This window comes from Myotis myotis, unplaced genomic scaffold, assembly GCF_014108235.1.
Source record: "Myotis myotis isolate mMyoMyo1 unplaced genomic scaffold, mMyoMyo1.p scaffold_m19_p_13, whole genome shotgun sequence".
NCBI classification, from domain to species: domain Eukaryota; kingdom Metazoa; phylum Chordata; class Mammalia; order Chiroptera; family Vespertilionidae; genus Myotis; species Myotis myotis.
The window spans coordinates 30,596,642-31,136,772 of NW_023416317.1; the positions used below are offsets into that span (position 1 = coordinate 30,596,642).

At 46.6% G+C, this 540,131-nt stretch overlaps 1 protein-coding gene and 1 pseudogene across 1 annotated transcript; one reads left to right on the forward strand and one right to left on the reverse strand.

Annotated features, from left to right (window-relative positions):
- Positions 1-35,367: 35,367 nt before the first annotated feature.
- On the reverse strand, positions 35,368-442,921 carry EPHB1 (EPH receptor B1). Its single transcript, XM_036332515.1, has 16 exons — positions 442,504-442,921; positions 320,140-320,204; positions 295,708-296,389; positions 172,288-172,443; positions 149,429-149,764; positions 124,824-124,948; positions 116,300-116,462; positions 113,800-113,908; positions 112,912-112,976; positions 99,341-99,463; positions 86,967-87,214; positions 79,181-79,396; positions 49,489-49,638; positions 42,984-43,177; positions 40,246-40,401; positions 35,368-36,897 (listed from the first exon to the last, which is right to left on the reverse strand). Exons 1-16 carry the CDS (start codon positions 442,559-442,561, stop codon positions 36,789-36,791), a joined length of 2,955 nt encoding a protein of 984 aa, XP_036188408.1. The 5' UTR covers positions 442,562-442,921; the 3' UTR covers positions 35,368-36,788.
- Positions 442,922-452,624: 9,703 nt separating this feature from the next.
- On the forward strand, positions 452,625-452,725 carry LOC118668728 (annotated as a pseudogene).
- The last annotated feature ends 87,406 nt before the right edge of the window (positions 452,726-540,131 follow it).

A 540,131-nucleotide genomic window follows, 5' to 3' on the forward strand; every position in this document is an offset into this window, starting at 1 on the left:
CTGGGTTCTGTGACTTGTTGACTCAGGATTCCATCCACCTGGTTGTGGTACCATCTCAGGTTTCCTGAATTTTAGGACCAAGGCATTCACCCCTTTTTTGGGATCAGCCTCTCTCTATATCTTCGCTTGACCCTGTGGACACTGGTCTCATTCTCTATGGTGAAACTCCCATCTCTGGGTTCCAGGTTTTCCTGTAACAGGCCCTGGTTGACCTCAAGCCTTCCAGAGATTTGTTCTGCCCTTGAGTTTGTCTCTGAGACCCAAACATTTCTCAGAATTTGTCTTGTTCTCAGTCTTTATCCCCCTCTGACCACCACCTGCAGGTTCCATCTTATCCATGGCCCTAGCTGGCTGTTGACACCCCTAAATGTTATGCGTATCTGCCAGGGTCCCTTATTGCTTCAGCTTTGTGCCCCATACTAATATTAAATATCTGCCCAGACTACATCTTGGGATGCTGTACCCACTGAATGTGTGGTTATTATTATGGTCTAGGGTCCCAGTTCCTACTGGGTGGTTCAGTGCTACCTCCTGACCTCTTCCCATGTCCTGCCTGTTGGGAAATATTGGCAAGACCTCCTCCCACTCTGTGTTGTTTGCACTGACCCCGTGATCTAGTGGGTTAGTGCTTTGTCCTCTGTCTGTGGGTTGGGCCTGAAGGGTAAGTCACCCAGATGCCAGCTTTAATTAGGCCAGCTGGGGAGGGAACACTACTTGCCTCTCTGGAGGTATCAAGTAGGACCATATTTTATACTAAGAGAGCTAAACATGTGCTTCTGGGTTGTAAGGAATGCTTTATGATCATGGACAATTTACTTCATCTCTCTATTCCTGTTTCCTTGCTTGTAAAGTAAGGATTCTAATACTTACATCACAGGATCATTACAGCAATTAATTGAGATAATGCAAGTAAAAAGTGCAGCGTTTGAAACATTGTAAATTCTCCATAAATGGTGTCTATTAATTTTAATCTATTTCCAACTTCGGGTGACTTGGGAGTTTGTTCTTATTCAGGAAGGAGGCAGTTTCCTTTTATTACCCTGCTTAGTCACTCTTCTGTTGTCTGATGCTTGGTCCTGCACCTTTCCTAGGGCCTAAGGACTGGTCCAATCTCTGTGTTCTGGCCAACCCACTATTTGTCCCATTTTTTTACCCACAGGGCTCCAGTTCTGGAAGATGCCACATAGACCAAACCATGCACACAGAGTGTAAAGATCCTTCCTTGTATGCTATCTAGCCCTTAAAGACATCTTGATAATACATTTGAACTCTACCATAGCAGTCATGTGAACTTGTGAGCTTTCTGTTAAAGAAAACAATAGTGTGAATGTGCATATTGATAGGGGTAGGGAGATGATACTTCCCACTTCCACAAAGAGTTTGATCTTATAGCTCCAATCTCATTCTCTTTCTGCATCCCACTTGGGCCTTAAGCAATCTTTCCCACTCAATACTAATTAGATGTGCACATGACCTATTATTTTCATACTCTCTCCAGAGGCCAGTCCCAGCCTCTGGGGAAGAGACTGATGGGAATAAGGTGCCATGTCCAGGCCTTTTATCCAAATTAGCATTTAATTGTCTAATAAGTGTGTTTGTAAGATACTCAAGGCCAAGGAGGGCTGGAGGAGTAACTCAGAACCTAACAATAAGTGGGGATATGCAATGAGGTGAAGGCAAGCCCTTCCACCTCATCAGAGCATGTTCACCACCAAGATTCAAATTAGAGGTCCATCTGGCCAGCAGCTTCACACACAAGCTCAGCCCAGAATTCCTTCAGGCTGAATTAGGTTTTAACTAAGAAACACTCGCCTTTCTGTTTTCCTTTCTCTCACATCTGTCTCCCTCCCCCTGTTGTCATACAGTTTTTGTGAATCACTAATAGTGTGGTCTTTCACTTTCCCGACTCTGTCTTCTCATACTAGCACCTTAGATAGCACACGGAAGGACATCAGTCTTTTTCTTTTTTTTAATTGATTTCAGAGAGGAAGGGAGAGGAAGAGTGAGATAGAAACAACCATGACTTCCTGTTTATAGGTCAACAGTTAACCACTGAGCCATACCAGCCGGGCAGAAAGCCATTAGTTTTGAGTTCTAATTCCACAGAGCATCTCCCTAACCTCATACCCAGCTTGTCTCATAGCAAAAAAATGACAAATGGGGGTGGGGGTGGGGCGAGGAAAGGCTCTGTCTGGCAGGTTTTGTGCTGGGTTGAGGAGAGAGGTGGCTCTGGAATTGGAGAGATAGCTGTCTCTCAGGACAAAAGTGGCCCTGCTGCAGGAGATCATTGACAGAGAGTCTCCCCTATGATAATCCCTCCCCCAGGCCAGACTCTATGATTCTAGAACATCTCTGCCAACTCCAGGGGCACTGCTCCACTCAGAACTTGAGCTGTTCTGAAAGCTCTCCTCCTTATTCCCTGCATGCTTCCCCTCTTTCTTTTGCCTTTCGGAAGTCGCCTAAGGACCCTAATGACACTCAACTTGCAGGCAGAACTGGGACAGGAAATCTGTGCTCTTCCATTCCCACAGATGCACAGCTGTTCCCACTCAGCGGGTGGAGAGCCAGGCCCACCACTTACAGAGAGGAGAGAACTTAGGTGCCACTGACTTCTGCCAGCGGGAGGACGAGATGTCTACATCCCATTGAAGGACATGCCCAGATCCTTCCTGGCCACGTGGTGAGCAGAAATCTGTCACTGAAGTCTGCCACCTTGGCAGTCTGTGGGCTGCAAGTTCATGGAGAGACCAAGAGCCAGGAAATGAGTTAGAAAGCAGTGCGACTGCTGGCAGACTTGAAGAGTCTGGCGCTGTGAAGAACTCAGAGGCAGACTACCCAGCCACATGACAAGGTCTCACTACCCACCCTCAGGGTGGAAGAAGGCCCAGCAAGATCCCAGAGGGACATGAAGAATATCACGGGGACTCGGTCTCCTTGGCCACATTTGGGAGGCTTGTTTCCCCTTGTGTGCTCTCTTGGAAGAGTCCCTCCAAGCTGCCACTGTGATGGGGCCATTCATCCCCCACATCCCCTTTGCTTGGCTGAAGGGTGTCAGCGTGGCCACTGGGGGAACTGGCTGGGCCAGTGATGTTAGTTCACAGACCCCCCAGAGCTGTGGAGATGAACAAACAGGACCTGCAAAAAAGTTCTTCCTTATATTGAAACAATTTTTTTTTTCCTCCCTATAATTTCTACCCAGCAGTCTGAAGTGCCAGAAAATTGGGCTTCTCCTTGTGTGACAGTCTTCCCAGTATTTGAAGATATTCAAGAGTGACCATACTTATATTATCCAGATGAATTACCCCTTATTTCTCCAATAACTGTTTCTAAACTCCTCTTTATCCTCCTGTTTTCACTAGATGTTATAACTTGTTATTGAAAGTTCAGTCCATGGACCAGTAGCATTAGCACCCCTAGGAAGTTTGCCAGAAATGCCGAATCTCAGGGGGTCATCCTATACCCTCTGAATTAGAACCTGCATTTTATCAGGTTCCCTAGGTTATGTATACACATATTAAAGGCTGAGAAGTACTGGTTTATAGCATCTTCATAGCAACACACACACGTTTATATGTAAACTCTGTGCCAGACAATAGAATGATTCATTAAATTATGACATATTTAGGCTATAGGGTAGCATGCATTATGCATAGAACCTATGTAGAAACTACATAGAAACCTGGGGAAGAGCGAATGCTAATAACTAACATTTAAAGCGAGTACCAATTACACCCCAGACTGTGTTCAAAGCATATTAGTGATTACCTCCTTGAATCATCACAATAACCCCACAAGGTAGATAACACTGTTATTCCCATTTTAAAAGTGATGAAAGAGGCCCAGAGAGAGTGTGTAACTTGCCTATGATCATATAGCTGGAGCCCAGGCAGGTAAACTCCAGAGCCTGTGTGCCTGACCACTGCTAAGATCAAATGATGCAGCCAGCGTTCCAGGATTGTGTATAAGCTATGACTGCAATTATGAGGATATATACCGAGTATATGCTGATAATGTCACATTGTGCTATTATAATAAAAACAATAAAAAAGCAACATGCCCCCAACTGAGCACAGCTTCATCCAGCCCCAGCAGTATTTCTATCATATCTCTTACATTCTTTCAATTTAAACGTTTAAAACACAAAAATAATATACAGCCATGATAAAAATAATTTTCATACACAAGAAAGATATAAAATGCGAAGTAAAGTACTCCCTCTCTAAAAGTTCTCCTCTACTTTGAGATGATCACTGTTAGCAGTTTCTTGTATATCTTTCAAAAAGTGTTCTGCATTTAAAATAATGAACACACACGTACATATATAATGCACACACAATCCACTCTTAGCTCAGATACATCTGTTAAAGCAGGCTTGGGATTGGCTCCTGTTTTATTTATGATAAATTGGAATACCCAGATCTTTCGCACATGAAGTGTTAAGTTTTCATCTCCAGCTTGTACAATTTTTTTTTTCTCACCGCAATGTAGGCTATTTCATGTCTTCTTATTGAGTTTCAAGTAACTTGTATTCTAGCATTCCAATGAATTAAATCTTTTTCACTTCTGACTCTAATGCATAGAAGCTTTCTCTTTCACAAGTCTAATGGTGTACGCTGTTTTTCCAAGCCCAAGGGAATGACTGCATGGCGGGGGAGGGGGGGGAGGGGGAGCACAGGAGGTGTTTGAGGATCGCTATTAACTGTGGAACAAAAAATTACAGCCAAATGTTAGTCAAAGCTATGTTCAGATAGTGGGGGTTTTACTTTCACTTGTTACTTTTCTGTATTTCCAAAATTATTTAACAATGAGCATGGATTCATTTTGATTCATTTTGTCATAAAAAAAGAATTGAAAGCTGGAGTTTTATAGATTGGATATTGTTTCCACCTCATCACTGTGTTCCTGAAAGAGATGGCATATCCATTCTCTTTGTCGGGACACTTTGTAGTGGCCCCCAGTAGAGTAAGAAGTGTCCATATGCCTGATGCATTGACATTGGATTTGACCACATGGATTGCTATGGCCAATATGATTTAAGCTGATGTGATAGGAGCAGAGGCTTCAACTTGTGTGGTTTGGTTGGGTCACTTCTGCTCCTGCAGCCCACCATTGGTCCACCATGAGAAGATCATGCCCTTGGTGGCTGTGGGTCCCAGAACTGAGAGCCCTTGGAGCAGATGTGAACCTGGTCCCCAGCCCGAGGCAGAGATCCCCGCTCACCATCAACCTGCTGAACTCCAAGTGAGGAAAACACATGTCATTTGGGAAGTTTTTTCTGTCCTGCATAATTAGAGTAATAACTGACCTGTACTCCCCTGGGGAGAAAACTTTGTCAACTAGAGTGCAGTGTTTAAGTACAGATCCTTTTGCTTTTAGTCTTACAGATTCTACTTATTGCCAAAATAATTACATAAATACCTTTCCCTCACCCTTGCTTCAGTGAGGTTGTTTCATGCATTTGTACAATTAGGTTCTTTTGTCACGTTCTATTTTCCTTTCTAGGACATCTCCCCCAAATGATCTCCTAGATGATTTTTAAAAATTTCCAGGTGTTGAGGTTAACGCTTTGGACTATAAAGTTGTATGGATTTTGACAAATGTATAGTGTCATGTGGCCACCATTATAGTATCATACAGAGTAGTTTCATCATCCTAAAAATCCCCTTCAGCTATTCAACCCTCGCTCTGACCTCACCCACTAGCATCTGTCCTATTTACCATCTCTATAGTTTTGCCCTTTCCAGAATGTAATGTAAAGGAAATAACATAGTTTTTTCAAACTGGCTTCTTTCACTTAGAAATATGTATTTAATATTTATCCATTATCCATGTCTTTGTGTGGATTAATAGCTCATCCCTTTTTATCATTGAACAGTATTTCATTATATGAATGTACTATAGTTTGTTTATTCATTCACCTATCAAAGGATATCTTGGTCACTTCCAGTCTTGGATAATTATGAATAAAACTGCTATATTCATGTGTAGGCTTTTTTATAGATAGGTTTTCAAATCACATAGATAAATACCTAGGAGTGTGATTGCTGGATTATATAATAAGAATATATTTGGCTTTGTAAGAAACTGACAAACCATCTTCCAAAATGGCTGTATCATTTTTTTTAACTTTATTGATTTTTGTACAGAGAAGGGAGAGGGGTAGAGAGTTAGAAACATCGATGAGAGAGAAACATCCATCAGCTGCCTCCTGTACACCCCCTACTGGGGATGTGCCCGCAACCAAGGTACATGCCCTTGACTGGAATCGAACCTGGGACCCTCCAGTCCGCAGGCCGACCCTCTATCCACTGAGCCAAACCGGTTAGGGCTGGCTGTATCATTTTAATTTTCCACCAGCAATAAAAGAGAGTTCCTGTTCCTCCACATTCCTGTCAGAAATCAGTATTGAAAGGTTTTATTTTTGTTTTTTGGGTTTTTTTTGGTGTTTTCTTTTTATTTTAGTCATCCTAATAGGTATGTAGTGGTATCTCATTGTTGTTTTAATTTGTATTTTCCTAATGACAAATGATGGTGAACATATTTTCAATTGTTTATTTGCCACCTGTATATCTTATTTTTAAAAAATATATTTTTATTTATTTCAGAGAGGAATGGAGAGAGACAGAAACATCAATGATGAGAAAGAATCATTGATCAACTGCCTCTTGCATGCCCCCTACTGGGGATTGAGCCTGCAACCTGGGCATGTGCTCTTGACCAGAGTTGAACCTGGGACCTGTCAGTCCCCAGGCTGACGCTCTATCCACTGAGCCAAACCGGCTAGAGCTGTGTATCTTCTTTGATAAGGTGTCTATTCAGATCTTTGACCCATTTTATAATTGGGTTGAGTATCTTCTTATTGCTGAGTTTAAAGAGTTCTTTGTGTGTTTTGGACATTAGCCCTTTATAGAACATATGTTTGCAAATATTATCTCCTTGTTTGTGACCTGTCTTATTCATTCCCTTAACAGAGCAGACATTTTTAGCTCCAATAAAATTCAATGTATCCAATTTTTCTTTCATGGATAATACTTTATATGTTGTATCTAAAAACTCATTACAAAGCTCAGGATCATGTGAATTTTATCCCATATTTTCTTGTGGGAGGTTTATAATTTTGTATCTTACTCAAAATGGTCTATAATCCATTTTGAGTTAATTTTTGTGAAATATATAAAGTCTGTGTTTATTTTCTTTATTATTTTTCTTTGCTTTCTTTTTTGCAGATGGAAGTCTATTTCTTACAGCCCCATTTGTTGCAAAGATTATCTTTTCTCCATTGAATTGCCTTTGTGCCTTTGTCGATGATCAGTTGACTATATTTTTATCCTAATTTTTTATGTTTTGAGAATTATCAATTTTTTAAACCTTCTGGTTTCATGTTGAATACATAAAAGCCTTAATGTTTTAAGATTATTTTAAAATTTCTCTCATGTCTTTGTTTAGTACTTTTATGTCTCTGCTTGGCATTTTATATGTTTAAATTCTTGATCCAAATGTAATTTACATAAATGTAAAGTATGAAGAAGAGATTAAAATTTATTTTCTGAGGGCTTCTGAGTTTCTGAGTACCATGTATTGGAGAACACATCTTTTCTATACTGATAAACTTTTCTCATATGCAAAAATTTTAAATGAATGTTGAGTCTATTTCTTCATTACCTCTTCTGTTCCACTCATAGATTTTTTTCCCAATCATGTGAATAGCACACTATTTAATTACTATATCTTTATGGCATGTTTTAATATTTATAAGACTAATTTCCCCTAATTATTTTTATTTTTCATTATTTTTTTAGAGATTCTTACATGATTATTTTTCTGTATCAACATATGATTCAACTTATCTACTTCAAAAGTAATCTATCATTTTATAGGGATTAAATTATGTACTAAATTAATAATAATTGAAATTTTTATAATATTGATTTTTCTATCCAGTAATACAGTAGTCTTTCCATTATTAAAAACAGTATTTTGTGCCCAATAGTATTTTAAAGTTAATTTTATAATAATGTTATTCAATAATCACATTAAATGCGAATGCTTTAATGACCTTAATGACAAAATAGAATTGTCAACTTGGATAAAAAATAAGGCCCAACTACTTCCTACCTATAAGAAATGCACCTTAAATATAAAGACATAAATGTGTGAAAAATGAAAGGATGAAAAATGATACTGCATGTTAACATTACTCAAAGCAAAGATTATTATCAGAGATAAAGAGGGTCATTTTATGGTAATAAAGGTATAATGCATCAAGAGAAAATAACAACCCTAAGTGTTTATGTCCCAAATAACAGAGCTTCAAAATATACAAGCAAAAACTGACAAAATGCAAAAGGAGATAGATAAATCAAACAATTACTGTTGAAAATGTCAACACTTTTCTATTAATAATTGACAGAACAACTAGACAGAAAACTAGTAAAGATAAGGAAGACTTGCACAACACTAACAAGCAAGCTGGCCTATTTGACATTTATATGACACTCACCCAACAACAGTGTAATACATCTTTTCTTCAAGTGCATGTGGGACACTTACCAAAATGGACCATATGACGAGCCATAAAATAAGTACCAATACCTTTAAAAGGATTCAAAGGATAAAACGTTTGTCCTTTGACCAAAATAGAATTATGTTAGAAATCAGTACAAGAACAATATCTAGAAAATTCCCAAACATTTGGAAGTAAATAATACTGCCGGGGTCCAACCCCAGCGGGTCCAGGGGTCCCCAAAGGTGTGGACGGCGTCGGCGAAGAAGGAAGGACACAGAGACAGTGTTCAGTTGATCAGCAGCCTAGCCAGGACCTCTAGCCAGGATCTCCAGCCAAGTTCTGGTCTGGATTTCCAGAGAGGTTCTGCTTTGGATCTCCTGCCAGGTTCGGTAGCCAGTTGTCTTGCTAGGTTCTCCAGGTTCTCCAGCCAGGTTCTGTAGCCATGTTCCATCGCTAGGTTTTCCAGTCAGGTTCTGCCCAGGTTCTCCAGCCAGGTTCAGTCACCAGGTTCTAGTCAGGTTCTCTTGCCAATTTCTGCAGTCAGGTTCAGTCCAGAATCCTTTGCCATGCTCTCTCCAGCGAAGCTCCTCTGTCTGTAGGTTCTGTGTAGGTTCCGTCTTCCCGGTTCTGTGTTCCAAGCTCTGCATTCTAAGTTCTGTGTTCTAAGTTCTGAGTTCTAAGTTCTGGCTCTTGCTGTCTTGTTGCATCTGTATTTATACCAGTTGATTCAATCCTATCAATCTCTATTACAAAGGTTAGGGCGTTTCTTATCTTCATTCCAGGGAGTAAAGATTATGTAGCTTAAGCAAGATTGTTCATAGTTAAAGTGATTAATTACCCGCCTGGCACTTAGTTAAGAGGTTTTATTCCCTCCCTAACTTCAGGGGAAAATCCCTACCTGGGGAAACAACCTTTCTCAGAGACCTTGGTTAAAACACATAGTGCCAAGAAGGTGAGAAAACATATTAAGAACAGTATGCCATATATGCCGGGTCCCTTGAAACAGCAAGGATGGACCGGCTCCCGGCAAATTCCCCCTTTTTTATTTTTTAAAAGCAGGCATTAAAAAGAAAAAAAAAAACCCAAATGCTCTCTTGTATCCATTTTAAGAGTAGGATTGGCGCTTTCCGCTATTACCTGAGGCCTGATCTATCACCCCAGGGAGAGCTTGCCAATCCTGCACTTTCCCAGGGTGGAAAGGCTGCAGTGGGGTTAAGGATAAGGCTCCTTGGGCCTACCTCCTCCCATGCCTTTACATTTACCTTTCCTTCCTCAGAAAAGCATGGACATACTTCTTGTATAAAACGTTCTGTCTGACTAGGAGTAACCTTAATTCCTCTGCTAGCAAGCATATATGTTAAAAGATCAATACAGAGTCTTATTTCTTTAGACTCAGTATGGCACATCTTCTTAATCTAAAGATCAATACAGAGTCTTCTTTCTTTGGACTCAGTATGGCACATCTTCTCAATCTAAGAATCAATACAGAGTCTTCTTTCTTTGGACTCAGTATGGCACATCTTCTCAATCTAAGAATCAATACAGAGTCTTCTTTCTTTGGACTCAGTATGGCACATCTTCTCAATCTAAGTTCTGTACTATCCACCTTCTTACCCTACTTATCCTCTATAGGGGGGTTTGCAGCACCCTGGTGGAGTCCTATCCATCCCGATCCAGGGGTTCCCAAAGGTGTGGACGGAGTCGGCGAAGACTATCCACCCTCTTCCTACGGTGGAGTCCTATCCGTCCCGAGTGCGGGGCTTACCTAGGGGTCCCTGTTCGGGCGCCAGATGTTGGGGTCCAACCCCAGCAGGTCCAGGGGTCCCCAAAGGTGTGGACGGAGTTGGCGAAGAAGGAATGACACGGAGACAGCGTTCAGTTGATCAGCAGCCTAGCCAGGATCTCTAGCCAGGATCTCCAGCCAGGTTCTGTAGTCAGGTTCAGTCCAGGATCTTTTGCCATGCTCTCTCCAGCGAAGCTCCTCTGTCTGTAGGTTCTGTGTAGGTTCCGTCTTCCCGGTTCTGTGTTCCAAGCTCTGCATTCTAAGTTCTGTGTTCTAAGTTCTGAGTTCTAAGTTCTGGCTCTTGCTGTCTTGTTGCATCTGTATTTATACCAGTTGATTCAATCCTATCAATCTCTATTACAAAGGTTAGGGCGTTTCTTATCTTCATTCCAGGGAGTAAAGATTATGTAGCTTAAGCAAGATTGTTCATAGTTAAAGTGATTAATTACCCGCCTGGCACTTAGTTAAGAGGTTTTATTCCCTCCCTAACTTCAGGGGAAAATCCCTACCTGGGGAAACAACCTTTCTCAGAGACCTTGGTTAAAACACATAGTGCCAAGAAGGTGAGAAAACATATTAAGAACAGTATGCCATATATGCCGGGTCCCTTGAAACAGCAAGGATGGACCGGCTCCCGGCATAATACACTTAAAATCCTAAACCGATTATCTCAGCTTCCATCTCTAGAAACTAGAAAAAGAAAAGGAAATTAAATTCAAGTAAGTAGAAGAAAGAAAACAATAAAAATCAAAGCAAAATTCAATGGAACAGCAAGTAGAAAAACAAAGAAAATCAATGAAAACAAAAACTGGGTTTTTTTGGAAGATCAAAAAAATTGATAGACCTTTAACCAGATACATTATGAAAAAGAGAGAAAAGATACTAATTATCAATACAGGAATTAAATATGCAGTAATATAGATTCTATAGCTATAAAAACGTTTTAAAAAAAAAGTAGAGACTTTTATACCAATTAATTTTTTAAATACTTAGATGAAATGATATATTTTCTTGAAATACACAAACTACCAAAACTTTTTCAATAAGTAGATAACCTGCAGAAACAAACTTATAGATATAGAGACAACATTTTGATGGTTGCCAGATGGGAAGGGGTAGGAGGGATGGGTGAAAAGGCAGATGGGATTAGGAAGTACCAATAAAAACAGTCACAAAATGTGAAGTACAGCATATATACGGAATATAGTCAATAATATTGTAATAATTATGTACGGTGTCCGATGAGTAGTAGATTTATTGGGATGATGACTCCATTAGTTATATAAATGTCTAATCACTATGTTGTATACCTGAAACTAATATAATAATGTATGTCAACTATAATTGAAAAATTAAAATAAATAGATAACCTGAATAGCCCTATATTATTTAGGAAATTGAAACTGTAGTTAAAACCCTCTTCACAAACAACCAGGGCTTAGGTCACATCAATGAGGAATTCCACTAAACATAGAAGGAAGAAAAACACCAACTCTACACAAATGTTTTAAAAATGTTAAGAGGAAGGAATACTTCCTACCTAATACTATGTGTCCAACATTACACCAATACCAAAACCAGACAAAGACATTACAAAAAAGTAAACAGCAGACCACTATCTTCCTCTTGAACATAGATGTAAAAATTCTTAACAAAACTTTAGCAACCTGAATATATAAAAAGGGCAATACCTCACAACCAAACTGGACTTATGCCGGGAATGTGAGGCCGATTTAACGTTAGAATATCAATTGATACAATTCACCATATTACAACTTAAAAAAGTGAAAAACATGACCATTGTAATAGATGCAGAAAAAGCATTTGACAAATTTCAATATCTATTCATGATAAAAACACTCATAAAACTAGAAAAAGAAGTGAACTCCCTCAGCCTAATAAAGGGCATATAGGAAAACCTTAGAGCTAACGCCATACTTAGTGTAAAAGACCGAATGCTTTCCCCATGAGACCAGGAACAAAGCAAGAATGTCTTTTCTCATCTCATCACTTCTACTCAACATTTTATTGGAGGTCCTAGCCAGGGCATTAAGAAAAAATAAAAGCATCCAGATTGGAAAGGAATAAAACAGTCTTTATGTGCAGATAACATGAGTGTCTATGTAGAAAATCCCAAAGGATGTACAAAAAAGCTCCTAAGTGAATTTAGCAAGGCCCATATAAAATAATTTTATTTTTATATATTAGAGATGACACCTTGGACATACAAATGAAAATATCCACTTATGCCCTAGCCAGTTTGGCTCAGTGGATAAAATGTCGGCCTGCAGACTGAAGGGTACAGGGTTCAATTCTGGTCAAGGGCACGTACCTCAGTTGCAGGCTCAATCCCCAGCCCTAGGTGGGGCATATGCAGGAGACGAACAATCGATGTTTCTCACCTTGATATTTCTCTCTCTCTTTGTCTTTCCCCTTCCTTCTGCTCTCTCTAAAAATCAATGGAAAAATGTCCTTGGGTGAGGGTTAACAACAACAACAACAAAACCCACTTGCAATATCATTATAAACACAAAATATTAACAAAATACATACTAAGACTTATATGCAGAAACTATAAAACATTAATGAAAGTTATGAAAGAAGAACTAAGTAAAAGGAAACTTGTACCTACAAATCTGTAAATTCAAAGCAACCCTGTTAAAAATATTAGCACGTCTTGCCCTGGCCGGTTTGGCTCAGTGGATAGAGCGTCCGCCTGCGGACTGAAGAGTCCCGGGTTCGATTCCGGTCGGGGGCATGTATTGGTTGCAGGCACATCCCCAGTCGGAGGTGTGCAGGAGGCAGCTGATCAATGTTTCTCTCTCATCGATGTTTCTAGCTCTCTGTCCCTCTCCCTTCCTCTCTGTGAAAAGTCAATAAAATATAAAAAAAAAATATTAGCAGGTCTTTTTGTAGATATCAGAAAGCTGATTCTAACATCTGTATAAAAAAATAAAGAAATTAAAATAGCCAAAACAATTCTTAAAAGAGCACAGAGAATACCTACTCCCTCATTTTACCATAAAATTACAGTAATTAAGACAATGTGATATTTGTGAAAGGTTAGACATACTGATAAATGAATCAAATAGAGATAGCAGAAATAGATTTAAACATTTATATTTAATTGGTTTTCAGCGAAGATCTCAATATAATTTAATTGATAAAGGATAATCTTTTCAGCAAATGATGATGGAACAGTTGGATATCCACATGCATAAAAAACTCTAATCTCAACCACTACCTTGTATCATATACAAAAACTATTCGAAATGGGACATAGCCTAAATAAAAAATGTAAAATGGTAAAACATACCAAAGGAAACATAAAAATGTTTTTTTATTTTCAGTTAGGCAAAGATTTACTAGAGAGGACAGAAGAGCATAAACCATAAAATGAAAAAAGATAAATTGAATTTAATTAAAATTTAGAACAGGCTCTTTGAATGTTAAGAAAATAAAAAGACAAGCCATAGACTAGACAAAAATGTCTGGATCGAGGGTGTGGAGGGGGGAGAAAGAAAGTCTGATAATAGAAGTCTCTCCAGGATATGTAAAGAATTCTCAAAACTCAGTAAGGAAAAAAAACATTAAAAAATGGAAAAAAGACTTGAACAGATGCTTCACCAAATAAGATATAAAAAATGATAAGGAAGCACATGAAAAGATGCTTGACATCATTAATCATTAGGAAAGTACAAATTAAAAGCATAATGGGATATTACTGAACACTTATAAGAAGACAAATTAAAAAACAAAAAAACTCCACGTCAAATGGGAGGATGTGAAGTAATATTTCCCTCCAGTGCTGTTAGGAATGAAAAAGGTACAACCACTTAGGACAACAGTAGTCAGTTTTTTTGTTTTGTTGTTTTTTTAAGTTAAAGATGAACTTACTATATGGCCCAAGAATCTCCTCCAAACTAATTACTCAAAAGCAATGAAAATATGTTCACACAAAGACCTGTACATTGGTGTTTATAACATATTTAGTCATAATAGTAAAAAAGTAGAAACATCCAAATGTCCACCAACTGGTGAATGGACAATGAAATCATTGTCCATATGTACAATGGAATACTATTCAGCAATAAAAATAAATGAAGTACTGATACGTACAATGCTATGGATTAATCTCCAAAGCATTGTGCTAAGTGGAAGAAGCAAGACACAAATGACTATATATTTTATTCCATTTATGGAAATAAAGATGAAATTATAGAGACTAAAATCTGGTCAGTGGTTGCCAGGGGCTCAGGGTGGGGGGAAAGCAATTGATGACAAAGGAGCACAAGGCAATTTTTTGGATGATAACTAGTTTATATATGATTATAGTAGTGATTATATAACCGCACATGTTTTTTGAAACTCATGGTACTGTACACATCAGAAGGGTGAACTTTATGGAAATTATCCTGCTGAGAGATAATTCTCCATGGATTTTCTTGCATGTGTTATGGGGTAAAGCAATGATTGCCCCTTGTTCTGGGCTGTCTTTTCAAGAATGTTTGCATAGCAAATAGCCTTGGTAGACAAAGGCAGTGTCACCCTCAGGAGCAAAGTGCAGGAACACTTACTGTCTACTAGTACAATAAAGAGAAGGTCTCCCTCTGGAACAAAAGGCAAGCTTACTGTTGAGTAAGTTCAGGGTCCTCTTGTGCATCGCAGCACACAGTAGGGACAGTTGTCACATGGCCTATGTTCTGTCACCCTGTGGGGGTTGGGCCTCAGGGAACTGGTCCAAAATTGATGATACTCTGGTTACTGCTATTTCTGCGAATAGCAAACTGTCCTTCACTTCTGACCCATGAGTCTGGTAGAGCAGCATCCATGGAACAGTAGCAGGTGACTTGTCGGCGTGCAAGCAGAGTCAAATGTCTGACCCGCCACAGTTTTGACACTTGCAGTAAACATATGGACCAGCAGGTATGTTCAAGCAGGCGATAAAGGTCCCTCCACTTGGTTGCCTGTTAAAGAGAAGAAATTGGGGAGGAACTGCAGGCCAAATACTAGGAAGTAGGTTCAAAGACAGCTGTCTGAACTTGCCTCTTTTTTTCTTTTTTAATGTAAGTAAATGTTTATTTAAACAAAGAAAACCATCCAACAGCCAGAGACAGCTTTCCATGACCCTGTATCTTTAAAAAAGTCAGTTACATTTTGCCGCAGCTGCGCTCACTGATTCCCCACCCACGCTGGCTCGCAGGGGCTCTTAAGGCCGGGAAACCGGAAACGCCCTAAGGTGGGCAAGCTGACCCGGAAGTCCTACCTGGGGAGCCACCGCAGCACTTGGCTGAGGTATGTGAGGGCCAGCTCTGTAGAAGCGGCCCTACCCTTTCCCTCCAGGGTCCATTTAAGGGTTTAACCTGCCGCCGTGGCTGCCTGACCTTCCCCTCTGTCGCCCTGGCTGCTGCGCCGTCTCCGTGCCCAGGAGTCTCCTGATGGTTGCCTTAAGGGTTGGCGTCCAGAACCTTCCGCCGCCCGACGCTTGGGATGGGTCGTGGGGAAGCCATTGCCCTCAGACCTCACTCTCTCTGCTTGGGCTTCTCGGGGCTGTGGAGGCTGCTGGTTCGTAAGGTGGGTCTTGTCTGTTCATGATAGAAAAGTGCAGGTGCTGTCTGTACTTGATTTTTTTTTTTTTAAAGGTTTTGCTTGTTTTATATTGAAACGTCACGTTTTCGTTATGAATACAAGGCAACAGTGTTGGTCATCCTTGTGGAAAGTGCCCAAGTCTGGTGCCCCTAGTTGGCGACGTTTAGAGCTGTGAACGGTGCCTCTGGACCTTCCTCGGTGGGTGTTACTTGGCAGAGCGTTTCCGGTGTAAATGCAGGAATGCTTCTAGGGCAGTGGTTCGCAACCTTTGAATCCGTGGTTCTCAACCTCGGCTGCACATTAGAATCACCTGGGAATCTTTTTAAAATCCTGATTTCTGGGCCTCATCCTCCGGAAATTCTGTTTCTTTGTTATGGGGTGAGGCCACAACATTAGTAACAAAGAAACAGAATTTCCGGAGGATGAGGCCCAGAAATCAGGATTTTAGAAAGATTCCCAGGTGATCCTAATGTGCAGCCAAGGTTGAGAACCACTGCTCTAGAGCAAGGCGCGGTTGCGGAAGTGTGTAAATCCCCAAGGGAAATTTCTCCCGTTTTCTTTTTTGTGGTAATTTTATTCCTTTGGAAGCTCCTTGCACAAGCAGGCTGGGGTGGAGTTTCCCGCCGAGCCCGATAACGCTGAGTTGTAGGTTTAAGTTATTCCTGTCATTGTTTTAATCGCCCACGTGGCCTTTGGAAACAACCAGAGGGCTCTCAAGGTATTTACGGGAGCCTTTCAGGGGTGGGGAACCTGTCTTCTGCCAAGGGCTACCTGGGTATTTATAACATCATTCGTGGGCCATACACAGTTATTAACTTAAAAACGAGCCTGCTGTATTTGGTCAAACATTTAATTAACTCGCCCCTAATGCCTTGCCAGGGCAGGGCCAAATGGTTTCACAGGCCTCCTGGGACGCTCCCCACCCCTGCAAACGTACCTCGGAGATGCTGTAGGTTTGGTTCGAGACAACTGCAGTAAAGGGAGTGGTCATCTTTCTGCAAGTGGAGGGTCTTGCCTTCCATTTATAAAAAACTGCAACATCTGTGAAGCATAATAGAAGTCAGTTAAACGAGGTATGCCTGTAAGAGGGCTGCTTCATTTAGAAAGAAAATGTGAAGATTTCACTATGAAATCCTTTAACTTTTTAAAAAAATTCCTTATTGAAAATTTTACATGTGTCTCTTTTTCCCCCCATTGACCTCTCCCTGCCCGTCCCGCTCTCCAGCATGTGCCCCAACCCCCCAAATATAATGAACAACATAAACTGATGAACCAAAATAGATCAAAGGACATAGAAGCATCCAACAGACCGTCAAACCTCAGAGGGAAGGCAGGGGAGGGTGGAGTTGGGGGTAAGAGATCAACCAAAGGGCTTGTATTCATGCATATGAGCATGACCAATGAACTTGCCTTTGAATGTTGCAAATCTCCTCTAGTGGGAGATTGCCAGTCTGGTGGTTCACCCTATTATAATAACTAATATTAAGATTTTTTTTTTTCCCGAGGGCAGGAGGCTGAAGGTTCTAGCTCTATCAAATAACAGTTACAAAAAACATTCTGACATACTGAGCATAAAAGGAGGGAAGTTTGTGACCGCTCTGTGTAGCAAACAGGAAAATCTAGAGACCTTTGCTTGTCTACTTGGGAGATGAAGGAGGTAGGATGCATGATGCTTGTTAAGGAAGAATGGGAACAGCTGGATCATCTTATGGCTCGGCCCCTCCTGCAGTCTATCATGCCAATTGCATGCAGGTGCATGGAGGTTTAGAGGTGGTTGTGTGTGTGTGTGTGTGTGTGTGTGTGTGAGAGGGGGGGTAGGTTGTTGTTGGTGGTGGTGGTGGTGGTTTTTTGTAGTAGTTATGGACTGCAATAGGGCTTTTTCCCTAAAACAGACACACTCCCCTGGGAAACCATAAATGAGGCATTGACTAGTATTGAGGATCTTACTGCCCTGCATTGGGTTTACAATAATGATGAAAGTGACCCACTGCAGAATGAGAAACTGACCCAAAGAAATCTAGATAAATGCTTGCTGTCAGCCCTGCCACCCTGGAAAATTTCCCTAGTCCTTATGTGGAAATCGAATAAGAACTTCGGAGGTGTTAGCTTAGTAATGGGAAATGATGCCTCAGATTAATGTGGCCTCCTCAAGTAATGTGGAATCTTACTGCTGTGTGAACCAAGCCCAAGCCAAACAGAGAGCGCACACCCCATGGCCTTATCTGGAAATCAGTGTGGCTGAGTCAAGGGGTTCCCAAGGATGAAATAAGGGTGTCAGCCATGTGGACCTCACCGTTCTATATAGTACTGGGTAGGCCAAAAAGAATGGAAGTTCATCTGGTTGAGCTGAGAGCAGCTGCTGAACTGCTCAAACTAGAAAGTAAATGTGCCTTGCTTACTGATGTGGAGCCATTCTCTCTCCAGTCCCCTTGATTCATCTATCTCCCTCTATTTCAGTTACTTTAGGGAGAAATGGGGCTGAGAGCTCCTCCTGTCCCCAGGAGTCCTAAAGGCAATATGCCCCTGTCTGTGTGTGCTAGGGACCTTCCGGGAAGGAAAAGATTCAAATTTTTATGGTTCTGTTGGACACTTGTGCCCAAGTCACCATTGTACCCATTGCCTGTATTCAGCTACAGGGGTTTGGTCCAGATTCAGAGTAAGGCAAGGAAATTAACACAATTTTGTGGTTTGGACCCTTCATTGAATGTACTGTGGTTGGAGCTTCTACTGCTGAATGTATAATTGACCTTGGTGTTTTACATGCATGTTCTGTGAATGCTCATAAAGTCCAGCATGTTAGATATTTATAAAATACACACGAAGAATTAGAAAGTACAGTGGGGCCTTGACTTACGAGTGTCCTGACTAACGAGTTTTTTGAGATACCAGCTGTCTCTCGGCAGATTTTTTGCTTTGAGTTGACAGAGTAATTTGAGCTAACGAGCTCTTTAATGAGCTCCTTAACGAGCTCTGTCTCGGAACGAATTAAACTCATAGGTCAAGGCCACACTGTATAATAAAAAAGAAGATTCTTGACTACAACAAAACATAAATTGTAGGAATTTTTAGCAAGAAACATACAGTATATGTAATAAAGATACACTTTGCTGAGGACTATACAGGACTACTTGATGAGATGGAGAGAAATGCCATATTTATGAACTAGCAGATATACGTATATTGTAAAGAGTTCCATTCTCACATATTGATTTAATATTTAGAGCTATACAATAAACATACTGATATTTTGGAACTTTAAAAAATTTCTTATAATTCAACTGGAAAAATATACAGGTGAAAATAGTTATGAGAATTTTGAAAGTGGATAAGGATGGATGGTTCACATGGCACAACATTAAAATGTGCAATGAGGCTGCGATAATTAAGATAGCACTGTCTTTGAATAAGAGTTGGCAGACTAATGAAACATTTCAGATGTCCAGAAACAGATATACACATATAGCTATCTAGTTTAAGAGCAGCAAATGAAGTAAGTGGGGAATGGGTACCATTCTATTATATAATCAGATACTCTGGTTATATATATTCTTGTAATATAGGTATTATCATATTACATGTCTTAGTTCTTTTCTCTTTCTTTGCTTATTCAGCCCTATGATCTTAAAATCCATGCAGGGCACAATGTAAAAATCTAGCAGTCCATTATCTGGAATACAAACACTCCATGGTGTGCATCCACCACATTTTGGCTGTAAACTTCCTCGCGATTGGTACGCAGATTGCCTCAATTCCTTACCATCAGACAACTTTTGTAGAATCCTCTGACATCAGTGATCTGAGCCTGGAGATTTGAAATCACTCAGAATGGATGCCTTTTCCTTGACTCTTTGTTACTGTCTATGACTTCACCTTCTCTTGGCTATGAGTTTTACCTTTTTTAGTGCGAGTCCATTCCCCTTGGCCGAGAGGCATCTGCCCTGTCTGCAGGCTGGGCCATATTTGGTGGGGATGGTCTTGCTGTGTAGTTATGTGTCTACTGGCCATGGAACAATGGGAAGCAAAGTAGGTTTTAGAAAACGAGGTGTGGGATCAGTCCAATCAGTTTTGGAATCCCAGCTCTGTAACCCACTATCTGAACAGCCTGAACCAAACGATGTAGCCTTTCTAAGCCTCAGTTTTTACCTCAGTGAAATGTTAGTGGTAATACCTGGTGCATTAGGGCATAGTGAGGCTTATGTGAGTTAGCATATGGAAAGTCTACTTGCTGTTCTTTGGACACACCTGGTCATGTTCCAGTGGCGTTTGCCTGTAGAACTCTTCCATCCTGACTCACTCCCTTATCTGCTTCAAATATGTATTTGCTCAAATCCAGCCTTATCAATAAGTTCTCTGCTGAACACTTTAACTAAAATTGCAAGCTTCTCTCTCAAATTTTCTTTTTTCCACAGCACTTTCACCTTCAGAGATGTTTGACAATTTATTTGTTTGTGTTTATTGTCATTTCCTGTCTCCCCATGTTAGATCATGGTGAAGACCCAGATCTGTGCTCTGTTTACTGATGGATCCTAAGCACTTGGGAATAGTGCCTGTTTCCAGGTGGCTTGGAGTTCCTACTTAGTAAACATTTGCTAAATGATGGTTATATTTAGCATTGCTAAAATCAGATGCCTGTTGAGAAAGCCTTTGGAGAAGGCAAACACCAGGCTGAGATCTGGGTGGGGTTGATGTTTCCCTGCAGGAGTCTTTATTCTCAATCACTATCTAGGAGACCAGAGGCCCTTGGAGGGGGGAAGCAGGGCAGCCAGGCTGAGCCACCTACCTCTGCATGGAGTAGACACTCAGTAAAGGTCTATTGGCTGGATTTAGAGACAGCATGCATTGTTTAACTTCGAAGATAGGGACTATTATGCCATAGGCATCAGAAGCTCTATGACTAAATGGGAAATATCCTGCTTATTGTCGGTTGGCCTGACAACTTGGAAAAGAGCTCAACTTTGATCTAAAATTTAGCCTAGAAGCTGATCCTTGTAGTAACTGAAATGAAAATGGAGTGTCCATTGGAGAGGCTACTCAGGAGCCCATATAAGCAAAGGAGAAACATCATCCCTATTGTTCAGATCAGCGAAATGACATGCACCCTTCCCTGGTGTTGGGAGAAGCCTGGTATACCTGCAGGTCACTGGTGACATGGAGGTCAGCTCCATTCAGAAACCCTCTTGTATAGAGAGGCCCCAGATGGCGAGGCTGGTTGCTGCTGTTTGCAGGGTCAGTGGAACAGTGGCCTGTGGGCTATTTGTTGTAGATCAGTGGTCTGTGCACTTTAGTGATGTCAAAGTCACTGGAAAGACTCATAAAAACACAGGTCATGAGGCCTGTCCCTCAGAGATTCTGATCCAGTCCTGCTGGGCTGAGGCCTGAGAACTTCCCTTTCTAGAAAGTTCCCTGTGCTGATGCTGCTAGTGGCCTGAGGTCCACATTTTGAGAAGCGCTTCTCTATTGCTTGCTTCCTCCCTACTCCTTAGCTCCTCAGTGTGTTTCTCTATCTACTTCCGGCCTCTCTGTCTCCTCTCACCCATTGTCTGTAACTTTCCTCTATGTCCTCATTAAACTCTCCATCTCTCTCTCAGCTGGTCACTTGTTTCTCTTTTGTAACTTAGAATCAGGAGCCAGTGGAGAAGGCAGCCCCACATCCTATTACCCAGCATCCTGCATCCCAGGAATTCTTTTCTCTCCTCTTCTCTCCAAGGCTCTTTGAAAGCCCTAGTGCTAAAGCCTTACTACCAGTGACTGTGGGACTCTCCCCCCCTCCTCCCAACCCCTACCACCACCCCATCCTGACTCAGGACCTTCCATATGGCAGCCTGTGCCTCAACTCCTCTCTCCCAGGGAGAATGCCTGGGAATCTTCAAAGACTATAGAAGTGGGGAGTGGGGGGAGATGAGATAAAGTGAATCCATTAAAAGGCGTAAAAGCTGACAGTTTCAAAAATAATGATCTGGTTTCCTCTTATTTAAAACTACCCAGCTGCCCCGCTGCTTTCATTGCTGCTGCAACTGACACTCAGCTATGTTTGGAATTAAAAATACATAAGTGCTTTTTGAAAAAGCTGCTAATTTGAAGGTCATTAGCAGCCAAAACCATATTTCTCTTATTTATAAAAAAAGGCCTGCAATAAAGCTATAATATTTACTCTCCCCACTGAGTTTGGGTGTGCTTACTCGCTCCAAGGTAAGCTGAGCTGCCTGCCTGGCCTTGGTCCCCAGCAATGGGACCTCCTGGTGGCCTTCACTTCCTTATACCGGCCCTGAGCCGGACACCTGCCTGGAAGCCTCCAGCACCCAAGTAGCCTGTGACTTGCAACCGACTGACTGGGATGGATGCGAATTGCCATTAGAGTTGGAGAAATGGTCCTGTCTTCCAGGGAGAGGGCACTTGCCTCAGTAATGTAGATATTTGGAATAATTTCCCCTGTGGCTGCAGCTTGTGTCCTTGCTCCCTCCCTTCTGTGTCACAACAGCTAAGGCAGGCACACCTCCCCTAGGGCTGCTGTGAGGGCCAACAGTCGTGTCAGCCCTTGGTCCACCATCGCTGACATCTGGAGGAAGCCTTCCACACCTCACTGACCCCCCACCCAGGCTGTGGCTCACCTGTCCTCACACTGCTGTCAACCAGGGTGCCCAGGACTCTTTTTTTGGGCAAGCATCACTCTCTCCCTTTCGTGGTCCCCTGGCGGCTTCCCTGAGCTGGCCCCACCCCACAGCCCGCCTCTCAACTCCCTCTTCTTAGCTGTTTGTTTATAAGGGAAATTACTAGAAGACCAGCCTGTCAGCAGCTTCCCTGCAAATCCTACTTGCAAAAGGGAGGAGGAGGAGAAAAGCGAGGGGGAAAGGCAATGAGGCTGGGGTTGTGGTTGCCATAGAAATAGAGAAATGGAACTGACAACTGAAAGGCATTCCACAGAGCAGAGGAGAAGGAAGAGCATGAGAGTGCATGAGGGGGGAAATCGCAGTGGTAGGAGCAGCTGATCGATAGGCAGTTACATAAAACGTGTTCAGAGGAAGGACCATGTGGAGACGGGGTCCTGGTCCAGGAGTGTAGGTCCTACCAAAGGGCAGGGCTGAGATAAGGATGTAATCACTAGACCTGGAACTAGAGGAGCAAGCAGCACAGTCTACAAAAATGCATCCGCGCACAGGCAGACCACCAGATCCCCCCACCCTCAGCCTGGGTAGTGCAATTACGAGCCTTCTGGGTTAGGCCAGGTGGAACCCTAGGTGGCTGGGTGACCTTGTTATTCCTTCTGGAAATTTGATGTGTGGCAAAAGCAAACATAAAGTGGTGTACTCTGGCTTAATTTAGCTTCTTTTCCCTGAGATTTATTCCTTCATTATGAAAAAAAGTCATTTTTGGGCTTACTTAACCAATTTTCTCTCACTGTTCTTATTTCTTCTAATTACATGTGTAAGGCAGCCGATTAGATTATGCTCGCTGCTCCTTGTGGGCTGGAGGAGGGACCACTTCCCTCTTGTATTAAAGTGCAATGAATCTTATCTCCCCAGGAGAACTCCGGGCTCAGAGGTCGCAGAGCTGGGTTGCTGGCTCTGAGAGCAGAGTGAGGGATAGGCAGCGACTGGGTCTTCAGGGACATCTCCATCAAGGCCAGTGACAGAGGACACTGCGAGTGAGAATGCTGACAGTGGGGGTCACCCTTCTCAAGCCAGCCTCTCTCTAGAGCAAACCTTCTCCCAGCATGTTGTGGGCAGCAAGGGGCTGTCTGGAAATGTTTACCTTGCCTCCTGTCTGATCCCTGGCCCAGGAGGCCAAACCTTCGTAAATCTGCCTCCCCAGCTCTCCCTCTGGACTCCTGCCTCTATGGCAGCAGGCAAATCATTTTTCTTTATTCCCCTATGAGACTGTGAGTGCTAGTAGAATGAAGACTGTGCTTGGCATTTATAGGGATTTAGTGAAGATTTGTAAATGAATGAATGCACGCATGAATAAATAATTTTTAATCTCTTAGAGACTCTCTTGGAGTCCTCACTGCCACCACCCTCTCCCAAGTCACCTGGTGTATATTTCTACCTTCCCCTGACTTCCCATTTGTCCCCTGAAGACATTGGCTCTAATAAAAGAGACAGATTCCATGGTTGCCAACAATTCTGTTTTCTAGTCTTTAGTCCAGGACCACAGTCATAGTAACACTGACTATGAGCCATCTACTTTTCACCACTCACAGTAATATTCTGAGGAACTTGCTTTGTTCCTACCTTTCCATAATGTGGGTGGTAACAAGCGGGATTCTAGTACAATAAAATTCGCCTGAAACAGCTGTCAAGAAACCATTGGTGCCCTAACCGGTTTGGTTCAGTGGATAGAGTGTCAGCCTGCAGACTGAAAGGTCCCAGGTTCGATTTCGGTCAAGGGCATATACCTTAGTTGCAGGCACATTCCCAGTGGGCGGTGTGCAGGAGGCAGCTGATCGATGTTTCTCTCTCATCGATGTTTCTAACTCTCTATCCCTCCCTCTTCCTCTCTGTAAAAAATCAATAAAATATGCTTTAAAAAAAAAGAAAAAAAAAAGAAGCCATTGGTAAGGACTGCCATGACAGGACTGATCAGCCAGGCCCAGGATTGGGATTTAGTCACTGAGGCTTTTACAAATATTCTGGATTCCTGAACTTTGCCACAGTCTCCCTGACTCCAGCCATTGCTCCTCCAGTCCACCTTAGGCAGGTGTGTCCAGGTTGGCCTGATTTTTAAGCACTAGGTAGGTCAGGCTCGCCAAATTATGCAGCCCTTCACCTGCCTTTGCCAAGAAAGTTTAATAGGAACAGAGCCACACCCAGTCACCTATATGTCATCTATGACTATTTTCACCCTCAATGGCAGAGTTGCATAGTTGCAACAGAAACCATATGGTCCCCAAGTCTAAAATATTTACCAGCTGGCTCTTTACAGAACATTTTTGACATCCCCTGGATTAGATCTGCTATACCAAAGTTTGGAAGATATGCTAGATTTTCTTGCTGTGTAGCTGGTGGCAGGACCCAGAACACAAGGAGTTAACTAAATTTCAGCACCATATGACAGTTTGGAAATAAGACCAAAGGAATGATGTTCATTCAAATGAAATCAGCTGTACAGTTATGCCCCCTGGGCCAGACAAGTTAATGCTTGGCACACTGCCTTCTCTGTGAAACATCCCAGCAGGAGCTGAGCCCCTGGTGGGGGAAAACAATAAAAAAATTGTTAATTGTTAAATTGGATGTCAGAGAGAGTATCTTTCAAAGTTGCAGTAGGCACTTTGCATTTGGAAAGTATCAGATTGTGAGTAAGGCTGGAGGTCACCAATAGGTAAGGAACCCTTGCTCCACTGGGCAAAGTGGATGCAAGGCTTGGTGCCATCTGCTCTGTTCTGCAGGGAGACCCATCACCAGGTGCCCTGCTCAGCTGCTGCATTTTCCTTTAGCAAAAGCACAAATAAAACCATGTGAGCGGGGTGATATAAACACGGTTGTAAAGAATTGTAGTAAATGTGGCCCAACCTTGAGCCTGGGGTGCAGTAACTTCACGAAGAATCAATGTAATCAATGAGTGTTGTTGGTCCTTTGGGCTCTTCGATTGAAGGCAAGAGATGGCAAAGGTACATGGATGCAATGATTAGTTCACTTATTCAACAGATGTATTGTGTGATGACTGTGCCACAGGCTTACAGATTCAGCCATGAATAAGACATGCTCTCCAACTTGGCAAAGCTCCCAGGCTGGGAGGGTGGGATACAGACCCATCAACAGACCATTACAATACAGAGAGTGAACATCATGATGGTGAGAAGAACAGGGAGCTGAGGGACCTCAGAGGAGAAGCAGCTGACCTGTAGAGAGGACTTGGGAATGCCTTCAAGTGCAGCTGAGGCTCACAGGATGGCCAGGAGGCAGCCAGGTGAAAGAAGGTGGTGTTCCAGGGCATTGGTCCAGCTGCAACAACAGGACAGGAGGGGGTGGTGGAGGGGGATGGCCAAACCATGGGGACAGTGAGCGCCACAGCAGGAGTTGGGAAGTGCAAAGAAAAGTGAGACAGATTCATAGGTTTCCAAACTTCCGGTTTTCAGTTATCTCCTTCATGATTTTTCTGCCATATCCACATATGAATTTTACTCTTCTTTAGTTACTATTTTTTCTTAAAACCAAGACATGATTTTACTTGAATAAATTTATTTTAAGAGGAGACTTCATAATACCTGTGAAATTATGTATGCATTTTATGTGCTGGATATATTTTTCTCTAGTCTACATTAAAATGTATAATTATTACGATATATGTAATTTGGACACACACATCCTAAAACCCTCTTGCCCACTGATAGTACCCTCAGCGCTCTTGGAAACCCAGTAGGTTGATCCCTAAGGAAGGCTTTTCAGTCACAAGAAAATTTCTGAACAGTTATTAACCGAAGGAAGCTCTTAGTGACTGATAGGCCCAGAAACTGGTCTTGAATTCAAAGGGGAGACTTGGCTTAGCACCAGGAAGGACAGGCTCCTGGTCTGTGAAAGCAAGCAAGCAAGCAATGTGCCTGTGCAGCATATTGAAGAAGTTTCCAGAATGCAACCACTGCTCTAATATGACAGCCAGCCTTGGAATCCACCTAGGAGCAAGGCATAGCTCGATTCCAGTCTCTGCAAACATGCAAGGTGAAGGGCAGAAATGATTAAGATGACAGATATACACACAACTGTGAAGTTCACAAAACCTCAAATCCACAGAGGTTAAGGATTGACCTTTATTAGAAGGCAAGAAGACTTCTTGCAACAAACCTCAGGCACTGATTTGCTTTCTATTTTTAGACCATGTTCCCAAATCCCTAGAAATAAAATAAACTAGCTGATGCCAGTCAGCACTTACTGAGTCTCCTTGAGAACCAGGAATGAGGCTATGCGATTTATATGTAGCCCCTCATTTCACCCTCACACAAACTTTGTGGAGTAGATAATACCACCCTCATTTTACAGACAGAAAGCCTCAGAGTGTAAGAGTCATCTGTGCTGTGTTACAGGACGGGAATGGACAGTAGGAATCCCTAGAAGACGCCTAGCTCAAACGGCAGTATATTTGGTAAATCAGAGAATACACTTTAGGCAAATAACCTGGTTTAGAATTCTAACTCTTTAACTTGGGCTTCTCTGAGCCTTACTAGCTGATTCATTTTCAAAAAGGGTATAATAATACCAGTTGTATAAGTACTTAGCGTGCCTGGCTCATAGCAAGTGCTCAAAAAAAAAATAAATAAATAAAAGTAGCAATTGCTATTGCCAATTATATCATTGAATTTGTGATGATTATTTTTGAGAACTTCTCAAGTGATCATATTTCCAACCCCCACCCCAGGAGCACTTCCTCTAATTAACTGTTAGAAAGACTTACTTTAAATTCTACATGTAGAACACTTCCAGCTCTCACTCTTAGATGAAACCTGGTATGGGAGCCCTAATCAGCTTATCTGCCTCTGAAAATCTCTTGGCTATGGTTAGAGATCCCCAAGATGTCTGTGATCAAAACAGGAAAGCCCAGTTGGCATGCCAAAGCCTGCTGGTTTTCAGAGGTGAGCACTTGTAATCTCTGCCTCCTGGGTCCTGACCTTTCCCAGTGGGTGCTGGGGGAGCAGGTCTGGGCTGTCATCCAGCCCTGTTGCTCTAGCATGGGGTGGGGGACTCAGAGAGTGAACATGGAACCACAGCGATTCAGCAAAAGGTGAGCTAACTGCTCAGATTTATAAGCAGTGTGTTCTGTTCATATAGCTTAGATAGCGGACATTTTTGAGGTTTTTATTTCCTGCCCAAGCCCCTGACATAGGCAGCTAGAGCCCCAAGCTGACACTTAGCCGCCCACCTGCTTATTCAACAGATGCCACAGCATCTGAACAGGTAAAGATTGCTGTGCACAATGAGGGTTGTGTCCCATAGTAGTAAACATCCTCTAGAACAGTGATGGCGAACCTATGACACGCGTGCCAGAGGTGACATACGAACTCATTTTTTTGGTTGATTTTTCTTTGTTAAATGGCATTTAAATATATAAAATAAATATCAAAAATATAAGTCTTTGTTTTACTATGGTTGCAAATATCAAAAAATTTCTATATGTGACACGGCACCAGAGTTAAGTTAGGGTTTTTCAAAATGCTGACACGCCGAGCTCAAAAGGTTCTCCATCACTGCTCTAGAACTGCCCTAGCTCTCCACTCAGTTAAGTTGTTTCTGTCTTGTGTGAGTGCTGGGAAAGCAGCAGTTGAGGAGGTTGCTTAGCTGCCCAAACATACATCAAATGAGTGGGAAAGCCAGGGTTCCTCTCTGTCTGACCTGCTTCCCTGGCCCAGAAGCAGCCTCATGCATATTGGCTGAATGGATGGGTGGAGTCTTGCTTTGCTGTTACCAGTCTCTTCTCCTCATGTCCCTACCCTAGTTCCCAATACAACTGCTTGCTTGGTTGATCTTGTTGTTGGGCCTGTCCACTCACTAGGGTGTTCATGAACTTCCTCTGGACTTTGCAGTGGTGACTCCAACATGCCATGGTGACCACTAGTGCAGGTGGCCTCTCATTACCATCCTAGATCAACCTCTCCCCCGGTACAACTTCCCTCCTCTGTGGCTGAGGCTCTCTTATCTTATTCCCAGGGGTTATCTATTTCTTGATTCCAACTCTCCCAGAATGTTCCTCCCTTGTGGACTTAGACTCCCTTGGCCTGGTCATGCCTTCTTCCCATTAACAGTTATTACTAGTATGTGTGGGCCCTGTATTGGGTGCTGGAGATACAGATGAATATGATATATGGAGCTCACAGACTACAGGGTGGAATATGATGGCAGTAAGGACAATTGTTTAGGAGATAGAGGAGGTGACTGACTGTAGACTGGGCCACCCATAACCTGTGACATTGAACTGGGGCCTGATGGGCTCATGAGCTGGGGAGTGGAGGGGATCCTCCCACAGGGACAGCCATGAGTACAGAAACAGGTGGAAAGGGCCTATGCAGGCAGCAGGTGTTGTCTGGTGGGAAGTTTGGCTGGTGAGGTGGGCATGAGCATTCCTTTTGTGATCAGGAATTCGGACTTTTTCCCGTTGGGATTGGGCAGCTACAGAGGGATTCTGAGTAGGAAATGGGCTTGTGATGCTTCATATTTGTTTCTCAACAGATTCTCTCAGTACCCACTCATCTATTTGATGAAAAATGGGCGTGCTGGCTTTGTCACTCTAGCATCGTGATGGCAAGGCCCATGGGTTCAGTCACAGCTCTTTGATTGTCTGCATAAGAGGCTGCAGAAACTAAGTGATTAGATTATGAGGAAATGGGAAAGTTAGCTGCAGTTCTGCTAGGAACTCACATCATTCCTCATTTCATTCATCCTCCAAACCCAATTAGCAAGGCTGCACTTTAAGCTGCACCATCCCTCCTGCTGTACTCCCTTCTGTGGGGCTTGACCCTCTCAATGGTTATCCTCTTTTTTTTCTTCACGGATTCTTTTTGATTAGCTTTTAAACACACTCAAGTCTTTCCCACTAAAACACAGCAAAGTAACAATGACCAAAAGGAGCCTCCTCCAGCTCCATCCTTATTTTTCTTCTCCCCTTCAAAGTCCAGCTTCTTGAAAGATAGTAATGTCCTCTCTTTCTTCATTCCATCCAGTGTCTTCTGCCACCACCTCTCTGCTGAAACTGTCCTTACCAAAGTCACCTGAGACCTCCTGTGGCTAAACCATGGGCAGTTTTCTTTTCTTTCTTTCTTTTTTTTTATTGCTTAAAGTATTACAAAGAGTATTACGTATGTCTCCTTTTTTTCCCCCTGCCCTTGACAATCCCCTGGCCTCCCCTACCCCCCAGTGTCTTATGTCCATTGGTTATGCTTATATGCATGCATACAAGTCCTTCGGTTGATCTCTTACCCACCCCATGGGCAGTTTTCAATCTTCACCTCATATTAGCCCTCCCTGGCAACACTGGGCCCTGGGACCACTGTTCCCTTTCAGAAAGGTTTCCTTTGGCTCACTACCACTGCCTGCTCCTGGATTTTCTCCATCCCCTGCAATGGCTCTATCCTGACTTCTCTGTGAGCCTTTGTTTCCCTAGACACCTTTTAAATATTGCTGTTTTTTCAGGGTCCCATGCGGGCCCCCGTGTGTTTCCATTCTCACATTCTCCTGCAGTAAATTCTTCCACTCCTGTGGCTTTAGTTACAGTCAAGAGAAAACATGACACCCAAATCTGTATCATCAGCCCAAGTCTCTCTGCTCAATTATGGACCCCTGTATTCAGTGACCCATGGGCCACTCCAGTTCCTATTATTGTTCCCAATTTCTTCTTCCTTTTATATCCCTCATTTCAATAAAGGGTATCAAAATACACTCAGTTGCCCAAAGCAGAAACTTGGGGAGTCATCCATGATTCCTCCATCCATCTCCTCCAGTAGCAAACCCATCTCTACCTCCTGCTGATCTGATCTCGCTCATATTTATTCAGTCAGTCTGCTTACCTCCATCCTCACTGCTGCTTCACACCCTCACCCAAGTCACCACCATCTTTTGCCCACATTATTGCACCAGCTTCCTAACTAGTCTCCAAGAATTGAGTCTGGCAACTCCACTCCATTTTCCATTTTGTGGCCAGAGTGATTTCCTTGCTTCAACTCACTTTCCACCAATTGCATTCAAAATAATACTGAGCTTCCTTATGCTCTAAAGACCCTTCATGAGCTAGCCACTACCAACTACCCCCAGCCTGGCACCCACATCCAGCACTCCATTCTTCAGCTCTGCTGAACAGTCTATGACCTCACAAACATGCCGTCTGCTCTGTGGCTTTTGAACCTTTGTACATGCTGTTCCCTCCACCTACAACACTAGTTCCACCACTAACATCTCACCTTCCTAATCTGATAAATCTTTTCACTCCTCGGGTTCCCGTTTGGTAGATACCCCCTCAGAGATGCCTTCTTTGGCTCCCTAGCCAATAGCAGTGCCCTCCTCTGTGACACCATAACCCTGTTTATTTCTCTGTTGAAGTTATGTACAGAGTTGAATTCTGCTATAAAGACAGAAACTGGAACTTGTCATCATAGTCTGTGTCAGAAAGTCCTTTTCAGAGCTACATGCAAACATGAATTTAAAGACAAGAAACAGAAATCAAAGTTTTCTTGGGGTGAAGAGACCCCCCCCTCTTTCAGGAGAACAGCCTGGACTCAGTATCTCAGGACCTGGGAAGTGGCTTATTCCCCTATAATTTTGTTCTGTTTTCTCCACCTTTTTATTCTGGAGAATGGGTGGCTACAGGAAATCGTGGAGTAGGGGGAGTTATAAAGGTAAAATGACTCTTGGAAAGAAGTCTCAGGGTCCAGATAATGGCAAAAGACATAATGAAGTTTCCCTGCCAGGGAAGTGCTGCCTTTCTCTCCTGCCCAGCTGATGTCACCCTAGTAGGAGTGTTTCTGCTCTCAGAAGAATGGCACTGCCTGGCACTGCCCTTCTGATTTGTCTCTATTGTACCAGAGACAGTGCCACATTCATTGCTTCTTGGGGACTTTTCACAGTGACTGACATTTGGTGGGATGTTGCTTTCCCGAGCCTGTGCTCTGGGAAAGATTATGACATCGTATTAAAGATGCAGACAGGGTTAAAAAGGGGTGCGTTAAACTTCACAAAACTAAAATTAGAATAATTTACAATTGATAGCAGTAAAGAGTGAGAAAGATTCCAATGGAGTACCTAGGGATTAATTTCTTTAAAAGCATGCCATTTAAGGTCATGGACTTCAGTAGGTAAAATAATGACATGTTAAACTTTTTCAACTCAAACTTATTTAAATCACCAAATATGTGTCGAGCAGCTTCTCTGTGTTAGGATGTTGGGTGATGATTAGAGGTGAACAGGACATGACCTGTGTTCACTCCCACTCTGAGGCTCTGGAACGTTCTGGCTGGGAATGCTATGTGTGCCAAGTTGTGACTTTCAGCAACACAGGAACCCATTAAGGGCCTGTGATAAAGGGTCAGCCCAGGAGGCACTCCAGGGGAGGTGGGGGGAAGACTCTCCTTTTTTCCCAGGTGTGTGATGGAGGTCCATCCACCACTGCTGGAAGGTGTCTATACCACCCAGACTTAAGCTCGGTCTATAGAACACATTGCCATCACCACTACCACCACCACCAGGGCTGGTACCCTCTGAGAGGGACTGAGAGTTTGTTCTCAGACCTCTGTGCACATGTTTTCATTTGGAAATTGCTGGTCTCAAGAGATGCCCTGGTGGTGAACAAAGTTGCCATTAGACCTCAATCAACTTGTATGACCTTCCCCCGTGTGATCCAGCCACCTTCTTCCCCTTTGACAACCTTTCTGTGACCTCAGCGATTTCCCGCTACTACTACCACCACCACCCCCCAAACCCATCCTAGACAATACAAAACCTCTGGCTACTTTTGAAAATGACCCTGCCACTACCATGTGAACTGCAGGGCTTCTCGGTGAAAGCTGAGCTCACCCCCACATGAATGCCGAGTGTTTAGCCTTCTTCTTGGTGATAGAGAACACCGCATGGTACCTGTTGGCTGCTGGTACTCCATCATGGCTGTCCTTCCTCGTCTCACTTACCAGGGACCCAATCATGCCCTTAGGCCATTGGTGCCAGAGCCATTATTATTTCTGAAATAATAAGATTCCCGGGATAGCCCTCAAAGATCTCCTTAGAACAAAACGAAGCTGTTAGAATCTTTCATTTTTAACTAACACTTGTGTAGACTGTCACCCTCTTGCCTGATGTCTCACTCTTTCTGTCCTTCAATATTCCTGGACTTCTATTCTTCAGTCCTCACTGATTTCTGTTCTCTTCACAAATGCTGGTCAAGTATAATTTGTAGTCCTCACTTGATTTCAGCTTTCCTCTGTGAAAGTCAGTGACCTAGCTCTACACATAACTTTGGGGAGAGGGGAAAGGGAGGTGGTTGGTGGGGGAGGCATATGATTTTAGTATCGTGTGTCTATTTGGCATCTATGAGCTTCAGTGATCTTCAGATGATACAGTAAACATATGCTGTATAGATGCATTTACTCTCTACCTTTCATTCCTATCTTCAAGTATTACAGTGGGGGTGGGCACAGAAAAGTGGCTCATAATCTCTAAGACTTTACCACAGATTGCCTCCATTCACGTAACATCTGATCCAGGAACATTAATTAAACATCTCCCAGAGTCTCTTGTGCACTATCCACCCACCTGAATCTTGGTGGCCATAGGTATGTCTGGCAAAGGCTTCCTCTCTGTGAGCCCAGTGGTAGGTTCCATCTCTTTAGCCTGGTTCACAGGGGGATAGGCCACTGACCACTGTAAAAAGTGTATTTTTAAGAAAGGATATGACTTAGCCTGGATGGTGTGGCTCAGTGGTTGAGTGTAGATCTATGAACCAGGAAGTCATGGTTAAATTCCCAGTCAGGGCACATGACCAGGTTGCACTCTCAATCCCAAGTAGTGGGCATGCAGGAGGCAGCTGATTGATGATTCTCATTATTGATGTTTCTACTTCTCTCCCTTCCTCTCTGAAATTAAAAATATATTTTAAAAAAAGAAAGGATATGACTTAGAATTAACCCTCTGCCAGATGATAAGGTGGTAGTGAAATTCAGAGGATTGGGGGTCTCGTTAGCAGTGAGCATTCTCCCTAGGGAGCTCTTTTGAAGGGGTGAGTAAAGTCTCCTGGCACTAAAGGCCAGTGAGGACAGATACCTCTGTTAGACCAGCCTCTCCCATCCCTTCATTCCCAAGGGTGTGAGGATTCCTTCCCCTCTTCCTGGGTAGCTCAAAAACCTCAATGACTGTCATTCCCAGAGTCCAGGACTTCACATCTATTGCCATTCATTCCAGGAAGCTAGGTTAGTGTCTTGCAGTGGTTCTCAAGTGTGGTCTCGACCAACAGCAGCAGTACCACCTGTCAACCTGTGAGAAGTGCACATTCTTGGTTTCCACTCCAGGTCTACTGAATCAGAAAACCCGAGGGTGGGGCTCCATGACCTGTGTTTTAACACACCCTCCAGGTGATGCTAATGCATGCTCAAGTGTGAGGCCCACGGAGATAGTGGTTGAGAGTAAGGAGTCAGATTGCCTGAGTCAAAGCCTGACTCTGCTTCTGTGTGATCTAGGCAAGGTCTCTGTGTCTCAGTTTTCTCATCTGAAAATTGGAGGCACTACAATATCTTCTAGGACTTCACAAGATAATTGTGAGGAAGAGAGTTAATCATGTATGTACTCAGAACATTCCTGGCATAGAGAACCTGCTTAGGAATGATAGTCTTCATCAAAGGTAGTTACCACTATCTGATAACACACATAAGGAAACAGAGGCTCAGAGAGGTGAATGACTGGCTTCACGCTATAGGTGGAAGGCATGATGTCTCACTCTCGAGAGACACACCATATTTTGGGGTGTGGGGTTAGGGAAGCCTAGCATGTGAAGCCATGCTTGGCACCTACCTGGGGGTGTTGGGGGGATGTCAAGAGATTTGTCCTGCCCCTCCCATTAAGAGCTATGCTTGGAGGCCCTGGTCTTGGCTCTGCTAACCCTTCATGCTTTCCCCTTGTGCACTTTGGGTTCTTTCTCTCTCTTTTGTGAGGTTTTATGGTAAAATGAAACCAAAGGATGTGGCATGACCTTCACCTTGACCTTACTTTGTCTTCAGCCAGAGGTGAGCTGGCATTAGTGGAGGCTCAATGAGGATCTTGGGTTGAGGAGGCTGCCTGAGAAATTTGGTGATAAATTAAAATTCATTCCTGTGGAAAATTGAGAGTAGATTAGTTGAACTGCCTAGACTTGTAAGACATTTCACGGATTGAGGTCTTTGGGGGTAATTAGCAAACTGTGCATAGAATTGGCAAGCTATTACTTAGGGGAAATTGTCTTTTTTACACACTATGTGGCTGGTTGGGGGGCCCTTGCAACCATATGTGAATCTTCTGAGACTGTTTGACCATCTCCTCCTGTCCCCTGGGGGTTAAACACAAGGGTGGTGCTTTAAGAAGGTGCTGCCCTGCTTTGGACCTGTACCCCTAGGCCTATGAGCCTCCTTCAAGGGGCTTCAGAAGGTAAGGACCTCCCCAAGTTCAAAGTTACCTAGAACTAGGGAAGAAGGCTTATCTCACCTTAAGTATATATTAACCTACATGAGAACTATAGTCCTCTTAATTGCCTCACAACCCTCCCCTCCAAATGCATGTGCCCAGACACACCACAGTAGTCTTTAGTGGCTCTTCCTAAATTGGCCTGGATGTGATTCTCAAATGCAGTGTGTGAACTGAAAGCAAGGCTGGTCATGTCTTACTGGTGATTGTTTATGTTTATTTCCCAGTGACTTCTTAAAGGTGCACGTTTGAGACTTCAGAGCCACTTATTTATTTGGTTCTTCCTTTGGGTCACAACCGCGAGAGTGATTTCAATAGATTCTGCTTCTCAGGAGTCACAGGATCTGGATGTGTACCCTCCCTTCCATTAGGGGGAAGAAAAATGTTTGTTAAGGATTCTCCCATCACTTGGGCACAGACCCCGTGGGGTCCAGGAACACATGCTCTGACACCATTCTATGTAAACCCAGACATGCTTCTGCTCATTTTAATTAGACAGATAAAATTAGCAAGGAGATTAAGGTAAAAGGAGAAATTAAAAATATTTAAATGTTAGGTGGAATTTACAAAAGTGAATCGAACAATGAGGTACAGAAGGAATGCAGAGAGACACAGACACACTTGAAACATTCCTCGGATGCCATACGGCTTAAGCCAGTCCACGGGTAAGGTAAGAAGACCCCTCCCTTGCCACCTCTTAAATTGCAGATTCCAGGATGTGGAAGAACATTCTCCAGACACACTTTCCTTCTCCTTCTCTTCAGATGTTACCAATAATAATTAATCAGTCAGTATCATTCTAGAATGGCCCACACTGCATCCAATTCAAACCACTCACCTGTTTCCTGTCTGAATTTGCAAGCTCTTGAGAGTTTTCCCCCAATTTCATTTTAGTTTTCTTCCTACCCTCTCCCCATTGAGCCAATAGGCCACCTGGGCCAATCAGAAAACCAAAACCAACAATACATTTCTGCCCCTTCGAATTTTCCAGGCCAAGACTTCCTAGACCTTTGTTTGCATCTGTTACGAACAAGCACAGTCATCTTAGAACACAGACGTACATATGTGTGCTCACGCACACATGGAAACAGGTTTTCTTTTTTTTTTCTTTTCCAATTTGTGGTTTCTTTTTCCTTTTTGCAGAAAATGCAAACAAAAGAGAAACAAGGTTTTCAATTGAAGGTACATCTCTTCTTCAATATGAAGACATTAATTGAATTGGTCGGATCCCCCATGCAGTGGTCAGCAAAGTCCTTTGGCAACTGACAGAACGACATCTGGAGACTCAGGAGCTGGGGTTGGTTTGAAGAAACTTCCCTACATGAGTTGTGAGCAAAGGGAAATGGATGTGGGAGAAGGGAGAGGACTCTTGGGGAGGAGTACAGAAGGAGAAAAGAAAAGAATGTCATTGGCGAGGAAGAAAATGGAACGCTGCTCTGTTTCTTCCCTCCACCTCCTTCCCTTCCTTCCTGTGGACAGATGACTCCAGCCCACTGAGGGGGGAGCTGAGTTCACTCTTGAAACCCTGATGCATACTCTTGTGTCTTCACTTCCGCTGAACATCACCTCTTCATATTTTTATTATCTATTTTGTTTCCCACGGCATCATAAACATGCTTCTGTCACTGAGAAATGAAGGTTGACTATGAGGAGCAGGTCCAGTTTTTCCTTCACATATGTGACACACTTCTCAATGGAGAAACCAATCTCTCCAGAACATTCTGCAGTGTTCAACCTCTGGCTCCCCCTTGAGTCTGGTCCTTTTTCTTCCTCTCCTTCCCCCAGAAAATGAGAGTTCTCATGCCATTGCCGTTGGTGACTGACTCATCTGGACCCTCATAGAATGAATGCTGTTCAGGATCTTCTTCTGGTGACCTGCCAAGGTGACCCCTATTCTCAGGAGGTCTCTAGGAGGGGAAAACACAAAAGAAGGCACTTTAATCTTACAGCAGCTTTTCAGAGATCAAAATTCATCATAGAAAGCAAATAAAAGTGTTGAAGATCCAAGAAGTTGGGTAGGTAAGTGAAAATGTTTAAAATCCAAGGATCCCAAGTTTAAGAGTCTTTAGCAAATGCCCACCTGGATATTTCCTTACTGAACTTCACTCTCTCCATGGAGTAGACCTTGTCTCCAATGCTCCCTCCAATTTGGATAATCCTGGAAGGATCTGGAGCAGCCCCTTCATTGTGTCCATGACTTAGGTAAACTAGAAGTTTCCTCTGTTTTTTTGTTTTGTTTTGTTTTGTTTTGTTTTCAACACCCCCAGCACATGTTGTATGGGGCTTCAGGTATTCTGTGGCTTTCTGGCTAAATTAGTGATCACCCGCTGTGACTGAAAGGATGTGGGGCTTGCTTGGTTTTCTGATCCCCCCTCCCGCCTCCCAGTTTCCATTTTGTGCCTCTGTTTGAATTTTAATATCATACATTTTTAAGAAGGGTAATCTCAAAGGTTTAAGGACTATGTTTAGGATAGGGATTTGGTATGGAATAATCTTGGAGCTATGAGTCTTAATATGAACAAGTTCATGGCTTATATTTGACTTTGGGGAGACCCATGCTTCTTTCCTTAATAATAATAACATGACAGTGCTTGAGTACTTTTCAAGTGCCATATACTAACTCATTCATACCTATGGAAGCATTTTGTAAAAATCGACAAACCATTTAAATTCAATGATAATACTTTAAGAGCAATCATTTCTCCTGTGCATCCTGTAGGGAAGGAAATAGGCAGTAGGCCAAGTGCTTTGCATGTGCTATTCTACTTGCCACAAACCAATGAGATGGGCACTATTATAGACATATTTATAGACAAGACAACTATGGCTCAGAGAAGTTAAGTAACATGCTCTAGATCACACAGTGGGGGAGCATTCAGGGAGCTGGGGTTCAAATTCAAGACCACTGAGCCTCAGCTACCCTGCTGGGCTGCTCTCAAACTCTCCTAAGGTGCTACCTGTACTCCCCCCAAAGCTCTGGGTCTCCAGCACAGCAGCTCACTTTGTGCACTGTGCACTTGACCCCCGAGGAGGACCGTGTGCTGGACCTCCACCCACTGTGCCGCCGCCTTCCTGATCCCCCTCCTTTCAGCAGGTGGTCAGTGCCCCACAGGCTGCAGCAGGTTTAGATGATTAAATTGCCCGTGTCTTTTTAGCAAACATGTAACATGTTTGGGAGGTGGACTTGAATTTTAAATTCACAGATTGTCCCGCAACCTATTTATTTAGTTGCTCATATTCTTTTTCCATCTTCTATCTCCCAGAAGATAAACTAAATTGCTGCAATAGCGTGTGGACATTTTTACTCTGAACTAAATTAAATTCCTTAATTTTAGGTTTCACTTTCCTTTGTTCTTTTCATGGTGGCTATTCTCGGACTCGGGAAATTATTCCCCTTGATTCCTTCTGTTTGTAGGTGATCAGGTGATGACTGCCCTCATTTTCATCTAGGGGAAGCAGGAGTAGCCTCGTCTTCATGAACACCCACTTCGGTCCCTGCACCCAGGCCCCCAATCATCTGCGCCATCCACTTTAATTCTGCGAGATTGGGAAGCTGGTTTTTCACCAGTCAATGCTTCTGTTTTATTTTTGGTGTCTGACAATAATTCATTATGTCAGGGACCATCTTTTTTAGGCATCAGCAGGAAATGAACCCAGGTTTAAAAAATGAAATCTGAAGTTTAGTGGATCCAAGACTAGATGCTCATTCAAGTCACCTCCCTGGAGGAAGTGGAGGGGCCATCATTTCTGGCAAGAATGAACCTCAGAGAGGTGGAGCTGGACTCCAGGAAGATGGACTGCAAAGCAGGAGTGGGGGACCGAGGCCGAGTATTCAGAAGCCGTCGCTCTGGGGCTCCACTGCTGGGCGTAGGTGACCACTCCCTCCCGTGGGACTCAGCCACTGGCCTGCCCTAGGAGGGTAGCCCCACAACGACCTCTGTGCCCGACACAAAACAGGTGATCAGTAAATGTTTCCAGCTGCTTGTGGACTGATCGATCCTCTACCATGGAAAATGTGTGTTACAGACCACCAAACCCAGTGCTGTCAGTACATGTTTTAGTCTGGGCAGCCAGTGAGGTCCCCTCTGGGTTATGTGTGTGTGTGTGTGTGTGTGCATGGGTGTGTATTCAAAATTTGACCGACTTTAGACCAACTTTAGTTCAGTGCATTATAGAATCTTGACTGCATTATAGAATCACTTGGGCAGTTTTTAAAATCCCAATGAAGTTACAATATCAGGTATCAGTCCCTTTAAAGAGTCCCAGGTGATTCTAGTGTGCAGCAAAGTATGGGTGCTGCTGTGGCCCTGGGATGGACTGGGAGAAGGATATGGAGCTGGCAGTCAGGAACGCAGGCATTAGGCCCGCTCTGCCACTCATGAGCTAGGATCTTCAGGAACTGACTTCACCCACTTTCTGAACCTGCTGAATGAAAGGGGTGGAACTACATAAATATTTCTCAAACTACAGTTCCACAAACCCTGCCTCTCAAAAATGTGGCTCCATGGTGTTGAATAATTTTAAATGGGTTTCTTTATTTCAGGATTTCTCATGGCCTTTACAATGCTAATGTGTGTCCTGAATCGCCAAGAGAGTGATAAAGTGTGCGGCATTTCCCAAATTTATTTGACCGGGGGACCTTTTTTCCAAGGAGAACCTATTAGCATTTCCCAGAACAAGTGCTACTCAGAACATTCCTGATGAAATGATGGACTGCGTGGATCTTTAAGACCCTTTCTGGCTCTCATTTTATCTGAATAATGTTGGGTTTTGTATCCCTCCAGAGTCCTTTGGGCGCTGCAGACTGGTAAGTGATTTGTGGGGGGTGGAAATGTATACTTATTTACAAGTGCTATGTAGGTACGAACAAGCTCCCCCACATCTGCAGCTGTTGCTGCGTCAGGGCCGTGCCTCTGCCTGCTATGTTGTTAAAGTGCTGGCTGGCTGTGTTCTTTCCATCTGGATGCTCCCTTTGATAGGCTGAGTTTAAAAACTTAAAGGGAGGAGGGACTCTTGGTGATTAGGTAAATGACATATGGCAATGAATAACTCTCATTTGGGGCCCAGAACCATCTCAGCCTCCCCACCTTCAGCCTTGCCTCCTTTTTTTCCAAGGTGTGCCCCCACCAGTCCTGGTTCCATTCAGAGAGATCTGGAGCTGAAGCCAGAAGTTAGGACTGGTACCAAGGACAATGGCAGGGAAGGAACCTTGACCCCCACCCACAGGCTAGACAGAGACGATTCTCATCACTTACTCTGATGTCATCTGGGTGACCAGCTGGAGGGAGGTGAAGCCGGCGGTGAGGAAGCTGTCCCTGTACTGAACCATTTTGATGGCACTGAGCCAGTCATCCACGGTGGTAAAGGCCGTGAAGTCTGGGATAGAGCGGTCTAGCAGGGGCTGGGAAGGCCTGTGAGACAGAGAGGAGGAGCAGGTGACTTCACAGCTGCAGCAGTGTGCGGAGAGCCACGCTCTGGGCAATGGCAGACTCCACGTGGGGTGGCACATGCTTGACAGTGGAGCCCTGTGCTGACCCTTCCTTCCAGGTTCCTGAGTTGGCATGGCTTCTCAGGGCCAGGTGGCTAGTCCCTCTGCCTCTGGGCACTGCCACACGTCAGTCAGCCCAGACAGGCTGATTGACCAGCATGCAGTATAAAGGGAAGGGAAGGCTCAGGACTCTCTTGTAAACTGAAATCTAAGAGCTTTTAAAAATATATATAGTTCACTGCCACCTCCCCAAATCTGTTGTTAACATTTGGCTTTCTGGTTTTGTCCTCAGCTAATTGAAATAAATGGAAAAGAAGGGCCCACCACTGATCTTCCCTGGCACATTCTCAAAGCAGACACCCAGGTACCCAATCTGGAAACCAGGGTGCCTTCTTGACACATCTTCAGCACCAATGCCCAATCCTTTACCAAGTCATAAAGATTTGACCTTCAAAATTGTTCAAACTCATCCACTTCTTTCCACACCATTCCCCTGACTTAATATCCTACCTTCTCTGTCATGATTACTGCAGTGCTTTCTTTGTGCATGCTTGTTCCCCTCAACCTAAGTTCCACACTGTTGCCTGATGCTCTCTCTTACAAATGCAGATGTGATTATGTCAATAACCCTCACCTGTTCCTGATTCAAGTCAAACCCTCCAAGGTAGTGGTCGCCAACCTTTCGGACCTCACGGACCACCGGTTGGCGACCTCTGCTTTAAGTGATGCTCATTAATCTGAAAATCAAGCCCAGAATTCTTAGCAGGACCTAAAGACTCTGAGTGTCTGGCCCTCGCCCACCTCACCAGCATTAGCCACCAACCTGCCCCCTCACAAACTGTACTGTACACACTAGCCCTGTCCTTTCCACCCTCAGGCCTTTGCACATGCTGTACCATGGCCCCTCTACTCCCATATTCCTTTCACTCTGTTAATGCACTCCCTCTCTTCAGCTGTCATCAGGGATGTCTCCCTGACAACAGAGGAAGGTAGATGTTCTCCAAGCATCAGGCACCTACCTCCCTGCCACACTGATCTTTGGGTGATTATCTAAATGACTCAAAGTTCCACGAGGGCGGGGACCATGTCTACCTTAGTCATTCTGTAGTGCCAGCAATGGACACAGTGTTTAACCCAATAAACTTTGGTTAAAAGGGTGAATAATAAATGAGTTAACCCTGCAAATTGTACAACTGATAGTTGCTGGCAGTTATTCTATTCATTTGCTCATAACAAATCCCATTGCTTTGTATCTTTGTCCCCTCGCAATCAGGGCCTTTGCTTGCTAATAGGTTGGCCAAGGTTCCAGGTCTGCAGTTCCACCTGCCTAACAGACTGGTATGTTAACAGAAAGGGTGCCTTCTGGAAACAGGATGGCCCAGAAGTGGGGCCTCACACCAAGCAGATCAGATATGCTCAACTGTTAGAGAACCCAGTGCCCAGCCCATCTAAAGCCAATGGGAGGTAGGGACCTAGACAGGTTTCTTAACATCTGTCTACACAGCAAGCATGTCAAACTCGCAGCCCACAATGAATATTTTTGCGGCCCAGCCAGTATAATGGTATGTAAGAAACGTTTTAATAAAAATTTTGTGACTAAATTTTTACAATATCCTGTTATACATAATTATTAATAACGAACTACAATGTTCGCTAATGGCTGATTACTATAATCGTGTGGCATTCATTTCCCTTACGCACCGGCACACCATCTCTCTCCACTAATACTAGCAGTGAATATTTTAGCAGCCGATGGCCATGTCATTAGTCTTGTACTGACTTGTTTGGTGTGCGCAACAGGAAATATTTCACTTTCGGAGAACAATAAAAATAGGTTTATTTGCATTACACTTATTAATTTGTGTAGTTATTCAGTGTCTGGTAAGTTAATGTTCAAGAAAAAAATATTTTTATTAAAATGTTCTATTATGTTAACGATTACTCATTTATTTCAGCCCTTTGTATTCAGCATGTCTCTATCGAAATAAACCTATGTTTCTATGAAAATTGAAACTTTTGTTTTTTTGCGGCCCACATAAACTTAAACCTTGTTTATTTGGCCCGTGTTAGCCTTTGAGTTTGACATGCTTGGTCTAGCCGTGGTCGGTCGGCAAACTCATTAGTCAACAGAGGCAAATATCAACAGTACAACGATTGAAATTTCTTTTGAGAGCCAAATTTTTTAAGCTTAAACTATATAGGTAGGTACATTGTTATTAACTTAATTAGGGTACTCCTAAGGCTTAGGAAGAGCCACACTCAAGGGGCCAAAGAGCAGCATGTGGCTCGTGAACCGCAGTTTGCCGACCACAGATCTAGCCTGTGCTGGAGGCAGGGAATATTTTAGAGAGAACCAAGAGAAAAAGGAAGAGAACAATTTTGGAACTTCTCCCATTAGTGGATAAGCTCAATCACCCTACCCTTGCTCTTAATGGACCAAAAGGCTAGCAGTGTTGCTACTGGCCTTGCCCCTGACCACGCACACCTAGTAACCCCTAGACTCACACGGCGGTGATGGTTGCCACAGTCTTGAGACTTGCTGGGTTCCGGATCATCTTGTCCAGGGTGTTGACAATCTCAGCAAAGCGGGGCCGGCTATTACGGTCCTTCTGCCAACAGTCCAGCATGAGCTGGTGTAGAGCAGCTGGGCAGTCCATGGGCGGGGGCAGCCGGTAGTCCTGCTCAATGGCATTGATGACCTGCAGGGACACACATGAGAACAGGTATGATTGGGTGATGAGCCATCAGCCAGTCATTCACAAGTTAACCCCCAAGGATGGAGCCTGCCTGACCCAGGTGCCCTCATTCTATGCTCATGTACTTCCTACCATAATAAGATGTGATGTGTACTTGGCTTTTCTCCCTAGACTGTGGGATCCTAGAAAGCTGGGACCACATCTTAATTGTCCCTCTGTATCCCTAGCACCAGTGCTGAGCCAGATGCACACTAGATCTCAGTAACTGTTTATTGAAGAATAATCTGATTAATTGGCTTGAACTTCTCTTTTTAAGAGGACACTGACCCAATTCTTCCTTGCTGGCAGCTAGTGGCACCAGGGCAAATGAAACAATGGCACATGGGAAACCCAGTAAACCCACTATTTATAACAGACACCACCAAAACTTGTGGTGGCCTCTTCCTTTTACTGTTAAGCAAAGAAATGGAAGGAAGGAATCAGGACTTGATGGAGCCCCTACTCCATGCAAGGGGCTTTCTGATCATTTTGCCTTAATTTTCAAGAGGCAGCAACTGGTATTGGGTTGAAGGATTTGGTTAAACAAATTGGTTCAGGACAATAAAAATGGTCAATTAACAAGGTGGTCCACAATCAATATCTCCAATCAGGTTTTGCAGACTCCAGAGGATAATTTTGTAAAGGTTTTAGGATCTTCATGTACTTTTGTCTGTTGTTCAGGTTATAGTAATTGTTTTTCACCCTTTACTTCTTAATTCCAATTCATTTAAATCAATTATGTCTGCTCTGTGCTTTTTGTAATAGAAAAAAAATAATTGTAAATGACCCAGTGCTACACCTACGGATTTATTATGATATAACACAATGGAAAGCCTGGAATTCAATGCAGGCCTTCCAGTGATGTTGCAAAAATGTACCTATTTAAATGGAAATATACTCATAGTGTAATATTAGGCAAAAGAACAGGCTGCATAACTGCAGACATGGCATAATCTTGCTTTTGTAAAAAACTAAAACCAAACAAAAACACAATAATTATACACACGCATAGAAAAGACCTTGGAAAGATATATACCACAGAGTTAATGGTGGTTGCCTCTGGGCAGGTAGCAACATGAGTGCTCTTTATGCTTTTCTTTTTGCTTGTTATTTTCTGTAATAATTATGCATTGATTTTATATTAAAATAAACAGTTAAAGCATCTTAAACAACAAAGGAAATAATTTTGGGTTCAGTGATTTTCATGTGTTTTTGCCTCTAAATAATGTCAGGTTCATTTTGACTGATTATGCTTGGGGGTGTGAATTGGTCAGAAAGTGAATATTGTCAATCAGTTTCTATTTTTACAAATTTTATGCATAGTGTATCTATCAGACATGAGATGGGGCATGAGATAATATGATAACCTGAAGTCATTAGACATAATCAAGGTGTATTTTTCCTTGTGTTCAATATGGCAGAAAAACAAACAAACATATAAACCATGCCAATATTATCACTACATAAAATTCAGTGATTGGAAACATTTACTTTTTTTAAAAAAATGGGAACATTCACTTTTAAATTATGTTTCATCACCACCAAATTTTTCTTTGCCAAACTACTGTCAATTGAATTACCTGGTATCTTCATAAGAAGTCACTGTAGCCCCATTTTCCCCAGGAGGAAATGGAGGCAAACCTGGTGAGGTGAGTTGCTTGAGGGCACGCAGCTCGTAAATGATAGGGCTGGGACTAAATCCCAGGGGTGTCTGATTTGGTGCCTGGATAACCTGAAGCCCACTTTTCCCAGGCCTCCGTGGGGCTGCCATTGTAACCTCGGCCTGGGAGCTGTTTGAAGTCCTCATAGCCAGAAGCAGGGGTACTAGGCTAAACCAAGTAGTCTGTGAGGATGAACTGCCGGGCAGCGTTCCCATCAGCCAGGCTCACACAACAGCACCCTTCGCCAGCTCCTTCCAGGCAGCCAGATTGAGGGACCCTGTCACAGAGGCCCTCCTCACGGTGGAGCCAGTCTCTAAATTCAACATCTCACAAGGCTAGTCTCCCCCCCCAACCCCCTTCCCCAAATCATCCAGTTCAGGGCAGCTCATGTTCCCTTAAACAGCTGGTATCTCTGCTCAAATTATTTCATGCCAGAGCCCCAAATCCTAATTTTCCGCACTGACAAGATTACTCTCCCGTCTGCCTTTAAAAGGAAGGAGCAGTGGAGTCAGGACCCGTGTGCAGAGGCACGGCTCCATGGTGTGAGCAGCCGGCCAAGCACTCCTGGCGGAGCATCGAGAGACTCGACCCCACGTAGGCACTGAATCTCCTGCCGGAGCTTCAGGCTGAAGGCAGCTTAGCTGTTTTCCCCTTGTCTCCTCTGCAGGCTACCTCATGGGGTTTTGGGAAGACTGTCCTGGCCTTTGCTTTTATGTTTCCTCTGTTGTGCTCTTTCTTTTGAAGAAGAAATCAAAGAGCCGTTGCAGGTCTGCCAGGAAAGCAGGTGCAGGTGTTGTGTTGGTGAGGGGAGGGCAATATGATTAGGGGCACAGACCTTGGAGGCCTGGGTTCAAATCCTTGTTCCGTTTCTTACTAGTGTCAGACACCTGGCAAAGTCACATGACCTGAAACTGCACAGGAAGGGTTGTTAAAGATTAAATGACTCAGTGAGGTGGTGTATACAGAGCTCCGCAGTAGAAAGGATCCCTGTATTACATGGAGGCCGTGCTTTGTGCCAGGCCCATCCCAGTAGATGTCATCTCTGCAAAGAGGGTCACTGACCTGCTGCTAGACATTGGGAGGTCCAGAAAGATGGCATGTGAACCCCCTTTTATACTCATGTTTGCAAAATGTGACTTGATTCCATTTGCTCTTCTAGGTAATTACATTGTTATTACTCTGGGAGCATTGATGCTTCTTGTACTTACGGCAAAAAAGAAAATGCCTTTACCCTCCAACCCCCAAAGAAAAACTACCCTAGGTCATTAACTCATGTGTGGATAGCATTTGTCTCCTCGAAGGTTTCATTGAAGTGCTATGCCTTTGGAGAATTTGATTCCCATTTTAAGGATCTGGATGTTTTCCAAGTCTTCTGAGTGCATGTAACTTAGAATAAAATTAAAACATCAAGTTCAGGCCTCTAATGGGGCTTTGTGATCAATCTCTGTCATAGCTGCCTCGCTAGCAGGTGTGGAAAACAGGGAGGAGCCATAGAAACACACCTGGCCATTGGATGGCTTCACACCAGTGACCACGTTTGAATTGTGTGGAAGGCGTGGCCCCGGAGTGGAGGCATAGAGTATTCTACTGAGCAACACTGGAAATCGGAGTGAGTCCTGGGCTCCTCCCCTTGGTCTACAAGGGGATGAGATGAGTGGATGCTGAAAAGATTGGAGATCTTGTGATGAGATCAGATGGAGTTTCTAGAGAGGAGGAGAGTGAGGGTGTGGGCCAGGAGAGAACCAGTCTAGGCAGCTGTCACTTAAGCAGACTGCGCCTCATTTTGAATGGTCTGCAGCAACTGTTTGGGCCATCCTGAAGGTCAGTGTAAGCCAATGCGCTAAAGGGGCAGGGAGGGGAGAGCAGCTGCCTTTGTTTGCCTACACCCAGAGGTGGCAGGTCTGGGGGTTGGGTGGGGACAGGAGCATGTGGTGTGATCCCAGGCACCATGGGCACCTGCTGAAGTGACTGGCAACTCCTCTGGGAAATGAGCAGAGCCTTCGCCTGCCCTGGAGTCCTCAGTGGAGGCTCCAGACTGCCCCCAGATGTGCATTTCCCGTAAGTGAGTTGGGCAGTGGGCGGTACCTGGAGAGTGAAGTGGAGGAGCTCAGGGTAGTGGAGGAACCAGGGCAGAAGGGGTTAAGGTAAGCTCTGATGTTTCAATAAAACAGCAGCTTCTCTCCACAGACACTGCCACTCTCATTATCTCTGTCAATCAGATCCAAGCAGCAGAACTTCCAAGTTCCCTCTCTGGCTGACAAACTCTCTGTACATGTTCAAAGACCTTCCTGGGCTCCGGAAGCCCAATTACCAGCACTCCGACTTGCCTCTGCAATTCTCTTTCTTAAAGCCCTTCAATTGTCATCTGGAAAATCTGTTACTGCCACCACCTCGGTGGTTTCTGATGAGTGGGGCTGCAGCCGAGTTGCCGGGAGCCCCTCCTGGCTCCCTCACAGGCCTAAGATGTTTTCTGAATGGGCACAGGTCACCTCCCACCTTCCACAGAGAGCAGAATGGCACTTTGGACAATGCTTAGGAGCTTTTTTTTCCAGAGAAATACAACAAAATTAGAATAAACGGTTACTTTGCAGATGTTCTTATTCCCTTTGAGGCCCAGCTCAAGCGTCAAATATATGGGAAGCTTCCCCACCCAAATGTCCCCCCAACCCTATCTATGTATGTGCCAACACACCCTCCCCCGCCCCCCGACCCCCTCAGGAATAGAACGGCAAACACAATGCTTTGTCACACTTAGCATGCAATGAGTGTTTGTTAAATAAATGATTTGGAAATTCTGGAAGTCTAATATCAGAAATTCCATTTGTTTTCAGCATAGGTGAATGCATTTGCTGAGAATATCTTGAATGTCAAATCTTGCCTGTCAGATAGTTTCATAATCCATTCTATGTGTGCTGAATTGTTCTTAATCGGATTAACGTCCCTGGGCAGGACAAAATGGGTCTGCTTTTTCTGGCTAACACTTACTATTCATCTAGCTGATGTCGTGGGGGAAACCGGGGTGCAACTGATTCCATGAAGCAGCCTCGGCATTAATTCTGATACTTACTGATTCGACATGCTGCAGGAGCAGAGGCGAAGCGTGGATAATCACAGATAATAGAGGGCCCAGATGCCACACATGGTTGGTACTGGGACCTGGTTAAGGATGCAGCCATGTCACTGGCTCTGGGCTGAAGCTACTCTACCCATGGGAGTGGGGAGCATGGTCATAGCAGCACCCGACTCCTCTTTTGTCTCACTGGATAATGTTTTCTGGGCTCCCAGATCACCACCTTTCTCTGTGTTCACCGCAACCTGCCCTGGCTCTGAAACTGCTGGATAGAGGGCTGGCTGAGTGCAGGCCTCTCATTTTACCAGCGTCAGAGCCCACCCACCCACGGAGGTGCTCCAGGTGGGGCTGGGTGCCCCCTCTGGCGACCTGAATTGAGAACAACCCTGACTGTTTTGCTGGTAAGTTGAGGAAGATAATAACTGCCTCCTCACCCCCCAACCCTGGGTGATAGGGAGAGCAAGCAGAGAACAGAGGTATGCAGGCTTTACAAACAGTGATCCTCTCACTTCTAAGGGAAGCATATACACTCAAAATGCAAAGGGGGCCCTGACCAGTTTGGGTGTTGCTCAGTGGATAGAGCGTCTGCCTGCGGACTGAAGGGTCCCAGGTTCGATTCCAGTCAAGGGCATGTACCTTGGTTTCGGGCACATCCCCAGTAGGGGGTGTGCAGGAGGCAGCTGATCAATGTTTCTCTCTCATTGATGTTTAACTCTCTACCCTTCTCCCTTCCTCTCTATAAAAAAATCAATAAAATATATTTTTAAAAAATGCAAAGGGGGAGTGGGTCCTGGGAACAGCCCAGGGTCATAGACAATGTGGAAATCTGGGTAGGACTTTTGATTACTGTTTTCTATCAAAGTGAATCATCCTCAAAAGGTTTCCAAACTTTTAGCAATAGTGGAGCAAAGGCTCCCATCTGGACCACCCCCAATGCCTCTACCTAAAGCATCTCAGATGACCGTTCTCTTTCCTTCCCAACCTTGTCCCTTGAGGGCAGCCTGAGGGATGACCTTCACACAGACAGGATCCCACTCCCGAGGCCTGTCTGAATCTGACCAGCTCTGGGAAGCGTGCTCAGCTCCTCCTTCACTGATAGGTGACACGGGCTCCTAGCAGAATGGATTCTCAGGAAAAATGGATTCTCTGAAGCTGAGAGGTGAGGGCCTCAGAGGCAGAGCTGCTTCCCCTCTACCTCCCATAGTGAAAGGAGAACACAGGCTGGGTACTTTGAAGCACAGTAGACTTTCCTGCTTTGTTGTGGGTCTGATCTATTCATGGGCCACAGCCATGAGAACCAGCCACTGTCTCCTAGGTTGGCCGGGGCACCTTTATAGGGTTTGGGATCATTGGGCCTTCACACCTACATGATGGGCTCTTTGCTTCAAACATTGGTGCCAAAGAGGTCCCTGGGTCCCCCGCCCTGAATGCCTCCAGTTCAGGTTATGATCTGGAGCTGAGAACAGTTAGGAGGGCTTGGCTGCCACTGCCTGTGGGATCCCTTGGATGGAGGTCTGTAGCAATCAGGTGCTGCTGACACTTACGTCTTGGTTGGACATATCCCAGTAGGGTCTCTCTCCAAATGACATGACTTCCCACATGACAATCCCGTAGCTCCAGACGTCACTGGCAGACGTGAACTTGCGGTAGGCAATGGCCTCCGGGGCCGTCCATCTCACGGGGATCTTCCCTCCCTGGAAGAAGGAAAAGCCTGGTCAGCCCAAACATCGGGTTTTCAGTTGAAGGCAGATGAAAAAACAGCACACACATCTTTCCACTCTCCCACTCTTTGCCCCACTCTCATATGTCCTGAATTAGGACGGCCAGGATAGTCCGAGCCCCATGGGCAGGCCTCCGTTACTGCACCCAAGCTCAAGCAGGTGATAGGGAGAGCAAACAGAGAACAGAGGCATGCAGGCTTTGCAAACAGTAACACTCCCAGTCCTACGGGAAGCGTATGTGTTCAAAGTGCGTGGCCTCTGCTGCTCTCACACCAGGCGTGGGTGCACCGCCTGTGAGGTGACGGCTGGTACTCAAACTTGCTTGCCCCCTAATTCCCTGCATACTGATTCTAATGTCACCGTTGGGTGGGAGGAGAGAGCACTACAACATGACATTCCATCCGACATGCAACTGACTACATGGGCCACAAAATTTGGGTCAGGAGGAAGTAAAACAAACAAAAAAGGGGGGGGGGGTTCTCGCTCTGCAGCCTGCAGACAACCCTGGGCGGAGGTCCCTGTAGATGCCTGCTGTCCTCCCTGCCCTGCGTGGGAGTCGGCATCAGAGGCTGGAGGTACACTTTGCTAAAGGGCCCACCTACGTGCACAGCACTTGCCTTCTAGGCCCTAGGTTTATGTCTCCGAGGTTCACATCTCCTCCTCCTTGCCAGCAACTCCACCCTCAAAGTTCCGACATGGTTCTCTGCTTGGCCCTCCGTTTGTCTGCCAGACCTTGGCCTATTGTGTTTACTGAAGGGATGATACCCATTCATGTGACCCATCAATCACTAGCCAATGAGCACTGCTTTGTGCCAGGCCCTTTCTGAGAAGCTGCTGCCAGAGATGAGCGGCCAAGGGCCCTTCCCTCAGGCTGCACAGGGGATGGGGAGACAGTCACAAAGCACCAGATACTTAAATGTATGGTTAACAAGATGAAAAGTGATGAGGGTGAGGCTGAGGGGGATACAGGGTGTTCTGAGACCCAGAGGAGACTCCCTAACACAGGAGGGGGGCAGGAACGGTAGCCAGGAGCAGGCAGAGGGGCAGTTTCCTGGAACCTCTGGTCAAGCGAGGACACCAGTACTGCCCCATTCTGCCTGTGTGACCTGGAGCAAGTTACCTAACCTCTCTGTGCCTCGGTTTCTCATTGACAATATGGGGGTGCTGATTGCACCTACATAGTCAGGTTGCTTTGAGGATTAAGTGGGTCACCATCCATACGGTGCTTGGGATGGGCCTGGGGTAGAGGGCAAGTGCTATGCACGTTAACCATTACTTCACTATCCTCAGACCTGGAGGAGGAGGAGAGATGAATCAGGCAAAGAGAGGAGAGGAGGGAAGTCCCGGCAGAGGTGCAGGTGCTGGAGGTGAGAGAGGTGCTGACTGCCAGGCAGCAGGATGGGGAAGCATGGTTTCCGAAGGGGAAGTGAGGGAGGTGAGCAGAGGGCAGGGCTCCCTCTGCAGGTCACCGATGCCACTCAAAGGGGTAAAGTGGGGGCACTTCGAGAGGCTGGCCTCCAAAACACATCATTCACTAGAAAAATATGCTCCTCAAATTTGATGCTTCATGCAACTACCAGGACCTCACTCCCACGGCCCTTTTGTGATGCCTGGACTCTGCCTCCATAATACATGAAACCTGCTGCTCCCTGGCTCCCCACTCCTCAGCCTCGGGCTTCGGCTGAAGAGTCTATTTTTATTCTGACCATTCTCACGATCTGTTCAAACCACCAGAGATACATGTTGGACTTTAGCTAAAATACATTAAAAATGTCTAAGAGGCTAAGCTGAGATGAGGGAGAGAGAAGGAGCAAACAGCAAAGTGTATTTTTATCTGGACTCCTACCCAGGGTCTGGGAGGAAGGAAGGTGACCTGCTGGGCCTCCCCAGGCACACGCCCAGCTCCCTGCAGAAGGGCCATGGCAGGCTTCTGTGGTGGGAGATGTCCTCAGCGCAAATGCCAGCCACCAGCAACATGGCAAATGCCTGAGAGCGGGCTCCAGCTGCTCAGCAGCAGGGCGCGCTGTTCTCACCACCCCCAGAACAGGAATGGACTTTCTGCTTTCATCTGCATGGCACCCTTGGCTGGGAAAAAAGGTGGAAAATGCATCCAGTGACCCAGGAGCTGTCAAAAAATTGGAGGCCAGGGTCCCATAGCTCGGGGACCCCATGTTGTAAGTCACCATTAGGGGAGGGGAGATGTTGCCACACCTGGAGAGGACCTGGACCAGAGGAGAGGAGGAGAGGGGTTTCTGCTCCCTCATAATACCCTCGTTAAGTGAGGTAGGAGAGAGCAGGAGTTTAACTAGTGTGATGTGTGTGTGTTTAACAGAGAGAGAGAGAGAGAGAGAGAGAGAGAGAGAGAGAGAGAGAGAGAGAGAGAGAGAGAGAGAGAGAAGAGAAGAAGAAGAAGAAGAGAAGAAGAAGAAGAAGGAGAAGAAGAAGGAGGAGGAGGAGGAGGAGGAGGAGGAGGAGGAGGAGGAGGAGAAGGAGGAGGAGGAGGAGGAGGAGGAGAGGAAGAGGAGGAGGAGGAGGAGGAGGGGGAGGGGAGGAGGAGGAGGGGGAGGGGGAGGGGGAGGAGGGGAAGGAGGAGGAGATGATGATGATGATGAGAGAGGACTCCATGTGAGAACTAACCAATATGTGTGTCAGAGAGTGAGAGACAGGGAGAAAACTTGGCTGTGTAGGTCTATGAGTAAAAGAAAGTTATGGCTGCCTGGCCAGCATGGCTCAGTGGTTGAGTGTTGACTTATGAACCAGGAGGTCACGGTTTGATTCCCGGTCAGGGCACGTGCCCAGGTTGTGGACCTGATCCCCAGTGTGAGTTGTGCAGGAGGCAGCTGATCAACGATTCTCTCTCATCATTTATGTTTCTATCTCTCCCTCTCCCTTCTTCTCTAAAATCAATAAAAAATATTAAAAAAAAGTTATAGCTTATCTTGTGTGTGTATGTTTGTGTCAGAGAGAGGGGGCGAGGGGATGACAGAGATGTTCTGATGAATTTCAAAGAGCCTATTTGGGAGTCCGAAGGTGTCCTCTCTGCCAAGTCTGGAGCAGACCCCAGGGGTTGCCAGTGACAGCTGTTGAACTGCTCTCTCCCGCATGCAAAGTGGCCATGCTAGGCCCACTGGCAGGGAGCCTCAGCCCTCCTGCCACCTCGGGCCGCTGGGCCTCACTGAACACGGAGCTGGGCCTGTCACTGCCACCCCCCATCCCAGCAGGTGGCAGAGCCTTCAAGAAGAGCCTCCCCGGACAGGCAGGTGACAGCTTGTCATGACCAGCTCTCCCACTCAGCCAGGAGGGCAGGGGATGCTGACCTCTGAGGCAGAACCAACGGAAGGCCAAAGTCAAGGGACAGGTGCTTTCCTTCGTGGGAATTTAAACTTTCCTCCCAGCTTTCGAACATTCTATCACCAGCCTCCTCTTCTGATGCTTAGAGGTAATTATGGTGATGGCTATTTAACCTGCCTTCAATTATGTGAAAGGATTTCTATTAATTTAAAGGATGGTGACCAGCCCCATGGAGGGGACTAGAAGAGAAGGAGGTGGGATGGTATTGCAGCAGGCAGGGTTTCTGCAGGCGAGGAGGGTCCTCCTGCTAGAAGTGACATCTGGACCAGAAGGCCTAAGGCCGACACATTCACCTGACTGCAAAGTGCTCCAAGAGTCCTGGCTCTCACCGGGGCAGGCAGGAGGAAGGGGCACAGAGGAGTGGTTTGCACTGTTGGATGGGAAGGAACATGAGAAAAGAATTCGTGAGGGGTGGGGGTGAGGAACAGAGGAGGCTCCCTGGGAAGGAATCTGTATCCACATGGGCAGGGAGGGGCTGAGCACTGTCCTTGCACAGGGCTTCTCCAGGCACCAGAGGACTCCCTTCCCCAGGATGCTGAGGAAGGGAGTCCTCTGGTCTGCATTTGGCAAGGACGAGGCGTCCCTAAATCTGAGGCATGGGGGTGGGAGAAGGGGAGAGAAGGGAGAAGAACCTCTCCATCATCAGGGCTCTGAGTTCCAAATGACCTCATATACTGAACTTCCACACAGAGCTTGGCACTGAATGGTTGTGCAGCTGAGAAATTCTCTAAAAGTTTCAAATCCACTGCTTCAGAATAATCATGCCTTAACTGAGGTATAAGGCACACTATAAAGATTGTGTGTGTGTGTAATTTGATAAACAAAGTGAAGTCTGGTAGCAGATTAATTCTAATACAGCCATCTCAAGGTTTACTTCCTGATAATCCACACCCACCCCGGCCTGCAGGTGTGATGCCAACGGGTGGAGGTACTTTAGTCGCTCAGCCTCAGCCAGCCTGCAACAAGCATCCTTGCAGCACCCACTCTGCCCAGCATCCTGATGGGGATATGGCAGTGATGAGACTCAGCCAATGCCACCCACCCAGCTCACTGTCTTGCCACAGTGAGATTACACAGGCACAGTTTGCAGCTTTGGTTCTAGAACCCACCCAATTGTGGAGTTTTCCAGGCCAAAGTCTAAACAAAGGACAGATTCCCCTGGCTAGTTACTTACCCTAGAGATGCCCAAAAGGGTAACACTTCTGTGAGTCTGGGCATTGCTACAGTACTCTTCTCTGCCATCCTGTGTGAGACAAAGTCTCAGTGGGCATATTACATGAGTCCAGACCTCCATGCATATTGAGTATGGTGCTCATGGAGTTGTTCATATATTAGATCATGCTGCATGAGGCATCCCCTTGGAGTGATAGGGTTATGACTGAGAGCATCATGCAATGGTTCTGGATTTCATAATGCCCACTCTCTATTAGGGTTATAATATATAAAAAATGTTGGGATGACTGTAAAGATCTAACATGATATGTACGTAAACCACCCAGATATTATCATTAAATAAATGTATTGGATTGTGTCTCCCAAAAGTTATGTTCAAGTTCTAACCGCCTGCACCAGTGAATATGACCTTATTTGGAAATTTGGCCTTTGGAGATATAATTAAATAAGATGAGGACATACTGGATTAGAGTGTGCCAATGACTGGCATCCATGTAAGAAGGCTAGGGGAAGACAAAGAGACACCTAGTAGAGAATGATATGCAGAGACGGGGGCAGAGATTGGCACAATGCATCTAAAAGCCAAAGAATGCCAAAGATTGACAACAACCACCAGAAACTAGGAGAGAGGCATGGAATAGCTTCTTCCTGAGAGCCTTAGGAGAGAGCATCACCCAGCCAACACCATGATTTTGGACTCCTAGCCTCCAGAACTGTGAGAGAAGAAATTCCTGTTGTTTAAAACCACTCAACTTGTGCTACTTGTTATAGCAGCGCTGGGAAACTAACACAATGAGTATATACAACTTTATCAGCCACTAAATTCCCAGGTGGCAGATCCACCACAAACTACTATTAGAGGGCAGTGGGATTCGGGAGTGAGGGACACCTTGGACATTTAGGTTAAAACCCAGCAGACAAACCACAGAGGCTCTGTAGTATTTCCTCAGTGCTGTCGATCAGACCCAGGTCAGTCTATGCCATAAAGGACTGCCCTTTGCCTAGCAATGAGTGCTGTGAGGTGAGGACTGAAGGGGCAGCGCCAAGGCACTGCCACTGATGTGGTATGAGGACGGCAGTGGGAAGGCAGCTCTGATACTGCTGCTGGAGGAGCCACCATCGCTCCTCCTCGCTGGAGAGGCATGGCGTGCCTGAGGGAGAATCCTGCCAGCCACGCCCCAGACCAGGTGGAACTCCAAGCCTGGGTGGCTGGAGGCAGTGTCAATACCCCGCTTCTGGGCATCCCCAGAAAGCCTCACCTGGCGGTTCTCAAGCTTTGCCCATTGGAATCACACTGGGGAAGTTAATTTATTCAGAATCTCTGAGAGCGGTGCTCACACATTGGTTGGTTTTAACAAGCTTCAGGGAATCCTAATGTGCAGTCATTAGTCACGACCACTGGCCGGGAGCCGCGGTGTTCAAGTTTACATGTGCACCAGAACCTCCCAGAAGGCTTGTTAAAACACACATCACAGGGCCATAACCCAGACTTTGGAATTTACCAGTTCTGGGATAGGGCTTGGGAATTTACATTTCCAACAATTTCCAAGTATGGTTCCCAAACATGGAGAACCACTGGCACAAATCAGCCCCTACGATAAGTAACGTATAAGTAACCCATAGATCAACAAGTATAAGTCGTAGATTGAGTGAGGTCTCATCTTGAATACCAACTCTGGTCATTGTTAGCGGCTGGGTTAAGGAGGGTTCTGAGGCTTCCTTTGAACTCAGCAAGCAAGAGTGCCATGACTGATGAGTGATGTCTACCCAGAGTAAGGGATGGGAGGTGGCATATATGGCAAATATTTGCCAACACTGAACTAAAAAGCTCAAAAGATCTCCAAATGACAGAAAAAAAGGCAGTGACAGGCTTCTTTGGTTTCCATCAAGTATATCTGTGGCCCCAGGGAAATGGGGGGAGAGCTGAAGTTCACATCCCAGAGCAAGCACCCTCTGGACGGGCCCTGGGACTCTCCGCTTGGAGCAGGGCCACTCTGGCAGCGAGGGTGGCCAGGCTTGGTGAGGCATTTGCCCGCTTGCTCGTGAGAGGGGCTCTGCTTTGCCCTCTGTGAACAGGTCAGATACAGATGGCCCTGCCCTCAGGGGGACCCATGGGACATGCCCTCCTCCTGTTCCCTAGTCCTGTCCACTGCCCTGGACTGAGACGTCCGCCGTGGCGCTAAGTGTTAAATTAAGAAGGCATTTTAGAATGAATGTCTCTATTTAAAAGCACTCTGAAAATACACTGACCCTTTTCCCCCAACCTAATCAGCAAAGTGATTTTTCCAGATAAGGCCCGTATCAGCCAAGAAGGAAAAGAAGTTTCAGCCTAAAAGGTTATCTTTCTCCGAATGCTACCAGCTTCTAACAGCCAGTGGAAATGGCTTCTGGCTGCTGAATCGCTACTGAGTCTAGATAATAAAGAGGCCGTTCCTTGCTCCCCAGGATGCCAGGAATTTGCATGAAAACAGTCTCTCCGTTTTCTGAAAGAGTTCATCTGGCCCTGCTGCTCCTTTCTTTCCAGGAGCCACAATCTTGATGGTGACACTGTAATTTATTACCATGCTAAGGATTATGATGCAACATACAGAGTTAGAAACGGAGGTGGCGAACAGGCAGCAGGAACAGGTGAGCTTGTGGAGAGGATGGTCTTATTTGTCATGCAAATGGCACACAGAACAGAAAAGGGCTGGGAGAAGAGACAACCCCACAAGACACACTGCATTGGCTGCCGACAAAATTGTTTCTAAATAGAATGTTTTTCAAAGCTTTTTTCCCCCTTGAAGCATTAGCTGCTCCTCCGAAATGAATGGCACAATGTATTTTGTACTAGTAATAAAAAATGTGATTTGAATAACTACAAATGTAGAGATTTACAGTCAGTGGGGTCCTTGCTGCCTTTCCCCTGAGCTTTGTGGGCACTGAAACCCTTCTGTGAGATGCTGGGAAAGGTAATTGCAGCCCAAACATCATTTTCCAGCAGCTAGAGAAAGGCCTATTTGGACATAAATTAACTAAAAATATGCGATGATAGTGTGTGTTTCATGTGTGAAGAACAGAAAGGCCACTTGGTGACGTTTCCCAGCTGGGGACAAAAAAAACCCACAAAACAAAAGCCCTGTTCCACCCAAACAGACGTTGTTTCTCTGTGCTACACTGTCAAGGCAAACAGCTGTCTTTTACTACTCACCCCCAACTAGCCTCTAGAGACTTCGATGTGGGCTTTATTATTATTATTTTATCACACAGCACGTCTCGGGTTTGTAATTGTTTATAATTAAAAAGAAAGGATGGAGAGACAAGGGCTAAATAATTCACTGGCTGCCTTCATTCATTTGGCAAGGAGGCAGTGGGGAGGCTCCCTGGGCCAGGCCCAGGTGAATGAAAGGAAACGGAACAATACCGCTTCTGCCCTGAGCGGGGCACTGTTCAGGGAATCTCACAGTGAATCAGCTCAAGGATGGTTCAAGCTTGGCCTTTCCTTGTGCCACCCCCACAGCCTGAGCCTTCTATGGGTCCTCCTGAAAAGTCAGCCCCAGGAGAGAGCGGCTGGATGAACTGGCCCAGTGGGCTTTAGTCTCTGCACTTTGCCTACAGAAGGAGCCAGTACCCATCAAAGACCTGGTGGGCAAGCATGTGCCTGCTCTGCTGCTGAAACAAAAACTCCCCACTGCCGCCCTGGCTGGTGTGGCTCAGTTGGCTAGAGCATCGTTCTGTATACTAAAAGGTTGTGGGTTCGATTCTTGGGATTCTCAGTCAGGGCACATACCTAGGTTTCAGGTTAAATCCCCCATTGGGGCACGTTTGGAAGGCAACCAATCAATATTCTCACTCATGTGGATGTTTCTCTCTCTTTCCTCCCCCTCTTCCTTCTCCTCCTTCTCCTCTCTCTAAAATCAGTAATAAGCATATCCTTGGGTAAGGACTAAAAACAAAACAAGACAAAACAAACTCCCCACTCCCTAGGGAGAGATGTGTGGGGGGGAGCCTTTAGGCCCTTTGGATGACAAGGTTGGCAGGGAGGACCAGGGAACAGGGCGGGCAGGGTTGAAGAGGAGGCTAGCAGGTCACACTGTTGTCTACCCTTCCCTTCCTGGGCCATGTCCAGTGTGTATTCATTGCTTTTCTGAATGTGTCAGGAAATGTGCTTTCTCCTGGAGACCCTCATCCCTCCTGCTTCACTGCTGTCTGCCCCTAGCCCTAGGCCACCCCAAGAGACCACAGTCCTCTCCTTTTTCAGCCTGTGAGCCCTGGGTCTCCCACTTGTCCCCATGTCTCTGTCAATAGGCCATGCCAGCCCACCCACCTTTGCCCCATGTGTCTCCCATGACCCTCAGGCTCCCGGAGCTCTGAGATAGGGCCACACCTCCCATGGCAATGTGGCTGGCAGGGGATCCCGACAGTGAGCGGCGAGAGGTGGGGGCTGCTGGGGCAGGTGGATTCTGTCTGGGGATGGAGGCTGGCCTCTTCGAGACCTCTGTCCCGCTCTGTGGGGTTTATTCCATTGTCCTTATTAAGTTTCCCTGTCTCTTCATGTGATGTAAGCATCTGACAGACTGTCGTGGCAACCCATTTTAATAGGCACAGCAGTAGGTAGATTCCTCATTCACAGTGTAATTTTTGATGCCTTACCGATGTTCACTAGCCACACCTCTAGTCTCTTTTCCTGCCCGACCCTCCAACAGCTATTTAAAAATAATCATTCACATTAAATAGCTCAAGTTCTCCTGGCTCCTGAACTGCACCCCCTTCTTGGCATTGTTTCTTCCTTGAACAATCTGGGCAGTTATAACCAAGTCACTTAAACACTCTGTCTTACTGTCTCTACCTGCCAATAGGGATAATAATGCTTAATTATCTCAGAGAGCGGATGAGGAGCTGTTAGCTAATGCTGGCGGAGCGAGATGTGAGAGTGAGCGAGCAAGGCTGCTCCACCTGCCTCCATGAGCCCTGTTCTCCGGGTGCCTGTGGCTGGAGGGATGGCCAGGGAGATCCAGAGAGAGCCCCAAAGACTATCAGGGGTGGAGGGTCAACTCCTTCCCTGGTACTTTCCCCACCAGTTACCTAAAGCACCTATTCTGAGGTTTGTTTTACAGATGCTAGAAGCTGGGGGAGAGAGGAGAATGGCCACAGGTCCACATCTTGTAAAAGGTGAAGGGGCAATTGGCACCAGGTCCTTCCATTCCAAACCCTACGCTGCCTGTTCCCCCATAGGGGGTAACAGGAAAGGAGAACGAAAGAAAACTGGAGCTGTGTGTCCCTGTGTATGGAGGGCAGGTGGCATCTTTTCTCTCCCAAAGGAGAAAAAACACTTGGCTTCTGTTTCACTTTTACAGAGCACGAAACTCCAAACTCTCAGGCCAGGGTCCCATTCCACCCCTGCCGTCATCACCCCCAGACTGTCCACAACCCAGTGAGTTTTAGGGTACAAAAATCCACCTGAGTCTGCTACATTTTTTATGTGTGGGGGACATTTATTGTGAGAGAAGAATATGAAGGTGTGCCTGCAGGTAAAATGAGAAAAAACATTCATTGGTTTCTTGTAAATAAAGCATCAACAAGCACAGTGTACGTGAAGGAGTAAGTGAGGAAGACCAATGCTGCTTTGTATGTGTGTGTGGTGGGGGTGATGTATGTGTGAGGAGTGTAAATTGGCAAAAAGTTTGGGGAAATAAACTTTCTCTCCCCAAATTTAAAACATGTAATTCTTAACATCACCACAAGGGGCAGATGAATATCAGGTGCCTCCAGATGTGATCCCCTGAGGACAGTCACTTATGCAATGTACAGTTCATATCTTGGGTCTGATCATGAGGAGAGATCATACAAACCCCAAATGAGAAAGGTTCTATTAAAAAAGAGACAGTTATTCTTTAAAAATGTTATTAGGACAAAACAAACAAAAAAGGCCATAGAAATGTCCTAAATTAAAAGGGACTAAATTAACATGACAGTGAAACACAATATCTGATCCTAGAGTAGATCTGTACTAGAAGGAAGAAGTGATAAAAAGGACATTTTGGGATCAATTAGAATAGAGACAGAAGATTAGAGAAACTATTTTATCCCTCTTAAATCACTGACAATGAAAGCTATACTGTAGTTATGCAAGAGAATATCCCTATACTTAGGACACACAGAGACACACAGATTATATGGGGATAGAGGTCCATGATGTATGCAACATACCTTCCAAGAATTTAGAAAAAGAATACCTGGGGTGGGGGTGGGGGGAGCAGGCAAATAATAAAGAAATGGGGTAAGATAACAATAGGTAAAGAATCTGGACAAATGTTATATGGATGCTATTTGTATTATTCTTATTCTTGAAATTTTTCTTTGTTTGAAATTTTTTTAAAAATTGAAATGTGCACATTCTTTGATTCAGCAAATTCTCTTCTTAGATTTCTTTTACAGAAATATCTATCCAAGTGTACAGAAACATCTCCATATAAGAATATTCACTGAAGCACTGTTTGAAATAATACATCAGAAACACCTAGATGACCATCCCCAAAGAGCTTGTTAAACTGTTTTTACAGTTCATTTGTGCAAAGGATGCCTGAGAAAGAGCCTGAGAAAACCTACAGGCAGAAACAAAAGGTCTCCAAAGGCATGAGGTAAGGTACTGAGAGGGGAAAAAGTCATTTTCGTGGTACATCATTAAGTAACAGAGCACGTCGATGAACAGATCAGTATATATAGTATGAGACCATAAAAATTACATAAAAACAAAACACACGCACAATACACAATAAAGTTGGGAAGGAAACCTATGAAACTATTAATGATAGTGACGTCTGGGATTTGAGTGGGCGGAGTATGTTTCATTTCTTACATTAAACACACTTTCATATTTTGATATCTAATATATGCTTGATGTGTAGCAAATGAGCATTGCTTTTATAAATAAAACTATAATAACATTTTTTTACATGTAGCATTCTAGAAACTTCTTTAGATCCCTTTCTTCAGATGGGCTGACCCTTCAGGTTGGACCAATAAGCCCCTCTCTCCTTGCCTGCTCTGGGATCAGGTGTTGGGGAGGGAATGGGAGGTTATGATGGCCACAGTCTGTGAGTGGGACTGGTGACAACAGTCATTAAGAGCCACAGGGAAAGGGTCAGGTCTGGGTTGGAAGAACAGAAACTGAGGGTCTCTTCCTCCCGCTGCGGAGAACCCGGCTGCCTTGGATGGTGATAGTGCTTCCTGGGTACAGGGGGTCCTGCTCCATTCTACACTGACTGCTCTCTTCCTCGGTATCTCAGATCTCCAGGGACATGTTTGTCACACATTAATTAATTTCTTACTCACTCCACACACAGTTACTGAGCGGCACATGGAGGCTCAGGGATACTGTGATAAAAGAGGAAGCCAAGCCAGCTGCAGGGCTGGGTAAGAACACGAGGCAGTGGCAGAGGCTGTGCATTGCATCTGAGCAGGCTGGGAGAGGGCGCGGCCGTGAAACCAGGGTGATGAGAGCACGGTGGAGGCTGGGTCACGGGCCCAGATGCCTGTGGTTGTTCCCAATCTCTCATTCTTCTGGCCTAGGATTCTATTGGCCTGCCTAGTACTGCACAACAGAACCCTGTCTTAGGGTGTGCTGGGAGACCTGACTTCATTTAGACTTTAGCCAATGCTGCTTGCATCTTATTTTTCCTTTCCCCATGGGTATATTTTCTGACCTACTTTGGGATTTATACATTTTGTCATTTCTGAGAAAACCAACGCCTGGAGTTACTCCCACATTCCCAGCCCTAACTTTCCTCCAACCTGGTGGGTCTAGATCCCTGGTCCTTGCCTCCCTGCCTGTCCCTCTTGGGCCCATGGGAGCCCAGGGATGGATTACTATATGGGTGTCTCAAAGGCAGCCGGATTCTTAATAGTGGGAGAAAGAGACCCCTCAGTGTCTGCTCCTCTAACCCTGGACCTGAGACTTTTCCAGTGGCTCTTAGTGGCTGTTATCACCAGTCCTACTCACTAGACTTGGGGCCTTCCTAATCTTGCCACAGCCTTGAAACTCTGCCTAGAACTGTGGGGCCTGTGTTTCAGAATTTTCTGGAAACTTCTCCTGCTGAAGTCCAAAGACTCCCTCTTTTCAGAGGGTCCAGAACCCATTTTATCTGGGACTGGTAAGCTATAAGTTCCTCCCCCCCCCAAAAAAAACAACAACAAAACAACAACCCACAATTCCCATTTCTACCAGTCATGGCTTCCCAAGGCCTGGGAACCCATATCCACTGTTTCCTGGGAACCCAAAAGGCTCAGGAGATAATCCTCAATCACAAGTCAAGAGATGCCCCGAGTTCTTGAGATCTGTGGCCTCTGCACATGGTAAGCCAGCTGGCTTGTTGATCCTGGAGTTTCTATCTCCTACAGGAACATTTCAGTGTATCCCAAGATCTATAGGACTTTCACCTTTCTGGCCTCTCCAGGTTGTATTTTACTCCCTGTGCCCAAGGACAGGTGAGATGAGGAAGGTGGAGGACAGGGCATCCTAGCTCTGAGCAGAACAGGCATGAGGGAAGAGAAGCAGAAATTTAAAAACTAGCATATTTGTGGGGCAGAAAGGAGCTTGTCTGCTTTCCCCTTGTCATGCTCTCCTCTCCCCTTCAGGTAGATTACAGACTGTTTAACTCACAGGTGTGGGAAGAGTAGATAGTGATGGAACGAGACCAGATCTGAAGAGCCATAGCCTAATACAGGGAACAGCAACCTTGGAACAGATGAGAAGCTTAATGTTTTTTGTCCAAAGGTCATTCCAAAACATCCCGGGTAAAAATCAAAGAGAACGTGATCTTCAGAATGTTATTAGGTTGAGTTTCCAAGCAGGACAAAGAAACAGTTTATTGGGTTACGGAACCATCTGAAATATCCCCTTGTCAATGACAAGTGTTGACACTGTGGCTGGAGTTGGAAAACATCATCTTGCAGCCATGATAATACAGACCAGTTCAGACAAGAGTCATTGATGGCTGCTAAAACTAGGGGGAAATTTTTGATGAAGAGCAGGGTATTACATGGCCTCTTTTCCCACAGACTGCTTATCAGTTGTAAGAGAAAAAGATATGTAATATGTACCGTATGTAACTATACACTGAAGAAGTGGACAAAACCTTGACCAGGTGATCAAAATTAATAACACTAATGAGGGGCAGATGGACCTCACGTGTCTTGAGATATGACATCCAAGGCAAGACACACCATCACTGATGTAGGATTATGGCCAAGAATGTAGAACCTGAATCTAATTATAAGGAATACCAGAAAAGCCCCCAAAAAGGAATGTTCTATTAATAAAGAAGGTGACTATATTCTTTAAAAATGTCAATATCATAAAAGACAAAGAAAGACAGTGGAAATGTTCCAGATTGAAGGAGACTGAGGAGACATGACAACTAAATGTAATACCTGATCCTATCCAGCAGGTCCTGGATTTTTAATTTCAACAAAATTAAAAATAATATCCATTTAAAGAGATTTTAATCCAAAAAAAAGGGTTCTTGAAAAATCTCCTTTTCAATTCATTAGGTAACTCAAGAAGTTCTCCAACCAAACAATAGCATTGTTCTTAAAGAGAAGTCGGTGAGGAGCCCACAGACACTCCTATCACGCAGACCTTTGGAGCTCCTAAAATGTAACAAAATTTCCCTGGAATCTTTTTTAAAGACCAATATTGGGCAAGCTTTGTATAATCTCTTATAGGTTTAGAAAAACTATGATTGTGGATGGAAATACTGACACATAAAATAACCTTCTGTCATTGCATTTGGTGGCCCATGCTTTTCAAATACTGCACTTGACATGGCAAAACCCTTGTTTGGAAAGAAACCTTGGGAAAAGCTCAATATTTAAAACAGAGGAGAGGCTGTGGCTGAAGCAGGGTGGTGGCCTGGAGCCCAGCGAGGTACCCCCATCACCCTAGCAGTGCCCCTGACCCAATTCCTATTAACTCCAGGATATGGAGAGAAGAGCACCTACAAGGAGTGCTCACATACTAGAGACTCACATATGAGGGCTGAACCCACATTTTTTTCTTTTCCTTGAGTCACATATATGTTCTGACATGATTGTTGAACTATATAACATATATATGTATATGTGTGTGTGTGTGTATATGTGTGTGTGTGTGTGTGTGTGTGTGTGTGTGTGTGTGTACTTGATTTCAGAAAGGAAGGGAGAGGAAGAGAGAGGTAGAAACATCAATGATGAGAGAGAATCATTGATTGGTTTGATTGGTTGCCTCTTGCACGCACGCGCGCACGCACACACACACACACACACACACACACACACACACCGCACACACTGGGGATTGAGCCCGCAACACAGGCATGTGCCCTTGACCAGAATCGAACCCAGGACCCTTCAGTTCACAGGCCAATGCCCTATCCACTGAGTCAAACCTGGCTAGGGCTGATTATTGTACTTTTGATCTTTGCCTCAAATGGTTAGTCCTACTACTAATGGTTCAACTACTCATTACGCCTAAATGGAGTGTATGCTTCCTGACGGTGACTCAATGAGCTCTAATTTCTTAACAGAGGCATTTCTGCTATAATGTTGTACACACATTTCAAACAACCTCATATTCTGCAAAATTGCACAATTAAACATCAGAGCCTATGGGGGAAACTTACATTTGGAGAAAATCATTCCAAATGTAACAAAACCACAACAATCCTAATAAAATGAGAAGCACAGGTAAATTACAAGCTGCATTTGCACCAGTGCTTCAGGTTCTCTGCAGCCTAAATCTTGCAGGCCCTGGGGGGCATTCACATCACTTAGTGGTTAGTTTCATCAAAATTAAAAATCTGATCCAGAGTATAGACTTCTTTGTGAAAAAATTAAAATTTAACATAAAGGAAAATGTTTTCATAGTTTCCTCATCTTTACCAGATAACAGAGTGGAAAACATAGTGGTTTTGGGAACCACTAAACCAGCCACTATTTGTATTAAAGAAAGGCCTTTCTGTCAATGTTCAACTTTTTTCTTAAGATCTTCTCATTATGCTAAGGCTTTCTCTTTAATTGTAAGAAGGCTTGCCCCAATTGCTTCAAAACATACATCTTGGGGAAAGATTACATGAGAACCACAGGACTTCCACTATATACTGACATCATTCCCCCATTAATAATCATGTATCGAGTGAGTCTGCCTTGAAGAAACAGGTACTGTCACAGAACAGGCTATATCTCCATTCCCATTGTTATGAGGAACCGCAGGGGAGGAGACAGCAGTCGGACATCTATCAAGTGCCCACTGGGCACCAACTCCTCTGATGGGAATTTATATCTTTAATATCATCCAAATTTCACCATCATACTAAGAGATAGGTTCTTAGCCCCATTTTACAGATTAGAAAAGTGAGGCTCATGAAGTAAATACCTCAGCAGGTCACAAAACGTGTTAGTTAGCAGAACTAGGGTTTAGCTTTTGGTCTAGTTCCCATCCATTGCTCTTTACATTCCATTGCTTAGATTTCATATTAGGATCCTTCCCCTTGCATTAGTAACTAAAGGGAACTTGTCCCACTCATTGCTAATTATATTTAGTATGTCATGTATTGTTGGAACAGACTTTCCCCCTCCAGAACAAGGTAAAATAATTTGCTAAGAGCCAGAATAATTTATTCTAATTCATCAGATTTTATAGTAACTTTAATTTTGTTACTTTTTTATAGGACTTCACTAGTAGAAGTTTGTTAAAGTACTTTCAAGACAATTTTTCCTTTGATCACAATAATAACGTGATACAGATCAAGTATTACATACTATCCCATCCAACAGATAATGGAACTGAGCCTCAAAAAGGTAAAGGAACTTAACCAAGTTAAGAATTGGCAGAGTTAGGATTCAAACCATGTTTTCTGGCTCAAAATGCAGCCTTGTCCTTATAATTGCTGAGGGAACCACCTTCGAAATTATCTACAGTGAAGGCCTGTGTTTTGAATCTGTCATTAGAGCTATTGAACCGAGTTATGCTACATGATTTGAAATGTGATAAAACATTTAGAAATAAAGCAAGGAAAGAATGAGTTTAGTGTGTTTGTTATGAAAGATAATGATTACTTGTAGGATAATGGGTATTAGAAGCCTATACAAATAAACAACCCAAAAAATTGAATAATGGGTTTTAAATGATGATGTCTTATTTACTTACTAAAATAATTTTCTAATACTGAAAACTATTGTAGAATGCTAATCATTATTTTGGATAATAGAACCACGGCATGTGCAATAGGAAAAAGTAATTTAAGAGGAGCATAAGCTATCATAAAGTGATAGTTAGGAATCAGCTACCCTCCTACCTATCCTCCTCCCTTTCCTGGCCAAATTCTCGGGGTAGAAAATGCAACTACCAAGCTATTTCATAGGATTTTATTGGTGATGTTGGTTTAATGGCACATGAACTCATACTGCTTGGCAATTTTGGGTGGAGTCTCCCTGAATTTTCCTCATTTTTTTTTGAACAAGGCATTTTTCATTTTGCACTGGACCCTGAAATTGTGGCGATATAGATGGATGAAGTGAACCACAAGAATATGGGATTTTTTCATGAAGGCAGAGGGATGATGATAAAGTTTGGAGGGCAAGGAGGATTCTGACTCCAACCTATGACCCTGGATGGGCGTACCCTGAACATGTGTAGGGTCTGGGGCAAGAGTGCAAGTGGAACCCAGGCGCTTGGCCCATTCCCTTCTCCTCTTACTCCAGTGCAGTGAAGTGTGTTGTGTACATGCCTGTGGATACCCCAGCCCTATATCTGACCCCCATCTACACCCCCATCTGCCATTCTCTATGCACCTAGGAGTGGGCCAAATTCCTTTCCAAAGGAAAAGTTCTCAGAAACGATGGGTCCTAAAATCAGGGTTCATGGCTACTCCTGGCTAAGTGTTGGGCCAGGGCCTCGGTATATGTGCCCAAACCATATACACCTAATAGAGAGTAAGGAAGAAAATGTGCCTGGACAACAGCATGTATCCTTGTCCCACCTGCCATTGAGCAGCAAGATGTGAAGCTGCTGGGTCAGCCCTGGGCACACTGGGTTGTGGCTCTGAATTTTAATAGGAAATTTTCAGATGATTACTGAATAAAGGTCAATCTTGCTCTTGTCACCTGGGTCCTTCCCTCCCTTCTCCCTATTGCTCAGCTCCTTGGCCACAAGACAATAAAAGAATGAAGACCCAACAGCCATTGCCAACCAAGAAAAAGAAATACCCTTCTCCAACAAGAGAAAGAGCTGGCCATAGAAGAGGCAAGCAGCTTGCAACTCATACGCTGAATCCATGGCCTTGAACTTTACTTTACACTTCTTTTTTCTTGTCTTCAAACACCCAGATGGCATGTATTCTCTAAGTGAGCAATATTAGTGGATGTCTACATGGATCTTTTCACCGAGATTCTTCTTTTCCTGTTTTTTGCTCTCTCACTTTCTCACAAGGAGAGGGTTTACTTGAATGCTTCTGTGGGAAGATTAAAATGAAATCCTCACCTCCAAAATCCTCCCCGCACATTCCCCCTGCAGGTAGAGTATCTGCAGAGTGAGCCCCTAGCAGCATGGCCTTTGATCAGTTATCCTCCTGGTCTTGCCCTTCCTCCCTCCCTGGGCTCTCTCTCTCTCTCTCTTACACTGTCCAACTCCCTCTTTCTCTTACCTCTGGGTCTGTAAACTGTACTGGATGAGAGTTTCTTCGCTGCCCTCAGATCTTTGAATCCAGCTCTCCCAGAGGAAGCGCTCGGCCTTGATGGAGCTGGTTTTGGGCTTCTGGAGTCTTTAGAAAATTGCACTTGCTTCTGTGTGCTCTGGGAGGGCTGGATTGAAGGGCCTGGTTCCTCTTTCTGAGATAAACACTTTGCCTTCTAGAGATTCTCTGGGCCCATGACCTCTTTTTGTGAGGAGGCTCTCTGTTGCATGAAGGGCTCCCAGGCCAAGCCCTCCCAGAGGCCCTATTAGGCTGGGTACATGGGCAAACACTCCCACCCCCTGTATCAACTTCTCTAACAATGCACAGGAGTCCCACAGAACTAGAGGGAGATTTGCAAAGACTCCCAGAACCTCAAAGCTGGTCAGGGCTTTCGAAACTTCATCAGTCCTTTTATTTAACTTCTTGTGGTCATAGCTCTTTGAGGGCAATGCTCCAACAAAGAGGACACCCCAGTGAACTCAACCAACAGGGATTATAATTTTTTTTTTGGTTTTGTTTTAACTTTTCTTAAATACCAAAACCAGATTAAGGCAACCCAATGAAAGAGAATTACAGGCCAACATCCCTCATGAACATAGATGCCAAAATCCACAACAAAATTCTAGCAAATTACATTCAGCATTACATCAGAAAGATCATATACCATGACCAAATAGGATTTATCCCAGGGATGCAAGAATGGCACAATATCCGCAAATCAATAAACGTGATATATCACATAAACAAAATGAGAGGTAAAATTCACATAGTCATATCAATTGATGCAGAAAAAGCATTTCACAAAATCCAACACCCTTTCTTGATAAAAACTCTTAGTAAAATGGGAATAGAGGGATCATACCTCACATAATAAAAGCCTTATATGACAAACCTACAGCCAACAACATACTCAATGGGCAAAAACTAAAACCATTTCACCTAAGAACAGGAACGAGACAGGGATGCCAATTTCACCACTCCTGTTCGACATAGTACTGGAAGTGCCATAGCAATTAGACAAGAAGAAGAAATAAAAGGTATCCAAATTGGAAAAGAAGACATAAAACTGTCCTTATTCGAAGATGACATGATACTGTACATAGAAAAACCCCAAAGACTCCATAAAAATTCTTAGACTTAATAAATGAATTTGGCAATGTAGCAGGATACAAAATTACCACCAAAAAATATATGGCATTTCTTATACACCAATAGTGAACTTACAGAAAGAGAGATTAAAAACAATTCCATTTGCCATTGCACCAAAAAAATTAAGATAACCTAGGAATAAACGTAACTAAGGAGGTAAAAGACCTATACTCAGAAAACTACAGGGCACTGGAAAAAGAAATAGAGGAAGATAAAGAGATGAAAGAACATACTGTGTTCATGGATTGGTAGAATCAACATCATTAAAATGTCCATACTACCCAAAGCAATCTACAGATTCAATGCACTGCCCATTAAAATACCAATGGCATATTTTACAGACCTAGAATGAACTCTCCAAAAATTCATCTGGAATAAAAAAAGACCCCAAATAGCTGTAGCAACCCTGAGAAAGAAGAACAAAGTAGGAGGGACCTAAATACCAGATATCAAGCTGTATTTCAAAGCCACTGATCTCAAAACTGCCGGGTACTGGCACAAGAACAGACATATAGACCAATGGAATAGAATAGAGAACCCAGAAATCGGCCCAAGCCACTATGTTCAATTAATATTTGACAAGGAGGCAAGAACATACAATGGAGTCAAGACAGTCTCTTCAATAAATGGTGTTGGGAAAATTGGACAGATACATGCCAAAAAATGAAACTAGACCACCAACTTACACCATACACAAAAATAAACTCAAAATGGTTAAAGGACTTAAATGTAAGATGGGAAACCATAAAAATAATAGAGGAATCCACAGGCAGCAAAATCTCAGACATATGCCAAAGCAATATCTTCACTGATGCACCTCCTAGGGCAATGGAAACTAAAGAGAAAATAAACAAATGGGACTACATAAAAATGAAAAGCTTCTGTAGAGCAAAAGAAACCATCAACAAAACAACAAGAAAGCCCACCGCATGAGAGAACATATTTGCCAATGTTATCACCGATAAGGGTTTAATCTCCACAATTTATAGGGAACTCATACAACTTAACCACCTGAATTGTTAACTGCTGTGCTTTGCACATACTAGGTGCTCAATAAATATGTGTTGGCTTGGAGACAGCTGAAAGAGGCATGACAAGGACCTTCCCCCAGGTGGTCAGCCCCTCCTACATGATGACAGGCACATGGGGAGAAGGGTTTGCCCATCTGTCCCCACACACCAGGCTCAGAGCAGAGATAAGGCATCTCTGAGAAACTTGAGTCACACTTTGCTCCAATCCTCAGGGCATGAGCTGGCTCAGACTCTGAAATCCCATCCTGATCTCTCTCATGCTAATAATACACTGGCCTTACTAATAATAATTATGCTGAGTCTTTTTCAAAAGGGCATTTCACTCAGGGCCTGATATCCCTAATTGAGCATCTGGTGACAAAGTGACCTGGGGAGAGATAGTCAAGGAAGGAGGAGGCAGAACCAAATGAAGAATTATTTGAATGGCAGAGCATGGGGTAGATTTGAATTATTCCTCCCTCATCTTAATTAATGCTACAGAAGAATTTCCAGGGGACCGGGACTCTGTTATGTTGGCTGCAATGAAAGTGCCCCCCTCTTTTCCTTGATTGTCTTAATTCTTCTCCACTTTCCCATCCATCCAAGAGATAGCCTGTTACCCAAGCTCAATGACTGAAAGAAGAGCAAGAAATCATAATTTGAAAACGGCCTCATGAAGGAAGCTATGGATGGAAAAGGGAAGGGAAGTATGATTTATACGTAAAAACCACCAGGGACTGTGGGGAGACATGAAGCTGGACCTGGGATCACTGGATGGAAAGCCAGCAAGCCTTGCTCGTTTTGACAGCTGAAGGTCCTAGCCTGAGCTGAAACCTCTCAGGCAAAGGGATCAACCTACTTAGCAGCAACGTAAAAAAATATTTTATTGGTATTTTTAGACAGAGAGGAGGAGGAGAAGGAGGGGAGAGAAACACTGATGTGGGAGCAGAACATTAATGGGCTGCTCCTGCATGCCTCCTGAGTGGGAATCAAACCAGCAAACTTTCCATGCACAGGATGACGCCCAATGAACTGAGCCCTATGGGCCAGGGCAGCAGCAACTTCTGGGGATGGGCAGGTGCAGACTGAGGGGGCACTGTCCTAAGGCTTGCGGGAAGGATTGTCTTTGAGATAATTTCCTGCTTTCTTTGCACCTTGTAAGTACTTAGTACATTGTAAGAAAAAAAATCTAAAACATTCTATAGCAGTGGCACTCACTTCTCAGTGGTAATGAAAGGAAGAAGCCCAGCTGTTACTGACTCAAGGTTTGTGTCTGTGTGTATCTATGTCTGAGTAGCCTGTGCGTGTGTGTGTGTGTGTGTGTGTGCGTGTGTGTGTTTCTGTGTGTCCCTGACTGTGCTTTGTATATCTATCTGTGTACACTGCACTTTGAAAAATGAAGGATATTGATATATTCTTGCAACGCGAGTTTGTGAAATAAATATATGCCCCCACCTGTAGTTTTAATGCAGTGGTTCCTGAGCGTGGTCCAGGACTAGTAGACCTTTCAGCATTATTGGGGTATGTGTGTGAAATGCACATTCCTGGGCCCTACCTCAGATCTACAGATCAGAAACTCAGGGTGGGGCCCAGAAATCAGCACGTTCACAGCTCTTTAGGGGGAACCGTGCATAGTGAAGTGTGAGAACCACGGTCTCAATGGACCCAGCCATCTGAGTTGCCTTTCCCCCTGCTTTCTCCTGAGAAGTTTTCTTCAAAATTCTTCCCCGATGATCCTGTCATGAGGGTCCTCCACTTCCATTTGTGACTATCAGCTTGCTGGGCTTCGGGAGGCTCTCTGCTTTAGTGCTTTCTGTTTGGGGCTGAGCAGGAATAGGCAGAGTTACAGGATCTTTTTTATCAGTTAGCCTTGAAAATGCACACCTGAGTGTGACTTGCCGTGGGGTGTGGATTCTGAGAACGTGGAAAGCACACGTGGCAGCATCCACAGCGATCACCTGAGCCACAGCCAGGGCAGGACTGACACTGGGGCTGCTTCCCCTTTAGCACATGGGGCTTACAAATTCTCACAAGTCCCATTTTATAAGTGAGGAGACTGGAGGCCAAGTTTACAGAGTATAGTTCGAGTCCAAGTCCTGCATTCTTCCTGCCATGTTCAAAGAACCACCTTGCCACACCAGAGTGTGAAAGGCTCTAGAGAGGTCTTTTTGCCTCCTTCCCAGCCCACCGGGCTGAAGACAGGGCTCAAATGGGCAGCATAACATCGTGGAATAAAAGGTCAAAAACTTTTTTGTGAAAGAAAAGTCCTGAGAGACATCAGCATGGATGATCTTGGCTACACTGGATGCTCTCTCCTGGGAACACAGTGAGGACAGAGGCTACAGCTGGAACAATTCATGGGAATAATGGAGGAGGATGGAACAAGGGTCCTGCCTCCATGGTGACCTGGGATGACCAAAATTCATCACAGGGGGACAGGGCCTCTGTAGAGCACATGTGGGACAGGCCTGATTTCCCCCAATAGGTTCTGGGTAAGCCCTGGGGCCAGGTGCTCACAGAGATCACCCTTGGGGAGAGGCTGTCCCTTGTCCCACAAGGAGGATGGACCCTCTGTGCTCAGAGCCCCAGGGAGCAGTACAGGAAATGAGTCTGACTCAGATGGGGCAGGTTCTAGAGCAGGGGTCCTTAAACTTTTTAAACAGGGGGCCAGTTCACTGTCCCTCAGACCATTGGAGGGCCAGACTATAGTTTAAAAAAAAAAACTATGAACAAATTCCTATGCACACTGCACATATCTTATTTTGAAGTAAAAAAACAAAACGGGAACAAATACAATATTTGTATTTGCATGTGGCCCGCGGGCTGTAGTTTGAGAACCCCTGTTCTAGAGGAAGTGGAAGAGTTGCGCTGTCCCTGAGTGAGTCCAGGCATTCAATGAGGGGCTGCAACAGGAAGCTCAGTATGTGAGGAAGAGCTGGGGAAGGGACCAAGATCCAGGACGGACAGGGCACAGCCAGCAAATCACCTGAGATGGTTTTTGCCTCCCACAAGGAGGAGCAGATGCCCAAGAAACAGCGCTGTGTGAGGTTTACTGGGGGGACGGAGTAGGGCAGGCAATGTCAGCAGACATCATGAGACAGAAAATGAAAAGCAGGAGGAACTGGGCCTGGAAGGAAGTGAGCTTCAGAAGCTGCAGAAGCCAGGTGCAGGTGAGGAGAGGAAGGAGCAGGGAGAGGAGCAAAGGGGAAGGGGCTGAGGGAGATCAGAGGCACCTTGAAGATGGAGTGAAGTTCCTGATGAAACAGGGAGGCCTGCGGGGGCAGGGCTGGGGAAGGCTGGAGACTTCTCAGACAGCCTGTGGTTCTGAAGGACAGCGAAGCTGGCACTACTGTAGCAGAAGGAACTGGCGGAATACTAAGGAGGGAAGATTTCGCTCACAGAGGGACTGGATGGGGCCTCTTCCTACTACTGCTCAGGAGAGAAGGCAAACCATGCTGGAGCAGAACTATGACTTAACCAGCAGAAAGCTGCCATCGGAGAAGATTTATGGGATCCAGTTGGGGCTCCACCCACCAACGTGACCGGGTAAAGGGTGAATGTGTATATGAGCCCCAAATGTAGAGTTAATCAAAGATATGGTGCCTTTCCTGGCATGTAAGTGCCTGTTTTTTCCTTTTGATAACAGGAGACAGGACCCGTGAAAAGCAGATGTGACCCATGGAGTCAAACATGGAAAACTGGTCTGTAGTGGTTCCAGCATGGTGTTATGGACTGAATGCGCTTGTCTTCCCAAAATGTAGATGCTGAATCCCTAAGCCCCACTGTAATAGGAGCTGGAGATGGGACCTTTAGTACATAATTAGGTTTGGATGAGGTCATGAGTGTGAAATCCCCATCATGGAGAGAGACCTGAGCTCTCTTCCTCTCTCTGCCTTGTGAGGACGCAGTGAGAAAGCGGCCATCTGCAAGCCAGTCAGAAGGTTCTCATCAGAAACTAAATCTGCCAGCACCTTGATCTTGGACTTCCCAGTCTCCATAACTGTGAGAAGTAACTGTCCGTTGTTTAAGCTGCCCAGTCTGTGGTGTTTTGTTATAGCTGCCTGAGTAAACTAAGATACACGGGAAGGCTAACTTGAACACCCATAACAGTATGCAGAAATGTACCTGCCAAAAAGAAAGTTGTACAGATGTTAGAGCCCAGCCCAGCTCATTTATCTGTCCTCTTAAAGAACGGGAATATTAGGAGCAGTTCAGACTGCCTCCCTGGCTTAGTGGATTTATTCCAATCACAAGAAAGCACAAAGGAAGGAATTTTTTCTGTTCATTGTCCCAGGAGCCTGGTGGGAAGGAAATGCTTCTGGAGCTAGAAATCGCAATTTAAAACAGAGAAAAAGAGATGTGGGCAAAAGGATGGCAGAGAATGAAAACAGAATGAGAGATGAAGTCCAAGGCCTACTAGGAAAGACTAGGAAACTTTAATATTTTCCTCTCTCTCTCTCTCTCTCTCTCTCCCTCCCTTCCACTCTCTCTCTAATCTCTCTAAAGCTCAATAGAAAAAATATCCTCAGGTGAGGATTAAAAAATAATCAAAATGCTCTAAACAAATGTCTTTCAAAAATTCGTAGGTATCAAAATTGCCTGGGAAATTGTAGTAACAACGCCAGGGCCCAGACCGTACTCTACTTCAATGCGTCTATCAGGGGTGGGCAAACTTTTTGACTCGAGGGCCACAATGGGTTCTTAAACTGGACCGGAGGGCCGGAACAAAAGCATGGATGGAGTGTTTGTGTGAACTAATATAAATTCAAAGTAAACATCATTACATAAAAGGGTACGGTCTTTTTTTTTTTTTTTAGTTTTATTCATTTCAAACGGGCCGGATCCGGCCCGCAGGCTGTAGTTTGCCCACGGCTGGTATGTGCTCCTTATTAGCTTTCCAGACAAGTCTGATACTCACCAAAATTTGAGAAACACTGTTCAAAACTAAACCTACAGTCTACTCCCAACCCTTCTATTCCTCCAAGCAGTTTCCAGATCTAAGGCACCCTTATTCATGTAGAGGCACAGGTCGGATACAGGATATGATCCTTGGACCTCTGTCTCCTTCACCTCCAAGCATTATTTACTATCAACTCCTTTTTATGTTACTCCCCCGATCCCTCTGAGCTTCATTTTTTCCCCACTGCCCCATAGCCTCCTGACCTCTTATTGCTTCTACTGTTGCCTTTCCCACCTATCATCCACAATGCAGCCAGGATACATGTTTACATATAAGAATATATATATATATATATATATATATATATATATATATATATATATAAAAATAACAATTTTAAATCTCTAGAAAAGTTGCCAGAATGCGACAAAGAATGTCTATACACTCTTCATCCAGCTACTCCATTCCAACCCTCAACAGTTGTCCCAGAAATGCTCTTCATACCTGGTTGGTTATGCGTTATCATACTTCCCTAATACCTTTCAATATGCAATAGATGCTCAGTCTCCTTGACCTTCATGACCTTAGAATTTTTAAAGATCATAAGCCAGGTGTTTAATAGAACATACCTCAATTTTATTTAATCTGATATTTCTTCAAGATGAGACCTAGGTTATAACTTTTTGAACAGAGTATGTTATATTTTCTTTTCATTGCATCCTATCAGGTGCCACTCAATATCTGCTGTCCTGTTATTGCTGGTGTGAACTTTAATAACTTGATTCAGATGGTGTTGCCAAACTTCTCTGTAAAGTTACTTTCTCCCTTTGTAATACATGTTTTTTGGGGAAATCCTTTGAGGCTATGTAAAATCCTACTTGCCTCTCAACTTTTATCCTAAGTTTTAGTATGCATTGATATTTCTGAATCTGATGGCCACCAATAGTGATTTTCTAATAATATCGTTCTTTTCCGTATTGGGAAAAGCTTCCTCTTCTTTTCATTTGTTTATTCATGTATATTCATATCAGTATGGACTCCACAGCTCCTATCGTACTCAATGGGTTATAAATTGCTAGTATCATCATCTATTTTGAGACTCAAAATTATCCCATATTTGGACATTGAGAGGCCCTTCAAGCTGAGTATTGTTCTTTTGCTATGTCCCCATCATTATTTGAGCACTTTCTTACTCTCTGGAACAAAAAGATGTGCCAGCTTATCTAATTCTTTCTCTTCCAGTCCCTAGAAGGGGCCATTTCTCTAATGAGTCTTGGTTGCTTTTAGTGTAAAATAGTGTACAGAATCCAAGACCTGAATGCCAGGTGTACTCTTCACTACCCAGGTGTCATTGCTTTGAGGCAGTCACATCCTACATTTATTTCTCTTTCATTTCATATGTTGAAAACCACAAGTTCATACCAATACTTCCAATTCCAGTTCAGCACCACACAGTTCATTCCAGCTTTCATGCTTTCCATATTTGTACATTATCTCCAAAATGTTTATCAATGACCCTGTATAGAGGTAATTTTCTAATTTGCTAAGCTGCCGGCGCCCTCACACACAGGTCTCGATCCCTGCTAGCACTTGCCTCCCTTGCTCAGATTTCTACTTTGATTGGGCCTGCTAAATCTCTTGTTGGTGAAAGAAAAAAGGAAGAAAGCCAAGAAAGTATTTTTGTTTTGTTTTTAAAGAAGGGAGAAGAAGAGCTTGGAAGGGAAAGACAAGAGAAAGGCCAAGTTATTTTTCTAAAATGAAAATCCATCACCTTTGGGTTGTGTGTGTGTGTGCGCGCGCACACACACACACACAGCCTTTGAATGCCTTCCCATTGCTCTAAGGCTGTAAATTTCATCACAAGGATCCAGGAGGCCCTGCATGATGTAACTGCTATTGACCTCCTTGGTCACTTTCCCTCTCTTTCTCCAAATGCCAAGTAACAGAGTTTTCTCTCTAAAAGTCCATCTTCCTTCTTGCCATAGGTCCTTTGTATATGCTGCTAATGTCTCTTAATGATCTAACTGTCCCCATTCACTTAGGTAACTTGTTTTTCAAATCTCTGCAGGAGCACCATCTTTGCCTCTGGAAACTTTCCTTAATGCCACTAGATACAGTCAGACTATTTTGCTATTTATGGTTTTATTCACACTCTCACAGAACACAGTGGTTCTTATCTCAACTGGTAATTACGAATCTGGCTGGTGGGTACATGGCTGTCCTCTGTAAAATTCTATCAAGTTTTCTGCATACTTGAAATTTTTCAAAATAAAACCTCAGGAAAAATAAATAAGTTCCAGGAATAGTAAATATTTAAATATAGAACAAAAAACCCAATAAAATAGTACAGGAAACTTTAAAAAAAAAAAGCATTTTATAACCTTGGAGCAAAGAGAACTTTTAAAACAAAGCAGGAAATCCAAGAAAAACATAGAGGGGAAAAAATAAGTATATTTTACTACATGAGTATTGACCGGTTTGGGAAGCCAAAGGGTATCATAAACAGTATCACACAAACAACATATTGGTGTGTGTGTGTGGGGGGGGGGGGGGGGGGCGCTGATTGTATCATATATATGCAGACAAAGGGTTACCATCCCTACTAGAAAAGGACTTCCTATAAATTTCTAAAAAACCAACAAATAACCCGATAGAAAAATAGGTAGAGATAGGTAGAGATAATTAACAGAAGAGGAAACAGAAGTCCCCATAGCTGTGTGAATATCTCTAAGTCAAATGCAAATGCAAATGCAAACAAAATGAGGTATCATTTTTCATCTTTGGGTTGGCACAGTTTTAAAGGTTGATCACCTCCAGTGCTGGTGGAGAGGCTGGAAGAACGGCACCAAACACTCCTGGTGGAGCGTGAATGTTTACAACTTTCAGAACAGCAACTTGGCAGTAAGAATGCCCGACAGGCACACGAGACAGAGAACAATAGGCATAGTATGATTCCACCTTTATAATATCAAAATTTTCAAATTTTTGAGCAAACAGAAAACTGTGAAAAGAGACATCTAACTGTTGAAATAGGTGCTTCAGGACAGGGGTTGGTTAACACACGATGCCCCGAGTGCCAACCCTGCCTGGTCACCTGGCTCTCTGGGGCCCATGAGCTAAGAATGGAGTTTATACCTTTTTAAAGGGTGACATTTTAAATGATTATGTAATTTTCTACATAATATCCTCGTTTTGCCTCTTGGCCAGCAAAACGTAAACTATTTACTTCCTGGCCTTTTAGTTACTGACCCCGGCTTCAGGGGAATGTAGATTCTTAGTTATCCTTTTCCTCTTCTTTCTCTGTAATGTTTTCCTTTTTATAATGATGAATACTTTGCACGTTGAAAGAACATAGCTAGATCGGTAGGTAGATCAGTCACCGTGGATGCCACTGACAATGGGCATAGGAAGATAAGAGGAGACCAGGGGGACTAGTTGGAAGCTGCCGGGCCAGGCTAGGCGAAAGAGAATGGTCCTTTGGAAGAGGGTGGGGGCCAACAGGTGAAAAGAAGGAAGAGATTTTATAAGAACCTATCGGAGTTGCTGAGGGATTGGGCATGCATGGTGAGGCATACAGAAAAACTCAAGGCTGAGTCCTAGGTTTCAGTTATTAGTTGAGTGGTGCAACTACTGAGATGGAGAGAGTGGGGAAGGGAAACTGGAGAGTGAATCAAGGGCTTTATTGAGACCTGTGAAAGTTCTAAGATAAAGTGTGCGAACTAGGCAATGGACATCGATGATTAGAACTGCCTGGGATGTGGAGGAGGGGGCAGAGCAGGAAAAACATTTAGGAGTACTGATCATGTAGATGGTACTTACAGCTATCTGGAAGCAATGGAAAGGGAGAAGAGAAGGGTACCCAGAGTCTACCTGGTGACACAGTGCCAACCCCATTGGAGCCTGTTCCCTACAGACAGACATCTCTGATACTACTGTCAAACTGTTTGGATTCCCCCAAGTCATCTGTTCCAAAATGCCCTCTTCCCATTGGCCAAGAAACACCATGGCTACCGAGTAGATACCGACCCTTCCTCACAGCCTATGCACAAATGCTTGCCTGGACAGCCAGCTGCTATCATTCCTCCCAGATGGATGGTTCCCCCAACACCCGGCTTCCCCAGTGGAGAGATGAGTTCAGGTCCCAGTCCTTCAGAGTATGGCCCTACCATGGGTCCTCAGACAGGTGTAGCCACCTTTTATTCATGCCATGCTTTTACCCGAGAATACCAAGAAGGACTTACCAAGGAGCTAGTGTAGGTGGGGTCTGAGGTGTCATCCTGGAGGTAGCGGGAAAGGCCAAAGTCGGACACCTTGCAGACCAGGTTACTGTTGACCAGAATGTTCCTAGCAGCCAGGTCCCGGTGCACGTAGTTCATCTCAGCCAGGTACTTCATGCCAGCAGCGATGCCCCTGAGCATCCCCACCAGCTGGATCACTGTGAACTGTCCATCATTTTGCTGTAATAAGACACAAGGGGCATCGGGATCAAGATGAGCTTCAGTGGTTAAACAAAAGCCAAGGTGCCACCGCCCTGATGCTTGTCAGCCTCTCAGTGCTGGCTGACCGCTCACTGCCTCTCCTTCCCCACTTCCGTCCTCATCCCTCTCCTTGAACACTCTGTTCTCTTCTCCTTGCCAAGCCCTGTCAATTTCATCTCCAAATTACACCTCAAACCTATCCACTCCTCTCCATCTCCACTGCCACCACTCTAACCAAGTCATTGTCATCCATCACCTCTAACAGCCACTGTGCACCTGCCCCCCCCCCCATCCATTCTCCACACCGTAGCTAGAGCCATCTTTGTAAGACATAAATCAGGGCATGTCACTCTCTGGCTTAAAGCTCTCTAATAGCCTCCCATTGCATTAAGGTAAAGCTCCAAACTCCTTAGCGTGGCCCACGAGACCCCATGGGATCAGCTAGTGCCTCACCTTATGCCAGTGTAGCCCTCATGCCTGTGCTAAAGCCACAGTGACTGCTGACCTTCCAGTCTTTTTCCATGCCAGGCTCTTCCTGCCTTAGAGGCCTTACATACACCATTCCCCCTGCTTTTCCCTCACTATCCACACCTACCTGCCTTTCAGGTTTCCCCAGAGAGGATGTCTCTGTAACCAGTCCCCTTCCTCAAATATATTTAGCACGTTCTTACAATATCTTTCGGTGTATGCTCTTATTTTTATTCTTGGTACATATAAACTTTTAGTTTGTGTGTGCATGCCTCTCTCTCTCTGATACTTGACTCTAAGCAATTTGAGCCTAAGAACCCTCCCTCTTGTGGTCACCACTGTATTCCTAGTGCCAAGAGCTTTAATGTAGGTGGAAAAAGCTCAGTAAATTTGTGCTGAATGAATGACTGGCACATATATCCCGGTTTCCGGAATTAAATGTTAAGGCATCTTCCTTGGGTACAATCAGCGCTGACACTGGGATAACCATACCGACCTCCCAGGGATCGGTGGTGCAGAAGTGCACACATGTGTCTGGCATGTGGACCCTACCAGAGAATGGGAGCTGTTGCTGCTCCTCCTCATGCCAATCTGCAGTGCTGCCCTCTCCCCAACCATCAGTGGGCTCAGTTTCTTGGGTGGATGCCATTCTTAATGGTTAAATGACAGGCTCTTCAGTGAATGCCATCCCCCTGCCTCCCCAAAGCCCGTGTCTTGACTCTGCACACACTGATTAAATGAGTGAACACTGGGCCACATTGCTAAGAACACATTTCCCCATCTTGTCCAGCCATAACTGCTCCCCAAAGGGCTATGACTTGTGTTCTGTAAGTAGAGGATGTCCCAGGCATTGAAATGTTTGGACTGGAGGAGAGGTGGGAAGAGGCAGACATCTAGGGTCCAGTCTAGTTACCTGAACATCAGCCCTAGGCAAGCCAGTCACTCCCTCTGCCCAGTGTCCTCATGCGAAATGCAGGAAGCATAAACAGTGTGAGGAGCTTCCATTATTGGATACTTTCTGTATGTGAGATGGTACACAAGGCACTCACGTGCATTACCTTACTTAAATATGTGTAGGACACATCATTCATGCATGGGCTCCTGCAAAAGCATTTTCTATGCAAAAATAAGTATGGGAAAATAAAAAAGGCTCTTATAAAACTACCATGTTTATTAGAGAAAACTCCAACAATCAAAAAGTCTAACAGCCATCATGAATTGTTGAAGACTATTCCTCATGAAAGATGGTGTTTACCAGGGTTATACCCCCTGATCACTTGAAGGATTGGAACAAACTGATACTCTATCCACTCTTTTCTGAGATCCCTTCCAGAGGAGGACCCCCCCGCCCCCAACACATTGGAATTGGCATCCCCCAAACTCCAGGCTGTTTCTAACTCAAACCTTAATCACCTCCCCAGAATGCTTCCTCCATAGTATTTTCTTCTAACAAACTCCAAAAGCAAATGCAGAGCTGCCTTTTGGAAACTATTTCTCAGCACATGGTGCCCATCTATGAGAGCTGGAAGTGCAGTGAGGGATGCAAATTCTCCTTACTAATGAACTTCAGTCAACACCTCCTCAGGAAGTTAGCCAGGCTAGCACCGTTCCCTTTCTCTAAGTAGGTCTCTGGGGATCTACCTTCCCAGAAAGCTCTCGTGCGACTTCTGTATATTAGAAACTGTATTCTCACTCAGCCTGAAGTCACAGGGTCATATGTTTTCAATTTGGGTTGTTACTTCCTCTCCATGAATGTAGACAACAATGCCTTTGAAAACGAATGTCTCCCTAAAGAAGCCAACTTGTATATAAATGTTGAGGCCGGCCCTTGTGGAGATTGTAAACAACTTTGAGAAGAGTAATATTGAAAGCATGTGCAGTAACATGTCTATGTTTCTACGTTAAGCCATTTAAGTCTTCATTGGCCTATTTTATTAATCTGATTTGTTTTAAAATTTACATCAGTCATTCTTAGAGTTTCTGGGGACAGCAAGGGCTAAAAAGTAGCTAAAAGTCCAGGCATTGTAGCCACCCAGGTTGGATCCAGGGTCTGCTGCCCACAGGCTGCATGCTCTTGGTCAAGTTATTTAACTTCCAGAGCAGTTATTTCCACACCTGTAAAATAAGAACACATGTCCATAATGTCCATTCTTCGTAGGGTTTTTACGAGGTTAAATGAGATGAAACATGTAAAAGGGCTTAGCTCAGTGCCTAGTGAATACTAAGACAGCAGCATTGATTGCTGGTATTATCAGCAGGGCCATCAGTGTCTCACAAATCAGCTCTCTCATGTACCTGGGATGCATGATGAGAGAGACTAAGGACACCTGGAGCCAGAACTGTGTTGTGAGTTCTGGTTGTGTGGGGGTGACATCCTAAGATCATTACCTTTGGAGAACCTAGTTCACAAAGCATTCTGAACTCAACAGGTTGGCCTCTGTAACAGCCCTTCCAAGCAACTGTAGTAGCATATGATCAGAAACTAATGACGTGGGTCTAAAGTTTGGATCAATTAATCAACAAACATTGATTTCTTCCATTTCTTGACTTTTGAATGGCAAGTCATACTTCACAGATATGCTCTCATCCTTAAAACTGGTTCTGTGAAAGGCAGGCAATAGTATATTTTTTAATAGAGAAGATAAATTAAGTCTAGAACGTTTAAGTCACCAGCCTTCAATCACTCTGTGTGGTTTTGGCTTATAACAAGATTCTAAGGCCAGAACAGCAATTACATCACTACTGGCATTCCATCTCCAATCAATTGGTAATGGCTGTCTCAAAAGCTGGTTGGAGAAGAAGACTGTGTATAAGCTTCACAGGGAAGGAAGCCATGATTGATTAATGTCTGCTATGGCTATAGAAATAAAAAGAAGAGTCATTTCTACACTACACTCATTATGCTACACTCATCTGACTCTTTTAACTCCTGTCCAGTGCCTTTTCCATGGGAATATATTGACTTTTGTGAAGGCCACTGCATTTTCTTTAGGGTCTGCAGGGTAAACACATATCATGATAAGACTGGATCATGCCTGTTGAGTTCATAATCTCGGTGAAACTTAAAGATGTAAGCATATTAACATTTTCTGACATGTTTAACTGTTTGGTATTCATTTCATTGGTATAACTCCCCAGAAAGAACTTGCAGGAATATGAACAATAAAGATAAAGAAGATTAAAAAAGGTTTCTTTGTGACTTCAGGAAAAGATCTGCCATGCTGAGCACATGGCAAAAACACAGCACATAGAAGAAATACAGCCTCAGTGAAGTGATTTAAATTTTCTTCCCTTCATAAAGTGCTTTCTGCTGAAATTGCTTTTCTGAAAATTCACTGAAGCCACTTGCTGGCCCTTTTATTAGACAGGAAGGATTTAGGTATTTCAACTTCCATTGACAAATCCACTTCAGGAAATGAAACCCTTATTTGATTTGTTTGAAGAGAATGAATCATAGATTTTTTTTTAACTGAAAGAGACCTTTCAAGATCATCCTACTCAATGCCTTTAGTTTATAGATTGGGAAATTGAGTTAACAGATTTGTTCAGGGCCACAGGGTGACTCATGGCAGAGCCCAAAGCAGAACTTCGGTTTCAGGACTTCCAATCTGGTGTTCTCTTCCTGACATCTGGGTTGCTGTTGTCTAGTTTCAGCTCATGAATGAGCTTCCCTGATGAGAAATGTCTCCATTTGTCACTGATCAGTGACTTCCATGAGTCTTTCAGTTATGACCATCTGTGAATGAACCAGCAGCAACCACCAGGCCAATGTTTAGGCACGAAAGCCTCACAGAGCACGGCGACCTTGTTGGCTCAAGCATGGGACATTGATGAGATTCAGGGGTTGTTCCTAAATTTATGGAAGAGCCTCCAGATTAAAGCCCCTGAATTTGAATGCCAAGAAGGAAATATTTAATTGTAGATTTGCATGCTACATAATACCCATGACACAGACTTTGGGAAAAATGGAAAATAATGAACTTACTGAATGTGTGTTAAAAGAATAATGGTGTTTCCAATCCCTCCAGAATGTGAGGGATTCTAAGTCCCCAAAAGGGAGAAGAGCGGTGAGTGAACTGTGCTCACTGGATCCCCAAGGCAGAGCCTCTCGGATGCTGACCCAGGGCAGAAGCTGCAGCCACTGCCCAAAGGGGCCATGTCCAGCGTGAAAAGACCAGTTGGAGGGAGGAGACAGCTGCACACATTGAGGACTCATCCTTTCCCTATCTTCTCTGAATGGCAATCCTAAAATTATTCTACTTCCCAGAAGATGGACCCTACAGAACTTAACTGATGACCTACTTTTAGATTGTATCAAGCAGCAGATACATCAATTAATGTTGCTATGCTCCAGGGTCTGTGGAAAGGCTGAAATTAGATTTATAGATTACCTGCCTCCATGCCGTGCGAGGAGTCAGAAACGCTTCATTTCCCCTCTCCTCCTGGCTCTGCCTGCTCCGGCCGCCCCTTCCTTGCCGTCCTTTCTCTTTGGTTTTCCTGGGCTCCTCTCTTGCCCCTAGCTTTTCTCCCACTGCCTGGGCCTCATCATCATGAAAAATGCTGGTGTCCAATATGTGCCCATGTCCTGGGACGCAAATGGAAACAGCCTGTGCAGAGCAACGCTGTGGGGCTTTGATTTCCCGCAGTCTCCTGAGAATGAATCTCCCTCGCCCTGCGCGGCCCAGGGAGAGAGAGTCTGATCATAGTCCCAGATCATGTTGAGACTCTCTGTGAAGTACGGTCGGGTGACATGTAGGAAATAAATGACTCCTGAAAGGGCATGGAGGCTGGTTCCAGAAAACACTTTTTCTTCTAACATTGCCTTCTACTCACTTTTATTGGACTGTTTTCATGAGAGCTCTGATCATGAGTGAATGCCCCCGGGGAATCATGGTCCATACCCTGCTCTTATAGGAGAGGTTTGGCTACAAAGACAAGAGACCAGGCTCACTCAGAATAATAACTACATTTCTCCTGTCACTCTGGAATATTTTTTGTCCCAGAAATAGTTATTCGTGTTTTTCATTCCACTAGTATTTACCAGGCGCTCACTATGCTAGGTACTGGGGTGGCAAAATACAAGGTATAACCCATAAACTCCAGGAGGCTGTGCCAGGCAGAGTCCATGGGGCTCACAATCTACATCTGTTGTCCCCCCATCCCATAAAAAGAAATAGCCTACTGCTTAATGACTCATATGAGACAAAACGTGTATGCTCGCCCTGCAAAGTTAGTTTCAATACTGTGCATGCACAGCTTCTAGACAAGTCCCCTAGCTACCCTTTCCTTCATGCTGCAGTTCCCAGGCTCTACTCCTGAGCTTTGGAGCCACAACACAGCTGCTGACAGATTACCAAAGAGGCAATGCTGACTTTGGCCTTCAAACACACTGTTCCATTGTTTCACCCTACCTGCCTGCTCCCCTACCTGTCTGCAAATGCCTCATTCTCCAATTACAGATAAATTCTTTCTGGAGCCTTCTCTGGCTTCCCGGCAAGATTTCAGTTCTTTGCTTATGATACCTCTGTATTCCATGCATGGAGACAGATCCCTGCTGGAAGTTTTGGACACTAAGGTCCTTAGGGGCAGGGACTTCGATGGCATATTGTAGTCTCTAAGGTGGACATAACAGGTCCCCCAACCCCTTATGTATACTAAATTGCTGTTCTTGATCAAAACGTAGGGCCTGTTTCCTCCCCTTGCATCGGTGGGTGAATTGCTATGGTTGAAATGATGCTGTGTTACAAAACAGATACTGCCTCCTCCTCTTGGGATGCTATTTTTGGGACTCAGCTTGCTGTGAGGAAGTCCAAGCCGGTCACATGGAGAGATGCCACCTGACACCAAGTATCAACCACAAGACACATGAGTGACAAGCCTTTGGATAACTCCAGGCCTCAGCCCTTGAGCTGCCCCATCTGACACCACATGGACTAGAGATGATCTGGCCCAGTTGCATTTTCATGAGCAACGCAAATCGTTGTTGTGCTAAGCCACTAAAGTCTTGGCCTGATTTGTTACACAGTATTAGAGCAATGTCTCTTGCCTCTCCATAGGCCCAGCACCCAGCACACAGAGTGACCAGAGCAGTCACCCCACGAATGTTTCAATGACTGACTACAAATGGTTCTTTGCTCTGAAGCTACATCCACTGTGTGACATCTTGGTGATGGGCATAGTCTGCTACTTGGTATCACCCAGAAGATCTTGCTCAGAAGACCCTGACCCATTCTTTGGTGCTGCTCCCCTCGCCCCTACCCTGGACCCTTTGTTCTCAGGCCTCCATTGCAATCCCGTGCTGAGCTTTTGTCTAAGGATGCCTTGCTACTTGGCCTTTGCTTAGTCAGCTTTCACTCCCCAGACATCGGCGTCATGGCCATCCTCACCCACCCCTTCTCTGAGCGATGCCCCATAGAGATGAAAATGGTTCCAATGTGGCTCCAGTTGGGCACACTGACAAGGATCTTTCACAGATCCCCCAGCCATAGGCCTTCAGGTACGCCCACCTGTGCTGCAGTTGGGTGGGAATCACATTCTTCATCAACCCCAGAAAAGACTGTGGATGCTGGTGAACCAATCTTCCCCTTTCTTGCCCAGAAGTGCCTCCTCAGAGGCCAGGTGGCATAGACATCAGAAAAGGGCAACCTGTTTTATCTCTGAACTGCAAATGATGAGAGCTGGCTGGGGGGAAAGAGCAGCTGTGCTGGGAAAAAGGCAGAGAGGGCCACTGGCATCTGCATGAATCATGCAGGGCTATGAGCAGCTGAACGTCTCTTCAATCTCCAAGATTTGTACAGATGCCAATGGCCATTCTCTGTCCCCATCTATTAATTCTCATTCATCCATCAAGCATTTACCAAGGCCCTACAACCTGCCATCCTCCTACTGAGGGGTCCACAGGCTCTGTGTTCTTTTCTTTTAGTAACAAATCTGTTAACCTCGTGAACACTTCCAACACCCACTCACATTTCCTCGGGTGATTCCTGAATGACAGGTTCTCCTCATGTGAACACTTCTCCCAGCCATCGTTCTCCAGTGGCCACCAGTGCTGGCATCACCCATGCCCCTGAGCTTCTCTTACCCTGAGGAAGGAATCCAAGGCGCCATTCTCCATGAACTCTGTGATGATCATGACCGGCCGACTCTTGGTGACCACGCCCTCCAGGCGAATGATGTTGGGATGGTCGAACTGGCCCATGATGCTCGCCTCGCTCAGAAAGTCCCGACGCTGCTTCTCCGAGTACCCGGCCTTCAGCGTCTTGATGGCCACATAGATTTCCCTCTTGCCCGGAAGTTTCAAACGCCCCTTGTACACCTCTCCAAACTCCCCTGTAACAAGAATGCAATTGTTACCTGCTTCCTTCTGTGTGTGGAACCACAAGGGGAGGCAGCTTATCTAGAACACTGGTGCTAGAAGTGGAATTGTGGTTAAAGGGGTGGCAATGGAGATAGTGTTTTCTCACTGAAACTATGATGCCTTGACTGCCTCTAATCAGTTCTTGACAAACAAGAAGGAATACCAAAATATGAACCTTACCTAGGATCTTAGAAATAGTGCAGGTAACTAAAGTGGAATTTCAGAATATATGTGAGTTTATTTTTCCCCACATTTGGTTTTTCATTTGTGTCCCCGCTGAATAATTGAAATGGAAGGGTCAGTTTCACTTTGGCAGAGGCATAATTCATTTTTACAGAGCCTGGCACGAGAATGTCCAGGGGCTAGGGCACATGCTCAGGTTTTTAGTCCTCTGAATGAGATGAATAGCATTTACGTTCCTCCATTGACTTGAAAGCATTTGTGTCTGTGGGGTCCCCCAGAACTCAGACCCTGAGAAGTGAGGAGGGGAAGTTAGCAGACACTGTACAGGATAAGAGGGGAGGGAGCAGGATTGGCCAGAGTCCCAGATCACCCTGCAGACCAATAAGATGAAGTAAAAAAAAAAAGGAGGCAGTTATGGACAAGGGGAGCCCCAGACTGCAATGCAGGCCCCGAGAGTCTCATCCAATCCCAGAGCAAAGACTGGCGGTCCAGAAAGTTCTAGGCCCTGGCATCCCCCCCAGGCTCAGTCATGGGCTGGAGCTGCCGGGAAGAGCTGGTCTCTGCAGGAGAGCTGGGGCTGATCCTGAAGGTGCTGCAGCTGGAGGCTGGCAGCTACCTGCCCTCCTGGCCACTGAACGGCACGTGGTATTTCTACGCAAACAGGAGCTGCAGACCTCTGCAGGTGCCACAGCGTTGGAGCATGTCTGCAGTAAAATCACCGGGGGTGAAAGCAGTCTGGTGACACCATTTCCTGGCTGCTTAAAAAAATTCAGTTGAATCCTGTTAAATGTACTTTCAAAAGTTATTTTATGTCTTAACTTGGTTTTGTAACTTCTAGTTCTTTCCCGTGAAGCAGTTTAATATCTACTGGTAAGTGCATCCCTGAAATGTGTGTCAGAGGCCTGACAGCAGCCACGTGGCTCTCTGCTGGGAAAACCGTCGTTTTTTACTTTCAGCTTCTGGAAGAAAATGATGGACCACACTGTGAGCAATCAGATAAATTACTGGCCACATTAGAAAAGCCAGTTAACTGACTCCACTGTGAGTCAGTTAGGAGTTCCTTTTGTTTTCTGCTACAAAGAAGATTGGGAGGAAGCTGCATGAAAGGGTTTTTCATGCAAAATTGCTCCAGCGTCAATGGAACTTGTGAGAATCTAAAGTTAGATTAGAGGTTGGCTTATGCACCATTAGGAAGATTTCAACATGGACCTTGCAATACTAAGATATATATCATGTGTAACATTGGTCTGGGCATTCAATCACATGTTGCTTTGGTGAACTGCTTGAGGTCCCATTCACGTTCGTTATGCACCCCACTGTAGTGCCTGGTGGGTGGTAGGCATATCGATAAAAGGTGGGGTATCATTTATTATTACTGTTTTGGCTTTTGCTTTGTCCAGTCTTGGGTTCTAAACCGCTGGAGGCTCTATCCCTGCTCTATCTGAAAGAAGTATAAGTGCCAGTATTTACATTCTTTTTAAAAATATATTTTTTATTGATTTTTATACAGAGAGGAAGGGAGAGAGATAGAGAGTTAGAAACATCGATGAGAGAGAAACATCGATCAGCTGCCTCCTGCACATCTCCTACTGGGGATGTGCCTGCAACCCAGGGACATGCCCTTGACCGGAATCGAACCTGGGACCCTTCAGTCCGCAGGCCGACGCTCTATCCACTGAGCCAAACCGGTTTTGGCAGTATTTACATTTTTATACAAGACTATTTGCTGCAGCATCTTCTACAGTCAAATACCATCAGACCATCACCCAGGAGATGGTTGAAAATGGCACAGCCATCCCAGAGTACAAGGAGCTTCTGAAAACTAATAGATGAGCGAGAGGGACTGACTTCAAAAGATGTCCACATTACGTTGTTAAGCAAAGAAAAGAAGAGCCAGTTATAGAACGTGATATGTGGTGTGTGCCCAGGTGGGTGAGTGTTTGTATGCAAAAATATTTTTAAAAATTTAAAACAAACTTATTTTTAGCTTCAAGTTATTTTTTTAAATGGTTACCCTAGAATGGTGGGAATAAGAGTCTGGAAGCATAGGTTAGTAAACCTAGTTTAGTTACTTTTATGTTGTTTAAATTATTTCAATAAGCATTCCTTTGTAGTTCAAATGCGTAAAATTTAAAGGAAAGTACTAAATAATACATATCATGTATTTGTGTATGTATGTGTACATGTTTCCATATACATGTATATCTGTGTAGGTATATATATGCATGTACATATGTGTCTATATGTATGTGTGTACACATATATGTATATGTGTGTATGTGTATGTGTATGTGTATGTGTGTGTGTGTGTGTGTGTGTGTGTGTATACATATGAAATCCATCTCTCTGACACCTTGACCTAGCAGGTATTCAATAACTATGAGCTGAATGAATACAAATTGCATATTTGATAAGTATACTAATTGAAGAATATTGGTATTTCTTTCTTGTCATAGTAATAAGTTCTATTTTCTTTTAGTGAAAAGACATAGTTGAGAGTTGAGGGGAAAGGCATGCTCATATTTCTTCTTAGAAGAGATAGTACACCAATATTTATTGACTACCTACTATGTGCCAGACACTGTGCTAGGCTCTTTGCCTGTCTTATTTCATTAATCCTCACAACACCTTCATGAGTTGAACATTATTATGTCCATTTTACTAATAAGGAAACTGAGGCACAAAGAAAATGGGCCCTGAACCTCAGAGCTGTGAGTCAGAGCAAGAGTTGTCTGCGCCCCTCTTTTGCCTCTCAGTAGGATGCTCAGTTAACAGTGCCACAGGGAACAGAGTTGCGTAGATAGGAAATTATAATCCAGGGACCACCGTGCCCCAACAGTTCACGTTGAACAGTTTATATGCAGTTACTGTCACAGCAATTCAGTATCCTGGGAGCAGCAAACACAGTGGAACTATCTCATGGTCAGATGTCCCTGCCTGGCTAGCCAGGTGGCACCAGAATATTTAGGAAGCAGTTTATCAACTTTTATACATCAGTGTGCTAAGTTTGGAAAAGTGCTCCAGTTGAGTCTGATGCTCCCCACAACACACAGATGAATACCCCAGGTGAGGACTTCCGTTCTACACCTGTGGTTCCCAAAGTTGGTTGGGAGACCTGGATCCCACCTCCCGTGATTCTGATTAGTTGGTCTGGGCGCAGCCTGGGCATGGGTGTATTGAAAAGCTTCCCACAGGATTAACTACATAATTTGTGAGGCCTGATGCAAAATGAAAATGCAAGAGTCCTTGTTCAAAAATTATCAAGAACTTTGAGACTGTGACAGCAGAGCACTAAACTACCCTCAAGCCCTTCTGTGCACGGGGCCCGGCATGACTGCACTGGCCACAGGCCCCTAAAGCCAGGCCTGGCTGCCCAGGTGGTTCTAAAGTGCAGCCAAGGTTTAAAGAACCAGCCAAGGATCTTTCAAATAGATTAGTTAGTAAACTGCCAAAGGCTCTGGCATACCTGGAATTTATTTCTACATCTTTTGAGTTCCTTTGAAAGCAGTGCTTGCATGAGGGCTGCCTCTCACTGCAAAGGGCCGATGCAGAGGACGGGCATTATAGATATGAATGGGGAGAAGGAAGGGAAGAAGGAAGTAACCAATGAGTGTGTGGCTTTGGAAAGTTCTATCTGCACGGGATGGTGTGGATCACATGACTTTCCTAACTGGAAAATGTTATCCCATTGTTTAGTGTTTGTGGCTGATGTATCTTTAAGTGCTTCTAATACTTTAGCTTTAAATTACATCCTGTGTGGGTGTCTCATCATATAGTTTTTAAAACGGTAAAATAAAAACATGCTCTCCTGAGAGGCTTTTTGGGGCAGTGAAACTATTCTGTATGATTCTACAGTGGTGGGTACAAGTCCTTATCCATTTGTCCAAACCCATAGAATGAACAACACCAGAGTGACCCCTAATGTAAACTATGGACTTAGGGTGAAAATAATGTGTCCATGTAGGTTCCTCAGTGACGGATGTTGATAATGGGAGAGACCGTGAGTGTGTAGGGACAAGGAGCATATGGGAAACCTCTGTTTCTTCCCATTAGTTTTGCTGTGAACCTAAAACTGCTCTGAAAAAAAATAAAGACTTAAAAAAAAAGCTCTCCTTGGATAGGGAGAGATGGACTCTGAGGTTGGTCACAATGGTGGTGGTCATTACTGCTCTCAGAAATGTGCTCTGCAATCACTGGAAAGCAGTGGCTTAAAGAACAGCGATTCTGTAAAAATAGCTCCTTTCCTGTCTGGCAAAGAAATAACTTCATGTTCTCCAAGCCCAGAGGTTTTCAAAGCATCAACTGCCAAGAAGTCACTTAATCCATTAGCCTCACTCAGAGGCTGTGCTCCACCCTGTAATGAAGTGCCCCCCGCCCCAGTCCCCAGCCCGGTTGGGGGAAGCTCTGGCTGGGAGAAGAGGAAGAAGTCTATGCCAAGCCCTATACCCAACTTTGGGCTCATCACTTCCCCAGCCTTAGCTTGCTCAGCTCTACACAATAAAAAGAAATGATGGACTGGCAGCCCTTCCTAACAGGGTGTGGAGTGTGTGAGAACATGCTTTGTAAACTACAGACTGTTGGAGACACATGTGGGGAGGGAGTGGGGATGGAGGTGGAAGAGAAACGGAAGGAAATGTAGGTTTCTGCAGCCTAATGGAAATTGGAGGAGGTTTATCCGAGACACAGCAGGGCTTTTTGCCAGGGGAGTGGGAAAGTCTAGCTGCCCTGTCTGGGCATAGAAGCCTAGGGTGCTGAAGTCTGGGGGCTCTGGCCGCTAGCATCTCCATAGTCTCATAAGGAGTGGGAGTCAATGGGCATACTGTTATTATTAGTAACGAACAGAAAACCAAGGCCTTGTGTGGCTGACAATCCAACAAACTGCTGTCACCTATAATCTTTGACCATATACTAATCTTAACAAACTATTTTTTGCTTTTTGGACACCTTCCCTATAAGGAGGGCTGGAACTTGAGGTCTGTGGTGCTTTTTGATTTGCCACGATCTGAGTTATAAAGAGCTTCCGAATCGTGGCCATACGCTTTTCATTTTTTAAATAATTCATCATCCTTAAAAAAAATATTTTCAACAAATCAAGCATTACCATTATATTTAAAATAGATGCTTATAAGGAATGATTGGGTAGTGATCGTGGTTGATTCTTTCCATGCAGAGCCTTTACTGACAGTAATTGCAGTCAGCCTAATTTTGGACTGGCTGGACTTTGATTGGCACATGTCTTTGCAGCAGACCTTGGAGCCTCTCCTACAGCAAAGCCTCCCCGTGGCCAGGACTCAGCTCTAGCTTCAGGCCAGTCTGGTGGCCAGTGGCTCTCAGCAGGGGCTCTTAAAGTGTGGCTCCTGCCCAGCAGCAGCAGCATCACCTGGGACCTTATTAGACAATGCAGATTCTTGAACCCCACCTAGACCTACTGGATCAGAAGCTCAGTAGGTGAGGCCCTGTGACTTGGGTTTACCATGCCCCCGGGTGATCTGATGCCTGGCTCAAATTTGAGAACAATTACCCTGGAGGCTGTCAGCTGAGAGTCATTTAGCCAGTTCCTGTGATTGTCCTCGCAGACAGACGGTGAAATTATTCCCTACAAGTTTCAGCTGCTTGCCAGCTCCCCTTTCCTACCTTCCTTGACAAAATGAGGAAAAGAGGAAGAAGAGGTTCAGCCACATTAAATACCTCAGCTATCAAATATAAAATCAGAAGGAAAGGATTTTCAATTTTTGAAAATGAAACATCCAACCTGCCAGCAGGTATTTCAAGCAGTGGCTATTGGCTGTGTGTAGCGTGAATCTACACACAACTGCACTTCTTTTTTTTTTTTAGCAGCATTTTGAAGTCACAAACTGCCTTAGGGGGAAGGAAAGGGGGAAAGCAGAGCTTCTAGTTACTAATTCAAAATTCCACCAGAAAAGTGACTTTTAAAGAATAAATTTAAACTAGGTTTGAATTTCCAGCAAGTTTTATTACACAAGCCTGTGCAAGATAAGTAGGTTATTGCTGAAGCAGGGATAGTAAAACCATGGCAGGCTTTCCGCTACCTCCTGACCCTGTGCTCAGGGCAGGCATTACTAATTGATTACAACCCTATTCCTCCTTCTCGGCCGAGTCCCCCAGGTACCCATTACCAGGCTTCTGGAGTTGAATGAGATGGAACAGCCATTGTGTTCATAATAGCTAATACTGAGATGGTGAGAGCAAACTAGTGTTATCTTTTCTGGTAGCTTTTTGTGGTTGTTAGACAACTGCATACCTATAGACCACTTATTTTCCTAACGTAAGCAAGGACAGATAATTAAAAATGCTAAACATACTGGGTTTCATTGTTGTCCTTCTTAAGGCACAAAATTGATCCTATTAGGAGAGGTGGGCCCGATGATGGGACCAAGGTATTCCAGGAAGAATATGCTGTCCCCAGGAAACCTGGGATAATCTTTGCAGCATACAACATGGGCACAGTAAATTCCAGGATCAGATCCTCATTCTCAGCAAACAGGCTTTGGCATTCCAAACTGCTGGGTAGAATTTACCATCAGCAGCAATGTCTTGGTATACTTAGTTGCTGTTTTCCAGAACAATAACCAAAGTGGTAGGTGGTATGAGGGTTATGTTCACCAGACCCAGATCATCCCTATTTGGGTTTCAATTCTTACTCTACCATTAACTCAACTAACAGCCTGACCTTAAGCAAGTTATCCCCTAAATGTTAATTCCCTCACTATTTTCAACACACACACACACACACACACACACACACGGCTATTCTGAAGGTTAAATAAAATAATGTTTATAAAGTTTATAGACCAGTGTCATGCACATGATGAGTACTCAGTACATGCCAAGCATATTATAATTACTGAAGACATCTATTTGCTTTCCTCTTCTAAAACTGCCTTCTGTGACTCTTACCCAAAAGAAGGCTACCCTCATGTTGCCCACCTTTACTCTGAATGAGCCCAAGAAAGTAAGGCTGGCAGGTGGCCTTTCTATCAAATCATCCCCAATAAATCCATCCTCTTCTTCAAAGGGAGAGGTGACAGGCCTTGCTGGCCCCATTCTCATCTGTACAAATTCCCTTTCCCCAAATCTCTTCACCCAGCCCTCTCACCACAAGCCTCCTTCTCCCTCACAATAAGCCATCTGTGGAAATGCTGAATCGGCAGCTGCTGCAGTCAGAGGAGGATGTGTTTATTAATTAAAATACAATTGGCATGTCTTCCCTTGGATGACACCTCCTGGTGACACCTCTACCTACATTTCCATGCACTTGACAGTCACACTCAGGGCAGCTGCATATAGTTATATAGTTTACACCCTGCAGGATTGCCATCCATGCAGTAGGGCCCAATCATACATGGCAGCCCTGGTTTATGTGCTGGGTGAATCTACTGAGCAAAATGGCCAGAATTAACCAGTGCATTGGAATTCACCTGTTAAATGACTCCTATTAGTCAGATTCATGGTTACAAAGAGCTGATATTCTCCAAAGGCACCAGATGGCCTTTGGATAAAAACATCAATTTTTTCCATTATCTTCAGGGATAAGAGGAAAGGCTGCCCTTCCTTCATTCCATTGGGACACTTTCAGAACACCCATGAGCTCACTCCACCTCTCTCAAGTCTCTCCAAAATCTCCCAAACTCTACCCAGCTCTTATCCCTGTAATGATTTTTCCCTGAGGGTCTACTTTCATCCAACCTATACAACAAAGACTTAACTGAGCACACTAGGCTAGGCATGAGTCTAACGAAACCACTCATGTCTCCTTGTCCCCACAGAACGTTGAGCCTGGTGATGAAAGATCAGTATTGAACAAATAATTACATAACGACAATGAGTCATTATAATTCAGTTTTCTTGAATGGTATCACACCTGGCCCATAATTACTATTTTATTCCTGTATTTAATACCTTCCACACTTTAGAAGACTCTTTGGCAGTTGGTATAGTTCTTCAACCTCATAATTTCTAGATTTTACTCTATTGGCCTTCACTTGCTTGCACAACTACCACTTCCCAAACCCTGGGGGCCAGGCAGCCTTCCTCTCCTTTCAAGATGTTTAATCTGATGCCCCTTATTTATGGCCATGGCATTTCTTCATGCCATGTTTCCCATCAACTCCAGTCCCTAAGCCCAAGAGTCACTCCATTCAACATGACTGGATACATTCTGGTTTAGACCAGTTTAGTTATTTTTGTGCAGCCTTCCTTACCACCCTGGATCCCAGCATTTGCTATCTTAAACCCTCTCCAGGCAAAACCCCTTAACTTGTCTCCATGCCTCCAAGGTTGTACTGACCCTTTCCCATCACCCCTTGCTAGTCCACTCCAAACACAGCATATATCAATTTTATCTCCCCACCTTAGTCCTGTCACTCACCCTGCTCAGAAACCTCTAGGAGTTCACCATTTTCTATAGAATAAAATCCATACCGCAGTCTCTGGGTCTCTAGGCCTCAGCCTGATTCTCTAACCTCAATGCTCAATACTTATCCTCAGCAAATCCTTCTCCCCTCCTTGTTTTCAGGATGTGCTACACAGAGTTTCAGCCCATCCAAAGCCTCCCAGGTCCCTCTTCCCTGGCTCCTTCCCTGCCACCAAGCCTCTCCTCCCACCTCCACCTATGTTTCTCTGAGCCCCTCATCTTAGCTCTCAATCACCTATCCTCTGTGTGTCTATGACGGACAATAACCCCTGCAGGACAGCATTGCTAGGCATTCAGTGTATTTTCTGGAATCCACTACAGTTGCAGGCACAGAGCCAATGATTAATGAATAAGGATCTTGCACTCCAAACTTAATCTCTCCTGCAACAAACATGACCCTTTCCTCCGGCTCCAATTCAACAGACACAGGCTGGTTCCTTTGAAAATTCTTTGAAATAACCTTGCACAGTCCAGAAGTGTGCTAATAAGTGTTAAGCTATCATCTCTCCATAAAACAAAGAAACAAATACCCCTGATTTGTAGCATTTGCCAATTCCCATGGTGTAAATACTCCTACCATGACAGATGTCATGAGACGAACATGATATCTCTGAACATGGGGCTGGAAAGATTTGTAAGATTCCCAGCAGGCTGGGACAAAGACCTCTGCCTGGTCGCTGCTGACCACCCTCAAGCAGACATCTATCTCTCAAAGAAGACAGCACAAAATTGGCTCTTGCGAGGTAATGAAGCTCGCTCCAGCACACCACTGCTGGAAAATCATGTGCATTTTCTTCTTGATATCTTAACTTTTCCTCTCCTGTCTCATTATCTCATGAGTTTCACAAAAACTTATTTTTTCTACTTGTGTGAAAGCTCAGGCCAAAGATTATTTCCTTTGTGAAATCTTCCTGGTCCCCCCCACCCACTCCTTGAATAAGGCTGAACATTGCTAGGTTGGCCCAACACTTTGTACGCACCTGTGTTGGAAATCACATAAAATACTGAGCACGTTATTATTGGTCTGTTTGCCACTAAGACTGTCAGACCTATGAGGGGGAGAGCAGTTTGTTCGCCTCTGGAATTCCACATCCAGCATGCAAGACGTGTTCAGAAAGAGGCTGATGAAGAAACGAACGAAGGAAGGACAAATGACTTATGATTCTTCTTTTCATGTTTCGGTACCACATTGCAACCCAGTTTTTGCCCCTGCACTAAAACCTGGCAGGGGGCTAAGAGAAATATTGCCGATCACACTGTGTAAATCTTGCCTTACAAAAAAAATCTTTTAACCTGGCCTTCATACCAGCTCTTTTAGCACAAGGTGAAGTCAATCTCAGTGAGGCAGGGTGTGGGAGAAGCCAGAGTGAAGGCAAAGGAGAAAAAGAACTGGAGGATGGAGAAAGATTGGTTCCAACCTAGAGTGTCTACTGTTAAAATGGCACCAATCATGCAGAGTGGATTACTATCCACAGGGATTAGCTCTGGGATTTCATAATCTCAAAGAGAAGAGTGTCTGGCTGAAGGTGTCAACAGCAACCAGGCAGAGGTCTTTTGTCCCAAGCTACTGGAAATCTTATAAACTGCTAAATGTATCAATCCTGCCCCAGTATCATGTGAGCCACAAAGAAGACTGAGCTTCTCTGTGCAGAATACACAAACGTCATCGAAGGCTACACAAAAATTGAAGGTGAAGGATGAAACAGGCCATCAATTGCCCCTTTACAGGCTTCTAGTAGTTGGTGAGCTCACCCAACATTATAATTCCCTAGCAGGATCACAAGTGAGAAGGCTTTTTACTCCTCCCCTGACAAAGGCGGAATGGGGCTGATGTGTGCTTTCTGGGATGAAATGCAGCCCAGGACACATTGTTCTAAGCACATGACATAAATAACAACATTAAAATCACTAGCACCATTACCACATGACACAACCACAATTAATAACGTAGGGGAAACAGGGTGCAGGACTGAACATCCACCTCGCCAACACTCCTTCAAGTTTACTGGAGAAATCTGAGCCCCTAAGAGTACTCCACTTTATCTGGTATCCAGCCTTCCAAGTCAGGATCCTTAAGTATGTCAGTGTCTAAGGAGGAAGAGAAAATTATCTGCACAGAAGTGAAAGTCGTGGTTCAGTAACATATTTAATGAAAGTCAATGGGAAATATGTATAGACTCATGTGGATCAGATCATAGCCAGCCGGCTGGAACGCCTGAGGGGCTGGTGGGAAAAGGGTGGCATGCCCTCTCTGTGAGAGTGCCAGCACCCACCACAGTGATGCCATGAGGCTGGAGCTCTTTAAGAGGAAAACCAGAGCATGAAAATGGTGCCCTAATGGGGCAAGCTTTCAAATGCGACTTCCAATTTCACAGATGGCTTTTTGACCCCTCAGTGCATTAAGGGAGGCAGTGAATGGAAGAACAGTGACTTTCCCCTAAAGATAATATATGAAGTGGCTGTCTGTACGACTTTGACTAGACATATTTCATGGAGTTAAAATATAAAATATTATGGGAAGAGGCAACTCCATGGCTCTTCAAATATATGAATAAAGACATAGGAGCTAAAAAGACTGAAGCATATAAGTGTGGTGAGAGCTTAAACAATGGCTACTACGAATTAAAGAAGAAAAGACAAAGAATATTGTAGAAGAAAATAAAAGCAGGAAAGAAGACATGAAGCAAACACAACTTTAATAATACTCAAAAGCAGCAGCAGAGGAGACAATAAAGAGATTACTTATAAAGTAATGATACTTTGGGATATTTTGCTTATTTACATTAATAAGGCTGGGTTCACTATCAAACTGACTTAACTACCAATCCATTAAAGGAAGATGAAAATCCTGGATCAGTCTTTAGATAAGATTTCCTGAGAGCATCTCAGGCAGTTAGTTCTCTGTAAGGCTGGGTTTTTATTCCCAGCAGTAAGATAGATGAGCGCACACATGTTTCTTGAGAGTTAAACTTGTCATGTGTTACCATTCATATCATAGATGTTCTGTAGAAAATATAGTTATGGGTGAGTTTTCTTCTGGATCCAGGGCTTCCTCTTCAATTCATCATGGTCTGTTTCTAAATGCATGCATGTAGGAAAGGAAGACTGAATGCATGGGAAGAAATCTTGGCCCAAAGGCATGGAGATGTCATTGTCAGTGAGTGGGATACTAGGTCCAGCTTTCTAAAAATTTCTATTTTTTTCAAAGTCTTCTCAATTGAGCGCTCTACATCTTTTTCCTTATCTGAATTTGGTGGTCCATTTTCCAGAGCTATTTCTGAATCTTTTAAAACTACAGCTGACTTCCCTGCAACACCAAACATGGCCACCATGATCAAGGTCCCCCAAAGGTCCCTAGAAACACACTGCAGATGGCCAAACTCATCTCCTAGGGAGAAAGATGGTAGAGAACACCTAAAGTGGTGGGCAGAAGATTTTTGGACACCAAGAGAACAGAAACGAGGGGAAGGGAGAGCCATACCTGCTCCGATGACCTCTTCAATTTTCACAAAAGATACATCAATCTCCTTGGCAAACTCCCGGACAGCTTCGTTGGGGTCCTCATAAGTGAAGGGGTCAATGTAGATCTTCATCCCTGGGGAGCCTTGTTGGAGGAGATAAGCAGGGTTAACATCCGAAGAGGAACGGTGGTCATTAAGCACAGGCTGCTGTCCCCAGCAGTGAGGGTGTGGCTGGGGGGTCTCTCCTGCACACCAGGCTGCCCCTCCTTGCCTTGTTGGGCCTCACCATCTCCCTTCCCTCCGGGCCACGCTAGCCTGGTTCTCTGTCCTCTACTTCTCCTTCTCCTCCATATTCTCTTCTGAATTTGAGCTCTTGATGAAAAGTGGGACAGATTATTTATAAGTGACAGATCAGGACCAGTTCCCTTACCGGGCGCTCACAGAAGGCAAGGAAGCTGATTGATGCCAACCCAACGCATTAGCGGAAAAGTGGTGGTAAAATGGTAGGGCAGATATCAATATTTATCAACTTGACAACTTTCCTGAGTGGAGGCCGCCGTTAAGGTTATTACTGACGGCTATGTCCAGGGCTGGAAGAGGGATGAGGATGGATTTAAAAAAAGAAGAATTTGCTATTGGAAAAACCTCAAGATATAAATACCAAGACAGTCTACTAGAAGGGAAAATCTGAAGAGGGAAGCACAGAAAATACTGATAGAGAAAAGAGCAGTGTCTACATAAAAAAATGAGGTGGAATGAAAAAAATGGTAATCAACCGCCCCCCGCAACCCTGTGCCTTCAGACACACTGAAGTATGAAAAACGAATAAAATGGTGAACGAGAAACATATAAAGAAATATAGACTTTGTCACTGATGTTTACAGTGGCAAGATAAATAGAGAATTGTCACTGCAGAAAAATGGATTAAAAAAGTGGAAGAGAGGGGACAAAAACAGGAAATGGAACCCAAGAAACAAATGGATTCATTCACAATGTAATTCTTCAGCATGTTAGCTGTCTCATTAGGCAAAGTATGGAGACTGTTTTCATGGTGGTGGTGTGTAGGAGGACGGTAAGCTTTGAAAGCTAACCAACACAGTCTAGCATCCGTCCTGGTGAAGAGGAGGCGTTTTCCCTGCTCACTGACGCCGCCAAGGTCATGTAAGAGTCAGGTTAGCAGGTCAGGCAGATCTGGAAATGCACAGTGCTCTATGCCCTCAGCTGGGGCCCAAGGCGCAGGCTGGACCTCAGGTTCCCTGAGCTCTGCCCCTCAGGGCTGCGTCCCCCACTACAGCTTATCCTAGAACAGCCGTGGGCAAACTACAGCCCGCGGGCCGAATCCGGCCCGTTTGAAATGAATAAAACTAAAAAAAAAAAAAAAAAAGACCGTACCCTTTTATGTAATGATGTTTACTTTGAATTTATATTAGTTCACAGAAAACACTCCATCTATGCTTTTGTTCCGGCCCTCCGGTCCAGTTTAAGAACCCATTGTGGCCCTAGAGTCAAAAAGTTTGCCCACCCCTGTCCTAGAATGACTCCAAGCCCTTCACACATGGTTTAGTTTGACATTTTCATCCAAAAATCTTCTGAAGATTGCTCTACAGCTTCTTCAAATTAGTGTTGGCTTGGTCACCAATTCATTCAAGGATCAAAGTGCCAGAGTATAATCCAGAGGGAGAAGGAAAATAGAGGAAAGAATTGAAAGGGATATTTCTTTAAAGCCAGAGAGAGCCAGGTGCCCTGCTCAGAGGAACTGCTTTTTCTGAAAGATGGGTCATTCCCAGTCATTAAATAAAGTCACTGGTAGCATCCGGGAAGGCCTGCTTTAGGACAATCAACACCATCCTAGCATGCTCCTTGGAAACCTGGAACGACAACATGGACTTTGGAATCTGTTGACTGAAATTTGGACACAGCAAATAGATCACCTTTATACTAGAATGTTCTAATCCCTGGGAGATGCAGGAGAGAAATGGGGAGAGGGAGAGAGATGGGGAAAGGGATAGAGATGGGGAGAGGGAGAGGAGAGGGAGAGGGAGAGGGAGAGGGAGAGGGAGAGGGAGAGGGAGAGGGAGAGGGAGAGGGAGAGGGAGAGGGAGAGGGAGAGGGAGAGGGAGAGGGAGAGGGAGAGGGAGAGGGAGAGGGAGAGGGAGAGGGAGAGGGAGAGGGAGAGGGAGAGGGAGAGGGAGAGGGAGAGGGAGAGGGAGAGGGAGAGGGAGAGGGAGAGGGAGAGGGAGAGGGAGAGGGAGAGGGAGAGGGAGAGGGAGAGGGAGAGGGAGAGGGAGAGGGAGAGGGAGAGGGAGAGGGAGAGGGAGAGGGAGAGGGAGAGGGAGAGGGAGAGGGAGAGGGAGAGGGAGAGGGAGAGGGAGAGGGAGAGGGAGAGGGAGAGGGAGAGGGAGAGGGAGAGGGAGAGGGAGAGGAGAGGGAGAAATTCTACTTTAATAACAGTAGAGAAGAGGAAAAAGGGTGGTGGTTCATCTCTTTCTCATTTGGTAGGGAGAACAAATGAAGAGAAAGAAGGATTAAGGACAGGTTGAAAGTGTCTAACGAAGCTAGACAAGCAGCTCCAGAAGCAACACTTGAGATAAGATATTGAAGGCAAGTGGCTTATCTGGGCCCTGACCCTAAGAAGTCCCTGTGAGTGAGTGGGGAAGTAAGAAGGAAAGGACGGCAGCCTCTGAAGTGTGCTCTCAAGCCACTACCACTGTGGGGAACTGAAGCAGGCTTCAGCCCCTGGGAAGCTCTGGAAACCCCAGAAATAAATCACCATATGCTTCAGAGCTGGGCCACCCCGTAGAGGAGGGAGCTGTGTTATTACCACACGATTCCCATCAGTCATTCGCTGGAGCTGCTTGGCCTGCTGTGCAGGTGGGTGGGGAGGCCCCATGGCCAGAGAGAGCATTTAGGTCAATTTGGTGAAGGGGGTCAAATATATGGTAACAGAAGGAAACTAGATTTTGGGTGGTGAACACCCAGTAGAGTATACAGATAGTGAATTGTTATACACCTGAAATTTCTAAGTGTTATTAATGAATGTTACCTCAATGAATGAATTAAAAACACACAACAGAAACAGATGCTGTAGGTGGAAGTCAGTCTGTGTGCATTGGAGGGGTGAGGGCATGAGAGGAGGCAACAACAGACCCACGCAAAATGCAAAAGGGACCACAGCTAGTGTCAACAACCTGTGACTTTTCCCAAATTCTGTGCTGAGAGGAGGTTAAGAGCCCAGATTCTGAGGCCCAGAGGTGAGGTCAGAACCCCAAAGACTCTTACTAACCCAGTATAATGCAACTAGTCCATATCCATCACTTTTAACAATTTTCTCCTCTGCCAATGGAGGGAATAACACCTCCCTCTGGGGTGGTGATGATGATAACCCAGTGCAAGTGACATGCCTAGCACAGTGCTTGATGTACAGAGAGGGCTCACAAACTGATATACTCCAGATGATTACCAGTAAATTGTTCTAAAAAGTGTCTGGGGAGGTAGGAAGGGAAAGCGAAGCGGGTTGGGCAGTGAGGGACATAAGCCACTTAGGGTTATATTAGTTACATTAAAAATGACTACATTGCCGGAACCGGTTTGGCTCAGTGGATAGAGCGTCAGCCTGCGGACTGAAAGGTCCCAGGTTCGATTCCGATCAGGGGCATGTACCTGGGTTGCGGGCACATCCCCAGTAGGAGATGTGCAGGAGGCAGCTGATCGATGTTTCTCTCTCATCGATGTTTCTAACTCTATCTCTCTCCCTTTCTCTCTGTAAAAAATCAATAAAATATATTTAAAAAAAAAAAGACTACATTGTTATTTTAGATCAAGGGCTTTGAAACGATGTATGTTAAGCTGTCCTAAAGGATCTCTTCCATGGAACTTAATTAAACAATCTAGAATGTGCTGTAATGAATGGTTTGCAAGTAAAGACATATATAAGGATGAATGAGAAAGGAGTCTCAGTTAATGAGCTTTACAGATACTGGCCCCAATGAGTTCTGGGAAGGAGCTATTCCCAGAAGGGAATGGCTCATGTCTTCTTGATGGTGCCAGGATTCTTTTAGGCCAGTAATAGGCAACTAAGTGCATCTAAATGGGAGAAAGTTCACACTATAATGACCGGTGCAGTTTACTCACAGAGAGGTTTGCTACCTTGCTGGTTTGTAGAATTATGGAGTGTGTGTGTGTGTGTGTGTGTGTGTGTGTGTGTGTGTGAATGTGTGTGTATGTACCTACAAAGCGGCTATTTGGGGCCAGGGGTTTTGATTGTTTCACAAGAAGCGGAGAGGTTGCAAGGAGCCTAGGAGTGGTGAGGTGGTGTTAATTAGAATGCCTGGCCTCTAGGCAACAGTAGGGATCAGTCCTTGTTTGCCTGAAATTGAGGATCCTATTGCTACATTGAGGAAAGGAAACTGACATCCAAAGTCTAACAAAGGCTCAAACTCGGTGCTTTTCTTCTGATAGGGTCTGATAGGGCTGACCTGGGAAATGGTCCTGGCCTACAACCTCTGGCTGGGGTTGGCCATGGCTGTCCTAAATCAGAAGAGTGATGCGGCTGAGCACCTCACTTAATGGCTCCCCCTGCATCACCTCGTCTCCTCTGGGTGACACTTCTCTCCAGGCCTCTCTCCCGTGTTACAGCCAGCCTTTCTCAAGTCCCAGATGATGATGAGAGAAAAGAATGCCTTGAGCTGGGCAGAACAGGTCATTTGTCTTTCGGCTCATTTTGCGTTTCTGCATAAATCCTGCATCAGCCTGTTCCTGCTCCCACTTGCCAGTGAGCAGTTTTTAATTATCAGGAAAGTGGTATTTAGTGCAATGAATCACCAGACAGTGAACAAGGAATTCAAGTCAGCTGCCGAGTCAGGCAGCGCCAAATGTTTGGAGATGGGGCTCAGAAAATGCTCTCAGATTGTGAGTGTTGGGGAAATATTATTAGTGGCACTAATCATAATATCGAATGTAATCTAAAGAGATCATATAAGGCGTTTTATAATGCTCTGTCCAATGCTTCACATTATTATTGTTAATATTCTATATTTATAAAATTTTACAGTTTCTGGTTATTATTAAACATAGGGCACGTACTTTTGGCACAAAACTGGTGTGTATGGATCTAAACTTTTGATTGTTAGTGCCTTGACAGAAGAAAATATCTTAAATTGTATGATCTTCTAGTTTAGCAGTTTCTATTAAAGATCTAATTTGTAGATGTTTGTTCTCTGACCTCAAAACCCATTTATGCTATTGCTGGGGTCACAGCCTGGACTGCCTAAAGCTTTAAAGGACCATAGTTCTGGGAGATTTGCCGTATCTTAAACATGACCCACGGCTTTAAATATATTCAGTTTGGGGAGAAATAACTTAGCCATGATCCAGAGTGTTCTTGCATGGCATGGAGAAGTCCTTGAAGCAGAGGGAACCCCTGGCCATTGTCAGACACCCTGCCTCATTAGATCGGGGTGCTGTCAAAAGTGATGATGCTGGGACAAATTCTGGGGATGCTGGCAGATGTGTGGGGTGATTCTAAAAGGTCACTTGTCAAGTTTACAAGTGCCAGGTTTTCAGAGCAGAACAGAAGCAGGCTGGGAAAGAGCCAGTTCCAAATAGTAGTGACATTTAGGGATGACAAGCGGAAGGAGAAGACTGCTCCTCTCCGGCCCTCGTGTGCATTCAGAAAGTTCAAAATCAGAACCATGGACATCTGTTAGGTCCATGGACGGCATGGCTGTCTGGGAGACATCAGGGGTGCCAGGAAGAGCCCAATACCAGCCTGGTTCTAGAGAGATAGTGAGTTAGGGTATTTTCAGTCACTGATATCTTGTGTTCCAATAGGTTTCACAGTCATGGAAAACAGGGAAGTGTGTTTCCATGTTTTCTACTCTGAATCCAGGCCAGATTTAGTCATTTTCGTGACTCACCTAAATTTGGTCCAGATACCTAAGCACAAGAGGGAACAGTTTAGGAAACTGCATAGAAAATTCAGACCCTGGAGGGGACTTCATCCAATTCTCTGTCTCAATACGTTGAGCACCCCTCATTTTTTCTCAGCACTGACTAGACACCCAAACAGCATTGCTCTAAGGACTGTGGGAGTTACGGGGAAAATACAGCTTGTGAACTTCTTCGGGCAATTGAGACATGAAAGAATTGGGGTACAGTGCTGGAGAGTCTAGAGAGTAAGAGTCACACTTGGAAATAAGCTGTGAATGCTGATGAAAGCAGGGAAGGCAGAAGGCTGTGAATGTCAGTCTTCAAGGTCAGAGGCTTAGCAGGACAAGTCACATGGTCATGCATTGAAGAGGGAGAAGCTTGGAGTGTCATGAGGCACAGCTCAGAGAGAGGACTGCCATTTCCTGGAGTGAGGAGACTGTGCCCAGCGTGAATGTGGAGAGAAGGGGAGTCTCAAGTGGAACAGCGCTGATGTACTAGCACAAGAGGACCTTGATTACCAAACAAAGGCATGAGGAACGCTGTCGTCGGACACACAGAGCTGACAGCTGTTCCATCAGCAGGGGAGGGATGTACTGAGCAAGGCATCCGGGAGTACATTAGCTGGTAGGCTGCAGCATTCACATGCATTGTCAGGGAGGAGCTGGAGGCTGAGAAGACAACTATGAGGTTGTTGCAATCATGCAGGTAGGAGATAACAGGACTCAACCATGAGAACGGAAGATGAGGCAAGAGAAATTTCAAAGGAAGAAGTCACATACTTGGTGAGCAACTAAAGATGGGAAATGAGGGAGGGACAAGAAGAATTCAAATCAATGCCAAGTCATCTAGAATGAAGTGGTATTGTGAACCAGGTCATGGACTTTGGGCAAGAAACCCTATTGTTAAGGAAGCTGGCACGGCACATGTGGTTTTGGACTGTGAATGCACAGATGAAATATACAAGTGCTCAGAAGACAGTCAGAAAACAGAATGGAAACAGAGCTGGAAGACAGGTCCGGGGGTTTAGATTTGACTGGCACCTGGGTGGCAGTTGAAGTTGTAGATGTGAAGGGCTGAAGATCCAGCGGTTTCTTGGATTGAACCTGCCAGGAAAGGTCAATGGGCACTAGAAACAGTTTGCTCTACCTGCTTCTGAGGCCTGAGACCAGGACAATGGGTGGTTGTCTTTCTCCACGAAAGAGCAGAGATCCTGGGTGTTCAGTCAGGGCTCGGGGAAGAATACAAGAGGGGAGCCCCAGGGTGGGCAACGAGCTTAAAGAGCAGTTGATCTGAGGACCATCTTCCTTCCACCTTCTGTTTGGAGGTTTCACCACATTGTCACTCTTTGTTCTTAAAAACCACAGTTATTGACTAGCATGTGCCTGGGGGAAGGAAAGTGGATCAGTCTACGAGCTATTGAGGAAGGTATTCCCGGAAAAAGAGTTTAACATCTTCCTGCTTCTTTGGTATCAATGACCAGGGAATGCAGGTCCTTCTAGGCAAGACTCACTGGTTCTGGGCCATTGAAATCCTGCCAGGAACATGAGGGCCACAGCCAATGAGCTCAAGACTAAGTTACCATGGTTTCTAGAGGCTCTGGCTTAGAGCCAGCAGTGGACACATGGGTAAATCTAGCTCATTCAATTTGTTTGGCATTTAATAAGCACCCATTGAAAACAGCCACCTTTTGCACCTTGGGGCCTTTCCTCCTTTCCCCAAAGTCCCTCATTTACTCCTACTCAGTTATGAATACTCCTGTTACCTCCAGAACAAGCTGCCAAAATGTCCACAGTCTGTCTCCCTCCTCCAGGAGGTAGACCTGACCTTCACCCTGGTACTCAAGGTGATTTCTAGTAAACTAGATGGTATTCCCTCTACAGTTCTAAAACACATGCTCCACCCAGGGTCAAGAAAGTCAGAAGTAGAACCTTGGATTTAGATGTTTTTCTGGGTCTAATGTCGTCCCATGTCCCATCTGAAGCAGGAATCTGCTCTACAACATTCTTGACTGAGAACTGTCTCCGCTCGAATGCTTCCAAGAACAGGAAGCTCACCTCCCCACTGAGCAGCCGGCCTCTGTGTTGGACAGCTCCAAGCGGGGGTAGAGGATGTTCTTACACTGAATCACATCTGCCTTCATTGATCTTTTGCTCAACGGTTCCATTTAATCTCATGCTGCACAGCAGCATGTCCTTTCCTTAGCCGTAATGGTGTGATGCTTGATGATGACCGCCAGGTCCCTGCCTGCCTTTCTTCTACACCAAACTGGTGTTTCCGAGTCTTGGAGGTAACAGATTGGGACTTGGCAGCCCCCACGGGCAGGCTGCTCTCTCCTGAACAGCTGCTTTTCTGACAACGTCCTTCCTGAAATGGTCCCCTGAACCAAGAACACCATCCAGATGTGTTCTTACCAGCACAGAGGACAGCAGGTCTGTGCATCACCCCCTCTGATCTGAACTTCCATGGGGACTGCAGTGCCAGACAGACCTGAGTTTAAAACTTTGCTTTATAAAGCACTAATTCTAAGACTCTGGACAGGTTACTTGTCCTTTCTGAGGCTCTGTTTCTTCACATGCAAAATGCACCTCAGGGTGCAGTTATGAAGCTTAAATTAGCTATGATGTAAAGTACTTATTACAGTAAGTGCTCGAAATTGGAGATGAGGCCCTGGACTGTGAGCCTCAGTTGGTTGGCGCATCATTCACCAAAAGGTGGCAGGGTTCGATTCCCAGTCGGGGCACATTCCCAGGTTGTGGGTTTGATCCCCGGTCGGGATGTGTGCATGCAGGAGGCAACCTCTCTCTCTTTCCCACCCTCCCTCTCTCTCTGAAAAAAAAAAGGAGAGGAAAAAAATAAATAAAATCAATTAAAAAATTAGAGAACAGTATTATTCTGCATCAGTAACAGCACTTGGCTTCTTTTTAAATCAACTACATATCACTCATATTAATCATGTGGTCAACTAAATACTGACATTTTCCCCACAAAAATAGCAAGCCAGGTCTCCTCCTTTTTCACACAGCTTCCTTTTTGTTTTAACCCAAACACTAGACTCTAGATTTATCCCTCCAACATTTCAACTCGCAGATTTCGAATTAGCATTCAATGCTGACGGATAGTTCTGAATTTTGATTCTGTCTTCTACGGTGTTAGCTATGCTCTCCAACTGTTACCTACAAACTTGATAAGAATCCCTAGGCCTGCACCTGACTCATGAATTTAAAAAACACTCAAACAAACAAGAGATTGAATTGGACAAGGACTAGAATACAACAGGTGCCTTCCTGCCTGGCTGACAGTCACTAACCCACTTTCTTTCGGCACGAAGACAAGCTCTGTGCCCACTTTACAATGCTTTCCCTTAGAGATAATCAAATATTTTTGCCAAAATAAACTTCAATTTCTCTTGAATTTACTAACTGTGTAACCCCAGTAAATGAGATGAGGGCCCCATTATTTTTTCTTAATAATCCTGTGATGGTTCCTGATGATCACAGAATTCAGTTTTTAATGCCCAGAGCCCATCTGCTCCAGCCTCTTCAAGATTTGGCAGGGATCAAGCTCGCCCTTCTGTTCTGTAATCTCAGTGCTCTGCCCTCTTGCCCCATGTGACAATGAGAGTGTTGGCCAGTCTACAACCTTTGGGCACATACCCTACTTGTTTCCGTTTTTCTCAAAGCTTAATAATATTAGCTCTGTGATTATATCTGCTGTTGCCTGCAACACAAGAGATGGTTCTGTTAGGGCTGCTTTTGGAAAGCCCTTGACCCCTTACCAAGCCTTTATATGGATTCCTCTTTCCTAACCTTACACACTCCATCCAACTCAGAAATCAGCGAGGTGTCAAGCGTGTGGTTACCTAAGCCCCGTAAGTACCTAGTAATGTTTTCCAAATGTAGAATCAATGGAACATTTTTAAGATGGGTTCCTACGCCCACCTTGGCCAACCTGGGTCATCCTGTCCAGGCAGTTTTTAATTAGCCAACCAACGCCTCCTGAGAATGGCCTGCATAAACCATGAGGTCACACCATGTATCTGCCTCTTCTTGGACATGGGAAACCCACAGCTCCACCCACCCATCCTTAAACATGGACCTCGGGATCCTGGGTGCTACCATCCAAGCAACCAGCACCATATCCAGCACACTTTCCCTTCCCTCGGCTGCCTTAGAAGTCTGTCTTCTTTGTAATTCAGTTTACCTTTTATAAATGCCTTTCCCCTTTATTCATAACTGTTCTCTTTTTATCGAGTCCCTGCCATCTGGCTCCTCTTTGCCTTCCCTGTAGTCTCTTTCACCCAAATCCCCCTTTCATATGCCTGTCATGTCTATCAGAGGATGGGCATAAACCAGTGTCCCAGAGAGCACTGTGTTCTCAGACTGACCAGATCTGCCACATCGCATTGCACTAGAGAAGGTGTTCCACTTGCAGCCATTTATATGGTGTCTCTCTTAGCTTTCACATCATCCTGGAAGGCAGGTCTGGGAGGGCAGGGCTATGGTGCCACATGTCCTGCCTGCAGGGAAGAGAGGCAGGGCCCTCTCGGGCACTGATGAATGAGGCTGGGGTGCTCCTGCAGGTGTTCTATCACTCCCAGGGCAGGAAGCCCTCAGAACTCCAGGTTGCTGTCACATCCCACAGGGAGGCACGGGCACATGGATGGTCCAGGTATAGACACATTCACATCACACTTTATGGACCTTTCTGCCTCCTACATTGGGTCCCGGCGGGGGCAGGAGAGGGATGTAACAAACCACCAACCAGGATACCTTGAATTAGTCCTCACCCCATTCTCACCTGCTCCTGACTACCTGGCACCTTGAGCCACTGCAACATGGGAAGATCATGGGCTCTGCAGCCAGACATAGAGGGTGTGCAGTCCACTTCTGCCACCTATGAGCCCTGTGACCTGGGTAAGTCGCTTACCTCCCTAGATTAGTGCCTAAGTCCTGGAGTGGGTGTCAGGGTTAGATGATTTGAAGGGAGTTACCAGAATAAAGGAGCAGAGCAGGCTTTCCGTAACTAATCATTCCTACCCCTGCCCTGTCTTGGGCCAGGCCCATCCTCCCTCTGAGACTCGTTTCCTCTTCCGTTATACATGTGCTGACTCTTCCCTCAGCTCTACAGCCCTCACACTGTGATGCTCCAACAGTAATAGCTTCAGTCAGAGGGACCGAGGTCCATAGGAGAAAATGCACTAATGCAACTCAGTGTATGAGACTATGAGTTTAGAGAACTGGGAACAGAAGAGCCAGGTTGCAGGCACTGGATAAAAAGAGAAAAGTTATGAATAGAGGGAAGGACATTTCTAAAAGGTGAACTGAATTAAAAAGAAGACAGACTTCTAAGGCAGCCGAGGACGTGGACTCTGGTCCACAAAGAACTCTGTGTCCACCCCGAGTCCCAGGGATGGTGACTGTGCAGCTTGTCAACACTGTGTCTTCGGCTGACCCCACTGGGTGCATCAGGGCCACGATTACTGTGGACTGGTTTTGAATTTTCTGTGGACCCTGCGAACCACGGAAGCTGTGGGCATTAGATGTGACACAATCCCCCAGAGGAGGGCTGTGAGCACTTGGGGAGCACCTTTGTGCACTTCGGCACCATGTGGTGGCCCATCAGAGCTGGTCCCTCCAGAGCAGGAGAATGGCCAGATCTCAGGTTCCAGTGCCCAAAAAGGCACCAAGCAGTACCCCAACTTGGTGATTGGGGACCCTCTGTACCCCACCCAAGGAGCAATAACAAGGCTTAACTTGCATGCCTTTAAAACGGAAGCTCCCTCCTAGGGCAACCCATTCTCACCTTTGGCCATCTCTAGTCTTCAAAATGATATTCCCAATTTTGTGTCCCCATGGCCATCTCTACATGTATCATCTGAAGAGTGAGCAGGATGCTAAATCTGAAATGGACTTTACAGTGGCTCTCAATGCAACAAAGAGCAGAGAACATTGGGTGGGGGCATGTCAGAACCCTGAGGCAGAGGCTAGGAGGCGGGCAGGTAATTCTGGTGCACCCTAGAGGGGGCACCTTCACCTGAGAATCATAGATACAATCAATGTCAGCAGTTAATGCACAGGTTAATATCAGTAAAAGCATCTGCAGATTTTGCAGTGAGGTAGAGAGTCAGGCTGCAGGAAAGGAGAGAACACAATAGGGTTTTCCCCTCTAAAACTAGTGACATCTGGTTAAAATGGAGGCCCAAGGTAGCCTGGAATGGGGAAAGGGGAGGGTGGTGGTAAACAGGACTCTGAGATTTTCAGGAGCAGTGTCTGTGAATTTAGAGAGAAGCCACTCTATTGAATCCCCTCCCCTGGTTTATACTGTTGATGTGGGGCTGCCTGGACCACTGTGGAACCACAGTGCCTCTGAGCCAGCCGAGCCCACGCCTCCCTCCCAACCATGACTATTGGAGCAGCAGCCCAGCTGCCTGGGGCTTGGTCCTCTACAAACCCTTGGCAATTTCTTGGTCTTAGATGGAAAGCCCCTGGAAAACGAGATCGAATCTATCGAGTGGCCACTGTACGACCCAAGCCAGCGCTGGCCATGCTCGAACATGAGCTCCTTCATGGCGAAGCTGCTGTGTGGTTGTCCTGGAGACATAACCTTGTGAAGAGATGAGTTTGATCCCTGAGAACTTTCGCCTTTGAGCCCATTTTTGCTCCCAGAACTGCCCATTGAAGGCATGCTCAGTGTGAGTGTGAGTGTGAGTGTGTGTGTGTGTGTGTGTGTGTGTGTGTAGATAAGGCCTGTTTTCCATGTTCACGGCTGTGTGAACAGGGAGAAAAGAGCTTACACTTCCATAGAGGGTGTTAGGTGAGAGGAGGCTTACAGAAGAAGCCTGGGCAGCGCAGCACAAAGTGCTGGGACAGATTGCGGAGGGCATCCGTGGAATTTAAAAGGAGTTATTTAGAAACAGAACGTGTCCACTGTAAGGATTAAGGACACCATTTTCTGGAGGAGGGAAGGTGGCCCGGCTGACCCAGTGGGACATTTTCAGACTCCGCAATGTTGTAATCACACAGATAAAAGAATAATTCTGACATAAGACTTCATGTTGCACATTTCTGAGAAGCAGTTTTAGTTATAAAAATCATACACACACACACACACACACATATATTTAAAAAAAGATAATGAGTGAAGAAAACTTTTAAGGTACTTTTAAAAAGAAAATACTTGGGAGATATTCCAACACTTCAGCCTCTTGGGCTCTGCTATCTTTTAATTCCCTACATTCATGTTCCCTGGCTTATCTGTGAATTTGGTTAACTCATTCCCCAGCAGCTCCGCTGGATTAGATAAGGGGGAAGATGTTAATAGGGAACCCTCCATCTTTCGCCACTGTGTCTGACTTCAGGATTCATTGACTTGCTAAACCCAATCTTTCCCTGCACTCCTTGTCCTATATGGGCTTATCAATGCAAAAGATAATCTGCTTGCCAGGCATCCAATGAGTGCCCACAATGGGCAAACAGCAGACCAGCAGACAGGGCGGCAGCCTGTGGTCCCTGAGGACCTGCAAAGAGAGGCGGTGCTGGGCCGCTGGGCGCTGGGAGGGGCTGTGGTGGGGACCGGCCAGTCTGGCTATAAGGAGCTCTCCAAGCACTCGCCTGCTCCACTCAGTGGTTCTCCAGGGATCAGTGGGTGTCTGCTTTCTACTCACCTCGGCCCGTGCTGTAATGCTGCAGCTTGTCACTGTACACAGCCTCTTTGCTGTAAGCCCGTTTCCTGTGGACACAAGGAAGAAGAGCTCTCTGAGCCTCTCTGCTCCAGGACCTTCTTCCAGGCCTCCTGTCTCAGTGGGGGCTCACCCAGGAATCTACTGGGATGGGGAACTGCTTCTCTCAGCTTAGGTGTAGCTCTTCTCATGGCCAGCGCTCTAGCTTGACCACCACTGTGGGCAGATGGGTCTGCTTTCAAGTCTAGAGGCCGGGCAGAGCCGTGGGTCCCCTTCAGAGCGTGGGCAGACTCCTGAGGATGCCGTTAGTGCTCTGGCTGCACTGCAGCACTATAGGCCTTTGCCCAGCAGAATCTAGGCTAACCACCGAAGGCAGTAGCAACAGTATTAAAAATTCACAAGGCCTTCAGGGCCAGCCCTTCTGCAGAACTTGGAGTTCCTCTTTTCCTCCTTGGCTCCCTTCCTGCCTGCTGCCTTATGCCTTCCACCAAGGCTTTTGGCTCTTTAACCAGAGGATGGGCTGAGGCACACGCTGGGATGCTCCAGTGGGTCAAATGCAATTTTGCAACTGTCACTCCGAAAAACTGTTGTGTGCGGGGGGCGCTAAGAGTCTTGTCTAAAATGGAGCTTGAGGGTGGATGGGTTGATCCATAGCATTGCCCAGCTCTTACAGAGGATTTTATCCCAGGCACAGAGAGAACAATCTGGAGATCCAGGCTGCCTGTGGGATTGACATGGAGTGATGATTGGGAGAGTGGAGGTGTGTCTGTTGAATGGTCAGGCCCTGTCCAGTCTGCATGACCTTGGAGGGGTCTGAATGTGGGGCTTCCTGGGTCCAAGGAGAGCAGTCAGGGCCAGGAGGGGAGGGCCTACCTGCTACAGACGATGGAGATGGCCACCAAGGACACGACAAACACAACCCCGGCCGCCGCCGAGCCAGCAATCAGGGGCAGCTGCTCCCTCAGCTCAGACTTGTAATCAGCTAGGTAAGAAAGAGGCATTAGAATCTTCCCATGTGCCCTTTGCATACAGCTGGTACTCAATGTATGATCCAAAGACAAGATATATACACGTGTGTGTGTGTGTGTGTGTGTGTGTGTGTGTGTGTGTGTGAGAAAAGTGAGTATTTAAGTAGGCCCCAAACATTATTCATTGTTTATTTGAAATTCAAATTTAACTGGCCATTCTTGGTTTTATTGGGCAACCTTAATGACAATACCTTTTGAACTGAGGTTCTCCATGCTCTGTATCAGAATATCTTAAGCCCAATTGTTAAATATGACTATTTCTGGGCCCCTACTCAGATCTCTGAAATCAGAACCTCTGGGTGAAGAGCAGGGTATCTGCATGTTTACCAAACACCCTGGGTGATTCTTATGCTCCCCAATGTTTGAGAACCAGCCTTCAAGTCTGTGGTGGAGACAGACTGCTGAAGTCAAGGATGTTGTTCTCAAATCCTCCCGCTCTCTAAAAATCAATGTTAAACACTGAAGGTAGAGTTTCCATTTCCCTCTGTTGAGAGCTTTTTGTAACATGCATGCTTTTAAGAAGTTAATTTGGCCAAAAAAAAAATGCAAAGAACCACAGTGAGGAGTCCATAACAACGTCTTTATACATTAAAAACACCATAAAGCAAAATGACCTTCCCACAGGTCCTCCTGCCCCAATGACCCTTCTCTGATCAACCTTCAGACTCACCTTTGCGCTGCCGTTGGGGCCCAAAACTGCCGTGAGCGTAATTACTACCGATGTGTGAACCTCCGTCATTAAGATTAATACCCTCGAATTTGGCCACTTACCAGAACTCTCTTATATCTAGCCCCTCTTGGGTTTACAAAACTTAACTGCCAATGTAAAAGGAATAGCCTTCTTGGGAGAAATCTGTTACTTCTTGATTTGTCTAGCAGGATTGCCAAGAGACCAGTGCTCAGATCATTTTGAGTTTTGGGCTTTTAATCCTGTGTACCTCCTGATGCCAAAGTGCCCATAAATCTAGATGGTAAGTGAGGTGCAAAAGGGGGACAGAGTCCTAAAGGAAAAGAAGACAGCCTGTGTTCCTTTCACTCCGGCCGCATCATTAATCCGAATGAACAGGCTCGCCTTCCAACCCCATCTCACCATCCTAAAATATGACTGAAAATTCATCTAAAATAAACTCCAAATGGATTGCAAACTCCCAATCCTACAGGCGCCAGAGAGCCCCCACTAGAGCTCCCAGGAATACATGACTGGGAAGTGGTGGGCACCCATGGGGCAGCAGTGCCTCACACGGGGACGCCACCAGCACTGGCTCCCCTTACAACTGTTCCCAAGAAAATGAATATTATGATTTTTATATGAGATCATCTGATTTTTAAATCTTCCTGGTGAATTTTTAAATTGTCAAAAATATAATGTGTCATTAGAAAGCCTCAAGCAATGTCAAGTGCCTCGCTGAAGAGTACTGGCCTAAAATAAAATGTTATGTAAGGGCAGCCTGCTTTCTATGTAATTTAAGTAATAAAGGAAAAATGAAAGGCTTTCAGTTTGGGAGGCTGCGAATAGACTGACATTTGGAAAACTATCAGGAAATAGCTCATAAATGAATACATAAATGTAGATAGATATGTAGATAACATATAGATAAACGAATATTTACACTATGGTAAATGGCTAGCTAAGAAAATGGTGAGTGAACAACCAAGCAGTCACACCCAGGCTCAATGTTCAGGCTACAGGGAAATCTCTTTTACATAAGTGTTAAAGGGGGTGGTCTCAGAGGAGTGGGAGAAACCATTATAATAGGGAATGAATAAAACCGAAAAGTGGAAGTATTTTTAGTGACAGACTTTCTGGCCTTGGGACAGTTTGGAAAACAGTGGGAAGATGCCTGAGCAGGACCTACTGGGGCCACATATGAAGTTGCCTCACATATTTTGAGATGCTGAGTTCATAGGACTGCCACACCTCACATTTAGTCTCACCATTCCTTCCTGCAGACCTGGGCTCATGACATGAGGCTGTGAGCTCAGTTCCCAGCCCCCAAGAACAGAGTGAAGTGGGAGTGACAGGCATCTGGGCCCTGATCCAAAGGCTGGAGGGCACACTGACCAGTGTGGGTCTCACTGCTGTGCCCTTGTAGGACCACATGCAGTGACTATGTTGTTCAGAGACTCTTCAAAGGCAAGTCATCAGATGTTGGACAGAAATGGACTGGATTTCAGACAGATGTCGCCCTATTCAGCGTATTGGGAGGCAAATCCTTCTAAGGGAATTCCACTGCAATGCAGGTAGAGGTTGGCCTCTTGGCTGCGAGTGCAGCTTTTTTTGGGGTGGGGCTTCTTCTCCTCCCTGAACTGCTCCCCCTCTGCCAGGTCACTGGCCCATCCCTTACCATCCGTCAGAGTCTGGAAGCACATCTTGCCGCTGAACTTGCCATAGCCAGCCACGGTGCGGGCGCGCACCTGCACCACGTACACCATGCCTGGCCGCAGACCGTCGATCCGAGCTGTGTTGGTTTGGCTCCTGGCCATGGAAGAGTTGAACTCATTGTGTTCCTGAAAAAGAGCAAGGGTATTGGTCAGTGGCCTGTTCCTGAGTGCAGCACCCCCAGCCCACTCCACCCTGGAGCACCCAAGCTCCACCAGTTCTTGGTTTTGCTGATCTGCTAGAAGTTGTCACCAGCCCCAGGCCATCCCTCTGAATGGGGACAGGCTGTCCTGGACTGAGGGAATAAAGAATTGGCTCTGGACCATGGAGTAGCTACAGAGCAAATGCTGAGCTCTCAGGGCCTGGCTTGAGGCTCCGGGTCATTTTCTACTCCTCCCCTTTCCAGGGTTCAGAGATAGAATAATAAAGCACAACCATCTTTGTGAAACCCTATCTAGTCTCTACCTCAGCAGGAGCTCACTGGACACACTGGGCCACCCTATGCCTGCCTCTCTTTGTTTTGATTCTGCTGAGATGTTTTCTGTTCTATCCTCACTCAGGATCTCCCTGATCACTCCTCACAATGGCTGCTCAGGATCACTCTGTATGTTCCCTCAAGTACTTCCCACTCTGCTGAAGAGGCTGAGACCAGGCTGGAGGAGCTTCCACACCTGCTTCTGCCTTGACCCATGTCGGTCTGGGTCCCTATCCTCCAGTTCTCTCTCCACCATCTTCCAGGGAAGGCATGTCCCTTTTCCATAGAAAGCAGCCCCTGTGTCCTCATCAGGGGTTAGCCCTGCCCTCGTCTGTCATTTTCTCCAACTCCTTCTGCCCTGTCCTTCACAGCTCCTGTTATCTGTACACGTACCCTCTGGTTTGCACAGATGTTGCTTGTGTTCCTCATCCTCTGGCTTCTCTGCCCATCATGAGTGCCCTAAAAGAGTTGCTTCCTCTATTTGTGGCTGATCTTATGTAACATTTGATTTATGCTTGGATTTTGTAGCTTTCCATCTTTTCTGCCAAACCCTCCCCACAAAATCCAAATTTCTTTCCTAAAGATCTCTTACCTTCCCTAAAACTATTATCAGATAAAAGCAAAACTCCTAAATCTAGGTTTACAAGCCCCTCATAATGAACTCTAATCTCTCATATGCCCCTAAATTGACACCTTGCTGCCTCTACAAGGACCACGCCCTGGCCACCAGGCCTTTGTTTTCCCAGTCTGCAATGCCTCTGTGCAGGGCTGCCCCGTGCCCTCCAGATCCCTTGGGCCTCCACCTGCCAACGCCTTTTCTTCTAGGAAGGCTTCTCTCATGACTCTAGCCCACAAGCCTTCCTCATTGCTGTTTTTCATCATTTTCCATTGCCCTCAGTACTTTGGATACACCAGCCTGCTCTCTGATCATCTCCAGATGAGCATGATGGAGACTATGACTTCGTTCTACGTGCACAGGAGCAAGAGTTTGAAGTCTGAGCCTGTCCCTGTCTGCACCATTAATCTTAGAGCAAAATGGGGACATCAGTGAAAATGAAGAACTTGAGTTCCTGGGAGGAGGACCCAAGTCCCATATGCAGGACTGGGGTTCTGTGACAAGTTCTAGGCACAACAGTTCTGAAGGCATGGTGACAAATGAGGGGAATGTTAATGACGAGAGACCTGTCAGCCACATCTTCAGTCTAATGACAGATAAAACTTGGGGAACACAGCCCGGACAGAAGAATACAATACAATGATTAGAAATGACCATTGTCTTAAAATTTGTAAAAGTCTACTTCACAAAGTCAAAGGTGGCCTGATGTGTGTTCATTCATTCATTCATTTGGCCAGGCAGTCACAGTTATGACCCACTATCATATGCTGGGTGCCATATGTGGGCTGCAGGTACCAAGGCATGGTCCTCTCCTCTGGGAAGACAACATCTGGTGGGGCTGGACCAGAAAGTAAACAGATGATGACAACAGTGTTGGCCGAGTGCCTTGGCAGAGGGCAACTTAGGGAGCTGTTGGGTAACAGCAGAGGGTCACTTAGCCCAGACTAATAAGAAGGTTGGGAGGGGCTCCGAGAAGGTGATATGAGTTGAGTTCTGAAGGATGAAAGAAATTAGCCACATGGATTAATGTGGGGAGGGAGCACTGAATAGAATATCCCATGAGAATAGAATAAAACATGCAAAAACAAAGCTTAAAGGAGTTCAGGAACCTGCAAGTGACTGGGGCATATCTGGAGTGTAGGTGGCCTGAGGATGGTGATGAATGCTTTGGACGCAGTTGTAAAGGACCAACAGAGTTGCAAGTTACGGAGGCCCATGTGTACCCTAAAAGAAGAGCTATCCATTGGAGCCTGGGAGAGACTGCTTGGGGAAGGACTATCCATCTGCCATTTGATCTACTTTAAAAAGCAGGTGGATTCTCCACCACCACCACCACCATCACCTCCACCACCTCCACTTCCACCAACCAGAGATCCAGCAGAAAGAAGGCTGCCCACTGCATAAGGGATGTCATTTAGATCTTTGGTCTTTGTTGTCTATTGATACACTAGAGATTTGAAATCTGAAACTATGAAAGTCACATCACCTTGCAAGTTAAGGCAAACTCTCATTGCTATAAATCCAGGGGGCTTCCTAAATTCTCTGGTTTTACTGGAAACTATGGAAGTATGTGCTGCTTGAAATAAGCATTGACCGGGCAGCTATTTTGCTGAAAAAAAAAAAAGTGTTGTAAAAAAAAAATGTGTTGTAGTGTATTGAGATTTGAATTTTGAGGACAAAACATTAACCTATTATCATTTTATAGTCCATACATTCAGTGGTTAAATTGAGTACCATCTTTGTTCCCTTCAAAACCATTAATCAACTTCAGGCAAATGAATTAGAGTGAAGGGCAAGGTTGCTTTTTTTTGTCACTTATGACTGGTTTTTTATAAGTATGGGGGAGATAGAGGCTGCAGCTATTGGGGGCAGACACCATGTCTCCCTTATTTCTCCATCCCTAACACGTAGCACAGGGCTGGCACCCTCGGGTGCTCAACTATTCAGTGCTAAATGAATGAATAAATAGCATACTTGAGGCCAGTTATTTGAAATAATCGATTGAGCACAAGATATTGCCAAGGCCTAAAAGAGTTTCTATGAGAAAATGATCCTAAAATTTGCAGGGTAGAAACTCCCAAGGACTGAACCACCCCGTTCTGACATAGAAAGTTAGTAGGAAATGTGAGTAAATGCCTAAATGCTTCATCATTGAGACAGCTGAGAGCGGACGAAGATGTTTCTCCGATGGTTTGCCTACAAGCGCTGACACCAGGAGTGAAAAGCGCTACAAGACAGTAAACAAGAGAGAATGATGAATGGAAATATATTAAAATGGAGACAGAGATGAACATGGGAGAGCCTCTGGGAGTGTCATCAGCTCGATGGCTTTTGAGCTCTCTATTAATGAGCTGTTGGAAGAGGCGAAAGCCTCAGATTCCATTCACAGGGCTGAGATTGGAAGGTGTCGCAAGCACAAGCCAAGAGTGCAATGTGGGGCTGGAGAACCAGGGAGGGTTTTCAGGGGCTGGAAAACTACAGCTCACAGCCAGCTATCTGGTGTTATAAATAAAGTTCTATTAAAACCCAACCACGCCCATCTATTGACATATTCCTATGGCTGCTTTTTTGCTTTACAAAGGCAGAGTTGAGTAGTTGGGAGAGAGACTCTATGGACCATAAGCCTAAAATATTTACTACCTGGTCCTTTGCAGAAAAATTTTGCTGACTCCTAGTTTAGAAGAAGTGGCATAGGATGGAGGAATGGTGGGTTTGTTTTTTGGGACTGAATTCGGGACACCTACTGGTTTGAGTTCTATTTGTGTTTGTATCTTCTGAAGACCAGGATTTCATGACCTTGTGGAGCAGGTAGGCAAATAATTCTGGTTACAAGTATTTGGGTTTAAAATTAAGATACAATCTTTTATTTCAGGAGCCACACAAACTATGAGATCCTCAGCATCAACATGATTGCATCAGAAATACATTGAAATATAATAAAAATGTCGATAGTTCTGGTTCTGTGACTCCCTAGCTGTGACCTGTGTGGTCATGGGTAAGTCATTTAACCTTTCTGTGACTTAGTTCTGTGCATCTATAAATGGACTATACCTGACGTTCAAGAATCTTTCTTTTAAGGGTCAGAACTAATATATCTGTGAAAATCTGACACATAATGGGCACTCCATAAAGATGAATTATTGTCATTGTGGCTATTCCAAAATACCCTTGCAAGGTTATGTCTTTTCTTAAGTCATATTAGGAATGGTCAAGGCAATGTAACAATTTTATAGACAAGCACTTTATAAGTTCTATAGTAATCAACGCTTTGGCAAAGAATCTTCTGTGTTCCCAAGAAAAGCATTCTATTCTCTGGAGTGTGGACAATAATATGCTTCAATGAGGTGTGGAAGCTGCCTCAGGCACTGAGCTGCTGTGCATGTGTGTCTGTTAATAATTAGTATAAATTACTGAGAAGTAGGGACATGGCCTGAAATGGGAGAATAAGCTTCCTTCAAAACATCAGAAGTGGAGGTTAATTACTGTTTTTCAAGGGAGCAGGAAGCATGTGAAGGGAATGGCAGTAGAGGAGCCTAGACGTGGGTGGGGAATGAGGAGCCAAGGGACACAGGCAAAATGGTTTCAGTTCTCAACCTGTCCTTAAGCCTTCTCCCCCTTTCCCCAAGGGTGACTGTTCTTAGCACAGCAGATGAGGAAGGGGGCAGGTGGTCTCCCACGCATTCAGCCCCTTCCCAGCACCGCCACTGGCTTGAAGGCAAATAACCTAGGCTGTGGGCTCACTCCCTAGCTATGTGACTATGGATGAGTTTTATTTGGTTTTGGTTTTAAAAACTTCTCTGTACAATTGTTGTTGTTTTTTTTACTCATATCAATGATGCTAATATTTACTACATTGAGTTGTGCGGGACAAAGGACATAATGTTAATGAAGCCCCTAGCACCCAAAAGGGCATACTAAGGAGGATTCCCCCCCCCCGCCCCCTCAATAGAAACTACAAGGCTCAAGTTCATGTGTGTGGGAATGGGTGGAACCTTACTGGCGACTCTGACATACCATATACTGGCCTCACAAGATACGCTGTTGAACTGTTAGGTCAACTTTGATGACAAAATGAGGTCATGTGGTCAACTGGTCCAAACAGATTGGTCCAAAACATTTTGGAAAGTCAACATTTACTTTATTAACTGATTAAAAAAATATATCTAGCAAATAAGGACCCCCAATTCAAAGCTGAATGGATATAACAGTTGCTTATAAATCTAGATTTAATTTACACCCAATTCACTGAATTTTCTGAATGAACTGTCTACATAGCCCAACATTCTCTAAATGAATAAAATGCTGTCTGATCCCCACCTTGCTTTTCGAGCTCGGCTCTAATGGCTGAAGGGCATCCCTCCTCACAGAATAGATTGGTGATCCATCTGGCCGTCCACTTTCGGGGGGTAAATTGCTAGCATTTTACAAATGTGAAAACTGTGACCTAGGGTGGTTAAATAATTTGACTGCAGCTGCATGGCTGGCTGGTTAGGGAAGGCACTGGAAGCTAGGCCTCCTGCTTCCCAGTGCCGTCGCACCCCTTGTCTAACACTGCCTCCATGTTGGAGGGCTGCAGGTCTCCATCTTGTTTCCATTAAACCACTGGATAATCTCACTCAGGCTCCAGGCTTTCATACATCTACATATGGTCAACGTCCAAATGGACATCTCTAACCTGGTCCTCTCTCCTAATTCCAGACCTGTACATCTAGCTGCCTCCTCCTCATCTCCACTGACTATCCCAGAGGCATTTTAGACATCGAGCTGAACTTCTGTCCCTTCCCTCACCCCAAACATGCTCTACCCACAGCGATCCCTTTCTCAGTCACTGGTGGTTACATCCTTCCAGTGGGTTAGGCTGAAACCTCCCTTATCCAAAATCCAACCTGTTGGAAATCTTGTTGGCTCTGTCTTTAGCTCGTATATCTGGAAATTGACTATGTCTCATCAGCTTTCTGGTTCCACTCTGATTCAATCCACCATCATCCTTGTCTTAGATGACTGCAATCTAGCAGGCCTATTTTCAACAGAATAGCTTAAATGATCATTTCTGATTTTGTGTCTCCTCTGCTCCTAACCCTGCTATGGATCCCCATCTCATTTAGTGGGAAAGCTCAAGTTCTTAAGGCCCACGATTATCACCTCCGCTGAATAGCTCTCTCCCGTCTACTATTTCCCCATTGCTCGCATCACTCCAGTCATGCTGGTCTCCTTGCTCTTGAATCACCAGTCATGATCTTGCCTCAGGGCCTTTGCACAAGCTCTCTATCCCCCAGATATCTGCTTCACAACACTCTTACTTCCTTCAGGGCTTCACTTAGAACTTACCTTCTCCAAGAGGATTACATTTACCATCCATTTATTTCTGCAACTGATACCACTCCCAAACCTGATCTGACTAATCCCATTTACCTTGCTTGGTGTTTTTTGTTTTTTTTTTTCCTTTTACAATACTCATTTTCTAACATACTATCAGATTTCATTTGTTATTATTCACTAGAGCAGTGATGGCGAACCTTTTGAGCTCGACGTGTCAGCATTTTGAAAAACCCTAACTTAACTCTGGTGCTGTGTCACATATAGAAATTTTTTGATAGTTGAAACCATAGTAAAACAAAGATTTATATTTTTGATATTTATTTTATATATTTAAACGCCATTTAACAAAGAAAAATCAACCAAAAAAATGAGTTCGCGTGTCACCTCTGACACGCGTGTCATAGGTTCACCATCATTGCACTAGAGGCACGGTGCACAAAATTTGTGCACAGGAGGGGGGGGCGGTGTTTCCCTCAGCCCAGCCTGCACACTCTCCAATCTGGGACATCCCTCTCACAATCCAGGACTGCTGGCTCCCAACCGCTTGCCTGCCTGCCTGCCTGATTGCCCCTAACCACGCCCCTGCCAGCCTGATCTATGCCTAACTGCTCCCCTGCCAGCCCGATTGCCCCTAACTGCCCTCCCCTGCTGGCCTGGTCACCCCTAACTGCCCTCCCCTGCTGGCCTGGTCACCCCTAACTGCCCTCCCCTGCAGGCCTGGTTCCCCCCAACAGCCCTCCCCTGCAGGGCTGGTCCCCCCGAACTGCCCTCCCCTGCTGGCCCGATTGCTCCTAACTGCCCTCCCCTGCTGGCCTGGTCGCCCCCAACTACCCTCCCCTGCAGGCCTGGTTTCCCCCAACTGCCCTCCCCTGCAGTCCTGGTTTCCCCCAACTGCCCTCCCCTGCAGGTCCAGTCACCCCTAATTGCCCTCCCCTGCTGGCCGGATTGCTCCTAACTGCCCTCCCCTGCTGGCCTGGTTGCCCCCAACTGCCCTCCCTTTCAGGCTTGGTCCCTCCCAACTGCCCTTCCCTGCTGGCCTGATCCTGATCGCCCACAACTGCCCTCCCTTGCCAGCCATCTTGTGGCAGCCATCTTTGACCACATGGGGCAGCCATCTTTGATGGGAATGGCCATCTTGTGTGTTGGAGTGATGGTCAATTTGCATATCACTCTTTTATTAGATAGGATTGTTCACTGTCTATCTCATTTATTGGAAAGTAAGACTCTTGAGGAGAGGAATCTTTGTTTTGATCACTAATATAGCCTAAAATAGTACCTGTCAAATAGCAGGCCCTCAATAAAAAAAAATTGCTGAACAAATAAATAAATGAATTTGGTGATTTTCAAATGATGTGCTGTTAGGTCAGTATAGAAAGCACTGCATTTTCCTGGGAGTTTGCAAATGTTGCAGTTCACGATGGTGGGAGGAAGTCCCTGCTTCTCCCACAGATAGGCCAGGGACAACTCCGCAGGGCACCATTTTCCTGCCTTGGCAGCACAGCTCTGCTGTAGCCCCCAGGAGCTGCTGCTAAAGAGCAGTCAAGAAAGATACTATATAAGTTTCTATTCCTATTAATTTCTATCTCATTCTTTTAAATTTCCATTGAAATATTTAAATCTTCATAAGTATTTAAGTGCAGTAGTATATGCATATGATTTATAAGTAAACAATCTTATAGTGAGGTACCTGATCAAAAACTTTGAAAAACACACACAACTAGTCTACAAAACCACAAAATCTTCAGAAAGTTCAGGGGACCCCTGGCAGTTTTGTAGTACCTTCACATGACTGGGGGAATGGGATTAGTCCTGCACATGCCAGCCCAGTGAGCTGTCCAGATAGCAGGGTGGTGGGTTGGAAGGTTCTCTCTTGAGTTGGTGCAGAAAGTGCCTGGATTTTGGAGGCTTTTGCCAGAGAAGACCTGGGAACTCTCCCAGGGAGCCTCTGGCCTAAATTACCAGATTGCTACCTCCCTTAGGACTTCCTCCAACCTGACTCCTTGTGCTCTCAGCTGGGCAATACCCATGCAGCAGGGGCTGGCCCTGGGACTTGCAAGCCTGCAGGCTGAGCTGACTCACCTTCTCATAGTACCGGATTTCATAGTCCAGGATGATGCCATTGGGTTGCTCTGGTTGTGGCCATGACAAGGTGATGCTCCTCATGGTGGCACTGACCTGGTGCATGATAGGAACAGTGGAAGGGGCTGTGGAGAGGGAAAGAGACAGAGCAGATAAACATACCCTCAATTACATGAGAAGTGCCATCTTTCATAGATAAGTAGGAAGAGAAATGTCATTGGGTTTGAACCCTGCCCTTTCTTTCCCATCAGCTGAACTGGATCTGAAGATCTTCCTGTGTGTGTTGCAGAATAAATGGAGTTTAATAACAAAGGAGTGTAAGGTGACAATTTAGGGCAGGATAACGTGTGTGAGGGCAGGGGGTGGAATGGACATGGTGTCTTCCAGTTAAAAAGGAGAAAGACTTGACCAAAACAAGAGGAGGTCAGAGGAATCATGGAAAAACAGTGTGGCCTGAGTAAGCTGAAGCCAATTAGGGAAGGCATGACAACAAGCACACACCTAGGCTTTAGCCAGTAGGACAAGAGGAGCAATGGAATGCTTTGAGCAGAAGGTGTTGAAGGAAACTCAGTCTTGCCGTAATGAGCTGAGTGACTGCAGGGAAGTGAACCTGGAGGCAAGGGAGGATAGTGAGGGAGTGGAACTGGTCAGTGCAGAATTGCTGTGCAGTAAAAAGGAACATTCTAGCAAACATTTTTCTGGGACTGCATGTATGATTTTGACGCATTTCTAAAGAAAGAGAAGAGGCATCTCTCAAGAAAGTCATGAGCACAGACCAACAGCAGAGTTCTCTCAGACTTCTGTCAGAGTTTTTCAAATGAGGACATTTGCAATAAAGAGCTCGCACATATAAATGAGGAAACAATACACAAACCAAACATTTGGAAACAGGATAATAATTCCAAACTCTGTGAAGTGATTCTGAAATCTCTGTTTGGAAATAATGTTATTTATTTCCCCATTCAACATTTTTCACACGTTGCAAGTCAAATAAAAGCAGTCTGGAAATAACAAATGAGGGCTGTCTTTCTAGGGGAAGAGGCGGGTAATGGATGAGGCTTCAGTCTGCGCTCCACTCAGGGGCTGTTCCGTTTAGTCCTGGCACTTCTGTAGCGAGGAAGGTCGTTTCTTCACACAAGCTCCACTTTATAGGTTTTCCCTGGGGACTGTGGCTGACCGACATTTACTATCCTTGATTTAAGTTAACAGATTCCCCTCTAAGACCTGCAATTACGGAGCATGGCTACCAGGTCACAGATGCTGAGGGGTGAGGGGTGAGGATGTATTCTCCACCACTTGCTGAACCCTCAGTGAGCACCTGTACATGATGGGCCCTGGGCAGAGGGTGGCAATGCAGAGCACTTGCTCTGAGATGCTCACAGTCCAGGGATCCATAAAGAGAGCACAGTGTGAGAGTGTTGTGATGAGTCATTAAAATCAGAGTGTCTACCTGGGACTTTGCACAGTTCCCACTAGGGACCTTGTGCTGGCCGTGAAAATGTGCCCCTCAGAGCTTCTACTGCTGGGAGCATAATTAACTAATGGCCCCAGCTGCTGGGTCTGCAATCCATCACCACATTCCCAGAGAGCCCTGCTTCCCACAGGTTGCTCCCAGCCAATGACTGGGAGTGGCCGAGATGCTAAAATAGTCCTATTCCTGACTGTTTGGGTAGGCAACTTTCACTCAAAGTCTCCCTTTTGGCCTTACCAATGCTTCCTTATAACACAAACACAGTCCAAGGCTCTTTCTACCCAATCCTCCTTCCTTTCCTCTCTTCTTCAGAAGGATCAGGCCTTCAGACCTTCAGTCCAGCCTCCTCTGGCCTCCACCCCATTTTCCCAATCTCCGGCACATCCAATCCCACCTTGGTGTCTGCTCTGTGGAGGGCCTGAGGTCATAAAGTCCTGAATCCCCCTACAGTTTCCCTATCAAGTAGTCTCCACTCAGCTCTACTCTGTCCCCAGCAATGGGAGGCTCACTGCCTCTAGTGCTGTTGCTCCAAACTTGGGTAACTCTCACCAATTTGCAGTCTTCCTTATCCTTATCTGAAATCTGTCTTCTTCCCGCTGGTCTCAGCTCTGCCAACTGAAATAATATACAATATTCCCTTTCCACAGAATGGCTTGTCAGATAGCTCCAGAAACTAGTTAGGTCTCCCCCGAGTCTTTTCTGCTGAAAAGAATGGCCGGATGCTATAAACATTTCTCCCAGGATATGCTGCCACTTGAGGTGGCTGTTTTCCAAATGGGGCTCATGTTATCTAAATCTCTCTTCAGGCATGAGGCCCAGAGGTGAACCCAATTCTCCCACTGCTCTTTGAGCAGCAAACATTAGAGTTAAACTAATATCTACCGGGACCTGTGTACTGGACGTCTATGAATGTGACCATTAGCCTTTGGATTGAGGACAAGTCCCTGCTATTCAATTCTGAAATCATAGGTAAATATCACCTATAGGTTTTCCCATGGTGTGGTCCTTATCTTCTGTCTATAGAATTGGCTTTTGACTACAGGGATTTACATGGATCTCTTTGCCTTTACAGTGTTAAATTTGGCCTATTAATCTAGTAAGCTGGAATAAATTTTTATCCTGATTCAAACATCAAATGCATCTTATCTGCCGCCCAACTTAGTATCATGGTTCAATTCATTAATTAATGAATGAAACAAATGTTTATTGAGCGTCAGCCATGTGCCACTCACCATTCTAAGTTTTAGGGATTCCATAGTGAATTAAATAAAATTTCCTGCCCTTGCATACCATATTTTCTAGTGGAAGGATTCAGAGACTAGATATAATAAATCAATCAGTCATAAGCTATGTTAAAAATATTAAGTACAATAGGAAAAAAATGGAGAAGAGAAGGAATGCAGAATGGCAAAGTGTCAGAGACTGGCTGGAGAAGGCTGCAATTCCAAACCATGTGGTCAGCGAAGCCTTGCCTGAGAAGTAGATGCAGGAACATAGGGTTGAAGGATGGAAGGTGGGAGCCAGGAGAATACCCAAGAAAGGAGCATTTTCAAGAAAGAGGCCAGGGCAAAGCCTCTGATCTGGGAGCAGCCTGGTGTTTCGAGAGAATAGCAAAGAGCCACTGGGACTGGAACAGAAACAAGGCGACAAAGGGTAGGACCCTAAGGGACACTAAGAAGACTTTGGATTCTATTCTGAGTGAGGTGGGGAGCCACAGGAGGGTCCTAAACATGGGAGGGACATACTCTGACTTGCATGCTAACAGTATCACCCTATGCTGTATAGTATTACCCTATTGAGAACAGAATGCAGAAACCGTGTGCAAAGCTGAAAGACCTAATACATTTAAAGTATCTCAATAGATGTGGGATGTGGAAGAAACAGAAGCATCAGAATGACTCCAAGATCTTGGCTTGAGCAACTGGAAGAGTAGGGCTGCCATGAACCGAGATCAGGCAGAAGCATTTTGGGAGGAAAGAGCAAGTGCTCCAATGGGTGGAAGATGACCAAGATGGCCCAGAGTAGATGCTGGGTAGGCAAAAGCATGTATAAGAGGTCCAGTCTGGAGAAGGAAATTTAGAGTCATCAGTATTTCAAAGATACTGAAAACAGCGGGACTGACAGAGATCCCCAAGAGAATGAGTAAAACAGAAATATATTCGAAGATTCAGAAAATGAGGAGAAAACAGCCAAGGGGCCTGAGAAAAAAAGGCCGGCAAGGTAAAAGGAAACAGAAGATGTGATCATCTAGAAACCAAGTGGCAATCAGCGTTCTCCGGAGGAGAGAATGTGTGAACCCAACTGCTAAGTCACGTAAAATGAAACTAGGGACTGAGCATGGATTTAGCCACAGGCTGGATGGTTAACCATGTGGATGGCTCACGATCATCTTTTCCAAGACCTCATGTGCATGCACAGAGACATGGAGAGCATGAAGGCACTTCAGGGAAGGTGAGGAAGCTTCCAGAGTCAGTAAGACCATTGGGGGATCCCAATAGGCCACCAAGATGGACGGAATGTGGCTCCCATGAACCTGCTCCCCCTGCCACACTTGCTGTGCAGGGCAGGTGTCATTTCAGATCCGTGTGAAACACGATTTCCATGTTGTTAATCACGTCAGTACCATACAGCTTTTCGAGGTCCTTCTGCCTGAAGAGCTGAGGCATCGTGTATTAAAAATTGGAAAGATTAATCCTAACGACCTGAGGATTTTGATGGGCTTAGTCCTTTTCTTTGCCCCTAATCCTTGGAAAGTCATCATTCAAGACTCAATATATTTGCCAAACATTGTGCCAGGCCCCTGATCTAATTATTGGGGATAGAAGGACAAAGAGGAAACTCACAGCTCTGTCCTGAAGGACCTTGGAGTCTAGATGGGGTCAGATGGTAAAGAGGCAACCACAGGGCAGGGTGATCCAGAGGCAATCAATAGGCAAAACCCACTGAGAGAACCGACCCTGTTATAGAGATGGCAAGGACGTCCCGGCAGCCACATCCAGGAGAAGCTGCCAGAGGGTGAAGTTCCCAGCTGCCTGCATTTCTTAGATTTATGGAGATGACACAATGCTCACAGACCCTGTGGCAGACTTTATCCTCACACAGGTCATTGTAAAGGCCTTACATTTTAATTGAGATGGGACTTAGCACATGGGAGAATGTGAAAAAGCGTTATTCTTACTGCCTGAAAATCAGGGCAGCTTACATTTGGTGCTCTGCCATTGGTGATCAACTACCGTGATACATTTGTTATTATTTTCCTTCTCCAAATGCATTCCCACCTTTAGATATGCTGTTTTACATGCTATGAACCCTTCAGACAAAAGAGAAAATTAAAATGAGCTCAGGGATCCATTTAAACACCAACTGCTCCTAGCAAAACGAAGGCAGGCTAGGGAGGGATGGGAAGATTAGTTCAGAGAAGCAGCCCTGTGACCCATAGATAATGCTGGTTCCAACCGGAAGTTCCGGCCAGTGGTCTTTTCTCCATAAACTTGCATCCTCAGATGAAGAGGCAGTTTCATCTAATGCTTGAAAGAGTCTCTCCCTCACAAGCACACAGAATACTTTTGATTAAAATAAGCATTCTACTGAGAAAAAGGAAATGAAAAGAGTTCACAAAACTATTAAAAATTAGCAAAGAAGCAAATATGGACCTTTCTGTAGGAAAAGTAAAAAAAAAAAAAATTAGTTTGGGGGCTATTTGGAAAGAAGGTACTGATGGCTTAAGAAAGAGGATATACTAAAAACAAACAAACAAAAAATAAAACAAACAGAATCAGAATTGCCCTGCACCCTTTCTTTACCAGGTCAAGCAGGAAGCTGGGATCCAAAGAGGAGAGTGGGAAACAACGAAGAGTGGCCTGCCTGCCACCGAGAAAAAATCAACCAGGGTTTGAGCAGAGTCAGAACCAGGAGTGTCTGATGAGAGAACCAATAGAAGAGGCCCTTTCATGTGTCTGAAGCAGAAAGACACTCCAACTTCAAATCTCATTGTTCAAGGGGCTCAGGGATGAAGACAACACAAAGGCAGGCTGAGTGAGTGAGGCCTTGTCTCTGTTTTTGCCCGGGAAGACTTTGGGGAGCTCTCACTTCCGAACTGCTTTTGAAGCAGGCAGATCCAAGATAGTATATCCCTTACAGCAGAGAAAGGGCACAGAATGTTCTTGCCTAGACTGACAAATGAGATGTGGATAAATTGTAGGGGCAGGATGGCCCTGGCTGCAAGTTAGGAAAGAACTCATTGGTGACAAGCGACAAGTGTTGGCCCAAACAGGTCACTGTCAGTGGCATCAGGGACGGGGTCTGGCTGACCATCAGCCAGCCCTCCGACTGTAAGAAGGGCACCAAAAGAGATCCCAGGGCCTGCAATCCTGGGTCTGAAATGGTGGCGTGAATCTAACTTAGAAGTTAATTTTTATTGATTTCAGAGAGGAAGGGAGTGGGAGAGATAGATAGAAACATCAATGAGAGAGAAAATCATTGGTTGGCTGCCTCCTGCACATTCCACACTGGGGATCGAGCCTGCAACCTGGGCATGTGCCCTGACTTAGAATTGAACCGTGACCTCCGGGTTCATAGGTCGATGCTCAACCACTGAGCCACGCTGGCCTGTCTGGACCCTGAGTCTTATTGTGCAGAAGTATTGAAGTTCTATCTCAGGTTCACCTGACCCATAATTTTATGTTTATAACATTTCTTGACCTTTTAATTTAGTTAATGACTTGGTCACATTCAAAGTTTTCTTCTTCTTCATTTTGTTTTCCTTATTTGATAGGGGAACTTGCCCTTAACAACTAAGCATCTCAGATTTCAAAATGTGAGAATAAGTTAATGGCGGTTTTTTTCCCCTAGGACAATTGCTAAATTCTAATGTATTATCTTTGCTTATTAAAATTATTTCCTAATGTCTTAATTGATTTTTGTGTCAAAGTAATTCTTTAAACAGTTTTAACCATAATCCATTTGGGATATAGTAAATCATATAACAGTTTATTATGTTAAACTATTTTATTTAAGACATCAATTTATGTTTTAAACAAAAATAATAGCATAACACCCACCATACATTCAAAATCAAGTTGATCTATTGGAGTAAAATGTTTGAAGGGGTAATAAAAATATGAAACAAATTTCAGAGTTCAGCAAATCTCATCTAAAAGAAAAAAAACAATGCTCTATTGGCTTGGCGCCACCTTTCTCCTGGACTTGCCCCCAGTATCTCCTTACACCTGATGTCCTGTCCCCACTCCCTGTCTACCTCTTCACTTCAAACTGACTGCAGCCAGCTAATTGTTCCAAAGCTCAATTTACCCACCTTCTTCTGACGCTTAAGAACCTTCAATGGCTCCCCATTGGGAAAAGTCCCAACTCCCTCTCTTAATTTGACCATGTGACGGCTACTGGCCTGTCCAGACTGCCCGCCTCCCTCTGTTCCCTCTCAGGAAGCCACTGATCTCATTGAACTGCTCCACTCGCCATGTCCCAGCAGAACTCAGCTTTTGGGATCTCTGCCTGTTGACCAGCCCTTCTGGCCCCCTCTCTGCATAACCCCACCCAGCCTTGACAGGCCCAAATCAGGCCTCACTGTGCCTTGGCTTAGCCCTGCCAGGCCAGGCTCACCAGACCAACCCTTCCCTCCTCCCACTCAAAGCCCTTACTTTAATAACTAATGGCCTGAAATTGCTGCCTTGGGACACAGTGCATGTTGATCTAGCTTTCCAGTGTTCTCCATCACTGGAATCAATTCCTTAGGGCAGATGTCATGGTTCTAGCCTTTTCCCACAGTGTTAGCCTCTAAAAGTTTACCTTCACCGGAATGATTGCAGGACCTTCTCTAAAAACATCAGAAGTAAAAGGGATCAGAGAAACACGTAGCTGCACTTAACATGCATATTGGCCTCTAAAGGAGAAAGATGTGGCGGCGGGTGGGTGGGGGGTGGCAGGTTGTGATTCTGCAGTGGGCACCTGGGGAGGAAGATGGCAATACCGGGGAACGGGGGACAGGCAGAAACCGAGAGGCTGGGGCAGGCTAGCACCATCTCACTGGGATGTGTCAGCGAAATGTTACCCTAATGTTGGTAGTGTTCTAACTTTTCTTCTTTTTGGGCTATGGAATTCTTTCTCCCAACAAAATTTTCCTTGAAGCCTAGTGCAAAAACAGAATAATTCAGGGCTTCTCTGGTTGTATCAGAAGTGGGAGCCCCGGAGCCCTGAAACCAGTCCATTTTCTATCTCCCAAACCCAGAATCTGAAAGGTCCACAGAGAGACCCAAAAATGCCGGGCAGCCTTCAGAAGTCCCCTGAGGCCTCTGATGAAATGCTACGAATGCCTAAAGGTATGGGTGATGAAGTTTGAAGCGAAAAGTTGGGAGTGGTGGGTTATATGAAACATTCTTTGTTTGTTGTTGTTGTTGTAGTTGATGTTAATCCTCACCTGAGGATATTTTTTCCATTGATTTTTTTTTTTTTTTTTTTTGAGAGAGAGAGAGAGAGAGGAGAGAGAGAGAGAGAGAGAGAATGGAAGGGAGGGAAAGAGTCAGAGCGAGAAAGAAACATCAATGCAAGACAGACACATGGACTGGTTGCCTCCACACACACCCTGACTGGGCCAGGGATCGAGCCTGCAACCCAGGTACGTGCCCTTGACTAGAATCAAACCCTCAAACCGAACCTTCAGTCTGCAGGCCAACACTCTAACTGCTGTGCCAAACCAGCTAGGGCTGAAACACATTCTTAGAAAAAAAAATCTACATTTAAATGTTAGCTAAAGACCTCAGGCCCACTAGTACTGATGACAAAGAAGAACAGTTTACACACAAATAAACTGTGCAAAAGATGAATCGTGTGAATTGTGCATAGATCAGTTGTTTCCTCTGACATTTCTATTTTAGGAGATAACTCTGTTGAGAAGGTACTTAGATAACAGGTTCTCCCTCTGTTGAAAATTCATTTCATTGCACAAATATGCTGGAATTTTACATTAGGAGGCTTGACTCATTAAATATTTTTGGTGCAGTAACACTTGTGGTCAAAGTAGATTAAACAAATAAGCAATTAGTTTGGAGACTGGGTATGAATACAAAAGCAGAATTAATTATTTTTCTAATTGTTTTTCCCTATTGTGGACGTTGGCTTCTTGGCTTTTGCTCTGGGCGGTGCCTTGAGATGACCCTGACACCCCTTCCAATCTCCCTCTCTACCTTGGAGTTACCTTGGAACAGAGGACTGCTTTGGGAAGGTGGCACCTGTTTGACACCATTGTAGAATATTGGCTGAGTCTCGTCATGAGTTCGATGATATGGGGAAGGGAGAGAAAATGAGGGTTCAGGCCTGAGTGACTGAGTCAGCCCCTCACCCCCAGAGAGGGGCCTCCTTCATGTGTTTTGTTTTAAGCCAAGGAAGTGTGACAACTGGGGTTGGGGGCTGCTGTAGGGATGTAGGTTTATAGCAGAGGCCTTCGTTTCTGATACTGCTTCTGATTTGGGGTAGGGGAGGTGTATTTATTGGGATCATCCACCTGTCCCTGCTGGCTCCCAAAATGTGGTCCCCAATCAGCATCACCTGGGGACTGGTAAAAAAGGCAGAATCTGGAGCTCCACCCAGGTTTACTGAATTAGAAACTCGGGGAGTGGGGCTCAGCAATCTGTGTTTTAACAAGCCTTCTAGGGGACCCTGGTGCAGGCGCCAGTGTGAGAACTGTTTGTCTAGAAATCTGGAAATCAGAATGTTCCATTTTGAAAGAACATCTGAGGTCATTTAGTTTTCTGTTAACTTTAACAATGTATGGATTAGAGCACTGAGGGGGAGAGAGGGAAAATGGCTCTCCTAAGTCCTCAGCAGTCTAGGGCAGAGCCAGAAATAGCCTCCTGTCCCAGTGTGGGCCCTCTATTCCCTCCCCTACACTCACACACCCAGCCTTTTCAGAGCCCCTTGAGGATGCTCAGCACAGGCAAAGGGAGTCAGGATCACATCACTCATGGATAAATGCTGCCTGATCCCTCAGGGAGGTCAGGGGTCCCCACACAGGTGGAAGTGTGCATAGCCCTATGCCAGAGAAGGAGGCCTCCTGGTTAGTGGGGTCCTGAGGTCCCTCCTGCCTCCAAGATCCCCTCTCCTGGCTCCTTAGAGCTCAAAGTTGGACATTGCAGAGTGGAAACTTGCCTGCAGGAGGAAGGGATCCTCCTTCCTGCTGGGGTAACCAGAAGGTATACCAGGAAAGGACAGCAAACAAGAACCCCACAACCCTGTGGAGGCAGGAGGCTGTAAAGAGATGAGTGAGTGTATAGAGGCAACTGTCAGGCGATGCCTGTCCTAGGCAGGCATCCCAGGGTGGCTATGAGGGCCGCTGAAGACAGACCCATCAGAGCTCATGTGGCAGTTGGGAGCACTTAGCTCCGCCTCCCGCAGGCCTGCCAGCCTTCCCTGGTGTGGGACCAGAGGAGGGGCAGCTCTGGTTTGTTGACTGTTTAATCACAGAAGTCAGTTCACTGGAAACACTGGCACTGGGGCAGCCTCAGGAGAGAGGTTGTGTGCCCCTTACTCCCTGGCTGCCATGTACCCATGTTCAGCAGAGCATGCATTACAGCTGGGGGACCCACCACCACCACCCTAAGGCTGACATCACTGCCACCATGACTGTCCTCCTGGGCCTGAGGTCTAAGTGTCTTGGACTTAAGAAGCCTTTTCTCCTGCAGGCAAGTTTCCACTCTGCAATGTCCAACTTTGAGGCCCGCTCTGCACACCACCATCCCCACAAGGGTCCCCTTGACCCTGACTCCCCAGGATACCTCTGCTCTCCAGCCCTCTCAAGTGTGGCAGTTTATGATTTTACACTGGGCACACCTCAGGGTCAGGAAGTGGGCTGTGTACTCCTGTTCCCTGTCATCTCTTCCACCCCATTGCTCACCATTTCCTACACCCTCTAAAAAATTCCATTGGCTGGGCTGCCACTCTCCAAGCTTGAGACCACTGTGTGCTGTCTCCTACCATCACTCCCCAACTTGTTGAAGACTTGGGCTACCAGCTCTGTCTTTGTCTCCATCCTGAGCATGGCCCTCCTGGGGATGACTTTAACATCCACTTGAATAGCATACTCTCTGTTTCCTGACCCCCTCAACTCTTCCATGTCTGCCCATTCCCTTTGCACACTTGGATTTGGCCTCACCTGAAGTTGCTCCATTTTCAAAGCCCCAAATTCAACTATTCTGCTTCTTGACCATGACCTCTGATGAGCCCACTCTTGTTGGCTTCATCTGGCTCTCTCAGTCTTGACTTCTACCCAATGCATCAGCCTCTCCTTCATTCATATCCCTCATTAACCAGCGTAAGTTCCATCTTTGCAATAACATAATTGGCAATACTCCCCTTACCCTCAGGCATGAGTTGCCTTTATCTTTTCATAGGATACAACTAGCAAAATTCAACCCAAGAGAGACCCACGGTCAATCAACTTCCTGGAGGGTCTGCTCTCCAGCAGCCACACACTGCTGAGAAAGTCAGATAAACAGGGCATACCGGCAGCTTTGTAAATACATGATCAACTTCAAATGACCCTTAACATTTCTGGAAACATTGAATCTCTCTGGTCAAGCCCATCTCCCATTCTCTGCAATGACACTGCTAACCTTTGTCCATTCTCCTCCATCATTCAATCCCAATCTTTCCCTTCATTCAGCAACCAAGCTTACCTACTACCTCACAGAGAAAACAAGCCTGAATATCCAGCTGCATAAATAATACCGCAATTGGGTACCCAAAATCTCCTCAAACCATACATGCACAGAACTGAAGCCGCCTTCCCTTGACACCTTCCCTGAACATTTCTGGGAGCCCCTGACACGTCTCCCAAGTATTTGCAAAGCATCCTTTCATTCTGTGCTTTGGTTTCTTTGTTCTCCATGTCAGTGCCTGAGAGCCCTCCATAGGAAAGCTGCTCACTGAGTCAGATCACCAGTCCCTGAGGATCAATGGCCCTGTGAGAACACAGTTCCCCAATACTCGCTCAGGCAGTGCCCCACTCCACCCAGCCCAACAGCCTTCCCGGCATCCCTGCCTCCCTGGGGCGCCTCATCACTGAGCCTCGAGGCTTCCTGTCGTGCTCAAACCTCAGTATGTGCCCCCTACAAAGCTGCCTTCCTTGCCCTACCAGTCCTTGCCCTGTGCCCTCACTCCATTCCAGGCCATCACATGAGCCAATAGATACCAGAGGTCCTGTCTCCACCCAGCCTCTCACACAGCCACCTCCTCACAAGCAAACCTGGTTCTGCAAACAAATGCCAGCCAGCTGGTTTAGGAGGCACCATCAGACTGTGACCATTATGGAAGGCCAACTGGGATATCCTGGAATAGAGGATACCATGCTGAGGTGCAGGGGTTACTGGAGGAGTGAGACCTGCTCTATCAGAAGAAATATGACCTACACACATAAGGAACCAGTGCACATCCAACAACTCATTGCGTCATCCTTATAACAGTACAGTTCACAAAAAGACAACAGATGTCAGGATCTTCTATGGTGCAGACAGGCTCAGAAGGGCACAAATGAACACCCTGAGTTCTGGAGAGATGAAGCCTTTTGCTCTGTTCAGAGAGGGGGAGAGGGGAGGGAGAGGGCGAGGGAGAGAAAAGGGAAGGGAAGGGAAGGGAGAAAGAGAGGGAGGGGAGAGAGAGAGAGAGAGGAAGGAAGGAAGGAAGGAAGGAAGGAAGGAAGGAAGGAAGGAAGGAAGGAAGGAAGGAAGGAAGGAAGGAAGGAAGACACACATTTAAAGGGCTCAATTTTATAGCTCAGCTCTCATAAGGAAACTGAACCCAAGGCCTGGGGGGTTGGCAGTCTTCCTTGCACTGGAAAATATTTGTGGTCCAGCACTGCCTTTATTTACCCAGAGCATTTTAATGTGCCTTTTCCCCCCATCTCTCACATCCGCTCAGAGAAGATGTTAATTTTCTGAAATTAAACACTTAGCTTGATTACTGTTTTGTTAATTGCTGTATTCAAAAACCCCTGGTGCTCCTGCCTGTTTAACATGGATGGTGCTGTGAAAATGATAGGCACGGAGCTGGCATGCAGGTGGACAGACAACAGCTTTGGAATGCCATCCCAGCTACCCGCAACAGGGCTTGCTCCAGCAGCTGAGTCCCTGCCTGTGGGGGCGTGGGGCAGGCAGGACAGGGCATAGCAGGTGCTTCTCACAGGGCCATGTTTTTAGAGGATAGTGCACATAGAACATCCCAAATCTCACCAACATCTGGGAGAATGTAGGGGCTTAACTCCAATCAGAGCACCCGCCCAAAAGTGCTGGAGGAAGGAAAGATCACAGAGAGAACTCAAGCTGCACCATTTCTTGATGCCTCAGATTTAAGAAAGACATACATTACTTGATAATTTATTAATTTATTCAATGAATACTTATTAAGTGCTATTATTTCAGGCACCTAGCTAGACTCTGGGGAACAAGCTAATACAATGGATATAGGACCTGCTCTCCTGGAGATTACAGCCGGCTCATGGAGTAGACACCTCCTCCTTCTTCCCCACATCGCCAGGGCCAACAGCAACTATCTCCTAATCCAGTGGTTGGCAAACTTCGGCTCGGAAGCCACATGTGGCTCTTTGGCCCCATGAGTGTGGCTCTTCCACAAAATACCACGTGCGGGTGCGCACGTACCCATGAGCAGAAGTTGGTATTTTGTGGAAGAGCCACACTCAAGGGGCCAAAGAGCCGCATGTGGCTCGAGAGCCGCAGTTTGCCGACCACTGTCCTAATCCAATTGTAGATGACCTGTGCCATGATAGAGGCAAACAGCAACCATCTCCTAATCCAACTGTAGATGACCTCTGCCATGATGGTGGTAACAATCTCATTTGCCCTTTGAAGAGAGTAAGGAGCTTATGACAGTCTCATGGCCAGCCATCCCATTTTCACTCAACAAGCCATGTAGCTGGACTGTCGGTGTAAGATGAGGTGAAATAAGAAAACAGGTGCCCTTTAATCATCCTCACAAGGATGCAGCAGGTTGGGCATTCTCAGCTGTCCTCCAGCTATTAGCAGCATAACTAACCACTGCTCCGGACCTGGGACAGGGAGAATTCCCACACTCAACCACTGCATATTCGTCCACCTGAGTTCAAATTGGTCAGTCAGTGAACAATAAAATATCCCACCCAACACTGTCACCGTATAGCAACAACCACCACAGATTGAAATGCTCTCTAGCAACCACATGTGGTTACATCTTAAGGTTTGGAAAGTGAGAGCTGGTACCACTGCAGGTTAAAAAACCAAGAGCCTAGCGGAGGGCCCCCTGGAGTCCCCAATTAGTCACCTGCTCATGTGACTTTTCTGGGTCTCTCATCCCAGTCTCCACAAGTGCTGTGGACTAGCATGTGAGCTTCACAAGGCATGGGCTTTTGTGTGTTGTTTGCTACTGTGTTCCCAGTGCCTGGAGCAGTGCATGCATGACGCACAAAAGGCCTCCAAAAATATTTGTTGAGTAAGTGAATGAATAGGAACAGAAACCAGTGAGTCAGCATGTGGAAAGTAGTCACAAAGACTGTGTTAAATGGATGAATACAGTTCCAAAGTTAAAGTGCTTAAACAAACAAACAAACAACCCACCCCTTTGAGTGTGGTTGAATGTCACTGTGTTCTAAGTGGGTCAGGGCTCCTAGCATCATTCTAAAATCATCCCCTCATCTGGCTGGTGTTGCTCAGTGGATTGAGCAGCATCCCATGTACCAAGAGGTAGCTAGTTTGATTCCTGGTCAGGGCACATGTCTGGGTTGTGGGCTCAATCCTCAATAGGGGGCATGCAGGAGGCAGCCAATTAATGTTGCTCTCCCACTGCTATTTCTCTTTCTCTCTCTCTCTTCCTCTTTCTAAAATCAATAAAACATATTTTAAAAATGAATAAAATCATTCCCTCAAGTTTTTTTTCTAGGAGCCACAGAGGAGGAAGATACCTAGTTACCTGACTGACCTGGAGGGATCATCTGGCGACTGTGGGCCACGAGGACATATTCGATTCCCACACACCAGCCAAGCATATATATTAACCCATATGTGGGGGCTAAAGGAAACGGGCAAATATTTATCAAGGGTCTCAGTGCCTAGTGCTATGTGGTCGCTCTCTCATGAGCCTGAAGCATGTGGTAAAATCTGCCTCTCTGCAGAGCTCACCATGTAATGGAGAGCCCCAGGGTTCCCGGGGGGAGCCACAACTTTGGTCATGGGCAGTGCTATGTGCTGACCTGCTCAGCTCAACAGGAAACACACTATCACCTGCAAATGGCCAGGACCTTTCTAAGGCCACTCAGAAGTTCCTTGTCAATGCCAGGGCTTAAGAAACAATAGAAACAATCTTTTTTAAATTAACAATGAGAAGAAAGCAATGAAATTGGATTAAGCGGAGTGAAAATTTCATTTGCTTAGGGTTTGTAAACTTTTCTTCATTAACTTCAATAAAAGTTTTCTTTAAAGTCATTCCAGTCTTTTTAAAGTTCTAACTCAATCTTTTCTCTGCTCTGGAGCAAAGTTTGCCTGCTAATTTCCAATGAGACCAGCCCTTAAAAATGAACTAGTTTTAGCATATGGATCTTAACACTCTAAATTTTTACAGGCAGAAGTGCAATATTGTTTTAATATTTAATTTTGAGATTTACATAATATCTTTCCTCCAAAGAGCTCAATATATTGCAATATCATAAAATTCCTTTCATATTCAAAGATTATTCTTTATGCATGCAAATACTATATTTAACTAAGGAATAATGCAAATTAGGTGATGTATTCAGAGAAATTGGTGGGCTAGATAATTCTTTTGTAGGAAAAGTAGTATCTCTGACTAATTTTAATTGTCTAGGAACTCCAAAAATGCCTTGGCTTCTGGTCAAGATGGCAGTGTAGGTAAATGTGGTACCTGCATCCTTCCACAACCACATAAAAATTTCAAATAAACTACAGAACCACTATCATTGAGAACGACCTAAAATCTAGCCGAACAGAAGTTCTACAACTAAGGATATAAAGAAGAAGCCACACTGAGACTGGTAGGAGGGGCAAAGACACTGAATGGGCTGGTCCCACACCTACGTGTGGTGGATAAAAATCAGGAGCAACATTTTGGCTGTGGAGGACCCCCTGAGGGTCAAGGAATTCCAGTCTCCAAGGTTCCAGTGCCAGGAAGAGAAGTCGTCATAACTTCTCCTTGTAAAAACCAGCAGGGATTGTGGCTGAGTGAGATGGAGGGCTGCTGGAGTCCCAGAAGTTCCTCTTAAGGGCCTGCACAGACTTACTGGATCTCACTCCCTCTGAGCTCCAGCACTGGGGCAGCAGCTTGAAAGGCACCAGAGACTTAAGGGGAGGAACTGAATTGTCTGGCTCAGGGGTGAGACTTGGAAGGGCCGGTTTCTCCCAGACAGAGTACTGGCACAGGTCATTGTTCCTTTTCTGGATCTCCCCCTCCCCCCGCTCCCCCAAGCACACACACATAGACATGGCTGGCAGGTGGATGCTATATCTTAGTTTCCATCAACCTGGCTATCACTGTTCACCCCGTGCTGGTGATTCCCTGTGACCCCACCCCACCCAACTCATGAGTCCACCCAAGCTGTTTCCACTGGCTTTTCCATAGGAATGGCCTGTCTTGGCTCATACTTTAGACCAGTGATTCTCAACCTTGGCTGCACATTAGAATCACCTGGGAATCTTTTTAAAATCCTGACTTCATGGGGCCCAGAAATCAGGATTTTAAAAAGATTCCCAGGTGATTCTAACGTGCAGCCAAGGTTGAGAACCACTGCTTTAGACTATCCTAAAATTTCTCAAAGAAGCAGCATCTGGCCTTGGTGTGGCCACACCTCTCTCACTAATTGGCCCTAGGCCTGGCACTAGCAGCAGCCAGCCTTGGCCACTCCTGGGCATCTCCAAGCCCAACACAAGTAGCACCCATTTTCACATAGCTCTGTACCTCATGCTGGATGGCCTCTGGCAGAACACAGGTGGTGGCTGACCTTGGCCTGAACCTCCTGAAGACCCCAGAGCCAGTGTACCCAGTGGACAGCTTCAGACCACATCAAAGCATCATCCAACTACCTCCACAAGGACAAAATTAAGGGGCTGCCTCAGCAGACAGAAGAGCCCTGCTGAAGTAAGACCTGCTCGATAAGGCTGGCCCCTTCTGGCTGATCCTCTATGGCAGTCACAGCTAGTGTTTGCAGCTGATTGGCCTGGATAAATCCCTCTCATTGATGTGCCAACAGCAATCAAGGCTCAACTACAACAGGAGGGTGTACCAAGCCCGCATTGCGGGAGGGGGGGGGTGCACTTGGAGTGCCCAGCTCAAGTAAACAGGGAAGCTGTGTCATTAGACCCTATCGGACACCTACTATGTAAGGCCACTCTTCCAAGCCTAAGATACATAGCAGCTGTATCTAACACATACAAACCAACACAGGGAAGCTTCTAAAATGAGGAGACAAAGAAATGTGTCCCAAATGAAAGAACAGAACAAAACTCCAGAGGAAGCACTAAACAAAATGGAGATAATCTACTAGATGCAGAGTTCAAAACACTGGTTATAAGCATGCTCAATGAACTTAGGGGAAGAGTAGAAGAACTTAGTGAGAACTTCAACAAAGAGATAGGAAACAGAAAACATAAAAAAGAATAAGTCAGAAATGAAGAACACATTAACTGTAATGAATAATACATTACAGAAAATTAACATGGAGTAGATGAAGCAGAGGATCGAATCAGGGATTTGGAAGCTAAGGAAGCAGAAAACAGCCAATCAGAACAGTAAAGAGAAGAAATAATTTTTTAAAAATGAGGATAGTATAAGGAGCCTCTGGGACAACTTCAAACATATCAACATTCACATCTTGGGCATGCCAGAAGAGAAGAGAAAGAGCAAGGAATTGAAAACTTCTGTAAAAAAATAATGGTGAAAAACTTACCTAAACTGATAAAGGAAATAGACCAGCCGTGGGCAAACTACGGCCCGCGGGCCAGATCCGGCCAGTTTGAAATGAATAAAACTAAAAAAAAAAAAAGACCATACCCTTTTATGTAATGATGTTTACTTTGGATTTATATTAGTTCACACAAACACTCCATCCATGCTTTTGTTCTGGCCCTCCGGTCCAGTTTAAGAACCCATTGTGGCCCTCGAGTCAAAAAGTTTGCCCACCCCTGAAATAGACACACAAGTCCAGGAAGCACAGAGTCCAAAATAAGATGAACGCAAGGAGGTCCACACCAAAAACACCAAAATTAATTACAATGCCAAAGAATAAAGACAAAGGGAGAACCTTAAGAGCAGCAAGAGAAAAGCAGTTAGTTACCGACAAGGGAGCTCCAATAGATTCCTCAATAGAAACTTTTCAGGCCAAATGGGAGTGGAAAGAAATATTCAAAGTGATGAAAAGCAAGGACCTACAATCAAGATTAATTACTCTACCTAGCAAAGCTATCATTTAGAAGTAAAGAATATATAAGGAGTTCCCAGACAGGAAAAAGTTCAAGGAGTTCATCACCACCAAACCAGTATCAGAGTCTTCTTTAACAAGAAAAGATGGCAATAAATACATATATATTAACAATTGAATTTAAAAACTAAACGAAACAAACAAGCAGAACAGAAACAGACTCATAGACACAGAGAACATTTTGAGGGTTGTCAGATGAGAGGGGCCTAGAGGAATGTGTGAAAAAGCTGAAGGATTAAGAAGTACAAATTGTTAGTTATGGGGGAATATAGTCAATAATATTGTAGTAACTATGTATGGTATCAGATTGGTATGAGATTTATCAGGATGATCACTTAGTAAGTGATACAATCACTGGGTTGGACAACTGAAATAAATATAATATTGTATGTCAACTGTAATTAAAACAATTTTAAGTAAAAATATTGCACTAAAATCTTAGAACTGCATCCTTAAAAGAGATGGATTTTTATGGTGTATAAATTATACCTCAATAAAGTTGTCTAAAAAGCAAAATAAATGCCTTAAAAAAGGACAAACTAGAGGGGCTTGTGAATATTAACAGAAGTAATGTATTTATTTTTTAAGTTCAGTTAAGTAACGGATTGTGTCTGCATTGTGGGCATGGTGGCTATGTTAGTATTCCTCATGCAATCGGCACAGCAGACCATACATGAGCTGTGTGGAATATAAATGTCAGATATAAAACTGCTGATGGCATCAGGAATGTAAGGGGGAAAGTGTTGCTTCTCTAAACATATGATGAGGAAAGACAGATGGGCTCCTCGGAGCAGCAGAATCAACCTGTGCCAGGTGCACAGGTTCCGGCTCCACTCCAGTCCTCATGTCCTCATCGTTAACTCACTGGGATGCAGACTTCACTGTCCTCTTTTCTGGTGCCCACTCCTTCCTCAAAGAATGGATAAACCAATACCTGTCATTTATCTGATGTGGATGGCATTCGTCCCAAAGAGACTGAGAGGCCTTGGAAAGAAACAGCCTAGGAAGAAAAAATCCAAATTGCGGTCTGGCTCAGGACATGTTCTCCAAAATGATGCTCATCTCCTAGTCTATAGCACAGTTTACAACATGATTTTCTATCCCCTCTCTCACTTGACTGTCACAGCAGCACTAGAAAGCAGGGGTCATTACTCCTATTTTACAGCTGAGAAAGGAGGGACCAAGGTAGGTCAACGAACTTGCATGAGTCACATAAGGACCAGAGAGAGAAACCAACCCCAGGACACTCTGGCTATGCCTCTGCCACCACGAGTCCAAGAAGTGAGGAAGGCGACTGCCCCACAGTGGAATGAAAATAGAACAACACAGCATGCCCACCTTTCGGGCTTGGGTAAATGGGATTAGCCCTCTGAATCAGCCAATAGTCCAAATTCAGAATTGGATGTGTTTGGCTTTCCTGTGCTTTAAATTTTTCTAATTAGCTGTCAACAATTTAAATTTTGATTTTCAGCTTTTAAGACCTGGCATCACATGCTGGAGCTGAGTAGAGGCTGCCCCTGTTCTCTTCAGTTCCCTGCAGTCCCCACCACTCCCTATTGCCTGACACTTGGCCCTACTTTGCTCCTTTTCTTTGCCTGCCTGGCCTCATGGGACTTGGAGTTTGTTCTCTCTGGCTTTGATGGTCCTAAATTCACTGACTTTATATCTTGCTAAAAGTTGACTTCAGAGATGTGCTGGTCTGATTTGTCTTATTTTTTTTCCTAAGATTTCCTCTGAGGTCCCTTTCCCCAACTCTGACACTCTGAGTCTAACTGGCAGAAAAGAGAAGCAAAGTTTGTCATTCACTTTAATTCTCTCTGACAGCCAGATGATCCGGCCATCAGTCTGAATCTGGGGCCAGGTGCCAGAGAGTGACTGTGAGAGTTAGTGGAGATAACAATCCCTCTGCAGATCCTGTGCCACTGAAACAGAGAGAGTTCCACCTGATCGGGTCTATTTTAAACTCAAGCAGCTGTATTGAGAGCAAGGCTGCATCCCTGAAGACCTCACATAAATCTGAGCTTGCATTATTCATGACCAACCCTGACCAAAGATGATGGACATTTTTTTGACAGCTAAAGTGGCCCAGCTATGTGGCAATAGCTTAGAGAGAGCTTACAACTTACACGGCTCACCATAAAGCGATTTTTGATCAGTTACAGGATAAAATAGCCACAAAGCTGAGTTTGAAACCCAGAAACATCATTTGTGGGCTTTGAGATGCTGAGCAAATTTCAAGAGCACTCTGACTCCAGTTTCTGCATCTGGCCCACCTCGTCTTTGTAGAGAAAGAACATGGTAGGGTCTTGGCATATTGGAGGTGCTAAAAACTGGTAGTTCTCTGCCACTACCTATGGGCTGGGAAAGGATCCTATCCTGAAAGTCTCCAAGTGATGCAAGATCCTGAGTAGTCTGAGTATGTACATGACCGGGGTCATCAGGGAGGGAGTAACTCTGGGTCTCAGGATTCAACAGACTCTTTGGTGTTTCCCAGTCATGCTTGCCTCTCAGGAAGAACTGTACCTACTGTGTGCCCAATGGACCAAAAGATGGATACAAATCTTCTGTGGTCTCACAGATGCCAACCCTTGAGGTCAGAAAAAGCCTCTCAATGACTTTCTCTGATGGACTGAGACCAAACCAAACCCTTTTCATTGGATTCCTAACTCAGGTAAGATGAGTTTCCTGCCTTTATTGGCAGGGATATTGAGAGCAACATGGTGCAGAATCAGTGTGACATATATGGGAAGCCCTGAGAAAGAAGAGATGGCAATCCTGTGTTAAAACTGCCCATCCAGCCACAGATGTGGTCCATGCCCCTGAACAAAGGAGGATCTGCTCAGAGCAGCCAACAGCACCTAGAAGAGGATGGGTGCTCATGAGCATAAGGCTACAGATCAAGTGCAATTCCACTTAGCAGCCAACTTGTCCCAACTCTTCTCTCCTGTGAACCTTCCATCCATCGTCTGGATCCAGTTCACTGTGGGAACAACAAACACACCCATCTCCCATCTCAATCCAGACATTGGGGACAACTTTTTATGATTTAGTGTCACAGAGAAAACTGTGGATGTGTAACAGGGACTACACAGTGAGGGGTCCTTCTCTCAGCAGGATGGCATTGGCTGGTTCCGAAAAACCCTCCCTGCTCGGAGGCTATGAAATGGGAGCCCGGAGGGACTGTCCACCTTGAGGGCAGGAAATGGGAATGCAGAAACAGAGTGGTGTCCTGCTGGCCCCCCTCTAATACCAGATTCCTCAAATGCCTTTGAGCCTCTGTTTTCTTACAGGAAAAAGGGAACAATGATGCCCAAGCCATAGGGTCATTGTGAGATCCAAGGAGTCCACGTATTCCATAATTCTCTGTCAACACAAAAGAAACACCACCGTGATGTGCTAACTATAATGAGTTTTACCTGCCCCTCAATCAGGGCCCACTGAATGGTCCCCAGCTATTTTCAGTTTCCAGACACACAATAGATACTAATAAACACATCAGGTAGCTTTATGATTGATTCTAGCACTGCTCTTGGTCAAATTCTTTAACTGTAAACTCCTACTCATGACCCAAACAGTAGCACAGTGGTGGCCATAGGCAATGACAGGGGGGTCACACTACACCATGAAGTCAGGGTAGAGGGGCCGACCTGCATCTCACCCAGCATGGAAGAGCTCAGGGTGCCCTGGGAAGGGGTGAGAATGACTTACTGGTGCTGCCTATATCCATCCACCCCAACCCTTCATGGAACTGAGTCATTACGGTTTTTTGTGAAGTCAGATATTTCATCTCTCTTTCATCTCTTATAAAATGTAGCTTCTATTCATTTTTCTAAACTGCTCCTGCAGAGGTGCAGGCTCAAGTGCTCATTTCAAAGTTTCTCATTTTTTTTTTTTTTTGAAAAAAATTATCTATGGTTGAAAATAATTTCTATTCACATGTCAATTCACCAAAGCAGTGTGATAGCACCACATTCCTTAGAGCCCCACCACCCACAGATTAGGAACCACTGATCAACTTGACATTTATTTTATAACTAGAGGCCTATTTATTTTATAACTAGAGGTCCCTAGGTCTGGCTGGTGATCAGGGCTAATCAGGTTCCCCGCCTCCTGGCCTTCTCGCCTCCTCCTTCCCTTACTCCCTCAGCAGCCCCTCTGAGGCTGCTGGTTGCCTGCCACGTTCCGCGCCACCCCCTGGTGGTCAGCGCATGTCATATGACGTGAGCAATAGAACTCTCGGTCACCTGGTCAAACTCTGGAGGGGACAATTTGCATATTAGCCTTTTATTATATACTAGTAGCCCTGTGCACGAATCCGTGCACCAGTAGCTTGCCAGTAGCTCGCTGCCGCCCTCCAGGAGCTCTCTGCCCACTGTCCCGCCCTCCTGTAGCTCCCCCATCCCCCCACCCCATAGCTTGCTGCCCTACCCCCTCCCGTAGCTCTCCGCCGCCAACTTGTAACTCGCTGCCCCAGCCTCCTGCTGATCCATAATCCGGTTGTTATGTGCATATTACATCTTTATTATATAGGATAATAAGAAGGATAACCATGTGCCACCAAGAAGCAGCTGATTGTAAACTTTCAAACACCCAAATTCTAGAATTCTCAAAAAGAAATCATAGATTGGAAGGTGACACTCGGACTGAGACAACATCAGGGAAGGTTAAGAATACAAGGGGGAGATACAAAGGGCACGAGAATGGGTGAGAATCAGAATAAATATTTTGAATGTTGATAATGCATAACCCCTTGTAGGAGCCCTGGTCCCTCAGCTCCACTGCAGCCTGAGAAGGTGCAGATGGCAAGACAAGCAGATGGGCAGGTTTGGGAATAGCAGGAGAAGGGAAGGGAGGGGCAGAAATCAACGCAACCCGATATAAGTGGCAGGTTTGTTCGCACATGCTTAGAGAGAGAGAAAAGACAGCCAAGCCCACTGTAACATGACAGCCTGGCAGGATGTTTATGCCCAGAAGCTGGGACACTAAAATATTTCAGCCAGTTTTCTGCCTTAAACTCTACAAGGGAAACGCAGCTAACAAAGGCTGCCCATGTTACATGCTCAACATGATGCTAAAATTACCATTCCCTTTTCTTTGGGTAGACAGACTGTCACAACCTTTGTCTCCACGGCACCGGGGCTGTGGTCACCAGCTGGAGGCTCCCACACTTCCCCTCTTATTTTCTCATTACACACATCCGCATGTAAACACGTGACCGTACACATACAAACATGCACACACGAACACACACATGCTCCCAGCAACAACGCAGCCATCTGGACAGCCATGCTCGCCTGCGACACCTTCTTTCTTCTCAGTTCTGACAGCTTAAACCCAAGAATCATCTGCCTTCAAAGATGCCTGGTATTAAAAGAGGCAGAATGAGCTGAGGATGAGGAGGTGAGGAGTAGAAGAGGATGGAGTAGGAAAGAGGATGTCAGGAAGGGAGAGCTACATGGAGGGAGACAGAGCAAAGAGACAGGCTTGGATCCTGCTACTCCACTAACAAACGGTACTTTCAAAATTGTTGATTGAGAAAAATCCCTAATTCCAAAAAGATCATGGTCCACTGTCCATGACCCCCATCATTGCCCACAGACATGATGTTCACTTCCCTCTCTTCCGTCTTGTACCATGACCCCTGGGGAGAAAGTGCTCATTTCTAACTCCCTTGATATTTCCTGTGTGTGTATAGGATGCGGTACTTAGAAGACACTAGCCTTGCAGCTTGTACTTTGTGTCTATGTCCTGCAAATTATTCAGTTAATGAGTTTCACAGAAGAAACGATTGTGTCCCAGTATCACTGTATCCCTCAGAGTGTCTAATCCACATACAGTAGATACTCATCACTGTCTTGTAGTAATGAGTGAATACATAAATGAGTAAGTGCATGAATGAACTGGTTAAATGGATATAAAAAGAAATTGATTGTGAAAAGTAATAAAGAGGAAAAGGTCAGAAGAGTAGAAGATATAAAAAAGAGAGAAGAAAATATGTTTTGAGCTGTGCATGCCACAGGGAGGTCTGGCTATCAGGAGTGATCTAGTGCCAACTATCTGAGGTCTCTATAACAGTGTAGCATTCATCTGAGCAAGCTATAAAGGAGAATGCACTCTTGAATTACATGGGTTTGATTGAAAAGTCATCTATGAAGCAATAGTGACTTTATCACATGATTACTGGGAAGTTTCTCTCATTGGGTTTTCTAACAGAATAGCACTGGTCTACTCAAGACCATGCAGGGCTTCCATCCGTCCACTTCCACATCCATCATCTGTTCATCTATTTGTTTATTCACCACCCATCCGACTGTCCATCCATCTGTCTTCCCAAGGGCATTTGTTTAGCCCCAGCTGGATGCAGATGACTGGGCCCTACTATGGCTTGGATATACATTGTTGCTTTTGTGCTGGGCATATGAAAACCCCTCAGAATTCAGCTCCCTCGCAGAGGTGAAGAATTACACCCATGTCCTCCATGGCCACAAATGCCCATCACTGGATACCTGTACTCCTGGAGGGCTGGGGGCTGGGGAGGAGGCCTGAGGGCAGATAACAGGATGGGTATGACTGCAGCTTTGTTCCTGCACCGAGATGGACAAAGAGCCAAACCACAAAGACAAAGAAGAGCAGCGAGGCCTTCAGACTTACCAGCTTGGTTTGTGGTAATGTTGACAGAGACGTGTTGTGGGGGGAAGGGGCTCTTGCTGGAGACTCCATTGACGGCCTGGATGTCGAAGGTGTAGGGGGTGTGGGCCCACAGGCTGCTGATGGAGACTCGGCACTCGGTCAGGCCCAGCTGCTTTGGCACAAACTCCACATTGTCATCACAACGGGAGCAGCTCCGGCGGTCTGCCCGGCACTTTTTACAGATGATGTTGTAGGTCACATCATCCCGCCCACCTGTCTCCCTTGGAGGGTGCCACTCCAGAATGATGGACGTCTCATTGACGATTGAGATGACATTTCGGGGACCTGATGGGACACCTGTAAGGAGACAAAGGAAGGCTCAGTGAGGCTTGGCAGAAGCTTCCTTGTCCAGCATCTCTCCATCTACCTTCAGTGTGTCCCCACCCTCAGCTCACACATGCATCTCCTCCCCTCCTTCAACTCTAATGTCCATGCCTCAATCTATTCTAAGAAAAAGTGCTGAACCGCAATGAGAACCTGTCCCCAAATCCTTTTTCAGTCATGCCCACTGGGGCTCTCCTTTCAATCATGTGTGCCGAGAGAGGAGGACACAAGTCTTTTTGTTCATAGGACCAAGCTGCATCCGCCAGCCAGAACACTTAGAGAGATGAATATTCACATTGCACAGGCTTTGGTGCATAGACAAGAAGCAACGTTGGTAGGAGATTCATGTAGCCACTGCACTTAACCCCACGACACAAGAAGAGCATAGAGATTGTTACACTCTGCTAGCTGCTTTGCATGCATTTAATCCCCCTATAAGACTTGCTGGGAAGATGCAACCACTAAATCAACTTTATGGAAAGGGAAACTAAAGCTGAAAATGGGGACTGGCTATAGATCTTGAGGTCTATCAGAACGGGAGCCAGTATGAACACGCATACCTGCCTGATTCCAACGCTTACATTCTTAACCAATGCCCTGTGCTGCCCTGTGAAACTGACTACCTTTTCCCACTGAGGGAAAAGCTATCTCCAAGCCCAAACTTATACAGAGAGGGAACTCCAAATGTCAGTGGTAGGATAACGTGAAATTTGAACACACTCTCTCTCCTATAAACCAGCCAGGCTTCCTGGGACTCGAGAAGGGCAGCCTCTTCCCTCTGGCCAGCTGTCTACGGCTATTGTTCTCACTCTGGCCAAGGTGGAAATGCCTTGGTGAAAACACTAGGAAGCCTGCTACTTCACAGAAGGGCAAAATGTTGCTGGATTAATGGCCACAGTGTTGGGTATTTTGAGATTAAGTTGGAGAATCTTCTGCCCAAGAACACAACAGATCACAGTCTCAGGTTCTCAAGCCGAGCTCTGCATCTCCCCAACGTCTAACTGATGGAAATGAATTCTGCCTGGAAGCCCCCCTTCTGAATGCCAGGTCTGCTGGAGCAGCCGCTCGGGTAGTAATGCATTCAGAATTCATGCACGTGACTGTCGCCAGCTGAACGGAGACATGTGTAAAGTGGTTCATGCTGGAGACAGGAATCAAATGCCAACACACAAAATGAGGGAATAACAACAAGGTCGGGGGGCACCAGGGAAGGATTCTGTGTTGAATCAGTCAACAGCCAGCAGCTAGAGCAGAAAGCAAATATTAAATCGAATTCTATTAAAACATGAAAGAAAATCAGTACTGTACTATATAAAGCCCATTAGGCCTGAGCTAAAGCACAACTTGCATGCATGCTTGTGACAGGGCAGGATTCATGAAGCATTTCTACTGAAGTCTTGCAAATAGCATTTAAGAATTCCCCACCCATCTGCCCAGGGACACACATCCATCTCTTTAGGAATCAGCACACAGCTAGCACTGGGAGGGCAGTCAGCACTGGGCCTGGCCAGCCTCTCTCCTCACACTGCACTCCTAGTTAACACCTGTATTGGCCAATACCTGTCTGGGACACATCTGTTTGCTCAGACTGATGAGACTCAGATCACAAGCACCCAGTGGTCAATGTCATTGTTGCCTATCTCCCTTTCACAGAAGACAGCCCAGCCTTGGCCACAGACCACTGGTTCTCCTACTTGCAATAAATACATTCACTGAATGCTTGCACTTTGCTAGATGTGGGGCTAATCCTTTAACAATGTTATCTTATTGCATCCTCAGGCCATCCTGAGCTGTCACTCAGAAAGCAGCCTTGGGCAGAGGGGCAGAGACAAGGATGTCTAAGGGAGTGACCACCCATCCCTCCCACCCTTTAATCCCCCATGTTTCAATGATCTCCTTGCTCCACTGACCTTCAACTTCACCATCTTCCCGACTCCAGCTTCTCCACTTAAACGTGCATATGTCATTGCCATTTTAAAACTAAAACACTGCCCCCTGACATCTCTGCGTGGCAGGTCCTCTCCTCTCCACTCTCCAGCCAAGCTTTTCCAAAGCGGAGTCACACTTGGTGGCTCTCCTCTCTCCCTGCTCCGCCAGCTGCAGCCTGGTTACTTCCCTGCTCAGCCATCGTGCCTGCTTTTCCTTTTGGCCTCCTGCTTGACAAGTCTAGGAAACACAATTCAGTCCTTAACTCCCTCGACACCCTGTGTTGTCACTAGCCAGGCCCTGTGAGCCACATCTTCTGTATCCCACGACACATGGTCTGTCAGCTCCATCTCCTTTTCCTCAGATCCTTCCCCTCCTTTATATCCTCCTCCCCCTCATAACAAAGGGCTTTGTCAATTCCCCTGCCCTATTGCAAAAGCCTCCTAATGAATTCTCCAACACTGCTTTGCAGCTCTCATCCATTCTCATCTGCCGGAGTGTGAGTTCCAAAACGTACATGGAGTCAGAGTTCCTCTGCTCAAACTCCAGTTACCCAAGAGTTTACCCTCCTGTCCACGTCTTTCGAGTCCCTGTGTATCTTGCTGCTCTTGATCTCATCTCTGGCCACTTGACCCTCGCTCCTCCTGGTGCGGCCAACAGGAAGATCCCCATGATTGCCTGTGCACACTAAACTCTCTCCATATTCCTGAGCCTCTGCACAGGGATTTCTCCTCTGTCTGGAATTCTTTTCCTCCGCTCCACTTGAGCATCTCTTGCTCACCCTTTAATGTCCAGCACCCATTCCATCAGGAAGCTTCCCCCTCAGTGCATGCCCGCAGTCATACACTCCCCCCTCTGGCTTCCAAAGCCCACTTCTAGCCGCCTAACCCAGATCATTGCATTGTAATGGTCTCCTCCTCTGTGTTGTCCTCACCACAATGTGGCCCCCTGGGGGGGTGGGGGTTGGCTCATCATTTCCATGCCTAACATTTTACCCAGGGGAGCCCCCTTTCACCTGGTGTGCAAGGCTTCAGGTCATATGTGTGCACTGCTCTCCAGCACAAGACAAGCTGTCCTGCTGGGGCGTTGATATGGGGGGGGGGGGGCGCAGAAGGGGCAGCAGTGAGGCCCCACAGCTTGTGACTCTAAGTGGTAGAGGCTTTGGTAGAGATAAAGTGGCAAGTGAGGAGCTGCCCCTGATCCGATGGTGTCCGTGGTGCTGGGGAGACCAGGCACTGCTCATTTGCTCCTGATTCAGGAAGAAAAGCAGTGGGTTTCCAGGATGGATTTTCATGTTTATTAAGAAACAGCATTCATTTGAAACAACCACTTCTCATCCATGGCTGCATTCCAGAGCAAATGTGTCTGTGGAGCATGAATGAGGGTCTAGGGGAGCTGTGGTTGGTGAGTCCAAGACTGCATACCTCTGAGACAGGGATGGCCTTCCCTTGGCGAGTGGACTGGGAGAGCTAGGAAAACCTGAGCATGCCTTGCTGTTTGTCCCTCGCCACTCACCTCCTCCCTACCCAGCATAAGCCTGGGCTCGCAGTGCATATCTGTGGAGGTGACGAGTCTTGACCACAAACAACGACTGGAACCCCATTCATTATTAATTCATTCACTCACTCATTCATTCATTCATTCACTTCTTAACAAATGCTGTTATAGGCACCTGGGAGATAGGAAACTCATGACAGGCAGGTTTCTGCTCCCATGGAGCTTACATTCTGGGGAGAAAAACTGACAAGAAAGAAGGAAACATGGAGATAAAGGAGATGATTTCAGGCAAGAATAAGTGCTAGGGCCGAAACCGGTTTGGCTCAGTGGATAGAGCGTCAGCCTGCGGACTGAGTGGTCCCAGGTTCGATTCCGGTCAAGGGCATGTACCTGGGTTGCGGGCACATCCCCAGTAGGAGATGTGCAGGAGGCAGCTGATCGATGTTTCTCTCTCATCGATGTTTCTAACTCTCTATCTCTCTCCCTTTCTCTCTGTAAAAAATCAATAAAATATATTTAAAAAAAGAAAAAAAAAGAATAAGTGCTAGGAAATAAAATAGTCCCAGGCTCAGACTGCCTCCTACCAATGCTCATAGCTCCTGTCCCTTCTCCCAGGAGGCCTTTTCCAGGCCGCGAGCCAGGCCCTGTGTCTGGGTGGCTACAGTGACGATGTTCCCAGGCCTGTGCTCCATCCCAATAATGAGAGCACACTCCTGCAAGTAGACTAACCGGCCTCTTGCATGCCTGAATAAAGAGCCTGACCAGAGCAGGTTTGGCCCCTGAATAAATCTCCTTACAGGAAGGCACCAGGACAACTTCCTAGGACCAGTGCACTCCCTGGACTGGGGCCCTACCCCTACAGGGAGCATTTTGCCAGAACCAGGGCCCTGAGCAGCATCCTCAAGAAGGAGGTCCATTGAGATCAGACAAAATGTTTAAAGAGGATTAGAGAGGGAGGCCAGAGGGGGAAGAAAATCTTCATCTTCTGCAAAGTCCTCAGGAAGTGCAGTGGCAGGGCTCAGAGCCAGGGTCTTCAGTCCACATCCTGGTTTTCCTTAATTATTTACAGACAGGCTTTCTGAAGCCTCTCTGATCTGTTGCCACAGTGACTACTGAAGGAAGCTTCCTCTTAAAAAGGCCAGGAATACTCAGTCCTTTTAAAAAATGGGAAACCACTGAGCTATGGTTCTCTGGGTGGAGGGAATATGGTGGGTCCTGTTATGGGGATGGGGCTCTGTCTTCCAACATGTTCCTGAGATGTTGGCTCATACTGCATGGAGCATGGTTAGCATCAAGACTACAAAAAGTTACACAGAAAAGATCCTTCTTGAGCCATTGGGTTAGCCCAAGTGTTGCCATGTTGTGATAGAATCTCCCGCTTTTTAACATGATTTGGGACAGATGATTCTTTTTTAAAAATGGGGTCAAAGTCGGTGGGAGAGAGTGGTGAGTTTGTTTATAGGCATTAAGCTAGAAATAAGAGTATGCCTGAGTAACAAAAGGGAAAATCTGCTGAAGACCGGTAAGCCCCTAAGCCAGTTCCTTTACATGGAATCTGAATAAGGCCAACCTCCTGGTCTGAGAACTTAAATGTGAATTTCAGGTCAGTCCAAGATGCCCAGCAGGCAGTGTCCAGCTAACTGTGCCTTTCTACAGTTAGGGTCTGTGTCCGTGGACCACTCCCCATGGGGAGCTGGAGAGGGTGACAGCCATGGTGAGGCAATGTCCTCCTGGGAGACCCCTTTGCCGGCTGAAACTGAGCTGCTCTGCATGGGCCAGAGATAGGGTCCTCCCCACAGTGTGAACAACCCCTTGAAGAATCTGATGAAAGTAACAAAGCTTTTTCTGAGAAAAATGAATGTGTGCTCGAAGACATACAAAACTTTTCCGAGACACTCAATGAACCCCCTACATGTTCACAGCAACCACTTTTCAAAATATTCCCTTGTTGGTAAACCTTGAGAAGGTGAACTTCTAAGTTTGTACCTTAATTTTCTCATCTGAGAAGTGGTAGTTTTGAGGATTTACTGAGATGATATACCCAAGGAGTTTAGCTGTGTGCCTGGTAAACAGAGGAACTCAGTAACTGTCAGCTGCTATTGTTATTAGTAGTATGGTTACTCTTAGATGATCTGGAATCCTGACCATTCATCTAAGTAAGATGGATCTAATTCTGCCATTTATTCCTTAAGCAGAGACCCCATCCCCAGAACTGTGCTGAGCACAGTGAAAGCTGTGAATGTATAGAGGTTACAGCCCATGAGATTGGAGAACCCAGATGCTTATTAGTGAGGCAACACCCCATACATGGAGCGCTGGAAATTGTGAATACATATGATTAAGGGTGAAAGTAAGTGATACAGACACAAAGAATTACAGCTATTTCAGAAAAGGTAAGATCAATGTAGAATAAAATAGTCAGAGATAGTGTCTGGGGGTCCTGTCCACCAGGCTGGAACTATATTGGGGGAGTAGTACCTTGGAGGCTGTCTGCCCCAGTCTACATCCTCTAGGTCACCTACCCCTTGCACTCAGGAAGAGATAGAACCTTAGTGTTGGGCATTGGGTTGCGTCCCTAGAATGGGTCCAACTCTTTTGGGTTCATGGCCTGTGTGTGCACCTGTACAGGCAGGCATACCTTGGAGATATTATGCTTTCAGTTCTAGACAACTGCATTAAAGTGAATACTGCAATCAACTAAGTCACAAAAAATTTTTGGTTTCCTAATGCATATAAAAGTTGTGCTTTCCGTGTACTTTAGTGTATTAAATATGCAAGAGCATTATGTAAAAAAAAAACACACGTTTGTACCTTAATTAATAAATACTTCATTGCTAAAAAAATGTTAACCATCATTTGAGTCTTCAGAGAAGTCGTAACTTTTTTTCCAGTGGAGGGTTTTGACTCATTGTTGATGACTGCAGACTGATCAAGGTGGTGGTTGCGGAGGTTGGGTTGGCTGTGGCAATTTCTTAAAATGAGACAACAATGAAGTTTGCCATGTCCATTGACTCTTCCTTTTATTGACTATTCCTCTGTAGCATAAGATGCTGTTTGACAGCACTTCACCCACAGGAGAGCCTCTTTCAAAATTGGAGTCAATCTTCTCAAACTCTGCCATTGCTTTATCAATTAAGTTTATGTAGTATTCTAAATCCTTTATTGTCATTTCAACAATATTTACAGCATCTTCAACAGGTGTGAATTCCATCTCACAAAACCACTTTCTTTGCACATCCATAAGAAGTAACTCCTTACCCGTTCAAGTTTTATCATGAGATTGCAGCAATTTTACATCTTCAGGCTCCACTTCTAATTCTAGCTCTTTTTTTATTTCCACTTCATCTGCGGGTATTTCCTCCACTGAAGTCTTGAACCCCCTTAAAGTTATCCATAAGGCTTGTAACCAAGTGCCTTCAAAGTCTTTTAATGTGAATATTTTGACCTCTTCCCATGAATTACAAATGTTCCTAATGGCATCTAGAATGCTGAATCCTTTCCAGAAGGTTTTTAATTACTTTGCCCAGATCCATCAAAGGAAGACTCTCTATGGCAGCTATAGCCTGATAAAATCTATTTCTTAAGTAATAAGACTTGAAAGTCAAAATTGCTCCTCGATCCATGAGCTACAGAATAGATGTTATATTAGTAACCATGAAAACAACATTGATCTCATTGTACATCTCTGTCAGAGCTCTTGGGTAACCAGGTGCAGTGTCAATAAGTAGCAGTATTTTAAAAGAAATCTTTCTTTTCTGAGCAGTAGGTCTCAACAGTGGGTTTAAAATATACAGTAACCCATGTTGTAAACAGATGTGCCATGATCCTCGCTTTGTTGCTCTAATGGCAGAGTAGATTTGGCATAATTCTTAGGGACTCTAGGATTTTCAGAATGGTAAATGAGCATCTGTTTCCCTTTAAAGTCACAGCTGCATTATCCCCCAACAAGAGAGTCAGCCTATCCTTTGAAGCCTGGCATTGACTTCTCTTCTCTAGCTATGAAAGTTTTAGATTGCATCTTCTTCCAATATAAGATTGTATTGTCTACATTGAAAATCTGTTGTGTTTAGTGTAGCCACCTTTACTAATTATCTTAGCTAGATCTTCTGGATAACTTACTGCAGCTTCTACATCAGCATCTGCTGCTTCACCTTACATTTTTATGTTATAGAGACAGCTTCTTTCCTTAAACCTCATGAACCAATTTCTGTTCACTTCAAACATTTCTTCTGCAGCTTCCTTACCTCTCAGCCTTCATATAATTACAGAGAGTCAGGATCCTAGACTTTGTTAGGTTTCAGTTTAAAGGAATGTTATAACTGGTTTGATCTTCTATCCAGACCACTGAAACTTTCTTCATATCAGCAATAAGGCTGTTTTGCTTTTTTATCATTTGTGTGCTCACTGGAATAGCACTTTTCATTTCTGAAGAACTTTCCCTCTGCATTCGCAGATTGGCTATTTGGTACAAGAGGCTTAGCTTTCAGTGTGACTCACTTTTGACATGCCTTCCTCACTAAGCATAGATATGCCTAGCTTTTGATTTAAAGTGAGAGATATGCAACTCTTCCTTTCACTTAAACACTTAAGGCCTTTGTATGGTTACTAATTTGTTGTGTTCTAGGAATAGGGAGGCCTGAGGAGAGGGAAAGATATGAGGGAATGGCCAGTTGGTGGAACAGTTAGAACACAATCATTTAAGTTGACATTCTCATACGGATGTGGCTTACAGTGCCACAAAGCAATTACAATAGTAACATCAAATATCTCTGATCACAGATCACCATAACACATATTATATAATGAAAAAGTTTGAAATAGTATAAGGCTTACCAAAATGTGACACAGAGATAAGAAGTGAGCAAATGCTGTTAGAAAAACGGTGCCAATAGTCTTGTTCATTTCAAGATTGACAGAAACCTTCCATTGTTAAAAAATCAATCTCTTCAAAATGCAATAAAATGAAGTGCAATAAAACAAGGTGTGCCTATATATATATATATATATATATATATATATATATATATATATATATATGCTTCCTGGCATATGAGAAGTGATTTGGCTTTGACATGGTAGTTGGCCTTGCTTATTCTTCCTCTGCCTGTAGGCAAGAAAACACCTTCTTCACTCCTACAACAAACTGTTTTCTATTCAATCTCTCATTAGGCAGAAGATGTGAGCTATGGTCTGGGGATGAGCTAGGAAGGACATTTGATATTCAAAACTCCTGAATATTGTGAGTCAAAAGTGCAAAGAGGTAATGTTCTTATGGCTGAAAAGTGTCAACACTGTAGTTTGGAAAAATGACTGCATACTTCAATGTGGACTGAGTTAAGAAGGCATAGAGAAGGAGACCAGAGAAAAAGGAGTAGGAATCATTTAAAAAGTGTGGTGCAAGAGGACAGGAAGATATGGGAGGAGGGTTGATCACCAAAAATTATAGTTCCAACTCTCTACTCATTGCTCATTGTAAAATAGCTACTTAAAGAAACCATGTCTGAATGATTGGAAGGCTTCCTAAAGAAGGGGAAAGTCTTTAAGATTTTACAGAGAGGTAAGAGTCCAGGAGCAGAGACAGACAGGAAGTGGGGACTGTAGAGACTTGAAAAGGTCTTCTATGGAGGCAAAGTATGCTAAAAACCAAGTCGGGGTGATTGTTATATCTTTGCCCTCAATACAGCATACAAAGCTGAAAGCAGAATGGTCAGTGGTTCTCAACCTTCCTAATGTCATGACCCTTTAATATAGTTCCTCATGTTGTGGTGACCCCCAACCATAAAATTATTTTCGTTGCTACTTCATAACTGTAATTTTGCTATTGTTATGAATCGTAATGTAAATATCTGATATGCAAGATGTATTTTCATTGTTACAAATTGAACATAATTAAATCATAGTGATTAATAACAAAAACAATATGAAATTATATGTGTTTTCCGATGGTCTTAGGCGACCCCTGTGAAAGGGTCGTTCGACCCCCAAAGGGGTCGCGACCCACAGGTTGGCGACCCACAGGTTGAGAACTGCTGGGTTAGAGGATTAACACACACCAAAAGAGGCAAATTTTGCAACTTTCAGAAGTGTAGTAGAGTCATAAAATAAACATGAACTCAACTTCATGTTCTGTTTGGTTTTTTCTTTGGTAATCGGTTACTTGAAAACTATATAAAAAAGCAAACAAATAAACCTCTATTCTTTCAAGCTGCCTTGAAAGTGTAGCTATGACACTTCCCAACCTATGTTCAGCAGCCTCTTTCCCTTTCTCTTTCCCTCCTGAGACACTATTTCCTCTTCCATTATTCCCTCACTAAGTACAGAATTCCTGGGAGACCGGAGAAGAATGACCATTGTCCTAGAGCAAGGGTGGGGAATATCTGGCCCACAGGGCTTATAAGGCCCTCAAAATCATTGGTCTGGCCCTGCCAATGCATTAAGGGTGAGTTAATTAAATGCTTCACCAAATATAGCAGGCTTATTTTTAAGTTGATAACTCTGTGTGGCCCACGAATGATGTTATAAATATCCACATGACCCTTGGCAGAAAAAAGGGTTTCCCACTCCTGTCCTAGAGAAAAGGGCTGTGATGTGGTGTACTGTGCCAGTTCAGGACCTTGGAGAGGGGCATGTGGGGTAGCTTCTTGATGGCAGTGGGGCATCTCCTAAAGATTCTGTCAGTCACCAATAACAACACAACTATAGGGAACATGGCAGCAGGGGTTGTCAGATCTTAGCAAGGTGGGAGTGTGAGGGTGGGAGGGGGGGGCTTGAGGCCATATCAGGAAACCAGGAGTGAGTTATCAGGGACATGTATAAAGTAGTGGCATCAAAATGAACAGATTATTGAAGCATTCTCCTCTCAATAGTAGAACCTTAGAGAGGCTTGGGATTTGGGGAAGAAACAGACCAAGGACTTTCTACAAGTTATGCGTGATGAGCACCAGACATTTGGAGCACTATTTTGCTTAATATGAAGATGGTGTCTGAAGTTCTGAGGTATCCCTTCCAAAAAGGGAGCTGTGGTGGGGGCCTGAGGCAGCAGGGGCTGGAAAGCTGAGTGACGCCTGGTTCCTCTTCTTAAAATGTAGGAGGTACCCCTTGGGCAAGGAAGAGAGGACGTCGAAACCTGGGGAAATCATGTTGCTTTACTTTTCCTAACAGTCTTGGAATCCCGACATTCTAATTTTATGCCAACTTTGGAATCAATTTTAAATGAGCCCCAGGACCATAGGTTTCCTGTAGACAGAAACCTGTGCCACCTGCATGGACGTCAGAAGGGCAAGGCTTTGATTTAGTAAAACTTGTTTGTTTCATGCCATTGAGTGAGTGATTCATGTCAGTAATTTCCCTGCAGTAGATTTCTACAAGGAACATTTGCAAAAAACCCAGAGAGATGGCTTTTGTTTCCATTTCAATGGAGTTCTTTATGGAATTTAGAATTTTGTTTTAATGATATGCCCTATGACAGTATCCAAAGTACTGTCTTAGCCATCTTGGTACATTACTTAATAAAATCTAATCTTCCCAACACACTATGAGGTAGGAACTATTATCCCCATATTACATTTGAGGAAACTATAGCTCAGAGATATTAAGTAACTTGTTCATGTCACATAGCTGGTGAGTGGTGAAATCAGGACTTAAGTGCAGGCCTGGTCCATGCCAAACTCACCCTAACTTTCCTGCCCAGGGTGGAGACATTAGGTGTGTAAGGTGAAGGTGTGATGCAAACGCAGCTGGGTGATGGAGGACGACAGGTAGGTTTCTCATGGAAGCAGGAAGCTCTTATTCCTAAACCACTTCAGTAGCTTCCCTATGGAAACAGAGCAGTCGTGATTCTAGGATCATGCTGAGCATGTCTGCACGTGTTGCTCATTAGGGTTTTGGAACCACTGGGCCTGTACTCAGGCAATTCTCCTAATCATAACAGTTCATAAGAAGAAGTGATTAATCAAAACAAGGAGGGACCCTGCGGAGAAGGATTTGGGGAACATCAAAGAACCTAGTGTTACACATTTCACCAAACACAAATGTTTGTAGAAAGTGCTCCTTGTTTCTCCTGTTTGCATGGAGTTAATTGCCTGGGAGAAAGAGGATGGATTTGACTTTCTGGAAAAGAGACAGCCCCTATATCTGGCTCTAGCTGAAGCCTGGGCATCTAGGTTTCCATGATGCTGCAGAAGCCTCCGAGGATAGCTGAGGCCCCTGTACCCAGAGCATCTGTCAGTTGGAATGTGTCTACAGCCAGTATCACATAACTGCCTGAGTAGGGGGGGGGGGAATCCAAGGTGGAATCTTCTATTTGTGTCCTAAGATGAGGCCAGAGAGAGGAAAGGTTTGACATGATTCCTCCTTGCAGTTCCCCTAGGAACACTCTGAGTCAAGGAGAGTTATAGGGCATGTCGCTTAAAGACATGGCCTTCAAGACCTCTTTCCTTCTGGAGCAGTGAAAGATGCACAGGACCCACACAGAAAACCAGGCTGAGTGCCAGCTATGCTGCAGCGTGACCTTAGGCAGGTCACTTGCAGTCTCTGAGCCTGATCATTCATTGATTCTTGATTGATCCATACATTTTTTGCAGTCTCTGAGCCTGATCATTCATTGATTCTTGATTGATCCATACATTTTTTCCTGAGACCCTACTGTGTGCTATGGGCTGCATATGAGGCTATGGTATGAAAAGTTTGTGGACCTCTACCCTGAGGAACTCAACATCTGCAGTGGAGGTGGGTTGCTGAGCAACCGCCACACAAGCACTGACTGAGGAAGCTGGTGAAGATGCAGCACCTGGGCCTGGACAGGGATGAGGAGGGAACACTGCCTTCCTCACATTCATGGGAGAATCAAATGGCAGAATATGTGATGAAGCTTTCAGAGTGTCCGAGTGCACTCTACATGCATAAAGGACTGTCTGGTATAAAACCCAGAAACCCCTGTCCACCTCTTCAGCTTCTAGAAGAGAAAGAGTGACCAGGGGGCCACTAAAGGAATAGAAGGCACTGCCCAGACATTTGACCTGAGGGCCTTCAGAAGCAGGAAGACCATCTTCATGTCCAAGGCCCCCAAGGCCTCATGCAGACCTCCTCTGTGAATCTCCCACAGCTGTACACAGGACTCCTGCCCTAGACTGGGGCAGGCTGTTCATTCTCAGCTCCTGCGCCTGTCATCTCTGATCCAGGTAAAGTCTCAGAGAAAAGATTTCCAAAGTGTCTTCCAACTGAAAGATCCTACACTGGGCCACGCCCTCCCAGAGCAGGCTCCCAGGTGTTTGCTTTCATTCGAGATGACGACAGTCAGTCTCCCTGAAGTCAAATGACCTTAGGACACACTTCACTCATTGCTACAATCTAAGGATTGCTCCTACTGGGGCAGGGCCTCCTGCAGAGCAACTTATTCTGGCATGTCATTTTCAATTGCTGAAAACTCAGACCCTGAACCGTCCCAAACCCATGCAGGCATGGGCATGGCTAACCTCATGAGAGCTGCACACAGGCCCTTTTAGTGGGCATGGGCACAAAGCCTGACCTTCACCTACCGGGACAGAGAATTCTCACCTCACATGAAAGTTCCTCTTTGCTGGCCATCAGACAGCATCCTCTCTTGGGGAATTAAATGGCTTTCTGTCTCCCTCACTGAGCACTGGCAGGGTTTGGTGGTGACCATGGCATCCCACTGCCACCTGTTGCCCCTTTAACCATTCACCTTCTATGCATGTCTCGCCCAGCAAAGCCAGTCTACACCAAGCTTTATCTCACTCCACAGCTGCCATGCAGGCCTCACTCTACTCCATTCCACACTGTTGAGCACCTTTTATTGCCCTGTCCAAGGTGAGCAGAGCTCAGAGGTTACCTAAAGGAGCTGCTCAAAAGGCCACCTGCAAGTCTAAGCCCACAGTCACAGGGTGGGGTGGGGGTGCCCCATTACTACCATTGCCCTGACCTTCTCTCTACAGAATGAAGACAGAGAGACCTGTGTGTCCAAGTGGCCTGTGGCCCTCTATCCCTCAGTCTCTGTGAGACAAACACTCTCCTTGTGGCTTCAGTCAGAGCACCTGTGCCAGGTGGTCTCTGGCACAGGCTGGAGGGAATCCTGGCCATGCCAAAGGGTGACTTCACAACTGCAGCCTGCTGTTTTTTTACAAAGCCATCCATGATCATTTATCCACTGGGGAGTCCATTAAGCCCACAGCCAACACCATATCAGATGTCTGGCTCTGACTGAGCACTTTACAGCCAATTGTGTGAAGAGTTTCTCAGAAGACCAGACACACAGTTTCAAAAATAAATCACTACAAAATGCTGGCATCCTGGTCCTCTGCCACACATAATCCAGACAGCATGGGCATGCCCAAACTGTAATACCCATTTCTGTTCACTTCACCCAAATTCCCACACAATTCAGAAGTTCTCTTGGTGGGCATCTCCACCACCTCTTTGCACACACTCAGTTGGGATTTCACAAATTACTCAGGCAGCTTTTGCTCTCTCGAACAGTGTTCAGAATCTACACTTAACACAAAGTTGAAAGTAGCTGCCTTCTAAATCTCTGATGAGAGTCAAAGGCACCTGGGACCGCTGGTCTTTGTCACACACAGTGACATTGTTTCTTTTTCTAAAAGTTTATGAGCCTGCAGAGAAAAAGGGTGGATACATAGCATACCTAGTTTCGTCAATGGTCACTGAAAAAAAACACACACAACTACATAGATACACGTATGTACCAAAGGAAGAAATGGTAGCTAAATGACAATGCCAGCGCTTGGATCTTAGCAGCTTTGAAATAACATTAAAGTAGGATAGGCAACTCAAACAACAGTAATATAATAACATAGCTTACTTTCACTGAATGCTTCCTGAATGCCAAACACTGTTCTAAACAGTATTACTACATTTAATAATCTTGACAATACAGTAAGGCAGACACACATACTCTACTCATTTTATGGATGAAGAAATGGAGACAGAGAAGCCATGACAGTCACTCCACATCACACATTTGGCAAGTGGCAGGGCAGGACTGAACCCAGCTATAGATGCCAGAGCCCACACTCCTAAAAATTATGCTAATAATTCTCATTTAAGAGATAATAAAAATAGGTACTCAAAGTGCTCTACACTTGAATGAACACTATGCCTAAATCTACAATGCAAAGTTATAAGTGCAGAGAAGGAGAGACCCAAATGGGCATCATTTCCTAAAGGGACAAACAAAAACATTGGTTGTTTCGTGCCCAGGCATTCTGGTAGGAGCCTATATGTGAGGGCTGCAACCAAAGTGAACAATGAAGGGTATCCTAGTCACAGGAGAAAATCCATCATATTTCCACTGAACCCTGCTCTGGGATGAGGGTCATGTTTCATCCTGGCTACCATATCTTGAGAGTTACATTGATCAATGTGGGAAATTAAGAAACTGCCAGCCAGGCCAATGGGGTTCAGGAAATCAGTGGCTTTGAGGAATAGATAACACAAGAGATGTTTAGCCTAAAGTAGGTGATTAAGGATGGATAAGAAAGTCAGCCTCAAACACTGGAACTGCTAACCTCCGGAACACTGGCCCTTTCAATGGTGGACCACAGGTGAGGAGGGGAGGAAAGCAGTGCCCAGGACAAGGTCCAGAAGACCTCTCCTACATCATGGGTGATGGCTGCCTAGCAATGGAATAGAGCTGCCCTGAAAAATATACCAGCTGTCCGTCATCACAAATACTCAGAAAAATAAAAGTGGAATGGCCACGTCTCAGGTTTGTTGGAGAGAGAAGGCTGACGCTGAGGAGGAGTTTGGGTGGCAGGCTGCTCTGAATGTTAACAGTCTGTGACTCCCAATGCCCTTACGACGAAATGCTGAAACAGAAATGTCAGCGCACGTGCCCGGCTATTAGCTCAAAACTAAGAACTATAGGATGCCTCCTAAGGGTTGTACCCACTTGGGTCAAACCACGGTGAAAAGAAATTGTAGATTATAGAAGTGTGAAAGCGTGTGTACACAGTGACCTTTCTTGAAACAGCAGTGACAGTTACAAATAGCTTTCAGCTTACAGTCACAGTCCCTCAATTCTGCATCCAGGTGCATAAACTATCCAAATCCAGGCAGCCGAGGAACAGCTTGCCCTACGACTCTTGTTCATCTACGACCCTAGTCTGAATTCCACCTCAAGGGAAACACAGATTACCTCCCCCTCAGAAGCACAAATGACATAGCTGTATGTGTAACATGGATCATGGAGCAGGGTAAAATCAAACGGCTCTTCTATCTATAGAATGGAGCACACGGTGGGTCTTTTACTAAAGCCCTGGTCAGCAATGGGTAGAGCTAACTGTGAGCAGCGCAGCCCTCTTTCAAGATGTTGCAACTCCCAGATCAATAGAGGCAAATGCTTTTGAAAATGTCTACCTTTGCAAAGTTTTCAAAATCACCCCCAAAGTGTAGTGTAGTCTTCAATGGGCCTGAAACACCCTCCCCTATATGGCAGCACCAGAGTTTCCTCCTGGTCTGTTTACTATCAGGTGGGGTAGAAGACCATGTGAGGGGTAAGGACCATCACCCCCTTATAGTCTCTTCCCACCTAACCCTCCATCTAATCACTCAGTTTGCTTCTGCCTCAGTTTCTCCCTCAGCCCTCCCTGAGCCCATCCCAGCTAGGTCATGCTACCTGATCTCCACTCTTCTCCCCCATCACTGCTCCCAACCCTCGCTGATGCTGTACATTGGAGGTCTCCACGCTGCCCCAACCTCCCCAAAGTGAGAATGAACTGGAACCAAGCCAGAGCAGGTGGGAGTTGTTCTGAAAACTAGTGAGGCTCACATCACACCCACCTCTCCTCCAATCTCTCTCTCTCTCCCTTCCTTCCTCCCTCCCTCCTTCCCTCCACCCCACCTCCCATCCTGGCCAAGCCAGGCACACAAGACATTGATGGGAAGGGCAGGCCCTGTGGCTCCAGTCTGCAGAAATTCACGCAATGGCCTCTCTCCCTAGGAATCATAAAGCAGAGGACAGAGAAATATGACCTAGTTCTAAAGCAATGTTCTCAAACTTTAGCGTGCTACAGAATCACCTGGAGGGCTTGTGAAAACTCAGATTGCTGCCCCACCCGCCACCCCCAGAGCTTCTCATTCAGTCGGTCTAGGGAGGGGCTGCCAATTGGTATTTCCAAGTTCCCTGTGATGTTGAGGCTGCTTGTAAACACAGGCATTGTAGTTAGAAACCATTGCAATAAAGAAAAAAACCCCTAGAGATCTTGATGAACATGACCCAGCAGGAACCAAGACTGGTGGGAGAAGCTGATGAGCTGATGTCATTACAGGCTGTTCATGGCACCCCGAAGGCCATCAGGCCTGGCCGCAGAGGACTTCATTCTTTTCCTGTCATCCCAAGTCCCTTTTCATCCTCTGGGCCTCTGAGCCTCTTTCCCATTCTGGGCAATGCCACCACGCTCCTGGGCAGTCCATCCAAGGAGCATGATCCATGTGCCACAGGGACCACCCGGTGCCCTAGGATGGTTGTGATGAAAGAGGGGGCCAGCTGCTAGCCCCTAAAGCAGCAGTTCTCAACCTGTGGGTCGCAACCCCTTTGGCGGTCAAACGACCCTTTCACAGGGGTCACCTAAGACCATCCTGCATATCAGATATTTACATTACGATTCATAACAGTAGCAACATGACAGTTATGAAGTAGCAACGGAAACAATTTATGGTTGGGTCACAACATGAGGAACTGTATTTAAAGGGCCAGAAGGTTGAGAACCACTGTGAAAGGACGAGACATAAGCTTAAAGGAGATAACTGGAGCGTGCAGCGAAGGGAGAAGGAAGAATGGTTCACATCCTTCTCTGTGGGAGGCAGATTCGAGAGTGAGAGTAACAGCAAATCGGCATCATTGTCTGCACCATCCTCCCAGGAGGTACCGAAGTTGAGCTCCCACTGTACATGAGGTGGATGCATGGGAGGTAGTCAGACCTGAGTTTTAACATGCTGCCACTTCCTTCTCACTTCCTCCCAACCTGAGTTCCTCCATGCCTAGTTTTGCCGATGAGATGCTCCTATTCACAGCAGCCATCATGTGCCCAAGACACACCACCAGGATCCATATCCAAAGTCCCCACCTGGCGACTCAGTTTCCTAGCCTTTCTGTGTGAGGCCCGAGGGAGGTCAGGGGTGGTCTCTGTGGGGACCCCAGAGGCCTGGCCAGCATTGTGCTCCTCATGTGATGGGATGGCAGGAAGGCCCAGTGGATGAGACAATGACTTCTGGAGCCCCTTCTCCGTCCCATTTCTATGACCAGAACTGCAGGGGAAAATCCATGCCTTTCGAAGCAGAAATAAAGAAATAAGACAAGCGCAGACTTGTCTCTGTGATCCATCAAAGTTTCTCCAACGTGGTTGACAGAAAAGGGGGTTTTTTTGTGGTCAGAAATGTAACAAGGTAATTATTTTTACACTAGTCCTTCTGCATAGTCTTTCACAGACAGCAATTTTATAAGGCATAATTGTCTATTTTCACCTGCTTCATAAATTCCTCCTTTCCATTCCGTTTCCCAGTACACTAGGAATTATTGAAAACCAAAGAGGCACATTTCGGTGCTTGGTTTCACATAGCCGCACACTTCGTCATACGTTTCTGGCTGCGCCTGCTCTCTGCTGACCCTGTCACACCTCCCGTGCCATAGACCCTCCTGTGGAAAGAAGCGTGTCTGACCCTGAGGAGTCACGGAGCCCTGTTCCCGAGAACTGAAAGCCAGCCTTGTCTGCCATGGGGCTGCCCAGGATCAGTCTTCCCGGTCCCCAAGGAGAGGGCTCAGCAGCAGCTACAGGTCTAAGGTGCTGGGTCCCTGCCTCCCCTCTCTCCCACAGCACGTCTGGTCGAGTGGCCATGGCCTCCTCATTGTTTTCCCCAGGATCTTTGGACCAAGGTGACTGTGAAGTCTGGGGATAAAAGACGGATCCTGCTGCGATGCTCAGAGACGGCCACAACCTGGTCCCTTCCTGAGGACATCCCTTTTATTTTTAGATCTCCAGCATCCTGGCATGCTGCGAGCTTCCGTATCTGCGGCCATCCTCACACTTTCCAGGGATGTAACCAAAGCAAGTTTAACACAGATCGAGAGTTTGCTATGAGCCAGGCACTGTGCCAAAGCCTCTATAATACTACTTTGCTTATTGCTCATACCAACCCAGAAAGGCATGCATTCTTACAAGGTCATGAAGATAAAATGACAGAATGGAAGGTAGTTCAGCAATCAGCCCAAGGTTGCAGAGAAAGTAAGAGACAGAGTCAAGACTCAAACTTTTGTCCATGAAGTGCCACAGCCCACCTGCTATTTACGAAGGACGATTTAATAAGCTTCCCCAGAGCCCACCCATGATCAGGGAAGTGGGATGCCAGGACTCCCCAGGACTCCCCAGGGCCATGGGGCGGGGGCCCAGGATGGCAGCAGAGGAGGAACGTGACAACGTCCTCAGCTGCAGCTCAGTGAGCCTGAGATCACAGCCTGCTCAACCCACAGCCTTCACGGCCCCTTCCCATTGGTGGGCTGCACCTTTCCCCTGACCCCTTCACTGTCCACACAGCCTGGCTTCATTCAGAGGCTTCTTTAGCAGGGAGGGGTGAGGGCCACCTGAGACCTGCCTCTAGCCATCCCCCGCTCTCACCTCACCCCGCAGAGTAGAATGAGAGTCTAAGTGTGTGGACTGGAGGCTTTGGGATATTCCTACTTATTCCAGGAATCAGTCCTATTGGCTCAAGCACATCAGGTTAGATGGCTTAGGCTATCCCTTCCATGTTTGAGGGCTGCCCTGACATGGTGCGGTGTGTGGCCTAAACCCTTTCACAGCCTTCTCAGTCTCCTCTTGCCCTCCGAGGCTGAGGGAAGCAAGGCCTCCTCTAGAATATGAGCACGTATTGAGCCAGGCAAGGCAGCGGTCAGCCAGGTATTCATGCAGCAGATCTGGAACTCCAGGTAGAGGGGCCAAGAGGATGAAGAAGGAGGAAGAAGGGCTGGATGTCTATAGACTGGCAACAATGACTTCCTCTCACTCAGACACAGTGTCCCTCCTCTGACTGCACTGGAGCCCACACCAGCCCCTTTGACACTGCCTTGGGGAGTGCCCAAATCCGTGCTGGGTCTGCAAACTTTGTCAAGGACAAGGCTGGACACACAGGGCTGCCAGGGCCTCTCAGAGGTCAAGGGGATACCAGGCTCTCCCAGAAGATCAATAAGAAAATGAAGACATGCCTACGTAGAGCCATAAAAGTTACTGTGCATTCTAAATGTCTCAGTTAATTTAGAATAATCATTTTTACATGATAAAAAATAACAAACATATGTGCTAGTCTTGAGAGATTAATGGAATTCATTAAAAATATTAATTTTCAGCGCACTATAGGTATTTTAGCCTTATAAAAGAGCTCATTTTAAATCATGAGATTCTTTATACATTTTCACTGTTGTCACTGTTGATATTATCTCATTTAAAGATGACGGCAACAGGCCCACCTGAGGTCCTTCCAAACTCCGAGGCCAGGGCTCTTGGCCCTGTCGCCTCTCCCCAATGCCCAAAGGACCTGGGCACTATAGATGCCAACTGTCCTGTACATTTTAGAGGGACAGAGCTCCCCTTTCCCTGGGTCCTCCCACGGCCCTGCTCATCCATAACTGCTCCCTGGTTGGAGGGATGGAGGATGGCACTTACAAAGTGAATAAGCACCTGTCCCCTCCCCACCCCAAACATCCTCTCTCAGGCTGAGCTGGGCTTGTATCTGGCTGTCTTGTTCCACTTGGGTAACCAGCCGGGCCCCCAAGGCCATGGTGCAGGGCTGTGCCTGGCCTCAAACGCTCCAGCTACGTTCCTGGTATCTGAAAAATTATTTACTATGGTGATGTGTGATGCCTTTTTAAGGGAACAGATGGCACCTCCAATTAGAAAGCTTTAAAAGGAAACCCTAATGAGATTATAAAAGCCAACAAATTGACGTTTTCATACAGTACTTCTCTAGCACACAATAAATCAAATATATAATGAGACTCAATGAAATAATAGGTTTATTTACACTTGTTTTGCCTAGCATTGTGCGGCAGCCCAGCTGGGCCTCTGGGACCCTCACTAAGTGCTTGCCCCTGCAGGCCGAGGCTGGACAACGCATCCGTGAGCTGCTCTTGGGCCTGACCACCACAGACAAGTGTGGCTTTGATTTGGTGATCTCCAGTCTGACCCTAGCACTCCATATCTGTGACACAAGAGCAAAGGGTGCGGTGCTACACACAGGCAAGTCTAGCATTCCCCCCTACTCTGGGCAAGGTGGGGAGATTGTAGTAGGATCACAGTGGGTGAGAAAGGTGTGCCTAACTCCAGAGATAGCTGGGCCAGAGACAGGAAAGAAAAGCCAGTGAGGTCTGATTTCAATGAGGTAGATGCAGATAATGGGTAGGCAGAGTAGAATGAGAGTCTAAGTGGGTGGACTAGAGGCTTTGGGATATTCCTATTTATTCCAGGAATCAGTCCCATTGGTTCAAGGTCAGATGATAAGCCTTGAAAGGTAGGAGTGCAATATGGCAAGGAGGATAGCTCCACATTAGCTTTCTGAGCATCAGGTCATTGCCTACCTTCCCTCCAGGTGGCCTTATCCAAGGGCCGGATGGATTTACAGGGTGTGCCGCCTAAGTGGGGAGCTGGGAGGCCCAGCTCTCTATGTGCATGAGTTAATCTGCAGAGGAGAGAGGGCTCATGGGCAGAAATGGAAGGGAATGTGTGTTTCAGGAGGGAAGCTGTGAGACCCTGGCTATGTGCTTTGGCAGCCATGGAGACCGGTCCTTTTTCTGGACAGCCAGGCAGTGGTGATTCCTTACCCCTAAGTGGCTTTTAAAGAAATACTAGTATATTAAACAATGGGTCAAGGTCACAGAGACCCCTGGGGACCTCAGAAAACAGTAGAGAAGATACTGCAACAGAAAGACAGGGACTCTAGTCATCAGAAATACAATTATTTCTGTTCATATCACCCCACCAGAGAGGGGGGTCTGGGGAAAATCAGTTTACAAGAGGATGAGCTTTTTTTTTTTTTTCAGTTCAAATCTATAAACATTGATCGACCTCAGGACCTTGATCTAGAAGACACTTCCATTCCTCTTCTTCACCCAGCAAAGGTTATATACATTGCAAAACCAGAATTAAGAAACTCTTCTACTAGGGGCTCAGTCATATTTTTTTTTGCCCACCAAACTCCAAGTATGTATGAAACATTCCCTCTCTACCCTTCTATGCTGGGGTGGGTGGAAGGGATTTGATCTAAGGAGGTGAGAGGAAAGTCACAGAGGAATCCAGGGGAGTAGAGAGAATAGTGCTTCCTGCCTCCCCACGATTATGGGGGAGAAGATTGTGAGGAAATTCTCCCTTTCCCCATCTTTACACAGGAAGTGGAGTCATTCCCCCCACCACAACTCACACACACTTTTGTCAGGATGACTGCCCTCTTCTCTAAAGAGAGAACAGGAGAGTGGTGGAGCTGATGCATTAGCCCAACCCCTAGAAAATCTGTCACATAGATGGGTACTGTGGCCAGGCCTCTGGTCTTGTCATTTGGTGAGGGTAAGATGCTGTACTATACTAGGCACTGCAAAGGACATAAGACCTTCATCTGGTAACTGAGAAGGCAATCACAGAATAATTAGGCAACCAATAAAATGAGTGTCTGAGAAGAGCTGGTCACAGAAACACAGGGCCAAGGGGGCTTCTTAGAGGAGGTGACTGGAAGAGATACTAGGAACCACTGCAATCTCCTAGCGGATCTTGAATTTGTACTCAAAAAACGCTCCCATCTGGGAGGAGGAGGGAAGAAAGAACCTAATCTTGAAGCTGTACTACTAAGCAGAGAAAGGGACCCTGCGTGCCCAGTAAGGAGCTGTCCACTTCAGCACCGCAGCTAACATTTCAGCACTTCAGCCAGCACTTCAGCACCTCAGTCAGCATTTCAGCACTGCAGCCAGTGCTGCAATTGCAGAATGTTGTCTTAGCCTCCCCTGCCACAGGCCCACCCCTTACACCAAACTCCCCTTCCCAGAGCCCTTACTAGACACTTACTAGTGCATGCCACTTCTGGGGGGTCAAAATCCGCTCGGTAATAGCCGGTTCGGCAGGTGCAGATGGAAGATGCCTCTGAGGGGGATCTGCTGTTGGAGGGGCAGTGTGCGCAGCCCTCGGCTTCCTGGCTGGCCTTGAACATCCCTGCAGGGCAGGCTGAAACACAAAGAGACCATCTGAGAATTAGTGGAAGAGCAGCAGTGAGAGGCCTTTCCCTGTAACTGAAAAGCAAAAGATTCTGCCCACATCCCACCCACCCCCCCAACCTTGTCCCCACTAAAAAGGATATGGTGATACCCATGCACAAAATGAGCGTTTCAGGTTTAGAAAACCCTATTTAACACTTCCAATTCTTCAAACATCCTTAGTGAAAAATACCTTCCTGGTACCAATGGCCTCTCTCACTTGAGCAATATGAACAATGATCCTTCCCTTTCACGCGTGTTGAGAGATTTAATTGAGAAAATGAATCTAATGTGTAGCTCAGCGTCTGGGACCTAAGTGCTCTTTAAATGGTTATTCCCTCCCTGTTCTACCTGGTTAATAGCCAGGGCTTTACCCTGAGCCACTCGCTGAAGGAATCTTGCCTAATGTCCTTCCATGGAAAGGGGTCCTGGGTGACCAATGGACCAGACCCATGGTTCTTAAATGCCATGTTGCAACACCCATGAGGGACACTGTGCTGGGCTAACAAGCACTTGTTATGAATGATAGTAAGGGACTGTATTTCATGAGTGATTCTTTAAAAAGAAATTAAAGTGATTTCAAGGTTACTGGCTTACCAACATCATTTTCTGTTAATTGCATTTTGAAATGCTTTGGAGGGTGAGGCAAGAAAAGGATGGCTTTGTAGGCAGTGAACCAGGGAAAGTGTCATGCACTTGCTGTCATCTATCATGTACATGGCTGCGGGGAACACTGGGAAAGCCTGGCACAGCCTGGCGCCAACTAGAGGTGCCCTCAGATATGAGCTGCTTCCTCTTAATTCCCTGTGTGATCACCTTTAAAGAGATATGCCCCCAAATGTCTGACTCCATCCAGCCTATTCCTTGGGCTTTCATCATGCCTCACCTACAGAAACCCTCTACTCTAGATTTCTGGTCTCCTCCTTGCTGATTCCTCAAAATATTCCTGCTGCCTGCTCCACTTCTCTGAGACCCTTTCTCACTATCTCAGTTCTGACTCTTCCTGTCCCCAGGACTGTACTCTGGTTCATCCTTCTCTGAGACCAGGTAAACTTTCTTCATGGGTCAACTCAAGTGACTTTCTTACATACCTCACTAATTCATTCCACAAATATTTACTGTAAGCCTTCCGAGGACCTGATCCAGGGAATTTAGAGAACACAGCCTGCCTTCAAGAATGAGGTACCATCTCACAACTGTCAAAATGGCTATCATCAACAAATCAACCTACGACAAGTGCTGGTGAGGATGTGGAGAAAAAGGAACCCTCATGCACTGCTGGTGGGAATGCAGACTGGTGCAGCCACTGTGGAAGACAGTATGGAGTTTCCTCAAAAAATTAAAAAATGGAACTCCCATTTGACCCAGTAATCCCACTTCTAGGACTATATTCCAAGAAACCAGAAACACCGGTCAGAAAGGACATAAGCACCCCGATGTTCATAGCAGCACAATTTACAATAGCTAAGATTTGGAAACAGCCCAAGTGCCCATCAGCAGATGAGTGGATTAAAAAACTCTGATATATCTACACAATGGAATACTACACTGCTGTAAAAAAGAAGGAATTCTTACCACTTGAAACAGCATGGATGGACATGGAGAGTATTATGCTAAGCAAAATAAGCCAGTCAGAGAAAAATAAATATCACATGATCTCACTCATATGTGGAATATAATTAACAACATAAACTGATGAACATAAATCGATCCAGAGACAGAGAAGCATCAAACAAACTATCAAACTTCAGAGGGAAGGGGAGGGTTAAGAGATCCACCAAAGGACTTGTATGCATGCATATAAGCATGACCAATAGACACAGACACTAGGGGGGTGAGGGCATGTGTGTGTGTGGGGGGGAGAGGGGTGGCCCGGGAGAGGTCAATGGGGGAAAAAGGAGACATATGTAATACTATATGTAATATTTTAAACAATAAAGAATAAAAAAAGCTCTTGATCCAGTCCTCGTACAATTATAAAACTAGAGGCCCGATGCACAAAATTCGTGCAAGAGTAGGCCTTCCTTCCCCCAGTTGCCAGCACTAGCTTTCCTCTGGCACCAGGGACCCGGTCTTCCCTCCTGCTGCTGGCAGGCACCCAAGACCCCGGCTTCTCTCACAGCCCCGGATTCATCCAGAAGGACGTCCGGTCTAATTAGCATATTATGCTTTTATTTTTATAGATAGATGTGATCTTCGCTGGCAAAGAAGTACCATTATAATGGCTTCTACTGATACAAAGCTCATCTTCTAAAATATATAGTTCCCTCCTGACAAGGGAAGAGTATTCTTTAATAAGAGTAGTAGTTACCATCTGTTAACATTCTTGTTAAATGAGTTACATGCATTTCTTTATGGGGTCACTATTATTACCACCATTTTGCAAATGAGGAAATTGAGACATGAAGGGGTTCAAAAGTTTCCCAGGATCACTCTGTGGGAGAAATGATAGTAATAATATACACATGAACTCTTTGGAAAATATCCACAACTTTTCTACTAAGACAAGAAGGAAGGACTAGTTCTGATGCCAGAAATGTTTTCTCACTCCTTTGCTCACCTGAAGTGAGGTATAGTGTTTAAGTCACTCTGACAGTGCCCTGGGGCGGGAGCTCATCTTAGATGGGAGGCAACTTCTGAATCGGAATGTTCTGGAATGGCAGAACCCAACAATGTTCCATGGAGTCTACCTTCTTTGGGTTGTTAGCATCTGTTATTTATAAAAGGGTCCTGAGGCCATATATTTTGAAAAAAATGTGGATTCAAAAAGTTAATCTCATTTTTTTATTACAGAATTTCTCAGAACTTCCAAAAATGGGATATAGAATACTATGTTTCCTCACCAGAAACCTCTATTTTGTCAAGCATCACCTGGGATTCAAGTCCCATGAAATGCACTGGGGACAATGTTATTGAGATGATCCAGTAAAGTCATTGATATTTCTGTTGTGACCCATGTGAAAATGGGTCACTTGCTGATCCATCTTAGCATATTCAAAAGAAACTTCTCCGTAGAAAGTAAAAAACCCAACTTAAATATCTACTAAAGACTCAACAAATAATACACCAACTGAATGATATACCAACGTATCCTAGAATTTTAATTACTGATCTATCTGCCCAAGCCCACTCAGGATGGTTTTTCCCTTTGTTTGTTCCTCCTCTCTCCCTTTCCTCTTCCTAGATCTCTCCCCTGAATCCTGTGAGAAGCACTTGGTCCTTTCCACTATAAATCACCCAGCATTGCTGGACCCCATTCAGTTCTGGAGCTGAAGAACACAGGGAAACCCCAGGCCTGAACTGTCCAAACACAGCAGAAGCTCTTTCCCTGCAAAGTGGGGGAGGGGAAAGCCATGCCTTGCATGCATGCATCTGGTCCCCTCCACACTACAATTTTCCTAATGTATCAAACCAAGAGGAACAACGTGTCTTTACTTTCTCTCCAGCACTTAAAAGCCTCCTTGCTTCACATCAAATAAGTTAACAGCATAAAAATCATCTTGATATCAACGAGTGGGGAAAGGACTTGGAAAGTGCCTTCCTGAAACTTCTTATGAAGGAGGCAGAACGGGGTGGCCCCAAGTCCCTGGGCTCTAAGGCAGCCACAAGGGGAGGAAGTGGAGAAGAACTGGTCCAGGCTGGACTTTAAAGAAAGACATTCCATGAAAGACTGGGAAGAGAAGTCCTGGGAAGGAGTGTGATGTCATCCTTTCTGGGGAGGGAGCATCAGGCAGGGGTCAGACAACCATGGGTCTGATTCCTGGCTCTGCTGGTGCCTAGATGGGTGATCCCTGGCAAGCCATGTAATCCCTTAGCACCTCATATAAATGATCAATGAATAACAAACTCACATTTCTCACAACTTCCACAGACCATTATAATTTAATAAACTCAAACATTAAAATGTGCTAAGTAAGGCTACTTCCTCTCCACTCCAACCTACCCATCTCCTTTTGAAAAACAAGTTTTCTTTGCAAGAACTTTTAGAGTTCAGGATCAGAATATAAGTTTTGAGTCCCAAAGCAGGCAAATGAAATATGGGGCCAAATGGAAGAATTGTTTCTCCATATAGTATTTGTCTTGTATAATAAGCAAATCGATATACCTATAAAATACATATTTACCTGTAATTACACAATGGATGAATCTCCTTAATATTCAAATTTCATAAGTTAATATTTTGTTAAATCTGTGTCTATACATTCCCTAATTTGTAAAGAACCAGCATTCCTAGGTTCATTTATTCAACTTTTAGATTGTAACTTACTAGTATAAGCATACGTGTGCTATATTTTCTCATAGAATTAATGCGTTAAGTAATGGTTAAAGCACCAGGCTAGTCCACAAAGCCTTTTTAAAAAATATACTTTTATTAATTTCAGAGAGGAAAGGAGAGGGAGAGAAACATCAATGATGAGACAAAATCACTGATGGGCTACCTCCTGCATGTCCCCCACTGGGGACTGAGCCCACAATCCGGGCATATGACCCGACCAGGAATTGAACCTCGACCTTCAGGTTCATAGATCGATGCTCAACCACTGAACCACACCGGCTGGGCCACAAAGCCTTTTTAACTCATCTTGTATCAGACACCACGAATAAGAAATAGAAGAATAGAGTTATTTAACTAGAACTTTAACACAGAAAAATAAATAAGAAAACTTTGCTGCCCTGGAGAAAAAGCCACATTAATTATTAGAGGTGATAAATGGAGCTCCTGGGTAGATTCTGACAAAGAATATTTAGTCCAGGTTCTCAACCTTCCTAATGCTGCGACCCTTTAATACAGTTCCTCATGTTGTGGTGACCCCCAATTTCATTGTTACAAATTGAACATAATTAAAGCATAGTGATTAATCACACAAACAATATGTAATTATATATGTGTTTTCCGATCGTCTTAGGCGGCCCCTGTGAAAGGGTCGTTCGACCCCCAAAGGGGTCGCAACCCACAGGTTGAGAACCGCTGATTCAGTCCAAGAAAGAGAAAGCAAAAGGCCCAGGTGAGTCACCTGAATATGCAAAGCAGCTGGGAGTAACACAGTAGAGCACAGTGGGGACTCTGGCAGCCTGGAGACCACACACCTGCCTGAGGACTCTACAATCTCAGAAAATACTAATGATAAGCTGTGATAGCCTAACCAAACACATATTCACACTTAAAGCATTTTACGGTTGATAACACAATTCTTCGCTTTAATATCATGTTAAAAACTCAAGGGTTGCCTTTCTCTCGATACAGGATTATGGTCAGCAATATCACTTCAGTTATGAGCCTTCATTCACCAAATGTTTATTGAAGACCTACCATGAGCCAGGCACCTGGCTAGAAACATAGCCCAGAGTGTAGGTGAGGGCAGACTTCAGGAATCGCCCTTCCTCGTGGGGGACGCGGAAAATGAAAGGCTGATTCTGATATTGTGTGATCTGTGCTGTGCTTGTGTGTGCACGGCATGGGGAGACCGGTAGGGGAGGATGTGCACCATTTGGGGGATCCCTTGTTATGATGAGGATCCCTTGTTTCTAATGAGATGAAGACCACTAGAAACGTTTTCCTGTGGTGACTAGGAGGTGAGATTCAGAAGGAGGGGCAAAGACCGAGTATGAAGGGAAGAGGTGGGAGAATAGGAGAGGCAGGAAGGGAAATTGGGTCAGAGAGGGCTTCATTGTGACTCCAGCAGGTGGGTGGGCAGAGAAGAAGCTCCTGCGCCCTCCTGTGCATTCACACAGGCCCCTGGCCAGTCGGACGCCTGTAACTAGGAGGGCTGTCCGTTTCCGACACCAGTGCAGCCCATGATTGCTTTGTTTCCTTAAGAAAAGGGGGGTTCTTTCCTCCACTGCAAGTGATCACAGTGCAGACAGGTGATGAATGGAGCTCGGGCGTGGCCTTCCCTCCACATACACCTCTTCCCCTGCCCGCCGCCTTCTACTGAGAGGAAAGACAAGATCTTTTAAACACGTGTTATTTTCCATTCCACAGGCAAAACACACAGCACTTCCCTCCCCCTTTAAGTGACAAGGGACCATACTCGCGATCTCTAGCTGATATCCACAAGGTCACCTTGGAACGCCCACCCAACTTCTCAGAGCCTCAATGAGGTAACAAATTACCCGGTGCTTACAATGCTCTCGAGAACCGCCCCCTCTCGTCCCTGCACGCAGACTTGCAGTGACACTAAATCCATCACCTACAGTACTATTACTTTATAAAGAAACAGATTAAGTGTCTCATAAACAGTGCAGTGATTGAGATAATGGAAAGCGCCTCTCGTCCCCATCTGCAGCATCAAGTTATGAAGCATTTCCAAGCAGCCAGGAAGAGGAAATTAATAGAAGTGAGAGGGAATAACCACTTTTATGCAATTTCCTCAGGAGATACTGGACCATCTAATCTATATTGGAGCCCTTTAACCTGTCACTCAGCACTCACCAGAGCCTCTTTAGCTCTCACAAATTTTCTTGATATCGAAGGGAGATAAAATGAAAACCTCAAAACATTATTGTAGAATTTTCATATGTGGAGGGTGCACAATGCCCCTCCCCCTCCCCCCTCAACCGTGGCCTCAGAAAGCAACATTTTTATGCAGCAGAAATATGGGAGAGCTTAGCTATTCCCAGCGCATGGTCCAGGGGGTCACAGCTACTCTGCAGGAAGGAAATCTCTCCTTGCATTTTAAATGTGAGCCTTCCCTCCACTGCCGCCTTCTGTCCTTGCTCTTTCTTTTTTTAATAATCTGATTATTTCTCCTGTTCTAATTTTTCTCCCCCAAATGAGTTTGCAAAGGTTCATGCCAATGAATATTCATCCCCTGTTTAAGAACCGGGTGCCTTTTTCTAAAGGCAGGTGCATCTCGGCAGCTGGCTTGGAGGTTTCTGCCTACCTCTCTTGGTGACAGTGAGAGAAACAAGGCACCTGCTCCTAGCCAGGGAGAAAGAGGTTTGCAGCCCTGAGCCCCCTGTTCCTAGAATGTCCCCTTCCTCTCCACACTTGCCCCAGCTCTGTGGAAGGCAGAAGAGCTTGGGCAGCTCGGCAGCTGCTGAGCACTGCGATAGGTGCGGTGGTGGCCCAGTGGGGAGGCAAGAGGTTCCTGCAAGACATGTATACAGGTCTCCCTTAGGTCTTGTGGCCTCATGCTGGGCCCAATATTTAGACTCACTACTGTGGCCCAATGTCCCCATCACTTTCACATTATTGATGGCTGACATCATGGGTACTTGGCTCTGGAATTCCAGGCTCCCTGGAAGGTGGTGGCACTGGGCCTCTGGGCTGGAATTTCCTTGTCTACTGTCACCAGTGGTCTTTGCTCTTCCCACAAATGGGTGCCCCTGAACAACCCCAGGGACCCACGGCCTTGTGATGCTCCTGCTTCCCCTATATTCTCTGCAATATGTTGAGAAAACTGAGAGCAGAGATGTAGCTCCCAGGCATGCATGCATCCACTCATCCCACTATTGTCATCCAGAACTTTTCTGGAGGCAGATGCCAGGTTTTGTCATCTCTGCATGTCCCACACCCCAGAGCTTAGCATGAGCTCACACCAGGCACGCTCAGTCTGTGACTGGTTGAACTGAATGCTTGCCGAAGGCTGTGATGAGACCCAAGATAAAAGCTGTGATAAAAACGACAACAACAATAATATGATCTTCATGGTAGAGGGTATGAGATGATGGGCACTCCCACGCAGTGTGGATTCTTAAAGCTGTTCTGTATTAAGATTGTCAAAATGTTCAGAGCTTTGATTCAACAATTCTACTTCTAAAGACTCATTCTGATGAAAAATCATGATGTGGAAAAAGATTCATGCTAATGGATGTTTATCCCAGTGTTATTCAAAATATGGAAGGAAGGAAGGAAGGAAGGAGGAATAAAAGAAAACTTAAAAGTCAAATAATTGGGTATTGACTAAATAACTAATGGAATATCCATGTAATGGAATACTACACAGTCATTAAAAGTATGCCATGGGAAAATATTTTAAAAGTTGGTTTAAAACTATATAGAAAGCATAAACTTCATTCTACACACACACACACACACACACACACACACACACACACACATATATATATATATATATATATATATATATATATAAAATCATACTCATTAAAATGAAAGCTGGAATAGCAGCATTACTGATAATGATTATTTTGTGCTTTTATGTAATTCCCTATGTTTTGTATTATAGATATAAGACTTGAGTAAACAAAGAAAATCTCAATAACTACATTTTTAAATTTTGGGAGGACACAAAATATGGGTGGCATACTCTGACCCCAGGCTCTGAGCAGCACAGGTAAGTCTAGGCTGTTTACTGAAAAAAGCTCCAAAGAGTTGGAGATGCCTGTGCCAGAGATATTTGGAGGAATGGGAGAGGAAAGGGAAGCTAGGAAGGCTGCCTGGAGAAGGTGGCACATGCATAAGCCTTGAAGGATGGGTAAGCGCTGATGCAGAAATGGGAGGGTAGGACAATGGGAAGAGTGTCCAAGACTCAGAGAGAGCCCTGGCTTGCCTGTGGAACCTTTGGGTAGTTGTAGAAGTTGTCAGGAACACAAAGCATTTATGGAGGACAGAGTAGGAGGTGGGCTGGGGCACTTTCACTTCTATGTAGACCTGCACACATGAAGTCAAATGGATCTCCAGGTCCTGTCTCCCTGGGCCTGGTGCCAGCTGTAATGTCCTGCGCAGAGGGGATACTTAGCTGTGCCATACATTCCTATCACTCTTGGTGACACTTGCTGAAATTGATGAATGCTGTCAGCAACATGACACAGATAGGACTGTAATTTCCAGGAAGCAGGAGCTACAGTGAGCCTGGAATGCATCCATCAGCACAGCCATTGTTAAAGAGGTGGGTTCAAAATGGGGGCACTGAGCCCTGGTGGAATGGAGATATCACTGGTCAGGACTGGGGTCGGGGGGACAAACAGAAGAGCAATGTTCCAAGGGGGAAGGGGAGACACTTAAGTTCTTGGCATCAATGGCTCCCTGTCCTCAGAGCAGCCAGGCACAGCACAGCCCAGGCCTTGTCCAGGCTTGGGAGGCTATGCTGGGCTGGGCGGCAAAGCTGGCGGAGGTATTTCAGGGATGCAGCCTGCCATCTTTTTTTTTTTTTAATATACTTTATTGATTTTTTTACAGAGATGAAGGGAGATCGAGAGTTAGAAACATCGATGAGAGAGAAACATCGATCAGCTGCCTCCTGCTCACTCCCTACTTGTCCTGCACACTCCCTACTGGGTATGTGCTGGCAACCAAGGTACATGCCCTTAACCGGAATCAAACCTGGGACCCCTGAATCCAAAGGCTGATGCCCTATCCACTGAGCCAAACCGGTTAGGGCATGCAGCCTGCCCTCTTGACCCAAAACGTTTGTGGTTGGAGAGTGGGGTAGCGTAAAGCAAGCTCAGATGTTTTCTAGTGATCTAGGCCAGTGATTCTCAGACTGTGGTCTCCAGCCCAGTGGCAGCACCTGAGAACTTGGAGAAATATAGAATCCCAGACCACCTTCCACACCTACTGAAGCAGAAACCCTGCTGGGGCCAGCAGTCAGTGGCAGCGAGGCCTTCAGGTGATCCTGATGCAGCTTCTGATTGAAAGCCACGGCCCTAGACCACCAGGGAGAGCGGAAACATCACTGCCTTGGGGGCTGAGAAAACTGCCACTCATTGGTCGCGTGACCTTAAGCAAGTTACTTAACCCTCTGAACCTCAGCTCCCTGATCTGTAAAAAAAGGTGCTAGCTTTCGAAGATCAGTGTGTGCAGGTAACTTTCTGGAATGTGGCATCTCCTAAATAAATAGCAGATGTTGTTTGCAAGAAGCCAAGCTGAATGTTTTCATCAATTATTCATTGTAAAGGATTTAAAATGACAACTTACTATATACTTGGAACTGTGCTAGGCACTAGGATACACAAATGGGTGAAACACACAAAGACGCCCACCCCCCCCCCCCAACCCATCCCCAACAGAGCTGACATCCTCATGGAGGAAGACAGAGTCCAACTGGCAATTCCAACAGATGGGATCAGTGTGAAGAGGACAGAGCAGGGATCTGGCCCCTCTCGGCCAAGGGACATCTAAGTTAAGACATAAAGAATAAATAAAAGCCATACAAGTTGGCAGAGTGGGTGGGTTAGTGAGTGGAGGTAGGAAACCTTCCACCTGGAGAGAGTAGCGTGTGCAAAGGCCCAAGGAGAAAGAATATGACTCAATGAAGAGACTGAGCAGTGTATCCATGGTCCAGGTATAGAGTAAATGCTAGAGGCTCAGGCTGTGTGCGTGTGGGTGGGCTGGAGTTGGTGAGGAGGCTGAGTCTGGATTGGTAGCCTGAGCTCTTGGCATCAAGGCCCTGAGGTCCAAGGAAGTCACTGATAGGATTAAAGCTGGAAAAAAACACAATTGGGTGTTTTTGTTTCTGAAAGTTCACACTGGCTGCTGGGAAAAGAATGAATTGGGGTGGAGGCAATTAGGGGAAGACACCACGGGTAGTAGGTACGGAGAGACATAGATGGATTCAAGAGTCATTTAGAAGAAGAAGACCTAGTGATTGATTAGGAATCACTGCCATTCAACAGATATGCACTGAGCTCGTACTGGGTGCCGGGCACTGTGCTGGGTGCTGGGAGGCAGAGAGGAGGACCTGTTGTCTGGCTTGGGTCCCTCTCCTCCTCCATGTTTCATCCACTTAGGTTAGGCCTTTCCCTCTTCCTTGGGTTCTCTTTAAAAATCCAGCACCCTGGCCCTAACCGGTTTGGCTCAATGGACAGAGAATCGGCCTGAGAATCGAACTCAGGGGTCCTAGGTTCGATTCCAGTCAAGGGCATGTACCTTGGTTGCAGGCACATGCCCAGTAGGGAGTGTGCAGGAGGCAGCTGATCAATGTTTCTCTCTCATCGATGTTTCTAACTCTCTATTCCTATCTGTAAGAAATCAATAAAATATATTTTTAAAAAAATCCAGCACCCTGGCAGTGGGTTCACTGTCCCTATCTATGACTTTGCGGGCTTGGGGAGTGACATTAGGAAAGTGCCCAGAGGAGGGAAGTGGGGGGTGAGGGTTCACTCAGAAACCAGAACTGACTTGGTGCCTCTGGCTGTGTCTGCTCCCCAAGTCTGTCCCCTACAGGCTGCCTGCATACAGCACTAGAGGAGCCCCTGCACCAAGAAGGGTGCACAGCCTTTAGATTCAGGAATCCTCAGAGTAGCCAAAGCCTTCAAGATTTTGGATGGGACCCCAGGAAGGGGTCCTCTAGCTGGAGACCCAGCCACCACATCAACTTTATTTCACTGGTCCCTGAAGGTGTGGCATTACCTGAGCCTCTCCCAACAGGCCAACTGGTCAGCCAGTAGGTGCTGAGAGCCCCATGGGGCAATGTTCTAAGCTTTAGCCCAACAGGGCCCTTCTCTTTTACATGCATTTGGAAATCACTTCTACTGGTATATGCCCAGAGTTAGGTATGAGAGTCATTTCTTACTACTGCGAAAGAAGAGGGTTAATGTTGAGTGAAGGTAGACCTGCATGGAGTCAGAAATGAAAGGGGGCCCCAGGGGAGCCCCCAATCCAGAGGCAGCAACTGGCCAGATGGTGATGGAATTCTCAAGGCACTGGGCTCCAGAAGCAGGGCAAGGCCTCCTGGAGAAGAGCTGAGATCACAGCCATGTGGTCAAGGAGGTGGGCGAGCCTTCTCTAGGGGCAGAGGCGGAGGATTTGTCCTTCAGAAGAGCGCAAGTACCCTGGCAGCAGCCAGGCAGGCTCTCTGAAGGGAGCCCTACCTGTTTCCCTCTCCACCATCAGGGAGGTGCTTCTTGGAGCTGAGGAAGGTAAGGGCCAGATCACTGTGGCCACTCCTAGGGACCCAAGGTCCTTTATCCCGATTGGACCCACTGGACCACCAGCTGCCAGGCCTAGGCTCCTACTGCTATGCCAGGGTGCAGAAGGGGTGGGGAATCCCCAGATGTCTCCTCCCCAGGCCCTGTCTCTACCTGAGTCAGAGCCTGGCTGCCAACGTTCTAAAAACATCATCAATCTGGTCACTCTGGGCAGCGGGCGAGGGGGACATATGCTGGCAGTCACACTGCTGCCCATATTTTCAAACTGAAGTGTTTACCCTTCGAGAAAAATCTTATTTTTAAGGTTTTCCCCTGACACAGACCTTGATGAATTCCCTTTAAAAATAATTTATAAGCAAGTTCTTAAGAAAAGCGAAGGTGACTTCTCACTGTGTTTCTCATGCAGGAGGGTGGTGAGAAGCCACCAGGGCTGCTGCTCTTTCCCATGGGCCAGGGGGCATGGGCTGGCCACCTGCCACACAGACAGCCAGGCCTTGGGGTCATCACACCCAGAACCTGCACTGCTCTCCCTGCTCTCTCTGCTATTCACAAAGCCAGTATGAAAAACAAACAAAAACGAAAACCCAGAAACAGAACACCAACCACAAATCGCATTTCCCCTCCAAAACCTGACAAGGCAAACAGTACTCTTCGATTAGGGAAGGTTACTTGTTTCTCCCTTTCCAAGCTGCCTCACCCCAGGGCTTTGGGGAGTCCCCGAGTCATAGGTAGCCAGGGTAGGAAAGGACCTTAGAAATATCCTAGAACAGGGTTAGCAAGTACCCAGCACAGCTGCTATTACTACTTCCCTATGCTGGCCAGGGCAGACATCACAAATCAATCACAGCACCCATTCCCAGACCAGAGCTCAGGATCTTTAACTCAATGACCCAGGTAGCTGCTATCCATGGATCAAAGTGGCACATTCAAGAAAAGGCAATGAGGGACCTGGCAGAGGTGCGTAATCAGCAGGGGAACAAGCCACAGTGTCCACTTCACCTTCCCAGGTGGTCCCATCCTCAGGATGAGCCTGCCGCTCATCAGCTCTGCCGACTCACCCCTGTCCTGCCCCCGGCTGCCCCAACTCTCTTTCCTTCTCATCTTGGAGGTCAGCCCCACAGCACAGCCTCCTCTCCAGCTGGGAGGCCAGGGCACCTAATTATTCTCTCTGTGTGCATCCGGGAAAGAGCTGCATTATGTTTAAGTAAGTGTAGCTAAGAGGTGCCGTATCTCAAGAGAAGGTCAAGTGCTGCATATGTATAATATAAGATGAAGATTTCCCCCTTCTGTGGTGTACTTGATAAAATAATTTTGCTGTGACCTTTCCAGAAACCCAGGAGTAGAAATGGGCACAGTGGAATTGCCAGCTTCTCCCTGGGTCACAAAGTCATAAACATATCAATCTGTAACGATATTACACAGCATTCGAGTGCGACAAGTGAGCAAAAGAAACGATTTTTATTTTTCGGTAATGATGGAGCCAAAGCTTTGAGGCTTAAATTGTCAAGCTGTATGACCAGAGATGTCTTGACAGATGAGGGGTAGGAATTCTCCCCCTGCACTACGCTGGCCTGGCCTGTGGGCCCAAAGAGTGTGGCTTGCCCTCCCCCCAAATGTCAGAACAAAAAGGGGCCTGTCCAAGGTCACATAGGAGTCAAAGTCAGATCCAATGGCTCTGCCACAACCTTGCCAGGAGGGCTTGTTGGGCCTGTCTGGGCTCCTGAATTGCAGTGACAGTGGATGTAGCACTTTGCAAGTCTCAGAGTGAACTCTGAAAGAGTGAAATAACCATGAGAAATAATCAATATTGAAATAATAAGGCTATACTCATCCCCCAAATTCCCCAAGTGGGAGTGAACGTGACAAGGCAGAACGTTTGCATGACCTTTATCCAAAAGGCAGCAGACAGACAAAGCTGGCAGAATCTGCTACTTTCGCTCAGGAACCTCAGCAACTCTGAAGGAGCCTCTGAATAGAGAACTAGGGCTCTCGGGCTCTGGAATAGGGAGGATGCCCTTTGAGCAGAGCGGGAAGGGTGAACCCTAGGAACGAAGGCACCAGAGGCCATGTGCATGGACTGAAGGGTGTTGCAAATCAGAGCAGCTAGAAGAGGGCTCTGCTGCGGGGAGGCGGAAAGGAGATGAATGGTGTGTTCTCTCCAGTGACCATTTATTCCCAAGTGCCGAGAGGTAATTTCCAGAGTGCTCTGTGCCCTCCCTATTTGCAGTTCTTGGATAAACATTAGCATCACCAACTGCCTTCAGGTTTGTCAGTTAAACATGATTAAAGGAGAAGCTTGCAGCAAAGATCAGAGGTGTTAAGGGTGCACTTAGCACTTAGATTTCAGTGTGAACTTAGAGCAGTGGTTCTCAACCTTGGCTGCACATTAGAATCACCCAGGAATCTTGTTAAAATCCTGATTTTTGGGCCTTATCCTCTGGAAATTCTGTTTTTTTGTTACTAATGATGAGGCCCAGAAATCAGGATTTTAACAAGATTCCCGGGTTATTCTAATGTGCAGCCAAGGTTGAGAACCACTGACTTAGAGGAAGCCATTCAATTGAAGCCACTGCCAGGAAGGGCCTAGGGCAGTGGTTCTCAACCTTCTGGCCCTTTAAATACAGTTCCTCATGTTGTGACCCCCAACCACAAAATTATTTTCATTGCTACTTCATAACTGTAATTTTGCTACTGTTATGACTCGTAATGTAAATATCTGATATGCATTATCATATCTGATATGATCTTAGGCGACCCCTGTGAAAGGGTCGTTCAACCCCCAAAGGGGTTTCGAACCGCTGGCCTAGGGAATGAGCAGAGGGTGCAGACGCAAGTCAGGGCCAGGAGAGAAGATGGGGAGAATGGGCAGGCCCTACTGAGCAGCTTGGCAAAGAACTTCCCCAAAGGATGCAAGTCCAGGGCTGAAGGGATGACAGGAGTCTAGGACAGGAGGCCACTCTGCTGGTTCCTCTGCTGCAGAGGGAGGGACCGGCTCTTCCTGCCCTCCCTCCTTACCCACCCCCCCAGGACTTTGGGTCAGGCCAGTAAAGGCCTCTAGCATGTCCTATAGAGCACAGGATAGGGTGGGATGTTGAGCCAGCCCCCTCCCACAATCAGCACCATTCTAAGGCAAAGTCTGTGGGTTGCCAAGCTGACCACCACCTGCTAGAACTGTTCATAAAGTTGTGTAAACATTAATAACAATAATGTTATTCTATATAATAAAGAGGTAATATGCAAAATAACCCTCACAAGATGGCTGCCTATGACCAGTCTGGCAGCAGGGTTAGTGAGGGACGACCAAAGGACTGAACAAGCAAGATCTGTAGGGCGACCAGGCTGGCAGGGGGGTTAGTGAGGGACGACCAAACGACTGAACAAGCAGGATCTGTAGGGCGACCAGGCTGGCAGGGGGGTTAGTGAGGAACGACCAAACAACTGAACAAGTAGGCTGCGTGGGGCGACCAGGCCGGCGGGGGGTGGGGGGTGGGGTGGGGGGCGTGAGGAGCGACCAGGCCGGCAGGGGCGGCAGTTGGGGGTGGCCAGGCAGGCAGGCCGGTGAGTGATTAGGAGCCAGTGGTCCAGGATTATGAGAAGGATGTCTGACTGCCAGTTTAGGCCCGATCCCTGGGGATTAGGCCTAAACCGGGAGTCGGACATCCCCAGAGAGGTCCTGGATTGGAGAGGGTGCAGGCTGGGCTGAGGGGAACCCCCCCATGCACGAATTTTGTGCATCCGGCCTCTAGTTAATTAAAGCAATGACCAGTACTTAAATAAGCATTTATTGTGGGCCAGGTACATGGGTACTCAGTATGACCTCATTTCATCCTCATAACACCTCTATGAGACATGCACTACAATTATTCCCATTTTGCACATTAGAAAACTGAGGCTCAAATAAAGACAGCAGCTTTTCCAAGGTCCTAAAGCCAGTGGTGAAGCTGGGAATTGAACACGGGCTGCCTGAATCCAGATAGCTCACTGGTTGGGGTCTTTTAAAATCAAGTAAATTTGTTTGGAACCAACAAAACCAGTGTGTATCATGTTAAATATAAACCGTGCCAACATGACTTCTTGGGGGAAAGAGTATCAATTTCTGAATTATAACCTCCACTACTTATAGCCATATGAAGTGAGTTCTATAATCTTTTTGAGTCTCAGTTTTCTCATCTGTAAAAATGGAATAACAATAGTTCCTATCTCATACCAGTGTTTTGACTGAATGAGATAATGAATATATAATGTTTGGTGAACACCAAAACATGTAATAACTACTCAATTAAAAGTAGCTGTTATATTATTCTATTATAAAATTATAATGTGTTCACTATAGGTAATATGTCATCACCTTGCTACTGTGTTATATTTTTAAAAGCCTACATTCGTTCCACCACATTGAACATTCCCTTCAAAATTTGATAATGCATGGGCATTGGCTTGAATCGCTAAAATCTAGGGATATAAGCAAAAGTATATGTGACTTCTGAGCAGTGACCATCCAGAGAGAAAGCTAGCTCTTTTCCTCCTTTCTTTATTCTCACTGGCTGAAAAGTAGACATGATGGCTGGAACTCAAGCAGCCATCTTGGACTATGAGGTAGAAATTGTATGCTAAGGATGTCAGAGCAACAACTTAGAATATACTTGGGTGTCCAATACCATACCATGGAGTGCCCTACCAGCCTAGATTTATTTTACAGAACATAAAAAGTCTCTATTGTTTTAAAACCAAATTATCTTACATTTTTCTACTTCTCATAGACAAATGTAATCCTAACATACCATTTTTTTTTTCAATGAAACGATGTAAGGGAGATAGTATCATTCCCATTTTACTGGCAATGACACCGAGGCTCAGAGAGGTAAAATGATATTCTGCAGCTAGTCTGTGGCAGAACTCAAAACCAAGTGGGCCTCACTTCAAAGGGAATGCTATTTCCAGCTATTTACTGAGGTAGACTATTCATGGGGGTGGGGCACTCTGTATTTATGGGTGCATGCACTGAGGGTGGAGAACACACATGTTCAAGTGCACGTGAGGTCAGATGAGAAGCTCAGGAAAGGGACAAGATGTGTTTCTTTTCTGCGCACTGAAGACATCTTGCCCTACTTTCCCTGCCTGCCTCCAAAGGGAGGGGACAAACCAACAACTGTGGTCTATGTCACATGCTGGCTCTGAGCCCCCAAGTCCCTGCCTGCCTGAATTCCTGGCCAGATGTAAAAAGGTGATGTATGGATGTGGGTGCTGGGTATTCTGCAGAGGCCTTCTCTGAAAGGCAAATTCATCTTCCCAGTGGCTTCTGGTGGGCAGAGGGAAATAGAGAGAGTGTAAATAGTGGGACTGGCTGCATTTCCAGAGGACTAGAGGATGCTTGGGCAGCTCAGAAGCAGGGATGGAGGGGGATCAGGGGGGTGAGGGTTCACTGATGTTAACTGTTCCTACCTCTAGTGGGTGCCAGCTTCCTAGAATATGGTATTTTTGCTGTTTACATGGCATATGGACACCTATAATTATTGTTGTTTACTGACACCCCATGCCAAATATGCTAAAGGAGCCTATCACCTTTATGCCCACCCCCCAGATAACTTCAGGATGGGGTATAGGGACAGAAACAGCCAGCCTGCTGTCCTTCGGCATTAGAGAGCGCAGAACAGTGAGTGCCAAGGAAACCGAGAGCACTGAAGTCTGGGTTCCACTGTCATCAGGCTCATAATCGTTATAATCCTATGTAACTTCATTACTGAATCCCCCCTGTGCCATTTCTACACGTAATGCTCATTTGTTAATAACCAAGATGAAGGTCCATAAAACAATATTGCTCCCCTGTAACACGCCTTTCTCCTCGCTCTCAGTAAGAATCCAGAATTTCATCAGAAGAATGTAAGCGCTTCACCGAGATGTGTCAATTATTTCAAGATGACAGGTATTCGATTCCCAAATTCATCAGTGGGGACTAAAAATGTATTGGCTCATCAAGCAAAGCGCAGTCCTGGAAGTGCCCTCACCGTTTGGGAATCAAATAATAATTGCAATACCAACACCTTGACTTTCTAATAGAATTTTTCAAGGAGCGAACGGGTTTTGACACATTCCCCCTTCCAACCCACAATCAGATTCATCTTCTTGTGGGCTTCTGAAGTAATGAAGATACTGGCATTTGGAAGTGGTGCCTTCGGGTGGTGATCTGGGTTAGTCTAGGTCAGTGGTTCTCAACCTTCTGGCCCTTTAAATACAGTTCCTCATGTTGTGACCCAACCATAAAATTATTTTTGTTGCTACTTCATAACTGTAATGTTTCTACTGTTATGCATCGTAATGTAAATATCTGATATGCAGGATGGTCTTAGCCGACCCCTGTGAAAGGGTTGTTCGACCGCGAAAGAGGTAGCGACCCACAGGTTGAGAACCACTGGTTTAGGTCACGAGAATAGGGTCCCATGATGGGATTAATGGTCTTATAAAAAGAGAAAGCGCCATGAGTTCGCTCTCTCTGAGAGCAAGCACCAAAGAAAGGGCATGTGAGGACATAATGAGAAGTCATTCTGCAAACCAGGACGCAGGTCCTCACCAGATACTAATCTGCTGCATCTTGATCTCGGACTTCCCAGCCTCCAGATCTGTGAGGAGTAAATGTCTGTTGTTCAAATGCCTCAATCTGTGGTATTTTGTTATAGCGGCTGGAGCTCAGACAGTAGGGGTGCCTCTTCCTTCTCTCCGAGGCCCTGGCCTTTCCTCCAGGCGTATGCTGACCCCCTTCTCCTGGGAAGGCCTCTGCTCTGCTCTGAATCAGGGCCGCACTTCAGGCCTTCCCATGCAGGACCCGGTGCGGATTTATGATTTAATTTGTGTGTATGGCACTAAGAAATGATTTCTGGGCTGGTCACTTAAGAAATGATTAAAGACCATCATTTCAAACCCACAGCGCTCTCTGGGGGAAGGGAAGTGGTTTGAGACAGAAGGAGGTGTCGGTAATATGCTGAGATGGACGTGTGGTAGGGGGGAGACAGAGGCAAGGGGGCAAGGCTCTCCTTGCTGCTGCTGCGGGGAAGGGTGAGTGTCTGCTGGGAGCACTGGCTGACACCCTCAGGACAAGATGAGCCCCCGCAACAGACATTTGTGATGCTATCTTTGTCCACACAAGCAGATGCCATCAGAGGCAGGCAGCAGGCATGGGGAAAACCAGCTCCGTCTCCCTTTCTTGGATCTCTATGATCTCAGAGCAGTAAACCTGGGCCCAGTGATGGCTGAGTGCAAAGGAAGCAAACAACTCCCAGAGGCCTCCGTCCTCCACAAGCTTCCACGCCTGACGCAGACCGGAAACCCACACGCCCGAGGGTCTAAATCACCCTGACGTCTCTTCCAAGCCAACAGCCAAATGTCACACTGTACCAATTTACGAGGTGTGGTTATAAAGTTCTGAGACCAGGTAATGAGCTTGGGAAGACACACTCAGCTCCTCTCGAGGAATTCCTCAAAGTCAGGGCTGTTCTCAGGACCTCGTGTGTTACACAACAAACTTGGTCACCGAAAAACGGAGTGAGCCCTGGGGCGCCTGCTTATGGATGTCACAGGAGGTGGCAATGGGGTAGCAACATTTACCCAGAGGGCTGACTTCCCACACCTGGCTTGCAGAACCAGTTCCTAAAGCCTTGCTACCTATGAGGTCATAGGCAGGTCCCGCTGTAGCCTCTCTGAGACATGGTGGACTCATCTGTGAAATGGGAGCACAGGGAGTAAGGAACAGCTCCTCCCTCACCTTGGCAGTTAATTGGTGAACACATAGGAGGCTTGATCTGAATGTGAATTACTGCTCTCAAGGCTGCTAATCTGAGCCTCTCCAACATCCACCAGAAGAAATGATGCTTTGATTTGTGTAAACTCCTTCTATACTGAATAACAAAAACAACTGCTAGAGCACCTTCTCATCCATGTTTGACAACATCTCTCAGCAGAAGGAACAGGGAGAGAGAGGCGCCTAGGAAGGAAGGAGCTGAATCTCAGGCTGGCTCTTGGGTATGAGGCCCCCCTCTCTGGACCTCCCTGACCCCTTCGGTGAAATGAATGGTTAAACGGGATTCATTGATCCGCCTTTCCCTTTAACGCACACTCACTCTCACAGTCATTCATCCATCATTTGGCCACAGCACACACCTTCATTAAGCAAAGGCCATGTATGATTCAAAGGCAAACAAAAAGCCATCTACGCCACAGGGAGCTCACGCCTGATCTGGAAGGCCTCTCCCAGCTCTGTGAGCCTAATCCAACATGAGCACTGTCCTTTCCGGGCTGTGCCGATGAGTCACCTGGGACACCCTGAAATTAAGGGCCATGCTCGCCCAGCATGTGGAAGGCACGGTGGAGACTCAGCTCATCTGGATTCAGGCCTCCTATAGAGATTTCCCCATTAGTCAGCAGGGCTTCTCCATCAATAATGATACCACCCGTAATGAAGATAAATATTTTGCAACGAACTGTCGCTTTTTCACATGGGAAAAACCTATTCAAATTAAAGACACCTCTCTTTCTTTCTCCTTTACTTCTGTTTTATTTTCTTGGCATATATCTAAGGAGAGAGAGAGAGAGAGAGAGAGAGAGAGAGAGAGAGAGAGAAGAGAGAAATATTCCTGAAAAGGGAGAGAAAGGACCACATCCAGCAAAGATTCTACCTGCTGCCTAGATAACTCTCTCTCTCTCTTGCTGTTCTGCCACCACAAACACACACCTTGGTAGTTGCTTCTTGAGCTGCCATCATCACCTGCTCCTGAGAAGCGAGGAGGCCCCCATTCAGACCAGGGCCTCCAGGACTGCGCCAGGCTTCCTGGGAGGCCAGGGGATGGAGCAAGATGGACAGATACACAATGCATGCACTTGGTTTTTATGCTCATTGTTATTTTTAATGCATAGACTTTAATTAACTTGAGCCCTGGGCACTAACCCCTGCCTACTGTTAAAAGATCCTGTTAGAGAAATAGGAGAAGAGCAGGTGGGAGCCTTCTCGCCTCCCACCTGCCCATCCTCCCTCCTCCAAGCTCATGCAAAGGTCTCCTTGTGATAGGAATGAACTCCACTTCACCCCACTCACTCTCTCTCAGCCCCATTTTATGCTATTTCTGCTGGGATCAGAGCCTCCACCCAATGCTTTCATGCTTTCACCCTCTCGTCTGTATTTTCAACCTCTGTCTATAGGCTGTCCCCTGTGGACGGCCCATAGCAAACATCCCACAACCTGTTGCTTTCCTAACTCTCCTCCCTCCCCTCCCCTCCTCTCCCTTTTATCCAATTGTCACCACATCCTATCATCTCTGCATTCTGAGCTGTTGTCAAATCTGATTTCTGTCTTCATCTTGCTTCAAGCCCTTGTCTTGTCGCTAGCTCCCTGATGTCCCTGACTGCCACTTGCCTCCTCTGTACACCTGCCAGAGAGTCTTCCCATAACACAGACCTGATGGTGCCACCTTCCTGCCTAAAATCACCCAAGTGCTCCCCTGCCATGGCAAAGAAGCCTGGTGCTTGGACCTGGCTGTCCCAGGCCCCTCAGGGTCAATGGCGCCGTCACCCTTCCCTCCCCTCCATCAGCCTCTCCCTGCCCGGCCCACCCATGTGTCAGAAATGCTCTGGGCAGCACTGTGTCCTCTGCACCAGTTCTAGACTCCCATGTCCTACCCACCAAGCTTCCCACACTAGGTGTGCCTGGCTGCTTACCTGCCTGCTCCCCGCCAAGCTCCGCCCAGTACCCCAGGGTATATCTGCCTTCCAGCACCTAAACAGTGTTCATACTCAGAATGAATGGGCAAACATGTGGATAAAAGAAAGACAAACTTTTAAGAGCTCAGACTTTACTTTTCCCCAGTATATGACTGTTACGACCGTTCAGGATGTGGCTGACGCAAATCCCACCATCTGGGTGCTCTTCTCACCCATCTCTGAACCTGGAATGTGCCTTCCCTCTGGCTTAGCTCACATTCCACCCTCTCCACAACAGTGGCCCTCATTTCCCAGTTGGGAGGAACGTCTCCTCCCAGATTGCCCCCTTAGCATTTGCATCCTGTCACCACCAGCACTGTCTCATATCACAGTGCAGGATATGGAGTGGGGAGCCTAGAGATACATCTTGCTCTACCTCCTACCTGTTGTCCCTAAGCTCCCTCAGCCTCAGGCTCCCCATCTGTGACTAGGAATAATATTTCCTACCTGTTATAATAACAATAGTACACAATAAGAATCCTATATAATAAAAGCCTAATATGCTAAGTGTCTGACCATTAGTTCGACTGTTCAACCAGTCTCTAGATGCACACTGACCACTAGGGGACAGACGCTCTGACTGGTAGGTTAGCTTGCTGCTGGGGTCCTGTGAATCTAGACTGGGCAAGATGGGCAGGATATGCCCTGGAGCCCTCCCGAGGTCCCTCCCCGCTCAGTCAGCCCCTATAGGGACTGGGCGAAATGGCTGGACATGCCCTGGAACCAATCTCCAGCAGTCCCTCCCCAGCCTCTAAAATATTTCTTCTAATTAATCTCTATCAATGTGCACGAATTCGTGCACCGGGCCTCTAGTAGTACATAATAATAATAGTATCTGACTGTATTGTTGGAGATTAAATACATTAATCAATGTAAAGGATGTGTACAATAAGCAGTCAATGTTAGCTCATCCTCATCATCATTTGGTCTCTCTCACTAAACTGTGTGTTTCTGAGAAAACAGGCTATATCCAGGTTACCTTAGTACCCTTCTGTGTCCAAGGTCCTGCCCAACTCAGGTGGCAACTTGAGGTCCTTGTTGAATTGAATTCACTATAAGGCTGTCCTTATATTCACATTGGCTCTTTGGCTCTCATGTCTGTCCATGGAGATCCCACAGTCCTCTCACTAAACCCCTGGCTTCCCCAGGCTTTGCTTTTGGCCCTAACCCAGTTTTAGGGGTCCTTTGGGCAATACATGATTTCCTGCAACTCTGAGTCCCACCTACCCTGCCAGTCATCCATGCCAGGGAGAGCCTGAGTTTAATGCCTCCCAGCCTGGGCCTTCTGCTGGGGATCTTTCCACTCCTACTGCTGTTCCATCTGCCTCACAGGGAGGAACCTAGACTTCCTCATCTCCTTCCCCTCTCTCTCCCAGGAGCTGAGCAGCTCTGAGTTCCCTGCCACAGAAAAAAGGCGGTGCCTTTTGTGCCCTCCTGTCATCCTTATGTTGGCCCTTTATATTCACAACTGCTGCCTTGTGCATCATCAGGGGGTCAGATTCCCATCTCAGTGGAGCCTCAGGCTCACAAGGGCTGGAAGCATGAGAACTACATTTCCCAGAATGCTATCCTGGAGGGATAAGAGCCCACCAATGAGAGGCCCTCCCACAGATATGGAAGGCGGAAACGAGGCGGAAGCTTTGATATGGCTCTTGGGCAGGGGTAGGAGAGTTGGCAGATGTGAACTTTTGCAGCAACTTCCAGCTGTTTCAATGCACCAGCCTCACTGTTAGAGGCGGCTGTGACCATGACCAGCAAGATCTGGCGACTGGCTCCCTGAGAGTTGGTGGCCAACCTGAGAGTGGCCCAGCCTGGCCTCTGTCTCCCCATCCCCTTTCAAGAGTTTTTTAAGCACCTAAATCCCTATGTCAAATCTGATTTTACTTGAAATAACCTTGGATATATCTATATCAATCACTTACCTCCCCTACACAGCATTTTTAAAAATAGGTTAAAATATTCCTTCCCAAAGACCTCCTTTTATGCCACATATTCTAAGAACTTGTGAGGAACACATTCAAAGGTACCAAGAATATTAAATTCCTCAAAGACTTCATGTGCTTTGTTGATGATAGAGCAGAGGATCAGGTGGAACACTAGTCCCTTTTCCACTTCCCTTTCCCTCCTCCACCTGGTTCTTCTCCTCACTTCTCTAGAGGAAGATGGGATGGAGATTTGGCATAGAAGATGCCTATCTGAACTGGAAGATGTTGGGTGTAAAAGCAACAGTTGTCACTGAATACACAGTGGCTACATGCCAGGCACTATGCTAGAAATTATATGATCATATTCTCAGAGCAATGCAATAACCATGCACAACAACAATAGCAAAAAGCCACCTAGTGTAAGCATTCACTCTGGCTAAATATTGTGCCAAGGACTGAGCTATACTGTCATGTTCAATTCTTCCACCAATCTACAAAATAGGTGCTGGGGTTACCTTTTAATAGATGGAGAAACCAAGATATAGAGGAGTTGATTAGTTTGTCCCACGTCCTACAGGTATAAATGGAAGAATCAAAATTCAACCCAAGTCTGTATTGCTCCTGAGCCTGATCAAAGTTTAATGAAGGTGAGGTCTGAAGCTTCAGACCATGACCTACAGCCATTTTCACTGGCACTCAAGTCTTAAAGATGCCACACAGCCCCACTGCCAGCACCCACCTCTCTGAGTCCTTCTCACTCCTGTACCCCTACACGTCCCCAGAACCACAATCCTCAGACTGTCCAAACACGGGCTTCTGAAGGTTCTGCTTTTGACCCACCCTAAGCATCTCCAGGAATAATTTGATTAAAGCAATTTACCCTTTTTTGCAAAGAAAGCTTAGCTGCCCCCTCCCACCCCCCTTCCAACAATTTCCTTTAGAAAGAATCTGATTACTCTTGCATTTAGTGACAGGATTTGGGGGGGGGGGGGTCCAATCTCTCCTCCTGGCCTTTTTGCTTTCTCCCTTGGCCCCAGCTCCCCCTTCTGAAATCTAGCTCAGGGTCACTCCACATCCACCTTGAAGCCTCCCTGTGGTCCAAGGTTTTGTCCTTCTCAAGGCTTCACATCTGAACAAGGAGTTGCAGTAACACCGCAACTCCCATGAGCCTCCTTTCTCCCCGTCCTTCCCTTTCCCAGTTTTGCTCCCCAACTCAGGAGGACAATGCCAGCCAGGGAGTCAGGGTTGCCACAGTGATAGTACCAAAAGGCAATGTGCCTCACTAATCCCAACAGCCCCCCAAAGCTACTCCCCCCCAAAAAAATACCCATGATTTCTGTTATAAATCAGTACATGTGCTTCATAGATAGATCCACACTCCTCTTCAAGCCATGGGACATCTCTATGTCCCTTTTATGCTCTGGGCACCTGTGGACATATGAAGATGGACTCATGGGTGACTATTTTTACTCAGATGTTCCATTTCACCCCCACATCTTTGAGAATGGAGGTACCTGGGGTGATGGTGACAGAAGGAGAGGGAAGCAATGCTGCAGTGATGAGTGAGCCAGTCTCGGTTTCCACCACACTGCCTCTGAGAAATGGTATACGGGACCCATAATTAGGGTACACACAGCCTCACACGCACAAATTGCAGAACCATTATTTTCCAATTTCCATAACGAGGCCTTTGGAATAACAATCAAGATGAAGGGAAAGGGAAGAAGAACAGCCCTGAGGGAGCGCAGGACTGCTTTGCAAGGGCCTGCCTGCCCAGTTCTCCACCATCACTATCTAAATAAATGGCTGGTCTCCAGGACACAGGAAGCAGATTGGGGCCTCCTCTCCCATGAGGTTTGGGAGCAGAACCTTTTTGAGTACTTGCTCCAATTGCATCAGGGAATTTGTGGCAGCAGCAGGCAGAAGTCTCCTCACACAGCACCAACTGGATGGGTTCATGGTGCCCATTTGCATGGAGTTGTGGGCCCATTGGCAGTTTACCATTGTTCTGCAGGCTTAGAGCTCTATGGTCAACTCATTCTAGCCCCTAAGCTGTCACTGCCCAAGCCCAAGAGAGGCATCAACTCAAAAAGGTATTATGGTGGGTAACTCTTTAGTGGTTGGTGGGTTTATTTTTAAACTTATGTCCACAACTCGCCACCCACTCCTAACCACCCAGGCACTATTTTGGGCTCGGCATTTTGGTGTTGGAAGCTGGAGATCTGTAGTGCCTGCTCACAATTACTCTCATCCCAAGGACCTTATCTAGAGGATGCTGTGTTTGCAGAGATCTAAGGAGATAAAAAGGGGACCCAGAGAAGAAAGTGAGCCTGCGAGGCCTCTGTCCTGGAAGCCAAGAACATACTACATAGTCAAAAAGTGCAGGTTGAATCTGAAGCCACAGGAGGGGAAGGCAAAATTCTCCTGAATTTCAAGACTCTGCTGTCACTGGATTCTTTTAAGCTTAGCCCCCTTGCTGAGGTGAGCACCCATTCTCCCCAAGAAAGATGCATGATCAGACTTCTCTGGGCATGACCTCCCTCTGCTTCCCTCTTATACAGGTGGTGCCTTCTTTTTCAATTTGTCCATCAGCACGCTGGCCTTACAGACTTCTCTTTCAGAAGACCCCACCCAGCTGGCTGTGGCCAAAGAAGGTGCTGGCTTTGCAGTGCCCAAACCACAGGATGCAAGAGGGACAGAGATGCTAGCCCAGGTTTCTATTTGTGCACACATTACACATGCAGGAGCTCAGTGTGCGGCCAGGGAGATGAGTTAGGGATGCCTTGCCCAACCAGCTCCTATCTCTCCAGGAGACAGTCAGCCTCAGGTCTCCCAGGGCACCTGCCTGGGAGGACCCATGCCTCTCCTCTGTCCCAGACTATGCCAGTTTCTCCTACTCCTTTCCTCCCTCCTCTTTTCTCTCCTCCCCTTAGGAGAGCTTGTCTTCAAGGCCTCCTGCCTTCTCATACTGGGCCTGTAAGAGTCTTGCTTCTGACTTCTTACACCATCAAACCCATTATTGGCAGCACCTGGGGGACTCAGGAGCTAGAGATGACTATTTGGGCTCTAATCCAGGCTCTGTTGCTGATTGTTCTTCAAACTTTGTCTAACTTGCTTTATCCACTGGACCTCAATTCGATTATCTACAAGATGGAGTGATAATAATAGGCCTACTTCAAAGAGTTCTATAAGGATGGAATGAATTGATACCTATTAAGTGCTTTCTATAGTCTACTGTGGAACAAGGGCTCCAAAACTGGGTTCAAAGTTTTGCGGGGCTGGTTCATACTCAGAAATAAATGACTAAATCAATGATAAGGGCTGACCTTCCAGGGAGTGTCAATTCTTGAAATTCAGCAAAGTCAACCCCAAAAAGCTGCTACTGGGCATCCTACTTCTTGGTGCTGGGTTGTGGCCCTAAGATGGGCCTCCATGGGCTGCCTCAGCCCCTACTGTGCCAGACAAGTGCCATGTGTGTGAGAGTCTTTAATGTTTCTCTATGTTGCTCATCCCATGTCCCATGTCCCACATGCTGTTCCTTTAGTTCTCCCTACTCCACTCTCTCTCAATCCAGTCTATCCTTCCACTGTGTCCTCCTTCTCTAGGCTGAGACCATTTCCCAACAAGTCAACTCCCTGCTATCTCATGGCCCAGTGACATACACCAGAAAGAAGGCATGCCTGCCAGAGGAACTGAGTTATGGGACAATGCAGAGGGCGGAGGGATGGCTGACACCAGAGCTGAGACAGGGAGCAGGATTGTGATTGCAAGAGAGAGGCACAGTGGCTGAGGAGGTGCAGAGAGCAGAGGGTACCCATACAATCTGAGGGAGAAAGAGGACAAATTTGGGAGAAGGTCATGGTGAGCTGAGGCTTCAGAGTTGAACTGCAGAACTTCCTACAGGGGGAAGTGGATGGTCCTTGGGACTCAGCTCAGTGGAGGCAGGGGGTGTGCATCCTCCCTTGAGGCTGAAATTTGCCCCAAGAGGTTCTGCACCCACTCTTTCTTTCTGACCCTCTCCAAAGTGTTCCTGTTGCCAAAGCACATTCTAGAATCTACTTCTCTTCCTTCTTTTTTTTTTTTAAACAACGTCATGGAGGTATAATTAACATACCATAAACTTCACTGTAAGTGTACAGTTCAATTATTTTTAGTAAATTCACGTTGTGCAACCATCATCACAATCCAATTTTATATCACTTCCATCACCCCCAAGCATTCTCTCATGCCCATTTGCGGTCAGTAACTGCTCCCAACCCCAATCCCAGGCAACCACTAATCTACTTTGTGTTTCTATAGATTTTCCTTTACTAAATAGTTCATGGACACATTCCATATTTTCTCTGTATCTAGCTTCTTCCACTTAGCATAATGTTTTTGAGATTCATCCATATTGTAGCATATATTAGTACTTCACTCCTTTTTATTGATGAATAATGTTCCACTGTAGGAACAGACCACATTTTGCTTATTCATCCACAGGTAGGAGTCATTTGCATAATTTTCACTTTTGGATATTATGAATAATGCTGCTGTGAACATTTGCATGTAAGCCACTGTGTGGACATGTGTTTTCATTCTCTTGGGTAGAAACCTAGGAGTTGAATTGCTGGGTCATATGGTAAATTTATGCTTAACTTAAGAAACTGCCAAATTGTTTTCCAAAGTGGCTGTGTAATTTTACATTCCCACCTGTAATATACAAGGGATCCAGTCTTTAAAATAGAATTATAGCCATGTTAGTGGGTGTGAAGTGGTATCTCTTTGTGCTTTTGATTTTCATTTCCCTGCTGACTAATGTTGAGCATCTTTTCATGAACATATTAGTCATTTGTATATCATCTCTGTTGAAATGTCTATCCAGATCTTTCCCTCATTTTTTAATTGAGTTGTCTGACTTCTTACTATTTATTTTTAAGAGCTTTATATATTGTAAACATAAGTCCCTTATTTAAGACATACATGATATACAATTTTTTTTTCTCCCAGTCTGTGCCAGGTCTTCTAATTTTCTTTCTTTTTTGTGTGTATTTAACTTTTTATTGAAGTACTAGAGGCCTGGTGCATGAAATTCGTGCACTCACGGGGGTCCCTCAGCTCAGCCTATGCCCTCTCGCAGTCTGGGAGTGGGCCTAAGCTGGCAGTCAGACATCCTTAGCGCTGCTGCGGAGGCAGAAGAGGCTCCTGCCACCACTGCTGTGCTCACCAGCCATGAGCCCAGCTCAGGGCTTCTGGTTGAGTGTCACTCCCCCTGTGGGAGCGCACTGACCACCAAGGGGCAGTTCTTGCATTGAGAGTCTGCCCCCTGGTGGTCAGTGTGCATCACAGTGACTAGTTGTTCCACCATTTGGTCAATTTGCATATTAATCTTTTATTATATAGGATATTATGCATGCAGAAATGTGCTCAGGCTATTTTTACAAACTGAAGGTACCTGTGTAACCACCACCCAGCTCAAGAATCAGAATGTCACAAGTACCCCAAAAGCACGCATCAGGCTCCCTTCTAGTCTCTCCTCCTCCTACCTCTCCCCACTGTCCAACCACTATCCAGACTTCTGACAGCATAGATAGTTTGGGCCTAGAGATTATTTTCTTTATTGATTAAGGTATTACAGATATGTCCTTATTCCCCCATTGCTCCCCGCCCCCCCACTCATGCCCTCATCCCCCTGGTGTCTGTGTCCATTGGTTATACTTATGTGCATGCATGCATACAAGTCCTTTGGTTGATCTCTCCTCCTTACCCCCACCCTCCTCTACCTTCCCTCTGAGGTTTGATGGTCTGATCGATGCTTCTCTGTCTCTGGATCTGTTTTTTGTTCATCAGTTTATGTGTTCATTATATTCCACAAATGAGTGAGATCACGTGATATTTATCTTTCTCTGACTCTAATTTTCTTTAAAGTATTTCTGAGGAACAAAAGGTTTAAATTCAATGAAATCCAATTGGGCTTTTGGGGTGATAGCTAAGAAATCTTTGCCCTAGGGTCACAATTTTTTCCCCCTAGAAGTTTTATAGTTTTGGTTTTTCCATTTAGGTCTATGATCCATTTCAGAGTTAATGTTTGTGTATGGTGTGAGGTAAGGGTCTAATTATGTTTCTCTTGCATATAGCTTGGGGCTGGCTCACACTGAAATTATATAATGTCCAGGCTCCTATGCTGTGGGCCTTGGCCAATCACCTCCCCTCTGGGCCTCAGTTTCCCCTTCTGAATGTGTAGGAAGGGCACCAAGTTATCACCAAGGCTCTTTCCAAAACTCCTCCCTAAACATGTGCCCTCTTGGTAAAATCCATGTAAAGAATCTCAGAGCCAGTGAGCAAGGCAGTGGAATGGGCTGGAGAGGGAGGAGTGGGACCCACAGACCAGGAGGAACATAGGAGCACACACACATGATTGTCCCACCATTGTCCCTTCTTTCTAAATGAACACCAGAAATCCACCTCTTGAAATGCTTTACAACCATCAATGTGACTCTGACCATCCATTCATCCCCAGAAGCTTCAGTTGGAGAAAGGTCTAACACCACCTACAACATGCTAAGGAGAAAGGTCCCAAGGTCCAGCTCCTCACCATGCAGGTCCCTTGCAGGGTACATAGCATACCCTGAGTGAGCTGTCCACTGTCTATACCAGTGATGGCGAACCTATGATATGCGTGTCAGAGGTGACACGCTAACTCATTTTTTTGGTTGATTTTTCTTTGTTAAATGGCATTTAAATATATAAAATAAATATTAAAAATATAAGTCTTCATTTTACTATGGTTGCAAATATCAAAAAATTTCTATATGTGACACGGCACCAGAGTTAAGTTAGGATTTTTCAAAATGCTGACACGCCGAGCTCAAAAGGTTCACCATCACTGGTCTATACTGTGGGAAGATGGCAATGATAGAGAAAAACTGTAAGGGTGACCTCCTGACAGCTGTCTGTCCCCTCCTACCACAACAGAAGTGAGAGGAGCTGTGGATTATGCTATATGAGCCACCACACTCCATGACTGGCCAAGCCCCTATCCTTGGCTAATAAAAGGCGGCACCTGCCCCAAGCTATTGGCAGCCAGTGCCAGGAAGCCAAAGAAAGAGACATTCCATCATCTCTAGCTACCTCCTCAGGTGCATCTGAGCTTCACATAGACACATTTGATCTCTGGGGACTTGAGCCGCACACTGACAGGGATGGGGAATGTGGGCTCTGTGATTGGAGAGCAAGGAACATAGACAACAGCTCAGCAGCACGGCTGCTCATCAGAAAGCTCACAGAATGCAGGCTATTGATTCCCATGCAATCTAACCCTGTGGCAAACAAAGGAAAATGCCAGAAGACTCGCTGGCACTCTAAATGTCTGAATTCCCAGACGGGCAATGCTGCCAGGGTGGCTGGCAAGGCTACCTCTGCCTCCAGGGAGGGCTGTGGGGACAGGTGGGAGGTGCACTAAAGGTGGGAGCAGCCCAGGCAGGATGGGCAGGGTCAGTAGGCATTGGCCCAGGAGTCAGATCGCCATGCTCCAGGAACTCTGGAAACTGCTTCCTACATCCAATGCCTAGTCTTTCTTCCTGCAAAGACCACAAAACACTCCCAGAAATCTTTCCTAACCTGGTAGGCACCTGCTGCTTGCCCCCACTGCTCCTATCTGACTCCAAAAAGCTTTTCAAGAATATAGCACACAGAATGGCAAATGGATTCCAGCCCTGGCTTCTCTTGAGCAGCTGGCTGAAATTATATATGGAGGGCTTTCCCTCCTGGCCTGTGGGTCCCAATACTCCCTCCCCAGCCCACTCCACTGCCTTGCTCACTGGCTCTGAGATTCTTTACATGGTCTTTACCAAGAGGGCACATGCTTAGGGAGGAGGTTTGGAAAGAGCCTTTGGTGATAACTTGGTGCCTTTCCTACACATTCAGAAGGGGAAACTGAGGCCCAGAGGGAAGGTGATTAGCCAAGGCCCAGAGCATAGGAGCCTTGACAAGGCCTGTGTCAGTGCCACTGCCTTAGGGCCAATGACCAGCACCTTCCCAGGTGGGAATCACATCAGTGAGTTTTGATAATGAAGTGGTTGAAGATCTAACTGAACATGTTTTGTTCAGTAGCATATGGATAAAAGTATCTCTAAAAGCAGGACCTCTGTTGTACTAGTACTTATTAAATTGACCCATAGAGTACCAAGTAAATAGTAAAGAAGATTTAACCCTAAAAGAAAATCATCCAATGATTCTGCATACACTAGTAAAATCTGTGATTATAAAGTTTGGAAAGGAAACCTGAAAGTCTACAGAAAGTTCTAAACTTGCATTTGCTCATTCTTCTACTCTCTCACTCACTCATTCATTCATTTAACAAATATCTTTTGTCTGAAATGCATCATCTATGTTTGGTGGTACTTAAAGTAAAAATCCCCACTGGCCAACTTTGGACGACGTAAGGACCAACTCATTATTCTGAAAACTGATAAGGAGAAAAAGTCAAGCACTTATCTGCCTTTCCTATACAAACTATATCTCAGGGTAACCAAATAATTAATGAGAGTAAGTTTCTCCTTATGAAAGTATTCCAGCTAATATATGCAAAAGGAGTGATAGAATTAGAACATGTAAGCTCTAATGAAATACTGGATGTTGGCAATGATAATCAGCACCTCTAACATCATAGAGAACCAAAAACAATGTGTTTCCTGATGGAAGAATAGAAGACAGATGTATTCTTTCCGAAGAAACAAACCTGAATCGCAATCAAGCCTCTTAAGTCCAATGTACATGAAATGCTGGGGACAGAGAAGCAAGTTCAGTGATACCATTGGAATGCAATTAGCAAACCTAGATTATGGGACACTCCGCAGTACAAAGTACCTGGTTTCTTCAACAAATGGATTTCAAGAATAAAGCAAGAGAGTTGGAATGAGAATTATAAATTAAAAGAGGCTAAAAAGACAAACAATTGCAATTTAAAGACATTCATTGGAGTCTGACTCAAACAACAACAACAAAAGTAAAAAAAAAAGTAACATATTCAAGGAACATTGAAAACTCGCTGGATATTTGATACTATTAAGAAATTATTGTAAGTTTGTTTAGATATAATGGTATTGTGGCTATTTTTTCTAAGGAATCCTCATCTTTTAGAGATACACACTTAAATGTTAACAGGTAAAATGATATGATGTCTTGAATTGTCTTCAATACAGATTAGCTATGTGCTAATAATTGTTGAAGCTCTCTACTTTTGTTCATCTTTGAAATTTCCCATCATAAATGTGCAACTCTCAATCCATAGCATAGGAATGCAAAATGATTGCATACATTTGCCTACAACTGAAAAAAGGAGATAACTAGAATGCAAATAGGATATATTATAAAGTTATTATTGAACAAATGATTAATTAATTAGTCATTGTGTATAATTTTTCCCTTCATTACCATCTCCATCCATTGCATTCTAAACTCTTCACAATAATAAGCAAATGACCTGGGCTGATACAAAGAAGAGGATCACCTTGCAGTGACCTTGCCAGTTCCTTCCTTACTCGCCTGGGCTAGGGACTCTTTTTCAAACCACTGGCTCAGCCTCCTGGTCATCTGGCCAGTTCTACTGCCAGTAAGGGTGGTGGGTGAGCCCAGAGACACCCAGCTTTCCACCTCTGACACAATCAAAGATCAAAACCCCACTGATGTGGAACAGGTCAGGTACGTCCTGGCATTCCTTGACATAGTGGCCTTTCACGGCTGCCCAACAGAAGAATGCAGGCAGCCCTGGATGTCAGACCAGTCGGGAGTGAAGATCAGAATATCTTACAGGCTGACCAGAGTTAATCTCCATAACCAGGGCCAGCTTGATGGGAGGCATACCAGAATGCAAAGCTTACTCTGGAGGCATAACTCCATGCACCAGGTTGGCGCCTGACCCACACTGCAGCATCCACAGATAGAAGTTCATTTCCATGACTGTCATTTCATTCACACTGAAACTGGCAGCCTTCGCTTATTATAGTAGCTCTTCTGTAGTTGAACTAACCTTGGAAATGCTGCACAGCACACCCCCCCTCCTACAGATTCACAGTATGGGCTCCCAGCAAGGTTCTGCAAAGTGCTGGAGTGCAGAGACCCATTCGTGTTTGATTTAGTGTTTCTCAGTCATTCGATCACACAGCCATTATCTCCCACATTTCTATGCTATGCACTTGAGGAAATTCCACTGAACATCTCCATGATCGAACCATTCTAAGTTCTTTGGAAACATGTTAGTGGGACTCAAGCAATCATCAGATTCCTTAACCCTTCGAGTGCCAACCAATATCCTAGGAACTATGCTAAAATTGCCAAGGCATTTTTGCTGATTTTATAGCAGATTAGGAAAAAAAATTATGAATCTCATGTAAATGAAGTTACATATTCAAAAACTTAAGGAAACCTTTACTACATTGACATATTTAGCAATATCATCATCACTAATAAAAGCAGACTTAGAACTGGACTCCATTTCGAAGCTTTGATAGCGCTCCCGGCACTTTTGGCGAAAGACCAGAGGAGCGCAATCGTGCTCCCCAGCACTCTAGGGGTTAATACAAGATCGCCAATGTCATAGTTCAGAGCAAGTGGTTCTGTAAGTGGCTTAGGGCCACACAGCTGGTTAGAGCAGAACTAGCAAGGAAACCCAGGTCTCTGGACACCAGGCCAGCACTCAGGCTTTGGGAGGACACGTTATGAGCAAGCACACCAGACCTGAGCCCACAGAACCTGGGGTCAGCCTCAATCTAACTGGGCAGCGAGCCTCCCCCAGCTCTGACCCACTCACCAACACATCCATGCCCATCTGGCCTTCTTCATCAGAAGACCCACTCCACTTTCTGCCCCAGGGCAGCCTCCACTGATTGGCCTCTACTGCAGCAGGAGGTCCTGCTCCAAACTGTCTTCCCTTGAGTTCTAGGTTATTCTCCATTGACTCACAAAAGGCAGACAACGCTTTGGTGACAGAGTGGTAGCAGAGAGCCCTTGGAGAACCCCTGCTCAGAACGCCTCTGGTGACACACAAAAGGGTTTGGTTTGGCCCACCTCTAAGGTTAGGCTTTGTTTTTTAATTGCAATGGTTTTCTTAAAAAATTGAGCTACAAAAATGAACTCCAATTGATAAAATGTAAGAGCTAAAACTAGAAGTTACTTAGGAGAAAACATAGGTATAAATCTTTATTATGATCTTGGATTTAGGTAATGGGTGGTTCTGAGCTATGACACCAAAAGCACAAGCAACAAAAAGAAATAATAGGTAAATTGGATTTCATCAAAATTAAGAACTTTTGTGATTTATACCATCAAGAAAGTTAAAAGAGAATCCACAGGATGGGAGAAAACATTTATAAATCATATCTATGAAAAGGGACTAGTATTCAGAATATATAAAGAATTACAACTCAATAATAAAAAGACAAATAATCCAATTTAAAAATGGGCAAAGGAGTTGGACAGACATTTCTCTATGTACCAACAGCCCCAACAGGCACACAAAAAGATGATCAACAACATTAGTCATTAGGAAAATGTCAACTGAAACTACAATGAGATATCATTTCACACCCACTAGGATGACTATAATAAAAAGATGGACAATATTAAGTGCTGGTGAGGATATGGGAAAACTGAAATCGTCACACAATGCTGGTGTGAATATAAAATGGTATAGCCACTTTGGAAAACAGTTTTTAAAAAAGTCAAACTAGAGTTAGCATACGACCTAGAAATTCTGATTCCAAACCTAAGAGAATTAAAAAATATCTCCATGCAAAAACTTCCACACAACTAGTTATTATTGTTCAGCTAAAAAGTAGAAACAACCCAACGTTCATTGACCGATGAATAGGTAAACAAATGTGGCATAACCATCCAATAGACCGTTATTCAGTCATAAAAAGGAATGAAGTCCGGTTACATGCTGTAACATGGATGAACCTGGAAAACATTATGCTAAGTCAAAGAGCCGGTCACAAAAGACGACATATTATATTCTTCCATTTATATGAAACTAGAGGCTCCCCAGGGGGAATGGGCCTAAGCCAGCAGTTGGAATCCTTAGCACTGCCTCGGAGGTGGGAGAGGCTCCCACCTCACCAGCCGTGAGCCCGGCTTCTGGCTGAACGGTGCTCCTTCTGTGGGATCGGGCGAAACTGGCTCTCTGACATCCCCTGAGGGGTCTCAGATTACAAGAGGGTGCAGGCTGAGAGTCCCCACCCTTGCACGATCGGGGTGAGGGAGAGACGCAGGAGGTTGGCCAGCCAGGGAAGGGCCATGGAAGGACTACAGGGCGTGTCTGGCCGTCTCGCTCAGTCCCAATTAACTGGACCTCAGCAGCAAGCTAACCTACTGGTTGGAGCGTCTGGCCCCTGGTGGTCAGTGCATGTCATAGCAAGTGATTGAGCAGCCTTAGCATATCATTAGCATATTCTGCTTTGATTTGAAGGGCCGACTGGTCAACCGGACATTTAGCATTATTAGGCTTTTATTATATAGGATGTCCAGAGTAGGCAAATATAGAAAGTAGATTAGTAGTTGTCAGTGGCTTAGGGGGAGCAAGAAATGGTGACAGCTAATGGGTATGAATTTTTTTGTTGGAGGATAAAAATGCTCTGGAATAAGATAATGATGATAGTTGCACAACCTTGTGAACATACGAAAAAACACTTTAAGGGGTGAATTTTATGGTATGTGAACTATACTCAATATTGAGACAGAAAGAGAGTGAGAATGAATATGAATATGCACACTGGCACTCCCAACCTTCCTCATCACTTTCCCTGGTTTGACCCTCCCAGACACTACATCTGAGAATTGTGACCCAGCCTGCTTCTCATCTTATTCATGAAAACAGTGAGGTCCAAACAGGCCATGGGGACTTGCCCAAAGTCATATGTAAGCAGTGGCAGAGCTAGAAAAGAGGGCCCATGTCCCCACACCTCAGAGCCCCTAAAAGCCTATTCAGCGTGTCTAGGAATTTAAGGCCTTGGGATGCTATTGGGAATAAAACATGCACTTTGTTGTGTGTTTGTTGTTGTTTTTTTTAATGTCCACATGACCACCCGCATCCACTCCCATTAGGAAGCAAACACCCATTGTATCTTAAACAGTCACGGCAACAGACACTGACAGTGAAGCTGGAGGCTGGGCAACTTTTTTCTCCCCCAAATCCTCACAGGTTGCAGGCACCTCATATGCTCACTGTCCTCTCCCCGATCCTCCTCCTCTCCTCCTCTCTCTGTCCCCTTCCTCTCTTTTGACTTGTTTCAAACAGGTGGGAGTTCACTACTCGTGTAATTGCAAATTGGGAGACCTCCCAGTAATGGGGTGAGCTGCCAGGGATCACCCTTCAGGAGAAAAGTGACCCAAGTCATAATGTCCCAGATAACACAATACTTCAGGCACTCTGGGTGACACCTGGAGTCTAAATGTCAGCTTAGTAGCTGTGAAGCAGTAAATGATTGTGTTCACTCAGAGAGGGCTCCTTCTGTAATAAAATTTTTCCTACCACAGAAGTAAACCTTATAGAGAAACCGAATCTAAGTTCCCCGTTTAATCACGGAGTGGCAACTGGACAGAAGAATCTGCTGTCATGGGGACCAAGCTGACACACTGCACACAGAAGGCACATTTGTTTGATAATATTTGTAAGGATCACTTCCATGAGTATGAGTGAGGAGTCTAGTTTAAAAATAAACTGCTTCTGCCCTGGCAAGGTGGTTCAGTTGGTTGGAGCATCATTCCATACACCAAAAGGGTTGGGGGTGTGATTCCAGGTCGGGGCACATACCGAGGTTGCTGATTCAATCCCCATTTGGGACGTGTATGGGAGGCAACCGATAGGTGTTTCTCTCTCATATCGCTGTTTTCTCTCTCTCCCTTCCTCTCTCTAAAATCACTGAACATATGCTCAGGTGAGGATTAAAATAAAATAAATTGCTTCTCCCAAACCATTTCCCCAAAATGTGTTTTGTGCAATGTCATTAGGTATTCTAAGGAGAAAAGCTTTTGGTGACACAGCGGTAGTCAAATAAGTTTAGGGGATCCAGAATGGGGGTAGAGACAAGCTAGCAAGGACACCCCTTTTGTGACTGAGCCCTTCCCTTCTCCAGGGCTACCCTTTGCAGTGGGGAGGGAGGAGAGGCAGGCAGAGAGCACTGCCCCGCCAGGCATGCCCCCATTCCCATTCACAGCACGCCCAGCAGCAAGGGGAGCTGGACATCAGTGCTGTGACCAGGGCCCTTCATGCACCTTCTGCCTCGTTCATCAAGTGAGATTAAGAGTAGAAGAATGAGGGAGCAGCCAGGCAGACAACGCACCAGCTCAGTGTGGTTTGTTTCCAGCCTCTGATGCAGCTGGCTCACTCCTCTCTCTCCCCATCTGTGCCTGTGCACCGTCTGCCTGACTCCCTGCTCCCAGGGCGTGGATGTGGCCCCCCAGGAGTCCCGTCTTGCCCCAGAGAACCCATACCAGCTTTGGAGGGGCCATCTCCTGGGCGAAATCCCAATGTTTCGGTATCTGATTGCTCTCTACAGCTGATCAAATGTGATTTTCCAGTTGAGAGAGAAAAATAAACTCACTAAAAGAAGGGAGCTAAAATGGAGCTAACCTAAAAGACAAAGCCCGAGCACAGAGCCCTAGCAGGTGGGGCTCAGCCCAGCAGCCTAGGTTACCTGGGGCTTTCAGTAAAGGCAGCAAGGACATGATTTTGTGTAAACATATGTATACACGCATATACAGTACATGAGTATGCACAGACATGTATACATATGACACATGTGCACTAGGTCAAGGAATCTGACTTTGAGATTGGAAAATGCTGTCACTACCCTCAGAACCTGCAAGGAAAGGAGAGTGACCAAAGCACTGGGGGTGGGGGGGGACAGGCCCCCCTGAAAGCCAGTGCTCAGACTGCCCAGTCCTGTGGAGAGAGAGAGGCAGGAGAGTGCCAGCAAGCATCACAGATGGAATGACACAGCAGAAACCTGGGTCCTCCGCGGGTCCAGGAGGGTGGTTTAAGGCATGTATGGGGCAGGGGGACTCAATAAACCCATTGATAGGACACCCCAGAACCTCCGTAAAGGAGAAGAGAATAATAGTGAGAGAAGAAAGATGAAGCAGAGAAAGAAGAGGGGGACAAGTGGTGCTGCCCCCGGAGTAGGATGTGGATTGTCTCGGCTGGCTACTGGACGCTGAGAGCTCACAGGCTCCTCCCATGCAGCCTGCCCTTCATCCCTTTCATCTGCCCCCAAGTCCTTCTGGCCTGTGACCACTTGCTCTTTGGTCCCCTCTCCTATAAACCTTCCTTAGCTAGGGACTCCTAATGGGAATGACACTCTTCAAAGATATCCTGGGCTGACCTGGCCTGTGTCGCTCAGTGGTTAGAGCATCAGCTTGTGCACCACATGGTCTCGGGTTTGATTCCCTGTCCGTAATCATGGATGTATCTCTCTCACCTCTCTCTCTCTCTCTCTCTCTCTCTCTCTCTCTCTCTCTCTCTCTCTCTCCCCCCCCCACCCCCTTCACTCTCTCTAAAAAAATCAATTGGAAAAATATCCATGGGTGAGGATTAAAAACAACAAAAAAATATATCTTGGGCTGTACGTGGCACCTGTGAAATCAGAAAGCCTGTGAACGTGTTGACTTCTTCCCCAGCCCCTGCCTCACCTGCTCCTGGGATCAGAGGCAGCAGGAAGGGCATGGCCGATGGTCTGATGGCTTCTCTAAGGTACCCGGTAACTGCTGTATAGGGGCGGGGGGTTACTGAGCAGGCCTAGAGGCGACTCTCAATTTCACCACTCTGCATAAGTGGATGTCCTTCCCTCACTCTACATGCGTGAGCATCAAGCAGAGCTGAGGAGGGGCAGGGCACCCGGGGCAACAGGCACATTTGGGAAGAATCTTTTCCCAGCAGGACAGCTTGTGGGCTCACATCCTCTTTGCCTCCCCTGCTCCTCAGGCTCCCTGCTTACAGTCTCCCTGCTCCCGGAGCCCAGCTCCACCCACAGTCACTCCGTACTCCACCTGTCTGTCTAGGAGGCTCCAAGAAGCTCCAAGCTGGTGTGTGGCAAATGCATTTGGAGGCATGAAATTTGTTGGAAATCTAATGAGACCAGAGTAGAAGAGAAAGACGGAATTTAACTTCTTTCTCCCAGGTTCTGGATTTGATGTTCATCTTGTGCCTGCCTTTGCTCAGAAACGCCCCAGGGCCCTGTCAGCACACCTGAGTTAGTCTGGCCCTTCTGGGGAAATCTGCTGCCTCAGAGATAAAAGACAGCATCATATCGGCTCTGCCTACGACAGGCCCTTCCAGAGGCTCTAGAGCAGCGGTTCTCAACCTGTGGGTCCTGACCCCTTTGGGGGTCGAACGACCCTTTCACAGGGGTCGCCTAAGACCATCGGAAAACACATATATAATGACATATTGTTTTTGTGATTAATCACTGTGCTTTAATTATGTTCAATTTGTAACAATGGAATTAGGGGTTACCACAACATGAGGAACTGTATTAAAGGGTTGCGGCATTAGGAAGGTTGAGAACCACTGCTCTAGTGAGTTCAAACACCTGCCTAGGAGGGTACACCTGGGAAGAGCCCAGCAGAACGGCTCTACCTAAAGGGGAAGAGGGATGCGGTGTCTGCAGAGCCTCAGCAGCCTGGGAGGCAGAGGTGGCCCAAGGGGTTGAGCAGGTCCTCCTGAGGCACCAGCCCACAGGAGGCAGCCTCACCCCCGCTGTGTGCGGTGGTGGGTACCAGCCCTGTGTGGGCTTTGGAGGCAGTGGATTCCAGCTCTGCTGTAAGCAGCCCGACGCTCCACACTGATATGCAGGTTTCCTGGGACCATATCACTTGGCATTGGTGGCCTGGGCTCAGAAGTGGACAGAACTCCTTCTCTGGGCAGTGAGTGTCTGACGGGTGGGCTATTGGTGCTAAGACAGAGCAGACAGGGAAGAGCTGTGGGACAGGCCAGGAGCTGGTGTGAGGGAACCACCCCCGTCCCCCCTCCCCGCCCGCGACACACACACACACACACACACACACACACACACAGACACACACACAGGTGGAGTAGCCCCAGGGAAGTCCTATGTTTCCTTTCTCCTGTCCTCAGGGTCATAGGACATGAAGATGCACAGATGGAGAGAATAGGAGCTTCCTAGTGTCTGGAAAGAATAAGGCCCATCCTGATCCCTGGTCTGGAGACCTCACCACAGAAATGATGGCAGCCACCCCTGAGGGCACCTGCCAAGTGCCAGGCTGGTACCAGACCTTGCCTGCATACTCCCATTTGTCCTCAAAGTCAGGCTCTGTCACTTCTAGCTGGGTGGATATCTTGAACAAGTCCCAGACCCCTAAGCTCCTTATGCATCAGTGTTCTCATCTTTAAAAGATGGGAGTCCTGGTACCAATTCTGTAAGGCGGCTTCAGAAACAGCCCGGCAGCGCTCGGCACAGGAGCTGCCCACGGAGCGCTCGATGGTCGTGAGCCAGCATTATGATGGAGTCTTTTCTAAAAATGTACCCCCACAGGCAGACAGAGAGTTAGGCACAATATGTTCTCTGAAGTGTTATGCATCATCATTTCATGAAAAGCAGATACAAACCAACTGTCCAACATTACAGACATTGTTTTGTATATGATATTATACCCAAAGGTAGACAGCCAAATGGACAGCCATTAAAAAGAAGGTTCATGATTTTTTATGTCAAAATGCTTAGACTAGATTTTTAGGGTACACAATGATAATAAAATAGATGATTAGGCTACGAGTTAGCATACTAAAGTAGTAACAAAATCATAGATCCTACTTAACTTTTCAAATCTTTGACACAGTAGACATCTGTTAATGATATAATAAAATACTGGATTTACTTGGACAAAATTAAAAAATGAGAGCCAGAGAGATATTATATAGAATGTAAGGCATAAGGAGGTATAAGGGAACAGGCTGCATAAGGACAAATGATGCCTTTGGAAGAAGCGCCGCTAACCAAAATCAGGGAAATACTCAGAAATGAAAGGATGAAACTCATGCAGAGAAAAAGAAAACTGATTCTATAAAAAAATTGAGTGTTTAAGGAATAAATATGCATTGTGGAAATTGTGTTACATCTGGGAAAAAGAGCAATAAATATTTATTCAATGTAAATCTTTTATAATAAATCTGTGAAGATCTGTTGAGCTAACATCAATGCTAGCTAGCACTGTGAGAAATCTGAGCACGCCCCCCCCCCGCCCCCAATGGATGATCAGAGTTCTCAATACAACTATGGAGGGTAACCTGGCCATGTTCTAAGGCAGCCACCCTCCTTCACCTTGTGTGTGATGCCATGTGACGCTCTCCAAGACAGAGGGAAGATGCTCAGCCTACATCATGGCCATCCTGACCCTTTCTGATATTTACCCAGAGGTCTCTGAACTCTGCACTTGGCTCTCCATAGACCTTGCATCACCATCTTTTGTTCCACTCTCATTCTGTTCCAGTTCGAAGCCAAGTCCCATTCCTCTGGAACAGACCCAGAATTTAAAGGAAATGAAAAGATCATTTAATAGGAACAAATTGTGTGCTAGGTGCTGTGTGGAGAATTGGGGGCTTAGCAGTGAATAAGAGAGGTGTGGTCTCCCAGAGGTTAAATTAATGTCAAGGCACCTTGTACCAGGTCCGACTCAGAGGAGGACTCACTCAGGCTTTGAATGAGTGAGTAGAATAATGTAAAAATTATGTTATCCACTGTATAGTCACACTTATCCAGAGAAACAGACCTGGGTGATGTGTGTGTGTGTGTGTGTGTGTGTGTGTGTGTGTGTGTAGGGAGGAAGAGAGAAAGAAAAATTGTAAGGAATTGGTTCACAAAGTTCTGTAGGTTGGCAAGACCAAAATCCGAATCTACTGGCAGAATTCCCTTTTCCTCGGGTATGTCAGTCTTTTCTTTTAATGAAGGCCTTCAACTGATTGGATAAGGCCCACCCACATTATGTAGGGTAATTGGTTTACTTAGAGTCATTGGTTTAAATGTTAATCTCATCTTTAAAATATCTTCTCAGAAATGTTTGACCAAATATCTGGAGCCCATGGCCTAGCCAAGTTGACATCATAAATTATATGAATCTATATTTATGAATGAGAAAGAAAGCCAGTCCTTGGAGACACCATGACTTGGTTACAGAGCTGGCAGAGCCAAACCTCAAATTCAACCCTGTGTCCAAGCAAGTTTCCTCTTTCACTCTTCACCTCTTAAATAAAAAACAAACATTATTTTTCTTTTTCTCTTTCTTTAGCCAGCCTTTTCCTTGAACCCAGAAGCCCGATTTCCAGAGCTTATTCAAACTCAAAGATAATCCTGAAGGAGCCATCTATCATTATGATAAAATTTCCAGAATATCCAAAAATATTCAATCAACACACACCAGAGATGCACACACAGTCCCATCAGGCCCTGTCCGTGAGTCTGGTTCAGCCACTGACAGCCATCATCTTACATAACCCCAGTGTGATGTCTGCTGTGACCAGGGTGGAATAGTGACCTGATTTTTTTCTGCAAGGATATGGAATTCTTTCCTAAATACTCAAATAGGACCAATCCCTGCCTGCCCAGAGCAGATTAACTCTATCCTGGCAAAGGCATGTGTTAAACCATTAGGTTGATCCATATGAAATTGTTGATATTTTAACCTCAGAAACAGCATTTTCACATGGTTCAAGGAAAAAAAATGAGCTCATCTTTTCCTAGTCAGACCTCACCTTCTTCGGTGTCCTATTCTCTAGGGAGAAAGGACTTCCACTCACTCTGTGGACAGGAATGAAAGATGCTGTTATTAAAAACAATCTAAAGCTATTTGAGAAGTGACAGCATCTCTTAGAGCAATGAGGTAATGCATCCAGCCTGCCTTCTCTGCCATTTAACTTCCTGACAGGAGGCACAGAACGTGAACAAATTGATTGTCCTGTGCAAAGTCAAGTAAATAAATAGCAATGCTTAATGCAATCATTTTCCATATTGCCTCATCAAAACCCACGAAGTCAAAGCCATTTATGAATTACATAGGTCCCTACCGTTGTCATCTTTTTAGCATGTTGCTCTCAAAGATGCCTGCAGGGGGGGAGAAAGAGGAAAGCAGGTGCTAATCAATCTTGAAACTATGATAAGAAACCATTCAGAAAGATGACAGCTGCTTGAACCATTTCTAAATTTCTAGAGAAAACCTGCAAGGACTAAGTCATTAACAGAGTAATAGGAGCAGGGTTGGGGGGAGGGGTATTATTAGGGAATAACTACTTTGGTGCTTTTGTCTTGTTTCAGGTTTTCAAAGAAAAAAATAAACTTTGGAGATAAGTGAAGGTGGGTAAGACCCAAGCCAGGAGTATACGTGGGTTGAATAAAATGATCCTCCAATCTATCTTGTTAGAGTTCTTATTTCCCTTTTATTTGACCATTCTCAAAGTTAAGATAACGGAGTCCCAGAAAACCAAGGATAGGAAGACTCTAGATCTGACCACTTGTTGGACATTTGAATCATTCCATCAGCAAGTATGAGTGGATCAGAGGCTCTGAGGCAAATATTCATGAGTGAGGTGAGGCCCAAAGCTGCAAGAAGCAGAAAGACACTATGCCCTAATAACCAAAGGCCACTCACCCTCCCACATGGAAAGAATGGTCCCCAGGAGACAGTGACCACAACATTATTAGTCTGCAGTGTAATGACAAACGCATGAAAAATGCAATATTTCAATAAAGTTCATTTTAATTGAAAGAACTGTCCTTTATTATTATGTCCTTGCCACTAAGGGGGATAGAGGCTAAGGTGTCATCTCTTTTACAGAATGAATAGCGGTTCTAGATAGTCATTATATTTTTAGTGGCCGCATAGGGAAGTCACATCTAACTCAAAGGTGAAGCTGGCAAGTCAGCACATAAGATAAAAGCCTTATAGTCGAATCCTAGAAAACCTCTCTATTAGCCATTTGCATGATGGCTTGCATGCATCCTTGTATTAGTTTGAATGTAGGTAACAGAAAATCCACAGCACATGAACTTGAACTCTAAAGGGCGTGCATTGGCTATGAAGGCTAAAAGGGAAGGGGGATGAAGGCTTTACTCTTAAGGTGAGCCGCTCGGGTTGCATGTCCTAGGTTGCCACTGGAAGCTCACAGAACAACACTGTGGACTCGGTGACCAGCCAGCTTTGTCCCATCTCAGGTTTTCAACCAGGAAGGGCACTCGGAGCACAGAGTTCAAAGATCCAGAAGTTAGTCTGTGAGGACAGGCAGGAGGCATGGCCTCTGTTCCCCCATAGAACCAGCACAAAGTGGGTGCTCAGAACTGTTTGATGAATGAATGAATGAATGAATGAATGAATGAATGGCCAAATGTTCACTCTTCTCTGATTACAGGTTGTGAGGGGTTTTAAAACATGGCCTCCAAATATCTGACACTCTTCCCATCAAGAGGTAGGGTCTATGTCTCCTCACTTCAATCTGAGCTCTGTGGCTGTTTGATAAGTGGAATATGATGAAAACTGGTAGGACAATGAAAATCCTTGCACCTTACAATTCCTGTCTCCTGGGATGCTCCTTCATGGAACCCAGATCCCATGATATGAGGAAGCAGAGGGCTCATGGGAGGAAAGATGTTTTCTGGACTCCAACCTCAGCTGAGTTCTCTCAGTTGATAGCTACCATAAACCACCAGACCTATAAGTGCAGAAGCCTTTCCAGAGATCCCAGCCCAGCATCACCTGAGCATAACTGGGCAAGAGAAAGTGAGCAAGATATGCCTTGCTGAGTCCAGCAAACGCCTAGAACTGTGAGAAATAGTAGTGAAATGATTGTTGTGGATTTTAATCTATACATTTGTTACACAATAGACAAAGCACATTAAGTGGCTTAAAGATATAAATAGAGTAAAAAGTTCAAAAAGGAAGATGCTTTTTCAAGATCTCAATGTGGAGGCGCCTCTCTAACTCAGCAACCCAGAGATGGGGTAAGAGGAACCAGAAGACAATACTTGTAGACCAGGTTGCTCTATTTAGATCCCCAAAGTGCTAGTGAACCACGACAGCCAGAGCTACCTTCTCCAGGATAACAGAAGATAACCAGCTTCTGAGCCTGTAAGGAAACAACCACAAGGGCTAGAACTCCAGCTCTACAGGCCCCCTTTCAAAAATCTGTGCTTGGCAACCAAGCCCACGGAGGAAGGAAGCAGGAGAGAACTCACTACTGGTAGGCATTTAAGCTATTCCATCACCTTCTGAGACAGACACTCATGTGAGGAAGAACAAAGCTGCATGAAGCCAAAGCCACAGTGGCCCCATAATCAAGGGCCCCTTAAACCTGGTGTGGAAACTACAGACCCAGGAACACAGGGCCCACTACCTGCCAAATATGACTAGATTCCAGCATGTGCGTGCATGGAGTGGAGGGTGTGGTGATGAAGTGGCCCCCTTATGTTCCATGACACCTGCTTTAAACTGAAGGTCATGGGCCCTTAAGGGCAAAAGGAGACTTCTAAGACTTGAGAAGACTCAAAGGATAGACTTAAGGAGGCTTCTCTTCTCTCCTCTCTGAGACCTCAATCTGTAGTCATCCCCACCCTCTCTAGCACCCTTGCCCTTACCCTCCACTGACCCTTAAAGAGAGCAATCTTCACTTTCCAAATGCTTCCTTTTGGGGGGATCACTTCAATGTCCAGTTCTCAACTAGGTTGATATCTGCTGTCTCCGTTGCCTACTCTCTTCTTCAGCAACCTGGGATATCCATCTTCCATCTAGAGCAGGGGCTGGACCGGGGCACTACTAACATTTGGGGCTTAATAATTCCTTGTTGTGGGAGGTAGTCCTGTGCATTACAGGATGTTTAACAGTATCATCTCTACCCAGCTGTCAAAACTCGAGGGTATATTTGCACATATATCCTCCAGTTTTGACAACCAAAAGATAAACGTTCTCCAGGGGAGGTAGAGCGGGTCGGGGCGGGGGGGGGGGGGGTTGCCCATTTGAGAACCACTGTCCAGAGAAAAAAGAGGCTGCCACAAGGGTGTGGATAAATGTTTGTTAAAGGAAGGAAGAAATGAACAGGTAAATGAATGAATCATGAATGGAGTGAGTGAATGAATCACAGCACTGCTCACACACACACACCCGAAGCATACAGCCCCCAGGGAGCTCTGGGCCCATTAAGCTGAGGGGTACAGGCAGAGAAGCAGTTAATGGGTCAGCCAGTCCTACTGAGGCCCTGAATCCTCCATAGGCTTTTGCTGCCTGTGCAGTTCGATGCATTTCCAATTAACAAGAAAACTTGCAGATGCCAATGGACCTTTAATAGGGTCACAGGAATGGGGCCTCTGATAAGCCAGGCTGAGGCGTGTGGCACAGGAAGCTCAGGCACCTCTCTGCCAAGGTGCTGATTCATTCTCTTTGTCAAGGTGCAATTTGGAATGACAGTCTCTCACCTTCTGTTTCCCCAGATGCCATCTGCACAGGTTACTTGCTCTAATTTGCCCAGCATTTCTTCTCTCTTGACCTCTCTCTAAGCTGTCACTTTGCTTCCTCTCCCTCCCTCCATCGGGGCCTTTTTTGGAGTTCATGGACTACTGTGTGCTGTCCCTCACTAAGGTAGGACCAGTAAACCTTTGGGCTAAAGGTCAGTAGATGTTTTCAATTGGAGGACTAACGCCTTAGACTAGAAATCAAGTAACTTACTAAAAGCACACAGATGCTAAGGGGGCAGATACAGATGGTCCCTCGGATGGTAGAGTCTGAGGTCATAATCTGACATCATTTCAGTTAACTCTGGGCCAACAGATCTGATTTTTAAAGATAATGAGACAATCTAACATTCATTGTCCCATTCATTAAATATTTGCCAAACATTTGCCACCTATCCTGACATGTCCTAGTTGCTGAGGATAGAAATAGAAATAGGAAGCTGTCCTCAGTGAGCTTACACATCCAGCAAGAGAGAGAGGCACACACGCCAATAATTATAATAAAATGTAGGTGGAGTTATAGTTCAGAAAGAACAAGGCATTTGCTAGAGTGGCAGTTCTCAAATATTTTTTGGCCTTAGGGTCTCTTTACATTCTTAAAAATTGATAACTTCCATAATAAACTCCTTACATGTTAACACAAATAACATCATTTTATGAAAAATAGCTGGCATTGTTCTTGGTTTTGCAACTCTCTATGCTCAGCACAATAGAAGGCAGCTGTATCCACTCTTTGCTTCTCCACTAAATCTGATGTAATATGTTATCTTGGTTGAAGTACATGAAGAAACCCCATGTCACACAGATTTGAAGTTGGAAATGGGAAAGGCACTGCACTAGCTTTTTCAGATAATTGGGGACATTGTTCTTTAATGCCACAATAAAACTCAATAAATGTAGTCGCAATGTGAAGCCTTAAACTGAACCAATAAAATTGTTGCAATCAAGTTGCATTAAAATACGTTCATCTGTACTGAATTTTTCATGGGACTTTTACTAATGCTTGACTTGATCACGTCTAATATTGGTCATTTGGCAAATATTAGAACACTGAGTTTTATGGATCTTCCAAATGCTGACACATTACATCGTACAGCATCAGAAACCATTTTCATAGTCAAGTTTCGGGAAGCTGTCAAGTTTCCCCAAACTCTAATTTTCACTTGAAAGCTCAAAGCTATCATTAGCAACCAATAGTTTCAGTTGTTTCCTTGGAATGATAGTCTCACTTTTTTTATTTTCTGGAAAATATCTGACAAATATCTAAGTCTGAATATCCATAATCTGTGAATCTGTTGTTCTTTCAGGTAAAAACAAAAAATGATGTTCCATGAGAAAAGCAGCAAGTTCAGCTTCCAGCTCAAATAATCACATGAATGCTTTTCCCAGAGCAACCATGATACTTCAGTATGCGGCACTTAGCTTCTCGTCACACCGAATGTTAAGAGTATGTACTCAAGGAGGATTAAGAGTTGAAAAATAACTAACTTTTACTGCTGGTCAAAGACATTCTTAAGTGAAACTGGCATTGTGTGTGTTTTTGTTTTGTTCTGTTCTGTTTTTAGAGACTGTTGTAAAGGACAGAATAACCACTAGTACACACAAGAATCAGGAATATTGGCTTTGGAGTCAGGTAGATACAAATGTTACCCACCCTCCATGCAAATATCAACACAGTGATATAAGCAAATGGCATGTGAGCTTCATTTTTAAATAGTGCTAACATTGAAGACTCCCTAAAAGGATCCCCTAGGGATCCATGGGACACACTTTGGGAACCTCTGGGCTATGGTAACATCACATTACATGTTCCTACACAGCCTTGCTTCTGAAGTTCCTCAAGAGATCAAACACATGAAGAAAAGAACACAAAAGGTGAAAATCTAGGGGGAAACATTTCAGAAAAGATATAGTCTACACTGCAATGCATGAGCTAAGAATATAGTTGAATTAAAGCATGTAGCTTAATTTAGCTTAAAAGGCACTTAAAAAACACAAAATGTGTTAAGACATTATAGACCTAATTAATATGTTTTCTAACAATAATCAGTAGCATTTATTCAACATTTACTAAGGCACTGGCATTGTGCTCAGACCTTTGCCTATGTTAATTTGTTTGATCTTTCCAACCACTCTATGAAACAAATATAATTACCTCCAGTTTTAGGCCAGGAAACTAAGATGCAGAGAGGTGAAGTAATGTGCCCCGTATTAAACTGCAGTAAATAAGAAAGCAGAACTACAATTACAAACTTGTTCTGTCTGAGCAGGAGGCCGGTGCTCTCAACCTCTCTGCTTGCAGCACCTTGGGCACGGCTGGCCTCACAGGCTGAGCTGTTACTCACTCTGCCGCTTGCCGAGGGCTAGATGTTGGCCTGCATCCATGGGGACTGGTCCCGCAGGGCAGATGCAGGCATCGCTGCTCTCCTCCAGGAAACCATGGCTCTGCCACACTTGCAATCCCTCAGGACATGGTCTTGCCTCCCAATGACTCCCTTTCCCTGTATCTGTTATAGCACCAACTCCCCACAAACTATCAGCCCCCACTCCCCAACCCCACCACCACACTTGTTATATATACAGAAATGTCTGCCCATTGACATCATGGGAAGCTGCAATAAATATAGATATGCCTCCTTTTTCTTTCTATTTTTTTTTTTTGATTGGTGATTTAAAAGTGAGACAAATTCAGTTTTAGTTAAAATCCATTCCCTGATAAACTCACTGCTTGGAACATTCATTACACAAAACCTACCTGCCAATCCATGACTGTCCCTCTCAGTCTCAGGGCGAACTCCTACCCTGAGAGTGAGCCTGAGAGGAGTGGAGGCCCAGGGAGACTCTCTGGGCAGAGATAGAAGCCAACATGCCCTGTCCTCAGTGCACTGCCTCCCGGTCCTCCTACCCCAGGATCTGGGCAATGTGCAGGTCAGCTGGTCTCCCCCTTCTTCTTTTTTTTAAGTCTATTTTTTATTGATTTCAAAGAGGAAGGGAGAGGGAGAGAATGATAGAAACATCATTGATGAGAGAGAAACACCGATCAGCTGCCTCCCGCATGCCCCCTACAGAGGACTGATCCTGCAACCCTGACCGGGAATCGAACCGTGACCTCCTGGTTCATAGGTCGATGCTCAACCACTGAGCGATACCCTCCGGGCATCTCTCCCTTTTTTCTCCTCAGGCCCCGACTCAGGAAAGGACTTGAGGAGCCCAGTTTGAGACCCAAGAGCCTCAAGGCATCATCCATCCTGGAGGCGCTGGATTTCTCTGGTTGTGAAAGACTTCCTCCAAAGGAATGCATCTTGGGAATTTCTGGTATGGAGACGGAGCAGGACCTTCCCTGGGAGAGGGCAGGAAGCCCTCAGGGCATCTCAAACTAGACATGGGGGCAGATAACCTCTCCTGGAGATTGTGTGGAGGGGCGGGGAGAGGAGAAGGAAGCTAACACTGGGAGAGTCTCCCCCACTCCAGGCTTTGGTCCCAGGGAGGCCCAGACTCATGGAGGTTTCCACTCGGAGATGATACCTGGGCACGAGAGTCCCATTCTAGCCTTGATGAAGCCTGAGCCTAATAGTTAAAAGATTACAGAGAAAAGCACCCACTGTATTTAGAGGTTCAGACATTCCATATTCTTTACGCTATGAGAGTAGGATGTAAACGAGAAAATAAATCTCGGAGTTAACTTCTTCCACTCCAATTCAACAGCCTAGCATTTGCTCCTTGGTGTGGGGAGCTGTTTATAGGCTCGAAGGAGGATCATTAGGGGATGAGTCCTGAGGCTTCTCCAGCTCAGATGAAGAATGTGCTTGCTGTTTGCCTGGGGCCGCCAACTTTGGTGCAAGTCAACTACTCAGGAGAAAGCAGTCCAGCGAAGCTACCTTCCAGACCCAACAAACTCCCCAAAACTCAGCTCAGTGAGCAAGGCCCTCCCTCCCCTGCAGGAGGGCAGTCCTCCTCAGCAGGGCTGCCCCATTCAGCAAATACAACACAAGATGCCCAGCGGAATTTGAATTTCAAACAACAGATAATTTTATGTGTGTAAGTATGTCCCAAATATTGCGTGGGACATACTAACATTGAAAAATTGCTCTTTGTGAGAAGTCCACTTGGGACATGTGTATACTAAAAAGTTATTCATTACTGATCTGAAATCTGAATTAAACTGGGCATGCTATGTTTTTTTTCCAACCACCTTGTCCTCATGATCTCAAATCTTGGGCTTCAAATGTTTACCTTCTTGCCTATGATACCTGGCAGCCTGGAGTTTCCTTTTCCTTTTCGGAGAGGTAGGCCTGCTCCCGGCTGGGGGGCTGGGGGGAGGGAGATAAGAACAGGGGCTCTTCACCTCTCTGAGTCACCCCTATGAGACAGTAACTCTGCAGGAAGGCAAAGGCTCCAGAACCACAGCTCAAGTTTCTGTGGCCTCAGAAGGCCTCCCAGGCATTTCTTGCTTCTCAACATACAGGGGTTCTGGGCCACACAGGTAAACTCCAGGGGCACCACACTGTGCTCTGGCGGAGGGATGGGGAATGAGAGCACCAGAAACTATTCTCTCCAGGGCATAGACAAGGAGGGAAAAAATGAGAATGACACCTACAGACTTCTAGGTAGTTTGGCCAGCACACCCACCATTACCCACTGAAAAGGGGGTGCATCCCTGCTCTCCTCACTTACAAAAACCCAGGAAGAGACCCTGAGCAGTGGGATACATCCCTTACCAGGAGGGAATATTTCACCACAAAAGAAATCCCCTCTGAGGGGGTTCATTAAGTGAAGTCTCGGCTGAGCCTTGCCTAAGGGGCTCTGGGCCTTCTGCAGCTGGACGCTCACTAATCCCCATAAAATCCCAATGCCCTCAGAAGGGGAAGGCATTATGGATGTAAAATTGTTATCAGGAGGATTCAGGCGGATTTCTCATTGTCCACTTCCTCTATCTCCTCCTCCTCCGTGTCATGCTATTAAGAAAAAGGCCTCACACATATAGAATGCTTTACAGTTTCGAAAGAGCTTTCCTGAGCATTATCTGGGAGGCTGGGCAGTGCAGTGACCTGTGCAGTGACATGATTCCCTGAGCCTTCACAGCTCCTCACAGCCAAGTTCACTGGGCTGAACATCTTCGGCCTCACTTTCTCCTTCCCTTTGAAACTCGCACACAAGCCTGCTGGGCACATGTATGTGCCTATAGATACTGATGTGTCTCCTCCATAAACCCAGTGCTGTCCCTGAACCTTTGGCCGGTCAGAACATGGGCCTCCAACTCACTGAATGCCCCTCAGACCAAGAGGCTCAACATGTGCAGCTGACCCTTCCCTACCAACACCACAGTCCCCATGAGAAGCTGGGCAGCTCTCAGGACATCACGCTGCAGGTGGGGGAGCTAGTCCCAAGACAACTCATCCCAAGACACCTCAGCCTGAGGGAATCCTGGCTTCCTGAGAAAAATATTCAAAGAACAGCTTGGATTTATTGCACACCTACTATATGCCAGGGCATTTATACCACACTATGGTGCATGCTTCCTAATTCTCTGAGAGGAGAGTAGTGTTACCACAGTTTATAGATGTTGGAACTAAGGTTCAGAGCAGATCAGCATTTGCCTGAGGTCACATGGCCAGAAAGTGGCAGAGCTGGGATTCCAAGCCAGGAAGTTTTTATTATCTATAAAGATTTTGTGGGTCAGGAATTCAGGTAGAGTTTGGCAGGAGAATTCTTCTGCTCCATGGGACATTGACCAGGGTCCCTCAATGCTTTTCATTTGGTGACTATACTAGATTGGAGGTCCAAGATGGCCTCACTCACCTGCCTGGCACCTTGGCAGGACCAGCTGGCAGGCAGGGCTCAGCTGAGCCCTGTAGTCTCACGGTTTCTCTATGTACTCTCTCTAGCAGGGTAACTGGACTTAGCTCGGGAAGCCAAGAGACCAAAGAAGAAGCGGCACATGTTCTTAAAGGCAAGGCTGGGCAGAGGCCATGTGTAACTTTGCCACACTCGACTGGTCAAAGTAATCACACGCCAGTCCAGATTCAAAGGGAGGAAAATGGGCACCATCTCTCCATGGGATGAATGGCAAAGAATTTGCTGTCATCTCTATTCCATCACAGGTGATAAGGAAGCCCACAGATGTGACCGAAGCCAGGTCTTGACCAGGCTACCCCTCCGGATCTACAAATGGTCAATTTGCCCCTCCTGCCTCATTCTGGTAGGAGAAGCTGGCAGGCAGGGGACACCCAGAGCCACAGGTTCCTGGGGCTCTTCGTCTGGGGGATCTGGAGGGTGTAAACAATGATCATGAGCAAAAAAGGGGTAGGGCCTGATAAGGGGCACACCAACGAAGTGTTCCAACCCTGACATATAATCCTGTAACTTTTCTTCATAAATCACCTCAACAGTTAAAGGCCAAGGAGGCAGAGCAAATGTGGCCTAATGAATCTACCATTCAAGCGACACATTAATTAGTACCCACTCCATGCAGACATCACAGAATCTCCAGGAAATACGAAATCCACATTTGAACCTGTACCTCTTGGCTTGCTCAGTAAGGAGACCTTTTTCCAAAATGGACCTGAGATACAATGCAACATTTTAGCTGGTTTATTCATTCCTTTTCAACCAAGGACTACAAAAACACCCACTCTACAAAATCAACATTGATGAGGGTTGGGGAACGAATGAGAAATAGTTGTTGTCCTTGGCCATAGGCAAGTCCCCTAAACTCGCTGGATCTCAGTTTCAGTTTCCCCTTGTGTAACACGGACTCGCTCTATGATTGCTAAAGCCCTTCCAACATTTTAATGCTGGGAACTAGCGCTAATGACCTTTAAAAGTCAGATTCATGCAAAACCATTCATTTTCTCCCTTACATACCTAACAAATGCTTTTCTGCACAAAACATTTATCCTAAAGGGATATTACCCTGAGGGTTTGAACCGTCACCACTTTTCAAGGCTAAGACTATGGAGAATTCTATCAAATCCTCCCTAGAGGTCAGAGCCTCATCCCACTGTTCCTTCCGTCTCGTGGAGATTAGAGACTCAGAGTGGACTTTTCATTTTCCATGTGCATCTTGGGGTAAGGAGATTGAGTTTCAGAGTGATTTGCTGTACCCTCTACTTCGCTTCCAGGGCCTGAGCAATTACTCTAGAATTGCTCACTCTCTCGTTACTGAACGGTATGAGGGTGGCAGTGTCCCAGGTCAGGATGCTCCCCATGCCTTCAGAATGTCTGATTCCAGAACAACAGTCCATCCATCTTCTCCACAGTCACTTTACCATCCCAGAGCTCCGGTCCCGGCCACATGGTCCAGCATTCCGCTGTCTGAATCAATCAATCAGGAGAGCATAAAACTGGCTGAATGGTCACATCATAACTGCTAGTCAGGGCCTGCTGCCCACTTATACAAAGGACTGCAGCCCTGGATCCCAGCCACTTCGGTCCATTGCTATACCTTTCTGAAGGTCCCAGCTGTGGCTTCCACATGTGGATTTCCTGATGTGGTTGCCTGTTGTCAACATAACCTGCTATTCTGGAAGTTTCCTAACTAAGCACAAGGACTACACTAACCAGAGGGGTTAAGGTACCTATTCCAAGTTTGGGCAGCTCTTTGGTGAAAGATGAGGGCCGGACACCTTCCAGTCCCATTGTCATGGTGGCTGAATTAGGAGCCCCCTCCATAGGTCTGAAGAGTGGACCTAATGGTGGAGGTAGGAGCACCTGAGAGGTGCCAGCCTGCAGGGCACACATCTCTCTCAGGCTCAGGCACAGAGTACTGACATGGTAGAGATGGCACTGAAGCTAAAGCAGTGTGACAGGTGTGTCCCATTTCCACCACGTCCTCGATTAATTATTCTCCTGTCCGATTCAAGCAAGCCCTGGCAGTGTGGTTGGATTGGCCCCAGCCCTCCCTGGCACTATCCACCTACTCTTCAGGTATAATATGGGTCTGAGGCTCTGGTCCTTCAGACATAGGGCCCCATCAGCCCTGCCAAGCGATTTATGTCGATGCTTTTAGTCTTCCCCATCCAACTGTGGGGGTCAGGAGTAGCTTCTCATTTGTGTCTTCAGCCTTTAACCCAGAGGCTGGCAACTACCAGAGAGTGTTCCATGGATGTTATGTAGCATCAGTGCATGGATGGAGAGATGGGTAGATGGAGAGGAGGATGGATGGAGAGAGAGATAAATGGATGTTAGCTCCTAAGGGGATTTCCATGCACTCATGCCCCTCCTTCCTTCAAACCTGTGGACCTGGCCAGACCAGATACTCTGACAAGCCCCATGAGCCAACCTCCCTCTTCTTGGTGGTACAGACAGCGAGTACTGGCATGTTATAGACAGGTCTTCAAGTGGACCAGTCATCTGACCCCTGCCACTAATCCATATGCCACCACAGAATGGTCTGTGACATATGCATCATGCAAGGATATCTGGGGAGACAGGAGATGCTAAAACAGTATCTCCAGGCCAATGGACACTGGGTTTCCAGCCAGCCCAGCCTTCCCCAGCAACAGGAGCCAGATCCATCCCAATGGGTACGAGAGCAGCTGTGCTGGTGAGCAGAAGGGTCCTGAGTGGGAGACCATGCCCAAGCACAGAACCTGCTGGATTTCAACCTCCTTCTCTAATCACCCAAGGATGTGCTCCCTAGGGGGTACTTTAAGAATAAAGGACCCCCTAATTAAAGGTAATTCACTTTCTCCAATCCCATTTGCCATTGCTTGTAATTATTGTAAATACTGGTTTGGAATAAGAGAATTTTCTCCCCGCCCCCCAGGCAATTCTAGCTTAACTTTTGTGGAATTAGGCAGCAAAATTTCCAATTCCGTGGGTAAGAAGTTAGTCTCTCTCCATGGAAAAAGGCAGCAGACAAAGCCTTGTGGATCAGAGAAACCACAGGCCTGAGTAGAGGGTTTTCAGTGCAGCAAATCACTGGGAAACAAGAGCGACAGCAGGTTTCTCCGCAGCCTCCCCCAGGACAGGAAGGTGCAGGACAGCAGGGGAAGCCAGAGGGGTTGCTTGGTGCAACTCATGCTAGCTCTATGTGAGCAGCAGAACCCTGAGGCTCAGGCCACATGGCTCCAGGCCCTTGTGGGGTTAGAAGAATGAGCTCAGAATGTGGTCATGGAAATGGCTGTGAGCTGGCAGCTGGTGGGGCAGGGCCCATGGGGAGATATCTCTAGCCTGAATGGTGTGTGAGCACTCGGCCTCCTTCCTCACCTTTGATATTCAGGGATTCTCTGACCTTCTTCAGCTCCACTCGGCAGCCTCCCTGTCAGCTGTCCTCCTGCCTTTTGGCCCTATGTCCTACTCAAGTCCCAGAGGTAGGGTCCATCCCTTAGGGTCACCTCCAGGAGAAATTTTCAAGGCACCCAGATGATGAGATATTGCACAGACAATCCAGCTACAGGGCTAGAGAGATCTGCCCATACACACCCAACTGCTTGCCTATTCACAAGTCCCCATCTAGTGACCTTAAAAAATACTTGCTGCCAGGAGCCACAGCACTTGCCTTGACAGGATCATCCAAGCTTGCATGCAGGGCCTCCCTGGACTAAGCCATGTGGCAAGACCTGTTCAGGGTCCCTGTGGCTATGATGTGGGGCAGAAAATTGTCTAGGTACTCAAGCTATCACTTCACCACATCCACCTCCGAGTTTCCTGCATGGGGTTTCAGCCTCCAGTCCTCCCCCAGACAGAGAGCACCTCCTCTCACAGCCTTCTGAACCTGGCTACAGGACACACAGTCGGGAGTCTGCAATCCTCCCACAGGAAGCCAAGATTGAGCCTTGATCAGCACAGCAGCTTCCCCTGTGAGATCCTTCCAGGCATACCTGCCTGCACTCCCCAGCCCTCCTGCCCCTTGCCCTCCCCAGACGGGAGGTGCATATTTTATCTCCAATGGACCATGAAGGTCTGAAGGAGGCAGGCTGATTTATCAGAGACATAACTATACAGTTGAAATTGTGTCAATATATCTTTGCATAGTGGATTCTGAAGGAGGCCCCCCCGACTCCTCTGGTAAATCATATACACTTAGAGTCCCCAAATGCCTAAATATATATTTACCCTGTAAATCAGTGCAGCTTTGAAGGGGCTCATTTCTTTCCTGCAGAAATACAGGATACAGTTGCTAACCTTGTTTTTCTTTCCTTCTCCCAGTTTAAAAAAAAAAAAAGACGACGAGCAGAGAATTGAAAATTCTGAATAATGAATGTTTAAATATTGACGAAGGTTTGACACTAATGGTGTGAGGGAGAGCGTGCAGCACAATAGCTCCTCAGCAGCAGGATCTACAAAGGGAGGCATTTTGCTAGAACCTTTCAGGCCCCTGCCATGTGCCTGAATTCTCTGAGTCGGTGACATATTACTGAGCACTTGGGGACCAGGGCAGAGCACACTAGACTTGGACGGGACCTTCTGGATGCAACAGAAAGGGCTGGTGATTTATTCTTCTCCACTTCCTGATACTCTCTCAACCTATATGCAGACAATTTATTCGTAAAAAAAAAAAAAAAAGTAGTTTCTTCTTGTTTTAAGGATACCACCTTGGCTATCTCCCATCTCCCGGGGAGGATAGTAAAGGCCACTGTAAGGATTTAGTTCTGGATCAATGGGGGTTCCTTCCCTAGAGCCTCCAAACCCTTGTGTTTTTCACAGCCACAATCTCCCCACTTTATAGTCAGGAAGGTTGAGGCCTAGGGAATCAATATATTGAAGAGGGCAGCTGTCCTGTGAGTTTCCTGCAGGGTTAGATTGAGGATTGATTGTAGGAACTCTAGTGGCTGTAACCATGGGAGGTCCCCAGGGGACCTGACCTTTCCCTCAAGATGGTGCCCTGTCTTCAAAATGAGCTTTGGCCTTGAGTTCTCTGAGTCTATCCTCTGCTTTGGGCCAAACCAGCAGTACAGGATTGCAGAATCTACTCTGATTGTCGCTTTGCAGGAAAGGAATCCCTCTGCAGTGTCCTATCCCGACACAAACTGAATCCTGCATCGAAATCCAGTGATGCTCTTATTCCTTCTTGGTGATTGCTTTGGGTTCCTCTTCCCTGCCCCTTTGTGCTGGTCACAGTCTTCAGGAACAGGGACTCTTGCCCCTAATGTCATTACATTCAAATCTCGGACGCAAACATGTGCTTCTCTTTGCTACGTCCTGCAGCTCCACTAGATGACAATAAACTATAGAAAAAGCCCGAACTCCCCGAGGACAAGGAGCACGGGGAAGGAAACACAGCACACAAAGGTCCACATACATTTTTGGAGGGAGGAGGGGACGCTGACTTTGAGGAATGGCCACAATGTCCTGGCCTCCAGAGGGGCCATGTGAGCTGCTTGGTCACTGGAGGTCCTCAGAGGCACAGTTCTCCGAGGGTAGCGGTTGGGCATGATGGCAGAGACGCCTCTGCTCCAAGTAAACAGGTAAGTAAAATGCCAGGTGACTGAAGAAACTGGATACTGACCCAGTGAGTCGGCCCCCTTGCCATCTGACTACCCAACAGCGACAAGTATCCGTCAACAAGCCCAGCCACTCTCATGGAACATCTTTATCATCGTTCAGTGCCACATGCTACAATCTGAACAGATGGCCTGGATGCACAGATACATTTTTTAAGCATCCAACATGAGATAGCAAAACTTACAAACAGAAAGGGAGTCCAGAAGAAAAAGCAGCAAAGTGGAACATTAAAATAAGTACCTCAGAGAGATGGGAAGATGTTACACTCATGAAAAAAAGAACTGAACCCTAAGAAAAGAAATAGATCTTAGGCAATAACAAATAAAAGCCCCCCTCCCCAAAATCAGTAAAATGTGTGTATGATAAAATCGAGGAAATCACCTATAAAGAAGAAATAGAGATGGAAAATGGGAAGAAAATTGTTCAACAAAAGAAGGGAGACCCATTCAGGGGTAGGAGGTCTCATATTTGACTACAGAGAGTTTCAGAAAGAGATGAATGATAAAAGAAATGATCCCCAAAAAAGCACTAGAATAAATTTTACCAGAACAAAGGACATCCAAATTGAAATACCCATGGTAGTGGGCAGACAATGAGTGTCGCCTGTGGAGTGTTAAAAATAAAAAAACATGAACTCCTTGGATAGATAGAAGATCTTAAATGCTTTCAGTGAAGGGAACCACATCAAACAAAACACAAAATAAGAAAAATCAGAATATCCTTAAACATCACAATAGCAGCACGGACAAGTTGAAGGCAAATCAGAGTCTTCCAATGATTTTTTAACCTAGAATTCATACCAGCCGATCCATCAAGTACAAGAGTCAAATAATCTTTTCCAGCATGGCGAGAATAAAAACATTTTCCTCCAAAGCACACGCTTTTTAAAGAAAATTTCTGAAGGATGCACTCAAGCTAAACAGAGAGTAAACCAATAAAAATGAAGGCATAATTAGATGGACACTAGACTTGTCAGGTTGATCACTTTGTAAGTTATATACATCTCTAATTACTATGCTGTACATCTGAAACTGACATAATATTGTATGTCTACTGTAATTGAAAAATTAAAAGAAAAAAATTTAATGAAGACAAACCCAGGAAGCAGAGGAAGCAGTGTTTTAAAGTAGCAAAGGAAAGGCCTGAGACAGTGACTATGCAACAGGACTGGACAGCAAGATTTGAGGTGGAAACTATGGGATTTCAGGAAGAAGTGAAAAGATCTGAGCAGCTGGAAAATAATGTTGGCCACTCCTGGAGAGATCTAAGTCTGTAGAAAAAACACAGGTAACACATAGAAAATTAAATAAGAAATGAGGAAACCATTAATCCCAAATTTTTAAAAAGTATACAAGAAAGAAAATAACCATATAACTACTCATCTCAGCATTGAAAAATAGTGGCATAACTGTAATAGTGTAAATGATGTGGATTTAACCAAAACGTTATAAATACAAATTAAATAAATATGTGTGTGTGTGTGTATATATATATATTGTGTGTGTGTGTATATATATATATATATATCTCCTATATTTCACACATATTGATATCCCCAAGTCATATATATATATATATATAACTAAGGCATTACAGATATACAGGAGATACAGCAATTGCTATTAACAAAATAAGAGAAGAGGGAGAATGTGGAGAGGGACAAAATAAGAGAAAAAAGTGCTCAGCAACCATAAGAGGAATTCAGAAGACAGTGTCTAAACCGATATTAATAAATAAATTGATATCAATTATAAGCATATAACTTAAAAAAAAAACAATATATATCAGAAACAGATCCAAGTGTCACGGCACAGGATGGGGTGGGGGAGGTGGGCAGGGGACTGATTTTTTTTTTTTCATTTTGGTAGTAATTGAATTTTTTAATCTAGTATTTTGATAAAAATTAAAATTAATTGACAAAATGAAAAGCTGCCATTCCTATAAGTGGACCCACGCCCACATGGAAGTCCACCCCCCTGGTGTTGGATGGCTGGAGGTCAAAGGAAAAGGGAGCCCCCCGCCCACATACCCCGCCCTGGCTGGGAACTGACACACACTTATATTCAGGCAACACCGGTTCTTGCTTCTAACCCGCGCAGCTGGAAGGTTTTAAAGAAGGTGGCTTTAGCAGATTAGTTGGAACTCTCCCTCTCTGGGATTAAAACAGAAGAAGTAAAAGCCGCATTTTCACAACTAGAGCCACACCAGGGCCCTGTTTTCATTCCACCGCACAGTTTGTGACATGAAAATAAACAATACCGGGAAGGAGGTGTTTCTGTGTTTTTCTCGTCTCTCGAGATGAAGTTGGGCAAAGGGTACGCAGCCAAACTGTTTTCACACCATGCCTCGACTGAGACTCGCACGTTTTTGCATTTAGAGGGGATTTTCAGCACTGCCTGGAGGAGCCTGCAAACCGATAGCTCGGCTCAGCCGTCATTACGGCGAGGGGCCTGAGCAAAGCGTGGGCAGGTCCTGGAAGAGCCGACCGGCTGACCGTGTAGTTAAGGCTGCAGACGGGCCATTTTTCAGTGTGGCCCAGAATAAACGACTTCACTGGGCACCCCAAATTACAGCCCGAGCCACTCATAGAGTCACCTGAAGCACCAACACACATGGTAAGAACAATTCCCCTACGAAACCAGAACTGTTTTTTAAAGTGTCTGAATAGAAAGATGCACAGTGAGAATATCCACAAGGAAGGAGAGTGGTGTAAAACAGCAGCTGGCCAGCAACGCCTGACAGTTTCTCCCAGATTCCTACTGAGCAAGCCCTAAACACTGGACAAGGAAAAACTCAAAAGCCACTACGTGAACTACAATTTGACACAGTGCTAACACCTGCAGGGACTTCCGCCAATTCTAAGGCCATGGGAGAGAACTGGAAAACTCCGACGTCTTCTGCTGGAACTCGAGCCCGACTGGATTATGATGGGAAGATGCTCTGTGCCCGCACCTGAGTTCAGAACACAAGTGCAGGTCACCCTCTGCTGCAGACCTTCTCCCTGGAGGGGGCCAGAGGGTGGGTGAGGGGGAAGGCATTTCACAATGTCTGGAGACGTCTGGGGCTGTCACAGATTGAGAGCAGAGCATGTTCCTGGCATCCAGTGGGTGGAGGCCAGGGATGCGGCTAAACATCCTACAAGGCACGGGATGGTTCCCACAACAAGGAATCGTCTGGACTAAAATGTCAGTGGTTTCAAGGATGATAAAACTGCTATACTGTGTGGAGATATAACTTAAGGCCATAAGACTGCCCATTTCCCCATGATACTGAACCTCTTTCACTAACACATGCATGCACATGTGCACGCACACATGCGCACGCACACACATACACACACACTTGGTAGTAATTGAATTTTTTAATCTATTACTTTGATAAAAATTAAAATTAATCGACAAAATGAAAAGCTGCCATTCCTATAAGTGGGCCCACTCCCACATGGAAGTCCACCCCCTGGTGTTGGATGGCTGGAGGTCAAAGGAAAAGGGAGCCCCTTCAAATACATGAGGTTTGAAGGCCTTAATATCGTCATCTAAAGGAACTTCATAAAATCTACAACTATTCATTCATCACCTCCCACCACCCTCCTTCCCCTCTGGCTGTCACCATACTGTTGTCTGTGTCTATGTGCTATAATTTGCTGATTTTGTTAACCAATGTTGCCCCCAGTAAATTCAATAAAAATAATAAATAAAAATAAGATAAAATAAAAATCTACAGATGTTCAGGCAAGAGAAAAAGCAAAGCAAAACAAAGCAAAAAACAAGTGCCAGCGAAGGGCTCACCTCAGATCCCCTCCCCAACGAAGACAAGAACAAAGCATACAACAGCGCCCATTGAGTTCTGCAGGAAATGGTGTGGCCAGCAATTTTATGCTCAGTCCATACACTGTCTAAATGTGGAGCAACAAGGACATTTCAAGCTATGCGTGGACTCTAAAACTTACATCATATATCCTTTGAAAAAGAAAATACTATTTGAACACATACTCCCAGGGACTGAGTGATGAATCAAAATGAAGAATTGAAGAATAAGAAAGCTGGAGGTGAGCGATAAAACCCATTTAAATGTAAAGTTCTCTATATTATTATTGTATGTAATGAGAATGAGGGAAAACAAATAACCTAAGTAATAAGACAGGGGATGGAGCACAGGAACGGCATTTTCTTCCAGTTCAAAAAGAATCTCCCTGAACAGCACTGTGCTAATGGGTTGAAAAAAAAATCAACAAATTGAACAGTCTTCCTGGAAAATGTAAATTATTGAAGTGTGACACAGGAAAAAATAAAAACCTTAAATGATCAATTATGAGTGCAGAATAAAGAAAACTACCAAAACGGGGTTCTTTCAAACTTTTAAGAAACATATAACTGCATGCTATATTGGGCTCATAAAAATATAGAAAATACACTCTAGGTCATTTTATGTAGTAAAACTTTATACCCAATGTGCCAATGTAACTATAAAACAAAAAGGGAACTTTGCATATGAATACAGATGTGAGCACCATGGCCAGCAAAGGTTTATCCTAAAATATATACTTTTATATGTTTTATAAATATTAATCAAAACCTTATGTCAATTGACAAAAGAAAAATATACTTATCTCAAAACATACTAAATATGTTCTTCTTTATTATTTTTTCAAGTATATATACATTATATTTCTTCCTAGTTTTCTACTTTAAAACTACACTATCCATATATATAAAAGCCTAAGCAACCATTACGACTGGTCAACCAGTTGCTATGACGATGCACTGACCACCAGGGGACAGACGCTCAATGCAGGAGCTGCCCCCTGGTGGTCACTGCACTCCCACAGCCAACCTCCTGCGGCCGGCCAACCTCCCATGGTCCTTCCCCCTAGCCAGCCAGCTGCCCTGATTGGCTGCAATCAGGGCCGATCACCAGCCAGGCCGAAGGGATCCCACCTGTGCATGAATTTGTGCACCGGGCATCCAGTTCTTAGTAATGAAACAGCTAAAGTCATTTCCATTAAAATTAGGAAGAAAGTGAGCTTGTTCCCTCTTACTAATGCTTTACACTTTTCTGGAAGATCAGGCCAAGGCAATGAGAAATGAAACAGAAATCCTATATAATAAAAGGCTAATATGCAAATCAACTGAATGGTGGAACCTGGTTGCTATGATGCACACTGACCACCAGGGGGCAGACACTCAACACAGGAGCTGCCCCCTGGTGGTCAGTGTGCTCTCACAGGGGGAGCGCTGCTCAGCCAGAAGCTGGGCTCATGGCTGGAGAGCGCAGCAGTGGTGGTGGGAGCCTCTCCCACCTCTATGGCAGCGCTAAGAATGCCCGGCTACTGGTTTAGGCCTGCTCCCTGGGGATCCCAGACTGCAAGAGGGTGCAGGCCGGGCTGAGGGACCCCCCCAACCCCAAGTGCATGAATTTTGTGCACTGGGCCTCTAGTTAGAAATATAACTATTAGGAAGGCAGAAAGAAATAATCACTGCTTCAGACACTATGATGAGAGGCATAGAAATTGGAAAGGAAACAATTGAAAAATATCTTATAATTAGAAAAAAAATGTTTCAAGAAAATAGACCATTATAAAGAGGGGAGAGGGGGAATAACCAGTTTTTAAAACATACTCACAACAGCAATAAAAAAATATCAAAAGCAATCAAAGACATCAAAATAGCCCCAAACTGTGGCAAAAAAATGAAGAAAATTAGAAACATTACTAAAACATATAAAATAAGATTTGATGAAATGCGAAGACATGCTCCTGGATGGAAGCTTGAATGCAATCAATTCCCAAAATAATATATAAATTTAAAACATGATCGGTGAAATTACCAGCAGTTGTTTGGTGGTAGGAAAAAGGCATTATTAAAGAGAATGAAATTCAACCAAAAAAAAAAATCTAAGATCTTCTGGTTCAATGAATGGTCAAAAAAAATTTAAGAAAGCCTGTACAAAGAAGAATAAAGAAAGGTAACCAGACCATAACCTATTTTATAACTATTAGAAAGCACCAAAGAACTTGTATACATATATGCATAACCCATAGACACAGACCATAGGGTGGTTAAGGCCTGGGGTCAGGCTAGAAGGGGACAATGGGGGCAAAGGGGCACATATGTAATAATTTCAACAATAAAGATTTAATAAAAAAAAAAAAGAAAGCACCGCAGTGGTGTAATCATCGATAAACAGGGCACTGTAACAAAAGTCTTGAAATAGGACCCAAGTACATTTACGAAATTAATAAATGGCAAAGGAAACAGTACAATAGGGTAGAAATCCACTAGGACAGTGGTCGGCAAACTGCGGGTCACAAGCCACATGCGGCTCTTTGGCCCCTTGAGTGTGGCTCTTTCACAAAATACCACATGCGGGCGCGCACGTACAGTGCGACTGAAGCTTCGTCGCCCATGCGCAGAAGTCGGTATTTTGTGGAAGAGCCACACTCAAGGGGCCAAAGAGCCGCATGTGGCTCGCGAGCCGCAGTTTGCCAACCACTGCACTAGGACAACTGGTTATTGGAAGAAAAATCAGACCTCATCCTATTACTATTCACTAAAATACATGACAGGTAGGTTGAAGAGTTGATATATGAACTAAAACCATTTACAACAGGACTAAATCCATATATTACTTTGGGATTTATTTTAATGCTTAAAGAAGCAGTTAAAAAAAACCTCACAAAATATATAGCTGCAAATATACCTGAAGGACACTGTATGCATAAAAGCTCTGGGGAGAGAGGGGCTGATCACAAAAGGAAAGCTCTAAACATTCAGCACATAACAATGCAAAAATTCCATTATTAAAAATCATAAGCAGAATGTGATGGCAAACTGAGGTACTGAAGTATGCTACAACCTTGAAAACGTTCTGCTAAGTGAAAGGAGCCAGTTATAAAAGACTATATATTGTATGATTCCATTTATAGGAAATGTCCCCAATGGGCAGATCCAGAGAGACAGAAAGCAGGTGAGTGTAGCAGGGGAAGGAAGGACTGGAGGTGAAGTGGGGAGGGACTGGTGCTGACCATGAGGTTTCTTTTTAGGATGATAAAAATGTTCTAAAATTGATTTTGGTGATAGTTGCAAAATTCTATGAATATTCTAAAAGCCACTGAACCTGTACAGTTTAATGGAGTGAACTGTACTTTATGTGAATTATATCTCAATAAAGCTGTTATTAAAAATGTAATGGCAAATAACCAACGGGGAGAATTATGTGTAACATATTTGGGCAAATATTAATAATCTTGATACACAAGGAACACCTAAAATAATAAGTAAAACAGACACCCTACTGCAGAATTAGGCAAAAAAATCAATGGACAATAAATGACTAAAAAATGACTAATGAACAGTGTTTATTCTATTCAGTTAGCAGAGGTTTAAGAAAGTGATGCTCAATGCGGCAGGTGGCAGACAAGACATTCTCGACTGTGGCAAGCCCTTCATCTAGAGACCTCGCTGGAAAACACCTTGGGAGCGAACATCTTGAGGTCCATTACCAAATACACACCCCTTTGTTCTGCATCGAGGAATCTGTCCCCAAGACATGCAGAGTGCCCGAGGATCTATGAGGAAGTCCACGGCATCGTTATTTGTGGATATTTATAATGTGCACAAATTAGGATGAACATAAATGCTCAAAAAGGGAAAAATGACTAAATTCTGAATCAGCCACAGACTGAATATTATGCAGCCATTAAAAGTGATGTTCTCAAATAAATTTAATGACAGAGAAAATGGTCACAATATAATGTGCAATGGGTAAAGAATATAAAATTGCTTACAATACGATCCATACACCCACAATGCTAAAATGAAATACTACAAAGGGTTGGCAGAATTTTTTTTCCTTATAGTTCCCGTATCTCCCTTGTTTCCCACAATAGGCATATTTTATTTCTGTAACTGGAAAATAAGAAATGATTGTTTTTCTAGAATATTCTTCCACGGACAAGTCTTTGGCCAGGAAAGGTGGATAACTGCAATACAGTTCCTATAAAAGCTAGCATCTGCTTTGCACACATCCCCCCACGTCCCTTGCCCCAGAGTCCTGGGTTGGAGAGAGTTTTAAAGGTTCACCCACCCTCCTGGGGGCAGCCCTGCCCAGCTCGGTCAGCCAGGTTATTTAAATCTATGCAGAACACCATACACTGGGTGGCTAATAAACAACATAAATTTATTTTTCATAGTTCTGGAGGCTAAAAGTTTGACATCTGGGTACCAGCATGGTCAGGGGAGGGCCATTTTCTGGATCGTAGACTTCTCACTGTGTCCTCACATGACCCACTAGGCATGGGAGCTCAATGGAGCCTCTTTCCTGAGGGCACTAATCCCATTTGTAAGGGTTCTGCCTTATGACCTATTCACCTCTCAAAGACCCACCTCTTAATGCCATCACCTCAGGGGATAGGATTTCCACATACACATTTTGGGGGTCACAGGTATTTAGACCATAGCACTGACAAATGTACTCCCCCCCTCTCCCTCCCCCCCCCCCTCCTACGCTCCAACTTCTCTGGGCTTCTTATCTCCGTGGGGCTGAGTTTCTCAAAGATTAAGCTGACAACATTGATAAGTCTGAAGGTCTTCTTGTCCAAAGTGGTATTTATTCTAACAAGAACACATTAAAGGCTAAAGAACTTTTAGAATCCAGTGAAAAGAAGTCTCATGCTTAAAGAAAATGTTACATATAATTCAAACTCATAATAACAGAGGAGAATGGTAGTTATCAGGGGCTGGCGGGGAGAGAGTGATAGGGAGTTATTATTTACTGGGTAGAGTCTCAAGATGAACAAAATGAACAGTGTTCTGGAGATGGAGGGTGGTTGTATAACAATGTGACTGTACTTAATACCACTAACCTTTACACTTTAAAATGGTTAAGATAGCCCAGCCAGTGTGGCTCAGTGGTTGAGCATAGGCCCATGAACTAGGAGGCCATGGTTCAATTCCTGGTCAGGGCACATGCCCAGGTTGTGGGCTCAATCCCCAACAGGGGGCATGCAGGAGGCAGCTGATCAATGATTCTTTCTCATCATTGATGTTTTTAGTTCTCTCTCTCTCCCTTCTTCTCAGAAATCAATAACAAATATATTTTAAATAATGGTTAGGATAGGTGTATGTATTCTACCACGATAAAAAATAGAAACAATATCTTATAGTGGAATCTCAGGATGAGGTGGGAGCCCACTGGGTCCTCAAGCCCACTGCTGTAGGGCAGCCCCTCCCATGCCAGAAAGGAAGGCTGAGGGACAGGGAACACAATAGGCAGCCTCCAGGGATTTTGCTGCACCACACGCAGAGCTCGGCTGGGCAGCCTGTGATGGTTAAGCCTTGGCAGAAAGGCAAGATCACTCTGAACACACAGGTTCTCTGGCCCCCTCTGCCTCAGCCTCTCCAAGCAGAGCCTTGGCCTGAAATCTCTATCCCTCAGTCCCCATTAGGTGGCAAGATTCACTCCTGTCCAGCATTGATGAGGAAATGAGATCATCCCTTAAAGCCCATGTACAATCCCTGTCACTCAGAAAGTGTTAGGAAATTGGTCTGTAAAGGAAATAAGCTCTGGATTTATTCAGCAGCCTACCAGGCTAGCTGAATGAGATGCGATTCATGCCCTGTGCAGCTCAGGGACCGGCAGGAAAAGGAAAAGGTGGATCAGGAGTAACCATGCCACAGGAACATCATGGTCACCGTGTAAAGAGAGGCTTCAAGACTAAGCTCAGGGAGGAAGGCGATATCTGAGCTGGTTGTTGAAGAAGGGAGGAAGGCCATTACAGAGGGAAATCCCAGCATCAACAGGGTTCCTTCGGCCAGAGGAGTGTCAGGTGGGCTGTGTAGACTGTGCCCCTCAGGAAGCTTCCTGAGGATGTGGGTCCTTGCTCAACACACCCACCACCATAGCTGAAAGGCCTTGCCGGCCCCTCCACTGTCTCCCAGAGGACCTATGTCTCCATGGTCTCAGTTGCGCAGAGTGTGGGGAGGATGCGGGTAACTGCTGCTAGCTTCCAAGTGCAAGCACCCTTCAGAGTGGGAGCGTCACAAATCTGTCCATCTGTCCAGGCCCACTATCCACACCACCTCCCACCTCAACGCTCTCCTCCCCACCCTGTCCTCCCTGGGGTTCTCCTCAAAGCCCAGGCGCGGTGGATGCACCTCTCAGAGATGGCACTGGGATGACTTTAATGTGTCTGAATGCATGACGGTCTCTCTCGTTTCCATTCATTTATTTGTTCATTTAACCCAAACATACTGAGTGTTCAAGTAGGCCAGGCCCTGTGGTGGGCACTTGGGAATGCCATAAAAAAAGCGACATAGTCCTTGACCCCAAGTATTCAGCCTTTAGCAGATAAGAGAGACAAAAGAAAAGCCCAACCCTGGCCAGGTGTTTCGGTTGGAGCATCGTCCATACACCAAAAGGTTGCAGGTTCAATTCCTGGTCAGGGCACATACCTAGATTTCGGTTCTATCCCCATTTGAAGTGCCTATAGGAAGTAACCAATCAGCATTTCTCATATCTCTCTCTCTCATCAATAAACATATCCTCAGGTGAGGATAAAAAGAAAAGCCAAGCACTGAGGCCCCTGAGCATGAACAGGGATAGTCTCACCTGCAGGGAGGTGAGAGTGGAAGGCTGCATAAACTGCAAGTGGAGGGTGATGCCTGCAACCGTGGCAGGGTGGCTCCCTAGTTTCTCTCTTGCTCCCTTCAGCCCCCCCCGCCCCCCGCCACTCCCCTCCCTGCCGCCCCCCCCCCCAGCTGTGCTGTGGGGGCCACCGGAAGCTGACACTGTTCTGTGCAGGTGCCTGGGACACCTGAGCATGGAGCTGCAGCCACACAAAGCCCACATTTCGCTTCCCCTGCCATTCCACCTCATCGGCACCCGAATTTAAGATGCATCAGAGGGCTCTGGCTGCTGGGAAATAATGATTTATCCTCTCACTCACACACACACTATTTGTACTGCTTTGTTCTCGGTTTCCCACACATTTAATTACCTCAGGACAAATCTGATTTCCCCTCTTGGAAAATCTCTCTTTTGTTTTCTTTTAATTTCCCTTTCTTTCACATTACATTTGACAGAGTTCCAAGAGACAACCAAGACGGATGAGCACGGAGGGTGGGGAAGCAGAAAGCCAGCGTGGCCTCGCAGGCGGCACCCGGATGACGCAGGCCGCCCAGCTCCCAGGCTGGAGCTATAACTTAGAAGTGCCGCGTACTTATATTTAATTCAATAACAAATACTCACATAAAAATAACTTATTTTTATTCTGGGAGGGTAAGGCCTAAATTTAAACAATCTTTCCTGGCCTGCCTGAAGAAAAAGCCTGCCAATTCTGCCTCCTCCTCCTCCTTCTCCTCCTCCTCCAGCTCGAGGACTTCATGGCTGCTTGGAGACAGGGACAGGAGTTACCACTAGCTAAATCCCAGACCAGCAGGGAGAACCGTCTGGAAATCTCTGCAGTAAAAAAAATACTTCTGGCCAAAGTCATGAGAAATAAACATAACAGATATTCTTAAGGGAAAGAGGTCCAATGAGTGGGGTGTAAGCCCTGCTTATCATGTGAAATTCCAATTCTGGTCTTGAAAGAAGAGGAGGGAAAGGCTATTGAGTTCCCTGGCAAGTGGGAGGAGCCTGAGCCCTGGGAAGGAGGACCCTGCCAGAATTTGGGGCCTGGGCCTGAGCAGGGAGGGCATTGCCCTGCCTGGTTTGTTGGGCCCTGGACAGGACAGGACTCTGGCCTTGCTTCTTCTACCTGTCACTCAAGTGCTGAATGGCCATGGGAACGACAAGAGGCCCTTCTCAGCCTCAGTCCCCTCACAGACCCCCCTTCCATTCTGACTCCACTGCAACCAGCTGTCCAGAAACGCTGGCCAGGGTGGTGGTTGTCATGGTTATTATTTCACTCAAGTCAGATCATTTGTTCCCCTCCACCGGACACTCCAGTGGCCTCCTTCACGGGGAGTGGGAATGAGCTTCAGCTCAAGTTTGTTTCTCTGCAAAGGCTGTTTTATTGGCAAATGGTGAGCCAGGAGAAAGTCTGAAACCACCAAACCCACTGACCCAGTTCCTGGGGGGAAAGCTGCATGCTCCCATGATGCCATGTGCTATGTGTGCATAGCTGTGCTTTATTAGAAAGCAGGGACTGTGGGCTGGAAGTACCTCAGAATGGCCAAAACTTCCCTTCTTTCAGTAGAGTTTCAAGCTATGACATCATTACTGATGTGGCACTTGACCATCTCAGAGGAAAGGGGCACCTGGCCCTGGTCTACTACTCAGACTTCATCTCAATGGCTCTTCCATTCACTCTATGCTAGAGCCACCCTGTGCTGATCCTGGACCTTGACAAGATCTTCCAACCTCAGGACCTTTGTATGTGCTGGGTCCTCTGCCTGGAATGCTCTTCCCAGATAACCTACCCATGGTTGGCTTCTAATTTTTCTGCCCTCAGCTCAGGTGTGACCACCTCAGAGAGGCCTTCCCTGACTACCCCTCTAAAGCAGCCCCAGTCCCAGGCACTCTTCCTTCCATATTCCTTCCCAGCCCTTGTCTTGGGCTGAAATTCTTCTGAGTTGTTGCTGAGCCCTCTACCCCCAGCAGAGAAGGGGTGTGTTGTAGTGGGGTGGAGTTGAGACTAAAAGGGCCTGCTCCTCCTTCTCTTTTCTCCAGGGACATGGCCAAAGGGCAGATCCATTAAAAGCAAGCCAACATGAAACACTTATGTGATGCTTGCTGAAGACATATATTAAGATGTGGCCATATTGAGGGCCGAGCCTGAGAGTCCAGCCCCCACTTCTGGGCTCTCAACTTGCCCCCCCCTTCTAGCCACAGAAACACCAGCCAAGACTGACACTTCTTCCTCATGCTTTCCTTCTGGCCTAACCCTTCCTCCTCTTAACCTTTTCTTGGATCTCCCTTGAAGTGTTATCCCAAGAGAAAAGGACCTCTTTTCTCTGAATGCATTCTGTGAATGAAAGGCACTTCCTCCCACCAGTCAGGCAGCCTTCAGGCCAGGGCTTCTTAACCCTGGCAGCTCATGGGAATCACCTGAGAAGATTCTTTAACTACTACTGCCTGCTCCCATGTGGGCAGCAGGCCCAGGGAAGGGTGGGGACTGGACTGGCATCAGTTTGTGTTTGAAAGCCCCAGGCCTTGCTCAAGTTCACCAGGTTAAGAAGCCCTGGATTGGTGCTTGAAGGATATGTGCTACCTTTTCATTGGGAAAGATCCCTGCCTGCTCTTGGGGGAATGCCAAAGGCCATTGGGTCACTGTGAGCAACCAGGGAGTCTCAGACTCCAGTTAATGGGCACTGAGATGCCCAGTGACTTCAGGAATGGAGAAATAGGCACTGGATGGCAGCAAGAACAGTACAGAACTGGAAAAAGGAGCTACAGCCCTGCCCGCAAAAGGGTACAGTCAGGCTCCAGGTCCACATGGGAGGGCCATGCAAAGCAGGAGTCAGGACCTGAGTCTGGGTGCCACATGGGGGCTCCTAACACCCCAAACACATTTGCAATGATTTGTTTGCAAAGATAGGTTTGCAGAAGCTGGCAACCCAATGCCCTTTTGCCACTAAAGACAAGGGATAAATCTGTAATTGGCTGCGAGCAGCAATCTCTCCCTCTTGAGGTCTATTAAATAAGAAGAAAGAAAAATAAAACCAGAAAGCAAAAACTACGAGAAGTAGCTGTAACAACCCATAGAAGAGTGGGTGATTTGTGCCTCCATGAAAACTGGGCTCTAGGTGAGTTGCCTTGTTGAATGCCAGCGCCTTGCCTGACACTCCACCAAGGCCTGCCGGCACCTGCTCTGTGAATGGAAGGTACCTGCCCCCACCAACCAGGCAGCCTTCACAGTGGGAGCCATGAGGAACGGTGATCTGGAAGCTGGACGTCTCCACCAGTGCATAAGCTCCATGAGGGGACACGTCTCCCAGTGTTTAGCACAGTACCTGCCACCAGCACACACTCAACAGCCATTTACTGGGCTATGAATGGACACTTCTTGATCCACTCAATAAGTATGGTCTTCCTGCTTAAAGCAGCCTTCCCCCTAAGAAACACCTGGCTAACCCAAAACCCAGCACCAGTCCTGGATCAGTGAGGATTCCTGGCTGCAAGCAACAGAAATGGACTGTGATTAAATGAAAACAACAAACAAAAGAGAAGAGGAAGGCTGCCTGTTGGAAAGCTCGGCAGCAGTGCTCAGAATCATTGGGAAGTCAAGAGACAAAGCAGGCTCAGCCCCAGATCCTGGGCTGCATCTCGGGGAGGGTCTGGGCCTGGCTACACATTCCCAATGGCCCCTGTGCCCTCCCACCCTCCAAGTACACAATGCAGATACAGCACATGTCCCAACTCTCTCAAATCTTTAAGTTGCTCCCTCAAAAGTCAAAGCCTCAGTCAGGAGCACGTAGGTAGCTGGGCTGAGGTTGCGTGCCCATGCCCTAGCTCCACGAAGTGGGCAGAAGGACCACCAGGCCCTTCAGTTTACCTGACACTCTCCAGGCGGACACCCCCCTCCATACTTCAAGCAGAGAAAAGTGTTCAGATTCTGGGTAGTACCCCCATCCTACCACCAGACATATGTCCACTACAACTCGGAGTCCCATCTTCAACTTCCAGAATGGCTTTTTTTTCATCAGACTCTTAAAAAGTAGATGAATTTAAGTAGTAATAAGCTCTCTTGCTTGATGTATAATTGAGTCAGTTTTGCAATCCAGTGTTTACAATGTGCTAAATCCACAGCCAAGAGGAAATACTCTTGCAGTCATAACTTTAGCCTCCAGTTACCCAGGGAAGCTGGGGCTGTGTCTTGGGGGAGATGTTTAGAAAGAAGACAGCACCCTTAGAGAGCTGGGTTGTTTCCAGGTGTGAGCTGGATGTGAGGGGAGAGTTGGTTGCAATCTTGGCTGGAGGCAGGGTCTAGACAATGACTGTTCTTTTCTTGTAGAGCTTAGCTCCCTCCAGGATCCTCAGCCCAAGGGCCGACACCTTCTCCTTTTCCCCTCCTGCTCTCCCTGAGTGTCTGTCTAATCTGTCGCCAACTCTCCCAGATGTGTCTTCTGACGTACGCACTCTGAGGCAAGCAGTGGTGATACCGTGTGGGGCTGCTGCCTTCCGGTGCCTGCAATCTGCTCACCTCCCACCCCCTGTAGGCAGCGCTGATTCCACAGCTGTCCCAACGCGAAGGCAGACATCACTGCTGGCACTGCCGGGGCAGACCACATATGAGTTCACAACCACATGAGTTTGTCGCAGGCCGAACCTCTGTGCCATCCTGAGTCCCCTGATATCTGTTACTAAAGTCTGAGACAGTGGGGTCACCATCACCTGTTTCATGACCTTAGGTAGAAACAAGGTGGGTCAGTAACTCCCACTTCTGTGCTCTCAGCTTCCCTTTCTCACAGTGGAGAGGAGCCCCCTCCTGTTTGCCATGATCCTCAATGAGTAAAGGTGGGGACTATTTTGGAGATGGCAGGGCCTCCTTTCTCAGATGGTCAAGTGCCACCTCGATGATGACGTCATGGCTTGAAACTGTACTGAAGAAGGGAGGTTTGGGTCCTCCCTGAAGTGCTTCCAGCCAACAGTCCCTGTTTTCCATAAAGCACAGCTATGCAAATACGGTACATGTCATAATGGGTGTGAGTGCCTTTCACCCGAAGAGCTGGGTCAGAAGGTTGAGTGGTTTTAGACTTGCTCCTGGTTCACCATTGGCCAGTGCAACAGGCTTTGCAGAGAAACAAGTTGAGAATCGTGGGCTGCAGTTCATCTCCCCCACCCCCCGCTGAGAGGGAGGTGACTTTGGGGAGCCTCCCAGGAGCCAAGGCAGTGGGAACAGAGTGTCAGGCACCTGCTGGTCATGTGTGCCCCCATCAGCCATGTTAACTGGGGAAAAGGGAGAAGAAATAAGCCAATTAAGTGTAACAAGTTCAGCCACATCCTGGCCTCAATCAAGACAGAAAAGTAGATGGAAGTAAAGCTATTTCTGAAGCCCTGCATCTCCTCCTACAAATCTCTAACTAAATGCACAAAGTATAGAGGCTATTTCTTGTAGGAAGAGGGAAAAAAATCAAGCTTCATTAAAATAAACAGCTACCACTGCAAGCCACATACTAGAAAATGCGCTGGAATTTAGAAGAATATTGAAGGCTGACACAAACGTCCTCAGACTTTGGGCAAGCGTTGGATTCTCTAAAGGCAAATGCTATGTCCTGAATGGTCCTCCAGTGATAAGGGAGCCGCGAGGTGCAGGGGAAGGTGTGGGTACCTGTGGACCAGCTCAGAGGGTATTCTTCTCTCTACCTGTGTCTCTGCCTCCTCCCACCCCCAGCTCCAGCATCTCCAGGGTGAGGGCTCCTGGCTGAGAGAAACTTCCAGAAGAGAGTGGAGGAGGCAGGGAAATGGCCTCAGGGGGTGACAGCCCACAGCACCTGTGACAAAAGGCACACACCATCACACACTTTGGTAGTGCTCTGCAGGAGAGACCCAGAGGTAGAGCACAGCCCATTCAAAGGCACCAGGAGTAAGGTTTCCTGAATGGGAAGCTTGAAACTGCCATTTGGGAAAATCCAAATACATCCCAAGATCAAATCAACACACTCCTGGCGAATCACTAAGCCTCAAGGATAAGGAAGGAGTACTCTGGACATCCAGATGAGGAAAAGGAAATCACCTAAAAAAGGTAACCATCAGGCTCCCCCTAAACTGCCCACAGCGACAGTCAATGCTAGAAGGACGTCCATGATTCTGAACAAAGGGATGTATGTGACTATGTATTTTAAACCCAGGGGGTTGCTCCCTACCCTGCGTACACAGGTAGGCAAGGAGAACTGGGCATGCTCAAGAATGCCGCAATTTAATGAGCACAGCACCCACCCACTATGGGGCAGAGTGCAGGATGGAATCAGGTAAACCCTCAAAGTAAACAAAAGAGCTTAGAGCCTCTCCATCAAGTGTGGTCCTTGCAGCCAAAGCACTGACATGATAAGAAAGTTTGCTAGAAAAATAGACCCTCGGGCCCCACCTCAGACCTACTGCACCGGCATCTGCAGTTTAACCAAATTCCCAAGCGATGCATATGCCCTTGAAGGTTTGAGAATCATCACCGCCCTCAGAGAAAGAAGCCCCAGTGGAAAGACAGGCAGGTGACCGGACAGAGGAAGGTAACGCACCTGAGCGTGGCAGCAGGAATGGGTGAAGCAGCTACAAGCCTCGTCCATGTAAAAACTGCAGCATAAGGAATCTAGAGGTGGAGGGAGGTGGAAGGACAGCAACAGAAACCCTGAAATTTTAAATCTGGGACTAAATCTCATCTTCCTCCAACTAAATAAAGAAATAACTTCACAGAAAACTATTGCAAACATTTTTTTAAATGTGAATTGGAGAAAAATATTTCTGAACTTGAGCAATTTTTGCAGCTTCATTTAATTTTTTGTCTATTAAATTCAATTCAAATTAAATATATTGCTTTTAATTTTAATATGTGTACAGTAAGAGTAAGATTCTATTTTTGTAAAAGTGCTTCAATTTACCTAATTAGCTATCTTTCTATCAGAGGGAGAGAAAGAGCTATGATAGTCACCAAATGTTAATAATTTTTCCATGGTGGAATTTGAAATGATTTTTTTCTTTTTCTTGGTGCTTTTGCATATTACTTGATTTTTTGGGGGAAAAAATGAGATTGTATGATTTTTACAAAAGAGGTTCTTAAAAAGCATAATCAGAAAAGTCTGTTTTAAATGACAGATTTAAATGATGTTCTAATTAGTACTTAAATTTTATAAATCTTAAGGAAAAATAATTACAGTGATGTTAAAAGAAGTCACACTGGGAGATAAGCTGCTGAAAACGTAACTGTTCTAGATCCACTAAACACTTTTTCCATTACAAGGTATTAGAAAACCCTCGCAATGCTTCCTGTTAAAAATCTCCTCCAGTAATTTGCTAACTCTGGATCTCTCCAGGGCTCTGCCCTCCGAGGCTGGTGTCTGCAGCTTCGGGGTGGCCCATCCTCCAGGTTGCCACTCTGACTGAGCTCACCCAGGCCTCCCTTCGTTTCTCTGTCTCCTGCTGCCCTCTGCACCTAGAGCAGCTAGACACAGGAGAGCCGAAGACTGTATTCCCTTAGCTGCACAATAACACACCCAGAGCTTTAAGCCATGCCCAGACCACTGGTTCTCACATTTTGATGGTTACCAGAATCACCCTGGGAAAACAGTAAAAATGTCATAGCCCAGCCCTGGCTGGTGTGGCTCCGTTGGTTGAGTGTTGTGCCATGTGCTGAAAGGTTGCCGGTTTGATTCTATGTCAGGGTACATAGCCAGGTTGTGGCTCTATTCCCAGTCAAGGTGCACGTGGGAGGCAACCAATTGATGATTCTCTCTTATATTGATGTATCTCTCTCCCACTCTCTCCCTCTCTCCCTCTCCCTTTTCTCTCTTAAAACATACACACACACACACACACACACACACACACACACACACTTCCATAAAAACATATTTGTTTAAAAAAATGTCACAGCCATGCCCCATCATCCTTTAAGGCTCCTGGGGACCTTGTGTGCTTTAGCAGCTTGCCAGATAATCCTGATTCCCACCAAAGTGTGAGAACCGAATCAAACTGCCAGTGAGCCGGGGCACTGGCAAACTTCCAACCTTCCAGAAGGTTCTAATTGCAGCTGGGGCTGAGAACCACTGCCTTCACATCTGCTCCTGGATCTAATGAAGGATGTGGGTTTCTGCAGCTCCCTTTCTCCTCAGGCTGCTGGGGGCCCTGTGACTTTGCAACGGAGCATGACAGATAGGCAAGTCCATGACCCTGTTGACCACACCTGTCCAGTGAAGGGCCTGCCTGCATTAAATGCACTTACCTTGCTGACACCCAGATAGGGGACTTATGTCCCCCACATCAAGACATACTGAACCTTTGCTTAATGACACCGAAGTTGTCTTTTAGATCAGTCTCATCTATTCACTCTGATGAAGCAACTGAAGACCAAGGTGTCAGGTGGTGGCAAAGCCCTCCTTGACCCAGACTTTCTCCCACTCGGCTAGGAAATGCCACCAGGTATTCAGAGCATGATGAGACAACTTTGAGATAGATTATTTAACACCTCCTCCTAGCAGTCACTTTCACCTCTCCCACTCTACTGAGAGAAGATTCCACAAGGGACCAAGGCCCCATAGAGATTTCCCTAGAGTCTCGAACCCCTGGGGCTTTCCAAGTCCTCTTTCTAGAAGCTGAAAATGCCAATGCAGTCTTTGATAGTCATCCCATAGTATGATGGAGGCTGAGCTTCCCAGAGCCATAGAGTGAAGTGGTTGAGAGCACACTCTCTAGAGCCAACCTGTTTGGACTTAAACGCTAACACTATGACTCAAGATAAATCATTAAGCTTCCTCTGTGCCTCAGTGTCCTCATGTGTTAAATGGGGTTAATAATTACACCTGCCCCACAGGATGTGTGAGAATAAATGAGTGTATATATGTAAGTGGGACAGGATAGTGTCTGAAACGTAGACAGCACCCTGTATGTGTATAGGTTTGCTATGATTTTTCTCTAATTATACCTACGAGTCTGAATACAACTGGCCTTCTCTCCCCATCAGTTCCATGCACCAAGCCAATGCTTTTCCTGAGTGTGCTCCACTTCTCAGGCACCAGGTACTTTCAGTACTTAGAACTCAGACACTAATAGCAAATAGCATCTTTCCTGTTTGATCCCCACCTCTTCCCACTGTCCGTCATCCTGACTTCAGCAGAGTACCTGAGCCCCTCATGATTGTGCCATGGACCTGATGGTTGGCTGAGACCCTAGGCACCTCATTAGTAATAATTCTGCTAAATAACTGTAACCCGTCAGCCTTGAGAAATGGGATAGCATCACCTGAGGCCGCCCTAGGTCCTGACCTAATCAACATGCTAATCCATACAGTGAAGGAAAAATGTGTAAATGAATGTATATCAAATCAGGAAGTGACAGAAAGCTGGACGAAATGGCTAAAATACTGGGGAGTGAATTAAGATTCACTCAGACTGATCATGGGGGTTTGGAGTTCTGGACTGAAGCCAAGAGAAGGTGATCTTTAGACAGGACAAGTGCACGTTGTAAATCAAGAAGCCTGTGCTGTGCAGCACACTATGTAAAGGAGACCTAGGTGTACCAGGTGGGAACCCCTTCCTTCTCTGACCCAGGGCAGGGCTGCATCTCAGAAAGGGCATCCCACTGCCCTCCTAATTCAGGAGGTCCCTTCTAAGGAATTCTGTATTTCTGTAGAAGCCACAGAGTAATAAATACATTGGTGAGTAGAGTTTGCTGATAATTCATTTATTGATGGATCTATTCACCATCATTTATTTCAGGCTTTACTTTTGTAAGTAACTGGCTATGAAAAGGACCACTTGGTCTGGTTCTTCAGGTTTAAAATTAGGGGTTGGAAGACCAGGAGGAGCACTGATGGAGCATAACCTTTCTAACAATCAGTAAGGAGTGGGTTTCCTGTCATTAGCTGTGTACAGTGGCTCTCAAGGCTGGGAAGGGAGCATACCAAGGACTCCTACCGTGTTAGGTCCTCTTCCAAGGCGCCATTCCGTTTGTGAATCATATGATAAAGTTGAGGCAACAAGTAGAGGGAGGTTGCGGAAGGGGTAAACTGAGTCCGAAATCCTCCTTTCATCCCCTAGCCAGCCAGCCCTCCCTTGTGCCTCCTGACCTATTTCTGTCCTGACCTAGGACCAAGGTGGCTCCTGATGTGTGGAGTCTCTGACACTCACTGCACACATGGCCTAACACCTAAGAGGAACGCAAACTCAACCTGCAAGAGGCACCAGAGTTCAGCTGTCAGGGGGCAAAGATGAAAAAGTTTGATATCAGACTGTGGTTGGTATCAAGCCAACCTCATAGCTTGTTGGTCATATGTGCATTGCCTAGCACAATCTTTTGAAAGAAAATTTGGCATCACGTATCAAAATTTAAGAAGCCCATGCTCTTTCCCTCTGTAACCCCTTTCTGGGACTATATCATACGGACGTCCTTGCATTCCTGCAGAGCGCTCAATTGCACAAGGATGTTCACTGCAGCATTGCTTTTTTATGTAAGGCTTCAGTAGCATATTCCTATGTTTCCATTATCATTTCTTTATATTGTATTGAAATATATGTACTAGTACATGATAATGATCATTTTAAATATTTACAACCACATAATTCAGGGGATATTAAGTACAGTCACCATATTGCCTAACCATCGCCACTGTATCCAAAATATTTTCATCATCCCCAACATAAAACTCTGTACCCATTAAATGATAATTCCCAGTTCCTCTTTCCCCTTTGCCCCTAGTATCCTCTATTCTAATTTGTCTCTATGAATCTGCCCAATATAAGTACCTCATATAAGTGGAATTATAAGTATGTGTCCTTTTGTGTCTGGTTTCTTTCACTTAGCAGTGTTTTCCGGGCCCATCCATGTTGTAGTATGCATCAATATGCCATTCCTTTTTATGGCTGAATAATATTCCATTGTATGTGCAAGCCATATTTTTGTACGCATTCATCTCCTGATGGACACTTGGGGTATTTCTGTCACTTGGCTATTGTGAATAATGCTGCTATTTTTGTACAAATACCTATTTGAGTCCTTGCTTCCAATTCTTTTGTGCAGTATTCTTTTCAAAGGCAAAAAGATTGGAAATAACCAAGAGAACTATTAATAGGGGATTAGTAAAATAAGTTATTGCACATCTACATATAAAACTACTACGCAATCCTAAGAGTGAGGCAGGTGTATGAGCCTTGGTATGGTATCATCTATAACAGCGGTTCTCAACCTGTGGATCGCGACCCCTTTGGCGGTCGAACGACCCTTTCACAGGAGTCGCCTAAGACCATCCTGCATATCAGATATTTGCATTATGATTCATAACAGTAGCAACATTACAGTTATGAAGTAGCAACGAAGATAATTTTATGGTTGGGTCACAACATGAGGAACTATATTAAAAGGGCCAGAAGGTTGAGAACCACTGATCTATATTGAAACAACAGGAAGGAGCAGCAGCACAGAGGAGTGCGGAGGCAGGAGGAGCTGTAGGTGTGCCCGATGCAGACTGTCTCTGGAAGCTCACAGGAGCCAGGGAGAGCAGTGCAGAGGGCCCAGGGCCAAGGGTCAGCAGTGGGGGAAGACTTACTCTTCACCATATGCCCTTTGTACTGTCGGAAATATTTTAAGGAACTGAATGTTTTGCCTTCTAAAAATTAATCCATATGTTTTTTAAGTGGCACGTGAACGCTTAAAGATCCTGAATTTGGCCTGACCAGCGTGGCTCAGTGGCTGAGTGTTGACCTATTTTGAACCAGGAGATCCCCTTTCGATTCCCAGTCAGGGCACATGCCCGGGTTGCAGACTCAGTCCCCAGTAGGGGGTGTGCATTCTCTCTCATCATTGATGTTTCTCTCTCTTTCCCTCTCCCTTCCTCTCAGAAATCAATAAAAATATGTTTTAAAAAAGAGCCTGAGTTTGATCATGAGTCCAGCAGAAGGTGGGGATGCCGAGCAGCCCTGGGAAACAGACGCAAAGCAAAAATGAAGCAAACAAAAAGGTCTGACATTTATCCCTTCAGGCCTACAAATATCACCGCTGCTACCCCTATCTTCAAACACTGAGCTCGCTGTCCAAAGCTTCCCGGATGTGCCATCGCCTTTCAATTCCAATGCCCCTGTTTCTTTTCTTCCTCTCTCCCCAGAAAAGTAATTTAGAGAGCTGCAGGATGAAGGGTGTGGGCTCACCCTGCCTGGCTGCTCAGGCTTCAGTCTCCCAGGAAGGAGAGGCCACCGAGTGAGTCTTCAAAGTCACAGAAACCTCCTGCCCCGAGGAGGGTCAGGCTCCCTCCCGAGAGGCCTCAGTCATCCTCCTCCAGGTCAGATATGCAGAAAGGTGTCTGCTCAGAGCCAGCGGAACAGACCTCGTGGGATGATAATCAAATCACATTTGAAAATGAGATGAGGAAGGGAGTCAGAACAAAAGCCTAGGAACAGAAAAATAAGGTGGAAGTTGCAGAAATTGGTGCTCTGTATTCTAAGGGCTTCTAGCTCCTAGCAGGGTTTGAGATTAGTGTTGATAATAGCTTCGCCATAGGACCCAAAAAAAATCAATGGAACTGAGACGGAGGCAGGATCCATTTATCTTCTTGGGGTAAAATAGAAGGTGTGATTTTAAAAAGACAAATTATACCGAATGCGTGTAATTGATGTGCATACACAGAACCATGCGAGGAAGGCCAACTGCACACAATTGCACAATATCAGGCATTATTCTCATCCAGAGTTCCTTGTAACAATGCCAACCCCGGGGCACGGTTCAAGTACTCTGGAGAGTAGTGCTGGGCGTTGAGTTCTAGAATACGGTGCATTACTTTTGCCTGGTTAATTATTTGTTTGAAAGGGCAATGAAGAACACTGAAAGGAACAGCCAAATGGCAGGTCCTGCTTTATCACGAAACTACTTGGTTGGGACAGGACTCCAGACCTCACTTAATCCATCCCTCTGCCTTTCATTCCATTGGAATATCTACCCCTCCAAAAAATGTTTGCCCATAGCCTAAAGCTTATATTTAAGTAAGTTTTTTTCTCACTTGGCTGTATGTACACTCTCATGGGCAGGGATGCTGGCCTCATCACCTCTATGGTGTCTGTACCTGACACACACAAGGGTCTCCAAGATGTTTGATTGAATAACTGATGGATTAGTTAATTGAGATCTCATTGTCCAACCCAAGAAGGCACAGAAGTTCAGAGCTGGGTATTTCACAACCAGTTTTCTTGCTCAGCTGACAGTGCTAAACCAGTCGAGTTCAGGGGTTCAAGTTAGTCCCTAGAGAGGTAAACTACCAGAAAGGGGATAGACAAGAGTGCAGAGGGGTGAGGAGAAGTGCTGCCCGGTGTCTGGGGATTGGGGGATCGAGGACAAGGACCATCTCCACAGAGTTCACTGTCTGTCCACAGCTGACGTGCTTACCACCTCTGGAGACAGTATGGAGCAGTACCTACAACACCTGAGAGGTGAGGAAAAGAGCCACTTCCTGAAAGCTTTCCCGAGCCTTCTAGAAAGGGCCAAAGGTCACCCGAAGATGCTTTATTTTGTGGTGCCATCCAACATCATGTCTAGAGGCTTCTTCAGCCCCTAGGTTGAGCCAGAGAGATGCCAGGCTACCCTGTAATCATTTTCCTTTTCCACACAAAGCCCGGCTGTGCCCGGCCCCTCCCATCCCCTTCCCTGCAGATGACCCTCCTCCTTTACTATGAGGCTAGAGAAGAGTGAGTGCCCTCCCCATCTCTCCTGGCCACCTTCAGTGTCTCTATGGCAGCCCAGGGTCTTCCTTTCCCATCCAACAAGCCCCCTGCTCTTCCCTTGCCCAGGAACCTTGTGGGTCACAGTGAGAGGCAGCCCTTACCCTCAAGAAGCTCTCAGACCAACCCCTTCCCTCCAACTATCTGATTTCATCCTCTTCAGATCCGAGTCAGGCTGGGGTTTTTCAAATAGTCCTTCTCTATCTTGCAAATTGCGGTTTCTAGTCACAAGCTCCTTCCCTTAGGATACACAGCAGATCAGATCTTCCCCCTTCCAACAACAGCAACAACAGTAACCAAAACAAAAACCTTCCGGCATGCCGATTTCCCCTCAAGCCCTCTTGTGTCTCTTTACTTTTCTTTAAAATATGTACTGAGCTGCTTCCACTTCCTCAATCCACTCAGCCTTTCACCTCGGGAAGGGATTGTCTCTATTGTGCTTCTACAACTAAAGGTCACCGGTGACTGGCCAGGCGTCAAATCCGCTTCACTCAACACCCTTCTCAGCCACTCGGCTAACAAGACCATGACTGGCCAGTCTTCCCTGTTCAGCCTTCTCCCACCCATCCTGTGCTTCCTTCCACGGGCTCTACACTCTCCCTGCCTCTGTGGTGTGACTTCTCTGTCTCCATTGTTTCTTAGCAATTATGTCCCAGTTTAAACTATCTATTAAATGCTAGGCACAGAGAGCATGGTAGGCACTACTGATGTAGTGAAGACTTATGATTCTTTTAAAAAGCTGGCAAACAAATGGGGGGTACAGAGAAATGAAAGATTGAATACACTGTATTAAGAAAACTTCCTGACTCAACATGGGGACAGTAGCCCCAAGGTGCTCACAATTTTTCAGTGTAATACTTATATTATGGTGTTGAAAACTCACATTTAGAGTAAGGAAGAACTTTCAAAGAAGGAAGCAAAGGGAAAAGCACACAGAAAAAAGACTAATAGCCTGCACTACATAAATACGGTAAAGTTTGTGGCAAAAATAGAGTACTAAATCAAATTACAAAACTAGCAAAAAATGAAATATGTATGACAAAGGCTGATATCTTTCAAATCAACAGAAAATGGGTAAAGAGATAAACAGTGAATTCACCATAGGAGAGGTACAAATAAGTCCTTAGTCCAACTGGTAATAAAATTTAAAAATCTAAATTAAAATAACTAAGATTTAGCATTTTTTAGCTATAAGACTAGAATCAGAAGAATTATAATGGTCATTGTTGGAAACATCAGGGGGAAATGGTCACTTTCTTGGGCACCCAGGATATGAATGGTACATCGGGACAGCATTTCTGAAAGACAGTCAGGAATTTTGGTCAAAAGCTACAATAATGGAGAAAACTCTAATTTAAAAATTCTACTTATTGGAATTTATCTTGAGAATATCATCCATTAAGTTATCAAAACTATGTGAACAAGAAACTTGATTAGGTATTGTTTCTAGTAGCAAGAGAGAAAAATTGAAAAGACCTAGATGCCTAAGTTAAGTGAAATAAGTCATTGAATTTGATAACAGGGACACCCAACAACATGGAAGGAGAAACAATATATTGTATTAAAAAAAAGTCATGAATGTATAGGACACTATTGTTTATAAAAGAAATACACACACTCACCTATTAGCAGTAGTTATGTCTACCAAGATTACATGAGGTTGTTTCCTTTATGTTTCTTTTATTTCTACTTTTATTTTTATAATGAAGGTGAATTTGTAAATGATTTTTTAAAACTTGTTTTAAAATACAATTAAAAGACCCAAGGGTACAATTGTTGAGTCATATGCTAAACACATGTTTAATTCTGTAAGAAACTGTAATACTTTTTTCCAGAATGGCTATACCATTTTACATTCTCTCTGTCAATGAATGAGTGACCCTGTTTCTCTACATCCTTGCCAGCATCTGGTATTATCACTATTTCTTTATTTTAGCCATTCTGATAGGTGTGCAGTGATATCTTATTGTAGTGTTAATTGGTATGTCCCTAATGGCTAATGATGTCGAATGTCTTTTTATGTGCTTGTTGGCCATATGTAGAAGAACGAAAACTATGTTCACATAAAAATCTGTACGTGAATGCTCACAGCAGCTTTAATTGTAATTGCCCCAAACTGGCAACAACCCACATATCTCTCAACAGTTAAACTACAGTACAACCATACCATGGAATGCTACTTAGCAAGTAAGAAGGAATACATTATTGACACACACGATAACTTGAATGAAACTCAATGGAATTGTGCTCAGTGGAAAAATAAAAAAAGACAGTCCCTAAAGGTTACATACTGCATGATTCCATTTATATGGCATTCTTGAAAAGACACAACTATAAAGATGGAGAACAGCTTTGTTGTCAGGGATGAGGCAGAAGGAAGAGGAAGGAAGTTGGTTATGGCTATAAAATGGTACCACTAGGGATGCTTGTGCTACAGGTGCTCTGTGGTGGTGGCCATATATATGATTACTGGTATATACATGTGATAAAATTGAATAGATCTAAATATACACACAAACATGTGAGTGCATGTAAAACTGATGAAATCTTATTAAAGTCAAGGGACGGTATCAATATTAATTTCCTCATTGTGCTACTTTACTATTCTTACGCATGATGCTGCCATTGTGGGGAACTGGATGAAGGGCACATGGGTCTTTCTATATTATTTCTTACAACTGCATTTATTTTGAGATAATTACAGATAATTATAATGACAGATTATCTCAAAATAAAAAGTTAAAAGTGGGCCATAAAAATACACAATGAAAAGGCAACAAAGTACATGGTAAGACTTACATATGCAAAGAACAATGTGAACACTGGAGGTTGGGGAAGGCACAATGGGCATTTTGTGCCACCATGGATTCAGGGAGGCCTTCCTGGAGGATGTTATGACTGAGGAGTCTGGAGGCGCTAAGAATAAGAACATTCCTGGCATGCAATGGGGATCCAGCCCGAGATCCTGTGATGACTATATCTCTGAGGCCTCAGAAGCCTGCTGGGGAGGAGCAAGGGGGAGGGCATACTGGGAGAAGGGGTGTCCTGGGAAGGCTAAATTTCCCCCCTACTATGTTACTTCATTCATTTACCATATCACTTATTTATTCATTCATTCACCCATTTGTTCAACAAATATCTTCTAGGTCCCAGACACTGCACCATGCCTGAGAGATAAAATAATCTTAAAAGAACATCATTTCCCACCCCAGCCAACACCTTGACAGGGAGACAGATAAGTAAATAGAAAAATGCAAATATGTAATTTTGTGAAAAGTGCTGTAATAGGGTGTTTACAGACTGCCTAAGAAAGGGGCACTGAACCCTGAAGGGCTTCCTGGAAGAGGTGGCATCTGGGCTAAAACCTGAAGCACCAGTGAAAGAAATTTAAATGAGAAGAAGGTAGGGAAGGATGGCCTTCAAGGTGAAGGGAATCAGTAGCCTGTCCAAAGGCAGAGGTAAGAATGTATGTCACAGCTGGGGAAACCCGAGACATTAAATGTGGCTAGAGTGTAGACTCAGAAACCTGGTCAGACTTGAGTGAGGCTGTTAAGTTCATCAAACCCAGGATCCTACAGCACCCTGAATGCCATGGTAAGATGTATGGACTGACTCTTAGGGGGCTGGAGGAGCCACTGAAGTCTTTTCCACACAGGAGAGGCTCATGATCAGAACTGGACCATAAGATGATGATTCTGAGAGCAGTGAGGGAAATGGACTGGGGTGGTACAGGGAACCCCAGCCCCATCTGTGCTCCAGGTCAAGGCTACATCCCGTCAGAGCTCTCACACAGCTTCCTGGGCTCCCAGTACTATGGTCAGTGCATATCCCCTCAGGAAGCACTGCGCTCTGATGGTTTATGGAGTTCTGAGCTCCTGAGCCAAGCTCTCTCCCATCCCCAATCAATTGCTGCCTGTCACAAGCTGATCTTGTTTCAGTGCTTTACTTTCTGGATCATAAAGTTGTCCTCTGTGTGACTTAGGAGACTCTCTGGAGCTGGGCATTTATAACCCAGAGATACCTGTGCAGTCAGCAGCCCCCATTAGTGTGCTGCTTGACAATTTAGCTGTCCCCTCCAAGGCCAGGATTAGATCTATCTGTTTCCCAGGTCTGGCTCGCCTGGCATCAGATGAGACTGGATGGCTTCCCGGGAGCAAACGGGGCATGCTCCACAGCAGCCGGCAGCCCATGCGGCTGTGACTTCCAGAGAGACAGAGCAAGAACTGTAGACGGGCAACCTGCCAGTGGGGGACCCTTCTGGCCAGGCAGGCATCATTCTGGACCTCAAGATGCTGGTCACAAACAAATGCAATCAGGGAGAGGCTTTCAGAAAAGGACACAAGGGCTGGTGGAGCGGGGAGTCCACGGATCAGCCCCAAACCCTGGTGAGAAACAAGGGAGGTAATCCACAGACAGGGCTGGAAGCACAGCCCTTGTCCGTGCTATTCCAAGGCCACAACGGCAGGGCCAGGGTGGGAGAGGTCAGGAGGGACCGGATTTGAGCGATCAGGTAAGAGAGAGAGGGTCTGTAAGATTCAGGTGCAGGTGTGGTCTCACTGTGGGTGGAGAGAGAAATGACATAGGTGTTGCCCTGGGAAACTCCCAGCTTGGAGGGTTGCAACATGGTAACAGGGCTCTCCCCTGCCCCCATCTGACTGTACTCTGTTTGCTATAGGAAGCAACTGCTGGGGCCGAGGGTGCAAGGGATTTAAGGGTCCATTTACCTTGGAAGTCCAAGCCCTAGAAAGATCCCTCCACGGTGGCAGGATCATTCTGTGCTCATGCTCAAATGATTCCAACAGTGCCTGTCACCTAGCAGATGCTCAACCAGTTCTTGTGGAATGTTGTCTTGGTGTAACCTTTCTGTCTCAGGAAATTAAGGACGCAAACAAGCTTGCTTTCACCACACTGACCAGACCTTGGGCAGTGTCGTCCTGGGACCTGAGGGAAGTTTGGAGCATGTACCGTTTGCTCACAGAGAGCTACGCAGGGTTGCCTCTCTCAGAGGCATCACCATGCACCCATAAACTTCCAGCTGGAAATGAGAGCCTCCTACAGAGTCGGGCCCTGGGAGCAGATCCCAGGCCTCCATCTGCATCCCAGGGCAGCCCACTGGCTACCTGGACCACCCTCTCAGGTGCTGGGCTAGTGTCTGGGCACCATAAGCTTCTACGGCTGCAGTGCCTAATTTTAGGTCCCAACATTGAGCTTGTTGACAGTGTGACCTTCACAAAAATTAAAAAGGAAAGGCAGTTTTCCCTTACAGGTGACCTAGGATTAAAGTTTCCAAAACGCGGCTAGAAAAAGTGGAGGCTGAGAGTGTTACTGGATGAAAGGGATAAGGGAAGTAAACAGCCTGCTTCTAAACATATCCAATGGAAAATCCCGAAAAAGTTGAATGGCACACACACCAGGTCTCGGTGTCACAGAGAGCAGAGAGCTGTGCACACCCATGAATGACAAGGTTGGCCTGTGTGTGGTGCTGAGGCCTCCTTAAGGACCAGACATCTGATGAGAGGGAGAAAGGGCGAAGAGATCCAGACAAAGGATCAATATCGGAAAAGTCTCAGGTTTGAAGAGAATGTGGGAAGCCACAAAGCAGGCCCCGAGTATGGGTGGCCAGCAAGCGGGAAGGTGGTTTGTGGTGGGGTCAGGGGTGAGGTAGGCAGACCATGCTGATCTGGGGGCCAGTCCAGCCCAACTGGTGAGTGAGAGTCCTAAGGAATCCCTCTAGTCCCCCTCATCTGGAGGATTGGAAAGGAGCAAGTGGAAAGGGTACTTTTTAAATCTTATTCTTTTCAGGGCTAACCCCTTACAGATAGAGAAGCTACAGGGCTCCACTCCGAAGCAGGGAAACAATTCAAGGCTAAGGTTTTACCACTATCACCACCCCAAACTTGAGGAGATCAGCTCTGGTTGGAAACATTAACAAATCCAAGGCTGGGGGAATACAGTGCCTCCATCGAAGATGTACAGGGACCCAGCTGAGCTTTCCACCTCCCCCAGGTACAGAAAGGCGCTCAAATTATAGCTCAGCTGTAAAGAAAAATGGGCCTCAGGCAAAGTGGGTAGAGAGTCAAGGGAAGTCCCCCATTCCATATAGTGAAAAGGAGCTTTGCATGGAGCTGCCCTTGTCACAGTGTGAATATGAAAAGAAAAGAACAGCAGGGCAAACACGCTAACCCATTATCAAAAAATAAAAAAGAAATATAGAAATGTAGCATTTAAAAAAAAAACAACACAGAAAAAGAAGTCAGTATAGAAGAAATTACAGTCCAAGAGAAAGAAGAAAATTATCCATAAGGATTCATTTTCAGAAGAATTCAATAATATGAAAAAGCTCAAAACCAGATAATACAACAAAACAATAAAATCAGAAAGGGAGATTACACAGTTAAAGAAACAAGTTATGGATCAAAATAACAATATTATAAAACAAATATAAATGACTATATAACTGATAGAGTTTAAGATCAAACCACTGACACAGAGGAAATACATCTATATATATAAAACTCTAATATGCAAATAAACCAAACGGCGGAACAACCGAACAACCGGTCACTATGACGTGTGCTGACCACCAGGAGGCATGTGCAGAACATGGCGGGCATCAGCAGCAGGCGGCAGAGCACGGAACATGGTGGGAATCGGCCGCAGCGAGATGGTGGAGCAGGTGAGCGGAAACGCCAGATCAAGGTGGGGCACTGGTTGTTGTCATCAGGGTGAGCTTCCAGTGGTTACTAAAAATTCTTTGCTCCCGTGTGCCGCAGTCCCGCCTGGTGCTCACACCTGCCACCAATACCAGCCCCGCTCGCACCGCAGCCAGTGCCCGGCACTGGTCCTGATCGCCCCTGAAGGCTTCTCCACCTCCCCTTGCTCCTGAGGGGAGATTGGGGCAGCTGCAGTCGCTGCTCACACCTGCTGATGGTGACAGCCCCAATTGCTCTATGCCATCAACAGTGCGAGTGGGCCTGGCGCCATAAGTGCATGGGAGCGGTGACAGCAGGCGTGGGGACTGGGGCCATGACAGAAGGGGCCAGGCAGAGGCGTGGAGGATGGGCCAAGAACCGCCCCTGTATCCACCATAGCCTCACAGCCCACAGTTCCTTTCAAGGTGCATAAATTTGTGCACTAGGCCCCTAGTAGAAAATAAATGATTAAGAGAAGAAAAGGCTCAACGTAATCTGTGGAGGACAACTGGTATCCCAAAATTAGAGGCTCTGGCCAAGAAAACCCAGAGTTTTTAGAGAGCTAGTAAAAAAAAAAAAAAAAAAAAAAACAAAAAACAATCTTAAGAGGAAGGCTTAATTAGCAAAGGCAAAGGCAGAGCCTAGTGAAGTTGCTGAAATTCAAAGATAGAGAAGTATTCAGCCAGCAAACAGAACCACAAGTCAGCTCTAAAGAGAAACACAGGCCACCCACAGACGTGGCTACAGTGACATTCGCAGGTAGATGCTCTCACAGATGCAGAACCTCAGGTAATGGGGAGTCCTTTTAGGGGGAAAATTACTTCATAATGAAATTAGATCAACCAAGAGATCAATCAAAATAATGATTTCAGTATAGAGAAATTGTGATGAAGTGGCTAGGAGTCCTTACAGTCTTTTTTAAATATGGAAATAAAACTAAAACAATCTGAAATTACTATAAAGCTTAAATTGAAAAGATAATTTTAAAAAATTAGGAGGCAGGGAAATGGAAGGAAATAGAAGAAACAGAAGTATACACCAATTTCCTCATCTTTCATAGCAAGAGGTTAATTGATACTATTTAAAACTGAAATATGAAGTTCAGGATAATGATTCAAATCTCATTGTTTTTATAATATTCTTTCTCAATTTTAACAGCATCTTTCAGGACATAATATATTTTGTGGTGAAGAAACATTTATCAAATGTAGCGATTTCCTCCATTTTATAGTACTTTCTTTTTCTCCAGGTATATTTAAACAAAATTAAATTAATGTTTTAAGGATTTCCATGATCACATTTTTCTAAAATTAGTTCTGACTCTCCATCTATCTTTCTAACTATAGTAAAGATAGATTATAGAGACACATCCATCGAAAGTGGTGTTGACCTAAATTTAACCATGGTGGTGTCTGCATTTTTGAGTCATTTTTCACTTTCCTCATTAACCTTTTTTCTTTGTTTGCTTCTCTGAAATGTTAATAGAAATGTGTGATTTTAATAAAAACAAAGTCAGTTTTCAAAAAATAAAGATGTCACACAAAAATATCAATAACATGTTGTATAAGTTAAAGTAATCATTATGATTTATTTCCATGTTAGCAATTCCCATTTACTAGCCTCTGTTTGCTCAAACATTTTCAAAATCTCCCTCTCCGGTTCTGAAAAGACATTTGTAATGTTCCCGCTCTGGTGCAGTCAATGCACACATTAATTCACATTGTTTTCCCCTCTCACGCCCTCCAATCAAATATCCAGACTTTTCGATTTATGTCACCTGCTACTGGACCCTGCCTCACTGCTTCCACTGGGGTGCCAGAAACACAAAGCAGTCAGGAAGTTTGAAATACTTTCAGGAATCTCTATTTATTTTACACAGAAGAGCTTTGTAAAGTGTCTAATTTCTTACCGCGCCCTATAAACATGGCTGGATAGGTAGATTCTCAGCCCTTGCTCTGGAACTCTGATGCCAGGGCAGGCACATCTCAGTCACCTTCCCAGAACAGACTGAGACAGAAGGCATCTCACATTTTCCTTCCTTCTTTCTTTCCTTCCTATTTCCTTCCTTCCTTCATTCTCTCCTTCCTCCTCCTTCCCTCCTTCCTCCCTGCCTTCCTCTCTTCCTCTCTCCCTTCCTTCCTTCTCACCTTCTTCTTCCTCCTCCCCTCCTTCCTCCCTGCCTTCCTGCTCCGTTCTTCCTTCCTCTCTTTCCTCTTCCTCTTTCCTTTTCTCCTTCCTTCTCGCCTTCCTTTCTTCCCACTGCGCCCTTCACACTTACATCACACTACACTGTGGACCATCTCCTGCTGCTCTGCCTTCCACCCATTCTCTTTTCTCCTGCCACCCACCCATTCCTCTAAATTATCCCCAACAGCAGTGATTTAAAACCTGGGTATCCTGAAACAGAAATTCTCAAAGTAGACAGAAATAAATCCAAGGATACCAGAATTTCATAAAAAAGAGAGTAAGTGTTTGGGAAGGGATTGCAGTACACACAAATCCCTGTAAGTAATACAAGGAAAGTCCTCACGGCTGTGGATGCCTGAATAATTATACTGAGTATCCATCACGGCCACGCAGCTAGTATCCATTCGCATAAGCGGGGGAGGGGGGGTGGGGGGGGCATCTCCTTGTACTGAGAGTCCCGTTTCAGTCTGACAGCGCATTCATTTACTGTGGCTGCTCTTGTTAGGGCAGTGAGCACCTCAACATACAACTTGTAGAACCTGACAGTGATATGTCTGCTTATGTTTACTCATTTAAGTAGGCTAACTGCTCCTCTTTGGAAAAAAAATACAGTTAAGCGGTTCTAGAACTGTGGTTACCAAACAGTGAGCTGAGGACTATCTCCAATACTCAGCATACTATTCATTTATTTGCTCATCAAATCCCACTGGCATCTCTTCAGCTCTTGCCTACTATGTGCCCGGCTCGGAGCCCAGGACTTTATATTCATTCTCTATCATAACAGCCCCCTGGGCTGGCAGGCCTTTCACAACACAGAGCCCATGGCTCCGATTGAAGAGCAAGGACCTGGGCCCCCCTCCAATCTCAGAGTAAGGCAGGCTGCTTACTGGGTACCAGCTCAGACCCTGGAACAAGGCCCAGCTCCGCAATTTCTGTCCGACCTCGGACAAGCTAGTCACAACTCCGGGGATCCGAGCCCTCCTCGGCAAAATGGAGCTGATGACAGTACAAACCCCCAGTACTCTGGCATTAGTCTGCTCAGCCTGCCGTAGCAAAATACCAGACCGGTAGCTGAAACAACAGAAATGTGTTTCTCACAGTTCTGGAGGCTGGTAGTCTCTGATCAGGTGCCAGCAGGGCTGGTTTCTGGTGAGCTCGCTCTCCTCGGCTTGCAGATGGCCTCACTGTGTCCTCACATGGCCTTTTCTGTGTGTGTGTGTGTGTGTGTGTGTGTGTGTGGAGGGAGAGCTCTGGTGTCTCTTCCTCTCTGTATATGGTCACTGATCCCACCCTATCACTTCATTGAACCTTAATCACCTACTAAAAGGTACTATCTCCAAACAGTCACATGGGAGTTAGAGCTTCTGCATGTGAGTTTGGTGGGAATACAATGCAGTCCCTAACAGTTGTGATGGTTGAAATCACTAATACGTGTAAGGTACTTAGGTAGGACAGTGCCCATACATACTACATGCTTAGTAAATGTTTGCAATCATTATTAGTATTGTTATAAAAATGTTGAGTCATAATAGGCTGAAGAATAATGAGTGCCCAATATTTCATGATTAACTAGGTTCTGAGGAATTGTATAAGGTAAGAAAGGGAATGTCCTTCATCTTATGATCAGTTATAGACCAGCTCTTCCCACAACTGAATCTGCCAGAATTGAGAAACACTAGAGGCATAAATGTGATTAGTGAGATTTCCACAAAGACTGAATTTTCACAAAGATTTTTACAAAGATTGAATTCTTAACTGTTTAAATTCTGAGATTATATAATTTCCCCTTTTATTTTTGGAAACATACAGTTAGGCAGTTCTAGGACTATGATGATACACATTACATTCAAGACAAAAGAATCCCTCCCTTTGCCTGATTTTGGGTGTTAAACTGACCTTCCATTAAAGAAAAAAAAAAAGATGCATCAATGATGGAAAGCAGCTCTCTTGTTTTGGAGTGTGTGTGTGTGTCCTTAATGGAAAGCTTCTATTAGTAACCTGATATTTTGGGGATCATTTTTGGTCCAAAGCCCATGGACTAGTGGTCCAGTATGGACTGAAAACTTAGAGTTCTCTGCCTCAGGCCTCCATTATCCAGGTGGGTAAGTAGGATCAAGGCATCACCTGGGTGTTTCCAAATGCTCTCGCTAAAGTCTGGAATCAGCTGCACGTAGGCTGGGATGCTCAGTGCCATACACAGAGCCACATATCAATGCATCTGTGGGACTGGCAATTAAGAAAGCCTCCTTTCCGCCACATTGCATTTGACAGGAATGACTTAAAAGGAAGCATCTAAGAGATGAAGCAACCCAGTTGGCTGAACCCTGGCTGAATTTGCTGAACACTCTGTCACCTCTTTTCCCAAATGAAAAGGATGGTTTCATGGAATAATCATGAGGGATTCTCCTGGCACTCACATTCTTTAATTATCTGGAAAACAGTCACTCCTGGGGATCGTGGGATGAAGCGGAAGGGCTGGCATTTGAATCATCACATCCTGACCTGGTGTGTTAAGCAGGAATTTATAATCTAAAGCAACGGGGAAAATACAGCCTTCTTATTTGCATCTCATTCTTGAGCTGTTAGTGAAATCTGTGTGGAATGGCCACATTTTGGGGCAAACACATTTTCTGCTTGGCTGGAATCGGGCGTGACTCCTGACCAGAGGCTTCTGGGCCGTCCCTAAGGCCATCTGCTGTAATGAATGAGCCAATGATTCAGGGTTGAACCACACAAACCTCCGAATTATGGGGTTCTGACATGCAAAGCCAATGAGTAACACTGACCCTAAGCCATCTACGGCAAAGGTAGGTGTTCTTGGAAGAAAGGAGCCTCAGCAATGTAAAAGTTAAGAATGACAACACCACCACCAGTAACTACTCGAACACTAATATTTAGTGAGGGTTTGCTCCATTCTAGTTAACATCATGAGCATTTTACTCATCTCATTTAAACCTCCCTACAGCTCTACTAAATGGGTTCTTTATTATCCCATTTTATAGAGGAGAAACCTGAGGCACAAGTAGAAGTGGTGAAGTACATATAGGAAAGTCCTCATTCCTATTTTCAAGAAGCTTTGGAGTCTCTGGAGAAATAAAAGGCACGAAAGGCCCCTTAGCTCAACGCCAACAGGCAGCTGCGTTTAATAGCCCTGGTGAACTCCAATGAATTCACCCAGGGGCAGGCCAAGGGTCCCAGGGGTCAACGTAAGTCTTGTAGGGAGTCTACTGAAGGTGGCTCAGAGTAGGAACCCAAGGGTCAGGATGGGGAAGTCAAGTTCAGCCGTGCAACAAAAAGGACTCAACTAAAACTGTGACCCCAGGGTGGTGGTCTCCACCAATCCAGCTTCCCCTTGGAGTAAACTTTAGGGATCACAAACTCCATGAGGTCCCCACCAGGCTCCAGGCCCTCCATTAAGGTCACCCAAGCTTCCTCATCCTGCCCACAAGGAGAAGTGTGACATGACTGTCCTCCCTCTGCCACCTCATCTCTCCTTTGGCCTCAGGCCCCCACAATCACACCCTCCTTTTGTAGCACACGCCACCTGCAGTATATCCTCACCCCCAGAAACATGCCTGGATCAGTGTGAGGCCACCAACATGGCCAGGTGGCTCAGCACAGGCCCTGGGCTGGGATCTCTGACCTCTCTGGAGCTTTGGGCATCCCTCTCTGGAGCCTGGAAGTAGCCAATCCCCCAGACCTTCCAAAGAGGCTCCTTGTAGAACGAATATTCTATTCTGCTGTCTGCTCAGCATCTGATGTTGCCCCAGCCACTTCTTGGCCTTCATTCTTCCTTTGGACTCTACCTTCTCCCATGTCTCCCCTCCCCCAAACCCCAGCCCTTCTAGGCTTTAGCTGCGGAGAGGGGATCTGTGAAGGCTGCTGCTGTCAGGTTTGCCATCTGTCCACGAGGCTGGTGTGCCTTAGTGGGGAGGGGAAGAAAGCCCTGCTGCAGGGAAGCTTACAGCTGGGGGGCCACGGGGAGGATGGGTCCTAGCCCTGAAGAGGGTCATGTCAGACTGTTCCCAGGCCTTCATGTTCAGCTGGTGGTAAGAGAGGCCCAGCCATAGCCAGGAAAGCTCAGGCCCAGCAGTTTTGCCCCCACTCCCAGTTCATCCCCTTGGCCCCTTTGGAGAATTTTTAACACGAACGCATTACACATAAAAAACTCCCTATGGCCACCCAGAGTCGCCCACTGCCTTGCAGGACACAGCATTTATTCTTCGCCAGGCATGTCCACAACCAAAGTCACACTTACCTGACCCTCCGTACCTGCGGAGCCCTCCAGAAAGGTGGGGGAGAATGTCACCGTCGCTTTGTGGATGAACTGCTGGGGCCAACGATGTAACTGCCACCTAGTGTGGCAGCAATAGTGCAGAGGGATGCAAGCTTCCCGAATACTTGTCCACCCACCCACTACCTCTGTCTTGGGTTTGGGTCCCTGCCTGGAAGAGGGACCTAGGAGAGGCAGCCACCCACCACAGGCCCTTCAGAAAAACAAAGTCCTTCCCAGAGGGCGTTCCTAAGGAGATGCCAGACACCTGCTGTGGAGGTTCACAGCCCAAGGACCCAAACAATCTGATTTGCATGGGAGCATGGTGGAGACGAAGCTCACCGGCTAGGCTTCTGACTCCATGGAGAGTCTCCCAAGGACACTGTCCTGCTCCCCTGCACCTCCATGTCCTTTGTTGCTCTGAAACCCACCATCCCCAGGGCCCCCTTCCCAAGGAGATCCTCTGGCCAGAAGAGGAGTCTGAACCCAGACTGTGAGGGAGAATTAGCACTGAGCCCCACTGAGCCATGAAGGGAACTGAAGAGGTGAATCTTTTACACCTGCAATTAGTCACGCACGCAGAACTGTGCTCACAACTAGTTGCACCTGCGAGTGGTTAATTGCTAAATAACAAATGCAATTAGGCACTTACACATTACCTCCAGGACGAAAGTTGCCAACAGAGTAGTCACTAGCATATATGTGGTCATGCACGTGCGTGTACACACCCACAGGGGCACATGAACATATTTGATGCAAGGGCACACACACACACACACACACACACACGTGTGTGTGCACACACAAGGAGTAAACACTGAACAAAGCAATTTGACTCTCCAGGTTGGAGACTGAAAGACACAAAGGGGAGCCTTTTTATTAAAAACATCAAGAAGCCGCATTAAAGGAATCTAGGTTAACCCAAGCCTTATATCGACACATAGGACGCAGTCGAAGGCTCGTGCACCAGATAAGAACAGCACGGGACTGCAGATTGCTCTTTTGATAAAGACTAAGCAATCGTGGAAAACAAATTGCACCTGGCACACGGGGCCGGCTGCAGAAAAGGCCGATGCGTTCAGGCCTCGCCGACCGTTGTTGATCCCCAATGTAAACCATTATTTAACTGCATGGCCATAATTGTTCTATTCACAGGGCTCCCCCCCCACCCCCTTAATCTCAAAATGCCGCTTTAGAAAGTAACACACAAAATCAAAGAGTGACCTTTAAAAATTCTGTTTAAGGCCTCCTTTGTAGCCCTTTCTCTCTTCCTCCAGTTTCTCTGAGCTGTGATACCGAGTTGTCATATTTTCAAAAATATTTCCCTTCCAGCAGCTGAGTGAGGAGGAATACATCTGTGTATTTAATTGCCGTCGGTTCAGACGTGGTAGACTGAAGAACCTCTTCAGCGGTAATGAGATGCGCTGAGGCACAGAACCGGTAGACTGAGGGGCAGAGCTGAAGGTCGGGTTTTGAGGGAAGCTCTGCTGATTTACAGAGCACCTTTCTGTGGGATCAGAGCACTTGCCTGCCTTCGCACACAGCCATGCTGCCTCCTCGCCGTCAATCTTTCCTTCTATGTGAAAAGAATCAACGCCCCTCCTTCTCTCCTTCCTTCCTTCCTTCCTTCCTTCCTTCCTCCTTCCTTCCTTCCTTCCTTCCTTCCTTCCTTCCTTCCTTCTCTCTTTCCTTCTTCCATTCTCTCTTCCCTTCCTTTCTTTCTCTACTTCATTCATTCATCAAAAAGAAATCAAATGACAGAAATCACTGAAAATGATCCCTGCCTTCTAAGCGCTAAGTACAACTGCAGAGAATGATCTTTGATTGTGGTTTCCAGGTCTCTGATTCAGAGGGAAAAAAATGCATGAGCATTAAAGATAAGTAATGTACCCAATGGAGAGTAAGGACTTGGACTCAGCCCAAATTTAAGCCTCAACTGCGCCCGCTTAGTAGCTGTGTGACCTTGGACAAGTGACTTAGCCCTGTCAAGGCTAAACTGACTCACTTGTAAATGGGCCTAAGAGAGCCAACCACTCAAAGCTACAGTGAGGGATGAACTCTTAGCAAAGTGTCTGGCTTATTGTAAGGGTTCAAAAATCGTGAAATAATAGTTATTGTTATGCTTAACCATCAATGACATTGTTAAGGAAGGATCCACCAAATACACGTTTATCATCATCATGGGTTGGCAAGGGTTGTGTTTCATGTCATTGAAAGTCATGTCAGTGGAAGAGGGAACTGGGGGGTCTTGCATTGACAATTAAATGCCCTCTGGCCACTCTGCTATGAGGAATCTCAAACCACATGGGGGGGTGGGGGGGCGGTGTGCCTGTAAGGCTCCCCTGTTCCAGAACACTTAGCTGAATTCTGCCTTCTAGTGATCCCAGCCCACAGCTTTACCAGACACGTGAGAGAAGAAGGCTCCCGATGTTTCTGTCTCCCAGACACTCAAATCTCCCAGCCCAGGCCCCCGCCATATGGAGCAGAGCCAACCCAACCCTGTAGTGCCCTGTCCAAATTCCCGGTCCAGAGAAATTGTGGGAATAACAAACACAGTTGCTATTAAATTAATGACTTGATCAGAGGACTGAAGTCAAGTAAAAAGGTGATTTGTTATGCAGCAAGAGGTATACAAAACACAAATCTATCAGTTAAGGTCACAGTAATGCAATATGAGGATTAGCATTGAGTGGCAGCAATACTAGGCACGAAATAAAAGGCACGGGGATCAAAATAAAAGAAAACTAAATAACTTCTGCATGTGGGTATTAAAGTAACAGTGAAAAAAACAACATGATTTAGGGAGAGAGGATCTGGGCTCAAACACCATCTATAACCACGCACTGACTACATGGTCTTGGACTGGTCATTCGAACACTTGCTTCTTTCTTCTTTTTTTTCTAAGAAGTACAGGCTGCCGCCATGTCCTGTACACAAGATCCTTGTTGCTGTCAACAGAGTGAAGGACGCTCTTCCTAAAACATCTTTGTGAGGCAAAAACGTAATCTTAAACTATTTATGGAGAAAGGAGTTGTATGCATGCACGGGTGCATGTACACACACACACACACACTTGCATACATACATGCTCACACTCCTGTTGTCCCCTTCTGAAGACAGTGAATTCCCCTGAAGCAAAAGTCTAAAGTTACAGAGGAAACTGAAACGCATCAATCTGGTTATTCTTTTTCTTTCTTCCTTTAAACATGGTCCTTTACCAACGTTTTCAAATTACACAATAGCTCCCAAAGATCTAATCACTAGATTTCTTCCAAAGATTCCAGGTTAAAAATAGCTGAAGTACACTTCTGCTGTCAGTCAGCTCCTAAGATAGAGGATACTGTAACACCATTCTAAACACAAGTTGAGAATATTTCTTTCCCTAAAGAGAAATCCTCCAACACCTTTATTTTGTTTCCTTGGGGCTTTGACCAGCTATTATCATAGGGATGGCAAGAACAAGGTCCCTGGCCGCCCCCTCCACGGGGACAGTGTGCTGGGAGAGGAAACCCAGGAAGGCTGGTTCTATGTTACTCGTCTGAAGCCAGGCGGCAGCAGTGTCCACCACCTCTTGCATTATTGTGCAGCCCCACAGCCCTCTCTCATTCATTCATTCACTCATTCAACAGATGTGGCCTGAGTTCTTGTAATACCTGCACTGGACCAGGTGAGGAGCCCCAGAAGTGACTGGAGGTCTTCCTGCCCTCAGACAGCTCAGTCTCATGGGAAGACCCGGAGAGAGGACATTGCCTATACAGTGTGATAGATGCCACTGGAGTCGACACTCACAAAGCATCAGGGACAGAGAAGCCAGAGCTACTGACATGCCCTGTGGGGGACCATTGGGGTGGCTTAGTAAGGAGTAACCCTTTCAGCAGACCTGGAGCTGTACCAACTGAACAGAAAGAGATGGGAATTCCAGGGAGAGGAAAGAGTGTGTCAGCAACATTGAAGATCAGACTCCATTTTGGAACCCCTGAGCCTCGTCTGTCCAGAAGCTTGAAGTAAGGCTGTCAGAGATGGGTCTGGAGAAAAAGTCAGGAGCAGATTACTAAACTCCCTGCTGCTGAGGGGGTGGGGAGTCAGACGTTATCCTGGAAGTAATGGAGAAAACTGAAGAATCTTGCATAGGTGGCCAGGGCCAGCTTTAGTTTGGGAGAAAACCGCTAGGGCAGCCGTGTGGGAGAGGAAGTCAGGACAGGAGCCAGTGAGCCCAGAGTGGGCCCAACTGGAATAGGGTGGGGGCAATGGAGACGAAGACAAGGTTCCCGAGATCTTCAGTGGTAGAATGGACAGAATTTGGTAACTCAATGGCTTGGGAAGGGGGGAGATTCATTCTATTGGGGAAGGGACCTATGGGGGAGAAAGAAAAGACTTGTACCCCCACTTTTTGAGGTTCCAAAAGTAGTTCCCTGCCCCCTCAGAGGGACTAATTCAGCCACAGGCTAGTGTGTGGCTATGGCACAGCTGCCAGGCTCTTCCAGTCTGGATGGCGTGGATGACACTGTCTGGGGAGCCTCCAGACAGGCCCAGCGGAAACAAAGGGTGGGGAAGACACCTTGTATTCTTTCATCCCCAGACCAAGAGCCATCCTGCTGGCCTGGCCTGGGGAGGCCTGAAGCTCTGTTCCAAGCCCTGATGGTTTCTCCTGTTCATGGGGGTCAGGCCTCTCCTGTTATATCTCCCATAGACAACCCAAGGGATGCCAGAGGCATCTCGCAAGAATGGAAAACTCACTCCTCCCATGGTGGGATGGGAGGCAGATGCATCTAAAAGGCAGGGCGAAGGGCACGCAGGGAGAGTCAGAGAAAATGAATCTGGTAGGGAGCACCCCCCCAAAAAAAATAAAACTGGATATCTCACCCCAGGAGCGAAGTGGGGGCCCCAGGGTAGACTGTAACCCTAGGAAAACTGAAAGTGCTTAGAATGATGGTGAGAAACAGATGGGGGAGGTTGGAGGGGAAGGGACAAGAGGGCGCCCAGCCACTAAAGGGGAGTCTGCCGGAAGCATTTTGAGCCTTGCTACCTTCCCTAAGAGAAAGCTGGAAAATGAGGGAATAGGTATTTTGGGGGAATCGCCACGGTGTGGGCCCCAGAGGTACAATTAAAGGAATGCAGGATGCAGCAGTCCATTCTGCCCAGGATGAATTTCCTGTCACCCCCTCCCATCCCTCCCCAGAGCACATCTTTTGCTAAAAGAAAACAGGCCAGGAGCTGGGGGATTTCTGAGGCAGCCTCCTCCACATCCCAGGCCTTGTGACATGTGAAGCACAGCTGAAAGTCTACACAAGTGCTTCCTTTAGTGGAAGCGGTGGCTGTTTAGCAGCTTCAAGCACCTCTCCTCCTATACTCTGTTAAGCTATGAAGGCAGGATTGCAGATGGAGAAGCGACGAAGATATTTCTGCCAGTGTTAAAGCATTCACAAGGACCTTTTGGATTTTTAACTTTGATACACTGGGTCTCAACACCAGGCCAATGCCCTCCAGGACCCACATTTCCAAGAGGAAGGCAGTGCCCCAGGGTTCAAGGCTACAAAGAATCCACATACTGGCAGGCTAGGTGCAAAGGCTGGGAGAGGTTTATTTTTATTAGCATTGCTTCTTTTTCAGGGCTCTGGCTATAAAGTTCCACAAGTGTTGATTAGCAAACCCTAACTTTTCTTTCCCCCAGAAGCACTGTTGTTGTAGAAGGCAATTTTGCTGGAGAGGTTGTTTAGGGAAGTGCATGTGACATGAGAGAAGAAATGCCTGGGCCATTATGAGTGTTATAGGCACAGAGAGGAGGAGAGAGGGTGACTTCTGAGTAAGGACCCTTAAGCGGAAATCCAAAAAATGAGAAGCTAGCCAGAGGAAAAGGGGGCAAAACTGTTCAGTAACAAAATCTAGACAATATCAGGAAGTTAGCAAGCAGGCCAAAGGTCCCATGCCATCTCAGATGGTTTGAGCCCCTTTCATGGCTCTTGTGAATTGGCTCTGCCCAGTGTTGCCTTTCTGTGACAGGTGAGGAAGCTGCTCTGCATCTGCCAGGGCGGTGCCAGGCTGCAGTGCTCAGAGAAAGGGTTGCATCTTGAACTCATGTGGGAAAGGGGTGGTCATAGCTCATGGTTGCAGAAACCAAAGTGGGTGCGGGGCAGGTCAGACCTGGCAACAATCAACCAGTCCCCCTGGAGCACCAACCTCTGACCATAGGTGTCAGATCGTCAACTACAGATCATCTTACTTCCTGGCCTTTCTTATCCCTTCATCAAATATCCTCGTCCATTCACTGAATTCTGTTGGTTTATTTATATATCTCCAGCCTCATTCCAAAAAAATATTGACTGTAGCCTACATGTGTGAACACAGATCTTCCAGTGGCAACACATATCATCCCCCTTCATTCTGCCCTCTTAGACCCTTCTATTATTCCATCTTTATAGATAGTTGTTTTGTCAACCTACTGTCCTTTGCTAACTTTATTCCTATAATCTCGTCTTATTCATAAATGACCTGTAAATAATATGACATGCATCCTGAGGTTACTGGGAGGATGAAATGAGGTGGTATAAACCAAGCCCTCAGAATATGGCCAGGCACCCAGCAAAGGTGTTAGGTCCATAGGTGCTGCAGGTGGGAGGACATGAGACAGACCCAGTAACCTGTCTCTGATTCCAGAGCAGCAGGAGCCGTAGCCTCACCAGCAAATTCCCACAACTCTCCCCCTCCCACCTGTGCCTCACCCATGAGGCCTACAATATGTCTGCTTTGTCTTTGCTCACTTTCTATCAATGCTCTTTAGCCTCACCCTCAATCCAGGCCATTGTGCAAGGCCTCCCCCTGCCCAACGCTCTCTGCCCCAAGCCTTGGACCTGCGAAAGGGAGAGCAGCCCTGACCCCCAGCTCATCAGATGTGGCATCGGAGTCCCTAAGGTCTCCGAGTCTCTGGAAAAAAGTTTCCAACATCGACTCCTAACGAAACAGAACAAAGTCAACAGCTTTTGAAACAGCTTTCCTCCCACATTTTAAAATAAGATCATGAAAAGTCCCCCAGAAAAATCAATGCTGGCTTTTTAAAACTCCAAATCAATATGATGTGTGAACGTTCTCATTAAGAGAGAGGTGGGGGAGGTCAGAGAACTAAGGAGACTCAAAAGGGAGGAGAGGGGAAGACAGGGAGAGAAACAGAGGGAGACTGGGGGTGGGGAGGGGCGGGGCGGTGGCCAGGGAGAAGAGAACAGCAAAGAGCAGAAGGAAGACAGGCAGCGAGGTGCAAAGCGCAGAAGCAGCCCAACTAGCAAGGAAGTACTGGCGGCCCTTCGCCCTGCAAGAAACAGAGGGATGATGCAGACTGGGATTGCTGACCCTTCAGGGCCCCACAGTCAGCCTCAGGCATTTGAGGGGCAGAGAGAAGTGGTGACAAATAGGCAATGGGCTAGGAGACAGGTATGAATAGAAAAGTCCATGATTATTTCCAATTGTCAGCTGGAGCAAGAAAACATAACCTCTTTATAGAAGAGGCAGAAGTCGGGGTAGGTCTTGGAGGATTCATGAGATTTAAAATTTGAATGGTTGGAGTTGAAGTGGGAGGGGTTCCAGAAGGCCATGTGTGAGGTGGAGAATAACTAAATGGCTAATTTATATGCTCCCTGAGAGCCAGCAAGGTCCTAAGTACTTTGCAAGCATGAATTCATCCATTTTTCACAACCACCCTAGAGTGTAGGTTATGATTATGCCCATTTTACAGCTGAGAAAACGGAGGCACGGAGAGGTAAAGTAATTTACCTAAGGTCATGGAGCCAGTAGGTGCTATGGCAGAGTCCGAGCCCAGGCGGTCTGGCTCTAGAACCTACACTGCCAACTAGGCTGGGTACGGGGACTGTGATGTTAGTGTGAATGTGGGCACTCTTGGCATGCTTGCCTGAGAACCTGCTCTTACAGCAACAGGGAGCTAGAAGCGTTGGTGCACATAGCGATGACTGACCCAGTCTGGGATTTAGGGAAATGAATCTGGAAATGGGTGAACCCGGAGTACTAGGGGAGGACTCTGCCACATCACCAACTTGCCACTGGCCTTTGGGTCATCCCTCCCACAGACATGCTTCTCTGCATTTGTCCACATCAGACAACACTCCTAACTCAGTAGAACAAAGTCAACACCTTTCAAAACAGATTCCCTAAAGAGATAAGGCACCCTCTCGCACTCAGACCTGGCAGCCTGAGCTGCGGCATTTTCCTCTAGGATTGAGTATTCCACAGATGTTTGCTCCCCACCCCAACCCACCTTTGCCACTCCTGGGCATTGTATTTCTGCAGAGGACTCCTCCTGAAGGAGAGGAATGCAGGCAAGGAGAACTGCTCAGCTCCCCTCCCACTGCCTGACCTATAGTTGGCTCCCCCACAATAAAGAAGCAGGGAACATTTCCATCAGGCTGAGCTGAGGTGAGGTCTCCTCTGGTGCTTTGAACTTTGGTCTACCTGCCCTTAACTATCAGCACCACCACCGCCGCCCCCCCCACCCCCCCTCTCGGAGAGACAGGGGAGCCAATCAACACAGCCAAAGAAAGTAGTCTCTTTGCTGTTTGCCTGACCTTAGAACACGCTGCAGACCTGGGAGTCAGGCCACAGAGATGCCCATGAGCATCTGAGACCACAGGGGGCGCTGTGGGGCAGGGCTCTTGCAGGATGACACATTCCCCATGCCCAAGGAGGGAAAGTGGCTGTACCGGCAGCCTCCAGCTCAATCGGGCATCAGATTTATGTGTCTTCTGAATCAGACTCAAAATTGCTCTGTCCATGAAGCATCCACCAAGTGGTAGAGGGAGCAAGAAGAGGATTCAGACCAGAGACAGGGGATGGGGCTGAGGCCAGCCTGAGAGGTACAGGTGCACGAGGGACCCCGGGTCAGAGCTGCCACCCTCTCAGACTCAGAGGCTGAGCAGGGCTGTCACAGGCAAGCCAGGAAGGCCAACTGTCCCCACTCCATCTGGGAAAGGCCTCAAATTCAGGCTCAGTGAGATATACTCACAGGACTGAAAAAAAGTCCATCACAACTTAAAACTGTGTCCCATTATCCAGCCAGCCTGCCTCTAGGGCTCTGCACATGATACATTTCATAAATCTCATAGTATGACATAGACCTTTGCAATTTTTGTGTTAAAAGCAAACATTTAAATCATACCACAATTTTGGGAATCCAGTTTTGACATGACCTCTTTAAATATATGTATTTGGGTCTTTCTCTGAGAATATATATACATATATACATATACATATACATATACACACATATATATTCATTCTCAGAGAAAGACACAAGCACTTTCTATCCAGCTAAGAAGCCCTGCATGCAGCATTGGTGAATAGCAAGGATGCTCTGTAGGGCTGGCAGGGAGAGGCCCAGGGAGGAGGGGAAGCCTCTCCTGGGGCAGGTCTTCCCACGGAGCCATGGAGGGAGGTGTGGCCAAGGACACAGGCGAGTAGGGATTCTCAGACACTGCTAATTCCCGTCTCTGCACTGTAATTAAGACCTCCATTTAAGGTGGTAACACTTTAAATTAAAAAAAAGACAAAGGAAGATATTTCAACCAGCTCTGCTTGGACTTCTTTTCTGTGAATTATTACAAGTGTTAATAGGCATTTCATTAAAGTATAATTTAAGAAGTATTACAAGGTGGGTTCTCCCACCTTGCAGTTCTGATGACTCAAAATCAGCAGCTCCTCCTACCAAAATGAAGCAAAGTTTATCAAAAGGGAAAATTAGCTGAATTGGTCCATCCAGCGGTGGAAACGAGACAGAAACAGGAGACGACGTGGGTTTGCTTTCCTGGGAACGAACATAGGATGTGACCAGATTCCAAACAGGCCAGGAGCCTGAGCTGTGGAGAGATCATCAAAGAGCTCGGCTAGCTGAGCTGAGGGCAGGATGCCAGGACCCGCTGGACCCTCGGGGTGCACTTGGAACTGGCGGTGGATTGGTATCCAGGGGGCTGTGCCTGGGTAGCGAGGATGCGGAGGGGCAGCTCTTTCTGGAGATGCTTGCCACCAGCCAGGCCTGACAGACACAGCAGCAGCCTCCCATCCTGTTCCCATCAGTGCCCCCGAACTCCAAATTAGCATTCGCTTTAAGAACAGTGTGCTTGCTGTGCAAATGCAGCCTTCAAATGCCCACCAGCCCACTCCCCATCCAGCCAACCACACTGCTGCCCAAGGCCCTCCCATGCAGAAATTCCAGAGGAGACCCCAGGAAGACACAATGCCCTACACACACTCCACAGGCTACTGGTGAGGCCTAGAGTAGAATGATGCTGGAACTAGGGGTAGGGACTGTATGAAGAGGGGCTCCATGGAAGGGCACAGAATCCACTAAGCCGCCCACCCCAGTTTATTTAATCTGCCCACTTTTCTTCTGGTCTCCCCGTTATCTTTGCACGGTTTGCTTCTTGGGTTCCCAGGGCCTCCCACTTGGTGAGGTAAGCCTCATCGCTTGGACTGAAGTGCCATTAGCCAGTCGAAGACCTCCATTCCAGCCACCTTTGCCTCCTAAACAGCTTGTCCTCCGGCCCTGCCAACCAGCTCGTCTCTGAGTCCTTTCGAACACCCAGGATTGAGGGCTGATGAGAATTTAAGATAATTTTCCCAAGGCATTAAAGCTCTTTCTGTCTTTCAAGGGGTATAAGGGTGAAAAAAAAAAGGATAAAGCTTAAGTTTCAAGAAACAAATACTTTAAGACTAAGAGGGAAAACGGTTTAATTGCTTAAGTTCTTAGAGTCTCAAACAATATGGTGGGCGGGTGTGTGAAAGAACAGCCCAGCCCAGAGTGCGGGGTAAACTGACAGACCTGTTTGGCCTGATGAACCTGTGAGGCAGGGGACTAGCTCAGGGCAGCTCACTTCTGATCTGATCCAGGCTGACTGGACTACCTGGGAGCTTCCCCTCTGCGGCCATGTGCCCCAGGGAACCCCAGGGGAAGAGTCCTACATCCAATCATTATCGTTCTCTCAGCACACATCAGTGAACAAGCAGACCCCCTCACCGCACACACACTCAAATATCCCTGTCCTCATGCAGACTACTTTCTAGGGAGGAGAGACAAATGGTGCACACAATCAATAAGTAAACTGCACGGTGTTAGAGATGATGAGTGCTATGGAGAAAATAAATCTAGGTAAGGGAAATGGGAGGGCTTCTGAGGTGGTATACGCTGTGAGGAGGGTGGTAACACTCAAAGGCTTAGAGGAGGTGACGTCATCCACACAGCTGGCTGGTGTTGAAACAACTGGATATTATGTGCAAAATCATAATAAAATGAACCTCAGACCTTCAATAAGAGCTAACTCAAAATGGATCACGGACCTAAATGTAGTGGAACATAAGTCTATAAAACATTTTAAGATAAGATTAGGAGAAAACCTTTGTGGCCTGTGACTGGGCAAAGAATTGCTGGACATGACGCCAAAAGTCTCCATAACCTGGATAACCTGAAAAATAAAAAAGAATAAATTCTCCAAACAATGGAGTATCATTCAGCTCTAAAAAGAAATGAAAAAAAGAAAAAAGAAAGAAAAATGAGCCATCAAGCCATGGAAAGACATGGAGAAGTCTTAAATGCATATTACTAAGTGAAAGAAGCCAGTCTGAAAAGGCTACATACCACACAATTGCAGCTGCTGGACATTCTGGAAGAGGCAAAATTATAAAGACAGTAAAAAGATCAGTGGTTGTCCAGGGTGGAGGAGTGGGGAGAGATTAAGGCATAGATAGTGCACAAAGGATTTTTAGGGCAGTGCAAATACTCTGTAATGGTGGACACGTCATTAAGAATTTGTCCAAACCCACAGAATGCACACGAAGAGTGAACCCATATGTAAACTATGAACTGTGGGTGCTAATGTGTCACTCTGGTAGGGGATTTTGATGATGGGGGAGGTTGCACATGGGTAGGGGCAGAGAGTATATGGAAAATGTCTGTAATTTTCTCTTAATTTTGCTGTGAACCTAAAACTGCTCTTAAAATTCAGTTTTTAATAAAAAAAATTTAATGGATAAATTGGATTCCATCAAAATTATAAATGTTTGCTTTGTAAAAGATGTTGTTTAGAGAAAGAAGGGAAAAGTCACAGACTGGAAGAAAATATTTTCAAATTATACATTCAACAAAAAGACTTGTATGCAAAATACATAAAGAAATCTCAATACTCCATAGTAAGAAAACAACCTAATTAAAATGGGCAAAAATGTTGAATAAACACTTCACCACAGAGTATAAACAGATGGCCAATAAGCACATGAAAGATATTCAACATCATTATTCACTAGAGAAATGCAAATTAAAACCACCATGAGATACTAGGACACGCCAATTAAAATGGCTAAAATAAAAAGTACTGACAATACCAAGAGCTGACACCTGTGTGCTAGAGACAGCCCCACTGCGCATGGACACCAAGAAAGTGCATTTTGAAACCTCATCCCAGAATCAGAGGATCTTCCCAATAGATTCCAGTGGGTCATTCTCTCTTCTCGTGTGTATCCATCGCCTTCAGCAGCTACCAGTGGAAGAGAATGAACAAATTACCAGCCTTTCTTTCCAGGTTCTATTTCCTTTTCCTTTCTTCCTCCCTGACTAGTTAGTACCAACATGCCCCATGATGAGGCTTCCTCTGGTCTTGTCTTCATTTGTTTACATTCACAAGAAATCGGAAAATAACCTCATTTTTTCAATGCACGGGGCCTGTATGCCAAAACCTTCACATAGCTGCGACATCAACCTGTTCACCTTATACCAGGAGTAACTGCATCTCTCAAGGGACCAGGTCACCAGGTAGCCTTCCCTCACCAAGACTGACAGCTCTTCAAAGTCAGTCCACCTGCGTACCTTCAGGCCTTCAGAGTGAGCCTGAGTGAATGATGCAGGGGCGGCTCCATGGTAAACCATGGCAGAACTGCCAGGTGGGTGCCCCCGGCCCTGGCTGTCGTGGAACCTTCTGAGCAGAGCCCTGTCCTAACACTGGCTGCTGTCCCCCAAGCCACACACTGGGCAGCCAGTGCTTCGGCACACACATCAGGACGGCTCCTGGAACACTTAATGAGGCAGGGTTAGAAAAAGAAATCGCTGGGTGATCCAAGAGTAGGAGTGGGGGCTGGGGGGGGGGGGGACTCTGAAAGAAAGTCTCAATTTGTTGGAGGATATTCTCCAGGTGGGGGCTTCCTGATGACTCAGCTGCTCCTGTGTGGGGACGCTCCCCTCTCCCAGCCAGCCCTGTCTGGGGAGAGAAGCCAATGATTTCCCACTCTCTCTATCAGGCAGAACAAAATTACCAATAAAAGGATACATTTAAAGTCCCCCCAAATAGAGACTATTGTTTACTGGGCTATTGAGAGAGAGAAAAAGATAAGAAAAGGTAGAGTAGGTGGACGCCAGCCGCCAGCCGTGGGAGTTTACGGGAAACTGTCATTTCTTGTTTCCTCCCCTTCTATGATGGGAGGTTAAGACAAAGCTCGGCCTTCCCATTTTGAAGAAGAAGCTTTGTTGCTTATTTTGTCAAAATAAACCCCAAGCCCCTTCAGGGCCCCCTTGTCCTTCCTTCCCTGGCTCTTAAAAGCTGGCCGATTTGCACGGGAGCGGGCCTCTCTGTTGTATCCCTCTTCCAGGCTCATTCCCATTCTCTTGCTCTAATTAGCAACTGCTTTTTCATTTTTGTATGCACATTCAAAGACAGAGATCGGGGGAGAGTGAAAGGGAGAAAGCAAAGGTCCGTGTGAAAGGAGAGAGCAGATGGCTTCTCCCTCGCCCCCTCTGTGTACCCAGGCCCCCATGTTGGCAAACAACACACAATGTCTGTCTACAGAGCCCTTTGTGGTCCAGAAGGAAGGGCCAGCACACAGCTACAGGCAGGAAAGGAGACTGTGGGGGAAAGGCCTGGAGACGCTTGGCCTCTGGGGGAAGCCAGGGTAGAGAGAGGATTCAGGCCATCGTCCCCTGGGATGTCCAGGGGTGGCCGTCTCTGCCTCTTCCTCTTGGGTCCAGAAGCAGTGGGTGTACGGATGCCCAATTGGCTTGTGTACTGATGCTATCAGCTCTCTGGGTAGCAAATCCACTACCCCCAGGGCTGCAGAAAGCCCTCGAAGCAGAGGGGATCTGCTGCTCCTTTGGCACTGTTAGTTCACAGGGGGCTCTCCAGGTGCCCAGGAGGAGGCAGTAAGCTCACCGTGGTGGGGTTCAGAGGAAAGGGGAATGGAAAGGCCAATCCCCAAAGATGAAACACGCTCCTAAATAACTGAGTTTTAATTGGAGGAGATTCTTAGGGAAGTGGGCAAGTAGGTGGGCAGAGATCCCCTCAAAGAGAGCAGGGTGTTGTCACTCTGATTGGTATGTTAAGTTCAACAATGAACAGCTTTGGTTACTAGTCCTTAACTAGTAGCTGGATTAAAAGATTTAAAATATGTTAGGGGAAAAAAGGAAGCTTGAAAGAATTCTCATAAGCCAAGAATAACTGAAAATGGGATAGAAGAAGCTGAAAGAAGCAGAGAATGCTTCAGAAAAATTAAGAAATAAGCACAGAGAAGCAGGGCATTCTGCAGAGATACTTTGGAGGGGGGGAGCTATTGTTCTTTTTAATAAATGATCTTATTATCAACATGTGTGATTATATATTAATTTTGATGACAAAAATTACTTTTGTAATATTTGCAATTGATTTCAATGACTAACATTGATTTCCTGTATTTTACTACATGAAAGAATTCATTTTTATTGCAATTTGCATCGAAACAGTTTCCTAGGGGGGAAAAATAAAAACAATGAATGGAAATAGCCATCTATTCATTAAAATCCTACCAATGGAATATGCTTTCTCTTTTTTCTCTTTTCGAAGCAAGTCCAGAGAGAAGACAGACAAGATAATAGAATAAATAGAGGAAAGGAAAACAGGGGAGACAAATTTGGCCAAAGACACAGAGGGGAAGACAAACAGAACCAGTGAGAAAAGAAAAGCCCCACGTGACAAGGGTCTCCACACTCCAATGTAGCCATGTGTGTGACACACTCAGAAACCAAACAGAAACCCTCAAATCACCTAATTCCCAGAACAGGCAAAATTTTGCCAAGCCCATGATTTGGCAGAGTTCTTGCATATTCCATACAATTTCAATGAGAAGCTCTATCCATCTTGTGCAAAGAGCAGATTGTCATTTTCTACTTGAAATGCACACGTGGCACTGACCTTATGTCCTCTGTCAAACTGAGACATTACCAACAACCTTCAGTGAAAGGGTTTCATGATGCATGGGCTTGCGACCATTCTGTTGATTTTGTTCTGTGTGTGTGCACAATGTGTCACTCTATGGGACAACAGACAGACAGGGCCTCTGCCATCACTGGTTACTTCCTCCATCTGCTCCTGCCATCATCACCTCTGCAAGTGCACGCCTTGTCAGCAGACTCACACCCGGTTCCTGACTGGTTTCTTTGGAGTTTACGCTACTCAACGCTACTGGGAAGTTTTCTCACACATCCTAATGCAAAGCCCTTCTTCCTGCTCAGCTCACATCCTGCTTCCACAAATTTTGTTTTCAATGCATTTTGTTTTGTTCTCATCTAACAGATGGCACAGAGTAGGCATTAGGGATGCAGAGAAGTATCAGGCGTGGCCCTGCCTACGAGGAGGGGGGAGGAAAGAATAAGACTGAGAGTTGGGCTGAGGATGGAGGTGGAGGCGGGGGTGGTTCAACTGTACCTTCAGTTCATTCTTGCCCATGAGCATGGTCACCCCATGAACTCCAAGGCTACCTGGTCCCTAGCCAATGGGAAATGCAGATCAAACTGTGATGGCTTCTATCTCAGCCCAAATGGGACACTAAGGCTCAGCTCCCTTCACAAATCACTAATGTGCCCCTAAGTGAATCCTGCTCTTCTCCAGCTGGGAAGGAGTAGAGAATAGCGTTTACCAGCCAGGCCTCAGAGTCCTACATTGTATGACCTTGGCAATGTTACTCAAGTTCTCTGTGCCTCAGTATCTTCCATTAAAAAATAAGGATGGTAGTCCTGGGTACCTCACAGGGCTATTGTGAGGATTTAGAGAGGATGTAGGAAAGAATTTGGCAGAGCATCTGGTATGTAATGAGTGCTCCATAAACGACAGCCACGCAAGCTGGAAGCCAGTCCAGGAATGTTCGCTCCATATCCACATTGTAACCATCAACATGGTCTGACAAGGAAACATGGGACTGCCTCCTTAGCCCAGGTAAACAGGGCAAGTCCGCATTCTCTTCAAACATCAGTCATTTGCATGTTATCTTGATTGCTTTTTTGCCAAATCTACACACCAGAGTTTTAATTTATTGTTTGTCTTTAAGTTGATTCCTTTTTTTTAAAAGCTGAATATGTTTACTTTAATGGAAAGAAGGAAGGGAGGAAGGGAGGAAAGAAGAAAGGGGAAGAGAGGGGAGAGGACCGGAGAGGAGCAGAGACAAGAGGAGAGAGAGAGAGACTAAGACAAGTAAGAGAGGTAGGAAGTCCATGGCCCAGAGAGATAGAATTGTTGCAGAGTTGGAAGACAAAAATAAAAAGAATGGAGGCAGTGGGCAGCGATCCAGGGCTAAGACAACACTCAGAAGCAGGGCCTGGGGGCTTCAGCAGGGCTGTGGGAAGGTGTGTGCTCCCGACTGGGGCATACTAGTCAAGGATGGGTCTGACACTGACTCAGGGAGGCTGCGGAAGGGATGGAAGATCTGGTGAGAGTATGTTGGTGCAGAAGAAATGAAGAGGAGGCTGGAGGGAGGAAGTCTAAAGGCTGGTGACAGGAACGGGTGGCTGAGGGGGAGTCACCAGGGTGAGTTGAGGCCTCAGGCCCCAGAGGTAAGCTGGGAGAGTTAAAGGTAGAGATGTGGGACTGAGCCAAAGAGCTGAGAAATGTGAGGGGCAGATCAGGGAGTCCAGAATAGGCCCCAGGGCAGGAAAGGAAGGATGGGTAAGCCAGGTGTGTTTCCCACCAAACCAGGCTGGGTCAGCTTTCCTGATGGACCGTGAGAATGGCATGGCCTTTCAGCATCAGTACCTGCTCTTGTCCTGCCCTATTTGCATACCCTTCACCTACCACACTCTGAACAATGCCAAAATAGGTGCACGGCATATACCAAAAATGCCCTGTGAGACAGATGGATAAAGAACATATAAATGGTGGGATGCAGGGCAGGAGGGAATGGGGAGAGAAGGAAGGGAAGAGTGGACTACATCAAGGATTGAGAAAATGCCAAACTTCCTGCAACATGCAAATTTCCTGATTTAATGATGTGTTTTATAGAAAAGCTTGTGTCTCAACTCCTGAGCAGGGCAACCCGTGGAACTCTGCCATGTTTCAGTGGCCCTCATAGTAAGACAAAGGCAAATTGAAACCGCAATGGGATGCTGGTTTTCACCTAACAGATTTGCAAAGATAAAAATGATTGATATTTTATTATCTTGGCAAAGGGACGGGGAATAGGAACTCTTACATTGTTGGTGGGAGCAAAAATTGGTAGAAAATGCCTTTGTTGGAGGACCATTTGGGAGTATCCATCAAAATTAAATATTTATATACTCTGATTCAGCACTTTTACTTCTAAAAATTTATTCATCCTTAGCTGTTAGAAAAGCGCTTGGCACATAGAAAAGTCCTCAATACATATTCATTGAATAAATTAATAAATTTGTCTCACACATATGCTCACACTTAAGTGCAAAGATGAATGCACACAGATGTTTGTTGAAACACTGTTTAGAAATAAAAAACAGGAAACAACCTAAATGTATATAAATGAAGGACCAATTAAATAAAAGTGCATCCATCCAATGGAATACTAACAATCATTGGAAAGAATGAGGCAGATTTCTATGTAATAAAACCCAATTACTGTAAACCTTCATTGCTGAGTGAGACAGGGGGTGGGGGAACTAGGTGAAAACCCTGTGCATTTTGCTCCAGTGCAGGTAGGAGAAAGGTATGTCTATATTTGGGGTGTGCAAATGCATGCACCCTCTCTGCAAGAGTCTGTCAGAAATTGTAACCGTGTGGGACCCTGGTGAGGACCAGAGTGGAAGGGGAATTTAGTTCTCCTATGTATTAAGTATTCAAAATATTTTTTAAATATATTTGCATTGATTTCAGAAAGGAAGGGAGAGAGCGAGACATAAATGATGAGAGAGAATAATTAATCGGTTGCTTCCTGCTTGCCCCACACTGGGGATTGAGCCCGCAACCCAGGCATATGCCCTGATGGGGAATCAAATCATGACTTTCTGGTCCATAGGTCGATGCTCAACCACTGAGCCACACTGGCCGGACCCAAAATATTTTAAAAATAATAACAACAAAAGGTAACTTGGGATGAGAGAGATATGCCCAAAAGTTCTACCTCAGGGACTAGAGCAGAGAGCTCCTGATTTGTTTCAATACCAGAATGTAGGGCTCAGACATGAACTAGGCTGTCTCCGGAAGTCTGACTGTCCCACCACTCGAGGTGTCTAAAAGCTGGGGGAAAGCAAAGGAAGTGCCATCCAGTGGGCTGGACTCCCTGTCCTCAGAGGTCTCATCTAGCTAAGAGAAGCCATCCTCCATTGGTTCCCAGGTCCATAGAACCCCGTGTGGTCCCCTTGCCCTCTGGACATTGCAAGCACTTTCTAAGAGCTAAGAATGTAGCAAATTCTTAGAAGTCAGAGTGTTCAATCTGAGTCCATAGTATAAAGGGCTTGGCAGTAGTAGGTGCCCAGGAAGTACCTGAAGAAAGAGTGAGCACAAGGACCACTCACTGCACAGGAACTCCCGAGGGGAACCCAACCTGCCTGGAGAATTGGAGCCAGAACCATGCAGGCCTGCAGGGACATGACCAGAGTAGGCCCCCAAGTGTCACCCGAGACCAGGGAACTCCAGCCCCTACTAAAAATGTGTGCCCATAAGGTTGGGGGACTATTCCAGACAAAGGCCAAGAACAAGCCAGAAACAAAAGGCCCATGTCCTTGTCCAGCCCTTCTTCTAAACTGGGTCCTACCCTCAATGAAAGCCCTCAGGAGGACTGGGCTGAGCCCTCCCTGCCCCTGCATTTCTGACCTGTGGTTCCTAGATGCCTCTTGAGGCTCCCCACCGTGCCCCCTTCTCCGCACCAGCCTCTCCAGGGCCTGATGTGGCTGAGCTGATTTCCTCCTGACCTCCTTGGCCATGAGAGCGTGCGCGCGCATACACACACACACACACACACACACACACACACACACACACACTGGAGGATGAGTCCAGCATACCTGTAAATGTGCAGATGCATCCTGCAGCGGACTGGGTAGGCACACAGAAAGGCAGGATGCCCTCTGCCATATGGGATAGCTCCTAGAGCAGACCCAGACATACTCTTCTGTAGTAAACTGCATCTCCCCAGGATCTGCCTAATTTGCCTTATTAATTGGCCCTCAAACAAAAGTGAAGGGCTCAGTTGCCTTCCCAGGTAACTGGTACTCCAGCTCTTAGCTCAGCCATCAAGGAGAGAGTAGACAGGACATCTCCAGGCAGAGGCCCCTCCCCTAGGGAAAAGCCAACACTGCTCCTCTACCAATGTCCCTGTCCAAGCCCTGTTGGCAAAATAAGGCTTATTCCTGGTAATGTGGGCAAGTGTGGCAGGCTTTCCTTCTCCACCTGCAGATAGGTGGACCCTTTTAGGTCTTCTTTGGCCCACTGCCTTGAGGGAGAACTGAAGTCCAGGAACACCGGGCACTGCCAGCCCAGCTTGTCCATGGCCACAAGCAGTGGAAACAGAACGCGTACCCTCAGAGTTCCCGGGGGCCCAGAACTAAAGGACCCACTCCAGTCAGGCTCCGATTCAATATGACTTTTCGACTCCATGCTTCAAACTCAAAAGTGGTAGTTCCCCCTCCAGGAGAGAAAGTCTGTGCATGTAGAGGTTTGTGCTCAAGTTCTGAGGAAGGAAACTGCCCAGCTCCCGAGAGACAGGGATAAGAAAGCAAAGGGGGCAAGTCTGACCACAGCACTGCCTGAGCCAAGATTCAGCACTAGGGTCCCATTCTGGTCCTTGATGTGGATTAGAGAGCTACCGCCAGGCCTCCAGTCCCCAGCCTGGCCACCTTCTCTCTGTCCTTTTCTGTAAGCACAGAGCCTTAGACCTCATCCTTCCCAGGGAGCTTGAGTCACCCACCGAGACACCGTGCACCCTCTGGATGGCTCAGAGGCAGGTCAACATGTCAGAGCATCTGGAGAGAGTACTTCTCCTGGAGAGGTTCAAAGGAAGATGGTAATAGTTGACACAAGCTCTGTGTTATATAGTGCGGAAACCTACAACCCCAGAGCATGACTCCAGCGAGTGCCTGGACCCCAAGCAAAATAAGGGACAGCACAGACACAGAGAGAATTCATGAGAGAACAGCTGGGAGAAGTTTGATATTTCTGAAAATACATATTTGCCTCTAAGGACAGTTAATTTCAACAACATCCAGTCTCAGAAGGAGAGGCAGATGGTGGCTTCCCCAGACCTGGGTTCCAATCCCATCTGTGATGTCAACTAGCTGGGGCTCCCTAGACTGCTGCCCAGAAATGCTTCCTGGCTACCTTCACTCTACGGACAATGAAGCAATCAGAATAGATGGTCTCCCAGCATCCCACACATTCCCATCCCAGCCTGGGCAGTTTCAGACTATATAGATCTTCATGGGTAATGAGGGTGCAGTAAGTGCTGGCACCAGGGCCCTACCTACATGGCCAGCGTGATGTTTTTACTACCCACACCGTCTCAGTAATGACCAGAGGGTGCCTTCATTGTCATCTTTGATAACACATATTTATTAAGTCATGGGCGCGCCTTCCCAGGGCAGGTCTCATGCATAGAATATTATCAGTTATTCTCAGTAAATCTAGCAATGGCCAGGGTGAAGCATGATTGTTTAGTCAACACCAATGGCACTTGGGTGCTTCTACCCTTGTCTTTCAAAGGCAGAAGGGGCCGTGTCGAGCTTCCCCTTTCCTTGCCCCCTTTCCATCCTCTGCCACCACCAGAGCCTGGGACTGAGTCCCCATGCCCAGTATGCAGGAGTCGGTGTGGCAGAAGGGCATCCTTCCAGCTCTGTTTGCTGTTGCTCCTGCCATGTCACAGCCCATTACATCCAGCCAATTACATCAGATTCTACTCTGGAGAGAGCTGGGCAGGGCCACTGTGGGGAGCAGAGGAGGCCCCAGGGATTTGTAAATGAAGTACCCTGTTGGGAAATCCTATTATGAAGCTCATCTTACAGGGCTGTGCTGTTAATGACCTTGGCCTCCCAGGGCCCTGGGCCCTGAGCAGAACTGATCTCCCAGGGGCTTAAGAAGAGGCTGCCTGGGCTATGGCCTTCCTCTCACTCACCAGTCAACTGCAGAAGGACCAGAGAGACCAGAAAGCATTTTTCGGTACCCCTGAATGCACTGCCAGCACAGTGGCGCCACACACACACACACACACACACACACACACACACACACACACACGCTCCGCACTCCCTCAGGGTCCCACCTTCTCTTTCAGCATCTAGGATGAGGAGGCAGGTGGAGAACCAGAGCTGTGACCAGCAACCCTAAGGGAGAGTGAAATAGACCCTAGAAACTTCTTTTTCCAAGAGGAGCTAAATTAGACACATTTTTCTTTACCTTCGAATCCTGCAGATTTTCCGTCTCAACTCCCCCAGGCTTATAAATTGGCTCATCTCGGCTGCTCAAGTTGACAAAGGCACCGAAACTGTTGGAAGGTGCAAAATGTCCCTTGGGTTTCCAGGCATGAAAGAATTTACATGTAGGTAGAAAATTATCAGGGGAAAAAAGTCCCCTTTGGGGAGAGGAGAGGAGTGAAGAAGAAGCTGCAGAAGAAGAGACCTCTGAGGGGAAGGCAGGGAGGGTCCGGCCTGAGGAGTGCCATGGAGGGCCGCACAGGCAGTGACCCAGAGCACTCAGGTCCAGCTCGGGGCTGTGACAGATACATGATGAGTGGAAGACACACAGGCAGATAGGCGAAGCAGGAACTGCTGTTCTGCTTTAAGAGTTGTCAAGGCCTGCCAACATCCAGAGTTGGGTTGGTCCTAACTAACCTGAGAGCCCCTGAAAAGTCCATGTGGACTCCTGGGTACAGAACCTGGACCCTCAGCCCCAACTCTGCTTGGCCGGCCCTGAGCAGGGCATGGGAATCCCACAGGTTTGATGTGCCCTTGAGCTCAGTGGTGCCCCTCACCCCTTGCTGTTCTGAGGACAGTCCCGAGTGAACAGCTGGTGCCAGCCAGCTGCAGAGAAGGCTGCTCTTTTCTGAGTCCATTCTCAGCTTCCTGTCCCTGCCTGCTCTTCCCAGAGCCCTTCTTAGGCTTCGTAGCAGCTGAGGTGCCACGTTGACAACGTCTGGCCTCATTAGGGTCTCACGGCCCTCCCACGGTCCCCACCCCTTACTCGAAGTAAGGGGATGCTCTGAGCATCTTCTCCCTGTCGGCCTGCAGGCCCCATGATCAGTCCAACCAGCCTCCAGCCTGCCTGCAGTCCCTGCTCCCAGACCCCTTCTATGTCCCCTCAGGGGCTCAGGTCCACCCTTTCTACACATCCCACAAACCCAAGGACACCTACACTGACCTCCTTTGGTGCCCCCTTCTTCTCAACTCCAGCTACAGAGATGGTCCTAGTCTGGACCTTACACTCGGGGGTTATCAGCCTGGGCCCCCACCAGACCCACCCAACAGGGTCTCAGAAGGGGGCATCTGAGATGTCAATTTATAAAATCTTTCCGGTGAGCTCTTGAGTCCACTCTGGGATCAAGAATCACTGCTTTGGAAGACCGTGTTCTCTCTTGTGCTTGGGGAGTCTTCTTTCGCTACTCAGACCTCCAGCTCACAAAGACCACCTGCCTAGACCACCTGCCTCGAAGCAGGCCTCATGAGGCACACCTTTCAAATGCACGTTCACTGACCCACTGACCTGGTGAGAGACAGTGGATCACACCTATGTGCTGACTTCACTGGCCACCTCTTGATAGTCATGGAGCTGGACCTGAGCAGGTGCAGGTAGGTAATGACTGACGTTCAGGGCTCCTGTGACCTGTGTCTCTGGGTAGGAATACCACAGGCCAACTTCATTCCAGAATCTTATTCCTTTAGTAACCAGAGTCAGATGGTGCGCTGGAGAGCTTAAAGGCAATGACACCTGGCAACACATGGCATTGCCTGGCTTACAGAGCAGTCTCCTCTCCATTATCTTACTTGGTTTTCCCACACCCTGAGAAGTGGGCAGAGAAGATAGGACTGTCCAGAGTAAAGGACTTAACTAAAAACCACCAGAATGTCACAGCAGGGCCAGGACTAAAACCAGCTCCTCTCTAGGTTAGGCCTCTTCCACCTGTACACACTCCCTTCCCCTTTTCATCTACCTGTACCCACCCTGCATCCAGGAATGAAGGCCTAGACAATGGGTCGGGGTGTGCCTTCTGCAGTGGATACGCTCAGGGACAGGAGCAAGGGAGGATGGTTATGTATAGCATTGTCATCTCCTGACTCCTAACAGTGGCTATAGATGAAGGCTAATGAGGCAGCTCCTTCTGGAAGCTCCAGAAGACCATCCGTGCCTGGGAGGACAAGCCATGCCCTCAGGGAGCACTCAGGGGCAGAGGCAGATCCAAACCCTGTGGGTACACTGCTCCAGCTAGGACCTGGCTGCCAGAGACTGTCCCAGAACCTGGGACCTTTCCTTAGGCACCCATATGGGATACTATAGCCCTTAAGTTTCTAACAGAGAGGTAAGGGGCCTGCCTGTGCCAGGTTACCCCTAGCAACTGCCAATCTCAGCCCCTCCAGTGTCCCAGAGACCAACATCAGCTCGTGATAGTTTAGGCTCCACAGCACAGAGATGGCTTGCAGAGGACCATATCTTGGCCTCCCAAGCCCAGAGACAATTAGGCTATAGGGACCCACACAGAGAATCAATTTAGCCATCAACCTGAGCAGGGAAGGTGCGGGGTGGGTAAGGACAAAGCCAGGATTTCTCATTAATCCACTGTGCCATGAGCATGAAACTTGAACTGGGGACAGATGGCCATTTTCCTAGTAATTAACAATTTCATAGAGACAAATGCGTGATGGGGGCAGAGTCACTGGTGAGGTCAGCTGGCTGCTGGGATTCTCTGCCTGATGGGTCCAACCTGTGTGTGCAGAAAGGGTGAGTCGGGAACAGGCCTTAGGCCATGGAGCCCTCAGGAACATGTGTGAGCCGCTTGCCCCATATTCCTCTCCCCACAGCTTCCTCTGCTTGCCCCCATCCTCTTCCCTTCCTCCTGCCTCACAGCAGAAACAGCTCTGGGCCAGGACCCCTCTTCCCTGGCTGGGCTGCCTAATTGGTCTCCAGGTGCTTCTGCACAACCCAGTGACTGGTCACCATGACTCTGACAGGAGGGGGATCAGCAGACACAAAGTGAAAGTCAGGAGAAGAAGCCCCTGCCATCGTGAAAGTCTGTCATGCCAGAACAATAATATAAAGAATATTCGTTCTACCAACCTGTAGATTTCTACCAACCCATGCAAAGGCTCACACTCAAATATCCAGAAAAGATCATTTATCAGATCCACATTTCTGTGAATCACAGAATCACCCAGGCTTTGCCAGTCTGGCTCCAGGGCATCAGTTCTCAGGACTATGTTGGGAGAGAGTAACTTGCCTTTTTCTCCAGGACAGCTGATGGAGGCTCCCTGTTTCTCACTCACAATTCCCTGGCATCCACTATGCTCCATGCTCATGAGCATTGCCTGTAGTGCCCCAGGAGTGCTGTGAATGGCCACGGTGCCTACCTGATAGCTTGAACATCCCTTGAAGACACACCATGGCCCCAGTCACAAATCTATCCACATGCACTTCCCATCTCAAACCAAAGGGTGCAGAGCTCCCCAAGATAACCATCTGTGCCCATTGTCTCTGCACCTCCTGGGGAGAACCTGCCCTCAGCCCTGGGAAGGGAGGTCTGGCTCAACCATCAAGGTTACCAGCAAAGCCAAAGGCAAAGATGCAACTTAAAGTGGTGGAGATAAGATAAAAGGGGGTTTTTCAGGGTCTAGGTCACTGAGCTCAGCCAGGCTGCTGGGCAGCAGGACCTATGATGCTGACTGATTCCTCTCCAGTCTTGGAAATGCCACCAAAATGTGGCTGCCTATGCCACTGAAATGGCAATGAGATGGTGCCCTGGGCTCCCCATTTCCTCCACACGCCAATGAGTTTGCAAGGAGCAGTTTGTAAAGTCAAGCCAGGTTCACAATAGCTTTGGATTAGGAATGTACCCCAAAAGTCCAGAGAGAGTTGGAGGTGGGGAGGGAAACTGGAAAGAAACCATTTGGATTTAAATATTTGTCTCCCCAGGCCTTCCCAGGACAACCACTGACAAGCAGCACGGACAGCAGAACTCCCCAAAAGAGAAAACTTCCAATTAGCCCAAAGAAATGAGCCTGTTCCCAGAGTCCCAATTAAATCAGAACCAATCAATGCTTGCTCAGGTTCCTGCCATTTTGCCCAGGAAATAATCAGAAAAGCAAGAGGGCCCAGCCAACAAGTGTGGCATGGCAGCCCTTTGAAGCCTGGAGACATCACCCACACTGTTGCAAGCTGCTGCACCTGCCCCTTTAAGAATTCAGCCTGGTGCCTGGGTCCCTACTCAGACCCTGACAAATGCCAAAGAGGGCACCTCCTGCCCCTCCTCCAACCAATGGGACAAAGAGGAGCGCTGTGGGACCAGGCCAGGCTGGTTTTAAAACTGTCTGCATTGATTCATCGCTTGATTTGGCATTCTCTCCCCTCTGCTTCCACACCATCCATCATGGGTACCATAACCAAGAAATCCAATAAAGACACAAAGGCGCAGCTCTCCTCTCTCAGCAGGCCTCAGAAAGGCTGTGTGAGGGCCCCAGCCCAGCCAATTAGCGGAGTCCAAAGGATCGCAGAGCTGATGGGCATTAGCAATCCTGTCTGTGCCTGGCACTTCGCCTGCAGGTGCTTGGGGAGCCAGGTGAGTGAGGAAGAAACACAAGGGAAGGCCGGGTGCTCAGATGGGATGGGAGGATGCCAGGGAAGACAGCTGGCACGAGTCTTATATTAAAGAAAGAGGAGCTACTATAGACCCCCTCCTCCAAGATGCCCCAAAGGACTAAGGCCGCTGAATGATGGGTTATGGTCAAGGTGGTCATTTCTGAGGTCCATGTAGGAGGCCTTGCTCTTGAAAGAGTCTGAAACTTTGAAGGCCACAAAGGAAACTTAATAAAGGAAAGCAGTTTTCTCTTCCCCAACTCGCTCCCCCAAGTTCAGCGGTCACCAACCTTTCAGACCTCATGGACCACCAGTGGTCTGCAGACCACTGGTTGGCGACCGCTGCTCTAGACCAAGCATGTCAAACTCGCATCCCGTGGGCTGCATGACTCGTTTATTTGGCCCGTGTTAGCCTTTGAGTTTGACATGCTTGCTCTAGACTCTTCTATTTACTCCCAGAGAAGAGTGATTTGAGATCCAGCTCAGCACACTGATTGCCACCTATTGGACATGTACTCCTTCGGACTGAGCAGAGACTATGTGAGCACACAGTACCATGACCCCCACAAACTGCAAAGTCTGCATCACTCTGTAACATTCAAAAGCAAAGGTAATTCAACTCATGATAGCATCTCACCCCCATTCCAATAGCTTCATCTCCTTCTAGGACACGCCAAAACTAGGCCCATCCCTGCCCCAGGGCCTGGCACTGAGCCCCTAGAGGAAGACAGCCAAGCCAGAGGGCTTTGAGTTAATGAGCTACATGGGTTCAGTACCAAGTTGAGTGCTGTGGGAGCTGGACTGAAATAAACTAAAATATTTTCCAAATTCAATCACCTCTCAATTACCCTTGAGTGAACTGCCCATGACAACCCAAATCCCAAATTCTCTATGCCTCAGAGCATGGAGCTGGACATGCAGGTGTGTGTGTGTGTGTGTGTGTGTGTGTGTGTGTGTGTGTGTGAAAGAGAGAAAGAGAGAGAGAGAGAGAGAATGTTAATGTCCCAAAACTAGATACAACTGATGGTTAAGTTATTATCCACCATTTAGAATTCTTCCCATCTCTTCCCCTACCATTAATATGGACATTCTGGTTGGACACCATTAGAAAATCATCAGGCCTAGCATAGGGGATGAAGGTTACCCAGAGCTTTATAATATAAGAGCCACTGGGCTATTCTGTTCCTGTATAATCCAGAGCTCGAGGTGGGAAACCTTGCAGACTTGGCCCTGCTCCAGGTGGGCAGGAAGCAGAGGTCTCAAGGGGTCTCAGACCTTACCCTTGCAGGCCATGCTGTTTTCAGCCTCATAGCCAGGCTTACAGGTACAGCGTCCGATAGGCACCATCCACTCCCCGTCCCCGTTGCAGTAGAGTTTGATGGGTACGTCTACTTCCTCTGCGTTGGGGATGCACATGCCCCGAGCAATCACCAGAGACGTGCTCTCTGCCCCTGTCATGGTCTCTGGGAACACTGCAAAATTTTGCACAATGCTGGGACACTTTTTAAAGAAGACACGGACAGAAAGGAGAGACATACAGGCTCCGTAATCCTGGAAAGCGAGGTAAAAACCATTTCGAGTAAGAGGCCCAAAGCTCCTGACTTCTGTGTTGACCTTCATCAACCTTCCCCCGAAGTCCACCTGGGAGAAGCTCTCATCTGCAGCAATGGTGTCTACTTTGAGGTAGGGGGCCTCAGACCAGAAGGCTGACTTCTTGGTGGCAATGACAGAGTCAGTTTCATAGTAATACAAGTTGAAGGTCTCTTTGCAGGAGCCTGGGACGTTGGGGAGGCTGCTGCAGTCTCTCACAGTGAATCGCATTTCTGTGTAGATGCGATGGGCCCCCCGCCGGTTGATGAAGGTGGTGAGCAGCCAGTTGTTCTGGTTGGGCTCAAACACGTTGCACACCTGGTAGGTACGGATGGTGTTGAGGTTTTCATCGTAGCCACTGACTTCTTCCCACTGTTCCAAGCAGTCCCCAGGCACACACATGTAAAAACAGAAAATAGAAAGTGAGAAGACACAGAGAGGCGGTCAGAAGAGAAGCCTGGCACTGGAGGAGGGCCTTAGGAGCTCACCAGTCCACCTGTTTGACATGAGAAATGAACACATCACATCTAACCCTAACCTGCTTTTAAAGGTCTCCTATAAGTGGGCTTCAAAATACTATGCAGCCCATCCCCAAATAGGAAAGACTTTACTCTAGAAAGCCTCCCTTCATCTAACCCCGTGGTCGGCAAACCGCAGCTCACGAACCACATGTGGCTCTTTGGCCCCTTGAGTGTGGCTCTTCCACAAAATACCACATGCAGGCGCACACGTAAAGTGCATTTGAAACTTCGTGACCCATGCGCAGAAGTCGGTATTTTGTAGAAGAGCCGGTATTTTGTGGAAGAGCCACACTCAAGGGGCCAAAGAGCCGCATGTGGCTCGCGAGTCGAAGTTTGCTGACCACTGATGTAACCCACAACTCTCACGCTGTGACAATGGCTTATCACATCCATGGGGACAATCTGCAGGTTTAGCCCCACATGATGGCAAGGACATTCTTCCGAGCCACAGCCTCTACTCTCAAAGGCCACTCTGTATACTAGGAGCATAAGTTCATGACACCCCCACCTTGGAAATCCTAATTTCTGAACCTAATTCATTTATTGTGATGAAGCTTCTTGATATCTCTGAAAAGCATATGTGAAACTTTTCCAAATTTCTCAGCAAACTTAGATTCTCATAAACTTTTGTTTTATAACTTCAACTCTTTGAAATAATTAGATCGACTATAAAACTGGTAAAAGTAGGGGATGCTGAGAGAAAATTTCCTTAATGGAGGAAATTAAGCTTCATTTTGCACACATTTCAAGCAAAGATGTGATGGAAGAGAATGTGTTACTTAGGGGGTAAGGAAAGCTTCTTTATAAGGAAGACACGACCAGGCTTTGTGTTGGAAAAGAGAGCTCTCATTTTAGCGCCCTGTAAACTGGAAAAAGAAAAACAATGCATTTATTAAGTGATATCTCTCAATCTTCCCAACAGTTCCCAATAGAACTAGATACTATTATCCTCCATTTACAGACAAAAATACATCTTATAAGTCATCCCTGATCACATGACATTAAGAGGCCATGGGGAGGAGAAGGGATAGAAAGCAATTATTTGACTGGTCAAAGAAATTCTCCAAATAACTTATTTTAGTAACAATCAATAAGGAGGGGGAGGGGTCCATGAGGTCCTGGCTTCATTAACTGAATCACTCAGGGCCAAGGGCCAAAGAAGAGTTGCTGGGCCATTATTTCTTCCTGTGCAGGGAAAGGAAGCAGCTGGGGTCACTCAGGACCCCAATCTCAAGAATTGGGGGTATTCCCGGAAGCTTCAGTGTGTTTGCTAAATAAGGAAACAAGAGGTAGAAGAAATTCAACTTCTTTAAGTGAAAAGAGAAAATAGTTTAAGATCCTTGACTATTTGGCAGTGGTGATAAAAGAAGCCAAATCATGTCTATTTCTTTAAACACTGTGTTAATTCCTTATTATATACAGTGTGGAGTTGAAATATATAAACTAGGATTCTTCATTAAAAGAGCTAAAAGCCAATGATGTGTGTGTGGGAAATATACTACAGTAGCGTTTTGCACAGAATTAACTGCCTGTAGGAGCAAGAGGGCAGAGGCAAGGCTATCTTTCAAACATGCTCCTGTTAGTTACCCCAAGACCAGGCATAGAGAGCTGGCCCTGAACGGCCAGCCGTAACATGACCTTGCAGCCACTCCTGCTGCCTGGCCCCTGCCACGGAGGCATCTGAGCTGCAGTCTCTCCAGGGCCTGTCTTCCCCTGCCCCTCCCAGCACCCTCAGGGGGCCAGTTTCCTCCCCACCCTGCAGTCCGTGGTGAGCTCCATCAGGGATCCTTGCACACCACCAAACCTCATGTGGACTTTGCTTAATTTCTTACTGACTCTGTAGATGTCGAGGAACTACTGTTTATTCCTTCTTTAAGACTGTGTGTTATGTTCTATTTAAATGTGTTTGTTAAACTTATGTTCTGCTTGCCTGGTTTTCTGCAACCAGAAAGCAAATACATTAGGGAGAAGAAATAGCTGGCGGTGGTTTTCGTTGAAATTTTTCAGACCTCTCTCCCTTTTCATGGCGGTTTTGAAATCGTTTTCTCCCAGCTGACCCTGCATGACTTTTGAGGGAAGGACAGGTTTATTTGGCTGCTCTGTAATTGTTTAAACACAACAGGTCTCACGGTCCATATTTCAGTTGTGCTACATAAGGTCTCAGCAGGAACGTGCGGCGACTCTCTCTGTGCGCAGGTGAAGCCCGTGGCCCCCATTTAGTCTGGGGGCCGATCCCAGCCAGAATCCTTGACCCACCCAAGACTAATGGAGTTCTGCTGTGTGAGAGCAAGACAGGAAGCCCACCTTCCAGGGCTCACCTTAGCACTGAGAGTGTCACCACGAGTAGGTTTTAAATAGACAGAATGAGGATTTATATTCTTGTGGAGCAGGGATATTGAGAACATTTATCTTAGAAAACGACACTGATTGGTATTATAAGACCCAACAGAGGTAATTGTTTCAAACATTAACCTCTCTGGGCCTCAGTTTTCTCATCTGTAAAATGAGGAGTCATACTGGGTGACCTCGAGTCATAAAATTCTACTGATCTAATTGATTCCATGACAACTCCTAAGGGAGCGATCAAAGCAGATTAGGGGGAATACAGCCGCATATTCACAGGGAAGGAGTAGAGAGAAATTGAGAGAAAGGGAGGAACTCCCTGTTGTTTGGAAAAATGCCACCACAGAGTCTCACATTCATTTCTTTCCCTGTTTCATTCTTCTCCTGCCAGCGGGTGCTACTGGGGGTTGCAAAGATAAGCAATCAGATCGGGCTAGAGGAGGTAGAAATGCTTTCCAAGCAAGAGGCAATTAGGATCGGGCACACTTTAGAAAGAGATTTGGTAAAGGGAGATGAGGGTGGAAAGGCACTCTCAGCAGGGATGGATGAAGATTGTTATTTGTTTATGATACTTGGCATCAGTTTTGTTGCTTTATCCCTTATGCATTCATCAATGAAAAAATATTTACTGAATGCCAACTTTATGCCAGGCATTCCATTAGCCACTGGGGATACAGCAACATGAAGCTTATAATCTAGTGAAGGAAACAGAAATTAGACAAATGTTTATTAAAATAACTAAATAATTACAATTGTGCTAACTGCTGTGAGTGAAAATAACAGGGTGCCAGGAGAGGAAGTGTCCCAGATATATGGAGGAATGTCAGGGAAGAACCTCCAAGCGGAGAGGGAATAGATGGGTAGAAGTCAGCCAGGTGTGTCTACGGGAGCAGAGAGGGGCCGAGCAGCTGGGCCTGGGAACAGCAGGTGCAAAGGCTCTGTGATAGGGAAAGGTGCCAATGAAGAATCAAGACTATCTAACACAGGGGTTCTCAACCTTGGCTGCACATTAGAATCACCTGGGAATCTTTTTAAAATCCTGATTTCTGGGCCTCATTCTCTGGAAATTATCTTTGTTATGGGGTGGGGGCATAACCTTAGTAACAAAGAAACAGAATTTCCGGAGGATGAGGCCCAGAAATCAGGATTTTAAAAAGATTCCCAGGTGATTCTAATGTGCAGCCAAGGTTAAGAACTACTGGTATAACAGAAGAGTAATAGAGATCTGCAGGTGGCAGGAATAAGACTAAGGGGAGGTGTCCCGTGGAAAACTTCTGAGTTTCTCCTTGAGGGTAACTGGAAGTCATGGATGAGTTTCAGGGAGGAAAAATACAGGTGATTAGAGCTGAGGTTTTAAAAGATTTCTCTGAAACAAAGTAGAGACTGTGCAGGAGGGCAGCCTGGGTGCATGAGCAGGGCAGCTGGATGTCACTGTAGTGGTCCAGGCAAGAGTTGGTGATGGGTTGGGCCAGACTGTGCAGTTTGGAACGATATTTGGGGGCAGAATCTCCAGTTTCTCACTGAGCTGAGTGTGTGGGAGTTGAGGGGGTAGTTTAAGGTGGAGGGTGAGGAACAGAGCGAGACTGGGTTGACGAGATTCAAGGAGCTATGTGTCCCCTTAACATTCTTTCTTGCATCCTGTTTCCCCAACCAGGCTTTGAGCTATGCTGTGTCCCCAGGCACACCACTTCCCAGATCCTTAATAAAGAGAAATTTTATCACTCTTGGTCTACCCCATAGATGCCCAATTTCCTATTCAGGATCCAGTTTCTTTTAACCAAGGTCTGTGTTAGCCCCAATCCCCTTGACACACCCACTGCTCGCCCCAAAGGTCTCCATTCAGTAGCAGTTTCTCAGCCTCCACTTTCAGACATTTGACATATTGCTTCCTGTGTTCTTTTCTGTAATTATCTCCTCCCATTAAAACAACAAAACACCATGATTTGCTTATCAGATTGGCAAAAACTTAAAAAGATCAAGTCTTGGTAAGAATGTGGAGTACAGAGTTACTACTCAAGGCTGCCACCACCTCCAGAGCTTTAAGCATGTCTAGGACACCTGGAGGTGGCTGGCCTCAGAGGGTCAGGGGCTAGGACAATTATGACAGCTTTGCTCTGAGTGGGGCCTCTGGGAGCTTTACACAGTCACGGTGGAAAGAAGAGCCATGAACTGAGATTGAAATTCTCACCAGCCAGTGGGATGGGAAACTCAGAGTCTGAAATAATTTGACTAAAAGCAAATAAGGCCCAGGACATTTCTTAGACATCATGATTTGTGGAGTAAGACTGATAATGCTGCATGCCAACCTGACGGTAGTCTTCCCTTTTTGGTGCTCTCAACTGGACTCTATTATAGCACACTTTGTTAATGTCCATTGACTAGTGAATGCATAAGCGAAATATAATGTAGGCATATAGTGGAATACTATTTGGAAATAAATGAAAGAATGAACTATTGACACATGCAATACCATGGATATACTTCTAAAACATTATGTTAAATGAAAGATGCCTGACGCAAGAGACCACATATTATATGAGTCCATATACATGAAATATGCAGAAAAGGCAAATCTATAGATGGAAAAGTACTAATTTTCCCCAGCACTGGACATAGGAAGGGGGAGTGACTGAAAATGGGCATGAAGAATCTTTTTTTATTTTTTTGGAGGGGGGGAGGGTGAACTTACTGAACACTGTTGAATTGTACACTTAAAATGCATAGATATTATAACATGTAAGTAATATCTCAATATATCTGTTATCTGAGTTCCTTCCAGCCTATACCTTGATACCCCAACATGCTTGGTGTGGCCTCCATCCTCCATGCAAGCCTGCCCTCAGCAACTTCATGCCCCTATCCATCCCATCCACTGAGCCAGGAATGCCCTTCTCACCCCTTTAATCCCTGTATCCCAAGTGACAAATATTGGCTCAGTCTAGTTTGTTTGTAGATGAACAATCCTGGTATCTAAGTTGGGGCAAAGGTGGCACAAGTAGCCAAGGAAGCATCCCTGTCACTGATGCTGGGGGCCTGGGGAGAATCAGGAGAGTGGTTCAAAGACAGGATCAGAATCTTGGGCCCAGGACCCCTCTAAAAAAACCCACTTGATTTTCCATCCTGGAGTCAAGCAGGAATCAGGCCAAAAATGCCTTCCATATCCAACACACCAGATTTATCACCATAATTTGCCATTTCTTCCAGAACAATATTTCTCCTACCTGGCCTCTCTCTCGCATTCCCATGGCCGTGTGTTGGCATTATTTTCCGCCTGGACTCAAGCTCTGGCCTGCTGTTTGGTAAAAATTAATGACAACAGACCAAGCAGGAGATGGCAGGGGCTCAAACACGGGCCATATCCTCTCATATCTGGACACTGAAACCGTGTCCATTTCTGTGCCTCGATGTTGTCACTGATGTTCTCATTGGCCCCAACACTTTTCTTCTACTCCACCGTCATTTCATCTCAACTCAGAACCAGAGAATAGCAGATCTGGCTAGAAGCCACCATAGATCGTGTTGACCAGGAACTTCTGTTGACAAATGGGCACACTGAGGCCCAGAGACATTCAATAACTGGCCCAAAGTCAGGCAGCTGATGGATGGTTGAGCCAAGCTCTCTTCACAGCTCCCTCCTTGTAGGGGATCCAGTCTCATTTCCTCCCTGATGCCTTCCCAGCTTATATTCAGCGACCATTTTTCGGAATGCCTTAAGCATAATTGCACTTATTCCACACAATTTAGCATTTGATAATAACACTGTTCTGAACGATTCCTTAATTGCTTTCTGTGTGTGACTCTGGATTGTGATACCAGGCTGTGAGCTCCTTGAGGACAGGGAATTATGTTTTGACTAATTTATTCATTTCAACAAGCGAAGTAATTCCATACATTTAGCTTTGCAACACTGGTATTACAGCAATGGCATGTTTACTCTGTCATGTCTGGGACCAGTGGAATGCACAGGTTTCTCGGGGTACTACCCTCACTCACTTCTCTCACTTTTCAGCCTGCATGATCTCATCCACACACAAGGCTGCAGCCACCATGGGGTACATCACTGACCTCTCCTTAAGGCCCCACACTTGTTTATCCAGCTGCCTCTTGGATAGTTCCTGACAATCACCTTGTTTTTTTCAGTACAGCTGCAGTCTCACAAAACAACCCTCCAGGGGAACTTGCCCCTAGAGGGCAAGACTGTGATGGGGTCCTCTCCATATTCCCACGCCTAGCCTTCCATAAATACTGACAGGTTAAGGGGATGAGCAAGGCCCTGGTCTGTTCCTCAACTTCTCTGCCTCTGCAACCCCGGGTCCTTCACTGGGGACTTATGCAGGTGCCCTGGTCCTTCACTGAGGACTTATGCAGGTGCCACCAGGCTCACTTGTTCCTGGAAGAAGCCTTACACAACCAGCAGGATATTAGGAGCCTTTGAAAGGGCACTATTCGTGATGCAAATGGACCACCTGCCCTTGAGATAGGCATAAGAAGGAAACCAATGGCACCCATTGGAAAGCACTTGCTCAGGCTTTCAGACCAGCACTTTGATGTCTGAGAAAGACACCTCAAGGTTCCTCTGGACCTCGGCTTGTTTGACTTGCTTGTTGGAAGTCAGAGCTTGCAGGGCTGTTGCTCAGGAGTGACCCAGATTGCCATTTACATTTGGACAATTCTATGGACTATTTGCAGTCTGGCTGATTGTGTGTGTACGTGTGTCTAAAACATGCTGTTCCCATTCAAAATCACTGCCATAAACTCCATCTACACTGCCTTCTAGAACAACCTTCAGAGAATCTCACACATTCTCTGTCCTCCACGGGTGGATCTGAATTTTGGAAACAGGCAAAGGTCATCTGGAGCTAAATTCAATGAGTCAGTGAATAAGCCAGCTAACACATAATATTTCTTGGTCAAAAATGAAGAGCCACAATTAAATGAAGTTAAGAGAACTGGGCTGATTTCACTCTCTGCCTCTGAAGACAGTTCCAAGCATGGGTCTGGAAAGATTTGGGATAGTTGGCCCCTTCCTGGATGGCTGCAGCCTCTCCAACTGACGCTGCCCCCTCCTAGAACACCCAGTAACTACCATGATGATGCAGCATAATAACCACCAGGAATAAACCTTTTCTACAAGGCCTGGCCAGGAAGAGACATTGCTATTTAATATGATGACAGAAATCATTGAAATTGCCTTTTGGGCTTCTATTAGCCCAACAAGATCCCACTATTATGTTTTATTCCAACCTAGCTCATTTAATTCGTTTTTAAATCAAGAATTAAGCATCTACTTACATCCCCAAACAGTGTTCTTGGTGTTGGTGACACAGTAGTAATTAAGAGACAATGTCCCTGTCCCCATGGGCCTTCTATTCTAATAGAGTGAACCAGATGATGAACAAGAAAACAGATGAATGAAATAAAGTGGGATGGTGTTAAATACTGTGAGGAGTAGGTAAGGAGATAGTGAGTGACAGCCAGAAGTGGGGTCACCAGGGAAGGTCTTCTTTGGAGCAGAGATCTACATGACATGCAGGAACCACCAGCCAAGGGAGTACAAGAGGGAGGACCATTCCAGGCTCAGAGAACAACAGGAACAAACTCTCCTGAGCAAGAGTGTGCCTGACATCTTACCAAGAAAGCCGTGAGGCCGGCTTGGCTGCCCGACTGCACAGAGCAAGGGGAACATGGGGGCGGGGGGAGGGGGGGGGAGGGGGGAGGCGAGAGAGTTGCTGGGCAGGTGGACCTGCACCTCTGCCAGTTATAGCTCTGTGACCACAACATCTTTCTGAGCTTCATTTGTCTACAAAATACTATTTACCTTGCAGGGTATCACGAGGACTGACGACCAGGAAAGTAACTCATCTAGTGTGGTGCCTGCAGGTAACTACCACTCACGAAGTACCAATTATCACCACTACTCTCAGCATCATCACTGTTATGTTAACCTGGGGATCCACCTCTAGTTGACGTACCAGGGTGTGGAAATCACCTGCTTTATCTTAGATAAATAACTCCGCCCTTTGGTCAGCAGAACACCTTGAGGAAAGGGTCACACACTGTCTCCTTACAGACCCAGAGGGAGCCAGCAGCCCCCTCCCAGCTCCTTCTGGGCGGGCTTCAGGGTGGACTCTCTTCTCCCAATCAGGCAGTCTCTGGGCCACTGTCAGCCACCAGCTCAGACCACAAGAAGACAAAACTGGACACAGCTCACAGGCTTTGGTCCCCTTCAGCGGTCTGCATTTAGGCAGAAGCTGCTGTGTGAGGGAACCTGCTATGTCGCAAACAGTCCTTGCCCAGTGGGACCATAAAGGAACTTCCCTGGTCTTGCCCAATCAGGGGAAGCCCAGACACCAGGTTCAGGTCCCCCAGTGGAGATGGCTGCCTCTCGGAACAAGAAGCCCACTGAGGCCCAAGCAGCACGCAACTCCACCGAGCCTGCAGCAGGTGGCTTGGGCTGGGCTGATCAGCCCACTCCGAGGATGCAGCTCCCATGCAGACATCTGCCTGAGCCTGAAAGAACCGGGATATTAGACAAGCAAGAGGGCTAATTAAAATGTGAAATGTGGTCTGTGGGCATAAATTCCTACAAGTCCAGAGGGATCTACCGTTTAGTATACCAACCAACCAAGGCAGCATTTACTCAATAACTCCCCTGAGAACTCTGAGCACCAGCTTGCCCCCTAATAGGCTAAATTTACCTCCCAGATGTACCAGGCTAGGAGGACACGAATGCTCCCACCCCCCATTCGTTACCATGGCCCCATGTAGTGTGCCAAAGAGCTGAGCTCAGACTTGGGCCAGGACACTGCTTTTGAAAGCCCAAAGCCTTGATAGGGTAACCACACTGCAGAGCAACCATGTCAAACTCGTGGCCCGCAGGCCACGTGCCTCATTTATTTGGCCGGTGTTAGCCTTTGAGTTTGACATGCTTGCTGCAGAGGCACAAAGCAATGATTCCCTAACTATTTCTTCACTCACTCCCCAGGATGGGGGTGAGCAACACACTGAGACTATGGAAATAACTAGACTATGGAAAACACATATTCATTGTTTCCCAGTGCAGTCTCCACAAAATCCTTTTGGAAACTTAGATGGTGGGAAAATGCAAGAAATGCTTTATTGAGGTGGGCGTGGGACAAAGGGTCCCAAGTAGAATATGTCTGGATTGCTGGGAAGGAGGTTATAAAAGGGCTGGGATTAAGAAGCACTGCTGTCACCCGGCCTAACCCTGAACACTGGAGGTCAGGGGGACCCCTGGCTTAGCACAGGAGTCCCAGTCACAGACGCTGGAGTCAGCCTGACCCAGCTATGTGACCAGGGCGAGTCTTCAGACCTCTGGAGCCTCAGTTTCCCCCTCTAATATTACCTACCTACCCTCTCACAGGGTGGCTGTGAGGGTTACATGTGATAATACATGGAAAGTACTAGATCTGAGTAAGAGACCCCTGTGACTCAGTCATTATGGGTATTGGCCCTCCAGAAGCACATGCGTACTTAGCCTGTCTCTCAGCATGGTCACTTTCCCTCGGCTCTCCTCCCATGATGTGTGATCCGTGACTCGCTCCTGTCTGCCTGGTTGTCTGTACCTGTTCATCATTTGCAATGTGTGCACATGTGCATATGTGTGTACTAGAGTGTGTGTGTGTGTGTGTGTGTGTGTGTGTGTGTAGGAGGGAGTGTTGGCTCTGGCCCAGGTGGGGCCTGTGTGCCCACCCATCAAATGCTGCATATCTCTGCCAACTGGTCTGCTCTGCCCACTCCTGCCCAGGGTGGGCATCCTTCACTGCTCAGAGATCCCAGGGCCCTGGGCTGTAGGAGCCCTGTTAATCGAGGGCGAGGCCAGCCAGGCCTGGAGTCCAGATGGTGCACATCTCTCTACATCCTGGTACATTTCACACCCAGGTCTCTGCCAGCTCGCCAGGCAAACACTGCAGGCTTGTGCCTCAGGAGGGGCTCCTTGTCCACAGCTCCAGGCCACTGTCACTTCCACCAGGAAGCAGCAGTTTGTGCCAGGCCCTGCCTGGAGTGGGGTCTTCAGCCTTATGACAGCTGCTGCTGCTGTTGACACTGCAACAGTGACAAATTCATCCTTCTGACAAGATCCCTTTAAATAATTCACAGGGAGCTGGGGATTAAGACACTGTTTCTCTCAGTCTCTGTTGAGATTTAAAACACCCCCAGCTGGGGTATTTAAGGAGAATATAATGGGCTGTCCCTCTGGGTCTCCCCTCCCCCTTTCCTCCTCTTTCCCATTTCCCAAATTCACTCCCCCCCTCACACACACACACCCCACCAGCTAGCCCTATAACAAGGAGACCCAGAAAATAAGAAAGAAAAAAAAGGAGGGAATCAGTGCTTAGCTGGTCACTATGGCAACAGTGGCAGGGTATTCAGCTGTCATTATCCCAGGGCCTCACACATGCGATTATCTTAAGCTGTGGATTGAATGTGGTCCTCACTGCTGCCCAACAAGGCCTTGTCGTACAAGGCAGGGGCGGGAGCTGCGGGCCCCAGGCCCCCACCTCCTGATTCTGTTCTGCCCAGGCCTGGGCTCCAGTGACTAGGAGCAGAGCTACCCCTGGGATAGAGACTGATCACACATCCCTTCAGCTTGGAGGTATCTCTGCTCAGAACGCAGAGCAGGGGCTGGCTGAAGCTGGGCCACCACACTGCATTGGAGGCTGGGAAAATGGGCTCCTGGTTCCATGAATGCAGAGTTTTGACTGCACGTGGGCCAAGCTGTCTGTGGCAGCTGGAGAGGTCCTGGAGACAAGAGCGGGCCATGAGGAGAGAAAGAGGCTGGCCTTGCTAGAGGAGCTCTTGGCTTCATTCCATTCTCAGGATTGGGGAGAATCCTCCATCAGGGTGCAAAACAATCAAATCTGGCCTGGAAGGAGACACATACCCCTCTATCCTGTCCATACTCCTCCTCAATTGTGGCAATGTGGCCACTGTGTCTGACCCAGGCAGGGGACGTTTTCCTGGCACTGCAGCTGCTGAAGCTCGCTTGGTCCTGGGAAGCCTGGGGAGCCCTTTGCTCTCACCCCTTTGCCTCCTGGACTCTGCTGCAGCTCATCTCTGGGCTGAGGTTCCCTGGTCCACAGACATTCTTTGAATGACATGATCACTGGTCACCCCCCACTGGGCACACTTCAGGTTTTCCAATCTCCCTTTTAAAATCCAGCTCCCAGAATAAACCCATCGTAGCAGATGTGCTCAAGCCAGCAGAGCACACAGTGGGGCCACCAGCTCAGTCTGGCCTTTCCTGAACCTGCATTCTCTGGTCCATCCCCAGGAGTGGCCAGCACACAAAAGTCCCCACTACCTGAGACACTGCTCACCTGGCTCAACCCTGGCTCCTCGCTGCACAATGCACTGCTTGCACCTAATTGCCAATGCAGACCCTTACCACCAACTGTGTTCGTTTGAAGGCAGAGTTCTCAATCAGCAAGATTAGTTTGAATCTTGACTCCAACCTCTTTCATGTCCTTTGTGACATGGGAAAATGTGTTGGACGTGACTGTCTCCACCAGAAAGAGTGGTGAACGGGACAGTGCACATGGCGATGAGGCTCTGCCAGGACTAAACCCCCCATTTATCAACAGAGGAGCAACTCAAATGGAGGACAGGCTGGTTCAGCAGACCTGACTCTGAGGCCATAGGACGGGACAAAGCAGCTTGTTGAGGCCACTTCATGTCTCTTCCTTCCCAGGAGTTTTCACTTCCTAAACATTTGCCAAGGCCTGGGGACGGGTGCTGACCAGAGGCTCCTCCATCACTGCCTGGAGCCGGCCATCCCCAGGTACCCTCTGTGTCCTTCTCTGGATCCCTGGCGAGGCCTCACCTGCTCTGGGAGTGGGGCCTCCCCTTCCAGGCTCCTGCTATTCTCTGTCCCCAAATCCCACACATCACAAAGCACCCACTCTGCCTCTCCCAGTATAGCTTGCTTCAAAACACAATTCAGGGGGTGCTTATCACATGTACCACTCAGTGACACCTGGCTTCAAACTTACCCGCTCCCTTTCTAGAAACTGAGAAAAGTGCTTCTCCTTGCCCCAGCCTCTGGTTTCTGGATGATATATGTGACATGCTTTCCTTACACTTCTTCGGGGGCAGAGGTACAGAGTGAGCTTTATGGTCAGACAGGTCCGGGGTCAGTCTCAGTGGAATCCCTGAGCAGTCCTGTGATTTTTGGATAATCATCCCAACTCTCAGTGTCTGCTCTGTAAACTGGGAGAAGTACCACCTGGCTGCCAGGGGCCTGGTGGGAATTCAGGGGGTTAATACAAGTAACATTCAGTGCCTGGTACACAGTGAGCACTTTATTATTGGTAACCAGTAGTAGCAGTAGTTATCGCCATTATTAATAACAACACTGTTCTTAGTCACAGGGTGCACCTCTGAGGATATTCATGCAAGAGCCACAACCTAACAGAATCACTAGATTTTGTATCTCAGGGCCCCCTCAATCAGTTCCCATCTTCATCCCATGCAAGTGAAGTCCTTCAAACATGTGTCATTGCAACCCTGAGGCCAAGTCAGGGCAAGCAGGTTTAAAAAAAAAAAGTTTGTATTGACTTTTATAGGGAGAGGAAGGAAGAGGGAGAGAGAGAAACATCGATGAGAGAGAAACATCATTGATCGGCTGCCTCCTGAACACCCCCTACTGGGGATCAAGCCCACAGCCCAGGCATGTGCCCTGACCGGGAATCGAACCTTGGCCTCTTGGTTCCTAGGTTGACCCTCAACCACTGACCCACACCGGCCAGGCAGAGCAAGCAGTATTCACTGAGCTTTAGAGTTTTCGAAGAAGGTTAACACACTATAATCCTGCCAACCACTCTAAAAGCAAGGTCTTCTGTTACCCTTGTGATAGAGGCAGAAAATGGGCTCAGAGAAGTTAAAAGAACTTAGAGGAAAATGGAAACATACCCAGGACATTAGATTCTAAACCCTGTGCTTGCTCTTTTATACTACAAAGTGCAGTGAGGGTTAGGCCAAATTATCCCCACACTTTGTAACTGGAAGCAAGTTACAAAGGCATCATCCAAGGCCAGCCTTGTCCCTCTGACCCAGGCTCAGGCTCCCCATATGTCTTCTTCCCAGTATGTCTTCTGCCCACCTTGATGCCTGCTTCTTCACCTGTTTTCCTCCTGCTCCTCCTTTCTAGGCCTCTTAACTCTGCCTTGCCTTCCTTCTAATGCTTTGTCTTCCCCACTAATACACCTCTTTCCTTCACCAAGGAAACCACTGTGAGGGAGCTAGGAGTTCAGGCTCTCAGGGCAACAGGCCCTGCTGACCCTCCTCAGCTCCATCCTGGTTCCTGTGTCAGGAGCCCTGATTTCTTCCGGGTCCTGGCAGCCATTCCCAGCTTCAATGTGAGAAGAGTTGTCCTCAGGCAGTTGATCCTCAGGCTCACTTGCAGTGGGAAAAAGGTTTCCAGGGTTGCGCTAAGGGATGTGGTCCGGGAAAGTTTTAGAGAAGAGGAAAGCACCTGTCTGTCCAGGCAAATGAGGGTTAAGCCTGCCTCGGAGAGGGAGAAGGAGGCTGGGTGACCCCTGGGGCTCCCTCCCGGACTCTATGGGCAGAAAGATCTCCTGTTCTGCTGATGAGTCAGAGCCATTTCCAAGAGCAAGAAAATAAATCTGCCAGACAGTGAGACTGGTGAACTACCACAACTCCCAAAATTCATTAATACAGCAGCTGGAGAAGCAGCTTTCCCTCCATCAGTCTCTCTCCCTTCCACCCATATCTCCCCCCGACACATCCACACATATACACAGTCATACCCAATGTATTTCTGCAGCCAACGTAACAATTAACACACTACTCAATGACACTGGTCATCTGTAACATTCTATTCACCTCTCTATTAAAGGCACACAGGTGTCCACAAAAAGATCTCATATAAACACCCCCTGAGACAGCAAGCACAAATGGTGAGGCCAGGCAGAACGGTGCCCTAGCTGCTCACCTGGCCCACCTCTCCACCCCTAGGGATCCACCCAGCCTCACCCAACCCACCCCAAGGCCATCACAGTCTTCCCAGAGCTCCAATCTCAGGGACCACCTCCCATCTCCCCAGGGCCCCGCCTCCACGGCTCTCATCCTGAGCCCCCCGTGCGTTTGTCTGTCACTGTCTCCATCAGGCAGGTGATTTTAAACTTCCATTGGTAAAAGACAAGTATTATATAAAAAAAATGTTTTAAGTGCCTCGGGGTGTTTTGTTCCTCATTGCTTCATAAAAGTGACATTAATAGCCAGGGAAGAGCACTGCTGAGTGCAATTACAGAGGATGTTTCAGGTATGAAAGCTGTTTTGAGCCTGCTAATGTCTCCTAATTACAGGCCTTTGGGTAGTGAGAGAACAAGATAAAGAGCGGGCGGGGGCCCAGGGCGGGGAGCCCTGACTTATCTCCGTGGTTTACCTGAAGAGGGCAGGGGCGGGAAGGGAGGCGAGACTGGCAGGGAGGTCAGAGGCCCACCCCCTGGGAGGCAGGGCTTCTTCCTTGTGACAGCAGTACTAATTCCTGGGTAACAGCTCAGGAAAGGGATACCAGCCATGTCTCCTACCATGAGAACAAACCTTTTAGATACTGAGTCTGAAGCTAAGGAGCCCGTAGCAACTCAACCTGGGAGCTCCTTGTGGAGCCACCCCCTGCAGACAGCGTGGAGAGCAGGATATTACTGGGACAGGTGGGACAGCAGGGTTGTCAACAGGGGAGCAGCCTGTAGGAGGTTAAATGCCAGTGCTGGCTCTTTCCAGCCATGTCACCGCCGATAATTTAACAGCTGCTCTGTGCTTGGAAGCTACACTTTCGTATCAGGCAGGGCTTTCTGGTGGTCAGTGACAGAAAAGCACAACTCTCAACCTCTAGTTTCCTCCTCTGGAAAGTGGGGCTGTTGTAAGGATGAATGCATGCATGCTTGTATGTAAAGCACTTAGGGCTCAGGATACAGAATTAGATTTTCACTTTCCCTACCTGCCATCTACTCATCTTTCTGGCACCTATATCCTGATTCCTTCCGGGAAATTGCTCCTTTCCACCCCTCAGCCCCCAGGGTGCTGGTAGGCTCCGCACAGCAAAGGACACGAGAGGAGCAACCAGGGCCTTGTTTTTCCTGGCTGCAGGGACTGGTTCTGAGGGCATGGGATTCCAGCCAAGCCAGCCAGGTCCACTCAGAGCTAATCCCAGGGCTTCTGCTGGGGGGACCAGGAGGAGGTGTTTGTTCTTCCCCAGGGGATATGGTTGTGAGGGCTGGAGCTGCTGCAGATTTCTTCTGACCAAGAGGAGGCTCAGCCTGGAGCCAACACCATGGGAGTAGAAAGGAGAAAGGGGATGGGAAAAGAGAGCGAGAAAAAAGAGTAGGGATGGAGAAAGAGAAATGGATCCTAAGGATCTAGACCAGCCAACACATGCAGCCCCCTGAGCCCCGGACCATTCAGTTGCAGAAGCCAAGATACTTCCTTGAAGGTTGAGAGTTGTGCTTTTCTGTCACTGACCACCAGAAAGCCTTGACTGATACAAAAGTGTGGCTTCCAGCAACCAGCGACCAGGACAAAGGCTCCCCAGTCCCAGGTGGTAGTACCAGCCTGAGAGAGGATGACCAACGCAGGCCCCCTTTGTCTGCCTGCCCCTGGCACAGCCTGAAATTCAAATACCACAAAACTCCATTCACCAAATCGCTTTGCCCAGACCTAAACTTCTCTTGGATTTGCCTAATTTAGCTCAGGCTTTGCTGTCTTACTTAGCATGATTGAGTCATCAAAGGAAGAAAAGAGAAATTCCAGTCCTCCCGAGGATTAGGTCTAGTGTTTACTGAGGAAAACTTTTTACCCATGTTGTTTCATATACGGAATAGTCACCATCCCTACCCCGTTGAGCAGAGGAGGAAACTCCTGAGAGAGTCTAAAAGACTGGCCCACTGTCACACAGCCAGGGAGCTACAGAGCTGGGACCGGCTCTGGTTTATGTGATACATGGTCTGGAGCCTTCACTGCTCCTCCATCAACTTCTCACCCATCAGACCAGATAAATTCCAATTGATTTTGCTTGGCCTTGGAACGACTGGGGTGTTATTAGAGTGGATTTCTCTCCTGAATGTGCTTTGCTTATTCTCATGGTGTGGGCAGCTGGTGAGGGTGCCTGGAGGGTCTGACGGACAGGGAAGAGGAGACACCCAGGCATGGCGGTCAAGTGGCCAGGAGGGTCCACACATGGATAACTGGTGGCTATCCCATAAGGCCTCAGTGTGCCTGCTTCCATGGGCACGTTTCTGTGTTGGAAGTTAATGTACCAAACACCGACATTCAAATGGGGTATTCCCTTCACAGTGGCCTCCCCTGGAAGTTCTCCACTTAGTCCAATATCTTCCCATCATTTAAGATATTTCTAGAACTCTAGGAACTGCCTACAGAGGCATACCATAAAATCAGCTCATTTAACTTCACACACACACACACACACATACACACATATACATATACATATAAAGATATATACACACCCATATGTGCACACACACATATACTAGTACACACATACATACACACACACATATATATACATATACACAAACCCATATATGTAAACACACATATACTCATACACACATACACACACACACACACATAAACAGACACACACATATACATATACATATAAAGATATATACACACCCATATGTGCACACACACATATACTAGTACACACAAACATACACACACACATATATACATGTACACAAACCCATATATGTACACACACATATACTCATACACACATACACACACACACAACACACACACACACACAGAACACACACATGCACAATGGCTTGCTCATCCTGAAGGCTCATCAGGCATGGCTCTGGATTCCTTTCCATTTTCCCTCTGTTGAATCCCACTTCCCCTGAGGAAGACTTGCCAGTGATACAGCAGTGAACAGCCTCTGTCACAGGTCGGGAAGGTGGTTCCAAAGGGCAGCACAGACAGCACTGGCATCTGCGAGCCCGTGGAGAGCTCTTTGAAGATAAATCAAGGAGATGTTTACACTTAAGTCACATGTCCCACAGGCACAGGAACCAACACACACAGAGACCATCGGTGACCCAGGTGGCAAAAGCCAGTGAGCCCTGGCAAAACTCTTGGAAAGTAAAAGAACTTTGGGTTTGGATTTCCAATAAGCAAGTAGAATAAACCTCACTATTAGAGAGACCTAGGCTTGCCTTTCTAATCCATCACAGCCCATGTCTGCAAGTAACTGGGATTTTCAGGTGGTGTCCTGGTCTCCTTGTCATGCTGGTCTCAGGAAAGGTGGCTCTATTTACATAATCAAGCTCTTTAAAAAGATATTCATAACCACATGGGTGTTGAGAGGGCTACAATAAATCGAAATTGAGCAACCCCTAAATTCAGACCCCTGCATCGGAAATGCAGAGAATGCTCAAGAATGCTCTGGACCATCCTCATGTATTTGGCCAACAAACTTTTACTGGAACCTGTGCCTTGCTAGGCCAGTGCTGGACTGGGCACTGGGGACACAGGGATGCTGCATTCTCTGGCCAGTGGGAGAGACCACACATCAACACATGAGAGCTAAACAGTGTGCTGGGAAGAGGGCACCTGGTGGGAAGTAGCCTCCAGGAGGGCTCCCCAGGAGATGAGGCACCTGAGGGAACAGAGTGATGCAGGGAGGGTCAGGGAAAAGGAAGAGCAGAGGGGGGCAGGCAGCACCTTGAAACTGGGGCAGACTGGTGAGAGGGGACTGTGCAACCCTTACCAAGTGCTGCCCGTGCCTGGGCACGGCACTATTTACCATGGAACCTCACTGAACTCCCCCACTGCCCAGAGCTCCTGAAGGTCAGGGAACATTCTAGAGTAGGGCTGACCAGGTTTGGGAGAAGTAACTGAAGCCAGCCCAAGGGAGGAGTCACCAGGGCCACCAGTGAGGGTCCCCAGGGTGCCTTCTGGTAGGAGCTGAGCCCCTCCCTGGCATTGAATACATACATTATACATGTATTCATTACTTTGCCCCTCTGCTCACCAGTGGCCTCTGATTCAGGTTAAACCAAAAGGCTTTAAATTAGAACTGCAATTAGACTATAAAGCAACATTTTACATTTGAGCATAAATCCTTTCTGTTTCTCACCGGTAATGTTATGATCCACTTTGCAGCAATATAACTGAAAACAGTTTGTGGGCTATGTGTGGGTGGGCAGTCCAACCCCCCTTCCCATATCTGGCAGTTCTCAAGTACAGCAATGAAGATACCCAATGAGCCTCATAAAAGGAAGAGCCCCTTGGCCTCTCTCTCCCTGGGGAGCCCACTTCACAGGCCCTGCAGTGTGGGTAGGGTTCATTGCAATGTCAGCAGGGCCCCTGGACAGAACTATGGATGAGGCAAACCCAGTTCCCTGGGAATCCCCAGGCTACCAGAACAATGCACACTCACACTTCTCTATCCTAAGCGTGCATGTATACAACCTGGGTCTTTGCCCACTTGCTGGGATGGGGAGCCCCATCTCTTCCCCACTGGGTCCCAGGAAGATGTGGGCCACCCACCCAGCCTCCTGGCTTCTCAATGCCTGACCCTGACCCTGCTCGCCAGACCTTTTCATCACCCAGAAGTACTCTGTGTCTTATATCCAAGCCCGACTCAAGCCACGGCCTCTGTCCTGCTCCAGTCTCACTGACACCTCTGTCTGGGCCCTGTATTTTGTCACAACGGTCATTCCCTCCGGGTTTCACTCTTCTTCTTTTTAAATCCAAGGATATGTTTCTACTGATGTTTTTTTAAGAGAGAGAGAGGAAGAGAGAGGGACAGAGAGAAACACGGATGTAGAAGAGAAACATCTACTGGCTGCCTCCATTTACCTCCCACCAGGGATAGAACCCAAAACCTGGGTATGTGCCCTGATTAGGAATTGAACCTGCAATCTTCAGGTATTAGATGACCCACACTGGCCAGGGCTGGTTTCACTCTTTTTATTGGGTAGATGCCATGATACAAGATGCCTATCTCCTCTCACCAATGTCCTCAGCCCCTTACCCCTCCAGCCCACCATTCTTGTATAACCAAGGATGATTCCACTGCCACACCTCCTCCAGGTACAGTCATACAACTGAACAGAGCCTGCAGCCACAACTAGGCCCTACTCCCAGCCATGTTCCTTCTAAACATGCAGCCCCTCTCCCCCTCTCCAACAGTAGCAGTCACTTCCAATCTTGTCCACCTTCCTAAAACCTGCTACCCAAGACTCCCCACCCTTCATTCTCTGAACCTTGCCTCCAACCTCAGAGAGAAGATAGGAAGTTGAAAAAATTTTCTGTCACCACACCTGAGTATTCGGATCTCTCTGTAGGCACCTTATCTCTATCCTGCTCTTTCAACAACAACAAAAAGAGTTCCTTCCCCAGAAAGGCAAATGCACCCACAGCCCCCCTGTGCCACCCTTCCTGTCTTTCATGCGCTGTCTCCCCGCTTCACAGACTGTCTCCATAGCCTCGCCTCCTGCTGACTCTTCAACTCTGCTTTCTGGTTCCCTACTCCTGTCCCTTCTGAAACCCTCCACATGAGTCATCAATCCCCAGGCTACCAGAACAATGCACACCCACCCTTCTCCATCCTAAGCAAGCATGTATGGGATCCTGACTGCAGAGGACAACCTGGGGTCTTTGCCCCCTTTCTGGGACGGGTCTTTGCCCCTTTCTGGACCAAGCCCAGTGGAGACATTTAGTGCCAACAGCATTTTCCTCTTCTGTCCCCTCTTCCTCTTTGACACTCTTTTCCCTTGGCTTCTATGAGGGTCCACCTCTTGGTTTTCTCCTGCCTCTGGGCGATACCTTCTTAGTCCCCCTTCAGGCTTCTCTTGCTCTATGTGATACTTCAATGAAGACTATCCATCCAAAGCTGTCAACTGTTCTCCCTCCATCCACTCTCCCTGGGAGAGTGCAGTCACAGGTCCTCCTCCCTTTGTTGTGGGGCTGCCTTCTAACCCCATTGCCCGTGAGTCAGATGTGACAGCACTCCTCTCTGTGGGTGCCCCAAAGTCACCTCAAACTCAATAGGTCCAATACTGAACTCAGCCTCTTCCCACCGAAGCGTGTTCCTCTACGTAGATTCCTCATCTTCAAGAATGGCACCATCAGCACCCTACTTGCCCAAGTCAGAAACTTTCAACAAATATACATTATCAGGTAGTGAACTAGGTGCCAGTTTCCCACGGTGAACAAACAGGAAGAGTCCTAGACACCTTGGAGGTTACAGCATAGCTGGCGGGGGGGTGGGGGGGGCGGGGGGTAAGAGGTGGGGGGGGGGGAAGGAAAGAAATGAGTCCAATACTAACACATAGAGCTGTGAAGTAGCAACTGTGAAAGGTGCTATGCAGAGGGCCTGTGATGGGAGAACCAATGTGGTCAGGGGTGCAGCAAAGGCATTCCTGAGGATGGCCTGAGTGAGATGAGGCCTGAAGATGATAAAGGAGAAGTCAAGAGTGGCTCCAGTTTCTGGCATTTACAATGCGCTCATATGGAGCCCATGTGGGGGGAAAGCGGGGAAGGAGAGGAGGGTGAATTCTGCTTGGGCCATGTTGAGGGTGACATGCCTGTGAGCATCCAGTGAGAGATGCGGCAGTTGGATACATGAGCCTGGGTCAGGGACACACACTTGGCAGCCACTGGTGTATTCACAGATTCGAAGGCGGCTGTCCAGGAGGAGAACAGAGGGAGACAGTGAGAGGGCTTGGAATGGAAGCATTGTTCTTGATCCTTCCTCTCAATCCAGGATGAGGGCCAGCCTGCCCCTCCTGCTGCTCACTATATGCCAAAAAGGCTCTGAAGATGCTCTGCCATGTTATGATTGGCTATGATATGATAGCCACCATAACAACGTTATGATTGGCTATGTTATGATAGCCACCATAACAATGTTATGGTGGCTATCCCATAAGGCCTCAGTGTGCCTGCTTCCATGGGCACATTTCTCTGTTGGAAGTTAATGTACCAAACACCGACATTCAAATGGGGTATTCCCTTCACAGTGGAACCTCCCCTGGAAGTTCTCCACTTAGTCCAATACCTTCCCATCATTTAAGATATTTCTAGAACTCTAGGAACTGCCTACAGAGGCATACCATAAAATCAGCTCATTTAACTTCACACACACACATACATAAACAGACACACACATATACATATACATATACACTTACACATATAAAGATATATATACACCCATATGTGCACACACGCATACACTAGTACACACATACATACATACACACACATATATATACATATACACAAACCCATATATGTACACACATATATGTCCCGGAGAGAAAAGGGAGGACCTCAGGGATCTGCAGCTGAGCAGTGACTGCTAACCAGCGGGGGTGGGAGGTGGCAGCGGGGGGGAGAGCAAGCAGGGAACAGTTCAGCCAGCTGCTGTCTCTAAAGAGCATTGCTTGACTTTGAATGTTTTCCTAAAGGACAATCTTTCTTGGGAAGGGAGATCAGAAGTTTAAAGAAGACAGGTGGTGTGTCTTCTTTAAATCAAGGGGTAAATTAATAACCATAAATCATGCCAATGCCTTGTGAAAACATACAAACCTTCAAACAATAAAATAATTTGTAAGAGTGGCAAGTTCTTAATACCCAGGCAACCTGAAAAGTTGCCACCTCATCAGCTTTGCATAAAGTCCCCAGTAGAAATGGGAAGGGCTCCCTCCTTAGCTAGTGTTCCCCGCAGGATTTCCTTTGCCCCGCCCCACCCAGCTCATCCTAGTCCTTGTCCTCCCACCCCAAGGCATGATGCTTGCACCTGGGGCAGTGCGTTTCTCTAAATTCTGGGGACTGGGACCCAGGAAAGGCAAGAGCCCGGGGAGTATGCACAGATGAGGTCAGGACTGCCCTGCTACCTGAATGGCCCAGTTAGAATTGTCCCTACAGCAGAACTGGTCCTGTTGGGACAGGATGTGCATCACGGGGTACAAAGCAATTCTTGGCCCTGAGCAGAGGTTTCCAAAGACAGGGAGAGACAGGAGGGTCAGGACAGATGTCAAAGCTAGGCCACCCTGCCCCAGCCGGTTCACCCCTTCGCTGGGATGAAGAGCTCACTCACCCCTCCATCCTCTCCCTTTGTGATGAAGCCCTGCGGCTAGTCAGTCCTCCAGGCCAGGCACTGGCACTTCATCTCCAACTCCTCCCTCTCCCCTGACAGTCCATCCATTGCCAAATGCTGCCAATGTTTCCTCCTTAGCTTCACTCGACCTGCCCTCTGAGTACCGTTTTAATTTAGACTCCTCTGACCCAGGCAAGACAGCTGAAAGAGTCTCTTAAATGCTTTTATCTCAACTGTTCTCCCAATCTTATCAGCAAGTGTGACTATTTTGTTCTCTTGCCCAGGATCTCTTCATTGCCTACAGGATAAATCCAGTGGCCGTCACAGCCCTGTTCTACCTGCCACCTTCCAACCTACACCTGGTCCAGCTCAGAACTGGCAACACCCTGCCATGCCCCAGAGCAGACTCTTCTCTCCTGTCTTTTCATGACTCAATCCCTTTGATCAACTATTCCTCCTACTCCGCAGACTGCCTGTTCACCACCGATCAGGCTCATTCTCTAAGACCCAGCTCGTAAAGGCTCCTTGTCTCCCTCCAAAGTCTCTCACTCCCAGCTCTGTGCCCTCACCTGCCTGTTAATCTCTCTACTGCCACAAATAAGAGATGTACTTCAGCTTCTTTGTGAACTTGGTGGTCCCCCAGGAGGCCATGATCTCCTCAAGGATGGTCCAGTTTTGTAGCTAAGGGGTCTGGCCAGGCGCATGAACACTGAGCTAATGAATGAAGAGCATCTCTTTAAGGCAAGCTCCAGGTGAAGAGAGCACGGCCTTTCTTAACACCAGCTCCTCCTCATGCCCTTACCCTCCTGGCAGCTCCATGGGCATCTCAGAGCTCTGATCTGCCCCAGATCACTGGCAGCCACTGCCACCATTCCCACACAGGCATGGCCCAGCCACCTAGGAGCCAGCTCCCTGAAGAACTTTGTCATTTTGTTAAGAGATGGTCAGCCTGAGAGTCCTGGTTTGTCTCTCTGTGGGGGGCAGTGTACACAGCCATTCACACCTACATTCCACCCCACAAAGGTACTACTTTAGGCAGGTGCTGCTTCCACCTCCTCCCCCCACCTCCCCCCGCCCAGCCATCCTACAGGCCCAGGACTACCAGAGGATTGAAGGATGGAGGGTCTGACACTCACCCCAGATGTGGGATTGGCTGTCCACCCCAGCTCTGCGGTAGCCGTCCTGGTGTCCATTAACGTTTCTGTGGATCAAAAAGAGAAGATCTGGTCAGTCGGAAGGATCACTGGACAGTGGCCTTTGTGTCCATGAAGCTACTTATGAGCAGAATGTCAGTGCCAGGAGCCGTGGGCGCCTCTGTGAAGCAGAGAAGGAGAGAGGTCTGCCAGGACCATGCAGCTCAGTACAGAGCTGGGCAGGCCTCCGGTCTCCGATGCCAGGTCCGCAGCTCTCACCCCCAATGACCTCAAACCACCCATGTGGGATGAAGTCATCTATCCACCCACCATTTTATACCTAAGACACAGCTTCTTCCATCAATACTTTCCCTAGAGGCTCTTCCAGGGCCATGCAGGCCCAGTAGCCACCTCTTTCTGCACTCTTCCTCCCCACTGGGCTGCTCCTCAATCGCACCTGTCCATCCCGCCCTCCTCTCCTCTGCCTCCCCTTCAGGCATCTGTGTTGACATCCTTAGGTGACTTCCCTCCTCTGGCCCCAACCACTCTCCCAATACTTGGCCCTCCTGCAGGTCCCTTTGCCCCCTGAACCCAGATACATGCTGACCTTCTTTCCCAAGACTCTATTGGGGGCTCACCCAGAACACAAATGCACACGTCAGACCCCAGTGGTCTGCTTCCTGGTTACCACTCTCTCAGGCCATTAAGTGAAGGACAGACACCCTGACTCTTGGGCCATCGGGGTCGCTACAGTACACACGCCAAGATCACCAGGTGCCATATGGTGACCACAGTGCTGGTGTTTATTACAACAGATTTCTGGAAGGTAGCAGTAACATGTCCTGAGAACAGGGCATGTTTTTCTTTTTTCTCTTCAGTTTATTATTGACTGTCCCCCCTGCCCCGACCTCTTAATAGAGACTGCTCCCCAAAGGCGGCCCACCAGCTCCTGATCAGCAAACCCACGGCCTCTTTGTTTCTTTAACAGCTTTATTAAGGTAGAAATGACATACAATTAACAGCACATAATCAAGGTGTACAATTTTGAGAAGTTCTGACATATATTTACACCTGTGAAACCATCACCACAATCAGGATGATAAATATATCCATCATTTCCAGAAGTTTCCTTGTCCCTGGGTGATCCCTCCTTCCCTCCTGTCCCTGCCCCACCCTCTCACTGTCTCCAGGCAATGACAGATCTGCTCTCTGTCACCATCGATTAATTGGCATTTTCTAGAATTTTACATAAATAGAATCACGTAGTACATATATATTTTTTTTTACTGGCTTTATATCAATAGTTCATTCCTTTTTATTGCTGAGTAGTATCCCATTGTATAGGCACACTGCAATTTCACTCCCCAGTTACCTGCTCTTTCCAGTTCAGGGCTAGTACGTGAGAGAGTAGGAGAGAGACAGTCCTCCACATCCTCACCACACTGGCATCGTCAGTCATTTTAAGTTCCAGCCATTTTAATAGGTATGTGGTGGTATCTCATTGTGGTTTTAATTTCCATGTCCTTAATGATGAATAATAATAAACATCTTTTCACATGCTTATTTGCCATTTGTATACTTTGGGGGTGAAGGGTCTGTTCAGTCTTTTTCCATTTTTAAATGGGGTGATTTGTTTTCTTTTTACCGAGTTTGGTAAGTTCTTTATATATTCTGCATACAAGTCCTTTATCAGATGCATGCTTTGCAAATATTTTCTCCTATTCTGTGGCATTCTTTTATCCACGTCTTTCAACAAACAGAAATTTTAAGTTTTGATGAAGTCTAATTTATCAGCTTTGTCTTTTATGGTTTGGTGTCATATCGGAGAAACCTTTGCTTAACCCAAGGTGACAAAGAGCTTTCTCTTACCTAGGTCTATGATCTCTTCTGAGTTCATTTTTGCTTACGGCAGAAGGTATGAATCAAATATACAATTGTGTGTGTGTTTTTCCTGTGTATATCTAGTTGTTCAGAGGATCACCTTTTAAATGCACACAGTGGTGCTGTATGGGCTGGTGGTGGTGTCCTATCCACCTGGTGTCCCGGGGCATGTATCCAAGGAACCGGCACAGCACATCCTACCCGCTCAGCAAATGAGAATATACAACATGCGGCCGTTTTGGTTTTTCCTTCCCCTGTTCCTTTTGCTCCTGAACAGCCCTCCCTCCACCTCACGTGACCAGCCAGTCTCTGCTCACTGCTTCGGGTGGGAGATGGGAGATAGGAATGAAGAATGCAGGGCTATAAAATCTTGGCTCCTTAGGAAAGGGAAGGACACCTGGCATAAATCAAAGGTTTGGGAACAAACCCACGGGCAAGACCAAGGGAATGAAAGTAGAAGTGATGAATGAGGAGCTGTGTGGAGAAGGGGGTTCCCTTTGCTCTCACCTCCCAGCGCTCAATCCCAGAGAAGAGATAATGGTAGGAATCTTTTGAGGTGAAAGGGACATGGACATCCAGCACCCCAATGTGGTGACGCAGCAGCAAGTGACCCCACAAGCTGACATGACACAGATGGAGACTTAGGATCTGAACAGGGTCTAATGAAGGGGGCCTGGAATGTCCCAGGGGTGACCTGCATGGACAGTGAGCAAGGGTCAGATAGGGTACAGGGTATCTCAACAGGGGCCCATGTGGGCAGGAGCCAACAGGACCAGCAAGGCACCCTCCTCCACAAGTACATACCCTATGTGTGGCCTAGATGATATTTCTGCCACACGCTGGCACCGGTTTTCTAACTGCAACCGAAGGGAGTAAGGTAGGTAAAGCAGGCTGCCTGTTCTTGCCCACTTGAGTTTGGGTTTTGATTGAGAGTCAGACCTCGTGAACATCTGAGGGAGCACCAGAAGTGGCACAGACTCCTCGAGTGTGTTTTCTCCTCTGATTCTTTGACAGCTGGGGAGGCCGATCCCTGCATGGAGCAGCCCTCCCTCTCCCCCTCATCTCCACTTCACAGCACTAATAATGATCATAATGACACACCGAATTTACATAATACACTTCTCAGAAGACACTCCATGAGGCTCCGAAGAAATTCATCTTCGTGATTAAAATGCCTCTGCCAGGTGGGCCTGAGGCAGGAGCCACCAAACCCATGTGGCAGCGTTAGGGACCAGGGCACGGAAATGTGCAGTGCCTTCTACAGGTTCTCAGAGCCTCCCCGCTGGCGCCCATAGCCTCACATCCCAGCCCGCTGCCTGCCAGGCAGACCTGGGCTTCCAGGACCTCTGCCGTGACCCTGGGGTAAGGAGGGCCTTGCTCATGAAGCCAAAATGCCACAAAAGCTCCCAGCATAATGCACCCCCTCAACCTCAGGATCATGTGGAAGTAGCCGTGAACAGGTGGAGGACACAACACGGGCAGCAAGAAAAAGAGAGTCCAGATCAAAAATAAGAATCAGCTTTCACTCCTAACCTTCCAAAGACGGGTTTGTTCTGCGAAGCCCATGAATACAATCTAAGTTTTCATTATATTCATAGTCACCTGCTCAAGGGCTGTAATTGAATCTGTTTCTCAATAATGCTTTCCAGCCACGCTGGTGGACCGAAGTTACGGGGAGAGGTATCTGTGCCTCCGCATCCCGCCCGCCGTGGAGACAGAGGCCACGAAACCGTAAACCATCCACTCGATATGATTAAGGGCCATTTCTTTCCTGGCACAGATAGCGCCTGATGATGGCATTACACTCTGGTGGGGGCTGCATAAAAGTGATTTGAGGAGGTTTACATCTCCCCGGAGAGGAAACGTGCGCTCATTTGCATTTATAAAGCATATTGAGAGTCCTGGCAGAAAGTTATGGTGGAAGCACAATTAAATATTTACCATCACTTCTGCTCTCAAACAGGGGCGTGGGGACCAAACCAGCTGGAGGTGCATGTGCTGCTGTCAGATCTGATGTCTACAGGGAACAGGACTCTGGGCCCCACACCCACAGCCTGGCTTCTCCCTCTGGGGGATGCACTCACTGCCCACAGGAGGAGAGCTGGGAAGGGCACTCACACCGAATGGAGAGAGGCCACTGATGCGGGTGAGCTGGGTGCAGGCCCCACTTCCACTACTTTGGGACAATCTCTCTGTCCTCTCCCCCCCTCCTCTTCCTCTCTCTCCCTCTCCCTCTCCCCTTCCCTCCCTACTCATCTTTAGAGTAGGGCTAGCGCTAGCTACTACACAGGACTGTGGGGGGTGAGGGCGGGGCGGGGGGGACTGCGTGAGACAAGGCACTGCAAACCATAGGCCGTTATTACTATGATTTAATCACTCCAAGCTTCAGCTTCCTTAACTATGAAAAGAAGCTAATGATGGTATCTGTGAAATGCTTATAAGATATCTATAAGAATCAATGACATTAAGTATCTAATGATATCTCGTTTACCCTCTTCCTTACATTGTTGTAAAGACCAGGGAGTAACATACACTGAGGATATAGCTGTGGTTCAGAGCAGTGGGTGCCAGAGAGGGACTCACCATCGAGGCCTGAAGGTGGGGGTGGGGGTGGGGGACAAGAAGCCAAGTCACACTTGGCATCCTATTCTGGCTGAGCCCATGAGAAGGGAACTGGAAAGCTCACGGGAAGGGAGAGGGTTCTTCTGCATGAAGGGAACATGCGGGCCCGTCCAACAGGGAGCATCACGCTGTGTGCAGGCAAAGGAAGACACTGGAGTCCCCTGCCCAGAGGCGCGCAGTGGTGGGGAGGGTACAATAGAGAGCTCCTTTGGCTCTTGGGAAAGAGGTGACAGAGACACCAAGGGAAGGGGCGGAGACCGGTGGACAGGATGAAGCGGGAGCCTGTGCGCAGGAGAGGATGGGAGGTCACAAGGGGAGAAAGAAGGGAGCTTCTGGCAAGAGCTGGCCTGGCAAGAACCTGAGAAGGATGGGGTGCATAAGAAGCCTGGCAGAGAGACCCCATTTCCCAGGGAGCAATTTCCCTGCATTGGGTTTGATATGGAAACCCTCAGGATATCCCCTCCAACCAGGGTGGGGGTGGGGGTGGGGGTGGGGGACACTGCCTAGGCTCCGGGTGGTGGGGCTGGGTCCAAGAGAAGGAAGAGGCAGCTGCCACCTGGGTCTGTAGGCACTTCCTTTTTCTGTCTGGACTGGCACCTTGGGATGTATTGACATTTGGGATGAATTAGATATCCATCACGGTGAAAGAGAGAAAAATAAACCTCTCCTTACAGCTCTGCCATTCTTTTTGGAGAGGCATTATTCAGACATTCAGCTGAAAATATTTACAACATCCTTCTGTCGTGGTAACAATCTACAACAACATATACAAATGGAATGTGGTTCCCAGAGCTCTTGGAGCAGTGCCTCATGTGTATTTGACAAGGTGAGTCCAGGGACTTCCAAGAGGAGAAGGACCAGTGCAGCCCTACCAGCATCGCCCTGTGCTGCCCTCGTGGCCGCGGAACTCCTGAAGCCTGGAAGCCACACTGGCCTTCCCAAAGGGTTGGGATCGATGGAAGAGGGGCTGAAAGACGGGGGCATAAAGGGGCTCTGGTATCCATTCACCACAGGCTGTCTGAGCAGCTGCCTCAGGCGGAGCGAACACTGTGCAGCCACAGAGACAGGGAACAGACAGACATCCAGCCCTCAGGGAGCTTGCAGGCAAGCGGGGAAGCAGAACTTAATCAAATAACCATACAGATAAATCTACAATTACAGCCTCAGTGAATGGCAGGAAGGGGGGATCCCAGGGACAGTTATGAACGCCGAATAAAATGACAGGTGTACAGAGCCTGCCATGCAGCTGGTACTTCCTCCTTCCTTCCCAGCCCCTGGCTGGCACTGAGACCACCCCTTTCACACACACACACACACACCTGCCCTAGGACTGAGTCCACATTGGCAGTAATAAAATATGTGTAAGATAGTCTCCCCACTCCCAATCTAGACTGTGCTGGTGCTTGGCACCCTGACCACAGTGAGGCCCTTCAGCCACCTTTCTAGGGAATCCCCATACAGCATAAATGCTCAATCAACTCCAGAGACCTGAGTTCAAGTCCCACTCCACAACTGATGAGCAAATCAAGCTGTGTCTGAGTGTACAAGCCTGATCTTCTCAGGGAGAGAGGGGCCTTCCCTCCTGCAGCCATGAGTGACCATACCCAGAAAGATGCTCTGTACATTCTTGAAAACACTCAATGCACTAACATGTATTTACTGTCTTTGCCAAGTGTAAAACGCTAGGCGAAGAGAGCGCCTAGTAGATGTCTCCATTGATTGATGTGTAATAGTGGCCGGTGGGGAAGAGAAACAAGCCTGAGTAAACTGAATGAGCCCGGCCAACCCATCTGCTGAATGGCTGACTGACTGAATGAGACAGAACAGGCACTCGGATTATAAATACAAACTGTGAAATTTGCTCTTTTAAAGCACACACAGATCAACGCAGCCCTCCCCACCACACCCTTCTCCTTCTGTTTCTTTTATTTTCCAAGGTGCAATTAATTATCGTAAATAGAAGGAAGCTGCACTTGGATGGGTCATAGCATAGAAATGTGTCTTAAGGACTGGGACGGCTCTAGATCTGGTCTTGGTTCACAGGGGGCACAGCCCATGAACAAGTGGGGAGGCCCAGGGGCACGGTTCTGATGCCCCTCCCTCCCAGGGCTCTGCCAAGCACGGATCCCAGGGAAGCTGACCAGAGCATGGAGTCAGGGCATGACCTCTTCCTCTGGGAGCTGGAATGGGCGGGGGATCAGCCTCAGAAGGGCTGCCTTCTCTGCCCAGCTCAGCCTCAGGCTTCCTTTGTGGCTTGTGAGGGTCTCTCTCCTCTGTGGTCTCAGAGGGTCACTCTGGCTCCTGTTCTTAGACTGGTCTCTAAGAAACATGGCAAGAGCATAGCTGGTTTGGCTCAGTGGATGGAGTGTCGGCCTGCAGACTGAAGGGTCCCAGGTTTGATTCTGGTCAAGGGCACATGCCTGAGTTGTGGACTCAATTCCCAGTAGGGAGCGTGCAGGAGGCAGTCGATCGATGATTCTCTCTCATCATTGATGTTTCTCTCTCTCTCCCTCTCCCTTCCTCTTTGAAATTAATAAAAATATATTTTTTATAAAGAAAGAAAGAACAAAAGGAAGGAAGGAAGGAAGGAAGGAAGGAAGGAAGGAAGGAAGGAAGGAAGGAAGGAAGGAAGAAGGAGAAGGAGGAAGGAAGGAAAGGAGAAGGAAGGAAGGAAGGAAGAAGGAAGAAAGGAAGAAAGGAAGAAAGGAAGAAGGAAGAAAGGAAGAAAGGAAGAAAGGAAGAAGGAGAAAGGAAGAAAGAAAGAAGAAAGGAAGAAGGAAGAAAGGAAGAAAGGAAGAAGGAAGAAGAAGAAGAAGAAGAAGGAAGAAAGAAAGAAAGAAAGAAAGAAAGAAGAAAGAAAGAAAGAAAGAAGAAAGAAAGAAAAAGGGGACCTCTGTAGCTGGGGCAGACCCTCTGCCTCCTGAACCCCCAGGCCTGCCTTGGTCCTATGGTGACTTCACAGTTTATACACTTGTACCCTGAAAATGCTTTTCACTCATAAAAGATGGAAATTCTGCTATAACAAAGAACCACAATCTAGGTGGCTTAAAACAACAGAAATGTACTGTCTCACTGTTTTGGAGGTTAAAAGTCCAAATTCAAGGTGTTAGCAGGGCCATGTGCCCCCTCTAACCTGAAGGGGAGAATCCTTCCTTGAGTCTTCCTAACTTCTGGTGGTCTGCCCACAATCCTTGGTTTGCAGTTGCATCACTGCAGGCTCTGCTGCTGTCATCACACAGCATTCTCTCCATGTCCTTACATGGCCCATCTTACAAGGACAGCACCCTATTTCAGTATGACCTCATCTTAACTGACTGAGTCCACAATGACCCTATTTCCAAATAAGGTCACATTGTGAGGTTAAGACTTCGGTGAATCCTTTTTGGGATGGACACAATTCAACCCACAGTGGGAGGATAGACTTCCGGGAAAAGAAGATGTTGGGTTCTCCCAACACATACTCAGGCCCTGTGCTAGACGCGTGGGAAATACAGACACAAGAAGGCCAGGTGCCTCCTTCACCCAGTCCAGCAGGTAAGGGGGAGTCTTCACTTGCTCCTCCAGATCCATTCACCACCCTTTTCTACTCCACTTGTCCCAGGAGGCAGACCTTATAGACCACTGTGACTGGGCCCCTCACCAGGGGAGCCGGAGGGTATGGGCAGTGAGGAGCTGGGGGTATATCCCAGCTGCTCCCTGCTGAGCTGCAGAGGGTGCTGGCTCTTTCTGCAGCCATTTCTGATAACACGGAGCCAACCCTTGTCCTTCAGGCCTACGGTGGTAAAATCCCCCCACCCCCATCCTTAAGTGTGCTGCCTTTTTGGTTTAACTCTTTACAAACCTTTGTAAACAGCGCCTTCATTAATCTCCCCTCAATCACCTCTTCCAACTGTGCCATGTGTCGGGCCCCGGTGATGCTCAGGCTTAGGTTAGTAGCTCATGGTGGCCAGCCCCATGTCTCCTGTACCTGTCCCCATCATGTCCAGCAGCACTCCCCGTAAGGAGGCAGCCACCTGTCAGGGTGGCCAGTCCTGATCACACTGGACTTAAATCAGACAGAACTGATTTTTTTGGTCCAACTCCACCACTATCCAGTTGTACGACCTTGAGAAAGTCACTTAGACCCTTAAGGCTGATGTCCAGCCAGCCATCAAATGAGGATAATAGCCTCAATGTCACAGACGCTTGTGGGGAGCCAGTGAGAGACTATTCACCAAGCCCTTCCACAGCCTCTGACACGCCGTAGTTGGTCCTCAAATAGTAGTCATTGTTACGTTCCATGTTGGGACCTGGCATTTTCATGGCCTGACATCCTCAGCTACAACCTGTGAGTCTCTAACTCTAAGGCCCATTTTGAAGGATGAGTGTTGGCTCCACCAGCCCTGGCAGCCTCCGGTGATTGAGAAGCCACCCTTAGTCCTCCAGCCACACTCATTTCCCCTCAGCCATCCCTGCCCAACCCGGACAGAGACACGTGTAGCTTCCTTCTCCCCGTTGTGCACAGGAGATCCGGATGGGCCCACGGCCTCAGCAAGGGCACTAAATGCCTGTCCAGCAAGCTGCTCCTGAAGACTAGCTGGACCTTGTCTGGATGGCTCATCCAGGTCTGAAGCAATGGGGAAGGCCAACAAGGAGGAGCCCAGAGAGCCAAGTGACTCCCCAGCCCCGACACACACTGAGGCCCCAGAAGCAGCACTGCACTTTTCCTGGGCCCAGCGCTCCTCACGGTGTCCTGGAGCTCAGGCAGAGGTACAGGCTGGAGTTTAAGGGGCTCCACCCAGTGGCTCTGCTCTGATGAACATATCCCAAAGCCAGTGCTCCCAGTACTTCCCCCCTCTGAACCTCACCCCCTGCAAGCACTGAGCAGTGGGTTCCTCTCCTATCTGTCCCATGTGCCACCAGAGTGTTCCCTCTGGTGAGGCCACAAGAACTTCAGATAGGAGTCTCTCCTTGCATCCATAGCCCTTAGGAAGTGGTCAGCAAACAGCTCCACTACCCTTGAGTTTTCCCAAGAGGCCAAGGTCAAGGGAGTGCTCCAGAACAAAGGCAGGGTGGCGACAGTATCTGTCCTGTTATCCTTCTAGTTGACCTGCTACTGATCTTCCTGCTGTATCAGTCCTGGTGGGTTTTCTTTACAGTGAAATGATTTCAATAGTGTTCTTGCCTAAGCTGAGGGGAAGCTCAGGGCTGGGCCCTGCCCTCAGGAGACTATTCTCCTTCTGCAGGCTCCCCACCCCTGAGGGTGGCCTGGGGCCCCCTCGGCTCTGCCTCTCCACCTTTAGCACAGCCTCTCATCTCCATATAGGTCACTGATTGAGATGGGGACCAGGTGATGCAAGGGCTGGTAGATGCTTTCCAACAAAAGAGAAGCCTTGAGCACGAGACTAAACACAGGAACAGGAAGAAGAAAAGACCAAAAGCCTTCCATTTGGGTACAAGCCCCAAACAGACTTTCTTTTTCCAGATTTCTTCTTTCCCTTCAGTCTCAGTTCCCTTTCCCATTCTGATATCTGTAATCTCTCATTCTTTACAATGGCCAGACACCCTTTCAGATCCACATGTATTCCTCCTAAGTCTGAAGATATGCCACAGCCAGAGAACCAACAAAGAAGTCGTCTCACCACCCCTGGCTGGGGATCTCCAGACGGCTCCAGCATCAAAACATCTGCAGGCAGAAGCCAACTGGCCAGATGGTGTCAGTGGGCACAGCAGAGCAGACCTCTGAGGCCTCCCTCTGGCCCAGGCGTGACTGCTGCCAATCCCACCCACTCCCAGGCCTTTAAGCAGACCTGCAGCCAAGCTCCGTCCCAGGCCTCACCTCCTCCTCACCCAGATGCCTCCCTGACAACAACGCATCCAGCAGCAAAGCGAGAGACAGCTAAGGGGCAACAAGAGAAGAGAGAACCACAGGGATGCAGTGGTTCAGGAACATCATTTAAATCAATACCCCAACACTGATGACGCAGGCCTGGCCAGGAGCCCGCAGCTGCTCAGCGTTACCTATTTGCATTTTTGTGGGGAGAGTCCAAGACCTATTAAAATTGAGGAGCCTGGCATTTTCCAGTCTTCCAGGACCAGGGATTCTAAGGAAGATTAAATCTGCTTGCCCCAGCCACTCTGACAGACCCATGAGTTGGCGCCAATGACACGTGGGTAAGAACCATGTATAATAAGCTGCTGCCTCCTGCTCCTCATGGGCACAAGAAGAGAGGGCCTCTCACTTTCTGAGAGATGTGGGCACCCAGGGGGGCATCAATCACCCTGGAGAAGAGTGGGGAGGAGAGCCCGCACGCCCATGCAAAATGACTGTCTGCAGCCCTAATGAAGGCTGGCGATGGATGGTGGCCCAAGCTCGTTAATCAGAAGAACATGCTGCCGTCTGCCTCCCCTTCCCGGCCCTCCTGCACCCTCATCCCGGATTGATCTGTGGCATAGTAACTCTCAGATGTCACTGGCACTGGGCTGTGCCCCTAGGGGCCCTGCATGCACGGCCAGCAGCCAGAGAAAGCCAGCGTCCCCTGGGGGGGTGGCTGTGGTAGGGGTTTGGGGGATGTGCCAGGTGAGAAGCAACCAGTCAGAGAAGGAAGGAGTTGGGGGTTAGGCGGGCAGGCTCTTGTGATCAGCTGGACACATCCTGGACCAGACTGGGACTGCTGAGTCCCCAGGGGCCACCAGTGCTGAGTGACCCTAAAAGCCACCAGTGTACCTCCCACCAGGTGCTAACCCTCTGTCCTGACATCCTCTTCCAAGTGTCTGTCCTCCTCAGCAATGCCACACCTCGGCTGCCCACCCCATGGCATTGGTCTCCCTGCCTAAGACCTTTTTGCCCTGCCTCCCTGCCCACGATACCCCCCCTCCCACTTAGAGACCCATCCTTCCCTCTCCAGAGAGCCAGGCTGGCCTACTGCTGCCCCTGAGACTCACCACCCAGGTCCCCCAGAGAGAATATGTCTTCATCCCACTCAACCCCTCCAGCTTTCTCAGGCCCATTGTGGTCCCTCTGGACCCTCTGAAAGCCCACCTGACCAACCAGCCTTGCTTTCCTCCTGACCCTGAAGATGTAGCCCATCCCCTCTGGCACCCCAGTTCTGTAGGGCCTGCATTCTGTGTCATCCCCTCCGGTTTCCTGGCCCAGTGGCCGGTAGGCTTTGCGAGAGCCATGCCAGTGATGTCACTCCTCCATAGGCACCTCATGGTGATGCACAGCCATTGCTGGGGAGCTGGTGATGGGCCCGGCCCTGCTGTGTGAAGCAGGCCTGGGGGTTCAAAGGCTGCAGGCTACAAGGCAGAGGCCCAGTCACTCTTCCTCCATGAGGCCTCCCCTATGACTCTAGTCACCACTCAGCGCAGGTCTCAAGCACTCTGCTTTTTATCATTCTGCCCCTGTTCTGTAGGGTTGATTCTGCTTGCAATGGCCTGTCTATCCTGGGTCCTAACCCTGTGCTATTGCACCACATAACCATTGTTAACTGTACAGAGGGTGGAAGGGAGGCAGGTGGTGATGGGAGTAATGGACCACCAGGAGCAGACATGAGAGGAGCCTACTAGGGGAATGGTTCATGCTTGGCTGTGAGATTGTAGTTCTGGCCTCCCCAACCTGTGAGGCTACAGGGGAGAGTCAATGAGGTGATGCCCAAGGCCCCTCCAGAGCTGCCCCCCTAACTCCACGATGCCTCCTGACTCCAAGAATGGACCTTCTGCCTCTCGTCATCTCCTTGGCAGGGAACACCTACCCAGCTGCCTGTCACTCATTCTCCTGAAGCCTCTCTATCATGGCCAAGACATCTGGCAAGAGCCTGGGAAGACTTCTATTTGTGTGTCCTAATCAATAGCATTGACCGGCTCCTGGCATCCAGCATTCCCTGAGATCCCAAATAGTCTCGATGCCATAACCGTCTTCCCTGAGCCTTGAAAACTCTCGCAGTGTGTGCTTTGTGCAGAAATGTCTCCAGATGGATTCAAAGGTCCAGTCAAAGCTCCCTTCTTGGCCTGAGAGGGGTCCTGCTAGGTTTGCCACAGCTGGGGACAAGCAGGCCTGGCGGCCAGAGTCGTGCTGCCCTCCTTCTCTGGCTGTGAGCATCTGATCTGCCCCCTGCTGCAGGATGGCAGCAAGGGGAAGTCTGGGGCCCAAGATCTCCCATAGCTCCCAAGGCCTTGAGTTTGCCGCTTTGGGGACTAGATGAATTCTCCACCACAACCTGGATGCCACAGGCCTTAGTTCAGCACTCTTAGCTACAGAGAAGACATTATATAGAACTATTCCCTCCTAACAAGCGACTAAGGTGATATGTGGAGAAGGGAGGCCCTGTCAGAGGGAATAGACAGGAGACAGCTGGCCTGGGGTCTAGGCCTCACTGGGCCATCAGTGTGTGATGTGAGCCGGGACCTCTCTCTGCCCAGTCTCCCCGATGGACAGAGGATGGGGTTGGACTGATCACTCTCGGCCTTTCTGGACTGAAGCTATTGCCTGGGTGGAAGCTGAAATCAGCTCCTGGTCTCCTAACTTTGGGTAGTTGGGGACACTTGGATGTCACCTCCTCCTCTTCAACACTGGAAACTGAAGGGCAGAGCTGTCCATTAACCTGGCCTTGGGTTCTCCCTGCTGGGTTGGGGCAAAGGCTACCTTGAGAGATTGGAACCTCTCAACTCCCTATTTTGATTTTCTGGCCAAAAGAACAGCTTTAGGGAGAAAATGACATCTGCAATTCTCTTCCTTCTAAACTGAGAAAATATCTAGTTCATTGGCTTCAAGATCTGGGGCTCTGTCCCATGCCTTCCAGGTTGAAATGATGACTTATCCAGATGCCCTCTGCCTACTCACATCCCTTCCTATCAAAATGCACCAGGGTATTAAGCCCCAAATCCAAGCACCATTTTCGATTCAGAACCTTCAAGATTTAAAAAGCTCCAGAGGTTTTGTAGACTCCTCCACCCCAAGCTTGGGCCTCTGATATAGCACCCTCACCAGTTAGTCATTTGTTCCTGCTTGCATCCACCAAAGGTGAGGTGCTCACCACCTTTCCCAGCGGGCTGTTTTCTTATCAGATGGACCCAACTGTCAGAAACCTGGCTTCTTGGGATTCCCTTTCTTTAGCCCTTGTGCTCCTCCTGAAAGGGCCCTCACAAAACCAACTGTTTGCCTTTCTCCATGGCAGCCCTTCAGATTATGAGGAGGACAGGCCCTTCTGAGTTTTTTCTCTCCCAGTTCCTATACTCCTGGTTCTATCAGCTCTTCTTCCAGCCCCCACCACCTTATCTGTGCTGTTTTCTGATCAGGCAGCATCCGCCACTAAGTTCATGTCTGCATGGTCTGAGCAGCACAGGTGAGGGGAGGGAGCTACCCTCTCCCCTGGTGGGCACATCCTACTTCTCTCTGATCTCCCTATCAATTCCCTTTATGAATCCAACTGAGCATGCAAGGGTCTCCCTAGGAGAAGAATGGCTCCTCAGAGCTCTGGCTCCATCCCCAGGACCTGAAGTTTCCCAAGAAGCAGCTCCCCTTACCTGCTGTGGGTGCTCTTCCTCCGGGCCCTCACCTGCCTCCTCCCGGCCCTGCTCACTCCTCCTTCCTCACCCCTCACACCTCCTCCATCTGCCTCCTCCCTCCTTGTACTCTTCTTGCTGCTTAACAGGGTATTTCTGGGATGAATAGTGTTTTCAGCCCTGGCTGAGAATACATCCGGCCTTTCCCAGCCCACCCCTGTCCTAACGAGTTCTGTGGAGAGCTGGGCCCAGACAATGGGCCAGCGGATTCTCTTGAGAACTCACAAAAGCCCCATTTCCCTTCACACAGTGCAGACTGACAGGCCTGGCAAGGCCCCTACTCCACACGGGGAATATAAGCACCTCCATCCCTGATACACTGAGGCCTCTAGGTGCATATGCAGAAGGCCCCACATCTTGTGTTTGGAATCTGAGAGGAGAGGGCTTGCAATGGAGAAGTGCACTACAGGCTCTCTAACAGTGCCCAGGTGAGGGTCAGACACAGAGCACTGGCCCATACACATTCACTGTGAGGATGGGTGAATGGGTCAATGACTGAATCAGTGAGGGAATGAGATCCTAGTGGGGCCACCTGCCCTCACCTACAGTGTCTCAGGGAGGAAGCTTATCTAGAATGTACCGGTCCCTAACTCTGTACCAGGAGACCCTGAATTTTAGCGCAGCAACATGTTGGAGACCTGGAGATGGGAGGCCAGGTTCTGGCATACTGGAGAGGAAAGTGCATGTGAGGCAAGCATGTGTATGGGCAGTTATTCCCCACTTCCAAGGTAGACTCAATTGGTGATATCTAAATGTGGATGTGTCCCAAAACTTCTATTACTTTTTAGAGTGAGTAATACAACCAAGTGTATACTCTTTCTTTATGTCTATTCTCTTTACCTTCTCTTGATTCCATCACTAGTACCACTGGCTGGCTTTCTAGGGAGGGAGGGGGTCACCTTTTCCCCACTCTGTAAGTTCCTCTAATGTATGTAACATATTGTAATGATGACAAATGGCGAATAGCAAAGCAACTGTGTCCCTTCTGAAAGCCTCCTTGGTGCTGTGATTCAAGTTCACATCTCAGCAAGACAACACAGAGCTTCACTCTACAACAGCCAAAACTCAGTGTTAAATCTGGGAATTGCCAGAGACAACTGAGCTGTATTTTTTTTATGTTTCACCAAGCTCCTTGGGCCCATCTGCCCTTCCTTTAGAAAAATGATGCAAAGCTATTCCTCCCAGCAGAGGAAAACACACACCTTCCCACCTAGCCAGGCATGGTCCAGCTAAAAGAGCACTGGAATAGAGCACTGGAATTGAAATAAAAAAGACATGAGTTTTAATCTAGATTGTGTGGATAATTGCAGTATGGCCCTGGAGAACCCACACAACCTCTCTGAGCCCCAGATTCCTCATCAGTAACATGTGTGTAATATACATATTTCTCAAGGTAACATAAAGATCAAGTGAAATGCTATTTGCAAAGTGTCTGTTACTATACTTGACCCATAATAACCACTCATCAATGTTATCTATTATTATTTCTAAACATTTGGATGAAAATTTAAGACATATACTCTTTATGAAGAGCATAAGGTCTGTGTCGAGAGATTCATTTTTGTCATGTGGATGCCCAGTTGTTCCAGGACCATTTGTTTAAGAGACAATCTTTGCTTCATTGCATTGCCCTTTTCTCCTCTGTCAAAAGTCAGTTGAGTATAATTATGTGGGCCTATTTCTGGGCTCTCTCTTCTGCTTCATGAATCTTATTTGTTTATTCTTTTGCCAACACTACACTGTCATGATTACTGTAGCATTATAGTAAGTTTTGAAATCAGGTAGTGTCAGTCTTCCAACTTTATTCTTCTCCTAATATTGTGTTGGCTATTCTGGGTCCTTTGTCTTTCCACATAAACTTTAGAATCAGTTTGTCTACATCCACAAAATAACTTGCTGGGATTTTGATTGGGATTGCATTAAACCCATAGATCAAGTTGGGAAGAACTGACATCGTGAAAATATTAACTCTTCCTATCCATGAACATGGAATATCTCTCCATTTATTGAGGGGATTTTTAAGTTCATTCATCAAAGTTTTGTAATTTAATTTTCTTCATGTAGATCTTATACATATTTTGTTATATTTATATGGAAGTATTTCATTTTGATAAAGGATGTTAACATATGGTTTTTATAACTAGCCCTTAAGAGTTTATAAAATGCTTTCATAGACATTATAACATATTCTCAAGACTACTAAGAGACAGACATGTGCCCTGCTGTTTGAGATCTCATTATACAACTGGACATAATACCATCAACCGAATGGGTCTTGGCTTGCATTTTCTTGATGTCTACAGGTGACAGACCATCTTGGCTTGGAAAGAACACAGCTTTAGGAGAGTCCTCCAATCTGCCCAGGAGCACACCCTCCTAGGTGGCCTTAATTTACCATGGCCTCAGAAGCTGGGCTGCTCTGATGTGCATTATGATGGTCTACACTAATGGTCAGCAAACTTTCTGTCAAGGGCCAGGGAGTAAATATTTTAGGCTTTATGGGCCCTATGGTCTCTGTTGCAGCTATTCAAGTCTATCATTGCCATTTCAGGATAAACACGGGCTGCAGGCTAGATCCCTAGTCTAGACAGGCAAGGGCTCTGGCCTGAACAAATGTGCTTACAGAATTTGACCAGTGATATTTAAATTTATTCTTGTAATTTCTGACCAACTAATTCATTATTTTAGCATACAATAGTGATACCCTTTCTGTGCTATTTTCATAGAAAGTTATCAACACACCTACTAACTTCCACAGAACACATCACATCACATCACATCAGAAAGACACCAGCTGGGAACCTGGGGATAATTATTGAACAAAAACAAAATTAAGTAAGGTTTAGATTCACAGGAAAGCTAGGCAAAGGGTACCTATGGAAGATGACTGGCCAGATTTTGGTCTATGATGCCATCTTCTTGGGCTACCTGTTTTTTACCAGATTTGAGAGGGAATTTAAGTCTTTCCTAGAGGATCTGAGGGTAAACGGGAGAAACATGCATGGGGAGCACTAGTTTCATTCACCGCTAATAAACTTACAGAAGAGTATGTATAATTAGCAGAGGGAGAGAAGCTAGCAGATGGGCAAAGGGGGCTTCAGAAAGGAAGCCAACAGCAAGATGTTCAATCACAACAGGTCAAGGCACGTCCAGGAATCTTGGGGAAATGGCAAGGCTCTGCCCACTTTCCACAGCCTAGAGGGCAGTAGGGGGGAAATGGACAAAGCAAGGCCCCTCTCACCACAAAAAAATATAAGCAGAGGGTCAGTCCAGACTGGTCCAGACCTCAGAAGCAAGAGAGAACTGGGATCAACATGTTCTCTCCTCAGAGCCTGCAGAGTAAATAGCAACTCTAACTAGCATGATGACCATTCTTTTCACACTGCTATATCCTACTAGTATACCCTCCTGCAGTGAAGGGGAAACTCATGGGTCCACAAAGGTCAGACAATAGCCAGAGAGAGGCTAAGACCAAAGATGAGTCCTCTCCATGCCCGGGTTATATTATAGTGAATGGCTGAGAGTGTAGGCCATAATGAAGTGACAGTTGGGATTCCTGGGTGAGGAAGCAGGGACCCTCATCACATCTCCAATGAGGAGAAGCAAGGGCCTGTGTACTGGATTGAATGTGTCCCCCAAAAGATATATCTAAGTCCTAGTCCCCAGGACCAATGAATGTAACCTTATTTTGAAATAGGGTCTTTAGTGAAGTGATTAGGTTAAGGATTTCAAGATGAGATCATCAGGGATCTAGTGTGGGTTCTATATCCAATGATTGGTGTCCTTATAAGAGAAAAGAGATTTGATGCACAGAGATACACAGAGGGGAAGGCCATGTGAAGACAGGCAGAGAGTAAATTTATGTGGCTACCACCAAAGAACAGCAAGGATTGTCTCAAGTACCAAAAGTTAGGAGACAGTCATTGAATGGATTCTCCCTCAGAGCTTCCAGAAGGAACCAACTCTGCCAACAGATTTATTTCAGACTCCTGTGGCCTCTAGAACGGTGAGGGAATACATTTCTATGTTTTAAGCCCCTGGCTTGTGGCGATTATTTACAGCAGCCGTAGGAAGCTAACCCAGCGGGGAATGGCATATCACTTCCCTGATCCCAAGGGCACGGTCTGTCTTGTCCATGCCTATGTCCTCAGCCCCAGGCACATCATAAAAATGCACCTGCTTGGTGCCTGGATGGCCAGGGCTGCCTGAAGCCGTGAGCTGGTGATGGGTGGTCCCTGGACCTCAGCCTGCGACAGGGGTGGGTAGACAGATGGCCAGGGCTCTGGCCTGAAAGCTATGGAGATCTCTGTCTTGGCATAGGGGGTCCTGAGTTCAGGGGCATTGGGGCAGTGGAGTGAGGAAGTATGGCAAATGACAGCAGAGACTGGAGGGTCATTTGAGGGTAGTGGCCAGATTCTTGGAAAGCCATGACCCTGGGGCTTGTGGCTGTCCTGAGAAATGCCCCTCATCACCTCAATCTCCAAAAGAAGCTTTGAAACTAACTGGTACAGACTACTGGGGCCCTGGGGAGGAGAGAACAGGTTCCCGGAATGGTCAGAGAAGACTTCCTGCTGGAGGCAGGCTATAGGCACAGCTTGAGTTATGCAAAGAATTTCAGTGGGGGGAGAAATGAAAAGATGGAAGGTTTGGAGCAATATTTCCCAAAGAGTAATCTGTGGAACTGGGGAAAGACGATATGTGTTTCAAGGGAAAAATAGGTTATGTAGGCACATTGGTTAGGAAACTTAGTTAAATCAGTGTCCTTCCTGCAAGCTTCTTTAGAGTGGGGGTGAAGGGGTGAGCTGAGAAGTGGGGCTCCAGAAACAAATATAATCCTCAGTAGCTGCCACTGGACAAGCACTCTGGGTGCCAAAGAGAGGGAAAGAAAGAGGACAGTAGAAAGCATGGCCACAGCAGAGCCAGGCTGGTGTCCGCTGCAGAACACAGGGCCAGCCTCACCATTTCTCAGCCTTCCACCCACATGGCTCGAGAGCTAGTGTGAAGCCAGATGGGAGGGGGCCCAGGCCTGTGGTGGAGTCATATCTAGTTAAATGCCAGGGGGTGAAGGACCCTCCCACATAAACACAAGCATTGCCATGTCTTCTCTGGCGAGGTGAAAAATTTCCTAATAAGAAAAGAAGGCAAGATGACAGGGCACAGACTTTGTTTACTTTCTATATCCTTTAAGGTGAGCTTAATGACAGTATTTCACTTTGGTATGACTATCGTGGCCTAAACAGTCCATCGATCCTGACTGGTACATTCTCAGCTCGCTCCTTGGTAGAAATCCCTGCCCAGCTCCCCAAACTGTGCCCATTTCAAGAGGGGGCAGCAGGAAGTGGAAGGAGTGGGAGGCAACCCCTTGCCTACGGCAAGCCCCTTCACCAGTCCCTAAGCCCTGCCCAGCCCAGCTCACCCCCATCCTCCAAAGATCCCTGCTTCCCAGAATCCTGGGTCTCTGGAATTCTCTCCCCACTCCTAGCCAGGGCAGTCCCCCAGGCAGTACACAGTGTGGTAAGCCCACAGGCCATATGACTGGCCCTATAAACCGCTCACCACAGGCTGCCTCTGCTCTTCTCCCTGCCTTTGCTCCCACCTATGCATCTTTATCCAGCAGGCATTCTCTACAGATGAGTTGAACTGATGGATAAAGCATGTGTGTTTTCCCCAAAGCAGAACTCTGCCCTCCAACCAAGGCTGTCTTTGGCTGGGCAATCAAGAATGCCTAGAGTGACAACCGGGACGCTTGACACCATTGAAGGGCGACTGGGGAGGGCAAGGTGAGGCCGTGGCTGTAGTGGGAAGGACGCACTATTGGTCTGATCGAGCAGAATCTGCAAACTCACGGAGATAAAAAGTGTTGGCTTCCCGGAAAGGCTCCTGGCGTTCCCTCAGCCAGCACTTTTCATGGCCCCAAAGAGAAAAACTGAGGGAAACTCATTCTCTTTGGATTCTCAGCCTCCTCTGCCTGCAACTTACAGGAGCATTAGAAACAGGACCCTCCCCGAGGGATGGGGACTTTTGCAGTTTGGGGATGGTGAAGTACACCCTGGATCTCACCAACCAACGACCCAGCAGCCTCCACGAGGCAGGAGGGACCTGCCCCTGGTGACCAGTGCTGCAAAGCTGCTGCCAGGCACCATTACCTTTGTTGGGCAAATTCAGCTCCTATGGAAATTATCTGTCCCACAAAATGCAGCCCAGCAACTGAGGTTTGGGCGTCTGCCACCAGGTACAAAGCCCTCCCAACGCACCCCGCCTCCCTCCGCGCCCCCGCCAAAGGCCAGATCAAAGCAGAGAAGTGAAGAGCTAGGCACAGGTGACCAAAACAAGCAACTTTTTTCTCAAAAATAAATTGCTTTCAGGACAGCTAAGCTTAAGCAAACTGTACAAACACTATTATTTAGATGCTTTCAAGCACTTTCTGAAGTTTGCATTCTCTAAATTCCATGCGATGTCTTCCCTGACTACCTCACCACTGGGATGGGGCGTAGAACTGCCTCCCTCACTCCAGGCTTGGGATCCACAGAGCCTAGCTTAAGTTTGTGGCCTCGGATCTCTGCCATAGCTCCTAGCCCCTCCTTTGGCAGGTATTTCTCCCAATCATGAACTTTTCCCCATGAAGAGAGTCCAAACCAACCCCCTAGCTCCACAAATATAAAGTCCGCACACACAGCCCCTCTTCCCAGCAGGCTCTGGGGGATGCCCCACCCTACCCTGTGGTGTCACCCATGTCATCGCCCCCACACCCCCGCCCTCACCATCCCTTCCACACCCAGTAGCTGCCTTCTTTCCCAAGCTGCCTTGTCAGAAAGACGAAAGGGACTGTGTCCCTTAAACAGAAGAGAATATTTTGAACAGAGAATTAACAGCAAATTAAACTGGTTTCATTGTACTCATTCATGCATAAAACGAGTGTGGGAGTTAAGTGGTGAAAGAAAACCAAACAGGCGATGCTTTGCGATAATCAGAGGGCAGAATCCAGCCGCAGAAGAAAATGATCACTCGGGGGAGGAAGGCGCCAGCAGCGTGGGCTCCTAATTGGTCAGGAACACTCGCTCTTGCTATTATCACACCCAGAGTTGCTCCCTTTCCAGGCCGGGACCCCCAAATGGGTTGGGAGGTCTCTCTGGATCCTTCCACCTGCAGCCAGGCCCATCACAGGTGGATGCACCCTCCGAAAAAAATGCCCTGGTGACCGCCCTCTCTTGAGAACTGTGCTGGCTCCCAGAGCAGGAACAGCGGCTGGACTGCCTCTGCTCGCTTAAGCAAAAATGATACAGCAGCAACCAATTAGGGCCCATAATCCTCCAGTCTTCCTCCTTCGTGGGTAGATTTGGCTACAGTGGGGTCTCAGTGGGATAGCTGGCATGGGAGCCATCTGTCTCCTGTGGGTTCATCAGGACCCAGGATCAGCAGCCACAAAATAATAACCAGCTTTAGGGCAGCCACCAATTTTAAACAACCCCACAAACCTCTCTTCTGCCAACTCTGCCTGGTTAATCTATTATCCAATTCCCATCTCTGGTGGGTGCCCAGGCCCCTCCCTTTGCAGAGGCCTCACCACCCTCCTCCCTGGAAATAAACCTGGTGCAGGTGCACACAGCCCAGGCTGGGTGGGAGGGGGGTGTTGGGGAGCAGGCAGTGAGAGGACCCCGAGCCTCCAGCCCTCAGGACCTTCTGCGAGGTGATTCTCAGAAAGGGCAACAAGAATCCTATGCAAATTCATTTTCAATCGCCAGGGATGCTACTAAATGTGCCAGTGTTCGCTGTGCATGCCGACACACACCAGGGATTTGGGAAAGCCAGGACTCTCCTTTGGCCAGACCGCCAAAGAGCCAGAGATAATGGATATGAGGTCCACAGGGAGGGCGATGGCTCCTCCCTGCCCCTTCCCTCCTCCACACACTCACCAACAGGACCCACCTCAACAACCAGACTCAGAAGCTGCAGGGGCAGCTGGAATGCAGGAGCCCATAACGAAGCCCAGAGCAGGCTGCTCAGAGCCTCACCTGCTTTAAGCACCTCCCACAAGGCATGCTCACCCCAGCACAGAGCATCCCAGAGCTCCCAGCAGAGTGCCTGTACTTCTATTCCAATTCTTTTTAAACCATGCTAAAGATAAAAGAAAAACCAAGCTTTAATCATACCAAATACACAGATAGCCCCTGGTGCCATCCTTGGGCTACGGCTGAGGGTCAAGTGTGAGGTACAGCTTTCGAGGTGTCCTGGGAGAAGCATGGGAGGCCAGCATGCAGGCGTGGCCAGAGTGCCCTGAGCCTGTTCATCTTCAACGTGACATATTGCAGTTTATAGGTACCAGGTGAAGAGCGGTTACAGGTTATATTATCTGGTTTAGACCAAGTAAACCCTTACAAAACTGGATGAGTGGCTTTAAAAGATCTCTGAAAAGGTCAGGAGATGAGTGTCAACTTATGAACCAGGAGGCCACTGTTTGATTCCCAGCCTGGGCACATGCCCAGGTTGTGGGCTCAATTCCCAGTGGGGGGGAGGGGGAGGGTTCAGGAGGCAGCCAATCAATGATTCTCTCATCACTGATGTTTCTATCTCTCTCTCCCTCTCCCTTCCTCTCTGGAATCGATAAAAATATATTTGAAGAAAAAAAAAGATTCCTGAAATGAATGTGCAAGATGAGCCATTCCAACACTGCACATGTAAACAAAGCCTGTGGGCCTGAGGTTGCTGACACCTGCCTTACGCCTAGTGACAGCTCTTGATCAGATGCACAGAGCTGAAAGCCATGACAGTCTAATCAGATCTAGCAAGAAATGGGCCAAAACCATCAAATAATCAAGAAGTCTATTTGAAATATGGATATATATCCACTATCATTAATGATGAACCTCTCTCTCACTGTGTATTTTGCCTTGCTGTACCAGCTAATGAGATTAAAAAGCTACTTTAATCATAGCAAGGTATTTTAAAATTGTGTTTATTTCATCCTTATCTGATTTTTTAATAATTTTATTTTATGGCATATATTAAAATGCACAGACTATAATAGTACAGTAGCACACACCTTCACTAAATATATAAGTACTAGGGGGTGTGTGTGCTTGGTCTGGGATCCCGACCCCCACCCCATCTCAATGGGTAGCACCAAGAGACTGCCAGAGACTCAAGTCAAAACCCTGGACTCCTGGCTCCCCTCTCACACTGCTTTGTCTATAGCCTCTTCTCTGCGTCTACTCTCTCAAGACCTCCCAGTAAGTCCATTTACCTCCTTCCTCACGGCCGTCACCCAACCCAGGCCAGCTCCCTCTCTGCTGGACAACTGCATCAGCCTCTAACTGCTATCTCCTCACCCCCTTCCTTTTTTTTATTAACCCTCACCCAAGGATATTTTTCCATTGATTTTTAGAGGGAGTGGAAGGGAGAGAGAGAGACAGAGAGTGAAATGTCAATGTGAGACACATCAATTGGTTGCCTCCCGCATGTGCCCAACTAGGGTTGGGGATCAAGCCTGCAATCGAGGTATGTGCCCTTGACAGGAACTGAACCCAAGACCCTTCAGTCTGTGGGTCGATGCTCTTCACCTCCTTTCTTGTACCTCTCCAATCCATTCTCCATCTTGTAGGTGGATCAGGCTTCTTAAAATGCAAATCTGATCATATCTCTCTCTGATCCAAAAGCTTTCAATAACTTCCAATGGATCTCAGGAAAGTCCAACCTCCCTTCTCCTCCTCCTTTCCATTGTCATTGTCATCATCTTCATCATTGTTGTCATTATCTTTACCAACATCTATTGAACCCTTTCTATGCCAGACAGTGACTCTAAAAGTTCTGCATCCACTATCTCTTTTGATTTCCACAATCCCTCTGAGATGTAATCACAGGCATGTCCACTCTACAGATGAGGATTAATGAAGTTATGAGACCATCCAAGTTCCTGCCTCTGCTTCCCACACCAGCCCTCTTCCATGTCGGGCCAACCTTGCCACCAACCTTCCAGCTCATCAGAAATGTTCTCAATGCTGATGTGTCCTCTCTTACTCCCAAGCTTAATTCATGGTTCCCATTCCTCTCTGCCCCTACTACTTCCCTTCTTCCGAGTGACTTTTCTTACCCAGTTGGCTTTAGCTTAGAAGCTGCAATGAATGGGAAGTCTAGGCCACAGCCACCGATGACAGCCAAACCAGCAGGTCCAAAGCTTGCGGAGAAACCAAATCAAATCTATTGAGGCCTCTAGTTCTCTCAGTTTACAGGACATCCTGGTGACTGAGACACATGCTAACTGACACCATGGGGATATGATCAGCAAAATCCCGACTGGGAAACTGTACAGGACACATAACCTGGTTTGTTCAACAAACAAATCACATGAAAAAATAAGAGGGGCAGGGAGAGCTATGGATTAGAGGAGACTTAAGAGACAAACCAGCCAAATGTGATGTGTGGATCCTGTTTGGATCTTGATTTGAATAAACCAACTGTCATCACTTTACATACAGGGAAATTTGTACACTGCCTGGATAGTTGATAATACTAAGGAATGAGTGATCATCTTTTTAGATGTGACAATGGTGTTGTGGTTATGATTAAGAATGAAATATGGACATATTTATCTATTTAAAATTTTTATTATGTTTATCAAAATTATGATAAATTAAATAGAAATACAGAAGCATTTTTATAAATAGGTGGTCTTCCCCAAGCTCCCAAGTATGAATAAGGTACTTGTACGAACTCTCAAAGATCCCCCAAATTTCCCATCAGACCAGTCACCATACATTCAAGTTAACAATTTGATTAACGCCATTCTATAAAACTGTAAGCTTTGTGAGGCCAGAAATGTGTCTTTTGATCAGTGTTGTGTCCTTTAGAAAGACGCACACACATACACACACACACACACACGCGCGCCTATCCCCTCAACACCTACACACCTGAAAGCATCCCACCCAAACACAGCCCACGTATATACTTGCCCTCATGTTCCCACATATTCTTCCCACCTCTCAGCCCAAGTCTACCTCCCACTGGGCTCCATGAACCTAAGGAGGAGGAAGAGGTTCCAATAGGTCCCAAAGACCCCCGTTCCAAGTCATTTCAGAATATGCTTGAAATTCCTGAATCTCAAGGCTCTTCTTCTCCCCTCCATAAACCCTACTCCCTATAATCCACCCTACTCCCTATAATCCACCCTATTCACATGCCACTGTCAAAGTTTCCTTCCTTAGCTACCACTTTCACACTGACTCTTTCTGGCTCAAAATTCTTCTTAGAATATTATCTACACTCAACTATCTATATATATATGAAAGGCTGATATGCTAAGTGTGTGACCATCTGACTGGTCGCTATGATATGCACTTACCACCAGGGGGCAGACTCTCAATGCAGGAGCTGCCGAGCTGCAGTGACTTGGCAGCGGTGGTTCTTGGGTGATGCACCCTGAAATCAGAGAGGAGGGAGCCTGATTCCTCGCGGGGCCATGCGATTCCACCTTCAGCTGTGGGTTATGTTGTTGCTGGGGCACTGTCAGCCCCGAATCTGGTTTACTGCATACTTGCGTTTGCATTCCACATCCTGTAGGACAGCAACTTTGCAACGTGCCCTCTCACACTCCAGGACCCCTCAGGGGATGTTGGAGAGCCAGTTTCAGCCCGAACCCTGCAGACCAGGCCAAGGGACCCCACCTGCCTCAGAGGTACCTCCGCAGGCACTGGGGAGGGGACCATGAGAGGTTGGCTCCAGGGCGTGTCTGGCCCATCTTACCCAGTCCCACCCCACCGGCTACCTTCTAATTAATTTCCTTCTATGTGCACGAATCCATGCACTGGGTCACTAGTTTATAAATAAATGAGCAGCCAGCAAGCACATGGGCTGTGCTAGGCCCACTGGCAGATGTAAAGATGTAAATGATAAGATCCCTGCTCCCAAAAGCCTTGGCTTCTGAGCCAGGATGGTCTCAATTTCAGCCACCATGTCTGAGTACCTACTATGCGCTTTACCTGCACCACCTCACATGATCCCCACAGGAGTCTATGGAATAGGCTCTATTATCACATTTCTAGAGAAAGAGAAAGCTTCAGAGACATTAAGTTGCACCCAGAGTCCAATCAAGGTCTCTTTTAACCTCCAAATCCATTCTAAGATGGTTTTATCAGCCTACATACCAATGACCACAACCATGACCCCCACAGCCTATGTCCTGGCCTGAAACAAAGCTCTGGGTCCATTCATCTCCCCATCACCTTGCAAACCCAGCAGAAGTAGTCAGAACTCCCTGCCATTGCCCCTGCTGTGCCTCTACCTAGAAAATCCCTCCCTCAATAAGCTTAAAGTCTAGCATGTGTGTGGGTGCTTGAAAACAAAGAGAGATCAACTTTAGGATGTGATAAACACTATCCTTGGAAAGATATTTATTCTGTCTGATGAAAGGGGTGCTTAAGCTGGGGCTTAGCACATGAGTAGGAGTGTATTAGGCCAAGAAGGAGGGAAGGGCATTCTAGGCAGAGGGAACAGCAAGGACAAAAGCACTGTAGCATGTAAGAACAGGGTGTTTTGAGGACCAGCAAGCTGCCCAGTGTAAGATCTAGGAGGCACTGACAAGAGTGAATAAATATCCCAGGCAAGCCACAGGAGCAGTCTCACTCTCTGCCTAAAACATCCAGCAAAAATGTTCCATAATCCCTGAGTCCCCATGACTGAGGAAGAAGGAGGAGGAAGATGAAGAGGAGGAGAAGGAGGAGGAGGAGGAGGAGGAGGAGGAGGAGGAGGAGGAGGAGGAGGAGGAGGAGGAGGAGGAGGAAGAGGAGGAAGAGAACAACTTCACGTGTTAGGGGTCCAGGCACCTCAGATGGCATGAAGAACCCATGTCCGTCCCTCCTCTTGTCCTCTGCCCCACTGACCAGCGCACTGAGAAATTAAGAAAATTGGAACTGCTAAATAGGGTGTCTTCCTCACCTTTTGGGAGATAATCAAGAATGAGCACATGATAGCCTCCAGACCATGCTGCCCCACACAGAGCCCTCCACCTCCATTCCCTCAGGGGCCTGGCCAGAATCAGAATTCTGTGCACTGCAGGGCTGGGCCCCCTGCCGGTACGTGGCGTCCCCAGCACTGCACACATTGCCTTCCGACGACAAAGAGAAACACCCCGGTGTTCCCAGGGCCTGGATGCAGAGCTCCCACCTCCTGAGAAGCCCTGGAACTTCTCAGCTTGGAAATGAAATGACACACGCAAGAGGGCAGACATTTCCACTCCTGAGCAGGAGTTGTTTCCTCAATAAGCAGACAGAGCCCACACAGACACTGCTCTGCTCCACAGATGGTGCCTGGGAAACACAAAACCACTTCCAAACTACAGATTGTGCTGAAGCCTGGATCACCTGCTGGCATGCAGACTATGCCGCCGCTTGCCTGGAGTCTCCTGGGACGCGGGGCTGATCTGCGACCAACTACAGAGAGAAGCCCAGTCAGTGTCATTCAGTGGGTGTCAATTTTTTTAAATATATTTTTATTGATTTCAGAGAGGAAGGGACAGGGAGATAGATAGAAACATCAATGATGAGAGAGAATCATTGATCAGCTGCCCTCATGTACACCCCTTACTGGGGATTGAGCCTGCGTTCCAGGCATGTGCCCTTGACTGGAATCGAACCTGGGACCCTTCAGACCATAGGCAGACACTCTATCCACTGAGCCAAACCAGCTAGGGCGGGTGTCAATTTTTAGACGATGAGTCAGCAGGAAGGAGGAACTAGCGGAGGCTGGGCTGGAAATCTTCCTATCCCAGCTTCTTCCCCCAGTCCTACCATCAGCACTCAGGACACCAAGATATACTCATTTTCCATGTGAAATGGGCTGTTAACGAAGCCCCTTAACAGGGATGATACTTAGGAGTCCTGAGACAATGACGGCAAACCTGTAACTTCTAGGAGCTTGGGCATGAAGTTGATAAACTGGGATGACAAAATGCCTGGCCCGTGTGCAGCCTCACCCCTCCTCCTCTCCAGGACCGACCTTGGCAGTGGACCCAGGCACATCCATCCACCAAGTCACCGCAGCCCACCCCAAGGACACTCCAATTGATGCCAACTGGCACAGCAGATAACATCGATTTGCCTTCTCAGGATCAATCAGTGATGCCCTGAATCCTTCAGGAATGTCTAATGGTGAAATGCAGGGAGTGTCCTGGTCTGGGACCATGGTCCACAGGCAATGTGGACCCTAAGAGAAGAAGAGGCACTGCATGTAGAAGGGGCTCTAAAGCCCCTCCCTTTATCAGGACTCTGAGAGACCTGGCTGCCAAGCAGAAAGAAGCCCCCCCCCACCCCGCCCCCGATGGAGGGAGATCAGATGCAAGCTCACTCTGGCTGGTGCCCCAAACCCACTCCAGTCTTTCACAGCCAATTCCTAGGTTTCTAAGCCAAAATGGAAAATGGAAAAATGGTCTGTGGTGAGTAATAAGGGCCCCAGAGTGAGAAGTGACCATTCATCCATCACCCTCCAGTGTGTCAGCCAACAGTGCAAGGGAAGGGAAGCGTGGGACCTGGCTCCTTCAGAGCCGATGGTCCGGGAAGGCCGCGCAGAGGAGATGCCCCTCTGTGTTCTGGTAAGTTGCAGCCCTGAAGAGACTGGCGGGAAAGGCATTATGGGGAGAGGAAACCAATGGTGCCGAAGATCCTGAAGATCAGACACTTCTGTGGTTGAGGACCACCTGAGGGGGCCTGTGTGTGACCCCACCGCCCTGTTTTACTGGCCTGCACTCCCTGCGGCCTCTCTCTCCTGCAGGGATGCTGCTGATCTGGCCTCAGCCCACAGTCTGTGTCCCTCCTGTAACGATGCTGTGGCTCCTCAGGCTCTCGAGCCCAAAGAGAGGCTGGAATCTTCCAGACTCCTAAGGATGATGAGCTGACCTAGGAGAAAAATTATCTTTAGGAATAAATATGGTGAGGGGGCCGGGCTGTGCCCTGGATCCCCCAACTTAAACCTGGTTGTGAGAAAGAATCAGAGAGTACCTTTGCCTTCATCTTTTCAGGAAGGGATGGAGTTCCCCTCCCACGACCCTGTGTGGCATGGTGTCCCCACTCTCACACAGCTCTGCTGGTGACGAGACAGAGACCACGTGAGGAGAATCACATTCACCAGGAGGGAACTCCTCATGGAGTTTCTTCTCCCCATTATGAGGCTGGGCCACCTGCTGATGCTGCATCAACCTCACCCCTTTGTATCTCAAACAGCAGAGGGCTCTGGTGGGCCCCGTGCACTGAGGATTGCAGCCGCCAGTTCTGCACTCAGATGGCCACCTTGGTCAACACCCAATTGCTGTGCTTTCCAGCAGGTCTGCATGGGTGGGGCTGCCCTCTGAGCCTGACACCCCAGGGAACTACTCTCAATGCGCAAAGCACCCAGAAGAATTCAGGGCGGGCTGGACTGGAGGAGGCCAGCTCCAGGAAGACTTGCCCAGAGACCAGCCTGCACAGGAGCAGGCAGTTGACAGGAGGAAACCATCGAGCCATTCAGCAAGAAGAAAAGTGAGCAGTGACAGGCCAGCAGGGTGGAAATAATGATTGTCATAATAATAATAGTAATATCCACCACAAACAACGTCAACTATTATCGGGTGTTTACGACAGGCCAGGCATGGTCTGTTAGTTCTCAATGACCCTGTGAGGCCGATTCTGTGATCGTTTCCCTTTATTGAAGAGGTAACTCACACCCAGTGTACCAGGTCATGGGAGGGAGGGCACCGAGGCTGAAGAAAACTGGCTGGAGATGCTCAGCCTCCAGCAGACGCAAAGCAAACACGGACTGGGCATCTCACGGAGGACCTTTTGGGATGGTGAGCAGCCAGAAGGCCTGAGATGTCTGATATCTCAGAGCTCCTTTTCTCAGCATCAATATGCCATACACCTGACCTGATGAGCCATTCACGTTATTTTATTCCCACATCTCCCCAGTGACTCCAGGAAGGCTACAACTTTCTGACATGCGCTACCTGGGAGGGAGAAATCCAGAGAAGGAGTCAGTCCCCAACCTCATCCTCAAGCCTAGTTTGTCTGTTCCGAAGATGTTTGGCAAAGGCTGCAGAATTTGGGATGAAAAGAGAAAAGCAGAGGGCAGCCTTAGGGAGGGACCCATGAGCCTTTCCTTTTTTTTAAAATTCAATTTATTGAGGTGACATTTGTTATTAAAATTATACAGGTTTCAGGTATACAGTTCTATAATGCATCACCTGTATACTGCATTGTGTTCACCGCTCCAAGTCAAGTCTCCTTCCATCAGCATTTATCCCTCCCCCATTTACCTTGTGATACCACCCCTACCATCCCTTCCCTCTGGCAATCACCATACTGTTGTCTGTGTCCACGAGTCTTTCTTTTCTCTCTTTGCTTACTCCCTTCACCCTTCTCACCCAGGCCCCAACACACTCCCCCCTGACAGCTATCAGTCTGTTCTCTGTATTCATTGAGTCTGTCTCCACTTTGTTAGTTTATTCTGTTCATAAGATTCCACATATGAGTGAAATCATATGGTATTTGTCTTTCTCTGACTGGCTTATTTCACTTAGCATAATACTCTCCAGGTCCATCCATGCTGTTGTTGCAAAAGGTAAGATTTCCTTCTTTTTTAATGGCTGAGTAGTACTCCATTTCATAGATGTACCACAACTTTTTTTACCCACTCATCTAGTGACAGGCACTTGGGCTGCTTCCAAATCTTGGTTATTGTAAATAACACTGCAGTGAACATAGGGGTGCATATATCCTTTTGAATTAGTGTTTCAGGTTTCTCTGGATATATTCCCAAAATCTGCACCTGAACTGTACCCACTTCCCCTCCCCTGAACACCGGGTTCAAAGTGCAGAAGGTAACCCTGACACGCTTTTCTATTATCAGCTCACCTTCTCCAGCAGTTTACACTTGAATAGACACGTACGCTGCCCTTCTTAACATTCAGTTGGCTTCTCCTCTTTGAGCTTATACGCGAATTCACTTTTGCTTACATGCAGACTAGACAGATATTTGAGCATGTTTAATGGGGAAAGTGCATGTTTTCAGATTCTGTGTCTGCACACAAATGGTCCAAGCACCATATTTTACTTTTCAGCTTCTTCTGAGCCTAAACAATTTCCACTTCAAAGCTCTGTGGCCTTCTTCATTTCTTTGTGGAGAAAATGCATTGGTAACAGAGATTATTCTCCCAAGCTCACCCTCTCCCTGTGCATGAGGACAGAAGAACAGGCACTCACTCTCCAACATACCCCTTCTGCACTGGGCACCACGACCCCTCCTGTGTCCATCTGGGCCCTCCTGATTCTCTGCCACTGGGAAAAATGTTTAATTCACTGTTCATCCAGCAAGCCAGCAACGCAGGGTGAGAAGACAAGATCGAGGTCATTTTTGACCTCTGTGGGTGTCATGTCCTGGGGCCTAGCTTGGGTGGAAAAAAAGCAAGGCAGTCCTTTTACACACACAGGGCCACAGGAAAGGAGTGGGGGCTCCTCCAACGCAGATTCCTATTTTGCATTAATTTCTTTTAAATAGCACCTTTTAAATGATAAACCTCCAGAAAAGGGGGGTGATTATTAAAGCAGAAAAATCTGGCCACGCATGAAGGAGTAGAAAGCCCATTTCCTCACAGAAGCCCAAGACTGGAAGCTGTCACTCCTCTCAGATGCTGAAGAGTTACAGAACTCAAACAAGAAAAGGAGAGGCCCTAGCATCACAGCCACAGTTCCTGGTTCCCAGAGACATAGAAAATGAGAAACTAGTGAGAAAAATACCAGTCAGGGAAATAAAACCATCAGAAGGGCACATTTTCTAAAAACGAAACACTTGGCTCTTTAACAGACCTCTGTGGATCAAAGGTGGCCACAGGAGGAGACGAGAAATGTACCTGCCATGGCTGGTGTATTCACGAAATGCTGAACTAAGGAGCAAATCTTGAAAAGCCCACTGCAGAGTGTGTAGGCACTGAGGCTGGGTGATCTACCACATCAGAGCACTTGCTCCAAACAGAACTCCCCATCATTATTCTAGAACCTTCTTTCATTTGCCAGAACCCCAAGGAAAGAACCAAACCAACAATCCTAGGCTTCATAAACACAGCCAGACAGGGGGAGGGTCCATCTCAGAGAAGAAATGGACAGACCAGGTGCTACCTGTCCTGAAGGTTAGGGGTGGTTTAGATGACCTCTTGGGAGGCGTCTAGGCTAGGAAGATTCAGCCTTTGCATTTCTGCTTTGGAAAGGTCTGATTGTATTATTAGAAAGGACCTCCGATGAGAAAACCTGAAGCCTGTGAAAGGAAAGTGAGACCAGGAGTGGTGGTCTCAAGTTAGCACAGGGAGCCGGTCCACCTGAAACTGAGGCCTTGCCACCAGTCCACTCCTCCTTCCACAAGCCATGCCATGCTTAACTTGGACATGGTGTAAGGGGAAGACCCAGGGCAGGGACACCTCAGGATGAAGTCACCAACTCAGTTCAACAAAAGTGAAGTGAGTCCACATGCACTGGGCCATAGGCGTGTCAAGCTGGAAAAGCTGAGCCCTGATCTCTAAGACTACCCTCCAGTGGAGAGAAACCAGTCTGGCTCAACTTGAGCAGACACAGTGCACAGGAGTAAAGAAGGTGGCATGGGGGTAAAAACAGAGGAAGCAGATAAAAGAGACATGTCACACTTCAATGCAAATATCTCACAACAGCTGAGTGAAGAAAGACCTGCTACTCTTCTGCATTCCTTCCATTACCAGTTCTGCTCACAGGGACTTAGGGATAAATCCCAGAATAAACAGGAAGGAGCCCAACACCCCAGGCAGCATATGGTCTAAAGCAGGGTTGGGGAACCTTTTCTCTGTCAAAGGCTATTTGGATATTTATAACATCATTCATGGGCCATACAAAATTATCAACATAAACATTAGCCTGCTAGAACACTGAATGCATCTGAGGAACAAAGATGGTGGCCTAGGTCAGTGATGGCGAACCTTTTGAGCTCGGCATGTCAGCATTTTGAAAAACCCTAACTTAACTCTGGTGCCGTGTCACATATAGAAATTTTTTGATATTTGCAACCATAGTAAAACAAAGACTTATATTTTTGATATTTATTTTATATATTAAAATGCCATTTAACAAAGAAAAATCAACCAAAAAAATGAGTTCGCGTGTCACTTCTGACACGTGTGTCATAGGTTCGCCATCACTGGCCTAGGTAATCACCTGTACTTGCCACCTCCCACAACCACATCAAAATTACAACTAAAATACAGAATGACCATCATCCAGAACAGCTGGAAAGCTGGCTGAATGGAAGCCTACAGCTAGAAAAGTAGAGAAGAAAGCTCACTGAGACGGTTAGGAGGTACAGAGGCGCAGAACCGGCCGAGCCGGCACCCACATGTGCCACTTTTTTTAATCGGGAGGGAGATCATCTCTGTGGAGGCAGCCAGGAGGAGCAAGGGCTCCCAGCCCCACACCAGGAATCATTGCTCACAGGAATCATTGTTCCTATGCTGGGACCTCTCTGGTCAAAGCACTGACTAGCAGCCATCTCTGTTTGCTCCACCCTGGTGATTCCCTAAGACCCTGCCTCATCCAATTTATAACCCCATGCAAACTGTATGCAGCAGCTTTTGCAGGTGCAGCACCTCCATCTGGAAAAAAGCCGCCCCCAAGTTTCTTCCCTGATGCCAGACCTCCTCGTATGTGTCTGTGTTCCCCAGAGCCTTGCCCTGGTGCTGGAGCTCAGAGAAAGCGGGACCTTGTAAGTTCAGTTCGTGGTGCCGGCTTTTGCAGATGAATGGCCAGTCCTTGCTCAGGCTAAAATCTCTCAACAACTGCAGCTGGGTCAGGGAGCTCCAAACCTATCAATAAAAGGCCCAAGACCTGGCATCAGCACCAGCCGGCCTTGCTTCATAGCTGGGCCTCATCTGGGCACTTCCAATCCTGATACAAAGAGGAGGAATCTGCAGATCTCTCTGTAGTTCCTGCCAGGTAGCCCCAGGCAGTGGCTGACTTTGCACTTCCCTGGAGACCCAAGAGCCAGTGTACCCAGTGGTCAGTGTCAGATCATACCAGATTATAACTCTACACATCCATAAGAGACACACCAACTCAGTGAGCACCAAAGTAAGTCCTGCTCCATACGGGTGTCTCCTGCATAGCAGCTCTCCCACTGTAGATGCAGCTGGTCCTCACAGCCAATTGGCTTGGAGGTCAATTCCTCCCAGTGACACCAACAGCAAATCAAGGCTCAACTATAATGAGACTGTGCTCACAGCCCACAAAAGGGTGCACCTAGAGTTCCCAGCTCAGGTGACTGGGGAGGCTGAGCCACTGGGCCCTACAGGACACCTACTACACAAGGCCATTCTACCAATCCAAGGAGACATAGCAGCTCTACCCAATACATAAAAAACAAACATAGGGAAGCAGCCAAAATGTGGAGACAAAGAAACATGTCACAAATGAAAGAAATGGAAGAAAGCAAACTACTGGATATACAGTTCAAAACCATGGTTATAAGGTTACTCAAGAATCTTCTAGAAACCTCCAATGGACTTAGTGAGACTTTCAAGGATCTTAGTGAGAATGCCAAAAAAATGGAAAAGGACCAGTCAGAAATTAAGCATACACTAACTAAAATAAAGAATAATATACAGGGATTCAACAGTAGAGTAGAGGATTCCAAGAATCAAGTCAATGATTTGAAATATGAGGAAGCAAACAACACCAAACCAGAAGAGCAAAAAGAATCAAAAAATATGAAGACAGTGTAAGAAGCCTCTGGGACAACTTCAAGCGTACCAACATTCACATTATGAGGGTTCCAGAAGAAGAGAGAGAGCAAGACACTGAAAACCTATTTGAAGAAATAATGACAGGAAACTTCCCCTGCCTGGTGAAAGAAATAGACTTACAAGTCCAGGAAGCACACAGAGTCCCAAACAAGAGGAACCCAAAGAGGACCACACCAAGGTACATCATAATTAAAATGCCAAGGGGCTAAAGACAAACAAAGAATCTTAAAAGCAGCAAGTGAAAAACAGTTATCTATAAGGGAATGCCCATACAACTGTCAGCTGATTTCTCAATAATAGAAATTATGCAGGCCAAAGAGAGTGGCAAGAAATATTCAAAGTGATGAACAGCAAGGACCTACAACCAAGATTACTCTACCCAGAAAAGCTATCATTTGCAATTGAAGGTCAGATAAAGAACTAATAAAGAGCTAAAAAAGTTCATCACCACCAAACCAGTATTATATGAAATGTTGAAGGGTATTCTTTAAAAAGAGGAAGAAGAAGAAGAAAAAGGAAGAGATCAAAACTATGAACAACAAAATAGCAACAAATACATACCTATCAACAACTGAATCTAAAAATCAAAATAAACGAATAAGAAATCTAATGAACAGAATAAGCTGATGAATAAAATAGAATCAGAGGCATGGAAATGGAACAGACTGACGATTCTCAGAGGGAAGGGGGATGGGGGACAGGAAGAGATTAAACAAAGATCTTATATGCATTACCTATGAACACAGACAATAGGATGGCGAAGGCCTGAGGTGGGGCGGGAACCAAGTGAAGGGGAGCAATGGGGGGGGGGGGGGGGAGAGGCACATCTGTAATAGTCTCAACAATAAAGATTTTTTAAAAATTAGCCTGCTTGCCGCGGGGTAGGGGAGGCCGGGGGAAGGTCAATGGGGAAAAGAAGGAGACACATGTACTACTATTTGCAATACTTTAAGCAATAAAATAAAATTTTTAAAAAAATTATCCTGCTATTTTTGGACCCACCCTTGCCTCTGCTATATTTGATCAAACATTTAATTAACTCACCCCTAGTGCCTTTGCAGAGCCAGACCAAATGATTTCTTGGGCCTTATATGGCCCTCGGGCCAGATGTTCCCCACCCCTGGACTCTAAAGGGACACAGAGAGAGACATCCTGCAAGGAGTTGCCCAACTACTCATGTCATGACCACTGCACTCAGTGACACAGAAGGATGACAGTGGATGGTGGAATCTATACAGAACCTAGCTCGACGCAGAGGATGTAAGTTTCCTGGAAACAGTAGCTTTGAGGCTGAGAGTAGAGGAATAAGTAGAAGGGTCCTGATGAAGAAGAAGGGGAGGTGCTGGGTAGGACTCATCAGGCAGAGGCAAGGGTGGTCCAAAGCTCCGCACCGCTGAGTGAGTGAAATCCTGTGGTTCTTTCTGTGGTGTGTGTGTGTGTGTGTGTGTGCGCGCGCCCACGCTCACATGTGTTTGTGTGTGTGTAGGGGGTAACGTGCTCTTGCACTGGAGATAGTGAGGGAGGAAGAAGACCAAACAGGCTGGGCCTCGTAGGCCACATTAAGATGTTCTTTGTTTGGATTTATGGTTTGTTTGCTTGTTTTTCTACTTTATTGTCAGTGCAAAGGGAAACTGAAGTGTCGGAGGCAGAGCAGCCCATGAACAGATTTGTTCATTCCTCATTTCAGTTAACGCAGTTGAGATTTACGCTCTTTATATACATTCTAGATGCAAACAACAAAGGTTTTATAGGCCTACACTTGCTAATTATACAACTAATTAAGTCTGCAATCAGGACAATCTCTAGGCCCCCTGAGACCATCAGCACCCAGGACTGCACTGTGGGGAGGCAGACCATCCTGGGGACATCTTTTCCTGTGTTCTTGTAACTTAATTGGTTCTCAGATGGATGACTTGAGATTTTTCATTATATTTGGCTAGAAAAAGACAGAGAGGGCTGGTATTGTGTGTGTGAGCATGTGCCTCTGTGCGGTGTGTATGCATTCTCTGTTTGCAAGGGGCTTGACCCAGGCTGAGCAAATGGTGTTGAACTAGCTGGGGCTCAGCAAAGCAATCCATTTATTATAATTCTGCAGAGAAGAGGCCCAGTAAATCAAAGAGACAACCTGACTGCAAACAAATTACACACCAAGAGATAGGATGGAGGGAGGGAGGGGAGAGCAGAGTGGTCGACAATTGGGAAAAGTGAGAATAAAAAGGCAGGGGGTAGGAAAAGGCAGAGAATAGAGACCCACAGAGATGCCTGGAGTAAAAAAGAAATAAAAAACGCAGCCTAATTTGTCCATCAGGAGGAAAAAGAAAAGCATCCTACCAAGAGCGAGCCCATTTGCTGGTAACCCCTAACTTAGAAACCCTTGACTTCAAAAAGCAACTGCCCTTTGTTCTCCAGAGGGGTCACCTAGGGAGAGATTGCTAGGCAGTTACTTTCTCCTGTGTAAATGCACAGAGTTCTCTTTTCTCATGCAAATAGAGAGGGGGACCTCATCTTAAATACTGAGTTAATCTGTTCCTAGAACCCTGGTACAAGTAAGCCCCCAGCATTAGAATCTTCCAGAAGCAATTTCTCTTTTGAAGGTAGATCAGAAAGATGGGCCTCTGGGGAGCAACCCAGCATGAAACACAACCCAGGTCCCTATTACAAGAATGTCAGCAGCCATGGTTGGAATCGCCACACTCACACACCCTGGTAGAGACAATTGGCAGTAAATGGACATTAAGGCCAGGGTGAGGAAGTCCTTCAAGTACCAGTTAAAACATACTTTCGATGGAAAACTACACTCCTAAATCCAAACATCTCCTTTACGGTCAACTCTGAATAAAAACCTGCTTGGAAAACTGGGAAGTACTTCTACTGAAGAGGGTTGGGAAAGGATCTACTTAGACCAGGGGTCCTCAAACTTTTTAAACAGGGGGCCAGTTCACTGTCCCTCAGACCATTGGAGGGCCGGACTATAGTTTAAAAATAAAACTATGAACAAATTCCTATGCACACTGCACATATCTTATTTTGAAGTAAAAAAAAAAACAAACAAAAAAACAAACAAAAAAACGGGAACAAATACAATATTTGTATTTGCATGTGGCCCGCGGGCCGTAGTTTGAGGACCCCTGACTTAGACAATGAGAATTACCCACAGTACTCCAAAATCCACTTAGAAGGGAAAAGTCTGACTAAAGAGAGAATAATATGAGCTACAATAGGAGGCTATGGTCCATGGTCAGTCTCAAAGAATCTGATCAGGCCCATCCTATCTGAGGTGCCATCCTACTCTGTGACAAGACTAGAGAGAAGAGCCCAGCCGGTGTGGCACAATGGTCAACTGGTCCTGGTGGATGCTTGGTCAAGGCACATGGCTGGGTTGCAGGCTTGATCCCTAGCAGGGGGCATACAGGAGGTATCCATCAATGATTCTCTCTCATCGTTGATGTTTCTATCTTTCTCTCCCTCTCCCTTCCACCCTGAAATCAATAAAAACATTTTTTAAAAGACTAGGGAGAAGGTAATCTATAGAAGACTGAAGGTCTGTAAAACATTTGAAAATCCAAATAACCATGAGAACTGGTTCTTAGTGTGAATGTTCACACAGCTCCCCAACACTCACACAGGCCTTTGACATCAACCTGGCAGAATCGTGAGAAATAATAAACTGATGGTGTTTTAAGCCGTTACATTTTGAGGTGCTTTGCTGTAGCAATGGATTATCGCTGCCCTGTCTGTAGCCCCGTGATTCTGTATCTCTGATTTCTTTTCCTATTTCTCAATTTCCTCTCAGGTGAACTCACTGTTGGGAAAGGAGCATCACTCTGGCTTCGAATCACTTTGTTAACAGCCTCTGGTCTTAGAAGTCATGATGCCTCCTCAGACTCTACCAATCACAAACCATGGACAGGGTAACTTAAACCCATCTCTGCCTCATTTCCTCCCCAATAACACAGGGTTAATTAGAGCCAACCCAGGGTTGTTGTTTTTTAATGCACACAGTTCACTGATGTCCTGCCCAATTTCTTCAATCTTTTACCCTTCTCTGTTTCATTCTGGATTGTTTCTATTGCTATGTATTCGAGTTCCGCAATGCCTCCTCTACCTTCAATCCGATCCACGGTATTTCTCAGCTCAGATGTTCAATTTAGGTCTTTTTTTATATCTTCTATGTCTCTCCTTATCGTGCTCATGCATTCCTCTACCTTCTCAAAAAGCAGAGATGACTCGCTGCATCAATAGAATCTAAAACTTTTTATTTCAATTACTCAGGGAATTCAAAACAAAGCCACGCTTTCAGGCCTGCAGTATGGGAATCGTTGCATGCAATCTTTGTGCTTCCTCCTAGGGCTGATGTCAATTCCAGTCTGCCTCTATTTACATATGGGTTCAATACATGCTTGCTGGTAGATTGACTGCAGTTCCTAAGACCAGGTCTAAATAGACAGATTGCTCAATCCTGTTCATTGGTCCAGCACTTCCCTTGTGTCCATATGTGTCAGGTATGGGTACAGCACAGATCAACCTACACAACGAAGGAAACTGCGAGGTTTCTTAACAATATTCCATACCCTAGTACCTAGGCCTCTTAAAATGCAAAGATTCAAATCAGCCAAAGGAAAAGTAGTCTGGGTCATTCAGGTCTTTTGAAAGGAAATGGTATTATAATCTCATATCCTACTGCTTGTTTATGCTGATTTTTGATATTAGGTTTAACTAACAGAACCTTGGCCAACTCTCGCTCAGTCTTTGAACCCCAACTAATTAGAATCCGCCGTACTCTCGAGCAAGAACAGACCACCTTCTGATCAAATGAACTTCTGAAACCCAGGAACGGCATCTGAGCAGCTCTGGCTTCAAGCACGTATTTTCAAAGAGCGAAAAGAAAGCTTACGCTCATTTATTTATAATAAGCATATGCATACAAAAAGGCTTTTTTGAGGCTTCATGAAGTAATAAAATTGTGATCATTCATGGGCTCAGAATTCTGCCAGCTGTGCACTTCCCAACAAGGAGCATTCAAATCCCACATCTCCACACCATCATTGCCTCTGACACATGGGACTCAGCCAACAGTCACTCAAACTGGACGTTTAGACATCACTGACCCAGCGGGGCGGCCACAGACACAGGGCCTGATGCATAGAGGCCAGAGGGGGAGGCAGCACAGGGCAGTGCACCTGGCTCTAGAATGGAGGGACCTGTGTTCAAATCCCATCTCCACACCACCTACCAGCAGTGCGGCCTTGAACAAATTATTTAAATTCATCCTGGGTACCTATCTTCACCTCTTAAACCAGGGCAATGGTTTTGGACTCCGAGTTGCCATGAGATGATGTGTGAAATGTATTGAGCACAGTGCCCAGCACCAGGAAGGTACCTAAGGGCTACTCTCTCTAATCACTCCCTTTCCCTTCTCCCCACCTCCAAGGCTGGACAGTACCTGCCCTCTGAGCATCTCAGCCTGCAGGGAGTTGCTACAAGGCTCCAAGGTTACTCAGGAAGGTCCAAACGCAGAACAGTAATCTTCTTGTCCAGCCCCCACCATAATTCCTCTTTCCAAGTGAAGCAATGTCTTTAATTTTCTGATGGCTAACACAGGGTTCATGATCAGCTGTGTAAAGCTAAGGAACCCTCTCCTCCTCCAGAAATCTTAAATGCATCACTTGATCATTCTGGGGGATTTTAGGTTGGTTGGTCTGGCTTGCTATCTCAGAATTAGAAAACACAAGGATTCAATAGGACCTTTCAGAGTCTGTACTTGAATCCTCTCCACATTTCCACCAGGAGGTTGTACAACCTCTGCATGGGATGGATCACTCACTACCTTAAGGTGGGCATTTCTGTTTAAGACAGCCGGGGCTCAAATCAGAGACTGGGTGTGAAATCTGCATTAGAGCTCTCTTCCTCCCAGCGAGTCTCCTGTCTGCTTGGGAGACACCAGCCAGCCCCCATTGTTTCCATGGTTCTTCTTAGGATGGGATTCCAGTTTCTGCTCCTTAGAACAGACCATGCCTTGTTCCTCCTTTTCTAACGTGGAGTATCAACATGTTGGGATGGGCAAATTAGGGGACCCGGTATACTAAGAAAGCTGAATTGAAATGTTCTTACAGCATTTCCTTTGCCAGATCTTCCACTCCATTTTAGAGTAGACATTCCCCTCCACCCCACACACACACACACACACACACACACACTCGCGCACATTGATTCTTCATGACAAGTCTGTGTTATAGCCATCTGGACTCTGATGCTTCGTAATTGGGAATTTTTTTTATAGCTTTAATTATTTCCTCTGTTCTCTTTTCTTTTTTATATACAATGAATCATTCTGTTCCTGAGAGAAGAAAATAAAAAGATTTTTGAAAGTTATGGCTGTAATTTCAATAGAAGGAGATTGGGCTTTGAGGAACACAAGCATTTGTTGTCTTTTCTGAGTCCATTTTTCATCCACACTGGTTAATGAAGATGTTATTTCCCTCTTACATGTTGGCTGTTAATTTCTGACAAGTGTTTTTTTAGTTACGGCTGATTATATGCCTCTCGGTTCATACTTCTTTTGTATACTTGATGAAATATTCAATTCTTCTTGAAAGGATTAGGTTTGATTCACCCCTGGCTGTGATTAATTGTGTTCATATTTTGGGACCTAATTTATGTTTATATGATTCCTCTAGTGTTTCCATTTTCTTTTCTAATTATCCATTTCCCCCCATCTTTTTTCCTGAAATTAGTACTGAATTAGCTTGCCTCTGATTACAGTCTTGGATGCATCCCAAAGAATATTGTTGGACAGCTCCCCATTATCATTTCATTCCGTGAATTCTTTGTTTGGTTTTTGCAATAAAGCTTTATTAACCCTCTGTGGATCCTTATTTTCATTTGCTCAGTCATCTTTGATTAGAAGCCGCACCAAGCTATGGTCAGACATTGCAGCATTCACTCCCACATTTTCTTCTACTGCCTGCCAAGTGGAGCTCTTTTTAAAGTCAGAATTCTAGGGATTAAAAATAAGATCTACGCCTGTGTTGAGGGGCTGATTAGTCTAAGAGGTTCTTCCTCCCTTTTCATAATTCATTTATTTACCATTCTGTTGAGGAAGCTCTGCTGTTGGGTGTAAACCAATTAGTGTCCCTTGTCTCCTTTCCCCTGTAAGTCTCGCCTCATTTATAAAGAGAGGTCCCTTCAGAACGCATCCCCTCTGACCCGGCTCCACAGATGGCCAGCCTCAGCCTCTGCCTGCAGGTCTCTCCAGTGGGCCCATAAGTCTGAGGCAGGTGGGGCCCCAGGTGAAGCTGCTCTGGAATAGGGTTTGTCTCATCTGTCATCAAGCGAGGCACCTTTATTTCAAGTCATCCTGGGGTCTGCATTTTGCTTTTTGGCAGGTTCTCCTTTCTGATAATATCCTGCCCCCATCTGCCTGTACATACTTGCATGCCCGTCCCACTGCATACACATCTACATACAACATGCTGCTATGTACATGCTACACACCCAATACACCCATCTACATGTGAGAAACACACACACACACACACACACACACACACACACATACATCTCTTCTCATGGAACATCTGGGACCTCTGTCTCCCTGAGAGATGCTATTTCCTGCTTTAGGGATGATGGTACAAAGGCTCTAAACCACTGTCAACCAAAGATCCTCCACAACCAGCAAAGGCTCAGCTACCCAGAATCCCCAGGAGAGCAGAGTGCCCAAACTGTTTTGACCAGAACTCCTCTGCTACCCTTATCTGCCAAGGTGAGTGTGGAACTGGCATTGCTCCAGTGAGGAACAACTTTATTCCTCATTACTGCATCCCAAATCCCAGAACCCTTGGCCATGAAATTCTCCCACAGATAAAGCACATCTCTTCCCTCTTGAAAGAAGCAGCCAGAAACTCAGTCCCAAGCTGCCTGACCTTCCCGTGGGGACACACCTGGGATTCTCATCATGCTCAGTGGTGCAACTGGAAGGGCTGCAGGCCCCCAGCCCCATGGCTGGGCTCTACAACCAAGCAGCTTATACACTGCAGTCTCACTGTGCCCAAGCCCTGAGGGTGGCCCTGGAAGATGAATCTTGGCTCAGCAGTGATCTGGGCCTAGCTGCCTGGCCGTGTGGTCCCTGGTGATGGGTCCTCAATGCCACAACTTCCAAAATGACTGGGCCATGTGGAGAGCTACTGCAGTCTCCAGGAAGTGACTCCTGGTTGGCTGTTCACCATGCAGCTACCACCAGCAGGCCTGCCATGGGAACCTCTTGGGCCAGCAGTGAGAAGGATGCACAAAGGGGAAAGAGCAGGACCAGCCTTCCGTGGGCAGCTCCCAGCAGGTGCCCTATGCAGAGTTTGACATACTAGACCTGAAGGCAGCCTCACCAAAGCCCCTATTGGCCTGGGAGCCTGTTTGCGATCTTAAAACATCACCAAAGTGTCTTGAAAAAACAAAATTCCACAGAAGTCCCTGAGCAGCGCAGCCCAGCCCAAACCTGTCAGCACCTCACCCTCACAGTTTCCTAGTCAGTCCTTCCTAGCCCGGCGGGAGATCAGCAATGTCCTCGTCACCTTTGGTTCTATGTCTACCGCTTGCTGCCAGCCACCACACTAAGTTGTTCTGTATGACAGAGAGAAACGCACACCCCTTTCAACTCCCTTTTGATACTTCTAATTACCTTAAGGGAGAAAGTCTCGGTTTGGGTGTGGGATTTCTTCATTGCCTCTTGAACATTTAATACCCAAAATTAAGAAAACAGGCTTTAGGTTTTTGCTAAAGCTGAATAACACTTTTTTTCATTTCATTCATTTTGACCATGTCTTCTATTTATTTCATCTGCCCCATTTTCTATGTTCTAGGTCACCGATTTTCAACCACAGTGCCATGGCAGGCACACTGGTGTGCCACAAGAATTGTTAAAGCATGCAATACCTGACTGTTTAGTCAGGGGCACTGACCTCCTTTCCCTTAGATTGTCAAATAAAGAATGACAACAGTCAACACAACAATAGCCATCTGAATAAAAATTATACCTATTTTTTGTCAGATCAGCAAAAAAATATGTTTTTTGGTGTGCCACAGAATTTTAGTAATTAGTTATGTGTGCCATGAGATGAAAAAAGGTTGAAAGTCGCTGTACTAGATTGATTTAAACTTTCTTTTACAAAGGAATGCACTCACATGTTTTAAAAGTGAATCAACAAGGGTACAGGTAAACCCTTATGGCAAAAATTCATCAAGGTCGTTGGTATGTGAATGACAGGAGCTTGGAAATCACTGGGCTACATGGCACTGGAGGTCCCTTCTGCCCTCAGCACTGGACTCCTGAGTGGGATCACTGCCTGTCCCTATCATCACCATTGTCACAAAGAGGCCAAGTCCTCCCTTCCCACCAGCTGTCTGGGAGCCAGAAGAAGTCACAGCAGAGAGAGCCCTATGCCCAGGAGCTCAGCCCCAGCCCTGCTGGCTCACCTGGCGCCCTGTGAGGAGCTCACCTCGCTAGTGACTAATGATGATGCTGACCCCTCGGGTCAGCTCTCTCCAGCAACACAATGATTTTTAATTCATAGGGTTCTCAGCCTCTCTTTCTGTTTTAATAATTTGAATCAAAGCTGCCAACTATTCCTGCCCTACATCCAACTAATTCTCCATTAAGGGAATAGCAAATTTAAGTTTGGAAGAAGGAAAATGAATTATTCAGAATAGCTAATTTCACCTGAGCCATTTCATAAGAAATTGCTTGAAGAACTGCCTGAAGCTTGTTCTTAATTCATGGTATACAAATATCCCTCAGAAAGATCAGTGGGACAGGGCTAGAAGTTTCTCCAGGAAGTTCCCAGAGCACCCAGGGCACCCTCCGCTGGGCGTGGGGAACTCTGCTCAGTGCCCGCCATCGCCACTGCTGAAGGCTGCCGGTAACCTCCACCCAGAGGCAGAGAAGAGGGGCCGGCTTTCCCTCAGCCACCCCGCTGGGGACTGCGTGTGATTCACCCCAACTTTATCTAGTGGCTCGGTGGGGAGGACACCTATTGCTGAAGGGAAGGAGGAAGGTCTAGAGCAGCAGATCTTACCTGACTCCCTACCTCAATGGGTGATACTGTCAGACCCAGCACAGCCTCCCAGGGCCCCCAGGTAATGGGGCTGCACCGTGGGAATGAGAGGCTACAGGTACCACAGTCCCCAGGCCCCTACCAAGGAGCCACTCTCTTCTCTCCCACCCAGGAAAGCACATGTGAGTAAGGGAGGAGTTGTCATAGAGAAGAGCCTGAATCTGTTAAAGAAGTAAATCTGTTAACCCTAGAATCTGTTAAAGAAGTAAATTATTGCCCTAGCCAGTTTGGCTCGGTAGATGGAGCGTCAGCCTATGGACTGAAGGATCCCAGGTTCGATTCTGGTCAAGGACACATGCCTGGGTTGCAGGCTCAATCCCCAGTGGGGGGCGTGCAGGAGGCAACCAATCATTGATTCTCTCTCATCACTGATTCTCTCTCATCATTGATGTTTCTGTCTCTCTCTCCCTCTCCCTTCCTCTCTGAAATCAATAAAAATAATATTTAAAGAAGTAAATTATTCACAAACATGGGTCTTTTGCCAATAGTAGCCATTTCCTTGTGGTCTAGCTCCAGAATGATGGTGCCCCTGTTTCTGGAGTCAATGCCTTCAGTAAGGTTGGTATGAAGTGCACTTAGATAACAGCCAAGGGGGACTGGCAGAATGTGGGGGCCTGAGGGTCAGAGAAAGATAAGGAGAGGTGCTCACAAAGGAAGGAACACAGCTCCGGGGCTGGCTCTGCTCCTTGGAGTTCATGGTGCCTGTGACTGTGTTGATTGCTGTCCCATAGGGAAAGGACCAGCCCCTCTGACACTGAGCCATACACTGCTATCCTTGCTGGGCAGCATTCCCATCTGAAGCTAAGGTCTTCCAGGTATCCTGTCCATGACGTGACATTCTCGGCCACAAAGGAGTGGCCCAGATGGCGGATCTTACCAGACCACCTGACCCGCAGGATTTGGACCAGTGAGCCTACCAAGAGTCCACAGTCATTGCCAGGACCATGACCCCAGATCTACCATCTGACTCTGCTGTCTTCTCAGGGTGGCTCCACTTGTGCATGAACCAGAGGCTGGGCCTCAATCAGTGGGCTCACGGGTACCAAGCCCCATGGTACCAAGCCCCATGCAGGCCAGGGGTCAGATGGTGAGGAGTCAAAGCTGAATGGAATACACACCAGGCCTCGAGGAGCTCACAGTGCAGTGGAAGAAACAGGTGGGTGAGCAAACATTCATTTCACTCTGATAAGAGCAGCAAGGCACATGGGAGCATATAATCCCTAGAGGTAGAGGAGCAGCCAAAGAAGTCTGCTGGAATCTGCTCTGCTTGCCAGCCCAGCATTTACAGCCCCTGAGTTTAGTAAGAGCAACTGACTCTACACTGGTAAAATACTCCCTCCTACTTTCAATCCACTGGATTCAGCCAGGCTCAGACCCTCCCCATGCTGCCCCAAATATCTGCCCCATCCTAGTCCATCACTGTGCCCAGCCACAATGACTGGTTGGTCTCATGACCCAAACCAGCCTATTAAGCCTCTGCCTAGGACCTTTTGCTGGCACTGCTATGGAGATGCGCACTGTCTGCACTTGGATCCTGAACTGGTGGATGGCCACGTTTGCCACCACTGAGGGGGAGGGAGGGCTGCCGAAGGATTAAGGTGACAGAGAAGACAGAGCCATGAGATGGGAGAGACCAGATCCTGGTGTTGCCTAAACACCTGGATCCAGAAAGCAGGTTTCTTCTCAGTAGTTTTATGAATCAATACATTCTCTTTTCCTTCCATCTATTTTGAGTTGGATTCCCATCGCTTGCAACCCTACAAAGGCTGAGTCATGGTGGCTGGGTAGGAAACTAGCAAATAAAAAAGGGATGGAAGAAGAAGCAAGGGCATCTTGGAGATGTGCAGGCACAGACAGGGAGCCCAGCACTAGCCTGGCTGGGGTCTGAGAACAGCACTGGCCAGTCGGCACTAGGAGCTTATCCTGGAGGTTGGTGAGGAGGGAGCAGAGAAGGATGGGCTGGAGAGGTGGGCAGGCGATAGCCCCAGGGAACTTGGGAGCCTGACTTCTATCCTGTAAGGACTGAGGAGCCCTAGTCCATATGCCTGGGGACAGGACTATGCCCCATCAGTCACCTCTTTCCCAGCCCCATAGCCTAGAATAGAGCTTTAGTGCACATCTCTTTATGTGGAAGCTGGATTATGAATAAAAGCTGTGAAGCAAGATGACAAGGCCAGGTGTGCTGTTCTGGAAAGCTTCCTCTGCAGGCCGTGTGGAGGGCGGCACAGGGGAGGCCAGGCTGCATGCTGGGAGGCTAGGCAGGGGCGGAGGCAACAGTCTAGGGACCAGCAGGAGATGACAAGGCTCAAAGAGGCCCCGTGGCCACTTCCCTGACCTGTTCCATTTTGGATGTGTTTAAAATTTTTACTTTAAAGACCTGAACGAAAAATAAGTACTTGGGCAATAGAAGAAACTACGTAAACATAATAATCATCTCACTTAGGTACAGCGATCTATGGTGTTTCAAGCCCATTCACAAACATCAGCTCATCACCACGTTGAGAGGTGGTTATTATCCACATTTTATCGATGTGGAATCAAAAGCTCCGAAGTGCTGAGTTACTTCCTGTGGCTATGGCAGCACCAATGGGGAAAACATCTCTAATGCCAGGCTGTCCAGGCTCCCTGAGGTCCCCTGAAGGCCATCAGCCCCTCGCCCTGTGGATCCACAGGAAACCCAGGGGCTGAGTCCTCTCCCCGCTCCCCACATGCACCCATCTCCATGGCCGGAAGTGCCTCCATCTGCCCAAACCCCGCCCCCCATTGGCTGGCCTTCTGCTCCCCTCTGCCAGCCAACAAAAAGCCCTGGTGAGATACCAGGCGGGCAGGTCAGCTGTTCCTGGCTGATTCAAATGGAAAGGGATCAGGGACAACATTCAACTTCTCCCCAGGAGCCAACAGAGCCACATGCCAGAGTCTGAGCCAAGCTGCCCTGCTTCCTTGCCTTGCATAACCCATGGCTCTGTCCAGGTGCCAGCATGCACCACGGGAGAACAAACCTTTGGGAGATGAGTTCCTAAGGATGCCGGGAGCCAAGCTCTGGGCAGCACCCCAGAATTGATGCAAAAGCCTTGCCTGCTGTCCCCACCCTTGAGTCAGACAAAGAGGAGGAAAAGGCGGAAAGTGGATTATCTTCCTCAGACAGGATCAGAGACCCTGAGCTTGGGAGAGGGCACAGCAATGCAAGCTCAGTCTGCTACACAGACAAGCAGAGGAAAGGCCTTGGCAATGACTGCAGAGTGGGCGCCCGCGCTCTATAAATAGACCATCGGGTAAATACTATGATGAACACAGCCCACATGTTATTGGGGTTTCTCATGAACATTCTCCAGGAAGAGGAAAGTGGACATGTCACACTCCTGTGCTTTCAGGTGAGGAGTGGAAAAATCACAGCGTGCCCAAAAGATACACACGGTATTCAACAGAGAAGTCTCACCAGGTCATTCAGACCAGCCTGCTGCCTCCAGGAGCCAAGGGACTTGTGATTTCAATGCTGCCCACAGACATTTTTTTTTTTTTAGGAGAGCGGGAAGAGCAGTGTGTCATGTATCAAAAATCTATTGTTAATATTTAAAAAGTAAAGATTTCACATAAAAATCCAAATTTCTGGATTACATTTAGGAATATCATAAGATCTGGCCATGTCCACCCTGCTGGAGGCAGGGCTGAAGCTATCTTCCTGAGCCTCCCTATGGGCATCCCCTGCCCAGCTCTGTGGATGCAAGTTTCCACTCCAGAACCAGCCCGCGCAGGTAGCTGGCTTTCTGCTTCTATCAAAGTTTATCTGGAGAGGAAAACTCCCCGTTCTCCTTCCTCAGTCTCTCCTTGAAACTTCTCAGGCTAACCTGAGTGACAAACCACTGCCCAATGACCTTCTAATAGTAGCTATCCTGCCAAATTAGAATCTGAGCCTGAAGGGAGAGAGACCACCTCCTTGTTCCTGTTTATTTCTGTTCTTCAACCCACACTGGAAGCTCCCCATTGCCCTTAAACCCACCCAACCACCCCTCCTCAGAGCTGTCACAGGACATGGTCTGCTGGTCCAGAATGCAAGACGTGATAGTCTGGCTTCTCCAGGTGGCAGGCGGGGTGAGGGGGTGGGGAGGAGGAGGATGCAAGGGAGGAGGGTGGGTTTCAACTGAATTAAGAAGGACCATCTCCTGGTTGCATGACAAGTAGCTCCAAGCAGCCCTGTGAACTGACAGCAGCCTGTAACGAGTCCTCACTGCCATATTTCCTCAATAAATATATACACTATTATTGCTGAGATGCAGACAGATGAAAAAACAATGACTGTGGCTGGCTATTAAAACACAGATCAATTCAGTATGAATCCCCAAACCATCTGGGTGGCTCAGATGTAGCAAATACACCCAAACAGTTTTCTCTTACTTGGGGTAAGCCTGGGTAAATTAGGTTTTAAAGGCAGTCTAAATTACAGATCCTACAAGAGCAGCGAGATATTTGGGCTACAAGGAGCCTGAGGGAACCAGAACAGAGGAGAAATCACTGCCTGTCCCCACTCACTCTGGAGCAGGCTCTGTTACACCTCACCCACCCTCCCCCTCCCTCCCCTCTCCTCTCCCCCTCCCTTCTCTTTTGTCCCTTACCTCAATCTCTATCATGGCATGGGTAGTTAGGTTGGCACAATTTTAACTTAATGGCTCAAATTTAAGGGTCTGTGCTGAGATAGACAATTCCAAGTGAGGTGTCAAATATCTAGAAATGTCACTTTGTAGACTTTGGCTCAAACGTGAGCCATGTTAGGTCTGTGAGATGTCTCCCAATTCATCCCTGCCCCTGTTCACAGTATCTTGAGTTGATCATTCAGTTATTCATCTACTCAGCAAACCTCTGCTAGGTTCTCTCAGGATTACAGGCCCTATGCTAGTCAAGGGATACCAAGAAAAATAGTGTGGCCCCTGCCTCATAGGACACCCAGTCAAGGGAGGGAGGCACATGGGATATTCTCTCCGTGCTGTGTCTAAGTGCCATAATGGAGGGGAGCACAAAGGTATTCACCTGTCATTCTAATTTATGGTAAGACACTGAAGGGGCTTAAGCAGGGAGTGACATGATCACTCATGTAATTGAGTAAATTAGATGTCAAGACAGCACTGTTCTGTCCACAATATGGTTAGTTGGGTTGTTATATACAACTGGCAGCCCCCATTCTAGCTTTGCTTTATTTATTGGAAATCTGTGGTGTGTAATGTGATAGGTTGGTCATAAAAATGTCTAAACGGTACATGTGAAATAGCCATGTCTTTCAGCTTTGCATGAAAATGGCAAATTCTGTTTAATGTTCCTGACTCCTTTACGGCTTGATTAATTGCAACAGATCCAAATTATAAGGAACGGAAGAGGCAATGGGAGAGAGAACGAAGACACTGTTAGCAAAAGGCCTCTCCCTGAATGGAAATTATCTCTCCAATATGCTTACAAGGACCACAGTAAACTATGCCGAAGCTACTTTATGAGGCATCCCAGAGCCCTCTGAATGGGTGGGATCACAGGTCCTAGGAAGGCAAAGCTGTACCCTAAACCCCCTTTTTCAACTGTTGTGAGAGGTCATCCTTTCTTCTCAGGTGTCAGATGAGACTCAGAACAGAGTGCACCCAAGGGACAACAGAGGGGTAGGACAGGACCAGAAAGGCAAGGGTGTTACAGCATAAGTGGTCCCCTCCATATGAGGAACAAGAGCAAATGCAGGTTTTAGAGGCAGATGGATGGGCATATTGGCAGCCCCCGTGTCACCGCATGGAAAGACAGCATCTAGTTCTTGCTACCAAATAAGCTACCCACCTGACTCCATTCTAGTGCCTCTGCACTTCTCTTTTCTCAGACATTGCCCTTGGTTGCTTGGTGCAATTAACTGTATTAGCTCTCCTAAGCAGGCTGCCTGGTCACCAGGTCACACTGATGTAGTCCTAGTGAGGATAACCCAGAGCTTCAGTGCAGCCACTATTCACTGCATCTCCCCAAAACCTGCTGCCCCCGCACAGTCACACGTGCTCCCTCACCCGCAGGTTCTGGGATGATGCTGCTGGTCATTACAGACCCAGGGTCCAGACACAGTAACCCTCTGTGGAGGACCTTAAGCCAGGAACTCTTTCCCAAGGAATCCCCCCACCCTGTCTTCCGGAGGCAGCCCCCAGGTAGTGGTGTCTGGGAAAGGTGGCAGGGTCTTGGAGGAGAATGTTGGAGTAAGACAAAATTGGGTGTGAACTTCATTTCTGCCACTTATATGCTTGGATGACCCTTAAGTAAGATGTATGACATCTTCCAACCTCAACTTCCTGTAAAACTGAGCAAATGAAACCTATTTTGCTTAGGTTATTATTAAAATTTGAAAAACATTTGTTCATGAATTCACTCAATAAATATTTATGGAGAGCCTACTATGTCCCTGGCACTGTGAATGGCCCTGTTCAGAGCCAAACCCACACACCAAATGGTTCCTGCTCCGGTAAAGTCTACACGCTAGTGGGTGTAAACAAATAAGATAATTTCAGATAACTGCAACTGCTTATACAGGATTAAACATGATACTATGATAAGGAGCAGCAGGGGGTGTTATTTAACTAAGGTAGGCTCTCCTCGAAGATGATGTGTAGGCATTTGGTGGAACATGACTGATGAGGAGTCGGTCCTGGGAAGCCCAGAGGGAAATGATTCCAGGCAGAGGGAATAGCAGCTGCAAAGGCCTTGAACCTGGAACAAGTGTGCTTTGTGAAAGGGCCAGGATGGTCAGTGCAGCCTGGAGGGGATTGTGGAGGAGGCAAGGCTACAGAGGTGGCAAAGGATCAGAGCACGGGGTTCCTGAGGGTCATGGCACAGAATGGGTCATGTAAGTGTAATGAGAAGGCATGGGGAGGCTTTGGATTGGAGAAGGAGGTCATCTGACTTAGAGTTGGGATGGGTGAGAAAGAACCTGGAAGCAATGGTGTTTGTTGGTGAAGAGGCAAAGATGACTGGGGAGTAGAACCAGGTGGTGGAGAGAAGTGGACGGATCCAGGAGGTGCTTTGGAGGAAGAGCCAGCAGGATCTGTGGGCAGATTGGATGAGGCCATGAAGGATTGGGAAGGATTAAAGATGAACCAGGCAGATCAGAACGCCATTTCCTGTGGTGCAGACTATCAGAGGACTGGCTCTGTTTGGACATGCTGTCGCTGAGGAGCCTGTCCGACATCCCAGTGGAGACATCCAGAGACAAAGGGGGAGTATGTGTTTGCACGAAGTGCAGAAATTGGGCTGAAAGTAAGTTAGGGGCTGTCAGTGTCTAGAAATTTAAAGTCCTGAAATTGCTTGAGATCACCCAGGGAGCCCTGGAATATGAAGTGCAGTGCACACAATAAATAAAAGCAACAATAATAGTAATCATAAATCATAAATAATGGCTACGGTGAGGTGGCGGGCCAACACCCCCACATCTGCATGATCGGTCCCTGGCAACGGAACCCACTTTAAACAAAGGACTCTGAGAACTCCGAAGCTTAGCCCCTCGCCCCTCACCCAAGTACCAGTGTCTGGGGACCCCAACTCCTGAATTCCTCACTCTCTCATCCCAGCCAATCCCCCAGCTCAGAGAATTGGCCAAATCGACTCATTTGTTGCTCAGATTACAGAAGGTACCCACCTGCCTAGACCCAGGGGCACGTGTGCAATAACAGCAAGAAAGTGGCAATGTTATAAATAAGTGATGGCCTCCTTGTTAGGCCCTGAGCTGTAGTCATTCCGCGGCTCCACTCGCTCCCTGAGCTGCAGCTGGTTTAAAATCGTTATCCGATATTGTTTTAGCAAACAGGTATGCCTGTGGCCTCCGCTTGGCTGATCTCTGCTTCATTATTAAGCTGAGGCCTTTCCCACCATGCAGTAACCCAGGGTGCAGGGTCTGAGGCCACCCATCCCAGCGGCAGGAGGGGTCCAAGCTTGCGGAAAAGCAGACCTGTGTGTGGACCAAGGTCGGGCTGGGAGGAGAAGTCAGAGCTCCGGAACCTGCTCTGCCACTGTTGCACCATATACACAAGGTGAACTGCTAAACTTCTGTATCAGTTTCCAGAGCTGAAACCACAGAGACAGAGATGTGGCCAAGAGAGCTGACACTTACTCTGTACTGGGAACTGGGAGAGTCTCACTTCCTGTAACCCTCACAACAATCTGTGAAGTAGGTATCCCTACCCTTATTTTATTAATGAGGCTCCTGAGACCTGCTCTGAGGAGGGCTGGGCTGTCCCAGTACGTTGCAGCTGATATCAGGCAGTCCCTAGAGCATTAGATGGTGCCAATCTCTGCCTGAGATATTGAATCCAGTCGCATTTAAAAATGTTTGTGCCTACCTGGGTCCTTGGGCAAAGAGGTCAGTGTCCTCTGGCTTTCCCAGGTAGGCAGCCCCTTCTGAATACACTGCCCAAGTGACCCAAGGGAACACTCCTGTATGTGAGCTAGGGCTACCCCCTGCTTTGCTCTGCCACTTGGGGACAGGGGGCAGCATCCTCTTCTCTTTCCCACACATGCCCTGATAAAATACAAGAGAGTGGGCAGCCAGGGGCTAGGCTTTCCTGGCATCCCTTCCCTGTGCCCATGAACTCTGCCTGAGTATCATCCTGGCTCAGGTTGGTGCCCACAGAGTCTGGCCATCAGTCTGGATGTGGACCAAAGTCACTATGCTTCTCTCTGGACTGTTGGCTCTCCTCAGGGAAATAGAGCTCCCCTTCTCTCCTGCCCATGCCATACGGGTCCCGTTCACTCTCTCAAGTCCCAATGCAACTGCCCATCCATGCCAGTCATCACTGAGCAAACTTGGGCATGGACCTCATCTTTAAGGACCTCATTTTCTATTCGCTCTGTCAAATGCCCACAACCCTGTGGCAACTCAGGGAGACCCTTGTACCTGTGCGCCGGTGAGTTAACTAGAAAGCTTACCTGGAGTCTGCTATGCTAGTTCCCACCCGTTTGCCAGTTATTATACATAATTGAATTAAATATCAATAAACCAATGGAGTAAGAATATAAAGCAAAAGAGCTGTTGCTTCCATGACACTAAGTTGAATGCTTTGACAAGACACAACAAATGCTAGTGGCTTTAAAAAAAATTGCTCACTTTTTGGACAGGGTAAGACAGAGCTAAAAGATCAGAAACAAAATATCACTCAAAACCTACCAAGTTTTGCACTCAAACTGCTTTAGAGTCTTAAAGTTTTCGCTCCGTTAAAAGAGGCCAGACGTGGCCATCATAGAGGATGCGTTTCAGATGGCGAGAACGGAGGGGCCTCCAAGCACTCGGACAACTTCAGCAAGTGGCTCAGGGTCAGGCACAGGCTCAAACCCTCTCCCTCACCAGAGTCTACCCAGGGGGTCTTCCTAGGAGTCCAGAAACAAAGACTTTATTTCCCAATGAATTCATCCTAAAAGGCTGTAGTCCCAAGAGCTGCTCATAGCCATCCTGATGCGGTCACGCTCTCATCACACCAAGAGACTTGAGAATGGCGTCAACCCAGAGGGAGTAGCCACCAAGGGGGAGAGAGACCAGATCCACGCACTGTTTGACCTGCCTGGCCCACTAGAAAGGTCAGTAAATTCCCTGGTGGCTTAAGCCACCTGACACATAGTAGGTGTTCAATAAATGTCTCCTGAACTCAACTGTGCAATTCAGGCCCATACTCTGTATTTTACTTCTCAAGCCCCCCAAGCTACCTTCTCCCTTCAAAAACGGACTTTCTCTGTGATGTGTCTAGAGAGGTTAAGACTAGCCCTCTGGTGGCATCAGCATTGCACTTCCTCTCCCCCATCTTACTCTCTAGATCCATCCCCTTCCTTGGTGAAATGTACGAACCTCCATATTCCTTGTAACCCTCACGGTGCATTAAGCTGCAGCACTCGGGAGGCAGTTTATTTTCTCCAAAGTACTCTGCCCGTGATGAGGGTAAATTACCACCCAGTGGGCAGTGGCACCTCTGCATGCCGCCTTGGGGTCCAAACAACTGAGTTTCACACACGGGTGATTAATTGATGAAAAATGGTAAGCGTCTCCTCTCAGTTATGCTTTTTAAGTTAAAATATAACTCCTCGTTAAAACAGCCAAGCTGGAGATCCTAAGCAGCATTAATCATGTCCACATTTTAAAATCTGATACATAATTTAAGATCAAGCAGCAAAGAAAGATAAGCACTTAAGTACAATTTGGTATCTTTTCATTAAACCTTAACTCATCAATCTATGACTCCTCTAACCCTAGTCTTCTACCCTGGCTGCAGTGGAAACCCTCCTTCCCATCACCCTGAACTCCATGATTAGAAATGAAGTCTTTATCTACCATCCTCCGAGTTCCCATTCTCCTCCAATTCCCCCAGCTCTTTTTCCACTATAAGCTGGGTGGACTGTAGGTGCCAGAGCCCATGGGAAGGGGACACCAACACGCGTGCTCAAAAGCCCTGGGAGAACAGCTTGATCTCCACTCAACCTCATCTTGTCACTCCCAATGAGAAGGGACATGGTACTACATTCCCCAATTGAGCAGTCCCTAAGATGATTTGGTCTTGGATCACCTACTTCTTCTGTATTCCTTCTTACATGACTCCATTCATCCCTTCATGTGAGTGACTCACTCCCATCTTTTGTTTCCGTGAAGTTTAAGCCAAATTATTGAACTCCGTCCTAAGCTTGAGATTAACTACCGGGGAAAAGGATTGGAGCTGAGGGAGATGCAGAGTGGGACTCTCCATCCCCATCACCACGTCCAATTTGAATGTCCAGTCAGGAACTAATTATCTTTTCCCTGGACTTTCCATCACCAGGCTTAAAGCTGGAGTCCTGTCTATCTTCTTACCTCTGACAACGAGTCAGCTTCTGAAGCCTGTTGTTCCCTCCTTCCCAAGGCCACTGGCACCTCTCTTTCCCTTTCACCTGCTCCCCAAGCTCAGGCTTGGGCTGCTCGCTGGAGCTGCTACAGCGCTTCCCACCTGGCCCCCAACCAGCTCCTGCTCACTCCATAGGGTCTGCCCAGCACTTCCTAATTAATTTCACAGAGCCCCACTGAGATCACAGGATTCTCTACACTGACCACTCTCCAGTGCTGATTCTGTTATCTGAGCAGTGGGGTGTTGGGTAAAATAAAGGCAGAAAATGAAAGGGAGAGTAAGATCCTCATCTGCCAAAATCTACTTATATAAAAGCCTAATATGCAAAGTGTCCCCTCAGGAGTTCTACGGACCAGGAGTTCTATCGCTTGCTATGACGTGCACTGACCACCAGGGAACGGCATGGAACAAAGGAAGGCCCCAGGCCTGCACCTGGGGAAGGGAGGCCCTGGCCAGCAGCCAGTAGCTGCTAGGGACCCTATCCATGCACGAATTTCATGCACTAGGCCTCTAGATAAACATGTAACTTGGAAAGACATCAACACACGGTGTTTTCAGAGGTAGAAAAAGATCTCTGTCCAGCTAGAATCAACTATAACTGGATTAAAGGTTAATGAAGGAATGTGCCCCACTGGGGGACTGGTCACACCCAGAGAATTAAAAGAAATTTCTCAGAAGCAATTAAGCTCAGTGCTCCCAGCATTGCCCCCCCAACCAAATGGCAAATATACATTTCCCATTCTCAGTGGAAGAGATCAGCCCCAGGTAACCAGTGACACATCAGGACTCATGTTCCATAGCCCCAGGCTGGCCTGCATAGCTCAGATTCCTGCCTGCCAACGGCCTTCTGATACTAGTTTTCTGACCCTTTGGAGGTGCTGAAGGGAGAGAGTATACCAGCCAGAGGGCCTGGGTCTGCTCCCCTTGGCAGTTCTATTCCCAGGGTAAGAAACACATGGGGCTGCATCCACATATGAGGGTCTGGGAACATGGAGTGTGTGGTTCTGCCCTGGAGAGATGGATCTATCCTCCACGTGCTGATGAAACCAATTTCCAAGTCTACAACACTAGCATCGAGCTCCCCATGGTGATGAACTGCCTGGGTAAATGTTGCCCTGTGATGACCTTGCTGAATACCCTGCCAGCTGCCCAGGGATCCTCATTAGCACTGGAAACCTGAAATCAAATGAGCTTGGGCTTTGAAGTGAACAGACCAGACTCAGGCCACACCTCTATCCTCAGCTCTACCCCCACCTCCACCCAGCAGCAGCCAACTCCTCAAGACCCTAGATGACCCTAGGACCTTAGGCACCTCACAGAGCTTGACCATCAGGCTGGGCAGCAGGCAGAAGGTTCTGGGCATGAGAGGTGGTTCCTGCATGTGAGCAGCTCTCCTGAGTCCTGGGCCCTCTGCAGTGCAGCCTGAGGAGTAAAGATCCCCACCTCGTCCAGCCTTCAGTGGTCAACTCTCCTTGGGTGATGCTTGCTTTAGCACATGTAATTGCGTTCAAAGTTTAAAACTTTGAAAAAGTTCAATTTCTAACTCGTTCCCACCATACCATCCAAACATGATATCTAGACAGAGGAAAAGATAAAGGAGGGAGACGGATGTTCTCCAGCTGCTGGTTCTCTCTGTCCCGGCCTCTTGTTCACTGTCTGGGCCTGGTCATGACTGAGACTCACATGTGAAGACAGGGGCAGGCGGCCACTGCTCACCTTCCACTCGGGCATGGGGCTGCCCTTGGTTCTGCCTTTGCTCAGAGTGACCCATTCCTTTCCTATTAACTACCTCAGAGTCCTTATTTTTAACAAGTCCCAGTGAAGTCTCCTCCCAGCCTTCTCCTGGTAATTTTGTTTCTTACCTCATCCTTTCTTTGTGCATGTGATGTTGAACCATGTGAAAATGCCAATATTCAACCATGTTGACCTATAAAATGGCAATTTCATATGGTTCAATCCAATGTAAGTGTGTATAAATATAGAGTCTAATTACCCACTTCTTTATTCAAAAGGTAACATATTAAACACCCTGTTTTGCATCTTTCTTGCTTGACTTAATATGTCTTGGCAATCTTTCCAGCTCAGGTTATTGAGAGCTCCGCATCCTTTAAAAAAAAAAAAGCTGCAGAGTATTCTTCCATTGTGTGGATGTTCCATCAGATATGCCTCCAATCCCAAAATGATGGGCATTTGAGTTGTTTCCAATCTTTTACTATTATAAGCAATAGAGCAAAGAATTATCCTGAACATCATTTTGCACAAGTATATCTGGGAGATAAATTCCCAGGAATGGAGCGTCAGGGTCAATGGGTATACGGATTTGTAAGTTTGGTAGCTATTGCCAAAAAGCCCTCCTTATGAATGTGCTGACTTACACTCCCACTAGGGATGTCTAAGAGTTCCTGGATCAGTGATTCTTAACATTGTCCTTTAGGCCAGTTTCCAAACTGCAGGTTGTGACTCATTGCTAGGCCATGAAAACAGCTTTGTGGGTTGTAATCAGTATTTTTAATGAAATAGAATAGGATAGCTTATAACAGAATCAAGAAAAATAAAATAGGAAACATCACATTGATTTGCATGTAGGAAGGGTAAGTACTGTTTAGAGAACTTTTGTTTCAGAGATAGATATAGATATAGATATAGATATAGATATAGATATAGATATAGATATAGATATAGGTATAGATATAGATATAGATATAGATATTAAGATATAGGTTTACCCAGAAAACACCCACACACAGATGTGTGACAAGGTCAAGATATGTATTTTTTACTCCAGGTCATGATCAAAATGTTTTGAAAGTCAGTCTTAGCTCTCCAATCTTTTCAAGAATCTGAGGAAAACTAGAAACTTTCTGAAAGATGCACAAATACACAGAGCAGCTATTCCCTGACTCTGGGAGGCCCATGCAAGGACCCAGGTCTGCAGCCTGCCCGGGCAATAGCTGTGGGCGCTGGAGGGCAGGCCTGTGGTTGTCTTTCCTCCCCCTTGGCCAGCCCAGCTGGCAGGAAGTGGCATTCCAGAAATATCTGCTGTACCGAAGAAATGCACAAACCAGTTTATCCCCCCTCCTTGACCCCGCCCCCCTCGCCCCCAATGTATTACCTCCATGCGCCTTCTACTGCTCCCTCTTTCTCTGCCATAGTGAGACTGGCCCGCACCTGATGCTTTGGTTCTTATGAAAACCAAGCAAAGAGCAGGAAAAGGTTTCAGAGAGATAGAGTAATTAATTTCTCTCCGTGGAGTCACTGATTTCTTTTTCACTCTGAGCATGTGGCTCCATGGAGAAATAGAACTGATAAAGAGAGATGGGGGGTGGGAAGGGAGGAGGAGGGAGAGAGGGCAAACTAGAATGAGAGACACCATCAACCTGGACCTAAGACAAGGTTAGAAAAGGCCAAGGAAACGAGAAGGGGGCAGAGTCATGCTGGGACAGGAGCCTGTGTGTACAGGTATCCAAGCAGAGAAGAGGTGAGCCCAGAGCTCAGAAAGGAAACAGCCAGCCCCAGCCCGGTTTCTGGAGTAAAGAATCCTTCAAGCAGCCTGAGCGGCCCAGGTCTCTGGGGTCTCTCTCCTGACACTGCGGTTCTGATCCCACAGAACAGGGGTTCAAAAGAAAGGAGGTGAAGGGAATCTCACACAAAAGCTACTAACTGCAGGGGGCCCAGAAGAGGGGCAAGTCGTTGGCAAATGCACAGAAAAAGGGCCCCTGAGCTGGGGCTCTGGGTCGCAGCCAGCACCTTCGCTGTTCTCGAGAAAAACAGAAGACAGGACATGCACTTTCCTCAAAGCATTTTCCCAGTGAGACAGCCTTCACCCTGACACCAGGAAGATCTGACTTCCCACAACATTGTCCCCAAGTCCTGCTTCCTCCCCACCTGCCTCCTGAATGAAACGAGTGTGGCAGTAAAATAAAATGCAACCACACGGTCCACTGTTCTCATCTGCTGTCGTTCCCTGGGTCAGGGTGGGAACACAGATGGGGTGCAGGGCACTACACGCAGAATGTCACCCTGGCGCCCTCCCTGTTCTGGTCTCTGCTGTAAATGTGAGGCTGTAAGAAGATACAGACTTAGAAAGAAGGAACAATGCTTTGCAGGGGAGGCCACACCTAGTTCTTCTTCTATTTCCAGCCTCTGGGGTGAAAGAGTAAATTCAAAACATAGTTTCTTTGCCAAGGGCGGCTGCAGGAGCCTGGGATAATAGTACTATCCCCCAGAACCAAGTCTAGTAAAAGACTGTTAAGTCTTTAAAACCCAACACCAATATTGATTCTCCTTTTACCTAATTTCTTCCTTCTTTTGTTCCTGGTATGGCTTGCTGTCACTTGAGAGCATTGGGTTTAAAAGACAAGCACACATGAGGTTATTGATTTTCTCCTAAGAACCGCCTGCTCTTGAAGTGAGCTCATGGAGGAAGGTGGGAGTCTGGGTGGTGGCCTGCGGGCCCCGCCTCTGCAGGTGTCAGTGTATGAAAGAGTTGGGGGGGGACCTCTTTCACACACTGACACTTTGTCCCTGTGGAACTGGAGCTCTTCCATAGAAGAGTGAAATATAAAATCCTTAATGTTTAAGCATTGAAGAGTAATTATAAACATTTGTGGATGATAAAAAGGTAAGTAATGGTCAATTGTTACCCTTAAAAAGCATGCAGTCTATAGGAAAGATGTAACTTGATGCTATTTATTCACTTATATACCTTGACTTCTACCAAGGAACTGAGATGGCTGGGTCCATAAGTAATTGCAATAAAATCTGAAACAGGCCGATCAAGGCCAACAGTCAGAGGAGCAGCAAGAAGACACATCTAACTGGGCCTTGGGGGAGGGGCTGGCCAGGGACAGCTTTAGAGAAACATCTGAAATATCTTATTACTTCCAGTAATTTAGCAGTTACCTGGGAGACGGGAGAGGCTGAACCCAGGGCCTTTGGACACACAGACACGGTAGAAGACAAGGGAAGGCAGGTAGGAGGGCCCAGGTGACACGAGGCCATGAATATCAGGACAGTAGGTAAGAGAGAGCCTAGGACCCACCCCAGCTGCCGTCCAGAGACCCCTGGAGAGAAGCCACATACACAGTGGTTCTTAGAGCCACACCATCAAGAACAGTCTTCCCATCCCAAGGGGAAGGAAAACAGCGCCCACAAATGCACCCGCGGCTTTGAGTCAAGGTGACCGTCAGGTGTGGTGTGTGTGAAGCCCCCGGTGTGACCTGCAGCCCTTCCTACAATGAGCCCCACAAGGACAGCCTCCCCCTGATCTATCTACATCCAGTATCTTCTTTGAGTTCCTTTGTCTCCAGGAGGAGGAGCAAGAGGGTCACCAACTGTGCCACGGGGCTGAAGGACTCAGCAAGAGGGATGTCATGTTCCCAGGACCCAAGCCAGCCCTCAGCTTCTTGGTCTCCAAACCCCAGCAGCCACAGTAGCAGGTCCAGCTGGCCCCCCCAGCCTCCCAGTGACTGAGGCCGGTGCTTCCAGGCTATTGGGCCTTATTAGCTAATGCTTGTTGGGAGCACTTTAATTAGAGCTCTATTTTAATTGACGATATGTTTTAATTGGCATTTCAATTTAATTAAACTTTTATTCTAATTAGGTGTCTTTTTTTTTTTTAGCTCACAAAGTTTGAACAAAAGAAAGAATAATAGCTTATCCAGAAAAATAAATCCATAACCAAATAAGCCAGTATCCCCGGAGGAAGAACTGTGGTTAAGGTGTAAGTCCATTTTAGGGCTCTCAAGAGACAGACTAAGGACATCCATGGAGAACACACTCTGACCTCTTTGGGCCTAACTCATACTCCTCCCTCCCTGCTGCCCTCCACTGCCAAACCTGCACCAACTACCCCTTCCTCAGAGAGCTAGGTGTGTGTCCCAGGCATCAGCCCAGTGCCAGACACCTAGGTGGTTTGCCCATGAGCCCCACCACCCACTTTCATCAGCTATAAAATTTTTCAAAAATAATCCACTCTTTAGAGTTGACCAAAGGAAAGAAAAAGCAGTAATAATAAAAGCTAAATACACAATATACTAACTCCCAGTTTTACAAAACAGGGGAATGTTTAAATATTATACGGACACTTGGTGAACTATGGCAAAGCCATTGAAAAATGAGAATTATGGAGATTATGTAAAGCAAGGGAAACGTTAACAGTAAATGTGTATGCACCTGGACACAGACTGGAAGATGAATCACCCCAAAAAAGTGAACTTAGTAATTTTGTAACATAAATCATTATTTTAGCTAGGGAAAAGTTTGCAAATAATGCTTGTTAATACAATGAATGATTGTTCTTAGATAGGGAAATTCCAAGTCCTAATGGTGTAGCTGGCAGCTCCATGGGGACAGACGTCAGGGTCTTGAGACTCAGAGAAAAGATTCTGAAACCTGTGATTGGCCACTGCAGCACCAGCAGAAGGCTCAATGGGGTCTCAGCCACCAGGTTGGGGGCATCAGGCTTCAAGGATTCCCTCCAGATCTCAAGTGTGGGACCACTGGGGCCCAATCAGGGCCCAGTTAACTTCCAGCAGGATGACTGGGAGGGGGGGTGGGGCCCAAGGCCTATTTCCCTTATGTCTCTGGGTTCCCAGCGCCCTGAGGCTGTTTGAGAATTTGCTGACTGATAACCCGTGAGACCTAAGGAGAAGCAGGGAGGAGAGAAGGTATTACTCCACACGCCCCTGGGCCAGAGCCTAAAACAGTTCACTAAGAGACACTGACAAGAAACGTAGAGAAGTCCAGGCTGTTTTTCTACTCCCCAGAAGCAGACAGAAATAAAGCCCTCCAAACAAAAGGTGAAAGGTCCCCAAATTCCTTCTCCTCTTCCTCTATGGGCCTCAGTTCATGTGGCCAAGCATGCAGGCGTGCGTGTATGCAGCTGGCCCCACACGTGGCTGAACAACAGAATGGCTGGAGCTGCCCAAGGACTCCCGCTCACGCAGTGGGAAGGGCCCCTTGTCACTAAGTGCCTCCAAGGTTTGCCCGGGCAGGCTGGGCTCTGGGGACCCACTGGGAAATGTCCTGGCCGGTCCTGACTCTGGCTCTGTTGCTGACTCCATGATCGCTTCCTCTCCCTGTGCAGCCTCAGTTTCCATAAGTCAGAGGAGTGTACTTGGCCAGCTCTCAGGGGTCCTTTTAAATCGAAAGTCTATCGTTTCATGCAGTTATTTCGAGCAGCCCTTCCTGAGTGGAGGAGCTTTCCTGAGCCCCGTTTGGGAAGTGAATTTGGGGTCAGGTTACATAAGCTACAGGCTTCTTAATTCATGTTGGGGCTGCTGATGGGAACAGATTTTAAATCATCCCTTGCCATGTTGAGTGCAAACACACCATCACTTTTGTGCCTAACAACGCCAGCCATCAGTGAAACTCCATAGTTAGCAGATGTTCAGCGGTAATTACCTGGACATCAGATACGTTCTCTGCCTGTTTAATTAGTCCACTATGGTAGCCCAGATGTCCTTCCACGTGCTACTTCCAGTGCTCACACAAACACACTTAACACATCGCCCTTGATTCTGACCAGTTAGTGGGCCAAATGGAAAGTTAGATCGTAACAGGACAGGATTCTGGGACCTATTAACTTCCAGCAAGAAGTACATATCACTCCAATCTACAGTGACATTTTGGAGATGACAAAAATGATGATGATGATGTTGATGGGACCATATTGCTTGCTGTTAAGAGCAGGAGAAAGCTGTCACCCTGAAGCAGTTCTGCAAAAGTTAGGTGGGGGGGATGGCACAAGCGAAGGCCCCCGGATGGCTTCCAGGAAGCCTGACAAAGTGGTACCATCTTTCGGAAAATCACCAGGTCAGACCCACAACTGTGATAAGAGAGGGGCTGATTCATGCTAACCACATTCACAAAGAGTGATGCATAATCAGGATGCCTATGTGTTGCTTTCAAATGAAATTAGTACCTTATCCAGGTAACCAGAATACCTATGTGGGCTCACCAGACCACTCCCTCCCCCTAGAGACAGTCACATTATCCAACAAGTACAGGGGAATTGATGCTAGAACTTAATTATTAGCAGCATCAGATTCCAGCAGGCTCTGCCTTCATCTCCCCACTGGAGATATACCAAGTACCACTCCTAGACAGGTGCTTGGGGCAGGCACTGCCTCCAGCATGATGCTGGGTTGGACACTGCCAGTCTTTGTTTCTGTTCTCGTGACTAACTCCTCACCCCTATTATCATAGTACCCATCAGGCCCAACTTCCCTGCCCTCTGCTCAGGGACACATGCCAAGCTGGCATCCAAGAGGCCAGCACGGATCCTCAATTGGTGGACATCCTCAGCCAATCAGTGGCCATTACATAGCCTGGTGTAAAAAAGTGAACCTCACCAACCAGAATGCCTGTAGAGAAGTATGAGGCCTGACCTTCAAGGATGAGCCTGGGCTGCTAGGAATGCATGGGGCAAGGCCGGGCAACCTGGGAGAAAGCAGGGACTCAGCGGAAGGGAAAAGATCCAGAGAAGAGGGAGAGCATATGCCAGTGGGAGCAGATAGGTGGGGGACAGGCAGGTGGACACTGAGGAGAATGACATCTGGGGCGCAGCCCTGCTCCCCCAGGAGCCCGCCCTGGTGCCGCTCACCACCCCTGCCCTCCCGGAAGCTCATGCAGCTTCCTCTGGTTTCTTGGCATCAGGTCTTCAGCACAACACCCTGCCATACATTTGAGAGGGTGTCAATTCCCACAACTAAAAGAACCTGACTCAACATGACCCTCTTCTTTAAATGATGCATTAATCTTTAGATGCATTTATGCAACAGAAACTCACACAGTTCAGTGAGATGTGCAAAGCACAACTTTTCCTTTTATTTTCAAACTCCCTTCTTGTCTTAAACAGTGCTGTCCAACAGAAATATTACACAAGTCACATATGTGATTTTAAATTTTTCAATCACATTATTAAAAGAAGAAAAAGGATAAAATTCATTTTAATAAGTTATTTTATTTACCCCAAGATGTCCAAAACATTACCATTAAAACATCTATTCAATATTTTAAGAACATTTCAGACTAATTCTCCCACATCTCAGGACTAAATCACATTTCAACTGTTCAACAGCCACATGATTTGGACAAAACAGGTCTAACATTTGATATCTTGCTCTCAGCCCCACGTTCTGTTGACGTCAAACAAAATTAAATCGTAAAGCTACAGAAAACTCCATTTGTTCCAGTTTAAAAGACTTTCTTTTTCAGATACACTCATGCTTACATGCCCTCCCTCTCCCAACCCCAAGAAGGAGTGGGGTACAGGGACTGAGCTATCCTCATGGGGTGGGGACATGAGATGTGGCTGCCTGCGCCTGTCCCCCCACCCTGAGTGCCAGGCTGCCCTCTGAGGGGAGGCTGGACTTCTCACAGGGCATTGGAGGCCCTTGGTGTCCGCACAGGGTCACTTCTGCTCCTGGTGCAGCCCCACTCCAGGCCTGATTGCATCCGCTGGTTCTCTCCACACATCTACTCCCCGAACCTGCCTAGGAGAGTCTCCATACCCATGGAACCCCACCACTGCCCTCCACCACTGGAGTGGGTCACTAGCACTCCATTCCACCCTTGCCTTCCTCTCTTGCTGTTTGCCTTCCTCCAGGAACCAAAAGACCTTTCTTCTTTGTATTCCTGAGTGGGCTCCGGAGCCTCACGGGCTAAGACTGCTGTCTATAGTCAGGCCACTTGACTTTGGATTTTGGCTCCAACTATTAGTCACCATATGACCTTTAATACATTACATGACTCCTCTTCTCCTCTATGTCATCATCTATAAAATGGGTATAATCCTAATATTACCATTTCATAGCATTGCTTTGTGGGTTGAATGAACAGAGAAAATACAAGGTCAAGGCTGAATAGCATGAGCTCTTCCAGTGGATCAGAAACTTCTCTAGTTGCTGGCCTCCTCTTCCCTTGCTCTGCAGTGTATCACACCACCCCTGCCCCAGGCATCACCAGTGTAAGAGCTACAGGGAAATAGACCAGTCTATAAACAGGGGAAAAGATATCGGGAGATATTTCTACAACATCAACTCCACTCAATCAGGTGACAGCCCAGTCTGTAACCAGGAGCCATCTTGTTGCTTTACGGCGTCTTCTGAGCTCTTTGCTCAGAGGAGTGGTAGGTTGTTCATAGGGTGCACTTCCCCTCGTTTCTAACATCTCTTAGTTGCCCCAATGTTCTGTTTACAGGCGCTACAGGTGAGCTTCTTCCAGCCTGACTGTGGGATCCAATGAGCACCTTTGAACTTCTTCCAATGTGTTCAAAATGCCCTCAAGGACCTGAGGCATATCTCCCAGGAAAACTTCATCACAGCTTCCTCTCACCCCAGGCCAGAGCCTTGGTTTCCCAGAGGCCCTCTGGGCTGGGCCCTTCCACTGGATTTTGCTGCAGGCCTTGCCTCACTCTGGGTCCAAAGCTCCCCCGGAAGTCTCTTCCTTAAATCTTTTATTTTATTTACAGCCCACTCTATTTTAGAAGATTTAAGGTGGCTTACCAAAATTACGTCAAATACTGTAAGACATATAAATAACAAAGTCAAAGTTATATATTGCTATTATTAAAGTTACCATACACTGTAACGTGGTGAAACTGTTGAGTGAAGATTGTGTGTGTGCACATCCATGTGTGTGCACACCCATGTGTTGTGTGCTCATGCATGTAGAGGAACGAGACAGATAAACTGAACACAAAATGTGACAAGGAGGGTGTGGGAATTACTACTGACCTCAGTTTTCTTCACACTTTTTATATATTTTTTAACTTTTTGTTCAACATCTATATTTGTTTTGTAACAAGGGGGGAAAAGCAATTAGGAAACGCTAAAGAAAAACAGGTGAGAAACAAAAAGCCAAGCCCAGAGTAAAGACATAAACAGGAGCCCACAGAGAGGCGAAAACAAATATTTTCTATGGCCGAGCCGGCAGGCCTGGAGCTGGATTTTCTAACAGTGGATGAATGAGGAAACCCTGATCAGTTACACGGGTCACGGGGTCCATAGGACATAAACAAAATGATTGCTCAGAAAAGCCCGGCTGTTCTTGATATGGAAGCCTGAAGCAAACGCCTCCCATGGGTCCCCACAGAGGACGCAGTAAGGCAGTGACTGTTGTCAACGACGCCTCACAATAAACACCACTGGGAGCAGCACCGGTGCCTGTTCTCCTAACGCCCCTAGTGCAGGCTGATGGCCTCTTGCTAAAGGGCAGCCAACGCAATTCCTTGAGGAGCAGAAACCATGAGGCCAGGTTCACCGTGGGTCTGACTTAATCCAGAGGGAGATGTTAGAGAATCAAAATGAGGATAGATCACCTTTCAGGGAGCCTCCTCCTTCAGCAGGGCTCCTTCCAAGCTCAGCTCAGTCCCCTAGGTTAGTGGTCGGCAAACTGCAGCTCACGAGCCACATGTGGCTCTTTGGCCCCTTGAGTGTGGCTCTTCCACAAAATACCGACTTCTGCGCATGGGCCACAAAGTTTCAATCGCACTGTATGTGCGCGCCCGCACATGGTATTTTGTGGAAGAGCCACACTCGAGGGGCCAAAGAGCCGCATGTGGCTTGCGAGTCGCAGTTTGCCGACCACTGCCCTAGGTCATCAGGCAGAATGCTCATGCCTCTGCCCACAACCACTGATTCATTGAGACTTGTGTCCATTCCACACACATTCCCTGAGTACCTACTGGGCACACCTATTGCACAATTACTGCCAATAATCCCAGATCCATCATAACATCCAGAACCCCAAGCCAGCCCCGGCCGGCATCATCTCAGCGCTTGCAGCCAGACAAACACCATTTCTCTGCATTAATCTCCAGGGCAGGAGAGGAACATGAGCGCCTGCTTGCACACCGACAGGGTGAACAGTGGGTAGTAGCTGGCTGGGTCAGGGCTTCTGAGGCTGAGGATGGGCTCATGGGAAGGACTCCATGATGGATGGGCTCTGGGTCCTGTTGAGGAGAATGAACTCTGCAGAGATATGATGTTCTCCTGTATGGAACCCATGTCTGATATTTTCCGCCCTTGCTTTAGCTCTGGGTGGGGGTCCTCTCTTTCTCCCCAACTCCTTCTCTTGTCTCCATCCCAAAGAGAAGAGGCTGAAAATATTGCCGGGCCACGGTGCTTCTGTTGGGGAATCCACCATCTCTATGGCTACCAACTTCCCATCCACCCCATGGATACCAACTTCCCATCGACCCAACCAGAGACCTCCCCTCTGAGCCCCAGATCTACATCCCCACCTGCTTCCTGATATTCACTTGCAAGGCTCATAGGCATCTCAAAGTCAGAACATTCTAGTCCCCCCAGCATAGTAGTCTTCCATTCCTTCCTATTTCAACAAATGGCACCACTATCCATTGACTGTAAAAGCCAGAAACCTGCATGTCATCTTTGAGGACTCCCTCTCCTCTGCTTCTCACAGCCAACCCATCACTAAAATCTGTTGATTTTATCCCCAAAATATGTCTACCATTCCTTTCCAGTCTATTGTGAGAAGCTACCCAAACCCACCACATGAACTAGGGGAGTCCTCAAGGGCACCCACAATCTCCTCTGGCTTCCTCCGGGCTGACCCACGGAGGGTGGGGGCCAGAAGTCCCACAGGGCTGGGAGCACATACCACGTCCCTGAGTTCTGCGATGTGCTTCCCTCCTCTCTCCTCCTCTAGCAACACCATCTCCTGGGTAAGCATTCCCCTTTTTCTTTGTCTTCCCTTTTCTTTCTCACCTCTGTATGCATCTCCAATTCTGCTTCTTTCTCTTTCGTTCCTTGGCCTTGGCTATTTCTTTTCTTTTTCTCTCCCCGCCCCCGCCACCCCCTACCTCCCCAGTTGCACTCTCTTCTCTTCAGATATGAGTCATACAAACTCAGAGTGGGGAGTGACCTCAACTGCTCTCCGACTTTATGGATGGGAAACATGAAGCTCAGAGTGTAACGCCATGCGCCCCCATTCCCACAGTGCTTGGCAGCAGGGTCAGCCCTGGGGAGATCCCAACCCCAGCCCAGCACCCAGATCTAGTTTGCTGATTTCCTTTGTCCCTGCACACAAATCTCAAAGGAGAGTCGTTTCACCCTCTCCAAATATTACTTGGTGGCTTTTCAAACCTTCAGGTCTCCTCTTGGGGAGGCTGATGCATTCTGCTGCAGTTAGATGCACCTGCAAAAGCCCTCTTCAAAAATCCTATCACTTCACCATGAAGGATTTAGTAAAATACCATGAAGAAGGTCCCCAGAGAAGGTACAGGGTGTGGGGAGGGGAGGGGTGACATGCCTGACCCTCAGCCCTTCTCTCGTGTAGCCCCATATGGTCTTGGCACAAGAGGGATGCGGAAATCAAATAACACCTTCAGAACCATCCAGATTTGAGGGAGCCATCTGTGAAAGTGCTGCTCGCCAGGATGGGCGTGGCAGGGTGCACTGTGGCTGCAGACTTAGGTCGAGGCACACTTCCAGAGGGGTGGGGCAGCTGAAGGGAGGGGAGCATTGAGGAGGACAGAGGCGGGAGGTAGGGGCAGGCAGATGACACCAGATGGCGGTGTGTAGTCCTGTTGTGATCACTTTAAACAGGTAGGAAAACACCCCTGAGGTGGGTTAAGTGCACAGCCAACTGCACGGGATGGGGCGGGAAACATAATCTGAACTTGGACAGACCCCGTAGCCCTGGGGTTCTATTGAAAACCCACCTTTAGGGAGGGTTTCAAAGCAGATACAGAGCAAAGACAGATGCATTAAGAACCCTGGCTCGTCCTCGGGTCCTCAGAAGCACGTCGGCCCGACGTGGCTCAGCTCTGAGCATGGATAGAGCTACAAAAAGGGGGAATGTTACACTTCTTTTTTCAGATTGTCAAGATTTTACACCACTTTATGATTTTCAGCCAACACAATTCATTAAACATGTAATCAAGGGGATTTAATATTTATACCTTCCCTTATAAGACCTTGCATGTGAACAAACCTCAAATCTGAAGTAAACTATCCCGTCAGGCTGTGAAGCGTGGCCACAGTACCCACAGGGCAGGGCACCAAGGACAATGAGCATGGTCTTGCTCCCGTGATGAACGGGCAGTGGTCTAAGGATCAAGACTGCGGAAGCCAAGACGGCCCGCATGAACCTTGCAGGGCAAACCAATACACCAAGTTCGCAGTGTGCATCCACCAGGGAGTGGGGCCTGTTGTCAGGAAGAGCGTGACTATGGACAGACCGAAAGGAACTTTAGGAGGGGGAGGGAGGGGAGAGATCTGGGAAAGTGGAGGGGGCAAGGGGGAGAATGAAAGGGGAAGGCAGAAGAGAAGAAAAGGAGAAAATAACCAATGCAGGGGAGGGAGGAAGCTCAGAAGAAGATGGACAGTGGGAAGAGGAAGCTGGGAGGAGAGAGGAGAGAAGGAGCTGGAAGGCAGCCTACTAGGGACCCCCTTGGGGAAGAGGCTGTGAGGACTGGACAGTGAAGACGCCAAAGAATACACATGAAAGGAGTCTCTCCAGAGACCTTAACTGCCCCTGGAGACCTGTCACTGAGGAGCTGGCATTGCTTGGCTGCCTCCTGCAACCCGCATTCTTCCCTCCAGGCCAGGCCTGCCCAGCCCCTGGGGGCCCCAGCCCCCCTCCTCTCTTCGCTGAACCCATCCAGACCCTGGAGGGACACAGAACCAGCACCTTTCCTCCCAAACACACCCGGACCTTCAACCCAGGAGGAAACAGGACAATGGTCCAACAGAAAGAGGGGAGAAAGGCAGTTCCTGGTCCAGGCCAGGAGGCCAGGACCCATCCTTCCATTGTGACGTCATTTCCCTTCCAGCTGCTTCTGCAGGGTGGTCCCCAAGGGGCAGGGGACAAACACCCTCCTGGCTCTGCACCAACCAGCCAGAGGATCTGCTGACGCTGCTCCACAGAGATGCCGCCCGCGCCTCCCTCACACCCACAGGGCAGCCACACGGGAGCTCCCTCATCCCCCATTACATGAACCAAGAACCCTAGCCAGAGTGGGCACAGCAATGCAGGCTGCCCCTCCTTGCTCAGGCACAATTCCCAAAGCCCTCCAGGGCCAGCATGAGGAGCTAGCTCCAGGACCCCACGTCAGGCCCAGGCCATGGGCCCTCTCACCTCTGTGCCTAGGACACAGGCCTCTTCCTGGCCCATACTCCTCCATTTCCTACCCCGGGAACAGTCAGTCAGGGCGAGTCCAGTGCAGCCCCAAGAAAACTGAGGGGTACCCCACCGCTGTAGGCCTCCCAGCTCCTTTCTCTCAGCTCAGGCCCAGGCAATCTCTGCAGGGGTCAAGGTGGAGAACACACACCCTCTTTGTCATGGTCTCAGCCAGCAGGCTGGCTCCCCATGGCCCTGGGAGCAGGGAGGCCAGGCTCTTTTCCCCCCCTCTCCTCCCTCCTCTCCAGGGGCTCTGGGATGCTTTGATGTGGAGCAGCAATGACAATGGCAGTAACGGGTGGAAAAGAGCTCTAATGCTGCTGTTTTAAATGACAGCCATTGTTCCTTGGCAATTTTATGATCAAGGCACAGAAAGAGGCCTTTTAAGGAATGACAAGTAGACATTTAAGAAGCCCCAGAGGATTGGGGAAGGTGAAAGAATGAAGGGGCTCCAAAGAGGAGCAGCACCATGCTAGAGTCTACCACCTGTCCCCTCCCCAGCACCTCAGATAACAGCCCATCAGGAGCAGCCTCCCAAAATCATGGAGGGACTCCTTGGAGAGGCACCCAGAGGGCCAAGGCAATCCTGCTGCTGGCTGACCCCCAAAGCTGGGCCCAGCAGACTTAACATGGGGCAGGCGGTGGTCCTCTTCCCCACAGTAGGGGTGCCAGGAGACACATCCCTCCTACTCCCCTCCCCCAGCCCAGCAAAGGCAGTGATGTAGGAAAAAACAATGAACACAGATAGCAGGCTTGGAGTGCTGGTCCCCGAACCACAGGTCTTCCTGGTGTGGCCTGGACAGGGCCATATCTCAGGAGGCAGCTGTCCAGCTGGTGTGAATGGCTCTGACCCCTGATCCTCGCTCTGCCCTCAGGGCTCTCCTGTGTTCCCATAGCAGCAGCAACAGCTTCCATGTGCCACTCACCCCTCTCCAGAGATGGAAGTAAAGTTCCCCATCTCCAACTCCCAGGTCCACCGGCAGGTCCACCTCCATGTCAACTGCAAAGGCTTTTAATCCAAACACCTTCCCCCTGAAGCCTGCTGCCCTCCAAACTTCCCATTTCTGACTCTGGCTCCATCGCCTTCTAGGGGACTTCTCCTTGTCACAACTTGCTGAAGTTCTCCTCCTTCTGCAAAGGCCAAAGGGCCCTTCTCCATGAAGCCCTCCAGGCCTTGTTCTTAGCAGCCTTTCTTCAGTCTGTCTCAGTGATTCTCAAAGCATTATCATCAGCATCATTGGGGAACTTGTTCAAAATGCAGTTTTTTGGATTCTACCCAAAAGCTACTTGTGCATAGTAGGGCAGCGCTGGGGCTTGCCTCTCTTGGTATCTTGCAGATACTCAACACATAGCTCCTGCATCAGATTGGAAAATAGAGGCCTATGGCTCTGGGCACGCTTCCACCATGAAGAGACAACCTCAAGCAACCAAAGGGCTTTTGCTTTCTCAATGAAGAGCACTCGGGATTTGGTGGGCATCCGGTCAGGAAGGGGCTTCCCTCCTGAGTGGCTGGTGCCTTGAGGTTTGGGTTGGAGAATGGCAGCCAACTGCAGCGGGGCGGCGAGTGTGACAGCTTGTGATGGCTTCCCTCAAAGTCCCTGGCACCCTTATCATTCTTACCATAATGGCAAGAAAAAGTTATTTCTAGTTCAAATTGTCAATATTAATCTAATGCTGGTGATGAATGGAGTGGTGATGATAAATGGGGTGTTTAATAGAGACGAAAGCTCCAGCCGCCGAGGAGAAAACCTCCTTTGACTTCAAGTTATCGTCCTGATTACAATTTCCATATTATTATCCTAATCAGCAATCTTTGTTTAATGTGCTACAATTTCTATTTTCTCCACTTAGAGAGATAATTAACAACACTATAAACATATTAAAAGTAAAATGTTTATAAAAATTGCTCTATTATCCATATTTAACTTATTTTTAGGAATGCGTCATGGAAACACACCCCTGCCTCCTGGAGGACGTGCCTGAAACCAACCTCTGCGGAGAGCCGCATCCTGTTCCTGAGGTCCCCAGGGAACCCACAGCCCCTCCTCCTGGTCCCACGGTCCTGGGTTCAACAGCTCTGTCTGTTTAACTCAGTGTAGCTTCCTCTCACCCAACTGGCCTCTCTCTATGCAGAGCATAAGACCTTCAGGATTCTCCATTGTGAACGTGCATCTGAGGTCCAGGGGAGACACAGATGAGAAACACAGGCACAGGACAACACAAAAACTTCTCCAAATAAATCACTTTTGCATCTCTCTGGGAACACAAAAGTTCTGTTTAATGGTACGCAATGAGCAAAGAGTATCAATTATGAGCAAAGCTCAGTGGGAGGAAGCCACAGCCCCTCACAGTCAAGAGCCCACTTCTAGGCAGGGCACCAGGACACACGATGTCTTGAGGCCACGAGTGAAAAAACTGTTTAAGTCTGATTTTTTTTACGAAACACAATGCTGATCCTTACCCAGACACAGAATTTGTCTCCCCACGTGGGATGTCTGCTCTACACAATTCAAAACACTGGAGGCAGGTCAGTGGCCACCTCAGATCATCGTGGACACTTGGGAGTGGAGGGCCTCCTGGTTCCTCCTCCTGACTTCTCATCTCAGGGCACACCAACAGACAGTCTACCCACCCTAGCTCGTCCTTTACGCAAGGCTGATTCTACACCAGTTGTCCTCTCTGCAGCCACCAAGAGCTCGGATGCTGCTGTCTGAAATGGCATGAGAAGGGCCAGGAGAAGCCACCACTCATGGGTAGGACTTTGGTTGGAAAGCACTGGGCACAGATCTCACTGAATCCTCTCCAAGACCTGGTGAAAAGGTGTCACCTCCACATTTTACACAGGGCACAGGGGCTCGGGGAGGTTAGGTACCTCTCCCCAAGTCACACAGCCAAGGGCCTGGTGGCAGTGCTGGTGGCAGTCTAGCCCACATTCAAAGTAGGAGGGAACCACGCTTTGTGCTGCTTCTGTTGGAGGCCTTCAGAGGCTCTGCGGACAGCCTCCACAGGGATGGGTTTTTCCATGATGTGTGTGGTTTAACCTGGGTCACCTCCAGGTATCCTGGAGCCATCCACAGGGAAGGCCACTCGCTGGTCATCAGCGTGAACTGGCGTGCACCCTCTGACCCCTCGGAAAGGAAAGCACACCGGAGTTGACAACACTTAGGGACGTGGAGGAAACGGCAATCCACACAGGCCCACGGGGAAGGGCCATTAATCTCCCTCCACTGAAGGAAATGAAATCATTATGTCTGCAGCTACAGAATCCAAAAGAACAAATTTCCTGCCAGGATAATAAATGGATTCTTTTGTGTTCGCCTTGACTCCCGTCACATGACCCTCCAGCCCATTCCTCATCCAGGTGACTTGGCTGTGTAAATACCCAGAGGTTTCAGTTTCGACTTGCAAAACCGACCAGGGACCCAGGGATCGGCCCACCAGAGCTCTCGGCCTGCCTGCCCTGTCTGCCCTCAGCCTTTCCTGTCCCAAATACCGCCACCCGCCCGCAAAGGTGGGCCAGGCTTCTGTGCGTCTCCATCCTCTCGGCACAGCCTTCAGTAAGGACCAGCCCCCTCCCTCATCTGGGAGCAGTTTTGAAGTACCTCCATGGAGAAGAGGGGGGAAAGCTATTTTACCACTGAACAGGCCTGACACAAGATGTACTTTGGAAACAATAATGAATAGTAAATAAGGGCTATAAAGTTCCCAGGGCCAGCAGAAGAACACCGGCCAACGCTCCCAACGATGTGCATGGAGGGAACAATGTGGGGCTTGGGAGGCAGCGTTATGGGCAACCTGGGCTGCACTGGGTTGCACTAACCTTCCCCTGACTGAGGCCCGGAGTCAGGCCCCCTCAGGTCCAAATGTGCAATCAATGAACCACTTCGTAATGGGCTTATGTGCGCACAGACACAACACTGAGCACTCAGCTTCTAAAATGGGTCTGTGTTTGGAAAGAAAAATCGTTGCTAGCTTAACACGTGGCAGAAGCCATGATGCCTGGCGTACAGACCCAGGGATAACCCTGTGCCTACTTCTTGCCCTCCTGTCTCCTGGGATCCTGAGAAGAGGCAACACCTGAATCAGAGAAGGGAACTCAACTCTGGGCACAGGTTGGCAGCCCCAGTTCCCCACGGATATATGGACCACCTCTTCTCTCTGACCTGGCATAAAAGCCACCACCTTCTAAAAGGAGTGTGTGTGTGTGTGTGTGTGTGTTTGGGGTGGGGGTAGTGCTACTCACCTAACAGAAACAAGGATACCTCATCTGTGGGGGGGAAAAAGAGAGAGAAAGCTTGCCAGGTCCTCCTGGACTTCACTGAAAAACGGTAACATGTGAATGCTTTGCGGTAAAATAATGGATAGAAATGACCCATGTCTTAGCAGGAAAAATACCTGCTAAGTAACTACTAGAGAGGCAGTGTGAGTATTATATGACCGCTACTATCTCAGGTCTGCTGGGTTATCTCCCTAGATGCGACTACTAGTAGACCTTGGGGTTCTATGGGATAAAGGACGTGGCTAGGTGGTCTTGTCTCTACCCACCTTGGCTCCCTGTCCCTGACCAGAGACCCTCAAAGCCATACCGCAGGGTCATGCACACCCCACCCCAATGTCACTATGAATAGATAAACCAGATTAATCAAGGCATATTATCTTCAACAATCCCACACATTATAAGAATAAATTAATAGTTACAAAGCACTACTCCGTGTTGGGTATTGTTCGAGATGACTTTTATACCTTATTTTACTTAATTCGCACAACTATGTCAAGAAGTGAGTTTTATTTTTGACATTTCACAGCCAAGAAACTAAGGATCAATAAGGTAAAGCATTGTACTTGAGATCCAAAGCAAGGTCTGTATGAGACCCCATCCTGTGTTGAAATGGATCACACCATCTGTCAGCCATCTTTCAGATCCTAAGTGCAACAAACATTTGTTGGGCACCTGCTGTGCACCAGGCATGATGCTACACATTGAGGATTCAAAGACAAATCCAAAGTAGGTTCAAATGGTGCTCTTGGGTAAGTAGGGGAAGAAAACCAAGCTCTCTAGTCCTTCCACAGCCAGGAAAAAGTGGATCACATCAAAAAATACACAAGCTGGTAGAGATTCATAGCTAGAGGCTAGAGCAGAGGGAGGTGGTTGGCAAATCTTCTTTTAAAGAAAAATAGCAAAAAGCTGGGCAAACATGAAAAAACAACCATCTCAGAATTCTGAAAAGACAATATGAGAAACGTGTACGTTTCAAAGGCTGAACTTTGGGAAAGAAGAGTGGGAAGCTGTGGCATTCTTGCCTAGGCCTGCTCCCTACTCCCCATCTACCCCTGCCTCTGTTGACATGGAATTTCTACCAGAAAAGGAAATGATATGAAAATAGCAGAGCTGTGGCATCAAAAAGAACTCACTTGATTTGGAGTGGCTGCTTATGCTCACATCCAGCAGCATTGTCAGTGGAAGTGAGGATCTCAGCAGGCAAGGATGTGGTCATTGCTGAGGCAAGCAAATTCCTAGCTAAGGCTGTGCATGTACTCAACAAAGACCAGAGAGGAGCCAAGTTATCCACATACTCCTGGTCAGCCCTAAGGCTGTTCTTACTCATAGGAGAAGCAAAATGTCCTATGTAGATTTCAAAGGAGCTGAACTTTGAATGTGTTTCCCTAGTCATACATAGATCATTGGCAAAGAATAGAAGAGTTACTGGCTTAAAGTGTTTGAGCACAACTTCAGTCTTATCACTGACAGACCACTAAGCTACAAAGGAGACAGAAGCAAAACTTAAATATAAAATATTAAAAAATTAAAACTGGACCAACACATCAGTGGCCACACAATTCAAGGGAGACAGATTTCACAGATTTAGCCCAGGCCAGTTGCTAAACAAACAACACAGTAACAACAGCAGCCTTCATGGGAAAAATAAGAACTCAGATTTGCTATAATACATTATTTAAAATTTCCAACTTTCAATAAAAATTATAACACATCCAAAGAAATAGAAAAAGTGCGATCCACACTCAAGAAAAAATAAAGTAGTCTGTAAAAACTGTGTCTGACTGTCAATTCCCGGAGGGAAAGTGGGGGAGGGTGGGGGTAAGGGGAAGAGATCAACCAAAGGACTTGTATGCATACATATAAGCCAAACCAATGGACACAGACAACAGGGGGATGAGAGTATGAGGGGGGGGAGGTTGGGGGTTAATGGGGGGATGAGGACACATTTGTAATACCTTAACCAATAAAGAAATTAAAGATTAAAAAAAACTGTGTCTGAGTTTCCAGATGTTGGATTCAGCTGATAAATACTTCCTAGTAGCTATTATAAACATTTAGTTCAAAAACTAAATGAAACCATGTTTAAAGAATTACGGAAAGTGTGATAACAATAAATCAACAAATATAGATATTCATAAGAAGAAAGAAATTATAAAGAACGAACCAAGAAATAATCACATGGAAATTCTGAAGTTGAACAGTATAATAACTGAAATGAAAAACCTACTAGAGGAACACAATAGAAGATAGAAGATTCAATATGGGGATAAAACAGTGAACTTAAAGATAAATTGATGTAAATTATCATAACTGCTAAACACAAAAAGGAATTAAAGTAAAAAGCTATAGAGTCTCACAAACCTATAGGATAATATCCAACACACCAATACACATTTGATGAGATAGAAAAAAACAAAATTTTTTGAAAAATAATGGCTTAAAACTTTTCAAATTTGATTTAAAAACATTGATCTACACACATTCAGGAAGCTTAATGAACTCAAAGTAGAATAAGTACAAGGAAATTCACATGTTAATACATAATAGTCAAACTTTTAAAAGACAGAGATTTTGAATGCAGCAAGAGAAAAATGATTAACATACAGTGCACCATCAATATGATTAATACCTGACCTCTTTTCTGAAATGTTGGCCCAAAGGCATGTAATAATATTCAAAGTGCTAAAACCAAAACTATCAACCAAGAATACTATATCCAGCAAAACTATCCTGCAAAAACCCTACAAAGGCAAAATAAAGGCATCCCCAGACAAACAAAGACAGAGAGAACTCATTGCTAGCAAATCTGCCTTAAGAGAACTAACAAAAGTATGTTATTCAGGATGGAAGAAAATGGCACCAGAAGAAGGTAACTTGAAAACATAGGAAGTGAAAAGTACTGGAAATGGTAAACATGTGGGTTATATAAAAGAGTCTGGAAATATATTTTTCCTCCTGTCTTCTTTTATCTTTGAAAAGCATTAGATTATAGCCCTAGCCAGTTTTGCTCAGTGGATAGAGCATTGGCCTGCAGACTGAAGGGTCCCAGGTTCGATTCCAGTCAAGGTACATGCCCAGGTTATGGGCTCGATCCCCACTAGGGGGCGTACAGAAGGCAGCCAATCAATGGTTCTCTCTCATCATTGATGTCTCTCTCTCCCTCCCTCTCCCTTCCTCTCTGAAATCAATAAAAATATATATTTTTAAATGCATTAGATTATATAATGTAATAATTACAATACTGTATCATTGAGTTTATGACACATAAATATACATTAATAGCATTAAGGAGAGGATCAGGGCACCACTTCAATCAGGCTATTAAGGATGTATGTGATATTAAGAGGTGGACAAGGTGGAAAAGGTACTCTAGGCAGAGAGAACTAAATAGCCAAAGTGTGCAGACAGGAAAGTCGTATTTGAGGAAGAGCAAGTTGTCAGACTTGTGGGCCTAGAACCTAAGGTTCAAAGAGTCAGCTGCAGGTAAAGAGGCAGAGGAAAATCCAGGCTAAGGAAACAGGACTGGTTTTTCCACAATCAAAACAGGACTTGTTTTTCCAAACTGGAAGGCTTTTATAAATATAATTAGGAGAACTGATCTGTCTAATCAATAGCTTAGGGTCTTCTGGCTACAGGTACCAAAGTGGTTCAGGTTGTGGGTGGATAAAGTACTGTGACGGCATGAGCTCTGGAGGACACAGCATGGAACAGTGAGGCTCGTATCAGGGAGGTCTTTTAGGAGCCTACTGTAATGACATGTGGGATATCTAAGACATCCTCCTACATTCATTCTCTCCCCAGCTCTCAAAGTCCCTGCAAATACACTCAGCAAGGTATAAAGCAACGAGGGCGACACCAAAGAGTGGACCATCCAAATGAATAAGGGAACAAAAGAATGTAAACCAATTCATACGCAATGACAGACACTCTGAGAAGCACCTCAAATTCCCTCAGTAAAGCCTGAAAGAGAGATTTCATCAAACCCATTTCATAGAGGAGACTGAGGACACAGTGGCCTAAGGTCACACAGCGTATGGGGCAAAGCAGGATTCAGATGCATGTGTGCCTAATTCAACTCTCATGCTCTTCTTGCAGCTTCAGTCAGGGATTTGGGGTGAGAAGGTGGCCCCTCCAAAGAATCAGTTTTTCAATCAAACAAATGGGTGAAATAAGTGGAGGCGAACTCTTTAAGCTACAGTTGATCCTTTCAGGAATCTCTCATCCTGCTGCCCCCCTCCCTATCAAGGTGTCCAGAAAGCAAAATACCTGTGCTCACCATGCTCAATGGTGAGTAACCTTGGCACCACCCACCCACCCCTCCTGCAAATTAACAGACACCATTTCAGGAAACACAGCCACCACCACAAGGCAGCCCCAAGGGACCAGCAGCACAAGTAGCAAGTAGAAGGAGGCTGCTGGGCAGGAAGCCCCAATCTTCCAAGGTTCTCAGCCACAATCTTCTGGGTCTGCTTGTGGCTGGGGCAGGCAGAGCACCTAATGGCATTCTGGGGATGTCCCAGCCACTGCTTGCTGCCTACATCACAGCTCTTCCTGGAAACCAGAAAACTCCCCCGGAGGGGCAGGAACACCGCTACGTAGCAGCACCAGTGAGTTCTGCCCCTTGTTGGTGCACACAGCCTCTCCTGGGGAGGAGGGTGCAAGGAGATGCAGCTAGATCAGGGGGCTTCGGAGAGGGTAGGAGACCAGGGAGGAGACAGCGCATCATGGCTCACAGCCCACCCTTCCTAATTACACCTGAGATCCTTGGCTGGAGACTGTCACTACCATAATGAGCCAATTTGGAAGTGAGCCAGAGGGCCGTGAGCCACTAAAGCCCACCCCTGTGCTGGAAACTTCACGGGGGCCTCTTAAAGGAAGGGGGCCTCACATCTGTCATGCAAGGAGAGGCCGAGGGGGCAGTCAGGGAACTGGCATTTACAACGTGTTCCAGTTCTGCACACTGTAAAACAGCATCCCCATTACAACTTTCTCACCAACTTCATAAAACGCATTTTATTGGTACTGTTATGGTTCTGACTCAAACTACTTCATAAAAATTTTTGCTTCTTATGAAGTAGGTGCCCTTGCATACTACACTCACTCACTGGGAAGACAGAAGTTCAATTGCCAAGGCCTATTTAATTAGGCAGAGCACTGAAAAACTATCGTTTTAAAGGACTAGGGCATATATAGCCTATTTGTGGTGCTTTAATTCAGAGGTTTTAGTGCATCTGAGAGCCACAGTGATTTTATTTGGCCTGCACAACGATGTAAAGAGAAAAAAAAAGAAAAGAAAAATGCGGTTTTGTCAACATTTAAAAATTGGGGATTATCCCCATGAAAATCTAGAAGATGAGGCAGTGCCCATATAGCTAGATGCCCAGACAGTTCATCTACTCACATGGCCTTCACCAAGCAACCTTATCTGGCTATGAAACCTATGAGTCCCCATCTGGATTTGGGGTTTCTGCTTTAGTCGAACCACAAACACTAACATGTCATCTACTACAGGCAAAGCCCTGTGCCAGGCACCACGGAGAAACAAGTAGGAAGTGGTCCCTGTACCCTAGTGACTCATGCTGCCTGGGGAGACAGACAGACTCACAGAAATAACTGGTCCAAAGAGGAATGAGATTTAGGCAGTCATGGAGGCACCAAGTGGCGATAAGACAGAGGAGTGATGTGGTCCCATTAAAGAAATGCCACTCTTTGCTCCCACTCCAGGACCTCCTAGCAGGATGCCGGTGTCAGTCCTAGCCCATCCTAGCTAACCCTCAACAAAGCAGAAGCACAACAAAGCGTGCCCCAGGCAGATGGCAGCATTGACTGTAGCTTCTTCACCCCACACAGAAAGGTGTTGCACCATCTAGGAAGTTGGGCTCCCTTTTTGGGGAGTTGTCTGGTGTGGAGACATAAAAACACACTTGCCAGGTGAATCGGAGGTCCATCCCCTTTACTTACTGCTACCCTGCCCTATGCTAGACCCCATCCCAGGCCACAGCCTCTGTCCTGGGTCATGCTCCTCAGGCGCTGTCTGGAATGAGGTCACAACCCAGTCAGGGGCCCAGGATTGGGCACCGTTGGCCTTGTGCCTGAGGCCTGGCACAGCAGGGCCTCCTCGGTGTCAAAAGTCAGAGGCATTTTCAAGGCACGCTCTGCCCCTTTGCCTTATAACCTAAAACAGCTTAGTTCCTGTCACAGTCCCTTCCCTAGGACTCCCATCAGGCGGAGGTTGGTAAGCCAGCCAGAACAGCCAACAAGAGAACAGACCCTAGAAGTCCAGCTGAAACTCAGATGGGTAATTCTACCAATGACATGGAAAGAGCCACCAGCCAATAGCAAGCAGGGTGAGGGCAGGGATGCACCTGCTGAGCACGGATCTATGAACACACAGGACCCTGCAGAATCAGCAGGCAGGGAGGCGAGAAAGACAAGGACAGTCTTGGGCCTGAATAATCAATCAAGTTCACATCCTAAACATGACTCCCAGCTTGTGTGGCTTTGCCTGCTAACCTCTCTGCATCTGTAAAATAGAAATAATGTTCTGGGGTTGTATGTTAATAATCAATGAGGTATCATATGTAAAATGCTTAGTACAGTGCCTGGCCTATAATAGGCACTACATAGATATTACTTCTCTTTCACCTGAACATTAATTGATGATTAATAGATGAATATATAATAAAAAAAGAAATAATTTACTTGAATGTGTTCCACACTGCTAATTATTTCATTCTTTGTTTTTATTAGAATCTGCCTGGTGGGAAACATTCACCTTCATTTTCTAGCTGCAAAGTTGCATGCAAAAAAGCTGCCTCCTTTTTTGTGCATTTCTCTTGTAATTAGGGTACACTGCCACTAGGTGGCAGTAGCTACTTTGATCTCATCATCAAACTGGAAGACACATGGTATGTCTTAGTACAACTACAACCATGAATTTTCCAAATATTAATTTTCAAAGGCCAAGAAAGGCTACATGTGATTAACTAGAGGGTCCTATTAAGTGAAGGATTTGTTTTAGAGCAGAATGCTAAGCAATTATTCTCCCATGACTTTCAAGTATAGCATGAGAGGATACGGTTTTTAATTTGGACAAAATAAATGACAAATACAGTAGTCTCCCCTTATCTGCGATTTTGCTTTCCAGGGTTTTAGTTATTCTTGATAACTGCAATCTGAAGTTATTAAATGAAAAGTTCCCAAAATAATTAATTCATAAGTTTTAAATTGTGTGCCCTTCTGAGTAGTGAGATGAAATCTCCTGCTGTTCCACTCCTTCCTGTCTGGGATGGGAATCACTGCTTTGTCTAATGCAGTGGTCAGCAAACTGCAGCTCGCGAGCCACATGCGGTTCTTTGGCCCCTTAAGTGTGGCTCTTCCACAAAATACCACGTGTGGGCGCACATGTACAGTGCGATTGAAACTTCGTGGCCCATGCGCAGAAGTCGGTATTTTGTGGAAGAGCCACACTCAAGGGGCCAAAGAGCCACATGTGGCTCGTGAGCCGCAGTTTGCTGACCACTGGTGTATCCACATGTATAGGAAACCTGCCCACCAGTCATGTAGTAACTTTCTGGGTTATTAAATAGCCTATAGCAGTATCGCAGTGCTTGTGTTCAAGTAACCCTTATTTTACTTAATAATAGCCCCAAAGCACAAAAGTAGTAATGATGGCAATTCAGATATGCCGAAGAGAAGCCATAAAAATGCTTCCTTCAAGTGAAAAGGTGAAAATTCTTAACTTAATAAAGAAAAAAATTATATGCTGAGGTTGCTAAGATCTATGGTAAGAATGAATCTTGCATTCATGAAATTGTGAAGAAAAAGAAATTCATGCTAGCTTGCTAAGAGAGACCACAGTCATGTAACTTTCATTACAGCATATTGTTGTAATTGTTCTACTTTCTGATCAGTTATTGTTGTTAATCTCTTACTGCACCTAGCTTATAAAATAAACTTTATCACAGGTATGTATGTATAGAAAAAAAACATAGTATCTATAGGGTTAAGTACTAGCTGCAGTTTCAGGCATCCACTGGGGATCTTGGAACGTATCCCCTGCTGGTAAGGGAGGACTACGGTACTAGGAAGAACTGACTGACCAATAGGATGACATTTTAGCATGAACTGCTAGGAGGCTCTGTGGCGAAGACACCCAGAAGATTTCCCCAAGAGCTGAAAGAAGCCCAGGAAAGCTGTGAGGGGACTAAAGGCTAGGGCATCGTGGCATCCAGCCACATGAACCACTGACTCTCATCCTTTTCCAATATCAACCCTACGCGTCAAAGCTAAAGGGGCACACGTTAGGAGATAGATATTTGCTGATGAGTAAATTCAACTTGTGCAAGTTACCTAAACTTATCAGATTATTAAAATGATAAACCAAGCTTTTAATAGCAGTAGCCTCTTCTATAGATGGAGAAACAATGTCTTCTTTCTTTAGACAAATTTATTCAAGATTAGTCCCTTGGCAATTGGACAAGCAGGAGGGCTCCTATTTCTTTTCCGGTCAATGAATTAACAGGAAGGGGAAGGTAAATATCCAAGTAGCTGCATAATGAAAGGCATTAAGTTTCTTATCTTGATTAAATGTAGGCTGATTCATATTTACTGTTATTTTTAAAGCCCACATTTCATATTTATAACTAAAATATTAACAATGTGTGTGTAGGTTTTTGTTAAAATGTACTTTAGTTGGATATAAATATTCATAATAGAGAAATAGTCAGTTTTAACCAAACAAAATAGTTTGAATCTTTATTATTTCTGTTATACTTTATTTGCCTAATGAAGTATAATTTTTTTTAAATTCACCAAATAGCTATCATATCTGTTAGATTGGAGATGGTTGGCCTCTTCATTTACAACTATCTCCTTCAATTTGTTAATAAATTAAATTCCTAAACAATTACTACATTTTCAGAAACAAAATTAAAATTAGACAAAGGAAGTAATTCTTCACCTTTTTTTAAAAAAAAATGCATCTGATTTAAGAAACACAAGAGCGAAAATCCATTATTAAGATTTACTTTTTGATTGAAAAAACAGACTCTAATAGGTGTTGCAATCATGTCTTGCAGTGACTGCTGCTGTCAATCAACCTGAGGACGAATGGAGACTGACTGGGCTGTAGGGGGTGCTCCAGGTATCCGGTGTGGCCAGAAGAGACTGGATGGCTACACTGGACAGGTGCCCAGTGAACAGCTCTCCCAGAGAGAGGACCCAGGCCCTCCCCATTTTCAGACACCCTTCGCATCAAGTTTTGCCTTCCAATGAAATGTCCACAGACGATACAAACTGCTGACTGCGACACAACCTTTCACTAAAACCTTATTTATAAAGCAGCTTGCTGACTCTTAGCAAAGCACCAGTCATTTCAGAGTTTGGACCAAAACAGCTCCCACACTGCAGCCTCCAACCCAAAGGAGCCTGCAGGACAGGGAGACAGGAGTCCTGAGGTTCTGATGAAGGGGTTGATGATGTGGGACCAAGAATGGATGGAGCCTTGGGGAGCCCAGGAAACCTTGACACCCCTTTCCTGCCCACCTGCCCAGCCTTCCTGTTCCCCAGTCAGGACCTTCCCTTCGCTGAGCCACCCTTGAGGCTCAGTGGCCTATCCCCTCACCCCCAGCCCCAGAGTCTGTCCCACCTGGCTGGATGAATCGGGTGCTGGAAGGGAAAGACACAGGCTTTGTCCTGGGCTGGACTCTTGGCTGTTGCCAACTCTTGAACATGTCACCTTGCCTCTCTGGGTCCTTATCTATAAGGAGTTGTGGTCTAGATTCAAGACAATGCAGACAATGCAGACAACCAGATCAGTGCCTGTCAGCATCAATAAATGTCATCTTCACACATATATTAGTGTGTTCTCATTATCAACCCCTCCAGCGGGCTGGAAGTAGCAATCACAGGTGGAATCTGGAATCTACCACCATTAAATGCTGTTCAGCCCCGAAAAGGGAAGGGGTCTCCAGTGTTCTTTACCCAGTCCCATTGGTTTCTCCAGAGTCCCTACCACCTCCAACAACACACCCCAGCATCTCCCACATCAGGAAATGGCTTGGCTAAGGAGCTACCTGTGCAGATGTCTCCCACAGTCACCTGGCCTCTGAATCCCAGACACCTTGTGGTGGCCAAGAAAGAGAAGCTGCCAATCCATTACACATGTGTCCAGCCATCTGTGAGAGCACCTCTAAATTACCCCCTGTTCACTTGACTGGGGAGGTAGCATTTGCTTTTATTTTCCAGGACAGACAGTCAATCACACGTATGTGACAGAAATGAAGATAAATACCACCCACCGAACTTTAAATCAAAATGCTAATCCCAGGCTGACTTCTCTGTCAAGGTCTGACACTGAAGTAATTCAGCAGCCTTTGATTATGCCCAAAATTAATGCTCTGGCGGAGATTTTGTCTATTAATCACAGATTTTGATGGCGTGGCTGCTCATGTTCCTCCACTGGGTGACATCCAAAACTGCCCTGATGGCCAGGAAACCTTCGCCTGGTTGTCCTGAGCTCACAGAGTATGAGGCAACCTCCAATGAGAAGTATCTGAAAAGACCGCTTGCTGTTTACATGGAAAAAGGTTTAAAGGGTAGGGCCATCTCTAAGAAGAAGCTAGAAGGTGGCATGTTCTGAGCATTAAAAAATGGCAAAGCACCAAACAAGAAGGACTTGGGCTGGCCAACTAGAGCCCAGCAGAAGAGACCCAAGAGTGGCCCCCAGGGATGACGACACACAGACAGTCCCAAACAACCAGCATTCACTTCCCAAAAGACCATCCATAAGCCAGGCATTTGGTGCGTGAGAGACAGACAGACAGAGAGGGGAGAGGGTGGGAGAGAGAGTAAGAGAGAGAGACTGAGAGAAAGAGAGGGAGGGAAGGAGAGAGATTAAGAGAGACTGAGAGAAAGAGAGGGAGAGGAGGAGAGTAAGAGAGAGAGACTGAGAAAAAAGGAGGAAGGGAAGGAGGGAGACAGATCTTGAGCTCTTGGTTCTGGAGGTCAACTGTAGGGGACAGTGAAGACTCCATATTTAAATGTCCATTTCCTCTTCACCAAGCTGGACCCCCTAAATCTCCTCTGATTCTGAACTCTCACTCAACACATATTATTCATCACTTACTATTTATCAGACTTTATTCCAGGCATATGAGATATGCCTGAATAAAACACTTGAGGATCCCAGGGCAGCTCCTCCAGATGCCTCAGGCTTGGCTGGCTTCTCTGCTGGGACCTCATGGCACACAGAGCCTCCTCAGTCCTGGCAGCCACCATGCTAAGTTGCCACTGCCCGCTCATTTGCTCTCTGCCCTTCTCTCCCACAAGACTAAACTCCATTTAGGCCGAAACAGTGCTTTATGCATTTTGTAGTCCTAGCACAGTGTATGGAACATATTAGGTGTTCAATGAAAGTTTACTATCCTGAACCAATCCTACCATAAAACCTAACCAGCCTTCAGTACCTTGTTTCCATGGAAAAATTGTGATCCAAGTTCTGCCTGGTCTGTCAGGGACAGGTCTCACCCACTCACAGTCCCAAAGATCATTATTATCAGCCCATCCATCACATACCATCCTGTGCTGTCCTTCCTGTCAAACTGGAGGGCCTGGCATGGGGGTGTGGGAATCACAGGGTCAGTGTGGGACCACCAGCACATCAAAGCTGGAGGGTCTAGTTGGTTTGCCCCTGTGGCCTCACTCATGGGGGAATGAGAGTCCCAAAGGACCCTGCCATGGTTTCTACCAGATGTGAGCTCATGGCCCCAGGACATTATCTCTGAGGTTGAGCAGGTAAGATTTGGGAGCAGGTCACCCTGGGCAGACACTGTAGATACTCAGACTCTTACCTGCAAACATTCACACCTCTTCTTCTCCACAGAGAAAATAAGTTTATTTATAAAGGACTTAAAAAACAGCAGCAGCATTATTGGTCATTGCTAAGACACACCCAATACCAGCACTTCCTAGAAGTGAGAGTGGCTTTAACTGCATGAAAACAGCATTAAATGTGCTGACTTGCGGGGTTAGAAGGTTGTATCCTTTGCAATTCTTCTTCGGTCCCTCTGATTATGTACAAGAAAGTTTCAATAGGAACTAGTCCGCCGTTAGCAACTCTCCATCACTTACCAATTTCACTTTTTAAGGAATTCCAGAGTGGGTTTCAGACTCGGAGTCAAAAGTTAGAGTTCAATAACATCAATTTCATTGTCCTTATGTTCACAGTCACCTGCGATTTGTGGGATGTGAGATTGTTTTTCCACTGAGAGTGGGGAAATCACGTTTTCTTTTGAAATACATTTATTCAAGGTGTTAAGTGAATTCATTTAAGGACAAATACACTAGCACAGGTGGTACAGAGATAAGGGAACCTTGGCAGTGACATTCAGATGGCTGAGGATGGGGGCAGAAGAGGGTCCCAGATTAACAGGGCAAATTCTCCAAGCAGTAAGATGACTCAGACACTTCACTCGAAGGTTTGGCAGTTCAGTTGTCTCACGACCTGTCCCAGATTTCTTTTCAGCTCCCTCCTGTCATTGCTTTGCCCCCAGCCTGGCCGTGGTTCCGTTCTGCGAGGCCTTTGGTTAGCTCACAGATGCCCTGGTTTACCTCGGATGAAGGCTCTTCACAGCCTACCTTGCTTTGCCCCGTATGTTCCTGCCAGGCTGCCAGATTGAGCAAACCAACAAACAACAGGCTGCCCAGATAAATTAGAATTCCAGATAAATAACAAAAAAAATTAGTATAAGTAAGTCCCCAATGTCGCATGCAATATGTCAGTGCATGTCCCGTAATATTTTGCACATACTTACATTAAAAATGATTGATTGTTTATCTGGAATCTAAATCTAACTGAGCATCCTGCATTTTATCCAGCAACCATACCTGGCTATGACTCCAACCAATACTGCTCCCACAATATGTTGTCACATTCAAACAATTTCAGAAGCATTAGTTGATATTTTTCTTTTTTTGAGTTAACAGCCCCAAACTCTCTCTAGCATATCATACAAACATCCAAAGAAGTAGGTTCTCTCTCAATGCAGTAGGACCAAGGGAGAATAGACACTCTCCTCTCTGGAAATTTAGGAAATCTCAAAAGCGTGCATGTCCTTTGTAACAGGGAGACAGCAATAAATGTTATAAAATGGAAAAAAGGCACTGGGCCAAACCACAATGGCCTGAAGGCAGAGAAGGTAAAAGGTGATTTTTCCACTGCATGGAGGCAACCTTTAGAGAAGCAAGAGGTGAAGAATCAACCCAACCATCGGGAAAATGTTTTCAAGGAGGCAGCTTGTAGAGATGTTTGAAGGGAAGGAGAAAACACCAAAGGGGACGAATAAGCCAGAAACAAATATCTATTGCTAGTTTTGAAGGGACTTGAGCAAGTCTGTAAACTTGGGGAAGAAAATCTGGAGAAAACGAGGCTGGGAAAGGGTGGGAAGACATGGTGTCAGGGCATTGGCTGGATCCTAAATCTGCCCAGGTATAGGGTCAGGTAGCTGGTCTCGAACTGTGGGGACAGGGTCCAGCTCAATGGGCCAGAGCTACCCTTGGAACTCTGCGGGCCCACCTCTTGCCTACCAGCCACATTCCAAGCTACATGCAGAATGAAGACCATGCCTACACATGTTTTCAGAGCTCTAGGAAGCAATGTGCCTGGACAGGACACTGGATCTCAATTATGCCATTGAGAGGCTGTCTTAGGATCCCTTTCCTCCCCAGAGACCACTCTAGAATTTCTTTATTAGAAGAGTTTAGGAGTAATCTCTTGTTGGATGGGTAATGCCCTGACAATTTCCATGAGAGCAGGAAAACACTGTCCATTTCAGGAATGGATGCAGAGCTGATGAAAGCTATGAGGAGTCTAATGCCTCCCACCTCCTCATAAAGTCCTTGCTGACTTCTCTACTTAGCATTGTCCTCATGTTCTCCTTTCTTCACTCAGCGTGGAGCACCCATCCACCAGCCATTACTTCCTTGTCCTTGGTGGGGAAAGTGAGGCATCCAGGAACTGATCAGTGACCCCCAGGCTCTCCAGATAACAGGTATGTTGGAATCCTCTGGTCCACCAACACTATCAAACCAGCTTGGACAGCAGGGTTGTGTCAGGGGCCTGAAGCCCAGACGGTGGTCCCCTAAACATGATCTTGCACCAGGACCCTCTCTTCATGTGTTTCCCTCCTGGGGAGGACAGACGACATCAGCATTCCCTGCCCAGAAAAAAACTCCAGACAGGTCAAAATCCTGGCCTGCTGTTGGTCCAAATCTCCCCCTCTTTCATCAGGACACCCCAATTTCCCTTTCAAGAACTCAGCATGCCTAATCTGGCCAAAAATGATCATAATCAAGTACAAATCTTATCACACTTATCTTGCACAGATAGGGAAACCACAGGAAATGGATGGGTTTTAAAAGAGAAGCTGGTGAACATCGTTGAACTCTTCAGGGATTGACTAGGGGCTGGGGCTCTAAATGCTGTCCTTATAAGAGTCCCCCTTCACACCTACTTTCTTTATAGATATGTCATTTTAGCTTTTGGGGAGTGGCGTGGGAAGGCTTTATTCTTAGAGTTGCTTACAGTGAATCATGGATGAAACGGGAGCAAATGGGAAGTCCCCAAGCGTCCAGTCCTAAGGCCTCAGGATAGAAATGCCTCCTGTGATGACAGCACCTTCTCCACCATGTTCTCAGGTGTTTCCAGGCCCATCTACTGTGTTAACCCGGAAAATGGATCTGTTTACACTAAGGAACAGGACCAGTAACAACTGTGAGTCCATGTACCTCACCTAAACCACAGCCTTAAGAAAACAGCAGGCTGAACATACAGCATCTTCTCCTCTCCTTTAGGTAAGGAGAGCAGAAACCCGGAGCACTGAGAGAATAAAGTAGAGAAAAAACTCTGCCATTCCTAGGGGACAGGTGCTTTCTTTTAAAGCAAAATGGGGAAACCATAGACAAGAACACAGACAGGGAGTTGCAGCTAAGAAACAATCTAGAAAATAAGTCAGCTTTGCTGTCATACTTTTGAATATGAGTCACTAGATCTTTGAGGAATCTTGCAGCACAAAAGGTAAACAGTAAAAAGTGGTCAATTCAGGAAGGTTATCTCAGTTTTTCTTCACATTCACTCCCACTTAAAACTTCTCTAATCAGTACCCCCAGAAAGAAACAAGACCTTGTATTCAAACAAAAAGAATAGGGTAGTATATAAAAAGAGCAAATAGAGATGAAAGTAATCTTATAAAATTTTGAAAGTGATTGTTGAAATTATATATTTCAAACCATGGTTATAGGATCAAGCCAAAGAACTCTCCCAACACAGTACAAGACATAGGAAGAAGAGGTAAAGGTCATGGAGCATCACTCCCGGCAGTTACCTCCTATGTCCGGGCAGCGAAGGCAAAGTTTATTTTCCATGCAACCTTTCTTAGAAGTTATTTGTGGTTGTAATGCAGTCAAACAAGGAAACAAAGTGCGAAAGAGAAAAACAAGGGGCCAGAATGCACTGTATTCAACCCAAGGGATCAGGAACGTAAAGTCTCTGGAATCCAAAGTGCACAGACCTACAGAAAACCAGCCAAGATCGAAGCATGAGGATGGAGAACTCCAGGAAGGAAGTATCTGTTTGAAAAGTGGGAGTTCAAGCTAGGATATATAAAGTGAGGGAGTGTTTGGAAACATTTGGGGGGAAAACACTCTGGGGGTGGAACTTGGGGAGATGATATTGGCATAAATTATAAGGGAAAAAAAGCAATCTAAAACTCTAGGGGAATAAAAGTACAAAAAAAACAAAAAGGCATTATCCAAACCTGAAACAGACTAAACAAAGGCTTCATTTTGAGCAACTGGTGGCATATAAACAAATAATGCTATAACTATTTCCTTACAAATGTCTCAGGAATAAGGACATTAGAAACTTGGAAAAGAAAGTGGGATCTTAATTTAACTAATCACAATTACAACTCCCTATTTTCAAATAAGGTCACACTCGGAGGTATAGGAGGTTAGGACTTCCATATATCTTGCTGAGGGGACACAATTCAACCCACAGCAAAGGTAAATGAAAGTCTTTTTACTGCCTCTGGGCTACAGACGCCTCTCCTGCCAGACTACTTGGGACTCTGCCCTGCTGCTTCAGTCAGGTTGCCCAGAGACAGTGACACACATTGGCTTGCACCAGAGAACCTCCCAGGATGTCCAGGACTGACACACTAAGGGGTCAGATTCAACAACACTGAAGCAAAAGCCAGCAAGCTCCATAAATAGCAGATCCAAAGCCCCTGTATAACAGTTGGCATGATGTGGTTGAGATTGAGACTCAGTCAGTAAACCTGAAGGCTGAGCCCACTGACAAACAAGACAGCAGTAATCAATAGGAGGGCCCCCATAACCCACACAAGGGACATTACAGAGCACCCAGCTCAGAAGATCAATAATACATCACTGGGTGCCACAGGAAGGCCACCCCACCAAGATTGGGAGGCACAATAGTCTTATCCAATACACAGAAACAAACACAAAGAAAGAGCGAAAATGGGGAAACAAAGAAACAGGCCCCACATGAAAAAACAGGAGGAAATCTCCAGAAAAAGAGCTAAGTGAAATGGAAGCAAGCAATTTATCAGAAACAGAGTTATAAAATAATGGTTTTTTAAATGCTCAACAGCATGAAATAGGTCGTAGAAGGCATAAAAAAACCAATTGGAAATGAAGACTGACATAGCTAAAATAAAGAATACTGTGGAAGGAATTCACAGTAGGTTTGAAGAAGGAGAGGATTGAATCAGTGAATCAGAAGACAAGGTAGAAAAAGATCACTCAATTAGAGCAGCAAAAGGAGAAGCTAAAAAATAATCTCATTTACCATTGCAAGAAAAAAAAAATAAGATACCTAGGAATAAACTTAACCATGAGGTAAAAGACCTGTACTTGGAAAACTACAGGACATTCAAAAGAAACAGAGGAAGATACAAACAAGTAAAAGTATATACTGTGTTCATGGATTGGAAGAATTAACATCATTAAAATGTCTATGCTCCCCAAAGCCAACTACAGATTCAATGCAATCCCTATTAAACTACCATTGGCATATTTCACAAATCTAGAACAAATATTCCAAAAATTTATATGGAACCAAAAGAGACCCCAAATAGCTACAGCAATCTTGAGAAAGAAGAACAAAATTGGAGGAATCACAATACGGATATCAAACTATACTATAAAGCCACTGAGATTGGTCCTGGCACAAGAACAGGGATGAAGATCAATGGAACAGAATAGAGGCCCCAGAAATCAGCCCACACCATTATGGTCAATTAATATTTAACAAACAAACTTTCAACAACAAAGATAAATTTTTTAAAAAGAAACCTTCAAAGAAAAAATATTTGAAAAAGGAGGTAAGAGCCTACAATGGAGTAAAGACACTCTCCAATAAATGGTACTGGGAAAATTGGACAGGTACATAAAAAATCAATGCAACTAGACCACCAACTTACACCATACACAAGAATAAACTCAAAATGGATAAAAGACTTAAATGTAAGTTGCAAAACCACAAAAATCCTAGAAGAAAGCATAGGCAGTAAAATTTCAGACATTTCATGTAGCAGAATTTTCACCAATATACCTCCTAGGCAAGAGAAACAAAGGAGAAAATGAACAAATGGGGCTACCAGTATATCAAACTAAACAGCTTCTGCACGGAAAAAAAAAAAAAAATTCTCAAAATGAAAAGGGAACCCACTGTATGGGAGAATATATTTGCCAATAACACATCTGATAAGGGATTAATTTCCAAAATATATAGAGAACTCATACAACTCAACAAAAGGAAGACAAACAATCCAATTAAAAAATGGGCAAAGGACCTGAATAGACAGTTCTCCAAAGAGGACATACAGATGGCCAAGAGACATGAATTAATGCTCAACCTCAGTAATCATCAGAGAGAAGTAATTTAAAACTACAATGAGGCATCACTTCACACCTACCAGATAGCTAGCATCAATAAATCAACAAACAATGAGTGCTGGCAAGGATGTAGAGAAAAGGGAACGCTAGTACACTGCTTGTAGGAATTCATACTGGTGCAGCCACTATGGAAGTTTCCTCAAAAAAATTAAAAATGGAACTACCATTTGACCCAGCAATCCCACTTCTGGGAATATATTTTAAGAATCTGAAACACCTATCAAAAATAATATATGCACCCCTATGTTCATAGCAGTGTTATTTATAAGAGCTAAAATATGAAAACTGCCCAAGTGCCCATCAGTAGATGAGTGGATAAAAAAGCTGTGGTACATTTACATAATGGAATCCTATGAGGCTGTAAAAAAGAAAGATCTCATACCCTTTGTGACAGTGTGGCTGTACCTGAAGATTAGTATGCTAAGTGAAATAAACCAGTCAGAGAAAGACAAATATTACGTCACCTCACTTATATGTGGAATCTACTGAATTAAATAAACTGACAAACAAAATAGGTCCAGAGGCATGAATGCATGGAACAGACTAACAGATCTCAGAGGGAAGGGGACTGGGGGAACAGGAAGAGATGAACCAAAGAGTTTATATGCATATATGCATAGCCCATGGATACAGACAATAGTGCGATGAAAGCCTGGGATGGGGGCAGGGGCTGGGTGGAGGGGGGCAAAAGAGGGTGGAATGGGGGGCATCTGTAATACTGTCAACAATAAAAAATTAATTAAAAAATAATTTCAGACTCCTCAAAAAGAATTCTTTGTACTATATTTAAACTTTCTGAAAGTCTGAAATCATTTCAAAATTAATTTTAAAAAATAAAAGGGAAAGTGCTCTAATGATTGAAGGGAGGGTATGCAAGGAGGACTATTTGGGAATCTTGTAGAGCTGCAGGCTCCTAAAAGCCCACTGAAAAGGCAGCTGTTGAGAGGTACCTCAGGGAGGTGACTTCCCCAATTTCCTGTTCCCCCAGGGCAAAGCAGGCCTCCTATCCCCTACCCCAAAGATGATGGACCCAGCTTCTTGGAGAGGAGACTCAGTCAGGATTTGGCTCAAGAACACAAATTAATTTTTTTCCCTCAAAACAAGCCTGTGGCAGGGCATACTTGCCCAGCATCTCAATAGATGCTAACGGTGGTTAATTAGAAGAATGTTGCTAAACAAAGACAGCTAAATAATTGTGTGTTTCACAGAATTTCGTTCCTTAACTAGTATCTCTTAAAAATAGCACACTCCATCTGAGAGTTTTCCTTTTATTCAAATTATGTCTGAGAAACAGCACATTTCTATAGCAATACTTCATTAGCTGGGAGGAGGATTGGACCCCAGGAGGTAGTAGGTGCTTTCCAAACAGAGTATATGATGGAGGGCCCCACCCTGCCAGCCTCAGGCAGCTTAGATCTGAGCCACTCAGACCTCACCCTTCAATGCGTCTAGAGACAGGACTCCGCAAGCATCCTATCACCCTTTCATCCCCGTTCTCCTCCAGTATAGAAGGTATCAGGTGGCACCTTCCTACCTAGGAACGCCTGTTCTTGAGAATCATCATCAAACCAATCCGGGTGTCTATGCAGTGTCCACACACGCCAGTTCTGTGCTGGCCAGTCTTCAGAAAGCACCGTCATACCCTATCCTTGGCCCTCAGCCTCTTGCTGGCTGGGTTTGGCCTGTGGTCCCCAAGCCTCCCTCACAAAGCCATTCTCCAGCCTTACATGCCCTGCTGGGTCCCCCTGGACAGCCACGGAGATTGGAAAGGACACCAGATAGGAATTTGCACTTACAGCTATGCCTCTAACTCACTGCATGACCCTGGGGAATTCATTCAGCCTCTCAGGATCTTTGCCTCCTGATCTGTAAAATGATCAGATTGAATCAGATGCTGGAAGTTAACACATTTTCAGGTGCCGTGGCCCAGCTGAGGGCTAGGAAGGTCCTAACTAACCAACAACAGAGCAAGAAGACAACCTCCCAGCCCAAAATGCCCTGTAAGTTTTGATCCCACTTTGGGGGGCTCAGAGGACCATGCCAGACTTCTCATTGTGGCAGTATATTCAGAGTCCTATTTGTCATGGGTCTATTAAGACCCCATGATCTTCTTCATTCCCACTCATACACAGTGGGTTTTGTCCCCATCCTTGGCTGCAGTGGTTTTCATCAACTACTCACAAAAAGCTCCAAGTACCACTAGTTGTGAATTTTGCACATTTAGTCTAACTTGAGCATAATCTCTTCCCCTGAAAACTGTCCAAAGTACCAACCCCATGTCTTTCCTCAAATGGGTATCAAATAAGAACAGCAATTCAGGTCATAGGCCCTCAAGTCAGGTGGCCAGGAAGGCTTCCTTAGTCCAAGGAAGTGTGAAATAGGCCAAAGGGCACACGGGGGTTCAGGTGGGAAGGGTGAAAAACAGAGGCAGAAAAAAACATAAGCAAAGAGATGTTAGTGGAGCAGAGGAATGCTCACCCAAGGAGCAGCCCATCCAGAGCATGAGGACTCAGGGTGGGGTCCCAAGGGAGGGCTGGGCTGTTTTCTGTCAGCCAGCACTCATTTGAACTACTTTTCAGAACTGCCCCATATTCTTTTTTGCAAGTTCACTCTCTCTTTAGAGTGGCCCCCACCCCACGCTCCCCAGGGCAAGCAGTAATCAGGGACAATCAGTGAATTCCAGACCCTAGGCATGGTGACTGGTTTAGGGACGAGCATGTGACCCTAGACTGGGACCATCAGAATGTCTCCCAGGACTCTGAGGAACTAACAAAAAGTGAATCTTTCAGTTTCTTATGTAGTCAGAACAATGGAGCTGGTGACCGTGATGGGTCAACATGAGGCTAACCCAAAGTAGTGGGGCCAAAGCATCCTGAATCCAGCCATAGCCTGAAACCAGCTTCCCCCTGTAATTCCCATTACATGAACCAGTAAGGTGTACACAGATGTGTGCATATGTCTTAATTTTGCTTACTGTCTCTCAAAATCAAATTAATGGACATAGCCTTTCGCTGTTAGAAAGAAGGGTGTTAGATAAACCTGGCCTTAGATCTCAGCACTACCACATGATAGCTGTGTGAGTTTGAATAAGCCACTTAGGTTCTATAAGCCTCAGTTTCCTCACCTACAAAATGGCCATAACATTTGACGAGCTAATATATATGTGAAGGAGCAGGCTCCTTGAATACTGGTAGAATCTATAGTACTCGTACTTGATGCCATGGGAGACCCTATGGCACTCTGGATAGAGATTAATTCACTCTAAGGAAAATGTGCTTTATGTCCATTAGCCTGGGCAGTGTACGGGCTAGACCAAGGAATGATGCCCCCAGGATGCCCAATGCCTGACGCTCTGCAGGTGGAGAGGAGGCGCCACTCCCATGGGTACAGCGCTGGATGCTGAGTAGAGAGCTGAGGCCTCTTTCACACCATGTACTGTATTGGCCAAGGGGTGTACAAAAAGAAGCCACCGCTCCTCCATGGCCTTCCCCCTATAAAACAGATAAATGGCCACTACCCCTTTTCTCAGGAATGGGTCGAGAATTAACGATGAGCTCTACAAACTACTTTGTACTCCCTATGGAAAAGCGGCTATATAGCTATAAGGGGGTGATTAATTTTATCTCTCGAAATGTCTCAGTATCATTTGCCGAAATGATGATTTATTATTTAGACAACCTTTATATTTCCAAGGGGCTTTAGATTCATTTATAGTGGAGAATGAAATAAAACTGATTAGGGCCCTGAAAATCAGGGATGGGGAAGAAATGCACAAGGAACCAGGGGTTATTTATCCAGAACCAAGAAGGCAGATGAAGGGCACAGCAAGAATGATCACTTACATGCAAAGCAGTACTGCTGGGGAGGGGCCCATCTCTTCCCGCCCGCGATGAGGGGAAAAAGAAATGAGAGAGAGGCGACAATGCAACTGGGCTAATCTAGGCTGGACAAAGAGATGATAATAGGAAGTAGTTCCTAAATGTATATTTCTAAGCTCAGCATCTAAAAAATGTTTTCCATCACCTTTTATGGTATGATACTATCTGTGGGAAAATCTATACTAATAAAAGGGTAATATGCTAATTAGGGCAGATGTTTTCCGGAAGTCCTTCGTCCTTCCTAACAAAGCCGCAGCAGCTGCAAGGGCTGAGTCTCAGGCAGCTGAGGGCGGCTGCAAAGGGCTGATGCACAACTGCGAAGGGCCCAGGCTCAAGCCAGAAGCAGCAGGATAAAGGGGGCGGCGCCTTCCCCTGATCCCACATAGGGAGGTTGCCTTCCACATAGGGAGGCCAGACTGCAGCTTAGGCCAGGGGCAAGGCAGAGGCAGTTAGGGGCAATAAGGCTGGCAGGGAAGCACGTTAGGGGTGATCAGGCCGGCAGGGGGGCAAGGTAGGGCAATCAGGCCAGCAGGCAGAGGCAGTTAAGGGCAATAATGCAGGTAGGCAGAGGAGTTAGGGGCAATCAGGCAGGCAGGCTGGCGAGTGGTTAGGAGCCAGCGGTCCCAGATTGCAAGAGGGATCCCTGTGGGATCGGGCCTAAACTGGCAGTCGGACATCCCCTGAGGGGTCCCAGATTGGAGAGGGCTCAGGCCAGGCTGAGGGGACCCCCCCACACATGAATTTCATGCACTGGGCCTCTAGTATAATATAAAAAGGCAATGCAGATACGGTCAAAGAAAGGCATCTTCAAGGAAAGAGAGAATGAAAGTAATGGTAGAAAGCAGAATGCAAATATAATATTTCTCTAAGAAAGAAAAAAATAGGCAGTGAATACTATATGCTGTGGCCAAACCATGGTGAGACTGCAGTATATTTATATGCAGAGGAAACGGAGATCTCCTAGCAACATCATGGATTGGGTAAGAGCTACCAAACCTACCTCTCATTCTTCTTGAAAGTTTCCCTAGGCCACTAGATCATGCTGTAGCTAGATTCCAGTAAAGCACTACATAAATGGTGGATCAGATGGTGAACTGTAGGCCAAGACAAGTACAAATTGGTGGATTCACAGCTGGCAGGATAAGAGAACCCAGAGAGGGCCCTATGGAAGCTGCCTCTCCTGTGAGATTTCACAGGCTCTCTCCTTGGCATTTTTATCAACCATTTGGATGAAACCCTGCAAGGGACATTCATCCAAACTCAGCTGCTAGGATCCTCAGCCAAAACCAAGCCCATGAAATGAACAGTCCTGCACATTTAGGTGCAAAACCATCCCATCAGAGCTAGAAGAGATCTGGCCTGATGGGCATTTATGTTGCCAAACCGAAGACCAACCACCAAACTTCCGGAGTTGACTGACATAATCCCTGCACCTCCAGTGTGCTCTCCTTGGATCAGCATTTGGCAACAGGCATGCCACTGCCGCTCTCCTTCTGGCTTTGAAGACTGAAGGTCTTGCACCGTAGGCCCACCAGGAATAGTCACCAGCCACGACTGTGGTCACTGCCCTGGGGCCTGTCTGGGTTTTGTCTCACATGACAATTTCAAGTGATTGCTTGTGACTTTAATCACCTTAAATCACCTTAGAAATTGGTGGCTTAAGACACTAATGTTTTATTATGTCTCACAATTCTGCAGGTTGGCTGGGCTCAGTTGGGTAGTTCTCACCTGGAGTCACTTAGGAGGTTGCAGTCAGATGTTGGCAGGGGGTGCAGTCACCCAAAACCTCTACTAAGCTCGATGCCCAAATGGCCCATTCACGCTGTTGGCGATTGGTGCTGAGGGGCACTGGGAGCTCACCTGGGTGCCATTAACTGAAAGCCCCCATGTGGGCTCTCCATGTGGCTTGAGCATCTTACAACATGGCAACTGGGGTCCCAGAGTGAGCATTCCAACAGCTATAGTTCCCAGAGATCGAGGTAGGAGCTGTGAGTCTGCATATGACCTAGCTTTGGAAGTTCCATCACTTCTGCTACATTTTATTGGTCATGCAAGTTACCAAGGTCAGATTCAAGGAGAGGGGAATTAGACTCTTCGGTGGTACGGTCTCATTGCCAAAAAGCCTGTGGGATGGGAGATATTGTTGTAGCTATCTTTGAACAATATAATTGGCCACAGCTTTTAACAACGTGGAGCGTTGTGATGAGGATTCCAATTGGCAAGAGCATGCAGCACTGCTGTGTGTCACACCCTGGGAGCCCAGACCTAGGCCCTTTAAGCCCAGTGTGCACCAACTGGCACTCTGCCCCCGCACATTCAGCATCTGGTCTACCCCTTCTGGTCTCCTTCCCGAAACTCACTTGCCTCTCAGTACTTGACCCCCAACTGGCCCTGTCTCATTGTCACCTCCGCCCTGGCATGCCATGTCAACAGGAATGAATAGCCTCATCATGCTGGGCACATGAGGAACCAACTGCCACTTAATCAACTGCAAAATCCCAGGATTGAAAGAAAAGGTATTGTCCTTTTTGAAAATATTCAGAGAAAACTTATAAGAAAATCAAATTTGTTTTTGGTTATTCTATAAGTTTGCAAGCTTAAGCATTCAATGGTTCATAAAGCCCATATATTGGTTCCAAATGTCAGTCTGTCCCCTCTTTAAAATCAGCAACAGATGCCTGCGAAAGGGTGAATGGAAGACCTTCAGATATATGCTAATAGCTCATGTCTTATAACCTTTCCCCACTCTGGCTCCCCATTTTCCTGCTTGCTTGTCTCTCTGCTGTTGCAGGCATCTGTGACATCATTGCCTGTTGCCATGCAAATTGATGCTATCATTGACTTCTGACTTCAGGCAATAACATTTCTTTGTACTTACTATTTCCTGAGGACATCAGCATGGATCTCCACATGTATGTTCCATGGGGAACATGCCCGTTTCCTGAGTATTTACAGGGTTCTGTGTCACTGAATGCCTCATGGAAATACTAGAAAGAAGCCCGGCATTACCTTGGCCAAGCTGGGCCTTAGTTTCCCTAACTGTAACATGGAAATGAGAATGCTATGCTTTGGGGTTAATTGAGGAGTACATGAGTGATCCATGTTACAGAGCCTAAGAAAAGGCTTCTCTTCTTCCAAGACCCCAGAGCCCTGACAAAGAGCTTGTGTGGCGGTTTCAGCAGGAATTCTATAGACATTAGGGGATGGGGATGGCAGCTGGAACTTCTGAGCTACTGAAAGGACCATGATGGCATTAACCACACTGTCCCTTACTGTCCCCTCCCTCTCTTTCCCCCTTCTTTCTGTCCTCACTCTCCACTTCTCCTGGGTTCTGCCAGGTGGTTCTGCTCAGAAAGGGCCAAGTGAAGCAGGAGTGAGTTATACTCAGCCCCACTCTCCCTCCACTTTCCTCTCTACTTCCCTCCCTCCCTCCTTCCTTCTCCTTTTCTTCCCACACTCCACCATACAGGGCCTGACACTCCATTAGTCCGGACAGGGGTCTCTAACCTCCCAGAGCACCCACCTTTTAGCCTGAGTGGCCCCATCCATGAACACCCAGCAGCTCTGAATGCTATGGGCAAGCTCTGTCTGAGAATTGCACAGGGGCCTCCTTCCAGCCAAGAGTCAAATCCCCATCCAGGAGACCGCCATGAGAGTGTACTGGTCTTCCCTGGGGACATCTTGCTCTTTCCAATTCTCAAGTCCAGAGTGACCCCCCCACCACCCCCTCCCTTCTCCCTGCGAAAACTCAGCTCAGCCCCACAACATTCATCAAACCCACTGCTCATAGAAGACACTTCCCTTCTGAAGGGCCTGTACACCCTTCCCCAGTTTCCTGAGAGCCTCTCCCTGAATTTACTTCCTCCATTGAGGAGGCAGGTGAGTCACTGACACCTGTTCACACCTCCTGAGATGGAAAGCCTTTCAAGCAAAAGCAATTATCTGAGAGGCTGTGTGCCCAGAGGCAAGCTAGTGGAGCTTTCAACCCAGCGCTGGGTGCTTGGAGGGTGCAGGGAACTAGTAAGTTGGGTGGTCCTGGTGGGGGTGAAGGGTGGCCCATCCCACCCAGTCAAAGGCACTTCTGCTTCCCTCTGGGCCACATACGAGGCAGGGGTGCAGGTCTTGCTGAATCGGATCCCTAGTGGACAGTCTGCGTTCGTTTATGCCAATCAAAACAGTCTACTACTGTGGTTCCATGAACCATTCCAGCAATTCAGAGATGGACAAATCTCTTCCAAGGTGATTGGAAACAAATTGTAATAGCAAAAATATGCTACATAAAAACGGAAGTGTTTCTGATGTCACTTAGATCTGTTTTCTTTTCAAAATAAGGCAAAGTAGGAAAGAAACATATCCTGGTTCAGGATGCGTTATTAGAGCATGGCAGGGAGAGGGTGGTGTCTTGCCCACAAGTGGTAAGGAATAATATCCTCCAACTTTCAGTAAGAATCATGGATATTTAGGGAGCACATCCTTTTGCGATGGGAATGAGAGGGATACATACGTGTTGGTTAGTGTCCCCAGCACTCTGCACACACCATCAGCCCATAATATTCCAGCTCACCTGCCATCCAGGTCTTAGTGAAGGTGGCCAGTGTCAGAGACTGAGAAATGCCAGGGGCCCAGGGAGCCTAGCCTAGAGGATGTCTGTGGAGTTTGCCTGTGTCTGGGGCACAGACCTGAAGCCTGTGGTGTGGTGGCATGGCCAGTGGGAAGCAGGAGCTGTGGGACCTAGCGGTAGGGTTCCAGACAGGAGGGGAGTAAAAGGGGAAGGGGTGTGTCTGCCAGCTGAAGCATGCCTTTACACCCAGATACATTCCCCAAGCCTGGAAGCAGGGAGACCTCCCAGTTCCTATTGTAGCTCCCAGGCAGCTCAAGCCTCTGGTGACACTCCCTTCCCTTTCTCCCACCTGCCCCATTTCAACACAGTCTTTCACTCTCCATTTAACTAGGGTTTTCCTGGATACACTGTGTGGGAGGGGCCATGCTGCTCTTAGTGGGTGGCTCCCACTTCTGACCTCCCAACTTCCTTGCCCCAAATGCAAGGAGAGAAGAACGACCTCTGGGAGATGACAAAGTGCAGGGCCCCCCAGGGTCACCCCCCGCCCACCCAGAGCTTCTTTCTCCTAAAGAGAAAGGTGGTTCACTTTGCCCTGGAACTTTTCACGCCCCAGAGCCCCCAGAGAAAGAGACAGGTGTCCTCCTACCGTGGTCAGCAAACCGCGGCTCGCAAGCCACATGCGGCTCTTTGGCCCCTTGAGTGTGGCTCTTCCACAAAATACCACGTGCGGGCACACATACAGTGCGATTGAAACTTCGTGGCCCATGCGCAGGAGTCGGTATTTTGTGGAAGAGCTGGTATTTTGTGGAGGTGGAAGCAAGTCTACAGCCATGGCCTTGTAATCACCAGGAGTGTGAGCTACTCACCCAGGGGACACACTGGTACTTGGTTATGCTTCCCTTTCCATGTGGCTCTTAGGAGAGTCAGGGAAACAGACAGCCCCACGAGTCTTAGGTGAACCAGAGATGGGGCAGGGAGGGGGCTTTGGGGAGCCACTTGATTGAGGAGTAGGTGGTGGGAGCACAGACATGGGACCTGGAAAGGTGCTGTGAACCTAGATGGATGTGCACCTTCCCACCCTGGGCTAGGCTGTGGGGTGCTGGACTTGGATCTACTGGAGCAGACAAGACAGAACGACGCATCGGCAATATAGGGACCAGACAAAAGACTGGCAGGCAGGGTAAGGACTTAGTGACCAAGCTTCCTGGAGGAGGTGGCCTGGAGATGTTTTACATGAAAAGAGAGCTAGAGAAGAAATGAGAAAAAGAATGGTGATCCTGGGCTTAAGGCAAGTTATCCTATTTCTCTCTGACAACAATCTTAAGAGGTAAGATGACTTACCCACTTATCAGATGACTAAACCGAGGCAAGGAGAGGTGGAGCAGTTTGCCCAAGATCAGTGATGGAGTTCGAATTCAGTCTGTCCAACTCCAACACTCTACAAAATTGCTTCAGAAAAAAAAAAAATGTGATTTCTCTCTGTTCAGGAAGCAATTTGGGAAAATATGGGAGACAGAAGACGAAGGACAAGGTGCAGAGGAGACGGTGTCTGGCCCCATCACTTACCTTTGGCAGTTATTCAGTTTTGCTGACTCACAATTCCCAACCGCCCCCAAAACTGTGTACTGATAAATAAGTATGGTAAGACATTAACAGCTGTCAAATATGGGCGACGGGCTATGGGTGTTCGTTGTGCAATGACTTTCAGTACTTTTAGAAATATTCATAATAAATTGGGGGAAAAAACCAAAATGTCTCCAGGTCAAAACTGATATATGACCCCATCAAAAAAAAGTCCCTGGCATCAAAAAAGCTGAATAAAAATAGCTACATCAAACAGCTGCACCAACCCTCTCAGAGCATTGTGAGAATACAAATTGGTTCAGCCTTTTGGGAGTGGAACTTACAACATCCATCAAACTTTTCAACACGACACACTTTTAAAAAACTTTTCATTTTTAAAATAACAGCGATGCCACAGGAAGGCTGCATGAATGAAACAGAGAACCCCACAAACCTTTCACCCTGATTCTCCAACTCTTAATATTTTGCTGCATTTGCTTGTTCATTCTCTCTTTCCACACATATATTTTGTCGTATAGAATAGAATATATTATTTATACATTTTTATATTATATATGCCTTTATTATGTAGATACACACACATTTATTTGTTTGTTCCTTTTCCTCCCTGAACCCTCTGAGAGTAGGGTACACACACCAAGAAAACAAAGTTATTCTCTTCCTTGACCACAACACATTTATCAAATTTGGAACATTTAATATTTTAATACTTTCATCTAATGAGATCCTCTCCATTGATTCTGGGAGCCCAGGTCAACTGTCAATTGTCCAACTAAGTCCTTTAGAACAATTTTTCCCCAGTAAAGGATCATGTGTTCTATTTACCAAAGCATGCTTCCCTGCAGGTTCCCCATCCCAGATGATTTTGGCTGAGGGCAGGGCAGGCCTCGCTGGAAGGGAATCTTATACCCTGCCTCTTCTCAGCACGAAGTCTCTATGTCCTTCAAAGAGTACCCCCTCCTTCAGGAAGCCATCCTGGTTACCCTAGCCCACTACACTCTGTCCTCTAACTTCCTAGGGCGCCATCTATCTGGCCATACCACGAGCACTCACTTGACTGTCACTGCTATTCCAGGTACTCGCCTTTCCTCTCCCATCGCTGTGCCCTGCTTCTGCTGTTTCTCTCATGATGCACACCCCACCACTCTCTATCTCCACATGTTCAAGGCACAGTTCACCCCTCCATTTCCCTTAAAAGTAGGTCCTTCCAATGGCGGTTCCTTGTCTGAACCATCTTCGGGTCTCACCACTGGGTTTCCTATGCTGCCGCTGCTTCTGTTTAATTTCAATTCCTGGTTTTTGTCATGTGGCACCAGCATCAGCCTCTCCCTGAGTGACCCTGCGCAGTGAGGTAGGGAAACAGTTCATCAGCCCATCTATCCATCACATTTACCAAGTGCCTACTCTGTGCCAGGCCCTGGGCTGGATTCTGGGGACTCAGGCAGCCTGCCCTGCCCAGAGCCAGACGTGACACAGTGTCAGCTGCATCTTTGCTCGTGGGCACAGAGGTGCTTGTGAGAAGGGATGCAAGGTTCAGCTGAGCACACGGATTCTTGATGACAACCAGGGCAGGCCTCCACAGGCTTGTCATGTGTCAACACCCCCGTGATTACTGTGATCACTGATTATCATCATGCAAATCGCAGCAAACATGGCAGAAGCACCTACAACACCCTGGTGCTGAAAAGCCTGTGGAATCCTGAGTCTGTCATTTAAAGTTCAGAAATGAACCAGAGTCATGAACACCAGAGGGGTTGGGAAAGCTCCCAGAAGTCAGAGTCAAAGCAACCAGGAGAAAGGTGAGGAACAGCCTGGGACACCCAGCACCCCATCGCATTGGCCCAGTCCTGAGAGGCCGGGCTGAGCCTGGGTGTGCATCCTTGGGCAGGTTCAGATCACCCTTCACAGGGCTTCCTGTGCAAAGGAATCCTACCTTTTTCCATAAATTAAAAAAATAAAAATAAAACTTAAATATACCAGTAATAGGAACACCCAGAAAAGCAGGATGTTTGGCCATTTCTGCTGCCACCACCACCAGGGGGCACAGGTACTTCTTCCCTGACAACTGACAACCATCCTTGTTGAGAAGATCCTGGCCCATCCCTCCTCCACATCCAGGAATGGGACCCAGCAGGTAACAACCTATGGTTTTCTCAGAACAATACAGCAACCCAACAGTCAAGTGGGGTGGAGTTCCTCACTTACCTCCAAACAAACACACAAGTTAGAAATGAGCCCGGAATAGACAACCCAACAACAACAACAAAAATAGACAAAAGATCGGAACACCCATTTCGCCAAAGAAAATATATATGAATGGATGGCTAAGAAGCACATTAAGAAGAACATCATTAGTCATTAGAGAAAAGCAAATGAAAACCACATTGAGATGACATTATATACCCATCGGCATGGCTCAAATTAAAAAGATTGATAATACCAACTGTCGGTGAAGATGTGGAGCAACTGGGGCTCTCATCCACTGTTGGCAGGAATGCAACGTGGTATAGCAACTTTGGAAAACAAATTGGCAGCCTCTTACCAATTTACACTTACCAAGTCATCCAGCACTGCACTCTTGAGTATTTACCCAAGAGAAATAAAAACTTATTTTTCATTTTGTCTCTACACAGAGACATGTACTCAAATGTTCACAGTAGTTTTATTCATAAAAACAAAAAACTAGAAACAGATGCAAATGTCCCTCAACTGTTGAATGGGTAAACCAACTGTGATATATCTATGCAATAGAATACTACCCAGCAAGGAAAAGGAATGAACCATTCATACTTGCAACAACATGGATGAATCTCAAAGGCATAGTGCTAAGTGAAAGAAGCCAAGCAAAAATAGATGGCATATTATACAATTTCATTTATAGAAACTTCTAGAATAGGCAAATCTATAGAGCCAGAAGTCAGAATAATGGTAGAGGGAGGGGAATGACAGGAGAGAGACGTGAGAGTAATGAAAATGTTCTATATATCATGACTATATAGTGGCTACAAGACTACATTCATTTGTCAAGTCTCATGAAATTATTCACTTAAAATTGATAAATTATATTGTATGTAAATTATACATAAAGAAAACGTATTTATTAGAAAATCGACCTAAGCTCAAGAAACTATTTTCAAATCTAATGACAGTAAGTACCGGCTGACAAAACCATAATCATTAAAATACTTAAATACTTCCACACTTACTGGTAAATCACCAAGCCTGAGTCTTCCAGTTACCCTTGTGCCCCAGGCCTTCACTGAGCCCTGGGACCACTCCAGGACCCAACAGCTAACGCGGGGGCTCTCCTGCACCAAGGTGGACACCCTTTCCAACTGCACCATGACACACTGGGTAAAAGTTATATGGAAAAATAGATGGTACGACGCTGTGCTGTGACTCAGATGAGGGGCGTTTTATTTGCTGCCAGACTTATTTAATTTAGATTATGTTTTCTGAACACAGGCAAAAATTATTCTTGGAAATGTGGGGGAGCGAAAGGTCTTAGATATTATAATAGTTTGTGGTCCTTGGAAGGACCTCGGCACAGAGATAGATATAGAGGATATCTGTGGTATTAACATTTCACAGGTAATGGGGTGGTAAGGAGGGAAAATGTCCCTTGGAGGAGCAACAATGAAAATAAGGTTGAGAAACCCTGGTTTAGATGCAGAGCTCTGTGACAGAGAGAGCCACAACACCATAAGGCCATCCCCTAAGCCCAAGTATGGAATTCCCACCTGATAGGTTTACCTATGTGGTGGGTCCCATCATTGGCATAGTTGGGTGGCATAGCTAACTGGGAGGATGTGTGAAGCAGGAAGTGACCACATGAGCCCTGTGATCCTTCTTTACCAGCAGCCCCTCATGGGAAAGCTAGTCACTCAGTTTCCACCCTATGAGAGCCTTTCAACCAACTCAACTCAGCAAATGCTCACCAGTTCGCTGGGACCAGCACCCAGCTAAGCCCAGGCTACCAAGAAGGCTACAACTGGGACTCCGCCCTCAGGTCTACAGGTAGAGGTGTAGAAACCCAGGCACTTCCACCCCTTTCCTCCCCGGCATCTTAGCTTTCTGGAGCCCATGGGGGCAGAACTGCACACAGCACAGGTGTGGTTTTCTGCTGGGGCTGAGAAAGGAAAAGCAATCCAGATGAGAAGGAATTAAGCACTGTCGCTGAGCCTCTGCTTTGTCAAGCAGAGCCTCCTTGGGAACGGCTTGCTTTGTGCAGTTATACGTTATGACAATACTGTAATTGTTCTTTCAGTCTTTTCCAGATATTTAATAACAACGTTGAAGTGAGAGCCGCACGGGTCAGCCCTACTGCAGAATGAGCTTTGTTCTTATTGTCCTTTTCTGAATAGCTCTTGCTTTTGCCTGGCTGTTCCATGCCAGTGAGCCTTGATGGTGGAGGCCCCATACTGTTGCAAAGCAGCACCACCTACTCAGGGCAGAACATTCTAATTTGCTAAATGGTCCGAATGCCCCTGTCTGTCTATAGCATCTGTATAAATGCACACGCAAGCATACACGCTGACACACTAGTCTCTCCATCACTCCTCCTGTGCTACCCACACTACAAGCCCATGAATGGAAAGAATATCAAGTGCCCAGACTAGAGAAACCAGGTGATATACATATTTGGCCTATGCATTTGAGCAATTATTCCTGGCGGGGTGAGAAGTGAAATTTCCTAGGACCTCAGTTGACTAGTCATACCTGTTTAAAATTTTTTTTATTCTGAAAGCTCACAATAGTTGGCAAATGGGAGTCACTCTTTTTAGAATGCATGTGAGAGTGGACCAAGGACTAGGAAGCAGCAATGCTCTGGGCTCTCCTCTCTCCTTGGAATGTTCCAGATGCCTGGAACATTGGGGAAGTCATTTCACCTCTCTGAGCCTCAGCTGCCAGGTCCATAAAATGGACCTAATTCACTGTCTTACTATGCTGAGACCTGTGAGTCTTTCTCTGAAAACATCTCTCTGAGGTCAGTTTTCAGGAACCAATGGATTATTAACCAATGGATTATTTGGGGCATTTAGTGCAGGGGTCACTTCGAAGCCTTCAAGTTCAGATAAGGTAAGGAAGAACTGCATTGTAATTCCGAACCCTCGTGATGTTCTGAGTGAAGGTGTCTGGGCAGGGCTTGGTGTAACTAAGGCGCCATGAAAGAGGGCAATGTAGCCCTGGCAGTCTGTGGCAGGGAGCAGCTTTGTACCTAATCCTGAGGGTTTGATAGTTGCTAAGGAACCATTGAGATGCAAATGAACTGGCAAATACTTAGCAGCAAGATATCAGAAAAGGGTGGGTAGGGGATGCTCTGAACAAGGTAGTCAGGTGAGTGAAAGGAAAATTACTTTCTTCTGATTGGAGAAAGGAAACCATGGGTTTTCATGCAGAGCAGTGGCTTTGTGTTACTGGGGGGAAAAATGTTCTCAGCTGGAAGTAGAGGAAAGAAAGTTGGATTCAAGAGCAGAGAACTTAGAAGGGCAAATGCAGTCTTCCTCTGATGTATTCTAAGCAGATTTTAGATGCTGCTCTCTCAAATGAGAAACAAACATCTAAGGTATAAGGAGACATCTGCAAAGGACTTTGAGGATCTGCCATCATTATACAGGTCTCAAAAACTACACGGAAAACTGTAAATAATCATTCTACTGATGCAAAATGGAAATTCCAGGCGAGACTAAGCCATGACTGATATGGTCAAAATGAGGGGAAATGAGATATCTCATTGTACCTATGAGTTTGCATTTCTTTCATTCTTGCTCTCTAATGGACGTCCAATGCAAATGCAAGGGTTAGGTTAAGGCGTTCTGGTGTCTGTGTTGGAACCCAGAGAATTGCAATGACCAGTACGGCTCTTTAATCACTGTTTTCCCACTTTGCCCTGAATAGAAACACTCTTCCTTGAATCTAGTTAAGACATGACAGTCTTTTTCTTTAATTACAGCTGACCTTCAATATTGTATTAGTTTCAGGCATACAGGATATTGGTTAGATGTTTATATCTCCCGATCACCTTGTAAGTCTAGTACTCACCTGGTACCACACATGGTTATTACAGCATGTAATAATCCCTATGCTGTACTTTACATCTCATGACTCTTTGGTAACTGCCAATTTGTACTTCTTACACCCTTCACCTTTTTTACCCAGATCCCTGCCCCTCCTCCCATCTGACAACCATGAGATGTGCTAGTCTTAAAATCACTTTGCCTTTGGCCAACACTCTGCTGCCTGTCTATTCATCACTTTGAGTTTGATCACTATGATCAGCAACATAGGGAATATCCTTATCAAGAAAGAAGCTGTCTGCCCAGCTATCTCCAGCTCTCCCTTCCTGGGTTTTTACTTTCCTATCATCTTCATTTTCCCTGGCTTTTTCCATATCTCCAACGAGGATCATCACAGCCACAGCCCCCTCCTTGTGCCTCCAGAGTCCATGTTCTCTCCTTTACTGCACACTCTAGCTCTCCAGTAGGTTCCATGATTCAGTTATGCAGGAAGGTTGAATGGGAATGGTAGACTGTTGCTTCTCCAGCACCCACTCCTGTTCCTTCTGGAAAGAGTGCCCTGACATTTTTGTGGGGAGCCAGCCCTCCCCCATCGCAGACCAGGTGGCTCAGGTGAGTCTGGGACAATCTTCTCCCCTCGCAGTTTCCAGGGATGGGTAGTCATATGCCCCAAACCTAGCCAATGAGTGTGTTCCATCATACTGATTCAAGGAAAGGCTTAGAACCCAAGGAGAACAAAGGAGACGAAACTTCCAGGGCTTACGCTAGAGCAACTGGGAGTGAGAATTTATCTTTCTGATGAAGTTTCAAGAGGATGTTAGTTTGGGCTGCCAGCTGCCACATGACCATCTCATGGAGAGCCTGCCCTAGGATGAAGTCAATACAAAGGACCCTGTGCTGATTATTCTCCACTGTCCCTCCAGATCCACTCTCTACCTTCCTCTGCCCTCTTCTATGCCGCAAGAGACTGAGCCCTATGAACCAGGCTTCCGTGCCCTCCACCTTCTTGTTGGGTTCATCCAATGGGAGGCGCTAGCAGGAGATAAGAAAGTGGAGAAAGAGTTTAGGGAGTATGATGCCCCGTCCTGCTTAGGCTTGGTTTGGGCAGCAGCTGCATTCCTCTATGTCTACAGCCCTGGTCAAGGAGCCCTCTCCAGTGTTGCAGCTCTCGCTCTCCACTTGCCCCTTCTGGCCTTGGGAGTCATGGCTTCCCAGTATTGCCAGTCCCTATATGCATCCCCATCCTTATTGGTTCCCTTACCTCTCTTCATACCTCTGTAAAGAGTCTCTTCATTAAACTCCCCTTAATTAACCCTTTTAGAGTGCCGTCTGTTCTCTGCCAGCACCTCAGTTGACACTGACACTGAACTAATGAACAAAAAAAGGGAGACTGAGTCCTGAGATAGCATTGTGTCCCCAGATACAATCATAATTTCAGTCCCAAATTATCCAGTAATAACAAATACCAGTAATTACCCCTACCCTTTGTTTTCCTCCCGCTTGAGGTAAACATCTGTCTCTTCAACCAAATATATGGCTAATAAAATAGGTAAAGCCCTTGATGAGAGCTTTACCTTGATGTGGATGTCCATCTTCATGGCACAGAGCTTAGAATACTATCAGTCCTCATTTCCCATTCCTGCCCACTGCCATCTCTATCTGACAAAGTTCTACCCATCTTCCATGGAGCTTCACCCTGAGTCTCTGTCCCTGTTTCTCTGCCTCTCTTTCTCTCTCTCTTATACACACTCACATACACACACACTCCTTCCTCAAATCCTTCCCATTGGAAGTAGGACCCTCCCACTTGGCTTCTCCTAGTAGCTGATGTGTAACTGCTACACCACATCTATCAGGCTCCATCATATGTCCTGTTACAGCTTGTAGTTTGCATGGCTCTGTCTCCCCCACCAGTCTGTTAAGAGGTAAGCTTCTTGAAGGAAAGTCTGTGTCTTCCTTACCTTCGCGTTTTCAGTTTCAAGTACAATGTTTCTCATGTGGATGCCCCATAACTGTGCTCTGTAGGTGTATTCATGACACTGATGGCTTCTAAGCAAAGCTGCCAGTTCTACCTCTCTGCTCCCACATCCCATTTGCCTCTTGCAGAATTTGGGCTCTCAAGACTGGGAGTGGCTCAGCCCTCACTTGGACACCCCAAGATGGGACTCTTACCATCCCTCAAGGCAGCCCATTCCATCTTGGTTTAGCTTGGCTAGAAAGAATTTCATAACCAAGCCAATATTTATCTCCCATGCAGAATAAAGCTAGGCTGCATGGTAAGACCACCCTTCAAGTATTCACAGAGGGGCCTTCCCTTCCCCACCTTCTTCCTCCATTTTAAGTTGCCCAAGCCTGCACCCATCCTTCTCAGTCACATCACCCTCTTCCCCCCCTTTATAGCACCTTCCTGAAATTATATTCTGCATTATTTGTTTTCTTAATGTCTGTGTCCCCCTCCACACTAAGATGCTAACCACTTTTCTGCTACTAATTTTAGGATATTTTAGTTATCAATAACAGACCAACCCAAAACTTACTAGTTTTAAACACAGACAACATTTGCTTTGTTTATGAATCTGCAACTTAGAACAGGCTCAGGGAAGAAAGCCTGTCTCCTCCCACTTAGAGTCAGCAGGGATGGGCTGCAACCAACTGAAGACCCGCTCACTCAGATGTCTGACATTTGATGCTGGCTGTGGGCTGTGATTTGAGGTGTGGCTCTGGCTAGAACTGTACACATGGCCTCCCCATGTCACTTGGGCTTCCTCACAATGTGGTGACTGAGTCTCAAAGGCAAGCATCCCAGGAAAGAGAGAGAGCCATGCAGAAGCTGTAGCTAGCCTCTTCTATGATCTCAGCCCAAAAGTTATGCCGGATCACTTCTGCCACATTCTGTCCATTAACGTGAGGTAGAGAGCCAACCCATATTTAAGGGGAGAAGAATGAGGCTTCATGCTTTGACTATCAAATAAGAATATCAAATAATTTGCAGACAAATGGTGCAAAGATTTGACACACAATACAATATACAGATGAGGTATTATATAACTGTACACCTGAAAGCTACATAATTTAGTAACCAATGCCATCCCCAATAAATTCAATAAAAAAAGAAAAAAACAACATTTTTTGCCCATCTGACAAAAAAATTTTAAAAATCTACAGACATGTTTTAAATAATCATATGGGACATGATTTCGGGTTTTTAAGGTGCTCTGTTGATTTTCTTCTTCCTTTTTATTCACTAATACAAAACACACTATTGACACCACTGTGTGCCACATGCTGGGGATACCATGACAATTAAGATAAAGCCCACCCTTTAGAGGCTCATAGAGGTGTAGGGTACTCAGTAAAGTCAACACACAACTATAGACCAGTGTGCAATGTGCTCCCATGCAAGAAGGCAGAGGCAGCTGTGGTGGGGACGGGTGAGCCATCTAATCTAGCCTGGGGCTGGGAGGAAGGAGATGACCACCATGGTGGATTCTAAAGAAAATTTTAGTGTTGGCCAAGATAAGGTCAGGGAAAAGTCAACAGGAAGAACAAACAGGTGCAGATCCAGAGGTACATGGCAGCAGTGAAATCAGAAAAAGAAAAAAAGATCAGGGTGTGCGGACCTGTGTGGTGTGTGTGTGGGTGTGTGTGTGTGTGTATACCTGTGCCTGCACGGAGCAGGGGAGGAAAGGAGACCCAGGTTGTAAGGGGTCTTGCATCAGTCCTGAAGGTGCTGGAAGACATTCACACATGCAGTGAGTGGATAAAACCCAAGGTATAGGCTGACACCAAAGTATGGTCTGGCGTGTTCTCAGCACAGGTCCCTGGGCACCAGCCCAAAACTCAGTGGATTTCTGATGATCCTGAGACCTGCTTCCTTGCCCAAAGCTTATAGCCTGTGCTCCACAACTCAGAGCATCCTTGGATGGGTGCTTTTTCATCAGTTCCTGGTGAGACCCCTCCACATTTACTACCCAACTCCAGATTTACTACCCAACTCCAGACTCTGCCCCCTCCACATTTACTACCCAACTCCAGACTCAGCATCCAGGAGAAAGCCAAGGGCAAAGGTCCTAACTTGATGCGCTGGAAAAATAGCAAGCGGAAAACAACAGAACAATTAACTGCAGGGCCCAGCTGCCTCTCGCAGATAAGGCATTTTTTCTGCCACCATGTCAATGAAGCTGCCCGCAATTATCCTGGCCCTCCTGTTCAGCCCTTTCCACAGGCACAGCCCCAAGGGGGAAGACCAGTATCCAGGAAGACTAGGATGCTGAAGGGTCTCTCTCTCTTCCCCCTCCTCCCACATGTCCTTCCACACTCAAAGCTGATACTAAACCCCAATGTCCACCTCTGATGTCATGGCACCTGCATCTGGCCAGATGGGCAGAAGCAAGCAGAGCTCAAGAAGCAACAAGGCCCCAAGCGGGGCAGGGTCCTCCGGGCAGAAGCTGGGGACACCCTCAAAGGTGAACATCACAGTTGGCCCTTCCTCTGGAACGTGGACCTGTGGAAGGAGCTCCAGGAGACCCACAGCAACCCTGCTCCCTACACATCCCCCACCACTAAGATCCAGGCACAGATGCCAAATTGCAACCATCTAAGCAACACAGCTCATCAAAGACAAGAGCCAGATGGACATGCAGCAGAAAGAAAACCAATAACGACCACAGTGGGGTTCTGAGTGGTGGAGGCACATGGCAAAGGCCATGTACATACAGGAAAATGCAAACCGAGAAGGAAAAAAAATGGGCACAGGTGGGGGTAGTTCCAAAGAGCCTGGGAGAGGCTGGCCACAGGGACCCAGCGAGCAGACCAGAGCAGGACTGTGTGGTACCTTTGACAGCACCTAGCAGAATGGTGCATAAACAGCTGGTGCTTAATAGGTGCTCCCTGATTTACTTCATGAATAAGCAATGTTAAATAGAAGAGGTGCTGAACTGGGAGGCAGAGAGCTGGGGCGTCGTCCAATTTGTCAAAACCTCAGTTTGAATCTTGTGTCAGGAACTTAACGGCCCAAAGCCTCAGCTTCCTCACCTGTAAAACGGGGGAATAAATGCTTGGCTATTAAGGGATGGGGATCAATACATATAGTAAATACTCAATGGGCAGATGGGAGCTTATTCTAGCCCTGGCTCTAACGCTGCCAGCCTATAGGATTTCTAGAAAGTTTGTTCCCTTCCCTGAAACTTGTCTCCAGTGCTGCTCCTGACATGTCAGAGGCAAGGGGAGGAGCCTGATCTTTGTCCCCTGGAGCTCAATCAGCCCCAGAATCAATCTCAGAGACTCAGAAGCTGGTGCCAGGCTACAGCCATGGCCCAGCTCCCTGGCCTGTCCCCGCCCCTCCTGGCCACCTGCCTCTGCCCATCTCTCTGCTCATTATCACCTCCACTGGGGGATGGAGAAGCAGGGTGAGGAAGTTAAATTCAAATCAGTCATTTTGTCACTTGCTGCCAGGAAGCTGGAGGGGAGAGAGGTGGGACGCAGAGCCTCAGGTGCAATCTGCAGGCAGAAATGAGTCCTGGTAATTCTCAGGAAATTTCCTCTACGTTTCCACGGGGGCCCAGTTCTGCTCCAGAGAACTCTGGGGCCTTCCAAGAGGGGGCAGAGCGGCCTCCTGAAGCAGCCGCTAATGGTGTTGTCTGGGATTTCACCTGACCTGAAGGGACACCTCTACTGGGACAGAGGGGGAAACAGAGCCACCTTCTGCATCACCTTTTCCCCCTTTTTTAGCAAATGGACCATCCTGAAGCCCCAATTATCAGCAGGGCCATTACAGTGAAGGACCCACCCCATCTTTGCTCCAGGCATCTTCCCACAGGGCAGATTAACACTCCCTGTAGGCTGGGGCATGAGTGAGCAGGTGAATAAGATGCTTTTTTCTCAGAAAGTTAGAGGCAAACCTACAAGTCAGATGCACTGAGAGGCACCTGGCAGATCATTCTACATGGGACCAGCAGGGAATCTGGCCCCAATGCTGCCTGTACCCACCTACACAGTCCTGGGCCTGCTGCTGACCAGCAGGAGGGCACCAGGCTAAGACCCTTCTTGTTGCCGCCAACCTCACCGTTATTCACCTCTGATGTCCCAAAATTGGGGCCTGAGCTGTCCCTACAGAACCCCCACCAGCCTATGGGGACCCATGACTCCCCCACAATTAGCCAGGAGGTCACCATGTTCCAGATTTTTCTCTATCAAAATTGTCAACCTCCCACTGCTTGTACTCTGGGGGTGCCCCTCCCCAAGCCCCTGCTGCCCTCTTCACCATAATGAACCCTCCCCCAGTCTGGTCAGCAGTCAGAAAATGGGCGCAGGGAGGGAGAGAGCTACTTGTGCACCTGCTTGCTTCCTGTGTCTTAGGTCAGATGGAAAGTAGTTATCCATTAGCTAAGAAAAACCAATCCACCACCCTGGCCTCCCAGGAAAGTGTGTTCCCACCCCTCTAACCCCAGAGGAGTGACCAACAAAAACCAGCAAGGTGGCTCAGACATCAGGCGGAGGGGGCCTTTGGTGGAGCAGGTAGCCCTGACCTGGCCACTCAATGCACCCCCTCTAAGCACAGCCAAACACTGACCAGAGGGACCCGACTATCAACTGAAATGGAATCCCCTGCCAGGAAGAGGCTGAGGAGTTTCTCATGCAAAAGTTTGGTCTTAAATATGAAATCTCTCCCAGGGCATTACTTCAATACTATGGTAATTTCCTCCGAAGGGCAGGCATCCGTGCTCTGTGTCTCCAGCACCCTTGGAGACATGGAAATCTGGTAGAAATATTCAGGTTGCTTAAGTGGCAAGTGCAGAAGAGGGAAACATAAAGTGAGCTCTCCCAAGGAAGCCGACTCCTAGAAGCCAGGTGCAAGGATGTGCTTAGGCCGGCAGGTGGGGACAGGAAGGGTGCTGCGTGTGCCCCTCCACAATGCAGAGGGCACTCAGGCCCAGCTCCTTTGGGGACACGTGTCTGTGATCATTTCTTCCTTGGGAGAGCTGGCCAGAGCCAAGATGCTCCCAGTCCGACTGGATTCCTCACCAGGAGCCATGCTGTGGTGCAGGTCTACAGCCCTGCATCTGCATGAGTGTGGGGTGGCAATAAGGGTGGCAGGTGGGAGGAGGGGGGAAGGAAGAGAGCAGGAAACTGGTGCTTGAGCTGAAGTGTTGGGATTATCTGAACATTTCTCTCATCTCTTCTCCAAGACCAAGGAAACTTGGAGTTCCCAGTAATCACTGGAGTACCAATGTCCAGTGGCCAAGTTAGCATCAGAATTCTTCCTACCCATGGATGCAGGCTGGTCTGAACCTTTCTTTCTTTGGGCAAAGCCTACTAAAGTGGCACAGTAAGGAGGCGGGGTGGGGGGTGGGGCGTGTAAGAACATAGATAGACTCCAGAACCTGACTGCCTGGGTTCTAATGCAGGCTACTTTACTAGCAATGTGACCTTACCAAACCACTCACCTACTCTGTATCTCAGTCATCTCATCTGAAAATTAGGAGAAGGGGGTGGATAATAATAATAATACCTACCTGATAGGATATAAGGAGGAAGTGAATTCATTTATGTGAAACACCTAGAACAGCACCCAGTGTTAAGTGTTAGCTATTATCAGTAGTTAAAACAAACAAAAACCACTGAACTGGTGCCAGGCTGCCTACACCTGAATCACTGGGGCCCTTTGTTAAAAAGTCAGGTACCCAGGTCATTCCAACTCAGCAAATGCAAAGCAGGGCAAGACCTGCCGGGGATTTCTGAGCGCAGCCTCGTTTAGAATTATTCCCCTGCGCAGTGTTTCCAGGAAGCACCTGCATCGGAATCTTCTAGAGGCCAGAGGACTTATTTCAGGGTCCATTCAGACCTACTGAACTTTGGGGTTAGAGCCCATGAGTCGGTAGTAAATTTCCCAGGTGACATACAGGCTTCCTGAAGCCAGAGAACCACTGCCTGAGATGATGTTCCCCTCTTCTGCCTTTCAAAACTGCCTCCACCCTTTGCCCGTGCTGGAAAAATACTATGCCCCTGAACCTTAGTGTCACTAAGAACTCGTAGGGATTAGCGGTAGACGATTTTTTAAATTTTATAATGTGAATGCATCTTTGACTTTAAAAACACCTTTTTAAAAAAAAACCTAGTACAGGCTTATCCGCATAGTGTGTGTTACTTGTCCAACTTCTAAGGTTGGAATAGATGAGCATCATGAACCACTGTACAAAGAAAGGCACTGTGGCCGGGTGCATTGGTGACTTTCCCAAGTGACAGAGTTGGGAGATGAAGCCAGAGGTGGAGTCCTATGGCTTAATGATCCAGCCATCCGTCTCCACTCCAGTTGATTCCAGCCCCAATCCTCGTGGTCAGATCCCAGTCCTGACCCTGAAACTCCTTCCACTGCCCCAAGATCATGAAATCCAGTCAACCAGCTATAGAATCAGTAGTTTCCAGTAAATGGGCAGGTCCACGCACTAGATACAGAGAAAGAGATCATGGTGCCCTCGTACATCCCCTGGTTCCCTTCCTCATTGGTCCAATTTGCTTTATCGAAGACTAAAGGCCCGGTGCACAAATTCGTGCACCAGTGGGCTCCCTTGGCCTGGCCGGCGGGATTGGGCTGAAACCAGCTCTCCAACATCCCCTGAGGAGTCCCAGATTGCCAGAGGGCACAGGCCAGGCCGAGGGACCCCACCAGTGCATGACTGGGGCTAGGAAGGGACACGGGAGGTTGGCCAGCTGGGGAGGGACCATGGGAGGGCTCCAGGGCATGTCCAGCCCATCTCTCCCTCAGTCCCAATCGGCCAGACCACAGTAGCAAGCTAACCTACCGGTTGGAGCTTCTGCCCCCTGATGGTCAGTGCACGTCATAGTGAGCGGTTGAGCGGCCTTAGCATATCATCAGCATATTACGCTTTGATTGGTTGAACAGCCCACCAGACGACCGGACACTAGCATATTAGGCTTTTATTATATAGGATTATTTCTTGGCGGACAAAATGTAACAAGGTGCTATCCCATGTCTCTGACTCATGGGCTTTTCCCAAAGCACATCTTGGCAATTAGGACCCATCCTTGGGAGGGACCATGGTAGGGACTCTGAGATGTGAGTCTGGGTCCGCACAGGTCAACCAAAGGCAGGAGGGGCCGGGGCAGAATCCCATGTGGGCCGGTAGGTCCTCCCTCTGCTCCTGGGCATCACTAGCTGCTGGCAGCTCTGCTCTGCCAACCCAGAAGGTTTGGGCTACGGCTGGGTCCAGACCTCTGCATCTGTTTAAATCGCCAAGCCTTTTCTCAAGCAATTGCCCAGAGCTGTGCTGACATACCTCACCAACATCCCACTCGCTGGCTGGAGGGGCGTCCCTGAGTAATAGCGACCTTTTCACAATGCACAGAAAATAAAATCAGATAATGGATAGGATTTTCTCAAATTTGCTTTCTTCTCCCAGACATTTTTTTAAACCTTTGGCGCCTGCTACTGCTTGCCAGCTCAGGCACACACATTCATGGACACCAAAATAGATGCACACTCAGCAAACAATTATTAACAGAAAAATGCAGAAATAACCAATCACTGTCTGGCCTGGTGGCCTGTGGTAGACACATCAGCTGTTTTCACCACGATGTAATGAAGACTTAACTATGTACAATGGAATTCAGTGCCCTTGCATTTCAAGGTGGGGTATGCCACAAAGGGGGTACAGTAACTCCGGAGTATACATTCATGGGTCAGCAGTTCCTACTGAGAACTCGCTATCTGCCAAGCCCTAGAAATTTACCACCAAATCAAGCACGTATGCACATTCAAGGGTGCTAACCTGAGGACTTCACTCTAGACCAGCCATGGGCAAACTACGGCCCACGGGCCGGATTCGGCCCGTTTGAAATGAATTAAACTAAAAAAAAAAAAAGACCGTACCCTTTTATGTAATGATGTTTACTTTGAATTTATATTAGTTCACACAAACACTCCATCCATGCTTTTGTTCCGGCCCTCCGGTCCAATTTAAGAACCCATTGTGGCCCTCGAGTCAAAAAGTTTGCCCACCCTGCTCTAGACACACCAAAGAGCAGATTTCCTGGGAGTATTCTGGGCAGCCAGTGTCCAAACACTGAGGCCACCTGCAGGTGCATGATCAGTTATGAGTACAGGGGGTGGGGCTGGGAGAAGGCTATTAGCATTAGTGATCAGTGGTTCCGGATTGGTGCCTTCCAGAAGGGCCTGCACACTTGGTCCAGAGAAATTCCCTTTGAGGAAGGAGTGTCTGCTGCCAGTCCAACATGTCCCTGCTGCTGCAGAAGCACCTTGAGAGAAGCCAGGTCTCCTACCCCTGTTCCTGAAGGGCAGCTCTGAGAATGCAGGCAATTGCCTTCCCTCCATAGATAATCAGCAGCCCGTTCTCAACAAGCTCTCGACACAAAGTGAAAAGACAAGGGCTTGAAGGAGACTGTTGTTTGTCCAGAGGATGAGGATGGAGGCCTGGCTATGTGGCTAGTGGATGTCAGCATCCCTGCCTCTACATCTTGCCCTGCTCCCCTCTGAAAATAAACTTAGAAATCCCCCAGAGAGCCTTTTTCCTGCAGTGCCATCTCTCTCTCTCCCAACAGAACAGAGCCACACCATCAACTGGAAGTGGGGAAGGGGCTGGAAGAGGAGAGATGGGTGCTCTCTTTCAGTGTGAGGTTCCCACACCCCAGGTAAACTAGCCTTTGCCTTCTTTCCTTCCACCCAGGTAGGGGTGGGGGATCTCACAGGGCCCTGCCTGCCTCCGGCCACCTCTCTCCACCTGGTCCCACGGCTGCCCCTGTCCCTTTGTCCCTGCCCTGGCCTGGGCTAAGGATCTGGCTAGTCTTTGAGCTGCTTGCCCTGGGTGACAAGGCCCCACTAAAATTCCACCCAAGACCCCCAGGGGAAAGAAAACAGACAGACAGTCATATACATGGCTGAACCAGCAAGGAGAGGACCCCCCTGGCCACAGCAGAGTTTGGGTAGGATCTGCTGTCTGTGTAAGCAGCTCATTGATTCACTTTTCTGATAATTATTCCTCACTCATCACAAACGGAATGACGCTGGCCCCAGCCCAGCCAGGCAGGCGGGAAGGCGGCTCTGTGTGAGGAGAGTAGAAAATGAACCTGCCTATGTTCATTTGAGGAGAGGAAGGAGTGAATGGTGTGTACTATCCCTGTGCGCTGGGCAGGGACCATGGGGCTGCTTTAATATTCTGCTGAATGTGGTGTTTCTTTTAACCCTTGCTGGAGAGGTTTTCAGCCCAGAGAGCCTCCTTCCTGCCAGGCTGCCGGCAAAGTTTCTGGGCTGCTCCAAGAGAAGGGCCACAGCCTGCACAGCGTGGGCTGCTCCAGATGACCTGGATGACAGGGGCTGTATACAGAGCTAGGCAGGCACAATGGCACCCTCCCGCACACAGAACAGAGCCACACCAGACAGAGGGAGCTCTGGCTACTCAAGAAGAGGGGTCTAAGGAGGAAACCTCACACTGCCAGACACCTGGTGTGTTCCCACACATTTGCTCTCCAAACAATTTCGTTCCCAGGCATGTGCCCTCCTTCGCTGATGGAGAATCAACGCCAAGAACAAGCTCCCAAAGCTGGCACCTATCTGCTCTCAGAGGCGCGGAGGAGCAGGCGGGTCGCAAGGCCACAGAGCTTTGCCCCTTGCAAATGCTCGCTGACCCAGGGCTGGCTGACCGTTTTGGAAGTGTCCATCGTCTTGCTTGTCCTGTTTCAACTGCTCCCGCACTGGCCCCAATAAGTCCAACCCAAGCACCCTGCTCCACCCTGCTCCAGGCCCTGCCCTATCCAAAAAGGGACCCCCTCCTAACAGAACAGCCAGGAAGAGCAGTGGTAGGCGGAGGGCAGACAAAAAGCCACCTTCAAAAAGCAAGTGAGAGCTTTCTAGGCATTCATCGCAGCACCCCCGTGCCGCCACCAAACGAAGGCGGGATCTGGGGTCTTCACAGGAAGGCAAGGGGATCCCGGCCCCTCTTGGGGCCCCGAATGCCCAGTTTTGCTTGGAGAAGGGCAGTGCTTTCTGGAAGGGTCAGGGGCGCCGAACCGCTCTGGGCATCTGAAGGGTTCTACTGGGCAACCGGTATGGGAAGGAGCTCCCAACTTGCAAGGAGGCTTGCGCCCCTTCGGCACCGAGTCCCCTGGAGTTCCACCCCGGGTCCGCCACCGGGAAGTGCGGCTGTGAGCTGGGCTTCAGCGCCGCCTCGCCCCCACCCTGGCAACTCAACTCCGTGCAGAGGCAGAGCCGGGCTCCCGGGAAGGAGCTACCGCTGCCTCCCCGCTGAGAGGACGGGGAGGGAGTCGGGCGGGGGCGGGAGCGGGGCAGGGATTTCCCACGGGGATTCGCAGACGCCACGGGGCGCGGGTGCTCTGGCAGCGCCCGGTGAGGTGCCCGGAGCGCGCTTTCCTCCACAGCTGGGCACAGCCGCGGCTGAAGCGGCGGGGAAAGTGTCGCTGCCCATCGGCTCCCGGCCGCTGAGTCCCCTTCCCTGGGCGGAGGGGACGCCGGGCGAGTTTCGGAGGACCGGGCACCCACCCCACCCCAGTTCCCAGGTTCGAGAGGCGACAAAGGTGTCCACCTCTCCCCGACTGACACAAGAAAGATGAAGCCCGACAGGCTCCCGGACCGCCAGGCTGCCCCCGAGGGTACGGGGCCACTTTCGGGGTACGGGGCAGCGCTGGCCCGCCGAGCCCAGAGTCCGGGAGCCCGCGGACGCCGAGGGGAGTAAACGGAGAGGTGGCGCGTGGCCGCCTAAGCGCATCCGTGCCCGGGATAGGCAGGGAGCGGACCCACGCCCGCACTCCAGGGGCGCATGGTCCAAGGCGGGGGGCCCCTTCTTCTCCAACGCCCCGCTCCGCCCGGAGCGAAGGAGCCTGCACCGCAATGCAGCGACTCCGCGCTCTCCTAGCCGGGGCTGCGGGAGACCATGGCAGCCAGGAGGCGCCGGGCGCGGGAGCGAAGGGACTCCGAAAGCCGCCCGGGGACGCGCCGGGGGGTGCCGCCCCAGCCCGGCTCTCGGCCGCGGCCGAGGCTCCGGAACAGCCTGCCCTCGGGTAGCGGGATGCGAGCGCCCCGAAGCTGCCGGAGAAGCCCCGGGATCCGGCCGCCAGCAGCCAACTTGCTCCTCGGAGGGTACGTTACCTTCCATCGCGGCCGCTGCGGATGCCAGGAGGAGCAGCAGCAGGCAATCCGGGGCCATCGCCGGCCGGCGGCCCCCAGGCCGAGCCCGAGCCGAAGCGGCCGCGCGGGGAGGGCGCCGCGTCCCGGGGCGCCGCTGCGCTCCCCGCCGGGGGCTTCTCCGTATCCTTTCGCGCTCTCGCTGGGACCGGACTGACCCGAGCGCGGCGTGGGCGTGGGCGGGAGTGTGCGCGCGTGGGGCGGTGCGGGCGCGCGTGGGTGTGGGTGTGCATGTGTGTGTGTGTGTTTATGGGAGAGGTGGGTGTGTGCGTGCGCGTGTGAAAGAGAGAGGGCGAAGGAGTGCGAGCTGGGGAGAGCGCGAGAGTGCGTATGCGTCCTGCTGTCACATTGCGAGCTACAGCGGAGCCTACGTGAGGACGGAGCCGGCCAGACTGACGCGGGAGGGAGCGGGATCCCCCACCATCAGCTCTCTCCCCACCCCTAACACCTCCTGTCCAATCAAGGAATCAAACCTGCAAAAATCTCTCGTCCAATCAGGCGCGAGCACCTCCTTACACTGGCATTGTTAGTTTAAGAAAAACTTTTGCTCGCAAGAGAGGGCTGGGAAGGCGCTAGGAGGGGTCCGGGCTCCCCCTCGTGGTACTCCCGGAGAACCGCACCGGCCGGCCCCAGCTCCCCAAGCCCCCATGGGTCTAGCGAAGGAGAAGGCCTTTCCCTTTATAGCCCAGCAGTTCTGGGTGAGCTTTAAATAATCAAATTTATCTTATTTCATTTTCCCCGACTACCCTATTTAGTGCAACCCCGTGGCACACCCTGGCCCTCCTTTCCATAAACTTCACTTTCTAACTGGCTTTTACTAGTCAATTATGTTCATTGCAACCCCCACCCCTTTCCCCATTAGAATGGGGTCTTCATTTTTGGGATTGGTGTGTTTTGTTCACTACAGAATCCCCCATGCCTAGAACAGTGTCTGGCCCGCAGAAAGTGATGAAATATACCTGTTCAATGAATGGCCAAGGTTCAGAGAACCTTGCTGCTGCTCCAGTGTGTGCAGCACCTGGAAACGCATCAGGTCCGAATGCTGCTCTCGTCCTCCAGAAGTCTCTGGCTGCCTTCAATGTGACTTCTGAAAGCATTCTGTGAGCTTCCACAGAGGGCCCTGACCCCAGAAGACGGATTTGGTGGGAGAGACCAGTAGCCACACAGGCTACAAAAGTGGCGAATGCAATAGGGCCAGCAGAGGGTTAGGCCTGGGGAGGCGCACACTGGAAGGCACCATTACTGTGGGTGAGAACATGGTTTGGAAGGGTGCACATAGACAGCAACAGAGGGACAGGCCATTGGAGTAAGAGTGACTCTCTCAGCTCCCACAACTCTGCTTTCTTTTCCTGTCTCTGGGGACAGCCAGTGTTCTAGACCAAGGACCCACCTTGAGGGTGACTTGACCTCACCCCATCACCCCCACCCCAAACCTGATGATGGTCTGGTCTTACAGTGGAGGCAGCTGTCTTTTCTCAGCCAGCCAAGCCTTCCCCAGAGTTGTTAATGAGCTAACACTGGGCAGATGCAATGACCCTGCCCAGACTCCCCACCCTCCTTTTTGAGTTTTGCTAAATCTGTTTCCCACCCTGCCCTGCATGTGTAGTGTTTAGTTTGCTGGAACCACACACCCCTCAGTCACAGCCAGACTCCCACTCCTGACACTGCTTTGCTTCCCTAATACAGTGGGGCCTTGACTTAGGAGTTTAATTCGTTCAGAGACCCAGCTCGTTAAGGAGCTCGTTAACTCAAATTACTCTGTCAACTGGAAGCAAAAAATCGGCTGAGAGACAGCTGGTATCTCAAAAAACTCGTTAGTCGTAAGTCAAGGCCCTACTGTATGACTCTGGCTGCCTCCTTCTCCCCCTCCCTTCATTCCTCCCTGTCTCAGCACCTGAAGGGAAGATCCTGTTGGCCTCCACTCTCTTATCATCCTCCACACCATGCCAGCTGCCCTCGGCCCCGCCACACACCAGCAACTGTGTCCTGACAACTCTGGGACCATCACCCTGGGATGACCCACTTTACTTCCAGTTACCCATCGTCCAGGACCCTCAGCACCTTCTGATCTCAGTTCTCCTGGGCTCTTGCCTCAGTTTCCACAGCCCTGGTTCTCCTCTTCCCTGTCATTCTACTTCTAAGTGTCCCCTCTGTTCCCCCTTCAAATCTCAAATGGTGTTTCCCTCGAGCTTTGTCCTTGGAACTTCTGCTCCCCAGGCCCATAAACAATTATTTGGCAGCTCCACCTGCTCTTCTGCCTCCAGCACTCCCCTCATAGATGGATGGCGGATGGATGAATGAGTCTCAGACTCCTCTCCTTCACTATACCACAGATTTTTGAGGGGCATGTTGGCCAAAGCCCCTTCTGCCACATCCTCCTCCCCATGCCCTTGTGTCAAGGCCGTGAGCCTGTCCCAATTTCAGCCCACGCTGCCTTCCCCTGGACAACTGGAGAGTCTCAGAATGGTCACCCAGCCTCCATCCCCGCCCCTTTCTAATCCTTCTGCGCTTCTGCCAAACTATTCTTTCTCAAGCCAAGCTTGATCTTATCTTTTCCCAGCACACAAAGCTAGTGGCTCCTCATTGTCTGCCTGAAGAAAGACCAACCACTCTGGCATAGATAGCATCCATACGCTCCCTGGAACCTGCCTTTTCAGCCCCGACTCTGCCCTGCCAGCCTCCCTCTGGGACTGGGCTGCTCAGCCAGCTTGATCCCCTCACCATCCTCACATCTACACCCATACCCAGGCTCTCCTTTCCTTGCACCCAGCTGCTCATGCACTCACGCACTTACTCAACAAGTATATGTTCAGAATTCATTAGGAGCCAGGCAGGCCCTGCTCTAGGCTGTGGGGACATGGGTCCTGCTCAGAGGGAACTTAAAGTGTAGTGGAGGATGACAAGAGGTATAGTATGTCTGGTAGTGAGAAGGACTAGAGAATAAAGCAAGTTAACAGCAATTGTAGGTAGTTAAGGACTAGAGAATAAAGCAAGTTAAAGAGCAATTGTAGGTAGTTAATCATGAAGAGAATGACTATTTATTGAGCACCTTCTGCATACGGAAAGCCAGTAGCTCCTCACTGTCTGCTAAAGAAAGACCAGCCACTCTAGGTGGCATCCAGATTCCTGAAATGCACTTCACTGGACGTTTACATACAAAAACTGAACTGAAATGAATTGGATTTCCTGCCTTCTACTTCTACCCAAAGCGTCCTCTCCCAGGAAGCCTTGGTGTCCCTCAGCTGGTTCCTCCCACCCATAGTTTCATGCTTCATCTCTGCGTGGCTTCTGAGTGGCTCTTCCAGAACTGGCTGAAAGCAGAACTGACATTAATCAGCCACACAACATCACTCCTGGGAGGACCAGGGGAGACCAAAGTACAGAGATTTGAGGACCATCCCACTAAGGTCTTTCAATCTGTGCAGGAAAATTATACAAGAATCACCGACTTCACATCTTCTGATCCCCAGGCTTCCCCCCAGGGATTTTAAGTCAGTGGGGATGAGGTAGGCCCACAAATGTGATTGTATGCCCTCACTACCCCGCCCCCCATTGATTCTGCTCTACACTGAGGCCTGGGAGTTACTGTTCTTGGTCTAAGAATTTAAAACTGTGCTCTGAGACCTTCTGAGGCCTTCTCAGGGGACATGGGAAGGGGGGTGGGGGGGCGGGGTATGGGAGTGGTCAGGAGGTATGGCTTCTGAAGTCCCCTCCATTCTGGCAGCTCTTTTTACTAGACGTCTATATCAGGTTTTGTTTGAGGGAAGGGTTCTGTGGCAAGAAGAGGAGGAAGAAAGATGGGTCAGAGGAGAGGGTTGGATTGGGTAGGGCTGAAGCACATCAGAAGGGTATGAGGAAGACAACACTGATGACTGTCAGAACACGCTGATGGCTCATGTAAGAATAGCATCAGGTTAGGGCTTTTATTAATTTTCCTAATAACCCGGGGGATTGACTTTTCTTGAGCAAGCTAAATATTAATTTAGCCGTACAGCAGATTGATCTTTCTCTTGCAGTGGGTTATGATTTGTAAATATCCCTGAAAGCACCATTGGTTTGGGATTCTGAGCCTGGGTGCCTATCTTCCCCAAAGCATTTCCTTGGCTCTATTTTTCTCTCTGATGTCAAATGCTCGCTTGTTTTCTTGATGAATCACCCAGCTGTTTGATATCACTAAATCACTCCTTCAAAGCAACAGATGCTTGCCTGCAAGCCAGCAGCTGAGGTCTCTCAGGCACCCAAGGGTGACTTGACCCTTTTGCTAGGACTCAGAGGCCCTCCTGGCTGGAAGGTTTGTGGGGCAGCCAACCTGTTCACCCCACCTCTAAATGGTTTTGTGTCTAAAATGTTGAAAAGCATTTCTAGAGAAAGCAATTGCACAACTTCCCTTGAGAATTCTACACATTTTGAAGCTTTCCTACTAGAAAATTCCTGCTTGCCTCTAACCTACACTCCTTTGTTGTAGTTTAAGCCTGTTTTCTTCCTTCTATTTTGTACAGAGCACAGACAAATAGCATCATGAAGATGATCATATGGGTCTCTTGTCCATGAGAAGATACTAAGTTGCTCGCTTATCCCATCTTGTCCTTTTTAAATATTACCTAACTGCATAAATGAAAGGTTTAGTTATACACTGCATGACCCAAGCCACCTGTAATTAGATTCTTAAGCTGCAAGACACATTTTCATCAATTCCTTTTGGAGAGGACCATTTATGAGTGTTTTAAAACATTTTAACAATGCATAATAGACTAATAACAAAGAGCTCCCTCTCCCTCTTTTGTTCTTTCAACATTTACTGAGCAGCAATTTTTTGCCAGGTGACTATAAGGTATTGGGGACCTGATGATGTCTGTGACCCAGCCCCTTCCTTTAAGGATTTCATGGTCTGCCTAGGAAGACAGGTATTGAAATGCATTGTGGGACACTGTACAAAACAGCCTCTGGCTAGAGGCTTCCAACGAGCCTCTCCTTATTGTTTCTCAGGAAAATACCCCAGCGAATAAAGACAAATATGAAGGCTCACGCCAACAAGGTGAATGAATACTGACAGACAACCTAATTGCCAGGAAGTAGAAGGAACTGACAATACTTATAAGGTAGATGAAGCTGGATGGAGAAAACCCTATCAGGCACATGTATGACATATGCCAAGTTCTCTTCTATAAAGAAAACCTGCTTTAAAGGAATGGATAGGAAGATATGCTGTAATTACCTCTCTGTCAGTACCTGACTCAGACACCCAAGATCTCCAGAGAACTAACCAGAGAACGGAATAAATGTCCAACACCATTGCTGCTTGCTGCTTCAGCTTTAAACCAAACAAAGAACAGTTCCCCCTTGTCATCCTCATCCCTTCCCCCAAGGTCTCCTTATACCCAGAAAGAGCCTGAAAATGAGCAAGACAACTGGGCACACAGATGCGATGATGAAGAAGCAACGCATCCTGGAGGTGAAGAATGGTCAAGAGGCTGGAACAGGCGCAGTACTACCTGTGTGAGCACCATAGAATCAGGATGGTGGTTGGAGGAAGATATAACCTCACTAGAGCAGATGTACCCTGGATGAAGCCCATTGGGAACTGGCAATTGGACACTGGCTGGCCCTCCAGCATAGATCTAAAAAGGCGGTTCAACCATCAAACAAGTAGGGAGATGGAGGGCCAGGACCAACTTGCTCCTCCTGCCTAGAAAAAAAAAAAAAAAAAAAAAAAAAAAAAACAGCAAGAACTAATGAGTCTCTCTATGCTCAAGAAGGAGTCAGGAGGGGTCAAGACAGATTCAGCGCCTCGTAGACACTGCAGAATAAAGAGCAGGAATAGCACCTCTAAGACCCAGAGGGACAGCATCCCTCTGAAAATGATGCTCTGCACAGTTGAGAAACATTTCAGGACGCTTCTTGGCATGAAGCAGAAGCAAGCTTACTAGAAAACAAGTTCAGCAGAAAAGGCATCAGAATGAGGGAAGGGAAGAGAAGAAGAAGGAGAGAGCACATTTGTTGCTGCTGAACACTGAGTGGATGATGAGGAAGACAGGTTGGAGGATCTTTCCAAGAATGCATGTAAAATGGAGAGAAAAGGGAAAAACCTGGAGAAAAGGAAAAAACATGTAAGACAAAATGGAGAACCAACATATATAAAATGTGTCAGTTTTTTACAAGGGCCTAGGGATCTACAGTGGAATAAATGTCATTAACTTCATAATACTGAGTTCCAAAAGAAAATGAAGCGAGAAAATGGCTCATGTAAGAATAGCGGCAGTTTAGGGCTTTTCTGAGAGAAAATTTGTGACACACAAAAAAATTATTTCCAGCAGGCATAAACCAACAGACATTTTCAGGTCTCAGAAAATTTCAACAGTTTAAAAATTGTTTGACAATATATTCCAATTGACAAAGAGATGAAGTTTGGTGGCAAGCAATAAAATCAATTGAAATACAAGTCTAAATGTTTGCCAACTGCTTTTAAACCTAATTAAGGTGTCAAAAAGTAACCTCAATTAAATATACATTATATATATATATATATATATATATATATATATATTCTAATTACAAAGACCTAAACCTAATAGCTCAAATTATATTAATTAAGACCAACAAGAAGGGGAATGTAAGGAAGGAGAGGAAAGCTTTGTTAAATTCCTTGTTCACAGGGAAGGAATTCAGAAGCTTTTTTTTTTTAATGCTTGAATCTTATAAATTCTGAAATTGGTTTAAAAATAAGGTTGGCTTAAAAACCATTTTAATATACTCTAAAGAAGCATATATGCCTTTGAAAATACTGGATAAGATTAAAAAATACATAGCCCCTATGTTTTTTTTAAAAAAAAAAGAATCAGGCCGAAACCGGTTTGGCTCAGTGGATAGAGCGTCGGCCTGCGGACTGAAAGGTCCCAGGTTCGATTCCGGTCAAGGGCATGTACCTGGGTTGCGGGCATATCCCCAGTAGGAGATGTACAGGAGGCAGCTGATCGATGTTTCTCTCTCATCGATGTTTCTAACTCTCTATCTCTCTCCCTTCCCCTCTGTAAAAAATCAATAAAATATATTTAAAAAAAAGAATCAGAAAAAAATTAAATAAAAGAAGTTATTGTTAAAAAATAAGAATTTATAAGAAATGACAAAAATTACTTTCAATAACAAATATAAATGAATTGGACCTTGATTAAAATGTCTGTAGCTAAACAAAAATAATGTCATTCCATATTTTACATTACAAGGGGGAAAATAATTAAATAGTAAAAAAAAAAATAACATTTACTTGTGGCAATATTATAGGATAACCCATAACATTCTTGTGAAATACATCTAGAAGAACTCAATAATACGTAAAATAGCTTCTTTTCAATATATTGCAGAGCCCATAAGAAGTATCTCCAAGAGCCTGGAAACACAGAAGTACTAAAATACTGAATGGTGAATGTGGGAGCTTACACTGCAGCATGGGTGGGAATTGGTCCCAGGTCTGGGAAGTCTAATGATTTGAATTTTAATATACATCAATTAGAAACAAGGCTTTGAATGAATGCAAGACAGCAGGTTGGAAATGAGACCACTGCATAAGCTGAGGCTTCAAATTGCAATGTCTTCCTTGAAAGAATGGACCAAGAGAAAGTTCACCCACTGTCCTAGAGGAGAACAAGAAAGCTTACCTCTCTGCCTGGGCTCAGGGTATGAAAGAAAATAATCTCCCCTCAGAATTCTTATCATAAGCCTTCATTTACATAGGTTTGGAGTTCATATTTCTACTACTTGATCTCAGATCTCCCAAGCCAGGAACTCAATTGAAAAACAATAGGTGTAAATGAATAGGTAGAAAGACATGCAAGAAGGATACACCCTCCATAAGATTCCCACAAATAAAGCCTTGCCAAATATGAACTCACAATCTAACATCACAGAACACATAAATAAATCTACCATGAGAGAGATTCAGCAGACAAAACAAACAGGATATAGACCTATAAGAGAAAGACTTTTATATAACAATATTTAAAATAATAAAACAACAAAAAAGAATCAATATATTTGAGAACCACACATCACTTAAAAAGACAAACATCAGAATAGGAAAAATTTTAAATAGATATTGAAATTTAAAAAAATAAGTGGATATATTTAAGAGATTAAATATACTGGAGAGGTTTACGGAACTTCAAGTTAAATCTGAGAAATTTTACTTTTCTATGTTGCATTATAGTTAAGAGATGTAAAACCGTAAATGAGGTTGAGAAATATGGTTGAAACAAAGAGAAGTATTTTAAAAATACTTAAGAGGAAACTATAGAAGGAATTGGGGGAGGGGCATTAAGAGAAAATAGCAGGTAAATTTACAGAACTGATGAAAGAATGAATTATTCAAATTCAGGAAGCACAGACTGAGGAAGCCCTGAACATAATAAACAAAAATTTTCATGAAACTTCAGGACACTAAATATAGGAAAGAATTTAAAAAGCAATCCGAGAGAAATGACAAGTTACTTGTAAGAAATGACGACTAGTCTTCTCAGCAGCAAAATAATAAGTGCGAAAAAAAATAACCATCAACTTAAAATTTTATATAACCTAAAATCCTATATCCAGCTAAATTTTTACTCAAGACTGAGAGCAAAATAAAGACACTTGCAAGCAAAACTGAGGGAGTTTACCACAAAGGTACTATCTCTGAGATCTACTAAGGAAATAGGAATAAAGGCATTAAATCCAGAAGAGCAAAGTAGGATGAAGAAGCAATAATGATTAAAGGAACTGGTATACATTGTGCGTAGATCTTTGGGGTTTATAAAAGAAAGATAACACTAAAATACTGAATAAGAACAGTATCTAAGAAGGGAGTTAGCCCTAGCCGGTTTGGCTCAGTGGATAGAGTGCTGGCCTGCGAACTGAAAGGTCCCACGTTCGATTCTGGTCAAGGACACATTCCTGGGTTGTGGGCTCGATCCCCAGTGGGGGGCGTGCAGGAGGCAGGCGGTCAATGATTCTCTCTTATCATTCTCTCTCCCTCTTCCTTCCTCTCTGAAATCAATAAAAATATATTTTTTTAAAAAAAAGAAAGGAGTTAAAAAGACAAAAGCTTTCAAAAACCCTATTGTCATTCTGGAGGCAGGCAGAGATATTAAATATTTTTAGACGTTGTCAAGTCAACAATGTTTTAAAATGTTAAGTTTAGCCTCTTTCAGATAAGCAGTGGGGGGGGAAAAGGGAATAAAGAAAATTAATACAATGGAAAGTAGAAAAAGAGAAAAATAAGTAAAGAAAAGCATAGCATCAGCACAAAATAAGATGAAAATATATGCAAATATATTAACAATCACAATAAATGTATCAGCCATCACAATAAATAGAAATGAAATAAATTCATCACTTAAAAAGACAAACATCAGATTGGTTAAGAAGAAACTCCAATTATATACTGATAGAAGAACCACACTCAAAACATAAAGATTCACATATATGCAAAGTAAATGGATAAGAAAAACTACAGCAGAAAAAAAAATAATTTTAAAAATCTGGTATAGATAAACAATAACAACAAAATAAAAAAAGCAAGCATTGCCAGTAATAAAAGAAGCACTACACAATATTAAGAGGAATAATTGTTTAAGAAGACATATGAATTCTGAATTTCTATGAACCTAAGTCATAAATTCAAATTACATAAAGAAAAATGCAGAATTTCAAGGAGAAATTGACAAGTATATCATTGTAAAGAGAGATTTTAACATACCTCATCTGGTTACTTATACCAAGTAGATCAAGCAGATGAAAATCGGTAAGTAAATGCAAGATTAGAACAACATAGCTACCCAACTCAATTTAGTAGCTGTATAGAAAGCCCTCTCCAATCACTAATGATTGCACCCTTTTCTCAAATACATATACAACAATTGCAAAAGTAAGTCTCAACAAAGACCAAATAATTTATCATACAAATCACATTATCCGACCTCAAAGCAATTCAATTATAAATCAATAACAAAGTTTAAATATACTTTAAAAGCCTTTAAATAAGAAATAATGAGAAATTTTAAAGTATTTCTAATTGAAACTTGACCTCTGAGAACTTTGACATGCAGCTAAAGTAATGTTTAAAAGAAAATTTATATCTTATATTGGGATGATACAGAAATTAACATGGCCCCTACACAAAGATGACACACAAATTCATGAAATGTTTCATATTTCAAAAATACAAATATTATATAATTCTACTCATATGAAATATTTAGAGTAGGCAAATCCATAAAGACAGCAGACAGATTAGAGCTTACTAGGGTCTTCAGGAACGGAGTATGGGGAGTTATTGCTTAAGAGGTAGAGTTTCTGTTTGGGGTGATGAAAGAGTTTTGGAAAGATATAGGCAACATTGTAAATGTAATTAAAGCCACTAATTTATACACTTAAAATGGTAAAAATGCACATTTTACGTTATATATATTTGACCACAATAGGGGGGAAAATCCAATATTAAAGAGGGCAAAAGATTCAAATAGACATTTCAGGTAAAAAGAAATATGAATGACCTAACAATATTTGAAAAGATTCACAACCTCATTTGCAAGTGAAAAAAAAATGAGATAATACTTCTCACCCACCAAGGCAAAAATAATATCAGACAATAACTAGGGTTGGCAGGACATGGAGCAACAGGAGTTTTCATCCATTGCTAGTGGTAGTGTCAGTTGGGTCAGACATTTTGGATATGAGTATACAGCATCATTCAGAGAAGTTTAACATATGCTTCCTTCTGTATTAATTAGAGTGAATATAGGCTGCCATTATAAAGATACTGACAATAAAATACAAACCAAAAAATGACCAGTCTCAAAGTTTATTATCCTGATCAATAGAACAACTTTGATCCTCATGGTCATTCAGGCACTGGGTTCTTTTGAAGTCATTGCTCTTCCATCATCTAGGACTGTAGTCATTTTCTGGAAAGTGGAAGTTGGTCTGCCACCACATTTGGGTTTTAGCTTGTGGAAAGAGAAAAGACAGCATGGATTGCTTTAAGGCTCTGATCCCAAAGCAGCAGAATGGAAAGCTGCTTAGATCCCTTTGGTGAAAACATAGTCACATAGCCCCATCCAACTAAAAGGGAGTCCAGGAAGATGTCCAGCTGGACACCATATGTGAAGATGGGGAGAATGGATTTGAATGGACAACTAGCAGTCTCCACTAAACTCTAGGATTCAGCAATTTCATAGCTCCTGCATGTGGGCACCCAGAGACATAGACAAGAAAGCTCTTAGACACATAATTCACAACAGGAAAAAAAAACAACAGGAAACAACCCAAATGTTGAACAGAAAAAAAATAGTGGCATAATTATACGTATACAGGAGCAAAAAATGAATGAATTATTGCTGCACAATTGGGAAGATGCTCCAAAGGCAATATGAATATTCATTTGAGTAGTAGGTATTAATCCTTAACTTGTATATGTATGCATACATACATACATATATGTACCTTATATTTATTATTTTGTGTATCCTATATAATAAAAGCCTAATATACTAAGTGTCCAGTCGACCACTCAGCCATTCAACCAATCAAAGCATAATATGCTAATGATATGCTAAGGCCACTCAACTGCTCACTATGACGTGCACTGACCACCAGGGGACAGACAGTCAACTAGTCGCTATGACATGCACTGACCACTATGGGGGAGACACTCTGACCGGTAGGTTAGCTTGCTGCTGGGGTCCGGCCAATCGGTACTGAGTGAGATGAGCTGGATATGCCCTGGAGTCCTTCCGTGGTCCCTCCCCAGCTGGTCAATCTCTTATGTCTCTCCCTGGCCTCGATTGTGCACCAGAGGGGTCCCTCGGCCTGGCCTGTGCCCTCTCGCAATCCGGGACCTCTCAGGGGATGTCGGAGAGCTGGTTTCGGCCTGATCCTGAAGGCCAGGCTGAGGGATCTCACTGGTGCATGAAATCGTGCACTGGGCCTCTAGTCTTACAATAACAAAGCCACCTCCTCAAAATGAACTAAATATAACTTTTCACCTAACAGGCTAGTAAGAACAAGTGTTTATTAATATTAAATGTAGGCAGGGATGTGGGCAGATGGACAGTAAAAGTACAAATTGAAGTTTTATTCTGTAGGGCATTTTGGCAGTATCTAAAAACCCTTCAGTTGGGCATTCTATGAATTGCAGTATCACTGCTCAGCACTAACCTAGAGAAGCAACTATGGAGGCACATAAGGAAGCAATGTATAAAGATGTTCGGTGAAGCAAATTTTATTTTATTTTTTTATTTATGTATGTATGTATTTATTTATCTGCAACATACTTTAAACAGTTGCATACTATTTCATTGCATACAAACATTTTAATTTACATAGTATATTAGCTTCTAAGTTGTATGCAATATAATACTACAGTGACTAAATTATATGTATATATTTATCTGTATATCATATCTTTTATTATTTTCTTTTTTTTAATTAAATCTTTATTGTTCAGATTATTACATTTGTTCCTCCTTTTTCCCCCCACAACTCCCCTCCACCCAGTTCCCACTCCACCCTCCGCCCTTACTCCCCACCTACTGTCCTCATTCATAGGTGCACGATTTTTGTCCAGTCTCTTCCTGCATCCCCCACAACCCTTTCCCCCCCAAGAATAGTCAGTCCATTCCCTTTCTATGCCCCTGATTCTATTATAATCACCAGTTCATTCTGTTCATCAGATTATGTATTCCCTTGATTTTTAGATTCACTTATTGATAGATGTGTATTTGCTGTTCATAATTTGTATCTTTACCGTTTTCTTCTTCCTCTTCTTAAAGGATACCTTTCAGCATTTCATATAATACTGGTTTGGTGGTGATGAACTCCTTTAGCTTTTTCTTATCTGTGAAGCTCTTTATCTGACCTTCAATTCTGAATGATAGCTTTGCTGGATAAAGTAATCTTGGTTGTAGGTTCTTGGCATTCATCACTTTGAATATTTCTTGCCACTCCCTTCTGGCCTGCAAAGTTTCTGTTGAGAAATCAGCTGACAGTCGTATAGGTATTCCCTTGTATGTAACTGACTTTCTTTCTCTTGCTGCTTTTAAGAGTCTCTCTTTGTCTTTTGCTCTTGGCAGTTTAATTATGATGTGTCTTGGTGTGGTCCTCTTTGGATTCCTTTTGTTTGGGGTTCTCTGCGCTTCCTGGACTTGTAAGTCTATTTCTTTCACCACGTAGGGGAAGTTTTCTGTCATTATTTCTTCAAATAGGTTTTCAATATCTTGCTCTCTCTCTTCTTCTGGCACCCCTATAATTCTGATGTTGGTACGCTTGAAGCTGTCCCAGAGGCTCCTTACACTATCTTCATATTTTTGGATTCTTTTTTCATTTTGCTTTTCCGGTTGGGTGTTTTTTGCTTCTTTGTATTTCAAATCTTTGACTTGATTCTTGCGATCCTCTGGTCTGCTGTTGCAAATTTTAAAATAGCAAAAAAATGAGAATAACCTAAATGCTACTAATGAAGGAAATAACTACAGTATGCTCCAGCTCTACTAGTAAATATCATGCAAAACTCAAAAGAGGGGAACTATTTGTACTTAACGTACATCCATCTTTAAGACCCAGTGTGATAAGGCAAGTTACAGAACAAATGAGAGAAAACAGTATAATATTGCCCATAAGGAAGGAGTGTTGTATATTTTTTATTTGTTCTGTATTATCTCCAAAAGGAATTTGCTGTTTAACAAACAAAAGCCTATATGAGGAACTATTGTTTTAAAATATTAAGCTTAAAAATGTTTTTAAATAAACAAAAGAGCCTTGACCATCTAAATAAAATGATGTAACTCATCCATTTATTCAAAAATATTTGAGTGCATCCAATGTGTATACAGCAATTAATTACAAAAAAGTCCCTACTTTACAAAATCCAATCATTTGAAGGATTGATTTTGCCAAAAGTGGAATTTAGAAACCACACTACTAACCATTTCCATGTATTTTCATTAAGCAAACTCAATGGGTTTTACATTTTTTAAGGGAGCCAACTAGAAAGTCCAGTAATTGGTCAAAGCTTTGGTTTACCCATCTGAAAAATTAGGTGTGTATATTTCCTGCTCCAAGTTCAGTGAATAGGCACTGAGAGTGTAAAATCTGATCATTCTCTTTATGAGGTCCTATGTGTGGTTGATCAAGAAGAATTGAAGGCAATTCATCTTGCTCTTCACAAAGAGTCTAAGGTATGAGTTGTAATCATTATAACAAGAAATCCAGTCCAGATCAAAATACTATTACATGATCACACAACTAATTGGAGGGTGAGACCTGAAGGGGACTTATTAATGGTAAAATTCACAAATACTTTTCAAGGAGGTCAATGCAAAATGTGTGCCTTTTTTAACACCTACACCAAGGACTCAATAATGCAATAGAACGCATTCTGGTTAAATTTGTGTTTGTCACTTATTGCCTTTTGAAATATTCCTTTTGAAAAATTAGAGTTAAGAACAGTTGGCTTTTCTGACGATTAATGGATGAACCTCAGATCCACAAGGTTGGCTTTGATCCTACCTCATCTGAATACAGCAGCTCTGCTTCCCCAACAGCATCAGCATCATGGTCAAGGCTTGTCCAGCTACCCTCTCCCTACTAGTATTCTGGATGGTTTCAAAGGCCTTCAAACACTGGCCTGCAAGTTCCTCCAGCACCGCAGGCCAGTGGTCCCTATCTTCACCACCATGATCTCCAACTCTGGAAATTCCCCTAGTGGACCCAGACCCCCCAGGCTTCCAGCACCCCCTCCCTCCTCATCACTACCCTTTAGCTTCCTCATGAACCTCAGTTCTCAACCCCAACTCCACTTTCCCCCATCATCAAGAATATCAGATACACCTCGCTTCACTTACCTCATAGTCTAGCCTCGCCCCCACAGCCAGGCCATTTCAATTAAGCCAGGTTTACTACCAGAGACTAGAACTGAGCTCCAATATGGTAACTATTAGCCTCATGTGACTACTGAGCACTTACTATGTGGCTAGTCCAAAATGGAATATATTTCCGGTATAAAATATACAGAAATGTGTTCCAGACTTCAAGGATTTAGTGTAAAAATGTAAAATATCTCATTGATAATTTTAATATTGTTTACATGTTGAAGTGATAGTTTAATAACTTGAGTTAACTTACATTTAAATGAATTTCACCTGTTTCCTTTAACATTATAATGTGGTTACTAGAAAATATATCGCTTGCATTATAATTTTCTACTCCAACCAGCTTCTGACTGGAACTATGGGAAACAGAATCTGGCTCTCTGGGACCAGGGCTTGGCAGGAATTGGGTGGTTGTAGAGACCCCACAGAGGTCAGTTGTGGTGCAAAGCATCTCAGTGGGGGCTAGGCTACTATGCAGGGAAGGTGAGTCAGAGACCCGCCCCTACAACACCACAGATTCTCTGTCCACAGACTGATGGTGGGCAGGTGGCTTGCTGAGGAAGCAGCTGGTCATGTTGGTAACACCTGGCATTTTTGCCATTTCAGCTGTTAGTGTTCGCTGCACAGACCTGATGCAGAGAAGAAAAGGGGTTGGGGCAGGTAGAAAGGCCCACATCCACAGCTGAATGAAAGCAAGAATGAGGAGGCTGGAAAAGAGAGGCCAGGCCACTCTAAGAGAAGGAGGGGTACCATCCCACACAGAATGATGGAGAAAGAAGGGGTCACTATGGAATAACTCCAATGGCCTAAAATAACCTATAGAACCAAAACAAAAATTTAAGTATACTATCAAGAGAGCTGAGGTCTTTCATATCCTGGAGCTTTGTCTCTCATGCCACATCCCAGAATGAGACTCTGAGACCACGATTAGAATCCCAGTCTACACGGAGGCTCACCGGATGCTCTGGGCTCACTGAGACCTCCTTTACCTGCCAGGGCACCCATCCTCCAGCTTCCAGTGCTGGCTCCTAACAGCTCACAGCAAGCCCTTTTCTGGAGCATTCCCTTTGGCCAGATGGCACTGCCCTCCCATCAGTTAGAAAGATACAACAACACACCCCCACGCTCCAAGGCCATCCGCACAAAATGTCTTAACTGAAATGGCCTTCCCGTGATTTCGGGGGGAGTGGCGGGGGGGGGGGGGGCGCAACTCTGCAGTACTATTTGTGCTCCAGAGCTCCCCAAGGGTTCAGGCCGAAGCCCATCTCCAGCAGAGACCACAGCTTTGCTCAGCTCCTTCCCCAGCCCCCTCCTACAGCCCTCTCTCCTCTTCCTCTTACCACCACCACAACTAAGTCACTCAAACAAGACTCCGTCTCAGGCTCTGCTTCTAGGCATCTCACTAAGACAGGATGGCAAGAAAGCATGGGCAGGGGAGTGGGAAGCAAGACCATGAAGAAGCAGCCAACAACAGTGTATTATTAAACCAAGTACCACCATGGATGACTGGAGACTCTGTGGGGAAACTCTAGAGCACACACTTAAGAATCATCCCTCTCGCCATGACCGGTTTGGCTCAGTGGATAGAGCGTCGGCCTGCGGACTGAAGGGTCCCAGGTTCGATTCCGGTCAAGGGCATGTGCCTGGGTTGCGGGCACTTCCCCAGTGGGGGATGTGCGGGAGGCGGCTGATCGATGTTTCTCTCTCATCGATGTTTCTAACTATCTCTCGCCCTTCCTCTCTGTAAAAAAATCAATAAAATATATTTTAAAAAAAAAAAAAAAAAAAAAAAGAATCATCCCTCTCAAGGGGCAAAGACACTGGTGTAGTTACACACCGATTCCCACCAGACATTGGCTCAGGCTGCTGGGTGGGAAGCATCAAGTCCACAGCACTTCCAGGTGTGTGAGGATGGACTGGCAGGCCTGCAAGGACTCAGAGGAAGCCCCTGGGCCCCATAGCTGGCAGGTAGAAGTCAGGCCACTGTGGCTGAGTGCTAGAGCCTAGGGCAGTGATGGCGAACCTAGGACACACGTGTCAGAGGTGACACACGAACTCATTTTTTTTGGTTGATTTTTCTTTGTTAAATGGCATTTAAATATATAAAACAAATATCAAAAATATAAGTCTTTGTTTTACTATGGTTGCAAATATCCAAAAATTTCTATATGTGACACGGCACCAAAGTTAGGGTTTTTCAAAATGCTGACACGCCGAGCTCAAAAGGTTCGCCATCACTGGCCTAGGGAACATGGGCAGGACAGAAGGGTTTTCAATTCCAGCCCCAAACTTCTGTTTCTGCTTCATAAGTTCAATGCATGGACATCCACAACATCACTACTAGGCACCAACCTGACTCAAACACATTTGGCCCCTTCTCTCCCTTCTCACACACACACTCCCCTCTTTCACGCAGTATTGGTGTGGGGTAAACTTTACCGAGGATTCTGCATGATGAAGGAGGTATTTACTTTTCAGAACTACAAACAGCCTCAGAGATAACATTACACATTCCCGTTCTTCACAGTCCCCCGCCGCCCCAGGAACATCCGCTGCTGCCTCAGCTCCAGGTTGCCCATGTGGACAAACATCCATCAGTGGAACAGACGGGTCTCTCATGTTACAGGACTCGCTCTCCTTAGGAGGGATTTACAGAATAACAAAGCAGTTTTCCTCTCATTTATGTTAGTGTCGTGACATGCCATTAAGTTACATTGAGTTAAGAATTAAGCTTTAAGTTTGTGTGCTAAATTGGAGAGTAGAGTCGTTATTGTGTCATTTCTTGGCTGAGTGGCTTAGCACAGGGAAGGAGCAGGCATGCAGATACCAGCATCACTCAGAGACCCTGTGAAAGAGAAAGAGAGGTGAAGATGAGGAAGCCTGCCTGGCCTGTTGTGGCTCAGTGGTTGAGCGTCAACCTACGAACCAGGAGGTCATGGTTTGATTCCCGGACATGGCACATGCTTGGGTTGCAGGCTTGATCCCCAGTAGGGGGCTTGCAGGAGGCAGCTGATTGATGATTATCTCTCATCATTGATATTTCTATTTCTATTCCTCTTTGAAATCAATAAAGATATATATATATATATACTAGAGGCCCAGTGCACAACAATTTGTGCACTCGGGGGTAGGGGGTCACTCAGCCCAGCCTGTGCCCTCTCGCAGTCCTGGACCCCTCAGGGGTGACCACTTGCTGGCTTAGGCCTGCTCCCCGGGGCATTGGGCCTAAGATGGCAGTCAGACATCCCTCTGGCAGCCCGGCAGCCCTCAGGGGATGTCCACTTACCAGCGGGGAGCAGACCTAAGCTGCAGTCAGACATCCTTAGCGCTGCTGAGGAGGCGGGAGAGGCTCCTACCACCACCACTGTACTGGCAGCCATCAGCCTGGCTTGTGGCTGAGCAGAGCTCCTCCATGTGAGAGCTCACTGACCACCAGAGGGCAGCTCCTGCATTGAGCGTCTGCCCCCTGGTGGTCAGTGTGTGTCATAGTGACCAGTCATTCCCAGTCTTTCTGCTGTTAGGGTCAGTTTGCATATTACCCTTTTACTATATAGGATAGAGGCCTGGTGCACAGGTGGGGGCTGGCTGGTTTGCCCTGAAGGGTGATCCGAATCAGGGTAGGGGTCCCGCTGGGGTGCCTGGCCAGGCTGGGTGAGGGGCTGAGGGCCGTTTTCAGGCTGGCAGGCGATTGAAGCTCCAACCTCTTTTTTTTTTCTTTTTTCTTTTTTTCTGGGATTTATTTACCTTCTATAGCTGTCACTGGAGCTGAGAGCTGGCTCCAGCTCTGAGGCCATGGCTGGCTGAAAGCAGGTATCTGGGGTTTGTTTAGCTTCTATAATTGAAACATTGTTGCTGTCCTGCTCGCTCCAGCTCTGAGGCCGTGGCTGGCTGAAAGCAGGTATCTGGGGTTTGTTTAGCTTCTATAATTGAAACATTGTTGCTCCCAGAGCTCAGAGCTGGGCCGCAGCAGGCAGGGAACCTTGGCTTCCTCCATCACTGGAGCAAGCAAGCCTCATGTTCACTTCAGCTCCGTGGCTGCAAGCCGCCATCTTTGTTGGCAGTTAATTTGCATATCCTTCTGATTAGCCAATGGGAAGCATAGTGGAGGTATGGTTAATTACCATGTTTATCTATTATTAGATAGGATACTAGAGACCCAGTGCAAGAATTTGTGCACCAGTGGGATACCTCAGCCTGGCCTGCAGGATTGGCCTGAAACTGGCTCTCTAACATCCCCCAAGGGGTCCCAGATAGATTGCAAGAGGGTTGCAAGAGGGTACAGGCCAGGCCAAGGGACCCCACTGGTGCACAATCATGGCTGGGGAGGGACATGGGAGGTTGGCTAGCTGGGAAGAAGCCATGGGAGGACTCCAGGGCGGACCCAAGCAGCAAGCTAACCTACCAGTCAGAGCGTCTGCCCCCTGGTGGTCAGTGCACGTCATAGTGAATGGTTGAGTGGCCTTAGCATATCATTAGCATATTATGCTTTGATTGGTTAAATGGACGACTAGATGACTGGACACTTAGCATATTGGGCTTTTATTATATAGGATATTTTTTAAGATGAAGAAGCAGACATCATGGGGAGAGGTCACCAAGGGTGCGGGGCCACTGGTTGATTATCAAGCTGGCCCTGGGCTATAGGAGGCTCCTCACCCCTTGCCCTGTCCTTGGAATGTACATCATGCCCACCATTCCCACAGCAGGAACCGTTTCTAGGATGCAACCTGAGAGAGCAATGTGGGGTTGAGACCATCAGGACGGTGTACATGACCAAACCCCGTTCAGGTCTTTATATTGACTTTTAAGACTCTGGTGGGCAGGGGCCAAGATCTATTCACCTTGCAGCCACCCAAGACAAGCTTTTAGGGAAGTTCGCTTGCTTATTCATACTGCCAGCTACCAAGCTGGCATGGTCTGTCTCTTCCTTTAGTCTCTCCTTGCCCTTCATGTCCAGGGGCCAGTTTGTGAACCAGCACAGTCACCTGCGGGGAGGGTATCCATTAGGAAATGATGCCCCAGAGGATGCCAATGGGAACTGTTTCCTTCCCTCTGGCACCCAGAGGATGGTGCTCACCACTCAGGAAGCCTCTGCCGTGGCCAGGCAAGGCTGTCTGTTCCTGCTGCCAGTCAATAACTTATTCAGGATTTTCTGAGCACCTGTGGCTTGCTGGGCACAGGCTGGGCACTGGGGGAACAGTGATGAACAAGACAGGAAGTCCCTGTTCTCATGGATGTTAAATTATAGAAGAGACAGACCCTTCCCCCAAAACTAAGCAAAGACAATCAGAGAAGCAAATATAGAAAGCAAAACACTGACTGACACAGGGTGACTGCTGGTGGTACAAGGGGTGTAAAACCTGATCCAGGGCCATTGGGAGGCCATCTGTGAGTATATAACATTTAATCAGGGGAAGTAGACAGAAACGGGGGCCGGGGGGGGGGGGAGAAAAAAGGGAGCAGTGAGCTGAAGCCTAGTAAGTGAAGAGCAAATAGCTGGAAATGTAGGACATAAGTTTGGAAAGATGTGCAGGGTTCACCGATGTGGAGCCACTTTGTTCTGAGATGATTTTAAGTACAATGTTCACGGAGATGGTTTGCTGAGGGATACACCTGGGAGCGGGGCGGGGGTGGGGGACATGGTCAGGTGTACTTGAACTTTCCCCCACCCCTACCTACTAGTAACAGCAGTACCTGGGACATAATCATCAAAACAGATTTGGCCTCCATGGGTGCCTTTTCTGCCTCCAAAGGTCCCTCCTAGCCATGCCAGCTAGAGCAGGCTCCACCAGCTCCAAGAGAAGGGAGCCCACCAGACTGCCCCCCTGTGAGTAATGGCTGGGTCTCCCGTTTTTACCGAGGCTTTGGCCCCACTCCTGCAAACAGGACCTTGAAGCCTAGGATGGGAAAGAGTGAGGAAGTGGCTGCAGTTGCTCTCCACCTGGCCAGCCTGAGTCACCCTGATCCCTGCTGTGTCTGTGAGTACATGGGCAGTGGTGGGGGGCTGGAGCTACAAGCCCTCTCCACTGGGCTCTGGGCACCTCGGGACAGCCCTTGGGAATGGGAATGGGAAAGAAGAGGCCAGAATGCTGCCCAAGCTTTGTAACCTGAAGGCCCCTTCCCCCGAGAGGTTCGCTGACCACAGACCCTGAGAGCACCCGCCTGAATAGCTGTCTCCATCCAGGGGAAGCCAAATCCCCTTCTCCTCACCCCAAAGGCTACAAGAAGCATACACTGAGTCATAGCCAAGCAGGGAACCATCCTTCAGCTCCTGGGATGACCAAGCCCTCTGCTCTCCTTGGAAGCAGTCAAAACCCATCAGGAAATGCTTGCACTCTGCGGAGTCCAAGGGCCTCGGGGAATGTCATGGGGAAGCAATGAAGCCATCCACTGGGGTGCTGCGCCCTTAGCAGGGGCACAAGGAGGAGACTCTAGGTGAGAGAACACCCTGTACCCAGAGCCAAGAGTGGCTCTGAGCCCTTCCACGTGGAGTAACTCCAGACCACCAGGGAGAAAATGGGGAATGGAAAGGGAGAAGAAAATGAAGGATCAGAGAGAAAGGGAAGGGGATGGATGGCAAGAGAAGAGAAAACAGAAAAGCAAGGAGCTTAAGAGAAACCTTGCCTGGCTCTCCGTCAAGTGCTCTCCCCCGAAGCGACTGGCACCGGTTCAAAGTGTCCACAAGCCAAGTGTCTCCCTCGCAGCCATTACAGTCTCCCATTATGGCTGGCTAGCAGAAATCAATCTTCTTAATGCTGCCTCGAACAGAGAGGGAGGCCAGCCAAGTCTGGCAGGAGCACCCAGCCACGCATCAGCTGCACCGGGTGTCTGGCATTAAAGGGTCAGGTTTCTCCCATCCAGCTCCTCTCCTGGCACCAAAAAAGCACAATGCCCACAGTGCCTCCCAGGCAGACGGCAACAGGGCGGGCAAGGCTGACCTTTCAGAGGGGCCTGGCTGGGATGCCTGTGCTCAGAGCGCCTGTCTCTGCGTCCACCCCGCCCACCCGGATGGCTGGATCCACTTTCCGGCATGAAGATGTCTGCAACTTGATCCCACCAGCACATTTGCAAACAGCCCCTCGTCCCCAAAGTGTTTCCTCTAAGTCAGGGATCTGAATGCTTATAGCTTAAAGACTATCCTTTATGAATATTCTGGATTCCTCCTGGGTCAGTGGACAGCAACTAGAAGATGAAGTCTCCTGGCTCTGGGGTCTCTGAGGGTGGAGATGGGCATGGATTGCTCTTTGCCAGCCCTCCCGTCTGTCTGCCTCCACTCATCCTGAACAAGGGACAGTGAAGGTTCTCTCTGCTGGATTCAGGAAGCCAGAGGGGTTAATGGGTTGGAAGCAGGAGGCTGGGTTGCCCCACCAAGAGTCTCAGTGCCCAGGAACGGAAGCTAGGGTGTTGACTCCCCTGTGAGCATCTGCCCCAATGTATTTTTAAAGTTACCTTTTGGCCAACAGGGATTGACAATTTTGTATCAGATTTGGCGATGGTTGCTAAGGGAATCCGGAGCAGAATGGTGTGTAAATCTTATCATTGTTTTCCAAACTAGTGTCAACACAAGCTGTACCTTTGAAAGACTTTGAAGCTAATTAGCCCCTGTACTAGTGATTAAGACAAAACAGACACCAGAAGAGAACTCAGGAGTGGGCCTAAAACTTACCTACTGACAGTTTTCCTTTGCCAAGAGGTGGACACTAAGAGAGAGAATGGCAAAGACCCAACAGGTAGGGAGATAAATTCCATCACCCCACACCCGTAGTCCATGATGATACAGTTAACTGATGACCGTGCTGGGAAGGGAAAAAACTAAAAGAATCTTGGATGGTGTTTGATGGCAAACTAGCTTAATGCCTCACAATCACAAGGAGAAGATTGTTAACATCTGAAAGTGGAGATTAGGATAAGTACAACTAACTCCGGAGAACAGAAACAGATTAGAGGAAAAGAAATGGAAGATAAGTAGAAAGAACTGCAATTGTTCTGAAGTATTTGCAGTTCTTTAGTTCTTACGACCAATAATGTAGATTAGTTAGTGCAATCTTTTTTCTAAAGCCAGATTACATTTAACAACTTCAAGACATACTTCATTTTTCTAGAAAGAGCATAACTTTGTGAAAACAGCATGTTTGAATGCAGTGATTCCAAAAATCTCATAGATTGGCGACATCAGAATCTCTTGGGGGTTCTAATAATATAAATGGAGCCACTTTGAAAGAGTCAGAGTTGCCATCCCGCAAGGACAGCCTTGCACCTATGTCTTATGCCTCAAACCTTTGGAATGTAAAAAAGAAAACAGGGCAAAGTAACCTTTGGACTGGGCCTAAAACAGTATTGTGTCTCAAAGAACTGTTTCCAAAGGTAACAGATATGGGTGGCCCAGCTGGCTTGGCTCAGTGGTTGAGCATTGGCCTATGAACCAGGAGGTCAGGGTTCAATCCCCGGTCATGGCACATGCCCAGGTTTCGGGTTCGATCCCCCAGCCAATCATGATTCTCTCTCATCATTGATGTTTCTATCTCTCTCTCCCTCTCCCTTCCTCTCTGAAATCAATAAAAAAATATATTTTTTTAACAAAGAAACGAAGCAGATATGACTACAGGACTGATGACTACCAGCTAGAAAATATAAAACATTGTTTAGATTTAGCATCACTTTACACCAGTAGAAAGAACTGCCTTCGAGTATTATGTCACTTCAAGATACCTAGATATAAACTCCAAGGTCGTAAATTTCACAGCAGCTTTGGAAAACCACACTTGAGCCTGGCAAGGCAGGCCTGGCCCAGCCTTTGATTTTAAAACGACCATAATTTTTTCCTCTGGGGAAGGTCAAGAAACAAGGTTGTAACTACATTGTTTCCTGCCCCTTGCTTGCCGGTGGGAAGTTTCAAAATTGGCCTGTGGGGCGGGGAGGCGGGGGAGGAACTGTTTTCCCTGGAAGAACAGGTTTGGCCTACCCTGGACCAATCAGATGTAAATTGACCACATTCTTTAAGAATTTGCTACAGGTGGGAAGCAGCCCCTTTCTCCATCAGAAAGGTGTGGCTAGCCTTTTTAATTAACAAAGGGCTGGTTTTTTACCGGGCTACTTAGATTTTTTAAAATTAAGAAATTTTTAATAATTCTTGGGGTTCGAGGACCAGGAGAACCAAGATGGCGACATAGGTTAACGCCAGAGTTTGCTGCCTTGAACAACTACTTCAAAAGTGAAACTAAAAGACGGAACGGACATCACCCAGAACCACAGGAACGCTGGCTGAGTGGAAGTCCTACAACTAGGAGGAAAGAGAAACGCATACGGACACTCAGAGGAGGCGCAGTGCTGAAGTCAAATTCTGAGGTGTGGAGTGCGCGGAGCGGGCTGGCGGCGGAGGGCGCGGTTGGCGTTTTCAATCGGGAGGGAGTCGCAGACTCTGAGCTCCAGATACGGGCGAGTCTTTAGGGACCCAGATCAAACGGGAGAAGCGGGACTGTCTGGCTTCGGTCAGAGCGAGTGCAGCTTTCTCTCCGAGGTTTGCAGCGGGTTCTGGGACTCAGAGAGGCAGAGCCCCTGGGGACAGGACTGAGAGCCGCCATAACTGCTCTCTCCGGCCCACCCTGTTGATCCTGTGCGACCCGCCCCGCCCAAGCCCTGCACAGAGGCATTTGCCAGATAGCCTCAGGCAAAGGCTAGATTAGCACCTCCCTAGAGGACAGAAGTTCTCTCACTGCAGACACAGCTGATTCTCACAGCCACTTGGCCTGGAGGTCAAACCCTCCCTGGTATTAGCTACAACAATCAAGGTTTAACTATAAGACTGCGCACAAAGACCACTAAGGGGTGCACCAAGAAAGCATAACAAAATGCGGAGACAAAGAAACAGGACAAAATTGTCAATGGAAGATATAGAGTTCAGAACCACACTTTTAAGGTCTCTCAAGAACTGTTTAGAAGCCGCCGATAAACTTAATGTGATCTACAAGAAAACTAATGAGACCCTCGATGTTATGATGGGGAACAAACTAGAAATTAAGCATACACGGACTGAAATAAAGAATACTATACAGACTCCCAACAGCAGACCAGAGGAGCGCAAGAATCAAGTCATTGATTTGAAATGCGAGGAAGCAAAAAACACCCAACCGGAGGGGCGGAATGAAAAAAGAATCCAAAAATGCGAGGATAGCGTAAGGAGCCTCTGGGACAGCTTCAAGTGTACCAACATCAGAATTATAGGGGTGCCAGAAGATGAGAGAGAGCAAGATATTGAAAACCTATTTGAAGAAATACTTCCCCCACCTGGTGAAAGAAATGGACTTACAGGTCCAAGAAGCGCGGAGAACCCCAAACAAAAGGAATCCAAAGAGGACCACACCAAGACACATCATAATTAAACTGCCAAGAGCAAAAGACAAAGAGAGAATCTTAAAAGCAGCAAGAGAAAGAAACTCAGTTACCTACAAGGGAATACCTATACGACTGTCAGCTGATTTCTCAACAGAAACTTTGCAGGCCAGAAGGGAGTGGCAAGAAATATTCAAAGTGATGAATGCCAAGAACCTACAACCAAGATTACTTTATCCAGCAAAGCTATCATTCAGAATTGAAGGTCAGATAAAGAGCTTCACAGATAAGAAAAAGCTAAAGGAGTTCATCACCACCAAACCAGGATTATATGAAATGCTGAAAGGTATCCTTTAAGAAGAGGAAGAGGAAGAAAAAGGTAAAGATAAAATTATGAACAACAAATATGCATCTATCAACAAGTGAATCTAAGAATCAAGTGAATAAATAATCTGATGAACAGAATGAACTGGTGATTATAATAGAATCAGGGACATAGAAAGGGAATGGACTGACTATTCTTGGGGGAGGGGGGGGAAGGGGTGTGGGAGATGCGGGAAGAGACTGGACAAAAATCGTGCACCTATGGATGAGGACAGTGGGTGGGGAGTGAGGGCGGAGGGTGGGGCGGGAACTGGGAGGAGGGGAGTTATGGGGGAAAAAAAGAGGAACAAATGTAATAATCTGAACAATAAAGATTTAATAAAAAATAAAAATAAAAAAATTAAAAAAAAGAACTGCCTTCCTTCAATTGATATATAATTGCTCCCCTTCCCTTTGTCATAAATGCCCCTTGGCTTTGTCTCCTAATCTGAACATTATTTAGGTTCCTGCTGAATTAATGCTTCCCAAATAGCTATTCTTTTTTTATCTCAAATAAATGCTTGTTGTCTCTCACTTTGAAAGGGCTTTTATCTTTAGGTTATTCTCATATAGATTGGCTATATCAGAATCTCTTGGGGATTTTATTAAAAGTACAGATTTGAAAGTTCCGCCGTTGAACACTCTGACTTAAGTGGGTCTGGATGGGAACTAGTAGTATGAATTGTCACCTGTCTTTCCAGGCAGCTTCGACGTGCAGCCAGACTTGAGAACTGTGATCTGGAGTTCGAAGGCTGGCTATTTGGACTGTAAAGACAAGGACTCACTACACACTTGCTGGCAGCTTACCTTAATGGAGACAACATCTCCATGAGAAAAACATGTAGCCATGACAGGCTGGCTCTGCACACCAGTGAAATGGCAGGAAGACACTCTGAGGCAAGATAGAGGGGCTGGCATGTCTCAGAAATGTCCCATATCCTGGGGCTGAAGACATGATGTAAGAAGGAATAGAAATAACTTCCAGCTCTCATTCCACATTTGTGTCTCATTTCTGCCCCTTTTGGACAAACACAAGCAGGCCAGACTAAAGGTCAGGAAAGTGCTCAGAGGGAAGAAGGACAACCAGGACCAAGCCTGGCTGTAATCTTCTAAAAGGTCAATCCCCTTCCTCCCCCCCAGCTCTTCAGGGCTCTTTATGGTCAGGCTTTGGGGTGGTCCTCCGGTAGAGCAACCACGTACATCAAGGGTAGGGTTTTCTCAGAGTATATTTTTAACCATCCATCTGTTGTAGGCAGTTAGACAGACTTGAGGAGAGCAAGGATGATGGGCCAGGTACAGAAGGTCACCAGGGTAGAAAGCCCCAGGTGCATAGCAAAGGACAATGGTAGGGTGGGACCTTGCCCCCAAGGTGACCTTTCCTCCCCTAGCATATCGCTAGGCTAGTCGTGAGGTTTGGACCCCCTGATCTTTCCTCCCTGGCGATAACATCTAAGCCTCAGTTGAATTTCAGCTCCAGGCCTAGATAAGCAACAAAACCAGCCAGGGCTGAACTCAGGACCAGCTGCATTGGATAATGACCCCCTGCCCTGGTGCAGGACAGTCAGTGGAGACCACCAACCTGAAAGGACACCCCTGGAAAGCTGCTGAATATTCTATTGAGATCTCCCCTGGGACCTCCCCTAAAATCTCCACCCTTAAAACCCTTAGGATAGAGGACCCAGTGCACCCTCCCTCTGGGGAGCCTGCACCTTTCCCTCCCCCATCTCTTTTCCTCCCTCTCCCTCTCCTCCTCCCCCTGTGGGTTCCTCCAGCTTCCTCACTCTTGGCCTCACACTGTGTCTTGCCTAAGTGTCTCAAGATCCCATTGTGACATCCCACACCTCTAGATCTCTGCTCTGCTTGACTCCGTGTAGAATACCATTTCCCCTAGTCTCTGACTAATCTTGAATCACCCATCACTCAACTCAAGTATATACCCCTTCAGGAGGGCTCTTCTCTCTCCATGGCTAGGCTGAATGAGGTGGCTGGGAGTGTCGCTCACTCAGTTATGCATCTATCTCCTCCCCCAGATGAAGAGCTACTGAACAGTTCATGGTGCCTAGCACAGCATGGGCACCCCAAAAAATGTTTGCTTACAAGCCACAAGAACCACACCTTTGGCACAAACGTAGAATTATCAGACCTGAATGTGTGCAACCGACCTTGCACTGGAATCATCAGTGTGGGAGTCAGGAAAGGGCCAGAATAGGGCCTTGTGTGCAAGAATTGCTTCTTCACCTACAGGGCCCATTGCAACATAAAACGCAGAGCCCTTTGTTAAGGAATCATTAAGAATTTGAAGGTGACAGAGCCTTGAGCCAAGCGTGGGATGTTTCTGAGTGCGGAGCCCCATGCAGTTGTCGGTCAGGCCTGCCAGTCTGGAATCTTGACATGAGCTAGAGTGTGGAGCCAGGAGGGAGGGCCAGAGCACTAATGTTCTATTTCCCAAAACCCCTCCAACTAATTTTAAATGTTTAAGAAGTTAAACTATTGAAATAATCTTTTAGTTGAAGGGGGAATGTAATTCAACCTCCAGTTGAGGCCTCTTCCTTTGGTCAAAGGAAGAGGCCTCCTGTATTCCAACCCTGGCCACGTAGGACAACACATGTCTGTGTCAATAGCAAAGACCTGGAAGCCGTGACCTCGACATAGAGGTTGAAAAGGCTACGTGACACCAATGTCCACAGCAGCCCCTTCCCACAGTTGGGCCTGAAGAGCTCTAGGGAGGGAAATGGAGCTGAATGGGAGGGCCGGGATGCCCACCAAATTCTTCTCCAAAGCATAGCACAGTCCGCCTGGTGGGATGGGCATCCATGTGGCAGGACAGCCTCTGGGCAGAACCAAGCCGGCCAAGGCACACGACCAGTGACAGGGAGTCCCACTGAGGGTCAAAGAGCTGCAAAGAGCAGAGATCACTCAAGCCAGGTGAGGACTTATACACACGGGGGGGGGGGGGGGGGGGGGGGGGGGGGCGGGGGTAGTAGAGAGGAAGAGTTACATCTTTACAAATTCTGTCCTGAATCTCCCAGGCAAATCTGAAGCATGGATCTGAGGGCCCAGTGGGCAGACTTCCCTGAAACCTGCCAGATCCCAGCCCGAAGCTCTCACTCCCTCCATGCCCAGAGTGGGCCAGTGCCTTGCTGGTGCCCATCCCAGCCAAAGCATTGTTTCCCCCTTGCCATTTTGGACAAAATGATTTTTTTCTTGATTCAGTTATAATGTGAATCCAGGGGCTACTCCTCAGAGCCACACTCTCTGAAGGTTCATCCCCAGGGCCCCAGGGGGTGTTCAGGGGGCCCCAGAGCAGGAGCATGTTGGCTAGCAAGAGGGCTTCCCAGTCCTGACCTTCCCGCCTGGGCTGCAGTGGGCCTTTCCACACTAGGGCCTCGCCCAGCCTCCCTCATTTTCCATATTCATGTTTATGAAAATTAAAAGCCCCGAAGATGTAATTATGGGGCCGTGTTGGGAGAGCAAATGGGCAGAGCTTGGTGAACAGCCAAGGGAACCTTGCAGGTTGGGGGTGGGGCAGCCTGAGCCTTTAAGGGGAGAGAACAGTGGCCGAGCAGAGGAACAGTGACGGTGGAAGCTGGTTCCAGGCTCTTCCTCAGACACAAGCACTTCTGCCTTAGAAGGTTATCACTGAGGAACAACAAAGGCCCCTCAGCCTTTTTATTTTTTCTCTCTTATAACTGCCTTTTTGCTAGGGGCAGAAATAGGATATTGGGGACCAGCTATAATTGTAAGAAATATCAATCATGCTCTGTTAACCGTAATTGTTTTGTTCTGATTAAAGAAGGCGCATTCTAACCAGGCTGGGACCTGGGAGTTCACTTGGAAATGTGACCCATCCTCTCCACCTGGGAACTGCTTATTATCATGGAAAGATTGGCAACTTTGTCATTGCAGAAACCAGAGCCTCCAGCCCTTTGAAGACCCCAGCCCTTTGCATATCGGCAGCCTTTGCATACCTGCAGGCCTTTGCAATCTCCAGCCCCCATTACCTGTAAACTGCCCATTTGGCATACCCTTTTGCCTACTTCCCCAGGTAATCTTTGCCCTTCTACCCAATATAAGCAGCTGGCTTACGGTGTGGTGCAGAGCATATTTTTATAGACGACCTGCTACTCTCCCATGCTGCTGGTAGTACTGGAATAAACTCTCATGTATGATTCAACCCCGTCTCTGCTGAATTGGCTCAAGTAGTGACAGGCAGCCTGGACCCATTGATTGTCAGGTTACATTTTGAGCAACATGTCTAGTCAAAGAATTAAAATCCAAATACTTGAAAGGGTCCTGGCATGGAATTTGGTGAAGTGATGGGGCACTGAGGCTCTGGGCAAGGGGAAGCCCTTGTCACCTTGCAGAAGCACCCTCCCACCCAGGGAGGCCCGGACAGCGCCTCCTGTGGAGATCAGCGAGTGCAGCTGAGGAGAGGAAGCTATTTGCACTCAACTCTGACCTCCTCTCCTGCCAAAATACCTAGAGCACATGAACATTTCTAGCTTTGGCTTGGCCACTGGCTATCATAGCTGTGTGACCTCACATAAAGTCCTTCCTCTCTCTGGTCTCCATTCCACGACGTTGTTGTGGAGACGGAATGAGCCCACGATGATGAGGTAACACCATTCCCAGCAGGTGTAAAGTAATTTCCCGGCAAATGCTAACCCTGGTAATGATGCTATGTATCCCCCATAACACTGGGTGGGGCCGTGCTCTGCACGTACCTGACACCGAGCAGGGATGGCCCTGCTGATTTTTCTTCAGGCCAGCCACTTGGCCTCAACCTCCTCATCTGAAGAATGGAGGCAAGGATTCCTGCCTGCTGCTCCGGGCACCAAAATAAAACCATGAACGGGGAAGCACTTGGGGATCGTAATGAGGCAAATCAATATTTTTACATTTGCTGCAACAGCACATTCCCTAGAGTCAGACTAATCGTGGGTTCTGACTGTTTCGGGCAATTATTTAACCTCTCTGTGCTCCAGGTTTCCAACTGCAAATAAGGGATAACTAAGGCTAACATCGTGTAGGTTGTTGCGAAGATTAAACGTATGTGCTAAATGCCTGGCACATTGTAAATTCTGGGTAGTCTCCTTCTCTTATCATTAGAGCTACTGTCCTCATTGTTACCAACAGTAGCGCTTGCTTGCCGCTTGCCGTAATTGTGGCTGTATTTCCTGTTAGGGTTGCTTGTCCCAGAAGTTTTCCACGCTTGCAATTCACTTCCCGTGACCCCTGCTCCTTATCTAAAAACCCAAACTCGGGGAAAGTGGCTTGGCTTCTCCTCCTCCCATGTCGCCAGCACTTAAGCAGGGTGCTTTCCACGCCACAGCCCCACAGTGAGGCGTTACTGGGTTCTAGCTTTAACATCCAGGTGCAGTAGGTCTGAGCCAGGCCCTGCCTGTTCCTTGCTCGTTTGGATTAACTTCTGTGGTTGGGAGGCTGCACAAGGGGAGAGGGAGGTTTCACTTGCCAGGAAAATCCAGTGGGTGATGACGCCCGAGGCGGAGGTATGTCCTCTGTACGGGGCCGGTTCATGCAGAAACACTAATGAGCTGGCAAGCAAGGCCCTGATTCCTAAGAGGTCACGGTCCCCAGCCTGGAAGGACTCCTCTTATAACTGGTAAGAAAGGCCCCTTTGGTCAGAGACTGTATTCATTTCCCATGACCACACACTTAGGGGCTTAAAATAACACAAATTTATTATCTTATGGTTCGGTTCTGGAGGTCAGAAGTCGAAAAGTGAGGTGTCAGCGGGGCTATCTTCCTTCTGGAAGTCCGAGGGGAGACTCAGTTTCTTCGCCTCTTCCAACTCATGTGTGTCTTGGCTTGTGGCAGCATCATGCCAGTCTCTGATGCCATCTCCATGGGGCCTTCCCCTTCTCTCCCTGGGTCGTCTTCTCTTCGGTATTTTACAAGGACCCTTGTTATTGGATTTAGGGTCCCCTTGGTTAATCTAGGATGATCTCATCTCAAGAGCTTTAACTTGATTGTATCTACAAAAACTTTTCCTTTTCAAATAAGGTCACAGGTAGTAAGAATTGGGACCTCCCCATCTTTTTTGAGGTCACTATTCAACTCGTTACAAAAGAAATTGTTGGATATAAGAATTACTGAAGCCGAAACCGGTTTGGCTCAGTGGATAGAGTGTCGGCCTGCGGACTGAAAGGTCCCAGGTTCAATTCCGGTCAAGGGCATGTACCTGGGTTGCGGGCACATCCCCAGTAGGAGATGTGCAGGAGGCAGCTGATCGATGTTTCTCTCTCATCGATGTTTCTAACTCTCTATCTCTCTCCCTTCCTCTCTGTAAAAAAATCAATAAAATATATTTAAAAAAAAAAAAAAAGAATTACTGAACATGGGACCTTATAAGCCCTCTGGGAGCTGAGATGCTACTAACCACCTGAGGACTCAGTTGCCATTCACAGACTCTCCACTAGAGGGAAGCTCTGGGCGAGGGCAAGGCTCTCCCACTTCTGGGAGCTCCCAGGGCCTCCAGAACTCAGGCTCTGGGCTCTCTGGAAGGAGCTCCCATAGAGTGGAGGATGAGGTTGCTCCTCTCTCACACACACACCCCTTTGTATCTGCTTCCTCTTCCATAAATCAGCTGTCGGAGGCCACATGGCTCAGCACCCTTCCTCTGACTCACGGCCGGCTGCCCAAGAGACCTCAAGTGTCCTGGCTAAGACACCAGAGGTGAAGAGGGAGCCCAGGTGCAACAAGGTCAGAGAGGCATGTCAGAGGCCCTGCAGCCCTGAACGCCCCTTCCAGCTTCCAGCCCTCTCCTCCTCTGCTTCTCTTAGAGCCACGGGCAGGGAGGGTAGGAGGGGCTGAGAGTTTGCTTGTCCCTAGCTAAAAGTCAAGGGGGATAGAAAAGGGAGTGCTGGAGCCCTTTTTATTTTTATTTATTTTAAAATATATTTTATTGATTTTTTACAGAGAGGAAGGAAGAGAGAGAGTTAGAAACATTGATGAGAGAGAAACATCAATCAGCTGCCTCCTGCACACCTCCCACTGGGGATGTGCCCGCAACCAAGGTACATGCCCTTGACCGGGATCGAATCTGAGACCCTTCAGTCCCCAGGCCAACACTCTATCCACTGAGCCAAACCGGTTAGGGCTGGAGCCCTTTTTAAAGAGACAATGAAAGCCCTGGCTGGTATGGCTCAGTTGTTGAGCGTTGTCTGTGCACTGAAAGGTTGCTGGTTTGATTCCTGGTCAGGGCACATGCCTGGATTGTGGGTTCTATCCCTCAGTGGGGGGTTGGGGGGGTCGGGGGGGGGGGGGTGCAGGAGACAGCCAGTCAATGGCCCATTCTAACATCGATGTTTCTCTCTCTCTCTCTGTCCCTCTCCCTTCCTCTCTAAAAATCAATAAATATATATATATATTTTTAAAGAAGACAAATAAAAATATGGCACCTGTCATGGTGCTGGCCTAGCCAAGCTCTTAGAAAAAAAGAAAAGAAAAGCCCTATTTGTAGAACACAAAGTCAGGGCAGCCCTGGTCAGAGGAGGGTAACTGACTCCCACCCTCAGAGTATCTTGTAACCACCTGCCCTCTCCACCCCCCTGAGGCACCTCTGGGATAGCCTGGTAGGGAGGGGGAGGGTCTCAAAATACAGTTTGAAAATCGTAGGCTAGGCATCCTGAGGCCTTTGGGCATGGCCATAAGCCAGGCAGCCCCAGGTCAGTGCCCGTGGGAGAGTGAGCCACTTCAGGATGAAGGGAGGGGATGAGGAAGCAGGAGGAGACCCTCCTCACGCTGGGGCAGCCCTTCTGTTGACAAGATGAGCTGTGTCATCTGCCAAAACCCTGGAAGAAAACTCTGGCCTTCTGAGTAGGTTCCTGGTGGGCATAATGGACATCCCAGGGCCCCTGAGCGGGAGCCCTGCTGCTCCCATGGCGGTCACAGCCCCCACCAGAGTCAGCCTCAGGGCACCAGAGGACCAGGCCTCAGAGGGCCCTCGAGGCTAACACTCAGCCTTGCCTTCGTGGCCCAGCCCCCATCACCATGTGTGTGGGTACAGGACACCAAGGCAGGCAGGGTGGGCTCCAGCCCTGGGGGAGAGCCCTGTGCCTGGCAAGTCCTTTGAGCTCAGACACTCCTTGTCACATTTTCAGTAAAGACTGAAAGGGGCATTTTGTGTTGTCCTAAAGTGTCCCCTAAAAAGAGGAACCAGATCTTAACACACACGAGCAGCACACAACCAAACAACCGCATACATGTGCACATCCAAACCTCACAGCCACTCGCAATGAAATGCACATACAGCCCAGCGGTGTGGCTCAGTAGTTGAATGTTGACCCATGAATCAAGAGGTCACGGTTCAATTCCCGATCAGGGCACATGCCTGTGTTTCAGGCTCTATCCCCAGTAGGGGGTGTGCAGGAGGCAGCAGATCAATGCTTCTCTTTCATCGTTGATGATTCTGTGTCTCCCTCTCCCTTCCTCTCTCACTAAAAATCAATGAAAACATTAAAAAAGAAATGCATACACATACCAGTATGTGGCTTAGACATATGGGCTCACAGGACAGAGCCCTGAGGCAACATTGCAAAGCAGGCTGGGCTGTGGACGCTGCATCCTCAGTTAGTTACCTGCCTCTGAGCCTTGGCTTTCTCTTTTGTAAGAGTGTGTGTGTGAGGAACATCCAAGGTTCATTATGAGGATGGAATGGGAAGCTAGCCTGCAGAACCCCAGCCTGGGACCTGCCTGGCCATTTGTGTGGACACCCAGGACTTAGGAAGTGGGGGGCTTCGGAAGCCAGGAGGCAGCAGCTTACTCTCAAAGCAGCGGGCCATGGTCCAGGGAGCCATCGCTGCCTTTGGGCCAGTTTCCCGGCTCCTGTGAGAACGAGGGGCCTTAGCCAGTGTCCGGACACCTGCAGCCTGCGGACGTTCCGGAGGGGATGGAGTTTCAGCCTGCGTGCTGCTAGCCAGGAAGACCCAGGAGTTAATGACAAGTCCCCGCAGAGGGAGGCACTGACCGCAAGGAGACAACGAGGGGACGGAGAGCTGGGATAAATATAGAGAAATGGAACTGTAAATAGAGCGGTGACAGATGCCGAGGGAACGAGCAGGGGTGCCCGTCTATAGAGAGCAGTTTCGGAAGGCCACAGGGAGACAGCCAGCCAGACACCTACTGACAGACAGAGAGAAGGACCGCTGGGCAGATCACACCTGCACAGACCCCCACAGCTGAGGACGGAGAACAAAGGATGGAAACACACAGCTGGTCTGCCTGTGACCTTCGTGCCCCCTTCGTGCCTGGACTCCTCAAAGGCCCTTTCCTCCCAGCAGCTGAGTTTCTGCCAGGCCACTGGCTGCCAGACGCTCACCGTGCCTGGGCAGCGGTGAAGCCAGAGGGGGCGCGGGAGGGGCAGCGCAGGTCACTGCAAGCTGGGGCAGGACGAGGAGGAGGAGACAGCGCTCCAGACAGCTTGGCCCCTCTGCGCCCTGGCACTCACCAAGGACCTCCACTTGTCAGCCCTGCATTTTAATGGCATTAATGAGGCCTCCTGCCATTTTCTCCCTGGAGAAGGGGCTTTTCTTCTCTGATTCCAGCCTGGGAGGCTGCACCTCTCCCCTGACCTGGCTTTGCCCAGCCTGGGAGGGAGGGTGGCAGGGATTCTTTCTGTCTTCTTCCTATGATTGTAATGAATTCTTTCCAACGGGGAGAAAGGAACACGCTATCCCCGTACCTGGTTATCCTCCATCCCTCGGTCATTTGCCAGGACAGGAGCTGGCTGCCTTCCATCGCCGTGGTCCTCCTTCAGCCTCCCCTCTCCCTGATGGAGAACGTCAGTCAGGGCACCTGCTCACAGCCCACCTGTGTTGGACACTTCCCGCAGGCGCTGGACTGGCTGCATCTGATACGGCCTCTGCCCTCACAACTTGCACCCAAATGTCCACATGCAAAGCATTCTTGGGATGGGTGGACTCACTTTAAAATATCTCCCCTTCCTACTTCATTTTTCTTGGTCTCTTTTCTTGATTACTCTTTTCCTCCTGCCCTTAAATGTTGGGGTTCCCCAGGTGCCACTGCTGTCCCGCGTCTCTCCTCTTACTTTAAAGCCCTAACTCAGGAGGTCCATCCACCCTCAGGCCCCACTGGACAAGCGCGCCAGCCTCTGATCCAGGCCCAGAGAGGAATAGGAAAGACCAGTCCCTGCCCCAGAGCAGCTCAGGCTTCCAGCATCGCAGCCAGAAGCAAAGCAACACTGACATCAGTGAGCTCTGGGGTGGAGTTAAGGGGTACTGAGGGAGCCCAGCACTTTTCTCCTTATGTGGATAAATGAGGAACCTCATCGACCCTTAGGGGGTGCTAGGATGGTTTGATAGTGCAAAGTGCTTAGAGCAGGAAAACGATAAGTGCTCCGTGAGTATAGACACATATGATGCCCTGAGCCACTGAGGGGACCCACTGCAGTCTCCAGCCCACACCTTTCCCTGGGGCTGCAGGTGAGCACACCAGCCCCTCCCCCAGGCAAGTCCACGTGGCCAGGCAACAGACACTTCAAGTCCAATGGAACCTACCTCCCAACCCCTAGTGCGCTCCATAGTGACAGCATCCCTCTCCACCCATTGACCCCGCTACCTGAGCTACAACCTGGGAACCATCTGGCCAGTCATGGTCCTTGGAGCTCTAGCAGGGTCAGGCTGAGGCATGAAAACAGCTGAACTGGAAGTAAGGTGCCTCCGAAAGATAAACATCGAATCATCATACAATCCATTCCTGTATAAGCCATTCCAAGTCATAGGTATATCCCCAAAATAATTGAAAGTGGGTACGCAAACAAACCTTTGTACACAAATATCTGTAGCAGCACTATTCACAATAGCCAGAAGGCTGCAGCAACCCAAATGTCCATCAGTGGATGACCGCCTCAATAAACTGTGACATATCCATACGACGTAAAGCTACTCAGCAATGAAAAGGAGTGAAGCACTGATACAAACTTTAGTGTGGACGAACCTCAAAATTATGCTAAGTGACCAAGCCAGACCAGAGGGTAATGCATTGTGTGACTCCATTTATAGGAAATGTCCAGAGTAGGCAAGTCTCAGAAAGAGAAGGCATATGGATGGTTGGCAGGTGTTGCGGAGAAGGGGGAATGGGGAGTAACTGCCTAATGGGTACAGGATATTATTTGGGGATGATGAAATGTTTTGGAACTTGATGGAGGTGGTGGTTGCACAACATTGTGACTGTACTAATTGCCATTGAATTGTTTACTTTTAATGGTTAATTTTATATTATGTGAATTTTACCTTAATTTTTTAAAAGAAGCCTGTCAGCCCTGGCCAGTGTGCTCAGTGGTTAGAGCGGTGGTTCTCAACCTTCCTAATGCTGCGACCCTTTAATACAGTTCCTCATGTTGTGGTGACCCCCAATTTCATTGTTACAAATTGAACGTAATTAAAGCATAGTGATTCATCACAAAAACAATATGTAATTATATATGTGTTTTCCGATGGTCTTAGGCGACCCCCGTGAAAGGGTCGTTCGACCCCCAAAGCGGTCGTGACCCACAGGTTGAGAACTGCTGGGTTAGAGCGTCGGCCCACACACCAAGGGGTCTCGGGTTCGATTCCTGGTCAAGGGCACGTCCCTGGGTTGCGGGTTCGCTCCCCATCCTCAGTTGAGCTGGGTGTGGGAGGCAGCCAGTCAATGTGTCTCTCTCACATTGGTGTTTCTCTCTCTCTCCTTCTCTTTTTCCACCTCCCTCTCTTCCACTCTCTCTGAAAAGCAATGAAAAAAATATCCTCAGGTGAAGATTAACAAAATAAAAAGCCTGTCAGGTTTTCTCTGGAGAATCTGTTGGTCTTGCCATGGACCCCTTTCTCTATCAGAGCAGGAATGCCCAGCATTCAAGTACAGGAGGCTGGCGGTGTCCAGGCTGAACAGGGAAGATGGGGCCAGGAGATGGATAGCTGGCTTACAGAAAGCCCTTCTTGTCTAGACCCCTCCTCAAAGGAGCTGGCCTCCCCACTGCCCCCACGGGGAGCCTTCAGTCCTGTCAGTGTGGGAGGGGTCCCGGGGAAAGAGGGGCTTCCCTGTGTGTGTGCAGGCACCGGCTCTGAGACCTGCCCCCACAACCCAGAGGCTCTGAGCGGCCTTGTGGAGATCTGACCCTCAGAGCAGGAGGCATCTCCACCCCATCCACGACCTGCTCAGAGCCACAGCCCGGAGGCTTGCTGCCCTGGGCTCAGGTCTGCAGGGCCAGCCCTGCTTTGGAAGTTCACAGGGTCAGGAACAAGGAGGTGGGCTCTGTGGGGCTGCACCTCAGAAGGAGCCTCCAGGGGCCAGGACACTGCTTAGCAGGGAGGGATGGGCTCTGGCCAAAGCAGCAGGCCAGAGGCCGCAGCCAGAGTCCCCTCCCATCTCGCGTACTGCCTTGGCCAATGTCTGACCTGGTCTTGGATAAATGCTCGTGCTCGAAGGATCGAAGGATCCGGGAGGAGCTCCCACAGGGAACGTTGTCGGGGGATGCGAATGGTGATCAGCCTCTAAAGCAGTGTTTCTCAACCTGTGGGTCGCGACCCCTTTGGGGGGGTCGAACGACCCTTTCACAGGGGTCGCCTAAGACCATCGGAAAACACACATATAATTACATATTGTTTTTGTGATGAATCACTATGCTTTAATTATGTTCCATTTGTAACAATGAAATTGGGGGTCACCACAACATGAGGAACTATATTAAAGGGTCAAGGCATTAGGAAGGTTGAGAACCACTGCATTAGAGTCTCAGGGCCCGCACCCCTCCACCAGTGAGGCCCAGGCTTGGAAACTCGGGTCTGTCTGTCTGTCTGTCCTCACTCCACCTCTGCCTGGCTCTCCTGGTCCCTGGGTTCCAGCTGGTGATCAATTCTCTGCTTGTCTCTCATTTCATTTTATCATTCCACTCTGTCTTCTTGGTGGCATGTTTCTGTTCTCTGAACAATTCCTGCTGCTCCTCTAACCAGAAGGGAAGGAGGCGGAAGGAATAAAGGGAAGGAATGTGCCTCTCAACACAGTTCACCTGGTTGGATACACTGGTCTGGAGATGCTGATAAGATCCACTTGGATTATTTTATTATCCTTTCCCCAAACCACTGAAGTCCTGTTGCCTCTCCTTCCCATTCCCCTCTCTCCATGCCCACGCTCCCGGTTCAGGCCCTTCGGCTGTCCCGGGACCACCGCGGCAGCCTTCTCACCCATCTGTCCCCGCTAGGCCCTCTCCAGTCCACCCGAGGGCCTCGGAGCCCCTCAGGCCCTGCTTCAGTGACTGATGTTCCCAGCAGCATCGGCAGCCCCTGGGAACTGGTGACAAATGCAAATTCTCAGGACACATCCCAGACCTACAGATTCAGTAACTCCAGAGCCCGGCCCAACAATTTGTGTTTTAGCAAACTCTCCAAGTGATTGTGATGCCTGCTAACGTTGAAAATCACTGACCTACTTAAAAGCCTTTAGTGGCTCCCACTGCCAGGCCCAGATTCCCTGGCAGAACCCCTGGGACCTACTTTCTGCCTCTCTTCTGAGTCCTGCCATCTCCCCACCACTTCCCATCAACCCCCTCCAATGCACTATGCATCAGTTCTCCCCACCTGCCAATGGGGCGCTGAGCAGGGCTGTTCCAGGCCTCCGTGTCATGTTCCCTCCTGCTGGGTGTCTTTCCCTCCCCATCCAGAGCACACTAGTCCCTCCCTCTCCCTCTTGGGGTGCCCTCTTGAGCCCTCACTGGCCTAATCCCTACTGCACTTAATGTCAGTCTGTTGCTTATTCTCTCCCTAGAGGGCAGGGCCATGTGTTCGCACTTGTGGGTCCCAGCACCCTGTACATATGCAGCACCTGCTTCAAAGCCGTGACTTACCCATGGTCCCCTGAGTTATCACACGTTTCCAGGACACACACACATGGTTGTTCCATTTGCTATTGGGTTTACTATTACTACAGAGAGGTTGTTGGGCCCCTGGACAATGCATGGGAAGCTCCCTGCAGCTCCTGGGCCTACACTCTTGATAACAGCTTCGGGGGCATCCAGAGTGTGGAAAAAAAAACAAGAGATCTGGAGTCCAGTGACCTGTGTTTGTACCCCATGTCCCATTTTCTAGACTTGTTATTTCAGTAAAGGCTCTAGGACTCAATTTTCTCACCTGTAAAATGGGATTATTGTACTAAATTTAGATAAGTTTATGTCTTCATTTGAGTCCCCCTGAAAGCAGAGCCTGAGACAACTCCTTGGATGCAGGTGATTTATTTAGGAAGTGAGATTTGGGGGACCAAGTCAGGAAAGCCGAAATACCACTGTAACTATTGCCATCGGTAATGGGGGTCTCCATCATGCCAGGACTTCTGAGAAGCATACAGAATTCCCCCCAGGACTGTCCCTCCAAAGACCAGGAAAGTGAGGTCCTTTATCACAGCTCCCATCTCCCATTGGTTAAGCCTGCCCTTAACCTGTGGGTCGCAACCCCTTTGGGGGTCAAATGACCCTTTCACAGGGGTCACTTAAATACATCCTGCATATCAGATATTTACATTACGATTCATAACAGTAGCAACATTACAGTTATGAAGTAGCAACGAAAATAATTTTATGGTTGGGGTCACCACAACATGAGGAACTGTATTAAAGGGTCGCGGCATTAGGAAGGTTGAGAACCACTGGGTTAAGGGCTGATGTGGCCATTAACTCCCCATACCCTCTTTCTGACTGTACTTCTGAGGAGCGCTTGTTTGCAGATGCCTGGATTTCTGAAGCTTCAGAGAAGGCCTGAGGCAGAGAAACAGAAAGGTGCAAGGTCCAAGGTGGGACTGAGGTCATGAAGAGCCTGCCATCGCAGCTGCAGCTGAAACCAGACCTGGGCCAAGGGGATGGGAAATGGGGCCCTGGAAGCAACTGCTCCAGTCTGAACCCTCACACCCATAGAACCCTGCAGCTACCTCTCCTGTGGCCCTGTTTCTCTGGACTGAGATCACCTGTTTAGTTGTCTAGGTCCTCCACTTGGCAGGGATTCCCTGGAGGGCAGAGACAATGTCTGTCTTGCTGATCACTGCATCCCCAGTGCCAAAGAGAGAGCTCTGCACAGGGGACATCTTCAACCATATTTGTTGAATGACTGGGTGGATGAAAGAAACTCCCACGTAATGGATATTCAAGACAATCGACCACAGCACTACTCAGACTTTCTGAATGGAAGGAGAGAGTGCACTGTTTTCTGATCAAGTTGCAGGGAATCATTCAAGATGAGTGGGTTGGCATTGCTTTTCCATTCAAGACGGAGTAACAGAGACCAGATTTACCTTCTGACCTGAAACAACTCAAAGTCCAGACAACATATCTGAAACAGCGGAATGCAAGCCATTGGGCATTGGGCAAAAGGAAGGATTGTCCTTGCGGGACAGGAAACAAATGAGGTGAGCCTATGATTGCCCCAGTTTAATGCTCAGAGAACTTTTCCAGGCAGCAGTGGGAAGCAGGGGCGGAGGGTAGGGGATGGAGGGACAGGTTACCAAGGGCCATAAGGAAACAGTTTCGGATGATGAATATGTTCACAATCTTAATTGTGGAGCTGATTTCACAGGCATATACACATGTCAAAATTTATCAAATTGTATGCTTTATGCCATTTTATTGTATGTCATTCTACTTCAATAAAGCTGTTTCTCTTTTTATAAAAGATGAGGGGACTAGTATTCTGTTTAGGTAATGGAGAAGAATCTACGTTAGAAAAACACATGCAGAAACTCATTAAAGGGTGGATATGTAATGATCTTTCTAGTAAGATCCTTATCTCTTTGCTTTTTGACAATCATCTTTGTCTAAATTTTGGACCTAGTTTCCAGCGGGGGTTCAGAGTGTTGTCAGCAGGCCCTCAGAATCAGAAACACATTTTTAAGTTCCACATGCATCACAGATCAGAGCCAGTTGTCGTGGGAGGGGCACATGGAGCTCACTAGGCCACACGCCAGCCTGTATTCCTCTGGGGCTCCATCCTTGCCCCACCCCCACCCGGCCCCCCCTTACACACACACTCTCCAGGGACTGCTTGCTCACTGCCCCCCCGCCTTCCTCAGCGTATCTGTCTTGTCCCCCTGCAATGGAGTGCTGCCAATAGAAAGTACCACAAACTGGGACAGAATTTGTTCTGGAGGCCAGAAGCCTGAAATGGAAGTGTCAGCAAAGCCGTGCTCCCTCTGTCACCTGTAGGGGAGCATCCTTCACTGCCTCTTCCTAGCTCTGGCTGTTTGCTAGCGACCTTGGCGTTCTTTGGCTTGTGGCTGCAGCCCTCCGATCTCTGCCTCCACTCTCACATGTTGTCCTTCCCTTCCGTGTCTGTGTCTCTTCTCTTCTTATAAGGACTCTAGTCATATTGGGTCCATGAGCTACTTATAAGTATGTGTTTTTTGTTTGTTTTTAATATATATTTATTGATTTCAGACAGAGGAAGGGAGAGGGGGAGAGAGAGAGAGAGAGAGAGAAACATCCACGATGAGAGAGAATCATGAATTGGCTGCCTCCTGCACGCCTCCCGCTGGGGATCGAGCCCGCAACCTGGGCATGTGCCCTTGACCGGAAATTGAACCCGGGACCCTTCAGTCCACAGGCCAACACTGTATCCACTGAGCCAAGCCGGCTGGGGCTATAAGTATGTTTTTAAATTTCAAAATATATGGAGTTTCGAAATTAATTTTATATGGTATTTGTTTCTCACTTAATTGCATTGGGATCAAATATATGGTCTCTATGTTATTCATTCTTTGAAATGTGCAGAGATCTAATGAATGCCCTACTTTGGGGTAGTTTTTGTACATGACCCTTATGTGCCTGAGAAGACTACATATGTGCCAATATCTTGCTACAGGGTTCCTTTCTATATTTCCATTGGATCAATTTTGTTAATTATATTTTTCAAATATCCTGAAAGATTTGTTATCTGTTTGAGCTAGTCATTACTGAGAGAGATATGTCAAAAATTTCCCAGTGTGATGTGCATTGTCAATTTATCCTGGTTGGTCTGTCAAATTTTGCTTTATATATTTTGAGACTCTGTTACAGAGCATATTTACGTTTACAATGATTATCTCTTCTAAATGAATTAAAGAATTCATTATTATATCTTGGTCCTCTTTATTTTTTTTAAAATCTGATATTAATATAGCTGTATCTGCGTTGTTTCGGTTCTTTAACGTGGCAAATATGTATTTTCCATCTTTTTATTTTCAGCCTTTTTATGTCTTCTTGCTTTATGTGGCTCTTGCAAGCAGAATATGTATAGATTTTGAAATTTCATCTGATAATTCTATCTTTTGACTAGAGAGTTTGGTACATTTATATTGTGATTTTATCAGGAATATTTATGTAGATAATTTCTCATGTTATTTTGTGTTTTATATTTACCTTGCTCTGACTATTATTTAAGTTCAGAGTTGTTTTATGAAAGAACTGAGTTGCTGCAAAAAAAAATTTTATCTGGAGTTTGGTAATTCTATCAGTTAACCGTAATATTTACTTCTGTTAAATCCAAGTAAAATTACACACATATTCACTTATATCTATTTTTCCTACAATGAACATATATTACTTTTATAATATGAAAATTTTTTCAAGAGAGTTTAATATATAAATGATAAATAAATATTTATATGGAACTGGTGGTGTTGTTATAACCAGTTTGACTTACCAACGGCCGTAAAATGGCAGTGGTCTGAAGGCAGAATCACCTCCTGCCCAAACGTTTTCACCTGTGATGAGTAAATGCCTGCAGGAGAAAAATGGACGCTGGCAGGAATGTCTGAGCTGAGCCCCTCAGCTTGTAACAAGATGACCAGACTTAGCAAATAAAAATATTGCATGGAATATATTATATTTTAAATGCTGCATGTTGTTGATCAGGGATTCAATAGAACTAGGTGCACTGCATTTTCTCTGGCAACCCTACTGAGCGGGTCAGTCTCACCCATTCGTTGCACTGGGGAGTAGAGGGAAGCCAGGAGGCCCTTCTTGTAAGAGGAATTGTATGCTTTATGCTGAATGGAGCCGAAACAGGTTAGAAATGTGTGTTCTCTGTTCAGATACCGAGACTCATTGTCTCTTTCATGCTAACACTCTCCCAGGGTCCTCATTAGCATTTAATCTAGGAAATAAGGACACTATTGCCATTAGTTTTCAGACTAATGAAATCCTAGAACTCCCATCTGGCTCCTTGCCAACAACAACAACAACACCACCACACACACACACACACACACACACACACACGCACCTTCTGCCAAAGTCAAATCTCAGAAGCTGGAACAGACCAGGAAAACCCACACTGACGGAGAAGACCAAGCTTTCCTTCTCCCCAAGAAAAGACTGCTCAACAGTGGTTGCCTTGCTCAAAAACAGCAAACCTCTTGATTCCAATGGGTACGGATACCTCAAAGTCCTCCTGGATCTATTGATCACCCCTTCCCCAGTCCTCACCCATGAGTTTTCCTGCTCAGTTATTCAGAGGCCCCCTTTGTTCCTCTTCTGTGCCTGAGTATAATAGGCCAATAATTGAGCATTTTGTACATAACGCTTAAGTCCTCTGTATGTTCTTCCACTCTACCTGTGATGATTATCTCTTCGTCCAGCTCTGACTGAGAAAGCATGGGCTCTGACCCTGACCAGCTTGAGTTAGAGACCTAGGTCCATCATTTGTAGCTTATGACTTTGGCCAGTTCAGTGAATTCTGAGAATTCTATCCCTCATCTGTAAAATGCAAGTAGTACAAGTGACTTCTTATTCTATTGGAGACAACTCAGATGACTAGAAGGGAAAATATGCAAAATCCACATTTGAACTAAATCTGATCTTTTTATAAGCCATACAGATTAATAGGAAAACATTGTAAACTTCATATACAGCAGAACTAGAGACCAATTACTAAATTCCGATATTTCCACCGGTGGAATATTACATGGGCATTAAAAACGAGGAAGTTCTTGAAATAAGCCAATCAATGAAAGAAAAATACCATATGATCTCACTCATATATGGATAATAAAGACCATTATAAACTGATGAACAAAAATAGATACAGAGGCAGAGCAACATCGAACAGACTGTCAAACTACAGGGGGAAGGCCGGGGAGGGTTAGGGAAGGGGGTGGTAAGAGATCAACTGAAGGCCTTGTATGCATGCATATAAGCATAACCAATGGACACAAGCCACTGGGGGGTATGGGAGGCCAGGGGAAGGTCAAGGGGAATAAAAGGAGACATATGTAATACTCTTTGTAATACTTTAAGCAATAAAACAAAATTTTAAAAAAACGAGGAAGTTCTGCCTGGCCAGTGTTGCTCAGTGGTTGAGCATTGACCTATGAACCAAGAGATCACAGTTTGATTCCCAGTTATGGCACATGCCCGGGTTGAGGGCCCAATCCCAGTAGGGGACATGCAGGAGGCAGCCAATCAATGATTCTCTCTCATCATTGATGTTTCTATCTCTCTCTCTCTCTCCCTTCCTCTCTGAAATCAATAAAAAACATATTTTTAAAAACATGAGGATGTTTTTTAATCTTTACCACTGTAAGAGGTACACATTATTTTAGTGAGAAAAGCAAGATGAGAAATAGCGTGTATAACATGCTACGTTTTGTATAAAAAAAGGAGGAATACAAAATATTTTTATTTGCCTATTTTACATAGACAACACACAGAACTTAATAAAAGTTGTTAAATCCTGTGTGAGGATAGGGGTTAGTGGTTCAGGGCATGGGTGGGAATGAGATTTTCTACTATATATAATTTCATATTGTTTTAGTTTGAGAGCCACGTGAATATATACCTTGTTTAAAAATAAAAATTAAAAGTTAAATATTTTAAAAATATAGTCTAACTTTAAAAGTTGTGATTTAAATGAGACTATGTATGCATGCATTGTATGTATAGTAAGTGGGAGGCTGGGCTGTGTGTAGTACTCAGAAATCTACATGGCATATAGTAGGTGTTCATTATTGGGACAGCATGGATGGACCTGGAGGGAATTATGCTAACTGAAATAAGCCAGTCAGCGAAAGATAAATACTATATGATTTCTTTTATATGTGAAATCTAACGAACAAAATAAGCTAACAAACAAAATAGTAGATTCATAGGTGCAGAGAACAGAATGACAGCTATAAGAGGAGAGGGCTGTTGGGGGGCTGGATGAAATAGGTAAAGGAATTAAGCAAAAAAACTCATAGACACAGACAACAGTATGGTGATTACCATGCAGAAAGGGGAGTGGGGGCAGGTAGAAGAGGGTAAAAGAAGGAAACTTGACTTTGTGTGGTGAACACACAATACAATATACAGATGATGTATTACAGAATTGTACACTTGAAACCTATATAATTTTATTAACCAATGTAACCCCAATAAATTCAGTAAAAAATCTAAAAGAAAATAAAAGGTGTTCATTAAATGTAGCACCCTTCCCTTTTTATGTTTATTTTTTCTAATTCTAAAATTATATATTTTGATTAGAGAATATTTTGCAATTTAGAGAAAACTATGAGGGGGAAAAGTAATCACCCATTATCTCAGCACGTAGAAGTAAATGTGTTAACATTTTGCATATTGCTTGCCAATCTTTATACTTTTATGTAATATTTTTACACAGGCAATATATACAATTTAATCCTGCATTTACCTTAAAGCAAAGCCATTCCTTGCAACTGGTGTTTTTAGTACCTGCAGTACACTCTATTATATAAATGGCCTTTGTCACTGTTTCCTTGTCTGTGTCCCTGTGGCCCTATCAACTCCCTGAAGATAAGGACTGTGTCTTATTTATTTTTGTGTCTCCTGTGTGTGGCTTGTAAGAGATCCAGATAAATATCTATTGAATAAACGCGCAAATTAATTATCCAAAAATCACCTAAGGTGTCATTTATTATTGGGTGTTTGGGTCATTTTCAATTGTTTTCACTCCTCCCTATAATACTAGCACAGTCATTCATGCATATGAATCACAAATCACCATGCACATCTTTACTTGTTTCCTTAGGCACAATTCCTAGAAGTGGAATTACTGGCTGAATGGATAGGAACAAATTTAAGGTTGCTGAAATCACATTGCTAATTTGGCTTCCAAAAAGTTGTCCCAACATGCACTCTGAGCAGCTGCTTGAGGGAGGCCAGGCACTGGTGCTCACTGAAATTAGGAGTTAAACTCCTTAAATCTTCACTCATTCCTTGGGAAGAGAAATGGCATCCCATTGCTTTCATTTAAATTTCTTTCACTGTTTTAGTGAGGTTGAATGGGTTTTCAAATTTTATTAGACATAATTTTATAAACAGTTGTCTCATATACTTCATCTGTCTATTTGGGTCTTCAAGTTTTTCTTCTATGTCTTCTCTTTTTAATTTTTGCTTTTCTCTTGCTTCATAGCTTACCTGCTTGTCTTCAGAGAATTTTTTATGGGTTTAGAGAAGACTTGTATAGTGGAAAACTGCCAATAGATATGAGAGTAGGGAGAATAATGAACCCCCAGTTTCCTTCTCCCAGCTTCAACAATTCTAAATACTTTGACAATCTTGTTTTATCTATTTATCTGTTTCTTCCCTAACACACACATGCAAACATTTTTTTAAAGAATTTTTTTTCTGGAACATTTTAGGCAAACCTAGACATTTTACCCATAAATATCCAGAGAATTTTTGCGCTGCCATATGGGTGTTCCTATTGAAGAAGTCTACAGATTGACCCACAATAAGAAATGTATGTATAACATTTCAGAATCCTGCCCTCCATCGCCCTCCACATGTGGTTGACTAAGTAAAATGTGGCCTTTGTCCTTCCTCGGCCCACTTGCATGTACCCCTCAGGGTTTTGATGAAATAGTGCAGCTGATGCGCTCAGGACAAGTGAATGAGGAAGGCCTTGTCAAAGTCACCCAGATCCAGATCCGCAGGAGGAGAGAATCATCAATTTGCATTTGCTGAGCACATAAACAACTCATCTCCAGCCTGTGTTTTGCTAACTGATCGCCCGCCTTAATCAAACTCATAATTCAACAGCATTAACATTTCAATCTAAATTCATCTTCATTAAACAGTAACTCATGCTGAGAGGGGAAAATGGGTTTACTCCCCTCTCCTACCTTACCCTCCTGATCACATGGAGGCACCTTTGCCCTGCTGGAAGCAATGGATTCCTTTGCTGTCCTGTTTTGCAGAATGGGCTTCAGTTTTAAGTAGAACTTCAAGATGGTGGCAGTATCTTCATTTCCTTTGTTGAAACCATTTTATCCAATTTCACATCTCTGCAGAAAACAGAATCCCAGCAAGCTGCCTCAACTGTAAGGACCATGGCGTGCAGGTGGAGAAGGCAGGGTGAGAGAGAGAGACAGATCATAGGGAAGCCATGTTTGCACAACAGCAAAGGGAGTTTTTTAAAAAGATAAGTGCTTGCAAAGACATAACCGCAGCCAGGCTGGAAGAGGAGAAGGCCACGCCACCCCCGTGCTCCGGCTGGCGTACCCTGTGCTAATCCCGGTGAGAGCAACAGGAGCCTCCGGAATCTGAGCTGCCTGCCTGACTTCAGCATCTGGCGCTGGAGGCCGGGGCTATGAATCAGGAAAGTTATGTTCTGCAAATGAAGAAATACAAGCTTGTCAAGGCCCAGGACCGGCTGTGGGCAGGATCCAGAGCCTGCTCCAGAAAAGTCTAAAAGCCCTTTGTTGACCAGCACTTGAATTTCGTCCAAGCTTTTGCCCTGTTCCAGACCTTAAGCATCTCCTGGCCTGGTGTGCTGTCAGGACAGAGAGCAGGTGGCAGCTCAGCCAGCTTCTAATCTCAGGGGACATTCTCGCTCTGTGTGTGTGGTGTGTGTGTGTGTGTGTGTGTGTGTGTGTGTGTGTGTGTGTGTGGTCATGCACTACTTTGGGATCTGGAAGTTACAAAGCACCTCGTTCAAAACGAAACCTGCTGCTGTCAAGTGGTAAACAAGGCGGATTCTGGGGATTAAAATGTCAAGCCCGACCCAAAGCCAGGCCTCTGCTAACATGCACAGCGGCTGGTGGTGCCCAGGATGGTTTTCAAAGGCTCGAGGCCGGCATGAGGTGTGTGAAACCAGAGCTTGGCCTTTCCGTGGAAAAAGCCGGGGCTCTCTCACCACGGAACGTGTTTTAAGAAGAATCCCTGGAGTTAAAATAGATGTGCTCCTGAAATAATCTTGCTTTGAAACATCAGAAATCTTAGGAAGAGGAAAAGGCTATCAATACCCTTACCCTTTGAATCTGTTATGTACCTTACTATTTATATGTATTTTTCCTCCAGGTGGCTTAAAATAATCAACGGACATTATCACATTAACTCTTGCAATGCCCCCTGCCCTTCCACAGACTCTGGTCCTTCCGGGCCACAGAGGACACAGGCCTGACTCTATGGCCACAGCCTCCACTTCCTGTGCTCCTCCGAGCCCCCTGGCCGGCCCAGCCCAGAAGAGCGTCCTGGCTACCCACCACAGTTCAAGGTCTTTCCTCATCTGCACTGGCGCCAGGTGGCAGGGAGCCTGCTGGGGGAACACTGGAGCATGGAAGCCTGCAGGACCCTGGAAACTCCCTGGGCTGCAGTCCCTGCTGCAGCGTCCTGACCCACTGGTGTCACCATGAGGCCCATGACAACTCACTGTTGTTAAGCATAAAGCTCTGGTGCTTACACATTCCTTATCTTTTTAAAAAAACAAAGTCCAGCAGGGTAAAGTTGCCTCAAGAGAGAGTGCACAAAGGCAGCCCACACAGTATGTATGAGTTAACTTTTAAGACTCGGGAGAATTATGTAAACATTCGTATTATCAGCTCCTCTCGGAAAACCCAGGACAGGTGCTCCCAAATGTCAGCCCGCAGCGGAGAGCAGGGCTGAGTGACACTGGGGCCTCTGAGTGGGCACACTATCTCCCTAGTGAAGGTGTGCTGGCCCCTCAAGGCATTTGGGGGGTGACCTCTGGCAGGCCAGGTCAGAAGCAGTTTTCCTGGGGGCCAAAAGCTACACAATTGTGGCACATTTGAAGAAAAAAAATACAAAACTACAGATGCAAAGTTAAATGCAAAAGAAATATTTATTTTAAATGAGATAAGAAATGATATCAAATTATAAATTTGATGATAAACAGCAATGATGACAATTATAGTGTTATGACAATACACACACACCACCAAATCCAGAAAAATAATATAATTTTTGAAAATACTCCACTGCATGACATGCCTCTATAATACTTTTTTCTTGTAGTTTTGACTGCATACTCTTTGATTAAGTCCCCATATGAAAATGATTTTGTAATATTTTCTCTAGCAAGAATAGATAAAAATTTAGTCTTTCCTCCAAACCAGCTGGTTGAAATTTGCTTTAAATTATTGATAGTTTATAAAAGTTTCTTTTAGCTTCACCCCTCATTATTGGTAATGTCTTGTGCATGTTCAGGTTTGTTGTCAAATTTAGGAAAACTTTTACCAAGTTTCTTTTATATATAATCTGCTGGAGTTATACTTAAATTTGAAATTCTGCTATAGGCCAGTGCCTGCAACATAGGAATCTAGTCAATTCTATTTTACATTATTCCCATTGAAAAAGGAAAAAGATATATAGTACAATTATAATCGTATGCTCTGCCTTATTGAGTATATTCTTACATAAGTGAACTTCTGTTGTGACTAGGCAGTGATGAGAACTGAATCCATTGCTTACAATTTTTTTTATTTCTCACCTGAGGATATGTTAATTGATTTTCTTTTTTGACAGAGAGAGAGAGAGAGAGAGAGAGAGAGAGAGAGAGAGAGAGAGAGAGAGAGAAACATAGATGTGAGAAAGAAACATCATTCGGTTGCCTACCATATGCACCCCAACTGGGAATTGAATCCACAACCAAGGTATGTATCCTAACCAGGAATCAAACCTGCAACCTTTTTGGTGTACAGGACGATGCTACAACCAACTGAGCACCTGTCCAGGACCATTGCTTACAATTTTATGTGCCTAATAATTGGAAGAGTAGCCTACTGTAGGCTTTGTACATTTCAAGCTTGTTTGTCCTGCATTACTCACAGATTTCAGGAGCTGATGCCATGGGTGCATTCATGTCATGATGCTGAGAGGTCACGGAATGAACATTCTAGGAAGCCATTCCTATACTAGCATGGCCAGCATGAGCATAATGCAAAACACAGAAATATATCCCACTGAACCCAAACTAAATGCATCTCAACTCAAATATCCTTAATAGACACTGGAAAAGCCCATGACCACTTCAATGCCACCTGACACAAGAAGTTTAACAAAGCAGAAGAGAGAATGGACAGGGACAGTGGTTGCACAAATGCAGCTCAAACCCCTCACCTTTTTAAATTTTACAAAACTGTAGAACCATATGCACACATTGTGAAAGTCCTTCCCAAGTTCTCAAAGGGGGTCTGGAGGGTGAGGGGCCTGAAGTGGAAGCTTCACTCACTTCCAAGTGAATCGTCCTCCGGTGGATAACAATCTCACTGCCTCACATTCTTGAATAGAAGAGAGAGAGGTTTATAACCTGTAGAGATGCTGGATTTTCACATCACCTGCAGCCCCTGGGATCCAAGCCATAAACCAGTGTGAGCGCCCTTTACTGCAGTACCACTAGTTGTTAAGGTGCTTGTCAATTATTGAAGTTATTTCCTCAAAATTATATTTTGCAGTTTTTACAAATCTGGGCCTAGTGGAGGAAATGCATCTTACACATGGCCATAGCCCACCAGATATGTCCCACCTTCAGAAAAATGGCAGAGGACTTCTGTGCAGGTGGAAGGCCCTTATGTAACAGGAAGAGAGAGGTGAGGACTGCCCAAGGCTGCTGGGGCCAGGACTAGACTCCTCCTGACTATCCTTAGCCCAGAGCTCTTTCTGCTGGATCAGAGCCGAGTCTCAGCTTTAAGGTGGCTCTACCATCCCTTCTCCTGGGGAAATACCACATGCACAGTCTTATAATGGGTCTTACCTATGCATTTGTCAGGTACTGCCCCAATGTTATGGAACCATGCACCCTCAAAACAACTACCGCTTATTCTCGGGGATCTCTGGGTTGGCTATAGAGGCTCTGCTTCCTACTGTAGGGTTGTGGGCCTAGGTTTATTCCACACATTTCTCATCCCTTTGGGCCAGAAAACTAGTGTAGTCGTGTTCTTCTCAAGGGGATGGCAGAGGTAAGATAACGAGCAGAAACATGTGAGTCCTCTTAAGGCTTAGGCTTGGAACTGGCACACCATGGCTTTCATCCACATGCCATTGGCCAAAGCAAATCATATAACCAAAATGAAAATAAACGGTGTACTCTGTACTCCACTCTGAAGGCTATGGCAAGAGTGTGAATGCAGGGGGGGAATTGGGACCAATAATTCAATCTACTCCACCTAGGAAGGAGCAGAGATGACAGGTGGGCGAGGCCAGCAGAACCACTGCAGAGAGGAGAGAATTGGGGAGTGCCACAGACAACAGAGCTTTAGCAGGGCATTTGGCAGGGGCAAATGTGGACAGCTGGGTAGATTTATTGCTGAACCACTGTGCCCAAAGAACATCGACGAAAGGATTGATGTCCATCTGGAAGAGGCTTGCAGTGGCATACCATCCGCTCTGCCCTGCTCCACTGTTTTCATCCACATCTTGGATGCAGGTATTGGAATCATGTTTTATCAGATTTGCAAATGATACACAGCTGAGTAGCATGACTAATACCCTTTGATGACAATATCAAAATTCAAATTGGTATCAACAGGCTGGATTTATGGGTCCAAAACAACAAGGACTAATAAACTAAAAGGGGAACTAACATTTATTGAACATCTACTAGGTGCTAGGCACACATTTTATTTAATTCTGAAACAACACTTTGAAACAAAGATGCTCTTTTTTCAGATGAAAAATATGTATCTTAGAAAAGGAAGAACAAACTACATCCAAATCAAGCAGAAAGAAAGAAGTTAAAAATTAGCGTGGAAATTAATAAGACAGAGGATAGAAAAATAGAGAAAATCAATAAAACCAAAGTTGGGTCTTTAAAAAATCTACAATATTGACAAACATTTACATAGGCTGATTATGAAAAAAAGAAAGAGAACTCAAGTCATTAAAATAAGAAATGAGAGAACCTCCCTACTGACCTGGCATAAGTAAAAAGGATTATAAAGGAATACTATAAACAACTGTTCATCAACAAATTAGATAAGGTGGGTAAAATGGACACATTCCTGGAAAGACACAAATTACTAAAACTGCTCAAGAAGAAATAGAAAATCGGAATAAGACTATAACAAGTAAAAAGATCAAATTAGTATGTTTGAAATTTTCCATAGAGATTAGCAGTCCAGGCCCAGAAGAAATCACTGGTGAATTCTATCAACCATTCAAAGAATTAATTCCAGTCCTTCACAAACTCTTAGGAAAATTAGAAGAGGAAGAAATACTCTTCAACTCATTTTATGAAACCAGCATTATCCTGATGGCAAAACCAGACAAAGACATCACAAGAGAAAAAAATAAACACCCTACAAAACAATATCCTTTAGGACTATATATGCAAAAACCTTCAACAAAGTACTAGCAAACCAAAGCCAACAACATATAAAAAGAATTATATGCCATGAAAATGGGGTTTGTCCCCAAAATGCAAAGTTGGTTCAACCATCAAAAATCAATTAATGTAATACACCACATTGATGGACTAAAAGACAGAAACCATAAAATCATTTCAATAAATACAGAAAAAATATTTGACAAAAAACAATACCCTTGCAAAATATATTTTAAACACACACACACACACACACACACACACACACACACACATACAAAACACCACTTAACAAACCAGGAATAGAAGGGAACTTTCTCAACCTGCTAAAGGGCATCTATGAAAAACCACATACTAAATGGTAAAAAAAATAAAACTCTTTCCCCCTGAAATTAGGAATGAAATAAGGATGTCCATTCTCATCACTTCTATTTAACATAGATTCTGGTCAGGGCAATTAGGTAAAAGAAAGAAATAAAAGGCATCAAGACTGGAAAGAAAGAAGAAGTAAAACTCTATTTTCAGATGACATGATATTGTTTATAGAAATGCTAAGAAATTCACTGAAACACTACTAGAGCTGATAAACAAGTTCAGCAACGTGGCAGAAGATACTATCAATATACAAAAATATACTAGCAACTGAAAATTGAACTACTTAAAATGGAAATTAAGAAAATTCCATTTACAATAGCATCAAAAAGAATAAACACTAAGGTATAAATTTAACAAAAGAAATGCAAGACTTGCCTTGAAAGAAATTAGAAAGATTTAAAGAAATGGAAAGACATATCATGTTGATTGTTTGGAAAATTTAATATTGTTAAGATGGTAATACTCCTCAAATTAATCTACAGACTCAATGCAATCCCTATCAAAATCCTAGCTGCCTATTTTTGCAGAAACAGAAGAACTGGCCCTAAAGTTCATTTAATAATTTAAGATATCTAGAATAGTCCTATAACAAGTGAAAATATCAAATTAGTATTTTTTTCAATGTTCCCAATTTCAAAACTTACTACAGTGCTATAGTAATCAATACTATGTGGTACCGGCATAAAACGGACATATTATAGATCAATGGAATCGAATTTGGAGTCCACAGATAAACTCTTATAATTTTAGCCAATTGATTTTTTTATATCCTCACCCAAGGATATGTTTTTATTGATTTTTAGAGAGAGAGGAAGTAAGAGAGAGACATCGATGTTGGTGCCTCCCCACCATACCCCAATCAGGGATTGAACCCACAATCTAGGTATGTGCCTTGACCAGGAATTGAACCCGCAATCTTTTTGGTATATGGAACAACACTCCAACCAGCTGAGCCGCCTGGCCAGGGCCCAATTAATTTTTTAAAATTTCTTTATTGATGGGCCCAATTAATTTTTAACAAGGGTACCAAGCCCATTCATTGGGGGAAAGAATAGTCTCCTCAACAAAAAATTCTGTGCTTTGAAAAACACTGTCAAGGACATAAAAGGAAAACTCACAGATGGGAGAAAATATTTTCAAGTCATATATCTGATATGAGACATGTATCTACAGTAAATAAAGAATTCTTTGAACTCCACAGTAAATAGACAGCCCAATTTAAACTTGAGCAAAGAATTTTTATAGATATTTCTTCACAGAAGATACAGTATAATGGCTAATAGTACATGAAAAGATGCTCAAAATCATTAGTCATTAGAGAAATGCAAATCAAAACTACAATAAAATATCACTACACATCCACTAAAAAGTTAGTTTTTAAAAGACAAATAATTTGTGTTTGTGAAAAATTGAAGGAATTAGAAACCTTATACATTGCTGGCGGGAATGCAAAAACGGTGCAACCACTTTGGAAAACAGTTTGGCAGTTCCTCAAAAGGTAAATGTAGAGCTAGTTACTACATAACCCAGTAATTCCACTCCTAAGTGTATACCCAAGAGAAATGAAAACATACATCCACACAAAGATTTATATAAAAATGTTTATAGCAGAATTTTCCATAATAGTTTAAAAATATGGGCACAACCCTAATGTTTGTCAGCTGATGAATGGATACACAAAATATGATACATCCATACGACAGAATATTCTTTGGCAATAAAAAAAAATGAAAAACCGATACATGCTAAATCATGACAAATTTTGAAAGCATGCTAAGCAAAAGAAGCCAGACACAAAATAACACATATTGTATGATTTCATGTATTTAAAATGTTCAAAATGGGCAAATAGAACGTAGATTAGTAATTGCATAGGGCCAGGGGTGGGGGGAAAGGTGGGAAATGGAAATGGATTGTTAATAGGTATGGGATTTTTTTTATTAATGGGGACAAAAGCTATCTGAAATAAGATTGTGGTAATGGGTGCTCAACCTTGCGAATATACTAAAAAAAGATTGAATTGTATACTTAAATGGGTGAAATATGTGATATGTAGCATATCTCAATAAATTATGTTTGAAAAAACAATTGACTGCACGGGGGGTTGGGGGGATAAAAAGCTATACCCTAGGAAAGTGCTTCACATATTTTAATGGGCATGCAGTTGACCTTGGGATTTATTAAAATGCAGATTCTGACTCGTAGGTCTGGGATGGAGCTTAAGATTTGGCATTTCTGACAAGCTGCCTGTACCACACCTTGAAGAGCAAGGCTCTAAGGTACTGACACAGCTTTCTCGGGGCTACACAGCTGCTAAATGGGGCAGCTGGGATTCACGTTTGTGTGACAGCAGAATTCAAAACCAGTAGCTAAGTGGAGAATGGATTAGGCCTGGCTTCTCATCAATTATTGTAAAAAACAGTCCGAGGCGTTATGAAACCATCAACCATGACCACAATGTACCAAAAGGTACACCACTGAAACTCTGAATGGGGTCTTAAATTGAAGTAATAGAAGTAGAAGGTCCATCCCAGTAAGGAAAGGGTAGCCTTGTGAACTCCAGTCTGATCAGACCACCTCTGGTCCAGATGTGGGAGCCACATTGAAGAGGAACATTGGAAAGCCATAGTTTATCTAGAAGAAGGTAATCTGCATGGCGAGGGGATTACAAACCTTGTCATAAGGAGAATAGATAAAATGATGGTGAGGTTTATAACCCAGAGGCAAGATTCAGGCAAGCTATAACATCTTTAAATAACGGCTATTCCATGAACGAGAAAATGGATGTTTCCTATGTGACCCAGAGGGCAGAACAAAGATTAAGAAAAGAAGGTTGTAGGGAAGTCAAGCCAATAAATTAAAAAGTAATAAAATTCTAATGATTAAGAGCTTCTTATGTCATTTAGAACTCAGAAACCAAACACAAATTTGCTTAAGCCAAATTGGGGGCGGGGGGGGGGAGGTATTTTTCATATAACATAAAAATCCAAAGATATGTATCTGGCACTCCATCTTTCCACACTCTCTCTAAGTTAGCTTCGTCCTTCGGTGGTGGCAAGATGGTCACTAGCAGCGCTAGTCTATCAGTTTAACAACCAGGAAAATAAATACATCTCTTCCCCAAGGGTCCCATCAAAACTCCCAGGGCTGATTTTCATTGGGTAGCTTGGGTCACATGTCCATTCCTGAACCAACATTACGCATTATGGCCATAGTGTGAAATATGATTTGCCAGGGCTGGATCACATGCCTACCACTAAGGCTGACAGGTGGCGGCAGCCTTTCCCAAACCACAAGCCTGAGATTGGAGAAAGAGAGGTTCCCCAAATAGAAAAAAAAAAAAAAGCCTGGCTGCTCTTTCCAGAAGGAGAACAGACGTTTGTCAGGAAAACAATAGATTTCCACAGACTGTCTGCAAATTAAAAATGCTCCTTTGGGAAGATAGCAGGAAGAGGATTCTCCACCTCTTGAGATATCCAAGCAAAGACGGAATGACCACCATCACCCCTGCCCGGTGGGGAGCAGTGGATGGGAGTCAAATCTTAGATGATCGCCTCTCTTCTAAGGACAATGATTCTCCATTATCTTCAGCCTTGCTCTGAGCCACTTACTTCTGCTCCTAACTCACATTGCATAGAATATTTCAGGCCTCACTGGGGACACCCTTATTTCCCTTGGTCTTCTCCCTAAGTCAGCCCTGTTACTCTCTGTCACTGGCCTTGGCCTTGTGTCTCCACCCTAATTAAAGACACTCTCTCAAAAGACACATTAGAACGAGGCTATGGCAGTGCTTGGGGGCATCTGGGACAGGAACCACGCCAGCCAGCAGGCCTCACAGAAGCTGGAAAGCAGCTGAGCTTCCGCAGTCAGGATGGCCCTGGGACGTGCGCAGCAAGAGTCCCACAGCCTCACCCAGTACTGCCATGACTCACATGGCTGGCCATTGAATCTTCATACTCAGCTACCAACTGACTTGCCTTTCATTGTCCCAGTCTTACTTTCGGGAAGAGGACTGCTATTGGACCAGCTCCTGTTTTGCTCAGGACAATTGGCCAGCACGAGTCTACCTCGCATCTTTGTTTCCAAATTTTCGTGGCCAGGAGGGGAAACACAGATTTGGCAGCCTAGTCTGTGGACAGTACCTTTGAAATGTGGTTCTCATGTAACCCACATCCCAATTGTCACGGGATATGGCAATTGCTGCCAAGAAGGTTCAGGTGCCCAACCTCATGTTCTCTCTGTAAGTAACCAACCAGCTGGAAGGTATAAAGTGATCAGGCAGCAGAATGACTGTCTTTCCAAAGCTGGGGGCAGAGGAGGTTGGAATGCTGATGCACACAACTCTGAAGGCAGTGCAGGGAGTTTCAGAGTAAGGGGAACATATCAGGGAAGGGGCTGCATGTATGGCAGACTGGACCGAGCCGGGAAATCCCAGCTATGCACAAAGGAAACCATGCACAAGTCCCCACAGGCCCCTGCTCAGAGCTCGACACTTTCCCACAAACATCGCACCCCTTTTCTGCAGGGTTTTCAGGGGACTCACCGGAGAAGAGGCCAGACCTAGAGAAATAAGGTGTCTGGAAGTTCCCGGCCACCAAGGGACTCACGGAACTGCTCCTTGCTGAGAAAAAGACGGAAAACATCTGACCATGTGAGCGTCTGAGGACTCACTCAACCCTAAACTGAAGACACCTGTGAAAATTTACAGCCAGAGAAGCCGGAAGGAATCCTAAGGGCCGCACTGGTTCCAGATCCTGCAAGAGAACTGGACACAGTAATTAATGGAACCTAATAAAACAAATTCAAATTGATCAGTCAGTAAATGAGAGTATTGTCACCCAGACTGAAACTGATTTAAAGGCCCATAAATTGAGTCCATAATAAATGTGGAAAGAGACAGGAATCTGGGGAAAGCATCTAGCATAGCATTATTGGAATTGATGTTATTTATTATAGGGGATTAATAGTAATAAAATAAAATAAAGCTCCCACGACAAAGCCTTTGAAAGTAACTACAATGTAAAACTTAGATCTATAAGCAAGATCTGGTTTTAGGAGCTTAATTGAAAGTTTTAAATAGGGGACAGCCATTTAATTAAACATAAAGATGATGACAAATTGCTGAGATTATCTCCAGTGATGGGAAGAGAGATCTTGAACAAAGGGCTCTGGTGTGATCAGAGGGTAGGGAAACAGGCACTTTTGTAAAGAGGACATTTGCAGAGCACCCTCCCCACAGGGCTTCCTGTCGCGTACAGTACCAGGACCCTTAGGTGACCAAAGCCCTCAGAGGTCTGTCTGTTTCCCATCCTTTCCTGGCATCACCCATCCCTGAACACGCAACTGTGCAGGCCCTGCCCCTGTCCATCCTACATGGAGCAGGCAATCCCAGAGTCACCCCCATTCTGGCCATAGATGGGAAGCAGGAGAAGGGGCAACCCCTGGAGCCGAAAGGCTGGCTGATTAATAATTGAGGAAATTCCAGGTAACGAGCTGTGGCATTGCTTTATTCTGACCTCCAACCCCTTGCCGCCTAAGTGGGGGCCCAAGAACACCCATGTGCCCATCGTGCAGCCACCCTCCCTGTGTGCCACTTCCACCACCACATCAAGAAAGCTCTGGAGTCCTGAAGCCACCAACATGGGGCTATCGCATCTGGAGCCTGAAGGCTGAGGCCACACTTAGTCTTTGCCTGAAGGGAGAGAATGTTCCCCCTTCTCCTGCCTCCCTTCCCTGGGGGAAAAATCACCTGGTGCCCAAAGGGAGGTTGCTCCTGCACCCAAAGTCTTTCAAGGTCTCCACTGAAAAATCTCCTTTCATCTGTATTCTGGGTCTTATATGTGTCCGTGGCACACTAAGCTGAGGACCAATCCAAGTGACAGTCCCTCTAAGCACAGAGATTTTTATACTGAATCTAACTCCTGCCTGGCCCTCTTCCCAGAAGGCTCCTAATCCCTCATGGAAGTCGTCTCGCCCCACCCCCACTCATCTTTCAGACGCATGCTGACATGGCTGAGGGCCTATGGCCCGCTGACTCCCAATATACACGGGCACACACACACACATGCACACATGCACGGCTGTCCCCCAGCTACCCTAGATCACCCTGCCTGGCCTTCCTGCCATGGTCAAGGTCCAACACTCTTAAACCTTAGCATTTGGGGGTAGAGGGGGCAGGAGGCCATGTCCCGACCACCACCACCACCACCGCTGCCTCAGAACAATGCCCTGACATTTCAAGGGATGCAAATACTTAGTAATTGATGACTATGTAATAGAGCATAAAGCCTGATAGTCTGCCCTGGCTGGTTTGGCTCAGTGGATAGAGCGTCGGCCTAAGAACTGAAGGGTCCCAGGTTCAATTCCGGTCAAGGGCATGTACCTTGATTGAGAGCACATCCCCAGTAGAGGGTGTGCAGGAGGCAGCTGAAACAAAAAGTCAATAAAATATATATTTCTTTAAAAAGCCTGATAGTCTGAGAATAAGAGGTACAAAAGGGGAGATATTTGCCAGAACCATGTTTGTGCTGTGATGGGGCAAAAGGCACACACTCTCAACCAGCTGGAATCTGCAGAACAGAAAAATCTGAGGACCATTCCAAGCCCAGAGGGCCTGACCCCCAGGGCTCTCCATGACCAATTCAGTCCAGGCTTCTTCATCATTCCCTCAATGACCCATCAAGATAATGAAGATCCCCTCTTCTGTGACCTTTCCCTGGAGGCCCTGACCTTGCCCAAACAAAGCTTTATTGTTATTGGAAATTGCTGACCAATTGGACAAATTCATCTCTGATAAAAGATGAATGCAAGGATGGCAAATAGATATCACTTCTGCTGCCAACCGTCATTGATCAGTAAGGCTACCTAGAGTGCTCATGTGAGAAGGGCTGTAGCCAGAGCTTAGCAAAGTGCCAGGATCAATTCCGATTATCTGCCCTGAGCCCTCCGGGTCAATGGTATCGAAGGTGCTGCTTGTCTGCCATCCTAGCAGTGGTGGCTGACCCTCCCTCCCTAGGTACATGCTTGCATTTTGGCATGGCTCTTGGGGGAAGGAAATGCTATTCCAGATGGTACAAAACCTTGAACCCAAGATGAGACCCTACCAGCCCTCTTGAGGGCAGTCCTTTCCATGTGCCAAGAGGACCTGACCTCGCCAGCAGCATCACAGAGAAGCCTCAGCAGTGCTCCAGCCGAGGGTGAGAGGTGAGCTGAGCAGCCATCTATTCCTTTTCATCTCAATCAGCATCATTCATTTGTGTCCTGCAGGGGACTGACAAGCACCCACATGTGGTTAGTGTGAGATGTCCATTGGTGGTCAAGTCCAGGTACAGGTGAGGAGCCACCACCTGCTCCAGGACTCAGGTCCCGGAAGGAGGGTTGGCGTTCAATCAGGCACTCACCAAGGCGAAGAGAAAGCAAAGCGGTTTTGTAAATAAAGCCTGAGTGCGCTGAGGTCATGCACATTTAGGTTTCACAGCAGATCCAGGAGGGATGGGAAAGCCCCAGCCGCTGGCAGGTTATTTTTGTTTGATTTTTGTTTGCTTGTCCAGGGCTGCAGCTGTACTTGCCAAAGTACTAACTATAAAGGGCTCTGAAAAGTAAGGCCGACCCTGGGGCCATGGCATGGTACCCATGATTCTTGGACCCTGGGTAGGAGACCTTGGATGTTAGAGGAGAACCAGGCCGCTTCCGCTCTGCTTCTGTGGCTCTGAGGGACCCTCGGGAGAGCTCAGAAACTCCTGCCAGGCCCCACCTCTCCAGCCAGCAGTGGCCCTTCCATTCTGGGATCCACTATTTGCAGGTTCCAGTCCACGAACAAGTCTCAGCTTGCCCAGCTAGTCCAAATAAAGCACACAGGGGCCGCCATGGCAGACTGGCTGCTGGAGAGGCTCCCTGAAAGCAAACTCCTGCAAACAGCAGGCATGCGCTCGTCCCGACTCCAGAGAAAGAGACCATGTGAACACGTCTCCCCATGGGCAGGGTTGGGCTGGAACACTCTTCACAGGGATCTCTGGCCTCACCTGGAGCACACCCCGAAGAGGGGCTCCTGCCCTAAGGCCTTTGTGTCAGTGGTTCCCCGTGTCTGGGACTCGCTCCTTCTGCAGGTCTCTGCTCAAATGCCACGCCCCTCAGAAGCCCTGCCTGTCTGTCCTGTTGAGTAATGAAAACTGCCCCCATCCCTAGAACTCTGGATCCTCCTTACCCAGCTGTATTTTTCATAGGTCTCATCACCTCCTAACACATTCTATAATTTACCTATTTTTTGGTAATTGTTCACCACCTGACCTCTGCTCCCAACATGGATGAGTCTCTGTGAGAAAAGATCTTGCCTGTCTTGTTCCCTTTATGCCAAACACCTGAGGTAGGGTTTAGCACACAGTCAGTGCTCAGTTCATATTTTTTAATAAACATTGATGGATGTATCAATAATTTTAAAAATTTTATATTATGCTCTCTAAATCAGCATCAATTATATCAACCTTTGTACATGAAAATCTTATATCCATAGTATTTCACTCAATCATTCAAGAAAAAAAAATTTTTTTAGAAGAAAAACATTTTAGACACAAATGCATTACTTTGACTTCAAGTTGACCTGGTGGATTGAATACACACACCTTCCCCAAACTCCCAACAAAATGATACACACACAAAAAGTAAAAGTAACCATAAAGACAGAAGGAACCAGAGGGAGATGACAGCAGACAAGACATAGCAGAAAATGTATACGGAAAGCAGATGGGCAAGGGACACCATGCTGGCAGAGCAGGATACAGGTCTGCAGGGAGGGAAGCCAGTGCGGAAGCTAGCTTCCCGCTGCAAGAGCTGGAACTTTAAGAGAGAACACGCTGAGGCCTGGCTGGGTAGCTAGCAGTGGTTCTCAACCTTCCTAAGGCCGCGACCCTTTAATACAGTTCCTCATGTTGTGGTGACCCCCAACCATAAAATTATTTTCGTTGCTACTTCATAACTGTAATGTTGCTACTGTTATGAATCGTAATGTAAATAGCTGATATGCAGGATGTATTTTCAGGGGTCGCGACCCACAGGTTGAGAACCGCTGGTAGAGCATCATTCCAATTAGCCTAGGTTGCAGGTTTGATCCCTGGTCAGGGCACATACAAGAATCAAACAATGAATGCGTAAATAAGTGGAACAACAAATCTCTCTCTCTCTCTCTCTCTCTCTCTCTCTCTCTCTCTCTCTCTCTCTCTCTCTCTCTCTCTCTCATCAATAAATTGTTTTTAAAGAAATTTTTTTTTTTAAAAAAGAGAAAGAGAGATCACACTGAAGGTTATGGGTTGTTTGTGGCAGGGGGCAGTGGGAGGGGGGAGACTGAACTTAAGAGAATCAGGAAGGAGATAGTGAGACCCCTCACACACACGCTCCTAATCCTGCACCAACAGCAACTGCATGTGGATACTGATTTGATCCAAAGTGTGATATAAGTGAATTGGAAAGTTGTTATCAGGAAGTATCTGAGTGATGGGGGAGCTAGATAAGAGAGATAAGTCTTACTCCCTGTTTGGAATTCAGTATAAAATAACTAAAACCTAAAACTCAAAAGTCAGCAGTCTAAGGGTGGAGGGAGCTAACAAAAGAGTTGCGAGTGCTCGCCTCTGGGAAGTGTGAATTGTGACAGAGGAGGGCTGGGGCAGGAGCCCGCTGTTTTCCATTATAAGCCTTATAAAACTATCTGTCTTTTTAAACTAGGCCCGTGTATTATTTTTATAAAAATAAAAGCTGAAGTCCTGTCTGTTATGTGGAGAATAGATTGGAGGAGGACAAGAACGAACCGGGGAAACTCACTAAGTGGTCCAGGGAAGAAGCAGTGAGGGTGGGGCTGGTGTGGTAGGAATGGACGTAGAGAGAACCAGATGCATTTGCAAAATTTGGGGGACGGAGTCAACAAGACTTCCTGCAGGATTAAATAGAGGCGGCAAAATAACAAGTGAGAGGAATCAAATGTAATTTCTAGGCATTTGGCTGGAGCTACTTGGTGCAAACAGGGTAGGGAAGAGGTTGAGGCAAGTGAGGTGCCCAGGGCACGGCATTCGAAGAGGCCCTTGCCTGCAGGCTGGCAGGTGCAGGCGGGCACCCGAAACCTCCTGGCCTCACCGCAGTCCCAGCTGTGAATTGGTAGATTCTGGTGCTATTTACTGAGATGGGGGTATTAGTGGCAAAAGCATAGGGGTCAGTGCTTTTGGAAGACAGAAAGGAAAAAGGTCTTATATTGGACAAGCCGCGATTGAGTCCTCTATTAGTGACCCACGTGGAGTTGTCAGGCAGTACGAATCTGCCACTCACAGGGGTGGTCAGGCTGGAGATAGACATTCAGATGTCTCCGCATACAGATGATGCTTAAAGCCTTGGTCGGGACTGGATAACCCAGAGAGAGTGGGTGCGAAGTGTATGGGAGGGGCTGTGTAACAGAGAGGAGAGAGGAGAGGAAGGGACAGGGCAGACAGAGAAGGAGCAGCCAGGAGGTGGGAGAGGACGGGAGAAGCTGGTGTTTCCGAAGCCAGGAAGAAAGCCTTGGCACCAGGAGACTGCCCCTCAGCAACAGGCCCGCCTTTCTCATATTCCCCTGGGGACCAGACGTTGCCAGGCCATTTCCGTACACTAACGGTGGCTCAGTGGGCAGATTTCACCTATGCGGTCAGTGGCCCTGAGTCTCTAAAACAGCCCATCCAGGTTGTTGTCTTACTATGAGGACAAGGTTGGAAGCAATGACTGGGGGGCCTGAGTGGAGTTCTGTGAGGCAGTGAAAAGCCCAGAGGCACTTACTGGTTATGTGACCTCAGGAAAGTGCCTTAACCTCTCTGAGCCTCAGCTTCCACCAGCATACAATGGAGACCATGCTAGGACTCCATCCCCTGGTTATCGAGGGGGTCCCCTAAGTACTTGCACTTAGAACAGAAGCTGTCAGCCATCGGTGGTCACTGTTTGCATGTTCAGACAAGGCCACCTGACCCTGTGTCGAGCGCTCAGGCCATCGGGCCGGCCACCTGCTTTCTCTCTGTCTTTTAATAAAGCTCCTGTGTGTGCATGAGCTGCAGACGTAGGCGGAGGGCGTATTGGCCTCTACGCTTTTCTCTGGGAGTGGTGAGCACCCTTCTCTCCCCCGGGGACTCTGCGGGGCCCTACTGTGGTGCCTTGTGGATCAGTGCCTTATCCCAGCTTCACCACCGAAGCCAGAGGCATGGCATGCCCTCACCTACCAGCATCTACGGCAGCCTGTTTACAAAGACCACGTGGGCCCAACTTCCTCCTGTGAGTCGAGTGCCTGGCCTAAGAAAGTCAGAAAGGTCACCGCCACCGCCGTGTGTGGGCAGGCCCCATCTCTTGGTAAATTCGTCTCTTGATAAATGATGAGTGTTGCCACCTCTCATGGGAGAAGCCAGAACAATGTGTGCTCAAGTCTTTCCAATCGGGGCTGTTTTTCCACAAGCCTTTGGCTTCTGTGGGGAGCAGTTGGTTTAAAAGGAAATGCAATTTCCCCTTCAATATTCTTCTTGGATGACAGGTCTGTGATTGGAATCAGGGCGTGAAAAATCATGCCCCGGTGGTTGTTTCCATTAGTGGCGTTCGACTTTGCAATGGCACCTGGAGCAGAGAGCTCCTCTCCCACCGCCCACGTGCCACCCCCCACAGCTCCGGCAGGTCCTGGCTGGCTGACCCTGGAGCGTCTTGGTATTTCAGAGCCTGTGCTTTCTGGTCAGGAGCTTGGCTAACTCGTCTTTGCAAGAACCTGCTACACGGTCCCTCCTCACATCATTGCCCCACAAGCCTGTGCTCTAGTCCACCTTTCCTCTCCACAATGTTATGGAGCTCCTGACGAGCACACAGGCACATAGGTGCACCCACACAGTGAGCCCTTGCTTCTCTACCAGCCGTAAACCATCACAAGGAAGTACTAACTGTCGTGCATGATAAGAAAGAAAGTTCATTGTCTACATTGCGGGTTACCAGCATCCAGGGCAGTACCACTGAAAGACATGGAGGTGGGGTCTGGAAACTCAAAAGAAGAGTAGAATGAGACCACACTCAAGAATGAGTCCTGCCCTGGCCAGGTGGCTCCATTGGCTGGAGTGTCGTCCTGTACACCAAAAGGTTCCGGGTCAGGGCACATACCTAGGTTGCAGGTTCAATCCCTGGTCGGGTGGGTACGGGAGGTGTTAGCCGATCGATGTTTCTCTCTCCCATCAATGTTTCTCTCTCCTCCAGCCTCTCTCTCTCTCTAAAATCAATGAACATATCCTCCGTTGAGAATTTTTAAAAAGTAATTTTAAGAAAAAGGATGAATCCTTGAAGAAGGTGCAGCAGAAAGTATTGCTGCAGAAGCAGCAGGCCACATCAAGGAGGGCCTGTCTGTCTCCTGTCCTAGCCCAGGAGCCCAGGGGCAGCCACACATCTGTCTGTCCCTCACACCCAGCACAGGCCTGGGCACAGGTGTGTGCCCTGAGGAAATGTCTGTTGATAATGGAATGAAGAAGGAAACAAGAGGAGCAGGGTCGCTGGCTTCTGCTCAGAGATTCTGGGTGCTGTTTTACTTAACTTTAGACAAGGTCTGGAGGACAACAGGGTGCTTTCTGAGCCGGATAGAAACTCAAATGATCAGGGTCCTCTGCAGCCAGGTGAGGAGGCTGGTCTAGGCCTGAGAGGGGAGAGCGCCAACTACACAGAGCTTACAGGCCTGCTCCTGGACCAGGAGGGCAGCGTGGGATGCAACATGGTGCACGGGCAACTGCTCCTGCCTTCATTCTGCATGGAGCCCATCCCCAGCCCTAATGACATCAAGAAGACACCAACATTCCCCAAAGATGCCTTTGTTGCCTTCCTCCCAGAACCTGCGCCCTGAGCCCCGTCTCGGGCTCCTGGACATATGCAGCCAGTGACAGTCAGTGGGAGATGCCCGGTCTCAGCGCCAGGAGGCGAGGACTGAGAACCCTCCGCCAGGCCTTCAGGAAATCAGGCCGGTGTCTGTGCAAGGGAGGCAACCGCACCCCGAGAGAGTAGCCGGCCCTCTTCACACAGGTTCTCTCAGCTTCGGAGCAGCTTGGTGACTGTGAATCACCAGACCCCCAATGAATCCAGCCTAGAGATAGAGCCATTTCTCCAGAGGCTCCCGCCTCCCGAGAATGTCAGCCCCAAATGCATCTATAAATCAGCCATAAATTAGCTCATTTTTTCCTACTCCCTGCCACTTTATATAAAGAATCTTTTGATCTAATAAGGAAAAGAAACAACACCTTGCGTTGTTTAAGAATTGGGTTTGGCAACAGACATCTGAAAAAAACAGTGACTGAAGCACAGTAGGGATTTTATTGTATTTATTTATTTATTTTTGCTGACAGATGAAATCTGGAAGTAATTAACCCGAGGCTTTTTCAGCAACTCCATGAAGCCATTGAGGGACGCAGTCTCCTATTAGAGTTCAGGAAACCAGTTAGAGAGAGGAAGAGGATGAGAAAGAGGGGAAAGAGAAGGGAGAGAAACAGAGCTTGTAATCAGAGGCCAGAGCCGGGTGCCCAGGCTAGTCTGACCAGAAGTGTGTGTGCCCGTGTGTGAGGGTGGCCAACAGTCATAGTTTGCCAGGGACACAGGACTTTCGGTGTTAAAGCCAGGACAGTCCAAGGCAAACAGGGACAGCTGGTCGCCCTAAGCGTGTGAAGGGGGTATTATTAGACAACATATCCTAGACCAGTGTTTCTCAAGGTGTTGCAAGCAAGAACCAAGGACCTCCGAAGGCCCTCAAGACCCTTGTAGGGGATCTCTGAAGTCAGACTATTTTTCTAATAAATTAAGGTGTTTTTGCCTATTTCACTCTCTTTTCTCTCACAGGTACCCAAAGGGGTTTTCCAGAGGTTAATAATAACTTATAATATTGCAACAGATTAGATGCATAAGCAGAAATGAGATGTTGTCTGCCTTCTATTCTGTTAGAGAAAGGAAATAGAGACACTAAACGCCAGAGGTTTTCTTAATGGAAAAAAATTCCACTCTTCTCACTGTTTACTTTTGTTTTGAAAAATAGCATCATTTTCACTGAAAATGATTGATTGTGGTTATGATTATCTATCATGATTTAAAATGAATTCATAAATAATTTTTAAATGCCTTGGTCTTCATTTCTAATGTGATAAATCTTGATAGTTCTAACCCACATTATTTTTTTAAAAAGATTGTTGACATCCTTAATAATTTCTGAGCATGTAAAGCGGTCCTGAGACCCAAGACGTGACGATCTGCTGTCCTAGACTAGACTACTAATGGCATGGGGGTGGGGAGCGAGGGTGTGGACTCTCCTGGGAACTGAAGAATAGGAGCAGGAGAAAGGTTGGGCCTCATAGGCACTGGCATCAGAAGGCAGCAGCTCCAGGAGCCTCAGCAGCAGTGCGTGTGAATAAAGAGTCTCATCCAGCTCGACTTGAAATGTGCTCCGCGGATCAGGGCCAGGCTTGCCAACTATTCACCAGCAGTCGCTACTGAGATAAATACAGGCATCGAGAGAAGCTTTTAGAAACGTTCGGAGCAACTTGATGGAGTAACTTTACGTCTACGGAAACTAATAATGCAAAAAGTTGGGCTTGTATTTCTTTTTTTCATTTTATTTTTCTCTCTCTCGTTTTATTATTTTTTTTTAGCAGCAATTTACTTTTACTGTACTTTACAAAAGTATTCCAGGATGCATTGGAAATGTTTCAGATATGGCCCTTGCATGCCTGAGATGAAAGTTAAAAGATAAATGCTGGTTATTCAAGCAAAGGGAAGGGGGTGGGGCAAAGTATTACATAGAAAATGTTATGCTTCGGGGGGAAAACTATGCATTGTTGAGAGCACGCTCTTCCTGCTCAACTGATTCTAGCCATTTACTGAACTGCTTTACAATTTTGTAAATGGGAGATAACTAGTAGCAATGCAGAATCATTTCTGCTTACAGACGAGAAGAACTTCTATCAGGCAGCTGGCTTTCCTCCCTCACCACGGCAGCGGCCAGTTTTGCCTCCACTTGCTCATTTGTTTCAATATCCCTAATTTATAATTTTGTCTGTTCTTTGGATTCTCTTTTGAACTTACAATACCTCTGGTCTCCTCACTAGTAACTTACATAAAATCATGAATGCGTGTTCATTAACAAGTAATATGGCCCTGGGAAGCCACCAACAACGGAGGTAGAGGGCTATCCCAAGACATCGACAGGGCTCGTACATGGGTGGATTGATACTGAACTCAGATTCCATTGTATTTATTGTCTTTACCTGTCTGCTAATGACATTAGTCAAAATAACAGCTATACTTGTTCTTTGGGTTTTTCTATATAGTCCAACTGTTTATGATTACGGGGCACGTGTAAGATAACTGGTAAAACTCTCTTCATGGCTGATGCAAATGTTATGCTAGAGGCCAAATACAGAAAGGTGAGACAGAAGGCTAAATTCAGATCATGATAGTTCACAGAATAGAAGTGATCAGAGTGCTCTTTTGCAATGAAGGCCGTAGACTGCCTCCCACTTACCTGTTCTTCTCTTTTGGGGAAAATTTGGCCTCCACTCAGATTCCATGGTTACAGTATTGTCCCATCCCAAATGGGCAACAAGATGAAGTTGATATTGAGACTTCCCAGGGATGAGCCTTTCTAGAACTGCAAGACCACACTATCCAACCAAAAGAGGAACGGTGAGCAAAAAAGGGGGTAGGGGTCTCCGTGGAAAGCAACCTCACAGGGGGATCTGATCACAATTCCTAACTGGGCAGGTCACCTGGGGAGTCATGCCCCAGGCCTACAACTTCATTAGTGAAAGGTTTTAAGTCAGCCCTGTTCTTTGTTCATATGCATCTAGGTTAACACACCTTTTAAATAACAGAGGGAATGCCCCTTAAACAGGGTATTAATCATCAAGAAAGCACATAATCTTGTTTACTATCCTGTACTCCAATCCCCCCGCCCCACTTGCTTCCTTCCACCTCCATATACAGGACTCTTTCATTTCAAATGCATAAAAGAAACTGCCTAACTGATATTCTCCGGAGCATCTGCAATCTTGCTCCCCAGCATAGGCCATCAATTTGGCTCAGATAAACTCATAAAAATTCTCCCCCAAAAAGCAGTATGGTTCTTCACAGAATTTGGGAAATTCTACTCTTGGACCCCACCATTGATGTATCTCAGTTGCCTTCTGGAAGTAATTTCCTTTCTCATCCTCCTACCTGCTGACATCTGCACCCTCTCTTCTGTAGATTTTCTCTACCTTATAGCTGTTTCTTACTCCAAGTTTAGGCTTCCTTATGATCTTGTTTGTGGGGTAGAAAAGAGGCAGAGAGAGAAAGGGAAACAGGGGACTGCATAGTTGAGACACAGGGGTCATTCCATGTGCACAGTCCCATGGCTAGAGATAACTGGGCCATGCCCAACCACCACACCTTGTGAGCTTCTGTCTTAATGCTGGTCCTTGGAAGCTGTCCCCAAAGTCCCTATGCCAGAACCCCATCCCTGGTAGAAGAAGGCCTCTGTCAGGAAGATCCGGATGCTGGAGGAGGTTGCCATGGAGCTTGACCTCAGCTGCAGAGAAGTGCAGTTCAGTGACCAGGGGTTCTGACACTTAAGGAAGCCAAACTGATGGGCCCAGCCACCTGCCACCCTGAGGTGGGTGGAGGGTATCTGAGGTTCCTGTTTGCGCAACGACTTTTCTTCCCACTTTGGTTGCTGATGGAGCAGCGCCCTCATTGTCTCCAGTTTCTTGTGATCTTCTTGGTGAGCCTGCCAAATAAGGTGCCAGCACACAAGTCCACTCAGACTCTTTGGAATCTAAATCTTTCTCTTGTTTTAATAGTTTCATTGAGGTATAGTTTATATATCATAAAATTCACTTGTTTTAAATGTACAATTCAGTAACTTTTGGACAATTCATGGAGTTATGCAACTATCATCATAATCTAATTTTAGTACCTTTTCTGTCCCCCCAAAAAGGAACCCTGTGCCCATTTGCAGGCATTCCCTATGCTCAAGGCCACCACTATCTTCCTGTCTCTATAGATTGGCCTTTTCTGGGCATTTCATATAAGTGGAATCATACAATACACATAATGTTTTTTAGTATAGTATACATATCATGCCTTATTCCTTTTCACAGCCAACTTGTATTTCATTGCACTGAAATGTCACATTGTGTATCTATTCATCAGTTGATGGACATTTGGATTGTTTCTACCTTTTGGCTGTAAATGTTGCTGGGAATGTTGCTGGGAACATTTGTGTACAAGTCTCTGTGTGAACATGCAACACATTTATTCAGGCTGTAGCTCACCTCTCGGACCTGCTACAGGCTCAGCTGAGTTGAAGTGAGGGTTTCTCCAGAGGATCATATAAAGTGGTGAGAAGGGCAGAGTAGCTTTTGAAAAAATTGCTGAATAGGGAGGCACACTTGCTGGGTATCGGGAAATGTATGTCCTGGTACATTTTGAGAACTTCTCAAGGGTACATTTTTCCTGGGTGATCAAAGTTGGTTCAATGAAACATAGAGAGCTGTGTGACCTGGTCTGAGTCACCTGACCTCTCTGAGCGGTAGTTTGCGGGACTATTGTGAGGCATGGCGATGAGAAAAGCACTTGCATGGTATTGGCACATGGTTGGCACTTTTCCAAAGGTTGCCCAAGTTTACTGAAGGGAAGGGCAATTGAGTGACTTTGCCCTAATCTTTTGCTTTAGAAGAACTTTAGCATCACAGTTAAGAAAATGAACTTCCATGCTGATGTATCTAGTGTAAGTCATACTGTGCCTGCTGTGTGCACTCAGGCAAGTTACCCCATTTCACTTAGCCTCCGTTTCTCCATCCCTAAAATGATGTCTGTGATAGTGCTTCACTCAGCACATTGAGAGGGTCACATGACACCGTGAGCAGAGAGAACTGAGCCCAGTTCTTGGTACCTTAGCAGTATTTACCAGCATTTGCTGTTTTCATGGCTGCTGTTTCTTGCATTTCTTTGACTCTTCCCTGGGTTGGGAGCTGCCTCGGGGAAGAGCCTGTCCTATGTCTGGGGTGGATGGTGAGGGGCCAGAGTGGCATGAGGGAGGACATGAAGACCCACAGCAACCCCCACTGTCCCTGTTCTGCTTCCGGCTGTGGGAGCCCGCTGCTGCCCCCGCCTGGAAGGCCCTTGGCCAGCCAGCACCTCAGCCTGCCAGGGACACTGCTGACCCCACCCCAGGACAGACGCGTGTTTGGTCGCCTGAGCTCTCCAGAGCCTCCCGGCCCAGGACAACAGGTGTATGTGCTCTGTAACTCGAGCCTACCTTCTGAGGCCTGAGAAATTGAGAGAGGACAGACAACTCTTTCTTCAGAGTACCACATGGCCAATAAACAAGTTTTCAGGGAGACCATGGCCAGCTCAGGATTCTGCACGGCCGGCTGTCAGTTCAGGGATTGTCCAGGACAGGGGTGGGCAAACTTTTTGACTCGAGGGCCACAATGGGTTCTTAAACTGGACCGGAGGGCCGGAACAAAAGCATGGATGGAGTGTTTGTGTGAACTAATATAAATTCAAAGTAAACATCATTACATAAAAGGGTATGGTCTTTTTTTTTTTTTTTAGTTTTATTCATTTCAAATGGGCCGGATCTGGCCTGCGGGCCATAGTTTGCCCACAGCTGGTCCAGGACCTTTGCTTTTCATAACAGCAGCAGCAGCAGCGACCAGCACCATTTGCTGAGTACCCAGTGGTGCCAGCACTGCAGGAGGCTCCTTCCATGCCTTTCCCGTTCCTTCCTCTCCACAGCCCTGTGGGAAGAGCGACTGAGAAGAGCAGAGGCCCTGGACTCACACCAGGGCTGGAGCCCAGGATCTGCCACAGGCTGACTGTTTGACCTTGAGCGAGTCAATTAACTTCTTGGAGCCTCAGTGTTCTCATCTGTAAAATACAGATGATGAAACCTACTTCATAAGGTTTTGGGGGATTAGACGAGGTCAGAGAGGGTAATTCTGATTGCCCAGAGCCTGGCACAGAGGAAGCCCTTGATATATGACAAACAAATATGTTTTCAGAGCAGTGTCCCCACTGTCTGAGGACACTGAAGCCCATTCAGCCAGAACAGGAAGTGGATCTGATGAGCAGATGCTCGTCATTGCCTCACCTCCTGGTTGGTCCCCAAGTCTTGGTAACTCTGCTGGAGGACAGACTAGAGGGAAGTAACCCCTGGGTTCGGGGTTCCAGCCAGAGGGAAGCAGGAAGCACCAGCTAAGATAGGAGGTGGCATAATCTATGGCTTCTGACTGTGCAAGCTCTTCTGCCCCCAAAGCAGAACATTCTTCAGAAAGGGCTAAAGATGGACCCCAGAGATGAAACCCAAGTTACCTGTTCCAAACACAGACTCCAGTCAATACACAGAGAGCCACAGACCACATGTCTATGTCCAGACTCTGGGACAGCAGGCAAAGGAGAGGAGCAGATGAGAACCTTCATGCAAGTGATGTGATGAGTGTCCCCAGAGAGAGCCCCTCAGTGTGTCTGTAGCTGTGCCCATTCATCATGCTGTGGCCAAACCGGGCACACCCACAGGTCTGTAAGGGTCTGAGTGACCACAGTTTCCCAAATCCTCAATTATGCTTATGAATGTTTTATCTCAACATGGTTTAAATGGGGATAAATGCATTCATAAATAAGATACTTGGCATGAGGTTATACATTTTCTCCACATAAACCATTTTAGACATGGTATTTAGACTACCATTTTAAATCCATAAAGGTCTATTTAAACCATAATATGTCAACAATACTATGTCTTTGAATGAAAAATATGTAGATCAGAACACATTAAACATGGATGGACAGCCCAATTAAGCACCATACAATTGTTACAGTAGGCAGCTAGTTAGTTATTAACAACGGAAGGAAGTAAATGGAATCAGATATTCAGCCTTATCAACTAGGAAGGGGCAGCTTCACAGCCTCCCCAGGGGACAACTGCATCCTTCAAAGGGACTTAATCTCTGAGCAAGCAGGAAGAACTGGCTTTCCAATCTCCCCAGGGACAACTGGCCAGGAGCCTGGTTTACAGGGGGCAGGGGAATAAACAGTAGGGAAAATTTCTTTGCTGAGCACATGCACAGTAGAAACCAAGATGGTGCAGGGTGAGGTAAGCACAAATGCAGTAGAAGCCAGATGGCAAAGCAGAGCTTTGAGGGGTGCGCAGTAGGAGTCACAATGGCGACATAAAGGGGAGGAGGCTAGCCTGGGAAAATCTGGAGAAAAGACTGGTTAGGATAAGGGCACAAAACCCTAGAAGATCCAGGAAAGGAATGGAATAGGGGGAGGGCCCAGCACACCTTGTGAAGAATTAGGAAGAAGTTTGGTTAGTTTGAAAGAAAGGTTACCCCTTCCCAAACCCAAGGAGATATAATCAAAGCTTAACCAGGGCCCAGGGCTCATTCATTCCCAGGCTGTCTCTCCATAGCAGCCTTGAGGGTCTGGGAGCCTCAGGAGTCCAAGCATGGGTCCAAGAATGAGCTCAAATGCAGAGCCATACAGATGGGGAAATGAGACACAGAAGTTCTGCATCTCTGGGCCCTGGCCCTCCTGGGCCTGACAGGGCCAGTGTGGGTCTGAGGCCTCAGAGGCTAGATTTCTTCCACAGCAAGATGAGCTGAGCCACCTGTTTGTGGATGAAACATTGGGCACCTGGGGCAGTCCTTTGTTTTCACGCCAATAAATCTTGTCACTATTGCTCACGTCCTCCTATGTGTGAGTCCTAGAAACGCTTTGCTCTCTGTGGGAGAATCTTATTTCCACTGGCAACACAATGTCTAACCAGCATACAATCTTTCTTCTCCCCGCCATTCAAGCCACAGGACCTCAAGGCTCCTAGACCAACCTTAGCTCCAGTGAGGGTCCTGATTGGTGGAGCCAGCATGATGAGTACGTCTCTTGCCAGTGTTGTGTTCAGAAATCCAATCAGTACCTGGCATTTCTCTGGTGACTGTCATCGGCTCAGGGAAGGAAATGAGACCTACATAGGTCCAGTTGGACTGAAAGAACGTTCTTTCATCCTGTGGCTGGAAGAGAGGTTTCCTTGCTCTCTTGCCGAATGTGAACACAGAGCATGTTGTCCCAGGTGCTGCTGGTGGCCATCTTGCCAGCACAAGTGAGGCCTGCTGAGAACAGAGGAGCACAGGCAAAAGCAGGGCTGGAGATCCTGGGAAAACCAAGCCTGGGCTTCCCTGCGCTGTGCCACCTCGGCCCTGCCTCTGCACTTCCTGTTTTGCAGGATGGTAAATTCCTTTGTTGAATTAAGACTGAGTTTCCAATTATTTGCAGCAGGAAAGCATCCTTGTGTTGGGGGAGATAGGTTTAGAGATGAATGGAAAGAAAGGGACTCACTTGAGATAATGAGGGAAGAGTTGAAAGAGATTGTGGAAGAAGGTAAAGGATTGTTGAAGGAGTCTGTGCTTAAGAAATAAAGATATTTGCCCACATGAAATTATTTGATGAGGAATTATAGGAAAAGATGAAAAGGAGGACTTGACTTGGGCCCCAGCCCCTGAGGGAGCAGGGAGGTTAAAACGGAGAGAGATTTCTCTGTAGCTGGAATCATACAATCAGCCCAAAGCAGCTTGACCCTCCTTATTTAGGGAAGGAGGAGAGTGGAAGCAGGGGACAGACAGTGAGCCCAGAGCCCAGGCACTGAGGGGACATGCAATCAGCTTTCCATGTTCATAAGCCAACGTGTGAGCTCATGTTCCCAGGATGTGGGCACACTTCTAGGGTCTCTGAGCAACTTTGAACCTAAGGCCTTAGAGATAGCTTGTATCATCTACCAGGGGCTCCCTTCTATCCCTGGATATATGAGAGAGAGTTCTTTTTACTTTTCTCTCTATCCAAAAGATGCTCTTGACCCTTCTCACGGCCTCAGTCAACTCTACAGATTGCCTTCCATGAGAATGAAAAATGTCTCACAGCAATGGTTCTCCTGAAACCTTGTTGTGCACGTCTGCTGTTTTGCCTGCCTTGCATCCATTTCTCCTGGGTCTGTTAACAGCACCCCATTTTGCCGTGAGGCAATGTGGTTGGTGGTGGGTTTGACCCTACTGCAGATCCAAGGGGATCTAGCCAATGAGAGCACTGCATTCCCCTGCTGTTGGGCAGGTGACCCCAACCTAGCTAATCTAAGCGAATGAGATGGAACTGGTGGTGGTGGGAAGTGGGGAAGGGTGTTCTTTATCTGCTAAGCCTATAAAGATATAAGCCATCTTCAAGCTGCTGAGGACAAATTGGTGGTTTATGAAAACAGCCTGCCTGAAAAATGAAGTGAACATGGAAAGAGAAAAGCAAAAGAGATGGATTGAGTCCTCATTATGTCATTTGAGTCCCGTGTCTAAAACCAGTGTCATGGACTTTTCACTATATGAGTAAATGTTCTCTATTTTTTCTTAATCACTTGTTTTCCGTCATTTGTAACTGATGGATTTGGGGTTGATGACAAATCTCAACTTTAGAAAAGAACAATTTTCCTGCTCTCGTGTTATTTGGCTGTTGGCCCTACACAAAAGACGTGGCTTATACCTATGTACATTGAATTCTTGCTGTCTGACCTTGAACAAGCCATATTCATGTGTCCTCGTCACTTAAATGAAGGCATTGAACCCAATATCCCAGGTCCCTTCCAGCTCTGAAATTGTATACCTCTATGAGTAGTCTCTTAGCAACCTCCTCACTCAGAATTAGATACAAAACTATTTTGTGCAAGAGTGTGGATTCAAAATATTAAAATAAAATTTTTTAAAAGTTTAATCAAATGTCAGATGATAAAAATTGACCAGGCAAGGCCTCTTTGCTTTAGCAAAGCATGGAACCACACCCATGAGGCAGATGTTTCACCTGCTAATTTCTGGTGCCTGAAAACTTCCACGCCCCTTCTAATGAGGAAAGCCCAGTTGTAGCTGTAGCCACTCTATCGCAATCAGCCTTTCAATCCGCAAATACATTCATCAAAGGTAGGAGAGGCATCACACTTAATGATCTTCAGAAAGCCCTAAAAACAAAACTGTCATTGCTTTGTCCATAGAATCTAGGGTCCTCACTCAAAGCCCCTTAGTGACTCTCTGACACCCAGATGCCAAGTCTGACACCTGCCCACAGTTCCCATTCCTTCTCCCATTGCTGCCTACTTGGGCATCTTAGGTGCCTCCATTAATATCTCTGTGCCTTAGTTTCCTCATTTGTGAAATGTGGATAATCATAGTACCTTCCTCCAAGTGTTGTTGTGAATCCTGAAGGAGAAAAGCCCTTGTAACCGTGCCCAGCACATAGTAAACACAGATTCAATGTCCACTCTCATCTTCATCATCATTCTGATTGGGCTTCTCAGTACCCAATGGGTGATTGCTTGGATGGGCGGGTGAACAAATGGGTTAAAGCATGAAGTACTCAAAAGTATCCCATGTCCTGTAGGTTATCAGTAAATACTTGTTAACAATAATGTTCTAGAGACATAAGAGTTGGAATTAGGAAGGGACTATTTACCCAGGCTGTTCCCCTTCCTGCCACTCCTGCCCCGCCCCCCAACTCCCCACAACATCGCTTCTTGCTATTGCCTGACAGGGCCCGGGATGTCTAGTTAGTGATGATTTGCAACTCAGTGTGAATTTGCTCTTCTTGGAATCTAATACGAACTGCTCTCAATACAATTGCAGACTCATTTCTCAATTATGTATGTTTTAGCTAAAAGAGACCCAGCGTGACCAGCTGACCCCAGAATTCATATCCCTGGGGCACTCACAAGTGACAGGATATGGGAACCAATTCTCCTAACCTGCACTTACATGAAACCAATTTATGACTCAGAAAGACCACTTATTGAGTATAATAGGACATAGATTAGGCCAGAGCCCAGTCCCTGGCATCACCCAGGGACCTCCCTCCTAGAAGACTCACCGCGGAGCACCAAGGGCTGTTCACTGGCCACAGAACAGGAACAAAGCTGGGCCAACTGACCAGGAGGCAGAAACCCAAATGGCTGGCAGAGAACAGTGAGTGTGGCCAAAGGTTTGTACTGACTGGAATCAGACATGTAGGACGCATCCACAAAGGGCACAGCGCAGTTGTTTCCAAAGCCCTTCCTCCTTGGGGAAGGCTGCTGTGCTAAGAGTTGGCATCAACCCCGGGTCCACTCACTCTCCCTCCACAGTGCTGAGCACACCCCAGATCATTTTCATGCTGATCTTTCCCCAGGTCCACCATCCCTGCCACAACTTCATGGCAGTCCTCCCACTGAAACACACTTAACATTCTCCATAGTTCACCCCCAAATCAGAGTAACATTCTAAGGAGCAGACATATTTGAGAATCTAATGAAAGCTGTGGCTCTTCTCCCTGCAGAAGTGACCACACATTTGCATGCAATCTCCAAGGGCTCGTAGACTCCATGAAGCTTCTTGGCGAGGCTTCTAGGGCCACATGCACCTCGAGATCAAGATCCCCTTCCTTCCTCGACCTTCAGCGGCATCCGTGCTTGGCCGGTGCTCCTCTTGGCCACATGTTCACAAGTCATCCCTGAAAGGCACAGGGTAACAGTTCCTCACTCACAGTTTACCAAGTGCCACAGCACCAAGTGACATGTTCTCACCCCTAATCTCACCCCTCCTTGGGTCTCTCTTCATGGTGTCTGCCTCCAGAGATGTGCTTTTCTGGCTCTCTCCTTCAAATCAGAGGGCCCCTCTCAGGGACTGAGCCTGCAGAGGGCCCACCTCCCCCACCAACAACCCCCCCCTGCTCTCCCCATCCTTGAACCTCATACCCCTCCAAGCCCCACCCCTGCATGTTCCCAGGCTCCTATCCCAAGAGCCACCTGTCCTGTGGCTTCACTAACAAGTACCACTGTCCCGCAAAGCTCCTCCAGGTTCAGCTGCCAAGGCAGGAGGGAAAATTGAGATACCAGAGTTGAAAGGTATCAGATTTCAGAAGCAAGCTCTAAACAGACTTGAATAGCAGAAAGTTTCAAAGGTACTCGCAGAAGTCCTTATGAAACTCCTGCTGCCTCTTCTGTGAGCTGGCAGTTCCAGCTCTTTTAGATCGCTTTGAGCAAGCTCCACATTGAGCCTCCAGCTCCAGTCCTGCAAAGGGACCAAAGGGCCTTTGTATTTAATCCTTTCAGTAGAAAGAGACTGGTGGGGCCCTGGGCACTGAGCAGTGGTTAGAGCATCAGCCCCCACACTGAGGGTTGCAGGTTTGATTCCTGGGTTGCAGGTTCAATCCCCACTCCAGTCAGGGCAAGTGCAGGAGGCAACCAATGAGAAGAAGAAAGAAAGAAAGAAAGAAAGAAAGAAAGAAAGAAAGAAAGAAAGAAAGAAAGAGAGAGAGAGAGAGAGAGAGAGAGAGAGAGAGAGAGAGAGAGAGAGAAGGAAGGAAGAAGGAAGGAAGGAAGGAAGAAGAAGGAAGAAAGAAAGGAAGAAAGAACCCTCCCCACCTGAAACATGAATATCTCATAGCATTGCTAAGCTGGAAACCTTCCACGCTCTTCCATCAGGAAATGATGGCATTTTTGAGTTGGAAGGGAACTTGAGTCATACGTCTCAACATGCTCACTTTGCAGATTTGGAAACTGAAGCCGTCAAGTCGGCTTGCTTTCTCAGTGCCCTCATGAGCGCGTGGCCAAGGCGGACATCCCCATGCTTGTCCAGAATCCTTGTCTCCTTAGTAAGCTGTTTGGTGCACAGCCTCCTCAAAAGGTGACTTCAACAAGAGTTATGAAGCCAGTGTTCTGGGACACTTAGCACTGTTGAAAAGGCTATGACTATTGAAGAACTGAGCATCAACAAATGGTCACAGAATTAAACAGTCTTAAAACGTATGTGTGTGTTCATGTGCTTAGTCACATTCTGAGCTATTAGGGATTAGGACTTTAATATAAGAATGTGGAGGACACAGCTCCCATAATCGCATGTATGTTTCTAAAAGGGAAAATGTAGCTGCCTTGGTAATAGAAGAGCACAATGGGAAACCCTCCTGGGTCAGTGCTATCCAGCAGCACAGTGTGGGAACCGAACCCTGGACAGTACTGACACGTAATTAGAGAATTCCTGCCACCCACCAGCTGAATGGCATTGTATTCTGGGCCAGCTTGTTGGCCAGATAGTGTTTGGATGTTTACATCAAGCGAGGGATGAGTACAAGTTTAGAACAAGCAAACCTGGGTCCCAATGAACTGTGGGGCCATGAGCAGGTTCCTTATTGTTGCTGATGTTCAGTGGTCTCCAATAAAACGAGGCCCACCTGCCGTGAACGCTCCATAGGAAAGTAGGGAAGATCCAATAAGATAAAATAAGTGGCAGCAGTATGTGAACTGTGACTACACCAACTAAGTGAAAGTTATTAAAACGTATGTTTCTTTTTCCTTTTGAGTCAAGTGCCATATCCCCCACACAAAGATGACATTTCCAAAGGCATGGCTAACAGTGGTATTACTTAATGGCCCATATGTCCCCAGCTCTCTTGGTGAAGCTGCAAGACAACTTGTGCTGAGACCTTCATGAGCTCTGGTGTTTGTTCTGATGAATAGCACATGCAAAGGGCTCCTTTGCTGCGGGGCCGGGGAGTTCTGGGTGGGCTGAGCACGGTTCACGCAGAGGTGGAGTGGGCCTGACCGGGGCAATGCCTGGGCAGTGTGGAGATGATGAGCAAGTGGAAAGGAAGTCAGTGATGGGTGTGGGCAGAGCTCCCTGGAAGCGTGGTAGGCCAGCCCCTAGAGCTGGACTTGGATGTAGCTCCTCAACCTTGGAGCCACATTGTGCTTCAGTATCCCTATATGTAAACTGAGGACGACAATTGTGGTTCCCATAAGGTTGTTGTGGGTTTAAATGATTTGCTATACAAAAAGGTCATATAGGGTGCCTGGCACATACTGAGTGGCCAGGGACGATTAGCCATTATGGTTCACTTTTTCTTCTTTTTTTTTTCATTAAACATTGATTGAGCAGCTGGTATGTGCTGGGAGCTCTGATAAGCCTCGGGAACACACAGCCTGCCCTCCAGAAACACACAGCATGGGGAGATGGGAAAACCATTTAAACACCTACTTATAGTCTCACAGAGAGAAGCCCAACAAGCTGGGGAAACCGGAGAGAGCACATGGGTGTGGGAGAATACAGACATGTCTAGAAAAGCATCCCCAAGAAAGAGTCACCTGGCCCAATTTTAAAAGAAGAGTAGGAACGTCCTTGGAGGGGGTCAGAGGTCAGGAGGGCACCACCTGGGAAGAGACAAGGGGCATCGGGGTTCCCGTGATGACTAACCTACAGTTCCTGGTTGGAGAAGCTTCAGCAGGAGCAGAGAAGACAAGGAGAGCATCTGAGACCAGGTGGGAGCCAGCACCTGGTGGCCCACCTGCCCTGCCCAAACAAAGGCTGGGATTTGATCCCACGTGGGCTTGAGCAGGGAGTGGCACACCAAGTTTGTGTGTTAAACCTGAGCATGGCAAGAGGTGGGAGTAGATGGGAGAACCCTAGGGACAAAGTGACCCGTGAGCCGATTGGCTCAGGGGGTGATAGTGATGGGGATGCAGAAAGAGCAAGGACACCAGGAATACTGAAGAGGGGGCATGGTATGACGTGTGAAATGACTCCATGAGGAGGAGGAGAGGGTGACTGGGTTAATGGGGTGCTTCCCTAAGAGAAAGAGATGAGAGGAGGACGTGTTGGAAGCGCAAGCAGGAATCCAGTTGTGAGGACTCGAGCATAGAGGCAACAGCACAGGCAAAGGGAGCAGAATCAGAGCAAAGGCCCAGCCTAGATTCAGGGGAGGCACAAAGGTCCAGGGATGAGTAGCCCTCCCAGATGGAGGGAAGGAAGACCCGGACCTCCAGGACCGGGATGTACAGGGATTGGCCACAGGGGGGCAGTAGAGTGCCCGTGGAGTGTGGGGCAGGGACAGAAGCAGAGAGAGGGTTAAGAAGAGGAAAAGGGGTGGCCAGGAAATAGAAAAGCAGGTGTGGACCAGTCTTTGGGAGATTTGAGTGAAATGGGGAAGAGAAACAGGTGTGAAGTGAAGTCAGGAGAGAATTATTTTTTAAAGGAAAGAAGTAAGAACCAGGGGCCAACAGAGGCAGAGGTGGAGAAGTTGAGGGGGAAAGTGCAGCCCCCAGAAGATCAGAGGGCCTATGTGCCAGCCTGGGCTCCTTCGGGGGTAAGTGTCAGAAAATCTGATCCACCCTGACCTTGAAGCAGAGAATGTGTTGGCTCACGGAACTGAAACATTCCAAGGTAGTCTGACTTCCGGCACAACCGGATATAGAGCTCAAGCAGTACCAGGGGATCTGGTTTCTCTCCGCATCTCCTGTCCCTAACTCCTCTCCATCAGTCCCATTCCCCAACAGATGCACCTTTTCTATTCATCTTTTAAAAATTGAGATGTAACTTATCATAAAATTTACCCTTTGAAAGTGTGCAATTACACTTCATAATTATTTTAACTAAATTTACAAGGTCGTGCAGCTATCACCACTAATTCCAGAACATTTCTATCACACCCCACCAAAACCCTGTACCCATTAGCAGTCACTCCCCTTTCTCCCTACAACCCCTAATTTATTCTCTTTCCCTATCTATTTGCTCATTCTGGTCCTTGCATGTAAATGAAATCATTACTATGTGGCCTTTTGTGTCTGGCTCCTTTCACTCATGATAACTTTTTTACCCATGGTGTGGTATGTATCTGTACTCCATTTCTTTTTTATGCCAAAATAACATTCCAATGTATGGATATTCTACAGCTTGTTTATCCATTTTTCAGTTAATGGATATTTGACTTGTTCCCACTGTTTGACTATTATGAATAGTGTTGTTATGAACATCCACATAGAAGTTGTTGTGTAAGCATGTTTTTTGATTCTCTTGGGTATATACTTAGAAGTTGAATTTCTGGGTCACATGGTCACTCAATGTTTAACTTTTTGAGGAAATGCCAAACTATTTTCCAAAGTGAATGAATTACTTTAAATCTCCCACCAGCAATGTATGAGGGTTTCAATTTCTTCACATCCTCACCAACATTTATTATCTATCTCTTTTATTGCGGCCACCCTAGTAGGTATGAACTGATATCTAATTGTAGTTTTGATTTACATTCTCTAATGACTAATGACGCTGATCCTCTTTTTATGTGTTTATTGATCATTGTGTATCTTCTTTTGAAAAATGTATATTCACATCCTTTGCCCATAATTTAATTGAGTTATCATTTTATTATTGAGTTGTAAGAATTCTTTATATATTCTAGATATAGCACCTTAGAAGATATATGATCTGAAAATGTCTTCTCCAATTCTCTGAATTGTCTTTTCACTTTCTTAATAGTGTCATTGGCAACCCAAACATTTTTTAATTTTGAGGAAGTATGATTTATCTAGTTTTTCTTTGCTTGCTCATGCTTTTGGTATCTTATCTAAAAAACTAAACCCAAAGTCATAAAGATATACAACTATGTTTTCTTCTAGGAGTTTTATACTTTAGCTCTTACATTTAGGTCTATGATGCATTTTTAGTTAATTAGTTAATTTTCATTTATGGGTGAAGCAGGTATCCAACTTCATTCTTTTGCATACAGATATCAAGCTGTTGAAAAGACTATTCTTTTCCCATATAATTGTCTTGACACCCTTGTCAAAAATCAATTGGCCATAGATATATAGCTTTATTTCTGGACCTTTAGTGATGTAACCAGTGCACCCTTTTTATATGGAGGGTGTTTCATGGTCCTTGAAGAGATAGAGACCTCATTTTCAGAAGTTGTTTAAACACTCAACCCTGCCCACTTGTTTAAGGATTACTCAGCTGGGCAACCTGTCTGTCACTGGAGGTTCCAATGGACTCCTCTCGCCAGCCCAAGTCATGAGGCTCACTGTGCATGACTCCATGCTCCCCATCAGCATCCGCGCACTCAGCCTCCCTCAGCTCCCAGCACCCCACTTCATAGATCAGGAAACTGGCTCTGATTGCAGGTGTGACCCCACCACGTGTGGTGTTCCACCAGTACTGAGAGTCAGGGCAAAGTTCTCACACCTTTTAAGTGATTTCTAAGGCATTGGTGCAACCTCCCAACACCCCCACCGCACCCAGCAAGACACTTGTACAAACTGTTTAAACACTCCCACGAATGCAGGACTCGGTATTTTCCTTTTCCTTTTCACATCTATTATCTCCATGATGAAATATTTCAAACACAGAGAAAAGTACAGTTGATAATATAACAAATACCCATGTGCTCACCACTGGGGTTGAGCAAAGGTTAAAGTTTTTCTGTTTGCTTCAGATCATTTTTTAAAGAAAGTAAACTAATACATGTGAATCCCTCTCCAGTTATCTCTCCACAGAAGAATCACTATCCTCACCTAGTGGCACATTCTATTCATCTTTAAATTTTTTGCCACACACGTCTATGTCTGTAGACAGTGCATCCCATTGTATTGGATGTTTTAAAACTGTATCTAGATGATATCAAACTATAATATCCTTCCAATCCTAGTTTATTCATTCAGTTTTATGTTGCAAATGTCTATCCATATGTCCATATGATTCTATAAAGATCTAGTTCATCTAGAAAGTACCAGATAGAATTCCAGTGTGGGAGGATACCACCATCCCAACCATGGACACTTCCCAGTCTGTAAGTTTTACAAACTGCTGTAATGAACAACCTTGGCATGATCTGAGTTGGGTCATGGGACACACACATCTCAATTTCATTAGATAGCCCCTAATTGTGTGAGGCTGGGAAGGAGTGTGTTCTTACTAGAGGCAAACAACTTACAAAACTGTCTATGAAAATAGCTCAGAGAGCCTCAATATCATCTCTATATATAAAAAGCCAGCATCTGTAGCAACCGGAACGACCGATCACCAGTTGCTATGATGCCCACTGTGGCAAGCAAACTGGCCTGATCAGGGAGTGGGGCTGGCTGGCCAACCTCCTGTGGCCCCTCCACCTGGCCGGCCACCCCTGATGGGCCTGCCCCACCAAGATAGGCCCACAGCCCCTCCCCCCAGGGCGGCCCCACCCTGGATGGGCCCCCAACACCCTGATCAGCCCACAGCCCCTCCCCCGACCCAGCCCTACCCCAGATTGGCCCCCCACCCTGATCAGGGGAAGGGCCAGCTGGCGAACCACCCATGGCCCCTCCCCAAGGCTGCTAGCCCCCAGTTGGCACCCCCCACGCTATTCGGGGGCAGAGCCGGCTGGCTCACTGCCCACAGGCTCTCCCCATGGCTGGTCCCACCCCCAATTGGCCCCCAACCCCAATTGGGGGCGGGGCCCCCCCAGCCAATCACCTGTTGCCCCTCCCCCCAGTTGGCCTGGCCCTGATCTTATCAGGCTGGCTGGCTGGCTGGCTGGCTGGCTGGCTGGCTAACCTCCCTCCATCTCCTCCTCCTGACAGGCCTAGTCCTGATCTGCCCCAACTGGGGCTGGGCTGGCTGGACCCCCCCCCTCGTGCACGAATTCTTGCACTGGTCCTCTAGTATATGATAAATATATATACTTAATCCTCATGGAGGATATGTTTTTATTGATTTAGAGAGAGAGGAAGGGGGAAAGAGAGAGAAAAATATTGATGTGACAGAGAAACATCAATCGGTTGCTTCCCATATGTGCCCCAACCAGATTAAACCTACAACCTATGTATGTGCCCTGACCAGGAGCAACCAACTAAGACACCCAGCCAGGGTGCCTCAAAAATCACATTTGATTTCAGTTATCTAGTTGGTAATAGTTGAAGACCTTTTCTTGTGCTCAGAAATGATTTGCCAGTCCCCAAATTCCACCTTTTAAACATGCTCTGGTTCTATTTTTACTTAAGACCTTTGATCCAATTACCCAATTATTTTAGTCCTCCAGAAACCACAGAACAATAATGAAAGAGCTTTGTCATGACTGAAATCACCATCGGCCCCATTAGCAAGTAACATGAACTGAGTCACAGTTAGCCTGGGTCAGAATTGGAGTTATGCAAAATGCTTAATGCTGCACACCACACAGGAGCTGATCAATCAGATCGCATAGCAGTTGTCAACAGCCTAATGCAGTCATACCATACAAAACAGCTAAAGAGCAAGCTGGACCCAGAGCCCCCCGCTCATTACTCTACTACCAGACCCTTGCATTATGTGGGCCACAAACATCAGGGCTGGAGGAGGAGGTAGATGGTGAAGCCCGGACATTTCTCCAATGCGATATCTGGCCAGAACCCCAAGATCAGGCTCACAAAGAGGAGGGGAAAACTGCTACTCTGAATCTGTGGTCTGTACTCTTCTGACAACACAGTCTGACTCCCTTTCATTACCTGCTACTTTGAAGATTGAGTGTCTCTGAGACATAGGACACATTCCTTTATTGGTGAGGGTGAGAGTGAAGATAGTGGAAGTGGTAGAAATAGAGATGGTGGAGAGGGTGGTGGAGGTGGAGGTGGAGGTGAGATGGAGATGATGGTGAAGGTGGAGGTGAAAATGGAAGTGAAGATGGTGATGGTGATGGTGGTGGTGGTGAGATGGAGATGGTGGTGGAGGTTGTGGGGGTAGAGATGAAAATGGAAGTGAAGATTGTGGTGGAGGTGAGATGGTTATTGTGGTGGAGGGGGTAGAGGTTGTAGAAATCGTGAAGGTGGAGGTGAAAATGGAAGTGAAGATCATGGCCTCTTGATAGAAATGTGGCATTAAGCCCAGCTGGTGTGGTTCATTGGTTGAGCGTTGACCTATGAACCAAGAGGTCATTGGTTCAATTCCCCAGGGCACATGCCTGCGTTTCAGGCTCAATCCCCAGGAAGGGGTGTGCAGGAGGCAGCTGATCAATGTTTCTCTCTCATCAATGTTTCTATCTCTATCCCTCTCCCTACCCCTCTCTAAAATCAACAAAAACATATTTTTTAAAAACTTTTTTAAAAAGATGTGTTAATAAGATATACTTTATTACTTATTGGGGTGATCTCATCATAGGTATGTAAAAGTTGAAAATGCTAAGTTGTACACCTGAAACTAATATAATGTTGTATGTCAACTATACCTTAATAAAAATAAATTTAAGTTTAAAAAATAAAGATGTGCTTTATAACAATGGAATCAGTAGAGAGTAGTGGAAATCTACAAGATGTGAGTGGCAGTCTACCTAAAGAGCCGTTGAGTTCAGTTAAAAAAAGAAACAGAAATGATTTTATCAGGAGAGTTAACTGGACACCACTCAGGCAGAAAGCCATTCAGAAGGTGTGGAAAGCCCTCTTTGCTAAAAGCAGCTCTGGGATGTGTTCTTGGCTTGTCTTGAAGGTCAAGGAGGCAGTGAACTCATAATGCCACCTCTTAGTTCTGCTCCCTGCTCTGGGCGGGCCCAGCTCCTGGGGGCCAAGGGCCACCTGGCAGCTCCCCTCCTGGCTGGCTCGCACCTGGACAGCCTTTCTCAATCCTCAACTTCCTCCTCCTGCCGAGCTGACAGCTGGGCAGAGGGGGTGCCCGTGGTCGTGGGCTTCAAGGCTTCCTCCCTCCCATGTCTTGGCCAGGGTCTCATGAGAAACAGCAGGTCAGAGCATCCCAAGGGTTTGCAAAGTGCACACTTGGATTTACACTTTTTTACAGGCCCCAATCTCCTTCCAGGGCAGCCTCACAGTGCAGCCCCCAGGCCAGCCGTGGGCAAACGTTTGAAATGAATAAAACTAAAAAAAAAAAAAAAAAAAAAAAAAAGACTGTACCCTTTTATGTAATGATGTTTACTTTGAATTTATATTAGTTCACACAAACACTCCATCCATGCTTTTGTTCCGGCCCTCCGGTCCAGTTTAAGAACCCATTGTGGCCCTCGAGTCAAAAAGTTTGCCCACCCCTGCCCCAGGCCCACCCACACTTCCCATTCCTGGTGCTTCCACAGGAGGGTCTGGGCAGAGGCCTGTGCTCTGCTATAGGGAAGCTCCCTGCAAGTCCTTCCTCAGGGGCTGAAGCACGAAGTCTGTCAACCTCCACATTTGGAGCCAGGGGATCCCCTTCCTGGCTGAGCCACTAGACAGATACATCTGTGTTTCACTGGGTTTTTCATATTGTCAAGCTGTGCTGTAATAATAATTACATATATATACTATTTATTATATAGAATAATTATATATATATATGGTGTTGCCCCAAAAATGTATACACACCTAACAGCTGATAGCTCAATTGATATTTCTTCCTTTTCAGATTTAACCCAGTGGAATTAGTAATTATTCAAAGCATATATACATTATTTTGGGACACCCTGTGTGTGTGCCTGCTAATATTTGGTCTTTGAGACCAGTTGCTGACACAGAGCTTCTAAAACCCTTGTAATTTCCTGGGTGGTAGAAAGACAGGTGTTCTAATGAGGCACTCTTGGTGGGCTCCTGGATGGGGGCTGGTCACCAAACCAGAAGGACCAAGCATAATTAGATGCTTACACCCTTCAGAGAGGGGAGAAGGGCTGAAAACTGAGTTAATAATCAATCGTGGCTGCTTGATGAAGCCTCTGTAAAATCCCAACACCCAGGGCTGCAGATCTTCCAGGTTGGGAAACACACCTCCCCCAGGAGGGTGTGCACCCCAGCTCCACACAGATGGAAGCTGTAATGCTTGGGACCCTTCCAGACCTTGCCCTCTGTATCTCTTCACCTGGCTGTTCGTCCTGACTCTTTAAAATACTCTTTGTAATAAATCAATGGGTTCCTGAGCCACTCTAGCCAATTATTAAACCTGAGGAGGGGGTAGTAGGAACCTTTTTGTAACCAAATCAGATGGAAGTTGAGGGCAACCTGGCAACCTAGTACTAGTACTTTTGATTGGCATCTGAAGTAGGGGACAGTCTTATGGGGCTGCGCCTTTAACCTGTGGGGCCTCCACTAGCTCTAGACAGTTAGTGTGAACATTACTTGGTGCAGAACCCCCACACATCCGGTGTCAGAGTCCCATGGGTGTGGTCGTAGTGTGAGAATAAGAAAACACAGTGAGTGTTCCCAGACGCAAGCCTGCCTATTTCTACGTCCAATGTGAACTTAACCACATGCTAATGTATATTTTGTTGTCTCATTTCCTCCACATCTGATCAGAGGAGAGCCCATGGTGCCTTCACTTCATGCCGCAACACTTTCAGCCCACTCTGCCTTCCCAGGGGTGAGGACTGAGCTTGGCACCACCTCTCTCACCCCCACCACAGTGGGAGCAGAAACAGCTCCAACCGGAGGGGCCAGGGGACAACCTAGAAGAGCAGGAAGCTGATGCCTTGGGGGTGAACTTTCACCAGTGAGCAGTAAGAGACCAGAAAGAGCAGAGAGCTGAATTGTGATCTTGAGCATGTTGTTCACCATCTCTGGGCCTCATATCTTCACCCCTAAGATGGAATCAGTGATGACCCCTACCCTACTTAAGAGAATGAGGTGAAATAATATTTAGTGCAGAGCCTGGGCCAGAACAGGAGAAAAATTAACATGACATGTGCCCTTTACTGCCTTGGGCCAGCCACTGAGCTTCCTCACCTACACAGAGTGGCTAGGACTGAATCATGACCCATGTAAGGTGACTCCCAGTCTGCCCATCCAGGGGTTGACAGAGGGCCCCCAACTTTTCCTGGGGGTCACTGGCTGATGAAACAAAAAATGTAGAAACCTCCAGGTCTGTGGAGAAAGTTCCCTCAGAGCCTTCCCAGCCCTGGCCCCTGCCCACCCAGGGGCCCATAGTGAGGGGAGTGTAGGGAGGAGGAGAGAGGGACCTACCCTGGTCTCTCCTGCTGCAGCATCTCTGACTGCGGTTGGTGATCACACCATAGAACCTCCTGGGAGCTGGAAATGCAGATTCCTTCCCCCCTCCCCCCGGCCAGTATATCGGACTCTGGGAATGGGCCTGGCACCTGAACTTGCCTATGCTCCCCAGTGGTTCTGCTGCCTTCTAACATCTGAGAACCCCGTCAGGAGCCCGGACCAAGGGGCCCAGGGCCAAGTGTGACTCCTTCCCCCTGAATGCGCTGAGGCTGAAAGGACCTTGATTCATGAGGGCTCTTCTCCCACCAGGAGCCTGAGCTGAGGCATCTTTGTCTGTCTAACTCTAACCCCACAGCCCCAGCTACCTTAGCACGTACCCCCGTCAGTCTCTCTCACCCTGATTCTCTGTCTCTCCCCCCATGTCCATCATCCCCATCTCTCTGATTCTCTGTTTCTCTCTAGTGTCTCCCTGCCTCTGTCTCTGTCCCCTGCCTCCCTCTCTCGAATCTCTCTGGCTGTCTGCCCTTTATTCTCTCCCCATGTTTCTTCTCTATCTCTTCTCCTTGTTCCTCTATTTCCCTCATTCTCTGTCTGCTTCTTTCTCTCTATCTTTCCTCTTATACAGGAGGGGGCAAAAGTAGGTTTAGAGTTGTGAGTATGAGAAATAAGAGTTTATCCTTGTATTATTATTTATTAATTATTGTATTATTTTCCATACAAGCAACTGTAAATCTATGTTTGCTCCACCCTACACATCCCTCGTTCTGCCTTTCTGTGGCCCTTTCTTCCTTTCTCTGCCCCTCTGTCTCTGTATCTCTCTGGCTGAGTGTCTCTCTTTCCTCTCCATCTCTATGTCTTTCTCTCTCTGGCCTTGGCTCTGGCTCTCTGTCCCCTGCTTCTCTCTGCTTCTTTCCCTGTCTTCTCCCTCCCTGGAGGCCTCCAGGCTGCAGGCCAGGAGCAGATGGCTGTCAGACCTTGGCCAGAGGCTCATGTCATCACAGAGGCTCTTCCCTCAGTGGTGGCTTTTCAGCGACCACCTGGGAAGTGCAAACTGTCCTGCCACAAACAGGCTGCTGTCACCACTTTGATCCAGGGCCTGGCCCAGCCCTGGGCCCAGCCTGCCTCCAGTAACCCTGAGAGAGGCCAAGCTCCCTGCTGCAGGGCCAGAGGCCTGGCCTCAAAGAAGCGGTGGGGGAGCCTTGCACTCACCAGGCTTTTCCCCAGCTTTTCTGGGGCAGCACTGGGAGGTGGGGGGCCTCCATGGACACAGGCTGGCCTTGACCTCTCTCACTGAGAAGCATGGTCAAGGCCTTCACCCTCGCTCCCTCCTAGGCCAGGAGATGGTGGGAGCTGAGGAGGGAGGAGAGAAGAAGCCAGGCTGGTTGGGGTACCCTAAACCCTCGGCCTGATTTCTCTCAGACCTGCAGAGGGGGTGGGAGGCAGAAGTGGCCTAGTGCTGCTGACCTGTAGCCAGCCCCGCCCTGCCCACCCCACCTCAGTCTGCAGAGAGCATCAGTGTTGCTAATCCTCTGTCTCCCCACACCCCTCCATTCCCTCCCTTTTCCCTGGAGCAGACCCCACGGCAGCCTGAGGAAAACCTCTGCCCTAGATGGGGGAGAGGGGACAGATGTCACAGGACCCTGACTTATTGTGTGTCATGCAGGGGGCCAGCTGCCACATCCAGAACAGCTGCACCAGGCAGGAATCAGCATATCCATTGTTCAGATGAGAAAACCAAGGCCCAGAGAAGTGACATGACTTCCCCAAGGTCCCATGGCACCAGTGGTCTTGTTACACAGGTGCACATACATGACATTGCCTTAAAGGAGCAGGTAGCAAGCAGCTGTAGGGAACACAGAGGCACAGCAGGTCCAGGCAGCACAGCTCTCACCAGCAAACTCAGGTACATGGGCCACAGTAAGGTGCCCACTGGGGCAGCTTCTACCCTTGCTCCTCCTCGCAGTGTACCAGTGGCGCCCCCGGCAGTGAGCTCTGTGACTGTGTCCCAGGCTCAGGCAGTGCCAGGTGAGCAGCCTCGACCACGTGCCGGCGTGTGCTGAGCCACACTCCGCACCACCCCACTCTGTTGCCACCCCAGGCAGTGGGCATGGCTACCACTGAATTATACAGGAGGAGACTGAGGCTCTGACATGCCTGGCAGCGCTGGAATTGAGCTCCCTCATTCCTAGGTGACCTTTTTAGGATGAAAATAAAAACACCCCACTCCAGGGTCCACGCCAGACCCAGGGACACGAAGGGCAAGGCAGAGCCCATGGGAGGCAGGAGAGGCCCTGCTGGTCTGAAGGGGCCTAGTGGATGCCCTGTCGCCAGAGGAGACCAGAACAGTCCCTGTGTGCACGCGGGCACATGGGCTCCAGAGGGAACGCTTTTCTTTTGTGGTGCATCCAGGAGGCCCCCTGAGCCTGGGCCCTGTCCTTCCCTGTCCCCAGCCCCCTCCCGGTGTCCCTCCTGGTGGGAGGGAGGACAGGAGGGCAGGATGCAGTGGGAGAGGCCCGGCTCATGTTTCCCCTCTTTTCCTGGCAGGGATTACATGGTGAGCAAGGAGACAGCTGAGCTGGCAGGTGGGTGGCCGGGCCATGCCGAGGGGAGAGCTGGGGAGGAAGGACGGCTGAGGTAACGCAGGCCCAGAACAGCCACTCTCCTCCCACACACCCCCTTCACGGCCACTCTGGGCCCTGCGTGCTCGTGCTGATCCACTGGGTCCGCACCAATAACTGGGCACTCGAATTCCAATTCCCCCAAACTCGACTCTCCAGAGTAGGCAAAGGCAGAGCAAATAGTTTCTTAGTGGCAGACAGACTGACTTCAGAGAACAGAAGACCCACCAGTGTATAGGAAGCAGCAGGCTCAAGTGAAGGAGACCTATGTAATTCCAGAATCTCTAATTAATACAGCACCCTCGCCCAGCCTCCATCATACCCCCCACCCCACGTGCTCTGCAGCTGCTAGAAGACATCTGTTGGGTAAACTGCAGGGCTACTTCACCCCAGCCAAGCCCCTCATCCTGAGTTGTCACCAGAGCCCTTGGTGTCTTGGCCACCTAGCTAACCATTTGGGAACACTCCACTTTGAAACAGGCTGTCGACCAGTGGTCCTTAGAGATTCATCACAACAGTCAGGGAACAATTTGATGGCATCGAACAGTGAAAACTGGGTGTGAATCCAGCAAGTGCCAAGAATGAGGTGTCAGCAGAAAACTGCACATCCTGGGGGCCAGAGGGGCCTGGGGCTGGGGCTCAGGGAGACACCGCTGAAGCCCTAACAGGTGGGAAGGGACGCTGAGCTCTTCTTGGGGCTCCACTGGGTCGTCCCAAGCCCTCCACCCCCAGAAGGAAATCTTGGAGCAGGAAAGCAAAAGAAAGCTGGTCTTTGGCCTGACTGTGCGAGTGCCTGCAGACCTGGCCTGAAGGTGCCTGGTGCATCCTGGCAGGGAGAGTCCAGGGCCAGGAATCTCCCAGGAGGACTCTGGATCTGGTACTTCAATCCCATGTCAAACAGATATGACCTGGCATCAAACTTCAATAGCTGTGCATACCCCCACAATCTCCTTCACACTGGACACCCCAGGAGCCAATCCACCGCAGTTCCTATCCACACACACCTTCAGACAACACAGTCCAGAAGTTAACAGACAATAGCATGCTTTTCAATTGCCCCGGACCTGTTAACTTCAAGCTCTCATTCTGATGCTCTGCATTAGCAAGCATGTTCAGCCTAGGGTAGGAGCCTTAAGCATGTTAAGTAGGTGCCTTAAACATGTTAAGGCACCTACTTAACATGTTTACTCATATTAAGTAGGTGCCTTATCTGAGCCCAGTGCCTGATCTTGACACTGCAGTTAACTACCTCAAAAGGTATTGGGATAATTAAGTAAGACTAGGAAAAGCACCTAACACATGGTTCAGCATAGAGTGGGTACCCAATACATTTTCTTTCTTCCTTTCTCTCTTTCTTTTGTTCTTTCATTCTTTCTTTCTTTCTCTCTATTGTGTCTTTCCCAGAAGAAGAGTCTAAGTATGTGATCCTCCTTCAACCGCCTCTCTTCTTCTTCATCTGTATTCTTTCTCTTGCTCTGCTCAGGACCCGCTTTGATTCTATGATTTCCTTCTTAGTGATCTGTTTTCTAGGTTGACTTGAAGAGAGAGACTCATTCATCTCCACAACACCAGACAAAGGCCTGGAACACAGTGTCTGGTTCCAGGTGGACTAAAAGAATTGGTAACTGATGGGGATGGGAGATGAATGGATGAATAGAAGAATGAGTGGATGGATGAACATGTTAGGTGGAAGGGATAGACAGATGGGGTTGGTAGATGGATTGAGGAGTGATATCCAGGTAGAGAAGGAGAGATGAGTGAACAAACGGCTAAGTGAGATGAGTGGATGAGAGTGTGGATAGGTGGGGTGGACATGTGAAAGGGTAGATTGGTGGATGGAAAAACAGATGGACAGAGGCACATGCCATGGTTGGGTTTGGGCTGAGGCAGGTAGGTGCAAGGAACTCACTTCGGTGCTTACATCTCAAACCGATATTTTCACTCTATCATCTTCTCTCAAACCATAAGGATGTGGGAGGGAATGTCTGACAGCAGCAGAGACAGGACCCTGGATCTGGTACTCCTGTCTGCATTCCAGCTTTGCCACACCCTCACTTAGTGAGCCCTGCCCAGGCTTCAAGCATCACAATGCTCACAGCAGCCTTGGAGAAAGTGCTGAGGGCACACTTGTCCCTCCCTGGCCACTGCCCTAGTCTCACCCTCAGAAGATGCTACCCAGAAGGGGGACTGTCTTAGCAGAGTTTTGACTGTCCTCAACATCAAAGGCTGGAAACCCGCTAATTGCACTTCCCAGTTTGCCTGTCCCACAGGGCACACTTCACACTGGCCTCCCTCAGGTCCAGCTGGGAGTCACTTCTGTGTGGCCCTCACTAAGTTCAGAGCTATTGAGACCAGCAACGGTATTGTCCTCACTGCCTCGTTTCAATGACAGAGTTCCTGACACCGAGTTATCACAGAAAAAATGTTTGTGGGTAAACAAATGAATGATGAGTCTTGGACATGACGGAGCATCATTTGGGAGAAAGTGGAATGTCTTGGAAAACAATGGTAGACCTTGATCCGGGGCATGAAGTTTGAATCCCAGCTCTGCCACTTCCTGTGTGACCTGAGACAAGTGTCTGCACCTCTCTGAACCTCCATTTCCTCACCTGTGATATCAGGGTAATAGTTGATACCGCTCAACTATCCCCTGAGGCTGCGAGGATCACATCAGGAATCAGCTTTGAATCTGGCCCTTTAGAAGGACCACCCCCTCCCAATCCCAGAAGCCTTGTATCCAAGCCCCAAAGCTGAACATCCCTCCTGCCCAACCTCCTCACCCGGAGGGCAGAGCCGGGACCCGCAGGCCAGGGGAGGTGAGCACGCTCTACTTTCAGGTTTCTCTAACTGGGGCTGTGCTAATCACCCTGACCTCAATCTTTCTCTCTGAATTATGGAAAGAGAGTTCTCTGCAAACGAGGCATGTGCAAAAGTTTCCACCAGGCTCCCTGCCCTCCCCTCATCTCATCCCTCCCAACCTCCTGCGCACCGTGGCTTATTAGCTGTTCCCGTTCAGCTCGCCGTGTCCTGTGCCTGCACACGTGAGACTAAAAATACCCATGGCTCCTATTAGAGGCTCTGCCCCAGGAGCAGGCAAGGCTGGAGTCTGCCCAGACACGAAAAACTGTCTCCCTGTGCCCCCTGGGATCCAGGCCATCAGGCCTGTCCTGCTCAGGGCACGTGGGCACCAGCCCCCGGGGGACAGTTCCCGGGGGTCTACAGTAATGATCAGAAAAGCTGTTCTGACTTCATTCATGTTTTGGTTCAGACACTCCAAAGCCATTTTCTGTGCCCCTCCTCACCACCTCATTAGACAACCTCCCACCACCCAGTGTGAGGGCTCTCTCCCAGGGGACATGTGTCACCCAGAGCGCTGCCCACCCCCGTCTCAGCCTGCTCCTGGAAAAGACATCCGTGCCCCTTTCACGAAAACATGCAGAATGGCAAGTGTATTAGGCTTGGTGCCAGGACCGGGCCCATCTGGGAGCCTGTGTTGACTTGCTGGGAAAACTGTGTGAATAGATTTCTTGACCCTCTGTTTCTTTGTCAATAAAATGGGCATAGAGGCATCAGCCCAGCCTTGGGCTATGTCAAGGGCTAGGTGAGTTCATGGGCATGAAATTGCAGAATTCTATACAGAAGTAAGCGACAGCCAGGGAACGAGGTCTGGAGCATGCCTGAGGTGTGAGGACTCCTTGTTTGCATGAGAGAGCGAGCTGCGGATCGAGAAATATGCAAGGGGCACTTCAATGGCTGCAATAAACACTTGGCGAAGCTAAAGAGGTAATCTCTCCATGGGCTTTCATGTGCCACTGGATACCTCTCTTGGCATGGCCCGAGATATTTTGGAAGTGGTGGTGAGAGACAAATTGATTTTCATCATCTCCATCCACAGGAAAAGGCCATCAAGTATAAAGACTCCAAAATTCAAACTACCTGGAATTTGGAATATCGTGCTGCCCACATGTGCACATCATTAAATGCAAGAGGAGGGGGGTAAAGGAAGCTAGGGACAGAAAAGTGGAGAAAGTCGATGAAAGCATCATGGGCAGAAATACTGGAACAGGGAGTGGCTGACGGGCCGAATGGGGAGAGACATATGGGAAGGTTGAGAAGGGAAATTGTGTTTAACAGAAAAGTCACAGCTTATGGCTCCTGACTGGGGTGGGGTGAGGGGTGGCTTCATGGGACTGAGCAGTGCTGTCAGAACTAAGCTCTCCCCAAATTCGTGCTCCAGATGGTTCTGTCAGCAGCGGGGGAAGGTGCCGTTATTGCCGCTTGTCCTCATTTAACCTCCGACTCCTCCACTCCCCGAAGGCCCGAGAGAAAGACGCAGAAGAGCAACCGCTCCAAATCTGCAGAAGGCTGTTACACCTCCAGGCTAAAGGGAGACGTCTTGCTGGCTGGGAGCATTCATTCTGTCCAATTTGGCTCAAACATTAATTAAGTAACACACATAGAAGGCACCATGTGTGTAGGGGAGAATAAATGGGGAGGATAGGATTGAGGGAGATGATGACCTGGCCCTCAAAAAGCTTAACATGGTCCGAAATAGTTTGGAAGAGTAATCTTTTTTCAAACTAACATTTAAGTGTTTGTGACATTCCAGTAGGAAATAGAACTAAGAATATGAAAGCAAAAAAAATCACTGCACATGTGTGCCTGCGTGAACACATAAATTTAGGTAAAAAAAAAAATATTGTCCAATCTCAGTAGAGATTTTAAAAAATTTGAAAGAGCTGCCATATAACATATTTTGGCAAACGTTTATGTGACAACAGTATTCAATGCTTGTGATGGCATATAGGGAGGTGACATATACAGCTAGTGAGACTGTAAATAGGCACAATCTTTCCAGACAGTTACTTGACCATAGATAGATAGACAGAAATATAGAGAGACACATAGAGATATATAGAGACATATAGAGACACATAGAGATATATAGAGACACATAGATACCTATATATATATATCAAGCTGTATAACCTTGGACTCAGAAAGTTCACTTCCTGGAATCTACTCTAAAGAAATAACCAGATATGTAGTCAAAGGTATAGACACAGAGATGTGTATCATCACATTGCTTATAAAAATGGAAAATGCAGAACAAAATAATATCTAACAGCAAGCAAATGGAAAAAAAGTGGATTTTGGCACATGGATATAACGGGTGATGAAGCAGCCTTTTAAATTGGGTTTTGAATAGTTTTTTATAAACTATTCATTACACATGTTGGGTGAAAAAAATCATGATACCAAACTGTATATGGTGTGATCACAACTTTATCTTAAAAATAAATATACACACACATATATATACACATACATATGTATATATACACTGAGTGGCCAGATTATTATCACCACCTGACATTTGTAGGCAAATTAGCTATAATTTTGCGCTGAAGTTGCTAGAGGGCCAGGCCATTATAAATAGGGAAGCAGGTTGTTTACTATGACAGAAGTGATTTTTTTCTGAAGATATGGATAAACAACGTGATTTAACAGCCTTTGAATGTGGGATATATTTGAACATCAGTGGCCAGATTATTATGATCACCTGACGTTTGTAGGCAAATTAGCCGTACACTGCATCGTATGGGATATGGAAGCCGAAGGCCTGTTCGAACACCTTTGCTGTCTGCAGGTACCAAGGTAAAACATCTCCAATTCGCACAGGAACACAAGGATTGGACAGTCGAGCATTGGAAAGAAGTCATGTGGTCCGATGAAT

What these genes read in the sequence shown, in the direction of transcription:
- EPHB1 (XM_036332515.1), bottom strand. Translation starts at nt 442,561, where the DNA reads ATGGCCCCGGATTGCCTGCTGCTGCTCCTCCTGGCATCCGCAGCGGCC. An exon ending in CCCAGAAGTGGCATGCACTA is followed by an intron (nt 149,765 to 172,287) that starts GTAAGTGTCTAG and finishes GTCTCCTTACAG; the next exon opens with GTGTCCCATCAGGTCCCCGA. An exon ending in GCATTACAGCACGGGCCGAG is followed by an intron (nt 99,464 to 112,911) that starts GTGAGTAGAAAG and finishes TCCTCCAACAAG; the next exon opens with GCTCCCCAGGGATGAAGATC.